Source organism: Lagenorhynchus albirostris, chromosome 6 (assembly GCF_949774975.1).
Source record: "Lagenorhynchus albirostris chromosome 6, mLagAlb1.1, whole genome shotgun sequence".
NCBI lineage: Eukaryota > Metazoa > Chordata > Mammalia > Artiodactyla > Delphinidae > Lagenorhynchus > Lagenorhynchus albirostris.
Window position 1 is genome coordinate 72019199 of NC_083100.1, and position 533579 is coordinate 72552777.

General features: G+C 42.9%; 3 protein-coding genes, 1 long non-coding RNA gene and 1 other non-coding gene across 20 annotated transcripts; 2 read left to right on the forward strand and 3 right to left on the reverse strand.

Annotated features, from left to right (window-relative positions):
• The first annotated feature begins 687 nt into the window (after positions 1–687).
• On the forward strand, positions 688–75946 carry WDSUB1 (WD repeat, sterile alpha motif and U-box domain containing 1). Of its 10 annotated transcripts, none has more exons than XR_009541181.1 (12): positions 688–843; positions 3057–3512; positions 5355–5539; positions 9495–9587; positions 14348–14441; positions 28812–28845; positions 30103–30143; positions 30224–30330; positions 31059–31238; positions 39722–39862; positions 70152–70243; positions 75763–75887. XR_009541181.1 is itself a non-coding variant. In XM_060152829.1 (12 exons), exons 2-11 carry the CDS (start codon positions 3115–3117, stop codon positions 40019–40021), a joined length of 1284 nt encoding a protein of 427 aa, XP_060008812.1. In that variant the 5' UTR covers positions 689–843; positions 3057–3114; the 3' UTR covers positions 40022–40069; positions 75763–75885. The 10 variants fall into 10 exon arrangements, 9 of the variants coding, with proteins under 9 accessions (XP_060008812.1, XP_060008813.1, XP_060008807.1 ...); XM_060152829.1 differs by lacking the exon at positions 70152–70243 and adding an exon at positions 40011–40069 and having other exon boundaries at positions 689–843; positions 75763–75885; XM_060152830.1 differs by lacking the exon at positions 75763–75887 and adding an exon at positions 40011–40069 and having other exon boundaries at positions 689–843; positions 70152–70208.
• LOC132522365 (uncharacterized) lies at positions 74642–79615 on the reverse strand. The gene is made up of 2 exons (XR_009541182.1): positions 77559–79615; positions 74642–76827 (listed from the first exon to the last, which is right to left on the reverse strand). It is a non-coding gene; the product is annotated as an uncharacterized LOC132522365 (long non-coding RNA).
• A 663-nt stretch (positions 79616–80278) lies between these two features.
• Positions 80279–311304, reverse strand: TANC1 (tetratricopeptide repeat, ankyrin repeat and coiled-coil containing 1). Of its 7 annotated transcripts, none has more exons than XM_060152816.1 (27): positions 311116–311138; positions 257313–257415; positions 237148–237227; positions 207316–207516; positions 168821–168925; positions 157645–157772; positions 156424–156610; positions 142793–143056; positions 135394–135516; positions 134278–134559; positions 133315–133472; positions 130752–130983; positions 129442–129608; positions 127042–127649; positions 122474–122582; positions 121080–121202; positions 111961–112197; positions 109954–110139; positions 107468–107546; positions 92080–92213; positions 90377–90500; positions 89845–90020; positions 86765–86897; positions 85291–85382; positions 83480–83626; positions 82471–82571; positions 80279–81802 (listed from the first exon to the last, which is right to left on the reverse strand). In XM_060152816.1, exons 3-27 carry the CDS (start codon positions 237206–237208, stop codon positions 80365–80367), a joined length of 5595 nt encoding a protein of 1864 aa, XP_060008799.1. In that variant the 5' UTR covers positions 237209–237227; positions 257313–257415; positions 311116–311138; the 3' UTR covers positions 80279–80364. The 7 variants fall into 7 exon arrangements, with proteins under 7 accessions (XP_060008799.1, XP_060008797.1, XP_060008803.1 ...); XM_060152814.1 differs by having other exon boundaries at positions 157645–157775; XM_060152820.1 differs by lacking the exon at positions 237148–237227 and having other exon boundaries at positions 157645–157775; positions 311116–311304.
• A 26988-nt stretch (positions 311305–338292) lies between these two features.
• On the forward strand, positions 338293–338478 carry LOC132522498 (U2 spliceosomal RNA). Its single transcript, XR_009541240.1, has one exon. It is a non-coding gene; the product is annotated as a U2 spliceosomal RNA (small nuclear RNA).
• A 61685-nt stretch (positions 338479–400163) lies between these two features.
• Positions 400164–420744, reverse strand: DAPL1 (death associated protein like 1). The gene is made up of 4 exons (XM_060152833.1): positions 420687–420744; positions 412516–412603; positions 408114–408174; positions 400164–400384 (listed from the first exon to the last, which is right to left on the reverse strand). The coding sequence occupies exons 1-4, from the start codon at positions 420742–420744 to the stop codon at positions 400268–400270; spliced, it is 324 nt and encodes a 107-aa protein (XP_060008816.1). The 3' UTR covers positions 400164–400267.
• Between the last annotated feature and the right edge of the window lie 112835 nt (positions 420745–533579).

Sequence of the window (533579 nt, forward strand, 5' to 3'; positions counted from 1 at the left end):
TGGTTTCCTCAGGTTTGTAATTTTTAAATGTTTCCTCGCTGAAGAAAACTCTTTGTACCTTTGATTTTAATCTGAACATGGTTCAATACTGTGACGTGCACTTAGTTCGTAAGTGTTAGCACGCCGAGGAACTTTTTTCTGGTCAATTTTTTAATCTCAAAAGGGACTGGCAAAACCAGTTCGTAATCAATTACACGTGGAAACCACGGTGTAAGCTCCACGTGAGCTTAGGAGGCGCTCGGAAACGCTATAAGAAATGCACATCGGGTTCAGGTGATAGCAGTATATCCTTTGCAGCAGCCTGCCCTGGAAAGACAGATTTGGGTAACCTGAGCACAAAGGCGATGGCATAAGTCATGAACCACTGAGGTCAGAGCTGGCCGAAACAGAAAAGACCAATCAGGGAGGTCACAGAATAGAGCAGGATAAAGAAATACAGCAGAGGAAGGAGGCTCAAAAACTTCCAGCTGTCGTAACTGGAGAGTTAAAGGGGGCATAAAATCACATTTCAGGCACTCGCTAGACCTTGAGACCTCAGCTTCAGCAACCAGAAAAAAATCTCAACTAAAGGAAATCCGGACTCATTTTTATCCTAGTGCCAGGTTTTAGTAACCTCTTCATTAGAAAGCGAAAGGGCGCGCATGCGCCGCGGAGCAGGCCGCCTCCCGGGGGGGCGGGGCTTTCCTTTCGCTTTAGGACGTCCGACGGCGTCGGCTCCGCCTGCCTCACCTGCGCGTTACGTGCCCGGCACTCGCCAGCATCTGAGCAATGATCCCCGCCGTCGTGGGTCTTCGAGGTGGAAGGGGCAGTGCCCATGGGCCAGTTTAACAGCGACGGAGGCAGGTGGGGGACCTTGACTGGGGTCAGCCCGCCGAACTTCCCCGCTCGAGGTGTCTAAACCCTCCGTTTCTCGGCGTCAGGTTCTAAGCGCGCGACAGGGACCTGCTGAGACCTTGACCAGAGCGATGCAAGGTTTTGCGGCCTCGGTCCGGGAGCCGGGCGGCGCCTCCCGGCGGGGCGTGAAAGCCCCAGCTGGCTTCCATCCCTCCCCCACAACCCGAGCGCCGGTCCCCGCGCCCCGGAAGGCCCTGCTCCCCGCCGGCCGCGCTCCTGCCGCGGGTCCGCTGGGGCCTGGTTGGCTCTCACAGTTGGGCAAATCCTTGGTACCCGCGTGGGCGCGGTGGGAGTAGGTCTCGAGCTTTATGTTGGAGGATTCTTGGCACATTTCGGGTTTGCCTTGCATTAGATGGGTATGTGTGTGTTCATACTGGCGAGTTGATTCGGGATATGACCGGAAATTGAGTGTTCGGCTTGAAGGCTGAGGTTTAAGTGGACTACCACACCAGGTAGGGGTAGACTTGAGAGCGCGTTTCAAAACAAAGAGTTCAGCTGATTGCGTCTCTGTCCTTGCGACTCGAGGGCCTCGAACTGCAAAGGGAGCCGAGCGCCACAAGGGTGAGGAAGTTTGGTTGGAAAATTACCCGTGTGCACTTGCACAGTTGGGATTTGGGAGTTCCCCGGAAAGCACCTCCTGATGGCGTTTGTTTCCAGTGCAGTACCTTAGGCGGTAATCTACCAGGGTTTTTGGTGGTTGGTTGGTTGGTTGGTTTTTTAGACTTCATTGAAGTTTGTTTGAAAAAAGAGGCTGAACTTTTGGGATAAGATAAATGTTGGAAAAGGCTCGCTCCATTTATTTGGAAAGATTTCTGTAAATAATACTAGAACAAGGTATTATGAATTTTACAATTCAAAGTTACGCCTGTCCCTTCAGGGCTGATTATTGCCTCGTTCTACACCATTTTTCCACTGTCAGAATTTTTCTTTTTTTTTTTTTAGTATTAGTAGCTTTATTTTTAGTTATCCAATCATTTTATATTATATTCACATATAATGTTTAAAGCCTAGAACTGGATTTGGGGGAAAATGTTAATTCAGCAAATATTTATTTGACCACATTAGGTGCCGATACTGTTTTACGTTTTACATGTTGTGGATACAGAAATGAGCGAAACAGACCCAATCTTTGTTGGTTTGTGCTTACCTTCTAGTGAGGGGAGACAAGTAATAAATATGTCAGAGGGTGGTAATTGCTACACTGAGGATTAAGATAGGGTGATGTGCTAGCTTGTAGAGGGGCTACTTTAGACTGGGAAACTCTCTCTGAGGAAGGACACTGAAATTGAAATCGAAATGTAAAATTAGATCCCAAAAGCAGGGGATATGCATAAGAAAACCACTTTGTGAAGATCTTAGGTGTAATCCTTTTGACCAGGGAGGCTGGAAAGAGGGAGGGTGAGGGAAAGTGGAAGGAGTTGAGGTCTGAGAAGTAGGCAAGCAAGAGACAGACCATGTAGGGTTTTGTAAGTCTTGGTGAGGAGTTTGGATTTTATTCTGAATTTGTAAATTTGTTCTTACGTGCAGACCAGCTAAGTCCATTTTTCGCCACTCTTTCTTTTTGGTTTCCTTGATTTATTACATTGATTCTTCATCTCAAATCTTTTATATCTTTTTATTCTTTGTCGGAAAAGATGACAAACCATGACATGATAGCTTTCAACACTGCCACTTAAATTGTGAATGAAACCTTTTGTTCCTTTTTTATGAGTGAACTGTATAATTCTGCATCTTAAAGGCAGAGCAATAGCCTTGGCTCCGTCCTGTGGAAGGAGCAGCAGAGTTTGTTAAGTAGTGAAAAATCTTTTTAAGCTGAGATTAGCTGATGTGGAATGAGGCAGTGTTGAGTAGCAGTTAGTTAAGGGAAAGTCTTCAAAGGTGAAATAAATACCCAAGGTTCTGGATGTTCAGTGTCAAATCAGTTTGAAGTTATTTGACTAGGTTTCTTTTCAGGAGTTATGGAATTTTATTGGTATAGCACTGGTGATTGTGATAGTCATCAGAGGTTATAGTCTTAAAATGTTTTATTTCTCTCCAAATTATTCTAACCCCCTGTATAATATATTGTCTTTTAAAAATGTGAATGTAGGAGCTTTCATCGAGCAAGTTAATTGATTTTGGCTCTTTTATATTGATTTGAGTTGCATTTATTTGATTCCTAGGATGAAGTAACCTTTATCTGTCTAAAAATTGCGGGATATTTTACTTCAAGTAAAGAACATGGTGAAACTAATTCACACGTTAGCGGATCATGATGATGATGTCAACTGCTGTGCCTTGTCCTCTTCCCTCTTGGCCACTTGCTCCTTGGACAAAACAATTCGCCTGTACTCCCTGAGTGACTTCAGTGAATTGCCACATTCTCCACTGAAGTTTCACACATATGCTGTCCACTGCTGCTGTTTCTCCGCTTCAGGACATATTTTGGCTTCATGTTCAACAGATGGTACCACTGTCTTATGGGATACTCAAAACGGACAGACTTTGGCAGTGTTGGAACAGCCCAGTGGTAGCCCCGTGAGGGTTTGCCGGTTTTCCCCAGACTCCACTTGTTTGGTATCAGGGGCAGCTGATGGAACTGTTGTTTTGTGGAATGCACAGTCATACAAGTTATATAGGTAGGAATATTTAAACGGCTTTCTGTTTTTAATCCTATTAACAGGTCCACAAAAAAAAGAAGAAAAAAAACAGAATATTTTGATGACGTTAAGAAGCAGATAATTTTTAGACATCACAAGGAAAAGTATTTTGACCTATCTTCTGAAGGTCATAAAAACATATGATTCTTGAAGTAGATTTGCTTGGCTCTGACTGTTTTAAATTTCCAGTCTCTCTTTTGTAAAATAAGATTAATCTTGTTAGACTTTCATGGATTTTTTGGTTAAGAGTTCGGCCAAAAAAAAACCCCACAATAGTCTTTTGAATAAAATTTAGTAATTTTAGGCTTTATTTTTGTCACTCGTGGCTCAGGTGTTCTCAATAATAAAGTAATGTAGGTAAATCTCACCTACACAGCTCTTTCCTGACTAGGATTCTTGCTGACCAAGCCCAGAAGAAGGAACCTTGTGATCAGCATGGTGTTGTGTTATCATTTCTTTTTAAAAAAAATCACTTAAAAAACTCCTTTTGGATAAAAATACATCAATTAATTTACACTGGTAATGTTGTGTTGCAACTCACCAACATTAAAACTATGCACTTGTATGTATTTATAGTGTGGTGAAATATATATAACATCAAACATTTTAACCATTTTAACGTGACATTAAGTACATTAAAAACTGTAAACTTTCAAATGTTACCAATTAAAATAGCTTAATGTACCTTCCTTTCTCCCTACCCCCCAGCATCACTCAGCACAAATGGTAGCTGGTAAACAACTGTTACTCATTTAGATTTCGGTCTTTGGATTGAAGAAAGTGATGTGATTTAAGTGGTGTTAATAAACAGTTTAAAGAGAAAGCACAAGAAGAATGAAATGCCTTTAAGTTATTTTGTGTGAATGAAATACAGCTGTCAGCTAACGAATCTTTTTCACTTATTGGGTGATAAATTCTGCCTCCCTAGCATTATTTCTCTAATGTGTGTAATTAATGATATAAAAATGGTACACTGCAGTAGATTTAAGCACTGGCTAGGACACTGCACTAATTGTTGGGTTTTTACCAGTTTTTCCTAATTGAGAAAATAGTTAATATTGTTAGGCCAGTGCTTCCTAATCTTCCCTAGATAATTTTAACTTGTTCACAGCATTTTCTTTACATAAAGAATTGGTATTTGAAGATGGGATGAAAGTTCCTGGGTGATTTTGCTGTTTGTTGTTTCTAGGTGATTCTTTATTTTTTATTTATTTTTTACGGTACGCGGGCCTCTCACTGTTGCAGCCTCTCCCGTTGCGGAGCACTGGCTCCGGACGCGCAGGCCCAGCGGCCGTGGCTCACAGGCCCAGCCGCTCCGCGGCATGTGGGATCTTCCCGGACCGGGGCACGAACCCGTGTCCCCTGCATCGGCAGGTGGACTCTCAACCACTGCGCCACCAGGGAAGCCCTCTAGGTGATTTTAATACAAAAGTTGAAAGTACTTTTGACCCCAGTAACATGTTTTTCAATCAAAAAGTTATATCTTTAAAAAAAAAAATGTGACTGTAGTTGATATTGTTGGTTGTTATTGCTTTTTTTGTTAAGCTTTGTAGATTTTAACATGTTCCTACTGACTTGCCATATGGAAAAGTATGAAGATATTGTCGACTTTGGTTTGGTTAAGATAATGTTTAGATCCTCTTACTTTTATCAAGCACGTAAATGATATTTTATTTCTCTAGGCATCTACTGCCTTTTATCTCTAGTTCTGTGATAGCCGTTTATCCTCTTTTTAGTATATCAAGCTGCTGTTAGAGATTGTAATGTAAAGTAAAAGATTCTCTGAAATGAAAATTCCCTTTCCTTTTGCTTTTATTTCAGATGTGCTAGTGTTAAGGATGGCTCCTTGGTGGCCTGTGCATTTTCTCCTAATGGAAACTTCTTTGTCACTGGCTCCTCGTGTGGAGATTTAACAGTGTGGGATGATAAAATGAGGTGTCTGCATAGTGAAAAAGCACATGATCTTGGAATGACCTGCTGCGATTTTTCTTCACAGCCAGTTTCTGGTTAGTTATTTTACTCTTGTAAGCACTAGTAATTCCCATTTGCAATTTGTATGTGACTTTTCATTCTTTTACTTATTTTCACTTCATCGTTAGTAAAACAACAAGCCCTTTTAATTCATTCCTTTCAAGGAATCATCCTTCTCCTTTATCTTTTTTGATCAAAATGAAATCACAAATATTTTTTAGGGAAAATCAGGATCTTTGGGAAAATATGTAGGGGCTGACTCAACTTGGTGCAGTAGATCTGGATTCCTTGAGTACGGTAACGTAGAGGCCTTAACCCTGTTGGTTTTACTGTGATTTTTGAAATATTGTATATTGATATTCAAATAGAAATGTGAAGTGTAAAAATTGGAAACAGGTTTCATTTTCCGTTTACTAATTTAATCTTTCAAAACATAAATTTATAAAGCATTTGACAATACAATTAGTTTTCAGAAAAAGAAGAAACAAAAACTCCTGAATATAGACTCTTGGTTTTAAATAAATACAGTGAATTGGGAAGTTGTCTTCTTTTATTTTCATCTTCTGTGTTAGGATGAAACTCTGCTTTTGGCTGCTCCAGTCTTATTACCAGACCAGTGCTGGCCCATAGCAATATAATGTGAGCTACGTATGCAAATTTTCTAGTAGTAGGTGAAATTAATTTTAACATATTTTACCCTATATATCTAAAATATTATTTCAATAATTGATAGTAAAATATCAGTGAGATATTTTACTATATTTTGGTATGAAGTCTTCGAAATCTAGTGTGCATATTATGTCACATCTCAATTTGTAGTAGTCACACTTCAACTGTTCAGTAGCCATGTGTGGCGAGTTACTACCTTATTGGACAGCTCAGGTCCAGTAGCAGGATGGCTTTGGCGCCCCCCTATTTCAAAACCATCAATGGCATATTAAAATATGATTAAGGTAAGACAAAATACCAAATCCCAAACACAAAGCCTGTAAGTACCTTCATATTCTGTTTCCCTGCCTCATCCCAAATCACACTTGGCTTCATGCATTCTCTTGCCACACTGGCCTCCTTTCATTCCTTGAATGTCTCTTCAGATTTTTCCAAGGGTTTTACATGTGGACTCTTCACCTGGTTCACTATTAGTCATCCTTTAGCTTTCAGGTAAAAAAAAAAAAAAAAAATCACTTCAGGTGAGTTTCCCCTTCTCTTACCTCCTGCACACAGTCTAAAGTATTTTGATACAGTCTTTATTTGCACGCTTTATTTTTCTTTTAAAATAGGACTTAGTGAAGTATCACAGGCTTTAATTATATAGTTATTTATATGGATTGTGTTTAATGGTGTTTTTCCTGTTAGATTGTAAGGCAGGGCAGGGCCCTGGGTCTGTTTTATTTACAGTGCTTGGAATATAATAGGCCTTGAAATGCAGACTGATGAATAAGATTGATTTGCTGAAATTTCTTGTTTTTGTTTTCTTAGCCTTTTAGTATCATATAGCAGATTAACAGATTTTCTTTTCATGAACCCATTTTTATATTAAACTCCCTACCTAATTTACTTACGATAATTTATTCTTTTAATATATTGTTTTATGCTGTTTTATTCTAAGAAGACCAGCTTGTAACAGACAAGAACCATTTCTTCCATTCTGTGAGACCTTCTCCAAAATCTTACAGGCACTCAGTGAATCTTTAATGAGTTATATAAACATAGGGAGATTTAGGTTTCCTTTTTGATTCTAAGTTACCTGAAAAAAAGATTTTCAATTAAAATACCATTTTTATAGTGATATTAGAGTAAAACTAAGGACATCCTTGTTCTATCTTTAGAGGGGTTGCAGCTCATGGGTCCTGGAAAGATTCACTAAACTAGGCAGAAAATTTGGTGAGATTCTAAAATAAGTTTAATACTCACATCCCTACCCTGCCTGTAGAGTATATTTCTCAATATACTTCTAATATGTCCCTTCTGTACTTTCTTTAGTTCAATTTCTGTTAAAATAGATATTAACCTTATGTATAAATTCCCTGAAACAGATCAATATATGGTTTAAAGCATATAAACCAATAAATGATTATTATCGGAATTTGTGGTAACTATGTAGTTTCTTAAAAGACAAAGTATGTAATTTTTAACTTGTTATTGTTTAATTTGGTATTTGTTAATATCTGTAAATACTTATGACATATTGAATCTTCTGTCTTTGTGACATTTTGTTCAAATAAGGAAAAATAATACTGTTTGTGCTGGAGGATGAATGTTCAATTCTCTCCAGTTTTTAAGTGAAAAGACAGTTTGGATTAGATTATTATTACAATTTAAATATTTTTCGTGAATAAAAGTTTATTTTTAAATATTATATTTGGATCTCAAGGATAGGCATATTTTAAGCTTTATAATTTTACATTGTCCTAGATGAATTCTTACTACTGAAAGAAACTTCTGAATTAACTTAAGGATCTTATTTAGTCTAGAAACAATAGGAAAAAAGTTCTCTTAACTGAGTCTAGTACTTAAATATTTTACTCTCAGCCATTTTTGGGTAAACTGTTTTGCCTTAAAAAGATTTAATGATTATTAGGAATTGCTTACATCCATCAAGATCTCTGAGAAAGGATGCTGTTTGGCTGAACCTGTGCTACAAAAACAAAAATGCTGTTGAAATGTGGAAGTCCCATGCAGTTAGAAAAACTTTCAGTGAAAAAGAAATTTTAATTTGTTTTATGTTAATAAAGTATATGTGCTTTCAACAAAACAGAGGGAGTCCATAGGAAGCATTTATTTTACATACCCAGGTGTATAAATTAAATACCATATACTAAATATTTACAAAACAGGAGTGCACTTTTTTTTTTTTAATTTATTTAATTTATTTATTTTGGCCGCGTTGGGCCTTTGTTGCTGCACACAAGCTTTCTCTAGTTGCGGTGAGCGGGGGCTACTCTTTGTTGCAGTGCACGGGCTTCTCACTGTGTTAGCTTCTCTTGTTGCTGAGCACGGGCTCTAGACACGCAGGCTTCAGTAGTTGTGGCATGCAGGCTCAGTAGTTGTGGCTCACGGGCTTAGTTGCTCCGCGGCATGTGGGATTTTCCTGGACCAGGGCTCGAACCCATGTCCCCTGCATTAGCAGGCGGATTCCTAACCACTGTGCCACCAGGGAAGTCCAGGAGTGCAATCTTAAGATGGGTAGTAGGTTTCTTAATTGTGTCTTACTGCATATGAGTGCTGAAATTTCCTTTGACCTGTGATATTAGGTGGAATTCATGTAAAATTGAGTTGGTGATACCAATATTTACATTACCCACAATATTTAGGAACTTATCTAGTGGGTAGATAATGATACACTGAAAGTATCTAAGTAAGCCTAACTAGCGGTTTTTTTGTAACATCAAATTTAACTGATTACTTTCCCTGATTTGTGTAATATTTTCCACCAAATCTATTGGACTGAATTGATGTTGTTTTGGATTTATGTAATTCTAGTCTTTGTCTTGATTAAATCAAATGGGGAAACAGTCTCATTCCATGTGAATTAAGACTAAGTTTTTAAGTGAACATATCCTAAAAAAGTTAAGTTGGGAGCAATTAAGCATTTAACACATCTCATAACTGACTTTTCTTCCTAATTTTTCCCATCAGTGCTAACCTCATAGACTCTAAAATTGGGTTGGAGGGTGCCCTAGGCTTCATGGCTCAATATTGGCCCTTGCAACATTGAATTATATCCTTAGTGGAAGGGAAATAAAAAGGTATTTTGTTGTCGCAACTTCAGGGGCTAAAGTCATAATCCTTTGAAGTACCTTGCTTAAAAGAAATTCTTTAACCGACATTTCGTTATATGGTATAAATTAATTAATATAATTAATATTGCCTGTGAATGTGGGTTAAATGAATAGAATTAACAGATCTGAGTTAAGAAATTGAAAATTTTTTGGTTTAAATGTTTTAACAATTCTTGTGTATTTATTTTTAACAAATTTATATTTTTAGGTGGAGAACAAGGTCTTCAGTTCTTTCGACTGGCATCATGTGGTCAGGATTGCCAGATTAAAATTTGGGTTATTTCCTTTACCCATACCTTAGGTATGTATTCAACTAGTAGTTCTCTAAAATGATTTTTTGTGATTCAGGTAAAATTTATATTTTACTTAATCTTTTTCACTAAAGAACTCTGGATATCTAAAAGTGATTATAAAAATATATTTTAAGAACTTTTAGTCAAAGTAATACATATACATGATTTAGAAATTATATGCACACTACCGATTATGACCTCACCACTACCACTACACACATTCCTGCTCACACATTCCTCCTTTTTCTGTTTTCAATTTTTTTGATGATTTTCAAAGTTTCTCTAAATCCTGTTTACACCACCACATTTTATTTTTTATTTATTTATTTTTTAACATCTTTATTGAGGTATCATTGCTTTACATTATTGTGTTAGTTTCTGCTGTATAACAAAGTGAATCAGCTATATGTATACATATATCCCCATAACCCCTCCCCCTTGCATCTCCCTCCCACCTTTCCTATCCCACCCCTCTATGTGGTCACAAAACACCGAGCTGATCTCCCTGTGCTATGCGACTGCTTCCCACTAGCTATCTGTTTTACATTTGGTAGTGTATATATGTCAATGCCACTCTCTCGCTTCATCTCAGGTTGCCCTCCCCCCTCCCTGTGTCCTCAAGTCCATTTTCTATGTCTGTGTCTTTATTCCTGTCCTGCCCCTAGGTTCTTCAGAACCATTTTTTTGTTTTTTTTAGATTCCATATATATGTGTTAGCATACGGTATTTGTTTTTCTCTTTCTGACTTACTTCACTCTGTATGACAGACTCCAGGTCCATCCACCTCACTACAAATAACTCAATTTCGTTTCTTTATGGGTGAGTAATATTCCATTATATACATGTGCCACCTCTTCTTTACCCATTCATCTGTCGATGGACACTTAGGTTGCTTCCATGTCCTGCCTATTGTAAACAGCGCTGCAGTGAACTTTGTGGTACATGACTCTTTTTGAATTATGGTTTTCTCAGGGTATGTGCCCAGTAGTGGGATTTCTGGGTCGTATGGTAGTTCTATTTTTAGTTTTTTAAGGAACCTCCCTACTGTTCTCCATAGTGGCTGTGTCAATTTACATTTCCTTCAGCAGTGCAAGAGGGTTCCCTTTTCTCCACACCCTCTTTAGCATTTATTGTTTGTAGATTTTTTGATGATGGCCATTCTGACGGGTGTGAGGTGATACCTCATTGTAGTTTTGATTTGCATTTCTCTAATGATAAGTGATGTTGAGCGTCCTTTCATGTATTTGTTGGCAATCTGTATATCTTCTTGGGAGAAATGTACCACCACATTTTAAATTTGTTCATTGTAGTTATTGTTTTTTGAGCATGTGTGGGTCTTTCCCCCACGCATTGTACTATTCTTTCAGGTGACTCGTCAGTCAGGAAACTTAAGTCTTTCATTTTTGGTATACAGTATTCATTTATTCTAATTCTTCTCTACTTCTCTTTTTATAACTCCCATTAGTTGAGTGTTGGACCTCCTGACTTGATTCCCTGTGTCTATTTTTCCCCCACATTTATCTCTTTATCATTTTTTCTATCTTAGGAAAAAATTCCTTAGCTCTATCTTTTAAACTTTTTTGAATTTTTTAATCCCATCAATAATATTTTCCATTTCCAAATGCTTATCTTTTTTGTTTCTTTTTCCTAGTGTCCTCCATTTAATGCAAGATCCTCTCTAAACTCTCAGGATACCAATTAGAGGCTTTTTGTTTTGGCTTTAAGTTCCCTTCTGTTTCCTAATGAACTTTGTTTGCTCTTGGGCCCTTTTTTGTTTACCCTGATCTTTCTCTTTCATATGATTACCTTCTTCAGATGCCTGATGATCCTTAGTATTCCATTTACTTTCAAGAATTAAACAACAAGAAGAAGTTTAAAAGCTCTGTGCACATGGTGGTGGTTTGTATTTGCTGGCTTCTGTTTAGGATAAGAAGGTGGACTATTGGCCCTTATTGCGGAAGGGTTGGAGATTTAGAGAATGTGGGTGTCTGTGTTGCCCTGGAGCTGCCATCGAGCTCCCCAGGCAGTCATTGTTTTCCTTTATCCTGGGGAGAAGCATCTAGCTTTCATGCAGCATACTATGGGTGGGGTCAGGGAGGGATGGGAGGTAGATACCGTTTTATAAACAGACTTAAAGTTAATTTTTCTGTTTTCAGGTCTGTATCTCTGACTTTCTTTTTCCTTGGCTTTTAATAGTTGTCTTTTGGGGTTTTCTGTTAATAGTCCTAAGTCTTTTGGGGTTTTCTAGGGAAGATTAGCTTACTTCTTTGCTGTAGCCCCCTCATTTTACACCCCAAGCTGTTCTCTGTATATAATCTTGTCAATTAATTTGCATCTGCCTTTCCAAAATTGGTTTCAGTTTCTCATTTCCTGATGCCCCCCTTCCCCTTCTCTTCATTGATGTGAATTTATATCTTTATTAATTCCTTCATTATCATTTTAATGGGAACTCTGAAATTATATGGTCAGTTGGCCATCTTGCTTCAGATGCCCCAAAATATTCTTATTTTATTATTTGTTACCTAATAAGCTTTAGCTAAATCATGAGTTATATTTCATTGTTTATAAAATTATTGCCAGAGATAAACAAAGCTGAACACTAGTTAAAGCGGTAAGGAAGGATTTTAATATACTATTGCAATAGATTTTAATCAGTAATATACTACTGCAAGCGTCCAGCATGAACTGAGCTCAACTTCAGTTTATACAGAGGTGACTGTGTATTTTAAAGGGAGAATGAGGGAATAAAGCAGGGGTAAATGGGGGCTCCGTAGCATCCAGGAAGTGAAAAAATTACAAAAAGCAAGAAGTGAGGAATTTGTCCATGTGAAACACATGTGTGTTTGTAACTGGCACTTATGGAAGTTAGGCTCCTCCCCTCTCACAGAGCTGGGGAGACAGGAGCTCTATCTCCAGGTGTTGGCTGGAATAAACGTAAATTCTTTTGGCAGCCCTGAGTTTTCCCAGGCAGGCACTTTATAAGGGGGGTAGGGTCATCCTAGGGATGCAACCTTGAACTCTTAGAAACTGTGTTAAAGTCTTTGTAGGCCAAGGTCAAGGCCTAGTCCAGGAGGCATCTCAGAAGAGCCTGGGTAGAGTTTGGTCAGGGAGAGAATCTTTGTCATTATGCTAGTGTATAGAGAAGGGTCTGCTATTACAAAGTAATAAATACATTTTTTTTTGAGGAAATTTAGTTACTTTATTGTCTGTTAGGTTACATTCAGTAATTTTTTAATGTATTCAGTGACATGCTGGTAAAGATAAGAGTTCTATTACTTCTCTGGTCTATCCTACCTCTTCCTTCTGTTATCAAGGTGAAATTCTTATAGGAAACCATAAATATAGTCATGTATGTGGATGTTCTAAATACAACATATCTTTAATAATTCGAAAGCAAAGCTTTTCATACGTTGTCTGGAAAATGTGTTTTTACACTGGCTCTTTAAAAAACATATATAACAGTATATAAACATGTGCAGTTAAAGCCTTTCAATAAAGCGTTTAGCATTATTTGCACCTTTCGGCGGACCTCTCACTGCTGTGGCCTCTCCCGCTGCGGAGCACAGGCTCCGGACGCGCAGGCTCAGTGGCCGTGGCTCACGGGTCCAGCCGCTCCGCGGCATGTGGGATCTTCCCGGACCGGGGCACGAAACCGTGTCCCCTGCATCGGCAGGCGGACTCTCAACCACTGCGCCACCAGGGAAGCCCCTGCACCTAATTTTAATGCTTATTTGTAGAGAGGAATAGATAGACAAATGGATCTTATACTTGAGAATGTAATAGATTCTTAGGATCCTGTTGCAGGTTTATTAAATCTTCATTTAGTTTGCATCTTAACATTTTTGCTTTGTTTGATTGATTGTGCCTACTTATTGATCTGTATATGCCTAAGTATTGATCAGTGCCTTGAATGCCTATATCTGCTGTCCCATATAAAAACATATTTTTTCTATTTTGGATAGAAATAAAATACTTAATAATAAAGGGAAATAAATATATATTTTTTATTTGTTGAAACTTTTACCTGCTCTAATGACCTTTTTGTTTGTTAAATGCTTTATATCTTAAGAGCCATTAACACTTCGAAAAAGTTCTTATTAGGTGCGAGAAAATTACAGATTTCACTTATTTCCTTGTCTTGCCAGGCCAACTTCTTAGTGATTGTTTTTATATGTTGTCACTAAAATACATTGAATTTCCTCAGCTTACCTTTGAAAGAGTTATGATATTCCTTTCCAGTAATTATAGAAAGCATAAAAAGAATTTTAGTGTTACCATACTTGTAGGAGTTTTATAGGATATATTGGAATTATAAGATGTTACATTACTATTATTTTTAATTTATGGAATCAGAAAATATTTTCTTAATATCAGATATTTAAAACTACAGGTATTTGATTCTTTTAGGCGTTTGGGCAGTTGGTGTGTGGTGTGTGTGTATTTTTTAAGATAACAAGATTGAAGTATAGTTTAAAATTTCAATTAGTTGAAAATTTTATATATTTAATAGTTTAGAATTTTTTAATTTAAAAATAATTTGATGATTATAACCCCCCATCTAGCCTTTGCTAACCCCACCATTTTCTTTACCCATTGCTGAACTTTTGAAACCACTTACTCACTTGAGTTGCATGACAATTTTTTTTTCATTTTTGTGTCTTTTAGGCACTCAAAGATTTTATTGAACAAATAAATGAAATAGTTTTTACTTAAAAATAAGTTCTAAGCACAGTCAGCTTGCTAATTTTTCTCACCTTGTTGTTTGCAGGTTTTGAATTAAAATATAAAAGTATACTGAGTGGGCACTGTGCTCCTGTTCTGACTTGTGCTTTTTCTCACGATGGGCAGATGTTAGTTTCAGGGTAAGTTACTTAGTTTAATTTCCTTAAACCATTTTGGTATGAAATAGAGTAGGCTTACAGAAAAGTACATAAAACATAAGAGAATAGGTTGATAAATCATTGTGATGCAAACTTGTAACCGCTGCTCAGGTCAGGAAATAGACCATTGCTGGTTTTCCTCTAGAAGTCCTCCCCTTCCAAGTGCCCCTTTCTGGTGACAGTACCTCAGGTCATATGCAACATTGCTTTTTCCTTTTAAATTGATTTAAAAGAAATCATACATTATGAATTATTTTGTGTCTGGCTTCTTTTACTCAACATTACGTTTGTTTTCCTAGTGGTTGAACAAATCTGATGTATATAATATGTGATAGGATTCCAGTTTCATTTCTTTCCACATGGATATCCAGTTGTCTCAGTACTGTAAGGTGAAAAGATAATCTTTTCTTCACCATTTTCATATGCCACCTTGTCAGAAATCACTGATCATACATGTGTGGGTCTTCTCAACCTGTTACTCTGTTCTGTTTTTCTGTTTATCCTTGCTCTGATATCTTTCTGAGCCTTTATAACTTGGCTGTTCCTGGCTTTTGACACTTCAATGTAAATTTTAGAGTTAGCTTGTCAGATTGTCTCCAGTTCCTCCCTCTACCCACACAAACCTGTTTAGATTTTGACTGGGTTTGTATTGAGTCTGATAAATTTGGGGAGAATTGACATCTTTATGATGTTGAGTCTCCAACCCATGAATATGGTGTATGTTTCCATTTATTTGTCTTTTGATTTCTCTCAATATAATGTCTCTCAATAGAATACAGTTTATTTGTCATCCTTGTGGAGGTCCTCCTCATCTTTTATTAGATTTATTCTAGGCACTTAATTATTTTGTTGCTATTATAAAAGATGTGGCTAATATAGGGAAATATATATGGAAAGACTGGATTTATCTGTTAAGATTCTAATTTTGGATTTTTTATGTATAAAATCATATCATATGTTAATTATGGCTTTTGTCTCTTCCTTTCTAATCCTTATACCTTTGGTATCTCCTGTGCCTTACTGAACTGGCTAACTGGCTACCAGGATAATGGAAATAGTGAAAATAGCCAACCTTGTCTGACCTAACTGCAAAGGGAACGCTTTCATTTTTAAGTGTGATCACTGTAGATTTTGGGAGATAAGCTTTATTAACTCTTCTGTTCCTTCTATATAGTTTGTAAGAATTTTTTTCATGAATAGGTGTTATAGTTTATCAAATGATTTTTCATGCATCTTTTGAAATGAGCATATGCTTTTTCTTTTTTATTCTATAACTGTCATAAATTATACTGATTTTTATAAATCTGCTTTACACATGTTAACTGATCTTTTGTTGGAATAAATACAACTTAGGCCATATTATTTTTGTGTATTGCTACAGAGAAGTCAGTTTTATTATGACTGTTGCTTTTTTTGGATATAATTTATATTTTTTTCACTGGCTTCTCACACATTTTGAGTTTTCTGCACATTTACTTTGATGTATCTAGTATTGGGTTTCTTATTATTTGGTTTGCTTGGAATTTACTGAACTTCTTAAAGATGTAGAATGATATTTCATCAGTTTGGGGGGAAATTCTCATTTATTATCTCTTCCAATATTGCCTCTGTCCTTTTCTTTCTCTAATTCGGGGATTCCAATTAAATGCACATAATACCTTCTTACTGTAAACTTTATGACTTATTCTCTCTTTTGTATTTTATTTTGAAATTTTGAATTTTATTTATTTTCTTATACAGCAGGTTCTTATTATCTATTTTATACATATTAGTGTATACATGTCAATCCCAATCTCCCAATTCATCCCACCACCACCACCCCCGACCCGCCCTGCTTTCCCCCCTTGGTGTTCATACGTTTGTTGTCTACATCTGTGTCTCAATTTCTGCCCTGCAAACCAGTTCATCTGTACCATTTTTCTGGGTTCCACATATATGCGTTAATATACTATATTTGTTTTTCTCTTTCTGACTTACTTCACCCTGTATGACTGTCTCCAGAGCCATCCACATCTCTACAAATAACCCAGTTTCATTCCTTTTTATGGCCGAGTAATATTCCATTGTATATATGTACTACCTTTTCTTTAATTCGTCTGGTGATGGGCATTTAAGTTGCTTCCATGACCTGGCTATTGTAAATAGTGCTGCAGTGAACATTGGGGTGCATGTGTCTTTTTGAATTATGGTTTTCTCTGGGTATGTGCCCAGTAGTGGGATTGCTGGGTCATATAGTAGTTCTATTTTTAGTTTTTTAAGGAACCTCCATACTCTTCTCCGCAGTGGCTGTTATCAATTTACATTCCCACCAACAGTGCAAGAGGGTTCCCTTTTCTCCACACCCTCTTAAGCATTTGGTGTTCGTAGATTTTCTGATGATGCCCATTCTAACTGGTGTGAGGTGATAACCTCATTGTAGTTTTGATTTACATTTCTCTAATAATTAGTGATTCTTTTTGTTTTTTAATTGGAGTATAATTGCTTTACAATATTCTGTTAGTTTCTGCTATACAGTGAAGTGAGTCAGCTATATGTATACATATATCTCTTCCCTCTTGGACCTCCCCCTCCCCACCCCCTATCCCATCCACCTAGGTCATCACAAAGCACCAAGCTGAGCTCCCTGTGCTATACAGCAGGTTCCCACTAGCTATCTGTGTAACACCTGGTAGTGTATTTATGTCAAACCTAATCTCCCAGTTCATCCAACCCTCCTGTTCCCCCTCTGCGTCCACATGTCCGTTCTCTGTACCTACATCTCTATTGCTGCCCTACAAATAGGTTCATCTGTACCATTTTTCTAGATTCCACATATATGCGTTAATATACGATATTTGTTTTTCTCTTTCTGGCTTACTTCACTCTGTATGACAGTCTCTAGATCCATCCACATCTCTACAAATGACCAATTTCATTCCTTTTTATGGCTGAATAATATTCCATTGTATACATGTACCACATCTTCTTTACCCATTCATCTGTCTTTGGACATTTAGGTTGTTTTTGTGTCCTGGCTGTTGTAAATAGTGCTGCAATGAACATTGGGGTACATGTGTCCTTTTGAATTATGGTTTTCTCAGGGTATATGCCCAGTAGTGGGATTGCTGGGTCATATGGTAGTTCTGTTTTTAGTTTTTTAAGGAACCTCCATACTGTTCTCCACAGTGGCTGTATCAATTTACATTCCCCTGCAACAGTGCAAGAGGGTTCCCTTTTCTCCACACCCTCTTTAGCATTTCTTGTTTGTAGACTTTTTGATGATGGCCATTGTGACTGGTGTAAGGTGATACCTCATTGTAGTTTTGATTTGCATTTCTCTAATAATTAGTGATGTTGAGCAGCTTTTCATGTGCTTCTTGGCCATCTGTATGTCTTCTTTGGAGAAATGTCTATTTAGGTCTTCTGCCCATTTTTGGATTGGGTTGTTTGTTTTTTTTTGATATTGAGCTGCATGAGCTGTTCATATATTTTGCAGATTAATCCTTTGTCCATTGATTAATTTACAAATATTTTCTCCCATTCTGAGGGTTGTCTTTTCATCTCGTTTGTCGTTTCCTTTGCTTTGCAGAGGCTTTTAAGTTTCATTAGGTCCCATTCATTTATTTTTGTTTTTATTTCCATTACTCTAGGAGGTGGGTCAAAAAAGATCTTGCTGTGATTTATGTCAAAGAGTGTTCTTCCTATGTTTTCCTCTAAGAGTTTTATAGTGTCCGGTCTTACATTTAGGTCTCAAATCCATTTTGAGTTTATTTTTGTGAATGGTGTTAGGGAGTGTTCTAATTTCATTCTTTTACATGTAGCTGTCCAGTTTTACCAGCACCACTTGTTGAAGAGACTGTCTTTTCTCCATTATTTATCCTTGCCTCCTTTGTCATAGATTAGTTGACCATAGGTGCGTGGGTTTATCTCTGGGCTTTCTATCCTGTTCCATTGATCTATATGTCTGTTTTTGTGCCAGTACCATATTGTCTTGATTACTGTAGCTTTGTAGTATAGTCTGAAGTCAGGGAGTCTGATTCCTCCAGCTCCGTTTTTTTTCCTCAAGACTGCTTTGGCTATTCGGGGTCTTTTGTGTCTCCATACAAATTTTAAGATTTTTTTGTTCTAGTTCTGTAAAAAAATGCCATTGGTAATTTGATAGGGATTGCGTTGCATCTGTAGATTGCTTTGTGTAGTATAGTCATTTTCACAATATTGGTTCTTCCAATCCAAGAACATGGTATATCTCTCCATTTGTTGGTAACACCTTTAATTTCTTTCATCGGTGGCTTACAGTTCTCTGCATACAGTTCTTTTGTCTCCCTTGGTCGGTTTATTCCTAGGTATTTTATTCTTTTTGTTGCAGTGGTAAATGGGAATGTTTCCTTAATTTCTCTTTCAAATTTTTCATCATTAGTGTATAGGAATGCAAGAGATTTCTGTGCATTAATTTTGTATCCTGCAACTTTACCAAATTCATTGATTAGCTCTAGTAGTTTTCTGGTGGCATCTTTAGGACTCTGTATATGTAGTATCATGTCATCTGCAATCAGTGACAGTTTTACTTCTTCTTTTCCAATTTGTATTCCTTTTATTTCTTTTTCTTCTCTGATCTCTGTGGCTAGGACTTCCAAAACTATGTTGAATAATAGTGGTGAGAGTGGATATCCTTGTCTTGTTCCTGATCTTAGAGGAAATGCTTTCAGTTTTTCACCATTGAGAATGATGTTTGCTGTGGGTTTGTCATATATGGCTTTTATTATATTGAAGTAAGTTCCCTCTATGCCCACTTTCTGGAGAGTTTTTATCATAAATGGGTATTGAATTTTGTCAAAAGCTTTTTCTGCATCTATGGAGATGATCATATGGTTTTTATTCTTCAATTTGTTAATATGGTGTATCACATTGATTGATTTGCTTATATTGAGGAATCCTTGCATTCCTGGGATAAACCCCACTTGATCATGGTGTATGATCCTTTTAATGTGCTGTTGGATTCTGTTTGCTAGTATTTTGTTGAAGATTTTTGCATCTATATTCATCAGTGATACTGGTCTGTAATTTTCTGTTTTTGTAGTATTTTTGTCTGGTTTTGGTATCAGGGTGATGGTGGCCTCTCATTCTCATGGTAGAATGAGTTTGGGAGTGTTCCTCCCTCTGCTATATTTTGGAGGAGTTTGAGAAGGATATGTGTTAGCTCTTCTCTAAATGTTTGATAGAATTCACCTGTGAAGCCATCTACTACTGGGCTTTTGTTTGTTGGAAGATTTTTAATCACAGTTTCAATTTCAGTGCTTGTGATGGGTCTGTTTATATTTTCAGTTTCTTCCTGGCTCAGTCTGGGAAGGTTGTGCTTTCCTAAGAATTTGTCCATTTCTTCCAGGTTGTCCATTTCATTGTCGCATAGTTGCTTGTAGTAATCTATTAACCTATCATGATCCTTGGTATTTCTGCAGTGTCAGTTGTTACTTCCCCTTTTTCATTTCTAATTCTGTTGATTTGAGTCCTCTCCCTTTTTTTCTTGATGCGTCTGGCTAATGGTTTATCAATTTTGTTTATCTTCTCAAAGAACCAGCTTCTAGTTTTATTGATCTTTGCTAGTGTTTCCTTCATTTCTTTCTGATCTGATCTTTGTGATTTCTTTCCTTCTGCTAAATTTTGGGGTTTTTTTGTTCTTCTTTCTCTAATTGCTTTAGGTGTAAGGTTAGGGTGTTTATTTGAGATGTTTCTTATTTCTTGATGTAGGATTGTATTGCTATAAACTTCCCTGTTAGAACTGCCCTTGCTGCATCCCATAGGTTTTGGGTTGTCGTGTTTTCATTGTCATTTGTTGCTAGGTATTTTTTGATTTCCTCTTTGATTTCTTTAGTGACTTCTTGGTTATTTAGTAGTGTATTGTTTAGCCTCCATATGTTTGTAATTTTTACAGCTTTTCCCCTGTAGTTGCTATCTAGTCTCATAGAGTTGTGGTAGGAAAAGATACTTTATACAATTTCAGTTTCTTAAATTTACCAAGGCTTGATTTGTGACCCAAGATATGATCTGTCCTGAGAATGTTCCATGAGCACTTGAGAAGAAAGTGTATTGTGTTGTTTTTGGATGGAATGTCCTGTAAATATCAATTATGTCCATCTCGTTTAATGTGTCATTTAAAGCTTGTGTTTCCTTATTTATTTTCATTTTGGTTGATCTGTCCACTGTTGAAAGTGGGGTGTTAAAGTCCCCTACTATGATTGTGTTACTGTCGATTTCCCCTTTTATGGCTGTTAGCATTTGCCTTATGTATTGAGGTGTTCCTCTGTTGGGTGCATAAATTTTTACAATTATTATATCTTCTTCTTGCATTGATCTCTTGATCATCATGTAGTGTCCTTCTTTGTCTCTTGCAGTAGTCTTTCTTTTAAAGTCTGTTTTGTCTGATATGGGAATTGCTACTCCAGCTTTCTTTTAATTTCCATTTCTATTTTCATGGACTATCTTTTCCATCCCCTCACTTTCAGTCTCTGTGTGTCCCTAGGTCTGAAGTGGGTCACTTGTAGACAGCATATGTACAGGTCTTGTTTTTGTATCCATTCAACCAGTCTGTGTCTTTTGGTTGGAGCATTTAATCCATTTACATTTAAGGTAATTATCGGTATGTATGTTCTTATTACCATTTTCTTAATTGTTTTGGGTTTGTTATTGTAGGTCTTTTCCTTCTCTTGTGTTTCCTGCCTAGAGAAGTTCCTTTAGCATTTGTTGTAAAGCTGGTTTGTAGTGCTCAATTCTCATAGCTTTTGCTTGTTTGTAAAGGTTTTAATTTCCCCATCAAGTATGAATGAGATCCTTGCTGGGCAATCTTGGTTGAAGGTTTTTCCGTTTCATCACTAAATATGTCCTGCCGCTCTGTTTTGGCTTGCAGAGTGTCTGCTGAAATATCAGCTGTTAACCTTATGGGGAGTCCCTTTTATGTTATTTGTTGCTTTTCCCTTGCTGCTTTTAATATTTTTTCTTTGTATTTAATTTTTGATAGTTTGATTAATATGTGTCTCGGTGTGTTTCTCCTTGGGTTTATCCTGTATGGGACTCTCTGTGCTTCCTGGACTTGATCGACTATTTCCTTTCCCATGTTAGGAAAGTTTTCAAGTATAATGTCTTCAGATATTTTCTCAGACCTTTCTTATTGTCTTCTTCTTCTGGGACCCCTGTAATTCGAATGTTGGTGCGTTTAATGTTGTCCCAGAGGTCTCTCAGACTGTCCTCAATTCTTTTCATTCCTTTTTCTTTATTCTGCTCCCTGGCAGTTATTTCCACCATTTTATCTTCCAGCTCACTTATTCGTTCTTCTGCCTCAGTTATTCTGTTATTGATTCCTTCTAGAGTATGTTTAATTTCAGTAATTGTGTTGCTCATCACTGTTTGTTTGCTCTTTAGTTCTTCTAGATCCTGTTAAATGTTTCTTGTATTTTCTCCATTCTGTTTCTGAGATTTTCAATCATCTTTACTGTCATTACTCTTAATTCTTTTTCAGGTAGGTTCCCTATTTTGTCTTCATTTATTTGGTGGTGTAGGTTTTTACCTTGCTCCTTTGTCTGTAACATATTTTTTTCTAGTTTCTTTTTTTTTTTTTTTTTTTTTTTTTGATGGATGGTGCTATATTCCTGTCTTACTGGTTGTTTGGCTTGACACGTCCAGCACGGGAGGTTGCAGGCAGTTGGATAGAGCTGGGTCTTGGTGCTGAGATGAGGACTTCTGGGAGGCCTCACTCTGATTGATATTCCCTGGGGTCTGAGGTTCTCTGTTAGTCCATCAGTTTGGACTCAGAACTCCCAGCACAGGAGCTTGGGCCTGACCTCCGGCCTGGGAACCAAAATCCCACAAGCTTCATGGCACGGTAAAAAAAAAAAAAAAAAAAAGGGCGGGGAAAGAAAGAAAAAAAGAAGAAAGGAGCAGTAAAATATCAAAGAATAATAAAATAAAATTAGAAAGATGAAAAATGTATTAGGAAAAATAAAACTATAATTGAAACAACTGCAGCAAGGTAAAATAAAACCACAAAAGAAAAAAGTGTGTGTGGGAGAACAAGCCAAAAGGAGAGAGCAGTAACAAAGTGTAAAGAATAAAGTAGAATTAGAAAAATAAAAGGGTTATTAGGAAAAATAAAAATGTAGAAGAATCAACAACAGTGAATCCGCAAGGTAAAACAGAACTCCAATCTAAAAAAGGCAAAAAGAAAAAAAAAAACCTTGACTATGGGGGTGGAGTTTTGGCAGTGGTGGAACTTAGGCAGGGGTGGGGTTTAGGGTGGGGTGAGACCTAGGCAGGTGGGGGTGTGACGTTTGAGCCTGGGGCGGGGCCTGGGGGGGCACGGGGTGGGGGGGGACATTCAAGTGTGGGGTGGGGCCTCTACTTAGCACCTGCCCGGAATGGGAGAGGCATCAAGACCTGAGGGGGCCTCTGGAGTGTGGAGTTCTGGAGTTTGCAGGTAGGGCCCTGAGTGAGGGTGTGTGGGTGGGGTGTAGGCCCAGCTCGTTGGAGGGGGTCTCCGAGTGTAGAGGTGGGGCCCTGGGTGGGGGTGTAGGGGCGGGGCTTGGGCTCTGCACAGCAGGAGGGAGGCTCCGAGGGCAGAGGATTAGGCTCGGGAGCCCAACAGGCTTCCCCGTGCCTGAGTGGACAGGGAAAGCACTGGCCCCTTTCCCTTCTGTTCCTTTACGCCCTGCTGTACCGTCTCCCCCAGTGTCTCCCCCGTCGTTGCTGGACCCCTAACCGTGTGTGGGTCCCACTGGGTGTAGGAACTCCTCCCCTCCCCCAGCTTCCCCTCAGGGGTCCCGGAGGTCCGGCCTTTACTTTTGCTCCCTCTTCCCTGCCTCAGGACCTGCACAGCTGGAGGGAGCCTAGGTGGGCAGAGGATCAGGCCCCGGATCTCAACAGGTTCCTGGGGGTCCGAGTGGGCAGGGGAAACCTGGCCACGCCCCCTTTTGATTCTCTGCCCTCCCAGTGGTTCCCCAAGTTCCCTCTTCAGGCGTGGGATCCCTTCCCCTCCCCCAGCCGCCCCTCAGCAGCGCCAGTCCTGTCCCACATCCACTTCTCCTCCCCCTTCACTCCCCCCACGCCCCATGTCCTACCCGGTAGTTGGCTGTTCCTCCCGTCCCCTTAGGTGTCCGTGGCCCCCCACCGGTGCCTGGTAGGTGCCCTAGTTGTGAGGAGATGGGAATTCCGTGTCCTCCTAGTACGCCATCTTGACTCCACCCCCATCATTGCTTTTTAGTCTTAGGATTCTTTGACACTCTTAAAAGTTATTGAGGACTCCAGAGAGCTTTTGCTTGTAAGGGTTCCATATATTGCTATTTATAGGAAATAAAACTAAGAAGACTCTAAAATATTTTAAGTTTGTTTAAACAATAATAAACTCGTATATTAACATAACATTTTTCTTTAGGAGAAATAAAACCAGAAATAGTGAGAAACGTGGCATTGTTTTACATTTATGAAAATCTCTTCAGTATCTGGGTCAGCAGAAGATACATAGATTCTCATATCTGCTTCACATACTTCATTAGCTCTCAGGGCTATGATGGCATCACATGTCATACAGCAAAATGTGTCGGAACTTTTTCTCTATATCTTTCTCCACATCTCTCCTCTAATAAGTTTCCTCTAGCCCCTTAGCTGAATTTGTGTTTTGTTTCACCCTTACTTCTCTTGATCCAACCAGATAAAGTTAACATTATATGAATTAGCTGCTATTCAAACAGGAAGAGTCAATCTTTGTAATTCAAATAGAGGTTGCCTTTTCCCATAAATTCTCAGTTCTAGTAGTTATGATTCTTTGGAAACCAGTTTAAGAATGGCTATCATTGTTAGAGTTTTAAGAGTTCAAAAATAACACCTTTTTTTCTTCTTCTTGAGTTGAAAACCAGTAAGAGAGAAATACTGGACAGATAACTACTAGATAGCAGGACTGTAGATCTGCAGCTGACTTGTTCACCCGCTCTTGGGTGGCATGGACCACTGCAGACTTACCCCTGAAAGGGCAGATCAGAAAAAAGAAAATCCACAAGGGGCTGAACCACATGGCCCAGCATCTTCCCCAGACTTTCCAGTCATCTGTCATTCCTTTCCTGCTAAGCAAGAGAAGGAGAAAAGAGGCCAGGGATCTTATTCCAGAAAGAACTGGAAGTAATTGTCCCCCCTCTTCTCAACAAGATGCTTGTTTATGTTTTATCTTTTATAAATGTGGACAACAGAGTTTTACTGTCATGAATTAGTAATGGCTCAACAGCCACCCTCTCTCACTCAGTAATGACTAGCATAAGAAGGCTTAAGGTCACCTTTCCAAAACTCAAATCATCATTTATTTCCCCGTACTCTCTACAACATTGTTAACAGAACTATTGAACAAGTCAGTTCTTTAGACAGAGGCCATGCTGCAGTTTGCTTATCATGAGGGTTATTAGATAGTACACGGCTTGAAAAAATAGATGTCTTGTGAAAACTCTAGTGAAATTTGAATAGTCATGCGATCTGTTTTGTAAGTTTTTAGGCTAAAACTGTCAGGGTGTGTGCCCATTATGAATCAAGTTTAATTATAATACATTCATGGGGGATGATGTTCTAGGAAGTGTAAAATCCAGAAACACAGGTTACTGAGTTTTAATCCCAGCCCTGCCATGCACTAGCTATGCAACCTCAAACAAGTTCTAGTTCCATATCTTCTCTCGGCTTCATTTTTCTGAATTATAAAATGGGGAAAGTCAGAACACTTTCCTCATAAGAGTGTTATGAAGCTTAAATAAGAAAATGCAGGCAAAGCATTTATTAGGTTTGGGGCACAATAATTGCTCAGTATAGGTTCATTAAATATTATGTATATTACAAGAATATTATTTTTATGTATTATTTTTGTAATCCAGAACATTAGGCAATTATATAACATATAACATATTACTCCCTCATTTTCTGATTTCTGCTTTTTCTGGGTTAAGTTTTAGCCATTGATCTATACTGAGGGGCATTATAAAACAGCTGTTTGAAACTTACCATCTTCATTCAGGAAGAGTTGTTGGGGACTATGTTTCATAGCATCATCTCTGTAAAGACTTTGGGGAAAATAGTTCCTACAGGTCTCAGTCTAAAGAATTGATGTCCCTTTCCCATACATTGGGTTTGTGTTTCTATCTTAAATTGTATGACAGAGCATGTTTCCTTTTTTAAATTGCTATTGAAGAAGCTCGGCAACAAACCTGCAGCCCTCTGTTAACGAAGTGGACTCTATGTTGTGACATATATTTTAAATACTAATCTTAATCTTCACCTCTTTCCCCCACCTCATCTTTATGTTCTCTTCCTCCCCAGTTTCTTCACATAATTTTTATCTTCTTTTTTCTACATCTTTGTAGGAGACTACACATACTTTCCAAGTGCGAAGAAACGTAGATATATATTTAAAATAAAAATGTGTGAGTGTAAAATAAATCTTTAAACCTTAGGAACATACTTGACCTAATGAAATAGTTGTGGATAATTTCATTTGATTAGTTTTTTGATCACTGTATAAAACTGGTTTGAATTAAAATGCTTTAGGTGATTTGTGACCTGGGTGGCTGTACGACGTCACTACAGTGTCACTCATCTCCCTTGAGCTTGTGATTATATGCTCTTCCATATCAAGCACATAACTGTATGTGTTGTTGCTCTTGCCTAGCAGCTGTGCAGATAAAATTGGCGTGTTTCTCTTGTATTCTTTTTTTTAAAACAAATTTATTTATTTATTTATTTTTGGCTGTATTGGGTCTTCGTTGCTGTGTGCAGGCTTTCTCTAGTTGTGGTGAGTGAGGGCTACTCTTCATTGCGGTGCGCGGGCTTCTCATTGTCATGGCTTCTCTTGTTGTGGAGCACGGGCTCTAGGTGCGCAGGCTTCAGTAGTTGTGGCACGTGGGCTCAGTAGTTGTGGCTTGCGGGCTCTAGAGCGCAGACTCAGTAGTTGTGGCGCATGGGCTTAGTTGCTCCGCGGCATGTGGGATCTTCCCGGGCCAGGGCTGGAACCCGTGTCCCTTGCATTGGCAGGCAGATTCTTAACCACTGTGCCACCAGGGAAGCCCTCTCTTGTATTCTTGAGTGAGTAGAGTTAAGGTTTTAGAGTGCCACAAAATGGTAGGAATGGAGTATCAAAAAGACTTAACAATTAATGCATCCTTTATAAGGGAAAGTGAGGTTAAGGTGACAGGGCAGATTGTGGGTACTGAAAGAATTATATATAGCAGGGGGAAGAGTTATATATAGCAGGCAAGAAATGTATAATCAGCGGCACCAAACAATCAGAATTTTTGTTTGCTGTTGGCTCACGTTCTATTTAGGGAATATTTTGAGGTTTTATATTGTTTTAGTAGTTTCAAGGTATTTTATGTCTGTTTACAGTGGTTATAATTATTTTCTGCCTTTGAAACCCAAATCTTGAATATTGAAAACTATTATTTTTCCCTAATCCTAATTTCCTTCCCCCCAAATCTAATCAGTTATCAAATCCCATTACATCTTCCTTTGAATTCCCATTAGTCAAATTAGGGACTATAGGAGGCGAGTTTAAAATCCTTTTAATCTCTAAATGGCCACAGGTCTCTGCCCATAACCTCTAGTCTTCTTGCCTAGATTCAGTAGACTCTTAAAGAGTTCTTCATGTTTGGCCTTTTGCTTCTCAAATTCATTTTTATACCTCATCAGCAAGTGAACCTATTTCATTGCCATCATGGCTGGCTATCTGTTGCCTACAAGACTATCCAATGATGATTCAGCTTCTCAAGTGATACATCATTAGGATGAGTTAGGTTTAATTGCACTAGTGGTAGTCTCAGAAAGTGGAAATTCCTTTTAGTTTGTTTTAAGGATGCTAAGAAGTAATGAAGTTTTCCCTAAGAATTTTAGATATTCCAGAAATAATACTTTGTACTTTGAGGAATTTAGGACAAAATAAGAGTGTCTATAAATCATGTCTAGCATATACATATTAGCTGCTAATATAGTTTCTCAGTGTTTTTTGGCTGGAATTTAATGTTTAATGCTATAATTCTGGTTTTTGATGCCAGAATGCATTTATATGCTTCTTATTTGCTTCTTATTTGCTTGTATTTTATTTTACATTGAACAACGTATAAGTTCTATTTTGAAATTATGGCAAAGATTCTGTAGTCAAAATCCATCACCAACACTGGAGAGACTACTAAATATGAAATTTTAAGTCTTATTCAAAGGAATTTTGGTGGCATGTGGGATCCTAGTTCCCCAACCAGGGATCGAACCTGAGCCCCCTGCATTGGAAGCTCTGGGTCTTAACCACTGGATTGCCAGGGAAGTCCTTAAAAGAATTTTAAGCCTTCTAATAGGTGTGACTCCTGTGGTCAGACTGTAATCAGCTACCTTTTAATAATAATAAGTACAAATACTATTAAAGTTGTGCAGAGAGCAGTAACACTCGTATTGTTGATATGTTTTCTTGCTTTGCAACATATATCATGGCATAACAGCTATATCAGGGGGAAAATATCATGTAGAAACATATTTATCTGTTGTTCTCAATTAAGTAGTTTGTTATGTTATTGCATTTTTCTTTGTATGATGGTTTTCTTTTTCACCACTAGAATAAACCCAGATGGTTGTTTTATTTTATTTTATTTTTTTTTGTGGTACCCGGGCCTCTCACTGTCGTGGCCTCTCCCGCTGTGGAGCACAGGATCCAGACGCACAGGCTCAGCGGCCACGGCTCATGGGCCCAGCCGCTCCGCAGCATGTGGGATCTTCCCGGACCGGGGCACAAACCCGTGTCCCCTGCATCAGCAGGCGGACTCTCAACCACTGCGCCACCAGGGAAGCCCTGGTTTTAATTTTTATAGCATTGAAAGAAACAATGTAGGGTCCATATCAAGTTTAGAATCATAATTTTCAAAAATGAGTCACAATCAACACATATACATATTGATTAGTAATTAAGGCACGGCCATATCAATAATAGCAATGCTATTTGGAACAAGAATCAAGTAGAATGTACTAGCTTTTCCTTGTAGTAGTTTTTCCCTTCGAGTTACTAACTTGATATGAGATTGCGTCTTATTTATACATTACAAATGCTTATTCTGTTTATGGCTATATAGTATAAATAGCATGTGCTAGCGTTTAATAGAGTTTATAATTTTCTGATAAATTTGGTATTTGGTATATGGCATGTAGTTTTTTTAAATAAAAGTTTATACATATGAACAAAATAGACTGCATTCTGAATGTGTGCATATCAATATGTCAGCCTTAAAAAGTTATGAAAATGATTAAAAATACTAATTACATAAATACTGTACTTTGTTTTTATAGAACTTCCACCCATAATCTTTTTTTTTTCTTTTAAAGGTCAGTGGATAAGTCTGTCATAGTGTATGATACTGTAAGTATTTCAAAATCTTGTATGATCTGTATAAATTATGTTTGCTTATTAGGCTACTGAACTTCAAGTTTAGCTAGGCAAGATGAGAAAAATGTACATATTTTTTCCATTCAGGATGCCCAAGAATATAATATATACATTTTCAGAAATGCTAAAATAGTTATGCAGGTAAGGTATTGCTTCTGGAACAAGCCCTTAAATATTTCAATAATGGTTTTAAGATAGACAGATGTTTAGTCTGATCAAAGAAAATACAGATTTAAAGAGCATCAATATTAAAAAATCACTTTAAGTTAATTTTTCTTAAACTCTTACACCAGGTTTCCATAACAACAAAGGAGTGTTTACCCGAGGGTTTTGGGAAGGTATAGCTGAAAGCGTCTCTGTCACTTTATAGAGTCCCACCTGGATTTAGAGACTAGTATAAGAAGAGTAGGTTATAAAGGATTTGGAAAAATAGGGCTTTTTGGTAGATGCATGTGAATAAAGACCAGCTTGCATAAGTATGAAGAAAAATGAACATTTAATATATAGTGAAAGTATGATTGACGAAAATATTCTCCAAGAGAAATCGGTGTTGAGTGGGACCTTACAGTGGTTGAGCTTAGGTTGTAGCTATGCCAGCAAAGAAATAGAGATGTGAATTATCAAAGTGTAGTGGGTCAAGCAAGGAAGCTAAGGTAGTCCTCCACACAGCAGTTAAAATTATTGAGTTCTGGCAGGAAGTGGGCAAGAGTACTCAAACGAGGTGAAATAGATTCTTAATATTTCTCAGGAAATTTTCACGAGATTTTACATTCACAGAAATAGCTATAATGTTAAATTTTCTCCATAAAATATGTATATGAGTCTTAGTTAAATAGATCTAGTTGTTGGATGGCCCGCTAAGTGTACTCAATATTGAAATGACTAATTTCTACTCACTGGTCTGCAGTGGGTACAGTCAAATGCCATAGCAAAAATACAAATAATTTCATGGTTACTATTAGTAAGTTGAGACAAATCAGCCAGGACTATATTATACTAAAAATTTCAGCAGACAGCAGTGCTGATAATTGAGAAAGAGTGAAATAAGTACTTGATAATGTTATTAGTTATAAATGCTATTCTCTATTCATTGGGTAAAGTTTTGGTTTATATTAGTGACTCCTAATATTAGAATACATAGAGTATATAAACCATTCAGGTCAAACAAGTCTTTATCAGTAGCTTTACTCTTGCCTGAGTAAATATAAAGCTGTTTGTGTTGTTTTTCAGAATACTGAGGATATACTTCACACCTTGACTCAGCACACCAGGTCTGAACTTAACCTCACTTTGTATTAATATAATTAAAAAATTGGTCTGAGGATATATAATAGTTGTTTTTATTAACTAGGTATGTCACGACTTGTGCCTTTGCACCCAATATCCTTTTACTTGCTACTGGTTCAATGGACAAAACAGTGAATATCTGGCAGTTTGACCTGGAAACACCTTGCCAAGGTTAGTAAGGATATCATGTGTAACCCAGTTCAGCACCATTCACCATTAAAAGGAGAAATTCAGTAATTTTTTGACAAATTATTCATGTTGCTTTTCTCAATATAAAGCATACATACAAATTTAGTATAATTTAAAAATAATTTTAGAGAACCCAGTGTTAAAGTTAACCCAGACATCTCCATTAAAACTGTTGGTAAATGCTTTTGGATGCACATTCATGTATGTCATACCTCCCATAGTTTTGTAAGCTCTTTATTTATACTCCATACTAATTTTTCAGATAAATATAGCCTAGAACAAAATAGAAATGATAGTTTTATCTTGTTGCTTTTATTTTTGGTTTTCTCAAGCAACATTGACACTTAATTTAGGAGTTTCATTTTTATCACTGTCAGAATTAACCAATTAGTGGTGCTGATATGCAGATGACAGATCACATATAATACTTCTGCTGATATGAATTTTATATAATAAAGATAAACTTTTTCTGGAGTGTAAAATGTTCCAAAAGAGTAGCATTTAATGTAGCGTTAAATAATACTTTATACGTAGTATTATTTGATTTTTAAAAATTTCTTAAAGGATTTTAAAGTAGAAAACACAGACTTAAGAAAATTTCATTTACTTTTTAGTACAAAGTGAGAATGTTTATAAAGGATATACTTTTTCTTGTTGTTTTTTCACTTACTTTTTGTTTGTGGGGTTTTTTTGGTTTGTTTGTTTTTAAGCAAAGATCGCAGAAGATCAACCAAAGCAATTTACTGAAGATTGGTCAGAGGAAGATGTCTCAAACTGGCTTTGTGCACAAGATTTAAAAGACCTTGTTGGTATTTTCAAAATGAATAACATTGATGGACGAGAACTGTTGAATCTTACAAAAGAAAGTCTAGCTGATGATTTGAAAATTGGTAAGACCTAGTGAAAGTTAGGCAGTCTTAAAAACAACTTTTAATAATTTACTCTGAGATTGGTTTTAATTGCATTAATGGTTTCCTCTTAATATTCTAGCACAGTAGTAGTTCTGGTATATGTCTGTGTGTAGAAGTATAGTATATTTTTATTAGATTATGGAAGAGAAATGTTACATACTGTCTCTTTAGGTAATTAAAGCTATCATGTAACTGTAATTTTTAAAATGTATATTTTTTTTAATTGTGATATAATTCACCCTTTTATAAGTGTACAGTGCAGTGACTATTCAAGTTGTATAACCATCACCACTATCTGATTCCAGAACATGTTCATCACTTCAGAAAGAAACTCCATTCCCATTAGCAGTCACCCCTATTCCTTGTCTCTCTAGCTCCTGGCAACCACTAATCTACTTTCTGTCTCTAAGGATTTGCCTGTTCTACATTTCATAAAATGTATGGCCTTTTGTGTCTGGCCTCTTTTGCATAGCATGTTCTCAAAGTTCATACATGTTGTAGTATATATTAGTACTTCACTTTTTTATGGCTGAATAATATTCCATTGTATGAATTTATCACTTTCTGTTCATCCATTCACTGGTTGATTGGATTTAGATTGTTCCCATTTTTAGATTTTATGAAAATTGCTTCTATAAACATTCATATACACGTTTCGTGTGGGCATCTGTTTTCAGTTTTCTAGGGCGTTACCAAATCATATTGACAGAACTTGGCCAGAAGAAGATGTCTCCTTTTGTGATTGGGAGTTGGGAATGCGTGTTATTAAACTTAATTGCTCAGGAAGAAAAGACCCTTTACCAGCTTGAGGGCTAGTAGCTCCTCAGTATGGGCAATGAGCAACATTTGGCTATATTTAATATAACTCTGAAAAGGCATCTGGCTCTTAATAAGATGACAAATTAAATGGGCCATCAGCTCCTGTACCCTCTTCCCCACCCCTTCCCCATCCCTGGAAATGCTACATAATTGAAAACTGATGAGTCTAGACACAAATAACCATCAAATATACAAAACAGAACTCTGAAAACTGTCGAGTGGAATTGGTAGATCATACGGTAACTCTGTGCTTGCATTTGAAGAACTGCCAGGCTATTTTCCAAAGTAACTGTGCTTTTTTATATTCTCACCAGCAGTGTATGAGGGTTCCAATTTCTCTGCATCCTCATCAACAATTGTTTAGTTTTTCAATTATAGCCATCCTAGTGGTTTCTCATTGTGGTTTTGATATGCATTTTCCTGATGACTAGTGATGTTGAACAACTTTCCATATGCTTAGTGGCCATTTGTATATCTTCTTTGGAAAAATGTCTGTTCAGATTCTTTGCCCATTTTAAAAACTGGGTTATGTGTCTTTTTATTGTTGAGTTGTTTATATAAATTTAGATACTAGGCCCTTAATCAGATATATGATTTATAAATATTTTCTCCCATTCTGTGGTTTAGCATTACGCTTTCTTGAAAGTGTCCTTTGATGCACAAAAGTTATAAATTTTGGTGAAGTCCAGTTTGTCTGTTTTTTTTTCTGTCATTGCTTGTGCTATAGGTGTCGTATCTAAGAAACCCAAACCTAATCCTGAATCTTGAAGATTTACACCTGTGTTTCTTCTATGACTTTTATAGTTCTAGCTCTTACATTTAGGTGTGTGATCAATTTTGACTTAATTTTTGTATATAATGTGAGGTAAGGGTTTAGCTATATTCTTTCAGATGTATATATCCAGTTGTCCCAGCACCATTTGTTGAAAAGACTATTCTTTCCCCTTTAAATTATCTTAGCACCCTTGTTAAAATATCAGTTGACCATAAATGTGAGGGTTTATTTCTGGACTCTCAATTCTATTTCACTGATCTATTTGTCCATATGCTAGTGCCACAGTGTCTTAATTACTATAGCTTTGTAGTAAGTGTTGAAATTGAAAATTGTGTGTCCTCCATCTCTGGATTTTTTTTCTCTCCAGGATTGGTTTTGCTCCTTTGGGTCCCTTGGCATTTCCATAGGAATTTTAGGATCAACTTGTCAAATTCTGCAAAAAAGCCACCTGACTTTGATGGGGATTATACTGGATTTCTACATCAGTTTGGGGATTATTGTCATTTTAACAATATTAATTCTTCTAATCCATAACCACAGGATTTTTTTTTTTTTTTTTTTGCGGTACGCGGGCCTCTCACTGTTGTGGCCTCTCCCGTTGCGGAGCACAGGCTCCGGACGCGCAGGCTCAGCGGCCATGGCTCACGGGCCCAGCCGCTCCACAGCATGTGGGATCTTCCCGGACTGGGGCACGAACCCATGTCCCCTGCATCGGCAGGCGGACTCAACCACTGCGTCACCAGGGAAGCCCAGTACAGGATATTTTTATGTTTATTCAGGCCTTCTTAATTTCTTTTTCAACAATGCTTTGTGATTTTCAATGCACAAGTCATTTTTTCTTAAGTGTACAATCCACTGGTTTTTAGTGTACTCACAGAGTTGTACAACTGTCACCACTATCTAATTGCAGAACATTTTTTTTTTTTTTTTTTTTTTTTTTTGCGGTACGCAGGCCTCTCACTGTTGTGGCCTCTCCCGTTGTGGAGCGCAGGCTCAGCGGCCATGGCTCATGGGCCTAGCCGCTCCGCGGCATGTGGGATCTTCCCGGACCGGGGCACGAACCCGTGTCCCCTGCATCGGCAGGCGGACTCTCAACCACTGCGCCACTAGGGAAGCCCTAATTGCAGAACATTTTTATCCCCCCAAAAGAATCCCATTCTTTCCTCTTTCTAGCCTCTTGGCAACCACTGATCTATCTTCTGTAGAAATAGGATCTACCTATTTTGGACATTTCTTTTAAGTGGAACCATACAATATGTGGCCTTTTGTATCTGGCTTTTTTAATTTAACCTTTCAAGGTTCATCCATGTTTTTGTATGTGTAAGTACTTCCTTCCTTTTTATGGCTGAAAAATACTCCATTGTATGGCTATACCACATTTTGTTTATCCACTCATCAGCTGATGGTCATTTGAGTTGTTTCTACTTTTTGTCTGTTATCAGTAATGCTGCTGTGAATATATATGTATGAGTTTTTGTGTGAGTATATTTTCATTTCCCTTGGATATACGATTAAAAGTAGAATAACTACATATACCTTTTGAGGAACTGGCAGGCTGTTTTCCAAAGCAGCTGTACTATTTTACATTCCCACCAGCAGTGTGTGAGCTTTCCAATTTCTTCACCTCTTTGTCAGCACTGGTTATTACCTATCTTATTGATTATAGCCATTCAATAGATGTGAAGTGGTATTTCATTGTGGTTTTTGATTTGCATTTACCTAATGATATGGAGCATATTTTTGAGTGTTTATTGGCTGTTTGTGTATCTTCTTTGGTTAAAATTGGTTTTGTCTTTTTATTGTTGAATTGTAAGAGTTGTTTTATGTGTTCTGGCTATTATCAATACCTCCTTATCAAAAACAGTTTGAAGTCTTAGTGTTGTGCTCTAATGAACATAATACTCAGACACTTATCAGTGTGCTCTAGTAAAATCTTAATTAACCAGAAAGCTTAGGAAATAGGATGTCCATAGTGAATTTACTGTTAATGAGGAGTCAAAGAGCAAAAAAGTGTTTGTTATAGAAAATCATCTATAGTAGTATACTTTCATTACATAGTAAATATAGTATGTGAACCTATTTAAGTGTCTTGGAAGCTTATGGCCTTTTAAGAAGTTAATAGAATGATGATTTTGTGAAAATAATTAGAATCAGATGGTTTTGTACTCAGGCCGTACTGTGAAAGCTATTTTTGTATCTCTAGTAACTTATTTCCTTTATAGTTTACTCTTTCTTCCTGAAAGTAGGTAATAGAGTACAGGGATTTTTTTGTTTTTGTTTTTTTTTTAAAGTTCTGGTGAATTTAGCATGTTCATTAGCTGATTTCTCATTACTCTCTCACAATAAGTTTTAACAATACCTTATCACACGGAAGCACATGACAATATAAAATAATAATTTCAGATTTCAACAAAGGATGTTTCAAAACATAAGAGAGCATAGTAAAAACAATAGGAATAGAATTCTGTCCCAATAGCCCAATAAATAAAGTATAAGAAATTCTTACAGGATTCAATTAGTGGCCTGAAATAGTTTTTGAAGGTGAGTCTCAGGTTTAGTAGTTATGATCATTTTGACGTTCAGTGAAATAAGTTTTGGAACTACCAGGCTCAAGCCAAAATTGAAATACAATTTAAGTAAGTCTGCTGTGGTCTAAAAGCTGAATTAGGAATATCATTATAAACAGAGACAAGAACATTGCATACTCTCTAGTAAGTAAGGAATTTGCTTTGTGTTTGTGCTTAAGATTTGGAAAGTTAGCAAATACAACAAATTAAATACAGAATAAATTAGTAAGTAAATTTTTAAATAAATAAATTTTTAAATAATTTTTTTCTACATCATTCTATAGTATCAATATTTTAAAGTTTTTGCACAATTATAAAGGGTCAGCAGGCTAACATTAATCTTCTACAACTGCTACTTTAAGCTACAGTGGATTTCTGTTAGTCTTGAGTTTTAAGAAAAGTAGGCTCTTCCTCAAAACAGTAAATTGGAGTAATAGAGAAGTGAAATTGGGTCTAGAAAAAAATGTGTTAAGAGGCAAACTGATGAGTATGTGATAATGAATTTTACTCTTGTGATGCATAACTATTTTACTTGCATTTGCTTTTGTGGTACAGCTGTTAAAATGGTTCCTATGTCAATGTGAATAAATATGAATTTAACATTCATCATACGAAGGAAGTTAATTAATTTTCAGTGAAGTGTATTGGAGTGTTAGGGAACGAAGTAGTATATCTAAAACGTTTGACACTTAAAAATTATTTTTAAGGAGTCAAGCAGTCTATCAAATCTTTTTTCAATGAGCCTTTGTAAATATACAATAAAGGAACCTTCTATAGATTTGAGTATCTGTTGGAACCTGGTGTTTTAACCTAGAGTAATAGTCCTTTTCTAGGATAGTGTTAATGAAAACTAAGGGTACAATAGACATACAGTTTTAGGTAGGAAATAACTCCTTATATCTAGTGCTATATTTGCATAAGGAATATCCAGAAAGAGATTACAGGTACAAGAGATCCTTGATATTAAGAGAGGTATGTCTTAAGACATATGTGTATCCATGAATTTGTGAACTCTACGATAGCCTTTAATATTGCAACCAAAAGGCATAAAGTATGAAGATAAAGAGCAAGGAAGTCTCTTTGAGATGTGATCCTAGGCAAGCAGTAAGTCCACTAACTAGCCACGTGATTTTCATCTGCAGTTTGGCTTCAGTTTATATCCAGGACTCAGGAATATTGCAAACTGCTACCTATCTTGGAGTTTGGAATTGCTGTAGACGATATAATGGTAGAACCATGGAATGACAAATGACAAGGAACTATTGTATATTGTGTCAGTCCTTACCCTTATATTCAACTGATTATCAGTCATAGATTTATCAGTCGTAGATTCTTAATTGGGAATGAGGTTTCTTCAAAGCGTTCCCTCTTCTTTTTGCTCTTGTCTTTCCAAGAAACCATGAAAGCACTTGAGACATTTTTATCATTTTCTGCTTTAAAAATTATAATATCAAATTATTATATCAAATGCTTTTTAAAACTTTATGCACCAGCTGTCTTAACATCTTCAGATTTTGGAAGTTTCATGTTTCAAATTCTAGTAATACTTCCTTATGTAGACTTTCACTTGTTGCCTAACTGCATATACTGTTAAGTAATAAGAACATTTACCATTTTTTTCTTTACACACAATTGAAGTGAAATAGTCCTTTCACATGTATAGGCCTGTGCACTGACCTGCTGTTAGAGTGGGCATAACCCTTCCAGTTCAGCTGCTGCTCTTAAATTGGCCTACCCCACTTTCCTGAGAGTAGGGCATTTCGGGGTCTCCATTCCTCAGGCCTATCAGATGTCCTGTTGCTTCCGCATTGATATCAATCACACGTCTTATGGATGTTGGTGGTTTATTCTCTTCACTTATATAGCGGGATTTATGAGGATACCCTGCTACCTTGTTTTTTGGAAGTGTCGGTGGGATTTGATTTTGCTATCTCGTTGCTCTGTTTTTATGTGGGGATTCAGAGAAGTTTAAAAATTATATTGCTTCTATCACCATCTTCTCTAAATCCTTTAAAAAATCCCTACTGTACCTATAGTTTTGTGTCCCTTTTCTTTCCTAATACAGTTTTATGTCTTGTTTTCTCTTGATCTTTCAAGTCAGAAGTTTGTTAATAAATTTTATTTTTAAAAAATAAAAAGTTTTTAAGTTTTTTTCTCCAAGAAACCAGCTTTTGATTCTGTTGTTCTGTCTCAGGGCATTGCAGAGGTGATTCAGTGACCAGCCCAATGGGCTGTAATTGTTAGTCCAGGCCATAGCGCTCTCTTGTTACCCTGCCTCCAGCTCATGCTGGTGTTGCTGCCTTAGCAATGATATTTACAGGACAAAGTTGGGGAGAGTGAAGGCTACAAGTAGAAAGGTATTTCTTCCATTTGTGTACACAAATCTCTGCTTTAAGCTGTTTCCCATCCCCTACTCTGGAACCTAGTTAGTTCTGTTTCCTTGAGGGTTTTCTGAATTTTGTTTTGTATTTTTGATGGTTATTTGTGTCCACACTCCATCAATTCTCAATTATGTAGCATTTCCAGGGATGGGGAAGAGGGTACAGGAGGTGATAGCCTATTTAATTTGTCATCTTATTAATAGCCAGATGCCTTTTCAGAGTTATAGTAAATATAGCTAAATATTGCCCATTGCCCATACTCAGGGTTTACTAGCCCTCAGCTGGTAAGGGTCTTTTCTTTCTGAGCAATTAAGTTTAATAACACTCACTGCCAAACCCCAATCACAAAAGGAGATGTCTTCTTCTGGCCAAGTTCTGTGGATATGATTTGGTAACTGCTTGCCTGAGGGCATTCTTAAATGACATTAAAATTAGAAAAGGGTAACACACAATTTAACCTTATCCAGTACATTTTGAAATAGGGTTTCTATATTCTTTATTAATAAACATTCTAAATATTGGCACACATGTATATTCGACAGGGTAATATATATATTGTTTTCAGAATATTAAATACCTCTATATCCTTATTACATGTTGTATAATTTTCCCCTTAAATGATATGACTTAATTATTTTAGTAGTTACGTAATTATTAATGTGTCTAATTAGTCCAATTATAAAAGTGTTTATAACATGGTGCTTTTAAAAAATTGTATTAAAAATCCTCAATTTTGTTTCAATGAATTACATAGGAGGTAAGTCATAGGAAAGCAGTAAAGCAGTTCCTTCCTAAGATGTAGGCAGCTGCTAGGTTGACTTACCATACTTGCATAGATATGGTCAATGAGTCCAAATAGATTTGAACAGTTTATTACTCATGGCACAGCAGGCAGCATGAGCTTCATATTTAAATTGGTTGCCCTTTCCACCTAGTCTTGTGGGGGCAATTTGTGTTGGTGTCATAGCTGAGGAACCCTGAGTTTATGAAACCCCCCTCCAATCGTATAAAGGGACTGCTAGCAAACTAGTCCAAGAGGAAGACATTATCTTTGTTCTTGTCAGGAAACAAATCTGCCCTCAGACTGGGAGGGAAACACTATCTCTAGCTTCCAAGTAAGTTTGCAGACATCCTTGAAAAGATTGCTAGACAAAAGGTGTCATAAGGTGTGTATAAACACATGGAGAATTACCTTCCAATCAGAAAGAAAGCTGATTTGGCTTTTTATGGGAACTCTGAGGTGTTCTGAAATGTTGTTCTTTTTTCCTACCCACCCTACACCCTCCAAACACCTCCACCTAAAATAGAACTGTCAGCTAGATTATCTAAAAATATAAACAGATAATCACACTAAACTTCCTAAACTTCATTGTATTAATCTTCCCGAAATTAAAAACTAAGATAATTTTAAAAACTTAAGATAAAAGTAATACAAATGAATGAAACATACGTGTAGAGTCTTGGACAAACATATGAACTTTGAGATTGTGTTTCATATGAGAATCAGCAAGTAATATACCCAACTTCATAATGTTTAAAAATAGATGGAATTTTTATATTATCAAATTGAACATCTTTAGAAATGATTTTTAGGAAATTTTTTGTTGTCTAAATAAATTAACCTATAATAATGAGCCTTTTCTGATTTTGTGTGGTATATTAGTATTTGGGCAATCTGAAATTCTTGAGGAACTTTGAGAATCAAAAGTTATTTAGAATAAACTTGCTGAGTTATTTTAATCACACAGTATTCTATACTACAAATATTGATTAAAGAATTTATAAAGAAAAGGTTCCATGTGGTAAAACTGGATGTCTGAAGATTTTTGGTTGTAGTAGATGAAATTTCTCTTTGCTGAAGACTTGCATAAAGGTTAGAAGTAATAGTTCTCCAGCCCTAACAGAATAATTTCTTTTCAGAATCTCTAGGGCTGCGTAGTAAAGTTCTGCGGAAAATTGAAGAGCTCAGGACAAAGATGAAAACGCTTTCCTCTGAAATTCCTGATGAATTTATATGTCCAATAACTAGGGAGCTTATGAAAGATCCTGTCATTGCATCAGGTATGTGATGCTATTCTAAGTTTCAGGGCATATTATGTACTAAATAAATAATGTAGACAGTTCACAGAAGTTTGTGTTTAAATGTGAAACTTTTTCAAAATTTATTTCTCATAAGTTCTTTTTTTTTTTCTTTTTAAAAATTCCTTAGATCTGAGGTGAACTACTAAACATTGTATGTTTCTTAATGAATAAAATTGGATGGAGCAGGTTTGGATAAGATTAGAGACAAAAGAAATAATCTTGACAAGCCTTACTTAAACTTGTGAAATATGTATTTAGTTACTAGAATGTATAGTTAAAATACTGTTTTTTAAGATAGACTGTTGAGATCTATTATATTTATTTTGTCTATCATGAATTTAAACAACCTTACAGAAATAAGAATTTAAAGGATATAAAGTTACATCATTTCACATTAATTTCTAATCTTTGTAAATGAACACAGACATACATACTTTACATAGTTGTAATCAGTGAATCCATATCGTGCTTTTTATTTTTAAGACTATTATATACATTTCTGAATATTGGCTTAGTCTACATAATTTTCAGTGTTAATAACTTTATTACACTGGAGCTCTATGCTACAATTTGACTCTTCTACTATTTGGTGTATGTATATGTTTGAAAAGCTTTATATTGTTAATAGCATTGTGCCGATATCTTGGTACTCCTTTCATTGTGTTGTTACCATTACTTAGGGGTATTTTCATGACATGTGTTCCCCAAAGCAGAATTAACTGATCAGAATATATATATATATATATATATATATATATATATATTTTTTTTTTTTTTTGGCGGTATGTGGGCCTCTCACTGCTGTGGACTCTCCCGTTGTGGAGCACAGGCTCCGGACGCGCAGGCTTAACAGCCATGGCTCAGGCCCAGCCACTCCGCGGCATGTGGGATCTTCCTGGACCGGGGCACGAACCCGTGTCCCCTGCATCGGCAGGCAGACTCTCAACCACTGTGCCACCAGGGAAGCCCCCAGGATATTTTATGAATGTTAAAAAGAAGAGTTTTGATAGTTCTTGTTAGACTTTTATTAGATTGTTTTCTAGGAAAAAATAGTTTAGAATGCTACCAGAAATGTATGTAAGTGTACCTGTTTTTCCAGTTTTGTGATCATTGAATTTTAGAACTCATTTATTTTTGCAAGTTTAACACTTGTTTGAAACTGTATTCCTTTTTTTTAAAATTAATTTTTTTTTGCTGAATTTACATTTATTTACTCCGATTTTGTTTCTTATGCCAGTAGTGTACTTTTACAGTTAAACTAAATTATTGTTAAACAGTAAGTAAAAATCTTAAAAAAGTCTTTAAGAAAGTGTGCACATGTGGGCCCCTTTCTATTTGTTTTTATTTCTCAGAAATCTTTAGACTGCCTCATTTCTGGTCTGGATCAGTTATAGTGAAGGCAAAATTCCACTACAGTGGAGGTGTAGTGGAGTGTAGTCTGAGAGTGAGTTGATGGTTGATGGGGGTGATAATAAACTGGGACTTACGTCCTAAACTTACCCAGCTCATCAGAGAGACAGGTATACCAGATTTGGGGAAATTTGTAATTAGATGCAGGCATTAATTATTTAAATACATCTTTTCTTAATTGTAGTAAAATACACATAAAATTTACTGTCTTAACCATTTTTAAGTGTATTAAACTATTGTGTAACCAATCTCCAGAATATTTTCTTCTTGCAAAACTGAAACTATATACCTTCTTGTTTCTATGAATTTGACTGTTCTACATATCTCATATAAGTGGAACCATACAGTGTTTGTCTTCTTGTGTCTGGCTTATTTCATTTAGCATAATGTCCTCGAGGTTCATCCACATTGTAGCCTGTGTCAGAATTTCGTTCCTTTTTAAAGCTGAATAATACACCATTGTATGTGTACACATCTTGTTTATCCATTCATCCATCAGTGGATGTTTGGTTTCCTTCCAGCTTTTGGCTATTATGAATAATGCTGCTTTGAACAGGGATATACAAATATCTCTTTGAGTTGCTGCTTTCAATTCCTTTGGGTAAATGCCCAGAAGTCGAATTGCTAGGTTATATGGTAATTCTTTTTTTTTCTTTTTTATTTATTTTTCACATCCTTATTGGTGTATAAATGCTCCATGGTGTTTGTGTGCCGCACAACAAAGTGAATCAGCTATATGTATACATATATCCCCATATACCCTCCCACTTGAGCCTCCCTCCCACCTTCCCTATCCCATCCCTCTAGGTCGTCACAAAGCACCGAGCTGATCTCCCTGTGCTAAGCAGCAGCTTCCCACTAGCCATCCGCTTTACATTTGGTAGTGTATATATGTCAGTGCTACTCTCACTTCATCCCAGCTTTCCCTTCCCCACCCCGTGCCCTCAAGTCTTCCCTCAAGTCTGTTCTCTACGTCTGCGTCTTTATTCCTGCCCTGCCACTAGGTTCATCAGTACTGCTTTTTTAAATTCCATATATATGCATTAGCATACGGTATTTGTTTTTCTCTTTCTGACTGTCTTCACTCTGTATGACAGATTCTAGGTCCATCCACCTCACTACAAATAACTCAGTGTTGTTCCTTTTATGGGTGAGTAATATTCCATTGTATATATGTGCCACATCTTCTTTATCCAATCATCTGTTGATGGACATTTAGGTTACTTCCATGTCCTGGGTATTGTAAATAGTGCTGCAATGAACATTGTGGTACATGTCCCTTTTTGAATTACGGTTTTCAAGGGTATATCCCCAGTAGTGGGATTGCTGGCTCATACGGTAGTTCTATTTTTAGTTTTTTAAGGAACCTCCATACTGTTCTCCATAGTGGCTGTATCAGTTTACATTCCCACCAACAATGCAGGAGGGTTCCCTTTTCTCCACACCCTCTCCAGCATTTATTGTTTCTAGATTTTTTGATGATGGCCATTCTGACTGGTGTGAGGTGATACCTCATTGTGGTCTTGATTTGCATTTCTCTAATGATTAGTGATGTTGAGCATCTTTTCATGCATTTGTTGGCCATCTGTATGTCTTCTTTGGAAAAATGTCTATTTAAGTCTTCCGCCCATTTTTGGACTGGGTTGTTTGTTTTTGTGATATTGAGCTGCATGAGCTGCTTGTATATTTTGGAGATTAATCCTTTGTCAGTTGCTTCATTTGCAAATATTTTCTCCTATTCTGAGGGTTCTTTTTGTCTTGTTTATGGTTTCCTTTGCTGTGCAAACGCTTTTAAGTTTCATTAGGTCCCATTTGTTTATTTTTATTTCCCTTTAGGAGATAGGTCAAAAAGGATCTTGCTGGGATTTATGTCAAGAGTGTTCTACCTACGTTTTCTTCTAAGGGTTTTATAGTGTCTGGCCTTACATTTAGGTTTTTAATCCATTTTGAGTTTATTTTTGTGTATGGTGTTAGGGTGTGTTCCAATTTCATTCTTTTACATGTAGCTGTCCATTTTACCCAGCACCACTTATTGAAGAGACTGTCTTTTCTCCATTGTATATCCTTGTCTCCTTTGTCTAAGATAAGGTGACCATATGTGCATGGGTTTATCTCTGGGCTTTCTATCCTATTCCATTGATCTGTATTTCTGCTTTTGTGTCAGTACCATACTGTCTTCATTACTGTAGCTTTGTAGTATAGTCTGAAGTCAGGGAGCCTGATTCCTCCAGCTCCGTTTTTCTTTCTTGAGATTGCTATGGCTATTTGGGTCTTTTATGTTTCCATATAAATTGTACAAATTCTTGTTCTAGTTCTGTGAAAAATGCCATAGGTAACTTGATAGAGATTGCATTGAACTACCCTGCTTTGGGTAGTATAGTCATTTTCACAATATTGATTCTTCCAATCCAGCAGCATGGTATGTCCCTCCATCTGTTTATGTTATCTTTGATTTCTTTCATCAGTGTTTTATAGTTTTCTGAGTACAGGTCTTTTGTCTCCTTAGGTAGGTTTATTCCTAAGTATTTTATTCTTTTTGTTGTGATGGTAAATGGGAGTGTTTCCTTAATTTCTCTTTCTGATCTTTCGCTGTTAGTGTATAGGAATTCAAGAGATACTGTGCATTATTTTGTATCCTGCAACCTTACCAAATGCATTAGTTCTAGTAGTTTTCTGGTGGCATCTTTCAGATTTTCTTTGTATAGTATCATGTCATTGAAAACAGTGACAGTTTTATTTCTTCTTTTCCAATTCGTATTTCTTTTTCTTTGAATGCTGTGGCTAGGACTTACAATACTGTGTTGAATAATAGTGACGAGAGTGGACCTCCTTGTCTTGTTCCTGATCTTAGAGGAAATGCTTTCAGTTTTTCACCATCGAGAATGATGTGGCTGCTGGTTTGTCATATATGGTCTTTATTATGTTGAGGTAGGTTCCCTTTATGCCCACTTTCTGGAGAGTTTTTATCATAAATGGATGTTGAATTTTTTCAAAAACTGTTTCTGCATTTATTGAGATGATCATATGGTTTTTATTCTTTCATTTGTTAATATGGTGTATCACATTGATTGTTTTGCATATATTGAAGAATCCTTGCATCCCTGGGATAAATCGCACTTGATCATGCTGTACAGTCTTTTTTTTTTTTTTGTGGTACGCGGGCCTCTCACCGTTGTGGCCTCTCCCGTTGCGGGGCACAGGCACCGGAAGCGCAGGCTCAGCGGCTATGGCTCACGGGCCCAGCCGCTCCCCGGCATGTGGGATTTTCGCCGACCGGGGCACGAACCCGTGTCCCCTGCATCGGCAAGCGGATTCTCAACCACTGCGCCACCAGGGAAGCTCCTGTACAGTCTTTTTAATGTGCTGTTGGATTCTGTTTGCTAGTGTTTTGTTGAAGATTTTTACATCTATATTCATCAGTGATGTTGGTCTGTAATTTTCTTTTTTTGTAGTATCTTTGTCTGGTTTTGATATCAGGCTGATGGTGGCCTCGTAGAATGAGTTTGGGAGTGTTCCATCCTCTGCAGTTTTTTGGAAGAGTTTGAGAAGGGCGGGTGTTACCTCTTCTCTAAATATTTCATAGAATTCCCCTGTGAAGCCATCTGGTCCTGGACTTTTGTTTGTTGGAAGATTTTTCATTATGGTTTCAATTTCATTACCTGTGATTGGTCTGTTTATATTTTCTCATTCTTCCTGGTTCAATATTGGAAGGTTGTACTTTTCCAAGAATTAGTCCATTTCTTCCAGGTTGTCCATTTTATTGGCATATAGCTGCTTATAGTAGTCTCTTATGATCTTTTGTATTTCTGTGGTGTCAGTTGTAATCTCTCCTTTTTCGGTTCTAATTTTATTGATTTGCGTCCTCTCTCTTTTTCTTGCTGAGTCTGGCTAAAGGTTTATCAATTTTGTTTATCTTCTCAAACAACTTACAGTTTTATTGATCTTTGTTATTGTTTTCTTTGTTTCTGTTTCATTTATTTCTGCTTTGATCTTTATTTCTTCTACTAACTTTGGGTTTTGTTTGTTCTGCTTTCTCTAGTTCCTTTAGATGTACGGTTAGATTGTTTGAGATTTTTCTTGTTTTTTGAGGTAGGATTGTATTGCTATAAACTTCCATCTTAGAAGTGCTTTTGCTGCATCCCATAGGTTTTGTATCATCGTGGTTTTTTTGTCATTTGTTTGTAGGTATTTTTTTATTTCTTCAGTAATCTATGGTTATTTAGCAGCACACTATTTAGCCTCCTTGTATTTATGTTTTTTTTACAGGTTTTTCTTTTGTGTGTATAATTGATTTCTAATCTTATAGTGTTGTGGTTGGAAAAGATACTTGATATGATTTGTGACCCAAGATGTGATCTATTCTGGGGAACTTTTCATGTGCACTTGAGAAGAAAGTGTACTCTAATGCTTTTGGGTGGTATGTCCTGAAAATATTAATTACGTCTACCTGGTCTATTGTGTCATTTAAAGCTTGTGTTTCCTTATTTATTTTCTGCCTGGTTGATCTGTCTGTTGGTATAAGTAGGGTGTTAAAGTCCCCCACTATTATTGTGTTACTGCGAATTTCTCCTTTTAAGGCTGTTGGTATTTGCCTTATGTATTGAGGTGCTCCTACGTTGGGTGCATAAATATTTATAATTGTTATGTTTTCTTGGATTGATCCCTTGATCATTATGTAGTGTTCTTCCTTACTTCTTGTAACAGTCTTTATTTTAAAGTCTATTTTATCTGATATGAGTATTGCTACTCCAGCTTTCTTTCGATTTCCATTTGCATGGGATATCTTTTTCCACCCCCTCACTTTCAGTCTGTATGTGTTCCTAGGTCTGAAGTGCGTTTCTTTTTTTTTTTTAACATCTTTAGTGGAGTATAATTGCTTTACAATGGTGTGTTAGTTTCTGCTTTATAACAAAGTGAATCAGTTATACATATACATATGTTCCCATATCTCTGAAGTGTGTTTCTTGTAGACGGCATATATATGGGTCTTGTTTTTGTATCCATTCAGCCAGTCTGTCTTTTGGTTGGAGCATTTAATCCATTTACATTCAAGGTGATTATCGATATGTATGTTCCTATTACCATTTTCTTAATTGACTTGGGTTTGTTTTTGTGGGTCTTTTTCTTCTCTTGTGTTTCCCACTTAGAGAAGTTCCTTTAGCATTTGTTGTAAGGCAGGTTTGGTGGTCCTGAATTCTCATAGCTTTTGCTTGTCTGTAAAGCTTTTGGTTTTTCCGTCGAATCTGAATGATATCCTTGCTGGGTAGAGTAATCTTGGTTGTAGGTTTTTCCCTTTCATCATTTAAAATATATCCTGCCACTCCCTTCTGGCCTTTAAAGTTTCTGCTGAGAAATCAGCTGATGTCCTAATGGGATTCCCTTGTGTGTTATTTTTTGCTTTTCCCTTGCTACTTTTAATATTTTTTTAATTTAATTTTTGCTAGTTTGATTAACATGTCTTGGAGTTTTTCTCCTTGGCTTTATCCTGTATGGGACTCTCTGCGCTTTCTGGACTTAAGTGGTTATTTCCCTTCTGGTGTTAGGGAAGTTTTCAACTGTGATGTCTTCAAATATTTTCTCAGACCCTTTCTGTTTCTCTTTTACTTCTGGGACCCCTATTATTCAAATGTTGGTGTGTTTAATGTTGTCCCAGAGGTCTCTGAGACTGTCCTTACTTCTATTCATTCTTTTTTTTTTTATTCTGCTCCATGGCAGTTATTTCTACCATTTTATCTTCCAGCTCACTTATCCTTTCTTCTGCCTCAGTTATTCTGCTATTGATTCCTTCTAGAGTATTTTTAATTTCAGTTATTGTGTTGTTCCTCACTGTTTGCTCTTTAGTTCTTCTAGGTCCTTGTTAAACGTTTCTTGTATTTTCTCCATTCTGTTTCCGAGATTTTGGATCATCTTTACTGTCCTTACTCTTAATTCTTTTTCAAGTAAGTTGGCTATTTCATCTTCATTTATTTGGTGTTGTAGGTTTTTACTTTGCTCCTTTGTCTGTAACATTGTTTTGTTGTTTGTTTTTTTTGATGAGTGGGATTGTGTTCCTGTTTTACTGGTTGTTTGACCTGAGGCGTCCAGCACTGGAGTTTGCAGGTGGTTGGGTAGAGCTGATCTTGGTGGTGAGATGAGCACCTCTGGGAGGCCTCACTCTGATTAATATTCCCTGAAGTTCTCTGTTAGTCCAGTGATTTGGACTCAGTGCTCCCACCACAGGAGCTCAGGCCCAACCTCCAGCTGGGAACCAAGATCCCGCAAGCTGTGCGGTTCAGCAAAAAATAAGAAAAAAAGGAGTAGTACAATAACAAAGAATAAATAATAAAATAAATTTAGAAAGATAAAAAATGCATTAGGAAAATAAAAATATAATTGAAACAACTGCAACAAGGTAAAAGAAAACCACAACAGAAAAAAAGAGAAAAAAAAGGGTAGGGGGAACAAGCCAAAAGGAACGAACAATAACAAAGTATAAAGAATAAAATAAAATTGGAAAAATAAAAGATTAGAAAAAATAAAAATATAAAGGAGTCAACAATAAGGTAAAAGTGAATGCCAACCTAAAAGAAGAAAAAAAAAGCCTTGGCTATTGGGGGCGGAGCTTATGCAGGGGTGGAACTTAGGTAGGGGCGGGGCTTAGGCTGTGGTGAGACCTGTGGGGGGGTGGTTATGTTTAAGCATGGGGCGGGGCTTAGGCTCAAGACCGACACAGCTGTCAGAGGCCTTGGGGGCGAGGCCTAGGCTTAGGACCTGCGCAGAAGGGGAGAGGCAGCACATCCAGAGGGCCTCCGGAGTGTGGAGTTCCAGAGTTTGGAGGTAGGGCCCTATGTGAGGGTGTGTGGGTGGGGTTTAGGCCCAGCTCATTGGAGGGGGTCTCAGGCGGTGTCTCTGAGTGTAGATGTAGGGCCCTAGGTGAGGGTGTAGGGCTGGGGCTTGGGCTCTGCGCAGCAGAAGGGAGGGTCTGAGGGCAGAGGATGATGCCCACAAGGGCAGCAGGCTCCCCGGTGCCCAAATGGGCAGGCAAAGCGCTGGCCGCATTCCTTTCCATTCTTCCGCCCCCAACAGTCTCCCCCATCACTGCTGGACCCCAACCATGGGTGGGTCCCGCTGGGTGTAGGAACTCTTCCCCTCCCCCAGCCGCCCCTCAGGGGTGCTGGTCCCAGAGGTCTGGCTTTTACTTTTGCTCCCCCTTCCCTCCTTCCCACTCTCTCAGGACCTGCGTGGCTAGAGGGGGCCTAAGTGGACAGAGGATCAGGACCGGGATCTCTGCAGGCTCCCAGGGGGCCCAGTTGGGCAGGGGAAACCCTGGACATGCTCCCTTTTGATCCTCTGCCCTCCTAATTGTCCCCCCCCCTTTCTGGGCATGGGATCCCTTCCCCTCCCCCAGCCGCCCCTCAGGGGTGCCGGTCCCATCCCGCCTCCACTTCTCCTCCCCCATCACTGACCCCCACACACACCTCACGTCCTACCCGGTCACTGGGGGTTCTTCTCATCCCCTTAGGTGTCCATGGTCCCCCACTGGTCCCTGGTAGGTGCTCTAGTTGTGCAGAGATGCAAATTCCGTGTCCTCCTAGTCTGCCATCTTGACTCCGCCCTGTCTTGCAGTCTTAATGTGAATGTTTCTGTAGAATAAATTACCTAAAGCTGCAGTTAGTGAAGGATACTGACAAATTGTCCTCTCAACATTATATGGGGTCCCTATTTCCCATATCCTTGCCTCTACTGGGTGTTAGCAATCTTAATCTTTCTCATTCTAGTGAGTGAGAAGTAATCTCACTTTGCATTTTTTTGTATAATATTGAGTTTGAGCGCTTTTAAATGTTTTTAACCACTTATAATTCCTTATGTGACTCTCTTATTCATCAGCATTTAATTCAAATTTAATTTCATTATTTTTAGTTATTATTTAGTAAGAAACATACTTATGGGAGCCACTATGATCTAGTAGTTGAGCATATGCACTGAAGAACCAGACTGCCTGGGTCTAAATCTGTTTCATTACTTATTAGCTGAGTTACCTTGTGGGAGGTTATATAATCTTGCTGTGTCTCATTTTCCTTATGTACAAAATGGGATACTGGCACTTAACCACATGGGATTCTTATAGGAATCAAATGAGTTAATGCATGGTAGGTACTTAAAAGAGCACCACTCAATAAATGGCAGTAAACTCGTTTAATTTCAGGCTGTGAAATTTTCTCTGAGCATGGTAATGGCTGTATATTTTTGGCTTTGGTATGTTATATCAGGACCCTTATTTGCAACTGAAAGTAACTCAACTTGAATTAGGTTAAGCAGAAATGGTAATTATTAATAGTTACTGTAAGTGAGTCTCAGGAAAAACTGGCACCAGAGACGTGAGTGTTGCTGGGGTACTGTTTCTTATCTGCTCCAAGGCTTCTGAATAGCCACCTTCTGTGATACTCAGTGTGCCTTTTCCATGTGTTAGAAAAACATGAACACCTGTAGGTCCCAAATTTTACATTTTACAGTTTCACCCACCAGAAAGGAACCATTCTGACATTTCTCTCTAGTGCCAACTCCAAAAATCCCAGAGGCTCCCAACCTGATCCAGGAGCGTACCCCAGTGCTAGTCTCTGCAGGCATGAGGTGCAGCGCTGAGATTTGTCTGACCGTGGAGAGTAGAATTATATATAAATGGAGCAACATCCTAAGGAGGATAGTGGTGGAAGGGACAGTTTCCAGAAAAGGGGTACTGACCAAATAATAAATATTCACTACCTAGATTTTGCCATATTTTCCATATCTTCAATTTCTAAGTAATATATACTTTCAGCTTACATTTCTACTTTTACCCAAAGGTTGGTAGAAAAACTGTTTTAAACTTTGCAAATTGTTTGATTAGTTTTGAGGTTGTGTTTTGGGAAAGGGGTGTCTAGTTTTGTTGCATGGAATCAAATGTGAAACTGTATTTCTTTGGGGAGTTAGAGATTTTCCTTGTATGTTTGTTATAAAATTTATATGGTTAATTTTTTATAAGGTTTCGATGGATATTTGAAGGAAAAGTATTTCTTCTCTTTGGTTCCAAAATTAGTTTTTGCAACATTATTGATATATTACAGTATATCAATATATAGATAGATATAGATATCAAATTGATAATTGTCTAATTCAGATCCTCTGTATCATTGCTATCCAGTAGAACTTTTTGTGATGATGGAAGTGTTCTTTGTACTGACCATTGTAGTAACATTAGGCACATGTGGTTATTGAGCACTTGAAATGTGGCTACTGTTACAGGGGATATGAATATTTTACTTAATTGTGATTGATTTAAATTCAAATAGCCACTTGTGGCTACTGTATTGGACAGTATAGCTCCATAATCTATTTTTTTGGATAAAATTTATTGAGGTATAATTTAAATAATAATATCTCTTCATTTTAAATATACAGTGTGATGAGTTTTTGAAACGTGTATACCTGTGCATCCACCATCATGATCAAGGTATAAATGTTATTATCATCCCAGAAAGTTATTTTATCCCCTTTACAGTCAATATTTTTCCACCCCTGGCCTTATGTAACCACTGATCTACTTTTTGGCACTCTAGATCATATTTGCCTTTCTAGAATTTGATATAAATGGAATCCTTCAGTATATACTTTTTGTATCTGGCTTTTTTCACTCAGCAGAATGCTTAGGATTCATTTATATTATTGCACATATCAGTAATTCATTGCTTTGAATTGTTGAGTAGTGTTCCATTACATGAATATACCATAGTATATTTATCCATTAACTGTTAATGAACTTCTGGGCTTCTCCAGTTTATGGCTATTATGAATGAAGCTACTGTAACATTCATGTACATGTACATGTCTTTGTCTGGACATGGTTCCTTTCTCTTGGTTAGTTAGGAGTGAAATTTCTGTGTTGTATAGTAAGTGAATGTTTAAATTTTGAGAGAGACTGCCAAACTGTTTCTCAAAGCAGTTGCAATATTTAAGTTCCCAACTGAAAATTCCAATTTCTCCACATACTTGCCAACATTTGGTATTGTTAGTCTTTTAATTTTTGCCATTCTGGTGGGTGTGAAGTGGTATCTCATTGTACCTGTAATTTGCATTTTTCTGATTATTAGTGTTGTTGAGATTTTATCCTGTTTTCTTCTAGATGTTTTATAGTTGTATATTTTATGTTTAGGTCTATGATTTATTTCAAGTTAATGTTTGTGTACTTTGCAAGATTAGAGTAAGCTTTTCTTCTTTTCCTAAATGGGAATTCAATTGTTCCAACAGCATTAATTGAGAAATCTTTTCCCATTGAATTATTTTAGCAACTTTGTTGAAAATCACTTGACTGTATTACTGGTCTGTTTATAGATTTTCTGTGACCTGTTGATCTTTATGTCTGTCCTTGTGCCGGTTACATCAGTGCCTTGATTACTGTAGCTTTATCTTGAAGTAGGTCTTCTTTTTTTTTTTTTCTTAATTAATTTTTGGCTGCGTTGGTTCTTTGTTGCTGCGTGCAGGCTTTCTTTAGCTGTGGCGAGCAGAGGCTACTCTTTGTTGCAGTGCGCGGACTTCTCATTGTGGTGGCTTGTTGCGGAGCATGGGCTCTAGGCGCACGGGCTTCAGTAGTTGTGGCTCGTGGGCTCTAGAGCTCAGGGTTAGTAGTTGTGGCGCATGGGCTTAATTGCTCTGCGGCATGTGGGATCTTCCTGGACCAGGGCTTGAACCCATATTCTTAACCACTGTGCCACCAGGGAGGCCCTTGAAATAAGTGTTGAAATCAGGTAGTATAAGTCATATTAGTTCTTTTTTTTAGCATCTTTATTGGAGTATAATTGCTTTACAATGGTGTGTTAGTGTCTGCTGTATAACAAAGTGAATCAGCTATATGTATCCATATATTCCCATATCTCCTCCCTCTTGCATCTCCCTCCCACCCTCCCTATCGCACCCCTCCAGTTGGACACAAAGCACCGAGCTGATCTCCCTGTGCTATGCGGCTGCTTCCCACTAGCTATCTGTTTTACATTTGGTAGTGTATATATGTCCATGCCACTCTCTCTCACTTCGTCCCAGCTTAACCTCCCCCCACCATGTCCTCAAGTCCATTCTCTACATCTGCATCTTTATTCCTGTCCTGCCCGTAGGTTCTTCAGAACCATTTTTTTGTTGTTTAGAGTCCATATATATGTTAGCATATGGTGTTTGTTTTTCTCTTTCTGACTTACTTCACTCTGTGTGATAGTCTCTAGGTCCATCCACCTCACTACAAATAACTCAATTTCATTTCTCTTTATGACTCAGTAATATTCCATTGTATATAAATGCCACACCTTCTTTATCCATTCATCTGTCAGTGGACACTTCGGTTGCTTCCATGTCCTGGCTGTTGTAAATAGAGCTGCAGTGAACATTGTGGTACATGACTCTTTTTGAATTACGGTTTTCTTGGGTATATGCCCAGTAGTGGGATTGCTGGGTAGTATGGTAGCTCTATTTTTAGTTTTTTCGGGAACCTCCATACTGTTCTCCATAGTGGCTGTATCAATTTACAGTCCTACCAGCAGTGCAAGAGGGTTCCCTTTTCTCCACACCCTCTCCAGCATTTATTGTTTGTAGACATTTTGATGATGGCCATTCTGACCAGTGTGAGGTGATACCTCATTGTGGTCTTGATTTGCATTTCTCTTAACGATTAGTAATGTTGAGCATCCTTTCATGTGCTTGTTGGCCATCTGTATATCTTCTTTGGATAAATGTCTATTTAGGTCTTCTGCCCATTTTTGGATTGGGTTGTTTGTTTTTTTGATATTAAGCTGCATGAGCCGCTTGTATATTTTGGAGATTAATCCTTTGTCAGCTGCTTCATTTGTAAATATTTTCTCCCATTCTGAGGGTTGTCTTTTGGTCTTGTTTGTGGTTTCCTTTGCTGTGCAAAAGCTTTTGAGTTTCATTAGGTTCCATTTGTTTATTTTTATTTTTATATCCATTTCTCTAGGAGGTGGGTCAGAAAGGATCTTGTGATTTATGTCATAGGGTGTTCTGCCTATGGTTTCTTCTAAGAGTTTGATAGTGTCTGGCCTTACATTTAGGTCTTTAATCCATTTTGAGCTTATTTTTGTGTATGGTGTTAGGGAGTGTTCTAATTTCATTCTTTTACATGTAGCTGTCCATTTTTCCCAGCACCACTTATTGAAGAGGCTGTCTTTTCTCCACTGTATATTTTTGCCTCCTTTATATATTAGTTCTTTTTCAGAACTGTTTTAGTTATTCTTGGTCTTTAGCATATTTCTATATAGACATTAGAATTACTTTCTCAGTTTTTATGGAATAGTGTGCCAGATGTTTTTCTGTGTGTGTGTGTGTGTGTTAAAAAATAAATAACACTACTGTACACTTAAAAATGGTTAAGAAGGTAAGTTTTAACAGTATGCACATTGTTCTGTGACAGATCTCTAGAACTTTTTCATTTTGCAAAACTGAAATTCTCTATTCATTGAACAATTCTCCTGTTCCTCCTCTCCCCAGCCCCTGGTAACCACAGTCTACTTTCTGTTTCTATAGTTTACATACCTCATATAAGTGGAATCATACAGTATTTGTTTTTTTGTGGCTGGCTTATTCCATTCAACATAATGTCTTAAAGGTTCATTAAGGTTGCTACAAATGGCAGGATTTCCCTTCTATTAAGGCTGGATAATATTCTATTGTATGAGTATACCCTATCTTGTTTATCCATTCATCCATTGTTGGACACTTGGGTTGCTTCTCCCTCTTGGCAGTTGTCAGTAATGATGCTGGGAATATGGGTGTGCAGATAGCTCTTTGAGATTATGTTTTCAATTCCTTCGGGTATATACCCAGAAGTGGAATTGCTGGATCACATTGTAATTCTATTTTAAATTTTTTTGACGAGCCTCCATACTATCTTTTATAGTGGCGGCACCATTTTACATTACTGCCAACAATGCACGAGGGTTCTTATTTTTCTGCATTCTCACCAACACTAGTTATTTTCTGGTTTTTGTTTTGTTTTGTTTTGATAGTGACTATCCTAATGGGTGTGAGGTGATTTCTCATTGTAGTTCTGATTTGCATTTTCCTAATGATTTGTGATGTTGAGCACCTTTTCATATGCTTGTTGGCCATCTGTACATCTTCTTTGGAGACATGTCTATTCAAGACCTTTGCACATTTAAAAAATGAGGTTGTTTATTTTTCTTTGTTGAGCCCTAGGAATGCTTTATATGTTTTAGGTATTAACTTACCATATATATGGTTTGCAGATATTTCTCTGTAGGTTGCCTTTCCACTCTGTTGATTGTTTCCTTTGCTGCGGAGAAGTTTTTAAGTTTGATGTACAGTCAGCCCTCTGTATCCACAGCTTCCCCCCAAATTCCAGAAAGTTTCAAAAAGCAAATCTTGAATTTTCTGCACGCTGATATCTATTTAAATAGCATTTACATTCTACTGGGTATTATAAGTAATCTAGAGATGATTTAAAGTATATGGGAGGGGAGATTGGTTCAAGATGGTGGAGTAGAAGGATGTGTGCTCACTCACTCTTATGATAGCACTGGAATCACAACTAACTGCTGAACAGTAATCGACAGGAAGACACCGGAACTCACCAAAAAAGATAACATCACATCCAAAGACAAAGGAGAAGCTGCAATGAGACGGTAGGAGGGGCTCAATCACAATAAATGCAAATCCCACAACCGCTGGGTAGGTGACTCAAAAACTGGAGAACAATTATACCACAGAGGTCCATCCACTGGAGTGAAGGTTCTGAGCCCCATGTCAGGCTTCCCAACCGGGGGTCTGGCACAGGAGGAGGAATTCCCAGAGAATCAGACTTTGAAGGCTAGCGGGATTTGATTGAAGGACTTTGACAGGACTGGGGGAAACAGAGACTTCACTCTTGAAGGGCACACACAGGGTAGTGTGCACATCGGGACCCAGGTGGAAGGAGCAGTGACCCCATAGGAGACTGAGCCAGGCCTGCATGCTGTTGTTTGGGGGGTGGCTGTGGCCCACTGCGGGGACAAGGACACTGGCAGCAGAAGTTCTGGGAAGTACTCCATTAGCCCCACCAAAGAGCCCATAGCCTCCAGTGCTGGGTTGCCTCAGGCCAAACAACCAACAGGGGGGGAACTCAGCCCCACCCATCAGCAGACAGGCAGATTAAAGTTTTACTGAGCTTTGCCCACCAGAGCAACACCCAACTATACCCACCACCAGTCCATCCCATCAGGAAGCTTACACAAGCCTCTTAGATAGCCTCATCCAACAGAGGGCAGACAGAAGAAGCAAGAACTACAACAATCCTGCAGTCTGTGGAACGAAATCCCCTTTCACAGAAAGACAGACAAAATGAAAAGGCAGAGGACTATGTACCAGATGAAGGAACAACATAAAACCCCAGAAGAACAACTAAATGAAGTAGAGATAGGCAACCTTCCAGAAAAAGAATTAAGAATAATGATAGTGAAGATCCAGGACCTCAGAAAAAGAATGGAGGCAAAGATCAAGAAGATGTAAGAAATATTTAACAAAGACCTAGAAGAATTGAAGAATAAACAAACACCTAGAAAAATTAAAGAACAAACAAACAGAGATGAACAATACAATAACTGAAACGAAAAATACACTAGAAGGAATCAATAGCAGAATAACTGAGGCAGAAGAACGGATAAGTGACCTGGAAGACAGAATGGTGGGATTCACTGCTGTGGAACATAATAAAGAAAAAAGAATGAAAAGAAATCAACACAGCCAAAGAGATCTCTGGGATATTAAACGCACCAACATTTGCATTATAGGGGTGCCAGAAGGAGAAGAGAGAGAGAAAGGACCTGAGAAAAGATTTGAAGAGATTATAGTTGAAAACCTTCCTAACATGGAAAAGGAAATAGCCACCCAAGTCCAGGAAGCACAGAGAGTCCCAGGCAGCATAAACCCAAGGAGAAACACACTGAGACACATAGTAATCAAACTGACAAAAAATAAAAATTATTAAAAGCAACAAGGGAAAAACGACAAGTAACATGCAAGGGAACTCTAAGGTTAACAGCTGATTTCTCAGCAGAAACTCTACAAGCCAGAAGGGAGTGACACGATATATTTAAAGTGATGAAAGGGAACAACCTACAACCAAGATTCGATGGAGAAATCAAAAGCTTTACAGACAAGGAAAAGCTAAGAGAATTCAGCACCACCAAACCAGCTCTACAACAAATGCTAAAGGAACTTCTGGAAACACAAGAGAAGAAAAGAATCTAGGAAAACAAACCCAAAACTGTTAAGAAAATGGTGATAGGAACATATGTATTGATAATTACTTTAAACGTGAATGGATTAAATGCTCTAACCAAAAGACACAGGCTTGCTGAATGGATACAAAAACAAGACCCATATATATGCTATCTACAAGAGACCCACTTGAGACCTAGGGACACATATAGACTGAAAGTGAGGGGATGGAAAAATATATTCCATGCAAATGGAAATCAAGAGAAAGCTGGAGTAGCAATACTCGTATCAGATAAAATAGGCTTTAAAGATGTTACAAGAGACAAGGAAGGACACTACATAATGATCAAGGGATCAATCCAAGAAGAAGATATAACAATTATAAATATATATGCACCCAACATAAGAGCACCTCAGTGCATAAGGCAGGTGCTAACAGCTATCAAGGAGGAAATCTACAGTAACACAATACTAGTGGGGGACTTTAACACCTCACTTACAACAATGGACAGATCATCCAGCCATAAAATTAATAAGGGAACCCTAAATTTAAATGACACAACAGACCAGATAGATTTAATTGATATATATAGGACATTCCATCCAAAAACAGCAGATTACACTTTCTTCTCAGGTGCACAAAGAACATTCTCCAGAATAGATCACATCTTGGGTCAAAAATCAAGCCGCAGTAAATTTAAGAAAATTGAAATCATATCAAGCATCTTTCCTGACCACAACTCTATGAGATTAGAATTCAGTTACAGGGGAAAGAAACATAAAAAACACAAACACGTGGAGGCTAAACAATACATTACTAAATAACCAAGAAATCACTGAAGAAATCAAAGAGGAAATCAGAAAATACCTAGAGATAAATGACAACAGAAACACGATGATCCAAAGGCTATGGGATGCAGCAAAAGCAGTTCTAAGAAGCAAGTGTATAGCAATACAAGCTTACCTCAAGAAACAAGAAAAATCTCAAACAATCTAACCTTACACCGAAAGGAACTAGAGAAAGAACAAACAAAACCTAAAGTTAGTAGAAGGAAAAAATCATAAAGATCAGAGCAGAAATAAATGAAGTAGAAACAAAGAATAGCAATGATCAGTAAAACTAAAAGTTGGTTCTTTGAGAAGATAAACAAAATTGATAAAGCATTAGCCAGACTCATCAAGAAAAAGAGAGAGAGGACTCAATAAAATTAGAAATGAAAAAGGAGAAGTTAGACACCACAGAAATACAAAACATCCTAAGAGACTACTACAAGCAACTCTATGCCAATAAAATGGACAACCTGGAAGAAATGGACAAATTCTTAGAAAGGTATAACCTTCCAAGACTGAACCAGGAAGAAATAGAAAATATGAACAGACCAATCACAAGTAATGAAATTGAAACTGTGACAAAATCTTCCAACAAACAAAAGTCCAGCACCAGATGGCTTCACAGGTGTATTCTATCAAACATTTAGAGAAGACCTAACACCCATCCTTCTCAAACTTTTCCAAAAAATTGCAGAGGAAGGAACATTCCAAAACTCATTCTATGAGGCCACCATCACCCTGATATCAAAATGAGACAAAGATACTACAAAAAAAGAAAATTATAGACCAACATTACTGATGAATATAGAATCAAAAATCCTCAACAAAATACTAGGAAACAAAATTCAATAACACATTCAAAGGATCATATACCATGATCAAGTGGGATTTATCCCAGGGATGCAAGGATTTTTCAGTATATGCAAATCAATCAGTGTGATACACTATATTAACAAATTGAGGAGTAAAAATCATATGGTCATCTCAATAGATGCAGGAAAAGCTTTTGACAAAATTAAACACCATTTATGATAAAACTCTCCAGAAAGTGGCCGTAGAGGGAACCTACCTCAACATAATAAAGGCCATATATGACAAACCCACAGTAAATATCGTTCTCAATGGTGAAAAACTGAAAGCATTTCCTCTAAAATCAGGAACAAGACAAGGATGTCCACTCTCGCCACTATTATTCAACATAGTTTTGGAAGTCCTAGCCATGGCAATCAGAGAAGAAAAAGAATGAAATGAATACAAATTGGAAAAGAAAAAGTAAAACTGTCACAGTTTGCCAATGACATACTATACATAGAGAATGGTAACGATGCCACTAGAAAACTACTAGAGCTAATTAATGAATTTGGTAAAGTTGCAGGATACAAAAGAAATATACAGTAATCTCTTGCATTCCTATACACTAACAACGAAAGATCAGAAAGAGAAATTAAACAGTCCTGTTCACCACTGCAACAAAAAGAATAAAATACCTAGGAATAAACCTACCTATGGAGGTAAAAGACCTGCACTCAGAAAACTATGAAACACTGATGAAATATATCAAAGATGACACAAACAGATGGAGTGATATACTGTGTTCTTGGATTGGAAGAATCAATATTGTGAAAATGACTATACTACCCAGAGACATCTACAGATTCAATGCAATCCCTATCAAATTACCAATGGCATTTTTTTACAAAACTAGATCAAAAAATCTTAAAATCTCTATGGAGACACAAAAGACCCCGAATAGCCGAAGCAATCTTGAGGGAAGAAAACAGAGCTGGTGGAATCACACTGCTGACTTCAAACTATACTACAAAGCTACAGTATTCAAGACAGTATGGTACTGGCAGAAAAACAGAAGTACAGATCAATGGAACAGGATAGAAAGCCCTAGATTAATGGAAATAAAAACAAAAATAAATGGAACCTAATGAAACTTAAAAGCTTTTGCATGGCAAAGGAACCTGTAAAGAAGACGAAAAGGCAACCCTCAGAATGGGAGAAAATATTTGCAAATGAGTCAAAGGACAAAGGATTAATCTCCAAAATACATAAACAGCTCATGCAGCTCAATATTAAAAAAACAAACAACCCAATCAAAAGCACAGAATACCTAAATAGGCATTTCTCCAAAGAAGACATACAGATGGCCAAGAGGCACATGAAAAGCTGCTCAACATCACTAATTATTAGAGAAATGCAAATCAAAACTACAATGAGGTATCACCTCACACCAGAATGGCCGTCATCAGAAAATCTGCAAACTACAAAGGCTGGAGAAGGTGTGGAGAAAAGGGAACCCCCTTGCACTGTTGGTGGGAATGTAAATTGATACAGCCACTGTGGAGAACAGTATGGAGGTTCCTTAAAAAACTAAAAACAGAACTACCATATGACCCAGCAATCCCACTACTGGGCATATATCCAGAAAAAACTGTAATTCAGAAAGACACATGCAGGGCTTCCCTGGTGGCGCAGTGGTTGAGAATCCGCCTGCCGATGCACGGGACACGGGTTCGTGCCCCAGTCCAGGAGGATCCCACATGCCACGGAGCGGCTAGGCCCATGAGCCATGGCCACTGGGCCTGTGCGTCTGGAGCCTGTGCTCTGCAACAGGAGAGGCCACAACAGTGAGAGGCCCGCGTACCACAAAAAAAAAGAGTTGAAACTATAAACTATAAACCTCCAAGAAGAAAGCATGGGGAAAGCTTCATGACGTGGAAAAATGCGTAGTCTTTTCCCATTGTGTAATGTTGGCACCCTTGTTGAAGATCATTTGACCATATATGTGAGTGTTCATTTCTGAGCTCTCTATTCTGTTCCATTGGTCTGTATGTCTGTCTTTATGCCAGTACCACACTATTTTGATTATTGTAGCTTTGTAGTATGTTTTGAAATAAGAAAGCATGAAGCTTCTAGCTTTGTTCTTTCTCAGGTTGTTTTGACTCTTCAGGGTCCCTTGAGATTCCATATGAATTTTAGGATAGATTTTTCTATTTTTGCAAAAAATGCAGTTGGGATTTTGATAGAGATTGCATTGATTCTGTAGATCACTTTGGGTAGTATGGAGTATTTAACATTAACTCTTCCAACCCGTGAATACAGGATGTCTTTCCATTTGTTTGTGTCTTCTTTTATTTCTTTCAGTATGTTTTGTAGTTTGCAGTATAAAAGCTTACAAGGATTTTGCTTGGGATAGTGTTTAATCTGTAGATCCCTTTGGTATTGACAACTCCAATTCACAGGTATGATATAGCTCTCCTTTTATTTAGGTGTTCTTTTAAAATTTAAACTGAGTTTATTTATTTTTGGCTGCATTGGGTCTCCATTGCTGTGTGCAGGCTTTCTCTATTTGCGGTGAGCAAGGGCTACTCTTCATTGTGGTGTGCAGGCTTCTCATTGCAGTAGCTTCTCTTGTTGCGGAGCATGGGTCTAGGTGCACGGGCCTCAGCCGTTGTGGTGCACAGCCTTAGTTGTTCCGCAGCATGTGGAATCTTCCTGGACCAGGGCTCAAACCTGTGTCCCCTGCACTGGCAGGTGGATTCTTAACCACTGCACCACCAGGGAAGCTCTATTTAGGTCTTCTTAATGTTTGCTAAACAGTGTTTGTGTTTCGGTCTATAGGTTTTGCACATATTTTGCCAACATTATCCTTAGGTATTTCATTTTTTATAACAAATTTGTAAATACAACTTTTCAAACTTTCGATTTCCAGTTCTTAATTGCCTGATATTTCACACTGGATTTTGTAGATTTACTTTATTATTTGACTTTCTTAATTAGTTTATTAGTAACAAGAGCTTTTAAAATAGATCCTTTGACTTTCTAAAGTAAAAAAAAGTTCATTTTATTTTTTAGATTCCACATATAAGTGATAATATACAGTATTTATTTTTCTCTGACTTATTTCATTAAGCATAATACCCTCCAGGTCCATCCATGTTGCTGTAAATGGCAAAATTTCATTCTTTTTTATAGCAGACTAGTATTCCATTATCTATACATACCACATCTTCTTTATCCCTTCATCCATTGATGGACACTTATATTGCTTTCATATCTTGGCTGTTGTAAAGAATGCTACTATAAACATTGGGGTGCATGTATCTTTTTGAATTACTCTTTTCATTTTCTTCGGATATATACCCAACAGTGGAACCGCTGGATCATATGTAGTTCTGTTTTTAGGTTTTTGAGGAACCTCCATCTTGTTTTCCACAGTGGCTGCACCAACAGTATACTGGAGTTCCCTTTCTCCACATGCTCACAACATTTATTACTTGTTGTCTTTTTGATGATAGCCATTCTCACAGCTGTAAGGCTATATCTTATTGTAGTTTTAATTTGCGTTTCTCTGATGATTAGCAATGTTGGGAATTTTTTCGTGTGCCTGTTGGCCATCTGTATGTCTTCTTTGGAAAAATGTCTATTCAGGTCTCCTGCACATTTTAAAATCAGGTTCTTTGTTGATATTGAGATGTATGAGCTGTTTATATATTTTAGATATTAACTCCTTATCAGTTGTATCATTTGCAAATACTTTCTCCCATTCAGTAGGTTGTCTTTTTGTTTTATTGCTGGTTTCCTTTGCTGTACAAAAGCTTTTAATTAGGTCCCATTTGTTTAGTTTTGCTTTTGTTTTCTTTGCCTTAGGAGAAAGATCCAAAAAAATATTGCTACAATTTATGCAAAGAATGTTCTGCCTGTTTTCTTCTAGGAGTTTTATGGTGTCAGGTCTTACATATAGGTCTTTAAACCATTTTGAGTTTATTTTTGTATATGGCATGAGAAAATGTTCTATTTCCATTCTTATACATGTAGCTGTCCAGTTTTTCCAGCACTACTTATTGAAGAGACTGTCCTTTCCTTATTGTATTTTCTTGCCTCCTTTGTCATAGATTAATTGACGGTGAGTGTATGGGTTTATTTCAGGGCTCTCTATTCTGTTGCATTGATCTATGTGTCTGTTTTTCTGCCATTACCATACTGTATTGATGATTATAGCTTTGTAGTATAGTCTGAAGTCAGGGGGCATGATACGTCAGCTCTGTTCTTTCTCAAAATTGCTTTGGGAATTTGGGGTCTTTTGTGTAAATCTATAGATTGCTTTGGGTAGTATGGACATTTTAACAATATTAATTCTTCCAACCCAAGAGCACCAGATATCTTTCCATTTCTCTGTATCATCTTCATTTTCCTTCATCAGTGTTTTATAGTTTTCACAGTATAGGTCTTTCATTTCCTTGGTGAAGTTTTTTCCTAGCTATTTAGTTATTTTTAATGCAATTTTAAATGGGATTGTTTTCTTGCTTTCTCTGATAGCTCGTTATTAATGTATAGAAAAGCAACAGATTTCTGTATATTAACCTTGTATCCTGCACCTTTACTGAATTTATTCTAATATTTTGGTGGAGATTTTAGGGTTTTCTATATATAGTATCATGTCATCTGGAAATGTGACAGTTTTACTTCTTCCCTTCCAATTTGGATGCCTTTTCTTTTTCTTATCTGATTGCTGTGGCTAGGCCTTTTTTTTTTTTTTTTTTTTTTTTGGCTGTGCTGGGTCTTCATTTCTGTGCGTGGGCTTTCTCTAGTTGCGGTGCGTGGGCCTCTCACTGTCACGGCCTCTCGTTGCGGAGCACAAGCTCCAGACGCTCAGGCTCAGTAGTTGTGGCTCACGGGCCTAGTTGCTCCACAGCATGTGGGATCTTCCCAGACCAGGGCTTGAACCCGTGTCTGCTGCATTGGCAGGCAGATTCTCAACCAGTGCACCACCAGGGAAGCCCCATGTGGCTAGGACTTTTAATACTATGTTAAAGAGATGTGGCAAGGGCTTCCCTGGTGGCGCAGTGGGTGAGAGTCCGCCTGCCGATGCAGGGGACATGGGTTTGTGTCCCGGTCCGGGAAGATCCCACATGCCACAGAGTGGCTGGGCCCGTGAGCCATGGCCGCTGAGTCTGCACGTCCGGAGCCTGTGCTCCGCAACGGGAGAGGCCACAACAGTGAGAGGCCCACATACCGCCAAAAAAAAAAAAAAAAAAAAAAGGGATGTGGCAAGAGTGGGTATCCTTGTCTTATTTCTGATTTTAGAGGAAAGGCTTTCAGTTTTTCACCATTTAGTATGATGTTAGCTGTGGGTTTTTCATAAATGGACTTTATTATGTTGAGGTATGTTTCCTCTATACACAAGTGATTTTTATATGTTGATTTTCTATCCTGCAGCTTTGCTGAATTTATTTTTTGTGTGGAATCTGAATTATCCTCTTTACATATTGCTGGATTTGATGTGCTAATACTTCAAGTATTTTTATATATGTGTTCATAAGGGGATATTGGTTGTACTTTTCTTGTAATGTCTGACATGGTATGAAAGTAATTCTGGCCTCATAAATGATTGCTAAGTGTTTCCTCTCCATATTCTGAGTTTGTACGGTATTGCTATTATTTTTTCCTTAAATGTTTGTTAGAACTTACCAGTGACGTCATCTAGGCCTGAAGTTTTTGTAGGAGAGTTCTTAACCACAAATTCAATTATGAATTCAAATCCAGCTTTAATAGGTTAGTTCACAAAATTGAATTTGTGACTGTTCTCTGTTGGAGGTTTGCACTTTTTATCATCTTAAAATACCCTTGTTGGTATCATTTAATGTATTTTGTCTTGAATTTTGTCTCATACATTTCAGTCTTGGCTCTCTTGTTTTTTTTAATAGCTGCATGGTATATTTCTTTCATTTTATGTATTTTTAAAATAAACATAAGTATACATATTGAATTTTCACATAATCAAGTCAAGAAGGGTAGTCAATATTGTGACTTAACTTTAATCAGAAGCACTTTATTTTTCAAGTGTATATATATATTTAATTTTACTGAAGTACAGTTGATTTTCAGTGTTAATTTCTGCTGTGCAGCAAAGTGATTCAGTTATACACATATATACTTTTTCATGTTCTTTTCCATTACGGTTTATCAAAGGATATTGAATATAGTTCCCTGTGCTAGACAGTAGGACTTTGTTGTTTATCCATCCTATATATAATAGTTTGCATCTGCTAATCCCAAACTGCCCAACCTTCCCTCTCCCTTGGCAACCACAAGTCTGTTCTCTGTATCTGTAAGTCTGTTTTTGTTTTGTAGATATGTTTGTGTCGTATTTTAGATTCCACATAAAAGTGATATGGTATTTGTCTTTCTGACTTCACTTAGTATGATAATCTCTAGGTCCATGCATGTTGCTGCAAATGGCATTATTTCATTCTTTTTTATGGGTGAGTAGTATTCCATTTTACCATATCTTCTTTATTCATTCATCCGTCAGTGGGTATTTAGGTTGTTTCCATGTCTTGACTATTGTAAATGGTGCTGCTATGAACATTGGGGTGCATGTATCTTTTTGAATTATGGTTTTCTCTGGGTATATGCCCAGTAGTGGGATTGCTGGATCATATGGTAATTCTATTTTTAGTTTTTTAAGGAACCTCCATACTGTTCTCCATAGTGGCTGTATCGATTTACAATTCCCACCAACAGTGCAAGAGGGTTCCCTTTTCTCCACACCCTCTCCAGCATTTGTTGTTTATAGATTTTCTGATGACCATTCTAACTGGTGTGAGGTGATACCTCATTGTAGTTTTGATTTGCATTTCTCTAATAATTAGTGATGTTGAGCAGCTTTTCATATGCCTCTTGGCCATCTTTATGTCTTATTTGGAGAAATGTCTATTTAGGTCTAATGCCCATTTTTCAGTTGGGTTGTTTGTTTTTTGTTGAGTTGTATGAACTCTTTGTATATTTTGGAAATTAAGCCCATATTGGTTGCATCATTTGCAAATATTTTCTCCCAGTCCATAGGTTGTCTTTTTGTTTATGGTTTCCTTTGCTGATAAGCACATTTTTATCTAAATTGAAACAGAGAGTGTCTCTCTTGGGTCTAGCTTTTTTAAGTATCATGTTTGTGTGATTTGTTCGTGCTGTTGCACAAAGCAGTAATTGTTCATTCTCGTGTCAGTATACAGTTTATTTATCCATTCTACTATTGATAGTCATTGTTGGCTATTGTAAACATGCTGCCATGAACCTTTAATCACTTTTTGTGTGTATGAATGTACCAGTGCATTTCTGTTGGGTGTATTCCTAGGAATGGATATACGTAGTTATCCGGAGTGGTTGAATCAGTTTATACTTCCACCAGCAGCGGGTGAGAGTTCTAGTTGCTCCATAGCCTTCTGTACATTTAGTATTGCCTTTGTTTTTCATTTAAACCTTTGTGGTGCCACCCATTCATTTTTAAATTTTATTTTATTGAAACAATTGTAGATTCACACTCTGTTCTGCAAGAAATGAGAGATTTCTTGCACTTTTCCCAGTTCCCTCACTGGTAGCATTTTGCAGATGATACTGTACTATTACAACTAGGGTATTAACATTGATGCGATCCACAAATCTTATATTTAGATTTCCCCAGATGTGTATTAAGTTGTATACAGTTTTGCCCCTTTTGGAAGTTTGAGTATCAACCACTATTGAAGACAAAACCCACAAGGACCGCTCCTGTTGCCTTCTTATAACTATATCCATCATCTGCCTGCTCTCTTCCCACCTCCACCCCAGTGTGTCCTCTGTTTCTAAAATTTTGTCATTTCAAAATTGTTATATAGATGGGCTCATACAGTATATAACCTTTTGGGATTAGCTTTTTTCATTTAGCATAATTCCCAGCTAGTCACCATCCCAGCTAGTCACCATCCATTTATTTTTAGCCTTCCTGTGTTACTTTGTTTTAGAAGTGTTCCCTGTGGAAAACATACAGTTGAATTAAATTTTAAAAATTCAGTCTTATCTTTAATAGAACAGAACCAATTTCTTTTGCTTTCTTCTACTTCCCTTTTCCCCCTTCTTTCCTGAATTGATCACATGTCCTTTTTGGCTTTTTTCTTCCCCATGGTGTTTTGGAAGCCCTATACCTTACATCTGTTGAATTAACTGTCTCAGAAAAAAATTTCTGAGACTTGTTTCTGCCTATATTGCAGCATTCTTACACAGTATTTTTTTCATCTATCCTTTTAAATTATGACTGCAGCATGTGCTTGGTGAAAAACACTTAAGCAACACAGAAATAAATATTTTGAAAATGTGGAGACTCTTCCATACTCTGGTATATCCTTCCAGATATTTTTCTAGCCACTTATAATTTTGTTCTATAACAAATAGGATGATTGATAGATTAAAAAATTTTTATTTAATATATACCAGATAGTATTCCCTTGTTAGTATATTCAGAACTACTTCATTCTCAACTGTCGGACAGTATTTTATGGTATGGATGTTCCATATATTAACTCTTACTCTGTTAAGACATTTCGCCAAGTAATTCTGCAGAAAAAAATCCACAGTCATATAGTATATACAGGTATACTTGTTGAACTATTTCTGTTGGATAAATTCTCAATACTGATAGGCACTGCCATATTTAATTTTTTTGTTTTAATTATGCTCAGCTTCATTTTTAAATATTAGCATGTGCAATTTTTGTCCATTTTGACCTCCAGATAAATTTTAGAATCATTTTGTTATGCTACAAAAGAAAATCTCATTGACATTTTGATTAGAATTACAGAAAAATCTAAAAACGAAATGTTAGTTTTGGGGTGGAGCGAGTAGGAATGACAACTTTCACTAGTCAAGCTTTCCATCTCTTCTGAACATTTAAATATGTTAATTTTTAGAAAAATAAGTGTTCACATTTATAACTCATCATTCTAAATTGTAAAAACCTAATAAACCTTATCTGAGCACGCTGAGTTTTCTCTAAAGCCTTCACAGTGTTACCAAACCCAGGTCTGGCTGCTTGCTGCTCGTAAAGCCAATTCTCGAGAGACAAGTGTTGGTAGGAAAGGAAAGGTTGCTTTATTTTGGAGGCTGGCAACTGGCGGGGAGGGCAGATGCCAGTCCAAAGCCTGACTCCCCCTGCCGACAATTAGGGGGCAAGAGTGTATATAGACAGAGGGAGGGGGCTACATGCAGAAACAATACAGTCAGCTCTGACAGTCATCTTGAAATTGGTCATCGGTGGCCTTGCCAGCGGCATCTTGATCGTTTTAGGTACAGTTAATCTTCACTTCCACGTTTGGTTTCCATTTCTTTGAGGCCAGTTCTTGTGGCAGCTTATGTCATGACTAGAGCCTGGTCATCATGTAGATAACTTCTTCCACCTGGTGGAGGTTTCAGTATTTATAAGACAGCTCACAGGATATGGCTCAGAATATTATCTGTAGCCCTTAAGGAGGAACTAAAGGTCCTTGACTATGCTTAATGACTAAACTATTATTATTTGATCTCCTTTGACTGTTTTCCTTTGTTTCTGCACTCTGATTAAACTTATTCTTTGGCTAAAGTTTTTCCACAGACAAAAGGCAGGCTGAGTACATGGTTGGGGGCGGGGGGCAAGGACCATAGGGTCCTGCTCCGTTTCAACGGTGATTTATCTCAATTATTTATAGAGAATACATTCTTTAGCGTCTGTTGTTTCAGTGCAAGTGTAATGTCAGTTTCTGATTTTTTGTTTCAGTTTGATATGTATTTTTATTTCTCTTGTTCAGGGTACACTGCTTCTTGAATGAATTCTGTGCCTTTTATCAATTCTGGAAAACTTTGCTATTCTCATTCTGTACACCTTCTCCAGCTTGCCTACCAGTCATCTCTTCTGCATTGTGTTAATGCTATACCATGGAGATTTTCTTTCAAAATTTCAGTATTTGTCATTTCTGAAAATCTGATTTAGCATGTAGATTAAGGCGCATAGACTGCTTGGGTTTAAATCCCAGCTGTGTCTTTCCATACTTGTATGATCTTGGAAAGTTATTCAGGCCATGCATGAATTTCTTCATAAAGTTGTACAGATTAAATAATACAGGTAACAGTGCCCTGGAACAGCCTAATGATACACAATTAGCTGTATAAGTATTAAATATTTCTTTTTCATAGTACATTGTTTTAGATTCATTCCCATTTTAGGAATACTCACTGGTTGTTTCTGTTATCAGTTTCTGAGGTTTGTGTGATCTAATCCTTCTCTTTGTTTCTGCATGCTTGTCTTCAGTCAAGCGTTACCTGTGGAAGTTGAGTACAGGAAGAGGGCACATAGCTCCAAAGGAGTGTTGGGCTTGCTTTGTCTGTTTCTCAGGACAACAGGTGGGCGGCGGTGGGCTAAGAACTTGGACAACAGATGTATTAAAAATTCAGAGCCCAGGCCTGTGAGCTAATAATATTTTTCACTTGAACTTTTTTCACTAGAGCAAAGCCATTTGAACCTGTAAGTCAGCTATCCATGTTAGAAATGGTGACTAAAAGAAGCACCTTTTAAGTATAATCTAGTAAGAAATTTGGGGGTTTAATCTTTATTACTAGAAATAGCAGTGTATGGAATGAATAAAGTAAGTGTCATTACTTTGGTATCTTATCACAACTTAATTATCTGAGTATATTCAATAATTATGAAGTAGGGCTTCCCTGGTGGCGCAGTGGTTGAGAGTCCGCCTGCCGATGCAGGGGACACGGGTTCGTGCCCCGGTCCGGGAAGATCCCACATGCCGCGGAGCGGCTGGGCCCATGAGCCATGGCCGCTGAGCCTGTGCTCTGCAACGGGAGAGGCCACAACAGTGAGAGGCCCGCATACTGCAAAAAATAATAATAATAATAATAATTATGAAGTAAAATTCTGTGAATAGAGCTTATTAAATATTGTTTATTTCCTAGAACTATCTGGTATAGCTCTTTTTTTTTTCTTTCTGGTATAGCTCTTGATTTGTCAACTCAGTATCTTGGTTTGTAGCAAGAGTCAGATGGTACTGTCTGGGCAAAAATAATTTTAAAAATTATTGAAAGCTTTAAAATCCTTAGGTCAATTTAAAAAATATGAAAACAAGCAAACTTAATACTGAATGTAATGTGCACTATATATTTTCTTTTAAAAATCGTCAGTTTTTTCCCCTAGTGATGATACATGTTTGATTTCAAATAAGCTAACTCTAGTTATAGTCTAGTTATAGTAAACTTCAGGCATGAATTTTTAAAAGAAACCCAAATTTTCAGATGCAGTGATTTCTAGTTACAGTGTTTCATTGCTTCTTTAATTATACATGACAGACAGACTGTCTGTGGGTGGGGAAGCGGTCCTTGCTTTGTATTGTAGTTCTGATAATACCTTTTAGTGCTTTGGGATGAACTTTGGTAGAACAGTTTGAAAGCTGACCTATAAATAGCAATGCTCTAGATCCACTCAGAATCCCTACTTTCTCTGTTAAACAAATGTTTCAGGGAATGTATTTGACCCCAGTAGAAAACTGTTGATTATTCCAAAGAATCACTACTTTATAATATCATAGAAAGCTTATATTAAACTTTAGGATAAACTGTGACTAGTGTAACTGACTTTCTTATAGCAGGAAGCTGGTACCTCCATAGAGTGAATGGGTTGGTATTTTATTCACTGCTACCGCTCAAGAAACTGACAACCCACAGGCAGGGAAGGAAAAATTATTCATTTAAGGGAATTCAGTTAAATACTATAAGATGATAATAGGCTCTAACAATGTAGATATCATAGAACTATTAAACATGGAGAGTAGAGAGTATGAAAAGTTGAATAAGCTCACTGATTATTAACTGAGTAAAAAGCCTATTTGAAATTTAGACAGTGAGGGACAGAAAAAGACTACTAGCTAATTTGAATATTACTTATATAGTAAGGAACCAATAGACACTAATACTATTGGTCTCATCTTTTTAAAAGGTATTAGTGTAAAGGTAAACCAGTAGATCAAAAATACAAACTTCCCTAAGTATCAAAATGGAAGAAACCAGCTCTACAGTGAAAGAAGTTATGTAAGTAATCTATAAAAATATAAAAAGAATGACAGAACTATATTACCAAAGGTACTGATAATAAACAATTTGGCTTAACTCATCCCTAGAGAGATGAAAGATTTGAGGTTAATTGACAAAGCACAATCTAACTTAAAGATTCAGAAAGGTTAGAAATAAAAGGATAGACAAAAATGAGACAGTTGTAACTAAAAATAAAGGAGTTACATACTTGCCTGCAAGAGAATTCAGACCAGAAAAAAGTTAAAATGACACAGGATACTATATAATACTGAAGACCACAATTCTCAGTGAGGACAAACCATTACTACCTATGCAGTCCCAAACACAGCAACGACTTTCACAGAGCAGAAGCTACAGACAGTGTAAGGCAATGGAAGGAGAAATACAGCACAGTAATAGGCTTGATCATACCTCTCAGTCCAAAATAGGAAGTACACCTTCTTGTTGAACAGATCGCCAGAAATAACAAAAACACCATTGGGTCACCACAGTGGCATGTAACTAAGAAATTAATAACAAAAGTGGGCCCCTTTCACAACATGCTGTTATCATATGTATCTAGCTTGGTGGCAAATGAATTAGCTGTCACTGAACTCACAATATTTCACACGCCCATCATTTTTCAGAGGCCAGTGTGATATGTAAGATTGCGGTTCATTATATATCAGCTTTGCATATATCAGCTTTGCATAAATAAAAATTGAGTATATTTTCCTACAGAAACTATTCTTACAACTCAATAGTAAGACAAATAACCCAACTGAAAAAACAGGTAAAGGATTTGAATAGACCTTTCTTCACAGACGATATACAAATGGCCAATAAACACTGGAAAAGGAAGTGAAAATCAAAACCACAAAGAGATACCACCTTCACACCCACTAGGATGACTAGAATCAAAAGGATGGAAGATGGCAAGGAGATGCAGAAATATTGCTAGTGGGAATGGAAAATGGTGCAGCTGCTGTTGAAAACAGTTTGGCAATTCCTCAGAGTTACCATGTGACCACACAATTGTACTTCTAGATATTTATCCTAGAGAATTGAAAATATGTTCATACAAAAAGTTGTACTTGAATGTTCATAGCAGTCTTATTGATAATAGCCAAAAAGTGGTAATAACTCAAATGTCCCATCACTGGATGGACAAATTTAAAAATCTGGTATATCTACACAATGGAATATTAATCAGATATAAAAGGGAACAGATACTATACATGCTACATAGATGAACCTTGGAAACATTAGGCTAAGTGAAAGAAGCCAGACAACAAAGGCCACATGTTGTATGGGTCTGTTTATAGGAAATGTCCAGAATAGGCAAATCCGTAGAGACAAAGTAGATTAGTGGTCACTGGGGGAGAGGAATGACTGCTAATAGGTTCAGAGTTTCTTTATGGAATGATGAAAATGTTCTGAAATTAGATAGTGGCGCGATGGTTGCACAACTCTGTAAATTATACTAAGAACCACTGAATTGTATATTTAAAAGGGTGGCTTTTATGGTATGTGACTTATATCTCAAAAACAAAAGGTGGTACAGTATCTGCAGAAAGCATCTATGTTCACTAGGACGCAGGGAACAAAGAGAATGAGGAGTTGAGGTTACTAGAACCTCACGTGGGTCTCTCAGAACCAGAACTCAGGCTTCTAAGAAGGAGGAGCTACCCAGCTGGTGCTTCTTTCTCTAAAGGGGGAAGGGTAAGAGCTTTGGGCAGTACCTACAATGAAGCAAATATAAAAAAATTTGGAGAGTATAACCAGTTACCCCTGCCAGATAAAGGGCCATGACCAGGCACAACACTGATAGGAGCCTTCACCTTGTTTTTGTCTCCTTCTAGAGAAATCCTATTGCAGGACTTAACAAGGAGCCAGCTGGCAAAGCAGAAATGTGGTTTACAGTATCCTGGCTCCCAGCATGCTGAGTCCTCAGCATTATATATGGATTTGGAGCTGAGGCACACAGGTTAATAGGGCTAATCAGCATTTAGCAAGTTACATCAATGAGGAATCAATAGCCTTCGTGTGTGTGTGTGTGTGTGTGTGTGTAAACAAAAAGCAGTTAAAAGGTATGATGGAAGACAATTTACAAGAACAAAAACAAAACACTATAAAACATCCCTGTAAAGTCTACTTGGGAAAAAAATGGAAAGCATAGCACACTGATAGATAGGAAGACTCATCGTGAGCAAGATGTCACTATTAGGCTTTTTCCTAGAAATACAGAAGGTGATTATTAGGTTCCATTGGAAAGAACACACAACAAATAACCTAGAAAATAAAAAACAAAGAGCCCTACCAGATATTAGAACATGTTATAAAGTCTCTATAAAGTATACAGTGTGAGATTGGCACATGAATAGACAGACTAATGGAAAATAATTCTTAAAAATCCAGAAATTGATCCAAGTACATTTGGAAATTTAGTGAATGATAAACATGAAATTTTAAATCAGTGGGAAAAATAAGGAATTTAAAAAAGGGGTATTCTGACAACTAAGTAGTCATATGGAAAAGGATAAAACTGGCTTCATCTGTCATACTACACATCTAAATTAATTCCAAATGAATTAGACATATAAAAAATGAAACCTTTACAAGTCCCAGAAGAAAATGTAGGTAAACTCCTTGATAACCTGGAAATAGGGATACTTCCTAACCTGGACTCAAAATCCAGAAGAAGTTAGTATAAAAATTGAAAAATGTTCATATTCCATGGATGAAATAAATATTAAAAAAATTAGTATCAATCCTTCTCAAACTCTTTCAAACAACAGAAGAGGAAGGAACACTTACAAACTCATTTTACAAGCCAGTATTACTCTTAAGAAAACCAGACGAGGACACCACAAGAAAAGAAAATTACAGGCCAATATCACTGATAACCACAGATGCAAAAATCCTCAACAAAATATCAGCAAACCAAATTCAACAACACATTAAAAGGATCGTACACCATGGTCAAGTGGGGTTTATTCCATGGATGCAAGGATTATTCAGCATCTGTAAATCAATCAGTGTGATATATCACATTGACAAAATGAAGGATAAAAATCATATGACCATCTCAATAGATGCAGAAGAGCATTTGCCAAAAGTTAGTATCCATGTATGATAAAAAAAAAACTTTCAATAAAGCAGGCATAGAGAGCATTACCTCAACATCATAAAGGCCATATATGACAAGCCCACAGCTCATATCATACTCGATGGTGAAAAGCTGAAATCTCTCCCTCCGAAGATCTGGAACAAGACAAGGATGCAGACTCTCACCACTTAGATTCAACATAGCATTGGAAGTCCTAGCCAGAGCATTTTGGCAAGAAAAAGAAAAGGCATCCAAATTGGAAAAGAAGTAAAACTTGTCTCTATTGCATATGATGTAATATATATAGAAAACCCTATAAAGCCCACCAAAAAACTATTATAACTAATCAAACAATTCGATAAAGTTGCAGGTTAACAAAAATTGATATATAAATATCAGTTGTGTTTCTGTATACTAGTAACAAGCTAGCAGAAAGAGAAATTAAGAAAACAATCCCATTTGCAATTGCATCAAGAAGAATAAAATACCTAGGAATTTAACTCAGGAAGTAAGAGATCGGTACACTGAAAACTACAAGACATTAAGGTAACTGAAGAAGACACAAATAAATGGAAAGATATTCTGTGCTCATCGATAAGAATATTGTTAAAATGTCCATACTACCCAAGCAGTCTGCAGATTTAATGCAATCTCTATCAAAATCGCAATGGCATTTTTCACAGAAAATAACAATCCTAAGATTTGTATGAAACCACAAAAGATTCCAAATAACCAAAGCAATCTGGAGAAAGAAAAGCAAAAATGATGTTGCACACCTGAAACTTCTGTCAGTTACATCTCAAAAATAAATCATCTGAAATAAAGAACAATCTACTAGAAAAGTGAGCCAAAAATATGGTCAGTTTACAGGAAAATGAAAAGCAAATGGCTCAAACATACAAAGAAATGTTCTAGCTCCCTCATAATAAAATAAAACTACTTGATACACTATACCATTGCTCATGAGAGACTGGTAAAAACTCAGTTTGACAGCATATTCTCTTGGTTGGGCTCTGGGGAAGATTCAGGCACTCTAAATGCCATTGCTAGTGGGGAAAAAAGATGGTAGAATTCCTATGGAAGTACCAGCATTTCTAACAAAATTGTATACATTTTCTCTGATGCAGCAGTCCTACTGTTAGAATCTCCCCCCAAATGATAGCACTCACTGTTCACTGCAGCACTATTTGTAAAAAGGTATTGGAAATAACCCAGATGTCCATCAATACATCCATACAGGGGAGTACTGTGGGGGAATAAAAAAGCAATGTATAGTTAAGTAAAAAACCAACCAACCAGGTACAGAATAGTGTGGAGCATGCTAACTTTTATGTAAGAATGTATATGCACTGTGTCTGTACACATACATTTGCTTATATTTTCAAAAGGAAAGGGTAAACAAACTAACATACATGGTTACCTATATGGGAAGGGAGAGAACGTGGGTTGGACAGAGAAACTCTTAATGTGACTTTTTATAGTTTTTACTTTGAAACCATTTAAATGTTAAAATACATCATGAAAAACAAACCAGTCTCTAAAAATTGGGAGGATAAAAAGGGAAGCAAATGGACCACATTATATGTCCAGTAACATAATCAGAAATTTTTTTTTCAAGTGATTGTCAAACACAGGATTTCAATTAGACAACCCTAGGGGATCTATCTTGGTGACAGAAAGAGCCAGAAAAAAATCTTTTACAGTCTTACATTAGTAATATATTGGCATTGTTAGTTTGAAACAGTTGTATGCATTGCAGATTAAAAGAAATAGGTTAATGTGTAAATGTAATTAGGAACTAAGATTTTAAGTTTAAGAGAAAGAGCTACAAGTATAAAAAAAGTAGTGAAGCAAAACCTCCAACCTTAACACATGCAAAAAAGTTTGTAAGAACATGGTATGAAAAACCTTAGCCAATGAATTTTTTTTGTTGTTTTTTTTTGGCATAGTAAATCCCTTTACTGTCAAGTCCTTAGTGGGGTGAGCTCTATTATCTCTTGGTATCTGTTTCCCTGACTTTTCAACATGTCGGAAAGTTTTGCCTTGTCATCCCCAGAGCTTTTTGCTCCCATCTTTAGCCACATTAACTGACACATAGCTGACAGCACTAGCAGGGCACTGTAGCTTCACTACCACTTTCCTCTACCTGGCTCGTTTCCTTTCTTCCTTTGTGCTACATCTGAATTTTTGACAGTCCTTTTTTCAGTTTTTTGACACTGTTGGAGGTAATTTGTGCAATCTTAATGCATCTTAAATGGTAGAATTTACGATGTTGTTGCAGAAATATTTGGGGAGCAGTGGTGCTAGACAAGACTACCACTTAAATTACAGTAAAGGCCTTGGCAGTGGAGCTTTTGTACCCATTTTAGTAATCCTAACTTCCCTTTCCTACATTGCAAATAATTTGTGTATGTGGTTTTGTTTTTAGATGGCTATTCATACGAAAAGGAAGCAATGGAAAATTGGATCAGCAAAAAGAAACGTACAAGTCCCATGACAAATCTTGTTCTTCCTTCAGTGGTACTTATACCAAATAGGACTCTGAAAATGGCCATTGATCGATGGCTGGAGACACATCAAAAATAAAACTATTTTATATTGCATTATTTATATTTTCTGTGATTTCATTTGAATGATTTAAAGGTAGATACTAATCAGACATTATTAAAAGCAAAACAGAAGGAGAAAGGTAAACTTCTTAAACTTAGTTACCTATAAAAACTATTTACTGGCTATTTTCATTCTTTAAAACATAGAAACTAAGTAACACATATAACATCTTTTCTATTTTTACTATAAAAGCCTTTTTATACTAGTGGGAAAAAAAGCTTAACCTGTAGAGAAGTAAAGTTTTACAACTTTAAATTTGCCATGCTCAAATTTATTCTTGTTATAGATCATATTCCATTATAACCAAAGATTGGAATAATCTAGAATATAACAGATAAATCCTAGTTAATAACTGTTCATTTGATAACTCTTTGGAATCCTTCTAAAGAGAATTTTTAGCAAAACAATTGTAGATTTGTTTATGACTAAATTGAGAAAATCACTTTGACATGTTTAATGAGCAATTTTGTTAGATTCTAAGTTTGCAAGGTAGTAATGATTTTTCCCCCATTGTCTAAACCTAGGTACAAGTTAGATGGAATAAATTATCACAGATACGTCAAGTTGACTTTGCTGAAACATATAAAGTGGCAAACTAGCCTCCCTTTACAATTTAAAATTCTTAGAAGTTCTCACATATAGTTTAAGCTAAGGTGACTACACATTTTTACACAACAGACTGATAGCTAATACAACACCCTGATAAACATTCAGAAGAAAACTACAAGTTCGGAAGGCTGAGGTTGTGTTGACTCTCCATTTGTCTCACAAGTTGTTTACCAGAATGGAAGCCATTAGTGGGAAAGCTTGTTAGAACTAAACTCTAAGGGCAGGCAGGGACCAAGACTCTGTGCTTACCCCCGAAATCCTCACTGTCGTCGTTCTGAAATTTGAAAACACAGAAATAAAAGGGAAAAATCAGTGTAAGTATTTATTCCGTCAGCCTTTTCTAGTGTTTTATAAACTTATAGCTAATATGCTGTATGCTCACAGAAGGGTGGAAAGCTACCACAGAAATCTCCAAAAACCTGTTCTTTGTAATTGCTGCTTTGTAAAATTTCTGTCATCCTAATGTATTACTGAATTTTATTTCCTTTGTGTCACAGCTGGGATTCACAATACGTGATTCTAGAAGAGTATTTTTTTTTTTCATACTACACATGCCGCTCACATTCTTACTCATGAGGACCAAAAGATGGGAGCATGTTCTAGAAGGTGTCTTTCTATTGTATTCTATAGAGGAAGTATGCTAACATAATTCTAACAAAAGACTGGGTAAGATTGACAGAGCCCACCATTGGACCAGATATCTTTTGTTTTGATAAAATAGACTTATTTTCCAAAGAAGGCTGGCTGGTTTTCACATAAAAATTACTGAAAATCACTGAAGTCATTGATAGAAAACAGTAAATGTTGGTTATTTGCTAAATGTGTTAAAGAAGGTGCTATTCTTTTTTACGTTTCACTAGGATAGTTTCTTGTTAAATGGCTGAAAACTAAGATGCCATTTGCAAAAGTGAAGTGCATCTGTTTTTACATACAAACAAACCGAAGCGGAGCTGCTACTCCTTCCCACAAACACAAGCAAACTAAATAAGCCAAACCCAAACTCACCCATAGGAAAGGACACCACACGGCCCCTCTGCACTCTTGGGGACCACCATCCGTGCAGGACTAGGCAGGAGCAGCCATCACCTACCTGCCCACTGCCCGGTCCTCAGCACTGACCAGTAGCATCCCAAGGAGACTGCACTTCCTGGGGTAACTGGACCAAATACCTTTACTAAGACTCTATCAAAATCATAATGTAACGTATAATACATTCTAATAGTCACACTGGCAGCTTCACAGGAAGTCATCCAATAAGAATGATCTATTAATAAAGTTTTCCCCTCCTACCCAGTTTTTTGTTTTTTACCTTTAGTTTAAATATATAGCTTTCAAGAGTGACTGAAAATACTTTACTTGGCCTTGCCAGTAATAGCAGTAACCACACAATAACCTGAAGTTGCTTAGGCTTAAGATTCCACATCAGGATTTTATCACAATACAACAGTTTAATGTTCACACTCATTCATACTACTTTGAAATATGTGGTTATAAAGACAAACACTTTTAACTCAAAGATAAAAGAAATATGAAGAACAAACTTTCCCACTGGCACAGTGTTCAGTGTATGTATCACCAAAGTGGGAGTTACCTACTGAAGATGCACTCTTGCCACTAAAACCACGCTCCAGGATTTCCGAACAGAGAAGTACAGAATGCTCTTCATGCGTTCTTCTCATTTCAGGCAAAAAGACTAATTTTGACCCCGGAATGTTTTGGGATTTCTGGAAGCCATTACCCTTGTTCTGAAATTATTAAATAAAATTAAATATGTATTTGTAGTATTACTGAGAAAAAGGCTTTCCACTTCTTTAGGATAAAATCACTCCGGATTTAAGCAAGGCAGATAGCTGACATCAGGATCTTCTCTACGTAGCCATTGTTTCATTTAATGCAAAACAAATTCTATTAATTGTCTTTATTCCATATGGAAAAGTACAGTAGTTGTGCAGAAACAAAACTACAAAACAAAAGAGTAAGACTTCCACAAATATTAAAGAAAATAAACAATAAATAAGCCATAGTAGTTATAGCAGAACTCATGAGACGCCTCTAAAAAAGACTGACAAAGCTGTACAAAGTACTCTGTACACACTCAGGAACAAATGGAGAATGACACCAGAAGAGTCCTATTCGTACAAAACCATAATGATGCTCACAGGGACTTCATTACAACTATTCATTTTTAAAACATTCTGTAAATATAGAACTTCCTTCTCTCCAATTCTAGAAAATAAATTTCACATCCCAACATACAAAACAAATACACTCCCACCACCTCTCTCAAACTAGTATTTTAACATCCTCCAATAGCACACCATTTTCTTATAAAAATACCTTTAAAATCAAGGTTCACTCCTGTACCTTATCTTTACAAATGAATAATACATCAGTTTGGACTTAAGTAGCACCTCAAAGGTGTTCATATAAATGAGATAAAGTGCTGTTACTGGTATACTGTTAACATGCCATATATATTATCGTTCAGTGCAATAACCAGCATGGACGAAGCTTAAAAAGAACATGCAAATGTATGACTTTAAGATTAACTACTTCAAATAGTTATATTTACAAGTCTGAATACAACTTGGCTATATGATATATAACAACATGTGGCTATAAAGTAATGACTATAATAAAACGAAAGCAATAACCAACCACACCTTAAGTATCCGAATTAAATATTGTCATTAGAGGACCTTGGAAGGTTTGTTCCAGGAGTGCTATCATTGATAAAAGCAGTTTGGGGACCAACTGAGAGCTAATTTACATGTCACCGAGAATGCTGTATTCTTAGTATTTTAGCCCAAATTCAACTTAACCACCAATCCTGATTCCAAATGGTTTATACTGTTTCCAAATATTAAAAACACCTTGAAGCGGGAATATAGTTCCAAAAAAAGGAACCATAACACAGAAATAGGTGTTTAATCTTTTTAAGGGAACTGATATAAAGGGAACAATAATTGGATGTTCTTATATTTTGCTTAAAAAACAAAAAAAGTGAGCCATATAACACGTGTAGTCACATTCAGCTAGAAATTACTCAGGTCTTTCATATATATATATATATATATATATATACACACACACGTGCACATACACACTGACCCTTGAACAACAAAGGTTTGAATTGTGCAGGTCCACTTAAACATGGATTTTTTTTCCCCTGGTCAATACATACTACATGATCCACGGTTGGTTGAATACGAGGATGTGGAACCCTCCACAGGGCCGACTAAAAGCTACACTGTACATTTTTGACCGTACAGGGGATGGACGCCCCTAAGTCCCATGTTGTTCAACAGTCAACTGTATGTGTACGTGCATATATATATATATAAATTAAGATAATGACTCATTGGAACTGTAACTTGAAAATTCCATCTTTTCCAGAACATATCACCTGGATATTATGTCATGAGCTAAACTTATCACTAGACATTTACATTATCTAAGAAATAATATGATCTTACCACATAGCAAAGGCTAGGAGAAAAGTGATAAAAACCAAATAATTTCAAAAGAGAGAAGCATGAGTTAATGTCTTCTTGGCTGTCTTCAATTTTTAACTTAACAGGCATAACTAGCTGTAGTTTTCAATTCTGGTTAGCATTCTTATTTCTGGTGACTTCTATCTATCAAAGAAATTTAATCCCACATTTTCAACATATCAATGGCATCTGATCCACCCCCAAGGGAAAAATAAATATGTGACTAAAGAGTAATGTTTCTCACAACCAACCATTTAATGACTACCAGGAGCCAGCACAGCGTTTTCCAAATACCACACGTGGGTCTCCCTCACGGCTCACACGTTTGATTCTATGAATGATCGCTTTGGTTTTGCTGAAGGGAGGTGACTCCTGTGGGCTTCACTGCTGATGTGAGACTGCTGTTTCGAGAGACCTTCCTGATGCGCATGAGAAACCGTCTTAGTTACCCGGCTGTCCTGGCAGTGGACTGGAATTTGGCACTTCTTTTCTTCTAGCTCCTTCCCCTGGGCCCCGTTGTGGACCCCTCCACCCAGAGTAGACACAGAACGGGTTTTGGCTTGGCTGCTGTATCCTCCTGCTTGTTTGAGAGAGGCCTTCTCAGAGCTTGAGGCCTGCGGGCCAGCCGCGGAAGGCATGTTCGTCGGCAGCCCCTCTGGCACCGTGCAGTGCCAGGCGCAGCTGGGAGGGTGGCTCTGCTGCTGGAACCTCGCTGTCTTGTCCATGATGCCCATGAACGGAGTACTGCGCGGCCTGTGCTCAGCTGGGCCACTCGGAGCCTGGCTGCCAACCCTGTCTTTCATTCGAGCATCTGGTCCTTGGACCTTGAAGCCCTCTGAAAAACTGCTGCTTGAAGCCAAACTACTGGTTGAACTTGACATCTTGATGCTGCTTGACGGAGAACCGGAAGAGCCTGAGCTGGTGAGGGAAGCCGGGTGTCGCACGTCGCTGCAGCTCACTGGCCCGCCTGGGTTTAGAGGGGCTACGTCCACAGCCACGGTGGCACGAGACAGAAGCCTCTCCGCGGTTTTTATCTTACTCGGGAGAGGATACGCAGCGTCACCCTCACTGGGCTGCAGCTGGACGCTGGGGCTGGGCCCCAGCCGATCTCCCGCGTGGCTAGAAGCTGCTCCCGCAGGGAAGGTGCCTGTTCCCTCCAGATGCTGGTTTCTGCTTCCGGCGGCGGGGGTGGCAGAGAGTCTTCCAGGCAGGGGACTCGGGGGAGGATTCTGCGAAGAGACCTGCGTTTTCGAGCTAGCATTTCTCAGGCCAGCTTGCCCAGAACCCAGGTGCTGGCTGGTTTTCACGATCTGCGCCTGCTTGGTGGGCTGCACCCTCAGCCCCGGCTGAGCGACCGGCTCCCTCGGGGGCTTGCTCATCCCCAGCCGATTCTGTGGCGATAGTGGCCTCATTTTGGACTGGAGCCCTTCTTGAAGGTTTCGGATGTATGGGGAGGGGGCAGAGGAGGGCGGCTGGGGCCTGGGAGCGAGGGGAACGGATTCTTCCTGTGGAGAAGTCTCCTCCTCTTCAGCCTCCTCGAGGTGAAAGCCGTCGTTCAGGCCGGGGGTCGGGGCATCCTCCTCGTGGTCCGAGTCGGCGGGGGGCGCTGGCGGCGGGCACTGCTGCTTCTGCTGCTGGCTCCTCTGGAGCTGCCTGCATTCCTCTTCTACGCGCGCCAGGAGCCTCCTGATCTCCTGGTTGGTGGGACAGAGCTTCACGGCTTCCCGCAAGTCAGCCAGAGCGGCCGTGAACTGCCTTTATATTAAAAGAGACGATATAATTACAGGCCACGTAAGAACAAGCTCTGAACGTAACTGTTCATAAAGCAGCTCTGCTAGAAGAAAAGAGAAGGTAGCTGAGTGAGTGCTGCACAGTCATGGTGTGGACGGACCCCACGGAACTAGCTTAGAGTTCCTCGGCTAAGTGGCAACGCTGAACTCTAACCCAGACCTGAGCGGCTCCGGGGCCCTGCTGTCTCTATAAAGACCACTGGGCTGGGGTGAGCGCAGGCAGAAAGCAGTGGGGGTCAGAATCCTCTTAACGTCACCTTCCCCATCCCTCTCACCACGTCCACCTGCAACTCAAGACCTATGGACTCCACCCAGCCTCCCCGCCGCCGCCTCCCGGCGTCTCTAGTTGGCGGTCTCACTGGTAACATGGACTAAGCTAGGAACTTTACGTTGCAGATGTCAACTGTGGGGAGAGTTACTGAGATGTCTGGAGAAAATGAAAAGTTTAGCCATTGCTAATGACAGCCACTGCTGCGCCTTCTGGAAGCTAGCTGTTCAGTATTACAAGGGAGGAGAGGCACTGAGTGATGCTCGTGCATCAGAAGCCCCCAAAGTCAAAGCAGCAGCTTTGATGTCAGAGAAAGATAAGCAGGCTTCTCTAGTCACAGTCACATATCTAACCCCAGATGGTACCTGCTGCTCCTCTTTGCTCTCGCTCTGGCATAAAAGGCTTCATAGGACTTTGGTTTCAACTCGAGAGCCTTGGAAGCAAATTCTTCTGCCATGCCGAAGTCCTGGTATCAATATTTAAATACACAAGTCAGAAGCAGCACTGAAACGTGATTACAGGCAACCTTTTAATAAGAGTTTTGCTCTAGAGGTTAGTAGAGAAGTGGGACACATTTGGAGCGAGATAAAGGGGAAGGTAAGTTGGTTTTCTTGTTGTGAAGTTAGGAGACAGTTATAGCTTATTAATGTTCTTACAAGAATCCCACAGAGAAGCAAAAATCGGTGACTCAGGAGTCAGTGACTCGAGAGAGAGAATGGTGGTGGGAGCAGCGCAGCAGAGGTGAGGGCTGATGGGAGCCCGCCCTTGGGGGGAGGGGGAGCCTCAGAGGGGCCCGGACACTGCAGCACCTGCAGCAGGAAGGTGGGCAGAGTCCGTGGGCATAGAAGCAGGCAGGTCACAGATTTGGTGGAGGGGGGATGAGGTTTAAAAAAGAAAAACAAAGAAAGTGGTACTGAAACAAATCTAGTTACTAGTTACAAGTTAACTGTGAGTTAACTACAATTAATTACAAATTGACCAGTTCCTGGCTTACCCTCTGAGCAAACATAATAACACTAAGCTGATTATAACACATTTGTGGTGAACTTTACAATGATGCCCTTGCCTTCTGAATCTGGGGACAGCCACTCGTGCTGGCAGCGTGCAGTTGGGCAGCGGTGGAGGAGCAGTTTGCATGTGCTCGTCATCACTGAGGCAGAGAAACTACGTCCATGTGCACTCTCTCAACACCTTGGGAGGTGGGTGGTGCTGTGATATAATGATGGTCACCCCAGACAAGCAGCTCCCCATGCGCCAGGTTCACAGAAAAGTGCAAACAAACCAGACAGGAGGTCTCATGATTTGGTCTGTAGAAGGGCAGGCCTTCACCACTGTGAGAACAGCTAAAGGACTGGAATAAGGGGCCCGGCTTACATTTGTTTTTCTTCGGCAGCGAGACAAATTGAGATAGAGGGAAATCCTTAGCTCATTGAACGGTCTCATGTCCTCTCCGAATCCTTCTCGAGGAAACTTCCTTAAGGCATACTGGTACCTCTGGGCTGCCTCTTTCATCTTCCCCTTCTAGGATTCAAAAATCAGAGAAATTTATCGTTTCCAGAGGCTCCAAGATGGATAAAGATCCTGATGAGGACAGGCCACGGCCAGAACCAGTCCACTGACTGGCCTGGACACGCAGCTTCACCGTCCGCCTAGGCGTCTGCAACCAGAGCTGGGTTTACGGGAAGGGATCTGTAAATTGCCAAACCCATAACCATCAATCTTAATTAAAACATCAGATTATCTTCTCTGTTACATATTTGTGACAACCATTTCATGAATGATCTCTCATCTAAAGATACTTTAATGCAGAGTGTAACAGAAATCAAATGGAGAAACCACGCCGTCCCTAAAGCAAAGTAGAGTCTTGTGGATAAACCTAGAGCTGCTGTAGAATAATTTTTCTTTTAAGAGGAACTAAAGCACGGGCTTTAAAACTTAGCACAGCACTGCACGTCATTTTCAAGGCTAAAGAAATCCATTTGCTCTGTTGGTTCTGTTGCACAGCAGGTATGAAATCTGTCGAAAATGGCTAATAATTGCCTACCAAAATTCATATTAAAACCACTTCAAAGTCACAACGATACACACTCTGAACTCAATTTCAAACTGATTCCAGGCCAGGAACCCTGCTGGGTCATGCTATATGCCTATTTATTTGTTGTTATTAAAAAAGAAAAGGAAAAACTAAAACACAGAAAGTACAGCAGCTTCATGCCAGAAAGGATTAAAATGGTCATGATGTAGTTTTCTGTTTTCATCATCTTTTAATTCTGTCTAATCACAGACCTGGAAAGAAAAATGATCTGTGGAAATGGCCTGAGCATCTCTCTAAACTCGGGGTTGGCAAACTACGGTTTCCGGGCCAAACCCGGCCTGACACCTGTTTCTACAAACACGGCCGTTTGACTGGGACCCGGCCTGGCTCATTTGTCTGTGTGTTATCTTGTCTGCGTCTGTGCCACAAGAGCAAAGCTAGAGGGCTGTGACAGGGACCACAGGGCAAAGCCTGACATGGTTGCTACCTGGCTCTTTCCAGATGAAGTGTACCGCCCTCTGATCTAAACTGCATGTGTTAGTTTGAACATTTTTACTTTAAAATCAAATTTACTAATCTTTAAATTGTCTTTCCATTTCTAAGGGAAAATGAGAAAAAGAAATTAATTCCACCTCCTGAGTAACTGAGTGTTATCTATTACTGGACCATTTTAAGTAAAAATCTCTCCAGAAACAGTTTCAAATTCCAGAAGCTTACAGACATTAAAATTAAGATAATAAAGGCTTGGGAGATTTCATGATTCTTTTCTTCTGAAAATGTCTCCTGAGTGTTCCTTTCCCATGTCTCACGATTCCAAGCACCAAGGAATTTCCTGTAGGATGTGCCTGTTAAACAAGAAGCACCTCTGCCTTCGTATCAAGGCTTCAGGCTGTAAGTCACAGTTACAGCCCCAAGGATTCGTTCAGAAATAACGGTTCTCAAACACAAAGAGGAGTGCTTTCCACATTGAAGATTCTGCTGTGAGGATATCAAATCCTGGGCACAAGGCTAGGTTAGCACTTCCCAGAACTTCTATTAGCTGAGCTATACGCATTCTGTGCAGTAGCACAGCTACATCCATTATACCGCAAACTAAGAGGCTGCTCATAGGTTGTTTACAGGATCACAAGAAAAGGGCGACACCACTTACTTTGTACATCAAGTTTCCTTCCTCCATCAATTTCTGTAAAAGTATAATCAGAATATCAGGTTTGGAAGTAGCCATCGCCCAGGCAGCATTTCCTGCAAAATAAACATGCGTTCAGAGACATTCCAGTGGGCTTGGAGCAAAGGAGCTCAATGCTTCCGTGGCCCCGTCACAGCTAAGCCCACAAACAGCAGAGAACCCAGCTGCAGAGGACACTGCAGCGTGTCCTGCAGGTGTACTGTCCTGCGTGACAATACAGCGAAGGGAAGGGAGCACTTAGCAGGGAGTTGCACCCCGCACACCCTGTCACTTGGGGGGGACAAGAGTACTGGGACACGCAAGCATCAGCGCAGCCATGAGCCACCCCTCCTTTCTACGGGGATTTGCTTCCCAATCATCTCTTCAGTTCCCTGCAGTGCTGTCAGGACCACGCGCAGGTGGAGGTGAGGCTTCTCAGCATCTCTCACACTCGCTGCAGAGTCACCACCAAATCCACTCTGAGACGCCAGCTCTGGCCCTGCTGCCCTCCTCCCACCATCCCCGCCCTCGGCCTCCCTGCTCCCGCCTGTCTCCTTCTCTCCCAGCTGACGGCACAGCCACAACCTCTGTGTAAGCCTCTTCCAAACATGCACGGGGAGCAACGCTTAAGGGCATGGCCTCAGGAGTCGGACTCAGGTTCAAGGTGACCTGCCGCTCACTATGACCTCAGGGGAGCTATTCACCATCTTCAGGCCTGGGGTTCCTCCTCTGTAACATGATGCTTTCATCATTCCCTACTTACAGGGTAGGTGAGGATGAGATAAGTTAAAACATGCAACTGCTCAGAATAGCTCCTGATACCATGAGCTGCTTAATAATGTCATTTCACCACCTTCATCGCAGTCCCCTCCCCAGAACTGCTGGCAGCCAAAGGTCTGGCGTGAGACCAGAAAAGACAGTGCCGTATGGGGCACTCTTCCCCGCACTCTGAACCCTGGGCCATGTTCCAACCTCCTCAGAGCTCCGGTCCCTGACATTATCCTCAAGTCACCCCATCTCGTCTCCAGTAAGCCCCGAGAGCTCTCCCTCCCAGAACCTGTGCTAGGGTTGCCGCTGCCCTTCCCAGAGGACTAGCCGCCCCTCCCGAACAGCAGTCCTCGCACTCGTGGGTCATTACAACGGCCCTCCAGCTCCTGCCCACCCGCCCTCGGGCCCTCCCCACAGAGGCCCCCGGAACTGCTCCCGCTGTGGCTTCCCAGGGCTGGGCTGTCCTTCAACACTGGCCTCTGCTTTCTGCCCACGTGGGCTGTAATAATATGAGTCTTTTACACACTCTGAATGACTGTAATTAACTGAGCCTTAGAGAGGGACAAAAAAAGTCTCCACACGCCTGACATCTTACTTCTTAACCCGGGAGCAGGTGGGTACGGCCCCTCGCGTACTCTAAAATCTGAAGCTACCCTCCCCCTCTCGCTGGTGAACTGCAGAGTTTACTGACCTAACTTGGCTCCTTTTCTCAGCAGTGTAATCACTACAGATGTGTTTCGACAACCGATGGCTCTGTCCAAGGGCCGCATGCCGCTGTGGTCCACGTGCTCGATCACGGCCCCCTTGTCGACCAGGTACAGCACCTGCAAAAGGGAGACACAGGACCTGAGGGCACGGGTAGCAGGAGCCCTCACCTTGCCCGACGCTGCAGCTGGTGTAGGAGCTGGCGGTCTTAGCTTCACTCTGGTCTCAGACGCTCTGGCCTAACGGGATCTCAGAAGGGAAATGAAGTTGACATAGAACAGAGCAGAGGAGCTGCAATCCACAGCTCACACCCACTCTGCTAAAGTGATTTTGATGTTGGCAATGAGACAGGCAGGTGGATGTTCCCAGGGCGGGACGTGTGTCTGTGCACCCACAGACCACAGACAGTACACGCACGCTATCGCCTGTCTGTCTCACCCCACTTCCCAGGCCACAGAGATGAGACACAGTCACCTTTTCATCTCCAGTTACTCAGGATGCAGGCTTCTGCCATAGCTCCAGCGTGCTGGCAGGTTATGGCAATGACACTTCAGAGACACTCAGACCCACACAGCCTGGGTACAGAAGCTGGAAAGACCAGGGTCAACTGGACCCGGTTATAACTCACTTTAGGGCTTAGGAAAGAGACCTGAATATGGGCACTGTAAAGGTGGCAACCGTGAGACCATGGTACAAAGACTGCCGTGATGTGATCAAACAGCTGTCACTTGGACTAAACAGAGAACAACAGGGAAAACCATGCTGGCCACTAAAATTGCTCTATTCACTGGAAAAGTCTGTAGCCTGCTTAGATTTTCACGTGGATCTAGTAGATCCTATCAGTCCACCAGCTGTTCAAAATGACACTAGAGGGATTAATATCCAGAATATATAAAGAACTCCTACAACTCAACAAAACCTCAAAAACCCAATTTAAAAATAGGCAAAGGCTGTGATAATCTGTAATGGAAAAGAATATGAAAAAGAACATATATATATACGTATATATATATGTGTGTGTAACTGAGTCGATTTGCTGTATAGCAGAAATTAACACACTGTAAATCAACTATACTTCAATAAAATTTAAAAAATAGGCAAAGGGCGCAGTGGTTGAGAGTCCGCCTGCCGATGCAGGGGACACAGGTTCGTGCCCCGGTCCGGGAAGATCCCACATGCCACGGAGAGGCTGGGCCCGTGAGCCATGGCCGCTGAGCCTGCGCATCCGGAGCCTGTGCTCCGCAACGGGAGAGGCCGCAACGGTGAGAGGCCCGCGTACCGCAAAAAAAAAAAAAAATAGGCGAAGGATCTGAATAGATATTTTTCCAAAGGTGATATAAAAATAGCCAATAAGCATGTCAGAAGATGCTCATCATCACTAGGGAACTGCAAATCAAAACAACAAGCTATTAACTGTTAGGATGGCTGCTATCAAAGAAAAGAACAAAACAGAAAATAAGTGCTGGAGAGGGTGTGGAGAAACAGGTAGCCATGTGCACTTTTGGTGAGAATGTAAAATGATGCACCCGCTGCAGACACAGCCTGAAGCTTCTTCAAAAAATTAAAAATAGAATTACCCCTCGATTGAGCCATCTTACATCTGGGTATCTATCCAAAAGAATGGATAGATCTCGAAAAATCTTCAGGCTCTCGAAGAGATATCTGCACACCCGTGTTCGTAACAGCACTACTCATAATAGCCAAGAGGTGGAAGCAACCCAAGTGCCCAATGATGGATGAATGGATTAACAAAATGTGGTAAACACGTAAATGGAACATTATTCAGCCTTAAAAAAAAGGACATCCTGACGTATGCTATAACATGAATGAACCTAGAAGACATTATGCCAAGTGAAATAAGTCAGTCACAAAACAACAATCTTGTACGATTCCACTTGTGTTCAGGGACCTAGAGCTGTCATTCACAGAGACGCAAAGTAGAAAGGTGTTTGCCGGGAGCGGGGGGGTAACGAGGTAACTGTTTAACGGGTGCAGTTTCAGTTTTACAAGACAAAAAAAGCCTGGACTTTGGCTGCACGACGATGTGAAATGTATGTAACATTACTGAACTCTTCACCTAGGAATGGTTACGATGGTAAATTTTATGTTACGTGTTTTTACCAAGACTTTTTTTAAATGACGCTTAGAATGCTAAGATCCTTCACTCTTCCCTAAGGTTGATAAACGACAGGATCTGGTAATGTAACATAAGCTGAAAGAGAAAAGCGTGGAGATGCGAGGTTTAGTTAAAGAGCTGTTTCTGAAAATCGACATTTAAGTACAGTATATAATGTCCAGGAAATTGAAACTATTTAACTGTAACATCACTGCCTTGTAAAACCATCAGGCACAGACGTGCAGGGTGGGGATGGCTTCTGCTCCGAGGTCCACGGCCCCCAGCAATACAGTACCCGTCTGTCTAGCTAATCCTCACCTTAGACACACGTAACGATTCATAAACGGTAATTCTCAAGGAGAAATGAACATTCCTCCAGCACCTGCCTGGTGCCTGGGATATGGCCACTGACAAAGTGGTTTTTGCCCTGAAAGACATCTTGTGGTTTTTAGTTTATTAAGGTTTTATCCCTTCCTTCCTCAGTTAGACTTGGGCCTTTGGCAACGAGATAAAGACAGTGTCCAAAGCATTTTCTGTTATTTCTAGACAAAGCCGCATCAATTTAAAAACAAACCAACTGATTATTTGATGAGTAATTTCTCACATATAAAAGTGATTTTTAAATGATCTACACAGGCATTCTATTTACATGGAAATTGTAAGAAAATGAAACGACATATGCATGTGTGGACACATATTCCTGTATGTGCGTGCAGTTTGTAATCATGGAATTTTAAGCCTTTGGAGTCTATTAAAATCTTTACCCCAGGTCTGGAACAGACTGCGTGCCACAGGATTAGAGGAAAACGAAAGCCACCCCACAGCACACACGTATGCCCCGGCCACACGGGGCCAGCATCACGCACACTTGGGGATGGCTCAGCTCCCGAGTCTCCACGCGGCCCAGTCCGCCTGGCACAGGTGGGGAGCGTGGCCGCCGCGGTACCTACGGTCTCCGCATCGCCGTAGAAGGCGGCCAGGTCCAGGGGGCTGCGGCCGTTCTTGTCCGTCTGGTCGATCTTGGCTCCTTCCTCCACCAGGAACTGGACCACAGCCCTGTGCCCTTTCAGACAAGCCCAGCTTAATGCCGACAGACCCTCTTTGTCCAGAGAAGAAAGGGCGGCACCTGAAAGACAAGCCCATTCACAGAACGTGACCGTGGAAAGACAAGGCCAGAGGCAGACCCTTTCACACCCGCAGGGGCCTGGCCTAAACAGCATCTGAAGCCAAGGGTGAAATGACCATCCCTGCTGCAGCTGAGTAAAGGGTACGTGGGATGTATCCCTATTCCCTCTACTTGTGTGCAAGTTAAAAATTTTCCATGACAAGAACACTAAACAAAAAGATTTTTTCAAAAACAAAACAAAGACAGCAACAAAAAAAACCAAAAGAACGAAATCAGAAAGTACTAGACGACTCTGCCAAAGCTCTTGTCCTTGTCCCTCCAAGAGAGTCCCACGCAGGGGGGGACAGTGCGGCTACCTTTCGAAAGGAGAAATTCCACGGTGCTCAAGTGCCCTTCACAAGCAGCCACCATGAGGGGCGTCCGGCCCTGCTTGTCACTTAGGTTCACGTCACAGCCACGGTCCAACAGCAACCTAACGATCTGAAAGAAACACTCGGGATTACACGCTTCCTGCTGCCCCTTGAATCACGTGCTCTCTACTCGGGATGGTTTTTCCACCTTTCAGAGTAGTGAAAGGACTCTCCTCTTTTTAAAAACCCCTGTAAGTCGTGTGATCCATGGGGCCTGTAAAATCCTTCTATCATATTCCTTCGAACAGACTCTTCTTCCAAATGTATCTCCTCTTTAACAAGCCTGCTTCATTACTATGTCTGTAAAACTTGCACACACAAGGCAGAAATTTGGAGAAGGCAGGATTCCAAGCACAGTCAAGTGATGACGGGACAGCCACTACAGGGCACGTGGGGTGGCTGAGCAGAACTAAAGGGAAGGCACGACAGCCACGGCCCCGTGGCGGTGCTGACACCACGTTCCTGCAGCAGGCGGACGCGGCACGGGCAATGGATGCGGAAACACTCACCCACCCTCTCCCCTCAGCAGTCTGCTTCCTGAGGCTTAGGACTGGGGGACCTTCAGAGCAGGTGATTTTTAGCAAAGCTTCCTGGAGGAGAGTTTCAGCCTCCAAGTTATGCCTTTAAACAGTACATGGTGAGAAGGGGGAAAAAAACCCAGAGAGGGGTCTCTTACAATGACCATCCTGGAGGGAACTGCTCTGTCCAGGGGGCTGTGGTCCAGCCTCTCTCCCTCTGGCATCATGCTTGTTTTATTGCCACCACAGCAGAAGGTGGCATGTTCCTGACACACTAACGTATGTCTCCAGACTCCCCCACGACTTAGGGAACACGGAGAACACGGAGAACAGGAGAGAGGATTATTAGCCAGGGCATTTCAAGGACTCGTGAGATAGGCAGGGAGTGGCCGGTACAAACCAAGCTCTTAGAAACGGGAAGGAGAAAAGCCAGAATCTCGGTGGGGCACCCTCACAGCTCCTGCCAGCAGAGCTAGCAGGAACCGGAAGGGTTGCGACTCCACGCTGTGAACTTGGGTCTAGAAAATTCCTTCTATAATGGACATGATGGGGAAATCCATCTGTCTGTTTGCAGCTGTGTGTAAGCTGGTGCCAGCCATGGGGTAGATACGTGGTCACTGTTTACAAAATGAAGGAATAAATGACTGAACCACTGCTATCAAGGACCCCTTGCTCCCTTAATTAGACTAAAAGCAATGATGCGTCGCTCCTTGTAAAAGAAACCAGCCTGAATCACAGTGCAGGACCAGAGGGAAAAGGCTTCCCCTCCCAAGGAGCACAACAAGGCCACTCTTCTCCCAAGCCTGCTGGACAAGTGGGTGGCACAACCACAGCAGCCGCTGTGTTACAGCAAGTCTTCTGCTGTCGGGATGGGGTGCACCCACTCCATTTCCCCTCCCCGGTTACGGGGAAGCAGCTGTGGGTCTCTGACCTGGTTACCGGCCTTGCTCCCGGTTACCAGCCCATGTGGCTGACTGTGCTAGCCTGTCAAATGTCTGCCTTGATACAGCAGTGCTCACAGCACAAGCAGAAGCCAAGAATGTGAAAAAGACAGGGCCCAGCAGGGGAGACGGGCAGTAGCGATCTCGATCCCATTCACTGTTTCTGAAGCACTCGGGGTCCCCCGGGTACCTGCCAATGCCCCTGGCGTGCCGCACAAAACAACGGAGGGACCCCTCTCCTGTTAGTCCGAGACGCAGCAGCTCCACGCTCCAGCAGCAGCTCGCAGACCTCCAGCTTGCCTCGTCCTGCAGCGGCCGTCAGGGCTAGAGGGAAGCCACAGGGGAGGGGTCTGTTAGTATGATGGCCACACGGTAGTGGCTAAAGGTGCCCACAGACTCTCTCACGCTCCTCCCACTGAGAGGAGGGGGCCACGTATCCTGCCCCCCTTGAATCTGGGCAGGCTCTGTGACACCTTTTTCTTTCTTTCTTTTTAAAAACAATTTTTTTTGGCTGTATCGGGTCTTAGTTGCGGCTCGCAGAACCTTTCGTTGCGGCACGCAGGCTCTTCGTTGTGGCATGCCGGCTTCTCTCTAGTTGTGGCGCGTGGGTTTTCTCTCTCTAGTTGTGGCGTGCGGGCTCCAGAGCGCGTGGACTCTGTAAGCTGTGGCCCACAGGCTCCAGAGTGTGTGGGCTCTGTAGTTTGCAGCACACAGGCTCTCTAGTTGAGGCGCATGGGCACAGCAGTTGTGGTGCACGGGCTTAGTTGCTCTGCGGCATGTGGGTTCTTAGCTCCCCGACTAGGAATGGAACCTGCGTCCCCTGCGTTGGAAGGCGGATTATTTACCACTGGACCACTAGGGGAAGTCCCTCTGTGACACCTCTGACCAACAGAACAGAGCAGACATGATGCTGTACCAGGCCCTGAGGCGGGCAACTTCCACTTCCTTGAGCGCTCCTTGGAACCAGCTGCCACGCTGTGAGGAAGCCCAAGCAGCCCTGAGGTGAGACCCACTGGGAGAAGCTGTGCGTGGCCAACGTCCTAGCAGCCAGCCAGCAACACTGTCAACTATGTGCGTGTGTGCCATCCTGGAAAGGGGTCCCCAGACACAGTCAGGCCACACCAGCTAGAGCTGTGAGAGCAGAGATGAGCCGTCCCTACGAGCCTGGCCCAAACGCAAATTCGGGAGCCACTAAGCGTTTGTCTTATTGTCGTCTTTTTTCACAGTAAGAGACGACGAGAATATAGGGCCACACAAACACAAAGATCAGTATTACTGTCAAGACCAGCTTCTTACCCTAAAGTCACACATTTCAATCAACAAGAGCTAACGATTGCTGAGGCAGTGAAAGCATATCACATCCTTCCTGCCTTCAGGGAGCTTAGAATGTCTGTAACAAGTCCAGATCCTGGGTTAAGAATGTCAGCAAAGGAACAAAAGGACAATTAGGCTGTGGAGGGCCTTGAGTGCCCAGGCGAACAGCCCAGTGTGATCCTGAGGCAGGGAGCTGTAGCTGGCAGCAGAGGTGCTGCGGGAAGGTCAGCCGAGGACAAAACGAGCACGGTGTGAAGGGAACGAAGGCAGGCCAAGCGTCCTCAGGACACCTCACAGCAGTGACTACGCCTCCCCACCCCCAAGGCATGACTCCTAATGGGGGCTGGGGAGGCAGAAAGACGGGTCTAGTTAGAAGAGGGGCTCTGCCATGGCATGAACCACTGTCTAGAGGGAAGGACAGTGGCAGGTTGCAGGGACAGCCCCAGGCCAGGACAAAGCTCTTCAGCAGAGGACAGGAAGGGGCGAGGGTGGGAGACAGAGTCACCGCAGTTGGGAGTGTCTACAACACAGAGGGGGAAGGAGAGGGTGGCGCCTGACGCTGCGGCTTGGCTCTAGTCCTAGGGCGACTCCATCTCTACATACAACCTCACACCTCAAACTTCTGGCTTCCTGAATAAAGTAAGCGTCCCTCCAAATCAGTCAGACATCTCAGTATGAAAACTAGGAAGGCACAGGAATAGATCCTTCACAAAAGGTGAAGTCCAAAGGCCAACGAACTTATGAAAAGCGCCCAACCTCACTAGCAGTCCAAGTAATTGAGAAATGGGACTCGCTGCTGGTTGAGGACGTACACATCCTTCCACGCAGCAACCCAGGTGCAGATGGGTGCCCGGACATGCCCCTGGAGCACACGGGGAGGCGTGCTTGTAACAGCCTGAGCTGGAGCAGCCCAGCTGGCTGTGGACAGCCGACCACAGGTCATGGTGCAAACACCACACGGCCACCAAATAAACACCACACGGCTAAATGCAGTGCAACGGGTCCGCCTCCCAAATTTAACAGAGATAATTTAACAGAGGCAATAGCTCAGAACTGAGAGCACTGCTGGGCGGTCTCAGGACAGGCCCACAAGGGCCCCCTTTCCGGGAGGGCAGGGCCGGCGTCGCTGAGACGGGGAGCCAGGGGCTCAGCAAGGCAGCTTCCCTGTGTCCTCTCCAGACCCCCTCTCAGGACAGACACCATGCCTACTCCAGCTCTGTCGGCCCGGCCATGGTTTACCTCCCAGGACCGCACACACCCAAAGGATGTAAACATGATACCTGGACCTCAGCTCCCTCTCAGGGACAAAGAAGTCGCCAACCGCTTTACTGATTTTCTCAAGACAGGGCAACCAGTAAAAACCACAGACGGGGAGTGGAAGCTGTCTCGGGTCTCGACCACGGGTGCCATTCCTACCCGTGTTACACAGACAGGCTCGTTGTCACCCATCGCACATCGAAACTTGTAAATAACTTACACATAAATACCGTAAACAGACCAGTATGGATATCGGTTTATAGACGGATGCATTGGGCTGGAGGTGGGAGTTCCCATACCCCAAATGTCTGAACATCGGTGGCCAAGTGATCCTGTCTGTCCTGTGAGCTTCTACACTAGCGGGTCCTGGTCCTGGGCCGGGCATGCCCGGCCCGGTCTGCTCCTGCCACGGTGTGAATGTTGACGATTCTGAAGTAACATGGGCCTTGGGGCGCTTTTCTTCACACTGTCTGGATGGGTCTAACACCACGTCCCTGCAAGCGGGGGCTTTGTGAGATGGAAGCTCTGGACGCTGAGCCACTTCCTGGGCCTGCGGCTCCCCAGCATCCTTCCTGCAATTAGGGAGCCCCTCCTCTGCCGGGAGCGGCCTGTGGCACGGCGCGGGCACTGGCGCTGCAGGCGGGGACGTGGCCAGGCGCAGGCAGGACACCGTGGACGTAATAAGCTCAAGGCTCTTTTATTTGGTAAACAGGTTTCATCCGCATCATCAATGGGGCCTTTAAGTCAGGATTTCTGTTGCAGCTGCCACTGATTTTTTTTTTTTTTTGCAACAGCACATCAAAAATGACAGCCCGGCACTAAAAATAGGGCCCCGTGTTTGAAGGAGGTGCCAGAGGAGCCAGAAGTTAGAACAGCTGACAGTCGGAGGGGAGCACCGCCCAGGCCCGGAGACGGGGCTGGATTCCCTTCTCCCTTCCAGCCCGACCGGCTGCACTTCTGGTGATTAGCCTTCTTCTGAGACGGTGAAGCGCCTATCAGCACAGGCTGGGAGTCTCACACAGCCGGCCTAAAATGGATCACACCTTCCTAATGAGGCTCTCGCTTTCACCCCGATGCCCCAAACAACAGGACCTGTGTTCTCCTTTTTCTACTCAGAGGGACTCTTTTTGTTGCCGTCACTCAGGACCCCTGAGGCTAAGGGCGTCTCTCAAGTTCTAGCAGCCACGAGGAGTTAAGGATACCATATTCGGAAACAAGCCAGGCTGAAGAACAGTCAACCAGATGCTCAAACAAACAAAACCAGCAGAACTCTGCTCAGGAATTCCAGTTATTCTGCTGAAAAGGCTGTCCTCCGAGCAGACCAGCGGCCCCTAACAAGGGTCAGCGCACTCTGCCTGGCCGGAGAAGGGGGAGGGGCCGGACAGGAGAGAGCGCCTGGCAGCAGGGCAAAGCCTTGGCTTCCGGCCAGCGGAATTCAGAGAGGAAGGAGAAAGAAGACCTGGTAGGAAACGGGGGCTCTCAAGAGTCAGCCTGAGCTCACGGCGCTTCGTAGGACTCAAACTGAACATAATTTCTTCTACTGCAAAATCCTCAACAAGATGGCATTTCTGTAGTTAAATTCCCATGAGGGCATGTGTCATTTTCTGATTCATTTTACCTCGGCCATACTGTCTTCTGTCTTCAGAGCATGAGTACGTTGGTCGTGGCAGATGTTCATTTTAAGAAAACCCAACTGACCCTCAACAATACGAAATCCTCACTGAAAGCATCAGTGAGAGATGGTTCCTGGTAAAATGGATCATTTGCAGGAATCTTCTAAGCACTAAAGTTCTCTGGGCAGAGATGTGATTTACAAAAGCTCAACAGCAACTTGCCTGGAACACAGTCATTCCATGAGCAGGGCTGTTTGTGCTATTTGATGGCAGGTCTGTCCCTCAGACACACAGGGGTGTGTTCCTGGGCCAGGCCAGCAGGCCTGGGGGCTTCAACAATGGACTGTCACCCCCTCTGCCCACATCCTTCTCTCCCGACTTACAGAAAAGGGCGACAGGTCAGAGCACACGCAGGCGGTCCCTGCTTCTGGACAGTGACCTTTTCAGACACCACACAGTGACGAGCCAGCCCACACCCCCAGGCCCCAGCTGAGCACGCGAGCCAGAACAGTGCGCGCCCGCAGAAGCGCGCTGCCCGCCGGCTGAGACGGCGGCCCGGGTCGTGGGCAGCGTGGCCCGGCTTTGCTTCCATACGTGTGTTCACTGGTGTGATTTACTTCCTGACATGCTGGCTCTTCCCGTCTTTTATAAAAATGGGTGGAAAATGAATCGTGATAAGCAGCAGGGGTCTCATACATGTCATCTGGTTGCGACCAAGGTGGAAACCATTAGATGCGACAAAGGCAGTGAAGACAGAACCCGGGCCGGAGGAGAACAAAGGTAAAAGTGCACGTGGAACGCCGGGGAATTCTCAGCTATTTTATCTAAATGCTGAAATGTAATTTGGGAGTCTATAATTTTTTAAACCTCTTTGGGAATGGCAGCCCCTCGCCCTGCCCTTAACAAATGACCTCTCGAGGAGTTGTCACCCCAGAGGCTAGTCGGCCTGTGTTTTGCTTTGCTGCCCTTTGGGTCTGGGCAGGGCTGCCACTCGGAGAGGCTGGTCCCAAAGGCCTCTGAATGAAAGCAGTGCCCTGTCCTCGGCCTGGGAAGTCAGGCAATACCCCCCTCCCCCTCCCCCTTGTACGGACAGGGCTGAGATTTATAAAAGTCCAGTATCATAGCCTTGCTTTGTTAAGTTATTTCCTTCCTGGCTGAAGGAGGGGAGGGCTTCCATTAGAAGAACAAACTCCCCAACAGCTATAAATTCTTCATCTCTGCAAAGATCTGAATCCTCAACAATGCAAAGGATAAAATAAAACACAACAAAGATTGCTCTCACTGAAAAATGCCATTGCACCGGGAGGCGAACCCCCAGGAGCCTCCAGCACCCCCAGCCTTGACACCCGTGCTGGGAGGGTGACCTTGCGAACAGGAAGGCGGCTCTGCCCCAAAGCTCTCTGAAGCTCACCAGTGGCTGCTTGGAACACCTTCCTTATTGTTCTGACCCTGCCTCCTCGTTCTGCACTTGGCATTAAGTCTCCCAGGAGGGCCTGCAGCTGCAGGCCGGGCTGGGGTCAAGGAGAGGGAATCTCTGTTGACAAGGCAACAGGCGGCAACCAAACCACACATAAAGATGCCCGCACCAAACCAGCCCATTTCCCGATGGACTACTTACAAAGCAAGGCAGAAACCAAACCTGAGGAACCAAGACACCCCTGGCATGCGACCAGTTCTAGAGTAAAACCATGCTGCCAGTCTCTGTACACAGCTTAAATATGAACCTCCAATCACCAAGGAATTTTTTTATAGAAATAAGATGTGTCATTGCCACGAAATGGGACTTCCCATGTGACCAAAATTCTTTTCCATCCTTCAAATCCATAAAGGAATTGCAAAGTAACTAAGATTCTGTCACTTAAGCATTCATTTCAATGCTCTATCAAGACCAAAGGTATAGCATAAATATATTACAATAATTAATATTAACAATCAGCTCATCACAACCTTTGCAGCATATCGTATCTGTTGAACACTTAGAGCTGCCGAGCTCTGGGCAAAAGACTATGGGTGAGGGCTTCCCTGGTGGTGCAGTGGTTGAGAGTCCGCCTGCCGATGCAGGGGACACGGGTTCGTGCCCGGGTCCGGGAAGATCCCACGTGCCGCAGAGCAGCTGGGCCCGTGAGCCATGGCCGCTGAGCCCGCACGTCCGGAGCCTGTGCTCCACAGCGGGAGAGGCCACAACAGTGAGAGGCCCGCGTACCACACACACACACAAAAAGACTACGGGTAAATTCTTACTTAAGCTTGACAAGAATCCTTCGAATCAGAAGATTACGATGTCCATTTTATTGAGGTGAAGGAACTGAGTCACATCATTTGCCCTGAATCATAAAGCTGATTCAGTGTCAGTTAGAAATTAAACCCAAGCAGCTGAAAGAACCTGGAGGCATGCTCTCAATCAGAAATAGGAAGATCCTGGTTATCTGAGAGTTTGGGTCCTGGTTCTGCCACCCATTCACTGTGAAACCTTGATGAAATAATTAAATTTCTTTGGACCTCAACTATCTGCACCTATACCATAAGCTTCTTAGTCTCTTTCAATGATATGCTTTGTGATTCTAAGGGTCCTAGGTCTTGAGAACTTTTAAAGAAGGGTAAGAAAACAGTGCAATGTGAGATTACTGGACAAGACGGCAGAACAGAAGGACCTTGAGCTTACCTCTTCTCACAAGCAAAAGACGAAGATCCTGACATATTTTAATAATATACTCTGACACTCGTAAACTGCTTCCTACATGATGCTTCATGGCCCTTCAAATTCATAAATTAATTTAATATACAACTAACTTCTGGGATTTCCCTGGCGGTCCAGTGGTTAAGACTTTGCCTTCCAATGGGGAGGGGGGTGCAGGTTCGATCCCTGGTTGGGGAGCTAAGATCCCACATCACATGCCTTGGGGCTAAAAAACCAAAACATAAAACAGAAGCAATACTGTAACAAATTCAATAAAGACTTTAAAAATGGTCCACATCAAAAATCTTAAAAAAAAATATATACACACACACACACACACACACACACACACACACACACACACACACACACACACACACACACACACACACACACACACACACACACACACACACACACACACACACACACACACACACACACACACCCCTAACTTTTACAAGGCAAGTACCACTCATCCTGGTTTTGCGGATGAGGAAAATATGGTCCAGAGAAGTTGAACAACTCACCTAAGGTCACACAGCTAGTGGGAGGGAAGATAGGATTTGAAGTCAGGGAGTCTGGCTGGAATCTGAGTTCTTAATTCTCACACTTCTGCCCCTAAGAAGTCTCCTTTTAAAAAATATCCAACTAATCAAACAGACCGTGAACGTTGTTTTAGAACAAGGGTACTAGAAAACACTTTTCTTCTCCTGAAGAGCTGTTAAGCTTTCTCCCACAGACAGTAAGAATAATCTGTAATGACTATGTTTCCTTCTAACCCTGGTCACACAGCATCCTACGGCCAAAACAGTAGCTCAACCTAGTAAACATTCAGGACATTATGGCAGGGATATCCCTGCTCTTCCTCATGTCCAATTCCTGACTTCTTCCCCTCTTCTTATATGTATTAATTCAAGTAAGCCTCTTCAAATCCTTTGAGGAATTATGTGTGCTATAAATAACGTAATTCAATTTAAAAACAATTTCCTAAACTATGGATGACATAAATCATGTTTCATACGGACTTTGTGCCAAAAATCTATCAGGGGATCGCAGCTTTGACCAGCTGTCACTTGCAAAGTGTGCTGAGAATGTTCACATTTTGGACAGACCCTCTTACACACCGGATTACGTGAAGCACGTACAACGTGCTCCTTCTTGTGCCCTCAAAGGGCTGGGCGTGCGCTGAGGAGAACAGAGCTATGGGCAGGACCCCATGTGAGGGGTCAGTGTTTAAAAAGGGGGGCAGTTTGGACAAAAACATCCTACACACGTTGAGATCCAGGCTCAAAAAAAGAGAATCCAAGTATCACTGCTGTAGGAATTTGGAAGAATCAAGGATGATTTTCCTGGGGGAGAGCAGGTAAATCACGTGCAGTCCTGTTAGGAGGGAGTGACCAAAAGAACAAGCAGCGCGTTTGTGGGTAAAGATGCTCTAAGCTCCCAAAATGTAGATGAGCACATGCCTTTCTGGTGAAAGCCCAAGCTTTGTTTTTGTTTTTTTAACGAATAGGAAGGAACTCCCTAGAACAAAGGCCTCTGTGTACAGCGAAAGCAGCAGGATGAAGGCGGAGCACAGGGTCCCTGTAAGCAGTCAAGCTACCAGCCCATCTACACCTGAAATGCCTCTGCGGGTTTCTACGGGCCCCCACTCCTTGCCCCCCACCTGCCCTGTAGGCCAGGGACACACAGGTCCGCTGATTCCTGCTGTCCTCTCAGCAGAGGACAGGTCTCCAGAACACACCCACGTCAGGGGCAAACCCCAGGGGTCTGCTAGAGCAGGAAGGGGACGGGGTGTGGACACACCCAGCCCCTTTGGTTCTTACCCCCCAAATCCTCTCTATTGTTAGGGTGACCCCATGCCCATCTCCCTCCTTCCAGAGCCTGCACTACCCCCTTCCCCAGTGCCTACATTACTCAACTTTGTCCCTCCCCTTTCACCGTCCTGGGTTATTCCCCAATTCCCCTCCATTCAGGGTCCAGAGCTCCCCCACTCCCATCCTCTCCAGGGTTCTGGGTTATCCACCCTTCCCCTCCCTGCCTAGGTCCTGGGTTGCCCCCTCCATCCAGGATCCTGGATCACCTCTCCCCACCTCATTCTGGGTTATCCCCTCCCTCATATCCTCTAAGGTCCTGGGTTACCCCTCTTTCATGCTTTCAAAGGACAACCAAGAACTTCTACCTTGTTTAGGACTGACAAACCTGGATTTCCACCAATCTTCTTATACTTTCCTAAAGCAAACACCAGCAGAGGAAGGAATGGCTGGACAAGGATTTTCCAACAGCAGTACTGGTGAGGGGCTCGGGACCTCCAAAATAATCAGGTATCTTCAGTGTACAAGAGAAGTCACTTGCTTTTCCCTACAAGATACATTTAGTAAATTCCTTCACACAAATTCTCCACATGCCCCAACAAGCAAGAGACCGATTCTTTTCTTTCCAGTCTCTCACCTGAATTCTGCCCTGAGATGTACCTAACCTGTGTGAAGGCCAAACTCAATCCAGTAAGTCTCAAGCATTCTTTAAATTCTTACCGAACAATAGCCCTCCTCTCTCCAAAAGACCTAAGGTGAAATCTGAATAAACAAAGGGTTATTTTTAAATCAACAACAAGGCATCCTGTCGCCCCGACATGCACGCACCGAGCTCTGGGGTGGCTTTGGGTGCGATGAGCTCTGCTGTCCATGGTCCCTGCCATGAGAGCAGGAGGACACCTCACCCCCAGAAGGACAGGCAGAGCCCCAGAGTGGAAACTGAAGCAGCTGTATGGAGACGAGAGGGAAACTTTTAAGACATCAAGGACGAAGTACAACTCATTACCTGGCTTCCTGGCCCCGTAAGGAAGCAGATGTGAGGACCCGCCCCCAAGACTCGCCTGGAAATGCCCACACCCCAGCTGACAGGCTGGGCCTGAGAGTCAAGTCCCATCCAGAGTTCCGAGCAGAATTAGAGAAGAGTGAGTGACCTGTGATCAGCGCACATGCTGGACCAAACTGCCTGTGTGAACTATGACGATGGAGGGCCACGCAGCTAAATACTGGGGAGAAAACTTCAGCCCTTCTTAGAAAGACAGGAAAATACGGCGCTGGTAACAGCTTGGGCAATACAAACATAGTGTTTACAATGATTCAACTTCTTTGGAAAGTATTTACCAACTAAAAGAGCATGGACAACATAAAAGAACACTTGGCATGAAACATTTCCGTCAGACGTCTACCTCCCTCTGACTGACGGGGCCTCTCAGGTCAGAAATTAGGGAAGGGCAGCCCTTGGGAGCAGTCGTACGGCAGGCGGGACAGCGTCCTGTCCGTTGGTGAAGCCCACGGCTCCAGGCCTGCTGCAGACCAGCTGTGAAGCAGTCAGAAGGATTTCCGAGGGACAACAGTGTGAGGGCGCGGCACATCGGGGGAGTGGGCAGTTGGGCTGGTGATGCAGGGAGGGAGATGTATGGACACACGGAAGGGGCTGGCACGGTCCATCCTGGCCTGTCACCCGTGCCCACACCACGTGTGGCTGCTAATAGCTGGGTGTTCCAAAAGATGTAACCCAGCACCCAGCCACACTGATGACTGGGATGAAGGCATCTCAGCCAGCCTGGAATCCAGCAAGACACGAAGACACCCGAGGATTGGGTCCCGATGAGCAACTGGGCTCCTTACCTCTCCCCTCCAACAACACAATTTCTCCCAAATTATTCTGCAAAGTGAGTGTCACCTACCCTAAAAGTTACCTAGCCTTGTTTTCTCTAAACCCGCTTGTCCGCTCATTCAACACCTATGTGACAAGCACCCGGCAAGATCAGTGGCTAGTGGCTACCTGGCTGGACAGCACAGAAAGCAAGCATTTCCATCACCACGGAAAGTTCTACCGGACAACACAAGACCAGACACAGTGACCACACAGAGGTGAGCACAGGAGACCTGGAAAGTTCTGCCCTCCTGAAGCCCACAGTTTGGGGACGACAAGCTTGCATCAAATAAGCAACACCAACAATCGAATTTATCAGTGGTAAGTACTACGAAGGGAACTGCAAGGTGACCCCAAGGGGCCGGGGCTGGGAAGTCTTTGCTTACAAGACAGGCAAACTTGCTGAAACAGAAGGGCCTTTATGCCCCTGTAAAGAGCGTGAAGTTCTGCCCAGAGACAGACAACAGGCTCACAGACTTGACAGTGGCCTAGAGTTTGGAAACACAGTTCCTCTGACAATTCACAACACCATGAGTCACCAGTTAAGCATTTCTGATCATTCCAGTTTGGGCAGATTCCCATCACACGCTGACAAGGAAACAGTAACTCGGTTAGGTCAAGACTTCGTGGGAGCCAGTACTTGCTTGTTATGGCTGTGGAATGCCTGAAACAGAGATAACGCAAGCATCTGATGGTTCAGGCTGCCTGGAAACCACGGGATCAAGGCTGTCCGACCAAGAGTGTGAACGTCACGAGCAGAGGGTCTCGGCTGCCTCGCGGGCAGAGCTGCTTGGTGGAGATGCACCCCACGCCCACTGCGCTGTAGCTCCGAGCTTTCTCCTTACTCCCCCCCTCCGCCTGAGTGTCACACTCCTTGAACTGCGTGAGCCCGAGGAGAAGCGCTAAAGAGCTACAGGACTGATTTTGGAAGGGCTGGATCTAGACATCAAACAGACGTAAAAGGCAAATGGCTCCAGATGCTGGTGGAAAGGGAAACTTACATAAATTAGGCCCTCTGCTCTCCAAAACGAGTAGACATACAGGCATAACTCATTTAATTGCACTTTGCAGATACTGCCTTTGCTCACTTTGTGCCCCGGTGTCATGTTTCGGTAATTCTTGCAGTATTTAAAAATTTTTTATTATTATTATGTACTCGTTACGGTGATCTGTGATCAGTGATCTCTGATGTTATTATTGCAAAAAGATTACAACACACCGAAGGCTCAGATGATGGTGAGCATTTCTTTAGCAATAAAGTATTTTTAAATTAAGGTATATACATTTTTTAAAGACATAAAGCTATTACACACTTAATAGACTACAGTACAGTGTAAATGTAACTTACATGCGCTGGGAAACCAAAAAATTTGTGTGACTCACTTGTACTGTGCCATTCACTTTATTACAGCGGTCTGGAACCAAAGTCACCATATATCGCCAAGGCACATCTGTATTCTGCAACTTTTCTTAAAACTCTGAGTTTACTGCAATAAACCCCAAAGTAAACATTGTTCCCATTTTAGATGAATGTCTTAAAAATCTACTCTACACACTGTCTTGTCTCTTTATACCTAAGGCAGGAGCCACCCCCTTTCGGGACACTGTTTGCTGACTCCAGGTCATCAACAGGGAGATGCTCAGGGCACTGAAGACACACAACTGAACCTACTGCCATCACCTCCACGCGGATGGGCCTGGGTGACAGAGGGCCTCCCATGGGGCTGTGCCCCCTGTGCTCCCTCCTCCCCGGCTGTCCGCTGTCATTATCTCTCACTGATGAACTGCTGCTTCCAGTCAGCAACAGGCATGAAAACCCCACTTGTGCAATACACAGCAGCTCCCCCGGGATTGCAAAGGTCCCTCCCAGCAGAAAAGTGGAGGACTTTGCACACTGATTTAGCGCTCCCACCTCCTGGACGTGGCTGGGAGAGGACAGATGGGTGGGTAGCTGTGCTCCAAACGGGGCGGCGTAGTGCTGCACGGAAACCAACGGGCCCTTCAAAGATGGGCAGGTGAGCCAAGAACACACCCCGGAGACCCTCTCTTGGAGCCCCATCAGCTGGCTTTTTTTCCTTTTTTTTTTTTTTTTTTGCGGTACACGGGCCTCTCACTGTTGTGGCCTCTCCCGTTGCGGAGCACAGGCTCCGGACGCGCAGGCTCAGCGGCCATGGCTCACGGGCCCAGCCGCTCCGCGGCATGTGGGATCTTCCCGGACCGGGGCATGAACCCGTGTCCCCTGCATCGGCAGGTGGACTCTCAACCACTGCGCCACCAGGGAAGCCCGTCATCAGCTGGCATTTTAAAGCCAAGCTGTCCATAGCTAACCTACACTGAACAGACTTGTATGAACTCACACAGGGTCAAACAGAAATAAGGAACTGCATTATTCACACACAGCGTCTGGTTGTCCCGTCACCTGCCCACACCCCAGACACGATCACTCCTGGGATCCTACCCTCTCACTGTGGTTGGAGAAAGACAAGCTCCATCCTAGAGTGCCTTAGACACAAAGCACCACTGACCACACCCAGGAAAGAGGATCAAACAAACCAGGAAGCAAAACAATCGCTTTCACTCTGAGGGTCCCCAGCAATTAGGAAGAGTGCACAGAGCAGCTGCTGGGGACCCACCAGCTGGCGGCTTGGTGAGAACAGGATTATGAGCTGACCCATCCACTCAGGCTGTCATCAGCACCGGGGCCTTCTCTTCCAGAAGGTATTCGGGGTCAGGTGGTGTGGACCCTATGTGGCCAAACACAGACCTCACAATCTGAGCAATGCAGCAGACACTCGTGCAAAGCCCCATTATTTGCAGATGTTTTCTCATCTAAAACCTCCTCCTCAAGATTTCAAAGTATTCCTCTGACAACCACAGACCTGGAAATCAGAAGGGTTTGTGGTAGCCGACACTGGTGGACATTTTTGAAGGAACACAGGAGAAAGGTATCAGATAGAAAAACGCGGAGCAGGCAAGATTGGTTTTACTGACAGGCAGCCACAGAGCGCTGCTGGGGCCTCGAAGCCTGAGAAATAGTGCTTAGCTTTCTCTTGGTTTAAATTTTTTCAAAAGTCTCTCAAAGGCTTGCCTGAGTTAATTCCCGCTTAATGCCTGCTGAGGGAAGATGTGACCTGCTTCTCAGGCTGCAAAGTGGTCTGAAGGTTATGCATGAGGCTTTGGAAGGGAGAGGCTGAAATATTACTCATCCTTTCACTGAGGCTGATGGGCATCTGTAGTTTCTCTTACGTGCTTCTTTAGCGTGCAACCTAGCAGATTCTCAGGGGGGAAGGGAGGGAGGTGGTTACTGAAATTCAGGACTCATCATCTCCAGACAAAACAGACTGCTCACACAGAGCCCTCAGATGAAGCCCTTCTCTGCTTCTCTGGACTTTTTTTTCCAGAAAGAAAACTCAACTCTCATATGAAAGATTGGAGATTCTTATTTGAGCTAAGTGAGGGCTGTCACTGTACTGCTACTAGCACTGACCCTCATCATCATCACCAGCTCCTCTCATTACTGGCACTGTAAGGCCGGCACTTTAGACAGCTTCTCACAGTGCTTCTCTATTTGTCCTGAAGCCACGAAACCACCTGGGTGCCCTGTTAGGAAAGGGTCGTCTTGGACTCACCCTAGACCTAATGAATCAGAATTTCTAGGCTCAACTGCCCCAGGGAATCTGATCATTGGGAACATTTGGCCAAGATTATCTCATCTCATTTAGTCTTCACTGCAATCCTATAAAAGCTTATTTACCTCATTTGACAAGGAGGCAAAGTTACCTGCCCGAAGTTGAATAACCAGGCAACGGAAGGCAGGGATTTGGACCTTCTGGCTAAGCACAAAGAAGTCACGTGCTAACCTGCCCAGCTATCCTGCTGCCTGCAACACAATAGGAAGTGGTAGAAGCCGTCCTTCTATCAAATTACAGAGCAGTCCCTACTGTGGTACAGAGAAATGGGTGGGGGAAAGACTCCAGAAGGAATTAAGGCCAGTATTTACATCCACACACGTGTACCCCAAGCATAATCCAATCCCGTTTGGGGGTCCTGTGCTCTCCCTGAACCCCGGGTCATGCCACCTCTCCTCCTGCCGGGACCTCCATGGCCCACATCAAGCAACTGTAAGCCCCACGTGTGTGTGTGATGGCAACCGTGGTCGGGGGGTGAGCACCTGTGATACCCACCAGGAAACTCTGAGGCTTTTCCTAATAAGTATGAGTGAGCTGATGGACTCTACACACCACCATTTGGCTCGTTAGGAAATAAGTGAGAAGCATTTGGAAACAAATCTCTGCAGGAGACACTGAAGTCATATACGCTATGTATACACACAGGACACAGCCCGGAAATGCATATTAAACACCTTGGTTACATCTATTAAACAACAACTGCTCACAAAGTCTTACATTTCTAATACCGATTCAGTCAAATGGAAAATTTCAAAGCAGTGTTATTTATATTGAGCTGACAAGTATCCAACTCAGATGTACTCGCCCCGGGCTTCCTTCCTCCACTACAGCTCAACACACACCCGCACGCCCTTGGAAACTGACTTGTTAGCTGGTATTCAGGATTTTAAGCAGCTCCACGAGGACTGAGTGCTACTCTCCTTCCAGGAGGCAGGCCAGAGCCCTCCTTGCTGAGCGCCTTTGATTCACCTGAACATGGGGCTGGAAGTTCCCACTCTGCTCACTCTGCACGGGTCACAGGGAGACCAGGTCGGTTAGGACATGAGCAAACTCAGCAAAGCAGAAACCACTCCCTTATTTGGGTATTTCTAGCTGACATTCATCACATGCACAGAAACTGCTGGTAAATCCAAAATGATTCAAATTACACTTGCTTCTAGAAAAGTTTTACTAGCCGTTTGGGAAGCTTTAAAAGCACTTAACTTCAAATGCCTTGTGATAAAATAACAATAGGACTAGATGCATCCCAAGTCATTCTTAAGACAATTGGGCCAAAATGCGGGCTAAAACGTCAAGAAGCTACTTGGCCCCAACTACAAGCAGTGGTACCATAATTACCTGTTTCTCCCCACAGTGTGTCGGTGCCATTGATGTCTATTTCATGCTCCTTTTCCAGTCCCAGCAAGCACTGGACCACCTGTCAGAAGTGGCAAGGTGATTTAATGAGTTCTCAAAGCCATATGTGCTTATTGTAACCTATGTATCAAAGGAGAGAGTGTGTTGTTTTTTAACCATGATTATCTTATGCTGCACAAGGAGAGAAAACATGATGAAAATGGTTTTCCAGCATAATTCGTATGCTATTCACACTTTCCCTTTGAGAAGGAGAAGAAAAAAAGGCAGTGAATTTCGGCAACATTGTTCAGGATTACTAGGTACTCAGAATTCTAATGAATTCCAACATGACCCAAATATGCCAGCCTAATCAACGAAGGACAGGGGAGATCACACACAGTGCAGTTTCTGCATAAGTCGCCAGAAGACGGTGACTCCCTTTTTTCACAAGGAAGGAAAACAAGGTGATGTACATACCCTTTCAGTAAAATAAAACAGTACTGTTCCAAATTTCTCTACTGACAACATTATTCTTTTCCCTCTGTCAAAGAGCAGGCTGGGCCACAGGTGTGGAGGCAGGGGTGCTGGCCCGCGGGGAAACAGAAGTGTCTGAGCCCCGAACCAGAGCCAACGTCCACCCCACTGTGTGCAGCGACCTCGAGCTCGCCGAAGCCATTTTCCAGTCTCTCAATCCACTCCCAATAAGGGCCCTACATCCTAGTCCTGAAAACCTGTGAATGTTACCTTACATGGCAGGAGGGGATGTGCGGATGTGATGACGAATCTTGAAATGGGACGATTATCCTGAATTATCCAAGTGTATATTTGATATACACTTGATAAGAACACAGCTGTTTATAAGAGGGACAGGAGGAACCAGGGTCAGAGGAAGGAAGACATCAGGAGACAGGAGCCTCAGTTAGAGTGACACACTCTGAAGACAGAGGCAGGGTCACAAGCTAAGGAATAAAGGTGGCTTCTAGAAGCTGCAAAAAATAGAGAAACGCTCTCCTCTGGAGCCTCCAGAAGGAACACTGGCTTCCTGACCCAACTTAATTTCAGACCTCCAGAACAGGTTGTTTTAAGACACTAAAGTCTGTGGACGCTTGTTACAACAGCATGAGGAAACTAATACACCCTTCAAGTCTTTTGGTGAACAAATCCTGTCCTTTTCCACGGAACAGTCACTGGATGTCCTGCAGTTGCTCTTCCACAGCTCCCCGCAGCCAGCTTTAAAACGAGCTGAGACCAAGGTCACGTCCACTGTGGCTTCCCTGTGCTCCCTAAGATGATTCTGCACATTCTGGACATACACAGATTTAGGGAACAGCTTAAAGAGGAAAAACACCTACATTCAAATAAGTGGACTTAACGTGCTCTCTCTGAATCTATGTATATGGGTATTTAAAAGTATTTATTTACGTTTTTATTTTAAAGGAATTATAATAAACCCACCACATGGTAACAGTTAACACATTTTTAGGAAATGAGTATTTTCTTCAAGCTAAAACATATAGAGGAGTTGACTGGCATCGTTTCACATTTTTGTAAATCTCTTTTATGTCTGTATTAAGACAAGACAGCTGCGTTTTCTTATATGCTTCTGCATTCGACTTACTGCAATATATTGTGTTGGCTGAAGTAGTGTATGTGTATAGTTTTGATGTTTTAAATGCCAACAATAAGCTAGCAGTGTGTGCGTGTATCTGCTCTAGTGTTTTAAATGCTAAAAGTCAGCCAGCTGGCTTTGCAACCAAATTTACGTTTTAGTCATTGTGGGGAAGAATCTTACCAAACACTGGCAACTCTGTAACTGCTTGAAGATACGTAATACAGCGTTGAGAAATACACGGAGAGAGAGGGTCAAATATTATTAAATTTACAGACACACGGGTCAGGAGATGCCAATGAATTCTTCAAATCGAGGAATACTGACACCTACCAGAAATGAAGTGCTCAATGTAACTACGGCATGAGGTTTTCCTTCAGTGCAGGAACCACGATGGTAAGCACTCTTTCATGCTACCAGAGCACTGAAGTTCTATTTTTAAAAATCCTTCAAATACTCAAGAACAAGTTTATAATTAGGATTCCATGTGATTATTGTTAAAAGATCACAAGGACAAAAGAATGAATCAAAGGGGAAAAAGGTAGACAGCAGAGCTAGAGGGTAAAAATAGAACAAGGAAGGAAGAGGGGAAGAAACAAGGAAGAGCAGAGAATGCACACCATGGAGGGGCTCCACGTGGGAGCAGCCAGCCCCTACCGGGCCAGCACCTGAGACTGTGGGCACTCCCCGGCGTTTTCACTCACAGGACAGGCTTGATAACAACAGAAGATCTTTACACGTGGTGAAACCCTCATTTTCTTTCATTCCTTTGGTGCATCACAAGCTAGCAACTCAGAAGAAGGTGGATGCAAAACACCAGACCCACTGGGCTACACGGGGCTCCCAGTTTCCCAGGAAGAGCCCTGGCAGCCCCACTCACCGAGCTGTGGCCCATGCTGGCGGCCGCCGTCAGTGCCTGCTGCAGGGCCTGGCTCTTCCTCAGCACGCCTGGCTGGGGTGGGCCCACGGACCACTCACAGGTCAGCAGGTAGCGGAGAATGTCGCCGTGGCCCCTCAGTGCGCTGTGGACCAGCGCGCACTGGCCTTTCTTATCCAAGCGGTCCACCTGGGCGGGGGGTGGGGGGGAGGAACAGGGGAAGGTCATGGTTTAGCATCACTTTGTCACAGTGCCCCACACACGCTCTGCACAAACCCCATCCCACTGCAGGTGTAAGGGGATAATGTCCCAGTACGTCTCTCTGGAGAGTCTCCATCTGAATTACTATGGTGTAATTAATGCGCTATTCCAGGCCTCGAGTTCCCTCTGTACAACTAGTGATCACAAGACATCCTCCTCGCAAATGACTCAGAGCTCCAAGTTCTCTGGGAAGCAGGTATGAGGACAGACCAAAACCTATACTTCCCAACCTTGGTAACTTGGGCAGAGTATTCTAAATCTGCTGTGACAAGCTATGACTTGGGGAGTAGAGCAGTTCTTTGCTTACTGAGACAGGAAAGCCAGCGAAAGGAAGGGATCTGGAAAACCCAGCTCTGAACGAAGAAGAGCAGGAAGGGACCCCAAGCAGCATTTTACTGGGGAAGGCAGGTGACCCAGGACGTGTCAGCATGCTAAGTGTGGTCGCAAAGCCAGGAAGGCCGGCTAGCCACAAATGGGGAGTACCCAAGTGCTGCATACCCCCTAATGGTGCAAGAGGCAGCAGACAACACATCATTCCCTGTCTAAACCTGGAAATATTAGCCTGGAAGAGGATTCAGGGTCCAGCCTTGCTTGCACATTCTGAGGATGCTCTACACCTCAACACAGAGGCTTTTGCAAGAGCCACTACACAACCCATCCCCTCCTACAGAGCTTTCAGCTAGCCTCCGGACAAAGCCCAGCCACGATTTGGAAGTGGAAATGGAGGTGTGGTGATGAGCAGTAATGAACCCACCGGGAAGGCTTACCAGCAACATTTCCCTTCTTCCATGAGCTAAGGGTGACCTGTCCCAAATGCTTTACTTTTGAGAGGAAAAACCAAAAAGACTCCCATAGTTACTATAAGCCTAATATCTTGTCGTTGAACTTTAAAGATCCTAACTATAAAGAAGAAAGACACACATCAGTGATTTACTTCTACTGTTGTTCAAAAGTACCTTCTCCCTCCCCCAATGAAGTGCTTATAAACCTAAACAGAGTTTACTGGGAACTTGGCACTGTTCTCATTTAATCTCTTAACATTGATAGTCCTCGAGTAACCCCTTAACAATATAGTCACTCTGTATTGTTAACATACTGATTTACTGATGCTCACACAACAGCCCTGTGGTAGGTCCTGTTGTTATGCCCATTTTACGGATGAGAAGCCTGAGGCACACAGGCTCAACAACTTGCCCAACGTCCCAGCTGGCAGCTGGAGAAATGAGAATTTGGGGCCTTCTAGTGTTCCTGCAACCCTATGCTTAAGCACATGCCTTCCAAGACCCACAGAACTCATTTTATTGGTTTTTTTTTTTTTTAAAAAGACATGAAACGGAATAAGAAGAAAGGAGAAAAAAAATCAAACATTTATATGTTTTCAACCAATCCAGTGCTGTGTTAAATTCTGTGACAAGTTCCAGGGCCACACTGGCAGGCTTTTGAAAGGATGGCCTTACTCAGGCTGCTGGCGGTCAGGAGCCTCCCCTTGGGCAGGATTAAGCAGAGTAAGAGCTTCGAACAAAACACACAGGCCCTCTCTTTCTCGGAGGTGACACACACACCCACATCAGGCTACATCACACACTGTCTGGAGCCTGTAGCTCCACCTTTTCTGTTTATGTGGTGATTTCTGTTCGCTGCAGCTTGACAAAGCAGAGACCAAAGGGAGCTTGGCCCAGAAAATGAGAATTCTACAAGCAATGGAAGACCCCTCCCACCTTCACCCCTGCCTCCCCCGCTGCTGCTTACCCTCGCCCCCTTCTTGGCCAGCAGACACACCAGCTTCGTGTGGCCGGCAGCGGCCGCGTAGCAGAGGGCAGTCATGCCGTTCTCTGACGTGCCGTCCAGGCAGGCGCCAAATTCCAGGAGCAGAGTGACCACCTCCTCGTGGCCGAGGTGAGACTGGACGCACAGGATTGGGGCGTTATTTAACACTTCGGTCCTGTAGTTCACGTTGGCCCCTCCCAAAATTAGGAGACGGCTCACCTGTTGGAGAAGGTCCCCCAACAAGATTAATTTCTCACGTAGATGTCAGTCACAACAACATCTGTGGAGAAGGGTGGTATTCTTGATCTAGTGGTTCTCAAAAACTTGAGTGTGCACCAGTGTGACCTGCACATGCACTGAAAATGGACATTCTTGCCGGTGGGAACGTAAAATGGCACAGCTGCTACAGAAAACAGTATGGAGGTTTCTTAAGAGCCAGCAATCCCTCTCTGGGTACAGATCCAAAGGAAATGAAATCAGGATCTCGGTATCTGCACTGCTGTGTACGGAAGCACTGTTCACAATAGCCAAGAGATGCAGGTGAACTAGAAGGTCAACAGATGAATGGAAAAATGTGATATGTAAATACATACAGTGGAAAATCACTCAGCCTTTAAAAGGAAGGAAATCCTGTTACTTGCCGCAGCACAGATGAACCTTGAGAACATGAGGCTAAGTGAACTAAGCCAGCCACAAAGAGACAAATACTATATGATTTCACTTATACGAGGGACATAAAGTAGTCAAATTCATAGAGACAGAAAGTACAATGGTGGCTGCCAGGGGCTGGAAAAGAGGGGAAATGAGAATTATTTAATAGGTATGGAGATTTAGTTTTATTCTAGAGACCTACTGTACAATAATGTGAAAATATTTAACACTACTGAATTCTGTCCTTAAAAATAGTTAAGATGGTACGTTTTATTTTATGTTTTTTTAATCACAGTTAAAAATTTAGAAATGCACATTCTCTGGAATCAGACCTCTGTATTCAGTAGGCCTGGGGTAGGGCCTGAGAATGTGCCTTTTTTTTTTTTTTTTTTTTTTGCGGTACGCGGGCCTCTCACTGTTGTGGCCTCTCCCGTTGCGGAGCACAGGCTCCGGACGCGCAGGCTCAGCGGCCATGGCTCACGGGTCCAGCCGCTCCGCGGCATGTGGGATCTTCCCGGACCGGGGCACGAACCCGTGTCCCCTGCATCGGCAGGCGGACTCTCAACCACTGCGCCACCAGGGAAGCCCAAGAATGTGCCTTTTTAATGAATTCCCCCCAGGTGATACTGATGCTGTTGGTCTGGGGACCACCCTTTTTTTTTTTTTAATTAATTTAATTTATTTATTTTTGGCTGCATTGGGTCTTCATTGCTGGGAAGGGGCTTTCTCTAGTTGTGGGTGAGCGGGGGCTACTCTTCGTTGCGGTGTGCATTGTTTCTCATTGCGGTAGCTTCTCTTGTTGTGGAACACAGGCTCAGTAGTTGTGGCTCAAGGGCTTAGTTGCTCCACAGCATGTGGGATCTTCCCGGACCAGGGCACAAACCCGTGTCCCCTGCGTTGGCAGGCGGATTCCTAACCACTGCGCCACCCGCAAAGTCCCTGGGGACCACACCTTGAAAACCACTGTTTGATCCAAATAAAAACAGAAAATTCATTTTGGGGGGCAATGAAATAATCATCACAGGATTAAATAATTAACAGTGAGATAATAAAGCCAAAAGTGAAAGCAAATACTTTCTTTTCTTTACAAGGAATTGTACCTTCAAGAAAAAGCAGAACACGTGACAATGTTCACATGCTTGGGGCTGTCAGCAGCACAAGACTCACAGAAAATCAGCGGCTTTTTCTACTAATCACTACATCCACCACCCACTTAACTCCTTGGACCCAGATATCAAGGGAAGTTTGTTATTTGTAGGTTTTAAAATAAAATCACAGAATACCTTAGGCAAATTTTAGCTATACTAATATCTTCTTCAAATCTCCAGGTCATTGGAAAAATGACACTCCTTTAAACACCTATTAAGAGGCCCACTGTGTTTCTTCTAACAGTTCCCTTCAATGGTCCCGGATCGACATGAATCATTCCCAACAGACCCTGGCCACTTCCGGGCTGCCCATTAGGTGTGAAAACCACACAGACTGGGTCTCTCATTTGACCGGAGACACATGGGATCATTAAAAGATACAGAAAGATGACAAAACACACAAAATTCACGGTATTTCAATGATATGGTGTCCACAAGAGTAGCTGACAGAATACTTACAAAGTGATAGAAATTATTATTCTGGTGGTGACACCACACCTCAGAAGAGTGAGACAGCATACAGACAGGTTAGAACCCAAAGCGTAAAACCTGAAGCGGTCTGGGTTGCCACTGAAGCTTGAACCCCGGGTGACCCAGCCCTTCAGCTCCTTCTCTGACCTCGTCTCCCAGCACCCTTACCCTCGCTTCCCCGCACCGTGACCATGCTGGGTCTAACGCTTGTCCTACAGCAATGGCAAGCACGCCCTGGCCTCCTGGTCTTTCCCCCTTTCTCAGATAGTTCCCTCTGCCAGGAATAAATACCCTTTCCATAGCTACAGATGACAAAGGATCACTTCCTATGGGTCCCTGCTTCAATGCCAGGACACCAGGGAGAAGTCCCCCCATCCTATACAGAATGCCCCCAGCCCTCCCCATGCACACGCCCCCCCCCCCAACACACACACACACAGAGGCCGACCCCGTGCATGGCCATCTACTCTGCACACTCCACTTCCCGGCTCAGCCCATGGCACAAGATACTGGTTCTAAGACACAGAAGTTCACAGAGAAGAGAGGTAAACATAGCCCCTTTATGGGTGAGGATGGCCCACAAGTCAGTTCCTTCCTGCCATTAGGATCATCACTTACATTTAAGGAAGGACCGCTTGCAGCTGGGGGGAGGGATAAATTAGGAGTTTGGGATTAACACATATACACTACCAGATATAAAATAATCAACAAGGTCCTACTGTATAGCACAGGGAACAACACAATATTTTGTAATAACCTAAAAGGGAGAAGAATCTAAAAAATTATTTATATATATAAAACTGAATCACTTTGCTGTACACCTGAAACTAACACAACATTGTAAATCAACTATACTTCAGTTAAAAAAAAAAAGAAGGAAGGACAGCTTGTACCCAAGTGACCAACACCTGCCTCGTCATTCACCCAATCAGGGGGACCATCTTTCAACCCCATCTGGGTCAGCACCAACCCAGCCTCCTGCAACAAACCAGCACGTGAGGATGGAAGGGCAGAAAAAGCAGGGAGGAGAAATCCGGAGAGCTGTCCCTGTCCCAAGAGTGACACGCAACACTCAGCCTCGGGCAAACTCATCCCTGCCACGCTTGCTCTTCCACCCTATGCAGGTTTGCTCTTAAAAACAGCACAGACTCAAACAGGATTTGAAAGCATTTTAAAAGGGTAAGTTCTCAACCAAAGTAAGGGTTTTTGAGAAAATTATTTTCCTTTGAGTAACCGCCAACTGTATAGCAGGAATAAGACAGTGCTGCTGACACAGCTGGGGATTTTATCAAGGCCTATGAAATCAGTTCTTAGGCAAGAGGAATTACAGAAGAACCCTAGCAGCTTTTTCAAAGCACACATAACATCACTGAGGGGCACATCGGACTCTGGTCACCAAAGGACAGGCAGGAATTGTTTGTAAATTCCCAGGGTGACTCTGACAGCCAGTTACCCTCTCTCTCCTCTCTCCCACCAACCCCATTCCCTCTTCAGATTCATGAGCCTAAGAGAAAAAGATGAATTAAATAGTCTGAGTTCCCAATCAGCCCCTTAGCTAACTTGCTGTGTGATTTTCATAAAATCACTCAACCTCTCCGTGATTCAAGTGCCTCCTAAGAAAATGACAGTACACCACCCCATGTTTCTACTGGACAGAAACTCTTTCCTAAGAATGTTGGCAGGTGTTGTTTCAGTGCTGTCTTCCTGAATACTTTATAAGAAAAGCCTTATGGAGGGTATGTGCTTAGGGGCAGAGCTTCCTAAAGGTATCTGTTATCAGTTCTCTATCTGCTTCTTCGGAAAGACATTTCCTTTGTGGGTGCAACGCGGCGGGTATTTTTACCACTTACCCCCCAATCAGTCTGTGGATCTACCCCGAACCCACGTTTCTTAACCTCGCTGCACAATGAAATCACCTGGGAGCTTGCAAGTTTCCAAAGCCCCAGCCCCACCCTGGGAGAGTCTGACTTGGCTGGGGCCCGGGGCTCCTGAATGGCTCCAGCTGGCAGCCATGGCTGTAAACATGTCAGGTGCAGAGCGCACCTGTGGAAGGAGCACGGGCTTGCTCGGCGGCAGGCACCCTTCCCGCTGTGGGATTTGCGTCACCCCGTCACTGCCCTCACCCTCAGTTTCCTCAGCTGAAAGGTGGAGATAAAAACAGTTTCACCTCCTCGGGTTGTTGTGAAGATTAAAAATGAACGTGCCAGACACACAAAGCACTTAGCACAGCCCTCAGCATCCTGTAAGTGCTAAATAAATATTACTTGCTATTGTTACAATCACCTTTGATGGAATCTTTAGAAGAGACAAGGGCCCTAGTCCCTGACCCCTGGAAGGCACAGGAGGGCGCTCTGCCCCAGGAACCTGGAGACCCGGAGGGTCTGGCCTGCCTGGGCTGCTCACCAGCACAGAGCAGCAGGGAGACCTCATGCTTATTTGAGGGCAGATGTGGACCCATTAATGCCTCATGATGGGCAGCTCCCCTTCACGACCACCAACCTGCACACTCACAAGTTCTCAGGTGCTTACAGCAGAATCTCAGTTCTCACTTGACCATATAATAAACGCCAAGTATTCTCCCAAGAGCTTTAACATCTCAGTGAGGTTTCCCATCACTCTATGATGCAGGTTCTTTTGTTACTTTCATTTTACATGTGAGAAAACTGAGGCTCAGAGCAGATAAGCCACAAATCAGCCCTGGGCACAATGCTAATTAGTATCACAGAGCAGTCCAGCAGCCGAAGCAGCAGCTCTGGCTAAGATTACTCCGCCTTCGAGGAAGGGGTTTTAAATGGTTCTTCCTGTACATTTTCTCCCAATCACATGGAAATCGTCTGGTCATCACCACCACGAAGCTCTCCCCGGATAACACCTGGAAATGGCAATATTACCTATATACTTCTGGATTTGATGAATACAAGAAAATAAAAACGGGGCTAGGGGGGTAGGCAAAAATGATGTGCTCCTGAGGAACAGAAGAGGCACTGTCCAGCAAGGTCGTAAAGTGGGAAGCTCAGTTTCCTCATTAAGTATGTTGGAGGTTCTCATCAATACAACCGGTGTAAATGTGTGCTGCCTACTAGTTATGCAGAATATGACTGGATCCTCTGAGCCAGGGAAGTTGGGCCAAAGTCCATGCCTAGCTCCTGTCTCCTCCCCCGCGGCCCCAGCTCCAGCTCCAGCTCCAGCTGAGAGAAGAATCACAACCTTAATTCTCTTGAGCGCACAGCCTTCGGGAGCCTGTGGCTGGCAGCCGGTGCCATGCGACTACGTGAGCAGAACAACCAGCTGGACGGGAGCCTGAAGGCACTGGCGGCAAGCTCCCCAGTGGGCCAGCCAGGGCCCGGGCTGGCATAAGCCTGGCCGGGCAATGGGAGATCACATTGTTAGAAATCACAGGCATGCCACCAAAATTAAAATTCATCTACCAAGTAATCATCCGGGAGCAAGTCGCTGTAATTGACCAAAGTAGCAAACTGCAATTATTGCTCAAAATGACATCCCTTCCTGTAATGACATTTAATACTCTCTAAAAAAACTCCTTAATTGCATGCATAATTTTAAATTACCGTAATTTGTTCATGAGTCTGTGAACCCCCCCCCTCTTTTCTTTTCCTTGAAAGATAAAAGAAACAGAAGGATAATGAATGCCTTAAAATTCGGTAACCAAGTTATACAATTTGGGGGATAGCGTAGAGGTAGGTGACACTGGAGTTCTATAAAACAAAGTAAAGATGAATAACTCTTAAAATTGCAAACATGTTAAAGAGGAAAGTTTATAATCCCAGGAGGGTCAAGCTCATTACATTATCACACTGTACCTTTTAATTTACTGCCTTAAAAACTCGTATTCAACAGAGTATGATGTTTCCCATTTACTTTTCTCCACATTAAAATAACTTTTGGGCCCATAATTCATTCAAATGGTGACAACAGATTCTGCCATTTTAATTTTTCTTTCTTTCTTCCTTGCCATCATTACAGAATTTTATTAATTATGGAGAAGCCAAAAGATATAATTTTAACTGAAGTGAAAGATGAAACAGTGTTATTACAGTAAACTCAATTCCAATTTCTATAAAAAGTAAAACAGGGCTTCCCTGGTGGCGCAGTGGTTGAGAGTCCACCTGCCGATGCAGGGGACACGGGTTCGTGCCCCGGTCCGGGAAGATCCCACATGCCGCGGAGCGGCTGGGCCCGTGAGACATGGCCGCTGACCCTGCACGTCCGGAGCCTGTGCTCCGCAACGGGAGAGGCCACAACAGTGAGAGGCCCGCGTACCACACAAAAAAAAAGAAGTAAAGCAAAAAACAAAAATTCTAAACACAATTCCTTCATCACGTGAAGTCTACGCTCCGCGTGTTCTCCACCTTTTGCAGAGTAACGCTATCTAAAAAGGAAGCGCTCACTTTGACCTCGAGCAACAGCTTAGAGCTCGTGCTCCTTAACTATAAAAGCGGCTTCCCTGTCCTCACCCCATGAAACCTGCACGTAGCTTCAGTCGGGGCACAAGCCCTCAAGCCTAGCGGTCTGCAGAGTGAGTAGAAATGTCCAAAGGAGCAGGGCTGAGCACAAGGTTCCCAGGAGTGGCTCCCTGGGGCTGCTCTACTCCCAGGCACCCCACCCAGGGGTGAGCCAGGCTGAAATCCAATGTGGCCTCTGCCCATCAAGCCTGGAACCCCAACAGTGCTGAGCCCACCTGCACTTTTCTATTTGCAAAAGACCTTGTCCGAACCCACCAGGGGGTGGTGGCCTTTCTCTAACCAACACCCAAGCTCTTCACTGGGCAGCAGGGCTGTGGGTGAGCTGCCCCAGGGTCAGAGCACCGCTAGGTCCTTCTTGACACCCAGGCTCCTCCCTTCTATACACCAGCAGGCGGAGATGTGATGTCCACCACAGGGACCACAGTTAATAACACTGTATTATATATTTCAAAGTTGCTAAGAGAGCAGATCTTAAGTTTTCATCGCAAGAAAAAATTTATAACCATATGTGGTGATAGCTGTTAACTAGATCTTTTGTGGTAGTCATTTCACAATCCAAAGAAATAACACATCGCTAGGTTGTACATCTGAGATGTAATGTTATCTGTCAATTATATTTCAGTTGGGAAAAAAAAAAAGCGAAAGAAAATAAATACAGCCTGCCCTCTGTATCAGCAGGTTCTGCATCTGTGGACTCAGCCAACAGCAGATTGAAATTATTCAAAAACAAAAATTTCCACAAAGCTCCAAAAAGCGAAACTTGCATTTCCTGTGTGCCAGCAGCTACTTGCGTAGCCTTTACCTTGTTAGGTATTGTGAGTGCTCGAGAGATGATGCAAAGTATACCGGGTCGGGGGGAAGGGGACTTCCCCAGCAGTCCCGTGGCTGACACTCTGCGCTTCCACCGCAGGGGGCACGGCTTCGATCTCTGGTCTAGTAACTAAGATCCCACATGTCGCAAGGCGTGGCCAAAAAAAATAAAGTATACGGGAGGATGTGCGCAGGTCGTATTCAAATACTGCACCGTTTTATATACGGGACTTGAGCATCCTTGGATTTTGGTATCTGTGGGAGGTCCTGGAACTGATCCGAGGGACCACTATACACCAGGAAGGCAAGGAAGGGAGAAGAGGGAGGAGAGTTCACATCACCAGACACAGGAAATGCTCTGTAAGGCCCTGATCCCCAGACACACACCCACGGTGTAGGTGCTGAGGGTGGGATGTACTGACAGCAGGGGAGGAGAGGCACAGAAGTCCCCCGGGAGTGGCCCCCAAGTATCCTCCACGGCACCATCTCTGGGGCACGTGGCCCCCTTCCCAGGTGGATTTGATGAACCAAAGTGAGGAGAAGTAGAAGACAGATTCCTGGAAACTTCCAGGGCTTCCCTTGACCACACTGCGACCATGTCACGGCACCTCTGTGCTACTAAGGAGAGGACAGGTATGACTGTTCTCATGGAGGTGACTGAAGGGGAGAACATGACTCCTTGGGAAACATGTCAGAGCTTTTGAAGGCAGCCGGACACGTCAGGGCCTGGGGCTGAAAGGCCTGGAGTCTAGCAGGTGTGTCAGACAGGTGAGAAATCTAAAATGTGAAGACACTTAACGATCTCATCTTACTTTGCTCTGGGAAAGATGGTGGTAAAGTGATATGAGACAGTAACTTCCACGTTCTGTGGGAGTTAACTCCTCTTTGTTGCCTTAACAGATACTCGGCCTCTGTGTGCTGCAGATTCTTAGACTGCACTAAATGAGGAGGGAAAATCTATCCTAAAAAGCTCAGCAGAACGTTGTGACATGATAGCCACTGACCAAGAGTGAGGAAGCTCTTGGTTCAGCAGCGGGCAGACCCTGCTACGCCTTCCGTGGTCATCAATACACATGTGCAAAAACCTTTAGTAACAGTTTCCCTCTGTGTGCCCACCACTTCGTGTTACTTATCAGTGCTTAACTTCCTATGAACCATAAAGAGATAGTCCAGATTTGAAACCAGGATGCCCTGAAAGTCCATTTTCCCTGGATATCTGACCAGGGTTTCCTCTGACCTTTGGTTTCCTTTGTGAATTGCTTCCCCTTATCTCATCCACTCTGAAACAGTCACCACATGCTCACGTAGCAGCCCCTGACCACCCACCTCTTCCTGCCCCAGTGAAAGCTAAACTTGTAGAGGAGAACCGGCAATAGAGCATTCGGGTCTGTGTGCTTCCCATCGGGAAACAGCATCTTTAGTAGTAGCGTCCCCGCCTTCTCTGGCCACCAGCCAGCGTTGGGGAGAGCAGGACTGTTGGAGCAACAGCGGCCAGGGGGGCAGGGGGCTCTGGCCCTCCCGGCAGAGGGTCACTTACCTTCACATTGGGAGTGTAGAGATTCCTGAGGGAGGCCAGGGCGGCAGACAGCCCCTCGGTGCTATACCCAATCCACAGGGCTTGCAGATGGCTTGAAGAGATTCCAGTCTTCTTACTGAGGCCCTGGAAGCAACAGCGACAAATCAGCTTCAAGGTCTCCTTTCCCACCTGCAGTGTGGGTCTGAAAGCGGGTGTGCCCGGGAGGGCGCAGGTTCCTGCTGAACGCGGGGCAAAAGCTGCGCACACAGAAAAGGCCTGAACCTGTGAGCCTTCCCGCCCTAAAGCCAAGGGTTGAGGAACTAGCCTACATCAACTGTACGCCTGGGGAAAGGGCGGGGGCAGATGAGGAGAAAGTTTCTCTTTACAGAGGTTCTCCAATCAATTAAAGGAAGAATAAATGTTAGAATATCACCATCTGGAACCCCTAATGAAGGAAGAGACCAATCATGGCCAATGGCATCACACCAAGCACACATGCTACGCATCCTGACACTAGAAACCTTATACAGACTTACAGAGCATTTTAGCTCTAACAGGCAGACCTCGAAGATACTGTGGGTCTGGTTCCAGACCACAGCAATAAACCGAGTCATGCAATTTCTTTGGTTTCCTGGTGCACATGCAAGTTATGTTTACACTATACTGTAGTCTATTCAGTGTGCAACAGCATTGTCCAAAACAATGTGCATGCCTTAATTTAAAAATACTTTATTGCTAAAAAAACGCTAACCATCATCTGAGACTTCGGTAAGTCATCGTAGTAACATCAAAGATCACATATCATCACCACAAGTGATAATGAGAAAGTTTGAAATATTGCAAGAATTTCCAAAATGTGACACAGAGACATGAAGGAAGCAAATGCTTTTGGAAAAATGGTCCTGAAAGTCTAGCTCAACGCAGGGTTGCCACAGACCTTCAATTTGTAAAAAAAAAAAAAAAAAAAAAATTTTGCAAAGCACAATAAAGCAAAGTGCAATAAAACAAGGTTTCCCTGTATAAAGTAATTGTGACACCCGGTGGGGCAGAGGGGGTGGGGATCAAACCTGAACCTGATTAAGCCGCTCGATATAAATACCAAATGATAAAAAAATCCAGAGGAAAGAGGAACACGTTAACGTAGGCCACAAGAAATAAGGACACAATCAGAAAATCCAGGTGGTCTGCAACTACACAGGTCACGAAATCTGGTTCAACAACTAAATAACAAGGAAACAAAGGGAATGAATGAAGTGGAAGCTTTAAGTGAAAAGAAAAGATTTAGACAGGGAAAAAGTAAAATTTAATCATAGCGGTAGATACACACTTGAGCGAGAACAATTACTTTTAGGGAGGAGGCTGTGCTGGGAGTGAGGCTCATGGAGGGCTACTCCCTGCAGTGGTGTGGGTCTCACCTTGAAAATATGTGCCTTCAGGATGTGATGGCCGAGCTCCATGGTCTGCTGGCGGTTCAGCTTGCCCTCCTGTCTCGAGAACATGAATGCCAGGAGAGCATGCCCGTTCCTAGAACGAGAAACACACAGGTTGGTAACCAAAGACCCGAGTCCATCTCTCTGCAGGCCCTCGGGGCGAACATCGCCCCTCGACCCCTGAACTGTTCTCCTGGTGCTTCAGCATCACCAAACAAAACGGGTGCAAAGCTGCTTCTTCACAGAAGATGGTCAATGCTGTTTATTCCTCGAGTCACTTTAAGAGCTTTCTCAGGCTTCCTCTATCTCTGTGGAGTGACTCAGAGAGAAGCCTCTGGACAGGGCAGGTCTTTGAAGATGGAACCACTCGCCCCCTATTCATCCTCCATCACTCTCTCATCAGTCTATTTGTTGATTTAGGTCTGTCACAAAAACGTAAACTCCACGTGACTAAGGGTCTTGTCTAAGTCACAGCTATAGCCACAAAACCTAGCAAATGCCCAAGACTCAGTAAGAACGCAAATACGCATTTCTTGGATGGATGGATGGACAGACGGACGAAGGACAGATGCGCAAGTGGACAAATGGAGCAGAACCGTCACTGGACCTGACGTTCAGGCCTCCCCTCAGTACAATCACCACTGGGGACAGACCTGGGCCAAAGGACAAGGCCTTACAATGGAAGGGAAAGAAAAACCAGGCCATGTACAGCAACAGCTCATGATCAGAAACACCTAGAATTCTAGGCTTGAATGGAACACAGATCCTTCCTTGTAGGGGTAAAAAAGCTAAGCTGTATGAGTAGGTTTGCTGCGTCTGGGCACAGGGTAGACATTCAACTGACACCACCAATTAATCCCCCAACTAACCCTCTCATGAAGGAGCCATCCCACCCATTTTCCCCCTCTACATCCGTAGGACTCATTCTGTCTCCTGTGGACTCCATGCCTTTGTCTGAGCCAATCTGTTTGGAAAAGATGCTAAGGGCTGCTTATTCCAAGGTCACAGCAGTGACCTCTGTGCAGGGTGAATTATTTTCATTTCTATTAACCTGACAAACTTTGAAGTGCTGCTTTGCTGAGGAAAAGCAGCTAGTTGTGGAGGAAAAGATAAACTGAAAAAGAAAAGCATTCTTCTAAATGTGTTTTCTAGTAGTCGCTGATCTAGAGGATTAAAAGCATTCATCATTTAAATCATATTTATCTATCCAGATGCTTGCCTGTTTCTCATATCACGTATAAATCATGTTACAGACGAGGAAATCAGGGCAGGTGGAAACCACGAGATTGCTTTTTATCCTGCAGGGGAAGGCATGACATTTAAGACCACACTGCCACTGAGTGTCCTGCCTCGCGTCCTGTCAGGGTCTAGAGCACATACCCTGTGCTCCCTCACACACACTACCTCCCAGACCTCAGGCTTCGGTTTCCCCTCTCAGGTGAGAGCCTCCCTTGCTCCCGTGGAAAACACTCTCTGCCACCTTCCAGCGCTCCATGCCCTACCTGGTCCCTATCCATGGGCTAGTCCCACATCACTCTAGTCAGGGCCACTCTCCCACCCACGGGCTCAGCTATCCTCAGTCTCCCAGTCTGCCGGCTCTGTGGCCATGCCATCTGCGTCCAACACAAGGACATGCCAAGTACTGTGGCTGGCTGGCCCTTGCGGGTGACGATCACGCAGCCTTCAGTGGCTGGGCCAAAGGTGTCCAGTGCTCTGAGCTAAGCACGTGGCTTCCCACCTCCCCGAGGAGACAATTCACCGTGCAGTCACTGGGCACCTGCACTCCTCTACATCCCATCTACCTTGACGTCCTTCTTTGCTGGCCCTGGGATCATGTGCCCCCTTCTAAGTCTACCTGCACTTACGAGTCTGTTCATTTTCTGAAGCTTATACGTATCAAGTTTTTACTACGTGCCAGATGCAGAAAGTTAACTAAATTATTTCATTAACTTGTTCGACCCTGTGAATCACTACGTCTTATGATCCCCAATTTGTTTGCATGGGGAAACAGAGGCCTGGACAGGTAAATGATGTGCCCAGGATCAAACAGGTGGTAACGACTGTGCAGAATCTGACCACAGTCTATGCAGCGTGAGTGCCTTCTATGGTCTTCATCAGCGTAACCCGATTTCTCATTCATTCATTTGTGCGTTAACATCCCCCTATAACCAGCATCATGGCTTAATGATGGGGATCCCACGGGGAACAACGCGAGGTCCTTGCCCTGAGGAGGTCTCAGCAACTGGACTGGAGACACGCAAACAAGACAAAATCCAGCTGGAACGGCACGGTGAACGGACTCAACGGGAGCACAGAGGAGGCTAGCTGACCCCGTTCCCTTGTGTTTCCAGTTGCTCCCTCTTCACTGATTGTGTTTCCCCATGCTGTCTCAATGATGCTTCCAACAACGTCCCAATCCCCTGCGTGGTTAAAAACATAAACCAATACCCTTCCCCACCCTCAAACTACCCGAAACCTCTCAACCCGTCCACTTCCCATGCCAGGACGTTGGCTCTCTCCTCTTTCACGCCTCACAACCCAATGGAAGGAATCTCCTAAGGATCTAGGACCCTCCTCCCACAATGAAAAGCCAATGGCTTCCCCTTCATCCTCACCTTCCTTCACTTCTTGGCAGCATATACCCCCCTCACCTCCTTCCGTGCAATCCGTCTCCTTGTCCCAGAAGTCCAGAGCTCCCTTTCCTCTCACTGCACTTCCTCACTACATCCCACCATTGTCTCTCCATCAATGATGCCAGATCTTCAACGCCAACCTCTCCTCCAACCGTTTAGACCCCACCTGCCTCAGAACCTCACCACCAACCCCATAAACTCAAACTGCTAAAATCCAAAGCCGCCCATGCCTTTCTCACCCACTCTAAGAGCAACGCCATTCCTAGTTTCTGAAGCTTAACGCCTCAGTGTGACCTACATACAGCACCTCCTTCTGCTCGACTATGCCCACAGGCCAAGCCAGGCCCATCTATCTCATGTCAGCAAGGCTGGCCTCCACCTCACTATCCTCCTAGAAAATGATCTGATTTGGCTAAACGTGTCACAGCACACATTTCACCTAGTTATTACGGTCTGGCTAAATAACCTGGAACTTACAGTTTATAGCCCCAAAGCAGGTTCAAAAGATAATAAACTCTTAGCCCAGTATTGCCTGAGAAAACACCTTATCCACAACATGAAAAGAGCTGCTAGACCTAGTGTGTCAATGTTAAGTCAACAGTCATGGAAGGAAGGGAGTGTGCGGCTCACAAGTGCATATTCATTTCATCTCTGGCCCCAGCATCTGACGCAAGGTCCAGTCCAGCCCAAAGCAGACGGTTTAGCAGCTTGTCAGACCTCTTACACGAGGCTGAGAGCAATTCTGACTCACAGAGGGCAGAAGCCATTCAAGACAGAAATGATGGACTTCCCTGGTGACACAGTGGTTAAGAATCCACCTGCCAATGCAGGGAACATAGGTTCGAGCCCTGGTCTGGGAAGATCCCACACGCCGTGGAGCAACTAAGTCCGTGCACCACAACTACTGAGCCTGCGCTCTAGAGCCTGCAAGCCACAACTACTGAGCCCACGTGCCACAACTACTGAAGCCCACGCACCTAGAGCCCGTGCTCCCCAACAAGAGAAGCCGCCGCAATGAGAAGCCCACACACGGCAACGAAGAGTAGCCCACGCTCAGCAATGAAGACCCAACGCAGCCAAAAAAAAAAAAAAAAGACAGCAATGATGTCGGCCAAGGCCAGGGCCAGGGAGAGGTGGTGGACATGAACACACCCTTACTGAGAGCGTTCGCACCTTGAAGCACCCAGTCCTTCACCCTGACTGGCACCATACGCCACAGGGCAGGCAGGCTTCCCACCCGTCTCCTCCCCTGGGCGGTGAGGAGACCTGCATCCTGGCCCAGACCTGCTACAAAGCCTCAGTGGAACCTCTGACTCCCTGGATGCAGGTGCCCCATCGCCATCTTGTAAGTGGGGCATCTGAGCTCTGAACCTGAATCCTCCCGACCCCAAATCCCAGTCTGTTACATAGTGCAGAACACAAATGCAAAACGAGGAGGCCAGACGTGATGGCTGTGCTGCCCTCTGGGCCCACAGACACATCAGATCTCTGGGACAAGATGCCACAAGCTCAAGGGGTGGTGGGGAGTGGCAGCGCCGAGGATGCGAGACAGTCCACAGACCCTCTGGTGAAGAAACTGAGCCGTGAACAGGCTCGAAGGAAGCCGGCTGTTCCCTGCAGCTAATGCCACACCCTCCCACGGGTGACCCATGTGCAAGGGGGCAGGGATCTAGAAGAGAATCACCAGAGAAATATGGCCCGGGCACTGCCGAGCTTCTCTTTCGTCCAGATGTACTGAGGAGTCCTAAAATTCCAGCAATTAAAGGAAGGAAGCTTTTGTTGTAGCAGCAGAGAGAATTTTCCATCACCCTTCCTGAATTATTCATGCTGTACTGTCTTTCTGTTAAAGAGCACAACTAGTGTTTGGAATCCCTTCCCCAGTCACACATCAGACTCCCTGCACAGAGCTGCCCGTCGTACCTGGGTTCACACAGGAAGGCCGTGTTTTCACCATCTGCTCTCCACACGAGCCACTCCCTGAAGGACGGGTGGCAGAACATGCGGGTTTTGTCTCGCCTCTTAATGAGGAAGCAGGAGAGGGCATCCATCCTCTGCTGAAAGTCCTCCCAGCCCTGCTCCCCTTGGATGTGGCCGGCATTAATCGCCTGGAAGATCTGCTCGTCGGTCATGGGGTGGAGGGACGCGAGGGCCACGTTTAAAATGGGCAGCGCTCTCTCAAAGGCGGACTGGGTCATGAACTTCATGTTGCACTGCAACAGGTAGAGCTCAGACAGCGACACGGGCACCACCTTGTAGCTGGCGCTCTTGATGACCAGGTGGCCCCTCTGGAAGAGGTCCAAGGTGAGTTTGAGGTACAGGTACGAGCCGAGGCTCCGCAGCACCAGGTGGCTGCTCACTTTCCCGATGAGGGCGGCGTCGGCCTTGCCGTTCAGAGAGATGTTGCTGAGGATGTCCTGGCTGCTGTGGACCCTGTGCTGGACGTAGGCGTGCAGGTCGCTGTGGATGTCCTTGTTGTCTGGGAAGTCATCTAAGGACAGCTTGACGAATGGCAGCTTGCTGACGATTTCCTGCAAAAGAATGAGACGCCCAGTGCCACTCCACAGAGCTTTCTTTTTCACATCAGCTGCATTTCAAACCAGATCCACTGGTTTCCTTTCAAGGAGGATTTTCACGGATTACAGGGACTCATTGTTTTGTATTAAAACATGTAATAGGATAAACTGAAGATAAAAGGCTTATGTGAAAGAAATTCCTGATGCGAGATCAAATCAGAAAAGGCTTTCCTGAGGTCCTCATCCGAGGACGCAGAGCCAAGAGAGATGGAAGAGCCTCAAGCAGAGGGCGGCGGCCTGGCTGCACCAGCAAAGGGGCAGTGAGACCCCCAGGTGACTTGATACCCGTAATCTTTACACTGTGCAACTGCTTATAATAACAAGGACAGACACAAACCAACGCCGTACGTCTAAGACCCTGGCCAAACAAGAGGCATCCTTCACTGTGCATTAGATACTGGCGCTGCATAACCCAACTGGGACATCTGAAACTGCCCCCAGGCTGGGCTCCAGTAACAGCCTGCCATAACAGAGCTGCTGGACATTCGTAGAGCCCACTGTCATTTTGGTTTTTTGTAGTTGCTGTTTTTTGGTAAACTTAAATTGAAGTGTGATACACAGAGGTGCACAAATCCTAACTGCACAGTGTCAGTCACTTCCACAAAGTCAAATAAACCTGTGGGACCAGCAGGTAGACAAAGAACATTGCCAGCTCCCAGAAGCCCCGTGTCCCTTTGCCATCCCACAGATAAGCAATGTCCCGACACCTAACAGCAGAGATGAGTTTTTTTTTTTTAATCCCTCTATCATTTGTGAAGTAGCTAAGTACATGTCCTCACTGAATGTGACAGTCGTAGGAGACAGGCTGAGGACAATTACCGCACCCCCCATTTTACACAGATGCTAACGGAGCCTCTGAAAACTTACACAGCTCGCATGTAAAACACAGGACTCCTGCTTCTGTGCTGCTGACTGCCAGATTCTGCTCACTGTGTGAAAAATGACTGAAAAGTGTATGGATCAAACGTCCATAAAAACAAACACCAAGTTCGAATGAGGTCTAATTCTACTTTTAAGGAGAAAAGAAAGAACCCAAATGCTATTTTAAGATAAATATCATCCTAAAAGGGAAAAGATCAGAATCTAATGTCTCGTGTCTTTATTAAAAATGGATAGGAGGGAAGGAGTCAATGGCTGTTAAGATACAATTTTAGGGTTTAAATGAGGGGACAGATGAGGAAGAGAATTTAAAAAAAAAAAAAAAACACTCTTCATCTCGCTGCAAGCGTTACCTCATGTCTAAGTTTTATGAAAAACTAGGCTTTTATTCAGAATAGGCCTTAAAAATCTTTCTCCTTCATCCCTCCCTTTTCCCTTCATTAAAACAAACAAACAAACAAACAAACCAAAAAACAAAGTCCCACTACAAACCCATACAAATAACTACAAGCAGGAATAACTTTAAAATCTGGTAGACCTGTTAGCCAGGCGCCTCAAAGAGCCCCCCCAAACTGAGTTATGGTGAACCAGGGCGAGACACTTCTGTTTTAGAAGCACAAGTACAGCTTGATGATAATAAGAAACTCACTTGACATCTTGATAAATGTGCCTTGGGGGTAAAAAGGTCAGAGTTTTCCTGTTTAGAGCTCTGTGCACTAATATTTCAAAGCTCTAATACAGTTTTCAATTCAGCAGCTAAATGGTTTACAACAGTTGAAGCCGTTAGCATTCATCTAAAATCGTAATTGTAAAAACTGTAAAACTGGGGTTTGGGGTCTTGGAAAGACACTTGAGAACTCTCTTTTACCTGAAAATTCGCTCTTACAGTCACAATCAACTTCAACCACGCAGGGAATTTAGAAATAATCTTGGTAATAAATGAAGACAGTGTATCTCCGTAATCAGGTTTATGAAACTCAGCTTCGTTTAAACCATCTATCAAAATAATGTATTCTTCTTCAGGAATTTTCTGCTCTAAAGGAGAAAATAATTTTTTTTAATTAGGAAATTACACATTTCTATAAGATAGCACCCCCCAGTGTATTTTAATGCACAATTTAAAGTGTAAGGGAAAACTAAAAAGGTTTACATAGGGCAGAAGACATGGTTTTCACAGAAGCATGCTTTCTATTAAATTTGTAATGAAAACCAGAGCGCAGAGCCTAAAGAAAACCAATTCTCACCAGTTTTCAGAAACGTACTGTATTACACACATCAGCAGAATCTCACCCATGTATATGATATTAGCTCTTCAAAAACTCCTGTCACTGGGGAGAGCTACAGCAAAGATAACCAACACGGACCGAGATGAAACCTGCCAAAGACTCTAGGTTTCCCCGCCCCGCAACCCCGCCTAGAGCTCCCTGGATGGATTCTGGCGAGGAAATCTGACCCTCAAAGGGCAAAGCATCCCGTCCGAGGCACACAGCCAATGGAGGCGAGAACTCTGCTGCAGAGACTCCTCCAAGCCCGAATCTGGTTTTCTATTCATTAGTGCCAACTTTCTGCCCAGGGATGAGGTGCAATGACGACATATCTGTTTCAATTCCCTCTCTCTGGCACCATCTGGCAGAAGTGCTACGTAGGCAGGTAAACTAGCTCAAAAGGTGAAGAGCAGAAGGGGGGAGGGAAGATGGAAAGTCAAAGGGCCATAACATCACTAACGCCCCTACTGTGGAGAAGATTCAAGGGCAAAAAAACCAAACGGACACTTCTAGAAACAGCTTCAGGTTCAACCGAGCAGAGGCCCCTGGAAAAACATGCCGGCAAGTTCCCCAGACAATCAACTTACCCCCCTGCACCTTAGGAGTGCAAAATATGCAGGCAGCAGTTCCTAGACAGCAAGTCATCTAAGGAACCTATGGTTACAAATTAGCTACTTTGGAAATGTTCAACCGCGGAGTGAATTCTCACTAGAGATATAAAATTGAAAACAAGGCCATCTGGAGCGGAGCCAGGAGGAGCCCTGGGGAGACGGTTCTGAGGAAGGGGAGGAGAGATGTACTCACATCCTCCCTGGGCCCACTGCACTCGTACCCCAGAGTCAAGCGGACCCCCACCCCGCTTCTGAGGACTGTCCTGGGGAGAGGGAGGACACGGGTGGCCGCTGGGAGGTACCGTGTCTCAGGCTTGCGAGTGGTTCCAGCACACCCCTCTTGAACGCGGCCACTGGGTCCTGCACACAGGACCTGAGGCTCAGCACGCTCTGGAGCTGGGGCTCCCTTATCAGCAGGTCTCGGTAGGCGGCCAGCTGATGGGACCGGCAGAGCAGAGCGGCGATGCTGTGCACGAACTCGGGCACCAGGCACGTGTAGGTGTTGTCGGCCTGGCAGTAGTGGTAGGCCACGACCTGCAGAAGAAGCAGAGTGGTCAGCGTCGCCTCGTCCTCTTCACACGGCACCCTGCGGGCTCGCCATCAGGGATGCCATTTTCCCGTTCTCTGAGGTAACAAGAAACGTTGCTTCTATTCCCCAAGACTGAGTCATTATTTAGCTTAATTGATTCAGTTATCCCTTTACTTTGGGAGGAATTCTGAAGTTTGGCAAATTTCAGGCCGACTTTTACTTGCAGCCACAAGTCCGTCTTGACCGGCACTAAGATCAGCACAAGTTACTCTGTATTGAATATAAACTCATAAAAGTCATTCACAAAACTTAAAGCCCACCCTGGCTTGAAACAATTCCAAGCAACCCCGACGTTCTCGACATCCACAAGTACCATATTCACTACATTTCTGTTTTCAAAAACAGCAGCATCTCCTTGGGGAACTCATGTGCGGCCCCCAAAAAGCAGATAAAATTGGTGGCAATGAAAGCCAGGCTCTCAAGTCACAGCTGCTTCCTCTCCCTGGCAGGAGGGCCGCCGCCAGCGACACCATGGAGAACTTCAACAGCAACACTGTCTGAAGGATCAACGTCAGACACTACCAAATTCCTGCCTATCTTGTGAAGGGACACATAGGAGGAGGGAGGGTCCTGCCCAAGCACCGAGAGCATCCTTTTTGTTGAGATGGATTTGAAGTGGCAACAGGCTATTCATGAGAGAGACCCCCAGGGAAGTACCAAACGCGGCACTGTCTTGAGAGGAGAGGCACACTGCCGATCAAGGAAGAATCTGAGACTTTCCCAAACGAGGATGAATGGAGGCATATATGTACAAGGTAAGGGGGGTGCAAAAGGTCAAAACACACTCATGTAAAGTGCTTTATGTTTTTCAGAAGGGTCTGCGACACTGCTGTCCCACTCAGCCCTACAACCCCTACGTAAGTAGGACAAGAACCACTAGCTACAGTTCAGAGGTGAGGGCAGCAGACAGACAGGTTGAATGACTCGCCAGGGTGAGAGACAGTCAATGGAATATCTGGAATTCGATTCCTGGTCTGCAGACTCTTAAAAAGCAAGGGGCAAGAGTAGATGTGGCCAATTTGGAACTGCCCTGTGACTTCTCGTTTTGATTAAATTTATCATCGACACGCAGAGGAAAGCTGACAGCTCTTCGCCTCTCACCTGGAAAGAGATTAGCTGCAACGCAAGAGGACCTGTGAGCTTGTACGAACCACCAATGAGCTAGTACCACAGTCCACCTAGCATGGTGTTTGGCAATCCAACAGTGGGTGATGAAACCAATTTGGAGCCATAAAAGTTTTTTTTTTAATTTCATACAGTGAATTTTATAGGATGTAAGAATGAGTGTAGTCTTATAATGCTTTTTCTTCAGTTGGGTGTGTGATGCTGTGTGTGAGTATCAGGTGTTTAGTGTAACATGTATTTCACATTATTGGGTCACAAAGTGGTTTGAAAAATCACTGTCACGGGGTGGCTTTGAAGTCTGCACTACATTCCTCATCTCAGATCACCCACTCACGACCAGAGGACTGCCCCGAATCAGTGGTCAGGGCATCAGGGCTGCCCATGCTGGGTGAGGAACGGCCCTCATCTGGGAAGCAGAAGCGAGGAGAAGGGATCTGGGGCAGAGGAGCTTTCCTTTCAGTTCCCCTGCACCAACCTCACCCCAGTTTCCTCGCTAGATGCTTCTCACCGCTGTCCACCCCTGGTGGTTCTCCAGCTCCACCAACTCACGCCACTGCTGCCCCAGGAGACCCAAGTGGCTCACCAGGAATGAGAGGTGTAACCGCTTCAATGCAGGAGGGCAGCTTATGAACCTGTGCCAGATGTCAAGCAGATAGAAAATTTCAGAAGGATCATGACTGACCATGAATCTAGGAAGGGAAAATTGGCCAAGTCTCTTACAACATCACAAAACACCTCTGACAGAAAGACACTTGGAACCAAGGGCTCTAGGCAACAGAGTGCAGGTGGGGCGGAGCCCTGGGTCACTGGGTTAAAGGCTCCCAATCTCCTGCTCTCATACGAAATGAAGGAGGACACATGCTTATAAGGACGGATTTGTGGCAAGTGCAATGATACCTCTGGCTGCTTTGAGGAACTCTTTCAATCCATTGTTTAGGAGGAATAAAAGTCTACTGCCAGTGTCCTAAGATACTCATTTTCATTAATACCTTTTATCTGGCGTACTCTACCACAATTTTATCAAAAGCTACACTTTCGCATTAAGCAACTCTTGTCTCTGTTTTAAGATCCCTTTTTAAAATTCATTTCTCAAAAGGCAAACTAGCAAACCTCTCTCTTTGGAAGGCTCCCATAGATCAGGAGCAGATTACCTTAGAAGCGAGGTATTTCACTGCATCCTCTCTTGGTCTCTGGTTCTCTGGAGTATCAGACCCAGACCCAGGGGGGGATTTAGCTGCATTGATACCACTTGTAGAAGAACTTGGTGAAAGCAATGGAGTGAAAGGAAGATCCTGGGAGGAATCTGAAGCTGCAGCAAAGAGACTAGTTTCATTATTTACAACAAGGATAGGGTGGAATATTGAACATATTTCTTGGTCGGACCCAGGAAGTATTTTAACGGGTAATGAGTGAACATGGTAACAAATGCAAAAGCCCAGATGCAAAAGCCCAGATGGGGATACAAGCCTCCCTCTCAGCCCTGTCTTCCGCCTTCCAGGTGCCCTCCCAGGAGAACTGCTGTTTCTGGTTTCCTTTATTACATTCCTTTTGGTTTAAAAAAACAAAAAACCTTTCCTGGCTCACTTGTCCCTGTTTACCAAGTGTTAGAGACACTTTCTTTTTTTACATATAAAGTAAGCTAAGCTACTCCTTGGCTTGGCTACTCCTGGCTCCTTGGCTTGGCTACTCCTGATTTCAGGTTAGTTTTTGTACTTTTGGTAAGTCTGGCATAGAAGACAAAGGCTGTGGGAAATAGGGTGTGAATGGATTCTGCGCAGACTCCTTCTGGCTTGCTGCGCAGAAGTCTAACCCGCTCAGTTTTAGGACCCTGAATTCCCCAGAGCATCTGATCAGGCCTCACTGCCCACATCAAGAGGGGGACAGGCCTGACAGTTGGGAGAACACCAGGGAGGGCTGGCCTCAAGCCACGTTACAGCCGCAGAGGACCATGAGAGATAACTATCGATAGTTCTCCAGCATACAATCGCAAACCTGATACAGCAGCTGGGACAACTTGAGGAAAATGGGGGATTTATGTCTATCCCAACAGCAGTTTCCTCCATCTATCGTACAGTAATATAATAAACTAGACAAGCAGTTAAACAGGGACACACTTTTCGGTGATGAACTGGGGCTGTTGGAAGCAATCTGCCTCATGCGGCTTCCGTGGCAGCTCAGTGCCACCAGCTTAGAAATGATCGCCGTCTTCCCAAAGCCCACGTTTCCGACAACCACGGCTCCTCTGTTTTCTGTCAGTTCTGTGTTCCTCAGGTTTTCTTCTATCTGGTGAAAGAGCCAATCCCTTCCCACAAACACAGAGTCTGTAGTTATGCTCGGTACTTCGAACAACAGGGGTTTCAACAAAATGTCTTGCGGCTTGTAGGGAGCAAATCGTGCTTAGAAAAAAAAAAAAAAGATCATTATTTTAGAAGAATGACGTAATTTTATACACTAAAAAACTCAGTTTATCATTGCTTGTATGTTACTTTTAGCACAGACTTTAATTTTACAACACAAGGGATCTGGAAGTATTAATATTACCAGTTTGGTTCCAGTAATACTTCCTAATACCTCATTTATCGTACCCTATTGGCCTTACAAAGGGTCCTATTAAAATGACTTTCTAGTCCTTTCATGCTTCTAAGTTATTTTCATGACTCAACAGAGACACACAGAGGATTAGAGAAAGTGGTGAAGGGACCAAACCATGTCTCATCAGTTTATCTGAAACAGTACTTAAGACAGGTTTCTTCCACTCCTATAGGAATAAAATGGAAATGCATCTTCCCTGGAGACAGCGTCCCAGCTCTTATCAGGGTGTGGTGGTGCTTTGCGCCCCTTATGGTGAGATCATTGGCCACCCAACTGTGCACTACGGGTAGAAGCAGCAGGAGGTGGCCCATACAGCCCAAGGAACTGTAACAAAGCCGGTTCTTTGTTGATGACCAAAAAAATCTAGTGAGCGTTAAAGGACTCCTCACTTCAAAACAACATATTGCAGAATAGTTTTTCAACTCCAGAAGCAAGTTAATCACATAGTACAAGGAAGAATCCCCAAAACTGTTAAGGATGGCCTCCTAGCACACCTTACTAAAAGATAAACTTTTCACATACACACTTCATAGCATGTTTTTAAAACAGCTGGCTTGAATGCTGGTTACCACAGACTTTCCGTATTTAGTGAATGAGCTCATCATAGCCATGATCACAGCGGATGCAAAGATAAATACCTTTAACTTCCTGTGCCCTGCCTCTGGCCGTATTGTGCCACGGTAACCTAATGGATGTCCGAAGGGGAGCATTTCTCTGTCCGTCTAAATAACTCAGATCTTCCAATTTGGTTGAGCTCGTCGCTGTAATATTAAACTGAAGTTTAGTCTCTTCAAAGTTGAGTTTAATATCATACCCAAACTACTATAAATTATAAATTACTAAGCAATTCATTTCAGGCTTTCAACAAAACTTACTTCAGGGTGATTTTGGTTTTGTTTGCCCACCCCAGTTAATTTTTCCGGCAATGTCGTTAACTGAAAAGTGGACAAAACTAAGGGCTCCTCATTCTTCAGTCAAAGTCACGTTGATATGGTTGCCAGGAGTCTCCATTACTCCTGGAAAGAGACAGACCTCACCAAAAAATCTTATGAAGAAAACTGACAATCGAGGGTCACTCAGTAAAGCTTCAGTACTGACTGCAAACACGCAGCACAGTGACCTGTCTTCTCTGCAGCTCCAGGGAGCCTTCTGCTGTTGCTGGAATTCCAACCTTGTTAACTAAGTGAGCAGATTCTGCACGGACAATTCCACAGTGCTCAGAACCCTAAAAGTCAGCTTTTGGCGGTAAAAGTAGCCAAGTGGACTTTATCAGAAAGCTTCAAATTTTTATGTATACGTTATAGATTATATATTATACTATATTACATCTATGTATGCATTTTTTAATTCTAAAAATAAGTAATCACATTTACCTCTGACCAAATCAATAAGACTCATAGCACATAGCTACCTGTTAAAAAGCATTAAGGATCGTTAACTGAAGCATACATCAGTTCAATTATAAAAATAATCAGTACAAAATAATTTTGTTAATTCTTAGCAAATCTTTAAAGCAAATATACAGTACATGTTTTTGCCTTAAAAAAAAAAAAAAGGAGCCTCCTCTTATTTACATACACATCCTAGGTCACAATGAGAAAAATCTAAATAAAAATAAACCTAATTTGGTTTGTGGGTTAAGTAGTCCAATCATAAAGTACCGACAATCCTAGACATATGATTATCTTACAGGATGATAAAATACAGATTATCATTTGAGGGTAAATGACGGGGGAGAGGGACTCATATTCCCAGGGCTAAGGCTTCTAAGGACTGGTGAAATCATTAGTGCAACAAACGTTGGAGGGACAGAAGTCAAGTTGGGCCATCTGCCCGCTGAAAACCCTCTGGCTACCCCACGGGCTCTGGCGCAGCTGCCGATCACCGACCAGGACCATCTGCCCGACCTAGGCCCTTCCTTACTTCCCCTCCTAAGGCCTCGGTCCTTTTCTTCCTCACTGTGAGCACCACCTCCTCTCATTCCTTCAACAGGCACCTGCGTGGCTCCATGGCCTGCCTCTGTGATGATGTGTCCCCTCTTGCTGCAGTCTCCAAAGGGCAATCAACCATGTGCCCTACTCACCTTCCCAGGCCATGGAGAAGGATCAGACACCTTGACTCTAAAAAAGCACACACTGATGCTTCTTCGGTGCACACCCACAGCCTGTTCACACACCCCGTACACATTATGTCAATATGCAACACAAAACTCTCCTGTTAGAAAGACTCAGCTAACTCCTTATGCAGCACGTCCAAATGGGCCTAAATTATGGGAATCCAATGGCAACCTCTAGCTTCTCTCCAGGTCCTTCACAACCAGGGCATGTGAAACTTCTCAGAGGGCCGCAAGGATCACAACCATCACCCTGGCTCCCTATGATAATATAGCTTGGAACATATTTCCAGGTTCCCACCTGGGACCTGGGACTCTGACTCGGGCCTCTGCAAATGCCCCCCTCCTCAGCACGCCTCACTGTGAATAAACGCACATGTTGAAGGCTGAGGTAGAACAATCCACAAGCTGGTTCAGTTTAGAGCCGGAAGAGCCACGACTGCCTGACCGGCTGCTGCTTCAGCCCCGGAGAGCACAAAGACGCCCGCAGCCTCCAAAGGTTTCCCATTTGCCTTTCCACCCTAACCCGTCAAAACATGACATTCAGTTCATAATCTTGTAACAACCGACAGGTTTAAGAAGAAGAGACTATGAAGGGCATGCCAAAGAAAGGGTTGCAAAAAAGCCCTAGTTTGACACAGAGGCAGAAGACAGTGGGGTTTTGAATGCCTCTTTTCAGATATCCAGTCACCACAGCTTCAGCTCTGAAGCAAGCAACAGAGCGGCCCCAGCAACTCCAGAGCTCTATTTAAAACATGAATATGCTGCTTTGAAATGGACCACTGCTCAAATGGGCTGCAAGCCCCCAGCTGCCAGCTCCCTCTGCTTTCTAAGGTATCATCACAGCCACTGAGAGGGATGGAAAAGGAGCAGCAGTGACGCTGCAGCTGCTTAGCACCGCACCCAGGAGACGCCCACCCAGCTGATCAGGTGACCAGGCTGACGTGCTGTCCTCTCACACGTGCCTACGGATGCTCGGACACTACAAAAATTAGTTCGCGTCTGGTATTTAACAATAAGTGCTTTCAAAAGCCTGAACACTATACAGGGCCCAGAAAAATCAGAGAGGAAACAATAATTTCATGCTGCAATAAACCTACTGCTAGTATCCCTACAGTTAATTATAATTAATTTATACTCACTGCATACATACATTGTGTCTAACATCTGGGTGAGAGGTACTTTTTAAGACGCTGCAGGAAAGAGGGTTTTTGGGGGGGGAAAGGGGGTGGGGTGGAGTAGGTGGAGTGAGAAGCACAGGGAGACTTCTCTAAGCTGAGCAAAGGGAAACATCTGTTGAAACACCATGGATTAACCTATCAAAGGTAAATACCATTAAGTCCAGGGCAATTACCAGTTAGAGTTTCAAGAAAATTGGCTGGTAATTTTGCTTGTTGATTTCCTACACTAAACACAGTGTTCTGTGATTCACTTAGAATTCCAAAAGACAAAAATAGGTAGCCCAAAAGGTAGAACCCAGGGACCTCCCTGGTGGGCCAATGGGTAAGACTCCACACTCCCAATGCAGGGGGGGTCCGGGTTTGACCCCTGGTGGGGGAACTAGATCCCGCATGCCACAACTAAGAAGCCCACATGCCGCAACTAAGAAGCCCACATGCCGCAACTAAGAATGGGAGAAAATATTTGCAAATGAAGCAACAGACAAAGGATTAATCCCCCAAATATACAAACAGTTCATGGAGCTCAATATCAAAAAACAAACAAACAAACAACCCAATCAAAAAATGGCTGGAAGACCTAAACAGACATCTCTCCAAGGAGGACATACAGATGGCCAAGGGGCACATGAAAGGATGCTCAACATCACTAATTATTAGAGAAATGCAAATCAAAACTGCAATGAGGTATCACCTCACACCAGTCAGAATGGCCATCATCAAAAAACCTTCAAACGATAAATGCGATAAATGCAATAAATGCTAAAGAGGGTGTGGAGAAAAGGGAACCCTCTTGCACTGTCGGTAGGAATGTAAATTGATAGAGCCACTGTGGAGAACAGTATGGAGGTTCCTTAAAAAACTAAAAATAGAAATACCATATGACCCAGCAATCCCACTACTGGGCATACACCCTGAGAAAACCATAATTTAAAAAGACACATGCACCCCAATGTTCACTGCAGCAGTATTTACGATAGCCAGGACACGGAAACAACCTAGATGTCCGAAGACAGATGAATGCATAAAGATGTGGTACATATATACAATGGAATATTACTCAGCCATAAAAAGGAATGAAATTGGGTCATTTGTAGAGATGTGGCTGGATCTAGAGAGTGTCATACAGAGTGCAGTAAGCCAGAAAGAGAAAAACAAATATCGTATATTAACGCATATATGTGGAATCTAGAAAAATGGTACAGATGAACCGATTTGTAGGGCAGGAATAGAGACGGAGATATAGAGAACGGACATGTGGACACAGAGGGGGAAGGGGAGGGTTGGACGAATTGGGAGATTAGGTTTGACATAAATACACTACCATGTGTAAAAGAGATAGCTAGTGGGAACCTGCTGCATAGCACAGGGAGTTCAGCTTGGTGCTTTGTGATGACCTAGGTGGATGGGATGGGGGGTGGGGGGGAGGGAGATCCAAGAGGGAGGGGACATATGTATACATATAGCTGATTCACTTCACTGTATAGCAGAAACTAACAGAACATTGTAAAGCAATTATACTCCAATTAAAAAAAAAGAATCACTAATTATTAGAGAAATGCAAATCAAAACTACAATGAGGTTATCACCTCACACCAGTTAGAATGGGCATCATCAGAAAATCTACTAACAACAAATGCTGGACAGGGTGTGGAGAAAAGGGAACCCTCTTGCACTGCTGGTGGGAATGTAAATTGATACAGCCACTATGGAGAACGGTTTGGAGGTTCCTTAAAAAACTAAAAATAGAACTACCATATGACCCAGAAATCCCACTACTGGGCATATACCCAGAGAAAACCGTAATTCAAAAAGACACGTGCACCCCAATGTTCATTGCAGCACTATTTACAATAGCCAGGTCATGGAAGCAACCTAAATGCCCATCGACAGGCGAATGGATAAAGATGATGTGGCTGAGTAAATTACTCAGCCATAAAAATGAACGAAATTGGGTCATTTGTAGAGATGTGGATGGCTCTAGAGACAGTCATACAGAGTGAAGTAAGCCAGAAAGAGAAAAACAAATATCATATGTTAACGCATATATGTGGAACCCAGAAAAATGGTACAGATGAACTGGTTTGCAGGGCAGAAATTGAGACACAGATGTAGAGAACAAACGTATGAACAGCAAGGGGGGAAAGCAGGGCGGGTCGGGGGTGGTGGTGGTGGGATGAACTGGGAGATTGGGATTGACAGATATACACTAATATGTATAAAATAGATAACTAATAAGAACATGCTGTATAAAAAAATAAAGTAATATTCAATTTTTTTAAAAAAAAGAGTCCGCATGCCACAACAAAAGATGCCACAACGAAGATCTCACGTGCCACAACTAAGACCCAGCACAGCCAAAATAAATAAATAAATAAATATTTTTAAAAACAGGTAGAACCCAATTACCCAACTTCTGGATTATCCAAGATATCATTTTAAAGGCTTCTCACTCTGCTTTTTAATGAAGGAATAAGGTGTCCGTTTCATACATTTTGATGTGGCATATACAGTAATAACCTGACTGCAGCTTGCTAAATCAATTCCACGTCAACAAATGCTTTTACAAAGAAAAATCTCTGCAGAGCATAACAATCACCACAGCTGGCCAACTTACGTTCATCATCTTTGACCAAAAAATTTCGCTGTACGAGACAGTTAACACGGAAGCGACAACTCCAGTTCTTTGTGACAGGCTCAGTGACAGTACAGGCAGGCAGCCTTAGGAACTTGTTTCCATACCCTCACCCCCCAGGGGAACCATGTCCCTTGGGGAAGCTGGCATCACCCTTCCTTCACCTGCTAGTCCTCACTCGGCCCTCGTGTACCAAAATACCTTTCCTATCAAATGGCAATTTCTCTGTGTTTACGTGGAGCTTGACATGCAAACACTTCCAAGAGATTTCAGTATACGGTCCTTCCCATTTTACTTCAATCCTTCGAACACTGAGCGTTGCCTACTGCCCTGTTTGTAGCAGCCTGCCTTCTAATCCCTAGATAAACAGCTCTGCATATAGTCTATAACCTGAGTCTTTTATTCTTTTCAATGATACTTGAAAAATCTTGGCATTCCCTCTTAACTGAGGTTCAGCTTTAGGGGTAAGAGGGTGGGCAATGAAGAATCTACCAGACTCCCAGCTTGTTAGCAGAATTGATACTACTATGATGTAAGGCACTTGCCTATTTCCTTCCAAAATACGTTTTTAGTTTATAAAATATGCAACACGGAGAAATGAGCAAACCCATTAGGCTGGGCAGTCACTGCTCAACACCAGAGGTAAAAACCCTCCCAATTCCACAGGAGGTCCAGTTCAAGTGCATCCACAGATGCTAATGAATGAGCACAGCAGAAAGCAGAAAGCCTGCTCTATAATCACTGCAGTCTCCTGGAAACGCTCAGCTCATACCCACTGTCACTTCACGTGGCAGGAAACCACATAAAAGAACATCAAGCAGAAAACATAACCCGAAAGGGGGTCCTTTTACCACTGTTAAGGTAATTTATTAATGTGTTTCCTAATTCTGAAATAGCTTCATTAAATTGAATATGAGTTTGCTATTTTGTTGAAGTCAATAAAGCTATGAAGTCCTGGGATAATACAAATGAACCATTCATCACATCCAGGTAAAAATGGTCTAAAATGCCTTGGGTGCAACATATTATGCCGTAGAGAGTGGGAGGACACAAAAGCTTCTGGAAGAATCATCACTCAATACGCATAAAGCTCTCAGTACTTCCCCCTGGCAGGCACGCCAAATCCCTTTGAAAGTGAATTAAGAGTTGTGTCTCTGAACTTTTCCATTAGGGCCATTTATTTATCAGCTGCTTCAGAGTTCCATTGTAAAACACACCCAATAACAACCAGAGCGGCCTGGCACATCCCAAAGGAGCAATATAAAATCACAGAGAAATCCTTTGATGTAGGAAGAAAGATCCTGGGTCCAGGCCTTGGCAGAGGAGAAATTTAAAGGCCTCATTGGTAACAAAGATGATCAAAACAAGTTCCTCTTCTAAATTCAACAGAAGAGCACTGAGTTTAGAAACTTGGGAGCTTAAAGCAGGCACGACAGCTCAGAGGCAGAGTTCCCTTCCCCACCCACTGAGAACTAGTCTCCTTGCCTCACAGCCACTCGCTGACCAGTCAACCAGCACCAGTCACTTCTGCATTCTCGTCTCAGCTCTGGCTGCCACATCTTGCTGAAGGGCACGTCTGTCTCACCTATTTTCATTTCCTCTCTTTCCTGCTGCTTGTGTTTTAAACTATGAGCTCCCTTGAAACTGAATTATACAAAAATTGGACCTCGTATCTGTGTGATGGGCCTCAGTGACAAAAACTTCGTTTGAAAGCTGGATTAGAAATTCTTTGAGCTAATATTAACAAACTCATGCTAAACAACAATTCCCATTGACCAAGCTGTAAATCCTCAATTAACTCTGGCTCAAAATAACAAAAAACAAGGACAGAGTTTTTGGTGCTTTCTTCCCTCAAACACAAAGAGCCATACAGTGTAAATATTCGATTTAAAGAATTCCAGAGGGGGAGGGTCACTTAAAGACCATTAAGTGCGGCCTTATGTTTACCCTCATGTTTGCAGATGGGTCAACTAAGGCCTACAAAAGGTAAGGGCCTGACCCATGATCACAAGTTTGGCCTGTGTCTGGATTCGATTCCCAAGTGAAGAGAGTGAGCAGGGGGCACCTCAGACCCAGTGAGATCACCCTTCCAGGGAGAGGCGTGGCCTTACCTGCAACTGAGTTGGGCCGTGGCATTATTAGCGAGCTGGAGCTCTGAGAATAAGGGACCGGACCATCTCCGACTGAGGCTTCGGCTTTGGGCAGCACACTCTCCGCTGGCCCAGGGGGCTCCTCTTCTGCCACTGGGGAGCAATTATCTGCCCTGCGGTCATGAAGCACTCCCTTCTGTACCCCTAACCTTAGGCTTCCGTCCTTATTCCATTCCAAACTGGAGCCACTCCGGTCATCATTTTCGGATGAACTTGTAATCGTGGCTGAAATGAGAGACCAAAATACTTTGAAGGAAGCCAGGAATTGCTGGTGCCGTTGGGAGTACACACACACACACACACACACACACACACACACACACACACACACACACACACACACACACACACACACACACACACACACACACACACACACACACACACACACACACACACACACACACACACACACACACGCACACACCCTTCCCCATGATCAATGGAAAGCTTTCTGGCCCGCACAGATTTTTATCCAAGTATGTTTCATACAGCGTATTTTAGTAAATTAGAAGAATGTTGCTTATCAGGGGAAATAAACTGCTAAATCATTCTACAGGGGAGGAAAAAGAAAACTCTGAGAAGAAGATAATGAAAAAGCTGTCTAAAAGTACCTGAGAGCTAACAGTAAATCTATGTAATTTGGAAATGATATAGCCTGTCTTTTAACAAAGATGAATTGCTCACAGAAGAATTCAAATCTCATTAAATTCCCTTGAACCTTTAAGTATTTTTCCCAAATTAATAACATTTGTGTATAAAGAGAGGGGGCAGGGCAGCACAACAGTTAATACAGAAAAGATGCAGGAGAAAAATCTATAGAACAAAAACACAATTATTAAGTCAAGCAGCAATTTGATCCTTAGAATTAAACTTTATAACATCTGTTCAAGACGATCCAGAGAGGCTGACGTGACTTTATTCCTTCAGCAGCTCAGAATGGAAACCTCTACGTAACCAGCGCCGGGAATACGCAAGCATGGGAAGGGACACTTGATGGCAGAATTAAAATTTAACCTCTTCGAAGAAAAACAGGATGGAAAAACATCTTGGCAAAAGAGGACGAACATGATGAAGGAAAGCAGCAGCATTCACTCCACGCATCTACCAACAGCCACTTCTGATTTAAAGACGCTGAGCCATATGTGATCCGCTTGCAAGCAACACTGGCTTGAGTCCTTGAGAAGAGAGGCCAGGTCCTCTGATCTTTATTTGGATCCCAGCAGCTCAGGCCCTTAACTGCAAGACTTAAATGGGAGTGCACAGGGTCAGAGGGCATTCAGGACCCAGCTGCCTGGATGAAGCTGCTTCTTCAACATACCCCGACGATACACACTTTACCAGCAGGCTGGTGAATTAGCTCCAACAGAGTCTGTCATCTAGGATCAAAGGGTCTGAAGGGGTTTTGTTTATTTTTACAATGCTCTTTATGGTTTAGAAGTAAGGACAAAACAATTTCCTCCTGTGATGCGACCGACCGCAGGGTATCCTGTCCCAATTCTCAAACTATCTTTGCTCCTGCTGGACTTACCACTCACTGCTTCTCTCCCTGTTTAAAAATCCCTTCTACATGCTGAAGCCTCCTTAGAGGATTCACCACGAGCTGATCCCTTCCTTTTCTGAGCACATACTCAGTGCTCAGTAAATGCTTGCTTATTCAACGAATGAGCAAATGAACAAACTACATTTAATCTCACTGTTATTGGTTCAGGATCGTTGACATTATGTCTCTAACCAAAGTGTAAGCTGATTTGAGATGGGCCTGTCACATCTTTAGGGTACCTGTCATTACTCCCAGCATTTCCAAGTTTTCTAGCAGGCGTATGAATACTAATCCCTCTATCTATTTGGAATCGATCACAGTCTTCATTGTGTGTTTTTTAAATGGATCATTCATATTAACATACGTATATTAAGTATGACTCTTTCCATCCTAAAAATGCAGGTGGTGGTAGTAATAGCAGCAGTTGATATTTATTGACGGTTACTGTATATATCATGGATTGTGCTAAGGGCATCACAGGAATACTCTAATTTATTAATGAGATTATTGCCTCAATGGTAATTAGTTACTAATGATAACCCTATTAATAAGCTGTGACTGTGTTCCAAATTTTCATTTAAAAGTCCAGTGCTCAGGACTCAGAAAGCTTTTCCTGTAGGCATGTTGTCATTAGGTTCCCAGGCTACCCCAGCACCTAAGTTACAGAAAGCGGGTGGGGCGACTGGTCTGGTTTTTATGTTGTGGCTGTTTTATCTGGGGGCACACGTTCTTAAGGTGAGAAACAAACAATGTCAGAGTGATGTTCTTTCTCCTTTGCTCTCCCGAAGTGCCAAGCACTTCAGAATCAAACCCCTAAGGATCTGATCCTAACTCAGACCTCAAGCAGTGGGAACAGAAACTGGGACTTCCCTACTCCCTGTTACCAGGGACAGCACCAGAAGCAGGGCTTCCGGAACCCAAGCAGCAGCTAGGCAGGGACATTCTGGTCAGGGCTCACGGGATGCAGGGACAGGCTGAACGCCCAGTTCTGTCAGCACAGCCACAGGTGCCCAGGCCCTGATGAGTGGCACCATTCAGGGCGTGGCAGTGAGCGGAAGGGAAGCAGGTAGAGGAAGAAGGCCCCCAGGCAGCTGGGAAGAGAAGTCCCAGATGGGGCCACGATTTCAAAAGGAGGATATTACGAGTTTACAGTATGTTTGTAAGGAGACTCTCCCACTGTCCTCAAGAAGTTCAACTAAGGGACGCGTTCCAGAGTCCACACTGAGCAGGGCCCTCTCAGAGGCAGGCAGGTGAGGAGCTCTGAAGCCAGGGCCCTCCCCCAAAGATGCTCCACTAAGATGGCCCCACTTCACAACATTCCTCCCTGGGATCCAGTACCAGACCCAGGCTGACGGCTGGAGGCCCCAGCAGTGAACTTTCATCTCGGTTCAGCTCTGAAGCAGATCCAGTGGGGCAGATGAAGGCCCCAGTTCTCCCACACGACCCAGGAAGCACACCAAAGAGGGAAGCTCCACAGTCTCCAAGAAAGGGAAAGTATTTCTTATAACACATGACAAGCTACTCAAAAAATACCTATTCTTCTTCCAAGCTAACAGAAATAAATTCCTAATTAAGTTAACCCAGTCACCTTCAAGTTTTAACACACACAGGGCAACATCCTAACTATGATGTTTCTTTTTAAAAAAAAAAAAAAAAAAAGCTCTAAAAAATCAGTGCCATTTGACATTTTCCAGAGACTGGATAATCTTGAAAAGTTCCCTAACAACTCAACTCAAAAATTCTAACATCTTATGACTTCAACTATTATAGATGCCAGTGTTCATCAATTAAGACTTGCCATCATCACTCAGGCTGGGTCTCAGTCACTCTGCAAACACACAGGATTCTGTAAAATGAGCAACTTATCAGGCCTTAAGTTCTACCAAGCTACGAGGTTAGGCTGTGCCTTACAAGTCAGTATTAAATTAGGTTTGGTGCTGCTCATTGATTCTCATGTGCTACTACTTCCGACTCTCCATGTAACTTGAAAATTCCTTTTAGCCGAGGACAGGGGGTTATCTTCCTCTGTAGAAACAGCACATTTAACCAGACCTACTAGTGCACTGGGCTATACCACCTCCAAAGCACTTTCTAATTATGTTAAGACATATACATGATCACCACAACACGAGAGAAGAGGTGGAAAGGCTGAGAACCATCAATCCCACTTTATAGACATGGAAACACACTGGGGAGAAACTGATCTCTCTCTCTCTGTCTCTGTCTCTGTCTCTGTCTCTGTCTCTCTCTGTCTCTCTCACACACACACACACACACACACACACACACACACACACACACAGTTAGTGGTATGTCCAATACCAGTCCTTTTGACTGCACATGCAGTGTGTATTAAAACTCCCTTTGCCTTGTACAATTCTCAACATGTAAAAGGAGTTCTGTAAAGTATCTGTGGCTAAAAAGTATTTTGCAGTTCATGAAGTCTGCCTTGTTAAAAACAGCAGCCCCTGGGCAGGGGCTAGTGGAGAGAGGCCAATCATGGGCTCACAGCAGCCAGGAGGGAGTCTGACTGGGAGGTGGGGGAAGCAGAGATAGAGACCCACTCAGTCATTAAACGTTTTGCTACATATGGCACTGCAATAAAATGATTCCTTCTCCTTCCCAACTTTCCCTCATCCCCTCTTTGCTTATTGAAGGTTCTTTCATATGTTGCATGTTCACTTGAAACAGAATTAAAAAAAACAAAAAAACAGTAAAGTCCAGGGCCCAGTAAGTAGTTTGGTGGGATCTAAATCAAGTTGTAGGTTTAAAAGAACATCAAGAAATAAATTAAGGGACTTCCCTGGTGGCGCAGTGGTTAAGAATCCGCCTGCCAGTGCAGGGGACATGGGTTCAAACCCTGGTCCAGGAAGATCCCACATGCCATGAAGCAACAAAGCCTGTGCGCCACAACTACTGAGCCCGCGCGCCACAACTACTGAAGCCCGCGCACCTAGAGCCTGTGCTCCACAACAAGAGAAGCCACCACAATGAGAAGCCCGTGCACTGCAACGAAGAATAGCCCCTGCTCACCGCAACTAGAGAAAGCCCACATACAGCAAAGACATAAGGCAGCCAAAAATAATAAATAGATAGATAGAAATACATTAAATTGACTATTTAACGTATTAGTCCAGAATTACAGATGGACTAATAGAATTACAGATGGACTAATTCTAGATGGACTAATAATTATAGACTAATGCATTAGTCCAGAATTGTTTAGAAACTAAGGGCCACTGATATCAAACGTATACACAGAGCCAAATTCTTTTCTCTCTTAGCTCTGGAAAAGACAAGAGGTGAAAAGTGCAAGGGGCTTGGTTCAAACTTTGGCTTTTCTTCTTTTGAGGACCCACAAGGGGGTATGTCTCTCTGGGCCCACTACTAGGAATGGGCACATTTTTGTCTTACCTTACTGACATCATCTTGTGTGTTTGATTGTGTTTCTCCCTTTACACAGGTTACTAGGAATCTTAAAACTTTCTGCCCACTTATAAGCAAAATTAATAAAATCTTATGAACCTGACTGCTGACTTCATCTTTTCTCTCACTCTTTCCCAACTCATACCTTCCCTGAAAAAGAAAAATCTTGTTTTAGCAAATGCCTATGAGCATTTCAAATCCACTAGGGAGGGATGAAATATAAATAAATAAGTATCCCTAGGAAATAAGAACAACAATAGTGGCTAACATGAATATTATAACAGTGTTAATCATGCCCGGGTCCTGTTCCAAACTCTCTCCCTGGGAGAGAAAATTAGATAGAAGGGCATATGTAAAGTGCCTCGTATATCATAAGGACCCAAGAATGCTTTCCTCCCCATACAACTGAAGAAAAATAAAGTAGCACTAATAAAACCCAAACAAACATCTTTCAGCTTCTATATCCAGTTTAATGGTTGACGGGAAGAGTCTAAAAGTTAAAACACGGGACCAAAGAATTAGAGACCAAACAAGAAAGAAGTAGACCGGTTGCTTATGAAAGTGGAGGAAGGGAAGAAGTGAGTAAAAAAAGGAAAATCCAACTAGCGCAGACACTGTCTCTTTGACCCGACTGCAGAAAGATCATCAGCGACTCTAGAAAGCGAAGAACGTCCCACCGAGGCTGGGGCAAGATCAAAGTGACAGGTCCACGAAGCCACGGGCCCACCACCTGGTCCTTTGGACCCGACAGCACTCGGTGCACTCCTCTGCTGTGCACTCCTCTGCTGTGTACTCACGCCTCACACGGTTCAGGCTGCCGTGCCACACTCTGGACTTCCCTGAGTGACAAAGGGGGAAGACTGCAAGGATGAAATCAGCCTGCTGGGAACCTTCTGACCAGAAATGCCAGACTGTGCTTCTCCCTCTGCCCCACCCACATACTAACAAACCGCAGGGAACAAAGTCTGAGGCTCGCTGCTCTCACCTCCGGCAGCCCAGGAAGGCGAGCGAAGGCACTCACGTCTGGCAGGATGGGAGCAGGGGGGGGGGGGGGAGTGGCCTGAGTCACCTCTGGCTCTTCCTCTCGCCACTCTGTGTGGACAGCAGCGCGTGGCTCCTCTGGCCAGCCCTGGGGAACCGCCGAGGGCCCTGTGCCTTGGCTCGTGACAGACAGATCTCTGTCCCAAATCTCTGGCTCAGTGCTCACGGCTGTGCACAAGGCGCACTCTGCTGTGACAGGCAGCGAGGCCAGGGGCCCGAGCCACAGGCACGCGGTCACAGCAGCGCTCTGTGGGCAGCTGGGGCGGGGCAGTGGGGGAGGGGAGGACAGGCCTCCTCACTCGGCCACACCATTCCAACCTCAGCCCCACCCCACATGGCCCAGACTCAGTGGGACAGGGCAGGCAGCGGCCTCCGGAGAACAGCCTGCGGACCTGAACAACAGGAAGTTTTCTAGCAACAGCACGTGACACGGTGTCCTCGTAAGGCTTTGCATAACCCGAACACCAAAGGCCCAGACGCTGGCACTTCTGACTTAGTCCAATGACTCCACAGAATTCTGGATTCTTCCAGAGAAAAGCAGAAGGCACTATTAGTGGTCGGTATTATTATGCACCTACGGCATACACCTTCCATCAGAGGGCACTGCCATGTTTTAAACCCTTTTCAGCTAGTGACAACTTGCCCAAGTTTCAAAGGGCAGGAGACCACTCTTTGGTTCCACAGGTAAACAAGTTTTAAAGTAGATACTATGCCTCTCTCTGTTGTCCCAGTACTGAAAAAAACGTGCTCCCGGTGTGCAGTTGGGGCCAGTAAATGCTTCCGACAAAACAGCCCGGAGAATCCAACCACGGTCTGAATACAAGTATAGCAAGCGCTTTGCTAACTCGCATCACCGCCAAGGACTCCTTTCCCATGTTAAGTACGTTACCAAATTATATATGTAAAAGCAAATTTTCCTCCTTCACCCAAGAGATTAAAAAGCTTCTATAATTAAGGATGATTTTTTAAATTGCAGGCAGTGTAGCAAAATGAATAGTAACACAGATTTGAAACACTCTAAATAGTTATTACCAAATCAATTTCAAAGCATTTCAATTTAGTAGCAAGCAGGGCAAGACAGGTGGCAACAAAGCAGTATTAGCATAAAATCAAAAGGACAGGAGTTACAACAAGTTAAAAAGGAAAATAAAGTACAATTAATTCCTCTTTGTGTGCCTCTCTCTGCATCTGATCATCTCCCTTGGGACACAAAGTCCAGGAAATAAAAGGTCTAAAGCTACCTCTAGAATCACTTTCATTTTACAAGCCTAGGAAGGCAGAGAAGAGAGATGCAGGAAGATAGAAGTCAGCCCATGGGTAACTTTTCTTTATGTCCTAAGCAACTGGGCAGAAGAACAAATATTATCAAACTCCAGCAAGGATGCTAATCAAGTGTCCGGTATTTCACTGCAAGCCACTTTTGCAGGAGCAATATTCCTGTGACGGTAATTCCCCTGCCTAAATATATACCAACACAGCCAAAAATAAAACAAATAAATTAATTAATTAAAAAAAATGTAGACCTGCCTCCCAGCTTCAAAGTGAGCAGCGGGAGAGCAAATGTAAGCTCCCTCCCCCGCCCCCCCCCCCAGAGAAAGGGGAAAGGCAGCAGGAAGAGCCTGAGTTCTTGCTTTACCCTCTTAAAATTCTGAGCACTTAATCATCCTGAAAGCTACCTGGCCTGGTGGAATGCGGGTGGCTCAGGTGTGGGGCAGCAGGGCAGGTGGAGACACACCTGATCTGCTGAGAAGACACACCCAGTGCAGGAGATGGTGGGGTGAGAGGTGAGATATGGCTGTCCTCCACTCAGAACTCCCTCCCCTCCCTTCATGGGGCTGTCCTAACACCAACTCTCAGAAGGAAACCCATCCAACAAGCTATGAAAGCCACTGGGAGATTATAAATGTCAGCAGGTACAAGCAGGTGGCAGAGAAAGGAAATGGAAGGCATGACTGACTTTCAATGGCCTCTCTCTCTGCCAGAATTTTTTAAATTGCTACCTGGAAATCTTTCTCCTGGGCACCTCTATCATTAATGGATAGGAAGGATTTATTATTGTTTTAAATCTTGATAGGAAAGCTGAGTTTTGTTTGTTTCTCCTCATCCAACATCCATCCTCTTTCTCCCTAAATAAATAGCCCATTTCTCTGAAATACATACACACACACATAAAATACTGAACATAATATGGACATAAACAAAAACTAAACAGTACCTTTAAATCAAGAAGTGCTTTAAAGCCTGCTATTCTCAGTGATGTTTTCTTTTTTTTAATCAGATTGGTTTTCACACAGATTCCAATGAATACACAGAGGCATACTATGTTTTATTGCACTTCACAGAAATTGGGTTTTTTTTCAAATTGAAGGTTTGTGGCAACTCGGCATTGAACAAGTCTAAGGGCGTCATTTTTCCAACAGCATTTGCTCACTTCATGTCTATGTGTCACATTTTGGTCATTCTCGAAATATTTCAAATCCTCTACCAACAAAAAGATTACAACTCGCTGAAGGCACCGATGACGGTCAGCATTTTTTAGCAATAACGTATTTTTTGATTAAGGTAAGTATACTGCTTTTTTCTTTAGACATAATGCTGTTGCACACTTAACAGACTACAGTACAACTTTTATACACATTAAAAAACAAAAAAATTTGTGTGACTCGCTTTACTGCGATATTTACTCTGTTATGGTGGTCTGGAATCAAGCCTGCAGGTCTGCCTGTACTTAATTTTTTTCTAAGCTGGGATTAATAGTCTACAATTTCCATTTGTAACAGTTGGAAGCAAGTTATATTCAAGGGAGTGTCACTAAGAAAAAATGTTCTTTCCACCATGGAGGAAATACCTTTAAATGCTACTTCTTTATAAAGTCTTCCTTTTCAAAGCAAATAATTAAAAAGCTGCTTCATGGTGACTGAGTACAGCTGCTGTCACATTTAGAAGGTTCTCACACTGCAGCTTTGAAACTCAGACACTAACTTCTAGGTAATGCCAATGATTTTATTGTGTAAAGAGTAAGGAATTTTACTTTAAAAAAAAAAAAGAGGGCTTCCCTGGTGGCGCAGTGGTTGAGAGTCCGCCTGCCGATGCAGGGGACGCGGGTTCGTGCCCCGGTCCAGGAAGATCCCACGTGCCGCGGAGCGGCTGGGCCCGTGAGCCATGGCTGCTGAGCCTGCGCGTTGGAGCCTGTGCTCCGCAACGGGAGAGGCCACAACAGTGAGAGGCCCGCGTACCGCAAAAAAAAAAAAAAAAAAAAAAAAAAGACATTTGTAGGGAATGTAGTTAATCCCATCCAGCTCAGACAGTATTTCTACATGACAGAATTATTAAACTTCTAAAGACATTTATGTTGGAGAACTTGGAGCTCCTGAAATAGGATGCAGCGGGACTCCCCTCTGCATTACACCATGAACATGGGGCAGTGGGTGGAGAGGGGCCCCGCTAGGCCTTGGCCTCCACAGAGAGGGACTGGAAGGGGCCCAAATAAATTCCTCTACATGGTCATTAGCCTGCCCTTTCTCCTACTAAGCAATTCCCAAAGGAAATTCTCTTCACCTGCAAATGAATCAAAACCAGTAGAAACAGAACCCAGGCAGGGCACCCTGTGGCAGCCTGAGAAGGCTGTCTGGGCATGTGGGAACACAAACTTCCCTTCACGGCATCTGTTGGGCAAAAATATTTAGACTGAATAGAATCATCATGAAGGAAGTCACCTTGAATAGTAAGGGGGAGGCCCAGGAATTTTTAAGGATGGGTTAGCATTGTTAGAAATTTCCCCTAAATAAACTGTGCTAATACTGTACGTGGAGCTCTGGTCTGAGCCCTGGATGGGAGCCTACAGCTTTCCCAAAGCTTGCTATGTCATGAGTTGTGTGCTCTTTACGTCAGCCCACCCCCAAACCTTTGCCACTCCAACCTGAGCTCCATGGGTTGATAAATCTCAAACAACTTCAAATGGAAAATTAAATGGAAAGCCTCTTCCTCCCTTCTCCAGGCCCTGTGTAATCCGGGACATGAATCTTAACCAGCCTGTTTTACAAGCAGCTGCAGGGCCTCCCAAAGCAGGAAGCCAACATATCTCGCCTTCATCGGTGCCCAATGGGATCACTGTGTTCTTGAATATTTTACTCTGTGGAACAGTTAAGATGCCCAAAGGCTACACCTTATAAAAACAGACATGTTCGTCACTGCCCACCCCCCAGCAATCACAGAACCACAACTGAGTCACAGATCCCTGCTCCTTGAAGCGGCAACGGAACCTGCGTACCCTGTACTGATTCAGGAGGAAGCTCGGCCCTCCTCTGGCCCTGCCACGCCCACCTCTTCACAGAGAGCTGTGGGTAAGTCTGCCTGGAGATGAAATGCTTGTTTTTCCTTCTCCTCCCTACCACACCTCCAATGTGTCCCTTGGCAACAGGTTCTAATTCTGCAGGTCCCTGAAGGAGAGAGAACAGAGAAACACTGTCACCAGCACAGGGTTTCCCTCTCGGCCACCTATGGTCCTCGCTCCCTGCAGGAGATCAGGTGACCGGGAACGAAGCACAGTCGCATGAAGCAGGGGGTCTTTGCTGAAAGAGGGACTCAGGAACCTCTTCCCAGTTCCTCCCACTTTCATCTCAATCGTTGCCATTTTTCCTGTTCAGCCGAGTTAAGGGAACATGTTGACTGAGTCAAGGAAGGAAGGACAGCCTCAATGACATGAAGTGGGTCATTTAACTTTAACGACAAGACACAACTTAAAATACAGACGACATGAAAAGACTGGACAATGCCAACTTGGAATGGGAATCCCACATAGCTTCCTTAGAAACCAACTAAACCACTGCCTCCTGCAATGCAACTTGGTAAGTAGCCACAATTCTCTTTCCTTAATTTCTCATGCCCAACACCATGCTAGGAGCCCAGTAGACAGCCAGAATAAGATAAATGAGACCCCCTAACTATGTGGAGACAAAAGTAAATAACAAAACAAAAATAAGTAAACCGAGGGGCTTCCCTGGTGGCGGAATGGTTGAGAATCTGCCTGCCGATGCAGGGGACACGGGTTCGAGCCCTGGTCTGGGAAGATCCCACATGGCGCAGAGCAACTAGGCCCATGAGCCACAACTACTGAGCCTGCGCGTCTGGAGCCTGTGCTCCGCAACAAGAGAGGCCGCGACAGTGAGAGGCCCGCACACCGCGATGAAGAGTGGCCCCCACTAGCTGCAACTAGAGAAAGCCCTCGCACAGAAACGAAGACCCAACACAGCCAAAAATAAAATAAACAAAAAAAAAAATTAAAAAGAAAAAATAAGTAAATTGAAAATATTGAGATCTACGGAGAGCATGTAATAGGGGGACTCACTGGTCTGGGCTCAGCAGGGACTGTATTAAATCAAGTACTAATTAAGAGCCTCAATACTCCTGCAGTTCAGTCGTTCATTGACAATGCAGAAGACCAACCAGCACCTTTTCTTTTCCCTCTTTAGAACACCTTTAACATAGCAGCAATCTCTCAATGAGAGAAAGAGACAGAGTGAGAATGAATGAATGAATGAGGGTACTTTTCTGTCATTGAAAGGGTTTCTGTCAAAACAAGAAATTGGCTTGGCCATAATCAGAGGCATGAGACGTCAAGGCCAGAACCCAGAATAAGAAGTAAAAGGCTGTCAAAAAAAAAAAAAAAATCTGTAGCGCTAGCCAATTTCTTGAAGGAAGACAAACTCTGAGGAGGAGAGGACATTGCAGAAGGCTAAGAATGCTGTAAAGAAAGTCACCTGGAACAGCTAAAGCCACCACGGCTCAAAGTCCGCGCACCGCAACAAAAAGTAGCCCCAGCTCTTTACGACAGCGCGAGTCTGCGCGCAGCAACGGAGGCCCCAAGCAGCCAAAAATAAATGAATAAATAATTTGTAAAAAAAAAGAGAAAGTCATCTGGCTATCACAGAATTAATACCAGAGATCCTTCGGTGGTGGGCAGCTCAGAGAGACGGGGCATGAAAACAGAGGTAACACTGGGAAAAATCTGTTAGACAAAACAGCAGGTGGGGAAGCAGAGTGAGATGAGAAAGGGGAATTAGCAGAATAAGCTCACTGGAAGGGCTTGAAGCTGAGTGAAAAGAATTCAAACCTGCTACAAAAACCACAACCCACCATTCACATGAAATGTCCAGAATGAGCTAGCCGGTCTGTAGAGACAGAAAGTCGATTACCAGTTGAGTAGGGCTGGGGTATGCGGGGAAACGAGGTGTGACTTCTAAGGGTACAGGGTTTCTTTCTGAAGTGGTAAAAATATTCTGAAATCAGATTGTGGTGATGGTTGCACAGGACTGAATAAACACAGTCCACTCAATGGTTTAAATGGGTGAATATTGTGGTATGCAAATTATATCTCAATGAGACAACTCAAACAAAAAGGAAACAAAAACCCATAGAAGATCCTGATCCAAGTGAAAACTGAGGGAAGAGACTGCCTTCCTCGTGCTGACCGACCCCTCACAGAGCCCACTACCCAGTCCTAGGCATCTCACAGATCTTCTGGGGCAATTGCCAAAATAAAACTGGATGAACCTGCAGAGCTGGGTTTTTCAAATTACACTTGAAAGAAATTGCAGGCGACTGGAGAAAACAAAGCTCAAATGTCACTGCATTTGGTTACATACATAAAACATAAACTATCCCTCAAAGATAAGTGTATCACTTGGGCAACAGGGAGGGGCTGAGCTGTGCAGGAGAGCACTGGTGTCAGACAGCAGCATGGCCTCAGCACACAAGAGACCCGAACGGCTCCCCCGAAAGACACCAGGCTGCAGACTGGGACACACAGGCGCCCAGGCCCTCCTGCAGAAATGCGAACGCACTCTGTCTGGGATAGTATGTAAAGACAAGGGCTCTTAAATTCCCTGGTTGATGCTATTGTGAACATGGGACTAGAAACTACTGACCTAATCAGAAGCCTTACTTTTGATTTCCTTTGAGAAGGAAAGAAGTGTGCAAAGAATTCAATGAAATGTTGCTCAAGTCACCTAGTCAAGCAGCCTAAGCGTCAGGACTACACTCTGTCTCCAGACTCACAGCTCAGCACAAGCACACCTACTTTGTCGGTATGGGCGTGGGTGTGTGGGGGCAGTTAGATTTCCTTAGAAACTCCTGGCCTCCGAACAGTGGTCAGATGCCGTTATAAGAAACTAAAGAACAAACACCCAGAAATACGTGGGAGATCAGTGACCTTGAGACGGAGCTGGGAAGACTTCTCAATATGCAGGGGTTTCCTTGCCCTATGGTGTGTCCTATCCAGACCCGATCCCCATCAAGTAGAATTGCTCAGTGAGGAGGGAAGGTTTTTGTAACTTCACAGGCCAGACCTGATGTGGAAAATTTTTTACCAAATGAGCCCAGGGTTATAAAAGTAAACACCAAGGAACGTAAAAGCCAATGCTTCATCCTCTCAGCTGTCCATGGAGCCGGTGCTACCTGCAAAGGACAGGGCAGGCCCGACCTTCAGAAACCACGCATGCTAAAACCCTCTTCAGACGTGCCTGGTGAACGCTCTGGCTGAAACGCACGGAGCCAGCACACGACCGAGGAGTGAGCTTCTTACCTATGATTCCACTGTCCTTGCTTTCCAGGGTGGAACTAGGGCTGCTAATGGTCTCACAGGGACTTTTGTTGGCTGCCGTCTTGCTGACACAGCTATTCAAGGTCGAGCAGGGGCTATCGGTGCTAGGAGACGCGGTACTGCTTGTAAGTGTGGAGCAAGGACTGATGCCTTGGCTCAGAGCTGTGCACTGGAAGATGAAGGGAAGGAGAAGTTAGCGCAGCTACACATCCCTTTGTTTTTGATGCTGAAACAATGAAACTGCAAACCAGAAAATGGAAAACAGTTTTGTTCTTCAAATCTAGGGATCTTAATATATGCGGTCTTCCAACATTTAAAAGAGAAATCTCCTAGTTCCGTTCCCCCGACTTTGCCATCTTCTTTTTTCTTAAAAGGGCAGTCTTAGAAATAATTTAGTGGGAATGTGCATTTAGTAGAGCAGAAATAGCAAACAGGCAGACTCCCTTTCATTTAACGTCTGCAGAAGACAAATGGGTTCTTTGACCTCTGTGCGTTAAATCTGGGAATTCTGTTTTTGTAATGTTTCACAAGCACTGCAACCTGGTTCAATTCCTTAAGATTTATGGGCTCTGCGATCAGGGGAAGGAGACGGGTGGCCACTGCGATCTTAATCAATGCATGACACCCTCCCTGAGACCCTCGCAGGGGGCAGAGGCTCCGGCCCCTCGTTGCTATTCAGACGTACACTTCTCATCTCAGATGTGGCAGGCTGCTGTTCCCTAGGAAGGGGAGTGCTCCTCCGTAGATGGACCATTTGATCTCATTTTATTTTGTCTCTATATATAATCTCCTATAAATCTTTTCCTCACCCCACTGACCCTCCAAAATTTCAACGGATAAAAATGCACAGGAAAGCGTATACCAAAGCAGCCAGATGAGAAGAACGGTGCTATAAAGATAAAAGTAGTGTCGTTACTAAGGAATTCTCTCAGCCGCTTTAATTCACTCCGCTACTCTTCTCCGGGTGGTGATCAGGTTAATGTGGACATTTTCGTAAATTCTACACCCTTCTGCTTCTCCTCACCGCCCCAACCTCAACTACAAAGATTCACAAACACACTGTTGAAATGCATTTCAACACGCAGCAGCCCAGACTCATTTGGCCCGAACAATGACCTCCCCACTCAGGGAGGGGGGAAGACGGTCATGCCTTCATTCATCCTCTGAGCAGGTATGACATGCAGTGTCTTCCTCGGGCATTACCATGGTTTCGTTTTTTTCTTCGATGGTGATGTGTGTGGAGCTTGGAATCCCTTCTCCCAGTAAAAATCCCAGCCTTGTCAACAGTTCTTGAGCTGCTGGCGAACAGCTCGGTTCGTTATCGGCCTTTGCTTCTGGAAGAAAGAAAGAAAACAATGAAAGACACCCCTCTCTGGAATTGCAGTATCGCATCTGGAGGAGTTGGCATTACAGCTGCCTGTCTGGTGCTTCTGCGTATTTTTATAAAACGCACAAAGTCTGACAATGCTGCCTGTCCGCCAGCAATACATTCTAATTAAGAGACTGTGACAGGTTAAGCAAACAGTAAAAGAGAAACTCCAAGTGCAAAGGGTGAAACTGTTGACCCGAATCAGGAGACACGGTGTCATTTTCTGATGGCAATTCCTACTTCCGTGGCATGAAAAATGGGTACTTCAGACACCAAAGGCAGAAAAAGGCCTACTCCTCTTACTCTTGAAGAGCACGGTGTGTCCAATGCCAACAGGAGGCTGAAATAAAGTAAAATCCAAGTGGCATGCTGCCAGAGCTATTAGATGTGGGGGTGGAGGGGGACTGAAATGCAAGCTCTCATTTAACAAGAAAGAGGCATGACCATTTCAGTGGAAACTTCCTGTGCACACCCCCTAGGAGTGAAAGTCAAAACCAGGATTCCAACCCAAGGGTCAATCATCAGGGATCCATGTTGAAACAAAGATCTTAAGTCCCAGTGAACTGTGTCCCAAGAGACAGGACCCAGTAGTACCCCCTGCTGTCCATGGGGAGGTGCAGAAAAAGGGGTTGTCTTCTCAGCACACTCCACAGTAAGGTTGGAAGCACGTTCCACCTGAAGGTCACAGGGCATGTTTGGATGCCCTAAGCCTGGTCATCTTGCTTGGTGCACTCGAGATAATTTTATTGTTGGACTTGACTTAAATGTTGAGCTGTAGATTAATCTTGTATCCAAAGCCTGAGGGAACTTAATTTTGGTGGACAAAATGATATTCACATCATTCTAACAGCTCTCTTACAGTTTTAAGTCAGCATCCATCAGGGAATGAAATAACGTATAAAGTGAACTGTGCCTACAAAAGTTAGAGCTTAAGAACAACATACAACCCGTAACAGTCGTTCCTCTTAATGTTTTGTTGTTTTTTGTTAATTGTCTAGGTACCTAGATCCATACCTTCATGAACAATTTTCCCTGGATGTGGAAATCTACAGATAATAGGGAAGAGGTCACAGAAAAATAAAATGAGGAAAGAACAAATTCGAGATATTACTTTTGAGCTACAACATCAACCCCAAAGTTCAATGCTAACTTTGCCTTTTGTAAGGAATTACAAAAATCAACATAAGCAGAGCTGAGAAGACCATCTGTATTATACTCACCCACATTATGAGTTTTGCTAAGTCATGCTCCCAGGATGGCAGCTGTAAGAGGAACTAGGCTGACTGTATCCTCAAGGAAGGAAAAGTACCCCACCCCTTGGCTTGCTCTCAAAAGCTCCCAATGTTTAGGGTGAGAAGAAGAGCTGTTTCCCAGCTTGGACAGTTTTCAGTTGCTCTAGAATACTGCAGAGATAAAATAACCAAGGCTTGATCGTTGTGGGTTAAAAGAGCCCTGATGTTTCTGGATCATTTGAGATAAACCCATAACACGAAGGAGCAGTGGCCCCAAACCAATGACAGGGGTAAGGGAGCCACCCCAGGGCAGGTCAACCACACCCTCAAAGCCACTCTACAGAAGGTCCCTTCCCACCAGAGATCTCCAACCACATTTTGACTCTTAAGGTACATGGGCACTGGGGAAAGGAAACCAGGAACCAAACCAAATCAGCATGGCCCAGGCACACCCAAGGGCTGGACCACTTCAGAACAGGATCAGTGCCGCCCTCCCTGCCCCGAGGCTCAGGCGGGGCAGCTACTTTATCTTAGGTGTGGCAGCTGGACCGGAGGGAGAGAACAGGATGCAGCTGGAAAGGAGAAGAAGTGGGTGAGGGGCCAGTACTCAGCACTTTCTCTACTCCACACCCCACTTTCTTTTCAAAACCATCTCTACACTGCTTCCCAATTGTGACCTGCCCCAGAATGTCTAGCTTCTGGTTCAACCTGAAACACTCTGGGGAGAGAGCCAAAAACTACTCCCAGTTGGCAGCTGCCGTCACGAAATTTACCCTGACTACAAACAGGGCCACAGCCAATGGCTCTCTCTGAGACCCGCATCCTGTGTAGGTCCTGGGTGGGAGGGGGGCCGGAGGCAGCAGATTCACCCCGGATTGTCAAGGTTTTCATTAAGAAAATAATAATTTTATATACACATATCATTGTATATATATACACACACACACACATATATATGTGTGTGTGTGTGTGTATAAATTCAAAGACAACTTAGTCATCTAAACTTCCCCCCTTCAGACAAGTTGGTGAGTAGTGGCCATTCCAGTCTCCTGAAGAGACAAGAGATGCCCAAATTCATCATTAACTTGTTCTCTTAACTGTTCAATCTGGTCTTTGTCGCTACCAACGTTCCAAAAATCTACCCAGGTTTGGGAGGAATGAACAGATGTTCTTTATTGCAGTTTTGGCATCCATTAAGCCACTACAATTTTCTTTCTTCCAGAAGCTTCCCAACTGTCTTTTCATATTACTCTTTCTACTAAGATGTCGTCCTAGTGACCTTCCCCTCAGAAGTCGCCTTTGGTCTGAATTCCTTAATCCACGTCAAGCTGTCCGCATCTTTCCTTCCCTAATGCACAGAGTGTCTCTCGCTGAACTTTTCATTCTGGCAGAAGGACCCCTGGGTGAAGTGTGACAGTGCCATTTTGGGGGAGATGAGTTGCCTGGGAACACACACTGATACACTCAACTGTGAAATGGAAATGTATTTGTCCTTCCATAGTCAATTACCAAATACTGAGATTTGAACAGCCAGATAGGATTTTCTTTGAGCTAATGATTCCAGAACGACTCCCAAACCAAAATTCAATGGGATACTCTAGACAGTCTATTTTCATTTGTGTAGTTAATATTAAATCACTCATCAATAATGGGTGTACCTTACCCCACAGCAGTGGGATAAGGGCTGGAGAGAAAGACCTCATCTCTTAGCAATGCTTTAACATCTCATAGATTTAAATATCCAAAGAACTTATGATGACTGTAGCTGGAGGTGAGAGAGTATCTGGCCTCACACTCCCTAGGAATCCGTTAGGTAAGTGGAGAGCGATAGTCCTCCCAATAATGTTCCCATGAAATCCTCGCTATTATGCCACTGTGGAATAATCACATGGAGAAAGGCAAAGGGAATTTCTTTGATCACTCCCTGCCTTGGCTCTTTTTACCTGTTCACACCTGTTAGATCACATCTGGGGTGCCAACATCCAGGTACGGTCCACAAGGTGACTGGCTCCATCCTAACTTCAAACCTATTTGTCCCCTTAATAACCATCCCCTCACCCTCCCCCGCTACAGGCTCAGAGGAAAAGACTTCCCCACACTAAAGCTATTCTGGATCCCTTACAGCGTGAGCCTCTCTAGACCTCAACTTCCTCATCAGGGAAGTGGCCATCACCTACTTCTTAAAGATTGTGAAGCTCAAAACAAATGTGAGAAACATCTTATGAGCCGAATATCTTCGAGATAAAACACTGTACCAAAGTTGGTCATTAGTTCTACCAATTTTAACACCAAGAGCCCACTTGCTCACTATTACTTCATTTTCTGTTTTCATGGCTTCCTTTCTATATTTAATGTGCATATATTTCTCTTTCCAGAAAAAAAAATAGTTTTCTGTTTAGAATTTTTCTGCCTTAATTTAACTTTTTCTGAACTCACTATTCCTTCAAGACAACAAATCCCCTCCTGCTATCAAACTGTTCCAACTTGGCCCACACTTAACTGCTTTCATTTCCCATATAATCATTCTGCCTTCTTTAAAGCCAGACGCTATTAGAACCTTGGAAGTGCCTGGGGATTACCAGTGATAATGCCGTCAAGAGAAGCCTCTTCTCCACTCTCAGTCTCCTCAAACTCAACAGAGCGCTGGGCACTGTTGATGACGCTTGGCTATTCACTAGCATGTAACCGTGAACCACTGACTTAACATCAGCTTCCAAGACAGTACTTCTGAATCAAGTCTGTTAAGTGAGACACAGCCTTGATTGATGTTAAATCCCTTCCTCTGCCTCTACCTGTCTAGGACCTGCTTCTTGCTAAACCTCTTGCCTTCCTTGCCTTCTACTCCACAAACAGTTTCCTGTTTCTTTCTGCTTACTCCTTCTCCTAAGGCATCGCCATTCCCTCCTCCTTCAATTTCCAAAAATACTATTTACAGAGGAGCATCTATCCATGAACCTGATCTGGTTCTGTCAATAACTGGTTTCTAGTCTGAAATACCAAAACATAGTTATCATATAAGTTATCTTTAGGCTTTTCATCTCATGCATCCCCTACTGAAACTGTTACCAAATCTTACCATTTCCTGTTTCAAAATGTTTCCTGAATTCGCCTTTTTCTCTTCAGTCACACTGCCGCTTTAAGTCCTCATCCTCTCCAGTCTAGATAACCATTAGTCTGTGAATCAATTTTCTCACCTATTTTTATTTTCTCCCTCTCTTTTCCTTCCTCTAAGCCAGTGGTTCTCAAATCTTTTAGTATCAGAGCTCACCGTTAAAAAGTAAGAACTCCAAAGAGCTTGGCCTTATATGGGTTATGTCTACTGATATTTAGCATGTTTGAAATTAAAACTAAGAATGTTAAAATCTATGTTAATCCATTTTGGGTTAATAAAAATTACACTAACAAATAATATTTTTAATAATAACCGTATTTTCATTTAAAAAGTTAAGAATGGCATTGTTTTACACTTTTGCAAATTCTTTTTAAGGTCTGATTTAATAGAAGACAGTTGGATTCTAATGTCTACTTCTGCATTCAATCTGTTGTGATAGGTTCTATGGGTTGAAGCATGTGAAGAATTGTGGCTTTAGAGAGCAATGTATTGAACAGTTGGGAAAGGGAGGAACCTTTCCAGTTAATTACATATATTCTTCTTTGACACCTCCCCAATCTGACAAGTAGCAATTTCTTAAAGGTTAGTTCCAATGTTGATCTGAATCTGAATCAGTGAACTTTCTGTACTCTGTTACAGTAAAATCCAATGGTCTGTTTTATGCTTCAAATGGATTTTACCCATGCAAGATTTTGTAACATCATGCACTGGGTCATTTGGAAAATACTGGTTTTGCAGATCTTGCAAGTGTTGACACATTTTATTATACAACACCAAAATATCACATTCATTAACATCACCACAGATCTCAACAGAAAAGTCTTGGGAAGCCATCAAGCTTTTTGTGACAGATGCAAATTCCCCAAAACCTAATTTTCATTCGAAAGGTCAAATTGCATCATTGGCAACTAATCCCTGTCAGGATTTTTTGTTTGTTTTTTTAATTGAAGTGAGGTGTTCATTTTGTTCCTTTTCGAGGAAACATGTCAAATACCCAATTCTGAATAACCCTGATTTGTCAGTTGTACTTTTAAGTAAAAATGATGTTTTTTTTTTTTTTTTAAATAAAGGCTAGTTCAGCTTGCAATTCAAACAATTACACAGGGGCTTTTCCTTGAGACAACCATCATACTTCAGCACACAGTGGACGTTGCTTTCTGCGGACTTCCCATTTCATCACACAAAATATTAAAAAGATGGGTATTCAAGGGTCAAGACTTAAAATTCATTATTTTTAGGGCTTCATCAAGGACATTTTTCAGTGAATTATTATTTCTGCTGCAAGTGGGTGTTGGTAAAAAAAAAAATACCACATGTAGCCCTAGAATAGCAGGAGCCCCTACTTTAACGTGTATTAAGGCATCAGAAGTCTTACCAACAACTGCCCTTGCACCATCACTGCAATTGTCAATGCAAAAGAAAGGGAAATATCTTAGTGTTATTATGCAAAGAGCTGTGACTTCACAGACCCTCTGCAAGGGTCTCAGGGATGCCTAGAAGTCCATGTCCCCACTCCTGTAGAACCTTTAAGTCTTCAATTGTACTAAATTCTCCCTTCTCATAAAAATAATAAATAAAACCATAGTCGCAGACTCCCTCCACCCTACTAACTGATCTCTCATCTTCCCTTACTCGCTCAGCTTCTTAGGCGTAAAAGATAACCTCACCAATTCCATTTCCTTATCACATACCTACAACTTAAACCCATTCACCTTCACAAGCCTCCTAAAACAGCCCTATTAGGCACAGTAACTCTCTTTTCATGCCCCATCTCCTCTTTTGATTTTCCTGTAAATTTTTGACCTTGGCAGATACTCTGCTCTGCAAGGAAGAAAGTGGCAACTGTCACATCAGACACTCAGAGGGGAAACCCGTGGATACTGTGTGGTCTTGTGGGTTCTTCTACCCTTTTGCTGGTGCTTCTTCCACCTTATTCACAGCTCAAAAATAAAATACCAAAGGCTTTCAGGTCTCTTCTCTCAATGACCTTTTCCCTAGTGTAATGCACCTAATCTCATCACGTTCCCTCTAAGTAAAAGGCTGCTCAATTTACCTCCTGAGCTCTTTCTTAAGCCCCAGTTTGATTTTTCCAACTGTTCATTGGACACTTTTGCCTAGATGTGCCCAGACCTCAAACTCAACATGCCTGAAACTGAACTCAAACCAAAATGGACAGGTCTCTCTCTCCTAGTGTCCGGTTAATGTAGTCTCAAAACCCTGATGTCATCATCTTTGTCTCTTACGGCTTCCAGATCCTTGCAATTCCTCAGGAATCTTCCTGTATCACTTTTTTCCTGATCCTAATTTTTTTTTTTTTTTTTTTTGCGGTACCCGGGCCTCTCACTGCTGTGGCCTCTCCCGTTGTAGGGCACAGGCTTAAGACGCACAGGCTAGGCAGCATAGCGCACGGGCCCAGCCGCTCCGCGGCATGTGGGATCTTCCCGGACCGGGGCACGAACCCGTGTCCCCTGCATCGGCAGGCGGACTCTCAACCACTGTGCCACCAGGGAGGCCCCTGTTCTAATTTGAGATCTTATTCTCTCACTTAACTACTGAAATCATTTTCTAACCATTCTCCCTGACTCTAGTCCCTTTCCTGCCCCACTCCATCCTATACTTTGCCAACAAGTGAATCAAGGCATAGTACTCCAAGCAAGTCTTTCCCGGCACAGCACCTCCATCTGCACCCGACGGGTCACCCAGCTTGGATTAGTCAACACTACTCCCCCACCCCTGTACTATAGTTACTTTGTATATATAGGTCTTTAATCCCTGACCAGACTCTAAGGCTCTAAGAAAAAAGGACTTATGCTTGATAACCCATCTCAAATAGCATCCAACACAGTACTTTCCACAGCATAAGAATTGAATATTTATTCAAGGGAATGCAGAACGAATGGCCACTCTACCTCTAGTCTCTCCTCCACTACACACATACCAGGGATGTCCCCCTTCTGTACCTCCATCTAACTAAAACCTTATCCAACCATCGGTCAAGTGCTGCATCACCATGCTAAGAAGCTGAAAATTAAATGAGCAGGAGCGAGGTTACCTCTTGGGAAAGGAAGAGAAATGTGATCAGGAGGAAACACAGTCATGTTTTATTTCTTAAACTGAGTAGTGGGTAGACAGGTACCATATTCTTTATACCTGTTTCATTCTCTACATCTTTTTGAATGTTTAAAATAGTGATCAAAAGCATAAGGCATCAATGTTTACTTAAACATATATCTAAAAAAGATTCATTCCTCCCAGTAAGATAGTCCTGCATTTAATTATTCTGCTGTTTCATATGTGTTGGTTTTACTTGCTAACCACACTGCTAGAAAAAAAACGTTTCGGCGTATTTTGAGACTTCACCAAGCAATGACTCATAAGACTAAAACTTTCTCACCCCTCCCCATCAAAGCTTGCTCAAGTAGCTAACGATAGATTGAAGCAAAGCTAAACGGATTATGGTTGCCCCTAATTCCAAGAAACATAGCTGTGAATCCTATTATAATCTAATAACCCTCCCTAATTTATCTAGTTTTCTATTTTCCCTTAAGGCGGAGGTGTTGTTTTGTGGCTGCTATTTTCCCCTTAAACAATACGTTGGTTTAGCAATAGGAAGCTTATTTGTGAAGAACTTACTCTATATGACACATAGCTTATTAGGATCATCTGACAGGAAAAAGGGGATTGTATTTTGTTTGAGGACCTCACTAAGTCACTCTTTTTGTCAGAGTAGACAGTGCTGTTTTTCCAAAATATTTTAAAATACTGAATAAAGTAGAATCTCTTTCCATAAAGATGTTTCCAGGTTAATGTAAACTTTAATAAACAGGTTCTTTGCTTATAATAAAAATGTTCATCTGCCCATATCATATATCCCACTACCCAGATGGCTAAAATAAGCAGATTACACATAAATACAACTGCTTATAAGTTAATGGATAAATTCAAAGTGCTCATTGGTTTTGTTTTACTTTGATTTAAATTTCAGAGAGCTAAGAGTCAAGAATTTATGGAGCAACACGACCATAAAGTGAAGCAGCTTAGTCTGGAAAGGGTATTTCAAACATCTAGGAATAACTTGGTATTTCACGAGTCTATGGGAAATTTCAAAAGCATTTCATGAGGGGCTGTCGTCCATAGTTTGTTGGTCTGGGGATTACTGAAATGCTATTATTGACAGAATCCAGAAAAGTGTCTTAGAGACTTTTTCAAAATGCCCAAAGGAAATATGGAAAGTATAAGCCCAAATTTTAAATTAAAACTTAAGTAATGCTGCTACTATGAAACCCTAGAAATTAGGATTTAGTCCATCATGCATGCATCTGTACATGCTTGGGCTAATACTCAAACTCAATTAGTTTTAGTTTGCTCCAGCCTCGCCTTTAGATTCAGTGACCTGGACATAAAATTTGTACTTTAATATGGCAAACTTAATTAACCCCATTGAAATGTAAAGGATTCCACGGGGATTACAAAACACACCATCGTTTACTAATCATCAAGTTAAATTTTGTTAGGCAACCACCTCTTCATCAACCAACAGATAACTCTCCTGGGGCTTCCACCGGCTTCTTCGTGGCTAGCCACAAAAGACCACGTGCCCACAAGCATGAACTACGCCCCTTTCCCGACGCCCCAAAAAGGGGAAATGTATCCTGCTTCTTAATTCTAGGTGAAACTTCTGGAAACTCCTGGTGTGTATTCGCAGCCCGGGTATGTCATAATTTCAGTCCCCATGGAGACTGACGATGCTGAATCCAGGAGTTAGGGTCTCGAGAGTAAGCCCCTCTGTAAGCAGACTGCAGGCTACACCAACAATATCAATCACGCTGCTTGAATTTAGCTCAGCTGGCAGCCAAGCGTAAGAATACCTCCTCCCCTAAGAAAGCCAATTCTGCCTTGGGCAAGGGCAGAAAAGTTCACAGCGGGAACTGTTTTATAACCTCTTTTCTTTGCCCAATAAAAATCCCAAATTTGTCCTCATTCTTACCCCAGGGGGAGCCCTAAACTCTAGACAGGATGTCAACAGGACTCCTGGCCACCGAGGAAGGCGGCACATAATGGAGTTCACACCAGCCAAATGGCAGGGGCGTAACCAACCAGGACTCCAAAGGCAGGTGGGGATGAGGGTAAGGGGGGGGCAGGCTTATTCTGAAATGGGCAGACAGCTCCGTAAATTCAGATTATTGATACTCACTTCAGAGGAACAGGTTTTCACTTTCTTTCTGACACCCAGAATAGAAATGAGCGAGAAGATTGACCCACAGACACCTTGCACACGTGAATTCACAACCAGGAGGGTCCTCATGTCTGCAGGGTTTCCGGCTATCCTGACCAGACAGCACTGTGGACCCCCGCCCCTCTGCACCACCACACACCTGGTGCCCTGCCCCTCCTCAGCACAAATCCTAGTGGGAACCTCTTACCTAAACCAAACGGCTGGGTGCCTGGACAGAAGGAAAAAGGGTGGCCTTTCTCATGCCAGGATGCAGGCAACAGCATCTCTTCCCTGCCCAGAATGCTCAGCTCCTGGTCCCATCTCGACCCCCGCCCACCCCAAACTCCTATTCTTGATTTTCATCTCCTGCCAACCCCTCACACTCGGCTCATTTTTAGCTCTATTTTCACCACCACCACTGCCACCCCACTCCATGTTCCTACCATGCCCTACACTTCGTACCCACTCCCTCCTATGCCTCAGCAGAAACCTGAAATGCACATACAGTGGTAGAACATAAAGAAGCTATACCCCTCTCCACCCACAATTAGGGAGAGGAGGATGCCAGGTCTTCCAAGGTGGAAATATGGGTGAGTTTTCTCTTTCAGCATTACTACATAAACCTGTGTGCATATTGGGGGTACAACAGGCTTCTCTACATATGCCAGGATTCTTAACCATGTGTTTCTGCAGGAAAACAGGATGTAAGTTCAAAACACATAAATTAAAGACCTTAGAGTTGTGAGTTGTGGACACAACCCCCCACCCCAGAGAAAGAAACAAACAGGTACATTCTGGAATCGATTAAAAAAAATAAAGAACTATTAATACATCTACGAAATGCTAGAGTATGTACCGTCTGTTACACGTATTTCCAGATATAGGGAAAAAAGCAAAATATAAAGTGTCTTCATGAAAAGTTTCAATCAATTTGGATATTTTTTTTGCCTCTACTTCAACATTTTCTGAAGAAAAACTTTTGATGTTTAAAAAAAAAATAAGCAGCTTTCAAAAGCTACCAAATGCTTTTAAGAAAGCTAGTTATTATAAGCTTTGTCTAGCTACAGTTTCAGCTTTTCAGCCAAAGCCTGCTGTTGAATATTCTAAAACGATGGAGCACTAAAAAACAAAACAGAACAAAATCCTGGAAGCAGTCTACTGGCTGGCTTTTCATGTCCCCCCAAACCAGGAAGGTCAAAATTGACAGGAAGTTAAGTCTCAACCTGTAAGCAATGCATATGCACCCACTCAACTATTCCTACACTGTGTACATAATCCCAAGAATTTACATTAACGAAACAGATCTCTGTAACTGCCCAAGGAAAACCACCTCCCAGATACATTCAGTTTAGCAAAGCATTCCTGCAAGAGGCACTCAAGTTTTCATTCAGAAGTGGAGTGTCATGGTGTAAAATCTTTAGGGGGGAAAATCATTGAAAACATATTCTTACCATTTTCACTGGGCTCTGTTGGCTTGGGCACGTCTCGGAACGGGATTATGACTGTATCTCCAGGCACTCTGGGGCTTTCCACATACTTGGGCTTCCTGACGGGACCTGCAGTGAGAAAGATCTGAGTGTGGCTAATTTTTTCCAGCTGCAAACAAAGCTTCAGAATGTACAGTGTGTGTCCTCACCAGGACCCAGATAGGCCTAAAGGAAGAGCCGGCCCCTTCCCCTCCCTTGAACACACACACAGTCATTTCAGTACAGATGTAAGAACGGCCAGTCTGGGCCGCCAAAGAAAGGGCTGTAAGCTCAGCTTGGAGAATATAAACTCTGACAAAAACAAAAGCTGCTCTTTTGCTGTGCAGTCTCTACAGCCGTCTTTGGTGTATGTCACGTAAGTGATTTTGACATGTCCAGACCTGGATGGCTCATGGCAAAGGGTTTTTTATTTGGAATTTTTCTCTAACTGGGACCAAGACGATCAGGTTGCTGGTATCTCCAAAGTCAGGAGGCAAGGATTACAAACAGCCGGGCTATAACATCAATATGCTCTGCGTGGCCACAGACCGCAGGCATTTTATCAGCCTGGTGACGCAAAGCAATTGTGTGGGGCACGGAAGCCGGCTGGTTTCTTGGTAGCTGACACAGCTACCTTCGGAAAGGCAGAACAGGCAGTCCGGCATACGATTCGGGGACACAAGAGAGCCTGAGAATCATCTCTCTCACCTCCCCTTCATCCCCAACTTATCATCAGAAGATCTGGAATTCTGAATTACAACGAATGGAACCCTCACACATTGCTGGTGGCAATGCACACACGCAGCCGCTTTGGAAAACAGCTGGGTGGTTCCCCAGAAGTTTACACAAACAGAGTTATCATACGGCCCAACAAATCCACTTCTATGTAAATGTATGTTCAGACGAAAATCTGTACATGAATGCTCGTAGCAGCATTATTCATAACAGCCAAACGTCCATCAACTGACAACAAAATGTGATATATTCATACAATGTAACATTACTGGGCGATAAAAAGAAATGAAGTACTTATTCATGCTACAACATGGACAAAGCCTGAAAATACTTTGATAAGTAAAAGAAGCCAGGGACTTCCCTGGCGGTCCGGTAGCTAAGACTCCGTGCTTCCAATGCAGGGGACGCGGGTTCGATCCCTGGTCAGGAGGGAACTGAGATCCCACGTGCCACGCGTTGCAGCCAAAAAAAAAAATAAAGTAAAAAATTAAGTAAAAGGAGCCAGTCCCCAAAGACCACGTGTTATATGACTCCATTCATATGGAATGTCCAGAACAGGCAAATTTATGGAAACAAGTATGAATGGTCGCCAGGGACTGGAGGATGTGCGGGCTTGTGGGGTGATGATGGCTAAGGGGTCTGCGGTGATAAAAATGGTCTAAAATTAGGTTGTGGTGATGGCTGCAAAAACTTGTGAATATACTAAAAACTGCTGTAGTGTACACTTCAAATGAGTGAACTGTACGGTATGTGAATCATATCTAAATAAAGCTGCTTAGAGAAAAAGAAAAAAAGATTGCCTATTCTGTCTGGTCCTTTCAAACAGCCCATTACATTTTGGTCCAGAATCATCCACTTGACTCTTATTTTCCTTGGTTGTCTTATACTTAAAGTGTGATTTTAACAATGCCACAGAGACAGGCAACATTTCACATCAGTAAGAGAAAGGGTGGAGGAAGAGTGCCAGACAGTGGTTCACAGATCTCCCTCCTGCTCAACCCTGAGCCACGGCCCTGCCCCTCCCAGGTCCTCAGCTCCACCACTGCACACTGAAGGGGTAAGTCAGGTGGCTTCTGACTATCCTTCTGTGTCAAACATGTTATGCATCTGAGAAATTCTATTCAGAATGTGGTTTACGGTGAAAGTGCTGCCACCTAAAGGTTTACTGCAAAAGCATCTACACTATAAAAACACTCTAGTAATTCCCAGCCAGTTATAATGTACCACATCTGAAAATAGGCTGCATTATCAAAGAAGCTTATAGAGCTTGACAGATAGGGGTATTATTTCAGACTTCAGAAATCATGGTTCTAAAATGGTTAATGTAGTATTTAACCATATGGCTGTCTTCATAGTTGATTTAACCCTGTCAGAAAGGGAATGTTTTTAAAGGTTAAAGTGGAATGGTTTGACGGGGGGTGCGTGCAGAGAAGGAAAATTAAGTGGAAAATGTAAGCTATACAACAGTACACAAAATACAATTCAGATTTCATCAAAAATACACACTTATCCATATATAAATATGCATGAAGGGAAAGACTGGGGGGCGAGGGGAAACAAAGATATTTGCTGTGAAGGAGACAGCAACTTGGAAGAAGAGCCTGAACAGGGCAGGCAGAAATGGACAAATACGAGAACCGTTCCACACTCTTGGTTCCCAACCTACTCCCTATGGTAAAAGAGATCAAGGGCACCTTTTTCGCATCATCTGCTCTCCTCCATTTAAAGAACTCAAGGGAGCTAAAGCCTTTTATTATTATCGTCCAATGATTCACATTGCCCCAAGCAGCAACCATGCACCACTCATGAAGTACCTGTAAGATTCTGTTCACCTTAACTCCTCAGGGTATAGTAATAACCAATCTAAATAGATCTACTTCCAGCCAATCTACCTACACCACACATCCTTCAAAGATGTTCTCTAACAATGAGCACTCTCTTCAAAATGGGCTATTTCACATGGATGTACAGCTCTTGTTAGGAATGGTTAGAATGTGAACCTCAACGTCACCCAGAGCCTTCAGAAAGCATCTATGCCCATCTGTTTGTCTGTAACTGTGTTCTACTCAGAGGCCAACCCCTCACTGTAAGAAATACTCAACACTAAGGAGATGGTGTTAAGAGAAGAGCAGAGCCTCTAGAATGGATAGAGAAGATGTGGTACATACACACAATGGAATATTACCCAGCCATAAAAAAGAACAAACTAATGCCATTTGCATTACATGGATGCCATGCATTACATGGTCCACATGGATGGACCTAGAGATTCATACTGAGGGAAGTAAGTCAGACAGAAAAAGACAAATATCACAATATCGCTTATATGTGGAATCTAAAAAATGGTACAAATGAACTTACTTACAAAACAGAAATAGAGTCACAGATGTAGAAAACAAACTTATGGTTAGCAAGAGGTAAGGGGGCGAGGGATAAATTGGGAGATTGGGATTGACATATACACACTACCATACATAAAACAGACAACTGATAAGAACCTACAGTATAGCACAGGGAACTCTACTCAGCACTCTGTAATGACCCATATGGGAAAAGAATCTAAGAAAGAGTCGATATATGTGTATGTATAACTGATTCACTTTGCTGCACATACAGCAGAAACTAACACAACATTGTAACTATACAATGTTATATACAACTATACTCCAATAAAAATTAATTTAAAAAAAAAAAGAGCAGAGCCTCTAGACCCGGGCAGACCTAGGTTCAAATACGGTCTCCCTCCCTCTCCAGTTCGGACCTCAGTACATCCCAGAGCTAAACGATGAATGAGGGAGAGTTCAGCTCTAAGGGGAAAATCCTGAAAGCAGAGGGCAGGTCTCTCAGGTTCCCATACTTGGCACAGTGCCTGGCATAGCGACCTGTGAGGCTGGACACAAAAGGAGACCTAGAATGTAACAAAGTAAATACAACTGTATTCAGTGACCACACAAGGCTAAGCACTTACATACATTCATTCATTCGATCCTAATAACTTTGGGAGAGAAGCACTATTTCCCCCATTTTTAGGTCAGGAAGCTGAGGCTCAAATCAGTGGAACAATGTGCTCATGGCCCACACATGGCAAAGCAGGAATTCAAATGGTTTCGTGGTCTGTGCAGGTTTGAAGCCCAGGTACTGAATCACCATTCAGCACTTATCCAACTAGGAAATCTAGATTAAATAGGCAATCCTAGAAAAGGCCAGGGCAGTGGAACCTTCCAACACCAAATCCACAGGTCTTGGCTATACATTCAGCAAATCTTTTATTCATACTCACTTGTCTCTGATCTCCCCTTTTACTAAGAGTTGAAATATTATGAAGTGAATATAAACCACTGCTCTCCAACATGATCCTTTTATTTAAATTGCTTTTCACAAACTGCTGAACCTCAAATGCTATAAAACCAGATAAATTTATAACTACAGAGGTTTTCTTCTTTCCCCCTCAATCGCTCATTAGAGACTCTGGGCGCTTTCCATTAAACACAGCAGATGAACACTCATTTGCCCTCACTCCCTTTCAAAACACCATTAAAGCTGCAGTAAAGGGATTTAAGAGAGACCAGTGGGAAAAGAAGACAGCCACAGGCAAGAAACCAAACTTCTGAAAGTGGAAACAGACTGCCGAGGAGCATGGATGAAACACAGCAGAAGAGGTTAGGGCTGGGGGAGGAAGGGCTCAGCCTCCCAGACAGCAGACACCTCTGAAGGCAGGGGCGCGGCAGGGCTGAACGCAGGACCATGGGTTGGAAATCTATTGAAGGGAGAGTAAGACCCATAGAACCCCTTCCCAAACCAGGAAGCATACCCTCCTTCATCCTGGAAGCAGAGCTTTTCCCCTGGAAAGGCTGAATTCCAACACCGTGGAGATTCAACAGCTAAACTCTTGAGTGCTACACTAAAACACTGGGCTTAAGAAAAATTCTCCATGTGGCCCCAGATGCATCTCTCCACACTCCCTGCCCCAGCTGTGAAAATGCTGACAGCAAGCTTGCACACCAAGCAGGAAGAGATTAGAGGATTCCTCCCTGGGACGAGAAACAGTTGGGGACAAGCCCTCAAAGAAATGGTGGATCCCTGACCATTCACGCTACCATAAAGCCTGCCCCCCCCACACACACACACACCAACCCTACCTTTCAATCAGCTTTGTAGTACCTTGTACTTACTTACAAACTAAAATTATCAGACACTCAAGGAAAGACCCTACCCTAAAAGAAAACAACAATAACAGGTTAAAAGAGAAACCCTGAAGAATGAGGGTTATAGGAGGTACACCCTCCAGAAAGAGAAGAGCTACCGTTTCTACTACATAGGGGGCACTATAACAAGGGCCTTCAGGGTCTAGTGAGGTGATCAGCTGACCAGACTGACCGCAGGACAGACAACCGAGGCCACGCCACTTAAGACCCACTGTAATCACTGATCTTACACTAAAATGCCGTCTATTAAAGCACAGGGACACTGAGTTCTATGCCACTGAAATGAAAAACTCCTTCCCAATGAAGTGGCCAAATTCTTTATCAACAGAGATCAAAACTGAAAAATCCATCCCCCTAACACCCCCCTTACTCAGGGGAAACTACTGCCCAGCACTTTTCTACAAACAGCTTTTTGTTTACAATGAAATGCTCAACATTCCCAAGCATAAACTACCTAAAATAACTTCCCCTCTTTATGTAAACCAAGCGCCCTCAGGTTAATCCCCCCAAATTAACCAGAATCCAATACTACAATAATAATTACCCAGAAAGCATGATATGCGGGCTCCTAACTGTTTAAGGCAAGAGGCTCTTAAAAACAAGACTGTCAGGTATTAGCTTGAAAACGCGCTCATCCAGTAGCCAATGTGCTTCCTTGCCCCACCGGCCTTGCCACCCAGTCACTCCTGGGGACCCAAGACACTGGTATAAAGCACTTTCCAAGCTTAACTGGGCGTAAGGATGCCATGGGGGTCTTGTCAAGATGCAGATTTTGATGCACGTACCAGGTATAGTCAGGACCATGGGCCATACTTTGGTAGCAAACGTATCAAGTATGCAAAGCACAGGTCACCACAGGTGGGACCTCTAAGGAAGGCCACCCTTCTGGCAGGGTCTGAGCAGGGTCTAGGGCCGTGGATGGGGCACCAACTTGCCCAGTTTACAAGGTTTAAGATAAACGGGGATTGTTCTTGACCATAAATTACACCCAGTTCATACTCTGGATCCCTTTCTTCATCCCGATTCCCCACCTCCTCTGCCCACCATTCTCTACTCTGTGACACAGGGGAAGGGGGCTCTCGAATTTAAAGATAAAGGGCTCTCAAGATGAAGAGAAACATACAGTGTGCCCCCAAAGAGGTTACAGAGGTACCCAGTAGGCAGCCGGCACAGAAGAGCTCCTGCAAGCTCCTTGCACTGTACAGAAGGGCTTGTGTCAGCTGGAGGTGGGGGAGGGGCAATCTCCATCAATCAAATCGGTCTACAGCCTGGAGCTCAGCCTTCTCCCTGTGCCTTTCCTGCCTTTATGTAAATCTCCAAATACACTTTTCCCAGTGGCCAGCTTTCCTACTCCTTTTGACATTTTAATCACACAGCTGACTATTTTGCTGCTTAGAAACGACCATATAAGGAATATTTTTTTAAAAAGGAATGGCAGAAATAAACCAAACTGGGCTTTATCTCTAGGCAGTGAGAGAGAGAGAAGGGCAGGGGTTACTTTTCATTTCTGAGTGTTTCAGTTAAAAATAATTATATATATATACACACATATATATATATATGTGAAAGCAAAATTTGGGACACAGAACACCTGAGGCTACTTACTGCATTTAAAGCAGATGTTACATTTTTCACGACATCTGAAGACTATGAAAAGTGACCCTCCTGTGTTATCAATCATTTTAGAGATTTTTTTTTTTTTTTTTAACCATCTTGAACTTTCACAGTAAAGGTTCCTGTTGATTGTATCTGGTCTGAGTTTTCATCTCACACTGGGAAATGTTCACAACAAGATGAGAAAAATAAAAAGGATGAGGAAGAGGATTCCTTTGGGGGGGGGCGGGGAGGGCGGGGGTACCTTTATCACTAGGGCAAACGTCATTAAATAGTCAGTAAGAAATGGTAAACTGTGGTAAACTATCAGATCACAGTCTTGGATTTTTAAAGAGCACAATACCTGCACAGAGCTTCCAAAGTCTGGCCCTTCTCTCTCCCCTACACCCAAAAGCAAGCATTGTGGGGGGAGGGAGAGACATGCACTTTGGGACTGAGAAAGGGGAAGACTTAGCCTAAGTTTATGGGATGGAGGGAACCTGGCCTTGCCTCTGACCACTTTGTCCCACGCTGTGGTGAGGCTGGGCAGGTGAACTGCCAGGACTGCCCACAAGCCTATCTATGGGGGGTGAGAGCCTCTTCGGAAGATTCACTTTGAGGAAGAAGAAGCCAAATGATGAACTGACTCAGTCAGAAAGCCTCGGCCCAAGGGGAGGGCAATTTCAAGCACAGTGTGTCATCCATCACTTGGATTTCTCCTACAAGAAGCAGCAGAGAGGCTGTAAATAAAACTCCGGAATGCTACTTGAACGGACTCAGCTCCAGGGAATGACACCTGGGTACCGGGAGCTGATGCAGGGCAGGGCTCCGGGAGAGAAGCACCAGCTGCCCCAGCGGCCAGAGCATCCCTGGTCGTGAACACATGACGTGCCCCTGGGGAGCTTCCCAAAACTTCCAGGAACACGTTTACAAGGGCCTGGGACCTTGTGTGAAGAGAGGTGGGCAACAAGTCGGTGTAATCTGAGTTATTACTCCTGTAGCCTCATTACCCAAAGACAGGTGAGGTCTGGGGAAATTCAGACTGTTAATTCTAGGGAAGAAAAAAAGCAGAAGGCAAGAGGGAAAAAATGGGTAACGAAATACGAAAGTTACCTGACATTACTCTCATTAAGCCTCCTTTTTCTTATTTTGAATACCTTATTTTTTGTAAGAGTGCATTGAGAAGGGTGGACAGCCTTTATTTACTCATGCGATGCACAGGCACCGTGCGATGTAAACGTGCACTGCCATTAAGGCACTTAAATCTAGTAGAAAAAAAAAGTCTATCAAAACGGAGCCATCCCCCTTTCAATAAAGCATCGTTAAAATAAATGTTGGCAAAGATTTGCAAGTCTCAGCTTGCAGTGTGCACGTTTACAGCACCATGAACACAATAAATTCTCAGTTCAAAGTACCCTGAGCAATGTTTCCACTTTCTCCCAATGCACTCTGTCTGCCATGCTGTTCCTATACTTTATCTAAGTTTTCATGTATTACAGCATGGAAATGCATTCATTCACCTTATTTATTTACTCAACAAGTATCTGTTGCACATCCACTGCGTGCCAGGCACAGGGTGACAACAAGATGTGACGGCACTTCCCTGAAGCTCTCAGTTGAGGGGACAAGAGTCTTTATCACATCCTCTGAATTTTATTTCAAAACACTTCAACATAAACAGTGCAATATAAATGTGTGTCTGTCCGTTGCCTTTAATCTCCTGCCTGAGGGCAATTACTTGTCTTAATCTGGAATACAGGCTCCTGAAATAGTTAACTAGCCTTTAATCAGAAGGCCACACACAACAGCTAAGGCCACAACAAGTCCAAGTTGGTCAGCTAGCCATCCTTATCAGCAACCAGCACCACGGTCACGCTAATTAGCACCCTGGAGGTTAGAAATGAAATTTCACACAGGTTAAATTACTGACTTGTTATTTAGTATTATGGTTGCTGGAAATCTCTTTTCAGCGGTGAATTCATGGTATTTGAGGAAAGAGGATAGACTAGAAATATCACAGAAGCACCCTGGCCCATGTATGACCCAGGCAGATGAAAATCTAGCCGGCCCTCACAGATGTGCCCTAGGCTTGATAAGTAAGTGGCTGGAGGTCCAGCTACTGATTCCAGGGAATTATTTGGCCTCTGATTCAAAAATGTCAGGATAACTGAAGTTCTGTCTGTGGTAGGGAGAACTCTAAAGATGTCACTCCAAGATTCCCAGGCCCTGATTATTGAATCAAACACAATCCAGGTACTACTGTGAAGGGGATCTGCAGGTGGGATTAAGAATTAAGGTTACTGGGCTTCCCTCATGGCACAGTGGTTAGGAATCCGCCTGTCAATGCAGGGGACACGGGTTCGATTCCTGGTCCGGGAGATCCCACATGCCACGGAGCAACTAAACCTGTGCGCCACAACTACTGAGCCTGCGCTCCAGAGCTTGCGAGTCACAACTACTGAGCCCAAAGTGCTACAACTACTGAAGCCCACACACCTAGAGCCCGTGCTCCACAACAAGAGAAGCCACCACAATGAGCCTGCGCACCGCAACGAAGAGTAGCCCCCGCTCACTGCAACTAGAGAAAGCCTGTGCGCAGCAATGAAGACCCAACACAGCCAAAAATAAAAATAAATAAAATAAATTTTTAAAAAAAAGAATTAAGGTTACTAACCAGCTGACCTTCAACTAGAGAGATCATTCTGGATTACTGAGTGGGCCCCATGTAATCACACAAACCCTTAAAAGCAGAAGAGGAAGACTGAAGTCAGTCTTCATCTCATGAATACATGTGATGTGTCCCCTGGGGGGATTTCAGAACTTCCAGAAACCTTTTTACAAGGGCCTGGGGCCTTGCGTAAGGAGAGAAGCGCAGCAAGTCAGAGCAATCTGAGTTAAGAGTATGAGGTGAAATGAGACAGAAGGCAGTGGGACCCAAAGCCTGAGAAGGATTCAGCCCTTCTGGACTTGGCATGTTGCTAGTTTTGAAGACGGGAGGAAGGGGGCCACGTGCAAAGGAATGCAGCCAGCCTCTAGAAGTTGAGAACGACACCTAGCCAAGAGCCAGCGAGGAAATGAGGACCTCAGTCCTACAGCCATGTGGCACTGAACTCAGCCAGCCCGAATGAGTTGGGGAATATTTCATCCCCTGAGCCGCAGAAAGGAATGCAGTCCCAGCAACATCATAAGCTGGGCCTCGTGAAACCCAGAGCAGAGAACCCACTGTGCCAGGACTTCCAACCCCCAAAACTCTAATATAATCAATTTGTTTTAAGCTGATATTGTTGTAGTAATTTCTTAGGGCAACAGTAGAAAACTAACATGTCGTCCACGAAAGGCTGCCATACTCGCTACAGGTAAACACTGAGTGCGACGTGCCATGAGGGCAGCGACCCTTCTAAAAGGACAGAGCTGGAACTTTACCAGGCGTATGAAACAGGGGATATGACTGCACTGTGCCAGCCTGCTAATAAGCCTCTATACGGGCAGAATGCCATCTGACCCTTGTTTTCATTCATACCTGAGTGAGTTTACAGGGAGGAAAACTCTAGCCCTCACGTCTTGTAACTACTGGTAGTAGTTATAATTTACCATAAAGAATCTAATACCTGAAGTTGGTTTTGTTTTGCAAGTAAGAATCACTAACCAAACCATCACAAATAAATGAATAACCACTAACTTTGGTTCTAAGATGTCCCTGGAAGAAAGATCGGAGTCCTTCCTGGAATCATTTCAGTTTCTCTAAGGAACTAGGGAAGGAGCCCATAAGGGGGAAGGAGTTCTCCTGATATTTAGCAGGAGATGAGCCCTGTGCTGCGTGATGAAGTAAAGACCCCAGAAACAGGGAGGCAGGGCCCTGGAGAACTTTCTTTCCCTGAGGGTTCAAAGTGCGATCCCTGGACTGGACCGGCAGCAACAGCATCACCTGGGATCTTGTTAGAAATGCAAATTCTCAGCCCCACCCCAGAGCACCGGGATGATTCTGATACTCATGCTTGAAATCCACCATAGGGGTTAGCAATACAGGACCTTGTTCCATGCCCTGAGGCAGCTTCCAATCAAATAAGAAGATTAGAAAGAGCTGCCCAGCGGACAGTGTTAAGTGACTGGGGAAAACAGCAGAGGGAAGAGGCGGGACCTGAACTAGGCCGGAGGATGAAGCAGCTGAAGGAAGAAAGCCACGCCTCTTCTGTTGGTTTCCACAAAGTGCCACGTACTCGGTAGGTACACAAAGGTTAATTTTGACAAGAAAAAGTTCCTTTCTGCTTTTTGAATAAATTATATGTATTTGCTATAAACTAATAACCTTTATGATTCGGGGCTATTTTTTCAAATATTCATTCAGTACAGTGGCTACTGCGGAATCCTGTTCTAACCCTCATTCGTTCTTTTTGCCAAGGGCAGGAGATCTGTGGGGGAAGGGATGGGGTGGGAGGAAAGAGCATGAGTTCCAGTCTATCCAGAGGTCCCACCTGTTGGCAGGTGCTCCATGACGCTCCTAAACCACCCTGGAGAGGGCAGGAGAAGAGCAGTCGTGTCTCACGCAGCAGCAATCCATCCTCCTCAGGGCCCAGGTCCAGACTTGCCCATCCTCTTCAAACAAAGCTCTGGTGCACACACACACCCCACCCTCCCCCCTCTGCAGGAACCCTCGGGTCCTATGTCACAGAGACAATGGCAACAGAAGGAAACACCTGAAACTCTCCTCAGCTGCTTCCTCACACACACTTGCAATGGCACTCATCCTGTCGTATCTGTGTAAAGTTAATCCTTCTACCTATGCTCAGGGTGCCAAGATCAAGGGCAAGGAAAGGTGAGAGAGATGCAGGATCCAACAGTTTATACAGAGAAATATCTCTAATGGTTACCCTGGATAGGAGGAGACTTTATGAGTTTAATTAGATTAGGTTAAAAGATTATCCCTGGATGTTAGTTACAACCTGACTAGCTTGCACTGAGACCATTAAGATCCAGTTAGGACAATGAGCTACCACTACACACCTAGTAGAATGGCTAAAATTAAAAAAAAAATTTTTTTGATGATTAAAAACTGCTCGTGATGGGCTTCCCCGGTGGCGCAGTGGTTGAGAGTCCGCCTGCCGATGCAGGGGACACGGGTTCGTGTCCTGGTCCGGGAAGATCCCACATGCCGCGGAGCGGCTGGGCCCGTGAGCCATGGCCGCTGAGCCTGCGCGTCGGGAGCCTGTGCTCCGCAGCGGGAGAGGCCACAACAGTGAGAGGCCCGCGTACCGAGAAAAATAAATAAATTTAAAAAAAAACTGCTCGTGAGGATGCAGATCAACAGGAACTCTCCTACACTGCTGGTGGGAATGCAAAATGGTACAACCACTTTGGAAAACAGTTGGCATTTTCATACAAAATTACATTAATACATTTAACATATCACCAAGCAATTCCACAACTACGCATTGACTCAAGAGAAATGAAAATATAAATTTACTCAAAAACCTGTATGAACGTATTTATAGCAATACACGCATACACTCTGACTCATAATCACCAAAAAAACCCTGAAAGCTATTTAAATGTCCTTCAACTAGTGAATGGATAAACGACAGTATGTCCATGCAATAAATTAACACTACTCAGCAATAAAAAGTAAAGTGGTAAGACACAACGTTGTAAATCAACTATACTTCAATAAGAAAAATATATTGGGGGAAAAAAAAAGAGGTATTGACACCCACGACGACGTGGATGAATTTCAAATGTATTATGCTTAGTGAAAGAAGCCACATTCAAAAGGCTGTATAACGTATGCTTCTATTTAGATGACATTCTGGAAAAGGCAAACTACAGTCTTGGAGAGCGTACCAGTGGTTGCCTGGGAGTAGGGGTTGACGACAAAGGGGCAGGAGAGGGAACTGTTCTGGGCTTGATTGTGGTGGTGCTTACGCAACTCCATGTATTTGCCAAAGCTCATAGAGCAAAAATAATTCTATTCTATGTAAATCAAAAAATAAGTGAAAAAAATTAAAAAAGAGTGGGCCTGACTGAGGGCGTCTTTCTGTGCTGGGGAGTGACTCTAACTGCACGCAACTTCTATCCCGGGTAAACATCTCTGACCCACCGAGACGCAGAACCAACCAGAGGCCAGCCCCAGCATCTGTCATCTCCTTGCACCTTGATAAGACAGCCCTGGTTTTTAACTGGTCACGGTTTTAAAAGTACCCAATACCTGGAAAGAAATGAGAGATCACAGGATATCCCTTCAGTGGGGTGCTGGGGGTTGTTTATGTAAAGCAGACTCTCCAGGCTCTCTCATTCCATAGGTGTGGACTCTTGTGGACTGACTTCCTATCAACTGAACTACTTCACAGCTCTGCGAATTGCAAAAAAGCTGATAGCAATGCATATGAATTTTGTCTGGCAGAGACTATAAATCCCTGTAATCCAAATTCTCATTTAAACTGGTCTTAATGTCTTGCTTGTTCCTGCCTTAACGAATGAGCTCAATAAAACTGTGGACACAGGACCTTTTTATATTTACATGTCATACTTTTGCTTTTTAGAAAAATCATACTTTAGCAGCACAGCGTATTAAATGAATAAAAGGCTGCATTTTCTAGCCTTCTTGGCAACCACTGAGAGGAAAGTGAGCGTTGGGTGGGATTTCAAGAAGGACTGTCTAAAGGGAGCCAACCCAGCTGGGAGAGGCCCCTTTCTGGCAGAAATGCTGACATACCAGGTGCTACTCAACACTCCTACCAGACACTGAGGTGACCTTGTGGTGAGAGGGAATGTAGGCTGATAACAGCTCCCAAAGGAATGTCCAGGACCCAATCCCTAGAACCTGTACACATTACTTCATTTGGAAAAGTGGTCCATGTGGCTGTGGTTAAGGATTTTTGAGATGAAAGCATCATTCTGGATTATCCAGGTAGGCCCCAAATGCCATCACAATAATCATCACAAGTCTCCTTATAAAAGAAAGGCGGGGCTTCCCTGGCGGCGCAGTGGTTGAGAGTCCGCCTGCCGATGCAGGAGACACGGGTTCGTGCCCCGGTCCGGGAAGATCCCACATGCCGCGGAGCGGCTGGGCCCGTGAGCCATGGCCGCTGAGCCTGCGCGTCTGGAGCCTGTGCTCCACAAGGGGAGAGGCCACAACAGTGAGAGGCCCATGTACCGCAAAAAAAAAGAAAGGCAGAGGGGGATCAGACCATCACACACAGAGAAGGCCATGTGAGACAGAGAATGGAATGATGAAGCCACAAACCAAGGAATACTTAGAGCCATCAGAAGCTGGAAGAGGCGAGGAACCGATTCTCCCTAGTCTCCACAGGGGATGCAATCCTGCTGATACCTTGATTTCTGACTTTCGGCCTCCAGAAGTGCGAGAGAATACATTTCTGTTGTTTTAAGCCACCAAGTTTGTGGTAGCCCCAGGAAACTAACGCCAATGATGAGCGCCAAGCTAGGTTCCCTGACGACACCTTGAACTCACCAAGACTGCGAGCCACATACCTCTGGACCATTAACTAGAGAGAGAGAAACACATTTTTATCTTGTTTAAGCGATTACGTATTTGACTTTTTTTTTCTTGAAGCCAAACTTAATCCTAATACTGTGGCATACTGAGATCATGAGCTCCTGGCCCCAACCTCACCTTGCCTCCGCTGATCAATCATATTGGTTGTCCTGCAATCTGAGCAAGGTTGAGAATTAAATGAAGAGCTGAAGAGAAAAGAAGTCACACCCAAAGGATCAAAACAACTGTGTTACGGTTAAGATTAAGTTTGCACCACTGGGCATAATCAGGGAGTATGTGCAGTAAAGCATTTTTAACGTTTTTAAAATGTGGCATATCAGAGTAGCTAACTGATTAACTTTATGATTCCTATTTGAAATGGGTAATTTTCAGCTTTAAGTAAAATTTACTTCAATATATTTCTTATTTTTATTACTTTTAAATTGAAGTATTTATACTTCAATTTATAATATTGTGCTAGTTTCAGGTGTACAGCACAGTAATTCAGGTTTTTTGCAGATTATATTCCATTACAGGTTATTACAAGATATTGACTATAGTTCCCTGTGCTATACAGTAAATCCCTGTTGCTTATCTATATATCTCACATCTTCTTAAGCCAATCGTCTCTTAATGGACACCTGGGTTATTTCCATGTCTTGGCTATTGTAAATAGTTCTGCTATGAATGTTAGGGTGCATGCATCTTTTCAAATTGGAGTTTTTGCTTTTTCCAGATATATATGCCCAGGAGTGGAACTGCCGGATCACATGGTTCTAAGTTTTTTAAGGAACCTTCGTACTGTTCTCCATAGTGGCTGCGCCAATTTACATTCCCACCAACAGTTTACGAGGGTTCCCTTTTCTCCACACCCTCTCCAGCATTTATTATTTGTAGACTTTTTGACAACAGCCATTCCGACAGGTGTGAGATGATACCTCATTGTAGTTTTGACTGGCATTTCTCTAATAATTAGCGACGTTGAGCATCTTTTCATGTGCCTGTTGGCCATCGGTGTGTCTTCTTTGGAAAAATATCTATTCAGGTCTTCTGCCCATTTTCTTGGGTTGATTGTTTTTTTGATATTGAGTTATATGAGCTGTTTTAAACGTATGGTTTTCAATTAGACTATAAACATAAGATTTGTAAGTTGAATTGAAAGGCCATGGAAAGCCACGTTTAAAATTAACTATGATACAATGAACAGTAATTTGAAACTTATATCATCATCTGTATACAAAATGCTGCTCTCAGACATCGAAAGCCTCGTTTTATACATTGGAGAGACCATTGTTAAAGTCAGTCTCTCACTTTCAAAATGCTCACTGGAAGGAATTCAAGATGGAAGGAAAGAAGGAGGGAGGGAGGGAGAAAGGAGGAAAAAAATCCCTTAACTCCAAGTCCACCACAAGTCACCTACAGCCCCCAGCTGGCCAACAAAGCTAGCCATCACTCATTTCTGGCCCCCCAGCCACATTCTAGAACCTTCCACGTGCTACTGCAGTCCTCACTGTCATCGCTGTGTACTTCTCAGCAACCCCAACGAACTCCTCCACGTTCCTGGCATCTGTACAGAGGAGGCACTCTGCTCTGAGACGCTCTCAGGTCAGGAGCAGCCTGCAATCTTGCTATGCACAGTCAGAGGCTGGTGTGTCGGGCCCCACACGAGTGGCCCTCTAATAGTCCCAGAGAGCCATGACAGGCCGGGTGTGTGAGCTTGAGGCAAACGTCCTTCTCTGACCTCTGTGGTGAGGAGCTCACACTTGAACGCACGTGGTTTCCATTATCTGAAACACCTCTTGAAAACATCGGGAACCTAAGAGGGCAGCAGCTAAGTGATATTTGGGGGGCTTAGCTGTTATCTCTTTCGAGGTTGAACAGGACAAATTGCACTCACAGATGACACAGGTAACCCATGACATCACTGACAGGGAGCCAGATGACGAGCCACAGGCAGAGCGCATCTCCTCCCGACACAGCTGCCACCCCCTGTAATGACTGAGACAGTCACAGCCCTCTCAGCTCCAGTGTTCAGCTTTCTACTAGTGTCTTGGGTTTAGGACACAGCAGAGGGAAGGGCTGCCACATTAACTGAGTTACAGTTCAAGTTCTTTATGAACTTTTCTTATCCATCAAAGCAAAAACGATATTTTTAGCTAAACAATGGATGTTAATACACTTTATTAAAACACACAGATCGTAAGTGTCCAGCTCGATAAATGTTTACATATGTATATATCTATGTAAAGCAATCTAGATCAAGTTTTAAAATATTACAATTTTTTTTAAGAAAGTTCTCTCATGGTCTTTCCAGTGAATAGCCTTTCCTCTCCTCAAAAGCAACAATTTTACCTCACTCTCAAAAGCTGATCAAGATTAACATTAAATTTGGAATTCCTGGGCTTCCCTGGTGGCACAGTGGTTAAGAATCCACCTGCCAATGCAAGGGACCGGGTTCGAGCCCTGGCCGGGGAAGATCCCACATGCCGCGGAGCAACTGAGCCCGTGCACCACAACTGCTGAGCCTGTGCTCTAGAGCCCGCGAGCCACAACTAACGAAGCCTGCACGCTTAGAGCCCATGCTCCACAGCAAGAGAGGTCATGGCAATGAGAAGCCCATGCACCGCAACAAAGAGTAGCCCCCGCTCGCTGCAACTAGAGAAAGCCCACGCACAGTAACGGAGACACAACTCTGCCAAAAATCAGGAAAATAAATAAAATTTTTTTAAAAAATTTGGAATTCCTGATGACACACTGATTTATCACAACAAAAAGAGCGACTGCTTCTTGATTTTCTTTAGAACCAACTCTAACAGGCTGTCACACGAGTCTCCAGCTTAGCACTCCCTAACCCCCACCCAGGTCAACCACAGGCCATATTAAACTATCCCACCAACTTCCCCACCTCTCCCGTTCTGAAGACTCCTCCTATGGATGTAAGCATTGCAGGAGGCAGAGGGCTGCTAATCCCCCCCCGCCCCCTCCCCCGTTCCCACACATCATGGTGGGCACTTGCAGGCTCCCTGGCCAACTTCCACACAGCCTTAAACTTCTTAAAACATCTGGCCAAAGAAGAATGAAACAAAATAAGTCCCCCACCTGCGTACACCCAAAGATAAAAGCTCCAGAAGTTCAGAGTTCAACCTGTTGCACTTTTATACCTCAGCTATTAAACAATTTTGAATAATCAGAAAAAAAACTTACCTTAAGATACGCATTACAAGTTAATGGGGACTTCCCTGGTGGTCCAGCGGTAAAGAACCTGCCTTCCAATGCAGGGGACGCGGGTTCGATTCCTGCTGGCGGAACAAAGATCCCACACGCCCTGGGGCAACTAAGTCCGTGTCCCACAACTGCTGAGCCCGTGCACTTCAATGAGAGAGCCCGCATGCTGCAAACTATAGAGCCCACGTGCTCTGGAGCCCACGCGCCACAACTAGAGAGGGAAAACCCACAGGCCACAACTAGAGAGAAGCCAGTGGGCCGCAACAAAGATCCCTCGTGACGCAACTAAGACCCAAAGCAACCATAAATAAATAAATAAAGTAAAAAAATTTTTAAAGTTAAGTTCATGTGCCAAAAATAATAATAACTACTGGGAATTTTAACTTTAAAGCGTTCACTTTTTATGTAAACCCAATCATGTATAAAGGCAAAGTCAGAAACCAGCCTCACTTTTAAGAACTCAAAACATTTTTTTCTTCAAGTACTTTGGCTACTAGACATCCACGAGGGTCAGGAAAAAGACATGGGTCTCTAGAACACGGCAATCCTTCCGCATTTACCACACGGTGGCGCTGCTTCAACACTAATTCCAGACAAAATCCAGAAGTGTATTTCTTCACCACCAAGACAATAACGCTTGCAACCCGTTAGGAGCGTGACGTCCAGAAAATTTTTTGGTTTTTTTTTTTTTTAAGGTTTTAGGCAATATACATATGGTTAACAGTCTATATGGATAAATTAAAATTGCTCAGGCAGCAACTCTGCCCTCATTTTAGGCTGGACTTAACAGAAATCTGACATATTTGCCAGGGGAAGGCTGATCAGCCTGACAGCCAGCAATGCAATGTGTTGGGCAGAAGGGCCGAGTGCCTGAGTGAGATGTCTCACGGCGCAACACTGACATGTCCCCTACCTGTGAATCTATACTGATATAAATAGGTAAGTGAGGAAGAAGACACGAATCGCTCAAGGCAGAAAAATTCCAAAGAATTTATGTACATACTCCACTAACAAGGTGGGGAGCCCAAGTCCCCACCCTGCATGGGGGGCTGTGCATAGCAACTTCCCTCCAGAGAGTAGAGGATGGAGAGGGATGTAAGAAAAAGAGTAACTTCACCCTGGAGAAACCTGGCAACCTCTACCTGGGCCGGGTGAACAAAGTGAACGAAAACCGTGGTAAGTCATGTTGAAGTGTCAACATGATGTGATGAGAAGGGCACTTTACCTCTGTGGTCCGCCTCCTCAAAACTAAAGTCTAATCATGAGAAGCATCAGACAAACCCCTCAAAGAGGGGCATCCTACAAACCATGGGAACAGTAGCCTCAGAAGTGCCAAGGTCATCAAAACCAAGGGAAGTCTGAGGAACTGTCAGAGCCAACTGGAGCCCAAGGAAACATGACAAATAAATGTCATAGGGTATCCTTGACTAAGATCCTGGATATTAGGTATCAACTAAAGAAACAGGAAGTACAGACTTCGGTTAATAATAATGTATCAGTATGAGATCATTAGTTGTGACAATGTATCATACTAATATACTGTGTTAATGATAAAAGAAAGTGGCTATGTGGGAATATATGGGAACTCCAAACTATCTTTGAACTATTCCAAAATAAACTTTTTATCTAAGGCTCAAATGGTAACTAAGAGAAACCTTCACATACAGGAGAATTCCTTCAGCTTCTGTATTAAGGAACTTAGGCTGTGTTCCCAACAATCCCTGGACGTACACCATAGAGGAGGAAGGTTGTTACAGGCTGAAGGATGTGCCCCCAAATTTCATACGCTGAAGTCCTACGTCCTAGTACCTCAGCATGTGACTATATTTGCAGACTAGGTCTTTAAGAGGTGATTGAGTTAAAATGAGGCCATTGAGGTGGGCCCTAATCCAATCTGAGTGCTGTCCTTACAAGAGGAAATGTGGACAAAGGGACACCAGGGATGCACAGACACAGAGGAAAGACCACGTGAGGACATAGGGAGAAGGTGGCCATCTGGAAGCCAAGGATAGAGGCTGCAGGAGAAACCAAACGTGCCAGTACTTTGATCTTGGACTTCCAGCCTCCAGACCTATGACAAAATTCATTTCTGTTGTTTAAGCTACCCATCTTGTGGTACTTTGTCATGGCAGCCCTAGCAAACTAATACAGAGGTGAAGCAGAAAAACAGTGCTTCACTGAATGTTACGTGAAGGACAGCAGTGGGAATGCAGAGCTTGATGGCTTCTGTGCCACGTGTACCTTTTGAGTGCTGCTGTTCTGAGTGGCTGCTGTTCTGAGTGGCAACGAAGTGACGTGGAGATGACCCGGGCTTTGGACTCGGGCAGACTGAAGTCCAAATCCCAGCCAGGCCCTAAGTAGCTGTATAACCTTCAGGCAAGTTATCTAAACGCTTGGGTTTTTCCAGCAACTGTAAATGGGACTGGCGCCTACATCTCAGGGTTAAAAATGTTTACAAAGGGTCTAGTACATGGTAAGCACTGAAAAAATACTAAGTTTCCATTCTCCCCTTCCTTTCCTCTAAGGCAAAAGTCAGGTTGGCAAACTATGGTCTAGGGGCCAAGTCTGACCCGCTGCATGTTTTCATAAATAAAATGTTACTGGAACATGGCCATGACCATTCATGAATGAACTGTCTATGGCTGAGCTGCGCTACAGTGAAAGGTGAGTGGTTACAACACAGACCATATGGCCCTCAAAGCCTAAAATATTTACTATCTACCCTTGACAGAGTTTGTTGATTCTGCTGTTTTCCTATTTCCAGAATCTGACAGATGCTTGTCATTCCTCATCATACTTGAACTTCCCAGCATCTGCCACAGATGCCAATGTCTTGAGATCCTTCCTCCTCCCTGGAGGCCAGTGATCTGAGCTCAGGCTCTGCATCTCCAATTCCCTGGTGCTCTTCAAGCAAGGATCTCTGCAGAATACCAAGCTTAGACATATTCAAAGTCGCCACCCCACCTGGCCAACCTGTTTCTGTGTTCCACACTGTAATTAATTACACCAGCACCTATGCCTGTGGCTGTACAGAGACAGCATGACTTGCAATCCCAGCACCGGGGTTGAAATTCCACCTGTCAGAGCCTTACCTTAAACACGAAAATAATGACTCCCCTTGTAGACCCCATAACAATAGGGGGAAAATGTGAATAAAGCCACTAGTGCAGCAAAAAGTTTTTGAATCCAGATCTATCTGGAAACCCAAGCTAGAGACCTTAGCAAGCTTCCCAACTGCTGTGCAAAGAATTTGTTACAGGATGTGCTGGGATGCAGATCCCCCAGCTCTGTGGACTGCAGGGCAGTCTGGGGCAGTGCTACAAGGGACAGTCCATTTACCCCACTGCTGGACAAATATTTCCTATATGTGCTGTGATATGAAACGGGCTCACAAGCCCTGGCCCATTTTGCACTTTTCTTCCTTCTCTAATTCTCATGTACAAATGGGTCACCACAACCTACAGACTCCTTTTCCTAAAATTTTCTCAAATGGACCTCCACCTCCCTCCATCCTCCTTCTCTGTCACTGCCAAGGTTTCAGCTACTATACATCCTTTGAATCATTACAGGAGAGTCCCTACCAGTCTCCTCTACTCCAAGATGGCCTGTACAAAATAAATACTTACTATCCCAACCCAAATCTATTTATTTCATCCCTCTATTTTAAAAACAGTCAAAAGAATAAGACAACACTGCCAGAAGAATCAAATCCTCCCCGGCGCCACTGTATTTCCATCCTTGGTCCTCAAATGCAACCTGTCCTATAATGCTGTGTGAGACTGAGCCACTGCGGGCCAGTCCAGACTTCATTCAGGGTTCTTCTTCCCCTACGGGGCAGTCTTCCCACCCAACCCAATCCCTGTCTGCCATGTAACCCCTAACTCATGCTTGAATAGCACCCTCCAATGTCACCTGCGCTTGGAACGTTGCCAGCTCCCCCAAAGAGATGCTTGCTCTTGTCTGTGTGGTCACAGCACTTTGCAGACACCACAGTGTCTTAAAAGTCATTGCCTCTCTCACTAAACTGGGAGGCCCCCAAAGCTTAAGGCCAGAGCATGTATTTACCTTTACATCTGCCTCATCTCTAGAGCAGAGCCCAACACGTAGCTGATGCTCAGTAAACCCCTTAAAACAAATGTTTATGGAACCTCATGAAATCACTGAGTGAAGGAAAGATGGAAGTAACTCAGAGTGCCTCTGAAGCCATTTGGAAAAATAAAGTTTACCACCAAAAAAGGTCCCAATTCCCATCCACCCACAGTGTCCTCTTAAGAAGGAAGCCTTGAACTATCTCTTGCCAGCTTAGCTGCCAGCAAGTCCAGGAGAGCTGGGGGAGAAGGAGCTCAGAAGAGCGCTAATGCATAAAAAAGGGCTGTTTTTAAAGGCTAAAAGGCACACCAACTAAGACTTGCCAGTATGAAAGGAAGAAATGTGGAACATGAACCACAAAAATAATGAAAAGGTGTCCAAATGCAAATCAAAAATGTGATTCTCTTAAGCAGTCTGCTAGGACGTTCCTTTCTCGTTTCAGGGAAAACACATGGGACTCAACACATCTTTACTTTTTCCTTTCTGTGTATCACGAAGAAATCTACAAGCAACAGTGCGAGTCAGTCACATGACTGGCAGGTAACAAGCTACAGTCATATTTTTCCTGCCTTAAAAGGACCTGTTATTCCTCAATTGCTTATTAAAACACCACAAACTTAAGAAAAATATGCAGTAAAACTTAACATCAAGTTAATATCAAGTCCTTGGCCTGGACTGTGACACCACTTCTTCCTGACTGAGAGTCTCGTAGGGCTCAGGTGGCCGTTCCGAGGCATCCTGTACAGCCGGGTAGAAGCAAACGTCACCTCAAGACAACACACAGATGCTGGGTGGTTTCCTTACTCTCACCCGCAACATCTTTAGCACCAGTTTGCTTCCTTGGGAACTGCTTTCCACACTCCTCCAAAACATGGTTACTTGCATCCTCACAGGTTGACCTTTATCACTTTCAATAAGAGCTAAAATGGGACCAAGAATAAACAACGTATTTGGTCGGGAGCAGCACAGACAACAGGAGATGAAAACCATGACCAGAGCTAACAAACCCATATCCAAATATCAACAATTAGACTTTACAGGTCCTTGCACTGAAGCTGTGGAGCTTTCCCTGCTGTCCATGTCAGAAAACCAGACTGAAGCCAAAACAAGAAGTATGAGAGAGGCCAACAAAGGGAGAGAGGGGCGAATTACCTGCTCTGGGGAATCAGGAGCAGCAGAAGCGTTTCTTGTGGGGGTTTTAGGAGCCAGGCACTCGTCACACATTCCCTCTATCCTCTCAAAGGCCAACACAGTAGGTAGTTCATTCTCATTCCCAGATGAGGAAAACCGAGAATCAGAGAGGTGGCAAAGTAATTTCCAAGGACACAGAGCTACTGAGAACAGGATTTGAACCCAGGTCTGCCTGTCTTTTAGGGCCAGAAGCTTCCCACAATGCCACATAGCTTGGGTAGAATTTCTCCATCTAGAAGGCAGCGAGGTAAAAGGCGGAGTGTACAGAAGTTCAAGCTTGTCTAATGCAAACAAGATCTGCTTAAACCTCACAACTTCCAAAAACACCCCCAAACAAACAAATCATGGACTCTGCAAATCTTTTGCATGCATATACTCATATTTTAATGTGTACATGAGAACATATACACACTCATTCAAATCTTAGAGAATACATCTGGCTCTAATAGGAACTGTAGAAGTGGAAAAAAAGGTTATAAATTATTTTGTAAAAGTAAATTATTTTTAATAAAGTTATTGAATTTTTGCTAAAGAGCTCAAAGTCGACAATCATTCTTTGATTAACACAACAGGAGATTCCTAGCCTGTCAGCCTCACCACCAAGACCTCTAGCTTCCATGTCAAATATTAACACTAGACTCCAGGATGTGCACAACAGGCGCATATTTTCTTTTGATTACTGAAGACCGTCAACATCCAGAGTCCTTGTGAAACGTCAAAATGCCTGAGACAGACGTGTCCATAACACTTCCTGCATTCTCAGATGCCACTCCCCTCCTGCATTACAGTGGAGCAGAGTTACCTCACTTGCTTTCAACTACATGTGTTCTACGAGATGGGGGATGGTTCTGGAGGATGAGACACACACATCTGCTTCTCCTTCAGCCACTCTCAGCCCCTACGTGCTTTTCACATAGTGGAATTCTGGTGTATAAAGTACGTGATTTCTGGTACAATGCCATCCTAAGTACAAACTATCTACTTCACCTGGTGCAAAAAACAAAACACAACAATCCGCCAATGGCAGAAGAAAAATGGTGGTACCATCCAAAGACGCTGTGTCTACATGTAGCCTTTATGAGCCATTTGAGGGATGCTCAAGGGTAACCTGATGCAAACGTTTCTGCCTTACATTCTTTTTCATTTACCTGGGTAAGGAGCAACTTTGTAACCCTGTTTTCGTGCTCAGCTTCAGACAATACGTAGCTGTCTGCTCAACTTTCATTGGACTTTTGCTCTCACTGCCCAGTGAACACATCTGAACCATTTTGGAGCACTTACTCTCTATCAGCTTCATGAATCACTGTTTCTCATTTCAACGAAGAGCTCACGGGAGCTTCACAGATTACTGAGGCAGGGCACCACCAGGAATCCGACCTTTTTTCTTTACCTAATTGTCTCTTTCCTGCTAAGAACTACTGCTTTCTTAAACCTTTGCATTTGCATCACTAGTTCCAAGAGCTGGCTTCCTTTACAGGGGAATTTTACGACATAATTTTAATTACTTCACACGAATCATGTGCAAACCAAAAGAAGATGAATAACATAAGTAGTTGATGGCAGAGCTGGAACTGGAATCCAGACAGTCGGTCAGTCACTGCGTTATGCTGCTTTCATCCTATTCACAGGGAACAAAGCCTGCTGCACATCAAGAAGACATATGTATGCCAGAAAGCATACAGATCTGAGGGTGAAATTCCACTGGGAAGCATCTGGCTGAGGACAGGGAATCAAGAGGACCGATACTGTGAGAATCAGCCACTGAGTCAGATGAAGGAAGTTGAAGATGGGCTCCAAGGCAGACGGCTGCAGTGAAATAGCCAGCACCAAAGGAGAGCTTGGGTACCATGCCCTACGCTTTACGGTATACATCTCGATTTCACGTCCCCTATAAGAGAAGCACCATTATTACCCCCATCGCTCAGATAAAGAAACACCTATAACTTAACCAAGCACACCAAGTGGGAGGTGAATACAGTTCTAACCTGCCCAAGACTGGGGTGGAGAAAGGCACCTATCAGGATCATTAACAACTCAGCTAAAACCAGAGACTCACAGCTCCCTAACTTATGGTGGCTAACTTATTCTCCTAGGCTTTTCCAAAAGTGAAATTGATTCTGAGTAGGCCTATATCTATTAAAGAAATTGAATCAATAATTAATAACTTTCCAAAACAGAAAGCACCCAGCCCAGATAGGTACCAATTCTCTACAATCTCTGTCAGAGGATGGAAGCAGAGGGAATACTTCCTAACTCACTCTATGAAGCCAACATTGCTCTAATACCAAAACCAGACAAAGACATTATAAGAAACCTACAGAACAATATCTCTCATGAGCGTAGATGAAAAAATCCTCAACAAAATACTATCAAGTTGAACCTAAGAACATATAAAAAGAATTACACATCACAACCAAGTGGGATTTATCCCAGGTATGCAAGGCTGGTTCATCACTAGGAAATCAACTAATGTAATCCATCACATTAATAGGCTAAAAAGCAAAATCACATGGTCATATCAACAGATGCAGAATATGTATTTGACAAAATCTAACACACATTCTTGATAAAAACTCTCAGTAAACTAGGAATAGAGGGGAACTTCCTCACCTTGATAAAGATATCTATAAAAACTCTACAACTAATATACTTACTGGTGGAAACAAAAAGCTTTCTCACTGAGATCAGGAACAAGGCAACGATATCCCCTCTCTCCACTCCTTTTCAACATTGTACGAGAAGTCCTAGCTAATGCAATAAGACAAGAAAAGGAAAGAAAAGGTATACAGCTTGGGAAGGAAGAAATAAAACTGTCTTTATTCACAGATGACATGACCGTCAATGTGGAAAATCTGAAAGAACTGACCAAAAACTCCTGTAACAAGGGATTATAGCAAGGTTCTAAGATACAAGGTTAATATACAAAAGTCAATCAATTTTCTATATGCCAGCAATGAACAAGTGGAATATGAAATTAAAAATAGGATATCATTTGCATTAGCATCCCTCAAAATGAAATACTTAGGTATAAAAAGCAAAATAGATACAAGATCTATGTGAGGAAAGCTACAAAACGCAGAAGAAAGAAATCAAAGAACTAACAAAATGAGAGATGGTCCACATTCAAGGATGGGAAGACTCAATACTGTCAAGATGTCAGTTCTTCCCAAATTGATCAACAGATTCAATATAATCTCAATCAAACCCCCAACAAGTTATTTTGTGGATACTGACAAACTGCTTCTGAAGTTTCTATGGAGAGGCAAAAGACCCAGAATAGCCAACATAACACGGAAGAAGAAGAACACATTTCTTCTACCAGACTTCAAGATTTACTATAAAGCTAAAGTAATCAAGACAGTGTGGTATTGGCACAGAATAGACAAACAGATCAATGGAACATAACAGAAAGCCCAGAAATAGACCCATATAAATACAGTCAACTGATCTTTCACAAAGGAGCAAAGGCAATACAATAGAGCAAAGTCTTTTCAACAAATGGTGCTGGAATAACTGGACATCCACATACAAAAAAATGAATCTGGACACAAACTCCACACCCTTCACAAAATTTAACTCAAAATGGCTCACAAACTTAAAACTATAAAACTTCTAGAAGGTAAAATAGGAGAAAAGCTATATGACCTTGGGTATGGCAAGGGCTTTTTAGATATAATACCAAAGGTATGATTCATGGGAGAAATCACTGATAAGCTGGACTTCATTAAAATTAAAAGCTTCTGGGCTTCCCTGGTGGCGCAGTGGTTGAGAGTCCGCCTGCCGATGCAGGGGACACGGGTTCGTGCCCCGGTCCGGGAAGATCCCACATGCCGCAGAGCGGCTGGGCCCGTGAGCCATGGCCGCTGAGCCTGTGCATCCGGAGCCTGTGCTCCGCAACGGGAGAGGCCACAACGGTGAGAGGCCCACGTACCGCAAGAAACAAACAAACAAACAAAAAAACTAAAAGCTTCTGCTCTCAGACAATGTCAACAGACTAAGAAGATGAGCCGCAGACAAGGAGAAAATATTTGTAAAAGATATATCTGATAAAGGACTGTTATCCAAAATATACAAAGAACTCTTAAAACTCAACAATAAGAAAACAACCTGATTTTTAAAAAGGACCAAATCTTAGCAGACACCTCACCAGAGAAGATACAGATGGCAAATAAGCATACAAAAAGATGCACCACAACATGTGTCATCAGGGAAATGCCAATTCAAACAACAAGACACCACCACACACCTATTAGAAAGGCCAAAATCCAAAACATTAACACCACCAAATGCTAGCGAGGATGCAGAGCCACAGGAACTCTCATTCATTGCTTGTGAGAATGCAAAATGGGTACAGCAACTTCAGAAGACAGTTTGTTAGTTCCTTATGAAACTAAGCACTCTTACCCTATGATCCAGCAATCACGTTCCTCGGTATTTATTTACCTAAACGAGTTGAAAACTATGTCCACACAAAAACCTCCACACAGATGTTTGCCGCAGTTTTATTCATAACTGCCAAAACCTCAAACCACCCAGATGTCCTTTAGTAGATGAATGGATAAATAACCGTGGTACATCCAGACAATGGAATATTATTCAGCACTAAAAAGATGAGCTCTCAAGCCATGAAAAGACATGGAGGAATCTTCAATGCCTATTACTAAATGAAAAAATCAATCTGAAAAGGCTACATACTGTATAATTTCAACTCTATGACATTCTGGAAAAGGCAAAACCATGGAGACAGTAAACAGATCAGTAGTTGCCAGGGGTTTGAGTTGGGGTAGGGAGAGAGGGACGATTAGATGAAGCACAGAGGATTTTGGGGGCAGTAAAAATTCTGTATAATACCACAATGATGGATACATGTCATTATACATTTGTCCAAACTCAGAGAATGTCTAACACCATAATGTAAACTTTGGACTTGGGGTGATAAAGATGTGTCAATACAGATTCATTAGCTGTAACAAATGTACCCTCTGGTGGGGATATTGACAATGAGGGAGGCCATGCATGTGTGGGGACAGGAGTCAACAGGAAATCTCTGTACCTTCCATTCAGTTTTGCAGTGAACCTAAAACTGTTCTTAAATAAATTCTATTTTTTAAAAAAGGTGAGCTCATTAACTACCACTTAGGACCTTTGGCCAATAAAGGAGCATTTTGTTGGTGAGAGAAACAAAAAGAAAGTCACATCTCCTTGGAAGAGTTTCCTAAATTTTATTTCTCAGAACCCTTGCACAGAAAAGAGGTTCCATCTGTTAACTGTTAGCTGGTAACTCTCAATAAACCCCCAGAGGCAAAGCTTACTGGTTTCAACACTCCAGGCCTCAATAATGAAGACTTTCTTGATGGTCCCGGTTTTCCTTTTGCAGGACGCTCCAGCTCTTACTGACCTCTCTTCTAGAGATCACCATTCTATGTCCACTTTCGCTTCCCAACTCCCAGCTTTGCACACCTTTGCCACTCTGCCTGGAACAAAGCCAGCTGTTCCTGCTGACCCACCCACAGACTTGCTTCACTACAAATTTGAGGATTCAGGCTGGAACATCAATCCTTCCTTCCTGTCGGTTTTGACCACTCACTAACTTTCATTAATGTTAGATAGGGGTGCGATAGCTTCCATGGGCTTCTGTGACTTCTATGTTTCTCTGTGCATCAGAAATGATCAAAAAGAAGAGGTTCCCACCGCCCCTGCCTCTGCGCCCATCTATTTTCTTAAGGTAAAAACCCTCATTTCTGAGCACGGCACTTGGTTTGTTCTAGCCGCCATCTGACACCACCAAAGGGTGCACCTGACACTGCCGTAAAGTAGGACTGGGTAAAACCTCCAGTCATCATTAACTACAGGTGGCGGGAATCACGCAGCAAAAAAATGCCAGAAGCCCCAGAAAGTAGAAGAGTGACAGGAACATAGAAAAGGAGGCATGAGAAGGCTGCTGACCCAGTTTCAAACATACTCCTCTTTGCCTATCCCTGATCATAGCAAAGTCCTGAGAGAGGTACGACCTTAATTAAGCATCAGTTCTCTCTAGATATGTTCCCAGCTTTACAAATGCAAGGTGCTGCAATTTAAATTGTTTTCCTGATTTTCAACCAATCACATGGAACTGGTGAAGGTGGACTACTAAAATCCTACTCATTTTAATAGGTGCATACCAGTGCCCCATCACCAGGGTAACTGTCTGAAGGAAGTGATTAGATCCTGTTTCCAAGTATCCAAGGGGAAACACAAAGGCAAGATCCAAAGACAAGGAACTCACGGAACGTCAAGGCAGTGAAACGCCATGAAAGGCAGTGCAGAGGGAGGAGGAAGCACAGTGCTACAGGTGTTTGGAACAGTAAGTTTTTTCTCATATAGGGAAAAGGAGAGACATAAAGGAAGGCTGGATGAAGCAACAGATGCAAGCCACACCTGAGGTCAACTCTGAAAGAGAAAGTTTTGACCTAAGACAGAAGAAGGAGAATAAGCAAAGGGGAAGTGGAACAGAAGGGCTGGTCTGGGCACAACAGTGACTTGATCACTCAAAGTCCATTCAGCAGGAAAAGAATCGACTTGTCAATAAATGGTGCTGGGACAACTGTATATCCTTCCTCATGTGCAAGAATGAAGATGACCCCTACCACACACCGTTCACAAAAAATGGAGTTAAAAAGGATCCAGACCTAAATGTAAGAGTTAAAACTATAAAACTCTTAGGAGGACACATAGGCATAAATCTTTGTGACCTTGGACTAGGCAATAGTTTCTTGGATACGACATCAAAAAGACAGTGGCAAAATATTAATAAACTGGACATCAAAATTTGAAACTTTTGGGCTTCCCTGGTGGCGCAGTGGTTGAGAGTCCACCTGCCGATGCAGGGGAGGGACACGGGTTCGTGCCCCGGTCCGGGAGGATCCCACATGCCGCTGAGCAGCTGGGCCCGTGAGCCATGGCCGCTGAGCCTGCGCGTCTGGAGCCTGTTCTCCGCAACAGGAGAGGCCACGACGGTGAGAGGCCCACGTACCGCAAAAAAAAAAAAAAAAAAAAAATTGAAACTCTTGCACTTATGACAATAGTATCAAGAACACAGAATGGAAGAAAATTTTGCATATTGCATAACTTGTATCTAGAACATACAAAGAATTCTTACAATTACAATGAGATACCAGTTCACATGTACTACAATGGCTATAATCAAAAAGATTGATAATAACAAGAGTTGGCAAGGATGTGGAGAAACTGGAAACCTCATGCTCCACAGCTGGAAATCCAAAATAGTGCAGTCATGGTGGAAAATAATTTGGCAGTACTTCAAAAGGTTGAACATAGAGTTATCATATTAATCCAGCAATTCCACTCCTTGGTACGTACCCCAGAAAAAAATGAAAAGCTACAATCACACAAAAATGCATACACAAATGTTCATAGCATAATAGCCAAAAAGTGGAAACAACTCAAACGTCCATAAACTGAAGAATGGATTAAAAAACGTGCATATATAATACATACATGAAAGAAGCCAGTCACAAAAGACCACATATCATATGATTCTATTTATACGAAATGCCCCAAACAGGCAAATCCATAAAGGAAAAAAACATAGATTAGTGTTTGCTTAGGGCTGTGGGGTAGGGGGCTGGAGGGAGGGAGGAATGTGGAGTAACTGCTAATGCAAATGGATTTTTTTTTAAAGGGACATAAAAATGTTCTAAAATTAGATTGTGGCAATGGATGCACAACCCCGTGAAAATGCTAAAAACACTGAACTGTAAACTTTAAATGGATGAATTATATGATATGCAAAATATCCCAATAAAGCTGTTTTTTTAAAAAATGCAAAGGGATAAATGATAATGGAAAACTATGTAAACTTGAATTGAAAGAACAAAAAACTTTTGTGAGTCATAAAACACTATAAACCTAATGGAAAATCATGAACTGGGAAAATTTTTGAATAACATACATGACTGATGGCCTTAAAACAAACAACAAGAAAGCTGTGGTAATTCAGTAAGAACTCTATATTGCCCCAGTAGAACAGAAGACAAATACCACAAGAATTCCCCAAAGGAAAAAGTACAAATGACCAATAAGTATATAATAATCCATTCACAACATTAATCAAAACACTTTTCAACTAGTAATCCTAGAGTTAAAGCCTATCCAATGAAAATATAAAGAGGCTTTTAAATATTAATGTGTAAGAATGTTCTTTATTTAGTGGGAAACTGGGATCGTCTTACATGTACGATGCTAGGGGGAGTGAACAAATACTATCATTTATCCACTACAGAAACAAGGCAGGAAAGAAATTCAACCAGACTTCCCTGGTGGCGCAGTGGTTAAGAGTCCGCCTGCCAGTGCAGGGGACAAGGGTTCAAGCCCTGGTCTGGGAGGATCCCACATGCCACGGAGCAGCTAGGTCCGTGTGCCACAACTGCTGAGCCTGCGCTCTAGAGCCCATGAGGCACAACTACTGAGCCCACGTGCCACTACTACTGCAGCCCGCATGCCTAGAGCCTGTGCTCTGCAACAAAGAGAAGCCACTGCAATGAGAAGCCCACACACCGCAACAAAGAGTAGCCCTCACTCGCTGCAAGTAGAGAAAGCCTACGCACAGCAACAAAGACCCAACGCAGCCAATAAATAAAATAAGTAAAGAAAAAAACCCAGAAATTCAACCAACTGTCAGAAATGGTTGTCTTTTTAGGGGCACGGGGGTGGAAGGGACCAAGATTTACTGTACCTTGTTCTGTACATTTTTGTAATGAATTTTCCTCCACAAATATTCTAAAATTTAAAAAATAAAGATAACAAATATCTACATCTACCATCATTGAAAAGGAATTTTATCATATCATCACATATTCTTTACCAAAGTTCTCAAACTTTGCTACATATTAGAATCACCTGGGAAGATGTTTTTTAAATCCCAACGCCCAGGCCATACCTCACATGCACTAAATCAGCATCTCTGAAGGTAGGACCCTTTTTTAAAGGGCTGCTTTAAATTTTAAAGCAGTCTTCTTTAAAATTCCTAGGTATGATCGCATGGTACAGCCAAATCGTGTATGGGTGAACCAGGAGTCACAGGCAGGAGAATTAACGGCACTCAAAGGTCCTTAAGTTCACAGTGGAGCAAACCGAATGCACACAGGTCTGTGTGAGCACAGAACACAAAGTATGTGTGTCCTGGTCACGGCTGCAAGGAGCGGTAAGGTACAGGCAGGGCCGCCCGGCTCCTTGGAGTAGGCGGTCATATAACAAGTTTGCAGGAGGAAACAAAGAGAGCTGTCCAGTTCACCACAGCAGGAGGAACCGTCCTTGCTGAAGGTCAGAGCCCTGACTGTGACCTGACTACTCAGAGGTGACAGCAGGACTGAGAACTAGCTGGTTCTTCCAGCAGACCTGTGCTGAGACTGTGTGTTCCCCGTGCTATCCTCCACCTCCCTAGGAAGAAGCCTCACAGATGCTTGTGTGTACAACCTCCAGCCTATAGCCTCCCCTCGGGCATGCAACCAGAACACAGTGCCATGTCACCTACAGCTCATGTGTCAGCAATGTGCAGACAGAACAATGCAGACTGGCACTGGCATAGGAGAACGTGCTAGGGCAGGGCAGGGGGCTGGACTTAGGGCAGCCTCTACCTTAACGTGCACACTGGGGCAAGTTCCGTAATGATGCTTCCGTATCTGCAAAGAGGACTGACTGGTTGTGCCCTAGAGGCCTTGCCAACCCCAACCTGTCTGTGATCCTCCAAGGTCCGCACACAGAACAGAGACTGCGGCAGTAGCTAAAACTGGAAGCCAGCTGAGTGTGGTTCTGACTATGAACTTGATCTGACTCAGCTGTGATAATTCCCCGGCCATAGTACCGTGGAAAGAAAGAAAAAAATGGAAATTGAGAAGCGCAGACAGAAGGGAAGTTCAAAAGAGGAGGGTTACAGAACGACTACTCTCAGCCTCTTCTTGCTGATTCTCAGTGGTCCACAACGAGGCCTGACGAAGCACCCTACTAGCCCATCCACTCAAGACTGTCCCCTGAAGATGCTGACTTCAAAAGGAGGCACTCAAAGAACGCTGGCAGGAACGTGTAATCAATGCAGCTTTTTGTAAAGTGACTGGGCAGTATGTACCAAGAATCTTTAAATCTTTAAAAATGTAGTCCATCAGGCTTCCCTGGTGGCACGGTGGTTGAGAGTCCGCCTGCCGATGCAGGGGACACGGGTTTGTGCCCTGGTCTGGGAAGATCCCACATACCGCGGAGCGGCTGGGCCCGTGAGCCACGGCCGCTGAACCTGCGCGTCCGGAGCCTGTGCTCCGCGGCGGAAGAGGCCACAACAGTGAGAGGCCCACGTACCAAAAAAAAACAAAAAAAAAACCAAAAAACATGTAGTCCATTTAGTGCAATACTTCCACTTCCCAGAACCTGCCACTCTTGAGAGATCAGACGTATGTAAAAGTTACTGAACAAAAATATTCACACGGGGAGTTCTGGAGACTGGGTGCACAACAATGTAAGTGTATGTAACATGACTAAACTATACATTTAAACATGGTTAAGATGGGAAATTTTATTATGTGTATTTTATCACATCTAAAACTAAAAATTCAGGCTTCCCTGGTGGTGCATTGGTTAAGAATCTGCCTGTCAGTGCAGGGGACACGGGTTCGAGCCCTGGTCCGGGAAGATCCCACATGTCGTGGAGCAACTAAGCCCATGCGTCACAACTACTGAGCCCACGTGCCACAACTACTGAAGCCTGCGCGCCTAGAGCCCGTGCTCCGCAAAAAGAGAAGCCACTGCGATGAGAAGCCCGCGCACCGCAATGAAGAGTAGACCCCACTCACCACAAACAGAGAAAAGCCCACACGCAGCAACGAAGACCCAACACAGCCAAAAATAAAATAAATAAAATACATTTATAAAATTAAAAATTCATAGGCATTTAATAGCAAAAACAAAATATCTTGGCTCACGCTACAATTTTTTTAAACTGAAAAATAATGTAAATATCTAACAGCCAGAAATTAGTTAAAAATCAATTACGGAATATTGAAACAATGGACATCGGATGTCAAATTATTCAAGTAAACTGGAACGTGCTCATGATATAATATTCAGTGAAAAATGGCAAAGCGCGTGTGGTCCTGGGTTTAGGAAGAATCGATTGAAAAAAAAAAAAACTAGAAAATCAAAACACTAAGCATAGTTCTGTCTCTACACTGGGATTTCCAAATTTTCTACAAGAAACACTCCAGCAGGGTGAGGGAAGGAGGGCCTTGGTGGACATTAATTCATGGTCCAAGAATCAAAGGGCAGAATGATTTCCACTTTACAGCCTGTCAGCTTTGAGGTTTTTTCCCTTAAAGAAACAGACAGCCAGTTTTGAAAACTGCTGCATCAGCTCTGTCAACTGACACAGAACTGGGACTGGAGACGGCAGAGATGCAAATACAGCAGCTCCCCTCATACGTTCCAAGACCCCCAGTGGATGCCTGAAACTGCTGATAGGACTGAGCCCCATGTATACTATAGGGTTTTTTCCTACGCATATATACCTATGATAAAATTTAATTTATAAGTTAGGCAAAGTAAGAGATTAACGGCAGTGACTAACAATAAAATAGAATGGGGCCTCTCTCTCAAAGTACCTTACTGTACAAATTTAACACATTTTCTATCTTAACTAAAGCACTTATCACATACCGTGGCCATAACTTTTACAGTCTGAGGTGCGAGAGCAAAACTAGCACACATTTTTTTCCTTCTTCACAATTTCACGAATAGAAAATTCGTTCTTACCATAGATCTTAGCTACCTCAGCATATGATTTTTTTTTTTCCTTATTAAGTCAAGAACCTTTTCACTTACAGGAAAGCACTTGACAAACCGTTCTCTTTGTGTAACTGAACTGCCAGCATCACTACTCTTGCACTTCAGGTCCTTTATTAAGTAAAATAAGGGTTACTTGAACCCAAGCACCTCGATATCACAACAGTGGATCTGATGACTGAGGGGGCTATGCAGAGACTAATGGGCAGGGCACACTGGACAGAGGGACGATTCACATTCTGGGCAGGACAGAGCGAGACTTCATCACGTGAGCTACTCAGAACGGCACACAATTTAAAACTTATGAACTGTTGGGACTTCCCTGGTGGTCCAGTGGTAAAGAATCCGCCTTCAAACGCAGGGGATGCGGGTTTGATCCCTGGTCGGGGAACTAAGATCCCACATGCCACAGGGCAACTAAGCCTGCGCGGCACGACTACTGAGCTCGTGCACCTCAACTAGAGAGCCCGCGTGCCACCAACTACAGAGCCCACGCGCCCTGATGCCCGCCAGGCTGGGTAGGCCACAACTAGAGACAAGCCCGCGCACCACAATGATGAGCCCGCGCACCGCAACAAAAGATCCCACATGCCTCAACGAAGATCCCACGTGCCCCAACTAAAGACCCGACACAGCCAAAAAAAAAAAAAAAACTTATGAATTGTTTACTTCTGGAATTTTCCATTTAATATTTTTGGATACTGACCACGAGTAACTGAAACCAACGAAAGAGAAACCACAAATAAGGGGGGATGACTATAACCAGCACTACCCAGCCTCCCCATATGCGAGGATGAGAAAAGCAGTATCACCCACTTTTCACCATCTGCTGTTTTACTCCATTCAGTGTTTTAAATGGTTGCTCTGTGCCTCCTTTTGATCCATAATGGGCCCAAAGTGATCTGGGAAATGTAATCCAAATATAAAGTAACAAATTATATTACTAATAAACAATCCACAGGAAATGGGCTTGCTCTTCTCTCGGAGACCAAAGAATGCATTACAAATATTAATGAATTCTTAACCCAAAAAGGCTTGCACCAGCCACAGCACTACTTAATGGATACTGATCCTTGTTTTCATTATCAGAAAATTTATGTTGCATTTAGAAAAAAACAAAAGATGTGAAACAGTACTCAGGAAACTGAATCTTCCGACTAGCAGTGAAAAACATATAAATAAGGTGGAGCAAGGTGGAAGGAGAGTAAATAAAAATAATAACTAGCAATGTAAGTGGAACGTAAGAAACTCAAGTCATGTGAAATGCAGGGTCACATTGCTGCGACATTAACGACATTTTCTCTGGTCCTGAGTTCCCATGGCCCAGGAGCCAATCACCAAGTATACTAGCATACAAACTTTCATTATTAATGCAGGCTGTGCTGAGTGCCTATGACAGGAGTTTATAGTATTTGACCTTTGCTAGAATAACAGTTTCGGGCCAACAGTTTCTTGATTAGCGTCAATTAGTGAAGACGTTCTACCCAAACAAGTAAAACAGGTTTGGTTCTTGGTGCAGTTTTTTTCATTTTGTTTTTGCCTTAAACAAAAGAAAAAGGCATCTAATCTTACAAATGAGAACAGAAGTCAGCATCTTTCAGAGCTGGGGCTGAAAGATGATGTGCTCCTGAAGCAAAGCCAGATGGGGAGGGAAAACAGAGGGGGTGGGGTAGGCGGGGGCGGGTCTCTAACTATGGGCTCTGCGCACACACCATATTTACTGTATCATTAGCAACAACAGTGCTAGCTTTTTAAATAGATGGCTATTTTAAAATCCAGTGCATGTTCACAACCGTATGTCAACTATTTTTATAGGCAGGTAGAACATTAGGACTCTAGATACTTTTCCAACAATATGGTTTAAACAGAAATCTGTGTGTGTTCGACACTGGAAAAAACATTGTTTACTGTCTGATGCATCCTGAGTCGCTGCCGTTTTTAAGCAAGCACCTCTGCCTTTAACTTCCCTTTTCGAATTAAAATTACCAAGATAATGAAACCAAATTAACACCGTGAGACACTAATTTGATGTACAAATTTGGGCAATCCACAAACACTGCCCCACCAAAGAGGAATCTGCTTAGTGTATTTAATTATCATTTGGACCAAAAGCATCTAATATGGAGAATATTTCCTTCAACCCACTAAAACGCTGAATGTTGCAGAGCTAACTACTCCCTTCTATTCATAAGGCCTTGCAAAGACCTTAGCAGAAATAAATCTATTCCTATGGAGAAAAACAAACTTCGGGATATTTTCTCTAAAACCAAAGATATCTAATTTGGTCAGCACAGAGGAGATGAGGCCCTGTCAGGGATTTCTCTGCAGCTGTGCCTGCAGCCTAAACGAGACTCTCTGGCTTGCCGCTCTGCCCAAGCTTGCCATGCCACTCATTGCTACCTGATGTCCCCCTAAAATGCCACAAAATAAATAAGTAAATAGGAACTGTGAAGTGATGAATATGTTAGCTAACCTTATTGTGGTAATCAGTCTGTAATATATTTTATATATATATATATTTATATATATATAAAATCACTACACTGTATACTTTAAACTTACAATGTCATGGGTTGATTATATTTCAGTAAAGCTGGAAAAAAATTTTTAAAGATTGAAGTCCCACTAAAACTAACACTGATTTTTTTATTAATAAAACTATATCTGAAATGCAGTATTCCCCAGAGTCTCTCAGGTGTTGGCCAATCCTAGGGCCCAAGCAGCATCAATTCACCTGCAGTAGCACAGACTATAGGAGGGAAACCTCTATTATCTGTTTTATATAGATGAGGTATACTTGGAGAAGACATCATGCCCGTCCTCAACCATCAGACATAGGAAGCACATACACACTAATTCAAGAAAAAAGGACAAATGATGAAGCTAATAAGAATAAAAGTAAAATGCTGTGCACAATTTGTAAAAAGGAGTAATTCCAGTGGGGTAACCGGCAAAAGAGGCAGTGTGGGAACTGGAATTTGAAAGAAGAGAAGAAATCTGACAAAGAGATATAGCAGTAGGGGGAGGGCAAAGAGAAGAAAGGACATTCCAGGAATTTCCCCAAATACTGATAAACAGGTCAGATTCCTTGGCACAGGAAATCACTTCATACCAAAGAGGTTTCCAAGTTCCAGCTAATGACTGGATTGTAAACAATGTTGTCCAAAGTAAGAAAGTTCTAGAATAAAAGACTTTGGCCACTCACCAATGCACAGCACCATTTCTAACATTCAGAGCTTAAGGTTTGCGCTCTTAATTTTACCCCACATAAACTGCAAATATCCACTAAATGATTCAGAAATCATGCCTGTAACATCTCAAGTAATACATTCATTCAGGAGATTAGAAAAACAGATACCAATTTCACAGTCCCAGAGCAGATCTTAGATCAATTCCAAACATGTTTATGTGTAAATGTGACCAATTCTTACAGTGGCATATGATCAGTAAGGCCCCAGTTTATCTTGCCCTCAGTAAACAAATACTCAGAAAACCTAAAAGAAGATCAAAGAACTTTTATGATTCCGTGTATCATTATTTTGGAAAGGCCTTCCTCACATCTGATTAAAGTTAAATTACGTTTGAGTTTTTACTGGTAAAGTTAAGTGCAAAAAGTCGGTAATAATAAGGGAAGCCAAAATACTTCATACAAGTAATCCATAAGTCCCTTGTTCCACCCCTTTACAAGTCTGAATTTTCACCAACAATTAAATTTTATAGCTGCTCAAATGCTGGATGATGTAATCAAGGAAATACATCAGTATATAGCGCTGGGTGGTAATAAACAGACTGTGGTCGGATTACACTTGCCAAAATCCATAACCTTTAAACATACCACAATGAATTTAGATTACAGCGTTTCCCTAATTTGTGAACAAGAAAACAAAATTGATGGTTAATATTGATAACATGAATCTTTGTAAAACTATAGCCTGGGCAATCAAAATACTTTATATATAGGTTGAACTAAAGAATCAATCTATTCAAATCATCTTTTTTTTTTGAAGATTCCCTTCTTCGAGAAGTTACCGTAACAAAGAAAAAACCTTCTCCCAGAAGATTTCTTATAAGCACTAGTTCTGCCTAATTCCAATACATGCAGCTCGGGGGCTGTTTTGTTGCTCGCTTACCTGGGGACTTTTTGGTTGATCTTGATGGCACAGAGTGAGACTGTCGAGGCAGCAGAGGTGACGAAGGCAGAGACATGGAGACACCTTTGGCCAAGCTCACCCTGTAGGCGTCCTCTGCCACTGGAAGGCTGCTCACAGAAAACTCACCACCATGGCCAGGGGGCAGGACTGGAGGGGAAATCTCCAGACCAAAGTCACCTCCTGGAGTGGAGAGAGAAAACCTTAGGTTAGGCCATCCGTGATAGCTAGATGCGAATTTAATTCCTAAGAACTACATTCTTAGAATTCCCATATGCCATATGTGTGTGTGGAATTTTTTTTTTTTTTTTTTTTTTTAAGATTCTTCTTGCATCCCATTCACTTCATACTCCGCATGGCACAGACTCCACCGTCCTACAACTCAAGCAGCCCAAACCCTCAGTCATGAGACTGGAACCGTGGCTCACTGATGAAGCAGGTTCTCCTCAGTATTCAACCCCTAAATGAACTTAAGGACAAACAAGCTTACTGTAACAAAATTAAAACATTCTAGGGAACTCCCTGGCAGTCCAGTGGTTAGGACTCTGCTCTCTCACTGTCGAGGGCATCAGTTCAATCCCTGGTTGGGGAACTAAGATCCTGCGAGCTACGTGGTGCAGCAAAAAAAAAAGGGGGGGAAATTAAACATTCTACGGTGGTAGACGTATTTTTAAAAAAAAAATACAGAGGAGGCAATTGCAGTGTAGAGAGGACACAAGGAAGGGACTATATCAGCTAGGACCAGCACCTCTGAAAAATACAGCCAGTCCTCAAGTACTCAGATGACATGCTTTCCTCCTTACCCCCAGGTATATACAAAGAAGCAACTGAGATGCTGCAAGAAGAAGAGGTAAATCATTTTCCTGATGATTAAAAAAGCATCTTTAAGCTCTGAATTATATACAGCAGAACTGGAAAGGTATAGAAAGTTTTCCACAAGCAAACTTTTCTCTCTGATGAAAGTTTACCACGCCTTCCTGACTCTGAAAAATCGAGGCCTGGATTTGAACTTAAACCGTTTGTCTAGCCAAGTGGGAACTCAATTTTTGCAGATCTTTGTGTACAATACTCAAAAAGGATGCAACCCCAAGTGTCAAGTTCCCAATGGCATCACTGTACTTGTTTTTCATGTTAGGAGGCACAGTGAAGTAGAGAGGTACCCCCACCACAGACCAGGGGGCATTTAAAACAGGCAAACAGGCTCATGCATGGCTTTCAAAGGCAACTCAAAACAAGCAGAGCTGTGAACAGAAAAGCCACAGGTTCCGCAAGGCATAAGTTGGCACCATCAGAAAGGTAATTTCAGTCTCAGCTGGGCCAGCTATGCTTGAAGGGGTTTTAATAAACTTGGGAAACTAAATATCCAAATGACTGACATTTGAAGAAACAACGAGAATTACCAGGAAACTCTCACTAGAATTTTCAAAAACAAGGACATGATGTCAACACCCAAGACAAATAAATTGACTTTCTGCCCATGAGGGAGGGAAGCAGGAAGGAAGGAGTTAATGGAGATCCTTACTTCCTAAGTCCAAGTGAACTGCAGTGTCTCCCACTCTGGTCCTCTTACAACCCTTGCCCACCCTGCTTCCCGAGCCTGCACTATAAGATACCATCACCACCAATGCCCAGGACCCAGGAGCTAATCTCTTAACGCCACCATGGACAAGCCTGAAATCTTTCAAAAACCTCCTCCTTGGCGTCTTAAGCCAGGGCGTGAAGCTTCCTAGCTGCTTCCCCTTCAACAGTCTGGCGAGGAAACAGATCTTAAGGCAGAATAGGGGGTGCACCACAATGCCAACTCCCACTGGGGCTGAAGGTCCACCATGCTGAGACTGGGGACAGTTGAAGGGACAGTTGTTTTCTCTGGTCCAATATCAGGTTCTCATGACCAGTACCCACCACCACCTCCGTCTCATCTAGGAATGCAAGCAGGTGCTGTACCTGTAAGAATGGTGCCTGGTCATCTGATCCCTGGATGTGTCACAAGAAACCCTAGGAGACAGACGAGAACTTGGAAAGCACTGAGGCTACGGCCCACAGCCCCAGGGATTTACACACACAGAGTGTGGGGGGCCTTGAAGAGGCGACACTGGTTTTCCATGTGGCTTGAAGAAAGCTACCCTGCCCTGTGGCTGCCCTTACACTGCCTAAATCACCCACCTGGGTACCCAAATAGCTATGGGATGGCCTGATGAGAGCAGGCGCTGTGACAAGGCACTGTCTTTTCCTACTCACACACGAGTATCTCTGACCGAAAACAAACAAACCTCAGATTTCAGGTCACTTAATCTGGATGAGGACACAAAATGAGGGAGAAATGCATCTTTTGTGACAACATCAGAAATAAAACAATGAGCTCATTACTGAGAGAGGGTTTATTTTCTTAAATACTTGGAATTCTTCAGTGACACAAGAGAAATTGGGGACTGAGGGGTAAAAGAGAATTAAAGAGTTTCCTAATTACAAATTCTGCCCATAAACTTTGTTTATATCAAGCAAAGCAAATATTTTCATTAACTGCAAGTCTGGTGGGGATGAGTTTCCAAAGAAAGCCATAACCATGAAGACCTTCAGCTTTCGGAGCAGCTGTGCTCCAGCACTTTGATTTTATGTGGTCTGCAATAAAACAGGACTTAGAGATGGGGTTTGGGGAGGAAGGATCTCTATTTCAAGTTTACTTTGACATCTCACCATAATTATCAGTCCCAAACATGCTGTTCTGTTGGTTTATTTTTCAGATCCCTAACATCCAACTTCCTTTTATCAGAAAGGCACAAAGCAGGGAAAGGAGTTTTATGTATGAGCAGGTGGCGCAAAGAAGTGGGTGATCCAGCGGCTTAGAAGCTGGAGACAGCACTCCGGAGTCTGGTGCTTTAACTGCATCAGGCAAGGGGTTCAGGTCAAAGTCAGTCCAAGAGCATCACAAGGATGCCGACGCCAGTGCCAGAAAGTGAAAGTCTCCTGGGGCATCCACAGGACTAAACAATATTGGTTCTAGGCAACATGACACCAGAAATCCTCCAGTTGATTTAACATTCCTCAACAGATGCTTAAAGAGGTTTAAGAGGAATTAAAAACATCTCACTGCAACAACCAGCATGGCCAGCACATTTCTTTTAGCTTTGAGTATATGTTTTTCTGTTGACTGTGACCTATTTTATTCCCCACCTCAATTAAGTGATGGGAAATACACCTCAGTCCCCCTTCCTGTTGCTGCAGCAGAAATGCCCAGGCCAGGTAGAACGACACATCCCTTCCAGGGTAGGAAAACCATATTATCAACTACCTCCTCCAGTTCCTCTGGCAGGTGTTTCCCATTGATTCATCATGGACACTCACATCCACCCCAACGTGCTTTCACTCTCAGAGAGCACCTAGTCCAATCACACAGGTTCTCAGACAAGAAGCCAGGGCATGGGGGTTATCCGTGAGGAGGAGGGTCACAGCTAGAACTTCCAAAATCCCCCCAAGTGGCTGGCTCATGCTCTAACATACTCACTACTCTACACATTTAAGAACTTAACTGAAAAAAAGAAGGAGGTACTCAAAATAGACATGTTTTTATTTTGTTAAAAACATTATTAGGCTGTGCCGGGTCTTAGTTGCAGCACGTGGGATCTTCATTGCTGCGTGCGATCTTTAGTTGCAGCACACAGGATCTTTAGTTGTGGCATGTGAACTCTTAGTTGCGGCATGTGGGATAGAGCTCCCTGACCCGGGATTGAACCCAGGCCCCCTCCACTGGGAGCACGAAGTCTTAGCTACTGGACCACCAGGGAAGTCCCAAAATAGACATGTTATTGAATGAGTTAATTCTATAAAGGGGTCAGCACATTTTTGCTATAAAAGTTTAGGCTTTGTAGGTCACACACAGTCTCTGTCATTCATATACATAACATACACACACACATACCTTTTCTTATTTTAAAATCACCAACTCTGAGTTTCAAAAATAAAAGACCAGAAAGGGCATGAGGGTATAAGGTTCTTCCTGTTTGTAATAAATATAAATACACATACGGATATATGTAATAAATAAAAGTAAATACACATACATATATACTTACTCACACGTGCAAAAACTAAATCCAAGTCATAGTTTGCAAAGATAATAGAATTATCAAAGGGGATAAAGCCATCCAATAAGGCTTTTTAAATTGGCAGAAATAGCTTGTGATAACAGTTCTTTTTTAATTTTTTCCACTATTACAGGCTGTGAAAAGGGATTTAAACTCATAATGGCAGAAAATGCGAACCTGGGAGATGATGAGTGTTTAAAGGCGGCTATGCAGAGTGGCAATGTCCAACATTACAGATTAAAGTGCATGGAGTGCAGGATTAAGGAAGGCTTAAAAAAAAAATGAGGGCAACGAAGCCAGGGAGATGAAAGTAAAACTGCATTTCAAAAAGAGTAGATCTGAGAAAGGCAAGGGTGAGCTTAGACATTCAGGTAAATAGGTCTGCAGATGCAGGAAGTAAGATTTCCATTTATTGTGCCATTGAAGTGGCTAGATGGAGGAGGGGGGAATGGAAGCTTAGAATAGAAAGAGAAAAGATGTTCTGTTTATCCAGTTCCAGAAAACGGGACTTGTGCAATACATTTAACTAGGGCATTAAATGTGTTAGGGCTTCTTTTGTGCAGTCCCTGCCTGGGAGTGCTCTCGTGTTTCTTAAACATATTTTCCATCATAACGCTTTATGACCATATAACTCATATATATTTACAGAAACCTAGAAAATTGGAAAAAATTTCTTCCCGCAAGATCCAGTATCATTTTTGAAACCCTCAAAAGTTTCTCTCTGCAACTGAAAGCACTTTAAACCGCTTTACATCTTATAGGATCTCCCCAACTACCCAGCCAGAGCTGATTGTTAATGTGCATTTTCAAAAAGAAAGATTAATGTATCCAAGAAAGCAATTTTCCAAAACATTATTCACACAGTCATGACTAATTCTCAAACAATACTGCTGAGAGGCAACAAAGCAGCTAACTCCAGAGTACAGAAAAATCTGGTCAATAGGACAAGTTTACCCTTTTGTCTTCAAAACTCCAAGTGGGTTCTAAACAGAGCTCAGTAAAGACTATCCTCACAGTTTTATTCTTAATACTCAAGGGTTACAGAACCAAATGTACTTTATTCCAAAACAGATGAATAAACAGACTGGCATTTCCTCTCTAATTGTCAAAGTTTTCCCTTTAAGGCATGTTGCCATGCAAGAGATTCTGAGCTTTAAGAATATGTATATGACCTCAGAAACACTCCCACTCCCAAGCCCCGGAGGGTGCACTTTAACATAATAAATGCTTTTTTAGATATACTATGTGTTAGGACAGGGTTTCAGGCACTTTGTATCATTGCAGCCAACTCATGAAGGTAGGTGCTAGTATTATGTCCCTCCTTCAGTGAGGAAACTGAGGCACGGAAAGCATCAAGTATCTCGCCCAAGGACTCCGGCAAATGGCAGAGTCAGGTCTGACCCCAGGCAGTGCGATCCAGAGTCCATTCTCTCAGCACTGCTCCCCTAAGGAAAGGCTACTGAGAGATGCCTTTCCACATTATATCGTTTTGTATAGCTAACAGGGAAGATTAGAAATAGTCTAGGTAGGTCTACACGCACACAGTACCCGGCCACTGTGAGAAGAAACCTGTTCCCTCACCTATTTTCACTTTTCATGCTGGCTGCTTAATTAGCTCCACAGCACTCCATTTGGGAGGCACCCAGGCCCAGTGTTCATTAATTTTCTTTCAGTCACACCTTATGCTGTCACCATACAGGCAAAGTAGATCCGAGATAGATGTTCAGTCATCAAGCACCCTAAATAGTTTCCTCTTCTTTCACTTTATACTGTAAACTCATTAACTCTCGCAGCCTCCGGGCCTGCTCTCTCTGCCTGGGGTGGATGTGCTGAATGCCATTCCCACCGCACAGGACAGAATCCTGACACTCTACATGGCCAGGTGATGAAGGTAGCTGTGGGGCAACTGGGGCCAAAAGCAACCCGGGTTCAGGGTTCATCTTAAATCTGCGTGGAATTCATTATCCTACATCTCCTTGTTGGGATAAACTCATTCCCCAAGTCCATGGGTCCTGTCAAACGCTCCACACTTGGACTCCGAGATCTACCAGGCCCGCTGCACAGGACTGGAGCAGGAGTTCCCAGCCCTGCCACAGAAGGGAGCCCGAACCCTTCCCGGGAAGGCTGTCGCGAGTGCTCTGGGGTGCAGCCTGGGCACCAGTCGTGAGTGAAACCTCACTAGGTGATTCTCACGTACAGCCAGGAACGAGAACCGCCAAAGATTGTGAGACCACAAGAAAGTGGTCAAAAAGATCTGAAACGTTTTGTGTTCCTATTACAAGATAAGGGGTAGGGAGGGAGGGGTGGGAGGGAGATGAAAAGGAAAAGAAACTTGAGGGAATAATCATGTAGATGATTAAATAAATGTTCCCCTTATGCACAACATGCATTCCTTGAGTGTATGTATATATACACACCTGTGTTTATATACACGTGTGCACACGCTGTATGTTTTTTTATGTGTATATAAATAATGTAAATATACACACTCGTACATGCATGGAAGGTCTCTAAGAAGAACACACAGGATCCAGGAGCAGTGGTTGCCTCTGGGAACAGGAACTCACCAACTGGGAACACGGATGGGAAGTATATACACTTTTAAATGGTTTACATTTTTTGCTATGTGCATACGTTTCCTATAAATATTTTAAATCTACGTTTCCTAGGATTGAGCCAGGTGTGGATATGAAGATCTTAAGTCTAACTGGGCCACACCCTATGGCCTAACTTGGCAAGTGGGCGAGATGAAGCTCCCTTCCACAAAGACTGTTCAAAGTGACGGTGTGCGTGCTGACTGGTCGGAGGTGAGCTTGTTTCTGGTTGACGGAGGTGGACACAGGACAGGTGAGTAAGAAGAGCCCCAGGGCCGTACTCTGAAAGAGGTGGGACTCTCAGCAGCCCCAAGCATTCCCGCTCCCACTGTGCAGCACAATCTTCCTCTCTCCTCACTCTGCACCCTGGCTCTTTCATGTCCTGGTCATCTCTGCTGCTGTGGGTGGAGTGTGGGCGCACTCGTGGAAGCAGCTCACACAGGATAATGCAGGGCCCTAGGGAAACACCAGGTCTGCCAGGGAGAGGGCAAGATGAGGGAGGGGTAGGCATGGGGACCTGTTAGACGGGGGGTAGGGGAATAAGGAGAGGCTAAAAGGGAAAGGAATAAGGCAGGATGGGACCTAGGAATACAGCGGTAGGAGGAACAGGGAAGCAGCCAGTGGTGGGGAGAGGCAGGGTGCGGGCGGTAAAAGCAAGAATTCCCGTTTCTGTTTTAAACTATTGTATCTGGCTAACAAGCCCTCCCAACACCCTGATAAAACACCTGTAACTACAAAGTAAAAGACAACAACTCACAAGTGCAAAGTCTACTCCAAAAGATAAGGGAGTGCCAGAAAAGCAAAGAATCCCTAGTAATTTTAAGGATGACAGTGGAGCATCCTTTGTTTTCATTGCAACAATTGGTGGCCTAACCAGGCTTCAGCCCACAGGATGGGGAGACATCCATCCCCTGCCCCAGTGTTGGCTCCAGTATCTCCCCCTATAGCCACCAGCAGAAACCAACTGACTCCAGTAGATAGAACAGAGCTGATGAGATCTTTTCTCTTTCCATGAAAAGCCAACTCCCTAAACACCTCCCTCAAAATAATAAATGGTGGGAGACTGAGGAGAATGTAGCTTATTAGCAAAAGGAAAGGGGCTATCTTTTTGAAGATTCAAACAAAGAAGGCTGAGATAAAAATTCAGTGAACTGCTTGTCACCCTCAATAGAATATAGGGGGACATGGCCTCTATACCCTTCATATGGCATTTCTTTTTTGATTAGTATAGACTAATATTAAAGAGGAAGAAAAGCAAGGACGTTTCAAAAGCAATAGCCGATTATTATCCACATTTCAGGCATAAAGAGTAGAACTAACACTACAGAAAGTCCACTCACTGATAAAGAACAAGCTTGAGGAGGTGTCCCCAGGATGTAGGGGGAAGGGGCAAACATTTTCATGAAGCAAGAAAAGATTACAGATATGGAAAACAAAGGTATTTCTGAGGAGAAACAAGCACAAAATAATTTTTAAAACTCAAAGGAAAAAAAACAATCTTTTCTGAATTGAGGTTTGCAAATTAAAAAAGGACCCGCCTCAGAATGGCCATCATTAAAGTCTACAAATAACAAATGCTAAAGAGGGTGTGGAGAAAAGGGAACTCCCCTACACTGCTGATGGGAATGCAAGTTGGTGCAGCCACTATGGAAAACACTATGGAGGTTCCTCAGAAAACTAAAAATAGAACTACCATATGATCCAGCAATCCCACTCCTGGGCATATACCCAGAGAAAACCATAATTCAAAAAGATACACACACCCCAATGCTCACAGCAGCACTATTCACAATAGCCAAGACATGGAAACAACCTAAATGTCCGTCGACAGATGAATGGATAAAGAATACATACAACGGAATACCACTCAGCCATAAAAAAGAAATAATGCCATTTGCAGCAACATGGATGCAACTAGAAATGATCATACTAAGTGAAGTCAGAAAGAGAAAGACAAATACCATATGATATGACTTATATGTGGAATCTAAAATATGGCACAAAGGAACATATCTACAAAACAGAATCAGACTCACAGACATAGAGAACAGACTTGTGGTTGCCAAGGGGGTGGAGGGAGGGAGAGGGATGGACTGGGAGTTTGGGGTTAGTAGATGAAAACTATTACATTTAGGATGGATAAACAACAGGGTCCTACTGTACAGTGCAGGGAACTATATCCCATTTCCTGGGATAAACCATAATGGAAAAGAACATAAAAAAGAATGTATAGGGCTTCCCTGGTGGCGCAGTGGTTGAGAGTCCGCCTGCCGATGCAGGGGACGCAGGTTCGTGCCCCCGTCCAGGAAGATCACACATGCCGCGGAGCAGCTGGGCCCGTAAGCCATGGCCGCTGATCCTGCGCGTCCGGAGCCTGTGCTCCGCAATGGGAGAGGCCACACGGTGAGAGGCCCACATACCGCAAAAAAAACAATAAATAAAAAAAAAATGTATATATGTGTATAAATGAGTCACTTTGCTATACAGCAGAAATTAGCACAACACTGTAAATCAACTATACTTCAAAAAAATATATTGCTAAGGCCAATGGCAAAAAAAAGGACTCACAGTGCTCTAGGCTGTTTCCCTAGAGGGAGACCCATACCTAGATGTATCCTGGCAAAACTTTAAGTTGATAGTTTAAAAAAAAAAGTATCACAAGCATCCAGGTAAGTATATAGTTTTATAAAAATAATTAAGGGGAAACAAAACTGCAGAGACTTTCAAAGGAACCAGAACCTAGAACCCAGCTGCCCTCAGACTTCTTCAATTAGTTCTTAGGGCTGCTGTAACAAAGTACCACAAACTGGGTTATTTAAACAACAGAAATTTATTCTCACATTTCTGGAGGCTGTAAGTCCAAAATCCACATGTCAGGTGGGTCATGCTCTCTTTGAAAACTCTAGGGGAGAATATGGTCCATGCCTTTCTCTTAGTTCCTGGTGTTGCCTACAATCCTCAACATTCCTTGGCTTGTAGACACATCACTCCAAGCTCTACCTCCGTAATCACATGTCATACTTCCCTGTGTCTGGGTCTCTTCTAAGGACACCAGTCCCTACAGCAGAGCCCACCCTAATCTATTATGACCTTATTTTCATTTGATTATGTCTACAAAGACCCTACTTCCAAATAAGGTCACTTTCACAGGTATTAAGGGTTAGGACTTCAACTTTTTCTTTTTGGAGGGACACAATTCCACTCACAACACTTCTCTTCTCCAACATCAAGAGCCAAAAGCCAAAAAGCAGTATCTTTGAAACCTGAGGGAGCAAAGAGCATGACCAAACCTCATAAAGCCAAACCAAGTTTTCTATCAAGTGCAACACCAACCAAAAAACATTCTCAGGTACTCAAAGGCTTAGAAAATGCCCAGCCCATTTATCCTTTTTGAGGAAAAAGTTACTTAAGAATCAAAATTAACTACTCAACAGTGGGGACATTATGAGTGGGGGGGGAAAAGCAATAAACTATAACTCATGCCCAGCCTTCAACACTTCACTCAACTGTCCCTCTTCTGCTTCCACTCCCTTCTCACTCAGGAAATGAGTTTTTCAAACCATATCCTTCACCCCATGGTGCAGAATTTTTTTTTTATTAATTTATTTATCTTTGGCTGTGTTGGGTCTTTGTTGCGGTGCGTGGGCTTCTCATTGCGGTGGTTTCTCTTGTTGCAGAGCATGGGCTCTAGGCGCACAAGCTTCAGTAGTTGCAGCACGTGGGCTCAGTTGTTGTGGCTCACGGGCTCCAGAGTGCAGGCTCAGCAGTTGTGGCACACGGGCTTAGTTGCTCTGCGGCATGTGGGATCTTCCCGGACCAGAGCTCAAACTCGTGTCCGCTGCATTGGCAGGCGGATTCCTAACCACTGCGCCACCAGGGAAGTCCCCAGAAAGAACCTCTTTATCTGGTGACCTCTTAAAACAATAGCGCCCTGTGCCAGAACTTGCTAACAATGGCTAACATTTTCTACATGATTGTGACACTGGGCAAGGAAAGCTCTCTTTACTGCTCCTCACCAATAACGCACCCCAAAGAAGAGTAGCACACAACACCACAATGACCATTTTTCATTGCCAAGGAACTGAAATTAACCAAAAAAAGAGGCATTTTTTACCACAGGATCATTTTTCAAACATGCAGGATAAACATTTAAGCTAGTGTGCACAATTTTTTTTTTTTTTTTTGCGGTGCGCGGGCCTCTCACTGTTGTGGTCTCTCCTGTTGCGGAGCACAGGCTTCGGACGCGCAGGCTCACGGCCATGGCCCACGGGCCCAGCCGCTCCGCGGCATGTGGGATCTTCCCGGACCGGGGCACGAACCCGCGTCCCCTGCATCGGCAGGCGGACTCTCAACCACTGCGCCACCAGGGTAGCCCTAATGTGCACAATTTTGTATATGCCATATGATGACAATGGGAAAATAATATGCACCACCAAAAACTAGAAGGAAATTGAATAAAACGTTGATATGGTTATTCCTAAGAGGGTGGGAACTGTCAATGGATTTTTCCCTTCCTTTTACATTTTAAGGTTGACGTATGTTCTGACATTTTCATAACGAGAATGTTTTATAAGACAAAACACACTTTTCCATTAAACATTTATGTAACACATAAATTTTTATCTATCTCCTTTTACTTCCAGAGGTTTCCCAGCAAGCGCCTCCACTGGATACCTGTCAAGTTCCTGCTCTCATGAGTTCCTTTCTTCAGGAAGGAGGGCTCACTTTTCCTTTATCCAGGCTCTTCTAACTATGCCCACTGGTTTTACTTAATCCACCTGGCTGATTTGCCCTCATCCATCTAGCCCAAACTGTCCACAGTCATCTATCTCCCAGGTCTTACTGATCGGGGATGTTCTTCCTTGTTGATTATTCCCACAGTGAAGCTACGGACCGGCTTCCTGTGACACCCACTGTGTGATCCAAGATCCAGTTCCCTACCCTGTACAGTTGACCCCTGAACAACATGGGTTGGAACTGCGTGGGTCCACTTATACACAGTTTTTTTTTTTAATAGTAAAAACTACCGTACTACACAAACTGTGGTTGGTTGAATGCACGGATGTGGAACTGCAGAGATGGAGGAACCACGTATACAGAGGGCTGACTATAAGTTATATGCAGATTTTCAACTGCGGGGAGGGTCACCACACTCCCTGCCATGTTGTTCAAGGTTCAACTGTATACTTCAAAGCAGTCAAAAGGAACCTCACTGCCCTAGCTCTGTCTACACTTTCCTCTGCTTTTAACTTCCAATCTCCAAAAACTTAATCCTTCTCTTAGCATTAAACTAAAAACCGGCAACCTGAATATACCCTCTTATTTATAAAAACATAGAAAACTCCACTTTTTACACAGAACTTCCTTGGGAGGGGGTGGGTGTGACTGAGGAATGATGAGGGAAGGACCACCGTCCCCACATCACACATCTACGTGACAGCGCCCCAAAACTGTGCCATAAGGCAGCCCTGGGGACTGTAATGACACACTGGATATCCAACTCCTAAAGCCATCCTCCACCCTCAATCACACACCTAGCGCCACCATAACTATCAGAGCTCGCTTACCCTCGAGCTCCACATTGAGTACGTACCCAGGTAACACATCAGGATTGATTATGAGTTTTCTGTTTTAACGATATGTGTATGCTCACTGAATACATCTGCCCTAATAATGAGGGTGATTAAGCGAACCATTATTAAGACCTTACTTGATGTAAGAGACCCCCTGCTAAGCACTTTATATCCATTAGCTAATTTTTTCAACGTATTCCATTGCAAGTAAATGCTGTCACTGCCCCCTAGTTACAGACCAGGAAACTAAGGCTAAGGGAAGCTAAGTAAGTTGCCTGTAAGCGGTAGATCCAGATTTGAACCCAGGCAGACTTGAGACCACAGTCAGAATTCCCAATCACGGCATTACCCTGGTCTGCCTTCCCACACCATGTGGATCCCCTGACCAAGGTGCATAACGAACATGGAGTGCTGTTGGTGCTTAAGGAATTCTGACTATCATCTACAGATAATTTAGCAAGTCATGTTTCTCTGAATAATAATCATCAGGAACATTCTGTCATACTGGACATACTGACATTTTGGGGGTGGAAAAAAAAGTGGAGGGAAAAAGACTTTTAGAACAATACCATAGCCAGCACACCACCCCTCACTAACTACTCAAATCCAAACTCTGGCAGTCCCGTCAGCAAAACTGTCTGCCAACAGGCCTCGTTACAAGAGAAAGGGAGAGTACACGGAGCAGTGCCATTTATCCCCCTTCAACTCCTTACAAGGAAAATGGGACCTATAAACATTTGTGGGAAAATGCCTCAAAGTTTCTAAGCAGCATTTAAAGTTTCTCCCCCACAAACAGATTAAAAATACAATACAACCAACTCAGTATACATTCTAGAAAGCAGCAGAATAAATCAATTGTGTACATGTGGCTTTTTATCAAGATCCCTTTCAGACCTGTACTGGGGAGCAGGGAGTAGGGGAGAGAATGAGATGACTTTTCACTCTTTGACTCTGTCATTTTATTTGTTATATTCCTGCTCCATCATTACCACCACCATCACAAAAGAAAGAAGGAAGGGGGCTTCCCTGGTGGCGCAGTGGTTAAGAATCCTCCTGCCAATGCCGGGGACACGGGTTCGAGCCCTGCTCTGGGAAGATCCCACATGCCGCGGAGCAACTAAGCCCATGAGCCACAACTACTGAGCCCACGTGCCACAACTACTGAGCCCACGTGCCACAACTACTGAAGCCCACGCGCCTAGAGCCCGTGCTCCGCAACAAGAGAAGCCACTGCAATGAGAAGCCCGCGCACCACAAAGAAGAGTAGCCCCCACTCACCGCAACTAGAGAAAGCCCGCGCACAACGAGGACCCAATGCAGCCAAAAATAAATAAATAAATAGTTAAATAAATAAAATAAAAAGAAAGAAAGGAGGGAGGGAGGGAGGAAAAAAAAGAAAACAGCATTGCTCAGTTTCTGAAGCAGCAGCCTCAATGACATGTCTGGTAAAATATCTTAGCAACAATGTCAATATTGTCTCACTCCAGCTAACCATATTAACATTCCACTCTAATCATGATTTCTCAAATATAAAATGGAATGTGCATTACTTAATTCATTCTGAGTATCACTGGGAAAACAGCCCTCTAACAATTTCTATAAGGCTGCATGACAAATTAACAACACTGTAAATAAATGACTAGATAAACAAACAAATAAATAACATATATATATCTGTCCTGGGATAAACCATAATGGAAAAGAATATAAAAATGAATGTATAGGGACTTTCCCTGGTGGTCCAGTGGTAAAAAATCCACCTTACAGTGCAGGGGACGGGGGTTCGATCCCTGGGCTGAGAACTAAGATCCCACATGCCGCAGAGCAACTAAACCCGCACACCACAACTACTGAGCTCGTGTGCCTCAACTAGAGCCCACGTACTGCAAACTACAGAGCCCAAACGCCCTGGAGCCTGTGCGCCACAACTAAAGAGCCCATGCACCACAACTAGAGAAGAGAAAACCCACACTCCATAACTAAAGGAGAGAAGCCCGTGCACCGCAATGAAAGATCCTGCATGCCTCAACAAAGATCCCACATGCCTCAACTAAGACCTGACACAGCCAAAAATAAATAAATGATAAATCTTAAAAAATATACATATATGTGCAACTGAGTCACTTTGCTGTACAGCAGAAATTACATTGTAAATCAACTATACTTCAATTAAAAAACAATTAAACATCAAAATTATATTCAATGGCTATTCGTTTTTGTGTATCTAACTTGTAAGTGTGAGAATAAGCAAGTGTTGATGAGGCATCTGCATAAACACAAGAACCAAATAAAATATACTGACAAATTACTCTGATCAAATTCTGCCCCTTGTTATTTCTGTAATAGAATCCTTTCACTCATCTGCTCGTATACCTGTATTTCAAATTCATCTTTATAGGGCTGCCAAGAACAGAGTCTACTAGACAGTGGGGGAGCTCCTTTTCCTAGGAGTTTTCCAACTCATATACACATACCCCTGCCAAGGTTGGCTGGAGCTGGTCCTGCACAGACACAGGAACAAATGGCATGCCAGCGGCTCCCGAACCTGGCTAACCACTCAAAAACCATTAAAAAAAAAAAAAAATTACAGAAGCCTGAGTCCCACCACGGTGAGTAATGCAGTAGGTCTGGTAGGAATTTGAGTCACAAAGTGCCTTGGATGAACTAGCCAGGTTTAGTAATCGCTGCACTAGAGCCTGCTCTTGTAAAGTCAAGGTGAATACTGAGTCTCACAGGTACACCCCCTTTGACTGCACACAGCTTCTCTTCGCAGAATGCTGGTGGTGGATCCTTGCAGTCTGGCCTCACATTCCTCCCCCTCCTCCCTCCCAGCAAACACATGCCACCCCAGACGGTTGCAGCAACTGCCCCACAGCACTCCACTAGGGGCAGGCCTACCACACTCTCTCCTCCTGCACCAGATGGAATGGCCCGGGCCGTGTATGCCACACAGACAAGGGAACCAAGGAAACAAAAATATCTGAGATGCCGCCATTTTGGCCTAAAGCCAGAAGGAGAGGGTCAAGGGGCAGAAACAAAGAAGCCAGAAGGGTAGAGAAATTACCATCAATTATAATAAGAGCAAACATTTATGAAATGCTTACAATGGTCCAGGCACTGTTCCAAGCACTTTAACTCACTGAATCCTCAGGACAACCAACAACCCTCAGAGGGAGATGCTGTCATCATCCCCATTTTACAGGCGTAAAAATGGAAACAATGAGGTTAATCAACTTGACCTGGGAATTGAACCCATGCAACCTGCCTGCTATACTGTCCTGATCATAAGGTTTTGGAGACAAACTGGATTCAAATCCTGGCTCTGCCACTTAGCAGCTGTTTAGTCTTAAGCTAGTTCCTTAACCTCCACTAATAAGCTACTGTTTATAAGCATGCAGCACACTATCTGATACACAGTAAACACTCAAAGAGCAACTTTTATTAGTACTGCCACATTTTACCCCAGGGGATTCACTTCCTGATGAACTGCAGTTCACTTCCTAGTTTCTTCAATACCTTGAAGAAAAATATCTCACCTGCCCCTCACAACATTCGAGTATCAAAAACTCTCCATGTAAATTCAAATATCTGTATATTTTATTTCCCCAAAACAGATACTATGTGAACGGAAAACAAAACAAATTCCCTTCATCATCAACATTATCATGCCTGAAGTTTAAAAAAAAACAAATCTTCCTTTCATTTGACCCTCTTAATTACTCTATGACACAGACAGAGACTGTTACCTTCATTTTTTTAAATTAATTAATTTATTTATATTTTGGCTGCATTTGGGTCTTCGTTGCTGCACGCGGGCTTTCTCTAGTTGCGGTGAGCAGGGGCTACTTTTCGTTGCAGTGCGCAGGCTTCTCATTGCAGTGGCTTCTCTTGTTGTGGAGCACAGGCTCTAGGCACACGGGCTCAGTAGCTGTGGCTCACGGGCTCTAGAGGGCAGGCTCAGTAGTTGTGGTGCATGGGCTTAGTTGCTCCACGGCATGTGGGATCTTCCTGGACCAGGGTTCGAACCTGTGTTCCCTGCATTGACAAATGGATTCTTAACCACTGCGCCACCAGGGAAGTCCCTGCTACCTTCATTTTATAGGCAAGAAAACTGAGGTTCAGAAAAATGAAACAACTTTTTCAAAGAGAACTAGTAGGTACATTCAAACTGGAACTCTTACCTAAGTTTCCTGAAGCCAAACCAGCAGAGTGCTTATTCATCTTTAAGATGCCGCTTCCATAAATCAGAAGGAATTTGAGGTACTGTTTGGGGAGCCCAATAACCATGGTAACAATTTAATGGATAGAGGGGGGAAAACCCCAGAATCTCTTAATCTTCAGAATCTTAGAGCTAAGGATGTAAGGAGGTTTAATCAGATTAGCAGCATCAAAACTCTCACACAAAGCAGGGGAAGAAAGCCGACCTCCCCGAAATAATGACTTATAACCTCAGTCACTTTTCAACACTGAACTTACAGAATTAAAACAAAATCCTTCCCTTAATCCTATAAAAAATGAAGTCTGAGTTAGATGAATCTTCTTAGGTTTTATAATTCAAAACTAAACATGACATGTTTCACTTGCTTAGAACTCTAGCTAGTAAACAATCAATGGTTAACCACTTAACAAAATATTAAAACACCTATTGAAACCAACAGAAAATTAGGTAAATGAACAGGCAGGACAAAGAAAGAAATGTAAATTTTATTTTTGTCAAATACTTATATACTACCTGCCAAGCATGGATTTAAGTACTTTATAAATATTAACTCATATAATCATCATAAGTGACCCATGAGGCACAGAAAGGTTATGTAATTTGCTCAAGTTCACACAGTTACTAAACTATGGAGCCAGGATACCAATCCAGGCAGTGTGGCTTCAAATGGCCCATAAACATATAAAAATGCCTTTGGATTCACTCTAAAGAACTGCAAAATTGAAACAATGAGATATCACTTTTGCCTATTATACCGGACAAGATGAAATATTGATAGTTTGATTATAACCTGTGCTGATAAGCATGTGAATAAACAAGCATTCTCACATATTGAAGGTGCAACTGTAAATTTATTGGCACCTTTATGAAGGGCAATTTGAAAAAATTTAGGAAAATTATAAATGAATAAACTTATTAACCAACAATTTTTCTTACAACTATCCTTATGAAAGGACAGGGAGTTAGGCACAAGGATATTTACTCTAGTATTGATTGTAACGACAACGAAAAAGATAAAACCATCAAAGGGAATAATAAAACAAGTTACAGAATATCTGTCTAATGTAACACTGAGAAACTTTTTAAAAGCCTATATATTAGTATGTGCTGATATGAAAATATGTCTAAAAATGTATTCAGTCAACGTGGTAACTTACAAAATAAAACACTGTAAAGTCTATCGGTTTTCTTAAGGATCTATACATGTACATTATGCATACATACACACATATATGCATTGAAAATATCTAGAAAGATCAAATAAACCATTAATTTCCTTTGGGGAGCAAAAATGGAAGCAGAGAAGAAATGGGGGGTATCTGTACTTTTAATACCATTGTATAGCTTTTTTTAATGATTGTATATTTAATTATTACATTTACGGTGTTTGAGTGACTTTACAAAAAAAAGGATGGATTTATAACAGTCTCAAGGACATCAAGCAGAAATGGGCTTTAAGACACAGAAAAAGAAAGAGATATTACAGTGCTACTGAATCTAGATTAAGGCCATGTAAGAATTTCTGAAATAAACTTTCTAGGGAGGGGGAAATACTTCTAGAGAAGGAAAAAAAATCAAAACAAGTAGCCCTGGAGAGAGAAATTATAAAGTAATTCACCGTCTTCTATCTCAGGGATGTATTTTCCTTTATATTTACTCAGTGCTAGAAATAAAAATAAGGGAACTAGCCAGAGACATAGTAGAAACTGAACTAGTCTGGAGTCAAAAGCTATACCTTGAGCCCACATCTTTGTTTTAACGAGCTATAAGGCCTTGGGCAGTTGCTCAATGTTTACCAAATAGTTCTCAAAAACTGAAGACACTGAACTCAATTTCTTAAAGTCCTTCTAGATGTAAAACCCTTTATTTCATTACTTTAGCTTAGTTTGAAAAAAAAACCATCCATGTACCTAATAATCTAAGAATATAAGCCATGGACAATGTTTTTTACACTTAAGACTACAGCGATTTATTAAGGAGATGCTTTCCTGTCTGGAACTATCCCTGCCCGCTATCAGAAACTCACAGGATGAGGGCTCCCAGCACATCCAGGGAGCAGGAAGCGCTTAGACTTCTTTGACTGTGTATGTACAGAGGTAGAATGTTATTAGGTACTGTGGAAAACCTAATGACTCATTTGTGTTGGTTTTATGTCTTTATTTTGGTTTCTCTATAAAACAAATTTCTTAAATATAAGTCAGTCAGACTAGCAGATATCTAGCCTCAGCACAAACATGAAATTTTTAATAATGCAGGAGACACTGCTACCCACTGAAGACAGGCAATGTGACTTTCAGCAACTTCAAGGAAAATTCCCCTACCAGTAACTTTATAAGGAAACCCCACTACTACACACCAGGGCCACACTTGGAAAAGGGAAGAATCAAACTAAAGAGTCTCTCACATTCCCAACAGAAAAAATGTACAAGGACATAAAAAGACAATTATTGAAGAGGAACTATAAATGGGCACTAAATATTTAAAGAGGTCTTCCGATCTCAAAGAAATGCTAATTAAAAACAAATACAGGGGCTTCCCTGGTGGCGCAGTGGTTGAGAGTCCGCCTGCCGATGCAGGGGACACGGGTTCGTGCCCCGGTCCGGGAAGATCCCACATGCCGCGGAGCGGCTGGGCCCGTGAGCCATGGCCGCTGAGCCTGCGCGTCCGGAGCCTGTGCTCCGCAACGGGAGAGGCCACAACAGTGAGAGGCCCGCATACCGCTAAAGAAAAATAATAATAAATAAAAATTAAAAAAAAAACAAATACATGTTTTAACCTACAAACTTGACAAAGATTATTAAAATCCACAAATATCCAATACTAGAAAGAGCCATGCAAGCAGGCACACTCACACACTGCTTACACAGGTGGCGACCAACACAATCCTTCCGGAAAACAATTTGTCAAGAAGTACCACGAGCTTCTGAAAAGTTCCTCTCCTTCACTATTAATTCCTTATCTAGAAACATTCCACTAAAATAATCAGAGATTTATACAAAGATACATATTTTCCAGAGGGTTTTTTCTCTAATGAATGAGAAAAATATGTAACCAAAATTCACCCAAACAAAATCATGGTATATTGGTACAATAGACTCTTAGGCATTTTTCAAAGAGTAATGACATTAAAAAGGATAAAGCAAAAGATAAGAATTAAGAAAAACCCCCAGGATATTCTTTATCAGTATTTTACAAATTTTCTACAATGAGCACATATTATACTGGGCATTGATCAAAGGCCCATATTTATTCTGACTTTAACTTTTCCAAAACCAAAATGGATATAACAGTTGGTGGCACCTTAAAATTGCTACCAGCCAAGGAATGGTTGCAACCTGGCAAGCACTGACCATGCAAACCTATGTTATTACATCTGGTAGAGTGACTAGACAATGATAACCTCCTCCAGGTTTCAGTCAACAGATCACTTAAAGTCCACGTGGAAGGAATAAGAGCCCTGAATTTTATCTGAAAGCCTTCCATTAAAACCTCCTTCTGAGATCATGAAAGAATGGCATCAAACTTGCAGAATGCATGACCTGCAGCTTGGAAGAAAAGTCCTGGAGAAAACAGTGAAGGGCTCAGAAAAATGCTGCAACATCAATGCTCTATAATGGTAGAGAAGATGATGTCATATGAAGAAAAATGAGTATTGACAACTAGGTGAAAAAAATTATTTAGAAGAATCAGGTTCTGAACATAAACTTGAAATACCTTAACCGACTTATTTCATTTTCCTCCCATTTTATGAAAAAGATTGAGATATGTAAAAATAACTTTGTAAAGAAAGGAAATCTTCAGTAAAGTGTAACATTTTAAGTAATAAAGTATGTCAATTTAATTGACAGCAGTTCTTTCTTCCTTAGCCGTACCCAAAATAATGGTGTGTTTTATAACCAATGAAGTACTGTGTAACATTTATAATCAGAACAATAAAGACAAGTGCTGTGGGCTGAACTGTGTTCCCTCAAATTCATATGTTGAAGCCCTAACCCCCAACATGATGGTATTTGGAGAAGAGGCCTTTTAGAGATACTTAGGTTTAAATGAGGGCATGAGGATGGGGCCTTCACGATGGGATTTGCATCCTTATAACAAGGGGCTCTGGAGTGCTTGCTGTCTCTCTTGCCATGTGAGGATTCAAGTATAAGGCAGCCATCTGCAAGCCAGAAAGAGAATCTTCAACCAGAACCTGATCATGCTGGTGCCTTGAGCTCAGAATTCTAGCCTCCAGAACTGTGAGAAAATAAACTTCTGTTGTCTAAGCCACTCAATCTCTGGCATTGTGTTATGGCTGCCCAAACTAAGACAAGAAGAAAATGTGCCATCAGAAGTCAAAATATTTTTAACATCTGGTACTTGGAAGGAAGTTTTCTACATAATTCTAAAGTTATGTAGAAAACTTTCTTGGGGTGGGTTGGTAAGGTGGGAGGCAAACAAGCCCTCGCAAAGATACGAGACATTAACATATAAATTGTTTGAGAACCAAACGTAAGATCATCAGGAAGGTAGCAGTGCACAGGTGGCTCTCTTCCATCCTCAACCCAGAGTTTGCATCCTCTTCTCCTCTGCTACCAGCCAGTTCCATGCTCTATATAAAATCCAGACAAGTGCCCAAACCATTATAGGCCCCTATGTGTATGTCTTATATCAGAGACATCATTATTACTGAGTACTCTGGGCTCTGGAACAGTCTCAGGGCACAAAGAATGTCATCATGTACCCAATGTAGCAGTATGATGCTCCCAAAGTCCCTTAAAAATGGACAACTCTCACACAAACTTTTGAGAATGAAGAATTAAAAATCAGCTCTAAAGTCTTATTTCACCCTGACCCCCATGACAGTGCTGTGGTCACCAGAACACAGGACAAGAATCTCTGATTCTATATTGGCACCGCTGATGGCTGATGTGTTATAACCAGCCTGCCACCAAAGGGAGAGGGGGAGTGAGAGACAGACACAGATCCTACATTCCAACTCCATGATTTCCAATATGAATAAGGGTTTCTCAATTTGATGCTGTATACCAAGGCTAGGGCTACCCAACGGGTTACCCCTGATGGCTGTCTGTCGACAGCAGGACAAGTATAAGGTCAAAGCCCTCAATCCCTAAAAGAAGAATCATTTAGTTTAGACCATCCTGCATGGAAAAAAGAAGTCAACCTAGGTCAAAATTTTTGGTAGCCTATCTCCCCTCTCAGGAACTATGTTTGCCAATAGATTACATCAAATCCAGTTTTCTACATTTCTGTAGAATACGTATAAAACTTATGCAAATAGGTCACATGAAAACTCAAATATGGAGCTTTTAATGAGAATTAAGCTATACATGACAAAACTCTCTAAAGACCTGGTCTATAGAAACTAAGACCATTGGTTGTTTTTTGTTTTTTAACAGTAAAGCAGCTTGCATGAACAAAAATCTGTGAAATGAAATTAGGTTTGACATAAAAATGGACTCTGAATTATTATATTTCTGTATTAGCTTTCTTGTTGCATTTACACATATACATACAAAAAGGGACCCAAGTAAATAAATATTGTCGTCTGAGAATTTTGCTACATCCTTTATGGTGATTCAGATAGGCTGTGACTTGCTAGAAGTTGTATTGGCCATAAAAAGTGGAAGATCCAGGATAAGTCTTGACTTCACCTTCTCAGTCCAGACTTTTCTCTAATTACGCCTCTCATAGGAAACAGCTCAGATGGACCAGCCGTGGTCCATTATGTATAGTGCCTGACACACATGATAAATGCTCGGTATTTGTGCCCATCCTTCTCTTTCATACTTTATATATCCCTAAAATGTATGGGGAAGCTATAAAGAGGCTGGGCAATGGAGGCTTCCACATATAAAGACCTTTACTAATAAGGATATGTTGAAATGAAACATCTCAGCAACTTTATAAACTGTACTTAGAAATCCATTCTTAAGGCTGCTTGCTAACTCCCGAAATTTCTTTAGTAAGGGGAAAAGCCTCTCAGTTTAACTTCACAAAGAAAAAAGGATAAAATGCAAGTGACATGATATAGGTTAAAAGGTAAAACAAGTTATAAATCAAAGTATCAATCACCATACAACAGACAAATGACTCAGAGCTGCTTCGGTTTTATCATGAGGAAAAGGCTAAAGATGGCAGAAGAGCCTTTAGTATCCAAAGTCAACGGCAGAATCGGTATTTAGAGAGAGGACATCATGGATAGAAGCTTCTAGAACATCATTCTCTTGCCTGAGATCAACAGGGAAGGAACAAGATGTTTTAGGATTTTGTTTGTTCTTTAAAGTACCAAACAGTTTTCTCGAGAAAGACACTGAACATCTAGCAGAAGCCATATGTCAAGCAAGGCACTTCTGTAGACAGGTTATCTTATTTAACCCTAACAACATCCCTGTAGGGCAGCTTAAATAGGTTAAGAAATTTGTCCAAGTACACAGGGAAGTGAACAAGCTAGGATTTGAATTTGCATCTTCAGATTCCAAAGTCTGTGCTTTTTCGAGACTCTGAGGTGTGAGGGGTGACAGAGAAAAACTGATGAAGGGACCAATGGAACCAGAGGGAACAGCATTCCCACTCCTACTAGTAACCAGCCTGTTCCATTCTATGTTCAAATCCTGTCCTACAGGATTTCGCAGAATTTATTTAAATGCTCTGGTAAATAGAAATACAATACCTTTAGACTGAACTATTTCTGCTTATTTTGTTGCTTTGGAAACATTTTTTGAGTCAGTTACCAACAAGATACCAAATATCCGTAGCTCAGCAAGACAGTCACTGCACTAAATTCCTCAATAACAGTCCACAGCCACAAAAAATGGGCAACGCAGCAGAGAATAATCAAAAGCAGCTTCAGATTTTCCGGATAAAACAAAGCATCGTTTGTATTGAGGCATTTTTAGAAGGTACCACTGAAAGCCAGACTGCAGCCTGGAATGGCTTAAAATACCACATTTAACAATCACATCAATGGCTTTTAAACTTTAGAGGCAAACAGCTTCCTTTTACTACAAATTCAAAGTGAAGGATTAGATGCAAAGCTAACACATTCAGGACACATTCAAGCTTAGGGACTATCCAGTGCCTTAATTAACACCATTAATTACAAGTGTATTGAGTCAACTAGCTGGGTTTTAATGATGAAACAGTGAAGGTCAAAATTTTTAAATAAATTGCTTCAAACTAAGCCCCCCTGCTGAAAAAAGAACACCAATAATTAAACTGAAAGGAAAAGCCTAATAAACAATTATTTTGGCATATTTAGCAACCTTAATCAGTCTATATTTTAATTGAGACAATACCACAAGTAAGAGTTCACCAAACTTTGCTCTTCTGCCTCAACTTGGAGCTACTGGGTTGGCCAAAAGGTTTGTTTGTTTTTTCTGTAAGATGACTCTGGTAGCACTTAGTTGTCTTTAACTTCATTCGAAACAATTCTGTTAGATTGTATGTGACATCTGTCATATCAGCATGCAGTTTAAAAAAAAAAAGACATTATAATTGGTGAATTTCTGTGTAGCCATTTTAATATTGAAGATGGAAGAAAAAAGCAACATTTTTGGCATATTATGCTTTACTATTTCAAGAAAGGTAAAAACACAACTGAAACGCAAAGAAAGATTTGTGCAGTGTATGGAGAAGATGCTGTGACTGATCGAACATGTCAAAAGTGGTTTGCGAAGTTTCGTGCTGGAGATTTCTCGCTGGACGATGCTCCACGGTCAGGTAGACCAGGTGAGCAAATCAAGACACTTAGAACAATCAAAGTTATATACCACGCAGGAGACAGCCGACATACTCAAAATATCCAAATCAAGCGTTGAAAATCATTTGCACCAGCTTGGTTATGTTCATCGCTTTGATGTTTGGGTTCCACATAAGTTAAGCGAAAAAAACCTTCTTGACCATATTTCCGCATGGGATTCTCTACTTAAACGTGATGAAAACATTCAGTTTTTACAACAAATTGTGAGGGCGATGAAAACTGGATACTATACAATAAGGTGGACTGGGGCAAGCGAAATAAACCACCACCAACCACACGAAAGGCTAAAGAAGGTGATATGTATATGGTCGGATTGGAAGGGAGTCCTTTATCATGAACTCCTTCCAGAAAATCAAACAACTAATTCCAACAAGTACTGCTCCCGGTCAGACCAACTGGAAGCAGCACTTGACGAAAAGAGTCCAGGATTAGTAAACAGAAAAATCATAATCTTCCATCAGGATACCGCAAGACCGAATGTTTCTTTGCTGACCAGCCAAAAACAGTTACAGCTTGGCTGGGAAGTTTTGATTCACCCGCTGTATTCACCAAACATTACACCTTCGGATTTCCATTTATTTAGGTCTTTACAAAATTCTCTTAATAGAAAAAATTTCAATTCCCTGGAAGACTGTAAAAGGCACCTGGAACAGTTCTTTGCTCAAAAAGATAAAAAATTTGGGGAAGATGGAATTATGAAGTTGCCTGTGGAACAAAAGGGTGAATACGTTGTTCAATAAAGTTCTCGGTGAAAATGAAAAATGTGTCTTATTTTTAGTTGAAAACCAAAGGTACTTTTTGGCCAACCCAATACTTCCACACCAATAGCGGGCAAGTAGGAGAGCTGGACAGGGCAAGAGACTATGGCTTCAAGATTGGCAGAGGCAAAAGGGACACAGAGAGAGAGAGAGAGAGAGAGAGGGACTAGCCCTTTCTAGGAGGGTAAGAGGCCTTGCCCATCTAATGCTTCCAGATTGGTGTCACTATTTCCAGGGTTAAAAGGAAAACAACAAAACCACTATCAACAGTGAGATTTGATTACATCGTAGATGTTAGATAAAATTAGGTTTCATTTCTTGGAGACCAGTAGGAAAAAAAGTCCAAAAAACTAGCCAAGACATGTACTTGCTCTGTGGAAGCAGTACCTATTATAATAAGCTATACTAGATATCTGTGTTGGTTAGCTTTTGAAGTGGAGAGGGCCTGCAAATGTCTACAACTGAGAATCCTCCCTAACGCACATCTTGGTGGGAGATGAAGTCCACCTTGCCCTAGAGAAGCTAAGAAGTCCAAATACACACTTGCTCAGCCTCTCCTACAGCCAGAATCCAGGCATGGGAACCAGGCTCAGCCCTTTTGATGTACCTGCCCCACACTTTCAATTTCTCCTTGGTTATTCTTAAGCATTTTCACTTCCAGATGAATTTTAAAATCAACTATGTCAAAAGCAAAACAAAACAGGATTTTTAGGGCAGTGAAAGTACTCGGTATGATACTATGATGGTGAATACATGTCATTATATACTTGGGCAAACCCACAGGATGTCCCACACCAAGAGTGACCCCTAATGTAAACTATGGTCTGCGGGTGATGACGTGTCAATGTAGGTTCATCAGTTGTAACAAATATACCTCCTTGATAGGAGAACATTGATAATGGGGACGCTAGGAATGAGTGGAGGCATGGGGTATACAGAAAATCTCTGCACCCTCCTCTCAATTTTGCTGTGAACCTAAAACTGGCTCTAAAAAAAATTACGTCTTTAAAAAGAAAATAGTTGGGGCTTCCCTGGTGGTGCACTAGTTGAGAATCTGCCTGCTAATGCAGAGGACAAGGGTTCGAGCCCTGGTCTGGGAGGATCCCACATGCCGCGGAGCAACTAGGCCCGTGAGCCACAGCAACTGAGCCTGCGCATCTGGAGCCTGTGCTCCGCAACGAGAGGCCGTGACAGTGAGAGGCCCGTGCACCGCGATGAAGAGTGGCCCCTGCTCGCCACAACTATAGAAAGCCCTCGCACAGAAACTAAGACACAACACAGCAAAAATAAATAAATTAATTAATAAACTCCTACCCCCAACATCTTCAAAAAAAAGAAAATAGTTGGAATTTCATTAGAGATTAAATGGCATGTATAGATAATTTTGTAAGAACTAGTCAGTTTAAAATAATAAATTTGCCCATTCAGAAATACAGTATTTCTTTCCATTTATTCAGTCTTCCTGTAAGTCCTTCAACAAAGTTTTATTTTCTTCAATATAAGGCTTGTACCTTTCTTCTTAGGTTGATATTTAAAGTTTCTGTTTCTATTATAAAATGAGACTTTTTTCCTTTTCATTTTCTAAACAGTGCTGCTAATTTCCTATGCTGCTCTTATATCCACTCTAAACTCTTACTAGGTCCAGGTTTGACATCAATACTCTGAAATCTTTTTTTTTTAATACTCTGAAATCTTAAGAGTTCAGTAGGGCTTCCCTGGTGGCGCAGTGGTTGAGGGTCCGCCTGCCAATGCAGGGAACGCGGGTTCATGCCCCGGTCCGGGAGGATCCTGCATGCCGCGGAGCAGCTGGGCCCGTGAGCCATGGCCGCTGGGCCTGCGTGTCCGGAGCCTGTGCTCCGCAACAGGAGAGGCCACGGCAGTGAGAGGCCCGCGTACCGGACAAGACAAAAAAAAAAAAAAAGAGTTCAATAATTACTTTTAAATGAAGGAACTTTAATGATAGTGACATGAAAGTTTGCTGATAGTAAAGGTCACTTACACATGTGGTAGAAGGTTGTAGACCTCTCTAGAGAGCTTCAAAATAAAGATAACACCTCATCCGCTTGTTTTAGATCAAGGTCCTAACATAACAGCAGGGAAAGAAAAAATAGATGCCCTCGTCTTGCCTTCCCCACATTATGGTTTAATATTGATTTTTGCTCCCTTAGGCCTGACTCAAGGTCAAGAGAACTCCTTTGCACTGATGGACTAGTGGAAACAAGGTAAATGTAGTTTCCAAAAAAATTTTAAAGTTTTTAATACTGCATTCTCCAGTGTGATTCTGCAGCCTCCAGAAAATACTTTTTGCTCAGCTATAAGCATTTCCTAGGTATAAAAAAAATCATCAAAAAGTAATTTTGCTATTTTTAGAGCTGACTCAATGACTTCAATAACTTTCAGTAATTTGATATCTCACTGTACATAATACTTGAAATATCCTTATATACATATAACTTAAATTTCAATACCTGCTAAAATTTTACCAATAAAGTGACATTTCTTTTAGGGACAGGCGCCGAGGATATAAAAACTTCAATACTTACGAAAAATATTTGTTTTCTTTTGAAGAATACTAAGTTTAACTCAGTGATTTTCCAAATTCTCAAAACAGGTTCAACATAAAAGTGTAGCTCAAGATTGTCTGTAAGAACAATCTACAAAGGATATGAAAATCTGAACTCAAAATTTTAGACAAATATTTTCTAAATTTCTGTGACTGTGAGTTCAAGTACATAAAAATGAATTTTCCTTTGTCTTTACAACAAAGATTGCTTTAATTGGAAACAGTAGAGCAAAATTTTTCCGTATTGCAGCAGATATTATTACCCAAGTTTCACAGCGGTCTCAGTAGATTAGCCAGCTTTAATTTACAGAGAAACTTAGCTGTGATTTACTTATATAATGAGAGCTGGCACAGAGCTCAACACATGCATGGTCAAATTCCAAGTATTTTCCCCAATCATCTTGTGACATAACTTCGTCAAGATTTAAAACTGCATCTGCTTTGTTTCCCAGTGGAATACAACCAGGTTCTAGTTAAGAGAAAAAAGGCATACACCATACAGATGTTTTATGAGAAATGTTCCCATTGCTTTTTCAACTTTGGTTTGCATTAGTGAAAAGCCAAAGTGTGGGAATTATTATGAAGAAATGATTCAGAAAACACGATAGTTGCTCTTAAAGACCAAAGGGGGAAATAAACCCCAAATAATAGGCTCTACAACTGGAAAAGTTTCAAACGCAAACAGTGTTCACTGTCTGGCCCATCTGAAAGGCAGGGTGCCGAAAATCATTAACATACTGTAATTTCACATGAGTCTGGCAAGGATCAAAGAGGATGGTAATCCTGTTGTGAAAGACTCCATTACTAAGCAGAGAGTTTTGGCTTGGAGACCCTGGCCTTGAGAAAAATAACCCACTGGTTGGCAGCTCCAGTCCAACAGACAGCTTTAGGATCTAACTTTATCCTGGAAATTACAAAGGCATGTAAAGAAGCAAATAACATAGTTCCTAGGATGAGTGTCAGTTGAGCCAAAACTGGGGAAAAATTTTTTGTTGTTTTTAAGACAGCTTTTCGAGAACTAAAGAGAAGGATGTTTTGGCCTTAACCCAGCAGAGGGTGAAGGGTCCCCTGGATAGAAATTATGTGCACTGAAAATTCCCCGTAGTAACAATTCTAATTAATTATTCAAAGCTAGGAGTTGATTTTCTAAGGTTAAGAGCTAACCTATGGTCTCCTGTTTCGATCATCAAAAACTGGTTTCTTTTCTTTGCATCTGCTTAGCCAGGCATTAATGAGAGGCTTTTAATGGAATCTTATCAGCAACTTTACAACAAAGTCTCTACTTTTAAGGTTAAGTTTGCCTTTTGCGGGTTTGGTTAAAGGGAAATTAATAATAGAAAATTTGTCAAGGTTCCACATAACCAAAAAGTTTACAAGTCCGCTTATTCTTTTACAGAAACAACATATACAACAATATTACCACAAGGCATTACAAGATCTTTTGAATTAAAGAGTTAACTATAATTCAGCCTACTTATTTATACCTTAATAGAAATTAAAACTGAAGTGTTATTCAATATACAATAACTCAGACACCAGCCATTCTCTGACTCTGGATTAACATGAGTTTGAGTGAAACGGCACATTTCAGGGAAACCGATCCGTGCTAACAGATTTTTATTGTGCAAGACGGGTAGATAACATGTAGTTTTTCTGGTGAGCGGTTCCCAAAATAACCTTACAGTAGCTTATCACACGGAATGCAGCGTAGAGTCACAATGACCACATATGCACCAGAACTCTCCCAGCAGGAATGAAATCCAAGCCAAATTAAGTAGCTCTCATCATAATGAAAACTTAGCAGCCTGGCATTGAGTGTGGCTACACCTGTTAGGGGGAAAATCTGATACTCAAAAGATGAGGACCAGTCAGCCAGCAGTTGGTCAAACATATAAAATGCAAGCATGCGTGGGAAAAGAGAAAGCGCTTTCTAGAAATCAAATTCCTGGACACACCTGCTCTCCCTCAATGTCTATAACTCTGCCTCGGGATCTGAATGACCTGTTAAAATTATGACCCTTACAAATCTTCTGGGAAAGGATTTGGTTCAGAACCCAAACTCAATCTTCAAAGGCACTTCCCAGGAGAAAGCTCACGAATGTATTTAGTTTCTCAGGGCCTCCAGGTTGCTGTTTCTTCTAAACCATATCACTTCTCTGACCCATTCCCAAGGCAGTAACATCTGCCCCACCTGGGTTAAGTGGGGCCTTGCTGGCTCACGCCCACCATGCTTGCTCAGCTCAACTCAATCCTGGACACATACCTGTTTCCTTCTTGCTTCCCTTTCCTCCCTCTCGGCTTTTCTTCAGCACAGCCTTTAACATTTTCAACACTCTTTCGCTTCTAAAGAGAAAAGGAGAAGAGAGAAGAGGAATTAAGTATTATAAATTGGAATGTAACTTGCATATTGACACAAACAGTGACTTGTCTTCAAACAAACAGATCACTTAGGATAATATTAAGGTACCTTGAGTTTTACATTAATTTTCTATGAATAAACTAACATGGGGAACTAAATGCTAAGACACAAGGAGTGTTTTATAATGTTTAATGAAGTGATCAGAAGTTCACCGTCTTGTTATAAATTAAAAAAAACAACAACAGCGCATTCTCAGCATTCCACATCTAATTAAGGTTATGAGGCTAAATCTGGACACATTACTGTAAGATATCTGGCATAGGAATGTGGGTCTCCCAACCCCCATTCATCAAAAGAAAACATTAAGACAGAATCAAAAAGATAATGGTTAAGAAGGAAAGCTACATGGTTAAAGGCATGTTTTACAGGTGCTACTGATTATTTAACCATAAGGAAAACATTGTGGAAGGTTAATCAGAATGAAACATACCTTAAAAACATTTGCAAAATAAATACAGTGGGAACACATTTCAACACTGATGTCTGGGGTGTCTGATCAAACAGCACACACTGCAATGGGTTTTTACCACATATTGTTATGACTTTTGGGCAGGGGTGGGGGGAGGTAAGAAGAACAGGCCCACGGCTGAATCCTTTAAATAATGAGCTGTATTTTTAAGCAGGGTTGTACTGAGCACATAAAAACAACACAATGGCCCAGGCCTAAGGTGAAACATAAAACCACCCCTCCAGCAAAGAGACAGACAAAAGGACCATTATTTCATCAGTTAGTCAGTCTCCTCCAGCTCTCTCTTCCCTCCACTAACTCTGATGAGATGGCTAGACAAAGCAAAAACAGTAACAAATCTGAGTGGGTTGTGTTACCATCACACCCTTGTTAACGCACTAAGGAGAAGCAGGTAGAAGAAGGCAAGTAGCTTACTGCTGAAGAAAACAAAGAGGGGGATGACTCCTCTGTAGAAAACCTGCCTTGTTAGCATCAACGCTTCCAGTGGTCTCTGTATAACCCCCCGCACAAGTGCTCGACCCCAGAGTTGAGCCGAGGTTTTGTGGAGCCCACTGAGAGGGAGGAAGGGTCCCAAAGTGCTGCCATGCACAACATAAGCACCCAGGGTGACCTTTCTTATCATTGGGTCCAGGCCTGTATTTATTTTTCCAAGCCCTTGTTTTCCTGATGAAGAAACAGAGACCCTGGGAGGCTGACTTGCCCCAGGGTCACGAAGCTAATTAACAGCAGGGCCAGAATCCAAATCTGCGGACTCCCAGCAAGGGTCCTTCTTCCCCAGTGCTGGCCTCTCTGCTTAGAGCAATGAAAGCTTTGGGAAACAGCAATCAAACAATCAAAAAAATTAACAACAAACCAACCAACCTGAAAGATACTAGGAAGTAAATATCTTAAGCATAATTTGGAAAAAGCCATAGTGAAGGCTATTAGGGTTAAATCATCTTACAAACAAGTCTTTACACACAAAAGGAGCATGGCTTAGAGCCTAATTCTTTTTAAAAATGCTACTTGAATGGACCCCTGTGAAAAGACTTGGGTTTCACGTAAAGGGCAAACACTGAATCTGGAAGTGGGCCACAGTGTGCTTCCATAGGAGAGCTGTGGAAACACAAATTTCTCCTGACAGCCATGCTTGAAGGAAACAATGCAAAATGTTGTGGCATAAAAAACGGTAGGAAGAATTAAAAAATAAATAGATGCCTGGTAAGCACAGACATTTTCTTCTCCAAATTAAAAAAAAAAAAAAAAATCAACCAACCCTTCAGGGTTTGTCATTTAGCAAAGACTACATACTAAAGAAATAAGAAGAAATAAGAGAAAAATATCAATGGAGCCAGGCCAGCAAAGCTTGGCCAAGGTCCTTAGGGAACTTTTCCCCGTGTTTCCCTGGATCACTGAACAGCTCAGGCCCCACCACAGCAGTGAAGCTGCCCCCTGATTAATGACCTTTGTCACCACCAACCCACAACAGATCTACAATGCCACTTGGAATACACAGCCCACAGGGCAAAGACTGGCAGACACGGACTTGGGCATCTCATCCCAGACGCCTTAGATGTCTATTTTTCGGAGCTCAGCTGTTTTCAGGATAGTGAAATCTTCCCCATCAGTGATCTCAAGTGAAGAGGCTATCAGATATTCGCTGTAAGTTCTTCTCCCAGTTCTAGTTTTCCTCCCTAAATAATAACTCAAGGGAAAGAGCTTAAATTTATACTCTAAAAGATATTCAAACTGCACATGGAGAAACTTTAACTGATTATATATCTGGGTGCAAAAATTAAGGAACCCCCATACACACACAAGCTAGAAAGGAAAAAAAAGACTGCTCCCCGTGGGTTAAATTCTGAAATTAATACAGATCAGAGTAGAGCTGTGCAAAGTCCCAATCAGTCATGGCCTGAAAAATGTAACTGGAACGTGACACTCATCAACAGACCCTTTAAAGACTATGCCCATCTGAAGCGAGGTGGTCAGAAAAAGCAACTATAGTAATAGGCTGGAGGGGCCAACAGTGGCAGTATAGTCCAGAGAAGATTATCTGCACACCTGACAGTACCTGTGAACTTATAAATACATACTCCCACATCCAGTTCTGGAAATAAACCCATCAGGCTATCGGACCCAGTGCTATTAAACACTGGCATCATAACTACTTCCCCTTCTTCTGATCCTGTTCTCAATGAGCAGTGCCTCTTAATTTGGCTTTTTAACCTAACAACAGTGGGGGAGAGTGTGCTGGTCTAGTCCACCCAACACAATTGTCTAGCTTGTTGACAGACATGCTTCTGGGAATAAATTAATAAACCAGTGCTCTGGCTTTAAACAAAAGCTCTCATGAGCTTTGTTCAAGGGAATCACTTTGCCGAGTATCATCTATTTAAGACATAAGGAATATTAAGTTTCTGATTCCAGTTTGAGTACCAAAAGGAAGACAGTGGTAAATTCTTGAAAGCAAATGCCACCATGAAGCAGTCTTATGAGGGCAGCCAGTGGGCTCTCCCTGAATGACACCTTCTGCATCACTTCCCTTCCTGTAGCAACTTCAACTCCTGACAATTTTCCCCTAAAAAGGGTGAACACTGCCCTGCTACAGAAGTGAACCACATAGAAACGATGCAAACCAGCCTTCCAGACACACAAAAAGAAACTGCCAGAAGCTATCAAGTTCCTACTAGAGGACCATACATGTAAGGAAGTTCTTATGGACAAGCATAATAGGATAAAACAAGAAAGGCTGTCCTTTTTCACTTTAAACACTATAGATCAAAAGGCACAGGTGTAACTCAAATAAATACTGGCCAAATAGAATCCCTCAATTTCTGCCCCATAAAACTTTAGCCTCTATCACACAAGTAGTATAAATACATGGCTGGATTTAAGGATTTAAAAATAAATCTTTGATGGCACTTCCCTGGTGGTATAGTGGTTAGGAATCCGCCTGCCAATGCAGGGGACCCGGGTTCGAGCCCTGGTCCAGGAAGATCCCACTTGCCACGGAGCAACTAAGCCTGTGCACCACAACTACTGAGCCCGCACGCTGAAACTACTGAAGCCCGCGCCTAGAGCCCGTGCTCCGCAATAAGAGAAGCCACCGCAATGAGAAGCCCGCGCACCGCAACGAAGAGTAGCCCCTGCTCGCCGCTACTAGAGAAAGACCGCATGCAGCAAGGAAGACCCAATGGAGCCAAAACTAAATTAATTAATTAAAAAAAAAAGAATGAATAAGTCCTATTTAAAAATAAAAAATAAATAAAAATAAACCTTTGAAAAAGTAGAGAACTTCAGCTCTCGTTTCTTTATATATTTTTGAGGAAGAGAGAAAAGACCAGCCTCTAGATTACAACTGAAATGATCTAATGGGAGAAAATTTCCTATAATGTTCATTTCAAAGAAAGTAAAATGAGTATATGACATTACCTTTAGGTCAATCATCTGAAGTCACCTAAATTTCCTTATTTTTCTACTATCATTCGACATCTAAGTTTCCCAAATGCCACAGATGCCATAGATTCTTCTTTTCAAAACCCACAGAAGTTAAACCAACTATTGAGCTTACTTTTACTTCTTAGATTTCTCCTTTAACACATAAACTCTTTGGAGATAGGCACAATGTCTCCATGTTATGTGTTAAAGCATTCTGCAGTGATTACAAAGGTATATAACAAAAGATATCCTAGATTAAACAGTGAGATGATTTAAAAATAAGAGAAAAACCTATTTCAGTTTGCAATCCCAATGGCAGCATCATAACCATGACCACCTTGTCTGAAATCATAGAATAACACCAGCCTTAAAACTTTCCTCTTCTGGAGTGCCATAACACCTATTTATGAAATTTCAAATTGACTCCGTGAGCTGAGGGCAGGGACTATGTTTATTCTTTAATAGATACAAACAGAAGCCGGAACACAGCCATCCCACACACTCTGTTCTCAATATTTGTTGACAGATTTAACTAGGCTGCAATGAACACAGATGAGGCATTTCCTCCAAATCAAGCAATTAACCAACATTCATAGCAGTTTATAAATTACAAAGAATATTCCTATATATTCTCATTTGCAAGGAATGCAAGAAAACAGTTAAATCCAAGAGATACTTGGGAGGAAAATGCTGCATTTCATAATGTCCCTTCATGTCCACACCTGAGTCAGCCTTAAAATCTCAAGATAATAAACCCTTATTATCCAGTTATCCTGGACACCTAAACACACGCTCTGTGCTCACTCCACTAAAAGGAGCTTCTTGCATCAAACCATCCATCTGACCTCAAAGCAAAGCAGTCTCAGAAGGTGCCTCCTTTCTTTTGCCAAAATAAATAAAGACAGAGTAGCAATATCTACAAGTGAAACACTGGAAAGTAAGATGCACAGGATCATTAAGAAAATTTTTTTTTTAATTTAAGAGAAGAGATACATCAAAAACATCCTCAATTTTAGGGGCTCAAAAACGTCTCAACCTAATAAGACCAAGACTCACCTACACGATAGCCATGTCTTCTGTAGTACTGCCTTTAGAACTTTCCTTTGCATTGGCAACCTTTAGTGTTTATCAAAAGAAAGGAAATGGGTGGTGGTGATGGGTGGGGAGGTGCTGTCTAAAGCAGCCTACAGAATAAATAATATAGTAGAGAGGAAGTAAGAGAAAACAAAGCAGGACAGAGACCACAAAAGGAAACAAAGCCCTGCTAGAGGCGGCAATGGCTGCTGCTGGAAATTCACGGAAAACTGCCTTCTAGAAGCTTCCTGAAAGCAACAGCCATATCTTGACACTCTTTTAAAGATCCCAGGAGGCTGGGGAAAAACCAACTCTTGATGAATACTTGAAATTCTAGGAGGTCTCTCTCCCATTCCACCCACACACACACACACACACACACCCCCCCCCGCCGGGGTAGTAGAAGGAGCGTAGGAATTAGGAGACCTGGTCCTGGCATTGTGACTGGGAACATGTTACCAAACTTCTCTAGGATTCAGACGCCTCGTCCAGGAAAGCTGGTGGGGAGGAGAAGGGGTTATTGACCAAGAAACCAGAAAGCAATTGTGATGGTAAGTAAAAAAGCGGCCCTTGGTATTGCTTAACATGCAGAGCTGGGAAACAGGACATCATTCGGCTGTGACTTACCCGCTAAGACACATCGGCCCAACCATTTGGTCCTCTTTCTTCAAAGCCATTCTACAAATTGTGCCTCTAATTCTGCTGTTCTTTTCTTTAGAGTTAGGTTTGTCTTATACTCAAACCTGACGTCTTTTTGCCTAAGTCATTAAAAGCAAAGTAAATTTACAGTCACAAGTAATATGAATGTAAAAGAGTTCTGGGCATGAGGTTTGAACTCAAATGTTTAAGTTCTGATGCACAAGATTAAGTGGAAATTCCCTATTAGATTGAAATCATTTTCAACCCATATTTAAAAGACTCTGTAGAAAGATATACAAGTTGTTTTGAGAAAAGTGTCCTTAAATATCTAACTCTCCTAAGGCAGTATTTCAAGCTGCTAAAAAATTACTATATACAAGTTTGTTTAAAGACGTTTTCATTTTGATAACACTTGGCAAAAAAGAAATCTCACTTTCGGAAGAAAATATGAAGCAGCTACCTGTTTCTGGCTACAAGAGCCATTTTTCTAGATTGTGAAGGGATTTGTTCCATTCAACTTTGAACACTATCTCATCCATAAAGCCTTCCCAGGCCATGATAGTCAAAAGGTATCTTTAATTCCACATCCCACTTTGTACTTACAGATGGTTATCAATCAAAATCACAGTAAAAAATGTTGAACTCTACAAATCCCCCGTGGCACCTAAAGAAGTACCTTACATGCAACAAACACTAAATAAATCTCCTTAAATGAAAGAATAGCAGGGTTGTTACGGAGGGGGAATCAAAATCAATTCTCTCCCACAAGGGATTTGGACTAATAATGTAAGAATTCTTCTGATACCAAGTACTAATTTCCAAGTTTATGGCCCAAGTTATCTGACTTATACACGATGAACAGCACATCTCCATAGCAGGACCTGTTCTGTTACCAGGCCTTCAGAAGCACCAGCTGCAGGCAGGTTATATTTTGGCATTTCGAACATGCATACAGAAGGGATAAGTGTAATAACAGAAAACCTGAAAGCAATACATTCTGCCTCAAACCAGGAAGGGCTCAGACGGGGAAATAACCAAGGGCAGCGTTCCTGGCAATTATAATGCCTCCCAGGCCAATGGCTCTGGAGCACGACTGAGCACCAGTCTTGCAGAAAGCCTCTGCTCATCCAGAAGCTGTCTTCACCCGGACGTTCCCCAGCCAAGCACCCACCTCTCAACCTAACAGCAAGACACTACCTAACTAGAGGACAAAAGAACTGTGACATTATTACCATCACCACCACCATCCAGACAGTCATAGATACTTAATCTATCAGAGAAAGCAAAGACACTTCCCAAGCCCACTTCAAAACCCACCTCAAAAGCTTCCTCTTAGAAGCCTTCTGGGTCTTATTTTAATTGCTCACCCACCTGCTTCCTCCACTAGTCTGCGGGACTCTGGATGGCCAGACCTTGCTCTGCTTCACCAGCAAGCACAGTATGCTTTCTCACTTCAGTATCAATGGATACATCGGGGAGGAACATCATTTTTCCAGCTATAATTCTCAAAGGAAATAACTGTACCTCAAAACACACTGCCAGCCTAATAAATTTAGGTAAATATAACATCCTCATTTAAAATGCAAGGCCCATGGGACTTCCCTGGTGGCGCAGTGGTTAAGAATCCGCCTGCCAATGCAGGGGACACGGGTTCGAGCGCTGGTCCGGGAAGATCTCACATGCCGCAGAGCAACAAAGCCCGTGCACCACAACTACTGAGCCTGCGCTCTAGAGCCCGCGAGCCACAACTACCGAAGCCCGCGCACCTAGAGCCTATGCTCCACAACAAGAGAAGCCACTGCAATGAGAAGCCCGTGCACCACAACAGAGTAGCCCCCGCTCGCCGCAACTAAACCCTGCACGCAACAACAAAGACCCAGCACAGCAATCAGTCAATTTAAAATAAAAATAAAATAAAATGCAAGGCCCTGAGCATTGGAGGAACTTGTCCTGACTCTCCTGAGCCAGCAAGTGGCAGAGACAGGGTTACAACCCCATTTCCCAATTAAGGAATAAGCACTGGGCTAGCAATTGCAGGTTCTTCATTCTACACACATTCCTGAGTATCAACTCTGTGCCGACCAAAGAGGAGCACAAAGTATAACATGATGGAGGAGGAAGACAACACTGTCAACAAACATGGGCAGGAAGCTCCAAGTCCATGCCTCCATTTTCTCTATAAAGTAAAACTAAGGTACAAGAGGAGCAGAGAAGGTTCAGAATAGCCCTTGTAGGGGAAAGGAAGGCAAGCACAAGATGAGAAGGACAGCTGAACAGTTTTGATTGCCCAACCAAGGCTGCAGAGCAAGACACAGCACCAAATGATGAAAGTGGGCAACTCCATCCTCTGATGCTCAGCCCCAAGAAAGAACCACCCGGAGGACAAGAGGCTTGATCAGTAATCGGGTGTTTGCAGCACAGGTGCAACAAGATTGGTAAGGGTGCTCGTACAAGAGTACTCAGAGTGGCGTGCCATGGAATCAAGGCTGGACAGGAAGCAAGTGGAGGCCTGAGAGGAAGGACCAGCAGAGAGAACAGGGATGGTGTCTCAAAGAGATCAAAGAGCAAATACAGTCAGACTAAGTCACTGAGGAAGCTGAAAAAGGCTGTCTGGGCTTCTTAATTTTAAATCTTTGGATGTGGAACAACTCCAGACAATGTTAAAGCCCACATGATGGCCAACAGCATGGTCTGCTGAAGTGGAATGTCCTCAAGTGAAGGTTGGAAGCAAACAAGTCAAAGCACTTGATTCTTGGTCTGGGGAAGGGCCGTTCAGATGCTTCCTGCCGTAACAGAGACAGGATTAGGGATATCAACCACCCGAACAGCTCTTATTTACTAAGTGTTTACTGTGTATCAGGTAAGTGGAAGAGCTTTACATTCATATGTAATCTCATTTTATCCTTAAAAAAAAATCTATGGGACAGTTTTACTGATTCCTTTTTATTAAATAAGGAAGCAAAGGCTCAGAGGGATTAACAACTTTCCCAAGGTTACACAATTTGTAAAGGTGAAGCTGGGACTCGAACCCAGGTCTGCCTTGAAAGCTCAGGCTCTGACCTGCTGCCTCCAAAGTCCTCAATGAACTGAGGGAAGGTGGGACAGGGAGGTGACCAGGAGAGCACAGAATACAAGTCTAAAGGACACAGTGGCTTTTGCATGAGGGTGAAAGTACCGTTGTTATGGCTCCAGCTGAGGAGAGCTGGGAGAAAGCCAACGCTAAGCCACGGCGGCCATGAGGCCAAAAGCCCGTACAGAACCACCTAGGGTTTGAACATGAACCACAGACTTTGCATGTGGTCCCATCCTTTCTCACAGAGCTCCGTGCGGGATGTGACCAGGATCATAGGATGCTCCCCTGTGGAAGGTTTATAGCAACTGGAGACCCCAGTCCCAACCCTCATACGGTGGTTAGCTCGCTAACAACCACCCTGATTACATCCTCTTTTCTTTTCCCTTCTCCTTCCCGTTAAGTTTTCCACTTGTATCACACAACAGAGCTATGAACCTGACCACCTTCTTGGTGTGTGACAATTACAGGTCCCTGAGTAAAGGTAGGAGGCATTACATTAACAAAATGACCTTGGGCAAGTTATTTCACCTTTCACGGGCTCATCTGTCTAACAGGAACGCCGCTCCCTTTACCGTGTGACAGGACAATACCAAGTCTCTTCCACCTGTAGGTGCTATCACTGTAAGGGGGAAGATTTATTTCTTGTTCATAGGGCCACTGTCATCACAGTAGCTGATAAACCATCACCACAGATGAAAAAGGAACTCCTCTGAGGAGTCTACGGCATGGGTTGATGATACGCCTTTAGTATGAAAAGAGAAGAGACCTTGAAGACATGTCAGAAAGTCCATTTTTCAAAAAGTGTAAAGGTACTCAATCATCAGTGCCAGCTGAGTGAAGCCTGGTATCATAAATCTAAAGAAATTAAATGTTTTAAATTGCACTGCAACTGGCCTCAAAGTGAAAAAGGTCAGACAACCTCAAAGATGCCCCGTGAAAGGCAGCTATTCATTACACGAAGATTTCTTGCTTACGGAGCTGACAGACGGATCTTTCTCTTAAAGCCCCAGAATACAAGACGTCAAAATCCCTCCTCCACTTCTGTCAGTGACTTGCTAGGATGCTCTGAACAAGGTTTTAACCTCCCCAGGCCCTGATTTCATTAAGTTGGGAGTTTGCAATACCCATGTAGTTTTTTTTTAAACTCCCCCAGGTGATTCTGATGTTCAGCCAGCAACATGTATTTAACACTAATTATATTCCAGGCCCTGCTCTAAGCACTTTACTTTTATATATATACACACACACATATATGTATGTACACACACACACAGTCATTTAATCCTCACAACCGCCCTCTGGGGAAGGTACTATTAATGTCTCCATTCTGTGAAGGCACAGAGAGGCTGGGACTTGCCCAGGGTCATGTAGCTCATGGGGGCCCATCCAAGCAGTTTCGCTCCAGAGCCCGACCATGAAGTCCCTATTCTATGCCTACTTTTTTGGATAAAAATGAGAGACGAGCTCCCAGGGGCCTGGTGAGGTGGTGAAACAGACAAAACCGTCAAACAGGGGGAGAAAAATCATCTTTGGCCACACATACACGCGTGGACACACACACACACACACACAAACCCCCCCACCCCCAGAGAGGCATCCCATGCCTCAATCTATCTTGAAAAAGAGAATCTACCTCTATTGAAAGACACCTCCTGTCCACTCCCTCAAGTTCTGCTAGGCATCCATCTCATCAGTTACTTCAAACTACAGTGTTGTCAATGTGTATGATCTGGAGGCATCACACAACAATATACATGCAACGAAAAGAGCACACTCTTCAATTCATGAGCTTACAGGGGCAGAACACGGAGACGGGCCATACTGCCGACGAGGAAGATTATTTGGGGGCAGAGACCTGTGTCACATGGGCAATGCTTCCCCTATTCCCAACACTTACCCGGAAATTCAGAACTACGTTATTCAAGAGGGGAGCTCAAAAACACAGCAACAAAAAAAACTGCCCATTTCTCACTAGAATGAATTGTATGAAGCTTATTAAAAGGTGATGGGCTGGGGCAAGGAATGGACTGGTACCCAAGCTTTCCTTCTCTGGGCTGTTTTACACAGTCCAATAAATGTAATATGGTCTTAACCTTGGACATCAAGTTCTAAAATAAATTGGGGAATGCCTGCAGTGCTACTGCAGTGGAGAGCTGAATCAAATTCATACAAGCCACACAGGATCATCTCTTCCCACAGCTAAAGCAAATATCTCAACACACGGATCACGGTGCTCTTATCTGCACTTTGTAAGGGAAACCATTCTGGGCCATAAACATTTGGCTGCAGGGCAATCTCCAAGTGCGACTGCCACGGGGGCCCATGAGAAAGATCACATGGGAACAGGTGTTGGCTACATTTTTTAATCCATTCCAACAGCCCCAAAATGGGGGAATACCAGAGCTCTAGACGATAAAAGCCAAAGACAACTCATGCTAGGAAATAAAAGCCAAACATGTAGAGTTTTGTTTTGTTTTTTAAATGTTAACAAATCCAGTCTCCAAGGAAGATAGGAAAGATAATACAAGGGTGTCATCCAAGGCAGGAGCATGTGACCTTTTAAGTGCCACGGGCTGCTTCAGCCGTCTAGACCCTCCAATCAGAATGTTCCCGAGCGATTCTGACATAGAAAATGCGATTACAAAGAAAATCAATTATATTGAAACGACATCAAAATATTTAGAAAGCAATCTGTGATAACAGTAATGTGTGCTTCTTAATGCATAAATAACATGACACAAGAGCAGGTCTAAGAGCTACTGTAGTTTTCTGAGCAGTGGTAGCCATAACTGATAGCTTAAAGTATCTCCCACAATGTGATACAAAAGTGTGTAATTTCTAAGTGGCAAAGCCACAGGTGCTGACAGTACATGGTTTATGGGCCCCTTTCATGATTGGAGGGAAAAAAACACATTTTGGCTAGAGGATAGTGAAAATAAAGATGTACTTTTTTTTCTTCACCCACTCACCCACATTCACAGATCCTCTGAAGTGCATCGAATGACCCTAAGGGTTAGGGACCCTGACCCAGAGAATCAGAGTCAGACCCAACAGAACAATTACTCAGACTTGCCAAAAGTTCTGCTAATAGCCCAGGAGTTTCTAGAGAAACAGTTCTAGAGAAACAGTAGCTCAGTTTTACACCACTCATGGAACAACCGAAATTCAGGAAATTAAATGGTAACTTACTAACTGGCACACGTTAGCAAGACTGGGTGTTCCACATATGCACCACTCTTAACATTTAAATGCCAAGTTCCATGATTAGTTTTCAGAGTAGTCTGTAGAAGTTCTATTTAACAAGGAAGTCCATCACCACCAAATTACTAACTCACAACAGCCAGCCTGGCGCTGAGAGAGAGAGAGAGAGAGAGAGAGAAAGAGAGGAGGGAGAGAGAGGAGGGAGAGAGAGGAGGGAGAGAGAGGAGGGAGAGAGAGGAGGGAGAGAGAGGAGGGAGAGAGAGGAGGGAGAGAGAGGAGGGAGAGAGAGGAGGGAGAGAGAGGAGGGAGAGAGAGGAGGGAGAGAGAGGAGGGAGAGAGAGGAGGGAGAGAGAGGAGGGAGAGAGAGGAGGGAGAGAGAGGAGGGAGAGAGAGGAGGGAGAGAGAGGAGGGAGAGAGAGGAGGGAGAGAGAGGAGGGAGAGAGAGGAGGGAGAGAGAGGAGGGAGAGAGAGGAGGGAGAGAGAGGAGGGAGAGAGAGGAGGGAGAGAGAGGAGGGAGAGAGAGGAGGGAGAGAGAGGAGGGAGAGAGAGGAGGGAGAGAGAGGAGGGAGAGAGAGGAGGGAGAGAGAGGAGGGAGAGAGAGGAGGGAGAGAGAGGAGGGAGAGAGAGGAGGGAGAGAGAGGAGGGAGAGAGAGGAGGGAGAGAGAGGAGGGAGAGAGAGGAGGGAGAGAGAGGAGGGAGAGAGAGGAGGGAGAGAGAGGAGGGAGAGAGAGGAGGGAGAGAGAGGAGGGAGAGAGAGGAGGGAGAGAGAGGAGGGAGAGAGAGGAGGGAGAGAGAGGAGGGAGAGAGAGGAGGGAGAGAGAGGAGGGAGAGAGAGGAGGGAGAGAGAGGAGGGAGAGAGAGGAGGGAGAGAGAGGAGGGAGAGAGAGGAGGGAGAGAGAGAGCGCGCGAGAGCGAGAGAGAGAACGAGCGCGAGAGAGCGCGCTGTAGAAATTTACAGCGTGAGACAATATTCAAAACCAGGAAAGCCAGGGTGAATATTGGGGACAAGTGTGTTTTACATCACTTTTATTGTTTTCATGGATGCTCTTCTTACCCTTTTAAAAGGTATTTAAGGTCTAGCAAGTATAGTCTTCCAGTTAACTGGATCAGGGTTCCTAGTAAGACTGGTACCCAAGGCTTGGCCTCTTCTGCCCTCTCTGCTTCATACAGCCAGGCCATTCCCCAGCTGCATGCCTTCACAGGGGATGCCCTATGAAGATAAATATAATTCAGAGTCCAAAATACATGGACTTACACTGGGCCACTGCCAATTTCTCATGGATCCTGGGTGACTGAGACGGTTTTTGTTTCCATGATTAGGAACCTACAACAACAGCTGCAAAAGTGTAATACTTTTGCTAGACTAATAAAATTACCTAAATCTGGCTCACTGTTTCAGCTGTGGCACCAGCCACACTTCCCAGAAAGATGAAAGCCTTGTGCGGTTTCCAGAAGGGCTGGGATGGTAGCTCTGATCTAAACTGGAGGCATTCAACCCCAACCCAACAGCAAAAAACACATCGACTAAGTTCTGAATTACAGAATTCCTATGCATGGAGATTACAAACGTCATTTTTAAAGTCAGATAAAACTTTAATCAAACCTGTGAAGTTCAAGCTTTACACTTGAAGTTAGGTGACATGCCAGGTATGAACATCAGATTTTTTTTTTTCTCTAAAACACACTGACAGGTTCAATGCAGGCCCTTTAACTCTGCAGTGAAACCTTTGATCATGGATTCTGTCACCACCTCTCGACACATACACACAAGTATGAAACATATCTCAGACCTAAGGAACAAAATCGGTATTGTGAAGTGGCACGGAAACCACACTTGCGCATACATATACACAGAGATCGCTCTCCTTTCAAGTTGGGGGGTGAGGGGCTGAGTTGCAGAAACTACAGTCTCCAAACTGGAAAGGTTCCTTATACACAGTACACGAACACAGTTACAAAGTTATTTCCTAAATATGTGTGTGGTCCCAATGCCTTCTTAAAGGAAAAGCAGCCCAATTAGAACCCAGTGGAACACATGTTTCTTGAATGACTGAATTAGAGACAGTAGATGTGAAGCTGTTCTAGATAAAATGAAGATGTTGCACAGATGTACTAAGTTGTCACAGTCTCACTGAAACATCTTTCTGGTACAGAAAAATATGCGCGTCTGCAACAGAGCTGGATATAAAATAATAAATACCTGGCCCTTGTCTTTATGTAGTCCAACTTCCCAAGCCAATTCCCTTATTCCTTCTCACAAACCTAATAAAGCCCATATTTCAATGTACTGATAACTCACTGAAAACCACAAAGCCATTCATTTCCAATTCAGACTTATGTTATGACTTCTTACAATTATCTCTTATCAACACTGTAAATCTGTAACAAACAGAAGAAGACCTTTACTCCATGAATCCGACAAACCACCATAAAAATAACAGCAGAGGTGAGGACACAAACGCACCCAGGAGCAGGCACCGTTACGTTTTCCACTGTGAAGTGTCTGGTTTGGTCCTCACAGCAAGGAGGAGGCAGGGACTATAATTGTCCTCTCTGATGAAAGGAGGGGATAAAGAAAGTGAGAGTCAGAGAAACTTCGTAGCCTGCCCAGGCCACACCTTCCCTCTTAACACGGCACTCCATTTCTTCTCTTGAAGAACATTAGACCCTCACTTTTGGCACCCTGACCCTTGGATCCCGAAATTAAATGATGTACAAGACCAGCCTCTATTGCACAGCATGGGGCCTAAAGACAGGATATATAAAACCAATTTGTCACTGTGGAATTTAGAAACCATTAAACCTTCACTAAAGAGAACCCTCTCCTCAGAGGACCATGTTACCAAACTATGATGGAAAAGGGAGAACGAGGACGGAAAACAAAGAGCATTTCCTTCTCAGGACAGGGCAAGAGGAGAGAGCTATGAGGAAACAAAATGCAGAACCGTCTGTGCCAGGATTTAGGGATTGTTTTGGTACAGCACATCTTGAAGTCCATCCTCCTAAGATCAATCAAACAGAAGAAAAAACTTCAGTAGACTCTGCTTTAATTCACTTGCCTAGACCTAAATACGTACTATCTGGTTTCAGAGATCATATCCTCATCTGTTCCAAAAGTTATATTCAGAACTAAGAGCAAAAATCAGATCTATATATACTATTCTCATTAACAAGGTTTTTACTTGGAAGGGACTTTTCTGCCTTTATTACTGCAAGCACACGAATGATTCAATCAGCACGATCAGAGGTCCAGAAGACTTTATATTTTCACATGCTGTTATTTAAAACCAAAAAAAGAGGCTCATCTGGGGCTTCCCTGGTGGCGCAGTGGTTGAGAGTCTGCCTGCCGATGCAGGGGATGCGGGTTCGTTCCCCGGTCCGGGAAGATCCCACATGCCGCGGAGCAGCTGCGCCCGTGAGCCATGGCCGCTGATCCTGCGCGTCCGGAGCCTGTGCTCCGCAACGGGAGAGGCCACAACAGTGAGAGGCCCGTGTACCGCAAAAAAAAAAAAGGCTCATCTGGGCTGGCCAACTGTATCAACTTCCACAACTAAACAGAATTTCTCAAAATTGTCTCTGAATTTTAAAGCACTTTCCCATAAAAACCCTGCAAGGGTAAGCAGCATGACACTACCATCCTTATCTCAGGCTACCCAGCTAGTGCACAGCTAATAGGAAAACAAGGAATTGAACCCAGATGAAGCCACAGAAGACATAGACCATGGTTTTGCCATTTAAGAGTCTTGTGTTTACCACCTACTATGTTAAAAAAAAAAAATGCGCACACACACACACACACACACACACACAGAGAAATCTGGGTAAGACCCAGTTCCTGCCTTCAACACAGTCAACCTACTCACTAGAAATCTAAATCTGGGGCATCATGGGAACATAACAAGACAGAGTGACATGACAGTAAAGGCTTTGGAGGCAGGCAGTCAATCCATAGGGTTAAAATCCCCAAATCCTAACCCACCATGCTTTACCTACCCTGTGATCCTGAGCCTGTAACTTAAACTCTCTAAACCTTAGAATCCTCCTTTGTAACAGAGATGACATACTACAGAATAACTAAGAATTAGAAACAACATGACAAGTACCTAGGACCCTGCCTAGCAAGAAATGTATATGACATAAATGGTCCCACGTTATTACATCTGCTTATACAGCCCAACTACAACTTTTAAAGCCCAATTAAATGTCACTGGAATGGCCTTTTCCTTTCTTATTTGGGATATTAAAATGATAGAACTTGGGCTTCCCTGGTGGCGCAGTGGTTGAGAGTCCACCTGCTGATGCAGGGAACATGGGTTTGTGCCCCGGTCCGGGAGGATCCCACATGCCGCGGAGCGGCTGGGCCCGTGAGCCATGGCCGCTGAGCCTGCGCGTCCGGAGCCTGTGCTCCACAACGGAAGAGGCCACGCAGTGAGAGGCCCGCGTACCGGGGGGAAAAAAAAAAAAAAAGAACTTAATCGCCAATTACGATATGGAGCTGACTGAGTGAGGGAGGGTGAAGGATGAGTCACACATTTCTGGCTTGAACAGTGCCAATGACCAAAGTGGGAAAAGCAGACAGAAGCATGGGGGTGAGGGAACTTTGGGGGGTGGAGAGTGGAAAGCAGGCAATAATTAGGAGGAAAATGAGTTCAGTTTGGATAGCTCAAGTTAAAAGTACGTATGAGTCATCCAAGTAGAAATGTCCAAAAGATTGTTTAAGACAAAGGTAAACTCAGAGAAGGACTTGGGGGTGATTAACATGTGGGTGGTGGCTAAAGCCACAGGAATATTGAAGCTCCCCAAAGAGGCTGAGCAGACTAAAAGCAAACCACCAAGGATGCAAGCCCAGGGAACATGAACATTAACAGCAGGAAGAGTAGGGCCTAGGAAGAAACGAAAGGAGAAAAGTAGGAAAAATGCAAAGGAACCCAAAGGAGAAAGTTTCAAATGAGGAGTGATCAATATATCAAGTGCTACAGAAAAGTCACATCACAAGTCTTATTAGAGGCCATGTGTGACCTTAGGAGCAGTTTCTATAAAGTTGAGGTGATGGAAACCAGACAGCAGATCATCTGTAAGGTCTCTCCCTAAATGGTAAGGTTCTTTGATTTCCAAATAGACACCCACCGTTCTCCAAACCCATCAAATTATTAAAACCAACAACAACAGATTGCAAAGGTTTTTTCCCCAGAGAAAAGGAAATTTGCAAAAGAGACATAGTTAAAACCCACAAAAGCCATTTAACATGATCTTTGCTATTAAGCTCCTATTTCCTTGAAGCTGGTCCCCAGGGAAAGAGAAAGGAAAAATTAGCTTAAATTCTCTACCACCCAAAAACTGGAGGAGGAAAAAATGTCTAACTTACTAAATTTCCTGTCCAATAACTCTCTTAGCACAGTGCATATAAATTACTATTTCAACATTATTTTGAGAAATGTGTTACCACAAGTCGGAAAGGCTTTGGTTTCAATATGCAAATCCCTGCATACAGTGGTAAAAATTCCATTTAAGCAGATTCCCACCTGGATTTCTAAATAAGCCTAAGCTCTCGTTAAATTTAGTAAGTTGTTCTTCAGTGTCACCTTCCTCATTCCTTGTATACTTACAGCCATAGAAAGTGTTGTCCTATGCAATTTTAAATAAAAGTTATAAAATGGTTCTACGATGCAAATTATGGCACTACAAGGGACTGCTCGCCTTGGCAGTATAAACTGGTCACACTAGTTAGCAGAGTTCAAAAATAATGCCCCCAAACATCTGCTCAGGCTCAGAAAGAGGTTTTTGTTTTAAGTCTACTCCACATACAAATACCTTTCAAGAAGTTACGCACCATCACCTCTTGAGGAGCTTCTTAAAACACACACACACAGATAGCAGGGACGCCCACCCCATCCCCCAAATTCTAGTTCAGCAGACCTAGGGTGAGCCCTGGTGCCCTAATCTTTGAAACCTCACAGGAGATTATGATGTGTACTCCCCTGCCATGTGCCTGTTGAGAAGTTTTTACCTTCTGGCAGGATTCCCACAAAGTTGAGGTGGGGGACAATTGGCCACTGTGTTCTTCATGGACGAGCCAGGCACGGCAGGAGGGGTGAGCACAGAACATGAAATCCCAGGAGTAAGCCATGCTGGACAGATGGCAGAGCGCACCTGCACGTCACATGCATGTCTCAAGAACACTCAGACGTTTGGAAGCAGCTTTAACCTTGACCCCATCTCCTACGGGGGAGCATTTCCAGCACCCACAGAAAAGAGATCCAGGGCAGAGCCTCCAATGTCCCTAGTCAACCGTTCCATCCTGGACCTCCTGGGGATCCCTACTCCACAGCCTCAACCGTAAGCACCTGAGCATGGATAACAACAGTCCTCCAAGCTGTGCGCACTTAGGATGGGATTAGAGACTCCGTTCTCAGCCAATTCTCTCTCTCCTTAAAGGAAAGAGGGAATATTTGAGTCCTACTATATGCTCCACACTGCAGATAGGGAATACAAACAAAAAAGGAGAAACAGAACAAACTCTTAACCATCAGGAGCCTCCGGCCTCACCAAACCCCTTGTAGTAGGTATTTCTGTTTCACAATTTACATGTAAGACTGCAGTACAGGAAAACCATAGTACAGGAGAAGTTTAGCAACTTGCTTAAAGTTCCTAAGGCCCAGGAGGGGAAGGACACACTCAGAAGAGGTTAACAAGACAGTATGTAGAGGGGCTTCCCTGGTGGCACAGTGGTTAAGAATCTGCCTGCCAATTCAGGGGAAACGGGTTGGAGCCCTGGTCCGGGAAGATCCCACATGCTACAGAGCAACTATGCCCACGTGCCACAACTACTGAGCCTGCGCTCTAGAGCCCATGAGCCACAACTACTGGGTCTGCGTGCCACAACTACTGAAGCCCATGCGCCTAGAGCATGTGCACCGCAACAAGAGAAAGCCCACGTGCAGCAACGAAGACCCAACACAGCCAAAAATAAATAAATTTGTTAAAAAAAAAAAAAAGACAGTATGTAGAGCAGATGGGAGATGGAACCCAAGCCATTGTAACTGCTGTGGCCCTAAAAAGCCAACCTGGGGGGGCTTCCCTGGTGGCGCAGTGGTTGAGAGTCCGCCTGCCGATGCAGCAGACACAGGTTCATGCCCCGGTCCAGGAAGATCCCACATGCCGCGGAGCGGCTAGACCCGTGAGCCATGGCCTCTGAGCCTGAGCATCCGGTGCCTGTGCTCCGCAATGGGAGAGGCCACAGCAGTGAGAGGCCTGCGTACCGCAAAAAAAAAAAAAAAAACAACCTGGGAAGAGCAGCTGGGTAAGGCAGGTGAAAACATTCCCTTATTTGTCTCAGTAACTAAAGGGAGGTTTGTAATTAAACTTGATAAGTTTTTCATGGGGATTGGGGAACAAGAAAATGACATGATAAAGAACAGACATCACAATATATTCATCTATTGACTAGTTATGTTGTACACCTGAAACTAATAGTGTTACATGCCAACTACATCTCGATTTAAAAAACAGCAAAAAAAAACTGACAGCCAGTCTGACATTATTAAAAGTCTGAAAATGTTTATCAGTTCTACTTCTTTGTTTACAAACTGTAAGATATTAAGCCAGTCACACAACATATATTAGATGTTTTTAATGGAAAAGCACTGTGCTAGGCACCATAGAGACCAAAAAACCCTGAAACGGGCACCAAAAAAAGTCAGCAAAGTTTTAAAAGAATGAATCAATGCATCCCTATTATTAATAATGACTGCTTTAACATCGTAATTAAGTCACGAATTTTTAAAAAATTATTCTTAAATTTCTTTGAACAAAATCCCAGTTCAGGGCTTCCCTGGTGGCGCAGTGGTTGAGTCCGCCTGCCGATGCAGGGGACATGGGTTCGTGCCCCGGTCTGGGAAGACCCCACATGCCGCGGAGCGGCTGGGCCCGTGAGCCATGGCCGCTGAGCCTGCGCGTCCGGAGCCTGTGCTCCGCAGCGGGAGAGGCCGCAACAGTGAGAGGCCCGCGTACCGAAAAAAAAAAAAAAAAAAAAAATCCCAGTTCACTTTCAAAGACCTCAAAATTGTTCAGAAAGTAACATATCTTGGGAAACTTGGTCTGTCAGAGCACGAATTCTCCCTGGGTCTCACTCACCTCGCTTCACCCCAGACTCTACTTGCTGGCAACAGAGAGACGCTGTCTTACTCGGGGGGCACCCAGAAAGTTCCTCTGTGACCACAGAAAGCTGGGAAGAGAACTGCAAAAAAGAAAACCGGTCAGCATACCCGTCCTCCGACGCAAGAAGCACAGAGCTTATAAAACTAGCTACAACCGGGATTCCCTGGTGGCGCAGTGGTTGAGAGTCGGCCTGCCGATGCGGCGGACGCGCGTTCGTGCCCTGCTCCAGGAGGATCCCCCGTGCCGCGGAGCGGCTGGGCCCGTGAGCCATGGCTGCTGAGCCTGCGCGTCCGAAGCCTGTGCTCCGCGATGGGAGGGGCTGCGGCGGTGAGAGGCCCGCGTGACGCAAAAAAACAAAAAAAACACAAAAAAGCCACAGCTACAACCGGGACTCCAGACAAAGCAGTGATGGAGAGGAAACAGCTGTCAGCATCTACATACTCTTAACAGGGGAAAAAACAGGGTGATGGGCTGGCAAATCCAAAAAAACTCATTCCTTCTCCCGATACCCTCTGTCCAAGTGACCAGGGACACTGACTGAAAGCCCCTTGTCTTGAGCAAGGTACTGCAGTGTCCGGACTACCCTCTCTATCTCAGGTTTTCTCTTTAAGTGATGCTAATGGGTTTGCAGCCCAAAGCACAAATGTTTCAAAGGTTTGAGATATCGAGCCAAGAACCTCTCTAAAGCACTCAGGGCGCTCAAGTTCTCCAGAACATTTTCTTCCCGTATTTCCTACCTCACTCTTAACAGGTCCCAGCTCTCTATACGACTCATCATTTCCGAACACACTGTCCAATCTCACACCTTTGCTCTCCCCAGTCCCTCATCCTGAAACCCCTCCCCCCACTCTGGAGATGAGTCATCCTCCAGGCACAGCTCAAGTATCACCTGCCTGCCCACCCCACCCCACCCCACCCACCCCCATGGAACCGCGCCAGTCCTTCCTCTGCAGTCAAAGCACCTTGAGAGTGGTAGAATGCAGGGTACCTGCATTCTAGCATTTGCTTCCTGCTGCCTTGACCTCCCCTCCTCCCCGTTTCTCAAGGGCTGGTCTTCCCTGCCGTCCCCTACATCACCCTCCTACTGTAATCAAAAGTAGAGGCAGATGTCAATGCATGTTTGTTCATTAAAGGATTCCAACAAGAGGTTCTCCATGACTGACTCGGAGTCCATTTCCTTGGGAAATATTCTTTTTTACTACTACTCTGGTACTGGAAGACGTTCTTTTTCAAGGGTGCTATCTATGCTCAAACACACCGACAACCGGGCTCTGGCTCAAGTCAATCCCCTTGCAGCAACGCTGCCGGGCTTCACTGCCAAAGAGGACGGATCATGTGTAGTCACGTTGGAGCCAACAAAACCACCTTGGCAAGGCATCGGAGTGTAATAGGTTTGTGCATGCAAAGTACGGGTGGAGGCCTTTTCTCCCTTGTAAGTCTGTTTGATGGGCTCTACAAGACATGCCCCCCTTACCCACTACGACTTCAAAGATAAAAACGGAGCACGGGAGCTTTTCTCTGGGAGGAAACCAGGGACCGAGGCAGGACACAGGTCCAGTCTCCCCCCCACTTCAGGACAGCTGAGGTCTCATTCAAGGAGAACGCAGAGGAGAAACCTACACAGTCCAGGTGGTCACCCTCTGTCAAATCTCACCTCATGTTCGGCGACAGCCCATAAACTCTGCCAAGCCTTCTGAGCGCTCCAGGTTTCTCCCTCCCGGGGTTGCTGACCTCACTGGTAGTATTTAAGCATTCACTGCAGGACAGCACCACCTGGTGCACAGCAGCTCAAATATCTGAGGCATCCTCCTATTATTCACTCATAAAAGGGATCACCTGCCTCTTCACCGAGACTCGCAGCCAGGGAAGGAATCCATCTCACAGCTGCCGCAAGGATTTCAGCCAACCTCCTTCCACATAACACACCTCAGCAGAAAAGGCAGTCGCCTCTTCTGTCCCAACCACAGCCAACAGACAAATCTAAAAGAATAGCCATCACAGCCCACGACATGCCTGCTGTCATGCAGACCCTCGGCCCAGAGCACGCACGGACCTGCGTGCACTCTTACAACTACATCTCTAACAGGTGATGCACACACGTGCTTTCTCTCTGGCCTCTTCACCTACAGCAACCCATTTGTTACTACCTCTGTAAGGGCGGGGTGGGTGGGGCAGTCCTTTCGGAGTTTAAGATGACAAAGACAGCTCTGTAAATTACAGAGTCACAGAAGTCCCAAGGGGAGGTGACTTCCTGCAAAAAGGACTGTCCCTACAGTCTGTTTTTGTGGTGATGAGATCACAGAGTCTAGATTCTGTATTCAGTCCTACATGGGTTTTAAGGGCCATATTCAGTAATTACAGAAAGGAAAAACGGAGGTCAACGAGACCAGAGGAACTCTGAGTGGTGTTTGAGAAGTTACTTATAACTACAGTTAGATCACTCATCCACCAGACTCAGAAGAGAAACTAGGCCTCGAGTTTTCAATTGTCCTTTAAAATCAATGTTAGATGAGGAAAAAAATGGAACTTTTTACTTTTTTACATTTTCTCATTTCACCACTCCTCCACCCAAAGGGTTCCATTCAGTTTCAATGCACAGTCCAAAATGTGGGCCCAAGACAGTTTTGAAAAACAAGCATTATGCCACAAAATATTCTCATGTAAACTGCAAAAGAAGACAACATACACTTATTGGAGGAATTTTTATGGAACCTAAAACAGACGTTCAGAGACCAGGTGAATGATTGCCAATGATTGCCTTCAATTGCCAATCACTACCTTTTCATTTTCATGGATCTAATTTCCAATTCGTTCCTAAAAATAAAACCTGAAAAGGCTTTTGAGGAGAATTATTAGGGTTTACCTGCTGGTCATCACTGTTTCAAAGATGAACAGAGAGACTTTAAAGTTGTTTATCCAACAGAAATAAGCTTTTTTCTCTTAAGTATCCTTCCAGAAACCTAGCATCGGGCATCCTCGGACCACAATGACTAGGGGTTTGTGTTTATCGTCCAAAGTGTGTGTCCGGCGATTTCGTGTGACAGTCCAAGTCCTCCAGTGGTACAGGGCCTTGCTGCACTGAATGCTACTCCATAGGGGGTGAGGCCCAGAGAGGGTGACCAGCGTGATGAAGCCCACAGCTTTCACTGGGTCACACCCCACTCTGAGAGCTCATGCATCACAGGGGAGAACAATACCACAGAAATCCTTAAGCCAGTAAAAGGAAGCTCCTGTCTTTGTTTTGTTTCATTTTCAATGCTGGTGCTTAATAGAAAGCAAGCTTAAATAAAGGCAAAAAATAGGAAGGAGGAAAACTCTGGGGACTCGGCATCCGTCTGGGACTCGAGCAGCAACAGGCATTATATAAAAATACTTATTTCCATTTCAAATCTTGTGGTTTCCATTTTCCTTAATACAGGTGTAGTGCTAGTACCATTAAACCTATCAAGTACACGGAGGTGGTTTCAATCCTCACCACCCACCAGAATCTCCTGGGGAGCTTTAAAAATTCTGATGCCCAGAAGAATGAAAACAGAATCTCTGGGGACCCAAATGTTACTTTTTAAAGCTGACCAGCTGATTCTAACGCATAGCCAGGACCTGGAACCACTGCCCCTGACCTATCCTCAGGGTGTTTTCTTCTGTTGCGGCAGGTAGGGAGCAGGAAATATTTACGCCTAAAAAAAGTGAATGGGAGGAGAAACACAAATGGACGGGGAGAGGGCTGGAGGAAGCTGGAGTGAATAACACCTTGCAGGGGATGATCGCTGGAGTGGGTGTGAGGTAGGGCCGGGGGGGTGCACACTCCCCAGAGAGAGGACGGGGTGGGGACAGACTGGGTCATTCCCCAAGTAAGCCCTGGATAGGCACTGTCATGGAGTTGGTGAGAGGAAGCGATTCACAGCTCATCGGTAAAGACCATCCCTATGTCAAGGGTTTGCTATGTGAGAAGTGATTATAATATGGTTTTCAGATGTGAAGACCTGGATTTACCACTAAGATTTCTCCTGGTTCTTCCAGTAACAGTACTGACAGGTTTGCTTGTTTGTTTTTAACTGATAACCCATATTTTCTTGCTCACTGAATCTGACAGAGCACACCCTCATTACAGGGTAACTGCCTCGAGTTACAATGCCCAGAGAACAAAGCTTTCCTAGGCTCCTATGAGAGCTGAATCGAAACTTGATCTCAATTAGCATCATGATGTTCTCTCAGATGCGATAGTGCGTGGATAAGAGATGCTGGGTACCTGGGGGAAGGGTGAGGACTGCAGGGAACACCGTCTCCAGCTGAGGAGAGCTAATTCTATTCTCACTTCCTTGTTCCTTAGCTCGTAGGGCTACCTGCTCTCTACCTGTCCTGTAACAGAGGGACAAAAATCAGGCTGTCCAGCTGGGATGCCTCCTTCCCAATTTCAGTCTCTCATGGAGGAATTAATCAGTTTTACATTATCCATCCATTACCAGTGTTGCCCAAAGTATATCCTGCAGGTCATCTGTACCAGAAGGACCTGGGCCATTCCTGGACGCCCCAGGCTGCATACGAAGGGAATCATAATATCTGGAGTACAGCCCAAGAGTCTGCATTTTAATCAACCACACAGACACGACGGCCTGTGAACCCGTCATAAACCCTCAACAACTCCTCCTTTGAAATAGGTTTATCAGAGGTGCTGCTAAATCTCTCCATAACCTCTGCCACTTCCTAACTGGGCTTTCATTAACTCACCCTCCTCCGTGGTCTCCCAGGGTAACTGGTCTCTCCAAGGTACACTGCATGGCCACTTACTCAATACCACTGCTGGCTCAAAGCTCCCAACTCAAGTCACGCTTCTCTGAACGCACACCTGATGCAAAACTTCTCTACCAATTTCAATTGAGGGTTTCAGGTCTGCTAGTTCTCTCTCCCAACCAAACCTCAAGCTTCTTGAAGGCAGGGCCCACATCATCCCTCTGTATCTTCCACAGGGCCCAGTACCTCTTAGGTTCCAAGAGCAGTGGTTGACTAACAGACCAAGCTCTTGCTTCAGCCCTGGGTTTTCCTTCTTTCACCTTCTCTTTCTCCCTGGGAAAACTTTCATTCTCTCCTTTCCATAATAAAATTGATTCAGGCAAAGGTGGGAGAAAAGATTTACATACTAGTGGGGAAAGAGTGGGGGCGGGGTGAAATTCATAAGCCAGCAACCTCAACTCTCCAGCAAACACCTAGAAACCAAGAAGATCTATTTAGTCTCTGAAGCTGCCAAAATCAGTAACTAAATTCACACACAATTCAGAAGAGAACTTCCCAGCTTCTTCCCATTTTTCTCCAACACCTCCTTCCCAGGCCCTCCCTGAGAGCTAGTTTACTCCTCTTCTAGATACAACTCTAACAGGAGGGAAATATTTATTTTTCCCAGTCACCATAAATTAAGAAGGTGGAGGGCGATTGCAAATCAAGGCACAATGAAAATCCTGAGAAATTATGCCTGACAGGAGACAATGTATAAAATCCCAAACAGCAGATTACAGGCAGTTATAGTTTAAATAGCCTTTCAATCCCCAAAACTGTCCAAGAACACCTAAACAAAGCATTTCAAAATAGCACCATTAGTGGCTCTGAGAGATCACCCCAGGCACTAAGAGAAGGTTATTTTCTTTTCAGTGGATCTCCAGTAACTACATTCAGGAGAGAAGATGCCTACATAGGCAACCTCAGTCCCTAAGAACCAAGTGTTCTCAAAAAAAGGAATGGGCACTGAGAATTCCCTGGTGGTCCAGTGATTAGGACTCAGCGCTTTCACTGCCCTTTCACTGCCGTGGCCAGGGTTTGATCCCTGGTCGGGGAGCTAAGATCCCACAAGCCGCAGGATGAGGCCAAAAAACAAAACAAAACAAAACAAAACAAAACAAAGGAATGGGCACTGTATCCAACTGCAATGCACTGTCCCTATGTGGTCTCCAATACCAGTGACCATCAGAACAGACTTTCAAAGGCACACACCCCTAGGTGTTGCCATCCTGATTGGGAGCCTTCCTTCTGGCTACTCTTACACTTGCCACGTACTCTCATCACTTCCCATCTACCTTTTCTTGTGGTACTTGTGAGTGAAGCTGCTCACCAGATCATAAACTTCCTTGAGCAGAGGGATTGCACCTTTTGCATGGACACCATGCCCCCCATCTCTGCATCTCACAGCTGATGCCTACTGACAGTCTGGAAGCCCTACAGCCAGATGATCTTAAGGAAGGAGGTATCTAAATGAGCTGTTTTAAAACAGCCCAAGCATTTCTATAGTCTTTAAAGGTATTGGTTTTCCTGCTTTCTGACAGAGTTTTTAAAAATACAGGTTTAAATGTTAGAATTCTGTGATCAATGGGGCAAGCCTCGATTTACTTTGCAGTCTAATCTGTACAGGACAGAGAGAGCCCAGGCGTAAATTCTGCAACAAACTGCATGTGCCTGTCTGAACCGCTAAGGTTAGGGTGAGTTTATCCTTGATCTAAAGGAAATCTAACCTCAAACGGCTTCAATCATTCATCTAACTCAGAACTGATTATTGGGTAACTTCATATTTATGTCTCGATACGTAATAGCATTCAAGTACCGATTTGCTTTAGGTTTAGTAAAGAGAGTAATGAATTTAACTGGTAGTTCTATAATCATAAGGTTATGATTTATACTTGGTTCAACGAATTTTTTTTACCTAAATCGAGTTAAAAACTCAATCCATGTCCAGATTCACAAAAGTAACTCTCAGTTTTGTTTCAAGCTCACTGCTGAATATGCTACTTACACTCTGAGACCCGTCCATTTACAAACAAGCTACAACGACTCACCCAGTACCGAAAGCTTATCTCATCAGGTCTGGCCTGTCCAGGCCTTCTAGGCCTGGCCTGCTGTTTCCAGCTTCCACAGCCCATCCTTCCTTCCCCACAGCTGAAGCCTCTTGACCCTTGCCCACACCCTCCCCTCCCTGGCGTGAGCCAGCGGGAATTTCTAGAATAAGAGATTTAAACAGCTCAAGCCAAGTTGTTCTTGCTGCTTAACCAGCCCTGACCTTATTGTGTCTAATGACTGGGCTTCTCTCTCCTGCATTCCACAGGCCTGGGTGACCCTCTCGCTCGGTTCTGATAACTGAGCCCGGGCCCCTCGCTGGATAACCTGTAAGTCCTTGGGCTCCGAGGTGCTGCCTGCCTCTTGAAAATCCTCCAGGGGACCGGAGGTGCACCCTGAACCCACTGGGCTGCAGCTGGTCAGGGGACACAGGTGCTCCGTCAGGCTACTCTGCCGCCCTGCGCCGCTCCCTGCCAGGCCACCAGCGCTGCAGACTCCCGTTCTTTCCTCCCGGAGCACAGGACTTCCAGCTACAGACTTCCACCTCCGGGTGGAGGGTTCCTGGCCCAAAGTGGGCCTCACAAGGAAATGACTCATATCACAAAAAGCCGAGGGTCCTCTGGCCAGAACACAAATAAGTCACAGGATCTGAATCTTAACCTATCAGAAATTAAAACCTCAGCAATGAGACATCAACAAAGCAAAAGCAAATAGGATATATCTGTTCCCTGAGAATTCAACACCCCCATGCTGCCTGTGGGTACTGAAGCCACGGCCCCCTTGTTCACTAGTTCTAAGATGAAACCCGAGGAAAATCAGAGAAATGGCGGCAACTGTGTCTTCCCTGGGTGGAGGGGAATCAGAGGACTTCTCATAAACCACCTCAAAGCTAACATCTATGGCTACTGAATATGAAATACAGAATATGAAAATAACTAGATAATTCTCTGCAAGAAATCAAGTCATCTTCTAAAATGCTATTAACAAAGCTAAAGTTATATGTACATTTTTATCCACAGCCTTAAAAAAAAATCAGACATTAAAAACTCTAGATGGCTAAACTGTCTTCCATTTCAAAATAACATAAAAACAGCAACCTTCATTTTCTGGGCAAAGCTTATTTTTGCAACACCTATCATTTTCTACAGAATTCTAGCATTTTCTGCTTCCTACCACTATTTTGTAGAAAGACTTTTCCCCCTTGGCATTATATCTTTGCTTTTTGATCTTGTTAACAATCCTGAAAATTCCAACCTTGCAATTTTTTCAGTCCTGGGAAGGAATAACACACAGTCATTTAAAAACCAAAAGCAATGTCAATGTTTCCTCAACGACACAGCTGCTGTGAGTGACCAGTGAATAAAAATTTGGGTTTCTTTGTTGTTGGGTTTTTGTTTTGTTTTGTTTTGTTTTTGGCAGGGGCTGAGGGGGTAGATGTGGATAATGACTTCTCTCCAAAATAATTATCAAAGTTATTGAACACATGGTCAAAAACAGTAAGGCATTAGTAAAGCAAGAAGTACTATGATAAAGTACTATAATAAAGCCCAGTGAATATACATGAACAAAAGAGGTTGCTCAAGGACTCCAGACAGGAGAGGACCCACTCTGTGTGCCAGGCATTACATGGTGCACAAATTCTGTATTACAAACCCTAAAAAAAAAAAAAAATGAGGCATATGATCCAGCAATCCAACTTCTGGGTATTTATCCAAAAGAACTGAAATCAGGATCTCGAAGAGCTCTCTGCACTCTCATGTTCCCTGCGGCTTTATTCACAATAGCTAAGACTGGAAGCACCCTAAATGTCCATCAACAGATGAATGGACAAAGAAAATGTGGCACATCTGTACAATGGAATATTATTTAGCCTCAAAAAAAGAAAATCCTGTCATATGCTACAACACGGATGCAACTTGGGGACATTATGCTTGCTCGATGAAATAAACCAATCTCAGGAGCACAAACACTGCAAAGATTCCAATTCATATGAGGAATCTAAAGCAGTCAGACTCATAGAAGCAGAAGGTAGAAGGGTGGTTGCTAGAGGCTGGAGTGGGGAGTGGGGGGTAAATGGGGTGTTGCTGTTCCATGAATATAAAGTGTCAGTGATGTAAGATGAAAAATTTATACCGATCTGCTATACAACACTGTACTTATAGTTAACAATACTGGATCATACACTGCAAATTTAAGTTTTAAGTGTTTTGTTTTTTTTTAAACCACAACTTTTTGAAAATGAGGAAACAGGCTCAGGAATTCAGATTATGCTGGTTTCAAAGCTCCCATCCCTTCTACTGCTTCATATGGCCTGCTTGCAAGAGAAGCATAAACAACATATATTAGCATATAATTATGGGCTAAACTGCATAACAGAAAAGGGGAGGGGACAGGGAACCAAAGAAGGCTGAAGTAGTTGAGGAAAGCCTCAAAGTAGAGGGCAACTTAGGCCGACCCCTGAAGGTCAAGCTGAGCCCATGAAGATTGCAACAAGCCTGGCATCTGGGTGCAAACACTGGGCTGGTCCAAGCTTAGAAGGCATGCTAGGAAATCGCTTTCAAAGGCTGCAAAGGTAGCATTATGTAGAACAAACTCCATGCTTCCAGCTCGTGAACTAAACCCAGAGGGCTAAAAATCAAAGCAAAACCAAAGGAAGTGGTCAGAGTACCCTAAGCCATTTATAATCTAGCCCTCCAAATTTGAGTGTTTTTTGAATCCTGGAAAAGGCCTTGCTATTGACAAGTAAGTACAATATAAAAAGTTATAAGGCACAGCCCTCTATCAGGGTCAGTCTGAGTTAAAATGATCAGACTTCAATGATCAAAGTACGAACGCCTCTGAGCAACCAAATAATGTACATCCAGGGCTTTCAAATCATCTCAGTTCCCCCACCAGGGATTGAGCCCAAGGTCAGGGCAGTGAAAGCACCAAATCCTAGCCACTAGACCACCAGGGAACTCTCTCCAACCTATTTTTAAGTAGCAGAACATTTTTCTTGTACAATTTTGAAATGATGAAAAAGATATTGATCTCTCTAGGAAAAATTTTTAGCTGTCTTTAGTTCTCTTATTTTTTTTTTAAGATTTTTTTGATGTGGACCTTTATTTTTTTAAGTCTTTATTGAGTTTGTTACAATGTTGTTTCTGTTTTATGTTTTAGGTTTTTTGGCCCTGAGGCATGTGGGATCTTAGCTCCCCAACCAGGGATCGAACCTGCATCCCCTCCATTGGAAGGCGAAGTCTTAACCACTGGACTGCCAGGGAAGTCCCTAATTTTTTAAATAGGACTTTCCAAGTCCCCTCTCCAGCCCTTAAATTTTGACTTATGGCCTATATCTCACACTCTAGCCCTTAATTATATGCCACTCTATATTGTTTATCCTTTTCTAATATGTGGACAATATGGTAAAGTAGAAAAGACAGGAAATTTGAAGTCACAGTAATCTGCATTCTTGTGCTAGCTTGCCAGTATTTTTCATATTTTTTTTAACTTTAGAGCAATCTTCTTCAGGTGTGTGTGGGGGGACATTAAATTTGAAAAAAATTCATCTTAAGTTCAGCAAGTCCTTCAGTTTTAATTTCAGTTATATTCTGTTCAATTTAAATAAAACTTACTATTTTATTTTAATGTCTGAAGTAAATTTCTGAATGGTAAAATTACTTTTCTGTACTTTTAAAGAAATTTGTACCAGAATGTAGATTGCTTTTGTCAATGGGAAAATAACTTTTAAAAAGAAAAGCCTTAATTAGTTTCAGTTGAATGCAAGAAGGGCCCAAACCCTGCCCTCTGGCTTAAAACATGGATTCAAAAACCACTGGCAACTACCAAAGTAGTTGCAAAGGGTCAAATATTAGATGAATATGATGATTATGCATCATTCATTTGTAAATAATCTGTTTTAAGTTAACCATTCGCCTTACACTGTCAATTACGGTATTATGTGTAAGATGGTCAGCTCTTTTAGTTTGGGGTCCTGGGCTAATGAGGTGAGGACTTGAGTCTCTTTTCTTAGTTTCATGTAACTCCAGACTACAGACATTTCACAAAGGCACAACAGATGTTCTAAAACCACACCTGTACTAGCAAACAACTTCAAATCCCCTGGTAATAATCCATAGTTCAGAAGCTGTTTATATGAGTGGTAACAAATTATTACACTTTAACTTAATAAGCCCTGTGTTTCCCACCGTTGGTAGAGAGAGAAAAGTAGAAGCACTATGGTGTCTAGAAAAAGAATATTGGACAGTATTTCGGGCAGGGGGGCGACACTGGCTACACCACACAACAGATATGTACATCCGAGAGGGTTATGTCTATACCACTCAACATTTATGTCCAAAGGGTTCTGGCTATACCATACAAGAGATGGATGACCTTGAACCAGTCTCTTAAATTTGCTCGCCCTGACCAGCTTCGTATGCAAAGTCAGCAAATTGAATTAGACGTGTTCAAGCCCTTCCGATACTAAAACTCAACCTAAGTCCACAAACTCTTGATTAATTAACTCCGAATTTAACAAAATAAGGCATGTAAAATCCTTAACACAGGGGCGAGCACGCCGTACGCATGTCACAAACGCTGGCGGCTGTTAATAAAATAAGGCGGTTCAGGTTTGTATGTGTTGCACACAGCGTATACTTGAGTATCTTTGGTGGGATTTTCTAAAGGAAAACAATCACACACTTTAAAGTCCTATTTTAATCAGCATCGTTAAATCAAAGGAGCCCCAATGAAACAATAAATTATGAAGCTCCACAGGAGAGGATATGAGCCTCTCAAAATCAACCGCTTTGTTTTGTTTTGAATTAGACTTTCAGTGAACTCTTGGCAGCACGCAGGTGGAAATCATGAGCGCTGTCGAGACTCACTGGCTCAGCACACATTAACTGAAAACGTCGCAGCTGGGGAAGCAAAGATCCGCGAGACCCTGCCTCTGGGTCCAAACAATGGCAAGCGATGAGTGTCCTAGGGGTACAAACTGTTGAAGGGTCTGGATAAGTACAAGGCTTCCGGAAAAAAAGGTCTCACACTAGTGTGCCACAGATACTCTGTCTGGCCCACACGCTTTGTTGTAGTTTCTACCTGAGTTAGGTCGCAAACACTCAGAAATCCAGAGGTCATCTCTAAATAATGGTCTAGCTTCTCTCGGAAGTTTGGGAGTGCCAGTAGTATTGAGCCCGCATTCCTACTCTGCGACACCCCACGGCAGGCAGCCGTGCAGCCCCTCGACCTCCACTACTCCCTTACTTAACCCCACCACTGGAGCTGAGGCTCAGCCTTCCCCCTCAGCTCACTCCCTCGCTAGCTCAGGATCCCGTCTGCCTTTGCTCCCTCCACCTGCGTATAATCAAGGAGAGCTCAAGAGCTCTGGAGCAGAGACAACTGAGCTGGCACCTCCACTCTGCCACACACCAGCCATGTCATTATCTTAGGCAAGTAATTCATCTCTTAGCTTCCCATCTGCAAACCTGGGTATTAATAGTATTTACCTCATAAGGCTGGTGTGAGGGGAAATGTGTCGTTACCTGCAAAGCGCCTCATACACAGCAACTGCTCTATAAATATTAGATGTTACTACTCTCTGGCCTCTGAAGGCATGTCAGTTTCAAACTTCTGTCCTAGCGCTTTAATAGTCTAAGGTTACCTAGTAAATTATTTTATGATCAAAAAGAAAATGGCATATGGTGAAAGCTGTTCAGATACAGCTTAAGCATCATGAGACCCGCTACTCACAAAGGACAAATATTATGATTTCACGCACATGAGATACTTAGAAGAGGCAAAGGCACAGAGACAGAAAGTAGAATAGATGTTGGAGGGGCAGGAGGGAGTGGAGGATGGGCAGTTAGTGTCTAATGGGTATGGAGTTTCTCTTGGGGAAGATGAAAAAGTACCGGGGATGGATGGGTGATGACTGTGCAACAGTTGGAATGTACTTAACGCCACTGAACTATACACTTAAAAATGGTTAAAATGTAACTTCTGTTATGTATACTTTAAGACAATTTTTAAACAATGAATGACAGAGCCGACATAATCTCGTCTGCTGCTGTTTGCTAGAATCAATTTGTTAGTGATCCCAAAGACCCCCAATACACTACAAGTTCATGTTCTCAAAAGCCAACTACTGCATTTCCCATAATGGTTTAGGAAGAACTGTATTAACTATTTTAACAGCTGTGCAGCACAACCGTGGGCTTTCTTCTCAATCTGGAGGCCTCATGGGGATGACTCTGTAGCAGATACAGTTATGAGGCCAGTGGGATAGCCTTTTAATACCTGTCTACAGCAGTCGGGCTGTTCTTCCTTCATTATAAAGTGCTCCGCACAGACACCTCATTCTCTCTTTTCTCTCAAAAATATACAAAATGGGCAGCTTCCTGCCAAGTACTATGTAACTGGCTGCCTTTGAACTGTGGGATGCCGGGTAACAGTGACAAGACGTTTTAATCTCCATGCCTGTTCTACAATAGCATTCAAAACGTGCACACACAAGAGTCTTGCCAGGCTGCAAATCAACAAGCACAAGAGAATGTCCCAAACTATTCCAGTCAGGGTCCTATCTTTTAATTTCTATATGTGGCTGCTTTCTGTGGCATCGGCCCTTCATTTTTTAAAAAAAGTACATAAAATAGAAGTAAATTTAAAACTCTGAAAACTGCATTTAACCTGAGAAACACACACACACACACACACACACACACACACACACACACACACACTATATCCAGTATACATCTGCAGTCTTCCAACTCAGAACCACTGCAAATATTCATTTCCTAACCTTTACAGGGCCACCCCCCACGAGTTTACAATCTTGGGTCAGACAAACTGCACTTAGCTCCTTCTAAGAAGAAATTGCACTGCACTTCGAAATTTCTTAACTAAACTGACGCCTTTTTGGCAGCAATGTTGTTTGGCAGGAAAGATCCCTCTAAATATTACTGAATAATCAAAGTGACAGAATATATTTTATCTTTTAAATATTACATTTTGAGTACCAACCCAAACTTGGGATGGGAGAACTACCTGGTACCATGATTTCCACTGCTGCCTGAGAGTTAAGAGACCAACTACCCAGGTGACTGTATGTCCTATATATAAACCCTCAAACACTGATGATCATTTTCCCCTGCTAAGACCAAAAAAAGTATTCCAGAAAGACAAAAAGGGAAAAGATCATAGGCAAAGTGCACATTTTATATCTCTTTAAAGCCAACGTGTGCATCAAATGACAAGTATTTTTATACTCCAGGGATCAAAGGCGGAGAAGATAAATGTTTTAAAAACTCACTAAAAAATAGCCTCAAACAAAACTGTCTCCATATAAGAAATGGCTTCAATTTACTAGCCAGCATAGCAGGAAACTGCGAGCAGAGGAGTTGGTATTTTTGTGAGTAGAAAATGTGGCCTTCTCTGTCCAAGCTGCATACATGCCAAATAACAAATCTTTATTAAACAGGGCTGGGAGAGTTGTTGAATTAGGAGACAGAAAGAGAGTTATGACCCCAGATCTGCTGCTGTTATGGGCTGACTTGTGTCCCCCCCAAAATTCTTGTTGAAGACAACTTCAGTTAAGTGAATGTGACTGTATTTGAAGACAGGGTCTTTATACAGAAATAATCAAGTTAAAGGAGAACCTAAGGGGGGCCCTAATCCAATATGACTAGTGTCCTTATAAAAAGGGGAAATTTGGAAACAGAGACAGACGATGTATAGAGAGAGAAGATGATGTGAAGATGGTTATAAGCCAAGGAGGGGAGCCTAATACACATCCTTCCCTCTCAGGTTTCAGAAGGAACCAACCCTGCCAACACCTTGATCTTTTTTTTCTTTTTAAACATCTTTATTGGAGTATAATTGCTTTACGATGGTGTGTTAGTTTCTGCTTTACAACAAAGTGAATCAGCTATACATATACATATATCCCCCCCATATCTCCTCCCTCTTGCGTCTCCCTCCCACCCTCCCTATCCCACCCCTCTAGGTGGTCACATGCACCGAGCCAACACCTTGATCTTGGACTTCCAACCTCCAGAACTCTGAGCCAATAAATTTCTGTTGTTTAAGCCACCTAGTTTGTGGGACTTTGTTACGGCAGCCTTAGCCGACTAATACAACTATTTACCAACACATACAGTCTCAGATTCAACACAACCCAGTCCTCAGGGACCTTTCCTTGGTCAAGCGAACATAAGACAACACCCATGCAAATATCTTGTAAATCTACAAACGGCTATGTAGCAGTCAGCACTATAAGGCACAGTGGGTTACAGAAGAAATCTAAAACTCTTCCTACCCTCTCCTAATTGGCATAGGAATGTACAATGCGTTGCAAATTGACCACACCACTATAAATCAGGGCCAAGAATGTATTTTTTAAAAAGCAAATTCTATACTTATCAGCTCACCACCAAAAAAGCAGAGTCAGTTTTAAGACAGGATTTTTTCCCAGGACAAATGGCAAATACAGCGTAAATACTCTCATATTCTGTGAAGTCTGGATACATAAAGATGTGTTATCCTCTGTGTCTTACCCCCTTGGGACACAATTTTACTGCAGGAATATGATGTAACTGCCCTGCTTTTGTCCACCAAACAGAACATAATATGCCTTCAATATGTCAGCCTGTTTTACCTCCCTAAATACATAATTGATTTTCAACATTTTATGCTCCAGTTACTGCCCCAAAGCAGATTGGGACAAGTTCACATTTCAAATGCTCCTTCTTTTCAAGTACAAAAGGAGTGATCAGAACAGTGAACGAACTCTCTTCAAGTTTTCTTGGAGGAGTCATTTGCTTGCCACTTCTCCAGTTTCTCTGTCACTCACATGTACATCCTCATGCATCAAAAAGGATCCAGAACTTACACAACTTGACTAAAAAACAGCCACATATTATACTATGAGAAACAACCAACAAGAAGGAATTGTCTTTATTTAGAACACTGAACGAGTAGCTAGTTACATTCCCAACAGAAACAGAATTAGGACCAATGTCAAAAAAAAATTAAAAGCTTAAACTTCCCTTAAAAAAAAAAAAAAGTAGAGCTATATATTTAGGTCATTTTATTTTTAACCACAGCCTTCTAAATGACCTGAATATCCCAACATCCACTCTAAATGACAAGTTTTGTAATTCCTATGAATAATTTAGTTGGGCAAATTTGTTTTACTTGTTGAATAAAAATGTTACTTTAGAAAATGACAAGCCAGTTTTGCCCACAATAATTTTCAGTCTGAACATCTTCCATTCCTCGTAGGAAAAAATAGCATGGGAGGGGAGAGAGCAACTTTTAACACTGGGTCTCTGGAACGGCAGGGACTTCAACAGCCATATGGAAAGGGGCAGTTTTTGTTTACCTTAAGTTTTCGAGCTATTCACCATCTCCAAAAAAGAAAAAAAAAAAGCCGAGAAGTACCAAGGTATTTTAAAGTTCCAAAGGCACGTGTTTGAATTCAGCTTCTGAAAGACATTACTATTAGCACAAGCAGTTACAGTGACTTTCTTAGAACATCGAGTGAATAATATAAGCCAGAATGTTTCACTTTGACATCTACTAAAATGGAAACAGCAGCGGCACTGGCCTCAGCAACAATATGGTCTGGGGGTTTTTGTTTTGTTTTTAAATCCAATTTCACTTTCACAAAAGCCAGTATCTCAAGTAGAAAAAAACGTATCCAGAATGTTGCTGGCCTTGGGAAACAGACCAACGTTCATTCCTGGGGGGTGGGGCTCAGGGAAGCGGGGTGTGTGCCTCGTTCCTGGCTCCTTTTAGATGGAGAGCAGGCTTCTTTCTAGCTTACCATCCTGGCCCTACACTAACCTCTTCTTAGAAAGCCAATGAAATACCTCATCCTTGAAGTCTGGGAACAGAAACTGGGGATGGTGACACAGCCCCTCCCATCTTCTTCTTCCTGGATACCAAGCTACTCTCTGGAGGCACACATCTGAGTCTTCTTAAACATCCTGGCTCTATGGGGACAGGCCTCCGCGTGGGGAAACCCTGATGGTCCAGCACCACATGAGCAGCCAGACGAGCCTGACTACTGTGGGGCTCAGGCTAGGAAGCCTACTGTTGACATATGTTTAAGACCCATTCTCCAATATTACTTCCATCAGTTAAAAAAAAAAAAAAAGGTACAATTTGAATTCCTGATGTTGTCTTTCTCCTGTCTCTATGAGAGCTCGTTCAGAACTCAGATTGACAGGATAAAAGTGGGGTGTCATTTAGCGCCCCTCCCTCAAATCCCAACAATATAAAGAATGAGTTTTCCTGTTTAAGGGATAGACTTTGAGATCTTACTCTCTTTAAAAAGTGTATTTTACTTCTAGTGACCTGTGAGACAATAGAACAACTCTAAAACCCAAAACACTGACTCTTTTCCATTTCATTCAAAACTGACGAATCACTGTTACTATTATTATGACCCTTTCTCACTGTATTCCAGCTCAGCCAGTGATTAGAGGTAGCTGAGTGAACTTATCCATATTACTCACACTCATTTATAAAACGGGAATAGTGATATCCCTACCTTGTGGGTATAATTTATAGAGTGAACGAAATAATGAGGATTAAAGGAACTTGTACATAAAGCCCCTGGAATGTACACAGTAGGTAGTGTTAAATAAATGTCATCTCCCGGGCTCATCTCTTCAAAACGGACACACTCATTGAGAATCAGAAGGGGCTTTAGGAGATTATTCCAATAAACCTTTCTTTTACTTTTAGAGGAGGAAATTGCGACCCAAAGGTCACTCAGAGAAAAAAATCTAAAGCTTTTCATTCATTTCTCTAAACACTTATTTCTGAATGTTATGCCCTTCCCACACTCTTGAAATAGGATTTGGTGGATTACAATCTGCACACCAGAGCCATGGGTTAGTACTGGGTCTTCCCTTACTGTACAAAGGATGGAGAAGAAAACTCACAGGGTTTATGGGCATACCTGCCCTCAGGCCAGGCCCACCACCTGACGCTCCCACGCCTTTTCAATGAAAGAGCAGGGAAGGGCACGCACGGCTGCATTCCCCTAATGAGTCATGTTTCTGGAATCAGCCTAACTCTTCCTTGATTCCCTCTTTGAGTGAGGTCACTTTTCTCAATGGCTCCCAGCAACCCAAAATCCTTATTTTATCAGTTTCTGAATCTATTTCTGTCACTTTTAAGTATTTGCCTATTATCACAGTTTCTCAAATTCTCCATCTAAGCCACAAACACATCAACCAATAATTTATAAGAGTGACTAAGCCTTTTTTATATAAAATTAAGGACAGGAATATTTACCGTGTTTTCTGAATGATATTATAACTACCATTTAAGAAAACTTCTCCAGAGCTGAATGCTGCCAAAGACTAGGTCCCTCTATCTACCCCATCTTTCAAGGAAGTTCCTAAGCGAATGGAACGTACACACCAAGGGCCCATATTTGCTTTTTCCTCTGGTTCTTTAACAACTGGCCCACCTATTTCCAGAAGAGGCCTCTTTCTCTCTCTTGCTGTGAAATGCTTCTGCTGAAAATACTCGAATAGCACTCAAGAATTTTACTTGTGAGTAATCAATAAATTGCATCACTGTTGAAAAGCTATCAAATTCCACTTTCCATTCAGTACTAAGTACAGTTTTGCACATTCTCAAATGAAAATGAAGCTTTGGGCAACCCATCAGGTACTTCTCCAGTCTTGCTTTTAGTTCTTCAAAAAACAGTAATTTTGAATTCTAAATCTGTCTAAAATGTCCAGTTTATCACAGTAGTTAAACCCAGTCCCAGAGATCAACAGAAAATCACAGATGACCAGTCTACCCCAACCATCAACCTATTAAATTCATATTCATCACCACCTGTTGGTCTGCGGTGCCAGGCTGATGAGCTCTACCTTGGAGGGATACTACAGCATCCTCCTCCAGGTAAGCAAACAACAGTTTGTTAACTTGATACTCTCCCTTCACACGATCTTTTAAGTCCAGAAACAGGTAAAGTATTTGACAATCTTAGAAAGTGTTAATTTGTGAGGAAACTAAGACTAATTTACCTGAAATATTCCACAATAACGACAAAAAGGGCCCTACTCTATGCTCTGCTCCTGCCCTTCCAAAGACTAAAGCAGCCTCCACACAGGTCTCTCCTGGGGGCTTCCTGGTGCTCAGCCACCTCCTCACTACCTCTCTATTCACCCATCCCTCCCGCCAAGGTCAAATCCAATGATTTCATCTTACTGAAATGGAGCAGGACCCTGTGGGGCCCTCCCTGGTACAAACGCTTTCCATGTTCCCAGTTTCTTGTTGGCAGGAAATAGGCTTCATTCGGCCTCCTTGACCTTCCCTGAGTTCCAAGGGGCAGATTTAAACAGCTGCTAATCAGGGAAGGGAGGGGAGGTGCAGAAACAAAGGAGGAGGCGTCAAGAAACAACAGTGCAACCCTCACCCCAAATTTTGCCTATAAAAACTTTTCCTCAAAAACCATCTAGGAGGGCTTTCTTGGTGGCGCAGTGCTTGAGAGTCCGCCTGCCGATGCAGGGGACACGGGTTCGTGCCCCGGACTGGGAAGATCCCACATGCCGCGGAGCGGCTGGGCCCGTGAGCCATGGCTGCTGAGCCTGCGCGTCCGGAGCCTGTGCTCCGCAACGGGAGAGGCCGCAACAGTGAGAGGCCCGCGTACCGCAAAAAAAAAACAAAAACAACCATCTAGGAGTTCGGGGTTTTGGAGTGTGAGCCACCTGTGCTCCTTGCTCAGCCCTGCAGTAAACCTTTCTCTGCTCCAAACTCTGATGTTTTGGTTTGTTTGGCCTCACTGTGCCTAGGGCACAGGCACTTGCGTTCAGTAACATTATTTCCACTTTCTCACTTCTAAATGATTAACTTGCCTTCCTTACCACTCCATTCAAGTCTCTTTCCTTCAAAGAGCTGAAACACCCTTCACATTTAAAAGCAATGTTGCAAACCTTGTGTATGAACTACATTTTTTCCTCTCGTCCGGCATGCCCAGCATAATCCATTATGGGGAAGTGATGTGACCAATCTAATGGGGGTACTTTAATCCTTAGGAGTTTGGTCTGTGATCACCTCACCAACAGTTTCTAGCAGATGGCCAAGGAGAGCTTTCTGGTTTACCCCCCAAAACATCCTACACGCAATCTGCCTGACAGTGTACCTCTCTGTCACTATCTCATCCACCTACCACTCCAAAAATCTAGCAAGCCCTCTTTCAAAAACTGCTATGTGCTTTCTCTTCTAGATGACTTTCAGTCTTTCTAAACCAGACCAAAAGTAGAGGGTGCAAGGTGATCTCTTGGATATAGAAAAAAGGTATTAGAATGCCTAATCATGTTTACTTGTCTCATTCTTTTATTTCTATTTTTGTGGATTTAATAATATTATAATTCATAAATATACAAATGTTGCAGGTACGAGCAGAAAGTATTTTACCGATAGAATTGCTATGTCAAAAATGTTTAGGCTGGGCTTCCCTGGTGGCGCAGTGGTTAAGAAACCGCCTGCCAATGCAGGGGACACAGGTTCTGATCCCTGGTCCAGGAAGATCCCAAATGCCGAGGAGCAACTAAGTCCATGCACCACAACTACTGTGCCTGTGCTCTAGAGCCCGTGGCCCACAACTACCAAGCCCGTGCACCTAGAGCCCATGCTCCGCAACAAGAGAAGCCACCACAGTGAGAAGCCCGCGCACCATAACAAAAAATAGCCCCTGCTCGCCGCAACTAGAGAAAGCCCGCATGCAAAAACAAAGACCCAACGCAGCCAAAAAAAAAAAAAACCAATGTTTAGGCTATTGGGCTAAAGAGTAACACCTTCATTTTTTTTTTTAAAGGAATTTTGCCTTTTTTTAAAAAAAATTTATTTATTTATTTATGGCTGTGTCGGCTCTTCGTTTCTGTGCGAGGGCTTTTCTCTAGTTGCAGCAAGTGGGGGCCACTCCTCATCGCGGTGCACGGGCCTCTCACTATTGTGGCCTCTCTTGTTGCGGAGCACAGGCTCCAGACGCGTAGGCTCAGAAATTGTGGCTCACGGGGCTAGCCGCTCTGCAGCATGTGGGATCCTCCCAGACCAGGGCTCGAACCCGTGTCCCCTGCATTGGCAGGCAGACTCTCAACCACTGCGCCACCAGGGAAGCCCACACTTTCTTATAATACACTTCTTGGTGCTCTAAGGACAATTCCTACTAAAATGCTGTATTCTAGTTTTTTGGCTACGAAAATATTGTGTATTCATGTAGTATTTATTTTTTTATTTTTTTATATTTATTTATTTTATTTATTTATTTTTGGCTGCATTGGGTCTTTGTTGCTGCACTCAGTCTTTCTCTAGTTGCAGCGAGAGGGGGCTACTCTTCATTGTGGTGCGCGGGCTTCTCACTGTGGTGGCTTCTCTTGTTGCAGAGCATGGGCTTCAGTAGTTGTGGCACAGGAACTTAGTTGCTCTGCGGCATGTGGGATCTTCCCTGACCAGGGCTAGAACCGGTGTCCCCTGCATTGGCAGGCGGATTCTTAACCACTGTGCCACCAGGGAAACCCCTCATGTAGTATTTAGATGGTAACAATATTCTCATTACTAAAATCAGACCTCACTCTTGGCTTTCCTATTATATCTCTGAATTATATTTTCTCATTCAGGTGTACTCTTAAAGACAGTCTCCATAGTTAAAGAAAAATTTTATCTTTACTTCAAAATTAAAACCAAATAAATGATCAAACACCCTTTAAAAGATAAATGACACCCAAGGCAAATTTTCATACATATGGCGCTTTACAAAGTACAGGCACTGTTCTAACTTCTTTCTCATTTAATCCTCATAATATTATAATTATAAAATTATGTCGGGCTTCCCTGGTGGCGCAGTGGTTGAGAGTCCACCTGCCGATGCGGGGGACACGGGTTCATGCCCCGGTCCGGGAAGATCCCACATGCCGCGGAGCGGCTGGGCCCGTGAGCCATGGCCGCTGAGCCTGCGCGTCCAGAGCCTGTGCTCCACAACGGGAGAGGCCACAACAGTGAGAGGCCCGTGTACCAAAAAAAAAAAAAAAAAAAAAAGTCATATTTATTTTTAATAAAGTTAATTATTAAAAATAGTATATTTTAATAGATGGAGAAATTTTCTTTTGGAAAACTCAAGACACCTCTAAAACCATAGTAAATAATATTTTCAGTGAAAGAGCTCTGAAGACTAATCATTATTCTCTGTGCCTTTCACTTTCTTCATCTACCTATTGTCAAGGAATCCCAGTTATTAATGGTGTGGCCTTGGGCAGGCAACTTAACTACCCCGTGATGCAGAATCCTTATCTCCATTGAGTTCACTCACTGCAGTGCCTACTCTGTGCCAGACACTGTTCTGGGCGGGGGGATACGTCTGTGAACAAAAGACAAGATCATGTTCTCAAGAAGCCGATTAGGTAATATCCGGATGGCACCTGGCCCAGAAGATAACTGTGCCTCCTGTCAGTCATCATTATTTCTCAAAACTAAGGATCACCTTAGTTATCATTATCTTAGTCCTACTTTCATGTTAAAATAAATTCCCATTTGCCTTATTTTACCTAGCCCCCAAATGTTTCTTAGCAAGAGAAAAAGGGCAGAAAAGTAAAATAATTCATCGGAATTTGGTACCAGCAAGCATATAAACTCTACCTTTCCTTGAAAAGAACTGTTGTAAAGTGCTATAGATCCAGCCAGCTACTGGGATAAAACATATCACTGTCAGGAACAAGATTCTGCAAATGACTTTTGATGGACAGCATGCCGCTGTGCTTTGGGTCTTCCCAGGACTTTTCAATGATGCTGATGAAGGTCTGTTTACACCTGGAGGTTATAGCTGATGTGCTGCTGCACCTCTGACAGCTGCAAATTTTCACTGCAGTGCAACTTAATCCCTCATGATGTCAGCTTCCAGACTGCCCTTACAAGACCTGCCATGAGAACATCTCTACTTATTCAAAATTATTATATAATCACAGGCCATGCTAGCCATGGTCGCCATGCACAGAAAGCAGCCTGTCTTTCAGCACAGAATCTAAAACCACCAGCAGGAGAATAAATGAATTCTTCTGAATCCAAAGTAAACACATGAAGTAAAATGATAACAGGAACTCTCAGGAGAGCACTTCCCTTATAAACAGCTTAGATCACTTCACAAACACCTGGCTAAATCCAAATATCTGAGTCAGGCCCCGCATCTCCACCCGGGGCGGGGGCGGGGTGAAGGTCACAAATGCCACCGGCCACCACTGAAGACAGGATGCGCCTTAGGTGTTTAGGTTACAACCTCAAAAACTTCCTGAAGAGCCAGGTAAAATCTATTTCTTAATATATATGTTTCACCCCATTCCGTTAAAAAATCTGCAGCACAATCTTTGCAGTTTGCTGGTTGGCCAGGTAGTTGGCCATGATTTGACCTCACCCTTGGTATTTGCTCTGTCAGCATCAGAAACACAGCCAATCCTCCTCACCCCCGCAGCCTCCTCCTCCCCAAATTCATGCACTGAAATTCAACATCAGGTTGCAGACTTAGACTCAACAGGCAATAGGAAGGAAGGAAGGAAGGAAGGAAGGAAGGAAGGAAGGGAGGGAGGGAGGGAGGGAGGGAGGGAGGAGAGGGGGAGAGAGGGAGGGAGAGGAGGGGGGAGGGAGGGAGGGAGAGGAGGGGGGAGGGAGGGAGGGAGGGAGAGGGGGGAGGGAGGAGGGAAGGAAGGAAGGGGGAGGGAGGGAGGGAGGGAGGGGATGAGAACAGGGGTATGGGCTGAGCCCCAACTCTGTACTGTCCATATCTCCAGCTCCTCCCACCGCAGGTCCCAATCTGGGAAGAGCCTGCTGCCTACAAGACTGTCTATAGGGGCTTCCCTGGTGGCGCAGTGGTTGACAGTCCGCCTGCCGATTCAGGGGACACGGGTTCGTGCCCCAGTCCGGGAAGATCCCACATGCCACGGAGTGGCTGGGCCCGTGAGCCATGGCCGCTGAGCCTGCGCGTCCGGAGCCTGTGCTCCGCAACGGGAGAGGCCACAACAGAGGCCCGCGTACCGCAAAAAAAAAAAAAAGACTGTCTATAGATGGCAGGTACCTCCCCCGACACTGGGCCCTTATGCTTCTCTGTAGCCCCCAAACCCCTCCTGAGACCAGGTCAGAGTTACCTGGACTTCCCATCAGTTCCATCACAGCTCATGCCTGATCTGGACATGCAAGTCCTCGCATCCCTGCATCCGACCTCTCATCCCCACGGTCCTCTCTCCCATCCCCCACCCTCCTTTCCTCATCCAGCATTTCCCCTATTCCAGTCCTCCCTCTACCTACAACCCCTTCCCTCTCCCTCTCCACCCAGTCTCTGGAACCTTCTTTCCATTGTTAAATTCCCTAGGGATTACTGGCAAGGGTTTGAGAGTCAGCGGATCTGGCAGTGCCCAGCCTCTGCCGTTTTCTGGATGGGAGATGTTGAATGTCTTCAAACCTGAGATTCATCATCAGTACAGCAGGGTTTACCTATCTCGGAAAGTGAGGATTAAATGAAAAATACACATAAAGCATTTAGCAAAATCCCCGCACACTTTCAAATATGAAGTAAGTGCCCGTTTTGTACCAGGAAAATCATAAATGGTAGCGATGATCATTTTCTCCCCCCCGCACCTTTTTATTTTTCATGGTGGTAAAATAAACACAACATGAACTTTACCATTTTAGCCATTTTTAAGTGTACACTTCAGTGGCACTAAGTACATTCACATTGTTGTGCAACCTTCACCACCATCCATCTCCAGAACTTTCTCAGCTTCCCAAACTACAACTCTGTATCCATTAAACACTCACTCCCCATCCCCCCTTCCCCGCCTTGGACAGGGCCCCTCTCTACTGGGAGGTGCTGGTGGAGGGCTTCTCTTCCAATCCCATGTAAAAAATTCATCCTCCTTTGAGGCTCTCACCACTCACAGTCATACCACCCTCCACCCCAATTCTCAGCTGTCACCTACCTATTTTTGGTAACTTCTCCTCTTCACCAGGCAAAAGGGGAGGGGCTCAGTTCACAATCATCTCTTCAGCCAACAGTCAGCTCCCAAAGGAATGAATGAGAGCAGCTGGGTCGGGGGTGGGGGAGGTACTTGTACATCCTGGATTGGAATCCATCAATTATCAACTGTGTGACACTGAGTCACACCTTAATCTCTCTGGGCTTAGTTGCCTCACCTATTAATGGGAATAATAATACTTCATCATGAAGTTGTTGAATTAACAGTTCACAGCACTTAGAGCAGTGCCTAGCACACAGCATTAGGACGTGACAGCAGTTACTATCACCATCACTGCACTTGAGCCTCTGATCCTGGGACTCTAGTGGACTAGAGTCTATGTCATTCCCAGGGCCACAACTCAGAGTCAGAGGGCATAATTCATTGCTCTTGCCGGTGACCACAACCTTCTGTCCCTCCAGCTCTCACACCCCCTCATCCCCAGGGTACTTGTTCTCCAATGTCCCTCGGTGTGCCTCTTTCTGCATTGAGGGTGATCTTCTGACCCAGCCCCCTCGCCAGCACCCTCGATGCTCTGCACCCCTCTTCTCTGGCCACATCAATGGGAATCCACACCACTACTCAGCTTCTCCACACCTATGCCCTAGGCCTAAAAGTCCCCAAAGAGAAGTGGCCCCTCGCATGGAGACACGCCACTACACTTGAATATCTCTACCCAAAAAGGCCCCCGGTATCCTAAAAAAGCCCCTCCCATTCCCCAAGCAACTCTCTCAAACTTTGATCACCATTCTTCTCAACCCTGCTCTAGCTTTCCTCCCACTTCACCCAGAAACCCAAAAAAGCAGGCTTGCTATGCTAACACCCCAATTTCCTGCCCCTGTTCTTTACCCACCAATGTATCCACATGCGCCTCCCCTGGCCTCTCCTCTTCACTCTAATTTCCAATCAACCTTTCCACCGGCCTCTGCTACAAACACCCTCCTGCGCTCCACCTACCTCACACTTACCTACTTTGTTCCCCACTGTTTACCTTCCACACCTCAGCTTGTGTCCCCTCCACCCAACCGCCACCGCACCTCGCTACTCCCTTAAGATGCTGCTCAGAAATCACCTCCCCCAAGAAGTCTCCCCAGACTCCTCCGACTCCTGTAATATTCCACACACACCTCAACAAACTTCACATTGCCATTTCTTCTGACTGTGTCTCTCCCTGAGACAGAGGTACATGGTCCATTGCACATTCTCAGTGCCTGGCACATAGGGGTAGCAATAACTGCTGAAAAAATCAAAGGATAAGGGCAACAGATCCTGCTTTCTGCTCTGAAGTGTTTTATTAAATGTTTTATTAGAAACAGCACCAATTAAGATTTGTGATCACTTACCTATGATGCCATATATTTTCTTCCTCTGATCTAGACTAAGAAGCGTCCCTTCCCCCTGCCTGCCCAGAACAAATATTCCTTTGATAAAAGCAAGAACCCGAACGAAACAAAACACTACTTCCTCCTCAACCGAAACAGAAAACCTAAAATAGCAAGACAGTTTATGAAAAGTATCCAGCTGACACTGGCTTAGGTAGGGATAAGTACAGTTGTCCGTGCTTAAGAAGGGAAAGGGAAGTTTACTTTGGAAGGCTATTTGGGGGAGGCAACGAGATTCAAGTACTAAACAAGAGAGTTGACCAAAATAATAAGTCTTGGGTCTATTGTAGGGCAAGGAAGGAAGAGGAAGCAAGTGGCTCCAGTGGAAATTTCCTTCCTTTGTCTAGTTTCACTTCAGGTATGGCTTCCATACTAATTTCTTGATACTAACTTAACGACGATTTAATTTATAGAAAGTGATTTCAAACGGCCCCCGGGCACTGCAGATGGTACCTCAGGGGCCCATCTGTTTCAGGATGAAAGCTTGGTGCACACCATTACATCACTCTGGCCTTCCTCAGCAACTTCCTATCCGACAAAATCTAGACGTTTGCTCTGTCAACAAAATATTTGTGTTTGTCCCCAGCTCTGGCCTTGGCTCCTGATTAGTTTTAAAATCATTATGCACCCAAGCTGAATAGGGTTACTGTTAGCAGCTGTAAGGTTCTCTTCTGGGCAAATCCCCAAGTCTGTGGTTTTCAGGGAGTGATTTCTGTCCTTTCCACATAATTACACACTCTCCTGATTGATGAGCTGATCAGCCCTCCTACCCCCATCCAGAGCGAAAGCCTCTCTCTTCCCGCTCTATTTATTTTCCCAGGGGCCAGAGGGGAGGCGAGAATGGCATGGGGAGGGGGGCCTTGGGCTCTCCCCACATAAATGCTCAGGCATTATACAACAGTCCCAGTCCAGACGTGCCATTCCTTCCAGCCCCTGAAAGCTTCCCACATTGGTTAACACCATTTGAGGTATTGAAAACACGTGGCACGAAACCAGCTGCTATTCCTGGATGCTCACAGACTGCCCCCCAACACCCCAGTGCCCGCTAGCACAGGTCTACTTCAGTCAAGCACGGTCCCCATGATCACCTCTGACAGTGCATATGTAACTTGCAACCTCCCAACTTTTCATCCGCCTCTGTTCTCCACAGAGCACAACCACAGACATAATGTTAACTGTGAGTGCCTGGTAGGCGACAGACCATAACCTTGGCAGAAATTACATTTTAAACAGGTTTTGGTTTTTGTTGTTGTTGTGGAAGAGGGGGTTACACGTACTGATCGTTACAGCTTACTCTGAAATATCTGTAAGAATAAGGTGGGTCGATAGGTAGGTATGTAATAAAGCAAAGGCCACAAAATCCTAATTGTAGAATCTAGGCGGTGGGTACGTTCACCATACATTTCTTTCAACTTCTCTTTGGCATGTGAGTATTTTCTTAATTAAATGTTGGAGGGAAATGTTTTTAGTGCCTTTCTAAAAAAGTAACTGAATTCCAGATCACCTGTGTTTGTGTTTCGCCAACTTTCCCACGAATGTCCTCTTTCCATTCCAGGACCCATACCAGGATCCCACTTTGCAAATTACTCATCCTATCTCCCTAGTCTCCTCCGGTCGGTCCCACTTTCTCAGTCTTCCCTTGTTTTTCATAACCTTGATGGTTTTGGAGAATACTGGGCAGGTACTGTGTATTATATCCCTCAGTTTGGATTTGTCTGATGTTTCTTCTCAGAGTTAGACTGGGGTGATGGGTTCTGAAGTGGGAACCATGGAGGTAAGTTGTCTTTCTCATCACATCATATTAAGGGCGCATGCTCTCAGCATGACCACTGGTGATATCAACCTTGATTATTTGGTTAAGGTAGTGTCTATGAGTTTTCTCCACTGTAAAGTTCCCTTTTCATTCTTTCTATAATCTATTCCTTAGAAGCAAGTCACTAAATTCAGCCCACACTCAAGAGCTGGGGGAAATGAAGCCCCCGCTCCGGAAGGGGTAAGTACCTACATAAACCATTTGGAATTCTTCTATAAGGAGGACACCTCTTTTCCCTACATAGCTTATGTATATTCACTTTAATCTTTGTGTTACAATGCAGTACCGCTCTATTTTGTTGCTCAAGTTGTTCCAGCTTTGGCTATGAGGAGCTCTTTGAGGTTGGCTCCTATGTCCTTTGGCATGCCCCAGCCTTGGCTTTTTGAGCATTTCCTTATTTTCTGGTAATACAAGATGCTCTAGACCTATAATTATCCATTTCTCCAAGAAGTCCTGATTACTTTTATTGAAGGATGGTATTTAGAAACCAAGACCTGGGTATACTGTGGCTACTGGGGTGTCACTGTTTCCAAGCCCTTTCAGTGAACAGATCTAGAAAATACACGTTTGTATACTAACCCACGTATGCACACTCACCTATCTATATGAAGCTAAACATACGTTCATACTGAGTTCACAGTGATGTCTCCAACTCTAACCCAGTACTGCATGGTTCCCGGCAGCCTTCTGCCCTTGCTTATCTGTAAATTCTCTCTCCAATGGTGGGAAATCTAGCTCCACCTTCCACTATCCATTTATTTATTTGTTTGACCCCTGAACACATTTCAGAATTGTTAACCCGTGCTCCCATGAGAAACAACCTCACCAACTAGAGTACACTGTTGATGTACTGTTTGTTTTGTCTTTAGCCTTACACTGTCTAGTCAAAACACCATTTTCCAAAGTTACTTAGGTTCATGCCTTTTTGTCCTTGCCCCCTTCAGTGAGGTTATGCCATACAATTGTAATACAGGGAGATTCTTTTGCCAAAGTCTGCATTCACCCTGGGACACACGCCCACACACCCTCCAGGTTTTTGTTTTTAATTTGTATACATTTCTTACATAAGGTTCTTTTTCTTTTCCTGCTTTACTGAGGTATAATTGACAAAATTATGTAAGATAGTTACAGTGCACAAGGTCATGTTTTGATGTACATATACATTGTGAAAGGATTCCCCCCCACCCAAGTTAATTAACACACCTATCATCTCACATATTTACTCTTTTTTTGGTGAGAACATGTAAGTTCTGCTCTCTTAGCAAATTTCAATTATACAATACAGTGTTGTCAACTATCGTCGCCATTGGATCCTCAGACCTTATTCATCTTATAACTGAAAATTTGTACCCTTCTACCAAACTCTATTTCCCTCGTCCCCACCAACCACTTTTCTAGTCTCATTCTACAAGCTCAACCTTTTTTCTTTTCTTTTTTTTAATTATTCCACATATCAATGACACCATGCAGTGTTTTTCTCTATCTAGCTTATTTCACTTAGCATAATGCCCTCCAGGTTTGCCTGTGTTCTCGCAAATAACGGAACTTCCTTCGTTTTTTAAGGCTGAATATTATTCTATTGTGTATATATATCACATTTTTAAAATCCGTCATCCACTGATGGACACAGGTTGTCTGCATAAGTTCCTTAGTGCCAATCTAAATAGTCTACTTAAATACTTGACATCACTTTCTATTGGTATACATATTTTATTTTATCCTTAGTACTTTAGTACTTATATCTGAGTGTATCCCACAACACCTATAATGATCCTGAACCACAGTGATTACTCAGATACTAATAAAATGAACAGATTCTATGAATTTATTTTTTAAAACTACTATGCTAAATTAACTGTAACAGTTTAATTGCTAGAGAATAAAACTGTAGAGGAAGAATGTTCATTGCAGTGTTATTTAAAACTCAATAATAAGTAAATAGTTTTAAATTATACTACATTATAAAATATAAAATTATATTATACCTATAGGCTGGAATATGAATTACATGCAATCATTAGAAATCACTTGTTAAATATATACTAATATGAGATAATATGTACCTTATGTGTGTGTATCTGAAAACGGCAAACTATGTAATAAAAAGGACAGCATATCGTTTAACACATCTATCAATATACATGTACGTCTGTGCAAAGAAAAAACACTGAAGGAAGGACATACCAAAAAATTATTTTTTTAAGTTCCTTTCTGTCTTCTTTTTTAATTAAAATTAAAGGACAGAAGATTGTTTGCTACATGGGAAACTTTACAGAGGGTTCTTCCAAGACATAAGGCATTGGACCAGACAAAGAGGAAGAAACAAAATCAGGAGTTATCTACTGGAGTTCCACATCAGGTAAGGACCAAAGAAAAGGGAGCAAAATGCACGGTTGATGGATGCCCTCAGGTCACCTATAATCTGAGACTAACATAAAGAAGGTGAGGACAGTGGTGCCTGTGCTAATACGTCCACTACAGACAGAAGTACAAGAGTGGACTGGAGAGCTGTCTGGGAAGTATCCTGAGAAATGTGGGGCTTGGACAGAGCCTTCAAGGACAGGAAAGATCTAAATGGGGGAAGGAAGGAGGCAGTGTGAATGGGGACAGGTATTAATAAATCTACCCACCCACCTGTTAGTTTTCTCATCCCATTCCACAAAAACCCAAGAAAAAAACCTTAAGAAATGACAGCCACAGTGGGAGCTTCCGGTTAAAGTGTCCAGCCCTCTTGGCAAAGGGCTTGCAGGGAGTGAGGCAGGATTACCTAACGGGATCTGGTTAGCCTATAGCAGATTGGATAACACTCAAGTGGCTGATAACAGGGGCCTAGCTCTGGGTTTTCAAAGATTAACATTTTTAAAGTGGAATTTACACTCTATCCCTATAAAAAGTGCTTTTATTTATTTCTGGCTGCGTTGGGTCTTCGTTGCTGCACGCGGGCTTTCTCTAGTTGCGGCGAGCGGGGGTTACTCTTCGTTGCAGTGCGTGGGCTTCTCATTGTGGTGGCTTCTCTTGTTGCAGAGCACAGGCTCTAGGCGTGCGGGCTTCAGTAGTTGTGGCACGCGGGCTCAGTAGTTGTGGCACATGGGCTTAGTTGCTCCGCGGCATGTGGGATCTTCCCAGACCAAGGCTCGAACCCGTGTCCCCTGCATTGGCAGGCAGATTCTTAACCACTGTGCCACCAGGAAGCCCAAAAGTGCTTTTTAAAATAGAACAACACAAATAAACACATAGTAACCATGCATTACACTGAAAGGGTCAATGGCGACAATGACTAACTTTCAGCTTGTTATAACTTTCCAAGGCACAACACTGTGCCCACCTGCCAGCCACCTCCAGGACCACATCACACACAGGAGCTATAGGACAACCTTCTACAAATGCAGGGCCACACACCCAGAGAATCTGCATCTCAACTCTAAGAGCTCAGGAGAAACAAGTATTTGGTTAACATTTAACTAGACAAGGCAGCAGATGTTTTACACAAGTTATCTCTTAGTCTTCACAACCAGCAAGGCAAGGATTAGTCTTGTAAATGGCCACTCAGTTTGGAAATGGCAAAATTTCAATTCACGCTCAGCTCCATCCAGCTCCAAGCCCGTCATCTTTCACTTGGAGTGGTGTCATGTGTTTCAACAAACCTCAAAAGCAGACTTAAACATACCTTCAGTATCACTCGTTTACAAAAAAGAGATATCTGGTCAGTTTTCTCTCAAAATAGTTCTTTCACAATATAATTCATATATGATGCCAAGAATTCAATTTAAAAATCTAAAGCATATTTTAAGCCCCAATGCAATAAAGTTAACCACTTATGATTTAGCAAAATAATATCAATATTACAAAGCCCACAAATAAATCAACTTGATTACAAGTTGTAAATTTTTTTAAATGATGGCATGTCTAAAATATTAAAAACTCAACTTTTTTGCAGTATGAAGACCTCAAATTGAGACATGAACATCAAGACTGATCTTTTTCATTCTCAATGAGGACTAATCTAGTTTGTATTCTAAAATATATTACCCTCTTCCTCTCTATATCCCTTCTCCTCCCCTTCCACTTACTCTCCCCTCCCCACAAAAAAGAGGTTCTCCTTCTACCATTAATTGCAAAACAAAAGTTCTATCCTGTGATCTATAAACCATGAAATATAAAAGGTTAGGACCCATTGATAGTTTAATCTCTGTTGTCCTGAGATAGAAATCCCCCTAGAAGGTTAAAACCAAGTATGTCAGGTATACGAGAGTTACTTTGCCCAAACCACCTGAAACGTTTTCCATATTAAAATGATTTAATTTCTTAAGCTCTCTTTAAATGCTCTGGAGTGACACTGTCAAATACACACTGAAGATGTTTGGAGTATCACTGCCACCTTAGCATATTCATTCACACAGGAAGCACTCAAATGCTGTTAGTTACAGAGTAAAAGAGATTTCAGGACAAAAGACAATGTCTTCTCTTTAGGCAAACCAGAATAAAACTTTAGTAATTAATTTTTTTAATTAACAAGAAAGCTTAAGGGTTGAAATTTGGAGGTGGAGAGAAAGGAAATGCTGATGTTCTTATTTTTTTGAAGATTTCTTTTTTAACACAGATTGTAACAGTAACAAATAATGAAAAATATGGTGTAAAGTAATTTTTTAACTAAGGAAAACTGTCAACCCTACCATCCAAAGATCTTCCACACTTGTTTTCTATGTACACAAACACATTTAAAGGGGCCCAGCTTAGAACCTGTACATAGTAGGCCCTTAAATGTGTCAAACAGTTACCTAATACATACTTTGAAGGGAAAAAAAAAGCATAAATGTGGTTACAGCATACATACTATTCTGTGGCCTATTTTTCAACTTAACAGTAGACAGAAGACATCTTTCCACACCACTCCACTCAGCCCCCCCTCACCATGTATAAAAGGGCTCGTTATTCCATTGTATGGGTGACCAAGTTTTCACCAAGCTCCTTTTGAGGTAAACATTTGGTTTTCCCAATTTTTTTTTGCTATTAAGCAATACTGCAATGAAAATCTATATAACTTTATGTGTTTGTACAATTATTTCCTTAGTATAAATTTCCGGTGCTGGAATTTCTGGGTCAAAGAGTTGTCATGCTTTAAATTAGCACACTGACAGGTTACCCTCCAGAAGAGATGTCCCCATTTATTCTACCAACACTGTATGACAGTACTCTTTTCCCCATCACCCTTATCAACACTGGTATTATTCTTTTTCATCAAACCAACAGGAAAAAAAGTTCTATTAGCATTTAGTGAGCTCCTACCCTGTGCCAGGTACCATCTTAAAAGGCTTATGTGTATTTGGATAACCCTGTGGAGTGAGGTTCCCCCATCCAGCAGTCTAACTGATGGGAAACTAATGCCCAGATATGTTAAGTAACCTGCCCAAGGCATACACTGTCAAAAATGCTACTGGGGGGCTTCCCTGGTGGTGCAGTGGTTGAGAGTCCACCTGCCGATTCAGGGGACACGGGTTCGTGCCCCGGTCCGGGAAAATCCCACATGCCGCGGAGCGGCTGGGCCCGTGAGCCACGGCTGCTGAGCCTGCGCGTCCGGAGCCTGTGCTCCGCAACGGGAGAGGCCACAACAGTGAGAGGCCCGCGTACCTCAAAAAAAAAAAAAAAAAGATGCTACTGGGGTGTGAACCCAGTTCACCCGTCACCAGAACACACAGTAGAGCAATTAAATTTCTTGGAAAGGTCAAAAATCTGTTCACTCACTTACTCTCAATGGAACCCAACCATCTCTTCTCCCAGCAAGACCTGCTGAAAATTCTGATTTCATGACCAGTAGAAAGACTGCTGGGCTGGTGTTAGGAGAACTGAATTCAAGGTTGAATTCAGCCACTTACAGGTAGCTGCTGTGTGACTCTGGGAAGACTGCTTACCGAGTCTCTTTCCTTGGCTGTAAACTACCCATATCTTTCATCTCTATCTCAAAATGCTGCTGCAAAGCCCAAAAGGAACCTCTATTCCTTCAAAAATAGCACTTTCCCTGTGCCCTGCACTGGTGACAAGAGGCCATCCCAGCTCCAAGGGTATAGGAAAGAAGAACATCAACCCAGAAAACCAGCACAGCTAGGAGAGCACACAGGAGCGTGAGTGATTCAAGGGGCCACGGGTGAATGAGTCACGGTGTACCACGAAATAGCAGCCACCCAAAAAGGCACGGAGAACAATGACACAACACCTGGGAAACGCATGAAATCACACCGAACAGAAAAGCCTCTAAGTAAATGTATATTTTAGTTACAATTATATTTTTTACAAAGGCATATGCAAAGAAAGCAAGGGAATAAAGTCATGGACGTCGTATTAAACAAATAATATTCTTTTCTCCCCTTTCCCAACCTTTACAGAGCACCATTTAACATTTATAATTCTTAAAATATTTTAATTGCTAGGAGAGCACAGATGGAAGTGATTAATTCTGACTGAAATAATGTATGTGAAAGTGGGAAGCTCTAAAACCCCCCATGAATGGTATTATTGTCAGAGCATGAAATAATCTAGCATTCCGCATAATGGCACTACAGTGCACTAACACAAGTTATTTTTACACTCTGCCACTTGGTTTCCAGCTCACCTGATAATGTACAGCATCAGTCATTTCTTTACAGTATTTTCTTTTTTATAAAGAAATGGGTGCATGTGGGAAAATGGCCAAACAGTACAAAAGGGTCTGCCGTAAAATGCAAGACTGTCGTCTATCCCAGCCCCCCAGCTCCCTCCCACAGGCAGCTGCTATAAGTAGTCACTTATTAATACATATACACTTCCAAAGATGCCCAATGCATTTTTTTTCATTTAGTAATATTCTTGTAAGTTTTTCCTTAAGAGCACAAATAAACCTACCTCAGTCTTTTAACATCTGCAGATCACTTTATTGCATGGACACACCAGAATTTATCAGACTACACTATGAAAATGTCTGACAAAACTATCAACCACTATTTACATAATTCTTTTCCCTTACATTGGATTCTCCATCCTAGCAAATTTTATGTCTTCTAAGCTCTTCAGCCAGCATACCAGGCCTGCCAGCACCTTCACAGACACCAGGCTCTCGGGGCTCCTTTCCCTGTACTTCCTGCTTCCAGCCAAACCCAGGCTGCATACACTTCTCCCAGATACTCCGTCCATCCATTGCTTATGCTGTTGCTTTGGCTGCAACCCATCCCACATTCCTTTGCTTGGTTAATTCTTACTCAGTCCTTTAAGCAGGGCTTGGGCATAACCTCCTTCAGGAAGGAAAGGATTTCCCAGCCCTCAAGGCAGAGGAAATGCTCCTGTGCTCGGTTCCTGCCGTAGCCTGGGTCTTGGCACCTAACCGCCTCATGATGAATGTGTATGCATCAGCCCTGACCACTAGAATTTAAGCTCCCCAGGACAGAAATCACCTCTTACTGATCTCTGTAACTGCTGGAGTTTAGTACAAAGTCTAGAACACTAATTGTATTTAATACCCATTGAATCAAGCTGAAATGAATAAGGAAACTTCTGAACACCTCTTACCTTGGTAAGAGGGCTTGGTAGGTACCAAGCCCTACCAAGATGTACTGTACGAACATTATTTCTCACTGGGTACAATGATCCCCATTTTACAGATGAAGAAACTGAGGGCCCTGAAGTTAAGAAATTTGTCCAAGGGCATTAATGGAGAGCTGAAATTTGAAACAAAGTCTGCTTTACTCCAGAATCACTGATCTCTCCATTATGCTCTTCTTCTACATGTTTGGATGCTGGAAGTTAAGTGAAGAGGTCAAATGAGCAGTCCCTAAGGGTAGGACATGTTAATTAACACTGTGGATAATCTAAGGGCACTGTGGTTCCCCCCTCCAAAAGAAATCGGCCCAAAGCAATCTATAATGTAGGACTAAAATGGCAAAAAAACAAAAGGGTTATGAACAAGCAAGTCTTGTCTATAGCATCCACAAATATGCACTTAGCACACCCAGGCTGAGTCTTTCAGGAGCCATTCAAAATGAGAACAAGCAGACTTAAGCAGCTGCAATATCCCCACTTAATTCCACCAGCTTGCTCTCCCTGTGAGCACTGTTGGTTTGTCCCAAATTTCTCCCCACTCCCCAACACTGCACCATCTAAGTCTCCAGACCACTTACTAAAACTGACCTTTGAACCAGCACTCCTAAAGGATTTAAAGGTTGACTGGTTCTGGGCTTCCTTGGTGGCGCTGTGGTTCAGAATCCACCTGCCAATGCAGGGGACATGGGTTCGAGCCCTGGTCTGGGAAGATCCCACATGCTGCGGAGCAACTGGGCCCGTGAGCCACAATTAACTGAGCCTGGGCGTCTGGAGCCTGTGCTGCTCCGCAACAACAGAGGCCGCGATAGTGAGAAGCCTGCGCACCATGATGAAGAGTGGCCCCCGCTTGCGACAACTAGAGAAAGCCCATGCACAGAAACGAAGACCCAACACAGCCATAAATAAATAAATAATTTTTTTTAAAAAAGTTGACTGGTAGCTACCAACAGATAGCTACACCTATCATGGGCAAGAGGTGGGAGAGAAGGGCAGCACTGCAGGAGTAGGTACCAGGGTCCTGTTAACCTGCTATGAGACCTGGGGCCAGATATGGACCCTCCAAACTGGGCAGAGTAAGAATGCCTACGTCCTCTTAAGGTCTTTACGACAATGAAAGTAGGTAATTTAAGAATAAGCACTTACCACAGAACTGGCACAAAGTTAAGGGCTCACTGGCATCTATCCAGTGACGGAAGAAATCAACCAGAGAGCAGGTGGGCCCCCTCCCATCCCCTCCACCAGGATGGGGACTAAGGAAAGGCAACTGAGAAGCCCCCTAATTAACACAGGAAGTAGTAAATGGCATTTAGCAAAGGTGGGAAAACCAGAGGAGGCAGCTCCTCCCTCCCACACAGGAGAAGTATGAACCAATCAGCAGCAGTCAATGAACCCAAACCTTGTTCACTAGGGGAGACAAAGAAGCAAAACTTATCCCAAAGGTAACCAGACACCAGCAAAAAAGACACACAGGCTGAAAACAAAAACCAAAAAAAACCCTTTCTGGCATATCATCAGCCACACCCAAACAAGAATGCCTCCTGACTCTGGAGGAAAGGGGCAATAAGGTAGGTAAGGGCTGTAAGGAAACGCACTGGGCAGTCAGCCCTGAATATACTGCCCAGTGTAGTGAGTAGGCACTTGTGGTGTGCTGACTGAAGCACATCTCCAGCCCTCAACCTCCCTCCCATGGTTAGGGAGTATGGCTGGGTTTGGGTCCAGGTGTTTGGACCCACGTCACTCAATTCCCAAAACAACCTTCAAAAGTACCAGCATTCCAAAGTCACAGAAAACAAGCTCAGGAAGGCTAGGTAATCCGCCCAGGGTCACACTGATGTTAAGGGGCTCAGCTGGGACTTGAACCCCGTCTGTCTGGCTTCAAAGTCTCATGTACCAAAAAAAGATAAGACAGGGGTTGGGGGTGGAGGGGCTCTGGGGGGAGGGAAGGGGGGGAAGTCAGTGAACGTGGTCAAAAGGTAAAACTTGTAGTTATGAAATAAGTCCTGGGGATATAATGTACAGCATGGTGACTATAGCTAATGATACTGTATTGTATATTTGAAAGTTGTCAAGAGAATAGATCTTAAAAGTTCTCCTTACAAGGGAAAAAAACACTGTAGCTATGTGTGGTGATGGATGTTAACTAGACTTACTGTGGTGATCATTTCACAGCATCTACAAATGCTGGATCATTCTGTTGCACACCTCAAACTAATATAAAGTTACATGTCAATTCTATCTCAACAGGAAAAAAAGAAAAGACCCAACTGACAGAGAAGAAGGGGAGAGGGATCCAGGCTGGAGTCAGGACTAATAATAAGCAAATAGTGTAATAACCGGCGGGTTGATTGGGTTTAAAACCCAGATTTCAAAGAGTTCAGTCCCTTTCAGTGACTTTTTTTTTCCAGCTTTATTGAGATATCATTGATATGTATGTAAGTTTAAGGCATACAACATGATGATTAGACACACATATATAGTATTGCAAAATGATTACCACATTAAGGTTAGCTCATACCTCCATCCCCTCACATAATTACCACTTGCGTCTGTGTGTGGTGATAACATTTAAGATCTACTTTCTTGACAACTTTCAAATCTATAATATAGTACTGTTAATTATAGTCACAATGCTGTACCTCAGATCCCCATTCAGTGACTTTTTCATCTGTGACAACCTAGGCCACACCCAGGCAAACCAAGAACGCCATGCTATTATTCCTCACTCTCTACATCCCAGGTTCCCTCCTCCAACCTATTTTTCATAAGCAAGAAAAATACTCAGAAACTAATTTCACTAGAAATTTCTTGCCAAAGGTCCACTTAAAAGGCAAAAACAGGGCTTCCCTGGTGGCTCAGTGGTTGGAAGTCCGCCTGCCGATGCTGGGGACGTGGGTTTGTGTCCCGGTCCGGGAAGATCCCACATGCCGCGGAGCGGCTGCGCCCGTGAGCCATGGCCGCTGGGCCTGCGAGTCCGGAGCCTGTGCTCCGCAACGGGAGAGGCCACAACTGTGAGAGGCCCGCGTACCGCAAAAATAAATAAATAAATAAGCAAAAACAAACCTAATTTTGAGGGCTTGCTACTTTTGAGTATTAATCCAAATAACTAAAAAGCATCCTTAGCAGAATTAAATATGAATGTACATAAGTTCCTAAAAACAAGCAATTCTCCTAGGTGTTGCTTTTCACCAGAGATCAGCGTCATGCTGTTTAAAGAGCTCTCAAAAGCTCTGTGATAGAAGTAAAATTAAAAGACAGCCTAGACCATTCACAGCCAAACATTCTCAAAAGTATGATCCTGTTGCACCCTTCCCCACTCATCCCAAGGTCTTGATACAAATGTAGTTGCCAAACCCCACTCCAGACCCACTGAAATACCACCTGTGGGCAGGCCTGGAAATGTGCATTCAGCGTAAGTGCCCCAGGTGATTCCCATGTGCAGCACAATACTGCTTGGAACTAGGGGTTACAGGAGAAGCTGTTACCCATCTCCACCCACATAAGTTCTACTCCAAGCCCACCCAGAGGACGTGAAGGAGTTTCTACAGGGAGGCGGGGATGCTGCTTCAAGAACCAAATTTCCTACTGCCCACTGGGCATTTCCAGCTGGGTATCCCAGAGGGGCCCTGAACCTGCCCCTCCCGTCCTGAGAGCGTTCTCGGTTCCCGGTATCATCCCTCGTCCCCAGCTTGCTGCCCAGCCTGGAAGCAGCCTTGCTCTCTACCTTCAGTCAGCTGCCAAGTATTCCTTTTCTGCTCTGGAAGCAGCTTCCACTCCACTGCAAAAATCACCTCTCCATGCACACGTTCTGTGTTCTCATCCCTGTTCTAAAAGCATGGTGACAGAGGACCGGCAACCTGAGTTCAAATCTTCGCTGAGCCCGTTTCCTTGTCTGCAAAACGAGGATGACGACAACAGCACTCTGAAAAGTTTCTGCGAATGTTCTACGAGCTAACGCACCCTAAATCCACGTTAAAAGGTATTCAACTGACTTTCATATTCTTCCTCCCGTTAACTCAGGCCCCGAACATCATCTTTCACCTGACCTACTTCAAAAGCCTCATAACAGAGAGCCCTGCCACCCATCTGTCCCCACGCCAGCCTCTCCTCCACACTGCTGCCACCCAAGCTTTTCTCCAACACGTGGCTCTGATTTCATCATCTCCCTGCTTTAGAACCTTTGACAGCTATCACTGGCTGCATAGGCTCAAGTCCGTACTTCTTTGCCTGGCAAGCAAGGCCTTTTGCAATCTGGCTCTCCCCTCCCTGCCACTGTACCCAAATGCCAGGCGCCATCTGTTCTAGTAACAACACCCCAAACATGACTTGTATTTTCATGCCTCCCAGCCTCTGCTCAGCAGGCTCCCTTCATAGAAAGCCCCTCACTCTCTTCCCCACCTGGCAAAGGGCTAGGCATCCTCCACCTCCGCCCTGAAGCCTTCCCCAGCCCCAACTCCTCCTCCCCTTCCTCCTCCTGGCTCCCGCTGCGCACGTGTCTCTCTAACATTTGTACTCTGCATGCACTTGTCTCCTCAGACTGACACAGAGCTGGGCTTCAAACTTAGAAAGGCACAATGACAGCCCTCAAGAAATATTTGTTGGAAAAATTAATGCAAGACTTCCGCCACCCTTTGACAAGTGCAAACAGTTTCGAATTTGTCAAACAGTTAACACCTTCATGGTAACTTTTTACTTCTAAAACTCCTAAGGATATTATATTCTCTGAGCTAGCTAAGACTGCTCTTAATGAAGAAAGCAAAAAAAAAAAAAAGCCCTGTCAAGGTCAAATGCCTATAAATCCCATCAGCTTAGAACTCAATCACTATCCCTCTAAAAATGGTATCTCATCACTGTTTCCACGACGGGAGGGGCAATCACGCTCTTTGATTCCTCTTGGCTTGACTTTCGTACGTGGAGCTGGACAATTTAAGGAGTCCTTCTTGCTTAAACAAAATATTACAGAAACGAAGGGATAAAAAAACTGTTACTTCACGGCAGGAAAAAAGAAGTGTAAAAAAGCTCCAGTGAAATAAAAAGAAAAAAAATAAAAGCTCCAGTGCAGCTGAACTTGAGTGGCCTCAGGGAATCAAGGTCATTCTCACAGAACAGGTACTACCAGGGCAGGGAGCAGCGTGCGCCCTTGTCTTCGTGAGACCTCTTCTTCCACAAGCCATTAACAAAGCCAAATGCCCCAAGACTTAGAAACACCTAATAGAAGAAAACGTATCTCGCTTCATGCATAAATGCCTATTTAAGCAACCTCCAAGCTGTTCCCTGACTTCTGCAGTTCAAAACGTAGGCTGTTCAAACGTAGCCCGCTTCCTTGTCTGCAAAATGATAACAACAGCACTCTGAAAAGTTTTTGCGAATGTTATAAGAGCTAATGCACCCTAAATCCACGTTAAAAGGTATTCAACTGACTTTCATATTCTTCCTCCCGCTAACTCAGGCCTCGAACATCATCAGAATTAATCATATTAATTCTCCCTTCCATGAGTCTTTAATAGGGCACAAGCCAGCAAAGAGAGTCCTCCCCCCTCGTGAGGATTCGGGGCCCTTCAGGGAAGCACCGATGCCTCTCCTCTGAAGGGAAGACTGCGCTCCACGTTGGCGGTGGCCCTGTTCATAAATAAACCACACGTAGGACTTGAGTGCGGCACTACAGACTTACTCCATCTAAATAAAATAAAGTTTCTCATTCTAAACCGCACTCCAGCAAAACTCTACATAAGTGTGCGGAGCATCTCATGTTCTCACAGGCTTAGTAAATAAATGGACTTTTTAAATACTGACTTTCATTAAAACCAGAAGGTTTTTTAGCAATATCCTCATGGCCATAATAAAATACCCATTTTATTCTCTGGTTCCTTCTCCTCTATATATTACCATCTAAAAATGTCCCAATTGTTTGTTCAAAACATTTCATATAAACGTCTCACTATTTTAATATAAGCAACTGAGAAATTATGCATAAAGGTTATCTTGAAATCAAGCTCTTATCTGGACTTCTGTAACAAGTACCTTAAAGTTAGCAATTTTTAAAACCCTCAGAACAAACAGAAACTTCCATTCAATTACTGATCCAGAGAGCTGAATTTAAAAATTGGGTTAAGGAGCTTCCCTGGTGGCGCAGTGGTTAAGAATCCGCCTGCCAATGCAGGGGACACGGATTCGAGTCCTGGTCCGGGAAGATCCCACATGCCGCGGACCAACTAAGCCCGTGCTCGGCAACGAGAGAAGCCACGGCAATGAGAAGTCTACGCACCGCAATGGAGAAGAGCCCCGCTCGCCGCAACTAGAGAAAGCCCGCGCACAGAGACAAAGACCCAATGCAGCCATAAATAAATAAATGAATAAAATTTTTAAAAATAAAAATAGGGTTAAGAGGAGAAGGGAGAAAAGGACCTGTTTTGGGCACCTCTGAGCCAAGCACACTGCTATGTATAGCTATGTATGTCAGAGGTTACAGAAAACCCGAACGAACTTTTTGGCCAGCTGAAATATTTTGTGTAGGTTCTCACCTTCAGTCTTGGCACAAACCCTATAAAACAGGAATTACTATTCCATTTTACAGACAAAGCGACAGAGGTCCAGTAAACTACCCATGGTTCATCTGGCTTCAAAGATCATGCTTTTTTCACTATCTCCTATATATTTGTATTTTTTAAAAAGGAGGAGAAAAAAGCAGTGTATATGTGTATATTTTTAGTGTACTACTATAGGTACAAAGGACTACTCTGTCCAAGGCACCTTATTATTCACAACAGGCAAGTTGTAATGTATAAAACAGTATCCCTGCCCACTAAGCAGTAAACATAAGAATATGCTGGGAACTGCCAATGATAGCTTCCGTCCATCAAAGCTACTCTATATATACCATGCTATTCTTCATTAAGACATACAAAACGCCTTTAAGTTTGATTTTTCCCAGACATACAACAAGCACTTGGAAAGATATCAAGGGAAAAAACTTAAATATCAAATTAAGTTAGCAAAGTCAGTTATGATACGAACTTTTATTTACATGTCTGGGTTTCCAACACAATGTACATATAAAATTATCACCCTGAGGGTGTATTTAGATTTATGGCTGTACTTCAAATCAGCATAAGCATTTATCAGAAAAATATTCTGTTAAAATTTATTGAATAGAGGTAGAATTAATGCATATTCCTAAATTAATGTATTTAGAAATAAATCTTTATAGAACAGTGTTTTACCATTATAACTCAGGTAACTTGTCATTCTGAATAAAATTCTACCACCAGAAATGTTTAACACTCAAGCCATTTTATCCAAGAGTCACATGATTTATAGTCTTAAGATATACTGAAAATTTATACCCATTTAACCAGGTCAACTATTCAGAATACCATGGTGTTTCCAACCACAACTGGAATAAATTGAACTTGCACCCCTCCCCCACAATATATTAATAAATTTCCAAACAAACTCTAAGCCATTACTTCTTTTTTTTTATATTTATTTTATTTTATTTATTTATGGCTGCTTTGGGCCTTCGTTGCTGCGCATGGGCTTTCTCTGGTTGTGGCGAACGGGGGCTACTCTTCGTTGCAGTGCTACGGCCCCTCATTGTTGTGGCTTCTCTTGTTGCGGAGCAGGGGCTCTAGGCGCACGGGCTTCAGTAGTTGTGCTCATGGGCTCAGTAGTTGTGGCTCGTGGGCTCTAGAGCGCAGGCTCAGTAGTTGTGGCTGACAGGCTTAGTTGCTCCATGGCATGTGGGATCTTCCCAGACCAGGGCGTGAACCCGTGTTCCCTGCATTGGCAGGCGGATTCTTATCCACTGCGTCACCAGGGAAGCCCCCATTACTTCTTTATATTTTAAAGAAAGCAACTTATGAATTGCTAAATTAAATTGCCTGCTCCCAAATCATAAGGAGAAAAAAGCACAGTCTAGGACCTATTCTTGAGAAAAATACTTAACCTGAATCTAAACGTGCCTTTAGATTAAAGGAAAGCCTCTAGTTTACAGAAAATACAGATGACAAACAAACAAGGTAAACACCAATACAAGGAAACAAATTCAGATATGGTACATCCTACAAGTTCTCTGCTGAAAGTCAGCAGAGGGAGGGAGGAGGTGGTATTTTTCTATATTTAAAAAACTACAGGGACAAAAGCAACAACCCACAGTGCAATATGTAACCCTTGACTGAATCCTGGTTGCACAAAACAGAAATGGTGACAAATGACATTTGGAGGACAATTAGATAACAGTAAGAAATTACTGTTAATTTTATTAAAAGTGATAATGAGGTGGTGATTTTTGTCCTTAAGTCTTTAGTTAGAAATGTATACTAAAATTTGTCAGCTGAAATTATATGATGCCTGGGATTTGCTTTAAAATATTTTGGCAAATTAACCCAACATTGTCTTCGCTACAAGATGCTCTGCAAAAAAAGCTTCTACAATTCAATGCACTTGGGAAATACTAACTCCTCTGTTTCCCTTCAAGGAGATAGAGAATGGACATTAGAAATAAGGATGCTCAAAAGTCCTGCAGTTAAAAACAAAAACACCTGTTTTACTTTTGTTACCCCAGATCTTCCTGCTTATTTGAACATAAAACCTTGCTTCTCTGCATAATGTCTATTAATTTCCTGAGAGTACATTTCCGTGGAACCCACTTTGGGAACTGCTGCCTTATCTAGATAAACCACCCTGAGGTAAGGTTCTCTTAAGTCACGTGCAAGCTTCAAGAATCCTGAATAATCAAATATTCACAACTGCATCTATCTGCAACTTAGGAGCCACTCACCTCTTCTGTCTTTTGAGTCGATAAATTATTATACTTACTCTTTAAGTTAACATGCTTTAATTTATGTCATACTCTTTCTGTAATATGAAATTGCCACTGGAAAATCTCCCTCAAATGGACTTAAATTTCCCGTATTCACATCCACTTTCTTGGAAATCTACAACGGAATAGATTTCAAATTCTTAAGTTTCAAACCACACCTAGTTTTCACTTTTAAAAGTATCTTGAGATATTTCAAAGGGTCCCTCCCCAAACCCTCTCCAGAGACTCCTCAAAATCAGTAACTGGCTTCACAGAAAAAAAACACAAAACAGAACAAAACATAACCTCAAATCAAAACTCTTTCACAGTCCTTCAGGTGGTACTTAAGGGTTCCTAATAACTTACCTCAGAGACCCCCAGATTTCCATCTTTATGCACCAGAAGTGGTCCCATTCTTATAAACGGATCCTATGCGTACTTGAACAACTAAATCCCAAGACAAATCCACCTTACCACAAATTCTACTTACTCCACGGCTAAAAGTTTTATAGCAAGCTTTGAGATATCTGTAGTTCATTTGAGAAAAACTGTGTCCTATTCCCCAATACTTTTAAAAAATCCTTTGGAAATTCACTTAAAAGTAACACAAAAATGGCTAACAAAGAAATCTAAGCTAGAAGTCACTACTACAAGGAAAGAATCAAATTTGATGTCTCCCTGGTATCTAGGAAGTCATTTACAACATTCAAAACCCTTTCATATACATTCCGTCATCTGACCCTCAAAACCCTGGAGAGACGCCTGTTTTCCATCATAACATATATCTAACATGGCTCAATTTGAACGCTGACAACCTGTCAACCCTCAATTATCCTTACCATGGAGAGAAGGTCGGCATAAATAATTTGATTCAGCTGAGCAGTGTAGTGTCCCTCACCTCCTGTCTCTCAGTGGGGATGCTCAGGCCAGACCCCACCACAGGGACTATCACACATGATTTTGCTTGGGGGTACTTGCAGGCAGCTAACTGTCCATAGGCATTTAGATCTTCACACATATCATCCTCCAGGCCTTTCCTATTATCCCACAAGGAGAGTAGACTCTCCTTTGAGCTCACTACACCTGCCTAGGATGGTCCAGTAATATCTTTGTAGCATCATCCCATGCAGCTTTCCATTTTCACCCATGCCAGTGTTCCCACATAAAAGAAGGACAATGTGGAACTGCAGGCAACACATATGTGGGCAGACAAAACTGCTTCGGAATAAAGTGACCCTGGTCTGGATCCTGGATCTTCCTGTCTTGCCACGTGCGCTCCTTGCTCTCAGATCCCTCACATGTACATGGCGCTCTCTACCTCCTAAGGCTGTCAAGGGCTGGGGGAGAGAGACCCTCCCCACGGTAAACAGCATAGAGCAGTGTTTAACAACTGCGGGGTGTCTGCCTGCCTTTCTCCCAGAAGGGGAAACAAGCAATTTTTAAAAATGACTAAGGCAAGCCAGGACCCAACCATCAAGAGGCCTACAGCCCATAGGCAAAGCAAGCAGGCAAACGACTTTTTAATAAAAGACAAAAAGAGAGAAACATTACAATCAACGTACAAGCAATGTGCTGGGGGGATTAAATGGCAGGAACCATTTAGAGGCAGAAGGGAGAAATCAGAAAAATGTGAATGAGAAAGCAATATTTACTTAAGCTAGGCCTTGAAGGACAATGAAAAGTTCAGTGGTGGGGGGAAGGAGAGGACAGCCTCCTCAGAGGCAAAATTGAAACGAAGTAGGACAGTTACAGTCTCAGTGGCAGAGACACATGGAGGACAAGTGGGTGTAGTAAAGAAAGTTACGAATCAGATCACAGAGAATCTTGAAACCTATGAATAAAAGGGGAACAGCCAGGGCTCTTATCTGTCCTTGCATTAGCTATGGTGTTTTCAGTTGCGAGTAACAAAAACTACGTGACAATAAGGGACAATAAGTGATTTACACTGGGGTTTCAAAACCTTTTGATCATGCCGCCCTAACAGTAAAAACATTAAACATGTACCCCAATAATTTATACATAATTAAAACACTAGTTACGAATTACATGTGTATACTAATGTGGTATATACATTATAAAACATCCATCAACAACTCTTTAAAGGATGAGAACGATCCAAACAGTACTCTTAGGTTTATTTGCATTTATTAATACACATCCATGCACAATTTTGGTGCCAACTCATTAAATCTGATTTAAAAGGCATTTCCTAAGAACACGTCTACATGTTCTTATTCCTGTAGATTTACATCATTACCATTCAACTTTCTTTGCAAGAATCTTTTTAAACCACTTGCCTATTTTGTTGTAGTCAATCTACTTAAAACTAGATGATAGGGCTTCCCTGGTGGCGCAGTGGTTGAGAGTCCTCCTGCCGATGCAGGGGACACAGGTTCGTGCCCCGGTCCGGGAAGATCCCACATGCCGTGGAGCGGCTGGCCCCGTGAGCCATGGCCGCTGAGCCTGCGCATCCAGAGCCTGTGCTCCGCAACGGGAGAGGCCACAACAGTGAGAGGCCCGTGTACCGCAAAAACGAAAACAAAAAAAACAAACTAGATGATGTAACCCATAAATCCATTTACATGGATAGAGTTCACCAAAGACAAGAATAAGAATGAGGGTACCACTGTCAGTTCCACCAGGTTGTAAAATGCCTCCTCTTCCCTCAGGCGACCTTCTATAACCTAAGTGACAAGAAGACTTTCAGATATAACAACCAGTGTCAACTCATCTATTAAATATTAGTAAAGCTTATTTTTTTTTCTAGATAAACTTTTAATATTTTCTTTCTTCCCATATTGGATGGTCTGTCACACTCCACTTTGGAGATCACTGCCTCAAACAGTAATAAAAAAAAATTTTCCCACATAAGAAGTTCTGAGTCACAGTGGTTTTAGGGTTGGTTAATTCTGCAGCTAAAAAAAGTCCCTGTGGTCTTAGGCTCCTTCCGTCTTTGTACTCTGTGATTTTCAGAGTGTCAACCTGTTTTATTGTACTGACAATCTTAGGTTCTCAATATGGTGGGACCCAATAGTTGGTCAAACACTTAATCATTAACCAGTCACAGGTATTGATGGTATTACTAAGGTTAACTTGGCTTAATCAAGATGCACTCCCTGGGACCGGAGGTACACCCAACTTACCCTGCAACACATGGGCAATGGAAAACTAATCAAAAGCAGCATTATGTTATCAAGCAATGTGGTAAATTCTTACAGCAATGGGCCCCTGCTATGAATCATGTAACCACAGAGTATGAGTGAGCCTAGACCCAGGCAGAAAAGCCGCCCTGCTGAACCCAGCTCCAGTTTCTGAATCCCAAGCAAATAAAGGGTTGTTGGTTTAAGCCACAAGAAGGAAGGGAGGACCAGGATGGGGAATGCTGTGGTATGGGCAAGAAACTATCCCTGCGCCCCAGCACTCTACATATGTAGGACAGTGGGTGAAGAAAGAACAATGCTGTTTCATTTCCACAGAATTTTTAAAGTTCAATCATCTAGTTCAGAGTCAGCAAGCACTCAATAAACATTAAGAATTGATGTTACTAATCCCAAGTAATTTAGTATAAAGCATGGCAGACAGAGGGGAGTATAATGGGTTACATGGGAATAATGACCAACTTCCGAGTTTTTTGCAGTAATTCAATACCCTGTTACACAAGTGCCTGTGCACGAAGCAATTCAAATCCCCACAGAGTGTGGAAAAGTCTACTACTCTCAAGACTATAGGGTATATATCACAGGAGCATTAAAAATGTTCACATTATTTGGCATATTGGTATGCTGTTATGACCATCAACACCACTTTTGGAAACATATCCTGCGTTAGACAGCGAGCTCTTTTTGTTTACCCAGCTCTCTCTCTCTACCATTAATAATAACCCCCTTCTTTGTAGGATACTTTGTCTCCCCACAGTCCCATCTTGTGGGTCTAATGGGGACTGCCAACCGTAACTCTCCTTTGGCTGGCATCAGGCCAATCTGGGTTCTCTCCAGGGTTTTCTCAAATTGGAACTGAGAACAAAGAGTCAGTTTCTTGATGATGAGAGGTTTTGAAGGTACCAGCAGCCAGGTACCCCTGTGTGCTGGGCCCTATGATTTTTTAATTTATTTTTTATTGGGCCCTGTGATTTAATGATGAGTAAATCATATCTGAGCCAAAGGGCTCTGATAGCCTGAGAGATATTTCTTTCCAAAACACCTAAATGTCAAAATGGGCTGGTTAAAATAAATTATAGTAATGTATGTAATGGATTTACTAAACAGCCATTAAAACAGTGCCAAAGAAGAATGTACAGATATGACAGGAGAAAAAACACATCCCATAAGTATATACTGTACTCTAAACTGTGCAGATACATTACATGCACCCTTGTGTGTCGAATCTTTTACATATTTCTTCAAAAGCACATGTAATAGAAGATCCCATTTTTGCATGAGCATATATGCATGAAAAGGTCACAGCCAAGTGTTTCTTAGAGACTTCCCCAACTCCGACCCCAACTCACAGAGGTGATAAGCCTCTGTTCTGGGAGTGGCAGACAGGGTGGTGAGTGGTGAGTCACCGTGGTTCTGGGCTGTACGGCTGAACATCCTGGGTTCACATCTATATAGTTGTGACTGGAAGATTTTTACTAATAAATTCCCTCATGGTAGCGGCAAAATCTGTGCTAAAATTCAGGGACTATGCCATCCCTCTGCAACACTTTTCTTGTCCTTGACATTCCTACCTATAGGACTCTTCTTTCCAGAATATTCTCCTTGATCACACACACCTGCAGGAGCCCCTAGAGACAACATCTACCCTAGAAGGGTATCTCTCATCAGTAACACAGCCAACCCAAACCAGAACCCCTTCGACACTGCACAAGATAACGTCTCCCGATAGCCTTCTTTATCAAAAGTCCTCCCCTAACTTTCAAAATCCATTCTCCTCATAATAAAAAACCAGAAGCCATTCTTCTGCTTTGCTGCTCTTGTCCCCTTCTGTTACACTGATAACCAAGTCTCCCAACTTCATTAGCAAATACTGCTTCATAACACTGTCTCTCCACGCACACCTGAAAATGGCAGCCTTTTTATTTTATAGTCAGCCAATCAGAACTCATTGATGCATCCTCTTCCTGAGGTTTAAACCCCATTGCTTAATATTTTAAAAAGATGGTCTTCTGAGAATAAGTTTAAAGAGCTGAAGATGAACAGGTTGCTCAGACATAAAAGAGCCTATAGCTCAGCACCTAATTTTATTTTAGAACCTTTTAAAGAAAATCCATACCAGCTTCCAGATGAGTGTCAAGTTGCACTCACCGCTCTTAAATAGGCAAGCAGGACACAGTACAAACATTTAGAGTCACAGTGAAAATGGGTCACCTGCAGCCTACTACTTCTTTACCGTTAAGCCAATAGCATAAGGGAAGAATTTATTTAGCACAGGAAGTGCTGCAAAATCAGACTTACCCAGACATCAGTAGAAAGAGCCCAAGAAGGATGTCACCAAAAATGGGACATTTATCCAGGCTTTGTAATTCAGCTGAGAGATATCAAGAAGAAAGGCAAATGATATGTTCATTGCTTATTTTAAAAAAAGATGTACAGATTTGAGAAGTGATTTCCTTAAGAATGCTGTCTGGGTTACTAGTCTGGATTATAAATCGCACTAGACCCTGAAGCCTCCTTAATAAAAAAGAAGTTGAAAATAAACAAATGGTTAGTTTGAGGTATGTGAATTTCTGAAACTCTCTTGGGAAGAAAGTTTTATTACCATTATTACTGAACTGTTTTTAGTCTCTGACATCAAAGCATAGATGTTAACCCTGGGGTTCTGAAACCCAAATAACCCATAAATGAAATGCCACATATTAACATTAGTCTGTTTGTCAAGTTTTAGCCAACTTACTTGTGACTCTGTGAATAAAGAGAGATATGGGAGTGGGAATAGGGAGAATCAGAAGACCTAGGTTCAAGTTCACCTCCACCATTTATACATGATATCAAGCAAACTGATCTAACTTGTCCCGCCTCAGTTTACTTAACTGAGGGTTTAAGGATAAAATATGTAAGTAAAGCCCTTTACAAACCCCAAAGTACTATTCTAATATTACAGTACTGGCTCCAGAATGCCTACATTTCTCAAACTACTAGATAGTCACAGAACTTTGCGGTTGAAAGGTAATCCCATTACAGGGATGATAACAATGAGAAAACTAAGGCCCAGAAAGTCTTAAGAGCCTAGTAAATAGACAACATTTGTAAACTGGTGGGAGGTCGGGAAGAGGTTCTAGTTTTTCCACCACTGAAATATGCATTTTAAAGGATGGTTCAAAACAAAGCTATCCTAGGAACTAAAACAAATCTCTCCCCAGCAATACATATATTTCTTCTGCTTTATTTTGCTTTTGTAAACTTTACTCCTGTAACTTACAAGTTAAACAAACTTTTCATCAGAAAGATAAAAAATAAAGCCATGGGCTTCCCTGGTGGCGCAGTGGTTGAGAGTCCGCCTGCCGATGCAGGGGACACGGGTTCGTGCCCCGGTCCAGGAAGATCCCACATGCCGCGGAGCGGCTGGGCCCGTGAGCCATGGCTGCTGAGCCTGCGTGTCCGGAGCCTGTGCTCTGCAACGGGAAAGGCCCCAACAGTGAAAGGCCCACGTACCAAAAAAAAAATAAAAATAAAAATAAATAAAACCATCTCCCTGACTATGAGACTCACAGCCTACTTGTAACCCAACCCAGACAAAAATCTTTACAATTGGGTTAGAAATGTCTAATGGAAACATCGACATAACATGAACCTCCAGCTATGCTGGCAGACATCATTATAATATGGATTACAGTTCTAGCAGCCCAGGGATACTGATTTTAATGTTCCCGGGAGACAAAGAATTAATCAGCAACTCAGAGGGGGGTGTTGCCTAAAAATGAACAATTTAATCGAGAAAATTCCACTGTCTTTAGATTTGTGCCCTCAATCACCCACTATCAAAAACCCACTATGGCACCAAATAAATTGTGTGTGGTTAAAGAGACGAAATGTGCTTTTCTACAGGCTGTTATGGGAAGCAGAAAAAGGCTGACTATGAATCAGTTATGTTTTAGTTCCACGATGGACATAAATTATGATAATTTAGACATTCTGGTGGTTAAACCAAAAAAGCAGGAAAACCATGGCTCCCAAGTCCCAGTAAAAGTTAAGTTTGTGGTATCACAGCTGAAAGACAGGGTCATGAAAAGTGACCTTAAATTTATTTCTGGACTTTCCTGCCTCCACTAAAATCGATGACACTATTTCCCATCTCTTATTGTCAAATCACAACAATCCGGAAGCCTGGACCGAATTCACTTGGCAGGTAACAGGAGCAACCCTAAGAGGAAGTCCTGAAGGATGTCAGATACCATATTTCCTTCACTCCCACATACTTTTCATCTTAATACCTCCAGGATATATTTACGATGAGTTCTGACTGACACTCACCAAGCATTCTGGCTGACACAAATTTTGCAAAAACTGGCATACTCCAAGGGAAGGTCCCTTGTGAGATCTTCAGTAGCTTAGATGAGTAAAACAGTCAGACTACCACTATAATGAACATCTCTCGGTGGCTCATAAATTCTTTCATTCCCAGCAATCAAAAAGCAGCTGTTAAAATCCTGGAATCTTCCTAGTAGCAGATCTTAAATACCTCCAAGCTGGCCAGGGAAGCTTCCCAACTGCTTTCGTCTCCTTCCCCTCCCCCATCCCAGGAGTGCCAGGCTGGCAGGAATAATGATGACCCAGGAAGGAAAGAAAAAAAAAAGGGGGAGGGAGGGAGGGAAGGAGGGAGGGAGAGGGAGACGGGGGGAGAGAGAGAGAGAGAGAGAGAGAGAGAGAGGGAGGGAGGGAGGGAGGGAGGGAGAGAAAGAGAGAGAGAGAGAGAGAGTAGCGGATCTGGTGAAAGCAGAGATGCAGACTCCCTTCATTTCCACTACGCAGAAATACCAACTCTCTGTACCAACTCACCAGGTTTCTCCTTTCCTCTCCTATCCCCATCCCCCTCCAAACACATTAACTTCTGCAGTCTGATGGTGTGGCATTTGGAGTTAATGACCTCAGCAGTCCTAAGGCCATTCCTCAAAGATTTTTAACCAGTCACTTCCTTTCCATGCCAGAGCTCGAGGCCCATCCCACGGGAAGATTCAGCTTCCTTTTACCTTGTAACCTGCCCAGACGGCGATGCTCCTAGGGTCAAGTTCAAGATGAAGGTGCCCTCCTAACCTCCCGGAGTTGACTCAAGCAGGGAACAGCGCTACAGAGACGAGTCCCACCCCTCAAGACACGGGGATCTGGGGCTGCCAACAGTGGACTGGAGGGGGTTGGGAGGGGTAGACTGTCGCCGAGCCCGGCGTCCTCCGAAGCCCTGGCCGCGGCGCCGTATTTCTACCTGGCCACCGCCGCATTTCCTCCCGGAGCCTTACACAATAAGTGAAGTAAGTTTTGAGAACGCCGGTCCAGAGACATTTCTGTCTGCAAACTCGGCACACAATGCCTTGGGGCTTCCTTCCTCGCCAGCCGTTCCGGAAAGCTGCCGCGCCAAAGCGGGGAGCCCGTCACACCCACAGCGCTGCGCGCCTGCACCCCAAAGTCCGGCAGGAAGAACGTGCGCCCTGACATAAGTCCCCCCAAAGAAGTGAGCACTCTTCAGTCTCCAAGAACGGGGGGGGATACACAACCTTGAAACAATTCTCACTCTCCCTAAAGATCTAATCCTAGCTCCCCCCCCACCCCCCAAAAAAGAACGTGGATATACTCATCGCAGTGTTCTTGGAAGCGAAGCAATACTTTCAGCCCAGAGTGGGGCAATATGACTCCCTCCGAGGCTTAAGTTCACCCGTCAACTTCGCGACCCACGCTCACCTCCGGGGGCGTCCCGGACCCCGCGGTGCCAGGTGCGCTTCTTCCTCGCCTCCCCCAACCCCAGGTACCAGGCGCAGCCCAGGCCCTTGCCAAGCCCGAAGGCAACAGAGGAGGCGGGAAAGGGGGCGCGGAGACGCGCCGGGCGGAGGTGGTCCAGAAACTCGAGCGTGCAGTCGCGCGTTCCCGGCGCCCCCGAACCCCAGCTCCGCCCGGGGCCGGCTCGGTCCGGCGCGGAGCTGAGGCGAAGGGAAGGTACCGATTCTCCAGAGCCGCCAGGACCGAGGCCCGAGGCGCCCAACAAGTTCGCGCCTATCCCCGGAAAGCTCCCGGGTGTGCCCAGCGAAGGGGGGGCAGGGAGCCTCCAGAAACTTTCCCACATGCCTTTCCACTCTCCCATCACCCTCTCCTCCTCCCGAGACCCCCGCTCCCCTCTGCACCGCAGCAGCTGGCGCTGCCCGGGACGCGCGGAGGCCGGCGGCGGCGCCAGGGCGGCGGGAGTTACCTACCGGGAAAGTTTCCAGCCCCTCGGTGCGGTTCCCCACCGCTAGGGCCGGGCCTCGGGGCGCGGCCAGCTCTGCGCTCCGCGGCTGCCTCTCCGCCAGCTCCCAAAGCGGCCGCTGCTCCCGCAGCTGCCACAGCTCAGGCTGCGCTCCGGCCCGTCCCCCCGCCTCGCACGGCCCACACCGGGGCCTCATTGGCAGCGCGAATCCCCGCCCTTGCGCGTGTTCCCGAAGGCACCTTCCTCTCGCGCGCCCGCCCGGGCCGCGCCTCCCGCGCCCCTCCCCGCCCAGGCTTGCGGCGGCTCCCGAGACCCACTGGGGCCCGGCGCGTGAACTTTCTGCGGGGTGCCCAGCTTCCCCCTTGGGGGCTAGTCCTCCGAGGCTGCGCTTGGTTCCCTGCAGGATTGGACCCAAGATGGGCGATAGTCCATCTTTTTTTCAACCTCTAAAAAAATCAGTGAAGTGGCCTGGCCTCCCCTCCTTGCTGCATTTTGAAAACAGCCGAGGAGGACATATGGGAGCAATTAACCAAGATGAAGTTTTGGTGGATGTTTTAGGGTGACTTGTGTGGCTTTCTTGAATTTTCTCTGCCTCACTTAACTACATACACACTCACTCACTTTCTTGGGCAAGAATGAGCTAAGGCAGATGTAAGGTGTAAAGGGCACCTCGCCTGCTGTGTCTTTTTCTTTCCCGAACGCGAATTAGGGAGGTTTGGGGACCGGTGATTGCCTCGAGCGTCCCCGGGGCCGGGTCCCAACAGCCTCCTCCAGCCGCTCGGGGCTGGCCCTGTGTTGTCTGTGCTACATCCTTGGAGGGCAAACGTCATGCTTATATCGGCGGGAGGAGGGAGGTATGGAGGTAGGAGAAACACAAAGATGCTATTATTGTTTCGGTCGGTAGCAGTAAATTAAATTCCCGAGTTCCCAAAATGTTTTGTTATCCCCCAGCAGAGCAGAAGCCGGGGTAGGGCCTATGGATTCAGGAATCCTGGATTCCCAGGCAGGCAATTCAGGCTGGGGGGCGCAGCCTACTCCACACCCGAAGGCTTTTAGACCAGCCTTGTTCACGGAGGGATCAACTAGGACTGTTGCTGTCTTGTGTGGCCTGCGGGAATCATGCACGGGTCACCCCAATGGTGTGTCTAGAGCAGGGAATACAGAAGTTGCTATAAATGGATTTATTGGCAACCCCTAACCTTGCTGTGGCAAATCCGCCTTTAAAGACAACTGTGTTTTAAACGAGTCCCCACATAAAAACTTCAACCTCACGCAGAGCTTCCCAATATAAAGATACCCGGTGAGAGGAGCGTCCATATTTAAAGTTCCCGTGAAAAGGGACAGGAAGTAAAATGCCACACAATCTCTTTACATAAATAAAAGATGACTGAAACTTGCTGGCTTTTTCACCCGTAGTTTCAAAGGCCTGATTATTACTGTGCTGATATTTGAACAGTAAACGTATCAGCAGGCTTGAAGTCTTCCTGAAACAAAGCAGGATATGAATATTTAAATAAAATATAAACTGACTAAATCAGAAGAGCAGTTGACTTATTTCTTCACTCTGAAATGTCCCATTGCTGAAAAATATGGTAATCTGTTTTAATTTCTCTTGAAATGCACAAAAGTTACCAGTCTTTCAACAACAGATGAAAAAGCAGGACAGCAACCTCAGTAATAAAAGGATGACACAAATTAAAGAAAAAAAAAAAAAACTCCACGCTAGTCTAACTAATCTTAAATATTAAGATATAAAAGAAACAATCCTAGGGAAATAGACTGGTACAGTTCCCTGCCTCCCACTTCGACTTCATTATAATAGGTGAAATGTATAAATGGATGAAGTTTACAATTTGTATCACATTTTTCTGCCTTTGGCTCTTCTAAGTTATATTCTCCAAGTTTTTGATGAAATTGCTCTGTTAAATTGGGTTTTGAAGACGATGAAATTCATTTTTTTCCCTCTATCCTCAAAGCTCCCTAAGTAGCAAGTAGAAAATCACATAAAGTAAATATGCTAACTACCGGCATCATCTTTAAATTATTTCTAGTTGAAAATTTTTTGTCTTTATAGCTTCAGAAGTCACAGTCATTAAAGAAGTAACTTCATCACTGCCTAGTTAGGAGTGTTTAACATTCTAAACAGGCATACAGCTAGCAATCTGAAATTTGTACACAGAAGGGCCCTGTCTCCCCTTCTTCCTGTAGTGTTTATATAATCCAAACTACCTATGTTATTAGGTAGTTATAATTAACTATGTTATTATGCACAATCTGATCTCCACCTTTAAACAGTTAACATTACATAGAGTATGTCATACTAAGAACATCAAAGCTGTGTTAAGCTGTGAGTGAAAAGGGTACATTTTATAGAAAACAAGGCCAAAAACACAGAGTAATAAAAATTCATGGGTGAGGAAAAAAAAGGGAGATCCATTAAGACCAAGTCTGCAAGAAAAATTTATGAACATTTTGTAAGCAACTAAGTAAGTGTAGTATTAGTGGAACACAGGTTCAAAAATTGAATTTTAATGATTTTTAAAAATCTGCTTTTCCCTTAAAAAAATAAAAGATGTTTTTGGTTAGTTGTTAGGTGAGGGCTTGAGTTTTAGGGGGAGGGGAGGGCAAGAATCACCTCTTGCTTTTCTTACAGTATTTCTGCTTACCCTATCCAATTTAAAAAGCTCACTCATTACATTTCTGTTAATTCCAGTCAAAAAAAATTAAAAGAAATATAGATCACATGAATGTTATATGTTGAACACGTTCACCAAGCATACATACAATATACTGGATTCTATTTTTAAATTTTCTGTCAGTTTGCCAGCAGTGTAGCTTTTCTCAGCAGAGTGAAAGGAAACAGCAAATAAACTGGTTATTTTACCCTACAATTTATTACCCAGGGCAATAGGCTGAGGAAGGCGTGAGAAAAGAATGTGCCTTGTGAGTGTTAGTACACTATTTTCCCTTGCTCAGATTCTTAAGTACTTCTATTTTAAAGCAAGACTAAGTTAGGATCATAGCCAGTGTTTATTATGGTATGTGTAGTATAGAAGACATAGTGAGAAGTGAAATGTTTAAAACAGTATAGTACAGACTGCCAACAAACACATGAAAGAATGCTCAACATCACTAGTCATTGGAGAAATGCAAATCAAAACTACAATGAGGTATCACCTCACACCCGTTAGAATGGGCATCATCAGAAAATCTACAAACAACAAATGCTGGACAGGGTGTGGAGAAAAGGGAACCCTCCTGCACTGTTGGTGGGAATGTAAATCGATACAGCCACTATGGAGAACAGTATGGAGGCTCCTTTAAAAACGAAAAATAGAACTACCACACGACCCAGCAATCCCACTACTGGGCATAAAACCATAATTCAGAGTCATGTGCCACAATATTCACTGCAGCTGTATTTATAATAGCCAGGACATGGAAGCAACCTAAGTGTCCATGAATGGATAAGGAAGATGTGGCACATATATACAATGGAATATTACTCAGCCATAAAAAGAAACGAAATTGAGTTATTTGTAGTGAGGTGGATGGACCTAGAGTCTGTCATACATAGTGAAGTAAGTCAGAAAGAGAAAAACAAATACCGTATGCTAACACATATGCATGGAATCTAAAGGAAAAAAAAAACGGTTCTGAAGATCCTAGGAGCAGGACAGGAATAAAGATGCAGACCGTAGAGAATGGACTTGAGGACACGGGGAGGAGGAAGGGTAAGTTGGGACGAAGTGAGAGAGTGGCATGGACTTACATATACACTACCAAATGTAAATAGATAGCTAGTGGGAAGCAGCCGCATAGCACAGGGAGATCAGCTCAGTGCTTTGTGACCACCTAGAGGGGTGGGATAGGGAGGGTGGGAGGGAGACGCAAGAGGGAGGAGATATGGGGATATATGTATATGTATAGCTGATTCACTTTGTTATAAAGCAGAAACTAACACACCATTGTAAAGCAATTATACTCCAATAAAGATGTTAAAAAAATAAAACAGTATAGTAATTAAATGCAAAAACTGAGACAGGACTTTAAAAAAATGAAGGCAAGGTAGGCAATCCAGACTCAAAATAATTCAGCCCACAAACAGTTTGCCTACTTTGGAGTGTTTTTTAATGTTTACAGAATTCATTCTGCTTTGATCCATTCATTCCTCCTTTCCCTTTTAACGTTTTGGAGAGGAAGCTAATTTTTTAAAACCTGGGGAATAATGAAACAAGTTGGGTTATATTTAGAAATCAGTTGGGAAAAACAAAGAAATTACATACCCTTACACAGTTCCTGTGTGTGTGACAATCCAAGGTCACACACATATGCCAACGCATGGTCAGATGTGGGCTAATGGCAGACATCCATCCAGGGATATCAAAAGCCATACTTGTACACAGTTATTCAGGCAGTTAAATTAAAAGAGTTGTCTAACTGGACATCCAAACCCCTCTGCAGGTCTAGCACATGGCCTGCCAATATTGCAGAAGCTCATCCAATAGTGGCTAGGCCGTGAATTATTTAAACTGATAAGGAATCCACTGAGGGAAGAAAGCAGGGAGATAGATTCAGGGGTTCACATTTCCTTATTGGAATATAGGAGTAACTAAAATCCTGGGAGAATCTGGTTTAAGATGGCATGCCTCTGACTAACATTTAAAATATAGATTTAGTCCAATATTCTGATGGTGAAATGGTCTGTTGAGGAAAGAGAAATTTCCTGTGTTCAGGAAGGGTAAGGTAATGCAATCAGGTAATAATCCTTCCAATAAATGTTGTTGAGTCTGGTTAAGATGGCTTAAAAAGAAAGGAGAAATGTGCTGTTAAGTTTGAGTATAACAAATGCATTTTACTATTCCCCACCTTGTGAGGGGTGCCTTCCTTCTTCTCAGCAAGTTATATGAAATTCCGGACATTACAGTCATAATATCTAGACTCCAGTTCTGACTTTGGCGGTTATTGTTTGTGATTCCTGGCAATTCACTTAGTTTTTTTGAGCCTCCGATCCCTCAACTATGAAATAAGGAGGGTAGCATGGAATCTCTGCCTCACAGATTTGGTGGGAAGATTAAATGAAATAAGGTGAAAAGCACTTAATAAATTAGAAAATGCTCTACAAAAGCTAATTTTTATTTAATAAACAATAAGCTATGTTTTCCCTCCCCATTACCTGGGACCACTTTGTTTGGAATAACAACCTAGAGACTTGATCAGGGCAGCCCAGAGGGCCCTCGTTTGCCAAATGTGAGAGGAAGAGCGCCTTAACAATGATTCAGAAGTAGATAATAACTCCAATCAAGCCCTCAGAGGCTCATCTGGGGGTAAATTGGCAGTTCTTGTCTCAAACAGTAGTAGTCAGGGGCCATTTTCATTATTCTTCTGTGTTAGTGATAAGGAAGAAAAATGGTAGTATATATACAATACAGGTGGACCTCACTTTATGCAAATCAACATATGGAAATTCTTAACTACACAATATACTGATTAAAAGGAAATGTTTCTTCTTTAAAAATTCTTGCTGAGATTCTTTCCAAGTGCCACTACCATCTTATTTACATTATTAATAACTAATAATCATCCTTTCAATTCTGTGAAATAGTACTGATACACTAAGGAGATTATGAGCTTGAACCCATATAAACATTTTTTGTAACACCAAGCACTAGTCAAAACTCCTTTGCAGTTGCATATTTATTTGAAGAAATATAAATCAGACACTAGCACCTACCACAAGATTTGGTTTAAAGGGCAGTGAACAGGAGGCATAAATATGGAGAATCTAGACTAACCGGAAAGTACAGTTTTGTTTAAAAATCAGTTTGCTGTTTCCCCTTTGATGATCAAAAATCCTAACGCAGAAATGGATGAGGAATATTGATTCTATTGATGATGATGATAATCAATTTCCTAGAACAGAGAGAGGTTTCTCTACTAAAGGGCAATGTAGGATAGACAGAGACAACTTCCAAGCCAAAATGTTCACACAGCAAGATTCCTCCATTTAGAAAACTATCTTTTAAACTAGTCTTGGTATTTAATACAATAATTAGAAGTTCTATCTAAAACAGTCTATTAAAAATCTTTAAAGTTGGGGCAGAAATGTTTAAATCTACACTTTTGCACTCTAGATCTTTTGTGTGTGTCATGTCTAAATGTTTCAATCGCTTTAACGGGAATCATGTCTGCCTAAGAGAAAGTAGGGCATGATGTAATTATCACTGGGCTTCATTAGAGAAGTCACCCCTTACCTAGAGCATTTGTTCTAAAAACCAGCTACTTAGTAAAGATTGATTTGACTACCTAGTGAGCTGTAGCTAAAGCCCTGTTAACTTTCAGTGAATTCAAAGCTCTTCTAGCTTTCACGGCTAATCTATTGCCTCTCACTCTTCAAGGTTTTCTGTGCCTTTGAAAAGACCACCTGAAGGGAAAGAGATTACTGATACAATTACAATAGGAACAGGTTAAAACAAGACATCAGGAACCCAAAAGAAGACAGCAATCACTGGGGGTTAAAATTAGATGATGTCCTCTTAGGCTCTTCATCTTCTTTCTAATTCTCCACACCCTCACTCTGTCCCCAAGAGCCAACCAGAATGTTAGAGGCCTAAATTTTGTTAACAAAGAATTGGTACTTGCAATTTAAAAAAAAAAAAAACTGTCCTAATATTTATCTGGGAATCTATATTTAACTTATTCAAAATAAGGTGGCATTTGGAGAAACTGGATCACTCATACATCGCTGGTGGAAATATAAAATAATACAGCCACTCTGGGAAATGATTGAGCAGTTACTTTTAAAAATAAACAAACAACAACCAAAAAAACCCTAAATATGCAACTACTATATGACCCAGCAATTACACTCCTGGACATTTATCCCAGTGAAATGAAGACTTGTGTTCACACGAAAACCTATACACAAATGTTCATAGCAACTTTATTTGTAATAGCCAAAAAAGTAGAAACAACCCAGAGATCCGGCAACAGACAGATAGTCAAACAAACTGGTTCACGCATGCCATGGAATACTTACTCAGCAATAAAATGGAATGAACTATTGGTGCACACAACTTGGATGAATCTGCAGGGGATTATGCTGAATGAAAAAAAGCCAATTCTAAAAGCTTACATACTGTATGATCCACTTATATAACATTCTTGAAATGACAAAATTATAGAAATGGAGGACAGATTATTGGTTGCGAGGAGTCAGTGTTGCTGCAAGGTGGAGGGAGCGCAGAGTGGCTATAAAAGGACAACAGAAGAGATCCTTGGAGTGATGGAAATGTTGCTGTTTCTTGACCATGTCGATGTCAATATCCTTGTGGTACTGTTCTATAGTTTTGCAAGATATCACTATTTGGGATAAACCGGGTAAAGGGGACAGGAAAGCTCTATATTAGTTCTTACAATTGCATGTGTTGGAAAAAGTGATCCCAAGACAAAAAGTTTAATTTTAAAAAATCAGACGGCAAAAAAAAAAATACTCAGGAAGATGAAAACCAAAATAATAATAGAAAAAAACTGTCATTAAACAAAAGGTCCTGTGTATCATCACTCAGAATGACAAACGTATCAAAAGCAAAGACAGTCTCAACATGTTGATTAAAACATAACATCCAGAGGCCCTTGAGAAGAGTGATCTGTACAATAAATAATGCTGATGACCAAATGGCAGAGTTGTTTAAAGTCTTGTCATAGTGAATCTGACAGCTTTTCCCAACTAGAATGTGAGCTCCATAAGGACAAGGAATATGTTGCGTTATTGAATGAACATAACTTGTGCATTTTTTCCCAGTTATCTACTGCTGTGTACTAAACCATCCCAAACTCAGTGCCTTCGTATAATAGCAATCTAGGGTTTGCCTGGGCTCCGCTAGGCAGTTCTCACTCAGGTTGCAGTCAGAATGTGGCGCTGGTGGGGTCTGGAGCCTGGACTAAGAAGACCCAGAAGAGCTGGGGCTCCTTAGGCATCTCTCTATCTGTCTCCACGTGGTTTCTCCACATGGTGGCCCCAGCATAGCCAGACCTCTTACATGGTAGCTGAGGGCTCGCAGCACAAGTTCCCAAGAGCATCTGTGGAAGGTGCGTGGCCTTTTCTAACCCAGACTCAGAAGTCACACAGCAACTTTTATTGCTCTTGTTGAGAGTGGCCATGGTGTAATAAAAAGGCCTTGGGCTTCAGAGACAGGCAGACCTGCATTCACAGCCCAGTTCCCCCTTCTTGGCAAAGTGATTTAACCTCTTTGTAACCCAAGGTGAAACTGTTTTCTTAATAACTGGCATCAGAATTCACCTTTAGAAGGTATTCACTGGGAAAACATTTATTGGGTCAGGAGGTAAGAACTTTGGACCTCAGGGTAAGTTGAGAGGCAAGGCATTACAGACAAGGGCTAGACAGCTCTGAGTGTGACAAGGAGAGGAATCTGTGTTTGCTTCTGAGGAGAGGAGGTAAGAGGAAACTGCAAGATAGCAAAAGGTGCAAAGCAATGTGTATGACTAACCACCCCTCCCCACTGCCCTGAGAAGTTCCCTTCAACGGAGAGGGTAAAGGACATTATAAAAATGATAGAACGTCTATTACTAAACTGAAGGTTGTTTACAGTCACGTGTGCTTCTGTGTGTCCTTCTGTGCCATTGTCCCCTCCCTCTGCAGCTGACATACGAATTATACTTTAATGACAATGACTGTATTCACTTTTCAATGTAATGGCACAAAGTAGATATTCAATAAATAGTAACAGGTATTATAGCTATTGATCAAAAATTCAAATTTTACATGTCTTAATAAAAGTGACTAACTATTCTTGATATACCAGTTAAGGCCATCAGAGAAAATCAAGCTTAAAAGGGCTTAACCAATAATAGCGTGTTATTGGCTCACTTAAGTGGCAAGGCCACAGGTAGAGTAAGCTTCAGAACTGGATGATCCGGCAACTCAACAAGGTCATCAGAGATTGATTTTCTTTCCACCCTCTGCTCAGCTATGTACCATGTGACCTCCATCCTTCATCTTCAAGCCAATTCCCCTTGGCAGTGGAACGTGGCTGCCAACTGCAACTGAGCTGTGTTTCCCTGTTTGCATCTAGTAGGAGACAACGCACATTCTTGTCCCAACATTATAAGCAAGAGTCCTGAAAGTCACCTTTATTGGACCGTCTGAGGTCTAGTGTCCGCTTCTAAATCAGTGACTGTGGACAGGGGCAGGGATGTACTGATTGGCCTGAGTCAGTTGTGGCCTATCTCTGGTGTGATATCTCTGGTGTTAGAAGAGGAGGTGGTTAGTTTGCCTCGAAGCATGTGGGCAATGCCAGGAAAGGGTAAGTTCCCCAAAGAATATCAGATTAGGGAGAAGCAAACAAAAAAATATCTACCACAATTGGCAAATATGGATAACAGGCAAAAATCCTCCAGATTATGCACTATATGGGGGGAAATAATCAAGGGGAGCTTTGGTGATTAAAAAACAAGTTATATGGTTTTTTTTAACCACAATTTAAAAGAAAAAGCTGGGAATCACAGATATAAAAGAAAAGAAAAACAAAGGGAAGAGAAAAGGATAATGGATTGAAAATGAAAACAGAAGTATTGGAAAGAAAAAACAGAGGCAAAGATAACTTAATTGTAAGAGTCTTGGCTCAAGAAGAAGCTAATAGGTTTGTTTTTTCCTTGAACACAAATGACACAGAGGCCTAATTATAAGTTTTATGAGAGTCATCAGCAAAATGGAACAGAAAAGAAAAGAACGAGAACAACTTGAAATAAATCTCACCTAAAAAAGGTGGGAGGGCTTCCCTGGTGGCACAGTGGTTGAGAGTCCGCCTGCCGATGCAGGGACACGGGTTCGTGCCCCGGTCCAGGAGGATCCCACATGCCGCAGAGCGGCTGGGCCCTGAGCCATGGCCGCTGAGCCTGCGCGTCCGGAGCCTGTGCTCCGCAACGGGAGAGGCCACAGCAGTGAGAGGCCCACGTACCGCAAAAAAAAAAAAAAAAAAAAAAAGATGGGAACAAATACTAAATAAGGGATGGATACAAGTAAAGAAGCATCTGAAACCCAATTATCTAATGGCAAAATTTATGCAACCTTTTTCCCTTTTAATGTATAAATTCTTTGAATACTACAAATGGAATAAATATAGTTAACAATAAATACTGAAATTGTATAATATTTGCATGAGTGTCCTGTGGCTGCTGCCACGAATTACCACAAACCTGGGGGCTTCCAACAACAGAAATTTATTTTCTCACAGTTCTGGAGGCCAGAAGTTTAAAGTCAAGGTGTCAGCAGGACAGTGTTCTCTGCTCCCTCCAAAAGCTCTGGGAAAGAATGCTTACTTACCTCTTCCAGCTTTTTTTTTTTTTTTTTTTTTTTTTTTTGGCGGTACGCGGGCCTCTCGCTGTTGTGGCCTCTCCCGCTGCGGAGCACAGGCTCCAGATGCACAGGCTCAGCGGCCATGGCTCACGGGCCCAGCCGCTCCGCGGCATGTGGGATCTTCCCGGACCGGGGCACGAACCTGTGTCCCCTGCATCGGCAGGCGGACTCTCAACCACTGCGCCACCAGGGAAGCCCTCTTCCAGCTTTTGATGGCCCCAAGCATTTCTTGGCTGTGGCTGCATAACTTCAGCCTCTGCCCTCACCTCTGCATGGCCTTCTCCTCTGTGTCTGGGTCTTCTCCTCTTCTGTCTCAAATCTCTCTCAGCCTTTCTTTCATAGGAACTCTTGCCATTGGATTTAGGGCCCCTACCTACGTAATCCAGGATGATCTAATCCCAATACCCTTAATTTAATCATATCCACAGAGACCCTTTTTCCCAATAAGGTGACATTCACAAGTTCCAGGCATTTGGACCTGGACATATCTTTTTGGAGGGCCACCCCTCAACCTACTACAATATTTGTTAAAACAGAAAAATAAGCTAACCAAATTGTATAAAGATCCTAAGACTAGATTTAAATTTTCAAATCAATTATATTTGCTAATAAAATGCTTATTTTTATTTTTCTGCTTAATACAAGTAATTTATTTTATTAAATTAATGCACATATACGTAGTCATCTAGAAATTTGTATCATTGTAGATAAAGACATGCAGAGCAATTAGGTTAATGACAAAATGGGTGAAATCCATTTCCATTAGTAATTTTTTAAAATGCAAAAAAAGGGGACTTCCCTGATGGTCCAGCAGTTAAGACTCCGCACACCCAATGCGGGGGCCCCGGGTTCAATCCCTGGTCAGGGAACTAGATCCTGCATGCTGCAGCTAAAGATCCCACATGCCGCAGCTTCCCGCATATTGCAACAAAGATGCTGCGTGCCACAACTAAGACCCAGAGCAGCCAAATAAATAAATAAATATTTTTGAAGGCTTTGGGGAGCCATCGTACACACACTACCTTAATAAAATATATATTTGAATTATAAAACTCAGCTTATAAGTCAGAGTCTAGTAGTCAGGAAAATAGAAACCAAGCTAGGTATTTCAAAGAGAGGGCACTTCATATAGGAAACTATATTGCTGAGAGAGCTGAAATGTCAAAAAGGGAGAGGTAGGTAACCCTGAGATCAGTAGGACAGAAAGACAGAAAGCAAGTGGGAAAACGAAGAGGAGGGGGCAGCACTATAATAGCACAGGACTGCACTTCTTACTGCGTCACTGGGAGCGCTAAACGGGATGCTGGGAACACCAGGGACAGGGCAGCCAGAGATGAAGTCACTTCTAGAGATACTGCCAGAAAAAGAAAGAAAGAGACTTATGACTTCTCCCCTCTTTTCCTCTAATGCCTTCTAATTCTCTGCTGACACCTTCTACTGGCAGAACTTAACAGGAAGCCAGCTAGAAATGAGGCCTGGGAAATGCAGTTTCCAGGCTCTTAGCGCCAACATTTCAAAGCAGATTATAGGAGGGCTGATATAGAGCTCAGAGACAGCAAGTAAATAGCAGATCCAGTGATCTGGAAAAGCAAGTGTATTTCTACATTGCTGATAACACTGTGAGTCAGAACACAGCTAGAAATAAGAAACTCTTCATACTCATTGACTAAACAGTGCCACTTAGGGGAACATGACTGAAAGAAATAACTTAAAGGCAAAAAAGAAATAAAAAATTTGTACCAAGATGTTGAAAGTGGCACATTTATAACAGCAAAACCACGAAAACAGCCCATATACTCAACAGTAGGGAGATGATTAAGCAAACTGTGGTAAATGGATGTAATAAAATACTCTAAAGCTTAAAAAAAAAGAACCCATGTATTTCAAATAAGTATGAAAATGTTCACATGAAGTGAATTTAAGGAAAAAAAGTAGAACTTTTAGAACTGTATATGTACTATAATAATTGCAATTGTGTAAAAATGTACAAAAGCATATAAAGAAAGATCAGGGGAGATGAAGTAATGTAACTAGTTTAGAGCTTAATGCTTCTTAGGCTTCTTTTCTTCTATAAAGTTGCTTAAGTTCTTAATTTAAGAAGAAAAGTAAGCGAGTCTTTAATTGTATATTTAGATTCCAAACCAAATGAAAATTATGTGTTTCATGTTAAGCTGCTTTGAAGAAAAAACCAACAACACACACACACACACACACACACACACACAATACAACCTGGCTAACAATTCCCACCATAGCACTTTTTACAACTCTGGCATGAGTCACTGCCATGGCCCGAGGCCAGTGTCCAATTGGTCTAGAGATTTTATTTTACAACCTGAGAAGACTGGCTCTCTCCCAGTGCCTCTGGTCTCCTGCCCTGAGCTGAGCCTTTCTTCTTGTTGCTATACTTCACGTATTTTACTACAGGCTAGGAACTGCTAAAGTTAACTAAAGCAATGAATAAAGATAACAGGGTGGGTAAAAAACAAAACAACAAAAACCAAAACAAACAAACAAAAAACCCATTAGCCTGTTAATGACTATTCGGATTTTTGTAAATATTTATTGCTTCAAAATGGTCTGTTCTCCCCTGCCGCTGCCCCATCCTCTGCACAGACTGAAGTGCCTTATACCCTGCCTGAAACAAAACTCCCTAAACCCAGAGGGCAGAAAGGCCACACCTTCGATTCACCCCTCCCCTAGCCCATGTTGCTTCTCAGAACCTTGATATGCCAAGTACTTTGCACTCATGAACTCTGCCTCATTAACAGGCTCATACAGATGCTTGTCACAGCTGCCTCGTGACAACTGAGAGTCTGAGAGTATGTGGTTACAACAGGGAAAGTATGACAGCATAACTGCCTCCTGCAGGGACCTGCTGGCAGATTGCCCAAGAGACCTTGGCCATCCCCTGGGTTGGCTCTCTGTGTGGTTGATTAAGCAGTTAGAGGACTTCCAGGAGAAACAAGCGCCCAATTCGATTAGCTTGTCATTTTTGCCTTTTGTGATGACTTGAGAATCATCTTCCAAACGGTGTCTAGATTCCTGTTCCAGTTTCTCCACCTACCATCTGTGTGACCCTAGGTAAGTTATCTCAGCCTCCACGCCTCGGTTTCCTAATGTATAGAATGGGAGAAATAACAGGAAATAGCAGTAGCTGCTTCATAGTTTTGCTGCAAAGATCAGGGACAATGCCCTTAAGGCCTAATGGAGGATACTGCTAGTTTTCTACCCAAGATCCATTCTACTTTTCTTTTTTATTAACAGAAACACAGTTTTGTTTGAGGTGGCAATGTGCCCAGCTAAAAATACTCTGTCCACAGACTCTCTTACAGCTATGGTGACCATCTGATTCTGTTCTACAGGGAGGGGCTTCCAAGAAAAAGACAGTTTCTGATTTAAAAAAAAAAAAAAAAGGGACAGAGCCAGTTGGCATGTGTATTTTGCTCTTTGTCCTTCCTTTTTCTTTCTGTATAGAATGGGGATACCTGGAGGAAAAGCTGCCATCTTGGAACTAAGAGAACAAAAGCTACGTGCTAAGAATGGTAGATCAGGAAGCTAGGAGGAACCTGAGTTCTCTATGATTTTCTCAAGCTGCTGTACCAGGAGTGGGCTACCTACTTCCTAACTTCTTGTTAGATGAGAAAAATGAACTTCATTTGGCTAACCATTGGGGTCGGGTTTCTGTTATATGCAGCTGAGTGCTATCCTGACCTAAGCACTCAGCATACTGCCTGCCAATAGTAATACCTTAATACAGGTTACTTTTCATTTTTCTGTAAAGCGTCATGATTATAAGTCACCTGTCATGGCAATGAGCACTAAGAGAGTTTCACAGTTATTGCTCTGGAATTTAGTTATGGTAAATAGTGCATAAAGTTATCCCTTGTCAACTATGACTAGTAAAACATTCTCATTATTCAGAGACACTTGCTGTAATAACATTTGTTAAAATAGAATTTGACATTGTACTGTTGTTTTTTAAATTGCTGCTAGGTTATATTCAGCTAGTCGTCTGAGGAGATGATTTTACTGATAAATCTAGAAAATTTATGAAGGGGAAGGGAATAGGACATTAAAAAATTTTTTTTTCCCTCTTGGTTAATCTTTCTTTTTTTTTTTTTAACAAATTTATTTCTTTATTTATTTTTGGCTGAGTTGGGTCTTTGTTGCTGTGCAAGGGCTTTCTCTAGTTGCAGCGAGTGGGAGCTGCTCTTCCTTGCATTGCGCAGGCTTCTCATTGCGGTGGCTTCTCTTGTTGCGGAGCAAGGGCTCTAGCCATGCGGGCTTCAGTAGTTGCAGCACACGGGCTCAGTCGTTTTGGCTCGTGGGCTCTAGAGTGCAGACTCAGTAGTTGTGGCGCACAGGCTTAGCTGCTCCATGGCATGTGGGATCTTCGCGGACCAGGGCTTGAACTCGTGTCCGCCTGCATTGGCAGGCAGATTCTTAACCACTGTGCCACCAGGGAAGTCCTTTTTTTAATTTAATTTTACTTATCTTTTTATACAGCAGGTTCTTATTAGTTATCCATTTTATACATATTAGTGTATATATGTCAATCCCAATCTCCCAATTCATCCCACCACCACCACCCCGCTCCCGCCACTTTCCCCCCTTGGTGTCTATATGTTTGTTCTCTATATCTGTGTCTCAATTATTGCCCTGCAAACCAGTTTATCTGTACCATTTTTCTAGGTTCCACATATATGCATTAATATACAATATTTGTTTTTCTCTTTCTGACTTACTTCACTCTGTATGACGGTCTCTAGGTTCATCCACATCTCTACAAATGATCCAATTTCGTTCCTTTTTATGGCTGAGTAATATTCCATTGTATATATGTACCACATCTTCTTTATCCATTCATCTGTCAATGGGCATTTAGGTTGCTTCCATGACCTGGCTATTGTAAATAGTGCTGCAATGAACAATGGGGTGCATGTGTCTTTTTGAATTACAGTTTTCTCTGGGTATATGCCCAGTAGTGGGATTGCTGGGTCATATGGTAATTCTATTTTTAGTTCTTTAAGGAACCTCCATACTGTTCTCCGTAGTGGCTGTATCAATTTACATTCTCACCAACAGTGCAAGAGGGTTCCCTTTTCTCCACACCCTCTCTAGCATTTGTTGTTTGTAGATTTTCTGATGATGCCCATGCTAACTGGTGTGAGGTGATACCTCATTGTAGTTTTGATTTGCATTTCTCTAATAATTAGTGATGTTGAGCAGTTTTTCATGTGCTGCTTGGCCATCTGTATGTCTTCTTTGGAGAAATGTCTGTTTAGGTCTTCTGCCCATTTTTGGATTGGGTTGTTTGTTTTGTTAATATTGAGCTGAATGAGCTGTTTATATATTTTGGCAATTAATCCTTTGTCCATTGATTTGTTTGCAAGTATTTTCTCCCATTCTGAGGGTCGTCTTTTTGTCTTGTTTGTAGTTTCCTTTGCTTTGCAAAAGCTTTTAAGTTTCATTAGGTCCCATTTATTTATTTGTGTTTTTATTTCCATTACTCTAGGAGGTGGATCAAAAAAGATCTTGCTGTGATTCATGTTAAAGAGTGTCCTTCCTATGTTCTCCTCTAAGACTTTTATAGTGTCCGGTCTTACATTTAGGTCTCTAATCCATTTTGAGTTTATTTTTGTGTATGGTGTTAGGGAGTGTTCTAATGTCATTCTTTTACATGTAGCTGTCTAGTTTTCCCAGCACCACTTATTTAAGAGGCTGTCTTTTCTCCATTGTATATCCTTGCCTCCTTTGTCATAGATTAGTTGACCATAGGTATGTGGGTGTATCTCTGGGCTTTCTATCCTGTTCCATTGATCTATATTTCTGTTTTTGTGCCAGTACCATGTTTTCTTGATTACTGTAGCTTTGTAGTATAGTCTGAAGTCACGGAGTCTGATTCCTCCAGCTCCGTTTTTTTCCCTCAAGACCACTTTGGCTATTCAGGGTCTTTTGTGTCTCCAAACAAATTTTAAGATTTTTTGTTCTAGTTCTGTAAAAAAAAAAATGCCATTGGTAATTTGATAGGGATTGCATTGAATCTGTAGATTGCTTTTGGTAGTATAGTCATTTTCACAATATTGATTCTTCCAATCCAAGAACATGGTATATCTCTCCATCTGTTTGTATCATCTTTAATTTCTTTCATCAGTATTTTATAGTTTTCTACATACAGGTCTTTTGTCTCCCTGGGTAGGTTTATTCCTAGGTATTTTATTCTTTTTGTTGCAATGGTAAATGGGAGTGTTTCCTTAATTTCTCTTTCAGATTTTTCATCATTAGTGTATAGGAATGCAAGAGATTTCTGTGCATTAATTTTATATCCTGCAACTTTACCAAATTCATTGATTAGCTCTAGTAGTTTTCTGGTGGCATCTTTATGATTATTTATGTATAGTATCATGTCATCTGCAAACAGTGACAGTTTTACTTCTTCTTTTCCAGGACATTGAAATATTTTGATGAACATTTATTTTGTTTGGTGGAAAGAAATGTTCATTTCCAAGAGATGCTTGCTTTATTTTCATTTATGAATATAGTAGATTAGTTTCTTTGCAACTCAAGAACATTTTAATGCTTTCTAAGTAAGACAGGTGGTGGGGGTAGGGAGAAGAGAATGTTGTTGATTCATCCAAGAGTAAATCTGAAATTTACTTAAAAGCTCTAGGAGATCTGTCAAGACTTTCTGAAGGGTTAGTATATGACACCATAAATAGCTTGCCCTCATATCTCTGCTTCATCAAGCTCCTCTACTTGGACTGAAATATGGAGTCACTCCCAACATCAGAAAAGCTATTTCTAGTTTCTGTCTGGAAATATAACTTCACCATGTTGACCAGGGTGAAATCAAAGAAACTATCAGATGTCTCCTCAATCCACTAATTATATTGCAGTCCTCTTTTCTCCATTTTTATACTTTCTTGTTCAAGTAGAGGAAAGCAACAGGATAGGCTGGGTTATGCTACAGTCACAATATTAAAATCTCAGTGGCTGAAGATATCAAAATTTGTTCCTTGTTCGTTCTCTTCAGCCTTCATGAGTCAGCAGGACACTCTTCTCATTACAGTCATTGAACCCAAGCTGAGAGAAACCACCACCTTGAATGTTGCCAGTCATCACATCAAAGGAAAAAACCTTGTACTGGCAGTTTCAAATATGTATCACTTTTGCTCACAACTCAATAGCTAGAACCAGTCCCATGGCCCCAGGCAACCGAAAGTGGACCTTGAAGGGCAATCCTACCATGTACTGAAAAGGGAAGCACCAACAAGAGTTGGCAAATTGCACTGACATTAGAGAACCAGCATCACTGAATGCCTGTTATATACCAGCTGTGTGTCACAGCACTTGTGTTATCTAATTCTCAAAACAAATTTTGATATTAACTTTAATTTTCAGATGAGAAATCTGAGGCTTACACAGGTCAAGTAATTTGTCCAAGAGTCCCATCAAATATGTAGATTTGATTTCAGTTTCATCTGATTCCAGAATCTGAGCTTTTTCTATTATTTCCCCAAGCCTCCTAGTACAACATGTTCAGCTGCTCACAACCTCACAACCTTGAGGGTTCGAGTGGAATAGTGGGGTAGGGAATGGAGAGAAGGGTAGGGTTTATTGTTAAGAAATACTTTTCTCCACAAAGCCAAATGGTCCATATTTCTGTGGCCTCATTAGTACCACGAGGGGACCAAACAAAGTAACCTAACCAAGGATCTGAAATTGAACCCACCAGAACAGAAACAAAAAATGACTAAAACGAGATTGTGGAAAAGGAGATACTAAGGATGCCAAGTGCATCAGTGCCATCAAATTGAGAGGCAGCATCATGCTATTTCTTTTCCTCAAAAACCTTCAAGGGATCCCTTCAGAATGCCTCGCATTACCCAGGGTGAAGCCCCATTTTTTTTTTTGCGGTACGCGGGCCTCTCACTGCTGTGGCCTCTCCCGTTGCGGAGCACAGGCTCCGGACGCACAGGCTCAGCGGCCATGGCTCACGGGCCCAGCCGCTCCGCGGCATGGGGGATCTTCCCGGACCGGGACACGAACCCGTGTCCCCTGCATTGGCAGGCGGACTCTCAACCACTGCGCCACCAGGGAAGCCCTGAAGCCCCATTTTTTTAAGGAGCTCTCTTGGCTGTTCCATAATTCTCAACCTTAATCCATAAGATTATTTACAGTTTAGGGAAGTTCATTAAAAGCATTATGTATATATCAATATTATTGCTCTGAATATACGAATGCTGACAGGGATTCACATTTTGACTTGAAGTATGTACTCAAGCATGCCTGCGATACGGATTCTATCTAGAAGTCTCAGGCAAAGCACGGTTGTGTACCATAGAACTGCTTCTACGAGGGATGTAATTTTCAGTAAGGAGAGAATGATCCTTTAAGCTTTTAAAATGGTTTTTTCACTGTGACTCATTTCTACTCAATTGTTAATGGTAAGACCTTAAGTATTCAACAAAAGTTGAAGATGTGGATATGATATAGCTAGATTTTGATTTCTCTAAGTACACACTAAAAAAAACCCTCTAAACTTGAAGCCATATAATTCCTCCTGTTGTGAAGACTGTACCTAAAAATGCTTGTGATGTTATATTACATGTAAAAGGCAGTCCTTACACTTTTACAACACCATTGGTTCTAGAGCTGCTGGGCAGCCAGTTCTCACCAGCTTCAATATAGCAACCTGGAGTGCTTGCACGGGTCAATGCCCCAGCTCACCTCTGATTAGGTCTATTTTTTTTTTTTTTTTTTTTGCGGTACGCAGGCCTCTCACTGTTGTGGCCTCTCCCGTTGCGGAGCACAGGCTCCGGACGCGCAGGCTCAGCGGCCATGGCTCACGGGCCCAGCCGCTCCGCGGCATGTGGGATCCTCCCGGACCAGGGCACAAACCCGTGTCCCCTGCATTGGCAGGCGGACCCTCAACCACTGCGCCACCAGGGAAACCCTAATTAGGTCTATTTTAGCAACACTTGTGTGTGTTATAGATTACAGATGATCCCCACCCCGCCCCCGCCTCTCAATTTTTCTTTAGTATTACTTTTATAACACTTTTATGACAAAATGTTTTTTTTATTTGAAAAGTGCATTTACAGTAAGAGATCAAATACTGCAGATTACACACTCCTATATTACTATTTTTTTAATGGAAATCACTATGAAGATAGAGTATCAAAGACTCAGAATCATACTCTTAAAATAATCAGTAAGGCATGGAAGTCAAAACTCAATTTTAAGAGGAATGTCCTAGAGTTGAGGGTCAACCCCGCCTTATAACAGCCAAAATTTAAGTCACCTGAATAAACAGAGAGACAAGAAGCAAAGGGCAACCTGAACTCTGCAAACTCTCATATTTAAAAGAAGAAACAGAAGAGGTAATTCCAATTGACCCCTTGTGTTTTATGGGTTTTGCATCTCTGGGAAGGTTAAGATGACAGCCCATTCTAAACACACGTCCATTTACATTAGCAGCCTTTTCTATGGGTGACTTAAGTTCATATTTGAAACATTCCAACAGAGAAACAGAAAAGACATCAAAGGACCAAATAAAGCCACACAAACATGGGAATTTGAAAGCCAGTTTATTTGGACTTTATCTCACTGTTATTTGCCCATCACAATCCAAATGAGACCATAAAACAGTCAGTATACGAAAGACCTGCTTTTCATAGTCATAACGGTATAGATCTGGACTATCTTTGGGGAATGTTACAGTGGATGTTTTGGTTGTGTTAGCAAAGGGGACTAGGGGAGGATGTTGGGACAATTATTTTACTAACATATTTTAAATGTCTCAAATAGGTGTCAAGTTCCTGTCTGAACACTAATTAAGCCTGGATACTAAAAATGAATAAGAACTGGTTGAGAGCAGTTTTTATACTACGTGGGTGGTTAACCGAAATGGTCATGACTGGAATGGCCCTGAACACCCCAACTTTGATGATGTAATTCAAGTTGAACAGTTTAACTTTCCAGAGGCAGACAGTCTAGGTCTAGCTAGATTCCTTTGTCTTAGCCTAACATTCTCTTTTTGATGACTTTTCCCCTTCTTCTCTTACGCTCCTTCCTCCCTTGATGGTATCATTACATATGGAAAATTACAGATGTTTAGTTTATATAACAGGCAAGATTAATATTTACTTTTTAAAAAATCTGGTACATGGATAAAATCCATATAACAGCACATACAATACTCACATAAAAAACTCTGGGGCCCTTAACTTTTGTAACGGCTAAGGAATGTTTTTAAATGGAGAGGAAGAAATGATGAGAATGTTTGCTCCAGGATGCAGACATCAGTTCCCTGGTGCCATTAGCTCAAAAAGAATTAAATGTAACTATGAACAGGGGAAGTTGTTAAGTCAATGGTATTTTTTTAGGAACTTCTTACTTTGCAACCTGGCTAGACTGATTTTCTGGGTTTGTCCAAGGACTGCAGAGATAAAAAATGATGTGAACAGAAGATAAAAACTGAAGTTCTAATGGGTACAACCCAGAGGAAGGCTGTGGAGTTGATGAGAAAGAAGCAGATGTTAAATACTTACTTAACTTCTTTAACGGTGTCTTAACTAGTGGCATTACCATTAATCAAAGCTGCCAATTTAAGTACTGGTTCTTTAAGAAAAAAATCAGAAAGGGTCCTTTGTCCTTTGTTAACACAAACATAAATATTTGTACAACAGAGAGAAATGCCCTTCTGTGGTTTTCTCCTTTCAGGGATGACTGGATAATATTTAGTTAGAAAAACATAATGATCGATGACTGGCAAAGTTTTATGTTTTATATCACTGAGAGGAGATATTTTTATATTTTTGGCTTGTTTATATGTGCAGTCACCAGTACTAGTCATTGAGTTTCTTACATGCTTTTTGAAATATGTATTATTCTTTCTAGGTCTAGCCAATGTGAGCTAGTACTTTTCCATAAAGGTTGCCCTTTTCAACTTAAAGTTTTTTAATTTAAAAATCATAAATGCAGGGCTTCCCTGGTGGCGCAGTTGTTAAGAGTCCGCCTGCCGATGCAGGGGACGCGGGTTCGTGCCCTGGTCTGAGAAGATCCCACATGCCGCGGAGCGGCTGGACCTGTGAGCCATGGCCGCTGGGCCTGTGCGTCCGGAGCCTGTGCTCCGCAATGGGAGAGGCCACAGCAGTGAGAGGCCCATGTACCGCAAAAAAAAAAAAAAAAAAAAGAAAAATCATACATGCTAATTATAAAAATATAAACAATGGAGAGGAATATAAAAAAAATTTTAGAGTAAAATTTTTACAGTAACTTGTTCTCCGTTACCCTTCTCCTCTTCATACTCATTTTAGCTATCTGTTGCTGCATAAAAAATTATCCCCCCCCAAAAAAAAACTATCCCCAAAATGTAATGGCCTAAAACAATAAATATTTATTATCTCACACAGCTTCTGTGGGTCAGTAATCTAAAGTGGCTTAGCTGGGTGGTTCTCAGCTCAGAGTCTTTCACAAATTGCGATCATGGAGCCAGCAGGATTGCAGTCATCTGAAGGCTTGACTGGGGTTGCAAGATCTGCTAACAAGGTAGGATCCACCCACACACCTGGCAAGCTAGTGCTGGTTGTTGGCAGGAGGCCTCAGTTCTTTACCACGCGGACCTTACCACAGGGCTGCTGGGTGTTTTCACAAGGTGGAAGCTAGTTATGCCCAGGGTGAGTGATCCAAAAGATGGCAAGGAGGAGGCTGAAAGTCTTGTATGACCTAATCTCGGGAATCACACACAGACACACACCAAATCCAAGCCACACTCAAGGGGAGGGAAATTGGTCCTCACTTTTGGAGATAGGAGTACTGAAGTACTTGTAGACATACTTTAGAACTACCATAGTGCTCCTATTCTTTAAAGGATAATCACTGTTAATATATTGTTATATAATGTTTTAGACATTTTTCTATGCACATACAAATACATATATGAGGTACATATGAATGTATATCTATTACATATACATGTTTTACATATATTTATAGTTGTTTAGAAAATGCTATGAATATTATTTTAAAAATTTTTATTCATTACATAATATGTTAAGGATATCATTTCTCCTTGTAACACATAGCTCATTCTTTTTAATAGCTGCATAGCATTTCATTAGATACTAATAACATAATTTATTTAATCATTCCCCAAAGATGTACATTTGGGTTGTCTACAGTTTTTTTGTTACTATGAATAATATTGCAGTACACATCCTGGTACATAAAACCTTGCCTGCTTATTTAAGTATTTCTGCATGATACATTCTTATAAATGGAATTGCTGTATCAAAACATTTCTGCTTTTACTATTTTGATAGGTACTATCAAATTGCCCTTCAAAAGTTTCCTTTCTATGCACAGTTACATTACTCTTACTCATCCTCTCTGTTTACCGATTATTCCTACTGCCTGTGGTATCTGTGCAGAATTTTCTCATCTCTGGTGTCTTTTAGCTTTTCCAACACCTAATTTGTATTTCTCATGAAATGTTTCTGAGATAATCTAATTATCTACCTAATCACCGTTCCATTATTCCTGTTTGGGCAGATCTGTTTCTCCAGGCCATCCCATATATCTCGGCCCTACAGCTTGGCTGTCCTTGAATCAAGCAACCACTTCTGGCAGAATCGGCTGTGGACTGGGGGTGGGAGATGGGTCAGGAGATACCATTAAACAAACCCTGTCTGAAGAACCACCCAGGGCTACTTTTCTACCATGAGGCTGTGAGTATGGTAAGTATTCAGAGGTATGACTAGCCCTTTAGAGTGATTTTACCTAAGACACTCAAACCTTAGAGACTCAATGACCCATGAGAATAGCGGAAATAATTAGATGTCTTCCACCTGTTACATAGGATTGTTATGAGCATGAAATAAAATACTGTAAATTGTAATGCACTGCGTGAAATGAAACAACTAGCAAAAGCCGTGGCATATACTAGATGCTCCATCAACAGTGGTGTAACAAGATGCTGTACAGTGCCCAGTACTAAAATGATCTATTCAGGCCCACCAGAGCAGGAAGCACCACTCAGCCTTAGTCTGGGGCACTACCAGGCACTGGGGCTGCTGGCAGGGCGAGCTGACGGTGCCCGTCAGAAGAGCTGTCAAGTCTGCTGTCATTCCTGCCCAGACCGCCTGGGAACAAGTGGGGGACTTTTGGCAGGAGGTGTGGGGGGCTGCAGAGTCCTTGAGGAGAGGCTATTCCCTCTTCTCACCAACCAGGGAAGAGAAGGTACTTCCTCTTCCTGAAGCACCGGGAGGGAAGCTTCACGTGTGTGTGTGTGTGACCACATCCATTCCTGCTCCACCGAGTCAGGGACATGTGAAAGTGTCTCGTGTGAAGCTGTCAGTGCTGGAACTAGCAGAGATCCCGCCGACACCCCGTATGGAAAAAGGGGTGGGAGGAGGATGATGGAGTCGAGAAAGAACAGACGGTCTTTTTTTTGTTTTTAAGTTTCCCCTAAAGTTAAAATTTTTAATTAAAAAGACTATTATTTTCCTTCTTAAAACTCTCTTTTTATGGTAAAATATAGACATAGACAGAAAAAAACATTAAATGTTCCACTTAATGAGTTATCAAAGAAATATCTGTGTAACTATCACTCAGGTCAATAAATAAAACATTGCCAACACCCCAGCCCTCTCCACCTGTGTCTCTTCAAAATCAGAAAACCCTCCCTCCCCCAAAACGTAACCATGACTTGACCTTTATAATAATCATACTCTTGGTCTTTTTTTTTTGAAAAAAAATTTAAGCTTGCATCCCAAACATTATACTTCAGTATGGCTTGTTTGGGGAATTTATATAAATGGAATCACACAGTGTGGATATACATCAATTTGTATATTTATGCTACTGTTGATGGGCATTTGGTTTGTTTCCAATTCAGGACTATTATTAACATGTTGCTGTAAACATTCTTTTTTTTTAATTTTTGAATTAAAAAAAATTTTTTTTATACAGCAGTTTCTTATTAGTCATCAATTTTATACACATCAGTGTATACATGTCAATCCCAATCTCCCAGTTCATCACACCACCACCACCGCCCCCCGCCGCTTTCCCCCCTTGGTGTCCATATGTTTGTTCTCTACATCTGTGTCTCAATTTCTGCCCTGCAAACCGGTTCATCTGTACCATTTTGCTAGGTTCCACATGCTGCTGTAAACATTCTTATACATGATTACGGGTGTGTATGTATACATTTCTTTAGGGTGTATAGCTAGGAGTGGAATTGTTGGGTGATAGAGTATGGGAATTCTCAACTGGACTATAGAATGTTTTCCAAGTGGATTCCCAATGTACATTACCACAAGCAGTTTAGGAGAGTTCTCTATGCTTCGCATCTAAAATGATCATTTTTCATTCTGAGATAATGTACTTCTGTATGAAAAAGACCTTTTAAAAAAAAAGTGATAAAAATGATAATGGTAGAATTAACAGATTACTCTTTCTAAATGGCTTTACGTGGTAAAATAAAGATCTAATAGTTCCATTTAGGCCCTATTTCCCGCCTGAAATCTTACTGGATCATGACATCCCAAATGCTAGAAACCACTGTCTCACATAACATGATATAGATTGTTCCTAATTATTATTTTCACATCAAAAACCACTTGATACGTATAGCAGCCAGCCTCCAAGATGGCCCCCAGTGAACCTTCTCTCTTGGTATTCATGCTTTTGTGTAGACGTTCCACAATGAATATGGGCTGGTTTTGTGACCAATGGAAGTGTCAGTGTATCAGTTCATAAGCTAGGTCATAGAAGGCAATGCTGCTTCAGTGTTCGGTCTTTTGGATCAATCACTCTGGGGGAAGTCAGCCACCATGTGTGAGGATGCTCAAGCGGCCCTGTGGACAGGCCCACAGAGAAAAGACCAATTTACCAACGCCAACTTGCTAACCAAGTGAGTGAGCCACCTTGAACAAACTTCTACCTCAGTCAAGCCTTCAGATGATTTTAGTCCTCCAGCCTTTGAATTTTCCAGCTAGACCCCAGAAATCATAAAGTAGAGACAAGCTATCCCCCTGTGCCCTCTCTGAATCCCTGATCCACAGAAACCATGAGATAATACAGGATTATTGTTGTTTTAAGCCACCAAATTTTGGGATGATTTGTTATGCAGGAGATAATTAACATACACATGATCACCTAGAAAATATACTCGGCCAAAATTGGAACCTGCCTCTGATAATGCCTCTATATTTAAACACAGGTTTAGAAGAAGTAGAGGTGACAAAGCAACTTGTTGAATAAATGTGCACAGGGATGCAAACAGCAAAAATCCAGAATATAGGAAATTCTACAGCATAAATGACCCAACTCCTTCAGCTAGTAAATTGGAAAAAAAAAAAAAAAGATGAGAAAGGGAACCCATAAATTAAAAGGGACTTACAAGGTATGATAGATTGTATTACTCCCAGTATTTGCTGTCCTCTCCTGTGGGAGACTTATTCTTCCCTTCTCCCCTCTGACATTGGCTTTGGCCATGTGACACTCTTTGACCAATGAAATGTGAGCAGATGTGATGGTTGCTACTTCTGAGCAGAAGTTTTAAAAGTCATTGTGTTTCAACCATTCATCATTTCCATCTGCCAGGAAGTGGGTGTATCCCAAATAGGGACTGTTTCTTCAGCCCATGGCCAAGAGTGAAGAGGATGCAGAGCTGACTCACAGTGGAAATTCACGTGAGCAGGAAAGAAACCCAAGTTGTCATAAGCTACTGTGATTTTGGAGCTGTTTGCTACCACAGCATAACCTAGTATAATCTGATTCATGCAATAAATGTTTTAATCAAATACAAAAGATAAACCTGGTTAGGATTCCAATTTATGAGACCACTGTAGAAATTTGAATATGGACTAGATATTTAATGATAATTAAGAATTGCTATTTATTTTACAGGTATGTTGACGGTACTGCAGTTTTTTAAGTTTTAAGATTTAGACCTTTATTTATTTATTTATTTTTGGCTGCGTCGGGTCTTAGTTGTGGCACGCGGGATCTTTCGTTGCGGCGTGCAGGCTCTTTGTTGTGGTGCGCAGGCTTCTCTCTAGTTGTGGCGCATGGGCTTCTCTCTAGTTATAGTGCATGGGCTCCAGAGCGCCCGGGCTCAGTAGTTGCAGCATGTGGGCTTAGTTGCCCCGTGGCATGTGGGATCCTAGTTCCCTGACCAGGGATCGAACCCGCGTCCTCTGCATTGGAAGGCGGATTCTTAACCACTGGACCACCAGGGAAACCCCTGCAGTTATGTTTAACACAACAAAAATAGTTCTTTTATTTTAGACACATGGTCCAGGGGAAAGGGAAGGTAGGTTAGGGTATAACTTAGTCATGAGTTGTTAATTGTTGAGCTGGGTGTTGAGAACATGACAGTTTATCATACTATTCTTTCTACTTTTGTTAATGTAGCATACTATTCTCTCTACTTTTGTTAATGCTTAGAAATTTTCATAATAAAAAGTAAAAAAAAAAAACAGTCTATCAACTTGAGTCCCAGAGTTGTCCCTCGACTCCCCAAGGTGTACAGAAAATATGGGAGCTGAGAAGATGGAGTTGATCAATTAAGTTTAGTGAGTAAGTAAATAAGGGAGGTGTTTGGAGAAGGTCTCAGGAACAAGACATCAAAACTGATTTTCAGTGAGGAAGATGTTTCTTCGGGAGCATTATATCAGGTTAGAGCAATATCAGGGTAAGATTTGGTGCGCTGGAGAGGGGTGGGGGGCTCTGAAGGTATCAGCTTCCACCACAAGTATGAAAGGGAACGGGTGTGCCTTAAGTAGAACTGTTATCTCTTCTCTGTCTATGAGCTAAAATCAAACGTAGTATCTGTCTTACCAATTAAAGCACCTGATGCATTCTTTATCTGTGTATTGGGCATTAATGTTTGGAGTTAGGAGATGAATTGGTAGCTTAATTAATCGGCTCCACGCCTCAGCTTGGAATTGCATTACTTCCAGGAACGGTGCCTTCCTTTTGAGTTAATGACAGATTGTTTTCTATTGTTCCCCTTGCCTCCTACGAAGTGTTCTAATTCACGTTTTTTTTTTTCTAATTCACTCTTAAAGAGGCTCCAGACTACATTTCCACCATTTGTACTGCAAGGATAGGATTTCCTGTAAGTGGAGTAGACGAAATAGCTGAGCTTGAGCCATCTTGCCAGTTTCACATCCAAGAGGATGTTAGACAAGAGGACCACTTGGGCTGAGGGAGAGAAGAGGCTGAGCCTGAGCCAGACCCTGTGTCAGGAGACTGTGGGCCGGGACATGTGACTTAGGGAGAGCCAACACAGGCAGCTCTAGAGGGGGAAGAAAATTTGTTGGCGTTAGAGAAGCAGCGGCAACCTCAGTGGTAGCACCTACTGCCCCCTGTCCAAAGGAGCCAAGGGAGGAGATTCTCATTTCACCCTCCAAACTGAGGGTGCTTCTGTCTGGGAAAGGGGGAGAAGACGGGGGTGTGAGAGCAGACATATCTCCCATCCCCTCTCCCACTAGATTGACATTGAAGTTTTGTATTGCTTTGTTTGTGAGATTGAAGTTTGAATATGAATAGGGCTGGGCATTAGAGATAAGACTGGGAAGTTATGGAATTAGATGGAGACATCATAAAGATAAGGGAGTTCACTGCCCAGAGTAAAGGGGGGATTTTACCAGAGGAGGCAGGGAGCAGTTAAACAGTTTCATGTTTACACCCCAATGAATTGCTACGCCTTAATAATCATAGGGTTCTGGACTTCCCTGGTGGCACAGTGGTTGGGAATCTGCCTGCCGATGCAGGGGATACGGGTTCGAGCCCTGGTCCGGGAAGATCTCACATGCCGCGGAGCAACCGAGCCCGAGAGCCACAACTACTGAGCCTGCGTGCCACAACTACTGAAGCCCGCGCATCTAGAGCCCGAGCACCGCAACGAAGAATAGCCCCCGCTCACTGCAGCTAGAGAAAGCCCGCGCGCAGCAACGAAGACCCAATGCGGCCAAAAATAAAAAAAATCACAGGGTTCTTTCATTTCCCCTAACAACATAACAACGAAAAACGAAACCAAACCAAAAAACTTTGGTTCAGGTTTTTAGTGATACACCATCCACTTCAAACTAGACAAAGCTTGTCTTCGGCAATTGCCCTTCTTAATCTTTCCTTCCTTCTTCCTTCTCTCCCTTAACCTGCAGAAAGGATCTGTGTCCTCCTGCTGCCCTCTGTACAGTTAACTAGTGCCAAACCTATGTACCATCAAGGACACTAAAAATAAATATCTATATTTTCTTTTAATATTTTGCCTACTGTGACCTACTTTTGGTTCAATGCCAAAAGCAAAGGGGTGAGGTGTGCCCTAAATAAACATGTCAGTGAACTCTGTCCTACCGTTTTGGCTTTTGTACTGTCAACCAAAGTTGTTTTCTATAGACAGCAAAAGTTGCAAAGATCTTCCGTGTCAATACACTGATATTTAAGTTCTGAAATTCCACTTGCTTCATCAAAAATCTGTTTGTTTGAAAACTGTTTCCCACTGATAATCCTGGAATTAGGGAGGTCTGGTTAGTGTCTGAGTCACATGTAGAGTCACTTCTAACCCACCCACGCAGCTGAAAACACATTTTTCAGAGATTATAAAGTCAAGAGCTGTGAAAGTACCTTGCAAAGAGAGCATTTTGTCAGCTGATGTCATTTTTTAAAAATTTTGTTTATTTATTTACTTTTGGCTGTGCTGGGTCTTCGTTGCTGCACACAGGCTTTCTCTAGTTGTGGTGAGTGGGGGCTCCTCTTCATTGCGGTGCACGGGCTCTAGGCACCCGGGCTTCAGTAGTTGCAGCATGCGGGCTCAGAAGTTGTAGCCCATGGGCCATAGAGTGCAAGGGCTTCAGTAGTTGCGGTGTGTGGGCTCAGTAGTTGCAGCTCGTGGGCTCTAGAGTGCAGGCTCAGTAGCTGCGGCACATGGGCTCAGTACTTGTGGCTCGCGGGCTCTAGAGCGCAGGCTCAGTAGTGGTGGTGCCCGGGCTTAGTTGCTCCGCGGCATGTGGGATCATCCCGGACCAGGGCTTGAACCTGTGTCCCCTACATTGGCAGGTGAATTCTTAACCACTGCGCCACCAGGAAAGTCCCTATGTGTGTGCTTTAAAGAAATAGTTTTAATATTCTATTAAACCCTAGGAGTTGTTAATGAACACTGCAGTGCTCTAATGGGGAATATACACTCTAGGGGGTGGTTTGTCACCACTGAAGGGCCCTAATCAGGACCCTGGACTTGGAATAGTGACTACTGCAGCTCCTTTGACTATCTGTTTCTGAACCTACACTAGAGAATTTATTCTTTAGCAATAAGAGATGTTGGAAATAACTTAATAATTTATTGATGACATGGATGGTTATTGAGGTATGTGCACTGCACGGGCATCTTACCCTTAAATGAATGGGGCATAAGTTTTGGGTGAGCCCAGAACAGTGCCCTAGGCCCGGGTGTTTGTTTAGTCCTGTGCTTGCCACTTAGTGCAGGATTCTGTCACATGATCCGATGAGATGCGTGGCTGGATCCTACTCTACAACACTGTGGTGTCCAGTTCAAGTTTTCCTGATGGGTTTGGTCAGGAGCTACAATTTCATGGAACTCCAGGCTCTAAGGGGACAAATTGTCAGAGGTTCCACCAGGACACCGACGATTGTGTGCCACCAAACTGGCTTAAGCCAGTTGACAACACTTGATCCACAAACAGTTCTCATGAGATGTATTTAATGAAAAAAAAAAAGAGGACCAATAGGAAAAAAAAAAGTCTATGTACAATGACAAAGATTTGAGGAAGTTTCATAGAAATGTGGTTTTGTCTATATAATAATAATAATATCAAAAAATTTAAAACGGCTTACTACGTGTCAGGCACTGTTCTAAACTCTCTCTCTCTCTCCATATATATATTCATTTAGTACTTGTCATAACTCTATAAAGAGATACTATTATCACATTATTAACCCCATTTTACTGGCAAGGAAACTGGGGCACACAGTATGACTTGTCCTAGATGATACAGACAAAGTGAGGGGGGAAGCTGTGGTTTGAACCCAGGCAGTCTGAATCCAGGCTCTTACTGTTATAGACACTAGTTTCCTTTCTGAAAAATAGCAGTCGGTTAGTGACCAGGAGCCACAGGAGTTTATCGAATTAAAGAAAACTGGACTTGCTTTAAGAGCCCTGGGGGGAAACTAAGGAATTCTGAGGTTTTCCTTGGCTTGAGAAAAGGCCCTTACCAACCAGAGATTTTCCTGTCAAGCATCATTTGGGCAGCAGGGCTTCGGTGATGAATTAAAAATGAAGACCTGTCACTTGGTTGATGATGTGTATAACAGTTTTTCTAGACGCAACAAAGCTGCTGAGTATTAGAAGACTTTGACGAGAAAGGCAGGCAGGTGACAATTTGCTTCTCTTTCCCATATTTGGCTCCCTTCCTTTTCTGTCCCCCTATCCCAGAACAACCGCTCACGCATCTAAGTCACAGCAAAACGTTCCTTCATGAAGCCATATTTTTCTCTGCTCCTTGTACTCCCTCAACCAGGGCAAGAGTTGGGATAATCTGATTACTAGCACAGTCATTTGGTGAACTCTTTACCTGCAGGTATAAATCTGGTCTTGCCTCTTGCTTTCGCAAGTTCCTCTCTGGGCGTGGTTCTTAGAGAGACCAGAAACCCACCACCCGTAGCCAGCATCCTGTGGATGTCCTTGGCTGATTTACTCATTCTAATTTCCACCACGTAATTTTACCAAGTGTTACCCGAGTGTTGCGAGGTGCATTCAGGGCCTTCTTCCATTTCCCTGTCACCGAGGCAACCTGGTGTGCATCTCCCACAGTCCTCCTTTCCTCAGCCTTGCTCTGCATGTTCTCAGGATGCTGGTCAGTCACTCATTCAACCACATTACACAGAACTCTAGGAAACTGAGCACCAGACTAGCATAATGGCTCTGTGGGCTGCCACATCACCAAATATTTAAAGGTTCTAGAATTTTTAGTGTTCTCATAACTGTTACTTACTTGGTAAGTTGCCAATTCTTTTTAAAAAAAATTCCCAATGTTTGCATGTATCAGATTACTTTTATGTAAAAATATAATAAATAATTAATGTATTCATCCAACTTGAGCTGAGTACTTGGAACCCAATGCTGAAAACTCAGGAGGAATAAGATACAGACCCTGCTGATCCGTTGGAGTTGTTTTGGTTGCAGGTGATAGGAATCCAACTTAAACTAGCTTAAACAAAAAAGGAAATTTATTGACTCATGTAACTGAAAAGTCTGTGTGTAAATTCAGGCATGGCTGGATCAAGGGAGCTCAAATGATTTCATCAGGACTCCTTTTTCTCTATTCATCTCCACTCGTCTTTGCCTCTCTTTGTGTGCTGACCTCATTTTCTCTTACTAAAGATAGCTTCCTCCAATATGACCTGAACAAATGGCCTTAAGAAGTTCCAGCTTCTTAAGAATGATCTTCTAATATCATTCTTAGAGCTCAAAATAGCAGAATAGAGATCCTCTCTCCCTCAGAATCCACATATCAAAATTCAGAAAGATTCTGATTATCTCTAGTTGATCACATGCCTGTTTAACTGACCACTCTGACCAGACGAATGGAATATTCAAATTGGCCAGGCTTAGGTTATATACTTCCCCCTCAGATGAGGAAGGTTCAGCCTGGTTGTATAACATGAAATGTGTTTCCCACACAGAGCAAAGGGTGACTGATAGACAAAAATAATAGATATTTTCTGTGGTAGCCAGCCTCAAAGATGACCCCAAATGATCCTCACTTCCTGGTATTTTTATATCCTTGCATAATCTTCTACATTGTATCATGTGTGACCAACAGAATCCTACAGAAGTGATGGTGTGTGACCTTCACAGCTAGGTCATAAAAGACATTGTAGACTTTATCTTGCTCTCTCTTAGAATACCTGCTCTGAAGGAAGCCAGCCACCATGTTGTGAGGATGCCCAAGCAGCCTTATGACAAGATCCACATGAAGAGTAACAGAGGCCCTCTGTCAATAGCTGGTACCAACTTGCTAGCCACTTAAGTGTGCCATCTGGAAAGTGGATTTTCCAGCCCTGGTCAAACCTTCAGACGACTACAGCCCTGGCCTACACCTTAACTGCAACTTCATGAGAGAATCAAGCCCGAACTACCCAGCTAAGCTGCTTCTGAATTCCTGAACTGCAGATGTTATGAGATCTGTGAGATAATAAATGTTTACTGTTGTTTTAAACCAGTAAGTTTTGAGGAAATTTGTTATTCAGGAGTAGGTAACTAATACATCCACTATACTTGCTCTCAAGTAGCTTGTTGCCCAGCCTAAAGTCACAGACATTTAAAGGACTAACTCTAATTTGTGAGTGGGCAAGAAAGACAGAGGAGATAGAAAAGAAGCCTCAGAGGTGAAGTTTTCAGAGGAGGCCACTTTTGAGCTGGACTTCAAGGATGAGTGTGAGTAGGAATGGAAATCCAGGCCAAGGGAACGGTGCAGGCAAAGATATGAGACTTGAGAGTGGGAAATGCAAATAGAATAACGTAGTTGTAGGTAAGGCCGTGGCTCATTAGAATCACAAGAAGGGCTTAAAAGATAGACAGATACTCAAACCCAACCCCTAGAGAATCTGATGATTAGGAAGCACTGGTTTGCGTTTCCAAAGTTGCTTTTGGTCTTCAGTTGGTTGGTTAGCTGTTTGCTGTGGAGGGGTGAGTCTGCAGCAGTGTTTCTCAGTAGGATCTCTGGACCACTTGCTATAGAAAGCAGGAAACACTGGCTCTTGGTTTTTGTTTTTTGGGTTTTTTTAATTGGAGTATAATTGCTTTACAATGTTGTGTTAGTTTCTGCTGTACAATGCAGTGAATCAGCTACATGTATACATATATCCCCTCCCTCTTGGACCTCCCTCCCTGTCCCATCCCATCCACCTAGGTCGTCACAAAGCACCAAGCTGAGCTCGCTGTGTATACAGCAGGTTCCCACTAGCTATTTTACACATGGTAGTGTATTTATGTCAAACCTAATCTCCCAATTCGTCCCACTCTCCCCTTCCCCCACTGTGTCCACATGTCCATTCTCTACATCTGTGTCTTTATTCCTTTCCGACAAATAGGTTCATCTGTACCATTTTTCTCTTTCTGGCTAACTTCACTCTGTATGACAGACTCTAGGTCCATCCACATCTTTACAAATGACCCAATTTCATTCCTTTTTATGGCTGAGTAATATTCCTTTGTATATATGTACCACATCTTCTTTATCCATTCATCTATCATTGGACATTTAGATTGTTTCCATGTCCTGGCTATTGTAAATAGTGCTGCAATGAACATTGGGGTACATGTGTCCTTTTGAATTATGGTTTTCTCAGGGTATATGCCCCGTAGTGGGATTGCTGGGTTTTAACTATCAACGGCATTCTTCACAGAATTAGATCGAAAATTTTACAATTTGTGTGGAAACACAAAAGACCCCGAATAGCCAAAGCAATCTTGAAAAAGGAAAACAGAGCTGGAGGAATCAGGCTCCCTGATTTCAGACTATACTACAAAGCTACAGTAATCAAGACAATATGGTGCTGGCACAAAAACAGAAATATAGATCAATGGTACAGGATAGAAAGCCCAGAGATAAACCCACGCACATATGGTCACCTAATTTATGACAAAGGAGGCAAGAACAAACAAGGGAGAAAAGACAGCCTCTTCAATAAATGGTGCTGGGAAAACTGGACAGCTACACGTAAAAGAATGAAATTAGAACACTCCCTAACACCATACACAAAAATAAACTCCAAATGAATTAAAGACTTAAACGTAAGACCAGACACTATAAAACTCTTAGAGGAAAACATAGGAAAAACACTCTTTAACACAAACCACAGCAAGATCTTTTTCGACCTACCTCCTAGGGTAATGAAAATAAAACCAAAAATAAAAAATGGGACTTAATGAAACTTAAAAGCTTTTGCACAGCAAAGAAAACCATAAACAAGATGAGAAGACAACCCTCAAAAGGGGAGAAAATATTTGCAAATGAAGCAGCGGACAAAGGATTAACCTCCAAAATATACAAACAGCCCAGGGAGCTGAATATCAAAAAACCAAACAACTCAATTAAAAAATGGGCAGAAGACCTAAATAGACATTTCTCCAAAGAAGACATACAGGTGGCCAAGAGGCACATGAGAACATGCTCAACATCACTAACTATTAGAGAAATGCAAAGCAAAACTACAATGAGGTATCACTTCACACTGGTCAGAATGGGCATCATCAAAATATCTACAAACAATAAATGCTGGAGAGGGTGTGGAGAAAATGGAACCCTTTTGCACTGTTGGTGGGAATGTAAATTGATACAGCCACTATGGAGAACAGTATGGAGGTTCCTTAAAAAACTAAAAATAATGGGGAGGGTGGGAGGGAGGGAGACGCAACAGGGAAGACATATGGGAACATATGTTTATGTATGACTGATTCACTTTGTTATAAAGCAGAAACTAACACACCATTGTAAAGCAATTATACCCCAATAAAGATGTAAAAAAATAAAAAAAAATTAAAAAAAAAAAAAAACTAAAAATAGAAACATAGGCTCTTGGGTCCAAACCAATCCTAATGAAATAGAGTATTTGTGAGGGGGTAGAGTGGGGTCCAGGGATCTGCACTTTAACAAGCACTTTAGAAGATTTTATGCAAAGTAGTGCATTAGTGTACAAGTGTAAGAGATGAGTAAATTATTGAAAACCCAGGAAACAGTTGTTTTGTGGAAATAAGGAGAGTTTCAAGAAAGAGGTGGTAAATTCAAAAATGGATTTACATTCATGCCATAATGATGTAAAAAAATACTTAAGTAAAAAGACTAGCAGGAAATATACCAAAGTGACCTTGGTTATATTATGGTGGTGACACTGTAGATGATAGTTTTTTCTGTTTTTTGTAGTACAGGTCCATTCTTTCTATAATTTAAACAATGATTTTCCGAAAAGTTAAGGAGCTGTGTTAATGCTGTGGAGAAATCAAGTTGGACAAGGGTTGAAAAGAGGTCATTGGCCTTGGCAAGTGGGAGGCCACTGGAGACCTTTTGATGAGGGGGTGGAAGCCAGATTACAATGGTTGGATTCAGTGGAAGGGGAGGAAGTGCAGGGAGCCAGTATAGACCATTAGTTCAAAAAGTTTGGCAGCAAAGGCAAAATTTAAAATAAAATTGTTCTTTTTTAAACGGATTATAAAAGTAATACTTGTTTTTTGTTTTTTTGCGGTACACGGGCCTCTCACTGTTGTGGCCTCTCCCGCTGCAGAGCACAGGCTCTGGACGCGCAGGCTCAGCGGCCATGGCTCACGGGCCCAGCCGCTCCGTGGCATGTGGGATCTTCCTGGACCGGGGCACGAACCCGTGTCCCCTGCATCGGCAGGCGGACTCTCAACCACTGCGCCACCAGCGAAGCCCAATACTTGTTTATTATATAAAGTTGGGTAATACAGAATATTAAGTACAAAATAATTGTCACCCATAATCCCCCCACCCAATGCCAAGCCATGCTAAGATTTTGGTATATGTATTTAATGAATATTTCTCCTTTACAACAGTGCGTTAAGAGAGAGGAAATGGTCAAAATCATCCATATTATTCTCAGATGAGGAAACCAAGGCTCAGAAAGTGACTTTCCTGAGGCCTGAAGAGTCCATAACAAGCTGTTTGATTCCCATAGTGCTTTGGCTTGCATTTACTGGGTGCTCTGCCCTTACCGTGCAGCAGAATTGGCCAGTCAGCCCTTTTCTTGTGCCCCATTGTGTCCTGAACAGATACTTCAGCTGCAGCGCCTCTAAAATTTCACTGCACCTAAGGATTATATACTTAAATCACCAACTAGGCCTGTCCTCTTTGACAGTAGGGCCTAGGTCTCCTTCATCCCAGTATTCCCAAATCCTAGCATGGCATTTGACATGATCACTGTGCAACACGTGTTTCTAGAATGATGGGTAATGCTTTGGTAGAGTAACTAATGCAGTTTTTTTTTGTTTTTTTTTTCCTAATGCAGTTTTAATTTCCAGTATTTCCTGCTTCTCTGTAATGACTCCCCCATTCCGGCAGTAGTGAGAGTGTTTCATACCCAGACTGCCTCCAGGTAAGAATAACACAGTAGAACCAGAGTCGCATTCTTGGCTTTTGACTTTCAAATACTCAGGTGGGGGATAAACAACAGTTTTGGAAGACAGGCTGAAAAGCTGTATTACCTCCTCCCTGACTAAATATGGTCTAATTGGGAGGAGAAAGGAAAGTTGAGGAAAAGGAAACAAGTAAGATACCGGCGAGTGTTCCTGAGAAAGGGGCCTGGGCGCTATCTCCCACCCTGCTGAACCCCATTCCTGAGTAGAGTTTGTGGAGTAGGTAGAACATCAGAAGCCCCCTGCCTCGTGGCAGAGAAGAGGAAGTGGCATAGTAGGGGGGAAATGGCCACACGGAAAATCTAGACCAGCACACTGTCCGACAGAAATATATTGAGCTATGTATGTAATTTTGAGTGTTCTAGTAAGTAGCCACATTAAAGAGAGTAAGAAGAAACGGGCGAAATTAATTTTAAATATTTTATTTATACCAGCATATCCAAATATCATCATTTTAACATGTAATTGATAGAGAAATTATTAATGAGATGTTTTGCATTTTTCTGTACTAAGTTTTTGAAATCTAGTGTGTATTTTATAGTCACAGCACACCCCAGTTTGGAGTAGCCATATTTCAATTAAGTGTCAGACAGAGAAAGACAAATATCATATGATATCACTTATATGTGGAATCTAAAGAAATGGTACAAATGAACCTATTTACAAAACAGAAGTTGAGTCACAGATGTAAAAACAAACTTGTGGTTACCAGGGGATAAGCGGGGGGGCAGGGGAGGAGGGATAAATTGGGAGATTGGGATTGACATATACACACTGCTATATATAGAATACATAACTAATAAGAACCTACTGAATAGCACAAGAAATTCTATTCAATACTCTGTAATGACCTATATGGGAAAAGGATCTAAAAAAGAGTGGATATATGTATATGTATAACTGATTCACTTTGCTGTACAGCAGAAACTAACACAACATTATAAATCAACTATACTCCAATAAAAAATTTAATTAAAAAAAAGAAAAGGAATCAGTACTTAAGGAAATGCAAATGTATAGTAACGATTTTCAGAGAAGAACCATCAGGCTCAAATGTATCTTTTGATATTTGCTCTGCTTTAAAATAATCTATGAAATAGAAATGTGTGATTCCAATTTAAAAAAAGAAAAAGTTCAGCAGCTACCTGTGGCTGGAGACCACGCTAGACAGCATGGGCGGGTCTGGACAATCAGACGGAAAATGGTCCCATGGACTGCCTAATCCCACAGCTGAGGACTGGAGACATAAAATGTTTCCTGTGTGCTCAAGAATATCATAGACAAGGACCAAAAAGCCAGGTGACCTAAGGAGATCTTGTTTGGTAAGCAGCTGTTGGCAGGACATAGCTCTTTGCAGGAAAAAGTTCTCTGCAGGAGGCCCCTTTTGTCTTGTCGCTAACCTTAAACAAGGCACCCCCATGATCTACTCATCTCTGGCCCTAGCACAACTTTCAAATCTTTTGATCACACAATACCTTGCCTAACCTGTTGGTTCTTTCTGCAGATCAAAGAAGTAGAAATGAAAAATAAATAATTAACAGATGACCAGATCTCGTCCCTAGATTCCCCTTCAGTAATCTCAAGAACAAACTGTGTGAACAAGATAGCATCTAAAGAAAACTCACGAGGAGTGGACAAGCCTGCACATCAGCCTGCACACAGTGGGGGATGGTGACGACTCTGAACCCCTATCTCAATGATTAACTGAGAGTACTTCCTTTTCTCCCCTGAAAAACTTTCACGGCTGAGCAGAATCTTCAGAGGTGGTTTTTGGGGGACATTGAGTCCACCATCTCCCCAGATTGCCAGTGTTCTGATTAGAAGGATCTTTCCTCTCTACCAACATTTTCCTCTTGAGTATTGATTTTTGAGCAGCGAGCAGTTGGACCTGATGTGGAAACAGATTCAGACTGAGGGGAATCTGATCTAGTGCTGATCTGCATGGACTGAGTGGACAGAGGGCCATGGGAATGCTTCAGTGGATGTCATGGAGAGATGACTGTCCAGGCACCCAAGACCCACCCGTCTATACACATCCACACTCTATAAACCCCCAGGAACTTGGATACCACCTGGGGAAAGATGAAACCCCAACCTGAATTGTGCCTCCTGTATTGCATGGAGTCTTAACCACTGGACCGCCAGGGAAGTCCCCAGAAATTTGCATCTTGATTGGGTTATTAGAGGATTGCTGATTTGGATGACATTGTGGCTATGTGGGAAAATATCCTTATCTTTTAGACATGAATATAAAAAAATTAGGGGTAAAATATCAGGTTACTTGTAGGCCGATGTTCATAGCAGCCTTATAGTAGTCAAAAATGGGAACAACTTAGGGGCTTCCCTGGTGGTGCAGTTGTTGGGAGTCTGCCTGCCGATGCAGGGGACGCGGGTTCGTGCCCCGCTCTGGGAGGATCCCACATGCCGCGGAGCAGCTGGGCCCGTGAGCCATGGCCGCTGAGCCTGCACGTCCGGAGCCTGTGCTCCGCAATGGGAGAGGCCACAACAGTGAGAGGCCCGCGTACGGCAAAAAAAAAAAAAAAAAAAAAAAGGGAACAACTTAAATGTCTATCAACTAATGAATGGATAAATAAAATATGGAGTATCTATATGATGGGATATTATTCAGACATAAAGTATTGACTAGTGCCACAACATGGTTGAACCTTGAAAATATTATGCTAAATGAAAGAAACCAGTCATAAAAGGCTACATATTGTATGATTCCTCTTACATATAATGTCTAGAATAGGCAAATGTATTTAAAAAGATGGAAGGTAGATTAGTGGTTGCCTAGGGCTGGGCATGTGGAAGGAAGTGGGGTTAACGGCTTAAGGATTCAAGATTTCCTTTTGCGATGATGAAAATGTTCTTAAATTGATTGTGGTGATGGGTTGCACATATCTGTGAATATAGTAAAAAACATTGAATTGTGCACTTTAAATGGGTGAATTGTATGGCATGTGACTTACACCTCAATAAAGCTGTATTTACAAAAGAGGGGAAAAAGTCATGCTCTATAATTTTGTTTAAAACAACTAAGAGAAAAAAGGAGCAAATATGGCAGAGTTAACATTGTTAAACCTGGGTGCTGGATATGACAAGGGTTCATTATACCATTCTCTCTACCTTTTTGTATATTTGAAATTTTTAAAAAATAAAAACTGGATGGTGGTAATTCTCGCTGAACACCCATGCCCTTACGCATCACTTTTAGAAGGCATTCCCTTGCTTTTCCTAATTGCAAAATAAAACGGAGGAAGAGAGCATCATTCCCTCTTTGGGGACTGCGTGAGGGGTAGTAAATATTATTTCATTTCCTCTGCTATTGATAAGCTCTCTGGGGAGCAATCAGGTGATCACCAGAGAACTGGGCTCTGGGGACCACTGATGGAAATGACCCCTCACACTTCCAGGTCACCACACAGCTGTGTGCAGGACAGAATCATGGAAAAGAAATGCAAAGAAGGGAGATAGAGGGAGGAAGGGGCACTAGAGTTGTGTCTATCTGTAAGAAAATTTCATTTATAAAAATAAAATTACAGAGAGCAGATTAGGAGACAATTACTTGCACTAGAGAAATATTTCTAATGCTTTATAAAAACATAAAATTAAATTTTTTCATGGCACAACACTGTAAATCAACTATACTTCCATAAAAACATAAAATTAAAAAATTTTTTTCAATAGGTGTATATATATGCAAATACATGGGATAAGAAAAGCCAATAGGTGTATAGCACTATGTTCATCGTTCCACTTTCCGAATAATTAACTCATTTAATCCTTATTATAATCCCCATTTTACAGCCAAGACCATTTAGGTTGAAAACCCACACAGCCACTAAAGGACAGACCAAAGCTTCCAGGGTCACGCTCTTAACCGCTACGCTTGACCGCCCCCGCGTGAGACACAAAAGGGCTGGTCCCCTCCTCAGAGGCCACCACTGTTACCAGCTTCCTGGGGATCCTTCCAGAAGATAGATAATTCAAGGAAACTTTTCTTTTGTAGGCTCATTCAAGCCCATTTTTCAATCAGCAGTTTGGAGAACAGATTCAGATGCTCCCTTCCATCCCCATGGTAAGTTCTGACCCATAAACTGTGAAGTCCCTGAGGCGCCCGTGGAGAGGCACAGCCTGTTATGTTGCCACCTGTAAACCACAGACCCACAGACAAGGGGCCTCTGATTTACTAGGCTTCTCCCTGCTGGTCCACAGAGCCGTTAATCTTCTCCCCTGGGGCAGAGTCTGACAGCTCCCAAAGGTCCCAGTGAAGTACTCTTTTCAAAGTGAAATTCTCAGTCAAATAAACTTGAAACAGACTTGGTCTGGATCCAGGTATAGAACCGACCCGCTCCTTGCCTCCAGCCAGTCGTTGGCTACACTTCACTTCCTGGGTTTTTTGAGTCCTCTGGTGCAGGCTACGCTTTTCCTTCAATAAAACAGTGATTTAAAACCTTCATTCTTCCTGTTTTTAAATTGTGCCAGGGCATAATTATTCTTTCTTCACCAAAGAGTGCACAAAAATCAACCAGAGCTCTGTAGCCAGCCACCCCCATGGTGGATAATCAGGTAAACACTTTCTCAGACCCATCGATCTGGCTGGTGGGAAGCAGCAGCACAGCACAGGGAGATTGGTTTGGTGCTTTGCGATGACCTAGAGGGGTGGGATGGGGAGGGTGGGAGGGAGGCTCAAGAGGGAGGGGATATGGGGACACGTGTACGCATATGGCTGATTCGCTTTGTTGTACAACAGAAACTAACACAGTATTGTGAAGCAATTATACTCCAATGAAGATCTATTTAAAAAAAAATCTTCTACTTTTATCCAATAAGAACTCTATTTTTTCACTCCTCCTTTGCTTTTCACTTGAAATTTCATTTTGATTCTCTCTGAGCATTCAGTTTTCCCTTAGACATTTAGACTATTCCTTTTCTTAGATTAGTGCCCCCAGGCTCTCTTCACCTCTACCAGGGACTTCAGTGATTTTCTGGTAGTGGTAATAAAAAGGAAAGTTTTCTTCCTTTTCTGTAAACTCTGACAACAACAACAAAATTTGCAAAGAATGATTTCTTGTGGGGCAGTGGCAGGGGAACGTTTTCATGCAGGGGGAAGATGTCGAGTAAATTTCTAACATCCCCACATTTTAATCTACATTAAAAATTATTAGAAGTCTCTTGCTGGGCACCCCATCCTTCTGTGTTCATTTTATCTCTGAGTGTACTGATGTGGGATTCATTACTGCTGTTTTGGGATTTTTTTCCTCCTGGCACATGATAGGGGCTGTAATTCCCTGCCCCTTTAGAATTAAGGTGAGACCACGCGATTTGCTTTGGCCAAAGGAACTTGAGAGGTGACGTGTATCATTTCTCAGGGAAAACTTTAAAAACCCGCGTGTGATGCCTCAGATCCCCATCCCGCTGCTGCAGTGGTTGTAGTAGTAGATGTTAACATAGATCCTCCACAGCCTGGGTCCTTGCGTGGCAATGATTAAAAGGCCCTCCCTCACTGCAATGAACAGTGAAAAATTAACTTTTTTTTTTTTTTTTGCGGTACGCGGGCCTCTCACTGTTGTGGCCTCTCCCGTTGCGGAACACAGGCTCTGGACGCGCAGGCTCAGCGGCCATGGCTCACGGGCCCAGCCGCTCCGCGGCATGGGGGATCTTCCCGGACCGGGGCACGAACCCGTGTCTCCTGCATCGGCAGGCGGACTCCCAACCACTGTGCCACCAGGGAAGCCCCAACTTTTTTTATGTTAAGCCACTGAGGTTTGGGAGCTATTCGTTACAATCTAGCCCCTCTAGACTGATAAAATTTGAAACAACTATAAATAAGTAATGAAGAGCATTGGGAATCTTTGCCTCAGCCCGTGAAGTCAAAAGTTAAAGTCTGTTTTTCCATCTGATGGAGAAATCTCAGATAAAATAACAATTCAATTGATTCATTTAGCAAATCTTAATTAAGGACTTACTCTGTTCAAAGCACTATTAACAAGGGTAACAAAAACTTTATTTGATTATCAGGATTATTTATTCAAAAGACACTAAAATTCCAGATAATTCAAAATAGCCAAAACGACTTAGCATCTAAGATGCTGTGCATAGTGCTTTTATTACAATTTCCCATTGCCTCTGAGCATTTTCCAGCTATAAAATTGTTAAAGGGTAGATTTCCCCCAAAACGTAAAATCATGACTCTCATGCAGATGTAAAATGAACACATGTTAAAGATTTTACTTACTCATTATTCAATGAAGAAACTGGAATTACATTATAACTGGTTCAAAGGAGAAGTCAAAAGAACCACAATTTTCTATGGAATAAAGAAATGTTGAAATGAATTTACAAAGGGACACAAAACTGGAATTTTCACGGGGATGTGGAGCAGGGCAGTTGAGGGATGTGGAGTAGTCAGTTGAAACCACCATGCCATAATTCCACCACAGAATTTATTTGTATGACACTAGATAAAAATTATTTTGCATTGCTACCAAATATCTACAAATTCAGAGTTATGAAATAGCTCAAAGTCAGCAAAAGGCTAGAATCCAACAAAGCAAAGGGTATGCTCTAGACAATGCAGTTTTCCACTAGAGACATCCAGTAAGCCCTTTTCCTTATTCTGAATGTCCTTACAGACTGAATTCTCAAAATAAAAAAAAATAATTAAAATAAGTGATGCTATTTACTCAGTGCTAGGCAATGTGCTAAGACCTTTACATACATTATCATTAGATGGATACTGTTATTACTATTTTATAGATAGGATAACTGAGACCTAACTTTTTTTTTTTTTTTTTAGCCCTGTCTCATGGCTTGCAGGATCTTAGTTCCCTGACCAGGGAGGGAACCCAGGCCCTTGGCAGTGAGAGAGCAGAGTGCTAACCACTGGACTGCCAGGGAATTCCCTAGCCCAGAATTTAAGTGAAAGTCTGATTGATTCCAAAGCTTTCAACAGTTTTCAAAGAATATTTAAGATAATGACAAGTTTGGGCTTCCCTGGTGGCGCAGTGGTTAAGAATCCGCCTGCTAATGCAGGGGACACAGGTTTGAGCGCTGGTCTGGGAAGATCCCACATGCCACAGAGCAACTAAGCCCGTGCGCCGCAACTACTGAAGCCCTGCGCCTAAAGCCTGTGCTCTGCAACAAGAGAAGTCACCGCAATGAGAAGCCCACAGACTGTAATGAAGAGTAGCCCCCGCTCGCCACAACTAGAGAAAGCCCGTGTGCAGCAACAAAGACCCAATGTAGCCAAAAATAAATAAATAAATAAATAAATAAAATTTTAAAAAGATAATGACAAGTTTTAAAAATAATTATTATACAGTAAAATTGACATTTTCTTGGTATACAGTTCTATGAGCTTTAACACATGTATAGATTCACTTAACCACAACCACAATCAGGATACGGAAGTGTCCCATCACCCCACAAATCTCTGTGAGCTACTCTTTTGTAGTCACATCCTTCCCCTGCCCCTGGCAACCAATGATCTGTTCTCTGTTGCTATACTTTTGTCCTTTCAAGAATATCAAATAGGGGCTTCCCTGGTGGCTCAGTGGTTGAGAATCTGCCTGCCAATGCAGGGGATGTGGGTTCGAGCCCTGGTATAGGAAGAGCCCACATGCCGCGGAGCAACTAAGCCCGTGCACCACAACTAGCGAGCCCACGTGCTGCAACTACTGAAGCCCGCGCACCTAGAGCCCGTGCTCTGCAACAAGAGAAGCCACCACAATGAGAAGACCGCACACCACAACAAAGAGTAGCCCCTGCTCGCTGCAACTAGAGAAAGCACAGCAGCAACGAAGACCCAACACAACCTACAATGAATAAATTTATTTTAAAAATATTTATCAAATAAATTATTTTTTAAAATATATCAAATAAATGGAATAACTCGGTACGTAACCTTTAAAAGATTTTTTGTGTGGGGGTGATAATTATAGATTCACAGAAAGTTGCAAAAATAGTACAGAGAGATCCTGGTACCCTTCACCCAGTTACTCCAATGCTGACATCTTACATAACTACAGTGCAATATCAAAACCAGGAGACTGACCTTGGTCCAGTCCACAGCCATTCCATGTCCATCAGTTTTACATGCACTCATTTGTGCCTGCACAGTTCAGGCACAAAAACAGATGGTTTTCCGTCCAAAGTTTACCTTTTCATTTTTATTGACTCTTCTTCTATGTAGTCTCTTTTCTATATAATTGGAATTATAAGCCAATGTGTGGGCAATTTTCGGAGCAGATTTAATTAATTCATTACTGTGATTGGATAAATACATCATCTGTGGTTCTTGGTGAATGGCTTTGCCCTGAGGTCCACAGACATGGCTAATAAAGAGCAAGTAGGACACTGAGGTACCTTCTTCATATACGAGAAGTAGTTTCCATTTGTCCCTCCAGATTGACTCTCTACTCTTCTCCTCACCTGGGGGTGCCAGATTCAGCAAAGAAAAATACAAGTTGAAGAGTGAGGTCAGGTGTTTTCCTCCAGCTCCTCCCTTTCTGGTTGCGGAAGGTTGGCTGTGTTCCTCTATCAAGCCGCGGCTCCTGCAGGTGCCCTCTCTTACAGCTAGAGATACTCCCTGGGCCCAGTAACTGCTCTCTTCCCTGATCCTGGGGCCTAAGGGGGGTCACGGTTCTCTGTGTTGCAAGCCTCAGAACGCTCACCATCCCTTTCTGTTCTCCCTTAACCCTCACACCCTGAAAATGGTCCCTTCATTAAATTTGTCTCAGTTCCCCACTTGAAAGTGCCATCTGTTTCCTGTCAGGACTCTGACACAAAGTGTTCTGATTAGTGGAGAATACATCACATGTTTTGCAAAAAGATAAATTGTAAATTGAACCATAGAGTTATTATTTTTTTCTATAAATTTATTTCTTTTTGGCTGCATTGGGTCTTCGTTGCTGCACGCAGGCTTTCTCTAGCTACGGTGAGCGGGGACTACTCTTAGTTGTGGCGTGCAGGCTTCTTATTGCAGTGGCTTCTTTTGTTGTGGAGCACACGGGCTCCGCAACAAGTTGTAGTTGTGGCACACGGGCTTAGGTGCTCCGCGGCATGTGGGATCTTCCCGGACCAGTGCTTGAACCCGTGTCCCCTGCATTGGCAGGCGGATTCTTTTTTGTTGTTGTTGTTGTTTTTTAAATTTATTTTTGGCTGCATTGGGTCTTCATTAGTAAGCGCGAGCTTTCTCTAGTTGTGGCGAACAGGGCTACTCTTTGTTGCGGTGCATGGGCTTCTCACTGCCGTGGCTTCTCTTGTTGTGGAGCACGGGCTCTAGGCATGCGGGCTCAGTAGTTGTGGCTCGTGGGCTCTAGAGTGCAGGTTCAGCTGTTGTGGTGCACAGGCTTTGTTGCTCCGTGGCATGTGGGATCTTCCCGGACCAGGGCTGGAACCTGTGTTCCCTGCACTGACAGGTGGATTCTTAACCACTGCGCCAGCAACGAAGCTGGGCAGGTGGATTCTTAACCACTGTACCGCCAAGGAAGTCCCCCATGGAGTTATTGATTAACATAGCTTTATGTCTATGGGCTTGCATAGCTTCAAGAATGCTTTAGCTTAATTATGATAGTTTCTGCTTTATAACAAAGCAAATCAGTTATACATATACGTATATCCCCATATCTCCTCCCTCTTGCGTCTCCCTCCCTCCCACCCTCTCTATCCAGGCCTCTAGGGGTACACAAAGCACAGAGCTGATCTCCCTGTGCTATGCGGCTGCTTCCCACTAGCTATCTAATTTACATTTGGTAGAGTATATACGTTCATGCCACTCTCTCACTTTGTCCCAGCTTACCCCTTGCCCTCCCCATATCCTCAAGTCCATTCTCTAGTAGGTCTGCATCTTTATTGCCGTCTGGCCCCTAGGTTCTTCATGACCATTTTTTTCCTTAGATTCCATATATATGTGTTAGCATACGGTATTTGTTTTTCTCTTTCTGACTTACTTCACTCTGTATGACAGACTCTAAGTCCATCCACCTCACTACAAATAACTCAATTTCGTTTCTTTTTATGGCTGAGTAATATTCCATTGTATATATGTGCCACATCTTCTTTATCCATTCATCTGTTGATGGACACTTAGGTTGCTTCCATCTCCTGGCTGTCGTAAATAGAGCTGCAATGAACATTGTAGTACATGACTCTTTTTGAATTATGGTTTTCTCAGGGTATATGCCCAGTAGTGGGATTGCTGGGTCATATGGTAGTTTTATTTTAGTTTTTTAAGGAACCTCCATACTGTTGTCCATAGTGGCTGTATCAATTTACATTCCCACCAACAGTGCAAGAGGGTTCCCTTTTCTCCACACCCTCTCCAGCATTTACTGTTTGTAGATTTTTTGATGATGGCCATTCTGACTGGTGTGAGATGATATCTCATTGTAGTTTTGACTTGCATTTCTCTAATGATTAATGATGTTGAGCATCTTTTCATGTGTTTGTTGGCAATCTGTATATCTTCTTTGGAGAAATGTCTATTTAGGTCTTCTGCCCATTTTTGGATTGGGTTGTTTGTTTTTTTGATATTGAGCTGCATGAGCTGCTTGTGAATTTTGGAGATTAATCCTTTGTCAGTTGCTTCATTTGCAAATATTTTCTCCCATTCTGAGGGTTGTCTTTTCGTCTTGTTTATCGTTTCCTTTGCTGTGCAAAAGCTTTTAAGTTTCATTAGGTCCCATTTGTTTATTTTTATTTCCATTTCTCTAGGAGGTGGGTCAAAAAGGATCTTGTTGTGATTTATGTCATTGAGTATTCTGTCTATGTTTTCCTCTAAGAGTTTAATAGTGTCTGGCCTTACATTTAGGTCTTTAATCCATTTTGAGTTCATTTTTGTGTATGGTGTTAGGGAGTGTTCTAATTTCATTCTTTTACATGTACCTGTCCAGTTTTCCCAGCACCACTTATTAAAGAGGCTGTCTTTTCTCTACTGTATATTCTTGCCTCCTTTATCAAAGATAAGGTGACCATATGTGCATGGGTTTATCTCTGGGCTTTCTATTCTGTTCCATTGATCTATATTTCTGTTTTTGTGCCAGTACCATACTGTCTTGATTACTGTAGCTTTGTAGTATAGTCTGAAATCAGGGAGCCTGATTCCTCCAGCTCCATTTTTCTTTCTCAACATTGCTTTTGCTATTCAGGGTCTTTTGTGTTTCCATACAAATTGTGAGATTTTTGTTCTAGTTCTGTAAAATGCCATTGGTAGTTTGATAGGGATTGCATTGAATCTGTAGATTGCTTTGGGTAGTTTCGTCATTTTCACAATGTTGGTTCTTCCAATCCAAGAACATGGTATATCTCTCCATCTATTTGTATCATCTTTAATTTCTTTCATCAGTGTCTTATAATTTTCTGCATACAAGTCTTTTGTCTCCTTAGGTAGGTTTATTCCTAGATATTTTATTCTTTTTGTTGCAATGGTAAATGGGAGTGTTTTCTTAATTTCACTTTCAGATTTTTCATCATTAGTGCATAGGAATGCAAGAGATTTCTGTGCATTAATTTTGGATCCTGCAACTTTACCAAATTCATTGATTAGCTCTAGTAGTTTTCTGGTAGCATCTTTAGGATTCTCTATGTTGAACTATGGTGCATCTTTAGCTGGAGGTGAATCCTAATATCTCAGATTGTAGAGGCATTGGAGATGGCTCTGTTCATCCACTATTAGATATAACCATGAAGATTTCTAGGTATATAACATTGTCCTTTTGATCTCTTCCTTACATATATGTGATTATTTGATATTTATGCAATTCTAGTCACCTAATTTACTTACTTTTCAAGAAGATATATATGTGTATATATATGTCTGTGTATGTGTACAAAGTTTAAAAAAGAGAGTGGTTAAATGGTTAAATAACTTATGATAAATTTATACTATTGAATATGATATAGTTATTAAAAAGAATGAGATAGGTCTGTAGATATTAATATGGAAAGAGCTCCAAGACATTTTGTTAAGTGACAAAACCAAGACCAGACAAAAAAATATAGAATCAAATAGTCTGTATATCTGTAATAATCAAGAATAGCCTGGGGAGTGTGTGTGTACCAAATCACAGACAGGGACTGCCTTGGGAGAATGGAGGGCTTGGGAGAATGATGCGTTCACATTTTGTTCTCTATACTTAATGTGTTGTAAAGGATTCTTGTGTATCTATTGCAACATGTGTTTTGTGTTCATCTATGCTTTCTCCTAAAACCTCACCCAAATGAGAGTAAAGACATACAGAGATAATACAGGGCCAATAGATGAGAGAGAGCACCATAGAGGATTAGAGACATCGACAAAACTTTGGAAGGTTAAAAGTGGAGAATAAGTGGTAACTGAGTTACCAGAATAGGGAAAACTGAAGCTTATGTTTCTGCAGAGGTAGTTTCCAATGAGAAGCAAACTGATTCATGGCCCAGAACACCTGAGAGACTCAGAAATTAGAGACACCATGTACTTTCAGGAGGGGCAAGATGTGAGATGAACATAGGAAAATTAGCTGAGAGTTTGCATAAGGAGCAAATAGACCCCTTGAACTTCTACCCCACCCCAAGATGTCCAGTGATTAAACCCCCAACCTCAGCAGGAAATGGGAGGTTTGATCCATGGAGAGATGATGTTGAAGAGACGGTGAACTCAGGGATGATGACAGGCACAACTGAAGGGGATAAGGCACCAGACAGAAAACAGTGGGATTGAGTGAAAGGCTACACACTGCACAGTGACATCCAGGCCTTTTCCCCTTCTCAGCCCCCAGAATGCTGGCAGGGAAGTTTATATGCCTCAGTCAGCAGACTGGATAATTTTTCCTTGGAGAATTTCCAAGAAGAAAGACCTATTGACATTTAGCGTTGTCCAGTAAAATGTCCATGTTCCACTCAATTAACCTACAGTAAAACTCACCATTCAACAAACCCCATTCATATTCCTAGAGCTTCCAATCAGCCTTTTAGCACCTCACATTTAATATGAACTGGCAGACTTTTTGAGGAAAGCCTCTGACATGAAAAAAAACAGGAAAAAAAACGACAGAAAAAAGGAACTCAGAAAAATCAAAGACAGTACAAGGAACGGAAGGAAACTTCAAACAAATGACTAATATCCTCTGAAAGATAAGTGATGATATTAAATCCTTGAGACAAAAACAGAATGATGAGACAATGGAATAATTGACAAAAAGCTTTAGAAATTAAAAATATGTTGATTTAAGTAAAATATTCAATAGAAGGGTTAAAAGACAAAGTTGAAGAATCCCTGAAAAGTAGAACAAAAAACTAGAAAAGGAAAGAAAAGTAGGGCAGTTCAAGAGGTTCAATATCTGATTAATAGGGATTTCAGAAAGAAAATAAAAGAAAGAAGCAGAAATTGTCAGCTATTATATTAGTCTGGGTTCTCCAGAGAAACAGAACCAATGGGGTATATATTTATATTTATACAAATTTAATATATTTATTATAAGGAATCAGCTTACTTGATTATGGAGGCCAGATCTGCAATCAGCAAGCTGAAGACCCAGGAAAGTCAAGGGTACGTTTCCAGTTCAAGCCTAGTCCAAAGGCGGGAGAAGACTGATTTCCCATATGGAAGACAGTCAGGCAGAGAAAGCGAATTCTCTCTTACTCAGCCTTTTTTTTTTCTATTCAGGGTTTCAATGAATTGAATGAGGCTTACCCACATTGGAGGGCAATTTGCTTTACTCACTGATTCAAATGTTAATCTCGTCTAGAAACACGCATAGGCACACCCAGAATAATGTTTAACCAAATATCTGGGCACCTTGTGGCCCAGTCAAGCTGACATATAAAATTAACCATCGCAGACACGATGCAGGAACATATCCCAGGTTAAAGAATGTGACAGGTCCAAATGAGAATGAGAAATGAAAACGAGCCATACCAAGGCACATCACTGTAAAATCCTCCATCATCAGGGATAATAAGAATCTAAAAGCTTCCAGAAAGGTCACAAGGAAATAGAATGGCATTAGACTCTCAGCAACACTAGTAGCTAAAAGCTCATGCAGCAATGTCTCCAAAATTCTGCAAGAAAAAATTTCCAACCCGATTCTCTGCTCAAACTATAAAAATATGAAGGTAGCAAAAAAAAAAAAAAAAAAAAAGATGTTTTCAAGTAGGCAAATCTCAAAAACTTTGCTTTCTTTGTATCTCTTTTTCCAAGAAGCTTCTGGAGCATGTGTGTTACCAAAAGAAGGGAATAAACCAAGAAAGAGGAAGATCTGATTGAGAAAACAAGGATTCCAACAAGGAAAGAGGCAAGTTGAATTTCTAGAAGGGTGATGAAGAAATGTACTAAGGTGACAAACCGGTTCTAGAGACAAACCAGTTCAGGTAGAAACTGAAGGATGGAAGGATCCAGGAGAGATGTCTCTATTAAAAAAAAAAATGAAGAATAACTATTAGAATACTTAAGGTGCTTGACCATGTTGCTCGAAAGAGAATTGGAGAAGTATAAGAAAAGTATTTTATATCTGTATCTCCACTAACACAAATGCATAAAACATAACAAAATGAATAAGTAGACAATATTTAATTCCAGGAAAACAAAAAATGCATAAGAAAAGAAATGTAAACAAAGTATTGCTTACTCATGAACAATATTTTCATTATCATTATATTATAAAACTATTCACTTAATTAAAAAATTGCAATTAAAATACATAGGGAGGGACTTCCTTGGCAGTGCAGTGGTTAAGAATCCACCTGCCAATGCAGGGGACACGGTTTGAGCCCTGGTCTGGGAAGATCCCACATGCCGCGGAGCAACTAAGCCCGTGCGCCACAACTACTGAGAAGTGCCCTAGAGCCCGCAAGCCACAACTACTGAGCCCGTGTGCCACAACTACTGAAGCCCACATGCCTAGAGCCAGTGCTCCTCAACAAGAGAAGCCAGTGCAATAAGAAGCCCATGCACCGCAAGGAAGAGTAGCCCCCGCTTGCTGCAACTAGAGAAAGCCTGCGCACAGCAAACACCCAACGCAGCCAAAAATAAAAAATAAAAAAATAAAAATACATAGGGAGGGAGAAGTTTATATGTGTGTAGGGGTGGTGAAAGGATAGTAAGTCCTTATCTTCCATAGTAAGAAGTGAGTAGATAATGTCTAAAATTGCATAAAGTTATTAGCAAAAATATGGAGTTAAATATAAGAGGAGAAGCAGCTAACTGGATTAGAAGTTGCCTCTGCCTTTGGGGAATCTATTGTACTACTGGGGCTGAGTATTACTTTGTTGCTGTTTGTTTGTTATTTAAAATTTTGTAAGTATTAGTTGACCTTTCAAACCTTTTCTGGGTATTTTTTGATTGCCAAAAATATTTTTATGACCTAAACAAATTGTATATAAGGTGATATAAAACATTCGTCTTAAAGGTTTTCTTAATCTTTTTGGAATAGGCTGGGTCTAGACAAACAAGATACCTTTTTTTTTTCGATACGCGGGCCTCTCCCATTGTGGAGCACAGGCTCCGGACACGCAGGCCCAGCGGCCATGGCTCATGGGCCCAGCCGCTCACGGCATGTAGGATCCTCCCGGACCGGGGCACGAACCCGTGTCCCCTGCATCGGCAGGAGGACTCTCAACCACTGCGCCACCAGGGAAGCCCAACAAACAAGATATCTTGATGTTAATTACCTCTAGCTATTAATCACTATTCTTCCTTAATTCAAATACCTAATTCAAATGGCTAAATTCATGAGGGCTTGTACTTTATTATATTATTTAGAAAGTATTTCTATCAGAGTAAAATATTTTCTATTATAAGGGATGAAAAATTTTTTTTTCCTTCTACCCTTTCTAGGTTCTTGGTTGGGGCTCTGCGACAAAAGGCAGAGATTAACAAGAGAAAGCATTCAAATTTATTCAATATAAGTTTTATGTGACACAAGAAGGAAATGAAGACCCCAAGAAACAGTTAAACCTGAATGTATTTATACTAAGTTTGGTGAAGAATGGAAAGTCACAGAAAATGTGATAGGACAAAAGGGCATGAGCTGAGAGTAGTAAACTGAGGAAAGCTTAGCGAGGAGGCCTGCTTGTTTGGATTCCTCTCAGTGTCCCTCCTTTTCTCTGGGTAGAGGGAGAGCACTTCCCACATGAAGGTCTTTCGACCTGCTTCCAGGGAGAAAGGAGGAGCAGAGACACCTTCCTACACCTGCCATTTCTCAAAGTCCTTCAGCTTAAAATATTCAGTACGCCAAGGTGCCATATTTGGGGGTAGCGTGTTCTTAACCCTGTTACTATCATAAATTAAATGTATTAACTCTTTGTGAAATATTGTTGCTAAGAATCTTTATATAGAATCAGATAATTCTGTAATTTTATTTTACTCTTTTTACATACATCTTCTATCAAATTCTCACAGTAACAGTCGAAGGGAATAGCACTAGATTAATGCTTTAAAAGTTAATGAATTATTTAGACATATCCTTTTGAGATATTTAGATATATCCTCTCATATAATTTCCTCCTTCTAATCAGGGTAGAAGTATTAATATCCAATCTGTATATCTTGGCTTGAATTTCTTCAAATTATCTTTGTATAAGCAATTCTCTTAAACACGTAGTTCTATAGAAAACAATCTAGAAAAACATATAATAAAAAACTAACAGTGGATATCTGGAATGTAGAATTGGGGAGGATTTTCTAAAATGTTTTACAGCCTTTGTGTGTTATTTTTATAATCACAATGTATTTGTGAATGCATATGTGTATATGTATATATGTAGGATAAAATAAGAGGTTTTACATAGTAGTTTTGGGCTCTATTGCAATTCTTTATTGTTTTCACCTTCATCATAAAGGGATTTCACTATCACAAACCTGAAAGAATATCCTGTTGAACTTCACCTGACATTCTATGATCTGGTTTAGCTACTTTAACCAAATGACTCTGAACTGAGGTGACCAAGGGCAACTGCCCTACTCTAGACTGTTAGATCCAAATTGCGTTCAGCATGTTAGTGGTACAGCTAGGAATATCCAAGCTAGGCTAATGGGCAATCACTTGTCAGTCCACAATCAGCTACAGAAAATACATGTGCAAGCACTGGAAATGAACTTTACAGATTAAAAAAAAAACAAATAAATTATAATGATTGTTTATTAATTAATAAATGGAGTACATTTCAGCCAGTTTGCTTTCCTCCTTTCCTTGTTAGGCCATTTTATGTTGACCAGAAAACACAAGTAATGGAGTTTCATCTTTTTGCTATTGTCCTTCAGGAGTGGGAAGCATCTTCTTTCAAAGTAGCCCTTCTTATCTGAGAAGACCCTGACTGGATTAGTTCTTTGTTTTTTAATTTTTAGGATTCTCGGTCTCATGTTCTCCAGATTTTATATTATTATTATTCCAGTCCTTAGCATGCATTTAGAGATGCTGCAGGAGGTTCTATAGGTAATTCATAGTAGAATTAGGAATAGCACTGTTCGACAGTCTTTGCTCAATGCCTGCCTCAAATAGCATAATGCTACAGACGGCATGTTTTTGTGTTCCTGCAATTCCTATGTTGAAACCTAATCCCCAATGTGATGGTATTTGGAAGTGTGGCCTTTGGGAAGTGAGGTGATTAGGCCATGAGGATGGAGCCCTCCTGAATGGGATTAGTGCCTTTATAAAAGAGACCCCAGAGGGCTTCCCTGGTGGCACAGTGGTTGAGAGTCCGCCTGCCGATGCAGGGGACATGGGTTCGTGCCCCGGTCCAGGAAGATCCCACATGACGCAGAGTGGCTGGGCCTGTGAGCCATGGCCACTGAGCCTGCGCGTCCGGAGCCTGTGCTCCGCAATGGGAGAGGCCACAACAGTGAGAGGCCCGTGTACTGCAAAAAAAAAAAGAGACCCCAGAGAGATCCCTTGCTCCTTCTCCCACTTGAGGACACAGCAAGAGGACAGCTATCTAAGAACAAGGAAGCAGACTCTCATGAGACATCCAATCTTCTGGTACCTTGATCTTGGACTTCCCAGACTCAGAATTGAGAAATAAATGGTTGCTGTTTAAGCCAGGCTATTGGTGGTATTTTTGGTATAGCAGCCTGAACAGACTAAGGTACATAGGAAATTTTTAAATCTGTGAAGTGCCCCTTGACAACTGTAGGTCTCTCCTGACCCATGTCCTCTCCGTTAGCAAGTCTTCCCAATTCTCACTCCAAAATATGTCTCTGATGGATCCACTTCTCCCCATCTTCAGCATCCCCACCTGATCCTGGCTATCAGGAGAGACGTCTGATGGAACCACTGTCACACCTGCAAACCGGTTTTTACTCTTGCTCCCTCCAGTCTTTCTATCATGTAGCAACACAGAGTGACCTTTCCAAAACAGAAGTTTGACCACTTTATTATAATTTTGTTTAAAAAGGTCAGGTTGGTTGAGGTATAATTTACATAAAGTAAAATTCATCCCTTTAAGGTATATAATTCTATGATTTTTTTTTTTTTTTTTTTTTTTTGGCTGTGCTGCGCACCTTGTGGGACCTTAGTTTCCTGACCAGGGATCAAACCCGTGCCCCCTGCAATGGAAGCTCGGAGCCCTAACCACTGGACTGCCAGGGAACTCCCAATAATTCTATGAATTTTAACAAACACACTCTGTTGTGTTACCTCCCACCATAATCAAGATATAGAACAATTCTATGCTTCCAAAAGTTCCCTGGAGCGCCTTTGTAGGCAAACCTTTCTCCACCTACAGCTCCTGGCCACTGATCTGTTTTCTGTCTCTATACCATTACCTTTTTCACAGAGTCACATAAACGGAATCGTACACTATGTAGCCTTTTGAGTCTGGTTTCCTTCACTTAATGGAATGCATTTGAAATTTATTCATGTTGTTGCTTGTGTCAGTAGCTCATTCCTTTTTATTGCTAAGTGGTATTCCAGCAACATAACTCTTTATCTATGCACCAGTTGGTAGACATTTGCATTGTTTCCAGTTTTTGGTGACTATGATAGAAGCTATTATAAACATTTGCGTTCAGCTTTGTTGGATTTTGGGGGGCAATGGGGGAGTTCATAGGTATCCACTTCTCTTGGTTAAACATGTAGGAGTTGGATTACTGGATAATACGGTAAATGTATATTAAACATTATAGGAAACCGATGCCCTGTCTTCCAAAGTGGCCGTACCATTTTGCGTTCCCACCAGCAGTGTATGAATTCCAGTTGCTCCACATTCCCCTCAGCACTTGGTATTATTGGGGTGTTTATTTGAGCCATTCTGGCTTTAATTTGCATTTCTCTAATGACTAATGATGTTGAGCATCTTTTTATGTGCTTAGTTACTATCCATATTTTTTCTTTGGTGAAGTGTTCAAATTTGTTGCCCATTAAAAAAAATTGGGTTGTTTTATTACTGAGTTTTTTTTTGGCAGTACGCGGGCCTCTCACTGCTGTGGCCTCTCCCGTTGCGGAGCACAGGCTCCGGACGCGCAGGCTCAGCGGCCATGGCTCACGGGCCCAGCCGTTCCGCGGGATTTGGGATCCTCTCGGACCGGGGCACGAACCCGTGTCCCCTGCATCGGCAGGCGAACTCTCAACCACTGTGCCACCAGGGAAGCCCCAGATTACTATTTCTTAAAGCACGGACTTCCTTAATGGCTACGTAAACTTCCTCTGTTCATTTCAACTAAACTCGGGGTGGGGGGTGGGGTTGTGTAAACCCTATTTATGAAAAAAGAAAATTGGTGTGTGTGAGATGTGTGGGTGTAGGATGGTGTGTGTGTGGGTGGTGTGTGTATAGGGAGGGTGGTATGCGTGTGTGTACTGTTGTGTTTGTGATGTTGTGTGTGGAGGTGTTATGTGCGGGTATAGGTGTTGTGTGGATGTGGGGTGTTGTGTTGTGTGGATGGGTGTAGGGTGTTTAGAGGAATAGGGAGGGGGTGAGGCTACAAACTGGGAGCTCTACCTGCCAGGAAAAGTGCAGGAAGAGGGCTGTGAGGGGCTGCCGAGCACCACAAAGTCCTCTCATGACTGTGACTTAACGCTGCTTGCTGTTTTCTCTCTATTTATTTATAGCAGCTATCTCGTGATTATATCTGTGCCTTTTGCTTCTGATCTCTGACTAAAGAAAGACTTTTTTCTGATCTGTGTTTCAGTCTCGCCAGTGATTTATGGCGTTGGCTCTTCATGAGTTTTTCTTTTGATCATCGTTTGCCCTCAGTTAATTTGCTCTAGCAAAGCTTCAGGAGGAGATTAGCAGGGAGAAGGACCGCATTTAGTTTTACCAAATGAAATGTTTCTGAATTTGATCACTCACTTCTCACTCAAGGGGAAATTTAGGAAGTAGTAGTAACCTCTTTGATATTTAACAATCTCATTGATGGTCTCTGTTATTTATGTCTTAAAGGCCCACACTGACTTTAAATACTGATTATTCATTTAAACCCTAGTCACAGGCTAAAAACAGAAGTTGAATGCAAAGCACAACCACTAACCAGACTGCCTTCTGGTTAATTCTAAATTTAACTGGCAGCTTACCTTTAGTGTTAAAGAGACCTTCTAATTTTGGATTTCTTATGCACACAGGTATTGCAGTAACTGGTGCGCTGGTTGTTGATTAGAAAGAGGCGATTGTAAAAGTGAGGTCAGAGAGCTTTCCTCAGGCATGTGCCACTAGGTCACCTCACCCGCATAGTTATTTTCAGAACAAAATGCTGCAAATAGAGACCATAATATTTTTCTTTCCACATTGTTTATTTCAAGAGACATGGGAACCATCATGAAGAAGATTCATAGGCTTAAAATGTAAACCCTGCAAGGCTGCTTTGTTTGAGTTAATGAAGATGTGATTTTGGCGTCTCCTCTTCCCCGATCTCACCTCTGCCCTGAGAAAATGGCAGGCCCTGAAATTTATGGGAATTCTGACCTAAAGGGCCAGGAAGTGCAGGAGACTGGAGAAGGTGGGTAGAAAGGGGACTGGCCTCCCGTGGGGCACATTTCCCAGGAGAGAAAACAATATTACCCGCAGCTCTAGATTTTTAAACTTGCAGAGATTCGTTACTCCTTCTAAAATAGCCGCCGGCATGTGGAATTCACTAGATGTCATTTAATAGATTTCCCTTCCCTTCCCTTCCAAGTTTGAAGGCTGATAGCCTGTCATTTTACCTGGGGGAAAAAAAAATTCTTGAAGCAATTAGAAAATCCCTAGCCCTAAAATTATAGACACAACCTGCACATACGTAGCCCAAACAAAGTCCTAGGGGAAAATGATTAGTTTTAATTTGAAATTTACTGTGAAAGATTTTATTTCAAAAGATCAACGTTTGCCAGTTCTATTAAGCTAACAGGGACAAGGCTAAAGGCTGAAAGAAGCCTTAGAGTCAGTCATGAAAGCTCCAGATTAAAAAATATTTTTTAAATGGTCTCATTGAGAAAATTTTCAAATGAGAGTCACACTTGAATGAATGAATGCTGTATCAAATTATCCAGGGACAAAGAAGAGAAGCCATTCTACCAGAACAAATGCAGCCTGCTTTGTCTAGAGGACAAACCATTCTTGCAGGCCGTTTGGAAATGTCACTTTTAAGTCAATGAGAGTTGTGTTCAAATAAAAGGGGGATGCAAGACCCTATTATATTCAGTAGGATGTGATGTTTTGCCTCTGAATGGTTTCTGCAGTGCATGAAAATTCCTTTTTTTGGGGAGGGGAGGCCTCTATCTTGTTAATGTCTTAAACTGTTTTCAGGTTTTACAAAGTGCTTTAGTTTTTACACTGAAAGGGCAGACATGATTATGCTGGAACACCAGTTGTCCGGCTACATAAGTTCTGACTTTTGGGCCAAGTCTTCTGAACTTTTAACTTGGTGAAAACAGATTGCTTGGCTCGCATGAGGAAGTTGTCTTCTGGAAGCGATCCAGGGCTTAGAGTAGTCCAACCCAGCCATTTTCTCTGTCCTTCCAAGATATCACCACTGGAGTGCTGTCCATAACGTGGTTGATTTGACCAGTGATGGTGTTCAGTGAAACAGGAAGTTCAGAACTGAGACTGAGCAGAACTGACAGGGAAGTCAATTCACTGCCCCATACTGACCAGATTGCCTGGCATCTTCAGGATTTATAGGCCAGCCAAAGCAGTTTGGCCTTCCTGGTTCATTGTGACAAACTCTAAATCTTCTAATACTATTGGTAAGCTCATGAAATCAATTCATTTTTGTGGCTTTCTTTTCTTTCTTTCTTTCTTTTTTTTTTTGCGGTACGCAGGCCTCTCACTGTTGTGGTCTCTCCCTTCGTGGAGCACAGGCTCCGGACGCGCAGGCTCAGCGGCCATGGCTCACGGGTCCAGCCGCTCCGCGGCATGTGGGATCTTCCCGGACCAGGGCACAAACCCGTGTCCCCTGCATCGGCAGGTGGACTCCCAAACACTGCACCACCAGGGAAGCCCTCTTTCTTTTTTTTTTTGATTACTAAAAGAGACTGTATGCTGGGACTTCCCTGGCGGTCCAGTGGTTAAGACTCTGCACTTCCAGTGCAGGGGATATGGGTTCGATCCCTAATCAGGGAACTAAGATCCCACATGCTGCATGCTGTGGCCAAAAAAAAAAAAAAAAAGAGAGAGACTATATGCTAAGCAATAGTCCAAATTCTTCTGGCAGATACAATAAAATACTTAAAATGACTAATGATGTATTTGTATCATTTTGATGTATGAGTTTTTAAAAGACAAGTTTCTCCATGGAGATAGAAGGATGTAAATAAGCTGGGCTGCCAATGCTTAGCCATCCTTGTTCAATGACAGCAAAGACCCCCAGCAGACACCAGCTTAGGGAAAAAGCAGATGCTCACTTTGATCTGTAAAATTTCTCCAGAAATACACAAGGGCTGACACCTTGTACAGAAACTCAAAGTTTTTGGATCCAAAGAAAATATCTCCTTCCAAAAAGAAAGCAGGTTTTAAAGGGCACACACTATCCACACTGTTGACAAAGATCAAATTCTCCACTTAATTGCACAATTTTCCATTTGGTTTTCCGGTACAGGCAAAGCTTTAGAACAGTGATGAAGTAGTCTGTGGTCAGGAGTGCGCCTAACTTCAGCAAGAATCAGGAAGTGTTCTCCCTGATGCTATTTCTCAAATATGAACAAAGACCAGTACCAAATTTTTCATTACAAGTCTAGCAATAATATTGTTCGTAATCATAAAAAGAATATTAAAAGTAATACTAACAATAAGCGTATATTACATTTTACTATATGCCAGGCACTGTACTAAGTGCAGATGTGCATTTAGTCCTCAAGCAGTTTTCCTGGGCTTCGTGTTATTAGCCCAATTTTACAAATGAGGACACTGAAGTTAAGAAAAATAATTTGCCCAGAGTTAGCAAGTTATTTATTTAGCTTGGTAGAGCGGGTATTTGAATCCAGGCAGTGCAACTCCAGAGCCTGAGAGCTTAACCTCTGATAAGGGCTAACACTTACGGTGCATGCTCCCTGTGCACCAGGCAGGCACTGTTCTCACCGCATTATTACTATCATTTCACAGATAAGGAAATAAAGAGGTAAAAAAAAGCTTTCCCGAGGTCACATTGTTATTAAGGGTGGAGGTCAGATTTAAAACCAGTCACTGTGACCCTAGACTCTGAGCACTTAGTGTCTAAGTTTGTCTAACTGGTTAGAATATACGTATTTCTTACGGGAATTAGTAAAAGTATTTTCATTTTGGATTGCTAAAAAATGGGACCTGAATTGTTTTGCCTAAATCAGTTATTCTAATGAAATGGCTGTTGATCCCTGCTTAGGTAGTCTCAGGGCTATTCTGCGGCAGGCTGTATGGTTGAACTTTTTGTTGGTTTATACTACCCTCTAGTGGTTAATAGAAAATTCTGATGATGTGGCTATTTGATGACAAAGAATGTTGCCTGTTAAGAGGACTAAGTCCTGAACCTGGATTGATAATATTTGTACTTATAGTATCTTTTAACTGTGGGGGTGGGGGGCCCGGGGGATTCATAAAGACAAAAAGCTACTATGAATTCAGTACCTCTTTTATGTGGGTATGTGTTATTAATGTCAAGAGTATACATACACATTGCAAACAAGATATGCACCATCTTCTTTGGTGCATATGTGTATATGCACCATCTTGTTTCCAATGTACACATATATACACACACACATATACATTCACATACATACATACATATATACATATACATGTGTGTGATTTATTTATAATTTATGTGTAAGTCTTAGCTATAGACAATGCGTGGGGTACACTGATGGATCTGAAAGCCTCACAGCAGACTTCCCTCCAAGCCTCTTTGTCTATAATTTCAACAAATACCCATGCCTAAACCAATCACAGACAAGCGGAACAGAATAAACACAAAATCTTAGATTAATTAATATTCTCCTGAATTGGGCATAGGGACCCCTTCCCTGGTGCTCTGTTTAGGAGGAGGAAGTCCTGCTACATGAGGACATCACAGTCTTACTTAAGTCTCTCGTCCCCCAATCTCCATCCCTGGCTGACTTTAGGAGGTGCTGGCCTACAGGTGGGAGGGCAGTGGAAACAATCTTACTCTTGAAGTAATGAGGTGCATTGTCTAAAGGGAATTTAAAAACAACAATAAAACCAACCTAAAAAGGGTCTGCTCTTTATTATCTCCATCAGTGGGCAATTCTAAACAATGACAACGCTAAAATAACTCTCCCTGAAAAATTTTTTGCTGGTCTAAATTCTAAACAACTATGGTTTCTGCTTAGTTTTAATAACACACTAACACTTTAACATTTAATATGTTTCTAATTAACACATTTGTGTTACTTATCCTTTCATAAACATTGTGTTCTGTGACACAGAAGGTAATTTGGAGAACTTCTGGTTAATACAGTTGGCCTGTGACACATGCAGGCGCAGCTATAAGCATTTTTTTTTCAGGAGTAAGTTCATGATAAACTGGAATCATTAGACCTCAATTTGCGCTTAGTTGAACCACATATTTCTGAGTCTAAACTACAGATTTGAGAGAATCAGTGATAACACAGTGACTATAAAGACTAACAGAATTTGAGTAACTTTCATTCTGTCATTCCCTGTAACCATACAAACATATTTGCAAACAGCCATAATCAACCTAGGACAACGTACAGTGAAATGCTAAGCTTTAGAATTGCTCACTGAAGACTGGCACATAGAAAATGTGGAGAATACTATTAACTCTGCCAAAACAAAGCATAAGGAAAATGGACATTTCGAAGAAGAATGTCAAGAGAAGCAGCAAAAGATGCTGGCCTTACACTGCCAGAAGCAATCAAGAAGACCATGTTTGAATGCTTCAATCATTTTCACCAAGAACGGGTATAAAATATCAAATACAATCAATGTTAACTATCACTCAGCCACTTTCTCTGATTGCTGCAAAACAAAAATTTAGGAGGTTTAAACCAAATACAGTAGAAATTTATGATGAATTTTTTGATGAAGATACTTTAGGGAATTTACTTTGTGGGGCGGACTGCAGAGATATTTGAAAACTGCTACTATTCATCCTGAGGAAACAAAGACATAGACAATATTGCAATCTCTGAGATCTGTTGTGAAATAGGATTGCTATAATCTCTGCCAATCTCATCCTTATGGTTAAGTTTTTTGCTAACTCTTTGTATATGTATTGCCTCATTTGAAAGAGGACCGTCAAAATTAAAATAATTAAAAGGGTTCTTTGTTTAATATAAGTGGAGACAGCTATGCTGTCTATTAAACATGTGAAGAAGGTTGATTTTGACAATCATTGACAAATTTGCAGACGTGAAGGCTCAAAAATAGAAACTAATGCTATTCATTTCTGCAACACACCAAATGTAGGTATAAGTTTTAGCCCCCTTTTCAAAAATCCATTACATGTTTTCTTTTGCATCCTGTGATATTTGTTTTTTGTTAAAAATTTTTTTTACTGACTTCATTATATCAATGACTGCTGATGCCCTGTGGAGGTCACTACTTTGACAGTCTTCATAGTGTCTCCGAAGAGGGAGGTCAGACATGGGATATTTATAAGGTATCGGGGTCTGGTTTAAGGTGGGTCTTTCAGTGTCAGACTTGATTGGGTTTGGGCAAAGTTCATGATATAATAATTATAATATAATTTAGTATAATTTAGGATTTTGAAGTGAGTCTTCAAAAACTAAACAATCAATTGCTAAGTACAGTTGAGTTAAGTATTGCTTTGAGAAGTAGCTCAGTAGCTATTTACCCAGTGTTATGGACCAAGTGTGTCCTCCCAAAATTCATATGTTAACGTCCTAATCCCCAATGTGATGGTATTAGGAGGTGGGGTTTAGGGGCTGTAATTTGGTTTAAATGATGTCAAGAGAGTAGAGACCCCATAAACGGGATCAGTGTCCTTATAAGAAGAGGAAGAGACACCAGAATTTTCTCTTTCTCGTGTGCACGCACTGAGGAAAGGCCACATGAGTGCACAGCGAGAAAGTGGCTGTCTACAAGCCAGGAAGAGGGCCCTCACTGAGAACCTAATCTGTCAGCACCTTGGTCTTGGACTTCCTAGCCTCCAGAACTGGGAGAAAACAAATGTCTTCTGTTTCAGCCACCCAGTCTACAGTACTTTTTTTACAGCAGCCCAAACTAAGACACCCACTAAGGGCAAATTGATGGTCTGTTGCTTGGATAAATTAATTTTTCAGGAAATTCAACTTGACCTTCCTGATCAAGAATCTTCTGGTAAATTAACAAGAGTAAAGTTGTATTAATGCAGATAGTAAACTGTGTGGCTGTAGATGATTTCGTTTCTCAACATATGCAAAGTTCAATAAAGTAAAATGAATACTGTCTGCATTTCTTTTCTGGTTATCACTATTATTTATTTATTTACTTTTTTCTGCGGTACGTGGACCTCTCCCATTGTGGAGCACAGGCTCTGGACGCGCAGGCTCAGTGGCCACGGCTCACGGGCCCAGCCGCTCCACGGCATGTGGGATCTTCCTGGACCGGGGCACAAACCCGTGTCCCCTGCATCGGCAGGCGGACTCTCAACCACTGCGCCACCAGGGAAGCCCCTATTTTTTTTTTTATTTCATAACTATTTCCGAAAATAATTTTGTTGTTTAGAAGAGTGGTGTTAAAAATGTTCTATTCTGGTTGCCAGTTATGCTAGGGAGGCCTGCTAGAGGGATTATATAAAAAGACCCTGCAGTATGTGGGGTGGGAGCAGTAGGATGTTGGCCTCATACCCACAAAAGGAAATGAGGTTTATACAAGTAATCCCAGAGGTGCTCTCAAAGGCCCAAGAGAGTTACTTATCACGTAACACTTTTGGTGTGTTAAAAATATTAATTTGTACACTTATGTTCATACCAGCATTATTCACGGTAGTCAAAAGGTGGGGGCAACCCAAGCGTCTGCCAAAGTATAAATGGATAAACAAAATCTGGTATACACATACAAGGACATATTACCCAGCCTTAAAAAGGAAGGAAATCCTGTCACATGCTACAACATGGAGGAACCCTGAGGACGTTATACTAAGTGAAATAGGTCAGTCAGGAAAAGACAAATGCTGTATGATTCCACTTATATGAGGTTCCTAGAGTAGTCAAGTTCATAGGGACAGGAAGTAGAATGGTGGTTGCCAGGGGCTGGGGGAGGTACTAGTGGGGATTGTTGCTAAATAGGTAGAGAATTTTAGTTTTGCAAGATGAAAAGAGCTCTGGAGATTGGTGGTACAACAGTGTGACTGCACTCAACGCTACTGAACTTAAATGACTACTGAATTTAACTCTTAAAAATGGTTATGAAGGTACATTTTAGCATAATTTTAAAAATACTATTTTGTGACTTGGAAACATTGATGATCTACTACAGTTTGCATAACGCTATTTTGGCATAGCTTCCTTTAAAAAAAAAAAGGGTAGCAAACCTCCAAAGCACCTTTGTGCAAGTAAGAAAAGGCACCTTTTCCTCAGACACCTTGCTGCCATCTGCCAGAAAGTGATTCTCATGCAGGTACAAGTCCACAAGGATCTCTGCACGAAAGGTGCCCCCGTCTAGAGTTGTAGCACACAATGTGCTACCCTTGTATCGTTCAAAGAATCCCTGACTAAGAGCTCTGCAAAATGCAAGGACCCTGGCTTCCGCGCTTCTGGGAGGCTCTGCAAATAGTCCATGGTGTGAGTTGTGGCTTTTTGAAACTTTGGGAGATGGGAAACCACAAGAAGTGTTTGATATGGAGAATTTGGACTATACAGGTGGCAGTAGCTGAAAATGCTGTCATATCAATGTGAATAAGCCAAAAATGAAGGCTCCCAAGGGGTCCACCTGGCAACTCAGGAGGCAGCTTTGAATCCGAAGTGGTTGCGCCAGGACAGAAAGACGCCGCCAGAGTTGGCCTCATTCGCAGATAAACGCATAGATGGATGTTATACAGGACACTGGAAAGGCCCTCTGCACAGAACTAATCATCCTATTAGTTGGGAATGCCTAGAATCCCAGTTACTTCCTTTATGACTTATAGATTGTCAGAACTACAGATAATCTTAGACATCGCCTGTTCAAACCTCCCATTTCTCAGATGAGGACCTGCTGTCTAGAATGTTAAATGACTCGCCCACAGATGCACACTAATGGGGTTTACTTTTGCCCTCCCTCTGGGCATCTGGAAAGGGAGAGAGTTCTCAAGGGGAGTGGGGAAGCATCAGAAGACAGCAGGTAGAAGAGACATGGGTGTCCCACTTCAGTCATCATAATTTCCCTTTTCCTATAACCCCTAAGCCCCAAGAGGTGGTAAATGGGGAGGGAAAAGGGGGAGGCACAAGGATACTGATAGTACTGAGAAGCCTCTTAAAGCTTAGGAAGAAACTGTAAGTACATGGTGTGAATTAGACTTTTCATAATTTATTCATTAAATATATTGAACATCAACTTATGACAGGGATTCTGTATCTGAGGATCTTACAGCCTAGTGGGGGAGAGAGATGTAAACATAACTTATAATAAAACATGAAATATGTGGTATTAGATGTATGAATCCAGTGCTAAGAGAACTCTGAAGAGGCAATCTTTCCACAGAGGCCTTTGGGAAAGCTTTCCAGAGTAAGGGATATTAGAATGGGTATTGAAGGGTGAATAGGAGTTTGGCTGGTGGGATGAATGTGAAAGAAGGTTCTAGGAATTCTGGGAGGAAGAAATTGCCTGGTGCAGAGTCTAGAGAGTGGTTGCAGCTATAATAACTTTAGGAATGACAGGAGGGTCATGTGACAGGAGCACTCTGTGATTAGTGGAGAATAGGCAGAACTAAGAAGTCAGCGTTTATCCTGGAGCCTACCAGATCAACAAAGGCTGTGCAGCAGAGTGTGACAGGACCCTTTTCCTATAACCCCTAGGCCCCAAGAGGCGGTACATGGGGAGGGAAAAGGGGGAGGCACAAGGGTACTGATAGTATTGAGAACCCTCAGCCGGCTTCAGTTCAGGACAAAAGGCAGTGGGAGAGAGCGGAGGTGGTGGGTGCCACAGCCAGGCTGTGCTAGTCGGTGAACTTGCCAGGACAAGCCAGGCAGGGCGTGGAGAGCGGCTGGGCCCCCGCCCCCTTGCAGCCATCTGTTCCCTCACACACAGGCTGGGCCTCCCCCTACTCGTGAGGCAGCAGAACTCCTGCCCACTGACATGTGAAACAGTGGGGATGGCTCAGAACAAGGGAGGCCTGTGGTGAATGTCTCCCGCCCCCACTCCCGCCTCGGGGAAGGAAGGGTCTGCATGTGCGTACGATGTGATGTCTGTGGCTTCCATATGCAGCACAGGACTTGAGTAGTAAGCAGGTAAACAAGGAATGTCCCTTTAGCCCTTCCAGGGAAACCTACAGCCTCTAATCCTGAGAAAAGCAGGAGGGACCAGGCATTTGGGTGCAAAGCAAAGAAGACTGCCCGTAGAAGAGAAATGCTTTAATCTGGCAGTGGCTGGATACCAGAACATATCAGAGCCAGCCCTAAGGTTGCTGCCAACTGCTGTAGGAACAGGCAGAGGGCCAGGGAGTCAGTTGAACCCCAGAGGCCGAGATGACCTATTGGGCCCTCAGCCTTTGGGCTCGTGTAGCATTAGTCTTACTAGCTGAGGACACTTAAAAAAAAATTTTTTTTTAACATCTTTATTGGAGTATAATTGCTTTACAATGGTGTGTTAGTTTCTGCTTTGTAACAAAGTGAATCAGCTATACGTATACAGGTATCCCCATATCTCTTCCCCCTTGCGTTGAGGACACTTTCCAGCTGAGCATTTGAGAACAGTCCCTTGTTCGGGAGCCCCCAGCTCAGCATAATACTGGCTCTGGTGAATGATTCCTAAATGGAATTAAACTCAAGTGATTCACTTAACGAGATTCTTTCCTTATAACTGTGTACGTCTGAATATAGCCCTATGGCTTGTAGCAACATTTTTTGAAAGGCTGCACATTATTAATATTGGGAGAGGAAGGAACAAAAGGGTGTATGGGCTGAAACCAGGAGCAGAGGTAGGGAGTAGAGAGAAAGCTGGGCTGAGCAGGGTCTGGAGCCCTTTCTGGAAGCCCAGTAAAAGTGCTTACCCATGGGCTTCCCTGGTGGCGCAGTGGTTGAGAGTCCGCCTGCCGATGCAGGGGACACGGGTTCATGCCCCGGTCCGGGAAGATCCCACATGCCGCGGAGCGGCTGGGCCTGTAAGCCATGGCCGCTGAGCCTGCGCGTCCGGAGCCTGTGCTCCGCAACGGGAGAGGCCACAACAGTGAGAGGCCCGCGTACCGCAAAAAAAAAAAAAGTGCTTACCCTTCAGCTGCTTGACAGGGAAAATAAAGTGTCCCAAGGGAGAGGTGGTGGGGAGGGAGGCACATGTACACTTGAATGGAAGTTTCTCAATATTTTAAATAATTCTTATGGCCATCCTGGTGCACCTGGTTACTGAGGGTGAGGGGTGAGGGGCAGGAGACCTGGGGCAAGTGCCGGAGAAGGACTTGCCAGGATACGTTCATGGCATAACAGATGGCGGCGGGGTCAGGGCTGGAGAAAAGAGGAGATCATGATGATCGTTTTCAAGCTCGTCATAATTACGTAACTCTTTTAATTCTCACAACAATTCCACGGGGGTAAGTATGTTTTTTATCCCTATTTTCCAAATGAGGAAATCAAGGAGTGTGTACTGGATCATAAACTAATAGAAAGAAAACAATGAATAGAAAGTAAAAAACATCCTACTGTCTCACAGGAACTTCAGAGACAATAGCCTCCCCATCACAGCCTGCTCTCATGGCCCAAGGTCTCCAGCAGCTACAACCTACACTAAAACTTTGTGATTGACAGATCTGAAGCAGAAGATTAAAGTAGAATATGTGAGAAATTGCTTTAAAATTTGACAAGTCAACCAGTGAGAATTGAAAATCAGAGTTCTCTGTCTCTGGGTTAACTGATGCTGGGTCAAGCAGAAATAAATTAGTTGCTTGTTCCAAGAAACTGTTACTCCTAGAAGATAAGAGTATGAGCCAACTAAATATCTTCCCAATCAAGAATAACAACTTGCTCATAAACATGCCCCTCAAGACCCTTGCCCGCCGAGCCCATGAATGCACAGCTATTGTTTCATAAACGCTGCCTAATTCCGAACAGTTCCGCACTTTGCAAGAGTCGCCAGAAAAATCACACAGCTCAGGTCCAAGAAACCCTAGAAACATCCTGCCCTAAAAGGTGATGATTATCAACAGGTTTATTCCGGTGGTCTTTGGGGACTTAACAGTTGACATCAAGCATATATTTAACTATATATTGTGATAACATTGTGACCTTGTCAGTAAGATGACCAAGTCTTAGCGCAGTCTTATGGGTATAAAACACGTGCATTTGGATCCTTCCTGCTGTAGTGATATGTGCTCCAAAACTAGAGCCAGAGACTTATAACCTGGGGGGCCCAGCGACACTGCATGTGGTAGAACGTGGTCATTACAATGTGCTACTGGCATTTAGAGGGCAAAGACCTGGAATGCTAAATATTCCAAAGTTACCTAATAAAAATACAATAAAATAATAAAGTTAAGAAGCAAAATCTAAAATAGGAGAATACAAAACAACATTGAGTATCAAAAGATTGTAGAACTGACCTGGATGTAATGATATGGAAATAGGTTTAGTTCCAAGAGAGTTATCAATAAAGAGACTGTTATGAGTTAAAAAAAAAAAAAAAAAAAAAAACCCAAACCAAAAACCTATCATTGAAGGCAGGACATCCGAGCCTTTTTCCCTGACAATCTGAAAGGGCCCCACTTGGGCAGTAGTGAACTCCATCCCTGGACAGTGCAGACCTGCTTTTGTAAACCCACCGTCTGTTTTAACCACTTTGATGCAAAATAGCCACAGATGAGTTCTCACCTTGATCCCAGGTGCTTTACTCCATCATCAATTGCTCTAAAAGCAAGAAGTTCATTATGCTCATACTGACCAGCCATAGAATTACTGGCACCATTAAATTGCTTTGAAGTGACATTATAGAGTTCAGAGAAGAGAGGTTTCCTTCTGGGGAGCCATTCAGTTTTAAGGCTTGCCTTATTCTTTTCTTAATTCTCCTGCATTATTTGCTTATAATAACCACTTCATCCTCTTAGATAGGGTCCTCTGCACGGTGCTAGCCAGACTCTCCCATGTAGGGTGCTACTGTATGGGTAGCCACATCCCTGCTGCTAAATATTTATGCTCTTTGTGTTTTTTTCAAGAATCTCCTGTGTCCAGTAAAACATCGTCATCTGAACTTGCATTACACAGTTCTTTCCCACAACTCAATGATTTATAAAGGCTTGATTGTAGTAATAATGCAACGTACATAACAGCAAGGAATACCACACGTTATGAAGTGCTATACCGGATAGAGGAGTCAGCACAAGCTATAAAACTTCAGGGGACAAAGGGCTCAGGAAGGCCTGAGTACTCAGAGCAGAACAGGACTCTGCAACAGAGGGAGGGAACAGGGCTTTCCCCAAATGATAGGTAAAGAGAGAAATCGTGGGTGGAAGGCCCTGCCCAGCAGGAGGTCTGCGAAAGAAAGCGCCCCATGGGCTGAGGAAGCTGTTGAATGTACAGTTGACTAAGGGCAAAGAAGTTCCTGGAAATGTTTACAGGGTGCTCCAGAATGTAACCCTCTACTACCAGTCCTGTGAGCTTTGTGCTCCGGGCTCCCAATGCGCAATGTAGAGACGGGATTGGGTTTGTCTTGCTTGAAATGATTCAGTGTTTATCTTGGCTTGATTGGTCTCAAAGTAATCGTTTTACAAAGTGCAATGCCTTGCACTGCTACTTCCTCAAACCCATGTTCCTTTTCATTCACTCTTAAATGTCAAAATTGGGAACCATAAAAGTCTACTCTTTCTGGCCATCTGGCTTTCTGCTGGCATTAGAATCCAGTAAGACAGACAGACAAAAACACCCAGACCTTTTCTTTTTTCCTGTTTAGGGTGAATATGAAAGCATTTTATGGGTAACTGATCAAGTTCTAATTCAAGAGAGCAGATTAGGGGCTTCCCTGGCGGCACAGTGGTTAAGAATCTGTCTGCCAATGCAGGGGACACGGAGAGGACACGGGTTCGAGCCCTGGTCCGGGAAGATCCCACATGCTTCAGAGCAACTGAGCCTGTTGCGCTAGAGCCCGTGATCCGCAACTACTGAGCCCGCATGCCGCAACTACTGAAGCCCGTGCGCCTAGAGCCTGTGCTCCGCAACAAGAGAAGCCACCGCAATGAGAAGCCCGCGCACCACAATGAAGAGTAGCCCCCACTCGCAGCAACTAGAGAAAGCCTGTGTGCAGCAAGGAAGAAACAACACAGCCAACAATAAATAAATTAATTTAAAAAAAAAAGGAGAGAAGATTAAATATATGGTACAGCAAAAAGCAAACGTACTGGCTGTGTGAGTTTGGGTAACAATCTTTCTGAGCCTCAGTTTCCTGGAGACGATGGTAATACCTATCCTCTATGTTCACTAAGGACACTAAATGAGATGATAAATGTATAAAAAACCACCTAGTACATGACAGTACTCACTAAATGTTAGTTCTCCCTTCTTTTCTGCCTAGGCTTCACTTTCTTTTTTTTTTTTTTTAACAATAAACCCAACAGTTATTATTTATCTAATTGTCTAAGTGACAGACCTAATAGTCCATTTCAAAATAGCAGGAAGGGATGAAGGGATTGGACACAAGTCTTTTGCTGTACCAAAGCTGTGATCAACAGCCAGTCCCAACTGAAAGCAGTGAGTAGTTTTAAACAAAGAGATGCTAGCTCGCCATAAGAAAATTCATTAAACACATGACAACCATGGTTTATCAGAAATGCAACAGGACAGACTACCAGGGAGAAAACGCAAATTGAGCAGACATTGTTTTCTTAATGCACACTTACCCCTTTATGCAAATCTCATTTTAACAATAATAGAATGAAAGAATGAAACTAAGACTGTATTTAGAATTGATTACATATATGATTTTTAAATGATCTATATATGTGTGTTTTATATGCCATATACATATATACATGTACATACATACTTTTTTTTTAACTGGAAGATGACTTCTTTTTTATTTTTTAAATTGAAGTACAGCTGATTTACAATGTTCCAAGGTGTACAACAAAGTGACTCAGCTACATATACACACTCTTTTTCAGATTCTTTTCCATCATGGAAGATGACTTCTTAATCCAAGGACATACCTCTTAATCTAAGGTATGACAGACAGGGGCCTATCTTTTTTTTTTTTATAACAAAGTGAATCAGTTATACATATACATATGTTCCCATATCTCTTCCCTCTTGCATCTCCCTCCCTCCCACCCTCCCTATCCCACCGCTCCATGCGGTCACAAATCACCGAGCTGCTCTCCCTGTGCTATGCGGCTGCTTCCCACTAGCTATCTACCTTACCTTTGGTAGTGTATATATGTCCATGCCTCTCTCACTTTGTCACAGCTTACCCTTCCCCCTCCCCATATCCTCAAGTCTATTCTCTAGTAGGTCTGTGTCTTTATTCCTGTCTCACCCCTAGGTTCTTCATGACATTTTTTTTTCTTAAATTCCAAATATATGTGTTAGCATACAGTATTTGTCTTTCTCACTTATTTCATCTGTAAAATGGGACCTGCCTCATCCTTGCCTCATAAGGATCAAAGGAGAAAACCTACATAATGACACTTTGTAAGCTGGGAAGTGCTACATGCACTAGTAGTTACTATGAAACAGGTCATTATATTTTCATCATATTTGAGTCAGTCACTCCTCTGTGTTCCAGATATTCCTTAAAGTAAAAAAAGAAAAGAACAACAATGAGAAGTTTTCTGTGGGTCCCAAACCTCCATTTTGAAGGGACTGGAATATAAAGCAGCAGGAATAAGAGCTTTTAAGATTTAGTGGAAAAGAGAAAAACAGCATTTTAATGGGAAGAAAAAAAAACTTCCTAAACACTCTTCCAGACAAGCAGCATTTTAAGTATTATCTTCAACATTCAGCTTGAAAAGGTATTGGATTATAAAAATGAATTGTATGTACTTCACAATGTTGTGAAAACTCAGAGACCCAGAGGTTCTCTAGTCATTGAAGAATCAGCTCTATTGATTTGTTTTGAAATAATTCTCTTAATTCCTTCTCACAATAGAATGTTGCAATGGAAGTGTCAACTAGGTACAAAGATGCCATAGATGTGACATTCCAAGTGGAGGCCACATCATTTGCAGAAATGGAGAAGCAGCTCCTTGACTCATGACACTTTACCCCAGAGGGAGGTGAACCCTGGGGGCTGGCGGGCTGGGGGAGAGTGCCATGGCAGGGATGGCGGGAGAATTGCCTTGAGAATGGAATGCATTCCATACTTCCTGAGAGTTGTACCAGAAATTCCCAGTGACGGGACTCTCCGAAAAACCCACAAAAGGAAAAGTCAGTTGTGATCACGCCATCAGCAAGAAACTTGGGAACCTCTCTGACCCCCTTTCCCTGATCCTTCCCCACTCGAGTTAGCAAACTGGAGCCCTGAGGGGGATAAGGCGGAAGTTGACCCCATGGCAGATTTCTCCAGCAGAGCCCTAAATCCACCAGAATTTCAATTTTTGTATTGATCAGGCATCCTAATTGCTGAATAGAGACTGCGTGACCTAAAGGGAACATTAAACAATTGCTCCCTGAGGCCCTGAGAGGGAACAGATGAATCAGGGGCCTGCCTGAGTTTTCTGCTAATCCCACCTCCCTAAGGATCAGGAGGAAGTTTGTAGGAGTGTGTTTTGATTGTTATAATGCTTAGTGGTGAGGGTGCTACTGGCATTTAGAGGGGAAAGACCTGGAACGCTAAATATTCCAAAAATTGTCCTGCTTGGGGCTTCCCTGGTGGCGCAGTGGTTGAGAGTCCGCCTGCCGATGCAGGGGACATGGGTTTGTGCCCCGGTCTGGGAAGATCCCACATGCCAGGGAGCGGCTGGGCCCGTGAGCCACGGCTGCTGAGCCTGCGCGTCCGGAGCCTGTGCTCCGCAACGGGAGAGGCCACAACAGTGAGAGGCCCGCGCACCGCGATGAAGAGTGGCCCCCGCTCACCACAACTAGAGAAAGCCCTCGCACAGAAACGAAGACCCAACACAGCCAAAAAGAAAAAATTAAATAAATAAAAAAAAATTTAAAAAAACAAACAAACATATCACTCCAACTTCTGCTTCTGTCTCAGAATTCTGAAGTTTCCATACCACAAAAGACCCCTCTCTACCAGTTCTGAATATTGCAAGGAGATAGGGAGGCAAGTCTGGCAATATCTCCCTCCAGACCCTGTGAGCAATTTGCAGTCACAGTGCTGTGTGATATATCTGGACAAGAGTTCACATTAAATAAAAAGGATCTTTATATCATATATTATATTATATTTTCCTAAATATCCCCTCTCTATCTACATGGGTAATTGAGCACTTACTTCATCACATCAAGGATATAAACTGTTTGCTTTCATTTTCAAAGGACTCCCTGCACCCCACAAATTCCTAAATTAGATCCAATGCAGCCTCAGATCTTACAGAAGTCTTGATTAGCAAAGTAAGATAAAAATTAAAGTAAGTGAACATTGTTGGGAAGACAAAAAGAACCTCCCTTACTCGGCAGATCCAAGCACTTAAAGTGGCAGTAATTGTGTCACCATCTTGCTTAGTTTCTGAGGATGTGTGCAGAAATTCATTCTACTACGACCAACTGGATTTCCCCCTCTTTCTTCAGACCAGAGATAAATATTTAGCTACAAACCTCAGGATAGAATAAAGCCAGACTTTTCGTTTATTTGACAAGAAAGCTTAGTATCAGATACTTAAATCGTTAAGGAGAAATGACAGCCTAATGCTGTTGTAGAACTAAAGATTAACTAGGAGTCAACAGGTTCTCTTATAGTCTGTTTTCTACTTGTATCGGTGGGAAAAAAATGTTAATTCACTCAGAACTGGATATCGTGGCACTGAGTCTGGATTCCTTGAAAAGGTCTGTTTTCTCTCAGGAATACTTAGTCTGGCACAGGGAAAATGAAAACAAGTTAAAAAAAAAAAAACATTCCCGGGTAGTAATTTTTCTCTGGAGACTTAAGAAAAAAAAAAAAAAAAGAGCAGCATTTATGTTGAATAAAATGCTTTCTCTGCAACCTCATTTTGAATGTCAAGTAAAAATGCACAGAGCAGTCTCCCCTGGCAGCTGGGGTCCAACTTTAGCTGCTTAAAACCAAAATTTTCAGAATATATTTCCTTTGTCAACTGAAAAATTGGGAAGGAGAAGTTTCTATGTGTTTAAGAGGAGACAAAGTAAGCAGTATAAAGAGTTACTATTGCATATGCTAAAATCTGACAAATGAGAAACATAACCAATGTTATTAATCAATGTGTAATTATATCAGCATTCCGTGTAAGCCCATTATTCAATGTAACTTGCCTATGGGGCTGCATTAGATGAAGGTCCAGTTATAGAAACGTGTGGCTGACAGGTTATAGTCACTGAACCGACTGCATCTGGCATCCGCTCAGCGTTGGGACGCTCTCTGGCTTTCCCTGAGACTGGCTCCTGACTCATGGTCATCTTCTCTATCCTACAACCTTGGTGATTTTATCAGTAATCTTGCTCCCTTCTCCAGCTTCACTTAATCACCGACGTCCGTGGCCACAGCCTAGAGCCTGCCCTCAAGGGGCTCTGACCACAACCTTCCTTACCGCCTCCCTCCTACCATGCCAGGTCACTGACCCCATAGAGACCCTGAACCCTTGAGCCTTTTATTGTCTTCTTGTTGTCAGCACCTTTTGTTTCTTAGCTCATCCAGATGGGATCGCAGTTACTCACCTGAAAATCAGGGCCAGATTAGATGACCTAGGTGCTGAAAAAACTACGGTGCCCTTGTCCTAGATGTAATTCAAAAAGTATAAAGAGGGACTTCCTTGGTGGTGCAGTGGTTAAGAATCCTCCTGCCAATTCAGGGGACACGGGTTCGAGCCCTGGTCCAGGAAGATCCCACATGCCGCAGAGCAACTAAGCCCGTGTGCCACAACTACTGAGCCTGGGCTCTAGACCCCACGAGCCGCAACTACTGAGCCCGTGTGCCACAACTACTGAAGCCCACGTGCCTAGAGCCCGTGCTCCACAACAAGAGAAGCTACCACAGTGAGAAGCCCGCGCACCGCAATTAAGAGTGGCCCCCGCTCGCCGCAACTAGAGAAAGCCCTCGCACAGAAACAAAGACCCACACAGCCAAAAATAAAAATAAATAATTAAAAAAAAAAAAAGATGTTCAGCTATAAAAAGTCCGGGAAAAACAACGAAATACACACACGCACATACAAACACCCCCTGCCATGGGCTGTTGGGTTTTGTTTGGCCTGGACAGCATTTGAAGCAGCATGTAACTAGTTGCCAATATTTTCGATTGGATGACTTCATCTAAAAAGTTATATTTCTGCCTTCTCTTGGGGTCTCGGTGACCCTGGGCTGTGACAGTCACCAGGACCCATTTTGGATAATCCTGACTGCCCCAGTTTGCTGAAGCCCCCTCTTGGTCCCTACCACACTCACCTCATGGCCCAGCCCCTAAGGGCATTTGTAACCTCCAACCTCGACAATCATTTTCATTTACCCTCAATGTCCTTCCTCATCATACCTCTTAAAACTTATTCCAGGGGCTTCCCTGGTGGCACAGTGGTTGAGAGTCCGCCTGCCGATGCAGGGGACGCGGGTTCGTGCCCCGGTCTGGGAGGATCCCACATGCCGCGGAGTGGCTAGGCCCGTGAGCCATGGCCGCTGAGCCTGCGCGTCCGGAGCCTGTGCTCTGCAACGGGAGAGGCCACAACAGTGAGAGGCCCACGTACCGCAAAAAAACAAACAAAAAAACTTATTCCAGATCTTTGCATTTTCCTTAAACTCCCTACCCTCCCCAACATTTGTTCCCCTGCATTCTCATCAGATAACCTATTTTATTGACAAAACTGAGACCAAAGTTACTGACTCTTCTATCTGCTGTCCAACCTACAAAGTTTTCTATAACTGTCCATATCTTGCTTCCACTCTCAGAGAATGGACAGTCCTCCTTTTGGATGAAGCAACCTCTTCAGTTATGTTATTTTAAAAACATAATGTTTTTTATAATTATAGAAATGATATACCCTCATAACCATTCAGCCAAAGTTAAAAATAAAAGTAGTCCCCTCCACAAACCCACAATGATCCTACTCCTCAAAAGTAAATACTGTTAAATTACTGTTAAATATTTGGACGAAATCCTGGTTTGTGCACATGCGCACACACGCACAGAGACATACACATCCTCATATATACCTAAACATATATATATACACAAAATTGTATTGTATTTTTCCAAAACTATGATTGTATATTTTTGTGTAATTTGTGTTTCTCTACTTAACAGTGCTTGTGAATGCCTTTATGTGTCAGTACATGTAAATCTGCTTCTAGTAGCTGTATAGTGTTCCATTGTTTGCGTATGCCATCTTATTCAAACCCTTTCCAAAATTCCAAAAGTAGTGTATGCTTACTAAAAATAATCCAAATTATACAGAGTATAAAAAGTTAAAGATGCTTCCCTTCCCATATTCCCCAGTCCCATTCTCCAAGGGGTAACTATTATTAACAACTTGCTGGGAATCTTTATGAACTTTTAAAAAAGTCAGATTTACCAGAGTATAATTCACATACAGTAAAATTCACGTTTTGTAGCCTACAAATGTACAAACGCATATAGTTGTGGAACCATCACCATAGTTGAGATATGGAACATTTCCATCACCCCAAAAAAACTTCCCTCATGCCTTTTTATAATGACTTTCTTTCCAACGCTCAGCCCTCTCAACCATTGATCTGTTTTCTGTTCCTATAATTTTGCTTTTTCCAGAGCAAATATATTTATATTTGTGTCATATAAACAGAATACACAATGTGTGACTTTTTGAGTGTGGCTTCTTTCATTTAGCATAATACATCTGAGATTCATCTGTGTTGATGTATGTATTATCAAGTCCTTATTTTGTCTAGTACACAGTTTTTGTTTTTTTTTGCGGTACGCGGGCCTCTCACTGTTGTGGCCTCTCCCGTTGCGGAGCACAGGCTCCAGACGCGCAGGCTCAGCGGCCATGGCTCACGGGCCCAGCCGCTCCGCGGCATGTGGGATCCTCCCGGACCGGGGCACGAACCCACGTCCCCTGCATCGGCAGGCGGACTTTCAACCACTGTGCCACCAGGGAAGCCCAGAAATAGTTTTTGTTTCCAAAAATGGAATCATGCTATACCTGGAATTAAGCTATTTTATTTTTGCTTGTTTACTTAAATATTATAAACCTACTTCCATATAATTTACTACATCTAGATCTAATTCTTTCTTTTGAATAGCTGCTCAGTATTCCATTATACACGTGTTACAGATGTATTTAGCTGCTCTTCTTGTATCGGACATTCAGGTCATGTCCAAATTTTCACCATTCCAGGCAAGTAAAAATGTATGAACCAGTAAAACACATACTTGTTCATAATTTCTTGTGTATGTATAGAGTATTTCTATAAGATAGATTCTTAGAAGTGGAATTGCTAAGTTAAAAGTCAGGTACATTAAATATTTTGATAAATACTACCAAATTTCTCTATAAAACTTGTATATATTTAAATTCCATCAACCCTGTTTGAGAATGTCCTTTTCTCCATAAACTTACCAACAACAGATAACAATCTAATTTTTGTTGATCTTATAGACAAAATGATGGTATCTCATTGCATATCTCTCATCTCTAATGACATTGATTACAAAAAATATATATTTATTAGCTATTTGATTTTTTTCTCTGAAATGCTAGTTTATAGCTTTTGACCATTTTCCTGTTAGGCTGTCATTTAAAAATGCATTTGAAGGAATTCTTTATATATTAGGTAGACTAGAAATGTTTTTTTTCAAGTATCTACTTGATTATGGGGTCTATAAAAACTGTATATTTTATTATCTATTCTGTAATACCTTTCCTTATGATGTCTGTAAATCATATCATACACAGGGAAACCTTTCCACTCTAAGATTTTAAAGCTATTCTCAACTCCAGAGCTTAACTAATCCTTTGCTGATAGACAAGTAAGTTGTTTCCAGTTTTCCCTGTTATAAGCAATGTTGCCTTGAACACTCTTGTACATCTTCTGCCTTTGAAGAATCTTGTACATTTTTTCCTCTTATGTAAGCATTTTCATAAGATTTTTTTGTAAGATAAATTCCTAGAAGCTGGATCAAAGGATAGGCCTATTTCAAATTTTGTTTATCTGTGCTCTTGGAGTTCATATCCTTCAGCCTATTTTGGGACCTCATTCTATCAGGTATTCTCACTCTTGCACAAATATTTAGCCTCTCCCATCTTTGGGCTCTTTCTGTTCAGCCCACAAGCATACTCCAGACTCAAATCGTTTTAGAAACAAAGTAGAATAAAACAAAATAACTTCCACTGAGTCTGCACTGCTTTCTGGCTGCCATCAGTTTTTCCTTCTCTCACTCTCTTTTTCTTTTTAACGTCTTTATTGGAATATAATTGCTTTACAATGGTGTGTTCATTTCTGCTTTATAACAAAGTGAGTTAGCTATACATATACATATATCCCCATATCCCTTCCCTCTTGCGTCTCCCTCGCACCCTCCCTATCCCACCCCTCTAGGTGGTCACAAAGCACCGAGCTGATCTCCCTGTGCTATGCAGCAGCTTCCCACTAGCTACCTATTTCACATTTAGTAGTGTATATATGTCAGTGCTACTCTCTCACTTCGTCCCCACCTTTCCTTATTGCCCATTACTACTATCCACTGCCATCTGTTTTCTATCCCTGTACTCCACTGATGGAGAAGATACCCAGGGACCTCCACATGGTTTATCCAGCTTCACCTGCAGCTCTTGACTACTCCCTCCTCCCTATTACTCCAGGCTCTCCCGTCTCCCTGACACTAGCTCTTTCCTGGTACTGCCCTTCTTGGTCAGACTTCCTTCTCCATCTCCTTTGGGTTCCTTCTTCCAACATTCACTCCTTTAACTTTGATGTTCCCAGAGCTCTCTTCTTGATCTAATGCTCTTCTCTCCATACACATCCATCCCATTGATTGTACATACTCTCGTGAACTTAATGCCAACAACACATATAGTAGGCTGAATAATTGCCCCCCAATATATCCAGGTTCTAACCTTTGGAACTTGTGAATGTTACCTTTTTTGGCAAAAGGGACTTTGCAGATGTGATTAAGTTAAGGAGCTTGTGATGCAAAGATTATCCTGGATTATCTGTGTGGACCCAGTGTAATCACAAGTATCCTTATTAAAGGGAGGCAGAGGGAGACTTGACTATAGCAGAAGAAACCAATGGGATGCCACACACATTGAAGCAAGATGCCACACTTGTGGCTTTGAAGATGGAGGAGGGGCCACCAGCCAAGAAATGTAGGTGGCCTCTAGAAGCAGGAAAGGCAAGGAAAGTATTCTCCCCTAGAGCCGCCAGAAGGAACCAGCCCTGCTGACACCTTGACTTTAGCCCAGCCAGACTGATTTTAGACCTCTGACTGCTAAAACTGTAAGAAAAAATTTGTATGGTTTTAAGCTATTAGCTTTGTGGTAAGTGGTTACAGCAGCCTCGGGACCCTAATACAATGCCCAAATCTATAGCTCTAACATCAGAACTCTCCTCTGATCATCAGTCACAGTCATCTGCCTCCTATCTTCAATTCAACGTGACCCAAAAAGAACTCATCACCGTCTCCCTCCTCCTTCTGTGTTTCCCTGTTTCATTTAATGGAACCACCATTCCCTGAGTCATGCAACTCAGAACCCATGGGTCTTCCTGGCCTCCTCCCACCCACAACCAATAACCATCCAACCCTACAGAGTTTGTTGTCCAAACCTTTTTCAAATATGCTTCCTCCTCTCCACCCTTATGTCTCTCTGCCTATGGATTGATCCCCTCCTCCAAACCATCCTCCATATCAAAGTCAAGAGGAAGATAAGCCTTCTAAAAGGCAAACATGCCAAAGCTCCTTCCTTTAACAACCACCCAGAGTCAAGTCCCAGCTCCTTGGCAGACCATACAAGAGCCCCCCCCCCCTTCCAGCCACATCTTCTGCTATTCCCTGCCTTGAATTCTAGTGGCATTGAGTTGCTTGCCATTTCCCTCCCTATACTAGGTACTCTCATGTCTTCATGGACACAGACCCAGACGCAGGAGTTTGGTCTTCCTGTGAAGGATACCTGTTAGGTAATTATAATAGCTGTGGCCTGAGGGTCAGGCTTCTAATTAAACATGCATCTAGGGGTTGACTCTAATCCTTTCCAGAGACCTTAGAGGAAAGAGCTGTCTTTGCACTCTCCCTCTGTTATGCTTCAAAGCACCAGTGTTCCTTCCCTAAAGGGGAGATTTGCATGCATCTGGCACCCTAGTTTTTATGTCTGTTGCCCCAGGTTTTGTGGTAATTGCCCAGGGAATGCACCTTGATTGCCTTGCTCTGGTGGCCAGAGGGGCTTGCGTTCCTGGGTCCTGCAGGAACTGGAGTGATGATTCTTGGCAGGCTGCCACCCGCAGGATACTGTACAGACAGCAGACTGGGTCACTCCCCACCATCCTTCTGTGAAGGAGGCCTCTTTGCCTGTGCTGGAGCTCTGGCCTGAGGGGCAGGCTTTGTGTTGGGCACACATCTAGTAGCCTACAGAGCTGCTCTCAAGGAATGTAGGCTGTAGATGTGATCTTGGCCTCACTCCAGCTTGCTGGTATCGTCCAGAGAAGACCTTATATACTTGTCTGGAGCCCCTATATTCGTGACTGCTGCCCAGAGGATACCTCCAGATTGCCTGTCTGTGGTGGCCAGCAGGGCTTATGCTTGTGGTCCTACAGGATTGCATATTTTGTATACTTTTTTTTTTTTGTGGTACGTGGGCCTCTCACTGTTGTGGCCTCTCCCGTTGCGGAGCACAGGCTCCGGACGTGCAGGCTCAGCGGCCATGGCTCACGGGCCCAGCCGCTCCACGGCATGTGGGATCTTCCCGGACCAGGGCACGAACCCGTGTCCCCTGCATCGGCAGGCAGACTCTCAACCACTGCGCCACCAGGGAAGCCCCCTTGTATACTTTTAAAAGCTGCTCGCTGAAAGTCTGTCTTTCAATCAGCCTGAATCTAGGTGCTGAGAGCCTCCCCTCTTGAACGCTGAAGTCTCGGCACATCCTCAATTACTGGGAGCTACTGAAAATATAACAGGCTGCTTAAATAATTACCAAAGTCTGAGAGACAACTATGAGCTAGGGGAGGGGTGAAAGACAAGATTCATCTCCTACAGGAGGCCACCCCTTCAAGACTGGAAGAGGTGGTTTTTTTATCTACTGCATAGAAACCAAAACAGAGAGTCAAGCAAAATGAAGAAACAGAAGAATATTTCCCAAAGGAAAGAACAAGATAAAACCTCAGAAAAAAAACCTTAATGAAACAGATGTCATTTATCTGATAAAGAGTTCAAAGTAATGGTCATAAAATTGCTCACTGAACTGGGGAGAAGAATGAAAGAACACAGTGATGGAACAAAGAGATGGAAAATATAAGAAAGTACCAGTTGAAGTCACAGAGCTGGAGAAGACAATAATAGGACTGAAAAATACACTAGAGGGGTTCAAAAGCAGATTAGATGAAGAACGAATCAGTGAACTTGAAGACAAGGCATGGAACCCACCCAATCAAAGTAGCAAATAGAAAAAAAAATTTAGGGACTTCTCTGGTGGCACAGTGGTTAAGAATCTGCCTGCCAATGCAGGGGACACGGGTTCAAGCCCTGGTCCGGGTAGATCCCACATGCCACGGAGCAACTAAGCCTGTGCACCACAACTACTGAGCCTGCACTCTAGAGCCCACGAGCCACGACTACTGATCCTGTGTGCCACAACTACTGAAGCTGGCATGCCTAGAGCCCGTGCTCTGCAACAAGAGAAGCCACCACAATGAGAAGCCTATGCATCACAATGAAGAGTAGCCCCCGCTCGCTGCAACTAGAGAAAGCCTGTGCACAGCAACGAAGACCCAATGCAGCCAAAAATAAATAAATAAATTTATTTATTTTTAAAAAAGAATTAAAAAAATTGAAGATAGCTTAAGGAACATATGGGACAACATCAAACAGACTAACATTTGCATTATAAGGCTCCCAGAAGGAGAAGAGAGAGAGAGGGGCATAAATTTTATTTGTAGAAATAATGGCTGAAAAATTTTTTTTACTTTGTTGAGCATTCTGCTATGCAAGGGAAAATTTCCTACAAAAGCCTCCTATTTTTTTTTTAATTAATTTATTATTTATTTATTTATTTCTGGCTGTGTTGGGTCTTTGTTGCTGTGCAACGAAGACCTCTTGCTTGCCATGCAAGCTCAGTAGTCATGGCTCCTCTTGCTTGCCATGCAAGCTCAGTAGTCATGGCTCGTGGGCTCTAGAGCGCAGGCTCAGTAACTGTGGCACATGGACTTAGTTGCTCCGCGGCATGTGGGATCTTCCCGGACCAGGGATCAAACCCGTGTCCCCTGCATTGGCAAGCATATTCTTAACCACTGTGCCACCAGGGAAGTCCCTATGTTCCCTATTCTGTCCTTATAAAGAGAGTGGTGTCTAGTTCCCAACATCTGCCCTCTTTCCTTTTTAAATGATCACTGGCTCCTTGTTTCCCTGTACAGGTCACTTCACCTTCCTCTCAAGTGTATGCTGTGGAAAAGTGCGGTTGGCTAGGTTTTTAAAAGCTTGGAAGAACTGAGCAGCATGTCGGCCAGACCCAGAAGTGTGTCCTTGCTTCAAAATCTGCCTCCCTTAGAACCACTTGACCCATGATATTCTCTGTCAGATGGCTTGTTTCTTCATCAGCCCACAGCCAAGCTCATCGCTCAATCTTTCCTTACACTTGATGAGTTTGGTTAAACCCTTCCATCATCTCTAGACTCTCTTTTGGTACCTTATTCTGCCCATTTTAATCTTGCAGCAATCCTCTCTCTTCTTTAGCTTTCAGAGGGAGTAGTTTTGTTCTTCTGTGACCTTTTTCTGCTCTCATCGCCTCCATTCTGTTTTATCTATTCTTTGATTTCACTGTTCCTGCCCCAGTGTCTTTACCTTGATTTTAGCTGTCTGTGCTCTCCCTTAAATGCCTTTGTGACAATATCTATTTTACTCTTGAAAATCTTTGGCTGTATTTCTTTGGAGAGCTCTCTTTATGTCATTAAAAAATGTTTCACTTTTCTGAAATCTTTAAAGGGAAGCACTACTTTGGTTCTTCACTTCTCTACCCAATTCCCTATGTTTTAAGAAATTAATTTCAACCTCAATCATTGCATGAATAGAAGTGATAAGATCTTTCACTTCAATTTTATGACCTCTAGCATTTTTGCTTGTGATACTCAAGTCTACTATATTCAGATGGCTAGCCAGCATGGACAGCTAAATAAATCTCTCTCTCTCCAATCTAGTAATTTTTAAACTTGAATAATTGACGGACCCTTATTTTAAAAAAAGAAAAATTTTCTTGACCTACAGTATTGATCTAAATTATTTTATTTATGATAAATTGCTGTTTTAATACAGATATGGTTCTGGCTAGTGTGGGTAGTTTCCTGACTTTAGCAAGCCTACGAAAATTAATTCTCTCACATTCTTTTCTTTTCAAACTATCCTAAAACTTTTGTTCATGATGAACATTTATGTGGTAAGGCTTCCTTTTTTTTTTTCTTTTCTCATAGGTCTCTGATAATTATAGTAGTGATATGATCGACCCCAGTGAGACTGAGGTTGAAAACACCGGCGCAAACTTGTGCCTGAGGTCTTGTTTAACACCTGCTGATAAAGCGGGCACACAGGTCATCCAAATACGCTTTTGCAATTATTCAGATTGATTTGGAAAGCTCTTATAGAAGACATTCACATCTCTGTATCTACCTCTTATGGGCTGATAACAAATACTTCACTGAAGGGGTCACCTTTTGTTTATCTACTGCCCCAGCTCCTTTCCCAAGATGCATGTGGCATCTCCCCCAGCCTCATGCCTTTTCTGCACACTGGAGAGGCATCCTGTGCACATTTTCCTTTTTTAGCTTTCATTCTTTCTTTTGAGGGTTCAGATCTAAAAACTGTATCTTTTCTCCCAACCTGGTTGACTTCCATGACCTTTCCAAACTTTTAAACAAAAATCTGGAAATCTGAACTTAGGTGGCTCTTCTCCCACTGAGGAACTTGATTAGTCCCCAAGCAGTCCTTCCATAAACCGATTTCTCTCTTCAAATTCAGCTCTATTTCTTAAGCCCAAGTTACACTCAGATCCTCTCTTTGTGGAGATTTCTAAGCTTTAGCTCCAGCCTGTGTTCTTATGGGGTAATGGAGACAGTGCTAGATTTGAGATGACAAGATTCCCAGAGAAGTTCCAGCACTTAACAAGCTATAAAACCTTGGGGAATCTCTTAACTTCCATGAGACTTATTTTTCTCATCTATAAAATGGGATGATAGCTACCATCCCTCATGATTGTTGTGAGGATTTCATGAAATACTGTACTCATTTAGTTAAAGCGCTGCTCACCTTAGTCATGTGTGTGTGTGTGTGTGTGTGTGTGTATGTGTGTGTGTATGTGTGCATTTTCTTTTAGTCTTCTAATGTTTCCTTTGCAAGTTTTCCTCTTTCCTTTGGCGCTTCGTTTTTCTTGGCTCAGGTTCTCTGTCACTTTGCTTTTTCTAATTAACTAATTGATTGATCATTCATCCATTCTATTGTATCTGGATGAAAATGTTGACCTCCTGAGAGTTGATGTCAGACTTGCTGGAGGCAGGGAGATGATTTGGGGGTAAGGTGACTCCCTAAGGATGTAGTTTTTCTGGAGTCGAGACAACTACAGAAATACTAATTGCTGATTTGGGATGGAATAGAAATCAGGAGGAGGGGGAGAGGAGAAGAGTGAGGAAAGGGAGAGTGGGAGAGAGGAAAGCATCCAGGAAGATGGTGTGAGGAATAGGAGACTGCCAAGGGTGCAATGAGCAGTGAACAAAATCCAGGTTGCGGGAGAGTGAGAAGTGAGTGGGGCTATCTAATACTCTATTGGAAGCTGTCTGGTTCCTGTGATGTAAATCTATGCCAAATCTTTGGTAAGGCTTATCGTGGAAAAGGGCTAAGTCCCAAGCCAAGAGCAGGGTGGTAGGATATGGGGACAGCAAGTAATGAACAAGTCTATTGGAAATCAGAAGTGACCATGACAATGTACCCCCTAGAGGCTCACAGACACCATGGGGAGGGCTTTGAACATCCAGTAGAGGCAGGATGGGCATCTGAGCTAATCTTACTTGAAGGGAGTGGCAGTTCCTGCTGACATCTAGACATTCATTTTATTTTTTAATTAATTAATTTTTGGCTGCATTGGGTCTTCGTTGCTGCGCGTGGCCTTTCTCTAGTTGCAGCGAGCGGGGGCTACTCTTCGTTGCGGTGCGCGGACTTCTCACTGCAGTGGCTTCTCTTGTTGCAGAGCACGGGCTCTAGGCGTGCCAGCTTCAGTAGTTGTGGCACATGGGCTCAGTAGTTGTGGCACATGGGCTCAGTAGTTGTGGCTTGTGGGCTCTAGAGTACAGGCTCAGTAGTTGTGGCACACAGGTTTATTTGCTCCATGGCATGTGGGATCTTCCCAGACCAGAGCTTGAACCTGTGTCCCCTGCATTAGTAGGCAGATTCTTAACCACTGCGCCACCAGGGAAGCCCTAGACATTCATTTTAAAACATAATATGTACAAATGCCATAGCCTCTTTGGACTTGGGTTCCAACTAAAGAAAGCCTATCTCACAGGAGGAACTTGATCGATGTTTGTTGAATAAATCGACTTTAATTTTTACTGCCATTTATTTACCCTCCTTTACTCCTATCATACTGTTTTTTTTTTTAATCTGAGTGACCTCAGAACTAGCTATGTTTAAGTGTTCTCTTTATCCTCTTCCTCAACAAGAACTAATTTCCCTAGTGCTTCCTTCCTGTACCTCTTGTTAACCCCTGACAACTGCATGTTACCTTAATTTTCTACTTTCCCTCCAGAAGTTCCACTTCTCACTGTTTTCTCAAATTCCACAGCAGTCATTTCTGTGGCTGTTCCTGTCCCAGCATTCTCTCTCTTGCTCTCTCTCTGTAGTGTTTTGGTTTTGGTTTCTGGCTCTTGTGGCTAGCCAGTCTCCTTTTTATGGTGAAAGATTCTTGGATGGTTTACATAAATACTCCCTTTTGCTCCACCATATTTGTAAAATTCAATTTAGAGAGAGACAGAGACAGAGAGAGAGAGAAAAACAGAGAGTGTGAGTGCACACTCATGTACACATGAGCACTTATCTCTTGGGGTAACATACTGAAGTATTTCTAGATGAAATTATTTAAGGTTTGGGATTTGCTCTAAAATAATCCAGAAGAAAAGAGGGAAGAGGGAGAAAAAGTGGCAGTGGGAGGTGGAGCGGGGTGTTACGGATAAACAAGATTGGCTGCATTGTTGAAGTTCTGTGATGGGTACCTGACAGTTCAGTATGATATTCACTGAGCGTTTTTGTAAGTTTCAAATTTCCAAAATAAAAAGCTCAATTAAAGTCTGTTTATTAAAGATCTGCATGGGAGTCATTGATCTCCACAGCTAGCACATTTTTTTTTCCTGTACGTGACCTCATCCCCAGCACATCCCTCGCCCCCCACTGAGCCATTTCTAAACTTTCCATATTGGTTTGTTGGCTTGCCAACTTCCCTTTGGCCTAAGAGCTCCTGGTGGGCAAGGGCTAGTGTCTTACTCATCTTGGTAGTGCCTAGGATACAGCCTGTTGAACTGAGGAGGAATGAGCTAAATTACCTGTCAGTAAACCCCCAGCCCTTCACTGACGGATGCCCCCTCCCCCATCGTCCTGGCTTTTGCTGGGTCTGTGACCACATATAGGGGCTTCTAACTGCATGGGGTCACAGCCCCCTGGTGCAGGGCTGCATTCCCCAGGAGGGAGAGGTAATAGCCCCTTTGGCTTTCTATGTGCGCAGCCCTATCACCACAAATTTCTCTTATCAGCCTGGTTCTTCTTCAAGATATTTCCAGTCATTCCAAGACAGTCTCCAAGATAATTCCAGTTTCCTTTCAGATCTGGAGTGCACATCAAACTTCTTCCTATGATTCGGTGATTCAAGTGACTGCAATTGTGGGCCTAGGTTAATGTGCGGGTCCTCGCTGCCTGGTGTCATTTTGAGCAGCCTCTCTTCCCCTGCAATTCACCTTCCGTCTCAGGACACAGAGAATGTCGTCCTTTTCTCTTTGCATTTCCTTGGGGTGGTTGGCCCTCATATCACCCTCTGGAAAGGCAAATGTAGCAGTGCTGCCATCTTTGCTTCCCATGTGTCTTATCGTCCTCCCCAGTTTCCTCCCTGCTGTCATCTAGCCCAAATCTTCAGCTTTCCTATTCTAGGTTCAGCTTATATCATCTCTCATAGTTCTCTGCAACTACTACAGTTCTGGTGGCTTCTAGGACAATCATCCTGGTATCACCTTGCTCTCAATACCCTTTAAATGGCTCATTACAAATCCCTGTGTCCCTTTTGTCTTCTTCCCATTATGCTATTCCGAGGGTTCAACTGAGGGGTCAGATGTTCTTATGCTTGTATGACAAGGATCAGAAAGGTTGAGTGGCTTGCTTGAGGTTTATGACCTAGTAAGTGTCAGAAATAGAACCCCAGTTTCCTTATCACAGTCCAATGTTATACCTAGTACCCACCATCTGGCTTATACTTTGCTACTGTCCCCTGGGAAGTGACGGCTGACCTTGAACTTCTGTGCATTTATTTGCCTTGCAACATTTACCTTTTTGGAATATTTCTGACAATAGTCCCAGAGGACTGGGAACTGAGCTAAGCCAGCGTGGGGTGGTCAGGACTAACTGCCTTATTGATTCATGCTGGCGCTGACTGAAGCTGGATATTGTCTCAAACGGTTCTCTTAATCCTGAAAAGAGCCAAACAATTCAGGAGAGGAGGTGGGGTGCAACATCATGACCACTGGACCTTCGCCAGGTGCCTTTGGATTTCCGGGAATCAGAGAAAGTCTTGGCATCAGGTCATACTCCAAGGGCTGTCAACCTGTAAAATGATGGGCTGGAGTGCTGACCCCTTCCTTGGGTCGAGAGAAATGCTGACTGTTGGATAGCATTATTAGTTAGAGGTGCAGAATGGTGGAACTATGAGTGGCAGCTAACTTCTGTGGGAAGAAAAATGTGGTTGTCCCCTACTGTCACCTGAGGATGCTCATGGCTATTCACCTGTGAGCATATGAAGTGTGTGTGTGTGTGTGTGTGTGTGTGTGTGTGTGTGTGTGTGTGTCGGAGGGTAGAAGAGCTACAGCAGGTTTCCCTCTCACCTCCACCTCCAGTTAAAACCAACTTCTATACGCCAACCACAATGTCCTATAGCATCAGGGCCCCTCAGTTCTAGAGCATCAACTTTGTGGGAGGCCCTGAGTAAATCTCCCCTTGAAACTAGAATTCTACTTTCCGACCTTGATTGCTTTGCAGAAGAGAATATGTCTGTAATAAACCTAATACTTTCATTTTCCCTCACCAAACCTTCAAAACAAACTATGTATATATGTGGGAAACTGGAAAAGACATTTCACCTCAAGTGAAAACTTGAGCATGTTATACAAACACACTGAGAAGAGTCACTCCTTACGTTTGCATAGAACGTTGGCCTTTGCAAGGCTCAGTGTACCGCTTTCTACCGCTTTCTAACCTTTGCCTTCAGGGAGAACTCACTGTGGGTGGAACCACTCGGTCCGCATCAAGGAGAAAAGAGCTTATCCAGGGAGGTGGAGTGGGTAGTCCAGTATTCTAGATTCTCCACTTATTCAACAAAATTACACACGTGAACATCAATGGGATCCTGACTAGGACCAAAATGAGGCCCAGGAATGAACTGGATTTGCAATTTCAGATGCTTTATTACCTAAAGTCAGAAGGGAAGATATAAAAGCTGTTTTATTTACCAAGAAAGTGCACTAGGCCTGTGGAAAGTCGGTCCTTTTTGCTAAGCTCTCAGATATTAGAGGCAGTTGGCTAGACGGCTGTGTTTTACATCCCAGATTAACATTTTCGAGGCTGCTGAATAATGTAGATCCTTTTCAGTGGAGTGACCTTCTCCAGAGCAGGTCTGGGTTTTTGATGTGTCATGTGCATTATTGCTGGAAATTTATGGCTGAGCTAAAGGTGAGGAGGAAAGAAAAAAATGAGCATATTGGATCTTTTGGGTCATAAAGCATTAAAGTAGTAGAAAACAAAACAGCTGGTCAGAGGAATTTCACAGTTTTGTTTACTTCTTTGATAGTATCTCTTTTTTCCATACCACCTCTAGCTCTGTATCCATGGATATACTTGTTAACCTGGGTTTTCCCTCATTAGTGTGTTTCTAAGTTTTTAAAATTATAAAATATATTATATATAAGGTAATTATATAAATTATATATATATATGTTTTGAAGTGACATTTTTAAAGGTAGAAATATCTTCATCAGCCCTCCAATATTAGAATTTATTCTGCCACTACTATGCATATACGAAACACTATATGCTAAGAAGGCTATGGGGACACTGAAGAAGGTCCTGGGGTGGGGAGGAAGAACGCCTCAGATGTCAGAAGATCAGAAATAAAGAACCTCTGAAAGAAGTTAGGGGATTTTTAGGTTGAAGTATGTGAAACTGGCCATTTTATAAGGTTCAAATAAACAGTCTGGTAAAGAGAAGGCTGAGGAATGACTTATTAGCTTCAGGTAACAAAAGTTCTCACTGGTCATCTCTGCAGAAGACATCTATGAGGAAATGAGCTTAAATAGATTTAAATTAACACAGACTGAGACTTTGACAATAAGAGGAATTTCATATGGAACCAAGAGACCTTATGGAATTTACATTAAGGACAGCTTAAGATGGAAAGGATGCCCAATGTTGCAAGTCTTTCAGGCATAGTTTTCCTAGGAGGAGAATTTGGACCCAGAGGCCTTTCGGTTCCATTCCAGTTCTTGGTTTTCAAGCCCACTGATTCAGTATAAAGGTACCTAAGAACACCTTCCCTAGCCAGCAAGGAAGGGATGCCTCAGCTCACCAGGAATTTAATTTATCACTATTGAACTTAGATGCCCTTGCCTTGACACTCAAATAAAAGGGGAGATAAACTGTTCATGACCCCAAACATCACTGTTTATGGTTTGTTTGGGCTCTTCTAAGCCAGGGAAAACATATGTGCCTTACATCACTTCTCAAATGTCCCTGAGCTCTGAGCACACAGCATTCCCTTTCATGTGAAAATTGGCTCCAAAAAGTTCTTTCTTCTTGGTCTTAAAAAAATTAAACATACTGGAAGAATATACACTGAAGTGTTAACAATGATTATCTCTGAGGGGTAGAATTATGGGCAATTCCTAGTCTTTTTCTTTACTTTGCCTTTGTTTCTCTAAAAGTTTTCTTTTACAAAGAGAAGGTAAAAGTTATGTAATAATTAAACCCAAGGACGGTCTATGCTGGCATTCTAGTAGAAAGGAAGAAACATAATTGAGGTATTGGTTATAAGTATTACTTTACAATCTAACAAAAGAGCTGCTGATTTATTTTTTTGTCAGATCAGATATCATTGGGCCACATGACATACATTTTATAGTGTGGTAAGGGCAGAGTGTTTTGTTTCGTTTTTCTTTTAACGTTAGAACAAGAAGGAAACTTAAGAGGTCATTGGCTTCAGTAGTTTTCTTCCAGACTAGGTGTCTTTAGTGTCAACTAAAACATATGGATTATTTCAGGTTAGCTCTAAATCACATTCAAGAGATTACAGGTAGGAAGACCTACTGGGCAAGTTACTTAAAGTCAAATGTAAGGTAAAGGGGGGTGAGAAAGGAAATGAACAAATAATTCTGATATAACAGAAATCTGGGCAATTAGCCAAGGTGAGATGGATGGGGCAAGATGACAAGGTGAGAAAGAAGAGAGAAAACCACAGTGTTGATTGTTGCTCTTAAGGTGTCAGAGTGATGATGGGTGGAGGTGGGAAAGGAAAGGGGAGAGGAGAACGGTGTGTGAGGATACACTTATTGCTTAATTTGGCACTAACTCATTATTTGATCATTTCCAGGGTTATCTCCGCAATTCAGGGGCTACAATATTGATCATTTAAAAAATTGCAATAAAATACATAAAACATAAAATTTACCATTTCAACCATTTTTAAATACACAGGTTAGCAGCAATACATACACTTACATTGTTGTATAGCCATCACTACCATCCATCTCCAGAACTTTTTCATCATACCAAACTGAAACTCTGTACCCATTAAAGAATAATTCCTCATTACCTCCTCTGCCAGCCTTTGGTAACCACCATCCTACCTTCTCTCTCCATGAATCTGACTACTTCATGTATCTCATAAATGTGAAAGCATGTAATACTTGTCCTTTTGTGTCTGGCTGATTTCATTTAACATAATGTCTTCAAGATTTATCCATGTTGTAGTATGTGTCAGAATTCCCTTCCTTTTTAAGGTTGAATAATATTCCATTGCATGTACATAGACCACATTTTGTTTATCCATTCATATGCTGATGGACACTTGGGTGGCTTCCATCCTTTAACTATTGTGAATAATGTTGCTATGAATACTGTTGCACCAATATCTCTTCAAATTTCTGCTTTTAATTCTTTTGGCTATATATTCAGAAGTAAAATCGTTAGATCATACAGTAATTCAATATTTAATTTTTTGAGGAACTGCCATATTGTTTTCTATAGTGGCTACACCATTTTACATTCTCACCAGGATTGCACAAGTGTTAGGGGCTACCTTTCAACGAAGGCATTTAACTGAGGTTGCAAAAGCTCTGCTCAACTGCGTCTCAAAAGAGGAATGCCGCAGATCAGAATGAATGGGAGACTGCGCCGGGGGGCTGTTGGCCATCTGTGAACTGGTCTGGCAAAATTTAGGGGGAAAAAAATCAACAGGATTGAGAAAATAGTGGAAACAATTCCCACAAGGATAAGAGCCTTAGATAAACTGCCCATAATTATTAAATTACAAACGTACAAGTTACGGAGGGTAAGGGCTTTATAGGGACAGGTGAAAATACAACCAGAGAGTCAAGTTCTCTTTCTCAAACACCCCACCCCCTCAATCAGGAACGTCCTAATATAGAAAGACTTGGGGGTTGTGGGTGGAGAGTCTACAAAGGGTCTACCTTCAGATGATGGAACTGTAAATAACAGTCAATCATTAAATGCCCCGATTCTTTCCTGTAGATTTTAAACCAATGGAGATAGGAACATTTTATATTCAAGTCCAGACCGGAAGTAAGTAGGAATAGGTTTCTAACCTACAACCTGTGCTTTAGTCTGACATCTTAACTTTGGGGACACTTCGGATTTTTCATCGTTAATCTTTGTAAAATGATAGGGTTTGTAGAATGAAAGGTGTTTGTCTGACTCATTAGGGTAAAAGAATCTAGGTTAACCCCACAAGAGAAAGAAGGATATGTGTAAGGATTCTTCCTGGCTGTGGCTCCATCCCATAAGGGGCAAAATATTGAACTTGAAAAGCAGATCAATAGAAACTTCCACATTGAGAATTTACCTTCATTTTGGGTAGTTGTGACCTCAGAGCCTACATTTTTCGTTTCAGAGAAAAAGTCAAAGAAGTACGGTAAAAGTCTTTATGATTAGAGCTATGAAAGAAATTCTAGAAATTAAAAAGTCAGTGGCAGGTTTTGTTTTAGAGCCTGAAGTCAGGTGGTATTAGAAGACTGGCAGCTCTTCCATTCATCTTTGAAGGGTGTTAACTTCCAACGTGAATGTTGGCACTTAGATTTCCACACCCCGTTAAGCAAAGTGCTTAAAACAAAACATTCAGCTTGAGTCAATGAAATTCAAGGATCATCCTACCCAGAACAAGAGAAACCTTTTTAGATTTGCAGATGCCTTTGATAGTTTCCTTTCCCCCAGGATCCCATTTCACATAGTCTCACTAACTTTGGCCCTGGTGACATAGCTGGCAGCTTGAAAAGTGGCCCCAATTTAACTAGGCTTCAACATTCCACCCCCGTCTGCACTATAACCCAGCCCCGTTACTAATGGTTTAACTGGATACTTTTATGTTGGGAGAAGCTTCACAACTATTGCCGAACTTAACTTCTGGAACTATCCAGAGAATGAATATATTTGGCAGTATCATTCTCTCTCATTCCTTGCCTTAAAATAATTAAGTAAACAAGCAATCGTAGATCTCAGGGGAGCTATGTGAATCTAAGGGGTAGATGGAACTTTGTCTAAGACCAGGTATCCTAGATTTTTATCTTAGAGAGCTTTGGGGTTATACAACCCTTCTTCTGCAGGAATAAACACATGATGTGGCCTGTCAGTGGGCAACATGAATTCTCTCGGTATTTAGGGCTGGAAGAGGTGAGAAAGACTGACTAGAGAAGAAGGGAGGGTCCCACCTACCTTGAAAGGTAGTGGGGAGTGAAGTCTGTGTGGAGATGAGTGGGGGAAAGAGTGGGAGGGAAAATGTGAGGCTGCTTCCCACTTAGATTTGTCCAATTCCAACCTCTTGGGAATTGTTTTCCAATCTCCCAAATCTTAAACCCTTGGTTGGCTTTAAAGTAGGGTATCCAGCCATGATTGGCATATGGATAGAAATTTCCTGCCATGATTGAATGGTTGCTGAGCTCCTATGAATAGGGCTATAACTCACTGTTTTGGACTCTAAGTTCTTAAACTTAAGTATGAAAATTAACATGGGTTCTAGGAACTAGACATAATTCTAGCTGAGGGCATAAAGGAATGTTAATAAATGCAGAGGCTATGACCCTCATTTCTGCTACTATATTTCTTCTGGCCAGTTATATATTGTTAGATCTTCATGACAATATATATTGTTGGGAAAATCATTGTAATGCAGATGAAAATTTATCATCAGATATCCATCTCTCTCTCTCTCTATACATATATATATATTTTTTAAATAAATTTATTTTATTTATTTTTGGCTGTGCTGGGTCTTTGTTGCTGAGCACGGGCTTTCTCTAGTTGTGGAGAGCAGGTTCTACTCTTCCTTGTCGTGCGTGGGCTTCTCATTGCGGTGGCTTCTCATTGAGGTGGCTTCCCATTGTGGAGCACGGGCCGTAGAGCGCGCAGGCTTCAGTAGCTGTGGCACGTGGGCTCAGTAGTTGTGGCTAGTGTGCTCCAGAGCACAGGCTCAGTAGTTGTGGCGCATGGGCTTAGTTGCTCCGTGGCATGTGGAATCTTCCTGGGCCAGGGCTCAAACCCGTGTCCCCTGCATTGGCAGGGGGATTCTTAACCACTGCGCCACCAGGGAAACCCTAAATCTCTATATTTTATATGTCTTATTTTTTTATATTAGGCTGTATAGTTATGCATTTCTTTTTTTAAAATTAAATTTATTTATTTATTTATTTTTGGCTGCGTTGTCTTCGTTGCTGCTAGTTATGCATTTCTTTTCATTAAAAAATTAAGGTATAATTTATCTACAGTAAAATAGATATCCTCTTTAGCGTTTAGTTCTATGGGTTTTCACAAGTGCATACCACCTATGACCACCACCTCAGTCAACATATAGAACCGTTCCTTCACCCCCCAAAATACCCTCCTGTCACTTTGTGGTCAACCCCTCCTCCCACTCTCTGGCAACCACTGATCTCAGCAGATCTATTTCTTAAAAGGCATTGGTCTTTCCACCCCAGGTTGACCTTTTTTATTATGAAATCCTATTATGCTTCAGGTTGAATTATGGATTCAGGGAAGATTTTTCTTAGCTGTAAGGGACCATGTGGATCCCACCAACTTCCATATTCAAGACAGTGACTTATGGTAATCTTGGGACTTGATTTTATTGCTGGTCTCTTATCCTTTGCCTGGATTCCAAGTGATGCCCTGTAGGATATCTCCTTGGGAATAGAAGCTAACACTTACTGCAGGCTAACTGTGTCCGGCTCTGTGCTGAGTCCTTTGCACATGTTCTATACCTTCATTTTATTCTCACAACATCTTCGTGAAGTGGATACTATAAACCACATTCTCATTTACATATGAGGAAACAGAAGCACAGAGAAGTGAAGAAACCTGCCCAAAGACACACATCTAGCAAGTGACGGAGTCAGCATAGGACCCAGGCACCTGATATCCGACGTCAGAATGCCAGAACCTGTTCTAACCAGTAATCTATGCAGTCTTAGCCATAGACCTATGCCAGTAGACATGGAGCTAAGTGTTAAAGCGGCTTTTAAAAAAAAATAGATACAATTGCTGTTAAAAATATTTGTAACAGCACACCAACTCAATATTTTCTTATGATTTCTAAATATAACTTATTGTTGTTGTTATTTGATTCTTCTGTTTATCTTTGAGATTCAGAAGTGATATGAAAGAACAATATGAAAGGGAAAGAACCTTTATGTCATAGACATATGCACGTGTCTATAAAAAACAATAAAGGCTCTGGCATCATATCTAAAGTACAGCATCATCAACCTTTACTGACCACTCTCTTTAAACATTTTATTTTGGGTTAACATATATTCTAGAGGAATATATCTATTCCACTTAGCTCTACTTACTGTGGACATTCTATTGCCCCTGAGGAGGAAGCGTTTAGTGGGCAGGGGCCGGAGAATGTGCGTGGCAGGTCATCATCCACCCCTGCCCTTCTTCTAAAGTCAGGAAGGCAAAGAGTCACTTATGACCGCACCCCTTCCGATCTATCTGATGGGAGAACCAAGCCCCCCTACGTGAGAAGGCTCTGTAGCTTTCGTCTTTCATTAAGATCTTGCCTGATACTACTTGCCTCACAGGCTTCAGACACACCTTTTCTTTTCATTGCCATGAAACAGATGTTACTAATTAGAGCAGAGAATGCAGGCAGGTTGCTCTGTGTCGGGCACTGTTCTAAGAACTTCCTGTGTGTGAACCTCATCGATTCCACTCAACAGCCATCTGAAGTATATATATCCTCTTCCTTATCTTCATTTTACAAATGACGAATCAGAGGCACGGGATCAGTAACTTGCTCTAGACCTTAGAGGTAGCAAGTGGAGAAGCCAGTGCTAAACAGGGGTCTCAGAAGTCTAGCTGCACAGTTTCTACTCTAATCTTTTTCAGACCCCTGATTTTGGTAATAACAGCAAGTCTTCCTTCTGCAAAGGACACCCGCCCAGTCCTGTCTCTTCAATATATATGGGGGCAGCAGAAAGAGTGGTCCTTCAATGCCTGAATTCAATGCACCCGCCCTCTGGAAGTAGAATAAGGACCCTCACTCAGCTCACTTACAACATTTAAAAACAAAAGATTGAATCCAAAACTAAACCACTGTCTACGTGGGAAGAATTTTCTGAGTTTCCGGAGCTACTTAGAAAGAATTCAAGATACGGAAATAAAAATAGCAATGGTCAACCACCTTCATAAATAGACTTTACTAGATAAAGTCAGCCAGTGCCCAGGCTTCCTCCAGCCCCCAAATGGGCAAACCTCCACCACCCACCCTGGCCTCAAATCAAACATTTCCTGTTGGGAGTGCACTGGTGGGGAGGAAGTTCAAAAAGGGCTGAATTCCCAATACATAGGCTGCCTTTTTTTATAACAACAGGCCAGCGTTTCCAATAAATATTTGGGATGGCAACGTCAAGTTCTGCCAATTTGGCATCATGATTCTTGCTTAATTTACTATCTTATTTTTGAAATGATTTATTAAATAGACACTAGGAATTTGGGAGCATCAGCTTTTCTCATCAAAACCACTTCGTGTTCCTTGAACTGAGAGCAGATTCTTTCACAAGGACATCAAACCTCTGAGTTGGAAAACACCCCAGTGGTCATCAGCTCATTCACCCATGCAGCCCGATCGGCTGGGAGCGTCACGTGATGCACCTCCCCCACGGCTCACCTTCCCCAGCGTATCGTTCAGGGCATCCATCGTCTGTATTTTGGCAGCATTTGCAATGGCACTGTGAAGATGAAAAGAAACTTCACATAGAAATGGAAACTTTCCCACTAAAGAGGCTAAGCCGTTTTTACAGGGGGTCTTCTACTTGGCCTGTAAGCTTTCATTCTGCTTGGCTACTTCTGGAAGACACACACACACACACAAAAAGTCCTACTCTGTATGCCCATGTACTACAACAAGCTTTGCAGGCCAACTTAGTATAATTAATATTTTTAAACTTTTCATCCAAGTACAGCATACATGCGGAAAGGTGCACATGTTATCGACGTACAGGCTGGTGAACATTCACAAACTTGTAACAGTAGTCAAACCAGTTGCCCCTAAGAATAATCACTACCCTGACTTACAGCCCCATATATTAGTTTTGACTTTATTTGTATATCATAAAATGGACCACACAGCAGGTACTCTTTTGTGTCTGGCTTCTTTTCTCGGGCCAAGTTATTTGCTGGGAGAGTTTCAATCAGGGCTGAGCTTACAGTGCAATTTCTTGAAGGGAACTCTGCGCTTGCCATGCTTTTTTCTGGATGGTTTGTGTTGGTTCGTAGAAGTTATTGGGGTATGGACACAGATTGATGATGCTTAGAAATTTATTTTCTACGCTATATTTTTCAAAAGCTATTCTCCTAGAAGATATAAGGAGGTGTTTGTCCACAAAAAGGAGGAAATCCTATCCATGGAAACGCTCACAAAGCAGATATAAAGAGCAGAGGTGACTCATGGGGGAGCTAGGGAAGCTTCAGGGCCTCTCACTGCACAGTCTCCTTTCAAGGCCCTGGGAGGGACCCTAGCCATTTCATATCTGTAATTTTGTATTATTTTTCCTTAAAATGGTCCCCCAATTCTGTAAGATTCAGCTTCTACATACCTATATCTATCCCTGGTAAACAGGACAAAAGAGCTATTTTTCTGCTGTTTTAAGTTCTGTAGTGGTCCAATTCCCATCTTTTAATGACTATTAGAAAACAATTGATTTTTTTTTTTTTTTTTTTTTTTTTTTTTTTTTTTGCGGTACGCGGGCCTCTCACTGTTGTGGCCTCTCCCGTTGTGGAACACAGGCTCCGGACGCACAGGCTCAGTGACCATGGCTCACGGGCCCAGGCGCTCCACGGCACGTGGTATCTTCCCGGACCAGGGCATGAACCCGCGTCCCCTGCATCGGCAGGCGGACTCTCAACCACTGCGCCACCAAGGAAGCCCTGAATTTTTTTTAAGAGGGTTCCAATCAGCACTTTATGACTCTCTAGGCAGCTCCTCTTCCTGCAGTGTTCACCTGATGTTAGAATTAACAGTAAGTCCCTTTTGCTGAGGTGCAAAGAAACGGATGACTTGTCCATGGCTGTCAACTAGAAGGTCATTTCCAAGCTATGACTCTAGCTCCTGAGCCCCTGGCCCAGGCGTGTTTACCGGTGTCACACTAAACAGGGCTTACACTTGAGTCAGATTTTAGTAGCAGGATAGGTTTCTGAAGTTAACCAGCTGGCAATTCAATGACAATTCAATGACAGTGTGACGTCATTTACAGAGTGCTTTCTCTGTTCTAGGAACTGTCCTAGATGCTGGGTCAGGAGATAAATAATATGTGACTCCCACCCTTGAGGACTTATAGCTTTGCTTTAATTATGCGATAGTTATTTTCTGATTCAGAAGAAACAAAAGCTTAATGCCAAAGGGGCAAATTTTTAAAAATTGAGCTATAGGGCTTCCCTGGTGGCGCAGTGGTTGAGAGTCCACCTGCCGATGCAGGGGACACAGGTTCGTGCCCCGGTCCAGGAAGATCCCACGTGCCGCAGAGCGGCTGGGCCCGTGAGCCATGGCCACTAAGCCTGCGCCTCCGGAGCCTGTGCTCCGCAATGGGAGAGGCCAGAGCAGTGAGAGGCCCGTGTACCGCAAAAAAAAAAAAAAAAAAAAAAAAATTGAGGTATAGCTGACATACAATATTACATTAGTTTCAGGTGTACAACATAATGATTTGATATTTGTATATACTGCAAAATGAGCACCACAATAAGTCTAGTTAACATCCCTCACCATACATAGTTAAATGTTTTTTCTTATAATGAGAAGTTCTAAGCTGTACTCTCTTAGTAACTTACAGATGTACAATATGGTATCATTAACTATAGTCATCATGCTATAATTTCATCCCCAGGGCTTAATTATTTTATAATTCTAAGTTTGTGCCTCTTGATCTCTTTCACCCATTTTCTACCCCAGACACCAATCCCCTCTCCCCCGATCTTTGGCAACCACTAATCTGCTCTCTGCACCTATGAGCTCAAGTTTTTGCTGTTGTTGTCCTGTTTATTTTTCTTCTTAGATTCCATATACAAGAGAGATCATATGGCACTGTCTTTCTCTGACTTATTTCACTTAATATAATGCCCTCAGTGTCCATCCACGTTGTTACAAGTGGCAGGATTTCCTTCTTTTTTATGGCTGAACAGTATTCCTATGTATGTATGTGTGTGTGTGTGTGTGTATCACATTTTTTTATCCATTCATCTGTCGATGGACACCTGGGTTGCTTCCATGTCTTGGCTACTGTAATAATGCTGCAGTAAATGTGGAAGTGCATGTATCTTTTCAAGTTAGAGTTTCATTTTCTTCAGACAAATACTCAGAATTGGAATTGCTAGATCACATGGTAGTTGTAGTTGTAATGTTTTGAGGACACTCCATACTGCTTTCCACAGTGGCTGTACCAATGTGTATTACAAGCTATCAGTGCACAGAGGTTCCCTTTTTCCCAAGTCCTTGACACAGCTTGGTAGTTCTTGACTTTTTGTTAATAGCCATTCTGACAGATGTAAGGTGATATTTCATTGTAGTTTTGATTTGCATTTCCCTGGTGATTAATAATGTTGAGCACATTTTCATGTACCTGTTGGCTATCTGTATATCTTCTTTGGAAAAATGTCTATTTAAATCTTCTGCACAGTTTTAAACTGGCTTGTTTGCGTTCCTGCTACTGAGTTGTATGAGTTCTTTATATATTTTGGATAGAGTATTTCATTTTTTAAAAATTTAATTCTTATATTTTAATTTTATTATATTTTATTATTATTACTTATTTTATTTTTGGCTGCGTTGGGTCTTCGTTGGGTCTTTGTTGCTGTGCATGGGCTTTTCTCTAGTTGTGGTGAGCGGGGGCTACTCTTCATTGCGGTGCACAGGTTTCTCATTGCAGTGGCTTCTCTTGTTGCGGAGCACGGGCTCTAGGCACGTGGGCTTCAGTAACTGTGGTGCACGGGCTTCAGTAGTTGTGGCTCGGGGGCTGTAGAGTGCAGGCTCAGTAGTTGTGGCGCACGGGCTTAGCTGCTCCACGGCATGTGGGATCTTCCCGGACAAGGGCTCGAACCCATGTCACCTGCATTGGCAGGAGGATTCTTAACCACTGTGCCACCAGGGAAGCCCAGAGTATTTCATTTTAAAGTAGAAAAATCCTCAAAAAATTTCCTTCCCAGAAATTGAGAAGAAAACTTTTAAAGTGATCTAAAAAGTAATTTTATACAGAAAGAAAAAGCCCCGAGAAATTCCATAGCCTATTTCCCTCCACACTTTCTTTCTGAGACTGTTACCATTTTAACTCTTAAGGATGTATCTGAGCATCCTCTATTTCACTCCTTTTGAGTCACTCATGAACTCACCTATGGAAACCATCCTGAAATAGGCTCTGAAGCGCCTCTACTTGGAGGAGCTAGTTTCACATGTTCACTTCTTTTTGAAGGCACTATTTTTCTTACCCAAGGCATAGAGGAGCTGGGCCATTTGTACATGAGATCCAGCCCACGGCTCTCTGCTTAGCTCTGAGAAAGGTGCAGTGTGTCAAGGTTACTGCGGAAGGAGCAGGGAGAAAACAACCTCCATATCCAAATTCCTTCCAGATGTGCCAAATACAGTGGCCTTTATTTTCTAAATAATTGAGTGAGGAATTTAAAATAAAAGCACATTTATTTTTAATTCAGATTTGCTTCAGCAGAAAGCATATTACAAACACAAGGCCAGCTTAGGGACTAAGGCTAAGGTGAAAATGAGATACAGGGATGTGAGTCCTGTTTGGGTGCATTCAGGACCTTGCTTTTTAAGCAGGAGGCAGTTGCGCTGGCTGCAGGGAAGAGGAGGATGGGCAGAGAGAGTCCTCCAGAGGGTAGCTAACCCCCTCTCCCATGCTGACCCCCACCCCTACCCCACCCCACCATGCCAGCTGCCTCTAACTCTGGTTAGTAAGTGCCTAGGGAGCCTTGGTTTGTCCTAAGATCCAGCGAAGCCTCTGACTTCTGGCAGTAGGGTCACTTAAAAATCAAGATGAAGAAGGAAAAGAAATTAAGCAGTCCCCTACCTTGTTTTCTCGAATCCCGTTTTCTTGATGTGTCTCTCCAAGAGGCCAATTTCTTGTTTTTTGGAAATTCGCTTTCCTCCAGCTTTCACTATAAACAAATAAGCATCAACAAGGGAGTCATATTTAGGGCAGCAAGAGAAAGTTTGCTTTGTTATTCAAGGTATGAGTTTACTGTAGATTTGAAGAATTTTAGAACTTTTTGAAGAGCTAAACTTTAATCTAAAACAACATAATCAAAAGGTACCCTGAACTAGCATAACAGAAGAAAAAATATTTTGGGCAAACAAGGTGGGAAGGAGAGAAGGGCTAAGGTTTTTGCTTGTCTGTGTTCGGAGAGGGGGACCTGAGGCTAAAAAAGGCAGAGGTGTTTACACCTTCGATTTGGGGAGGAGATAACAATTTATTCCCTTAGGCATTTTACTGAAAAACATTTTTTCTTATTAGAAAACCAATTACATTCTTCATGACAGCAACCGACAATTCCAATGTGACCCTTCTGTTTTCCCACAAGATTAAAGTGCAAGGCTTGCAAAATTTTTTTTCAACCAAAGCTTTCAAAAGCTAGATTGAAGAATGAGCCAAAAGTCAGGGCATGTGGTGGTAACAGGCATTTAATTCAAGAGAGATGCTTCCGATCCCACCAGATGCCCACCTTCCATCCCAGACCCCAAACCTCCGATGTTGGAGGAGCTCAGATGTTCTAATGAGTAATTAAACTGCATTAATAATCCTGCCATTCAAGAGATCAATTAGTGTTAATTAGGCTACAGATGACCTAACAGCAATTCAAGTGTTTAACAATGTCAGATGAAATCAACTTTTGAAAAGGAGCAGCCCATTTCAGATTGCAAGTCAAAGCAAATACTTTTTTCTGTTCCCAGGAAATTTGCACATCTGAAATCTGACAAGCTCAAATGAGAAAAAGCTAAATGGACGTTGATTTGTTTGAACCTGTTAATTCTTTTTATGGAAATGTCAGATTGGCAATTTTCTAAAACTGGCTCCAATAGAGTGAAAAATAGGAAAACCTATTTCTCAATGCCCTCGTGAATTGACTTCATCATTTTTCTTTTAAAATTATTATTAATTAATTTTTTGATTATGTAATAGTACATGCATAAGGCACACAATTCAAAAATCACGGAAAGGTCTGCAGTCTCCCTTCTACCATTATTTTTAAGCCTCCAGTTCATCTCCCTAGATACTGCTAACGATAACAAGTCCCTATGTATTCATCGATAGACATTCTATACACATACCTATATATTTTTTTAAATGGCAGCATACATTGTTCTACATCTTGTTTGTTTATACTTTTCATTCAGTCATGTACTTTGGAGTAAGTTCCCTATCGATATATATAGAGAGAGAATGTCTTTCTTTGTAACATCTGCTTTAAAATTTCTTTATATGAACATTCTGTGTTTACTTAACCAATTTCCAACCGCTGGACATTTTAGATGTTTCTAATCCATTGCTATCACAAACAATGCTGCAATGAATATCCTTTGCATATACATAATTTTGCACAAGTGCAAGTATATCCATGGGATAAATTCCTAGAAGTGATCTTGTTAATTCTTAAGAGTATGTGCATTTGAAATTTTGCTAAATCTTGCCAAGTCACCCTTCACAGTGGTTGCACCAGTTTACAATCTCACCAGCCACAATGACAGTGATTGTTTCCCTATATCTCAAGCAACAGTGAGAACTACAAAATGTTTGGCTTCATCAACCAATAAGAAAAAGAAAGGTAATTTGCCTTTCTAATATTTTATTAAAAGTTGAGCTTATTTCTGTGTTTCAGAAGCCAGTTGTATTTTCTTTTATAAACTGTTCACATTTTTGGTCCATTTGTCCTGTTGGACTTCTGTTCCATTAATCTCTCTGTTTATATGCCATTACAACTTTATTTTAATGATTGTAGCTTTATAACATATTAAAAAAAATTTTTTTTTGGCCACACCATGCATCATGTGGGATCTTAGTTCCCTGACCAGGGATCGAACCCATGCCCCCTGCAGTGGAAGTGTGGAGTCTTAACCACTGGACCACCAGGGAAGTCCCTAACATATTTTAATTTTGATAGTCCTTCTTTGCTACATTTTCTTTGCAGAATTTTATTAGCTATTCTTATTTATTTTTCCACATGAACTTTTGAATCAGTTTGTCAATTTCCTCCAAAAAATCCTGCTGGTAGTTTTTTAATGGTCTTGCTTTAGATTTATAGATTTTTTTTTAAAGGGAAAATTCGTATCTTTATACTCCTGGTTGCTCTCTATTCAAGAACATGGTATGCTTTTCCATTTTCTACATTTTCTTTTGGGTCCCTCAGTAACTTGTTCACATAAATCTTACACATTTATTGTTAGGTTTATTCCTTAAGTATTTTCTCTTTGTTGCTGCTGTTGTAGTTGTAGAGACGGTCTATTCTTCCATTATAGCTTTCACAGATTGTTGTTCTTATATTAATATCATTGATTTTATACCCAGATCTTATTGAATTCTCTTATTATTTATAATATTTTTGTTGACTCCCTTAGGTTTCCCAGGTAAAAAAATTTATATAATCTGCAAATAATTATAATATTACTTTCTCTAGAATAATATTAAATAGTGGTGATGATGGACATCTTTGTCATCCTAATTTTTTTTTTGTCATCCTAATTTTTAATGGATTGCTTTTAGTGTTTTCCCATTAAGTATGATGTATATACTTAGTTGGATATACACACACACATATTTACAATATATATAATGTATATTCAAATATATTTCTTTCATCATATTAAGGAAATATCTTTCTATTACTGTTTCATTGGGCTTAAAAAATTACAAACACATGTTGAATTTTATCCAATGCCTTTTTATCATCATGTATATAATATGGTTTTTCACCTTAATCAGGTTAATTATATTAATAGATAAAAATTTTATAAATATATATTAATGAATATTTTACTATCAAACCATTCTTGTGTTCATGGAATAAACTCTACTTGGTCATTTTGAATCACCAAGTTTTTTTTAATTGATTATAAAGGTGTCTCACTAGAATTCTGTAATATTAGATACAGTCCAGGAAAAAAGTCCTGTTTTCATACATGGTCTGCTTTAAATTCACACACACACACACACACACACACACACACACACACACACATACAAAATAATCAGCAACAGAAATGAAATAATGTGGAAACACATTCTGAATAGCCCTGCAATACAGAGATGAAATAAACCAAGGGGTGGCTTTTTCTGGAAGACTGCTTGAGAAGGGTGTGCCACTGTATGAGGAGTGGTGTGGTTCATAGCCTCTTCTACCAAGAGGAATCAAATCACAATAGGTCTAGACCTAGAGCTTGAGCCTTCAGTATCTCTCCCAGCAGTATCTTTCATCCTCCTTGTGACAAATGCTTTTAAAACATGGAGTGCTGTAATTACTTTCTTATTAGTGTTCCTTTTGTTTTCTCTGATGCTTTTGTTTTTGCACGTTTTCTTCCACTGGTTATTATAGCCAACTATAGAAGCACACTTGTTATAGTTAAAATAAGCAGTAGTTAAAAGTGAGAAGACCTTTGAAATGTTGAGCTCTGTGCCACTCACTTGAAAGAGCACAGACAATTTAGAGAATGTCCAGATGAGAGCAACCAGAGTGGAGAAGGAGCCGTGTCAGACAAGGAACTGGGAAAACTGGAAAGATGGCTTCTGAGGAAGCAAAGACTCAAGGGAAGCTTATGGTACCATCTTCAAGGAGTTTAGGGGCTGTCTTGTGGAGGAGGAAGGATTTACTGGTAAGGAAATGTTATCTAGGGTCAGAAAGCTCTACCCCCTCCTGTGCCCTGTGACCTTGGGCAAGATAAACTCCTCTGAGGCTCAGTTTCTGCATCCTTCAAAAGGGAATAATACTGTTTGTTTAGGTTGTCCTAGGGAATAGAGGTGACAGAAGCAGCTGGTACATGGTAGGCACTTAATAATTAGTAGTTATTATTATTTATATTTATGTTTTTCCAGAGGAGAGAATGGAAAGCAAAGAATGAAAGGTCCAGAAAGGCAGAGTCTGGCTACATATAACTGTGTTAATCAAAGTGAAGAAGATTGCGTAGTACAATAGTATATCTCTGGTCCCTTAGTGTGTTAAAGTAAAGAAAAGAAGTGTATCTGCCATGAATATTTTAGAAGGATTTTGGGGAATTTGGTAGAAGTTGAACTAGATGATTTTTATTGTAAGGTCTTTACTATGATTCTAACTCTTCCCACCTACCTACAAAAGAAAATCTATCATGTCCCTCCCTTTTGAAAGAATATAGTGTACTCAGAGAAACAAATCCCAAAAGAAATGTAAAGGGAATGTAAAGGACTTCCCTGGTGGCCCAGTGGTTAAGAATCTGCCTGCCAGTGCAGGGGACATGGGCTCGAGCCCTAGTCCGGGAAGAGCCACATGCTTCGGACCAACTAAGCCCGTGCACCACAACTACTGAGCCTGCACTCTAGAGCCCGCGAGCCACAACTGTGGAGCCCGCATGCCACAACTACTGAAGCCCGTGTGCCTAGAGCCCATGCTCTGCAACGAGAAGCCACCGCAATAAGAAGCCCACACACCACAAAGAAGAGTAGCTCCCGCTCACCGCAACTAGAGAAAGCCCGCGTGCAGCAACGAAGACCCAACGCAGCCAAAAATAAATAAATAAATTTATTTAAAAAAATTTGTAATCACATAATTCCATGTTTAGGTCCTTTCAATATGCAAAATGAACGAGAGATTTTAAAATGTAAGAGAGAGATGTTTTGGATAGTTTCGTTAGAAAATCTACATTGATGTGGAGAAAATGAACCTTTGCTTTCCTATCTCTGAGTAAGAGGTATAATTTTGTGGCCGCTTTTGTAGTTTATAACTTTTCGAAAGTTGACCCTTGAGTTTAGAATGCTATATCGCACAATTTTTCTTGCAGGCTTATCTTTCTTTATCTTGACTACCCTCTACCAAACACTGTGCAAGAGCTTCTTTCCCTCATTAATCAGTGGAGAATGTGTGTGAAAAAGCTGACCACCACAGAGGTTTGGGCAAACTCTGCCTTGTGACTTAGAACGTTCATTTGAAGATTTTAATTAAAAGGTTAGATGTTTGCAAAACGCTTACTTTGCATTCACCGTTGAGTTTTTGGCATATTCTAAACTGTCAGTCAAGACAAAAGACTCTCATCAGGAAAAGCAAGGAGAGAGGGCTTCACAGGGAGAGGGCTTGACCTGGGCCCACTTTACTGTCACGTCTCTGCCCCTTCTCACCAGCTATGTGGCACTGGGCATGTCCCTTGACCTTGCTGACTTTCAGTTTGCTCCTCTGTGAAACAAGGATGAGGGTTCATCACCAGTCTGCAGTACTGGTGCTGCGTCTAGAAGGCTCTGTGCAGTGCCAGTCACACAGGATTGAGTGAATGGCAGCCGTTCTTGTCATCAAACCCCTGTCCCTGTGACCTGTGGGGTAGTGGGTCTCGTAACCTCTCTGTTGAACCTCACAGATCAACTCCCAGAAGTTGACATGAGCAGACTGGAGTTGAGAGAATTAAGCCTCTGGTGTTTGCTTTTTAAAAAATCATACTAACCCTTCTGCAGCTATGGTTTCCTCCCCATTTTCTGCATTAGTTTCACCCTGGGGGATACACTCCCCAAACTTCCGTCTCTTTAATGAGCCAGAAAATGGATTCTCTCTGGGGGTTCTCAGTGGTGACCCCTTTGACGGCTCTGACTCATTTGCCTTAAAACAAATTAAAGTGCAAGGAATATACAAAAACTCATGAACTGCTGCTTTTTCTGGTTCATCACATATGTACTCCGTCTCCTTGGATTACCTTCTACTCACACATTTTTGACTGTTCAGGTAATGGAGTTCTTAAAAACTGAGAGCGAGGCAAACCAAAGCAGCAGAAAATCCTTAGCAGAAAAGCTAAGCTTCCTAGAGCCCAGGCCGCCTCATGTTTAATGTAGTCTTGTTTTACAGCATAAATTTATAGCCAGGATCCACAGAGGTACAATATGTTATATTAATATACACAAAAGAAAAACCACTAAGCACCCCCTGTGTAGGTGGGAAAGTTACAGCTGGCTGACTTTGGAGCGGTTTCACTTTTAACCATGATGGAGCAGGCATATGTATCTTTCCCACTGCAGTTTTCTTCTGCTCCGATGACTGCAGTAGTGCCGAATGCAGCCTGCAAACATCAGGAGGTCTTGCAATTGAGGAGAATCATTTCTTTTGATGGCTACGTGTTTTACTAGGCCTGCATTTTACAGGGATTCACATTCATGTGCTGGGTACCTTACATAGATTATCTCCTTTAATAGTCATAACAACCTTACACTATCAATGTTATTTATTACCGCCTGCTTTAGAGATGAGAAAACTGAGGCTCAGAGAAGTGGAAGGGAAGCGGGGTTTAAATCCAGGACTGTCTGATTCCAAAGGCCACGTCAGACCTTTCACAGACCTTTCATCATGTCTGTGTCCTACTTTCATGGACCTGTCCATTGCCTATAAAATCAGGTGAAATTTAATGGAATTCTGGCAATGAATTATTTTTGTTCTATAAATACAATTTTGTACAGTAGCTATCTGGTTCAGACTTAAGATATATAGCGAGACAAGCTGAAGGATGAGGCTTCTTTGCTCCCTTGTTCTCAGTGGGGAGGCAGAAGTCTTCCTTCATCTCCATTCTAATTATCCCCAACCTCTTATCTGTAGTGTCACAGTTCATAATAATTAATTGTCATACCAGAGGCATTGTGACATGCTTGATGGCGTCACGGTGGGCTATGTACACAGAGTAATTAGCAATCATTAGTGGCGGAGACAGAAAGTTCCTGGTGGTTTCATTCAAACTTTCACTTGGTGAAGTTTATCCCTGTGATCTTTGTGTATAAACGTCATTTAGCAAATCAAGTGTTAGCTGAACTGTTTTATGAAGGATTGTGGCGGGAAGAGAATGGCGTTTTCTTTTGTCCTTGTGTAGAAACTTCTAATAATTTGCATCGATAGTTCTTGATCATTATTTAGCATCATTAATTTTAAATATAGATAATGTTAAATATTCCTAAATCCAATGACAAACATAAAAAGTCAGGAGTCTGCCACAGGAGGCCAGGACAGGGTGCTGAGAAGTGGAAACTCGGAATCAGCAGTAACAATTCTGACTTTGGCTGGGCTGCTCACCAGAAAGCCACTGAACCTTGTGTCAGTTTTCGATGCTTTGTGAGGTTTATACCTGCCCTCATCCTCTGCAGCAAGATGACTGAAATAATCTTGGCTCAGAGGAGCCAAAGAATGATACCAGTAAATGAATTTTGTTAATGGAGAAAGGCAAGAACAAAGAGGTCAAGTTGCTGAGATATTTCTTAAGGAAAAAAGAAGAAAGGCAGTTAAAAGAGCATCAAATCAGCTAAAAATAGGCCTGCATGCCTCAGCCAATCTATATGAACATATGGTTAAGTACAATAAAACTAATTTCCATATTCCAGGGAGTGGATATAAATAGCATACCTTTTTTACAAAAAGAAAAGAACTGTAGATGCTTTGCAAAATGCCTTGATAGCTACCTTTTCCAGTCAACCCCTCCCACACTAGTGTCCTTATTAAAAAGTGCTCCTCAGCTTGGTGACAGACAAAAGACATTACTGATCACACTGCCCGACCCCAGAGCCTGAGAAGGGAGAGAAAAATTGGGTTGCTCTCTTCAGTGTGGAGGTTGGATTGGCTGGGTATGAAGTCGGATGACGTACAGGCATCTCCGGGAGACTGAGTCCGAAAGCTGGGACCTCTAGGAAGGAATGTTTCCATGGCAGTAAATTACCTTCCAGGTGTGAATGGGTCGCTGCTAACCTGCAGCCAGGGAGGGAAGGTCCAAGCTCACCACCTGCTCCTTTCCACCAGCGCCCAATCCCTTGTACTCCCACATAGAATTAGGTTTTCATTCAACCGGGCCTGACAAATCCCCAGGTGATTTTTACACAGAAGCCTAAAAGGATCAAAGACAGGAGGAACTCAGGTTGGAGGAAGTTAAAGGAACAAGGGGAGGTTGAGAGCCTCTGCTCTGTTGGGGCACCTCTGTGGAAGGAGGGGCAACAGCAGCTGAGGGGGTCTTGCTGTCTGCAGGACAGAGGGCAGGTGGGCAGCCTACCTGCAGGAGGATGCCCCCCTTTCAATGCGGAGAGCTGGACTTGCACTTCACTTGCCATAGCGCGTGCCAGGGCCAGGGTCAGTGCCGGTGCTCTGGAGGCTGAGTGCGGCTGCCCCACTGCACCCTGGCTTTATATGGGCTGGGGGTGGGGTCCCTTCAGGGCTTTGCTGAGCAGCAACAGGGCTTGTCATCTAGCTTTTCTGGGAACCTACATATTGGGGGCAAGTTTCCTCTTAGAAGAAAACTTTCTTATTATTCCCTTCATCTGAGAAGTCAAGGTAGACAGCTAAGGGGACTCTTTCTTTCCCAGGAGGAAGGGGAAAGGATCAAGCTCAGTGGAATTCTTTTTCTAACTATTTATCCATCGAGTTTGTATGGTGCACCTACAATGTGACAGGTTTTGTCATATACTCGCGTGACAAGGAGGGCAAGACAAGATCTTTGCTTCAAGACATCAGTTGTTTTTCTGAGGAGGCAATTATAAAACAAAGTGTAATGCCTTTGTCTCAGTCTTTGCAATGTCAAGCATCTATACTAAGAAAGTAAAATTGGGGATGTGCACAGAGATTTCTGCAAGGGATGGTAATCATACATTTCTCTCTCTCTTTTATTTTCTTTTTAGTATTGATTGGAGTCCACATAAACACCCCCAAATAGAGAGGGATAGTTAAATTAATTAAGATATAGCCATGAGAGTACTATGTACTCATTACAAATTGTGTTTTTGAATAATATTTAATGTTGTGAAAAATATTCATGATAAGACAGTGAAAAAGCAGGCTATAAACCAAGAGATGCCTGCTTTGTTAAAGAGAAAAAGTACAAATGCAAGCTTAGGCATTATTGTATCTCCAGTGCTATCAAAGTTCAGCAAAAGGCAGGTGCTTAGAAATGTCTCTTTGTTCTTCAACACAATTAAAAACTTCCACTCTTCAAAAGGCATTGTTAAGAAAATGAAGACCAGCCCCAAGCTGGGAGAAAATATTGGTAGAGCATATTTCTGACAAGTACTGGCATCTAGAATATATAAAGAACTCTTACAACTCAATACAAAGAGAACAAGCCAATATAAAAATGGGAAAAAGGGGCTTCCCTGGTGGCGCAGTGGTTGAGAGTCCGCCTGCCGATGCAGGGGACACAGGTTCGTGCCCTGGTCTGGGAAGATCCCACATGCTGCGGAGCGGCTGGGCCCGTGGGCCATGGCCGCTGAGCCTGCGCGTCCGGAGCCTGTGCTCCGCAACAGGAGAGGCCCCAACAGTGAGAGGCCCGCGTACCGCAAAAAAAAAAAAAAAAAAAAAAAATGGGAAAAAGATTTAAACAGAAACTCCACAAATAGAGATATTGACAACGTGTGAGCACATAAAAAGTTGCTCAACATCATTAACTATTAAGGAAATGCAAATTAAAACCACAATGAGCTACACCACATATGTATTCATATTAGAATGGCTCAACTAAAAAAATTGGAAAATACAACATGCTGGTGAAGATGCAGAGCAACTAGAACTCTCAAACATGGCTGATGGGAATGCAAATTGGTAAAGCCACTTTGGAAGTCTGGTATTTCGCATAAAATTAAACATATACTTAGTACATGACTAACAATCTAATTCCTAGGAATTTTCCTAAGAGAAATGAAAACATATGTACACATAAAAACCTGTGTGCAAATGTTTATAACAGCTCTATTCTATAATTGCCCAGAGATAGAAACAACCCCAAAGTCCATCAAATGTAAAATGGATAAATGGTGGTATATCCATAGAATAGAATACTACTCAGCAATAAAAAGAAATGAACAGATATTTGCAACAACATGGGTGAATCTCAGAAGCATTGTGCTAAGTGAAAGGAGACTAAAAAAGCCACATATACAAGTCTATTTATATGACTTGAAAAGTCAAAATTACAGAACAGAAATCAGACCAGTGACTGCCAGAGGAGGGGGTGAGGAGAGAGGTGTCATCATAAAGAAGCAGGAGGGGACTTTTGGGGGTTGATAGAAATGTTCTGTATCTTGATTGTAGTGGTGGTTACATTCATCATACATCATACATACATCACACGACAATGGTGAATTTTACTGTATGCAAATTATACCTCAGTAAATAAAAATATCTATTTGTTAAATAAATGAATGAGAATACTCCAAAATGTTGAGTGGTTGTCTGTAGGTGAGAGTATTACCTGTTGATTTTTACTAGCTTTTCTCAGTTTTTCTGTATTGTTTTTAAAATCAGTAGAAATCAATTAAATTGTTTTTTTGGGAAAAAGTATGCTATAGCATTGACCAAGGTAGGTACATGCTATGGGAGCAAAGAGAAGGGATCATCCACGTCATAGGCAAATATTCTGTGAGTGGCCTCCCCTGCAGTGCCCTGGACTAGCAGCTAGGTTTCAGAGGTAACACAACTCCTTCCTTGTTTTCAGAGAATCTCACGGTCTCATGGGGGATGTAGAAGGTGAGGTGAGAAGAAGGCTAAGAGGATTGCTTTGATGATTGACAAGGGTTATAGCAGCAAGGTTCAGTAGAAATTTCTGTATCTGCTCTGACCAAAAGGGTAGCCACAAGCCACATGTGATGTGAGCACATGAAATGTGGCTGATGCAACTGAGGAACTGAATTTTTAATTTTAATTAAAATAATTTAAATATAAATAGCTACATGTGGCTTGTGGCTACTGTTTAGAATAGCTGTAGCATAAAAGCTAGACGTGTGACTGTCACCCAGATCTCACTGATTACCCTCTGCTTCTACAGGTTGCAGATGGCAAGGAGGACATCAAAGGCCAACCACCTCTTAGGAGAGTCTGTACGGAGGACAGCCCAACTGGTGGGGCTAAAACATAATGCATGCCCAAGCGAGGAAGACTTCTTCTGAGCAATGCTGCTTTATTAACCATGATGTCCTATCAGATAACTTTCCTTTTCACCTCATTCATATGCAAAGCCTTCAAGAGTAGACATATGTTGTGAACCTCCATAGGGGGAGTTAGTAGGCAACATTTCCAGAGTTGTTTTCATTATGAAACCTTTGTTCGCACGGCTCTGAATAACAACTCTTAGAGGTCGTGCTCTTGAAACCCAAGTAGGAAAACTCTGATCTAAGCGACGGGAGTGATGGTGTTCAGGAGGTGACGGTGAAAGAGAAATAAAGGAGGAAACGGAAGAATTGATTAGAATCAACAGGGCGTCCTCTATTCTCCCCCCAACACTACACATTGAACATGAGCCTCATGGAGTAATAGGTGGTAGGCTAACTTTTGTTGTTCCTTTTACCCCAACATGGAAAATATGTATAAGTTAATAACATGACTATAAATGAGGATATATAAAAGACAGCATGACCTCTAATGAGACAAACAACTGTTTTACTGTAGAAACATCCATAGAGGAGGGGGAGAAGGAAAAATGAGGCCACCGTGGTTTTCCTGCTGGGTGGCCCCTTCTAGCACGTTCCTCCCCACTCTGCCACCATCTGCTTCCACAGGAATAGGAAGCCCAGAGTCGCAATCCTGACTCCCTTGGTGCGTGTGTACCCCACGGGGTAGCCCTCTCAGGGGGTGGGGCTTCCTTGCCCTGTCTTATATTAGTCACTGAAAGTCCAGCCCTGTTTTGCACACAGTGAGGTGAGTCGGATTATTTACTTTGGGGATATACTAGAGCCTCCATTAGGATGAAAGTCTCATCCAAGGAAAGCAATATATTACCCTTTAAATGGGCTTGTAAACCTCATTTTAAGAGAGGCATTAGTCTAATTAGCTGCAGGGAGAGAGTAGTTCATGCTAGGACCAAAGTATTTGGGATTATGCTTCTTAACGCTAAAAGCCTAGTGAAATGGCTTCTCAGGATGCTGAGGTTGCCAGAGAGCTTTCTGTCTTTTTGAAATGAAAGGACAATATAACACTAAAGACATTAATAATATTTTAAGATTATACAACACTTTCATCGTAGAGTACTTTCTTCTTTTAATTTGTGTGTGGGGAGCCATTATTTTATCTTCTTCAAGCACTTGAAGCTTTGTAGTCTGTATCTCATGTTTGTTTGTTTGTTTTCCAGTACGCGGGCCTCTCACTGTTGTGGCCTCTCCCGTTGCGGAGCACAGGCTCCGGATGCGCAGGCTCAGCGGCCATGGCTCACGGGCCCAGCCACTCCGCGGCATGTGGGATCTTCCCGGACCGGGGCACAAACCCGTGTCCCCTGCATCGGCAGGCGGACTCTCAACCCCTGCGCCACCAGGGAAGCCCTCATGTTTGTATTTTACTTCTTTTTCTTTTAATATTAGTTACATACTGCATCTAATCCCCAGGCATGATCAGCAAGAAAGCTAACCAGGAGGCCTGTGACTTTCACGTGAGAGCGTGTTTTAGCGGGAAGCCCCCTGCAAGAGGCCCTGTCCCCTGTTTTGAAAGATGTCTCTGGGCTTCCAGTGCCTGCCTGGGCTCACCAGCTTCCTTTGTCTGTTTTTAAGAAGGAGCATGGCTCCCTCTCCCCTCTCTCTCCAAAACACTGGGCTTTTCCTCTCTTCCAGGCACATTTTTAATTCCTGGTATTCTTTAGCGCTAAACTTGCTCTGTTTTCTCTCTCTACTTGTCAGACCCGAAACAAAGAATCCATGAATAATTGAGATGTATGTAGGGATCTTTCTTCTGAATTGTCCCACGGACACACACCTTTGCAGATGGGGGATTTCCCCAGCAACAAAACAAGTCTTGGCTCTGTGTACAGGATGGCATAGAGGCATAGATCTGGAGTGAGTCGACCTTGATAATGAAGTAAACAGGGAAGAGTATACTTCCTCTTGCCTTGGGCCTTGAAGTTTTAGTGGTAGGTGTTAGAGCAAAGAGGCAGATAGTCTTCATAAGAAGACAATAATAGTGACTTGTTTATAGAAGCACACTTGAGTAGATAAGTGAAAACACCTATTTCTGCAACCCCCAAACTTCCCCAACTCCAAAAAGGTAAAAATGTAGTTAGCCCATTTTGTAGGTGGGAAAAGGCCATGAAAAGAGATAAAGAGGGGCAAATGAGTTGTTAAATATTACTAAATGGCAGAGAAATGATTGGAAGCTTCTACTGATCCACTGTTGGCCTAATCTTTATTATTGTTCAGGTGCTTGACATGACCATCAAGCATCTGAAAAGTCCTACTGGGAATCTGTATCACACACTGGGGTAAGCAAACAGCCCGAGAGCAGCATTACTCTCTGAGCAGCAGATGCTAGTAATAGGTTATACATCACAGGGATGAGTGGTCCTTCCATGTGTTAGAAAGTTCCAGGTACCAAAGATTCTGAAAGAAGTTCTAACTGTGGCCAGACTGGCCATGGGAAAGAGATGTCTTGTGGGGTTGCCAGCCACCAGGCTTCTGTGGGCCAGTGTTTGACTGTATCTGCTCTGCTGATGGCATCCCTCCCCTCCTGCCCAAGGCCCTCCCTGCCTTTCCTGTTACAGGGAAAACTAGAGCTGGAAATTCATAGACATTGCTGTAATTTTTTTCTTTAGTCTGGATTAGTTTTAGTGCTTTGTTTTCTCTTTTGATTTCATTTAGTATTTTCCTGCTGTTTCCCCATTAAACGTGCTCTAGGTGGGAAGTGGGGAATGGGGGTGACTTTATGGAGAAAATGTTCACTTGGTCCTTTGGCTTAAAGGGCTGAGACATACTTGCCTACGGGGGCCTTCTCTTCGTGCCACACAGGGTAAGGAGTGGATTTCTGAGCCTGGGAATCCCTTCACATGAATTCTGAGACCCTTCAGTCATGCGATGGGCCCCTCTGCTCTGTAAGTCCCATCCTACTGTTCAGAAAAAAAACACCCACTCAAGTAAATATTTATTGTGTGTCTCTTTATTGACAAAGTCCTGTCTTAGGTCTCCTACAAATTAGTCATCTAACTTAACACCTCCAAAGACTTTTACACTTTTACTTATTGAACAAGTAACACATCCCTGTAATTCAAAACTCAAAAGATACAAAAGGGTATATAGTGAATCTATATGCCTTTCGTCCCCTATCCCTGCCCACCCCCACCCCCAGGTCTCTGAGAGCAACCAAGGTTATCAGTTTTCCTAAGGCATTTTATACATTTAGAAAAAACTATATATATATATATATATTTCTTTCTATAACACATATGGCAATAGGTACATATACCGTGTACCTAACATTTTTCACTTGCAGTGTATCTTGAAGATAGTTCCCTAATTAGACATAAAATCTCTGCTATTATTTAGTGATTTTTATAGCCTTCCACTTTTTGGATGAATCAGAATTTATTTAACTGGTACCTTTCTGATGAAGATTTAAGTTGCTTCTAACCATTATTATTCCAAATAATGTTACAGTGAATAATCTTGTACAAATGCAACTTTGCCTGTGTACGCCAGTTTATCTGTAAGATAAATTCCTGGAAGTAGCTTCTGTATCAAAAGGTACATGCATTTGTAATACTGATATTGCCAAATTGCCTTCCATAAAAGTTGGAGGGCAATTCCCACCAGAAATATATGAGTGCCTTTCCTCCCACGGTCTTGCCAATAGGCCCACTTTTGATCTCTGTCAGGTTGAGAGGTGAAATATAGTATTTGATTTTTTTTTAATCTGCATTTCTCTTAGTATGAGTGAGATCAAACATCTTTTAATGTTTAAGACTGACTGGTATTTTCTATGTTGTGACTTGTTTGTTCATAAATTATGTTGATTCTTCTGTTGGTTTGTTGATATTTTGGTCATTTTTCTTATTGCTTTTTAGAAGGTTTTACATATTGTTATGAGTATAGCAAGCAACACTTTGATAATTTTCTTGTATAAATTAGAAAATACATAGATATTATTGATGTATATGTCAAAAGTCTCCTCTAGAGAAAATTATTTTTAGTCATTAAATAAAACCTTTTTATTACTGATATTTTCAAACATAGATAGAAAAAGAGAAGACCACAACAAATGACCATGCACCCATTACCCAGCTTCAGCAATCATCAACATACGGCCAATCTTATTTCAACTGTAACCTCCCCCCATGCCCACCCTCCCACACACACATACACATTCCCCTGCCCCTTGGACTATTTAGATGGAAAAATCCCTGGTGTTATATAATGTCAACATAATGATTTCTATTATTTTAAAATATTACTATTAGGGCTCCTAAACAAAATCAATAGTCATTCTTTAATTTCATCAGATATTTAGTCAGTGTTCAAATCTGCCTGATTCTCTTGTAAATTTTTTCCTATAGATGGTTTGCTCAAACCACTACACACATTGCATTTGGTTGATGTATGTCTGTTAAGTCCTGTTTAAATCTATAGGTTCCCCTCCCTTGACTTTTTTCTTGCACTTATTTGTTGAAGAAGCCGGGTCTGTAGTCCTGCAGAACGTGCCACATTCTGGATTTTGTTGGATTTGCATTTGGCTGTTTACCATGTTTTCCTGTAAACTGGTGTTTAGATCTAGAGGCTTGATCTGATACAGGTTTATTATTATTATTTCGGCAAGAATACTTCACGAGGGTTATCATGCACCTCCTCCTGAATCATGTCAAGAGGAACGTGTCTCTCTTTGTGCAATGTTGAGGTTGGTGTCACTTTCGCTGACATTCTGCTTTTAAAGAACTGTATTAGATCCTGAAAACAAAACTTGTGTCTCTACAGAAAATGAAGTGCCAAAGGAGAAACCCACACTTTCATTTTGGGAGGAGAGAATACGAGACGTGGGGAGCTTTCATGTTTAACATGGTGAAAGGCTCAGAATGAAACTGTGTTCTTTTGGTCCAAGTTCCATTTAGTTTTACATTCAGGTATTTGTGGGACCTATAGGCTGACTCACTGTGTTGAACGAAATGTATTTGGGTTTCAGGCATTTTTATACCTTCTTTTCCTTTTCATTTGACTTGGAATAAAAATGTCTTCATCTCGCTTATTACCTCTCACTTTTAAAACTGTTTCTGCCAGCTACCTCTAAAATGTTAATAAAAGGTTAGGGGGCTTGGAAGATGTCTTCCCAGGAGGACTTGATGTCCGAGGTCTCAGCTGTGATCACAGTGGCTTTCAGTTTCTAAGTGCCTATTGCTTACCCTGTCTTCCTTGCCTCTGAGCTTTCACTTTCCTTTCTCTCTACAGCCCCCTGCTTTGGTTGACCCCCAGCCTTCCATGATCCCATCAGTCCATGAGATGTTCCTGCAATCATCCCACTCTCCCCATTCATAATGCTCTGTGGGTTGATGAATGAAATTTCATTGTATCCTAGATTTGAACCAACCTGTAGGTCCTCAAGAAGTACTTGTTTAAAGGCAATCAAATTTCTCTGTTTTATGCTACTTTTAAAATTGCGTTTCTTCAAAGACAATTAACCCATATGGTTTCTCAATGGAAAATTACTTTTCTCAAAGCCATTCTATAATATCTGTTTCAAAGTACTTACATGTTTAGATTAAGTGAATATCAACTTTGTGGTCATCTTGGGTAAGAGATAATTCTTTATTATTCAAATAAAGTAATAGAGTATGGAGACACAAAAGGCCCCGAATAGTCAAAGCAAACTTGAGAAAGAAAAATGGAGCTGGAGGAATCAGGCTCCCTGACTTCAGACTATACTACAAAGCTACAGTCATCAAAATAGTATGGTACTGGCACAAAAATTGAAATATAGATCAATGGAACAGGATAGAAAGCCCAGAAATAAGCCCACACACCTATGGTCAATTAATCTATGACAGAGGAAGCAAGAATACACAATGGAGGAAAGAGTCTCTTCAATAAATGGTGCTGGGAAAACTGAAAAGCTACATGTAAAAAAAATGAAATTAGAACATTCTTTAACACCATACATAAAAATAAACTCAAAATGGATTAAAGAGTTAAATGTAAGACTGGGTACTATAAAACTTTTAGAGGAAAACATAGGCGGAACATTCTTTGACATAAATAGCAGCAAAATCTTTTCCAAGCCATCTCCTAGAGTAATGGAAATAAAAACAAAAATAAACTAATGGGACCTAATTAAACTCAAAAGCTTTTGTACAGCAAAGGAAACCATAAACAAAATGAAAAGACAACCACAATATGGGAGAAAATATTTGCAAATGATGAGATGCACAAGGGATTAATCTCAAAAATTTACAAACAGCTCAGGCAGCTCAATATCCAAAAACACACAACTCAATCAAACAATTGGCAGAAGGGATGGCAGCCATCTTGCCTTCCATCAAAGGAGCCCTGTCGTGCCTGGGAAGGAAGACAGAAGATGAAAGAGGCATGTGAAACAGTGGCAGGGACCCAGAAATCCTCATACCCTGTTCCTGTATCGTGCTTTCCCTAGAGCGCTGGGAATGTTATTCCATCTGTCTTGCCTCGTTATGTGATATGAACCTAAAGAGGAGTCGGGTAGTTGTTTGCCTTGTTGTACTGAGCAGACATGTTATTAAGATCTTTGGGACTTTTAAGAGACTAATATTAGATGCTAAGTGTGGGTCAGTATCTCTGGAGCAGTATTCAGAGACATCTGTACCACTTTTATAAACATAAAAAGTAACCTGATTAAAATAGCTTGATGCTTGTCAATATTAGATGTTCAGAATGAAATTCAACTTAAAAAGGGAGGAAAAAGCCCTACATGTTGAACAGTATTCATATTATTGCAAGAATAAAATTACATCTTTGTACTTAAGGAAAAAAAAAAAAGGCAGAAGACCTAAATAGACGTTTCTCCAAAGAAGACATACAGATGGCTAGGAGGCACATGAAAAGATGCTCAACATCCCTAATAATTAGAGAAATGCAAATCAAAACTACAGTGAGGTACCACCTCACACCAGTCAGAATCTCCATCATCAAAAAACCTACAAATAGTAAATGCTGGAGAGGGTGTGCAGAAAAGGGAACCCTCCTACCTTGTTGGTGGAATGTAATCTGTACAGCCACTATGGAGAACAGTATGGAGTTTCCTTAAAAAACTAAAAATAGAGCTACCATATAATCCAGCAATCCTACTCCTGGGCATATATTCAGAAGGGATGGTTTGAAGGGATACATGCACCCCAGTGTTCATGGCAGCGCTGTTTACAATAGCCAAGACATGGAAGCAACCTAAATGTCTATCGACAGATGAATGGATAAAGAAGATGTGGTATTATACATATATACAATGGAATATTACTCAGCCATTAAAAAGAGTGAAATAATGTCATTTGCAGCAACATGGATGGACCTAGAGATTATCATACTAAGTGAAGTAAGGCAGACAGAGAAAGACAAATATCATATGATATTGCTTATAGGTGGAATCTAAAAAAATGATACAAATGAACTTATTTACAAAACAGAAGCAGACTCACAGACATAGAAAACAAACTTACAGTTCCCAAGGGGGAAAGTTAGGGGAAGGGATAAATTGGAAATTTTGGATTAACAGATACACACTACTATGTTTAAAATAGATAACTAACAAGGACCTACTGTAAAGCACAGGGAACGCTGCTCAATATTCTGTAATAAACTATATGGGAAAAGAATTTGAAAAAAGAATAGATACACGTATATGTATAACTGAATCACTTTCAATACACCTGAAACTATCACAACACTGTTAATCAACTATGCTCCAATACAAAATAAAAATTTAAAAAATAAAGTAATAGAAACACAACTGTGAATAATCTTATTTTATGAATTTTTTTTTACAATGCTCTTAATCCTATTAGTTAATTCCTTTTTAACCATAAAAAATGACTTTTCTAAACATATCTTATGGTAATCCTTTTATGAAACATGACAAACTGATGAAACTATAAGCAAAGCGTCTTCTTTGAAAGGTTTCCACAGATGCCCCTGCTTTGGGCTGTCCCTTCCTTGTGGGTATGAAAGAAACTACAGTAATCTGCCTTCAGTAAAAGATGTGTGCTTGTGTGGGTTGGGGTGTGGGCAGGCTTAGAAAGGAGGCACATGTGCTCTGTTCTCTCGGATATTGTGCTGTGGGTGTATGTGGTAATTGATGTGCTTTCGAAATTGAAAAATTGATGAAAATCTGAAGACACTGACGGGTCTTATAGAATTTTGATGTCAACTGTGCCTGAAGAGAAGTTGTGAGAGAATACCTACTTTCCAAAAATCATCTGCTCTTTAACAGTTTTGGTCGGAGATTACAAAAATAAGACATGCATGTATATACTAAAATTTTTATAGTATATCATTAATAAATTTAGTGTCTTATATCACCCACTAATCTGATTTCTGAATAAAATACCTTTTCAGGGTGGGTAATGCTAAAACAATTCCTTTTTTCTTAGATGACCACAACAAAACAGAGATTTAAAAAAAACATTCCCTTCATTTTCTTTGCTTTGCTTGGGGTATATACTATTTGAAATCTGTGTCTGCATGTAGGTGTGGGCAATACAAAGTCATGGATTTTAAGATGCAGAACAGTTAGGACAAGAATCTTGACTCTGGATTCTGGGTCTCTTCAGCCCCTGGATGAATTTTAACACAGGCTAACTTGCAACATCAGCATTTTTATCTTCACGTGTGCTTGGAAGAGGGTGGGATGGGGGTTAGGAGAGCGGAATCTGTTATTCAGATCTCATGGCATGTGGTTGGCACAAAATAAACGTATGTTACTGATGCTGAGAATACAGTCATCCCCCCATCTGTGGTTTCACTCTCTGTGGTTTCAGTTACCTGTAGTCAACCGTGGTCTGAAAATGTTAAATGGAAAATTCCAGAAAGAAACAATTCATAGAGTGGTGTGATGAAATCTCACGATGGCCTGCTCTGTTCCACACAGATCTCCAACCATTGACAGTGTCACTGCTCGATGATCCAGGATCACCAGAAGCAGATGATCCTCCTTCTCATGTGTGCTCAGCAGGTCATAAGCAGCCTAATGCTACGTCACAATGCCTATGTCATTCACCTCACTTCATTTCATCACATAGGTACTTCATCATCTCACATCATCAGAAGAAGGATGGTATAGTACAATAAGATATTTTGGGACAGAAGGATGAGTATAGTACAATAAGATATTTTGACACAGACCACATTCACATAACTTATATTACAGTATATTGTTATCATTGTTCTATTTTATTATTGTTGTTGTTAATCTCTTGCTCTGCCCAATTTATAAATTAAACTTTATCATAGGCATGTGTGTATAGGAAAAAAACAGTACATAGAAGGTTCAGTACTGAAACCCAGCAGGACCCTGTGGGGCTCCTAGGCAGGGAAGCCTTTCAAACAGTTGTTAATCAAGGAGTGGAGGAAATGCAGAGACAAGGGAGGAGCGGTCAAGAAACAACAGCACAGCCTTTGGGCAGTGTCCTGGTTCCACCTCAAGGGATACACATAACAATATCTTTGAGCTCTTTACAGAATTAAACCCCCAACAAATGGAAGATGCTAGCATTCTTTATTCCAGAGAAGATCACAGTTTGATAACCTTGAGAAGCTCATCAGGAGACCACCTGAGGCCAGATTAAAGGAGTGCAGGCCCTGCACACACCCTGATCCTTATCAGCAACCCCGCCGTTGAACCACTGCTATAAAACTCCTCACCAAACTCTTACACACTTTTGAGAGGCACGAGCCCACCGTGTCCCCCTTTGCCTGGCAAAGCAATAAAGCTATTCTTTTCTACTTCACCCAAAACTCTGTCTCTGAGATTTGATTTGGCACTGGTGCACAGAGGCCGAGTTTTCAGCATCAGTACTCTCCTTGGTTTCAGGCGTCCACTGGGGATCTTGAAATGTATCCGCCACAGATAAGGGGGGACTGCTATACCAGGAATGACAATGATGAGAAGTGTTCGGATCTTAATTGTGTGGTACTAGTAACAGTCAGCAGAAAAGTTGGCTGCTCCAACTTCTAGAATTCCACTTCAGAAAGGGGGAGCCACCAATCCAAGGTCACCAAAAAATCTCACTGATACACTTGGAAGACAATATGACAAACAACTGTAATAAATGACAATTTTGGGCTTCCCTGGTGGCGCAGCGGTTGAGAATCTGCCTGCTAATGCAGGGGACACGGGTTCGAGCCCTGGTCTGGGAGGATCCCACATGCTGTGGAGCAACTAGGCCCGTGAGCCACAGCTACTGAGCCTGCGCGTCTGGAGACTGTGCTCCGCAACAAGAGACGCCGCGATAGTGAGAGGCCTGCGCACCGCGATGAAGAGTGGCCCCCGCTTGCCGCAACTAGAGAAAGCCCTTGCACGGAAACGAAGACCCAACACAGCAAAAATAAATAAATTAATTAATTAAAAACTCCTACCCCCAACATCTTAAAAAAAAAAAAAGCTCATAAAAAAAATAAAATAAAATAAATGACAATTTTAAGGGTTCTCCTCTGTGACCAGTATGTATTCCATGAAAATAGAAATGACAAGAAAAGCATCTTAAGCCTATGAACTGTGGAAAAGGTCAGAGAATAGCCAAGGTAGTGGATGAAGAATGGAAATGTCAAAAATTGGGCAGAAGAGAGGGAAGAAAGTAAAAAAGAAGATGCAAAGAATACCTTATATAAAATGACAGTTTTGTGATGAAGTGTTGGTGTCAGCAAGGGGAGGGGAGCTGGTTTCAGCAGCAAAGCCATGGAGGTAACTGGGTCCTACTTAAACACCAGCATTCTGTTTTAAGCCAGCAGGAAATGCTTCAGAAAAGCAGCAATATCCTTTGCTGACCCCCATTCAGTTTAGCAGTGGCAATATCAATAAGGCTGTGTACGTGTGCTTCCCAAGCAGGGGCATCTTCGTGCTTGTGTTGGGGAGTAGAAAACAGAGGCCTGAGGTCTCAAGAGTATTCCTTTTAAAAATAAGCCTACTGAAAACAAATGTTATTAAATTTTCTTGCACAGTCTAAATGCATTCTGGTTTCATTCCCAATATGCCAGATGTTGCTTCATTTGGAGAGAAAACCAACCCCATTCTAAGCACCCCTTTCATTGTTTTCTATCTCATGGACTCCGTGTTCTGAAAGATTTCATCAGCCAGACTGCATTTGATAAGCAAGTCATATTTTGATCTCATCAAATGTATGGACCAAAGCTTTTTATGGGCATTTTCTCATTGCTGCTAAAATTCCAGCACATTGTGCCTAGATAGGCTAGGAGGCAGGGCTGCAGTTTGGCCCTCTGACTGTCCAAAATAACTCAGAGACTATATGGGCAGGGTTTTTTAAAGCCTATTTTATTTTATTTTATTTTGGCTGTGCCACCGCACAGCTTGCAGGATCTCAATTTCCAGACTAGGAATTGAGCGTGGGCCCCTGGCAGTGAAAGTGCAGAGTCCTAACCACTGGACCAGCAGGGAATCTATGGGCAGTTTCGTTAAAATTGACTTTGAACATTTCAGGTGGGACAAATGTTCTCTAGTCTGCCAAAGGCTACACCACTCCCCAAGGTGTTGCTTCTGCTTCATGCATTTGGGTGGATGATCTGGCTCCTGAAGATATCTTCTGGGAGAGTACGTGATTTCCCTTCACTGAAAATACCTCTAGATCCCGACTGCTAATCTTTACAGTCCCCAAGCAGACCTGAGGTCCCAGAATGGGGACCATAATTGTTCCTACAAGCTAATCCATGTGGTTTCTGTGTGGCATGATCATGTCCTAAAGGCACCTTCATCCCTAGCTACCTCTTAGAAGGATGAGTTGTTTCTATCAACTTTTTCATACTTTGCTTAACTTTTGTGCAAACTATCACTCAGGCAATATAGAAGCTCTCTTATCACAGGTCTTTTGTTCTCTGTTTGCTTACCTGTTTCTTTTCATCTTTCTTTGATCTTTAGATGGCAATAGAGAGAAGAACCAGCTCTACCCAGAAAGGAAATCAAAATAACCTTTTAAAACATACAGTAATATCCTCCCCTGCTAGCCCCTTGGGTTAAAAAAAGAAAAAGGAAATTTGATCTGAATATTAGAGAAAAAATATACTTTAAACTCTGTCTGCCTAAAAAAATTCACACCTGTTTGGTGCTGTGGCTACCATTGTACAATAAATGAAAATTTGTTTTAAAAAAAGTGAGCTCCCATGTTATAATCTTATTTGCTTTTCTTTTTCTAATGGAACTTGTTTTTTAATTATTCCGGTATCAGAACATACATCCCAGCTTTGTTGCTGAAATTCTGCCTGGATTCCAAATGAGGCAGAAGAATATCATTTCGTGTAAGGCATTCATCACCACAAGAGGAAAGAAAACAGCAAGTAGTAATAACGTGGAAGGAGAATCATAGACTCTTGGGGCAGGAAGAGCCCTTAGAAGTCAAGTAGATTAACCAACACATTTAATTTGATTTTGGATTACAGTATCATTTCTGCAATACCTCCAGACTTTTTTTCCGTAGGTTCACTCAAGATTGAAAATACCATGTATTTTTTTTTTTTTTGATATAACTGAAACCGAGCAGGACCCCATGGGGCTCCTGTGCATGGAAGCCTTTCTGTGTCCCCGGTTCTTGTTTGTAGGAAATAGGCTTCAGCATCCATGACCTTCCCTGAGTTCCAAAGGGCAGGTTCAAACAGTTGCTAATCAGGGAAGGGAGGGGATGCAGAGACAAGGGAGGAGCAGTCAAGAAACAACAGTGCAGCCTTGGGGCAGGGTCCTGGTTCTGCCTCAAGGGATACACATAACAATATCTCTGAGCTCTTCTGGAGAACTAAAACCCCCAACAAATGGAACTACTTGATGAAGTTAACGACTTGATGAAGCGTTCTTCATTCCAGAGAAGGTCACAGTTTGACAACCTTGAGAACCAGAGAAGCTCATCCGAAACCACCTGAGACCAGATTAAAGGAGTGCAGGCCCTGAAGACACACCCTGATCCTTATCAGCAATCCCGCCCTTGAACCATTTCTATAAAACTCCTCACCAAATCCCCCGGGTTGGGACACACAGTTTTTGAGGGCATAAGCTCACTGTGTTCCTCTTTGCCTGACAAAGCAATAAAGCTATTCTTTTCTACTTCACCCAAAACTCTGTCTCTGAGATTCAATGCAGCACTAGTGCACAAAGGCTGAGTTTCTGGCATCATAACTAAGAGTTCAAAGCTACAACTGAAAGAAAAGCTCACCCTCTTCTGACCTTAACTCTGTAAATTTGAGCATAATAATTTAAGAGGCAGGATAGCACATGGGTTTTGACAGCTGAAGAATTTGAATACTGCCTCCCTCACTTATTAGCTATAGGTGTCGGGAGATAGTTCTCTATGAGTCTCTCACACTTCTTCACTTATTACAGCTTTTATATCAGATAATCTTTTCAAGGATGTTTGTATAGCGAACAGTCTTAGAAGATATAGTGTCTCCCCCTGGAGCACTGAGCAGATTTGTTTGCTATCCATGATAATAAAAATAACGTCACTCTTAGGGCAAAAGTTGGGCAAGTTTACTAACAGCTTCCTTGTAAGCTTGGGGGTTTCCTAAGCCTGGGGTTCCTCAGCTGTGAGTCATCACACCCCAGCGGCTCCCCAGTCCCTTCGTTGGACTTGAGGGACAAGGGGAACTACAGTGACCAACTGTTCTCATTTGCCTAGGACTTTCAATGCTAAAACTGAAACAGTCCTGGGAAAACTGGGATGGCTGGTCACTCTAGTGAAGTAGGAAACTGATGTGTATAGGAAGCTCCTGCTGTCTGCTATGCCAGGAAAATAAAGTCCTTTGTCTCTGACCAAGAAATTTTGTGTCTTCTGCCAGCATGCATGAAAATGGGGCAGACTAAGTCATTAGCTGGCAAGTAGGGTAAAATTTCAAACCTTTCCTAGTTCTTGACAGTAAGATGTTTAGTGAGTACTTCCCTGTGCCTGGGTTTTCTTTTCTGTAAAATGGAGATCATAGCATCTGCTTCAAAAAGTTGTGAGGACGGGGCTTCCCTGGTGGCTCAGTGGTTGAGAATCTGCCTGCTAATGCAGGGGACATGGGTTCGAGCCCTGGTCTGGAAGGATCCCACATGCCGTGGAGCAACTAGACCCATGAGCCACAACTACTGAGCCTGCGCGTCTGGAGCCTGTGCTCTGCAACAAGAGAGGCCGCGATAGTGAGAGTCCCGCGCACCGCGATGAAGAGTGGTCCCCGCTTGCCACAACTAGAGAAAGTCCTCGCACAGAAAAGAAGACCCAACACAGCAAAAATAAATTAATTAATTAATAAACTCCTACCCACAACGTCTTCTTTTAAAAAAAATTTAAAAAGTTGTAAGGACAAAGGAAATGGTGCAGGTAAAGCCTAAGCATCCCACCCAGGACATAATAGATCCTCAAGAGCGAGTGACAGTTCCCACTTTATTACCGTAATTCCTATTAGTAGATGGAATGCATCTAGTGCAATCATTGGTTGGGTTGTGTGTATGGTTTGCATGTGTGTATCTTCCTCTCAGTGTTTTCACACAATAGAACAGAGCAGATTTTTAAATGCTCAGTTAAGTATTTTTGATCATTTTTATCACTAAGATTAGACTGATTCGTGGTTGAGTCTAGTTACTGACTAAAATGTTCCCCAACTGGATGATTCAGTGACCTTATATAGTTGTTGCACATTTTGTAAGGCTTTTTTTTTTTTTTTTTTTTTTTTTTTTTTTGTGGTCGTGCTGCGTGGCTTGTGGGATCTTAGTTCCCCGACCAGGGATTGAACCTGGGCTATAGCAATGAAAGCCTGGAATACTAACCACTAGGCCAGCAGGGAACTCCCTGTAAAGCTCTTTTTAATCTGGTGAAACAATATCTAATGTTATTTAACAAGTGACCTTTGACCTCCTCCCTTAAATCTCTCCAGCAGATAATAAAATTAAGCTCCAGGTAACATCCTTCAGAGATTGTTTGCTTGGCGTCATATGGAAGTGTTCCACTGCTGTCATATAAGGTAAAGTAAATGCCACATCCACGTGCATCGATCTCAGCTGCTATGGGAAACAGTAAGCTGAAAAATAGCATTCCCACTGTTATTTGTATTTCCAAAGATTTTATAGATATTTTTGTTGAGAATATGTGATATATTTGTGGTCCTTTCCTCTAAGCGTCAGAGACAGTTTTCTTCAGAAGAAAAAAGATCCACAGGTTTTCTTCGAACTGGAGGATTCAGAATAACAAACATCTGGGAATTCTTTTGCTCACTTGGAGACGTGGATAATGTTCATATTTTGTGTGGCGGAGGAGTGTAACATCCCTTTTATGGGTTACGAGGAAAGCGTATTTAAACTGAATGTGGTTATGAGATGATTTGAAACTCTCTAGGAAAATGGATCCATTTGGGACACTATGATTATACCTCACTTAGCTAGTTCATTTATGTGTGGGTAAGGCAAGAATGACAGAAAGGAAAGCCCAGTGCCTCTGCCTCTACTCAGATGTGATCAAGAGTGGGTAGAGTTCATGCATTATTCTATTTTTGTTCTGAAACACTAGCTTGTCTTTCACTTGCAGGCTCAATTCAGTTCTAGATGTTTTGCAAATGTAATATGAGACTCAGTTAATTCCCTCCTAGGCCATCAAACTATCTTTTCTGAACTGGCAACTGCTTTGGTATTTCCCTTGGATCAAACATGCGATTTATGGCTTGATGTTTATCTGTAGGAAATATAAAACATTCAGCAATGCTGCCTAAAAGAGCCAGTTACGGTCTTGGTGTGATGTAATCATACAGACATGGGGTATCCCTCTCTGGCCAGACCTGAAAATCCTTCAACAACCTCAGGTGTTCTATTGGTTTCTGTTCATAGTAAGGAAACTAGACCCACCAATAATGAATAACACACATTTTAATTTTGTATCTTGTTTATTTTTTTAAAATTTATTTATTTTTGGCTGTGTTGGGTCTTCATTGACGCTCGCGGGCTTTTTCTAGTTGTTGCGCACGGGGGCTACTCTTTGTTGTGGAGCACGGGCTCTAGGTGTGTGTGCTTCAGTAGTTGTGGCTCGTGGGCTCTAGAGTGCAGGCTCAGTAGTGTGGTGCACAGGCTTAGCTGTTCCGCGGCATGTGGGATCACCCCAGACCAGGGCTCGAACCCATGTCCCTTGCATAGGCAGGCGGATTCTTAACCACTGTGCCACCAGGGAAGTCCTGTATCTTATTTTTTATGGAGGTAAAGTCAACATATCATAAACACATTTTTATTTTTGAAGAAGTCATTGTTCCTGTTTTCTGTCGGCCCAATTGCTTTGACTGTGGTCAGGAACTTCTTTCTTCATTTCTGAGTGGCTTAAATCTCTTGGCTCTGAATGTGAACCCCCAAGCCCTATCTTTAGGCACTGTCTCCTTTATTCCGTAGGCCTGAGATCTGGCTCTTTTGTCTTACTCCTGTGCTACAGGGGCGGTGTCTGTTGGAAGTTCTCCCCACAGGCCTAGAGTGGCAGCCACATGACTCTGACCAGGCTTTCATGCAACCTGCTTTTCCCTCCAGAGCTGGCCTCCATTCTCCCCTGTAGGTTTGCAGTTCTACAACCCTTCCTGAGGCTCAGTTTTGGCTTCAGCTACACGGTTTCCACAGCCCTGGAGTCAACTTTGGGCAAGTTGTAGCCTCTGTTGAATCCAGGCCTCCCGGTCCAGGTCACGCTCAGAGGCTTTGTTTTCTGCTGCAGCCCTACTGTTGGTCCCTGTAGGAGTCCCTAAGACTGCTGTAACAAAGCCACAAACTTGGTGGCTTGACAGCAGAGATGTATCATCTCACCATTCCGATGGCCAGAAGTCCAAAGTCAAGCTGTCAGAAGGGCCACGCTCTGTCTCTCTGAAGGTGGGAGAGAATGATCTGCTCCAGGCCCCGCTCCTAGCTGTTGGTGGCCTGGGATGTTCTTGACCTGTAGATGACCTTCTTTTCCCTGGATCTTCACATTGGCTTCTCTCTGGGCTTCTATCTCTGTGTCCAAGTTTCCCCTTTTAATAAGGATACAGTCATACTGGATAAAAGCCCACCCTAATGACCTCATGTTAACTTGATATTTGGTAAAGACCCAGCTTTCAAATAAGGTCATGTTCATAGGTACTGTGGGTTAGACTAGGTCATGTTCATAGGTACTGTGGGTTAGACTATCTACATCTTTTGGGGAAGACATAATTCAACCCATTACAGTCCCATCACCTTTATACCGCTACACTCTGCTTTTAGTGTAGGACCAGAAGAGCCCATCAACAAACTGACCTGAGGCTCAGGCCTCGGGATGGCCCTCACCACGCCATGTACCCTGGGGCATGCCTTCTTTTGCCTCAATGCACAGACATGTTCCCCAAGGTTTCAGCCCCCCCAAAGGGGCTGCCTTTTTCTAATTTGCACAAGTTGCTCTGCAAGCTAGCTGAAGTCCCATGAGGTCAACTTCTGATTTATTCATGGACATTCACTATACTGAACATAGATTTTTTCTCCAATTCAGTCATTCTGTACTCATATTCACGTATAAACTGTGTTGTCTGTTTTGATTTTTAAAAAGGGCATAGCCTTTCTTTTAGCAGAAATAGCCTCACTGTCATCGTTTATTTTCTGTAAAATTTCAAGCTTCAGAGGAAGGAAGCATAACAAGCCTATACTATGTCTCAGATGAATTAGGATCCAGATAGGTGTCTCAGCCTTGATTCCTGCCTTCCCTTTCTTACTGGTTTCACAAGTTTCTTACTGGTTTTCACAAGCCTCAGAGGCTCGGCATACGAAAATCTGGAAGAAACAATGATTGCCCTATTTTCTCACAGCATCCAATTGTGGAATGAAAATTGAGATCTGGACTCATTATTTGAGAAGTTTCAAACATAGTTCACTAGTGGTTTATAATTAAAACAGGAAATTCCATCTGCCACAATGAGCACATCCTCTTCCGAGAGCATGACTGAGGGCTGAGCACATCTGAATCACCTTCAAATCTCGTCATTGTCCATTAAATGCACTGGACAACAGTAGCCCAGGCTTAGCTCTCTAATTCTGTAGTTTGGCAAGCAGGGACAGTATTCCGGTTGCTCACTGGGGACAGGACCGCCAGCTTTGGAGAGACCAGTGTGAACAGCATCTGCCTCTGCATTTAATGCTGACTCTGTGCTCTGCCTTCCCATAGATTCATCTGCCTGGGCATCTTTGCCTATTTCAGTAGGGTAAATCTGAATGGGACTGGGGAGTGTTTCCCTGCCCATGACCTCTCCAAAGAGCTCAAAGGCACAGGACTCGGAGATAATGACCTACTGATTTAGCAAGGTCAGTGGCTACCGTGTAAATCCCAGGTTGTGCACTGTCCTGAGGAGCTGGACAGGGTCTGTGACAAATTGCTCAATACGAGCCATAAAAAACCAAGGTATATCAGAGTCTCCTGTGGGGATAGATTTAGGGGTGGATTAGTGATCTTTCTGTCAGTATGTACTGCTTTTCTAAATAAAGTCTGAGCACATCTCTGTAATATTTCTAGATTAAATTGAGGATTTTTACGTTACCCTTTTCTTCTTTATCTATAGTGATGGTTTATAGCTTTACGGAACAGCCTGTTTTCTGCTCATTAACTTAAATGTTCTTACAAATATTGGAATAGAATAATCCCAGATGGTGAAATCAGAGACCCAGGAGCTCCAATGTAGATGAGACTCCACAGAAGCAAAGTAAAAGTAAATATTCAAGAGATGTGTGCAAATGACCTAAAGAAGGGGTGACCTGGAGCTCCACTGTGTGGAGCTGCCCTGCCGCCTAAAGAAGCAGAGTCGTGGAGAGCCCTCAGGGCAGTGCTGGCTGCAGCAGGGTTGCGTCCTGGTGTTTGCAGTGCTGCCAGTTAGGGGGCGAGGGGAGGCACAAGGGCACGGCGGTAGCTTCCACCACCAAACCACTTCTGCACTGTGATTTTGGATCTTGCCCCAGAGGCCTAGCTCCTGAGCGTGGTTCACCAGCTTTCCTGGCAATGTTGGATGAGCCACCCCCAATCCTAATAAATTCATTCTCTGCCTAAACTGGCCAGCATCAGTTTCTGCACTCTTGGCTAAGAACCCTAACTGATTTGGGCACTCTGGTGGGGAAACCAGAACTTGTTCCAAACAGTTGGACCCCAGAACCCACATTCTGTTTTTAGAAAAGTATTTATTTTCCTTCCTTCCTTTCTTCCTTCCTCCCTCCCTCCCCTCCCCCCTCCCTCCCTTCCCCCCTCCCTCCCTTCCTTCCTTCCAGCTGTGCCGGGTCTTAGTTGCCGCACGTGGGGTCTTCGTTGAGGCATGCGGGATCATTTGTTGCGGCGTGCAGGCTTCTCTCTAGCTGTGGCCTGCAGGTTTTCTCTCTCTAGTTGTTGCGCACAGGCTCCAGGGTGCATGGGCTCTGTAGTTTGCAGCATGCGGGCTCTCTCATTGAGGCGCGTGAGCTCAGTAGTTGTGGCGTGTGGGCTTAGTTGCCCCGCGGCATGTGGGATCTTAGTTCCCTGACCAGGGATCGAACCGGTGTCCCCTGCATTGGAAGGTGGATTCTTTACCACTGTGCCACCAGGGAAGTCCAGAACCCACATTCTTGAGCCCTACAGGCACCACCTCTACTTTGGGCAGACACTGCGTTGGGCTCCAGATTGTGGGTGCCTCACTCAGGTGGACCATATGGATTATTGCCCAAAATAGGACATTTCTGAGAATGAAAAGGGCTTCTATTTATAATTATGCCAGGACTGTCCTTGGCAAATGAAATGGGCATAGGCCCTACTAAGGAATTATGCTTTTTCCTTATGCTATAGACGGGAATCCATCTGCCGGAAATTATAGGTGTAGTTTAAGGCCCAGAGCTAAGGGTCAGACTCACTTGATCCTATTTTGAACTTGCTAAGATAAAGTCAGTATTATCCATTCTGCTAAATGTCCATTTAGTTTCTTTACGAATATTCTTTAGCAAATATTAAAACCTAAGAGGAAGTACACTTTTAGAAGGATAATGTGTGCCTGACTTTAAGTGCATATGCAGAACTCTTGTAGGCCATGCTCACCATGAAGAGTGAGAGTAATTTCAAGAAAAAATAAAGCAAAAGGGAAAGAACTGCATTCTTTTCAATGAGCCTATGAAATTAACAAAATATAAAATGAACTGATAATTGAGGATATACCAAGGTTAGATTAGTGGTTCCATGGAAATCCATAGGGCAGAAGCACATTTTATTCTCTTAGCTGCTGGTAGATTTCCCCTTGAGAAGGGCATTATATTAGTTTGGAAGAAATACTCGTGATAAACTTGAGAGAAAGGTGAGGCCCCAAGGTGAGGTCCAGGTGACAAGAGGAAATGGGTAAACTGTCTCCCAAAGAGGATTTCTGTCAATTTACAGGTATTTGTTTAAGCACCTTGGGGCATCTGAGTCTGCAGAGACAGGCTGTGAAAAATGGGCTCAAATGCTCCTCACATAAAAGGAGTAGGAAGTAGGGAGGGAGAATCAAGGAGGGAGAAGCCAGAGGGGTGGGAGCTGCATGGGGAAACCTTGGAGAGAAAACTCCAGTGACAATGCTACTGGAGATGAGACATATCTAATGTGCTGCTTTTTTTTTTTTTTTCATGTATATGTGCTTTTATTGAAGGTCTACTTCAGGAAAGGAAAAGTCCTCCACGATGCTGGTTTTTTAGGTGATGCCTTACAACTGTTTCTTCAGTGCTTAGCGCTTGATGAAGATTTCGCACCTGCAAAGCACACTGCTCGTCCGCCCCATCCGGGCACTCCTGCTCTCCGCTGCAGAGTCAGGCCACAGGAATGCATCTCCCACCACATGCAGCTTGCCTTGTCATCTGACACTGTATTTCATCGGTCGCTGAGCCCCCGAGGCCGCCCACCGCGGCCAGCACGGGCGGCAGGAGCCGAAGGAGCGACCGGAGTCCCATGGCCGCAAGGAGACAGCGCGGGGACCCGGGCGCGAGGCGCGCTGCGCGAAGACGCCACAGGCAGGCGGAGCGCACGGGCCGCCCGGGCGGCTTTTGTGCTGCTTGATTTGACCTCTCTGTGTGACCCACAAAGCTTCAGTAACGACCAGAAAAACAAAGTCAAAGTGGTTGGAATAATGGTGTTCCTGTGATAATCAGTGAAGGGTCTGTGTTCTGCCTCCAAGTTGACATGGTATCAGGGTGTAATTAATACACCTTGATGGAGGGATGGCAGACCAGTGGGTGTTCTTTTCTAACAAAAATGTGCTCATTTCACATCTTAGCAGAGAGGCAGGAGAGGTAGGGAGAGAAGGAGATTATAACTCTGGGAGAGTGAAACTGATGACATGAGGAACAACAGAGGGGAAGACAGCAAAGGTTAGAAGTCTAGAGAAAATTTGAGCAGGGAGCTCTGTCAGGATTCTAGCTCAAGTGCAGACGTGGAGTGACAGAGGATGGCAAGGAAAGGGACAAGTGAAACAAAGATCCTCGCATCACTGAAGACGTGCGTAGCTCACACCATGAGTCCTAGAGAAACATGGTAAAGAGGCCCAGTGAAGCAAACAGCTTGGGACACCTGGGGACAAATCCCAGCAATACTGTCGATTACCCTACCGAGATTTGGGGAAGCCATACGCTGTTTCCCTCCACCTGCTTTCACTTTTCTTTCCCGAATTATGCCAAGTAGGTTAACCAGGTGGATTTGCAAGGTTGGAAACAGTCCGCTCATGCTGATAGGGACAGATAAAGGGACAAAGTAGGTCATTAAATAGTTAATCCCACTAGGGGACTGTAAGTAAAGAAAAAAGTATGGGAGACCCCTGTAAGTTAATGATCACTCAAAAAAAAGCAGGTTTGCTTAATCACAAAACCAAGCAGGCTGGCTTAGCAACAAAACCATGCAACAGAAACATGAGCCATGCCCCCAAACAATAAAACAATGGTGGCATGAGACCCACATCCTGCCCATTGAGCTCAGGAAGCTAATGACCCCCAGGACACGCTCTCCACACACATAAAAAACAATAATTTATGGAAAGGTGACATTTCAAAGTGAAAGACCTTCATTTACTAAGACCTGAAGTAATTTTTCCAGAGTGCCGTGACGGTCCTGGCTTGACTATGTGGGAACAAGAAAACTCCCCCACCCAGCCTGGAGGAGGAGCTGATGACGGAAGTGCCACATCTACTCAAGAATGAGGGGAAAGGTGGTCTCTTTCCCCTCCCCACTCCTCCTTTGATTATAAAACTGTAGCCCACTAAGTTCTCCGGGCTCAGCACCCTCTTGCCCGCCCACTTGTAGGCCTCACAAGCGTCCTATTCTAATAAATCGGTTTTTTTTAACCTCTTTATTGGAGTATAATTGCTTTACAATGGTGTGTTAGTTTCTGCTTTATAACAAAGTGAATCAGCTATACATTTACATATGTTCCCATATCTCTTCCCTCTTGTGTCTCCCTCCCTCCCACCCTCCCTATCCCACCCCTCTAGGTGGTCACAAAGCACCGAGCTGATCTCCCTGTGCTATGCAGCTGCTTCCCACTAGCTATTTTACGTTTGGTAGTGTATATATGTCCATGCCACTCTCTCACTTTGTCACAGCTTACCCTTCCCCCTCCCCATATCGTCAAGTCCATTCTCTAGTAGGTCTGTGTCTTTATTCCTGTCCTGCCCTTAGGTTCTTCATGACCTTTTTTTTTTTCTTAGATTCCATATATATGTGTTAGCATATGGTATTTGTTTTGCTCCTTCTGACTTACTTCACTCTGTATGACAGACTCTAGGTCCATCCACCTCACTACAAATAACTCAATTTCATTTCTTTTTATGGCTGAGTAATATTCCATTGTATATATGCAAATAAATCGCTTATCTATCACTTTGCCTTTTGCTGAATTCTTTCTGTGCTGAGACATAAATGACTGGAGCTCCTTGGAGCCCCTGAAACGTCACCTAGTGGTTTCAGTGTGACTCTTCCACTCCAGCTCCTTCCTCTTTACTTCCAACTTCTTCCCAACTTCCAGAGCAAAGTATCCCAATATTTTTGAGAATAAAGATTTTTTTAACATCAAAAGTCTCTAGAAAAACTGCAACAGCAGTTGCTTCTACTGATTAAAATATACATACTATCAAAAATATTGCTCATGCACTAACATTTCAGTTGGATATTTATCTTATTAATTTTAAGAGCATCTAAATGCAATGGAAAAAATAATAACATATACATTTGTTGAGATTAGCTCTAACTAACAGAGACCTGAAAAACAGTGGCTTAAACAGCATAGAAATTAAGATTTTTATCACATGAAAGTCTGATGTGGAGGCTCCCCAGTCACTGGCAACCCAGGCTACTTCTCCCTTGTGGCTTCACAGTCACTAAAGTATGTCTCATGTCCTCATGTTCCAAGATAGAATTCTAACATTTCCACATCCGAAGATACAGGGTGGAAGGAGGGGGTGAAAAAGCCAAGGGCACAAGTCTGTTTTCTCTTAAGGAAATTTCTGGAAACTTCCATGTAATTGTTCCTCTTACATTCCATTGGTCAGATCTTGGTCCTCTGGCTACATCTAGCTGCAAAGAAGGCTGGAAAGTTGAGTCTCTGTTCCCGGCTGTCATGCGCTCAGATAAACTGTGGACATTCTAAAGGGGCAAAATTAGCACTTTCTGCCCCAACAGATGTGTGTGATTTACCTACAGCTGCACGGCAAGTTAGCGTAGAGTCAGGACTAGATAGAAGCCAGCTCTCCCAGGTTTCCTGTTACTTGTTGTTTGGTATCATTTTTATTCTAGCTCCTTAACTTGCCCACTGAACTGCATACATCTCTCTACCATGGGCGGATGCCTCTCTGGCGACCTACCACGTTTTCTTGAATTACCATTTTCCTCTATATGTGTGTGTGACATTCTGGCAATGTATGTGATGCTGTGTGTGGGTCCTCTTGTCCCAATATCACATGGCAGAATATTCTCAAGTCACACCAGATGAAGGATTGGGATCTTGGGTGGTCTCTTGGGCACCTAAGAAAGTGCAGAGAAAGCAATGAGGCAGATAAGAATTGTTTGTAGCACATGGAGGAATTTTCAAGATAATCAAGAGAGGCTGCCTTTGGCAGAGACTGAAATGAGACCCTTGGGGGTATGTAAGAGGGTGAAATTATCTGAATAATAAAGGAAGTCTTAGTGCTTGGGAGATCTCTTGTGTAATATACTTTCAGAAGGTGGAAAAATATTTATGATTACTATGTTGTTGTTGTTGTACCCAGGTCAAGACTAAAGACGGGAGCCTTGCCGTTTAAACAGCATAAAACCCATGGCTTCCAATTCTTTTTTCCTTTTCCTTTGTGCACTGTTGTGAACTAGCTGGTAAAATTGGGGCCTGTAGATTTGCAGAAAGCTGGTGCTCACCCTACCTAGCACTATCTTAGGAATCCACAAAGGACAAGTTAAAACTACTAACTTCTTAGCTCTTTTAAAGGCCAGGTCTTCATTTTACATCATAAGAAAGAGGATTTACATAGAATGTCACCTTATATAATTCATGTTGACTTCTGCTGAGAATTATTAATGGATATTGAGTTTAGCTGTGAACACCTTTCTGCAGGAATGAGTGTGGAGGCAACACTTAACTCTGCAAAATCTCTTTGGCTGGTTGGTTGACTCTAACATGGTGAGACAAGGTACTCAAGTCAGGGCTTAATCAGGGAAGCACAACTACTAGGTATATTAGGGCCGTAGCAACTCATTACACAACGGTGGGAGATGCTGGGGAAGTGAGGGTCTGAAAGGAGGAGTTGGAGGACCAGAGAAAAGTCATTAATCTGTCCCCTGAAGGGTTAGTGTGGTGAACAGAGTGGAACTTGCAGGGGAATCTATCTGGAAAACCAGATACATCCAGTTGCCAAAGTAGGATCATGAAGAAGACCTGGTGAAAGGTGTGATTTCTGCAAAACTATTGCTTCCGAAAGTCTGCAGCCAAGCTTCATGAAGGGGGGTGTGGGGGGCTGTTGGTCAGCAGCGCTGTCAGTTGGGAACAGCTGGACCCAGAGCGTGAGAGAATGAGGAAAATCTGGAACTTGCCTGCACCTCTGTGTCTGTCACCTTTGGAGAATAATGGCCATGTTTTCTCCTGCCTTCTAAACCTTACATAAATTCCTCTTTTGGCGAACTCTATTTCAGAACCATAAGGGGATTCTGGGAAATGTAGTTCCAGCTAAACCAAGTTCACACAGCACACATCCCCACTAAAACGGCCAAAAGGGGAAATCATGGTTTGTACATTTCAAGAAAATTATTGAAATTCTAATATTAAATTACAACATTAATGAGTCCCCAGTTGACTGGTTCATATACTTACAAGTACAAAAAATAGAAAGTCATGGGAAATTAACCAGTTCTAAAATATCACACTATGTTTACACTTAAGAGTGGAACAGCTATAAAATTTGGTCCTTAAAATTCCCATTATAGATACAGCTTTGGTTTCCAGTAGCCACAGGGTAGAATGTCCAGGAGAACTGGTTGAAACACTGAATGCTTTCCTGCGTTTGATAGAGTATCAAGAACAGAGGGCTGGACTCTGGACCACAAAGTATCCCATGCCATTTAAGAAGGTGATTTATCCCAGTAACAATCCCACTAATAGTTTCACACTTGGTGCTTACTAATGCTCATTACAGAGTATTTCCCTCAGCTCCATTAAGCTTTAATCTCAGCTGTTTTTTGGCACATTAACAACATGGCAGACCACCAAAGGAAGACTGGTCACAGACTTCATGTCTTACACACAATAATTTGGCTAGTGAATCGGATGGATTGGAAAACTAGAGCAGGATCCCACTCTACTCAGAAGATTCCAAGGGGCTGTGGCATCTCAAAGTCTGACAGTGTTGTCTTCTTGACAGAGTAGCTGCCTCAGAGAAATATTAGGTTGAGAGCCTCCAAAGAAGCTGCCTCTCCAGTCTTGGGAATCTGCATAGTATGGGAGAGCACACTGAAGCATTTCAGCCTTGGCACCATCTGTTCTCTCCCAGGCAAAGGCTAGGCTGGGAGGCACTGAGAGGCAGTGTCCCTTTTTCCACATGCTTCCATTAGTTATGCTCAGGGCTGGCCCAGGGCCAAACCATGGAGGAGGCCACTCCCTCTCTGGTGCCTCTTCTTCTACCCCCATTTGCCTTTTAGATAGTCCTTCACCTGATTCTTGGTGTCCTCATTAAACCTTGGTTGTCCAAGGCCACTCAGTGTTGTTTATTCCTTAGGCCAGACTTTTTTTTTAACATCTTTATTGGAATATAATTGCTTTACAATGGCATGTTAGTTTCTGCTGTATAACAAAGTAAATCAGCTATATGTATACATGTATCCCCATATCACCTCCCTCTTGTGTCTCCCTCCTACCCTCCCTAACTCATCCCTCTAGGGGGACACAAAGCACCGAGCTGATCTCCCTGTGCTATGCGGCTGCCTCCCGCTAGCTATCTATTTAGCTCCTCCCCGTGTCCTCAAGTCCATCCTCTATATCTGCGTCTTTATTCCTGTCCTGCCCCTAGGTTCCTCAGAACCATTTTTTTTTTTTAGATTCCATATATATGTGTTAACATACGGTACTTGTTTTTCTCTTTCTGACTTACTTCACTCTGTATGACAGTCTCTAGGTCCATCCACCTCATTACAAATAATTTTGTTTCTTTTTATGGCTGAGTAATATTCCATTGTATATATGTGCCACATCTTCTTTATCCATTCACCTGTTGATGGACACTTAGGTTGCTTCCATGTCCTGGCTATTGTAAATAGTACTGCAATGAACATTGTGGTACATGACTCTTTTTGAATTATGGTTTTCTCAGGGTATATGCCCAGTAGTGGGATTGCTGGGTCATGTGGTAGTTCTATTTTTAGTTTTTTAAGGAACCTCCATGCTGTTCTCCATAGTGGCTGTATCAATTTACATTCCCACAAACAGTCTTAGGCCAGTCGTTATTGGCCAATGCTTTATGCTTCAGGCTTTCCATTTTCTCTGCCCGCATAAAATATACCCTCCGGTGTCCCTCTGAGACCTTCTTTCACCTAATATCACAACACTGTTAATGGGTCCAGAAAGAATCATCAAGAGTCTCTTTAGTAGTAGCAATTAGGTGTGTCAGGCTTCCCAGATTTCCCTGCAAGTTCCAAATTAGGTGGTCTGACAGAAAGCGAATTTGGGCGAGTCTTTGGCAATTTCTACTGGCCACCTACTCCACCTACATGCAGGGTAAATCATAGACATCAATGTCTGGTTAATTATTAACTTGATTGATGGTTACTGATTGCTCAAACTCAAGGTCATAAATGTTTTGCATCTCTTAGGTGCTAAATAAATGTTTGTTGGCTGAAGTAGTCTTTGATTAGACTTTGTCCAAGGATTTTGCTCTCTTAAATTACAGGGACAGGTAGGGCGCCAATATTCCAAGAGAGACTGAGCAGTGGTTCCAGAGGAGGAGGAACAATTATGGATGGGTGTATGACCTGGAGGGCAGATTGACAGAAGCACATCTGCAGCTCTAGGCCAGGTTTGTCAGCACACCTGAGCTTGTGGCAAGATTTGCCACAAAAAGGAGGTGAGTCGTTGCTGGGGTCTACCATGGAAAAGGGTGGAAAAGGCCCAGGTACAGCCATGCCAGACAAAACAGTTGGCTGAGACCAACTCAGTCAGTGCCTGCAAGGGGTTCAGACCACTTGTGGGAGCTCATCCTTTTCTAGAGGGTCTTGGATTTCCCAAACTCCTTTCACAGTTCCTGCCAGGGTGTCAGTACTATACCATGTAGGTCCTGCCTGCTCGTGTGCTAGAAGGTGTAGGACACTTTGCCTGTTGCATTTACTGCCTGTAGGGTGTATTTGGTGATTGGCATATGCCACTTCTTATTGACTAAATTCTGCCTTTGTCACTGAACTCTCCACTGAGGGCGGGGACTAAGCTTTAGTACTCTAGGGCCGGCTCCAGACCCCACACACAGTAGGAAGCCGAAGTGGTAGCTGCTGATGGTGCCTGGCTAATTGCTTTGACAGCAAAGGGTAGTAGAAAAAGAAGCAGACTTGGAATGCATCTTGGTTTTCTTGATTGGTTACCTCTAACTTTGGGCCACACACAACCTCTCTGGGCCTCAGTTTCCTCACTTATAACATGGAGGCTTGACAATCCTGTCTACCTCCCAGCATTCTTGGCAAGATCAAATCAGATCATGCTTGTTAAAGTACGTGGCCAACTCCAAAACACTATACAAATGTAAGATGATACATACATATTTATAACCGGATGTAAATCTGTATTTTTTATTTACCAAAATATATTCTGAGTGAGTACTTATTTGAAAAGAACTTTCTGATAAGTCTGCTTAGGGAAGAAGTTGAGATTCCAGAGACTCCAGTATTTCAGAGAAGGGAGTGAAGATTCATACTCTACAGAAGATGAGTTGTGTTGTTTGTTCGTTTGTGTGCACAGGGAGGGACAAAATAAGGTGAAGACGAGAGAGAGGATATAAAAACATGAGAAATTAACATCTCTAGGCTATGTTTCTAAAGCTATATGGGTCAGACTCCTCCCACTAAGAATTTTAAAAACACAACATGAGAAATATTTCCACCCTCTTAAGCTCATTGTCACCCTTAGAATGCTATCTGCCAGGACGAGGAAATAGGCCTTTTATTTGCTCCGTATAGAGCATGTTGGCACACTTGAGGAGTTTTAGATGACGATAATAGTGAGTGCTGGTAAAACCAGAAGTCAGGACAGACCTGTAGGGTTAAAACCTGGAGGGATGAGGTCAGCCAAAGATGGCCATGCCTGGGAGAGCTACGCAGAAGCTGCTGTGCGTGCTGGATGTGGCAGAGGGACCAGCTGCTGAGAGAAGGGGAGTGTGAGGCTCAAGATGGAAAATCATGAACCAGGTGACACCATCAGGAAAAAGTTAACAACTCGTGATATCATAACCAGAAACATTAGCCAAGTTCCGGAAGATGAAATGGATCTACGTGAACATGGGTCAACATGTCTTGGACTTAATGCTATGCTCTGTGGCCTAAGAACAGTCTTTTTAAAATTATTTTAAATAATAATTATTTTATTATAGTAATTAAAATTAAAAATTTATCATTTTAGCCGTTTTTAAGTATAGAGTTCATCTCCATTAAGTATATTTGCATTGTTGTGCAACTGTCACCACCGTTCACCTCCAGAACTTTTTCATCTTCTCAGACTAAAACTCTGTACCCATTAAACACTAACTCCCTATTCCCTCCCTCCCCCAGGCTCTGGCAACCCCCCTTCTGCTTTCTGTCAGTATAAATTTGACTACTTTAGTGACCTCATATAAGTGGAATCATACAATATTTATCCTTTTGTGACCGGTTTATTTTACTTAGCATAGTGTCCTGAAGGTTCATGCATGTTGTAGCATGTGTCAGAATTTCCTTTCTTCTTAAACTGATTAATACTCCATTGTGTGTACATAACACATTTTGTGTATCCAATTGACAACTTGGGTTGTCTCTGCCTTTTGGTTATTGTGAATAATGCTGCTGTAAACATAGGTGTACAAATATCTGAGTCCTACTTTTGCTTCTTTGGGGTATAAACCCAGAAGTGGAATTGTTGGGCCATGGTAATTCTGTGTTTAATTTTTTGAGGAATCACCTACGGTTTCCACAGTGGGTACATCATTTCACATTCCCACCAGCAATGCACAAGGGTTCTAATTTCTCCACATCCTCATAAAAAGTCTCTTTTGATGTGTCTCAGGTGCAACATGGGTTAGAATACCTGCTAGGTTACCAATGGCAGTAATCTCATTTTGGACAGTGCATGTACCTTACAAAGATTTTGTAAGTTTACCTTTGACTGCAGGTGGTTTGAACTGTGGTCGCTATACTGTAACATGGTATATCCCATGGTTGATCTTGGTTTTTGGTGATCTGCTTCCTCTTTTCTTGGTTATACCTTTGAAGGGTGGCTTTGTGGCCAGATATAACTCATCCCTGTTCCCAGAGAAAGAAGTAGCTTAACTCACTGGATTAGAATTTCTAACCTCTCTTTACGAAGATGTTTTCACTTCACTCCAGACTGCGTTTGCTGCAGACCCTGGGCCTAACAACATAAACTGTTCAGAAAGCCCTGAACATGGCATAAAAATTTGCTGATTTTAAGCAAATATACAGACAAAGATAAAATAGTACAAAGAGAGAGAGGGAGAGGGAAAGTGGAGAATGAGGACACTGTAGTTGGCAGTGGTGGGAGTAGTCAGGCAAGCCCTTTGATGGGGGCGGTAGAGGGTGGAGGTGATGGCGAGGTGAGTGGGCAGGGAGGAAGCTTCTCAGGCTTTCTTCCTAACAATCTCCCCCTGCCTCGGGCAGGTGGGGCTCTTGCACCAGGGCTATTGGTGATGTCACAGGATGTAAAGGAAGCCCCTTTCCTGTTTGGGCTGCCTATCATTGATGTTGACATTCTCAGTTTCCTAATATTTAAAGAGCATCAAAAATTAATAGAGAGTATAGGCATACCTCAATTTACTGTGCTTTGCAAATATTGTGTTTTTTACAAATGGAAGCTTTGTGGCAACCCCACCTTGAGCAAGTCTATATTGGCGCCATTTTTCCAGCAGTGATTTGCTCACTTTGTGTCTCTGTGTCACATTTTGGTAATTCTTGCGATATTTCAAACTTCTTCATTATTATTATATTTGTCATGGTGATCTGAGATCAGTGATCTTTGATGTTACTACTGTAATTGTTTCTTTGCTTTGTATATTTAAATTAAGGTATGTACATGTTTTTTTGACATAATGCTATTGCGTACTTAATAGATTACAGTATAGTATAAATATAACTTTTATACACACTGGGAAACCAAAAAAATCCTGTGACTCATTTTATTGCAACATTTGCTTTACTGCGGTGGTCTGGAACCAAACCTACAATATCTCTGAGGTATGGCTGTATATGGCTGTATATTGTTTTCCAAGTTGATTTTTATGTTTCTTTAATTTTACTTAATTTCTTAAATTCTCCAAATGAGAATTTTAAAAAATCTCTGCCCTTATGAAGTGTTTTCTGAGCTAGTTAGTCCTGATTCCTCATGGTTTCTTCTGATTTTTCTGAGGAGGCTCTCAGGATTTATGCTCCAAATGGCCTTTCCCCAGGCTGGCGGGGAAAATACCTCAAGCAGTCAGGAATCTGGCTCTTGCCAAGGGAAAAAAGTCAGCCCAGAACATGCATCCACCTGCCTTCAAGCCAGGGACAAGCCAGCCTTGATTAGCCTTGATCATTGACCTGATTATGAATTTCACGTTAGCTTAGACTGGGGATGATAAACCTGGGTCGGGCTGGGCAAAGAGTATCAAATTCCCCATGAATTTGCACTAAGTAATCCAGTGCCTGGTCTTACTTCACGAGAGTCCTTGCAGCCAGTGATCCCTACCTTTACCATCATGGTAACTCCCTTCCCCTACAAACATTCTCCAGGCAAGTTCTTACCTGACCTGGGCGAGATGAAGGGAGACTGACAGGGAGGGGTTCTAGGGACAGGAGGCCGCCTCTCCTTCAGTCTGAAACTTGTACTGACTTGGCTAAGAGCATCGTCATGAAACCACGATGTTCAGTGATGCATATTCGCACACAGGCCTTAGAAGGCTATTAAACATTGGGCTGTCCTCCTATGATTGATTTAAATGTTCAATGCTTTTTGAAAAAAGTTTTATTTGAAGATTAATTTTTTTGAAAAAAAGCAAACTATATGGAAGGGTAAAACGTAAAAGTGCTGCATTCCCTCTTCCTCATTCTAGCTTCCAGTGCTGGGTGTATATTCTTTCAGGTATATTCTATACACACACACACACACACACACACACACACACACACATTTATACATCCTTAAAAAAAAACTCAGGTCATACTATAATACAGCTATACAAGCTACTTTATAGCAGAGATACCCTTCGATGTCAATTCATTTTTTTAAAGGAAAAGGATATAACAATAAGTAATCTACTTTCTGATAGGTTCATATTCAAATCAGGTTCTGAACCTCAGCTCAACCTGAGCGTTTAGCTGAGAATCACTGGTACAACCGACCCTGGGCTGGTGTCTCCCGTGGCCGCCTGCCCCCTGCGCTCCTGTGTGTGCCCCCACTTACTAAGTGCCCGTGGAGGTGCAGGCAGGAACTTGTGGCGACGGAGAGTGAGTGTGTGGCCAGTTTGGCAGGAAAATTAGAAGACCAGACGGCCTCTGGGCTCCGTGGTTATCCAAGGGTAGGCGGAGGGACTTCAAACGTTGTCCGGTCCGGTGGAGGCTGGTGCTACTTCTGTTTTTTTCGGTTTTTTTTTTTTTTGCGGTACGCGGGCCTCTCACTGTTGTGGCCTCTCCCGTTGCGGAGCACAGGCTCCGGACGCGCAGGCTCAGCGGCCATGGCTCACGGGCCCAGCCGCTCCACGGCATGTGGGATCTTCCTGGACCGGGGCACGAACCTATGTCCCCTGCATCGGCAGGCAGACTCCCAACCACTGCGCCACCAGGGAAGCCCCTGGGCTGGTGCTATTTCTCATCAATGGTCCAACATCGGCTGCCAGCCAGAATCTCCAGAAACTTATGGTTGGTTTGTTTATGACCCAGACGTGCCAGGGGAGTCAAATTTCTGGAGTCTTCCTCATTTTATCCTCCGGGTAGCGTAGAGGCACTTGCCACTTTTGTTTGGGGGTATGGAGACTAGGGGAACTTCGCTGTTCTTGAGTATGACACATTCTTTTGGAGGATCATAATTTGAGCAATTTCTGGCATTTCAGAGGCTAATTCTCTCGACTAACACCCTCTCTTCTGAACTGCATCTTTGTGATGATGACTTCCAGGCCCTCCCATCTTTTGCCCTGACCACTTTCGTGAGCTCCTAGTCTGTTAGATCAACTTCCTTCCAAAAAGTGCACACTGGATTCCCAGGCCCACATCTAATTTGTTCAAAGTGAAGCCAATATCTTCGCCTGAAAACCTGTACGAATTTCTTATTTCCACCTCTCTGGTCACCCTAGAGAGAAATCGCTTAAATCATTCCTTTTTTGTGTGTGTGTGTGGTACGCGGGCTTCCCACTGCCGTGGCTTCTCCCGCTGCAGAGCACAGGCTCTGGATGCGAAGGCTCAGTGGCCATGGCTCACGGGCCCAGCCGCTCCGCGGCACATGGGATCTTCCCGGGCCGGGGCACGAACCCGCGTCCCCTGCATCGACAGGCGAACTCTCAACCACTGCGCCACCAGGGAAGCCCTTAAATCATTCTTAATTCTTTTTTTTTTTTAACATCTTATTGGAGTATAATTGCTTTACAATGTTGTGTTAGTTTCTGCTTTATAACAAAGCGAATCAGCTATAAGTATACATGTATCCCCATATCCCCTCCCTCTTGCATCTCTCTCCCACCCTCCCTATCCCGCCCCTCTAGGTGGTCACAAAGCACCGAGCTGATCTCCCTGTGTTACGCAGCTTCTTCCCACTAGCTATCTATTTTACATTTGGTAGTGCATATATGTCAATGCCACTCTCTCACTTTGTTCCAGCTTACACTTCCCCCTCCCCATGTCCTCAAGTCCTTTCTCTATATCTGCATCTTTATTCCTATCCTGCCCCTAGGTTCTTCAGAACAATTTTATTTTTTTTAAGATTCCATATACATGTGTTAGCACACAGTATTTGTTTTTCTCTTTCTGGCTTACTTCACTCTGTATGACAGTCTCTAGGTCCATCCACCTCACTACAAATAACTCAGTTTCATTTCTTTATATGGCTGAGTAATATTCCATTGTATATATGTGCCACATCTTCTTTATCCATTCATCTGTTGATGGACACTTAGGTTGCTTCCATGTCCTGGCTAATGTAAATACAGCTGCAATGAATATTGTGGTACATGACTCGTTTTGAATTATGGTTTTCTCAGGGTATATGCCCAGTAGTGGGATTGCTGGGTCATATGGTAGTTCTATTTTTAGTCTTTTAAGGAACTATCATACTGTTCTCCACAGTGGCTGTATCAATTTACATTTGCACCAACAGTGCAAGAGGGTTCCCTTTTCTCTACACTCTCTCCAGCATTTATTGTCTGTAAATATTTTGATGATGGCCATTCTGACTGGTGTGAGGTGATACCTCACTGTAGTTTTTATTTGTATTTCTCTAATGATTAGTGATGTTGAGCATCCTTTCATGTGTTTGTTGGCAATCTGTATATCTTCTTTGGAGAAATGTCTATGTAGGTCTTCTGCCCATTTTTGGATTGGGTTGTTTGTTTTTTTGATATTGAGCTGCATGACCTGCTTGTATATATTGGACATTAATCTTTTGTCAGTTGTTTCATTTGCAAATATTTTCTCCCATTCTGAGGGTAGTCTTTTTGCCTTGTTTATGATTTCTTTTGCTGTGCAAAAGCTTTTAAGTTTCCTGAAGTCCCATTTGCTAATTTTTGTTTTTATTTCCATTTCTCTAGGAGGTGGTTCAAAAAGTATCTTGCTGTGATTTATGTCATAGAGTGTTCTGCCTATGTTTTCCTCTAAGAGTTTTATAATGTCTGGCCTTACACTTAGGTCTTTAATCCATTTTGAGTTTATTTTTGTATATGGTATTAAGGAGTGTTCTAATTTCATTCTTTTACATGTAGCTGTCCAGTTTTCCCAGCACCACTTATTGAAGAGGCTGTATTTTCTGCATTGTATATTCTTGCCTTCTTTATCAAAGGTAAGGTAACCATATGTATGTGGGTGTATCTCTGGGCTTTCTATCCTGTTCCATTGATCTATATTTCTGTTTTTGTGCCAGTACCATACTGTCTTGATTACTGTAGGCTTGTAGTATAGCCTGAAATCAGGGAGCCTGATTCCTCCAGCTCTGTTTTTCTTTCTCAAGATTGCTTTGGCTATTCGGGTTCTCTTGTGTTTCCATATAAATTGTGAATTTTTTTGTTCTAGTTCTGAAAAAAATTCCATTGGTAGTTTGATAGGGATTGCATTGAATCTGTAGATTGCTTTGGGTAGTAGAGTCATTTTCACAATGTTGATTCTTCCAATCCAAGAACATGGTATATCTCTCCACCTGCTTGTATTGTCTCTAATTTCTTTCATCAGTGTCTTATAGTTTTCTGTATACAGGTCTTTCGTCTCCTTAGGCAGGTTTATTCCTAGGTATTTTATTCTTTTTGTTGCAGTGGTAAATGGGAGTGCTTCCTTAATTTCTCTTTCAGATTTTTCATCATTAGTGTGTAGGAATGCAAGACATTTCTGTGCATTAATTTTGGATCCTGTTACTTTACCAAATTCATTGATTAGCTCTAGTAGTTTTCTGGTAGCATCTTTAGGATTCTCTAAGTATAGTATCATGTCATCTGCAAACGGTGACAGTTTTACTTCTTCTCCAATTTGTTCCCATTATTTCTTTTTCTTCTCTGATTGCTTTGGATAAAATTTCCAAAACTACATTGAATAATAGTGGTGAGAGTGGGCAACCTTGTCTTGTTCCTGATTGTAGAGGAAATGGTCTCAGTTTTTCAACACTGAGAATGGTGTTGGCTGTGTGTTTGTCATATATGGTCTCTATTATGTTGAGGTAGGTTCCCTCTATGCCTACTTTCTGGAGGGTTTTTATCATAAATGGGTGTTGAATTTTGTTGAAAGCTTTTTCTGCATCTATTGAGATTATCATATGGTTTTTATCCTTCAGTTTCCTAATATGGTGTATCACATTGATTTGTGTATATTGAAGAGTCCTTGCATTCCTGGAATAAACCCCACTTGATCATGGTGCATGATCCTTTTAATGTGCTTTTGGATTCTGTTTGCTAGTATTTTGCTGAGGATTTTTGCATCTATGTTCACCAGTGATATCGGACTGTAGTTTTCTTTTTTTGTGTGTGACATCTTTGTCTGCTTTTGGTATCAGGGTAATGGTGGCCTCTAGAATGATTTTGGGAGTGTTCCTCCCTCTGCTATATTTTGGAAGAGTTTGAGAAAGATAGGTGTTAGCTCTTCTCTAATGTTTGATAGAATTTGCCTGTGAAGCCATCTGGTCCTGGGCTTTTGTTTGTTGGAAGATTTTAATCACAGTTTCAATTTCAGTGCTTGTGATTGGTCTGTTTATGTTTCCTAGTTCTTTCTGGTTCAGTCTCAGAAGGTTGTGCTTTTCTAATAATTTGTACATTTCTTCCAGGTTGTCCATTTCATTGGCATAGAGTTGCTTGTAGTAATCTCTCATGATCCTTTGTATTTCTGCCGTGTCAGTTATTACTTCTCCTTTTTCATTTCTAATTCTGTTGATTTGAGTCTTCTCCCTTTCTTTCTTGATGAGTCTGCCTTATGGTTTATCAATTTTGTTTATCTTCTCAAAGAACAAACTTTTAGTTTTATTGATCTTTGCTATTGTTTCCTTCATTTCTTTTTCATTTATTTCTGATCTGATCTTTAGGATTTCTTTCATTATGCTAACTTTGGGGGTGTTTCTGTTCTTCTTTGTCTAATTGCTTTAGGTATAAGGTTAGGTTGTTTACTTGAGATTTTTCTTGTTTCTTGAGGTAGGATTGTATTGCTATAAACTTCCCTCTTAGAACTGCTTTTGCTGCATTCCATAGATTTTGGGTCGTCATGTTTTCACTGTCATTTGTTTCTAGGTACTTTTTTATTTTCTCTTTGATTTCTTCAGTGATCTCTTGGTTATTTAGTAGTGTATTGTTTAGCAACCATGTGTTTGTATTTTTTTACAGTTTTTTTTCCTGTAACTGATATCTAGTCTCATAGCCTTGTGGTTGGAAAAGATACTTGTTACGATTTCAATTTTCTTAAATTTACGAAGGCTTGATTTGTGACCCAAGATACGATCTATCCTGGAGAATGTCCATGAGCTCTTGAGAAGAAAGTGTATTCTGTTGTTTTGGATAGAATGTCCTATAAATATCAATTAAGTCCACCTTATTTAATGTGTCATTTAAAGCTTGTGTTTCCTTATTTAATTTCATTTTGGATATTCTGTCCACTGGTGAAAGTGGGGTGTTAAAGTCCCCTACTATTATTGTGTTACTGTTGGTTTCCCCTTTTATGGCTGTTAGCATTTGCCTTATGTATCGAGGAGCTCCTTTGTTGGGTGCATAAATATTTACAATTGTTATATCTTCTTCTTGGATTGATCCCTTGATCCTTATGTAGTGTCCTTCTTTGTCTCTTGTAATAGTCTTTATTTTAAAATCTATTTTGTCTGATATGAGAATTGCTACTCCAGCTTTCTTTTGATTTCCATTTGTATGGAATATCTTTTTCCATCCTCTCACTTTCAGTCTGTATGTGTCCCTAGGTCTGAAGTGGGTCTCTTGTAGACAGCATATATATGGGTCTTGTTTTTGTATCCATTCAGCCAGTCTGTGTCTTTTGGTTGGAGCATTTAATCCACTTACAATTAAGGTAATTATTGATATGTATGTTCCTTTTACCATTTTCTTACTTATTCTGGGTTTGTTTTTTGTAGGTCTTGTCCTTCTCTTGTGTTTTCTGCCTAGAGAAGTTCCTTTAGCATTTGTTGTAAAACTGGTTTGGTGGTGCTGAACTCTCTTAAATTTTGCTTGTCTGTAAAGGTTTTAATTTCTCTGTAAAACCTGAATGAGATTCTTGCTGGGTAGAGTAATCTTGGTTGTAGGTTTTTCCCTTTCATCACTTTAAATATGTCCTGCCACTCCCTTCTGGCTTGCAGAGTTTCTGCTGAAAGATCATCTATTAAACTTATGGGTTTTCCCTTGTATGTTTTTTGTTGCTTTTCCCTTGCTGCTTTTAATATTTTTTCTTTGAATTTAATTTTTGATAGTTTGATTAATATGTATCTTGGCATGTTTCTCCTTGGATTTATCCTGTATGGGACTCTTTGTGCTTCCTGGACTTGACTATTTCCTTTCCCATGTTAGGGAAGTTTTTAACTATAACCTCTTCAAATACTTTCTCAGGCCCTTTCTATTTCTCTTCTTCTTCTGGGACCCCTATAATTCAAGTGTTGGTGCGTTTAATGTTGTTCCAGAGGTCTCTGAGACTGTCCTCAATTCTTTTCATTCTTTTTTCTTTATTCTGCTCTGTGGCAGTTATTTCCACTATTTTATCTTCCAGGTCACTTATCCTTTCTTCTGCCTCAGTTATTCTGCTACTGATTCCTTCTAGAGAATTTTTAATTTCATTTATTGTATTGTTCATCATTGTTTGTTTGCCCTTTAGTTCTTCTAGGTCCTTGTTAAATGTTCCTTGTATTTTCTCCATTCTATTTCCAAGATTTTGGATCATCTTTACTATCATTACTCTGAATTCTTTTTCAGGTAGACTGCCTATTTCCTCTTCATTTGTTTGGTCTGGTGGGTTTTTACCTTGCTCTTTCATCTGCTGCATATTTCTCTGTCTTCCCATTTTGTTTAACTTAATGTGTTTGGGGGTCTCCTTTTTGCAGGCTGCAGGTTTATAGTTCCCATTGTTTTTGGTGTCTGTCCCCAGTGGGTGAGGTTGGTTCAGTGGCTTGTGTAGGCTTCCTGGTGGAGGGGACTGGTGCCTGTGTTCTGGTGGGTGGGGCTGGATCTTGTCTTCTGGTGGGCAGGGCCATGTCCAGTGGTATGTTCTTGGGTGGCTGTGAACTTATTATGATTTTAGGCAGATTCTCTGCTAATGGGGGATGCTGTGTTCCTGTCTTGCTAGTTGTTTGGCATGGGGTGTCCAGCACTGGAGCTTGCTGTCTATTGGGTGGAGCTGGATTTTAGCGTTGAGGTGGATATCTCTGGGAGAGTTTTCGCTGACTGATATTACATGGCGCCAGGTCTCTGGTGGTCCAAGGTTCTGAACTCGGCTCTCCCGCTTCAGAGGCTCAGGCCTGACACCAGGCCAGAGCACCAAGACCCTGTCAGCCACATGGCATGTGGCAGGTGAAGTAATGGTCCCCCAAAGACATGGACATCCAAATCCCTGGAACCGCCTGGCTGGTGCGCAGTGATGAGGACCTGGAGCCGCCGGAGGGGCAGGTGGTGGCCTGAGGAGCACAGGGTGGCCTGGTGTCCTCGGGGTCAGAGCCAGGCAATCTGCGCCACCCAGCGCGCCAGGGACTCCGCCTGAGCTTGACAGGCGTCTGCACCCCGGATTCACCATCATTCTTAGTTCTTTCCTTTTTTTCTTCCTCCCTAATTGTTGATAAGTTCTATTGATTCTAACTCAAAAACGTCTTTCAAAATTGCTCCCTTTTTTCTAGTGCCACTGCCTCCATTGAGTCTGTCATTGTCTCCTGATTCAAAAAATATTTATTAACTACTACCATGTACCGGAGACATTTCTGCCATCTAGGGGTTCAGAGTTTAATGATCCCATTTAACCTGTAGAGGGATCTTACTGATTTACAAATCTGCTCTGCTCAAAAACCCACATTAGCTCCTTGCTGCCTAAGGATTAGATACGATTCCATGGCTAGACATGGTCTTTTCACAACATCATTGAACCTGTCTCCACAGTCTCAACTCTCATAATCTGCCCCCCTCCTCAACCACACCCTCTGTGGGCAAGTCCCAGGGGACCCACAAGTGTTTCACAGATCCTTGTTTTTACACATGTGAATTCCTCATTCCTCATATCAAACTCCTGGGACATGCCCGCTTTTTGAGGTTCTGCTCAAATGCTAACTCCTTTGTGAAGCCTTAGCTCGTTGTTGGTTCTCTTGTGAGGTTTCTACCTTCTTCCCCTATATTCACCCGTAACTTTGCCCATAGTCCACGACAGCACTTAGCACCTCTGATGCATGACTCGCTCACATCTCTCAATCTCCACCAGCCCCCATCCAGACTGTCAGCAACTTGAAGGCAGAGGCTGTGCCTTCTTCACATTGGTGTCCCCAGCCCTCCACTTCATGCCTGGCACATAATGTTAAAATGTGTGGGTACTAGATTGGCCAAACTCTGGACTCAATATTGCTCTATAGCAATCAGGGTTTGTGAGGGGAACTGTACCTAATACCTGAATCTATTGGTTGCATGTGACAGTAATCCATCTCTAGCGAGTGCAAGCACAAGTTGGCTTATAGAACTGGTAACTCCAAGGGTGCAGCTGGACTTAGGAGGGCGGTCCAAACGATGCTGTCAGGGGTCTCTCTTAACCATCTCATCTCTGGTTTTCTTTGCAAGTTGGTCTCTTTTGTTCCCTGAGGTCTGGCAGCTCTAAGCCTATGTCCTCACAGTTTATGATCCAAAAGAGAAAGACATTCTCTCTCTCAGCATCCACATATCAAATTTCAAGGGAGTCTGCTTGGACCTGTTTGGTCATATGCATTGACAAATCATAGTGGACAGGCACATGAGGTACCAGGCTTGGCCAACCCTGGGTCAGGCGTCCATACCTGTGGACAGGTGGCTGATGGAGCTCTGTGAATGACAAGAACTGTGGGAGCCACAGGGGATGGGCTAGTTTTCCAACAGAAAAAGGAGTGCTGGACAAACAAAAGCATCAGATGTCCATGCCAGTTGCGTGTTTCTGTCATAAAAATCATTTCATCCAATTTGTGTATCTGTTAGCTCTCAGTATAGCTGAGGTTCCTGAGTGGCCCATTTTATTGTATCTAAAGCAGCATAGAGTTTTAAGACAGAAGGTGCTCCAGGACAGTGCTTCTCAAATTGCAATGTGCTCATGAATGAACCTGTTAAAATGCAGGTTCTCAGTCACCAGGTCTGGGGTGGGACCTGGGATTCTTCATGTTTTACAAGATTATACTAGTCTGCTTGGGCTGCCATAAAAATGCCAAAACCTGGGTGACTTAAACTAAGAAATTTATTTTCTCACAGTTTTGAAGTCCAAGTATGGTTCCTGGTGAAGACTCTCTTCCTGGCCTGTAGATGGCTCCTTCCTGCTGTGTCCTCACACGGCCGTTCCTCTGTGCATGCGTGGAGAGCGAGCGCTGATGTCTTTTCCTCTTTTTATAAGGACACCACTGCTATTGGATTACAGCCCCATCCTCATGACCTCATTTAACCTTAATTACCTCCTTAAAGGCCCTATCTCCAAATATAGCCGCATTGGGGGTTAGGGCTCCAACATATGAATTTGAGGGACCATGATTCAGTCCATAACAAAACTTCAAGCTGAATGTTTTCTGCGGCATCAGCACTGCCTGCCTGGCCAGCAGCACCAAAGCCAGCCAGCCAGAGGAGGGCCTAGAGCTGCAGGGCAGCAAGACCCAGTGGAGCCGAGAAGCCCACGCTCGGGGCATCTGGAAGGACCAAACGCTGTGGTTGATTCTCCCAAGGTCTTCTGGGTTTTGCATTCTGAGTAAGTCTCCAGTGAATATGAAGACAAAATGTATCTCTAGTTTGGTGGTTAGTATCTGTTCAGTTATTTTCAAATTGATTTGAAAGTTTTCTAAGAACGTTTCTTCGATTTTGAGAAAGTGTGATTGTGCAAGATTCTCTAAGTACCCCGATAGCTCCAGCCCCGCTAGGGAGAAGTCTGCTAAGGAAGCTACTGCCCTGGAAAGACAAGGGCTGGGCCCAAGATTCTCAGTCTCGGTTTTCTGGACTTTATATTTATTATGATATTTAGATGACAGCATAGGGAGTAGAGGCAGAAGAGGGGTGCAAATGCATTATATTGCCACAGGGCAATCTACCCTGCTCAATAAACTGCTCCAGACTTGTTACGGGATGAATTATGCCCACCCTCCCCCCAAATTCATATATTGAAGTTCCAACCCTCAGTACTTCACAATGTGACTGTATTTGGAGATAAGGTCTCTAAAGAGGTAATTAGGTTAAAATGAGGTGAACCCTAATCTGATAGGACTGGTGTCTCTATGAGAAGAGGGAGAGGTATCAGGGATGTGCACACAGAGAAAAGGCAGGTGAGGACACAGCAAGAAGATGGTCATCTGCAAGCCAAGGAAAGAGGCCTCAGGAGAAACTAAACCTGTCCACACCTTGATCTTGGACTTCCAGCCTCCAGAGCTGTGAGAAAATAAGTGTCTGTGTGTTGAAGTCACCAGATCTGAGCTATTTTCTTATGGCAGCCCAAGCAGACTAATACAAGACCCAAACAGCTACATTCTGTTGTATTTAGTGAGTCTTAATTTGTCACTCAAATGTTAATTCATTCAACAAATATGCACCGACTCTCTCCTGGCGCTGAGGCTAAACTCATATAAATGAGACACAGTTCCTGTCCTCACCTGCTGGTGGAGATGGACCTGAGAGGGGCCAGAGCAGTAGAGAAGGGTCTGGAGGCAGGAGAGCCTGGTGGCCCAGAACTGCTGGGTGGTCCAGTGAGGGTGGTGGGAATGACTAAGGATAAGGCTGCTGGGGGGAGGTCCCTGGACCCGGGTCATGTCGGGCTTTGGAGGCAAGTTGAAGAGTGATGACATTTAGGCGGAGAGTACAGATCGGGGGAGAACGGGGGTTTGGGGGTGTTCTGAGGAGGCAGCTGCAGTAATCCTGGGAGGGGCCAGGACGGAGTGTAAGGCACACATCTATTAGCCATTCCTTCTAGGTGCCCCATGAGGCCACTACAAGAGAATGAGGGTCTTTAAAGTAGGCGGCAGGCTTGCATTTTGGTTGTTAGGGTAGAATGAGAGGCACACTGCACTGAGTTGGGTTTCTCCCTCTTCTACCATTTGCCTGATAAGAGCAATTTCTGGGGAATTTTTCCTATATATGCCCCACCCCTAACACACACACACACACACACACACACACACACACACACACACACACACACACACACACACACACACAGCTACTTGAGCAAAGATGTCATTACTAAACCCTTCTCAGTTGGTGATACACAAACCTCATTGAGTGGAACTGGCTGGACCAGTTCTACACGGAGGAAACTGCAGATACCATCACACACCCAGCCACAGAAGCAGGCGGGAAACCTAAGGGCCGCCTGGATGTCTCCCTCTCACTGACCATGCACTTTGAAACCTCTCCCTCCCCACCCCTCCCTCCTTCAGCTCATCACATCTCCCCTTGCCTGCTGTCCAGCCTCCATGAGACCCAATACCTCAACTGGGTCAACCAACCCAGCCGTGCACAATACCTCAATTCTTTTGGTTAGACACCAGTGACAACCAGCCCGTTTGAGGGAGGAGAGTTTTAGCTGTCGCTCCACAACCTCCCTTCCGGGTTGTAATACAGGGGTCTTAAGCTGGGATCCGTGAAACACACCTTTATTTTTATCAGCCTCTCACTGAAATTCATCATCTGCTTCAGTCATGAATAGAGACAACAAACCACACCACAGTCAGTAAGTCCCACGACTTTTTTAGCAGGAGCAATCATGGATATTTTTGTATCACATTACAGATGTTGCAGATATCTAGGCTTATCACTGGTACTTATCACTACAGCGTAATTATTAGAACCGTCACTGGATTATGTTACCGCACAGTTTCTGTTAACGAAGAAGCACCCAGAGGTCCGTGGCACAGTAAATCTTAAGAACCTCTGCCCTGGATTGTCACTTAAAGGTCTGAGAACGTTCCCCAGCGAAGATGGCTGCGGCCCTGCCCTGTGGATTCCAAGTCCGGGGCCTCGATCCCTCATTTGTTCCAGTGGTGGTTTGAGACAGACCTAGAGCTGATAGTTTCTGAGAAAAATCTTGTCCTGGCCTCAGGTGAGCACTGGTCTTCTCTGTGTAGTACTGGGGTACCCTACCCCTCGTCCAGGTCCCACCGACTCCTACCCTCCTCAGTCATTTGTCTAAGCATTTGGAAATGCCTGTGACAGGACAAAGGGACTTAATGCAAATATAGCTGTGAACTATGTGCTGTCTAATTTTCTACTCCTGGTTAGAGATCTCTCCAAGCCTACCTCCCCCTGGGGCTCCCATCCAGCACACAGGACTGCTTCCACCACCCAGACACACCACCCATGTCCTCTGTTCTGTGCTGCCTCTCTCTTACACATGATCCTTGGACTCAAATGTCCTCCTCCCAGCCATCTGTCAAGATCCTGCTGTCCTCCTGTTCCCAGTCACCTCTTGGCTCAAGCTTCACTTAAAAAAAAAAATTAAGGTTGAAACTCATATAACACAAAGTGAACCATTCTGGAGTGAACAATTTCATGGCATCCAGTACATTCACAATGTTATGCAACCACCGTCTCCATCTAGTTCCAAAACATTCCCAGCATTCCAAAATAAAACTTTCTCCTCATTAAACTCCCCTTTCAACACTCTCCCAGCCCCTGGCCATCACCAGTCCGCATCCTGTCTCTATGGAGTTGCATATCTTGGACATTTCATATGAATGGAATCACACAAGATGTGACCTTTTGTGTCTGGCTTTGTTCACTCAGCTTAATGTTTTCCAGGCTCACCTAAGTTGTAGTACAAAGTACACAGTGCTAACGCACTTCAGTCCTTTTTGGGGCTGTGTAATATTTCACCAGACGGATGCACCAGAATTTGTGTATCTTTTCATCCGTTGATGGATGTTTGGGTTGTTTCCGCTAATATGGATGGTGCTGCCATGTGAATAGTTCTGCTATGAACATGCGTGTACAGGGCTTTGAGTACTGGTGTTCAGTTCTTTTGTATATATGTCTAAGAGTGGATTTACTGGGTCATATGGTAATTCTATGTTTAACTTCTTGAGGAACTGCTAAACTTTTCCACAACAGCTGAACCATTTTGCATTCAAACCAGCAATGCACGAGGGTTCCAAATTCTCCACATCCTCATTAATACTTGCTGTTTGAAGCTTTACTTTTCTTGCAGGGAAATTGTTTTCTATTTACTTGATGATTATTAAGCAAAGCACTGTTTAGTCCTTTCAGGCAAAATTGCCAGTCGAGCATAGGAAACATATAAGGCAGTCATTTTGGAGAGTGGAAAGTCTGATTTAATTAACTTAACTAACTAGAAAGAATCGAAGACCATCTTTCCAGTTATTTCGCTTACTATGATGTATGCTGAAGGTCTACTTTTAAACTCTTCCATAACTCCTTTCCTTTTATGCCCACTCCAGACCCTCCATACCCATACCTGATCCATTCCTGCAGCATTGCCCTTAATCACACTATAGAAAGTATAGTTCTATACTTTAATTCTGTGTTCACGTGTCTCTCTCCATGGTTAGACTTGGCAGGCTGCGGCTGCTTGTGGACAGAGATCCCTTAGTACCTGCAGAGCGGTGCTGGCCACTCAGGTGGGCCATAGGTGTCTGCTGCCTGAATGTGTGACTGGAGGGCTCACAGGCTCCCTCCCTGTGGTGAGCAGGAATAAGCCTACGTAATCTCTCACCTGCCCTGGGCTAAACACTTTACTGACGTCACAAGAAGTCTTTAAAGGAAGACAAATGAGACACCAGCTGGGCAAGCACGCTGAGCTCTTTGGAGAAGAGAGGCTGTGTAAATCCACCTCTTTCTTTTACTGGAGAAACAAAGTAAATGACTCCAAACTGTCTTCGCTTTATCGTGCTTGCACAAGCCAGTCCGGAGGATGAAAAGAGCTCTTGCGGGCATCTGCATGAATCATCATACAATAAATGAAAGCCTTCTGGGGAAACTGTGACTCTGGCGTGCAAGGCTCTCCCTAGTGACAAGGTGAATGTGTGCCCCTGTGTGACTTAGCCCTTTCTTTGCACTCCTTGTCTCTCGCTGTAAAATTTTGCATACTTCCTCCTGCTGCCCACTTCAGAGCATCTGTCCACGTTCCATTCACCAAAAGGTGTCAAAAAGATGCTAGGCCCTGGGAAGGCAAAGATAAATAAGATCCCACCCTGTTCTCAGTGTGTCCGTGTGTAAGACGATGTGTGTTAAGAAGCCACATACCTGGATTATTTTAGAGAAAGAAATCTCCATGGAAAGAGATATACAATTTGTTTCCAGGCACACATGAAAGACGTGGGGAAGAGCAGTTATAGGTACTTCATTTTGGTTTTACTTGGTCAGTTGGTTCCCATCCTTGGACGAAGAGCTAAATATTTTTCAGATGTGTTGGCAGTTTTAGGGCTGTTATAACACTGATTTTTCTAGGTCCGATAGAAAGGTAGTAGATGACAGCAGAGAGAAGGATTTGACTATCGAGCTTTTCTCAACTGAAGTTATTTCACCATAAAAACAACAACAACAACAACAACAATAAAAATGGGCTTTCTGTATGGGAGAGACAAGGTAGGCTAGGAGAAGAATGTGGGATTTGCAATTAAAGACCTGGTTTGAGTCCTAGATCTGCTACTCATTTGTCACTTTCCAACAGACAAGTCTCTGGATCTGGGGTGCTCATCTGGGTCTATCTTCTCTGTCACACACCCCGCCCCCTGCCTTGGGAAATTTAAATAACTAAATCTGAAGGCTTTCCGGCAGCTTATTACATCACTCTGAGATCACAGGCTCTGTTCTTGAACCCTAATGTCACATTCGTCATTTCTGAGTTGAGATGGACCGTCGTCAAGGTATCTTGCTGTTGCTCTTATGAGGTGAATTTCGGCATTCAGGCTGGAGTTGCTAGTTAGGTGGGTAGTTGTCTCTGAACACCCAAGCCCGAACATCTGCTTTAACCAAGTTTATGCCTGTGCAACTTTACCCACTAGGGTTCCCCTCCCCCATGACTTAATTATCCAAGTTTAAATCTGGTTAAACTTGGATAATTATGGTTCAGTCCCTTCCCCTGATACCTGTGAGCTCGTGGGGCTTACTTCCTTGTGCTTCTCCAGGCCACCCCACTCCTGTGCCCACGTGCTATTTTCACTTTTGCACTGACACCGATGCAGAGTTCAGCTCCCCTTTTGAGATGCCCCAAGGGACCCCCCTCCCGACTCATTGGCCTCAGAGACTCATCTGAAGGCTTGGTAGGGTTGTAGTGGGCCCAGCCCTGGGAGGGCTCACACGTGGAGGGGTGGGCAGCCTTCCCTCACCTGGCTTTCCCACTTTTTCATTTGTCCTTTTCTTCTTCCCTTTCTTAGGCTGCAATAAAAACAAAGCAACAACAAACAAACAGACCCTCCGCTGGGTCAAGCCAGAACCATTCTGCCACTCAGGTCTCAGCTTCTTACCAAATATTTTCCCATCAGAAACAGCCCTCCCTTCTCGGGAGGAATTCTGGCAAGTGGATTTCCTCCAGCTCAGCAGCCTTGCTTCGGGAACCCATCCAAGCTTTAGGGGCTCAGGGCTGGGATGCCAGAGCCAGGGCAACTTCAGTGAAACCTGCCGGGATTTGTGGACAGCTTGGATATCCCTTTTCACACCCGTGACCTGTACTTGGTATTTTAAGTAAAATTCTAAAGCAAGTGGCTTTCCACCATTAAAATTTATTATTAAAGCGTTCTGAGGCATTCTGTGTTTTTGAATCCCACACTCCCTGCAGATTTTCCGCGGAAACGACCAATGGGTGGGACTTCCTCCAGATGACCACTAGAGGGCACATGATTGCCAGCTCATGAGGCCCTCCATACAGCCAATTCCTGGGGCTTCTCTGCAGAAAGGACAGTTTCCGTTTGTCTGTTTGTTTGTTTTCCCTCAGAAACAGGAGGAAAGCACTTGAAATTCCCTGGATGCAGCTAAGGCATTTTCTATGGCATTCATCTGTGAAATGTTGGCTGCGAGGAGCAGACATTCTGGCGGGTGAAGGAAACACTGCACTCTCTGTTCCTGTTGCTTAGTCCCACCCCCGGGAGAAGAAAAGGGCTGCAGGAAGCCGAAAGAATGAGTTTTGTTGTTTCTAAGATTACTAGTAGAATATACCTGTAGGATACGTGTGTCTACACAGGCCTTATAGTATAGTGCAAATAATGTGCTTTGGAATTAGATCTATATGGGATTCGTTTCCTATTCCCAGGCTTCCTGCCAAGCTGGCAAACTAGTGTGGGCTGCTGGCAGCCCTGGAGAAACTCCAATAGGAACTTGATGTGAGGTAGCAGAGAAGTTAGGATTGTCCTTGAATCAGGTCCCTTGGGCCCTGCTTTCAGAGGAGGGGTGATACACCCTACTCTGGAGGGGAACACAGATATAGTGATGGGATGGAGAAGTTAATTGGGGTAAATAAACATAAGTGTGGGTCAAAAGTCAGAAGTGACCTGGATAAGATCAAAAGTAGGTCGCTTAACTTCTAAACTAGCAGGCAAAAATTCAACGGTAAGTGGAAATGAAAGAAGAAGGAAAAAGGAATTTAAAAAAAACTCGTACTATCGATGAGGACTCTCAGCTTGGATGAACTAAGTCCTCATAAAACAGTAGGGAAATGTTTCCCAGTTCCAGTGCTGGGACCTTGGGTAGGGTATACCATTTCTCTGAGGTTCAGTTTCCTCATCTCTAATATGAGGGAAAACTACTGTGGTTACCAGTTTGCTGTGAAAAGTAAGTAATGTACCGTGCACGCAAGTCCTCTCCTACCTGGCTCTAGACAGTAAACGTTCTGGTTCTCTCCTCTCTTCTCCCTCTTTAGCTTATAAACACTTATTCATTCAAGAACATTTCCTGAGTACCTGTATCAGTTACGTTGCTTTCAGCTGCCAGTGACAGAAAACCTCACCTAAATGGCAGTAAACAGTACGGAAAAGGTGTTATCTCATAACAAGCAGTCGGGAGGCAGGGCAGTTCTAGGGCGGGTTACTGTGGAGTCTTAGCAAAATTATCAGGGACTCGATTCCTTCCCTACTTTGACTCCGCCATCCTCAGCCAGTTCCCATCTGTCCCGGTGCCTCTCCCACCATGGCTTCAGGACGACTGCCACTCCACTCACCTCGGGGCAGCCCTGGGCTCTTTCCTCTCACAAGACTCTTCAGAATCCTCCTGGAACTGTTTTCCAGAAGTTGCCCCAGCTGACCTTCCCTCATGTCTCATGGACCAGAAGCACGTCACTTCACCCCTCCCTAAATCAGTTCCTGGTGAGATGAATGGGTTTCCGTGATTGGAATGGACCAGTCATTATCCATCCTAAGATGTCCCTTAGTCTTCTGGAGTTGTTGATACCAGAACAAAATCAATCAGTAAAGACAGAAGGGAAGAAATGGCTATTGGTAGGCAACCAAGAGTATTTTCTGGGCACTGTAGTTGGTATTGAGCATACAGTAGTTTTTAAGACAGATGCCATTGCTAGGGAGCTTGTAGGGGAGGTTACAGACAAGTAAACTGGCATTAACAGTACAGTGTGTAGGTGCTATGCAGGGAGAACTGTAGGGCAGTGACCCATATTTGGTGGTCAGGGAAGACTTCCTGGAGGAGGTGCTCTTTGAGAGATAAAGCAGGAGTTTTCCAGATGATTAGGGATAGGAATAGAATGAGAGCTTGCATGAAAGCCCCGGGAGCAAGAGTGATTATGACATTCAGGTAACTGAGAGAAGTTCACCCTGGAACGGGAGACCCAGATAGAGCCCGCTAGGTGGTTAGCAGGGGCCCATCACAAAGACCATGGAAACCACGTGGGGGAGTTGGAATTCTATTCTGGCTGCCAAGGGTCAGGTACATTTAGAGCAATGATCTTTAAAATGTGGTTGTGAAATCAATACAGTGGTTCATTACCAGCATATAAAAATAAAATAATAATGGCGAATTTGTAAATAGTAATTACGACAGTCAGTCATGGCACATTTCTGAGAGTTTTATGTATTCACGATCAACTCATTGATCCACCGTTATCTCCATTTTGCAGATGAGGAAACTGAAGCACTTGCCTAAGGCCTGTTAGGGGTTGAATTGTGTCCCCCTCAAAACAGATGTGCTAACCCTCAGTACCTCAGAATGGATCCTTATTTGGAAATAAGGTGTTGTAGATGTCATTAGTTAAGATGAGGTCATACTGGAGTAGGGTAGTCCCTAATCCAACACAGCTGGTATCCTTATAAGAAGATGGCCGTGTGAAGACAGGGACGCGGGGAGAACACCATGTAAAGATGGAGGCGGAGAGCAGAGTGGTCCAGCTAGAAGCCAAGGATGCCAAGGATGGCTGGCTGGCACCGGAAGCTAGGAGGGAGGCACGAACAGATTCTCCCTCACAGCTCTCAGGAGGAGCCTACCCTGCTGACACCTGGCTTTGGGACTTCTAGCCTCCAGAACTGTAATAGAATAAATGGCCGCCGTTTTAAGCCACCCAGTGTGTGATGCTCCGTTAACACGGCTAGTAACTGAGGAACTGAGATGCAGGCCCAGAGCCTGGCTACTCTCAACCACTGTACTTTCCTCAACCGGAAAGAGAACACAGTGTTAAGAGCTGGCGGGGGCAAGGTTTTAGCTGTATGTGTGTGTGTATGTATGCATGTGTATGTGCGCTGGGTCGTAACGTAGGACGCATTTCACTGAAGTTTGAAAGCCACTGACTTAAAGGGGTTTGAATAGAGGAATAAGATCAATTTGCATTTCAGAAGGAACAAAGACAGGTCAAGATTTCAGAACTAGAAGTCAAGTAGGGTAAACTCATCTTTAGGGATGAATCCAAAGGCCTCATCCCTTGGCAGGATGAGGTGATAAGGTTTCTGTATTAGGTAGATGGTGGTGGGCAGGAGTTCCACGTAAGGTTGTAAGGGTCAAGGTGGACCTATTGTAATCTAAGTGTATGGTGCCCTATGGCATTGTGCAGTGCACAACTTGTACGGTTGTCCTTGGTGGTCCTAGGATTGGATTAGAGATGTTCATGGGGGAAGTGGGGAGCAGCTGTACCAGTCCCTCTTCCCAAGCATGTTCTCCAAACAATGGTACCTTTGCAACAGATCCTTGAAGGTAACGTGTTGACATTCTATGTATAAAATCTACAATGAACAGGCATCAAAGACAGCAAGACAAAAAAATAAAAATAAAAATAAAAATAAATAAAAAAGACAGCAAGACTGTGAGATCCAGGCACGAGAATATAAGCTCCTCCAGAAGGTTGGCTCCCCCACCAGAATATAAGGCCAGGAGGACATGAACGTCATCTATGATCCTCACTGCCTATCCCCAATGCCTAAATACTCAGCAGATGCTTAACAAATATTGTTGAATGAATACTAAAGGCAATATAGTGAGGAATATGCATGAAAGTAAGTCACAGGGTGATCATTTTTAATGTCCTTGCTCCCCCACCAGCCCCCACTACCCACTGCAGCACCGCCCCTCCCCCAAAGGCCCCGGCTGCACATCTCCTCCCACGTCCCTTCCACCCCTGCAACTCTACAATTCCACGTCCGCCTCTCCTACCCATTACATGACGAGAGGAAAAGGATGCTGGTGGCAAGTCGTGTGGCCTCTGCTGAATCGCATCTCCCCTGACGATGAGCCCATCACTTAACAGCTGCAGAGGCGACTGTGACATTTGTGGATGCCCTGAGCTCTGTTCCCCGGCAAGGGATTATAGCAGCCTGCACAGATCCTTGTCTGCTAAGGCCACGGTGCCGGCTCAGGGTGACTGACAGAATTAAACATGGTCTAGACTTATGAGAAGTCCAAGAGGGATTTATAGCCCAATATAAAGAAATGTAATTTCGCTCTCATTCAAACCATTCCTATGCTACCGTCAAATTTTTTTCTTCTCTAGGTGTCAGGATTAATTCAGCCTTCCGCATTAGGAAGTTGACTCAATCCCAGGCAGCCCCCTAGTCAGGCGCTGAGCGGTCAGAACCCCTCCTTGCTGGGTGTGCTCCCTGATGGGAGTTTGTGGCTCACGGATGCATCATAGTGTCCCAGCTGTCGCCTGAGCTTTGTTCTGGGGAGACTGTCCCTGCATCCCTCTGATGCAGGGGCCCATTTAGGGTGAGCAACTCTTCCAGGGTTCCCAATTGTAGCACCGGAAGTCCTGTGTGTGAGGACACCTCTCAGACCTGGGCACACTGGGATGGCTGGTCACGAGAGCAGGGCACACCGAGAAGGAAGCAGGAGCTTGGGCCTTCCTGTCGGCACAGCCAAACTGGCTCATGCTAGCGGTGCCAAAATTAGAAACGTCTCTCTCTGGCAAAACCGTGCTTTATTCTCATTTCAGTAAAATGAAAATGCGAGACACCCGGAGAGAGACAGCAGCCACAATGATTTTACCCCACCCCCATCCCCCATCCCCCAGTCAAATGGGTGGTAAGGGAAACCCAGACTGCCCGCATTTGAGTTCCGACCCAGGCCCTTCCTAACTACAAGGTACTCAACCTCTTGGTGCCTCAGATTCCTCCTGGGTATTAAAAAAAAAGTATGTCTTTTGAGTTGCAAACAAAACGAAACAAAACAAAACAATCTACAATGAGGTATCACCTCACACAGGTCAGAATGGCCATCATCAAAAATCTACAAACAATAAATGCTGGAGAGGGTGTGGAGAAAAGAGAACCCTCTTGCACTGTTGGTGGGAATGTAAATTGATACAGCCACTATGGAGAACAGTATGGAGTTTCCTTAAAAAACTAAAAACAGAACTACCATACGACCCAGCAATCCCACTGCTGGGCAGATACCCTGAGAAAACCATAATTCCAAAAGAGTCATGTACCAAAATGTTCATTGCAGCTCTATTTACAATAGCCAGGACATGGAAGCAACCTAAGTGTCCATCGACAGACGAATGGATAAAGAAGCTGTGGTACATATATACAATGGAATATTACTCAGCCATAAAAAAGAATGAAATAATGTCATTTGCAGCAACATGGATGGACCTAGAGATTATCATACTAAATGAAGTCAGACAGAGAAAGACAAAAATCGTATGATATCACTTATATGTGGAATCTTAAAAAAATGATACAAATGAACTTATTGACAAAACAGAAACACACTCACAGACTTCAAAAACGAACTTATAGTTACCAAAGGGGAAAGGTGGTAAGGAGGGATAAATTAGGAGTTTGGGATTAACATATACACACTACTATAGATATATAATAGATAATCAACAAAGACCTCTACTCAATATTCTGTAATAACCCATATGGGAAAAGAATCTGAAAAAGAATGGATATATATACATGTATAACCGAATCGCTTTGCTGTATACCTGAAACCAACACAACACTGTAAATCAGCTATACTCCAATATAAAATTAAAAAAAAATTTTTTAAGTATGTCTTATGGGGTCATGCTAAGGATTCGAAAAGAAAAAATATATAATACTCTTTCACCTGTAACTAGCTGGACACTTATTACTGTCACACCTCTCTCTGCAGAAATGGGGTTCTTCCATTTTTCCAGAGCCTGCATTGCTTCCTTGGCAGTGGGCGGGGGCGGGTTTAAAGAATCCTGCCGCTATTTACAAATGAACGTGACTAGGAGACAGTTCTAATGGGAAGATGTGATCTCTCTTCCCTCCCCCCTTTTTTAAACCTTTTATGTTAAATATAACAAATACAGAAAGTGGCATAAAACAAATGTATAGCTTCATAAATTACTACAGAGTGAAAACTCTCATCATCAAGAGTTGGAGGGTAGAATTTTGCCAGCCATCCTAGGAGCCCTCTCCACTGCTCTGTCCAAACTCTACCCTGTTTTTCCCCTGCTAAGAGTATCCTAATATTTATTGTATCAAGAAACGGTCCTTTTTTTTCTTCAGGGTAAAAAAAAAGGGGCACTGTGGTACTACCCAATCACAACTTTCTTGATTCATCTAGAAAACAGAGGGCTGGGGTCTCCTCTTATTTGGGGGGAATAAAAAAGCAAAGCAGCATGATTTCTAAAGCAAAGGGTTTAAGTAGGAACTTGCAAACATCACCTTCTTTTTTGTGACTACATATCCTATTGCCTGGAAGGGGCACAGACGTCTCGGTGTATGTTGCTTAAAGAAAACAGACAATAATCACAGTCCATTAAAATCCCATCTGCTTCCCATAAAATGGAAAAGTCATTACTGGCCGAGTCAGGGGGTCTCAGGCTCATGTGGAGGAAGTGATCACCTACCAGTTCTCCCCTTACAACCTTGCTCCTTGCAAAGGGGAGAGTCACCCCCTTATTTTTCTACCAGGTCAGTGCTTTTTACACTAAACCATGCTTCTCCCCAAACAGTCATTGGTAGAAAACATTCCTAATACTATTTTGAATGGTGCTGAAAAGAATGCAGGGCCAGATGTGTGGGTATGGTATTAATTGCTGGATTTAGAAAGGGAGAGGCTGTAATAAGAACCTGCTGTATAAAAATAAAATAAAGTAAAATAAAATTCAAAAAAAAAAAAAAGAAAGGGAGAGGCTGGGCGGGTGTGGAAAAGGTCACTGGGACTTAGGACTTGAGTCAGACAAGGAGGGAACATGCTTCCCTGGGGCATGCGGTATGGAAAGGAAACAGGGCTTAGTGGAAGAGATTATTCATTGATGGGCAGGCAGTTAGAAATCCAGACCAGGAAGCACAATTTGAAATACGGCTTGGTGAATCTGTTAGGATATGCTTCATTTCACAGAACTGAAAGGAAGTCCAAATAACAGTGGCTTAAATACAATAGAGACTAATTTGTCTCTGATGGTATGTAGTCCATCGTGGGTGTGTTGATTCCTTGATTGGCAGGGACTGCTACCTTCCTGCTTTGTCATCCTTAGCAAGGGGATGTCCATCCTCAAGGGCACCTCATGATCCAAGATGGCTTCTGAAACTCTTACCACCATCTCCAAATTTTAGGTAGGTGGAATCAGGAAAAGGTCAACAGGGTGTGTCTTAGCCCGGTAGCCTTTTAAGTAGCCTTCCCAGAAGCTACACCCAATGACTTCTGCTCACAACTCAGTGAACAGGCTGAAAGGGAAGCCGGGAAATACAGTCTTGGCTTTTTGGAATAAAACAGACCCTTCTGGAAAGTTAGATGGGGAGAATGAATGGGCAGGTGGGGCAACTAGTAATCTTTTCTACATGTAATGGGGCAGTAAATTCTCATGGTTAAGCTTGGAGCCTCCAAGGTTACTTAGGTTAAGCTCCATCAGCTACTAGCTGTGTGATCAACAACAAGACACCTAATAACATTTCTGAGACACAGTTTCCTCATCTGTAGAACGAAGAAAGTAATAAAACCTCTCCCACAGGTTTGTCGTGAAAGTCAGGTAAAACCGTTGACCTAGAACGCTCAGGACAGTGCCTGGTAGAGCGAAAGCCCTCCAAAACAGCAGCTATTACCGTGACTCTAAGAGGATGGGAAAGAAAGCAAAATGTCTACAACTTTTATGCTTATCCACGATAAAAATTAAACCCCATTCGAATGAATGTGTCATCCAGAAAACATGTGAGGGGTTTCCAAGCCTGTGTTGATGACTCCTCTCAAGTGTGACCCCCACAGGACTTAAGGACCTGAGGTGTCCTTGAATTCCTGTGTGAGAGGGTTTGACCAGTTTGAGGGACTCCCCATGAACCTGAAGGGATGGGGGCTTTTCCTGATCCCACTGCTGTCGAGCTGGTAGAGATGGAAGGGCAGAGGCTGCACGGACCGCACTCAGATGAGCCCGACTACTGCGGGAAGTTCTGCAGCTGGACCTTCTGCTTTCAGACTTGCTCTATCCTCGCTCCAGGAGTGAGCCCCTTGCCATGTGCTCTGCTCCTCTGGGCTTCAGGCCATCCTGCTTAGATCTCCAGCTTCCTTTACCTCTCTGCAAAGCTCTTTGGTTCCACTTTTTGGGGGTCCCGGTCTCTCCCTGGGCCAAGGGACCCACCCTCTTTAGTCGGTACTTCCCAAACGGTGTCCTGAGGAACATTAGTCTCAAACACTTTTCCACTGTAAAATATGTGTGAGAAACATTATATGCTCTAGCCCCCCCTTGGCGAGTCACAATGCACACTAACACGTTACAAGCTCTGAGAAGTCCTGCAAAGAAATAAGTGACCGTTCAACTCAACATCTTCCACTTATCAACTAAAGGAACTTGGTCTAGAGGTCAAGTTTCCTTGCTCCTGGGGGAACCTCCCATTGAGTCCCTCTTTGCAGCCAAGGAGATATCTCAGGGTTGAGGCCCATGGGCAGCTCTGAGATGATCACCATTTAACTGACACCAATAAATGATGCGCCCTTTCCCGGTGCCATTTACCTCCTTCTCTACTCTGGGATGAAAAATGAGGTCATGTCAGTGAAAGGTGCTTTGCCAGCCATTTAAACGCTGTGTACATGTTGTTACCTGTACAATGACTCACGCCGGTGCTCCAATCCCCTTCTCCCTGGGAAATGGCATTTTCAGGATTACAGTTCCATAATATAAGAAGAACTGAAACCTACACACATAATCATAGCCATTTCTACCACAGGGTCCTTTCTGTCAGTGCAATACGGTGACTGTAAAGTACACAATCAATTCTCCGCAGAATGAGGAAGAAAGAAGTGTAGACCCCAACCCTCTGGACTCCTCAGGTTCCCTCCAGACCCACAAACCCCAAAACCACTCCACCAATAAGTTCAGACACTCAGAGCTGCCTCTTGCCTGTCTGGCCCCAAACCTGCAGGGTCAGACCCTCTAGTTCCCCACAGGCGCAGCAGTGGCGGCCCCTCCCGTCAGATTTCACAATGCCTGCCTTCTCCGGATCCCTGTAAACCCTGGCTAGGAAATGCCAGCAGAGGCCTGATTCGCCTAAGCCCCTAAACAATGGACACTTCCTTGTTTGTTTTGAGAGATTTGAGCAGTGGCTCCACCTTTCCTCCACGCCACAGCAGTTTTCAGAGGCACACCCAGCCGGAGAGCACAAGCAGGGCTGGCGGGGGCTCAAGGGCAAGGTTTAAGTTCATTTTGCTGACTTCTTTCCCGTCTCTCCTCCAGAGAAAACAGAAAAGCCAGGCCTCTCTAGCCCAAGTCAAAACAGCCACAGCTAAAAATATTTGACCAAGCCAGACACAGAACGACAAGAATTGGACGATTCCACTTACATAAGTTATCTAGACGAGGCAAATTCATAGAGACAGAAAGCAGAATCAAGGTACCTGGGGGCTGGAGGGAGGGAGGAATAGGGATTTACTGGGTAGCGAGTGTGGAGGTTTTGGTTGGGAATGACAAGAAAGCTCTGGAGATGGACAGTGGAGATGGTTGCACAGTGTTGTGCATGTACTTGATGGCCCTGAACTGTACACTTAAAAATAGTTAAAATGGTAAATTTTATGTTATGTATACCTTGCCACAATAAAGCAAAATAAATAGCAGTGACACCAATAAAGTATTTGATATCGGTTCCCCTAATGTAGTGTCCATCCCTGGGGACAGCTCCTAATCCGTGTTGTGGTCCCAGGAGAGGGGATAAGAGGCCCTAGACCTTCAGTCCTGGGTGACTGGAGCCCATGCATAGGAACCCAGCCCGAGTGTGGCTCAGAGTGCTTGTGTAGGTCTGGGACATAAACAGGAAGGCTCCTTTCACCTTTCTTAAGCATCTTTCTTAAGTCTCAAGACAGCCTGGAAAGTTCTTTTCTTTTGATAGAGGCCGGAAAGTCCTGGGAAGACTTCCAGGCCTCCCTTGGGCCCAGAGCTCCGTGAGAGGAGAGTTTGGGATCACAGAGAGCCAGCATTGAGGAGGCAGGAGGAAAATGGAGTTTACTCAGCAAAGACAGGTTTTCTGAGGTCATTTGTTTGACATGGAAAAAAGAGAAAGATGACAGGTTGGTGGCTGAACTGTCTGAATTTCAGACAGCAGCCTCTAGGTGGTGCACACACCTTAATAAATACCCGGAGAAGAGGCGATTTTCATCTGCAACTTGAGCTTCAAGGTTCAGTTCAGAAGCAGGGGAGCTTTTACAAATAAGCTACTCCCCACAGCAGCTGAGAAACAACTCCCACGTCTAAACCCTTCTGGATCCAATGTTAAAGAGGGCAGGGCTTTCATCATCTTTTTTTTTTTTTTTTTTTTTTTGCGGTACACGGGCCTCTCACTGCTGTGGCCTCTCCCGTTGCGGAGCACAGGCTCCGGACGCGCAGGCTCAGCGGGCATGGCTCACGGGCCCAGCCGCTCCGCGGCATGTGGGAACTTCCTGGACCGGGGCACGAACCCGTGTCCCCTGCATCGGCAGGCGGACTCTCAACCACTGTGCCACCAGGGAAGCCCCTTTCATCACCTTGATGACAATAGTGGGGGAGGCACTGCATCTACCTGAGCCATCTGCGGTGGCCTTTTCATGGAGGAGAGAGAGGTAAAGTGTGCCCATGTGTTCAGCTCCCCAGAAAGGGCACTGTTCACCGGGGTTACTGTTACTCTTGAAAGAGTATCAGCAGCGGTGTTTCCGGAACACAATGGTAGAAGTGGTGATTCTCTCAGCTGTCAAGCGAGAATGTATTCAGTCTGCTCAGCCCCTGAAGTAGGTTTTTTTCCTCCCCTTTGCAAGCCTGCATCATCTCAGCAAGTGCTCAAGTGAGCAGGAGACCAGGACAAAGGTCATCAACTCGGAAGGCAGGGCCAGGCGCCAGGAAGATGAGGAAGGAGGAGGCAGCTCCCCTCACCATCCAGGGCCATTCTTATTTACACAAACAATTAACAGGCACACTTGCAAACCCAGTCAGGAACAGACTTGATAATGACCTAGATAATAAAGCAATCCATTGCTGCAGAGAATGGAGCAAGCAGCACATCACTCTTGTGCCCAAGTTAATTCCATCTTTCTCCTCTCTCTTACACAGCTGTGTGAGGGCAGGTCTATGCGTGATTCGGTGCAAAGTGGCATCATTAGTCAATCGGTCAGACGCACTGATGGAGGGCCCTCCAAGGGCTTGACTCAAGGCTGGGGTGAGATACGGAGGAAGCAGGAACTTCTGCCTCAGCGTTCAGGGAGCTCCAGTCTAGGGCTGCATTATCCATTATGGTAGCCACGAGCCCCATGTGGCTATTTATATTAAAATGAAAAGAAAATTGAAAATTCAACTCCTAAGTCATACTAGCCACATTTCAAGTGCTCGATAGTCACATGTGGCCAGTGGCTACTATACTGGACAGCACCAAAACCGTTTCCATCATTTCAGAAAGTTCTATTAAACAGTACTGTTTGGGGCGCCTATGGGAACGATGTGAGACCACTTACAACAATGGCAATTAACTAAGAGCAAATTAATGGGAAGAAATGAAGGCTCAGGCATGCTGTGTCTTTCAGCCAGGGAATGGTCTTCTAATTCCTACTCCAGAGTTTAGAAGCACCCTGAGGATGGTCTTAATGCTAACATGCTACATGTTTGTGTTTGGGGGGTGGTAGGTGCTGGACAGTTATCGGAATAGAATTTCAAGCAATTTAGAAACATGTTCTCTAACCTGTAGCCTCCAGATATGTGAATGATTCATTTCTGGTTTCACTTCATCTGTGATATTCTTCCCCACCTTCCACCCTGAGAAACTCTGAGATTCACTCTGGGCCAGAGGCTGGGCTAAGTACTTTCACACATCTCATTTAATTCTCACAGTCTTCTGTGAATGGGGTAATTGATGCCTACCTAAGCATCATCCGTCCATCCCCCGGCCTTCCCAGGAAACAGATCCCACTCCCAGCTCCAGCTCTAGCTCCAGAGGTGGGTCTGTTTGGTCCAAGAGGAATCATTTGCCACTGATAGGCTGAGGAACTCAGCTCTCAGCCAATCAGGGTATGGCATCCTTGCTGCCGCAGCAGTTAGTTAAGAAATGGCATGTGACTTCTTTGGGCTAATAGGAAACAAGAGGAAGTTAGTGAAGTGCTTCTGGGAAAGAAATTTGGTTTCTCCTAAGGGAGAGTTGCTGGAGGCATCTCTTTCTGCTGAACTTGTGTGTGCATATAAGGCCTGCAACCGCTACAGCCATTTCTCTATTGCTGACATGTGGTGGGGCAGTGAGCCCAGATACAGACAAAGGAAACAGGCCCAGACTGAGCAGCTGCGGGTCCTCTGGTCCTCAGTAATGTCAGCCATTCAGTCCCTCCATTGTTTGAGCATTAAGAGTTAAACTTTCTGTGACTTGCAGCCCAAGAACCTCAGTTGATAACCCCGTTCTGCGGATAATGAAACTCGGGCTAACAGAACTTTAATAACTTGCCCAGTCTGCTAGCTAGTAAAAGGGAGAGCCAGGACACAAATATAGATTTCTTGATGCCAGAACACATGCTCTCTTTTTATCATACTGTTTCTCCCCTACATGAACTGTGTCTACATTTCAAAGGTTCTCAGGGAGAAACTGACAAAATAACCAAGAAATGACACCTTTAGGGCCGTAAGAAAAATATTTTACCTTGGATCTTGCCTGAGCTTCTTCTGATTGTCTGGGTTTTCTGATTGTCTGGGTTTTGTAGGCACATGAAAACCACATGCAGACTTTAAAAACTCACAGGCAGCTACACTTTGTGGTCTTTTCTATGGATTGATCTTCCTGAGGGCCCTTAGGAAACACTTTGGGATCCTGGCTTTTTTTTTTTTTTTTTTTTCCCCTAGAATGGAGGGGGGAGTCTCTAAACAGAACTGCTGTAGTTTATGCCTTTCCCATCAGCTGAATTAAATTGAATACCTTGGCTCCTGCCAGAGCACAGCAAAGTGAGCTCTGAGGCAGCCAGCAGTCACTTTACCCTTTGCTTTTATTTATCCAGTGAGTATACGGGGAGCTTGCTTTTGAGTACTTGGAGCTTGACTCAGCAACCTTCCATGTTGGGAAGCTGCAGTCATTGCCCTAGAGACCTTTTTCAATATTTCTGGACTCATTCAACACCCTGAGTGGCGGCGGGGGTGGTGGCGTGATTCCCTTCTCTCATGGTGTTTCTTGTCTCCCTCCTCCAATGGTGCATTTGACCTTACCATTTAATGAAGGCCATTCTCCCTGCAAATATCACATGAAACATATTGGGAACTGATCAACTGAGAGATTTCCTAGCAGAAAGGTCACAGCTGAAAGGTATCATTTTTCCCTGCTCCCCTTGGCAATAGCGCTGGGGGAGGGGCCTTGCGAGAGGCAGAAGGTACCCACTCATAAAGACGCCTTGTAACATGTGGGGTTAGCATCTGAGGCCTGCCTGCTGTTGCACTAAACAGGGGCCCTAACTTAAACCATGCTGCCATCGAGAATTCTGTCTGCGCTCTGGCAGAAGGGGCAGTTCACGTCAAGAGCTAATGACCTGAAAAAACTGTTCCTTTTGATGATTAGGCCTAATGACCAAGTTGTTAGACATCTAAAGTTGCATGTTTTCCCCCCTCATCCCTACTCTCCTTGAATTTGCTGTCCCGGAAACATTTACTGATTGTGAAAGAACCACACGGGCTTGACTTCTCTCCAAATAAAAGACCAGGGGCTACCAACCATGTCCTAAGTGTGTGACAAGCCACTGGGATGCTTCTGAATAGGATGGATTATCCCCAAAGACATGAGGTGGATTCTTGGTCCTCCTGCTTCCCCTCTTGGCACTTCCTTACTCTCTAGCTTCACGCATCTGGTCCCATCCTTATTCTTAGCCAAGGTCCCTACTTTCAACATGAGCCCTTCCCTGTGGGTGGAACCCAGTGAGTGAGGAATAAACCTCATCCCAAAGGTATGCAAACAGGGGCTGGCTTGATCCCCAGCAGGTGTGGGGTAGAAAGCACCTGCCATGTGGCAGCAGGGCACCTGGCCCTGTGGAAATGGAATGAGCAAAGTCCCTTGGATGTGTTCAGGTTGAACTAGGGCACTGGGATGGAATGAGAGCAGCGGTAGACAGAGCGGAGGGAGTGACGGGAACGGTCTGTGAGCAGACGTGCTGGAGTCAGACAGACCTGGATTTAAAACCTGGCTCAGCCACTTACTACATATGGGGCTTGGTCAAGTTACTGAACTTCTCAGAGGCTTAGTTTTCTCATCCTTCAAAGTTGTTGTTTAGGATGATCTGAAAGAACGCAAGTATCCATAGAGACAAAGTAGATGAGGGGTTGCCAGGGGCTGAGGGAGGGGGGAATGGGGAGCGATCGCTAGAGGACACAAGGTGATGCTTGGAGCATTTCTTTTCGGGGGGCTGAAAATATCCTAAAGTTAGATTGTGAAGATGGTTGCACAACCTTGTGAATATACTAAAACCCATGGAATTATATACTTTAAAATGTTGAAATTTAGGGTATGGGAATCATATCTCAATTTTTAAAAGTGGGAAAAGGGGGATACATAGAGAACACTTAGCACAATATCCTGTCCAGAATTCCACTATCAATCGTGGGTAGTGAAAGTTGTATTACTATCCCGATTACAGTAGTAAGGGATAGACTAGGCCCACTCTTAATGAATTAAGTCCTACTGCAAGGAATACAAATAAAGAGCAGGCATTTTCCTAGAGAGTTCATTTAATGTGAAGACTTATGGGGGAAAGTTAGAATTTAGCTTGTGAATAATTAAAATATTTTTATATTAAACAAATAAATATAGACTAGAATGCAAAATGTGCAAGATGTAGGAAGACCTATGACTTTAAATAACTTCCTAGCTTGAGAAGAACCCTGGTGTCCAGATTTACACTTGTCTGCCATTAGGCTTATTTCTTTGAACAATTTTGGGTGGAACTTGCATGGGAAGATTTTTCCCAGGGGGGGTTTTGCATTAATTGCTGAGACTCTGAGGCTCTGGGGAAACTTGGCCCCAAGCACGGTGACATCTGTCTCCAACAGTCTCAACAGGGACTTGTCGGACCGTGCACTTTGGTGAGGTTGGTCTGCACTCTGAAGCTACTGCAGTCCTTTTCTTCCCCACCTCAGGACTCTGAAGATTGAACAGAGGACCTGAATGGAGAGACTGACAAACCTAAGGGCCTCCCAGGTTTGCATAACACCAACTCAGGGATCCAGGAGGTAGGCATTTGGGAGAACAAGGACCATCCCAAGGACTGGGTTCCTGCGCCCACAAAAACCACAGATAAAAGGTGAGTGGGGTACAGGATGGAATCTACTGGCCACAGAGACCTCCAGCTTGTGCAGCTTCCAGTGACTGCTGGACCGGTACCACCGGATTGTTGTTTTTCGTTTCCTCTCCACAAACACCCTAAATGCCTGCCCCACCCCCCCAGGAGAGATTTCCACCTACAAATACACCCCCCAGCAGCCTCACGGCCTCCCACTCGAAAGCAAGTCTGCTGTGAATGGGGGAGAGAATCTGAAAGAGGAATTGTAATGAATCTAAAATGAAGAGATTCCAACAAAAAGTGATGCTCTAAGTAATGGTAAATAAATAATGTGGGGCAGATTATGAGTCTGGTTCCAAACCAGGATAATCATGCACCGTTTCTGCCTAAGAAAAACTGACTGACTCTGGAATTGAGATTGAGCCATATGTCCCTTCCGGAAAGGATTACTAAAAGGCAACTGCGATTATTGGAAGAGATTTGGGTGGTGTCCCGTCTGTTCCCTTAGGCCCTGAGTGATCATCTGAGATGTTGTCTGGCTTTGTGGTTCTGCTTGTCAGCTGGAAACTCACTGTGCCGGCATTCACTGGAAAACAGAATTTAGAATAAGGTCTCATTGGACTTCATCCTAGAGGACTTAGTCACTGCAGTGCTAAAGTTCCTGTGATAAGGTTCCAGAACATAGACCCAAGGATGAAGCTCCAAGCTGGGGTCATAGCCTGATACCCTGCGGGGTGTGTTTGTGTATGTGTGCATGCACGCGCGTGCACGCACACGTGGTTGGGTGTGTGAGTGGGGGTGGGTGGGGGTGGAGTAGGTGTCTGTGGTGGGGTGTGTTGGTGGTGGAGTGAGTGTGTTTGTAGTACGTGTGTTTGTGAGGAGTGTGAGAGAGAAGAGAGAAAATGCTCAGGGGTTGCAGGTACACTCTCACTGTATAAATTGTACCGAGACTGGGGGCTCTCCTCTAAGCCTCCATCTGCGACTGGGCCTCAGAAATGTCGCCGTCCGTTTTTCTCTCCTCCTTCTCCTCCTCAATGAATGCCAGTTCAGGTGTCTGTTTGCCTCAGAGGACCAGGTCCCATGCAGATGAGCAGTTCCAGCCACAAGTGACAGGGGCTACGGCTCTGGGAGCCCAGGACACAGCCCTTCCAGGGAGCTCTGTCCCCGAGTTCTGGATTCCTTATTCACTTGGCCAAGGCCACCTGTTTGCATCTCAGGTCCTTCTTGCCCTGGTTCGCAAGACGTCCCTGTCCTCCCACATCCACTCTGCAGCGCCCACTGGCCAGGCGGCGTGCCGACCACCCGCCCCCAGCCACGCAGGAAGCTGCTGCCCCCGCTCTCTCCGCTCTACTCACAAGCCTTTGCTCTTTGGTTCCAGCAGAACCGTTCAGTGTCTCCCGCTCGCCCCCTCCCCGTGCAGGAGCGGTGACTCCTCCACAAGGCACTCAGTGGATTCCCCTCCCGAAGGTCTGCAGGGGAGGGATCTCCTGGGCAGACACACAGGAAGAGAGGGCAGGTGGCCTTTTCTTCAACGCAGAGCATGCTTATGAATTACACAGAGGCAACGCCAGCTACAGTCATATGAGGCAGGTGCTGTTTGGTTCTATTCTGTGCCTCTAAAGCCTGGCACAGAGAAGGGCCCCCTGCAGGTGGGCGCCCGGCTAAGGGAGAGGAGGGAGGGAACCAAAGGCCTTCTAGGACCACGACAGCTGCCTTGGACAGGATCTGAAGCCAGCCCTTTGGAGCTTGGTTCCGGTTTCTCTTTCCTGGTATTGGAACGTGTGTCTGGGGAAAGCAGAAGCTTGAGTTAGCCCGGCCCTTCAGGTGTCTATGGCCGGTATCTGGTGCTCCCCCACTGCCACACCAGCACGCCTGGCTACAACACTCTGATGGTGCTTTTATGTCACCCAATCGCATATATCTGACATTAATCATAAAAGCCTTGACTCCCAGTGCCCAGACTACATCAACTCTAACCACCCTGTTAGGCAGGTGGTGCCTCTGCCACCACTTCCCTCTGATCCGATGGGTCCCTGAATTGACCTGACAGAATTGCAGACCCAGCTGGTACCCTGTCTTCATAGCCAAGCTATGGAGAACTCTGGGGGCAGAACACCTGGGTTCTCTTTCCAGCTCCTCCACTCACTCTCCGTGTGATCTCAGACAGGTTACGCGAACTCTCTGTGCCCCGGTTACCTACAAAGTGGGATAATTGTAGGACCTACCTGAAGACACCATAATGGGGATTAGGCAGCTAATAACACGACGTGTTTACAACAGTACCTAGAACGTGCCAGCTGTTACTGTTGACAGTATAGACAGCATTATGGCCACACGCATGCCCGTCCAGCTGCGGAGAAAGCCTACCCTATGCAACCTTCTAGAGCAGAGATTACCGCTGCTTGCTTGGAGCAGCTAACTACGGGTGAAATGTAATCCTCGCCATGAACAAATGCATGGCTTGCTTCCTGCTGAACTATGGCCAGGTTTTCCTCCAAAGACATCCACCCTGCCCCTGTCCCCGCTGGGACTGAGAGTAGCATCCCTTTCGGAGGGCAGAGCCCCTGTGGCTTGGGGTGGCTGCCACTTGCCAGCCTCCCACCGAGGTCCTGGCTAGGGGGTAGCCAAGCACAAATTGCTGGATGAGTGGAGACTGTCTCTACGGCCTGGCCATGGGCTACCCCTGATGGACAGTAGGGGCTGTCTTTGTCCCCCAGGTGGTAAGAGCTTGGCTGTCCTAGAGGCACATTATGAGGAGACTGCTGTCAGTTCCAGTGAAGGAGAGAATGAGGAAGGTGGGGGAAAGTGCTGGCTACTTGCTCCATTCGGCTCTGCAGCATGTGACACCCGGTGCTCCTTAGCTGAAACCCATTAGCTGACGGTCTGCTGTCAGATGAAGCCGTCTTCCCTGTCAGCTGAGATCACCTCTCAAGTTTCCTTGTATCTGCAGAACCTTCCTTTCTGTCTATGGAGTTCAGGGCTTTGGGGTGTCGGGGTAGGGAAACGTGTGTAGTGATTCCGTCCCAGATCACTGAACTCAAATGTCCGCAGGCAGAGGCCAGGTTGCCCTAACTGATTCTGATACACCTCCCTGCTGGAAGAACACGCATTTGTGGGAATCTTCCAACCTTAGGGGTCTGAAGCCAGATGGTCATTTAGCATAGGCCTAGTAGGTTCTGTCCAGACTCTAGTTTGCATGAGAACTGCCCGAGAAAGTCAAAATCGTTCTCCCATCTTTACTAGCTGAATTCCAACTCCACGCTGGGTAGTTTCCCAGCCCCCCTTCTGTAGGACCATATGCCTAAATGAGTGCCAACACCCAGGCGGGGGGTCTTTGAGTATTGGGCTTGAGATGTGTCCTCGTCCAAGTGGCAGAGCAGGCTGATAATAGGAAGGAACCCAATAGGCTAGCTGAGAGGCAAAGTGGGAGCCACAGCAGGTCGTTATCCCAGATCCAGGGGAGGTTCCTGATGAGCTGTTGTGCATGGTGCCACGCATGAATGGAGACAACTCCCAAGGATGAATGGGGTCCCATCCCTCATAAAGAGCCTGAGGGCTGGCAGGGGAGCCCGGGCACCGCCTCCAGGGCACAGCTCACTCGATGCTGTTTGGCAGCCTGGAGCAAACGTGAGAATGTGTGGCTGAGATGCCCCTGCAGCCTCCCTCCTGAAAACAGCCCCTGGGCTGTCAGCAGGAAGCTGTTGGAAAGACCTCAAGCCTAGGGGGTGGGCTCAGGATTCACACAGTGTGGGTCCAGCTTCCAGAAATGAAGCTCATCCTGGGTCAGGCAGGCAGACCGGGCCTGCGGGACAGCCCAGCAGAGCCGTCCTCAGTGGCTCTCACGGGAGAGGAGCCTGTGAGGGCGGAGGGCCACTCTTTGAAACATAAGGAATTGCACATCTCACACTCTGTTGGTGGTGCCGATGGACAAGGAGAATTAAACACCTGGGAGGCGCCACATCACTCCACTAGCCAAATCACAGAGGTCTGCACTGTTAATCCGGCCTCTGTCAGCTGGACACTCATTGGTTTCTAAGGCCGGAGAACATCTGTTGCCGTTGTTTGACCTGACCTGTCTCCTCTAGCCTTGCTGTAGAGAATATTTGCAATAGTTATTTGCAAAAGCAGGTGGGGTGCTTTGAAGAAAAGCCCCATGTAAACAGAAGACAAATAGCAGGTTGCTCTGCCTCGAGGCTAAGACGACCCCACGCCTATCAGGCTCTGTCATGTCAGCAAGGCTGCTGCCTTTCCCAGAGCAGGTCCCTTTGAGGCCATGCAGAGAAGAATACCAAGCATGGCACTGTGGTCAGAAGAGCTGAAATGGAGCCTGAACCTGACCATGTGACCTCGGCTAAGTCACGCAACTTTTTTTCATCTGAGTCTTATTCTAACCTCTGGGAGATGTGGGGAAGCAGCGCTACTTTGCTTAAGAAATGTATTGGCTCACGTTGGTTGAAAAGTTACAGCTTCAGGCATGGCTTCATTCAAGGTCCTAAGGATGCCACCAGGTTTTGCCCCTTGGTCTTGCTTTCCCCTGCGTTGGCCAGCGGTTCTGGACCCATCTGGCAGCTCTGGCCTCAGCCTCATACCATTACAACACGTAGGGCAGCGAAGGAAAATGTGTACCCGCAGCTCACCATTCTGACAAAGTCCAGGGATTCACTCTGCTCTGGACCAGGTTAAGTCATGTGCCTACCCTGAACCAAGCAGTGTGGCCAGGACACTGAATGCATGGATTGACCTCACTCACTCACCTAGTGTTTACTGAGCACCAGCTATGTGCCAGGCACTATTGTATATTGTGGGGACACAGTAGGGACAAGACAGATCAGAGCCCCACCCTCTTGGGGCTTAGTTACTAGTAGGAAAGAAAAAAAACAAGTACGTCGTGTAAAATGATACAAATTAAGAAATGACAAGAGCTATTGAAAAAAAAAAACCCAAGAACCAAAGCAGATTAAGAAGGTAGAGAGTGAAGTGGGGAGGTGGTGGAGTGCTACTTTAGATGAGATGGTCAGGGAAGGCCCCTCTTAGGAGGTAGCATTTGAGTAGAGGCCTGAATGAAAGGAGAATAGAGGCCATGTAAAGACCTGGGCAGAGGGAACAAGTGCAAAGGCCCTGAGGCAGAACAAACCAGGGTTATTAAGGAAGAGCCATGAAGGCCAGTGTGGCCCAAGCAGTGTGAACCGAGCAGAGAGCCATGGGAGAGGAAGTGGAGAAGGAGCCACGAGATGCCAGCCCAGCCAAGGGAAGGAGATGGAATTTTATTCTGACCATGGTGGAGAGATGGAAGGCTTTTCAAAGGAAAGACATGACATGAGTTATGTTTGAAAAAGATCTCCACGTACAACGGCCAACTCGCACATGAAAAGTTGCTCAACGTCACTAATCATCAGTGAAATGCATATCAAATCGCAATGAGATATCACCTCACACCTGTTAGGATGGCTTTTATCAAAGATAAGAGATAACAAACGTTGGTGAGGGTGTGGAGAAAAGGGAACCCTTATAAACTATTGGTGGGAATGTAAATTGGTGCAGCCATTACAGAAAACAGTATGGCGGTCCCTCAAAAAATTAAAAAATTGAACATATGATCCAGCAATCCCACCCCTGGGTGTATATCTGAAGGCACTGAAATCAGTGCCTAGAAGGGGTCTCTGCCCTCCCTTGTTTATTGCAGCATTATTCACAATAGCCAAGTTTTGGAAACAACCTGTGTCCACCAATAGATGAATGGATAAAAAAAGTGGTGTATATGTTCAATGGAATATTATTCAGTCAAGAAAAAGAAGGAAATCCTGACATTTGTGACAACAAGGATAGACCTTGAATGCTTTATGTTAAGTGAACTAAGTCAGACAGAGAAAGACGAAAACTGTATGATCTCACTTATATGTGGAACCTAAAAAAACTGAACTTGTGAAAACAGAGAGTAGAATGGTGGTTACCAGGGGCTGGGGGTGGAGAAACTGGGGAGTTGCTGTTTAAGGGTATAAACTTACAACTAGTAGATAAATAAGTTCTGGAGATCGAATATACAACCTAGTGATTATGGTCCATAATACTGTATTATAAACTTCAAAGTTGCTTAGAGACTAAATCTTAACTATTGTCAACACACAAAAAGAAATGATAATTATGTGACAGGACAAAGTGTCAGTAAGGCTACTGCAGTAATCATAGTACAATATATCAATGTATCAAACCAACACATACGCCTTAAAAGTATATAGTGTTATATGTCAATTATATCTGTGGTTTAAAAATTAAAAAATAATGAAAGACATATGCACAACAGGTTACAACAACCACAAAAGCTCCCATTGCTCTTGTGTGGAGAGGGCCGCGGGAAGCAGGCACAGACAACAGTGGCTGGGACAAAGGGGGGCAGAGCTGGGGAGAAGTGGCTAGACTCAGGATATATTTTAAGTTATGGGTTCCATCCCTGGAAGATCCTCGCAACTTCCCAAATGGAAATTAGGTGCTGTTGTCAGAAGTAGTGGTGACAGATGCTGGGGGACAAAAAGCAAGAACTTTCCATTACTTCCACCATTTGTAGTCTCATGCATTTTTCCTTCAGAGATATATTTTCACCATCATCATCTTTTTCTGGGTTTGAGACTGTATCTCTAATCTCATTTCCTTCCTCCAAGGCCTAGAATCACTGCAAGGGATTTTACAGACGATGTGGTCCAACCCCAGTCTATTTACAGATGAGAATCCCAAGTCTTGTACAAGGTCCCCCTCCAGCTAATGAGAGCTGGAACTGGGCCGCAGCTCTGATTCCCAGTGCTGGCTTCATTCATGGAACAAAGGCTCAATTTGGGATGCTGCTAAGGACTGGTGGGGGCTATGGGAGAGGGCTTAATCCTCCTGCAGTCTCCATCAGCATCCCCCAAATAACCAGTGAGCTCAATACACAAGGACCCCACCACCGACCATAAAGCTACCCCCAAGGCCTCCATACCGGAAACCTGGAGCCACTCCTATGTTCAGTCACCAGCTCCTCGCCAGCAACTGTAATGAGAGTCAAAAGTCCAGGCCATAAAAGGCAGGCGCACAGACGGAAAACACCAGGGTAGTGCCTTATTTTTATTATATTTTTTAGAGGAAACTGTATTTGAAGTACAGGCTTTCTATTCCTGCTGGGAAAGCTGCCAGTGGTCAGGTCATTGCTTCTGAGCCAGAGGGACGCACGTTAGCTTTTGAGGCAGAGCTGCAGCTTGCAGTCTATAAAGCAACGTGCACGGGCAGCTCTGCAGGATAGAACAGTTCGGGAGGAAGGACTGTCTGAAATCCTCCCCTAGATGCTCAGGGTGTGCTGGCCAGTCTCCCTGTGGGACAGGGAGCCTGAGGACAACTTGCTTTGCACTCAGGACCCAGCACGGTGCCTGACACTCAGGGGGAACTGCTATATGCTCAGTGAGGGGAGGCCCAGAGCAGCTGCACCCCCGCCCCCAGATATGCACACCTACTGCACAATGGCCTGCGTCCTCTTGGGTGTATCCTGGGTGACGGAGGGAGAGCCAGATGTCACGAGGGTGGAGACAGGTTGAGCAGTCTGTGGCTCTCACCAAAGGCACTGCAGTGGAAGGCCCTTTCTCTCTCTCTCTCTCTCTCTGTGGTTTTAATTTACTTCTAAGAAAAATAATCCAGCTTCTCTTTAATCAGCAACCACGATGGCCAGGAGAAGCTGTCACAGAGCCAATGCGAGTGGTTCCTGTGTTTAATCATGAGAATGACCTGGTTGTCCTCTCCGAGGAGGGCAGGGAAGTGACGCCTTGGATGGCTTTCTCTCCTCACCCAGAGCCCACCCTCATTTCGGTGGGGAGCCAGCCGGCCGTGCAGGGCCACCGGCTCCGTGTCTGTGTGGTGCTGAGGGGACGGACACGGGGGCACACATATTCCGTAGTGAGCTCCATAGGAGTGCAGGGAGTCTTGACCTAACCTCTTCCCAGATGCGCCAGGCAAGAAGAGCAGTGTCTCTGGCTGTGGCAGAGGAACAGAGAGGGGAGGCTAAGGAGCGAGAGGGAGGGGTACCGGCCACAGCACCCGTGCCGGCCTTCCTGACGGATCAACAACATTCTTTCTCATGGGCCAGTTGGCGCCAGCCAGCAAAACAGAACGAGTGCTGCACTGCAGCAGGGGTGTCCGTGGTGAGGGTGTGGCCGGGGGAGGGGCAAGAAGGGGCTGCAGTGGTGCAATTTCGGGGAGGTGGGGAGTCAGGGGTACCTGGGGTCCTGACTCCCTATTCTGACTTTAGCAAAGAAGGGATAGAGTCCCCCCGACGCACACCCATGTCCTGCTTCTGACCTTAAACATGGACGTGGGCTGCCCCTGCGGGCTGACACGGTCAGTGGGCTTCAGGAGAATGCTCCTCGCGGCCCCTGGCAACCAGGAGAGCGCCCTTGCCAACAAGGAGGGGCACGGCGTGGAGAAGTCACTGAGAGCGCCCAGGAGGCTTCAGCCGATGCTTCTTCTGAAGGTGGCCACCAGAAAGGGGTGCAGTCCTGCTCCAGCCCTCCTCTCCTGTCATTACGCCCAGCCCCTCCAAGGCACACAGCCACCTGGCCAGGCGGCGACCACCCGGCTCCCGGGCCTCCCCCCAGCGCGGTGTGGAGCCTCTGCGGCTGCGGAGGACATCCTCCAGCGCTTCTTGTGTGTGTTCCTATGTTTTCATCTAAGATTTTCCTCTCTTCTTCTCTAGGTGGCAAACACGTCCAGGTGAAGGGCTGGCTTACATCTCCTCTGCCCCGCCCCCCTGCCCCCCTGCCCCCAGCAAAAACTGTGTTTGAAGCAACACAGCTCCGGCTCCCGAGCTCCGCGTGTTCTAGAAGAAGCTGCCCATCTTTCCTCCTTGCACACACTCTACACACGCGCAGGGAACAGACGAAGTTTTCTAACCATGCTGTATTCAGCATTCTCCTTCCCTCAAAATTTCCGCTCCCAGAATATATATGTGTGTGGATGTGTTGGCCAGTTTTTGCCCACCTTAAAACAAATCATCTCTAACATCTCTGCTTGTATCACTGTGAAACCCCAAGGGCACCATAGTGAAGTCTCACCTTAAAAAGGTGTTAAGTTGACCAAAGACTTTTTGGAGCGCAGATTGAAATGTTTAGAGCTTACAGCACCCCAGACCCAGAGCACAAAGGCCATCTCTCCTGAAGGAAGGCAGCTACTATCATTTTAGTCTCACGTGCACGACATAAAGAACGCCAGCTGTCCTTCTCCGGTAACCACTCACATCAGAGGTACTTCTGTGGCCCTCCCTTTGCACATCACTTTAATTACAGGCATGAATGCCCATGGGGGTGCGGTGCAAACAGGGAACCTTGGATTTCAGTAAAGTCCAAACTGCTTTGAAATCCAAATGCAACCAACTCTCAGTTATCCACACCGAGGAAAGGGAGCGTAGATAATCCTGAACAGCAGATGATTAAAAAATCATTCCTTTTGGCTTTTGGGAGGTGCTATATGCTATTTGCAACAGAGCAGCAAAATCTCCTCTCTAGTTGTGTTTTGCTCAGATTAATATTGCATTACGCTTGCATTTCTCACGAGCCAGCTGACAGCAGAGGGGGTGAGACACAGGAGTCTGTGAGGAAACAAATTGAGTGGCAGGCGGAGCCAGCGATGAGGGAAGAGGGGTGTGGCTCAAGGTACTGATGAAAAATCAAAGGCTCTGGGTCTCCTCTCTCAACTTCAAAAGAGACTAGAATGGAAGAGGAGGAGAAGGAAAAAGAAGAAAAGGAAATAAATGAAAAAACTCTAGATGGAGAGGCAAGATACAAGAGAGCAGGCTCTTCCGGGGCATCATCTTGCTTCTGTCTAGGGTGTACTTTATGATTCCGTGACATGAACCATCTTCTTAGAACACCTGGTCGGCTCTCTGCCTCCTTGCCTTTGCTTATGCTGTACCACCTGCCAGAAAGGCCCTTTTCCTCTGGTGTACTATCCACATTTCATTCTGCCTTTCAAGACTAGCAAATTTCCCACCTCTCCATAAAGGCTTTTCCAATCATATCCATCAGAAGCAGCCTCCTTCTTCCTCTCTTCCACCCCTTCTGAATGGCCATGACACAGTCTTCTCTCTCTCAACCTACTTGGAGCATAAGCTCCGAGAGGACGGGGAGAAACACTGTGTCAGATTTCTGACGGGTGCGGTGTTCCCTTTAACACTTGGCAGTGTTTGGTACACGGTAGGTTCCCCTACCTGGAGATGGACAGACTAAATCCTGCAGAAGGTGTGAAGACACTAAACCAATGGTTCTCAAACTTGAGCTGAGTTAGGCTTTCCCAGGGGACTTGGTGGAAGAGTTTCCCAGAATCCTCTCCCAAAGATGCTGCTTCAGTAGGTTGGGGGAACTCAGAGTCAGACATTTTCTACAAGTACTAAGGTAATTTTGACCACTGAGAAGTCAGTTGTGAAACACACAAATCACCAACGCTAACACATTCAACAACATCCTTGTGTACCACTCACGTAGGTGAAGCCAAAATGTTAAAAAACAGAGAGGCTGAGAAACACGCTGGGGTTATTATTGTTATCTCTCATGCTTTCTAAGCTGATTTCAGCATTTTCTTAAGTAGAAAAAAGCTGCAAAGAGTAGAGGTTAAGATAGCACAGAGGTCTGCAACAGATTCTCCATATTTCCTTGAGCTGAAGCTGCACATTTTTTTTTTTTTTTTTGGCGGTACGTGGGCCTCTCACTGTTGTGGCCTCTCCCGTTGCGGAGCACAGGCTCCAGATACGCAGGCTCAGTGGCCACGGCTCACGGGCCCAGCCACTCCGCGGCATATGGGATCCTCCCGGACCGGGGCACGAACCCGCGTCCCCTGCATTGGCAGGTGGACTCTCAACCACTGCACCACCAGGGAAGCCCGAAGCTGCACATTTTTGCACTTTTTAGCATCTTTGACATCAGAGTGCAGCTTACAATCCGCTTTGGAGTGCAGCACTGACTGTCCGCACGCTAACTTGTTCCTAGCTCTTTACTCCACCATCATGCCAACGAATTACGTGCATTGCCGGCGCTGCACATGTTGAGTTTCACTGCCATTTAAATAATTTCCAGGAGATTATACTATAATTTGGTATTGAAGTGAAAAATTGTTATGTACACACAAGGCCATGAAGACAGAGCAGCAGGGCATAAATTTGATATTAGCGAAACAAATATCTACTGGAGGAAGAACCATACTTCCTCATTTTCTTGCAAAGAAGCAACCAATTGAACCAATTGCTTTGTAGCTTTGCTTCTCAAACTGTGGTACTTACCAACCGTGTTGACCTCACCTGGGGCTGTGTGAAAACTGCAGAATCTCAGGCCTATCTCAGACCTACTTTACATCTGCTTTTGACAGGATCCCCAGGTGACTTGTATGAACATGAAAGTTTGAGAAGCATAGGGCTATACGACTTAAGAAAACATATCCACAGGTGGATAAAGCTGAGTTATGTTTCGTTACAGAGATACGCACAGGAAGATTATCCCATGCTAGGCAAGAAAGCTTGCAAAAAGATGTCAGTGGCTTAGAAGATATGGGATATTATGAGAGAGCATATCACCAATTCACTTGAAAGCCCAGAGGACATTACTGTTTGGAAAAATACACGCATCAATGACTGAAAAGTGATGCCTTAACCAACTTTTCCACTGTTTTCCTTCTTAGATGCATGTAAGAGTGATACATGATAACAATAGATGTTTAAATTAACCTCAAAGGACTCTTTCAATAAGGAAAAAAAATATGAGGAAGGAAAGCATTTGGTCATAGTTAATAAGGAACATCCCTTTTCCTTCATAATACACTATATGGTGTATCTTACAAGCAAAGCCATCTCAGATTTCATGAAATATAAGTCAAAGTCCCACACACTTTACCACAATTGCCTTTTCTCTTAGAGTTTAAATTTTAATAATCATTGTTTCACTCCGATGCCCCCTAACATAGTTTAAGTAGAAAATAAAGTTTTGAGTTTGTTAATTACGCTTTTTAAGTTTTACATTTTTTTTTAGGTCCACCAACTCCACGGTTTTAATCTGCTACTAAGAAAAACAGAGTTTGTCTGCCCTAGCCACCATACTTTAGAATTTAGAAATTTAAATAAGAATGGAGAAAATACCAAGTGAGAGATGGAAATGAGGCAGAAAGACATGGGTCCAGGCTGCCTCTAACAGCTATCCTATCTCCTTTTCCTATTTCAAACACCGGCCAACAGAAAACATTGAAAAAACCTATTCACTGCTTTCACAATGTTACTGTATTTAATCCTGAGAAACCTGTCAAACAGGTATTACTATCCTCTTTCTCACAAGTGAAGAGAGCGAAGTCAGAGAAATGAAATAACTCACCCAAGAAGAATGCGGGATCCTCAGTGGTGGGACCAGAATTCAAAAAGAAGCACGACCGCAGCCCCGCCGAGCCGGAGACTCCGGAAGCACAGCTCTGCCACGTGCGTGCGCCTGCGTTGCAACACGCCGCGCTGCAATCATTCCTCAGTGTTCGTGAATAATCCACACTCTGTCTTCCGTGGATTTGAAGGCTTTCAGCTGAGCCGCTGTCCTGACACTGCCTTTTACTAAACAACCCCTTAGGCTGCCCAAGCCCCTTGCCTTTAACATGGTACCAGCCTCCCCACCTGTTCTTGACTGCACTGAGGCCTCTGAAACTACAGAATTTCTTTCCATGTAAAATGCCCCCATTTCTTGCAGTATCTTAGAGCTCCTTTTTTTAAAAAACAAAAAATTAGATTGCATTAAGCTCCCTTCACTTGTATCATTTAAAACCATCCTGTGTGACTGGCCCATGCCCAGCTTGGCGGGCGTCATCTCATTGCTAACCTTTCACCCGCCTCCTGGCCTCACTACGATAACTTTGTCCTGGAGATTCTTACTCTTTACTAATTAACTCAGAATGCCACTCTGAAGTGAACCCTCTTACTTCTCATTAATTACATGAGTGGTTCTCCATCTTTGTGACATTAGAGTCACCTGGTAGCATTAAAAAATATCTCCAGGGCTCAGGCCACACTGCCTGCCAATTAAACCAGAATCTCTGGAGTTGGGATCCAGGATCAGTAGTTTTCCATTTAGCAGGTGATCTCAATATGCAACCATGGTTCTGAGGTGGTAAATCACTTTACTTATCTCCTTCAGCTGTCCACTAGCTCCCTTGTTGCTACCCTTTCCAATTAAGCTCTTTAAGTTAAAAGTCCTTTAATAATCGTCCCTCTTTTAGCCACTTTTCAAAAATAACATTTGTTTTTATTACAAAAAACCATACATTTGTTGTACAATCCTTAGCTTTGCAAATACAGTCAGGAGAGGAGAAGGAAATACAAATCACCAGTAATCTCACAACTGCTAAGCTATTCATGAAAATACTGCCAGTGTCTTTCCTTTGGGTCACTATATATTTTGCGTGTATGTATTTTACCGTACGCATGGTTTTGTAGCCTTCTTTTCTCACCTGAACATCTTTTCACTCGGACTTAACCTCTTGCCTTTTCCACCTCTGTCCTGGCCTCCATAACTTTCGTAAGTCAGTCTCTCCTGGGTCTTTCAGCCTGGCCTTCTGCTGTGAATGTTGAAGCCTCCTTTTATCCTAATGGGTGATTCAGTTCAGAAACACTAAACATGCTCCTTCTGGAGTCACTGCCTTTCCAAATGGCTCTACCACCTGGCTGCCCAACTGCTCAAGCCAGACATACCTGAGGTCATCCCTGGCCACTTGGACACTTCACACTTCATTTCTAACCAGTTATCAAGGTATATCCATGGTGCCTCTTAATATTTTTTGAATCCGTACAAATCTCTCCATCCCAAGGTTGCAGCTTCCTTCCATTGAGGCCACTATCACCTCTGCCACGGCCTCCTAACTGGCCTCCTTATCCCCTTGTTTCTCTCTAGTCCACTCCCCACACCGGTCTCATAAAGTCAATCACATTACCTTTAAAGGAAAGTCCACACTCCTTATTAAGCCTTTCAAAACCTCTGTGATCCAGCGCTGTTTAAGCCACGCCTCCTCCACCCTCCTCCCACAACCCACCATGCACGGGGGCCACATTGCTTCAGAAACGCTCAACTGTTTCCCTCTTTGTTCTGCCTAAAACATGCTTCTCATTCCTTCTGATGGGTGTCTGCTCATCTTGCAGGTCTCAGTTCCTCATTCCTCTGGAGAAGTCTCCCCTGACTCCCTGAATCTGGATTAGATACCCTTTTTTTTTTTTTTTTTTTTTTTTTTTTTGCGGTACGCGGGCCTCTCACTGTTGCGGCGTCTCCCGTTGCGGAGCACAGGCTCCGGACGCGCAGGCCCAGCGGCCATGGCTCACGGGCCCAGCCACTCCGCGGCATGTGGGATTTTCCCGGACCGGGGCACGAACCCGTGTCCCCTGCATCGGCAGGCGAACTCTCAACCACTGCGCCACCAGGGAAGCCCATAGATACCCTCTTTGTGCTCCCCTAACATCCTGTACCTCCCCCATCAAAGCCCATCTCACACTGCACTGCAGTCATCTCTGCTTCTCTGCATTCCCCCACACTGGAGAGCGGGACCATGTCTGTTTTGCTCATCATTATGTCCCCAGCAACTAGCAACACGTACTTAAACCATTTGTTGAATGAAAAATGAATGGTCACATCCCTTCATAACACATCATGGAATCAATCTTTCAGCACAGAAGGGGGTTTTTGTTGGATGCAACCTTAGTTGCTACTTAGAATGTTAGCAGGGCCGTGGTGATGCTTCTCTCTGTGCTATAAGGGGGCCCCGTGCTAAGGGGATGGCTTTTTCTTGTCCTTAGGCCCCTCTCTCCATCTTTCTCTGCTTCATAGCCTTTCCTACCTCATTTTTCTTCTCTTCCTGCCTTCCTCCAGCTTCACAACCTTCAAGTCAAATTAGCCAGGCTGAATTTTGTATGAACTTAGTTTTATTTTTCACTGTGGAAGCTCCTCAAATCTCCTCATTAATAAGAGGCCCCATTGTAACCCAAAGCCCTGTGGCTTTTCAAATAGAATCACGTTTATGAATGTCTAATGTTAGCTTGCTATTGATACCAACATTACTAACATTTTAGTGGTGGGGGAAAAAAAAGGAGTCAGTAAAAGCCAGAGATAAGATTGTATGGTTTCCAGTCTTTCTCTCAAGGAGCTTGGGTTCTTTCTTCAAAATGCTGTGAAGCTTTAGTGCCTCTGAATTAGCTACATGACACCATCTAGGGTTAGATTAGGTTTTATCGAGTCTTAGACGTATGTAATTTGGGGACCTTTAAAAGAAAAGGAATGTAAATGATACATATACTACTTATGAGCCTTGAAAAGTGCTTGTGCAAGTTGGGGGCTCCTGAAAATCAGCCTGCATTAGGTAAACCTGTTCTCCATCTTCTATCTTAATTTTTATAATTGGAGAAACTGAGGTCCAGAGTAACAGGTCCACCTGTGGGTTGCCTTGAGGACTGATGGCTGACCTACCTGTCCCCAGTGTAGGACCTGCTGCTCGTTATGGAGCTAGATGGACTTTAAAAATTAGCTAAAGCCTCAGTTCCCTATCTCATTCACACAGGCCAAGCCAGAAGGGTAGCAACATAGGTAAGAAATCAACGTTTCTTCAGCAACTTCAGGCTCTGCTTGAGCAGTGGGCTTCTTGGTCTGGTGGGAAGATCTCTGGGATGGGCATCGGGAGAGGCAGTTATATAGGATCTTGTCTGTATAAATACTATTAAGCACCTACAAAAATTGACCTGCTTATGGGACTCCGCTGGTTGCTCAGTAGTTAAGAATCCGCCTGCCCATGCAGGGGACACGGGTTTGAGCCCTGCTCTGGGAAGATCCCACATGCCGCGGAGCAACTAAGCCCATGAGCCACAACTACTGAGCTCTCGGGCCACAACTACTGAAGCCTGCGCACCTAGAGCCCATGCTCTGCAACAAGAGACACCACGGCAATGAGAAAAGCCCACGCACCGAGCAACGAAGACCCAACAGCCAAAAATAAAGAAAGAAAATAAATTAAAAACAAAAAAACAAAGGAAATTTCCTCCTGTGTCAGAAGTGCTTTGTTTGCTGTTGTTACTGATGACACAGATAAGCACACCCAAGAATTCCCTGGCGGTCCAGTTGTTAGAACGCTGCGCTTCCACTGCAGGGGGTATGGGCTCAATCCCCCGTCCAGGAACTAAGATCAGCCAACCACCCCTCCCCTCAAAAATGCGTATATAGATTAGCACACCCAGTCCTCATTTGGGTCATGTTGCTTTGCCTGCAGCACTTTTCAAGTTAAAAGAGGAACTCTGAGGTGTCAAATTTCAAGGCAAAGAGAAGGCTCGCTGCACGTGGCCAGGTGTGAGCCCTGGAGCCATTGTCACTGGCTGTTTCCACTTGGGCAAAGGCCATGGCAAATAGGACCGCGCTTGACAGTGAACCGGCAAGGCGCAGAGTGAGCTCCATGGGGGGATTTGTCACACCACCCTCTCTGAGCGGCAGGGGCAGAGGCCCGCTACGGAGCAGGAACTAGAGATACCAGGTCGGAGCAGGTAGGTCTGGAACTGAGGGCAGGAGGTTCATTTGGGAAAAACTCCCTGAGGCCTTGGGCAGAGCCTGGGCCTCTTCGTAGAGCACCAGCCCCTCTCCTATGACGCGGAGGCCGGGGCCTCACATACAGCGGCGCTCAGTTAAGGGCAGGCTCCCTCCTTTCCGAGGGAGCGCGAGGTTTGCCCAGAACATGGCCTGTGCGAGCTGTTCCCCACCGCCCCGCTGACCCCCACCAGGCCCTGGGCGCCTGGGGAGGCTCAGGCGGAGCCTGTGTGATTTCCCTGTGGGCGCCCGGGCTTGGTGACCTCCAGAGTCAATGTTAGTCAGGCTATTGTTGGGCCAGTTGTGTTTGCTAAAACCCTTAAAAACAGCTCATACAATCACAGGCCTGTCCTGCAACTGTACTCGTGGCTCTGAAAGAGGTTCTTGTGCAGGCAAAACCCCCAGAAGGCCCAGGGCAGGGGATGGGGTCACCCCCTGCTTTTCCCAGTCTGGCCGCCAGCCTTGCAGTTGCAGCTGGCACTGGGGGTGAGGCTGGGCTTGCTGACGCCCATCGAGACCCATGTTGGCGGCGCCGGTGGTGGAGAACAAACGGGATTATCTTGAGGCTTCCCTGCCCTCTGCTTTGCTGAGGGTCAGTGATGGACTCGCTGGGGAGGCAGAAGGGCGGGGACTAGAAGAGTCCAGCTGCTGCAAACCCAGGCACTGCCTGTACAGAAACCCCCCTCCGACCCAGGCCAGCTCAGCGGGCTGCAGGCCTGCCTCGGGTCCTCGGGCAGGGGAGGGAGGGAGGAGCTCAGGCTGGGGCGGGCCCTGCTCCCTGCACCTGGGCCAGGCGGGAGTGTTAATCTTGCTTCTCTGGGCATTTTTGTGCCAAACACCGTGCTCAGCACTCTGCTCATATGCATCACAATTGAGCCCACGAGGTAGATGCTTCCTGCAGCAGTGCCCCCAGTGTTAGAGATCAGGAAGCAGGTGCAGAGCGGTTGTGTCCAAGGCCCCGTGGGCAGTAAGTACAGGGTCAGGATGTGAATTCAACTTGAATTCAAGCCCTTCACCTTGATGGGACTCAGATCTCCTGTGTAACTGTAAGCAAGTCACTTCACCTCTCTAAGCTGCAGGTGCCTCATCTGTAACGGGGGCGTAATACACCTCCTTCCTAAAGCTGGAGTAGGGATTAGATGAGAATAAGTATGGAGAGAGCCTGGCTGTATTCCTGGCACACAGCAGGTGCTAAACGCAGCTCTTGGTCCTTCCTTGAGATCTGGGATGCTCTCACTGGGGTCCAAGGTGGGCATGAGGGAGGTTGTGGTCACTTTTTGCTTCCCTTTCAACTCCAGAGCATGTGACACGGAGACCACCTAGGTACCCACCAACCACGGAGGATCTGTGAGGCTAGGCAGTGACTTGGCCCCTGGCTGCATCCTGGCCACCCTTCCCTGACAGATGGATCCATCTTGAGCTGACCCCTCCTGCTATGTTGGGACTGCATCCAGACACCAGGAAACTACAGACTGGTGCCCTTGTCTACCCAAGATGCCCATCCTTCCTCTGGACCTGCTCTCCCTGAGGTCAAAATCCCAGCTCTGGACCCCTTCCCCTCTTCCCATCCTGGCCCCATTCCTGGGAACCCTGACAGACTGTGTGGCAGGGAAAAAAAGGCTCCCAAAGATATCCACATCCTGATCTGGAACCTGTGAGTGTTATTTTGTGTGGTAAAAAAGGACTTTACAGATGTGATTAAGTTAAGGACTTGGAGACGGGGAGATCATCTGAGTGGGCCCTAAATATAATCACGAGAGTCTTTATAAGAGAGAGGAAGAGGAAGATCTCACACAGAGAAAATAGAGAAGAAGGTAACGTGAAGATGAAGGCGGAGGCTGAAGTGATGTGGCCACAAGCCAGGAGTGCTGGCAGCCACCAGCAGCTGGAAGAACCAATGCAAGAGATCCTCCCCAGAGCCTCTGGAGAGAGTGTGGCCCAGTGATACTGATTTTCAACTTCTGGCCTCCAGATTTGTGAAAGAATAAATATCTGGGTTTTGTTTTTTTTAGCTTAAAACTCTGTTAAAATATACATAATATTTATTACTTTAACCACTTTTAAGTGTACACTTCTCTGGCATTAAGTACAGTTGCTTTGTTGTGCAACCATCACCTCTACCCATCTCCAGACTTTATCATTCTAAACGAAAACCCCATACCAATCAAACAACAATTCCTCCTCCCCCTTTCCCACAATCCCTAGAAAACAGTTTTCTACTTTCTGACTCTATGAATTTCCCTCATATAAATGGAATCATACGATATTTATCCTTATGTGTCTGGCTCATTTTACTCAGTATAGTGTCTTCAAGGTTCATCCATTGTCAGAGCATGGATCAGAATTCCCTTCCTTTTTAAGGCTAATATTTCCTTGCATGTCTATATCACATTTTGTTTATCCATTCATCCATCGATGGACCTTTTGACTATTGTGAATAATGCTGCACGTTCATGTAGTGGTAATTTGTTACAGCAGCGCTAGGGAACTCATACAGGTGGTAATTTGATCCTTGGCACCCCCACTTTCCTCTCCATAGGTCAAACAGAAAAGCAGTGTTTCTAAAGGTGTGGTTAACTGATTCCCCACCTCAGAATCAACTGAGGGAGAGGTGGCAGTGGGACACTTTTTAAAATTCAGATTCCTAGGTTCTACCTCAGAGCTTCAGAATCAGACTCTGACCAGATAGGACTAGGGAAGCTGTATTTTTAACCTGTGCACCAGAAGATTTTCGTATAGAGTTTGAGAACTTCTAGCTTCATGAGCTGCTTCTTCCAAATACAGAGTTGATTATATGTGTCTTCTGGATATAATCTCTTAACCTGAAGGAATGACCTTTCTGGTGGAGGTGTCAGGCATGGAGGTGAGACACAGCTCTCTGAGCTTTCAAATCACGTGGCAGATAGAGTGGACAGATGGCAGAAAGCACCTGTTATTTTAGAAGGTGAAAGCAATTTTTCTTTGTTGGTCTGGGAGGAAGAATTGTTCTTAAATAGAACTGCACTTTTGTTTGGGGAACAATTATAGGAGCCTCCCAAGTGCTGAGAAAAGAGGTCCGTGGGCCTGAGCTGGATGAGTAAGGGTGAAACAAAAGAAGGCTAAACAGCTCTTGGAATCAAGAACTGTTAAAATTTTGTTGGCATCTAGGAGGAGGAGGAAGAGATGAGAAGCTAGAAGACCAGACCAGCAGGACATGGCACAGAGGTCTAGAAGGAGCTCTGAGAGAACACAGAGCACAGTGACATGGCACAAGGCTGGAGCATGCAGAAGACAGAGCTGGAGAAAAAGCCCCACTGGTACGTAGAGGTGATCAAAATTAGGAATGGTGATGTCTGCCTAACACTGAATTTATTTTCTGCTCTGTGCTGTAAATATCCCCCTTTAGCCACAAAATCTTCAGTAAAATCTATGTGAGGCTGTCTGCAAAGAACTTTGCAGGAAAAGAAGACAAGGGTTTTGCACCATTCCAGGACATCTTAAGAAAGGAGAGAGGTGGGCGCTGCAGGAATTGGAGTGACAGTGAGGAAGTAGCTGGTAGCAAGGAATGACAAAACCAATGCAAGCCACTGCCCTTGGAAATTCACAGATATACTGGGAGATGACAGACTTCCTGTAGTAGGTGGAATGGGGACTTTCCTAATCCATTTTATTTGGTGTTGGTGAGAGTCTCTCTGATAGAAGTTTTGTGTGTATGTGTAAAACAGAAGGTTTATCCAATTTTTGAAAGGCTAATAAAAGATGTTCCAGAAGTGGAGATTAATAAAAAACACAAACTTTTCCTTTCAATATTTTCCTTTCTCCTAAGCTAAATGCTCAAGTATTTGGAATTTAAATAATTGTTTTTAAGTCAAACCAATTTTGGAACAGAGAGAGTTAGTGGTTTATAGTCTCCCTTGATCATCAGCGGTTGCTGATTAATGATGCTGGAGTCTGTAATTATACTGCTGTCAGGAGGCTGAGTGTCCTCGATAAATCAAGGCTCATGTGCCTTTCCAAGACACTGGGAGAGGAGTAGCTTGATTTATTCCCCAATTGGCACATGTTCTCTTTACTGTACCTTAGAGAACGTTCAACTACGTAATGGTTGGAGAGGTCAATTTCCATCTTGCTTGTATTGAACAACCTAGAATTTAAGTGTCCTTGCCCATCACTTAAATTGGACCTTTCTTCTTATTGCCTTTTTGGTTCATTTATCTCTCCCTAACTAACCTCATTCATTCAAAAAACTGGGTGTGGCAAATTGCAAAAACAGTAATAACTCCCCACTTTCCTCTGAATCCATGCCCTTTAAAATGTAACTTTGTCACTCTTCCCATTAAGAGATAGAATGATGGTGTCTATTTTGCTATCCTTTGAATCTGAGCTGGGCTTGTGACTTGCTTTGGCTTTTAGAATGTGGTGGAAGTGACAATGGAAGTTTCCAGTCTGGTCCTCAAGAGGCTTTTCACTCTTCCACTCTGAGGACCCTGCCAGCTGCCATGTGAACAGGCCCAGGCTCAGCTGCTGCTCGATAAGAGACATGGCTGCCACCCTCCCTTACCCACCCCAGCCCTCCCCCATCCTCAGGTCAGAGCCTTCATGACTTGCAGTGGAGCCAGCCCATGGCAGAAGAACCACCCAGCTGAGCCTGGCTTAAACAGACTAACTGCTGAATCATGAGCCAAACAATGATTGTTTTAATTTTGGTTCACTATGTAGCATTATTATGGCAATAGATAAGCAATACCCTGGGTATCTACTATATACCACCGCTGTTCTGGAGTCTGGAGCCACAGAGAGTGAGGGATACAATGACGGTACAGCTAAGACATTGTTCTTACCCTTGAGGAGTTTGTAGTCTAGTGGGGCAGATAGGCTGACAAACGTCTAATTGTCATAGGAAGTGACAAGTAGATTAATTTTTATTGAACATCATCTCTATGCCAGGCATAATGCTAAGCATTTTATCTACATTCTCGTCTCACTTAGTCTTTGCTGCAAGCCTATGAGGGCTGACACTATTATTAGCCCATTTTAGAGAATAGGATACTGAGACCTATGGAAGTTAAGTCCTGACTCCAAAGCCCGTGCTTCTCCTCCTAGCTCCTGATGTCCCTTTATAACCTGTATAAATCTTAAAGAATCAGAGGAAGGGGCAGCTGGCACTCAGGGTAGGAGGGAAAGCCTCAGTGGGGCCTGGCTAAGGACAAGGATTGGGAGCCTGAGACTGTAGGCCACTAAATCAGTTCAGGGGTGAGATGTGGTGATAAGGAGCTAGAGAAGCCAGATAGCATCATTGGGTGAGCAGCCTGCTGGGGAGCCTGGAAATCTCTTCAACCCTTTTTTTTCTTTTTTTTTTTTTGTGGTACGTGGGCCTCTCACTGTTGTGGCCTCTCCCGTTGCGGAGCACAGGCTCCGGACGCGCAGGCTCAGCGGCCATGGCTCACGGGCCCAGCCGCTCCGCGGCATGTGGGATCTTCCAGACCGGGGTACGAACCCGCGTCCCCTGTATTGGCAGGTGGACTCTCAACCACTGCGCCACCAGGGAAGCCCTTCAACTCATTTTTGGGTGGAGGCTGAAGAAGGCAGGGCATAACCTGGGGGAGGCAGGGGTACAGGAGGGGTTTTGTTTGTTCTCTGTGTCAAGAAGCATTTCTGCCTTTCTCTGGGGCGGAGTATTCGGTGCCAGACAACGCCTGAATGGGAATTTTGGCATGGAATGGATTTTTTAAAAACACATCACTATTAACAGGAAATTCAGTTTTTCCCTCTGTTGCTTTCTTGGCAATGCTGTTTTCAGATGCTTGTTTTTAAATGGATTGTCCAGCTTTCTTCTGAGGACTTGGAACTGTGCAACTCAGATTGGGACTTGAACCCATGATCTTTGAACTGAGATCACACCAGGTTCTTGATGTCTCATCGCAGAAAGAATTCCATGAGAGACAAAGTGATAGGTAAGAAGTAGATTTATTTAGGGAGAAACACACTCCACAGAGTGTAGGCCATCCCAGAAGGCGAAAGTGGCACCAGGGTATGGGGTTGTCAGTTTTTACAGGGTTGGGTAATTTCATACACTAATGAGCCAAAGGAGTATTCCAGCTGTTTTGGGGAAAGGGTGGGGATTTCCAGGAATTGGGCCACCACCCACTTTTTGACCTTTATGTTTGGCCTTGGAACTGCCATGGCACCTGTGGGTGTGTCATTTAGCTTGCTGATGTGTTACAATGAGCATATACTGAGGCTCAAGGTCAAGGTCTAGTAGAAGTTGACTCATCTGCCATCTTGGACCTATTTGGTTCTAATCAGCTTATGTCATGTCCTTGGGCTATGTCATTTTTTAAAGGTTGTGCCCTGTCCCCTTCCCTCCTGTTTCAGACTCATTTGGCTGAAGGGATTGGTACTGTGATGTCATGGTGTGGGACGTGCCTGTCCCGGGCAGCTCCTTACCCGCTTTCTGCTCTAACCAGCATTTCCTTCTGTCGAGAATGTCCACACAGAGGGGCATGGAACAGACACAGCGTGGGTCCTGACAGATGCCTGGGCTGACTTTAGACTGTGAGCTCCTTACAGGTAGCACCCAGGTCTACTCTATCTACTGTTCCCTTATTATAGGCGGAGGTCTGCTGTGGGGAAAACAGCTAACAGGTATGGAACGCTAGGTACCAGGCATTGCTGTGTTTATATGTGTCAATTCATAGTAACATACATACTCTCATTTCCTAGTTTTGCAGATCAGGACAAAAGCGGGAGAGGACAACTGTGTTCAAGGCCCCAGAACTGGGAAGGAGAAGGGAATGGATTTGAACCAGGCCATGTGGTTCAGAAGCCCATGGTTTTAAACTCTCTGCTTTCATTGTGTAGAAATGAAATTCCAGGGGCAACGATCTGGGGGAAGCAGGGCTGAGGAGGTGGGTGGTGTCCTTTGCTTTTTCCATTATAAAGTTTGGTTGAGATGGATATGTAATAAAAATGCAAATCTGGGAAAAGAAAATAAAAAATGCCTCATAATTTTTTTAAATCATGGAATGTTAGCTCTGAAAGTGACCTTAGAGATGATCTAGCCCAAGGAGGAAATTGTCTTGAAGGTGAAGCAACTGTCCCAGGCCGCACAGTGAGCTGGTGATGACAGAATCTGGAGGAAAACCTGGCTGTCCTTACTGTCCTTGTCACTTCCTCTCAGGTCCTCCCACAGGACAGTATTTATGCGCCACCTGAGGGCGGAGGCGTGGCTGAGGTAGGTTTGCTTGCTCCTTCACCTGACTTTCTACATTCCTCACTTAGCATAATAGCCTCAAGGTCCTTCTGTGCATGGCCAATAGCAGGATTTCCTTCTTTCTCATGACTGAATAATATTCTATTGTATACATACACCACATCTTCTATATCCATTTATCCATTGATGGACCCTTAGGCTGTTTCCCTATCTTGGCTATTGTGAATAATGCTGCAATAAACATGGGAGCGCAGATCTCTCTTTGAGATCCTGTTTTCATTTCCTTCAAATATATACCCAAAAGTGGCATTGCTGGATCACATGGTAGTTCTATTTTTAACTTTTTGAGGAACCTCCATACAGTTTTCCATAGTGACTGCACCAATTTACGTTCCCATCAACAGTGTGTGTGTAAGGGTTCCCTGTTCTCCACACCCTCACCAACAGTTGGTATCTTGTCTTATTGATGGCAGCCTTTCTAACAGGTGTCAGACAGACAAATACTCTATGTTATTACTGATACATGGAATCTAAAAAAAGCCAAACTCATAAAAACAGAGTAAAATGATGGTTACCAGGAGCTGGGGTGGGGGGATGGAAATAGGAGAGATGTTGTTTAAGCGTACAAAGTTGTAACTAGTAGATGAAGTCCTGGAGCTCTAATGCACAGTATAGTGAATATAGACAACACTGTATTATAATCATCAAACTTGCTCAGAGACTAGATTTTAATTATTCCCACCGCAATAAAGAAATGATAATTATGTAATGTGATGGCTACCATGGCAATCATATTACGATGTATAAATGTATCAAATCAACATGTTGTACACCTTAAATGCACACAATGTTATATGTCAAATCTATTTCAATAAAAGGAAAATAAATGAAGTACATTCCTCCCTTCCTCTCACCATCTCTGGGCCTGCCTCAGGTGCAGAGGGCTCTCACGCCGGCACCAGGCTGATTACAGTGACTTTTCTAGGTCCTTCTTGGGCCCATCATTTGGACATGCTCCATGTTTTTCTGACCTCCCTGGCAATCAGATCTGCCTTGTGTCCACATCTGATTCCTTGAACCTATCTGGTCAAGCTGGAGAAACGAATCCAAGCGCACAAGTGAACGTCTGACCCTATTTTTTCCCTTGCAGGTTATAGCTGGATATTAACAGCAGTCATCAGTGACTTACAGGACTCCTGTAACCACTGCAGCAGCCAGGCCTGGCCAGTGGGGAAGCTCTTGCAGAATTTAATGCCTCAGGTAATGTTCTTAGTAGCAAGAAGAGTTGCTAAGTAGGAAGGAAGAACTAATTGTAGGCAACACTAAATTCCATTCTCTGGTGAGTCCAGTCAGACAAGAGATGTCAACCACAAAATCCCTTGTCCTCTCTCATCTTTTCCCCACTGAAGAATTGCTCTCCTCTCTGACCATTTGCTGGGGAAAGGGTGGCTAGGACATCACCGGAAAGGAAGATAAACATCAAGGCCTTCAGACAGGGGCTCTCTTCTGGGACAAATTTTAGTTTTTACAGCATCATCCAGTGTCTCGTCTCATTTTATTCAGTGATTTTGCCCTCATGCTGAACCTCCTTAAACTAAGAGAGTGGCCATTTCCTCCTCCTGATTCCCTAACGGCAGCATATGGCAGACAAGTCACTATTGTGTGGTTCTGGGAGCGGGGGGCCATGCCACTTAGATGTGTATGTTTATTGGGAACACTTCTTCTCAGTAAATCTGCTTTCTGAAGTCCTGGCCACTTCCTCTCTCGAGTTGCACAGTGGGCTGTGGTGGCTGAAGACGACGTGAGGGTCAGGAAGCAATTCTGATCCTCATCCTGTATTTAGGATTCTAGCTTCCCCTCACCTCCCCCAGAGTTTTTGTTCTGGAAAACAAGCACTTATTTTCCACGGAACAAAGGTTTCTGGAAAGCACGAAGCCCATCCTGGTAGAGCCCTGTGTGGAGCAGAGAGTGAGGTTCTAGAAGCCCCGTGGGTGTGCTTCTGCTGGGGAGACCCAGCTAAGATTCAGGTCACGTGGTGCAAGCATGCAGGCCCGGGAGGCCAGACTGCACCCGTGTCTGGCAGGACAGGGCCCCAGTCAGGCACTGCAGGGACTCAGTAACTGTGAACAGCCTTTGTAATCCAAAGGCTACAGATCCAGATTTGGATCTTCTAGGAACACACATTTCTTTGGGCCTTTGTTCATCATTTGCAAAATGGAAATAGTAATACTTTCCCCTCTTACCTTATAGAAGTAGTGTACCAATAACAATCGATAACTAAAACAAAGTAAAAGCACAGGTTACTAGAGTCGGGAAAATGCGAACGATGGCTATGTTCCCTCCACCTCTCTACTGTGCATGTTCCGTCAAGACAGAATATCCACCCTTCTGGAGACCCGGGAGGACAGCTCACATAGCGAGGTACCAGTCCCCTCCCTTGCAGAGCCTGAGTCCTGAGATAACTCCCTGGATTATGTGTGTGGCTCAACATTTCCAAAGTGGACACTATTACAGGATAGGATCAGATATTCTGGGAAAATATGTTTCATGCTCACGTTAATTTGGGAAACACTGGATTAAAAAATTAAGCAGATTCTTCACTGCAGATGTTCTCAGAGCTTTTAATATGCTAATTGCATTGAGAATCCCAAAGGGAGGGACATAAAATGAAGCCTCTCCTAGATATTTTTGATCTCAGAGAAATATTTTTCTCATGGCACAACTGTTAATGTATCTCAGAACAGGGTGGTAAATGCCAATGTCCATTCGTATGCCTTTGGCTATACAAAGTATTTTGTTCTTGATATCAGATTCAAAAAAAGAAATCCACTGCTAAACACCATTCTCTCAGACTTCTGCTTCTGGGAAGGTGGAGTAGACATAATTTTCCCTATTCTTCCTGCTAATCAACACTGGAAACCACTGGACATTACATATAAAACAAACATAGGGCTTCCCTGGTGGCGCAGTGGTTGAGAGTCCACCTGCCGATGCAGGGGACACGAGTTCGTGCCCCGGTCTGGGAAGATCCCACATGCCATGGAGTGGCTGGGCCCGTGAGCCATGGCCGCTGAGCCTGCACGTCCGGAGCCTGTGCTCCGCAACGGGAGAGGTCACACCAGTGAGAGGCCCGCGTACCGCAAAAAAAACAAAAACAAAAACAAACAGAAAAATTTGAAAGGTGGAGAAAAGAAGGCAGCCTGACTAGGGAACTCAACCCCAGGAATGACACAGTGATGAGTTCTCTGGGTTTTCTTCTTGTCTCATTTATCAAGGTTTGAAGCTAAAGAAGCTGGAAACAGAGAAAATGGAACCCTCATACACTGTTGGTGGGAATGTAAATTAGTGCAGCCACTGTGGAAAACAGTATGGAGGTTTGTCAAAAAACTAAAAATAGAACTACCATATGACCCAGCAATTCTACCCCAAAATAAAACAAAAACACTAATTTGAAAAGATACATGTACCCCAATGTTCATTGCAGCATTATTTACAATTGCTGAGATATGGAAGCAACCTAAGTGTCCATCAACAGATGAATGGATAAAGAAGATGTGGTACAAACATTCAATGGAATACTACTCAGACATAAAAAAGAATAAAATTTTGCCATTTGCAACAACACGGGTGGACTTGGAGGGTATCATGCTAAGTGAAATGAGTCAGAGAAAGACAAATACTGTATGATATCATTTATATGTGAAATCTAAAAAATACAACAAACTAGTGAATATAACAAAAAAGAAACAGTTTCACAGATGATAGAGGACAAACGAATGGTTACCAGTGGGGAGAGGGAAGCGGGAGGGGCAAGACAGGGGTAGGGGATTAAGAGGTACAAACTATTACATATAAAATAAACTACAAGAATATACTGTACAACACAGGGAATATAGCCAATATTTTATAATGACTATAAATGGAGTACAACCTTTAAAAGTTGTGAATCACTATATTGCCCACCCGTAACTTATGTAATATTGTACAACAACTATACTTCAATTTAAAAAATAGTTAAGAAAAAAGAAGCTGGAAACAGCAACAAGCAGAGACAAAATAAAGTTCCCACAAAAGCCTGTTCTCTCTTGCCAAAGGGCCAGGAAAGGGGCCTTCTAACCAGAGAGGAAACTTTTAGGCAATAACAACTTCATTCCAGCCAGACAATGCAGGAAATACTGTGGTCCCTGCCTCCCCTTTACTAGCAAAGGCCAAGTAAGGCTTTTGGTGTCCCAGGAGATCTAATGGAGAATCAGGATGTTTAGCATTGCCCAGTAGTAACACGGCCATCTCCACAATGGTGTCAGTGGAGACCGCATTGGGGAGCCAGAACTCCCACCCAGCAGTGACAAGGAGCCCCCTCACCCCTATGTGTCAGTGGAGCCTGAGTAGGGAACTTAGAATTCCACCTCCACATGGCAATAATGAGGCAGCATAACCCTTCCCTTGCTTGAGCAATGTCAAAGAAAGACAGCTAAGACAGAAAATAATATGAACATGTTCATATTTCAATCGGAAGTCATTCATCACACCAAAAACCAAGAACATCTCAAATAGAATGCAAAGACAGTTAATAGATGCCAACAATGAAATGACAGAAATGTTGTAATTGTCTAATGTGATTTAATGCTTCAACATTATGAACATATTTGAAACAAATGAAAAAATAGAAAGCCTCAGCAAAGAAACAGAAAAATATCAGCAACACTATAGATCATATAAAGAATTTCAGAACTGAAAAACACAATAACCAAAATAAAAAACCTCAGCGGATGGGTTCAACAGCAGAACAGAGGGGACAAAGGAAACAATCAGTGAGCTAGAAGATTGAACAATAGAGATTACCCAACCTGAACAACTGAGAGAAAACAGACTGAAACAAACAAGTAGACAGAGCTACAGGTATCTGTGGCACTATAACAAAAGATCTAACATTTGTATCACTGGAGGTCCAGAAAGAAAGAGAAAGAGGGAAGGAGTGAAAAAGTATTTGAAGAAATAATCACTGATAACTTCCAAAATTTAGCAAGAGATATAAAGCTATAGATTTAGAAGCTGAGTAAAATCCAGTTAGGATAAACTCAAATAAATCTACATCAAGGGGCTTCCCTGGTGGCGCAGTGGTTGAGAATCTGCCTGCTAATGCAGGGGACACAGGTTTGAGCCCTGGTCTGGGAGGATCCCACATGCCGTGGAGCAACTAGGCCCATGAGCCACAACTACTGAGCCTGTGCATCTGGAGCCTGTGCTCCGCAACAAGAGAGGCCGCGAAAGTGAGAGGCCCATGCACTGTGATGAAGAGTGGCCCCTGCTTGCCACAACTAGAGGAAGCCCTCGCACAGAAACGAAGACCCAACACAGCAAAAATAAATAAATAAATAAATTACTAAACTCCTACCCCCAACATCTTCTTAAAAAAAAAAAAAATCTACATCAAGACACATAATAATTAAATTTCTAAAAACTAAAGACATAAAAAATCTTGAAAGCAACCAGAGAAAAACAACACCATACTTATAGGGGGAAACTAGTTTGAATGACAGTAGATTTCTCTTCAGAAACCATGGGGACAAGAAGGAGTCAACATAATAATTTTATAATGCTAAAAGAAAAGAATGGTCAGCATCCTATAGGCAGTGAAAATATTCTTCAGAAATGAGAGGAAGTCAAGATATTCTGAGATGAACGAAAATCAGCAGAATTTGTTACAAGCAGGCCTATCCTAAAAGTATAACTAAAGGACATTCTCTAAACAGAAAGGAAATGAAGAAAGAAGGAACTTTAGAATATCAGAAAGGAACAAAGAACATGGTAAGCAAAAACATGGGTAATTACTGTATACTTTACTTCTCTTAAATTTTCTAAATTATGTTTGATGGTTGGAGCAAAAATTACAACACTGACTAATGTGGTTCTAAATGTATGCAGAGGAAATATTTAAGGCAGTTATAAATAGACGAGGGTAAAGGGATATAAAGGGGGGTAAACTTTCTGTACCTTACTCAAACTGACAAAATGATACCACCAGTAAACTGTAATAAATTATGTATACATAATATAATGCCTAGAGTAACCACCAAAAAGCTATACAAAGAGATACACTAAAAAATTATAGATAAACCCAAATAGAATTCTGAAAAACATTCAAGTAACCTAATGAGAGGCAGGAAAAAGAAAAATTAAAAACAGAGAGAACAAATATAAAACGAAAATTAAATGGTAGACTTAAGCCTTAAGATGTTAACAATTACTTTAACTATAAATGGTCTAAAAACACCAATTAAGAGGGATTGGCACAGTGGATCAAAAAACATGACCTAACTGTATGCTGTCTATAAGAAACTTCAACTACAGTACAATGATATAGGCAAGTTAAAAGTTAAAGGATAAAACCACTTCACACCATTAGTATGCCAATTATTTAAAAAATAAAACAGAAAATAATAAGCATTGGTGAGGATTTAGAAAAAATTGGAACTCTTGTGCACTGCTGATAGGAATGTAAAATGGTGCAGCCACATGGAAAACAGTAAGGTGGTTCCTCAAAAACTTTAACATAGAATTACTATTACCACCTCTGGGCATAGATCTAAAGGAAGTGAAAGTGGAGATTCGAACAAATATTTGTACATCCATGTTTATAGCAGTATTATTCACAATAGCCAAAAGGTGGAAGTAACCCAAGTGTTCATCAATGGATGAATGGATAAACAAAATGTAGTATACACTGACAATATTATTTAGCCTTAAAAAATAAGGAAATTCTGACACTTGCTAAGATATGGAAGAATTGTGAAGATATTATGCTAAGTGAAATAAGTCAGTCACAAAAAAAATGTGACTGGCTTATTTCACAGTCCCATGAGGTACCCACAGTAGTCAAATTCATAGAGGTGGAAAGTAGAATGGTGGTTTCCAGGGGCTGGTGGGGATACAAAAATGGGGAGCTGGTTCAATGGGTATGGAGTTTTAGTTTTGGAACATGAAATGGGTATGGGTAGTGGTGATGGTTGTACAACACTGCAAATGGTCTTAATGCCACTGAAGTGCACACTTAAAATGGTAAAAAAAAAAAAGGATAGAAAAGGATATATCATATAAACATTAATCAAAGGAAAGCAGGAATGGCTATATTAATATTAGATAAAGTAGACAACATCAGAGCAAAGGAAAATACCAGAGACATTCTATCATGATAAAAGGGTCAGTTCACCAAGAAAACAATTTAGCAGTGCTCAAGGTATATCCAGCCAACAAGAGAGTTGCAAAATACGTGAAGTAAAACCAACTAGAATAGGAAGGAGAAATAGATAAATCCACAATTATAGCTGGAGACCTTAATTCCCCTCTCTTAACACTTTATAGAAACAACGTTCCTGCCACATCTGAGTCTGGTTCTAATATTTACTGTCTCTCCAGATTGTATTTTTGCCTTGTAGTATGCCTTGTAAGTTTTGGTTGAAAGCTAGACATGATATACTGGGTACGAGGACCTGAGGTACATGGCCTGTAGTGTTGTAGTGGTAAGGTATACAGGGAGAGGAAGTATTCTATAATCCTATGATTAGATCTCAGACTTTTACTGAACTTGTGCTCCTTGCCACCCCTCCCTGCACCTTAGGTGGGACAGGAAGTTGGGGGGGGGAGTGGAGTTGGGTATTTCCCTTCCCCCAAGCTCTGTTAGGCTCTGTTAAAACCTCAGTAGGTAAGGTTCTGGTAAGATAGTTTCTCTTGAGGGCAGGCCTTGTTAAGAAGAAGAGAATGCTCTGGTTTTATTTCAGAATGATTATCTTTCCCTTCCTCTTGCTGGAAGCATGAGGGGATTTTTCTCCCATCTTCCCTGTGAGAACCTGGTAGGGGTCTGGAGGTAGAACTCACAAAAGTGTGCCCTACCCCCCACCCAAGACTGGGGCCCCATGGAGCTTTTTTTGTTTTTATTTTGCGGTACGCAAGCCTCTCACTGCCATGGCCTCTCCCGTTGCCGAGCACAGGCTCCGGACGCGCAGGCTCAGCGGCCATGGCTCACGGGCCCAGCCGCTCTGCGGCATGTAGGATCCTCCCGGACCGGGGCACGAACCCGCGTCTCCTGCATCGGCAGGCAGACTCTCAACCACTGCGCCACCAGGGAAGCCCCCCCCCCCCCCATGGAGTTTTTAACTCTCAGAGTTGAGACTGATGAATTATTGAGCCTCCACCAATTTGTTATTTACAGTTTAGGTTTTCCTACCCCAGCACTTGTTCCCACAGAGGTTTCTGCTCTGGTAAGTTGTGATTCTCTGTATCTGCCTCTTTGTTTCTCCAACACCTGGGGCAGTGGTTTTCTCTGTGACCTCAGTTCCCTGGTGGATCTAAGAAGAGTTGTTGATTTTCAGCGTTTTACTTGCTGTTAGGATGGAGTGATGACTTCCAAGCGCCTTACATGCTAGACCAAAAACTGAAAGTCTAAAGGGTTGTCTTAAATAAATTAATATAAAGTTCTTTCCTCAACTCTCTACAAGTTACATGGTAAACAAGTTACTTCTGTTTTCATTTTGGACAAACTGTTCTTAAGGGATATGAGGAGAAAACCCCAGGGCTTATACTTGGCAAACAGGACCCCTCCCCTTGCAAGGTCTCTCATTGTCAAGAATATTTGCTGTGAGCTTAAAAGAAAACATCTACACAAAGCAGCCAAATGAACACTGGTTGTGCCATCTTGGGGCAAAACATCCCCAGGGATGTTTTGATTCAATTAATCCTTCCTGAGATGCTGTAGCCTTTTCAACAGTGCTCTAATTTAATTTTCTCAAGAACACAAACTTCCAGAAAACTTAATTTGCCTGAAGAATGTGTAGGTAACCACTTCAGATATGCTCTGCTCCAAGGAAGATAGCGTAGAGGCTAGGAGCAAGGGACATAGATTCAGACTGGACTGGCTCCCAGGTCAGGCTTCACTAGCTGTGTTGTTTAAGTTTTCACCTACTCTATTGACACAAGCTCACCCAGATTCAAGGGAAGGGGACTGCTACAGACTGAATGTCTGTGTCCCCTCAAATTCATATGTTGAAACTTAATCTCCAACATGCTGGTATTTGGAGATGGGGCCTTTGGGAGGTGTTTAGGTTATGAGGGCAGGGGTCTCATGAAGGGGATTAGTGTCCTTAGAAAAGTGACCCCAGAGAACTCCCTTGCCCCTTCTGCCATGTGAGGACACAGCAAAAAAATGGCTATCTACGAACCAGGAAATGGGCCATCATCAGTCACCAAATCTGCTGGTGACTTGATCTTGGACTTCTCAGCTAGAACTGTAAGAAATACATTTATTTTGTTTATAAGTCACCCAGTCTATGGTATTTTGTTATAGCAGCCCAAATGGACTAAGACAAGGACCTTTCAATGGCAGGAATGCCAAAGAATTTGTGGCCATGCTTTTTTTTTAAATTAATTAATTAATTTGTTTGTTTTTTTATTTTTGGCTGTGTTGGGTCTTCGTTGCTGTGCGCAGGCTTTCTCTAGTTGCGGTGAGCGGGGGCTACTTTTCATTGCGGTGTGTGGGCTTCTCATTGCGGTGGCTTCTCTTGTTGCGGAGCACAGGCTCTAGGCGTGCAGGCTTTAGTAGTTGTGGCACGTGGGCTCAGTAGTTGTGGCGCACGGGCTTAGTTGCTCCGTGGCATGTGGGATCTTCGCGGACTAGGGCTCGAACCTGTGTCCCCTGCATTGGCAGGCAGATTCTTAACCACTGTGCCACCAGGGAAGCCCCTGTGGCCATGCTTTAAAACTGCCACCAAAGCCACAGACTCCATACAGTTCCCATGGAGTTCATTTTTTTCTGTGCTATTTTCTGCTCATTTTTATGTAAGGGAAAAAAAGCAAGGCTTTGAGCAGGAGGAACACACAGAAGAGGATGAACCTACCTTTTTAGTGTCTAAACTTGATAATAGATGGCTGGGTATTGCCAGATTCACCTGCTTTATTTTCACTTCTCTGCAGCTGCAGCTCAGGTATTTAGGAAGTAAGGATGGGTACCCATGGCTTTTTGTTTTCTAAAACATCAACTGCCACTACTCTCAGCTAAAAAGTCACTCCTTTCTAGGATACACTGGGTTGAACAGTATCCCCTCACCTCAAATTCACATCTCAGAATGTGATCTTATTTGTAAATGGGGTTTTTGCAGATGTAATTAGTTAAGGATCTGGAGATAAAAATCATCCTGGATTTAGGGTTTGTCCTAAATCCAGTGACTGAGGTCCTTATAAGAAGAGGACAGAACACAAAGAGACACACTAGGAAGAAGGCAATGTGAAGATGGAGACAGAGATTGAGTTCTGTTGCCACAAGGCAGGAAACACCCAGGGCCATGAAAAGCTGGAAGAGACAAGAAAGGGTCCTCCCCTAGAGCCTTTGGAGGGGGCATGGCCCTGCTAACACCTTAATTTAGGACTTCTAGCCTCTTGAACAGAGAGAATAAATTTGCTGTTTTAAGCCACCCAGTTTGTGGTTATTTTGTTACGCAGCCCTAGGAAGCTAATACATATGGTAAATGAGGAAAACCCACTGAAAAGACCTTTGCCAAAGGTGAAGCAAGAACGTATTTTGTGAAAAAATATTTATAATAATGAATTATGTTTGTATTTATTATTCATACAAGTAATACTGGTCCCCAGATATGTGCAAGCATAATTAAATTCAGTCATATTTGATATCTTGCAAACTTTTAGTCATATAAAAACCATACCTTTAGGCATGCTTTAAAAATTTTGTTATGAAGAAATACTTGAGATAAATATATGAAACATTTTATATAACAGTATTAACAGATTTATATCTTTTAAATCTCTCTCTATATTTACATATTTACATGGTACGTATTTCCCTGTGCTCTGCAAATGTTAAGGGTGGGCCTGCACTTTCATGCCTCTAATCATGTTAGAAGGTGAGCTAGAGTCTAAAATAATGGCTAGCATTTATTGAGCACTTTTTTGTAGGCCAGACACTGTGCTAAGTGCTTACATGCACTATCTCAGCAAATCCTACAATAACCCATTATACAGACGATAAAACGGAGACTTGGGCTTTGCTTGAGGTCATCCTGCCAGTGCGTGGGTGAGCTGGGACTACGTTCTATCCACCCAACTCCAAAATCAGAACTTTTTACCTGAGTCTCCTAAACACAGGTTTGTGTAGAGGGAACAGGTGTGTAGCTACTGCCCTGGTACCAAGCAGGATCCTCAAGGTTTCATTTCCTCTCCTTTGGGTCCGCGGCAGAAAAATTGTTAGCTGTTTCTGATTGTTCACCTGGGGATTCTACAGAACAAGGATGCACCCAGGTCCTGTTCATCTAGAGCCATCTGTCACTCAGTCTTAAGGGGCTGGCCCAAGGGAGGGGCTCCGCATGGGCACAGCATGTGGTCTTTATGCTCAGATCTACCAAAGCTGGTGTCTTTCCCTCTGTTCTCTTTTGTGTCTGGGCTTCAAATCTCCCAGGGCCAAGATGAAACACTGTTTCACCTTCCTCCCATGTGTGAAGAAGAATAAAAGATAGCTCTTCTTGGCTCACTTACATCATAGACCCACTCAAACCCTGCAGGAGAACAGGGCATGGATTATAGATAAAGCTTAACTCCATTCTTGCAGGAATCGGGTGGTTTACAAATGAAGGCAATATCTGTGTTTGGACAATGGCTACCTTGGGGAACTTATAGTTTTAATGAAGTTCTATACATCAAAAGTCTTAAAAAACCCCTGTGTCAAGAACATGCAAAATGACCCTCCCTCTACTGGGCTCCTGGTGAAAAGTGATGCTGGTGGAAAGTGGTGGGTAGGGGAGAGGAGGGAGTATGAGCCAGCCCAGAGCACCAGGGCCCCCTGAGAGGTGGATGCCTTGGTCATGGATGTGCTCATCTCAGGAGCAGGGAGATGCATCCATCCCCCTACTCCTTTCAGGTATGTGCAGAGTGAGAAGGAACTGGGCTGGTCATCTGAAGCAGCAGCTCTCCAAGTGTGGTCCAGGGACCCTGGGGTCCTAGAGACTCTTTCAGGGGGTCCACAAGGTCTAAACTATTACCTGCATAGTACTAATATGTCATTTTCCCTTTTCACCCATACTCTCTCACCAGTGTACAGTGGCACGTTATGAAGACCATATGATGTGTGATGTCAGAACAGATTGAATGTAGAAGCAGGTAAAATACAGCTGTCTTCTGCTAAGCCAGACATTAAAGATACATGCACTCCAATGTTCACTGCAGCACTATTTACAATAGCCAGGACATGGAAGCAGCATAAATGTCCATCAACGAATGAATGGATAAAGATGTGGTACATATATACAATGGAATATTACTCAGCCATAAAAAAGAACAAAATAATGCCATTTGCAGCAACGTGGATGGACCTAGAGATTGTCATACTGAGCGAAGTAAGACAGAGGAAGACAAATATCATACGATATTGCTTATATGTGGAATCTAAAAAAAAAATGGTACAAGTGAACCTATTTACAAAACAGAAATACAGTCACAGATGTAGAAAACAAACTTATGGTTACTGAGGGGGAGGGATAAATTGGGAGATTGGGATTGACATATACACACTACTATATATAAAATAGATAACTAATACGAACCTACTGTATAGTACAGGGAACTCTACTTAATAGTCTGTAATGACCTATATGGGAAAAGAATCTAAAAAAGAGTGAATATATGTATAACTGATTCACTTTGCTGTACAGCAGAAACTAACACAACATTGTACATCAACTATACTCCAATAAAAATTAATTAAAAAAAAAAGCCAGACATTAAAGAGATTTGAGGGAATTCCCTGGTGGTCCAGCGGTTAGGACCAGGTGCTTTCACGTGGTGGCCTGGGTTCAAACACTGGCTGGGGAACTAAGATCCTGCAAGCCGTATGGTGTAGCCAGAAAAGAAAAGGAAAAAAAAAAAATTTGCAAAAATGAAAAACAGTGCCGTTCTTCTGAATTTTTTGTTGTTCTGGAGAATGATAGTTATTTTTTCTAAAATGTGTAATTTATGTTAGCATGTAATGGGTTTATTTTTTAATGAAGTATTAAAATATTTTATACATTTCTGAATTTTAATTTCTAATATCATAAATATCAATAGATATAACCCACATAAATGAAAGTTCCTTGGGATTCTCAATATTTTTTAAGACTATAAAGGGGTCTTGGGCTTCCCTGGTGGCGCAGTGGTTGAGAATCTGCCTGCTAATTCAGGGGACACGGGTTCGAGCCCTGGTCTGGGAAGATCCCACATGCCGCGGGGCAACTGGGCCTGTGAGCCACAACTACTGAGCCTGCGCGTCTGGAGCCTGTGCTCCGCAACAAGACAGGCTGCGATAGTGAGAGGCCCGTGCACTGCGATGAAGAGTGGCCCCTGCTTGCCACAACTAGAGAAAGCCCTCGCACAGAAACAAAGACCCAACACAGCCCAAAATATAAGTAAATAAAGAAATAAGTCAATTTAAAAATAAATAAATAAATACTCCTGTTCTCTGTTTAAAAAAAAAAAAAACTTAATAAAGGGGTCTCGAGACCAAAAAGTTTGAGAACTACTGATGTTATTGAGGGTACAGAACACCCGTCCATCACTTAGCACCAGTGCCTCTGGGCCACGTTATATGCCTGCTCCCTGTCTCCACAGAATCATTAAATGGGTTCAGCTCTTAATTAGGCTATCATGAATTTAAGGGGACCTTACAGTCTATGAAGATACGTTTTAATTATAAAAGTAGAGACTACGTAAGGAAAAAAGAACCTTCACCTGTTGAGGTAGGAGGTAGACGGGCTCCGGGGTGAACAGCTGGAGCTTGTCTCCTGCTGGCACTTAAAGGAAAAAAAGGCAGGAGCAGAGAGGAGCTGAGCTCTGCTTGAGTAGAGAGATAAGATGAGCACATTTTTCATTCTTGAGCTCAAGGAGACTTCCCTGACTACACATGGGCAAAAAGGTTCCTCAGGGGTCAAAAAAGGGAAGGGGCACTGGTCCATAATACGTCCTGCCAACCTCCCAGAGACCCTCAGGCTGGAATCCATCTTGGCTAAAGGACACATGTGCACATCAGGAAGGGCCCTGAGTCAGAGCAAATACAGGCAGGATGCAAGACAAAGCAAGATGATTGGCCAGAGGGAACCTGGAAAACTGCCCCCATATAAGCAATTTAAGTCACCTCAAAAGTGCGACTGTCTCGCTGAGCCCACCTGTGCGTCTTTCTGCATGTACTTTTCTTCTAATAAATGCTTTACCTGCTTCACTACCTTTTGTCTCTTTGCTGAATTCTTTCTTCAAAGAAGATGAGGACTGAGGTTCTGTTTCAAGCCTGCTGGCCCTCGTGCTCTAGTGGCTGGGATTCGGCACTTTTACCACTGAGGCCTGGATTTGATTCCTAGTCAGGGAACTAAGATCCCCCTTCAAGCTGCAGCCCCTTGCAGCCCCTGAGATCACTATGATTGAGGAAAAATAACTTTTATCCACTCTCATATTGCACAAAGTGTGTTCCACTGAACACTCTTTTCTAAAAAAGGTGCCCACTCCTCAAAACAAAATGTTCTTGGGTCAAATAAATTTGAGAAGTACTGGACTTCTGAACCCAGTATTTACTGCAAGTTTTCTCAGAGCCCCCAGAATGAGCATTAAAGGTACTGTGAATCTCTACATGAGAGATATTATGCTCCATTTTCCAGACTTACCTGAGCATAAACCTCTTCCTAGGGACAACTTGTGGAACTAATCTTCCAAGAAACGTGGGAAACTCCTTTACTCAGCAAAAGGACGAAGTGGTCTCTCGAGTGCTGAGAGCTGCTTAGTATCCTGAAATCCACTTGCTTGATCCCGTGAGGGAAGTTAGGGCTGGCTGCACGCTCACTCCAGGTGTGCAGGGTCTGGTTGGGGGTGGCATGGGCTGGAAAATTCACTCCATCAGGTTGGATAGAGAGGTGATTGGAAGCCCAGGGCAGGCCTGCGGGGAGAAGCAGAAAGGGAGGCTTTCTAGAGCTAGTGGGGAACACGGGATACTGGGGATGGGAGAGCAGAGCCCCCCAGGGGGGTACAGTGACACAGTGAGAGGCGGGAAGAGAGGGCAGGGCTGGCCCGCCTTACCCATCCAGTCACAGAACAGGAAGGGGGAATGGAGTTTCCACCTGGCCCACAAAGGTTGAGAGGGCTATGGCTGCTGGGAGAGGTCCCGTCCCTGCTTCCCTGCTCTCCCAGCAGAGGGGCAGCTACTCATCCCATAGGTGAGAGCCTGATGTTCCTTTAGGGAAGTGGCTCTGGAGGCAGACGCTCTGCCACTGTCACTTGGGGTGAGTCTCTTCACCTCCCTAGACTGGGCTTCCTCATCTGTAAAATGGGGTCGCAGTGACCCTCTCCTCACAACCTCCCAGTGAGACAATCCAGGCAAAGGGCTTTACTCAGTGCCTGAGACACAGCATGAACATGGCGCCCCGGGGCGGGGGCACCAGGCTAGGGGGACGGCCCTCCCTGGTGTTCCGCACCCCAGCGGACTTCCCCACCCGGATGCTCTCCACTCCTGCTTCTCTAGCCTCCCTTCAGCCTCTGACTGGGGCGGGTAGGTCAGCTCAGACCTGCACCACGGACTTGACTGTCTTAAATTCTACGTGGGGATGCAAGGGGAGAGGTGGGAAATCCAGTTTCAACCTCAGGTTCGGCTGTGTTCTCCAAAAGGACGGCTGTTTTCCCAGGGTTTTGGGTGCTGCCCGGGTTAGCAAGGCGGGCTCCCGCCCTCGAAGTATGGTGTCTGTTCCCCAGCACCCAAGACAAACCCTCTTCTTATCTTTTCCCGGGGAGGGGGGTTTCTGGTTTACATGTCGAGATTCAGTTCGGTCCCTGTGTGATAAGGACGCACTCCTCTCCTCTCTTGCGGTCAGAATCAGGGAAGGGCACGCCCGGGTGTATAGTGTATGCAAACGCAGGTCAGCGTTCTCATTTGGGAAGTGGATTTAGGACCCATAGCCTGAACCAGAGTGAAAAGCAGGCTTCCATAGCTACCCGGGTGAACAGAACTCACCCAGCCAGGACTTCGCGGGCGAGGGGGGCGGTCTAGCCACCGCGCAGGCAGGCTGGACGCTCTGGCGTTCACCCGGGCCGCTGAGCGCCCTGAGCTTACCTTGGATTTTCCTAGGCGCATCAGGGGGTCCCTCCTCTGCCCTTGAAGAGGAGCGAGGTGCCCATGGTTCCCTTTTGAGACTTGGAGGACTGTGAGTCAGCCGTCCGTGTATGCCCTTTCTTCACAAAAGCTAGGGAAGCGGGTAGGGCCTTCTCAGGCTTGGAGGCCACCAGCCCCTTTCCCAGGCTGCTCTGCCGGGCCCCCTGCCCCCTCCTCCTGCCCAGGCTTCAGACGTTCCCAGCTGAGTTGCTCCTGCAGGCTGGGCTGCTGGCGGCGGGCTGACGGAGCTCGTAAGGTGCTCTCTCGGGTTTGCTTTATTCCTTGAGGTCTTTTGCAGCAGATCTGCCAAAACTCAGAGCATAGTTTGTGAACAGGCAACTTTATAGTTTTCTGTAGTTTTCAAAACATCTACTTTGACTTGAGCCGGTAAAGTATCTTCCTAGCTGTCTTTGCTAAGGCAAACGTTAAAACTGGTTTACATTCTTTGAGCCTAATTTGGCGGAGAAGCTAGTAGGAAGCTGGAGGGGAATTCCTGGCTGGGAGAGGGGTTGTCTCATGGGCTTACTTCAGCAGAAATTTAGATTATGTGAAGGCTGGAGGTGACTGCTCTTCTGCCTCATCAGGGAGACCCAGAAGGACTGATGGGGTCCTAGAATCCAACAGGTCTCTGATTGATATCACCTTGAGCTACTCATGCTCCATTTTTGAGCACAGTCTTCTCTTGCACATTGTTTTAGGACTGTTTTGAAGATTAAATGGGCTCCTGTGTGTAAAGCACTTAGCGCAGCCCTTGACACTCAATATCCTAGTAAACACTCAGCAAAGGGTTATTATTTGGAGGTTTGTTCTCACCCAAACCAGTGAGAGAAACTCTTTGTTGCTTCTTTCTGCCTTTTCCACTTGCCCTTCTCCCTGTCCTTGGGTTCAGCTGGTTTTCTCGTTAGCCCCATGCCATTCTCATTTATTTTCTCCTGCCTTTGCTTAGAATTAACCTGAAGTTAATTAACCCGAAGTTGAGTTCCTCTTACTCTATGAGGTTTACCTTGACAAGCTGACTTGATGGCCGCTGTCTGTTCTGATGGGCTCAGAGGGGGCTGCTTTTGATGCAGTGGGTAGAGGGGCCAGAGTCCCTATCCTCAACTTCTGAAGCTCTTCTGAGGACACCTATGGCTCTGCCCCTCAGAGATTAGAACCCACCACAGGGCGGGGTTTCTGACCATAGATTACTGATGGTACCTGGCTTTCTGTGGTTAACATCTAAGCTGCGAGATGGGTCAGTAAGTTGAAACTGACCTGTTGGGGAGTCTTGCTTCTAGGACAACCTGAGCTTGAGAAATTTTATCCAGCTTTATCTTTCATGTCTAGTGAGGGCTGGGTACTGGCTTCTGCCCAAGCACAGAATTAATGCAACACAGGTCTCTGGCTTGGAGCCTACATTCATAGGAACCCAAGTACTGTAATAGAAATGTAGAGCTCACCCCATAACATCATCTATATCTTGGGCAGAGACCTATAGAGCCTTACCCATACCCTCATTTTCCTTTCTAACAGAACCCCTACATGAGCAGAGGCAGCAATGAGTCCAGGTTAAACTACTCTTCCAGTGAGATATATGGGATGGAGTCTAGAAAAGCTCTTTCAAGAGGCTAACTCAGTTGGCGGTTCCACATTTCCTGCCAATTGAGTTGAGGAGTGAGGGCTTCTCTTCATTGAAGAATGAGGATGTGATGGCTGGAGTTCCAGCAGCCAGCTTGGAAGCCATGAGGATGAGGGCCATACCCAGAGATTAGGGTGGAGCCTGGGTCCCTGAGGACATTGTAGAACCACCATACTAGCACTGGTATGCCTTTCTTTGTTAATTTCTGTATGTGAGGGAGAAAAAAATCCAAGGCCTTCTATAACTCATCTTGTTGAAGCCACAACTTTGGGGGATTTTGTTATTATCAACCAAATATAATTCCTCAGTGATGATATGTCACTACCACAACCCAGTGATGTGGCCTCAGAGGATAATATTATTAATAGTTCCAGGTGGTGTTAGGCCAGCTTTTCTCTAATTAAGATGTTATATAGTGACAGGCTGGATGAGTTTCAGTATCACCGCACCTTTCCTCTGATAGCTTTTCTCCACAGAAGTGTTAATTATCAAGGAAGCAATTCAAAAGTAGGCTACAAGCAGTAAAAGTGAGAAAAGGAGCACCTAATTATTTGCAAACTGATTATTGCAAAGTGAACACACCATTATCTTTAGATCACAGTTTAGAGACAAAAAGGAGATTTCTGGTCACTGAGGCCAGCCATGATTACAGAGATGTTGGTGGATATGTAAATATTTTAATCATTCAGCTACAGAATGTGCTTTCTGGCTTGTCTTCACAAAATAGTCTGTAGAGGCCTGAAATGCATTCCTCATTGCACAACCATTTCAGTAATGGCTGCCAGATCCCCTCCTATTATGGTCATCTCCAACCTGGAGCCCATCTGGATTGAATCCTTTCCTCTAGTGCCCCAGGAAGCTGGGCACACCTGTACTCATTCTCACACCTGAGAGGAAAAGAGAGTTCCTTAGGATTGGGATGGGACAGCAACTGACTCTGCAGAACCCTGAAGAGAGACCCTGGAAGGGCATCAACCTCCCCGAAGTCATTTTATTACATTAGTACTCAGTGGATGGCAGCTCATCAAGGCATTGGAGCCAAACACATTATATCCCATCACCAGCAAATAAAGGCAAATTTCAGGGGTGTTGCCTTTGGGGAAGCAACTGAACAGTTACAGGAGCTTTCTAAAGGAAGAATTGGATATTTTCCCACTGATCTCAGAATTACACCTCTGACCCAGCAGAAGCTGTGTTTACTTTACAAGATAATGCACTGGTCAGCTCTGGAATCACTGGGGCATGAATGGAGGGTGAAATAGCCCATTGTGTCATGAAGTCTATCAAAACTTCCCCAACCTTTGGATGGGGCTTTTATAATGAAAGAGCTTGTTATAGCTCATGCAAATGATTATGACAGCACAAAATGCTTTTTGGTGATTTCAAGTTAGAATTAGGCAATAGCAATGGGTACAAATAGCCACTCAGGGGACATGCCAGCTGCTTCTAGTGAAGCTGCTGACATAAAAAACAGGGAAAAGCACTATAACAGATACAATTCAAGTCATAATTTGGTTGCTAATAATTTCCTTTTTGTGTCTGCAGCCTTGAAAGATTGTCCTGAGTAAGTGCATTCATAAAGACCGCAAGCCAAGTCAAGCCACCACACCGATGAATAACAGCAAACTTCTATCATAAGGGTGAGTAAGGCCGGAGGCAAAAGGCAGGATCTCCTGGAGCGGGGCCGAATGGACAAGCACCAGCTGAGTTTTTCTGTATGGGTGGCAGCTCATGGCCGCACATGGTCTCTGAGGTCCAGCCCCTGGATAGGTCAGAAGAGGGCAGCTCCCTATCAGAATGGAAGCTCTCTATGGAATCCCCCAACATGCTTTGCGTCCTTTGTTCTTCAACCCCCCTCGCCAGTTGCACACTAATTAAGACTGTTTGCTTCCTCTCCAGCAAGGATTTCCTTGACCTATAGCAAGATCCTCTTTGAATTCAATCCACCCTGCATTTGTAGAGTTAAAAAAAAAAATCCTATTAGCTGCTCTACCTCTGATTTCACTGACCTGTTTTTGTGCTAATACCTCTCTGGTACTTTGCTGAAAGGGCTCCCTTCCCACACTCCTTTCCCTCAGCTTGGGTAGCACCAAGGTGGGTGAGGTGTTTGTTTACACATCTCTTTGGATCATTAGATAAAAGGGGTGACACACTTCTCTCTCGGCAACATGTTTAAACATAAGCCCGAGTTTTACTTTTCAACTTACTTTCTTGTCAACACATACGTAAATCTGTCCAGTCACAGGCTCATTCAAAAGGACTCTCCCATACAGTGCTTTTCAAATATCAATTTTCTGGAATTGTTTAACTTTAGTAAGCTGTCAGCTTTTAAGCAGACTGGTGTATATAACTGCAAAGAATTTTGTGCTGAAATCTTTTGTGTGAGAACCACTGTAAGTAGATGTTTTATAAAGTTTGAAATTTATAAATTGGATTTTTCTCAACTCGGGAGACTAGGAAGAATAACTTTGATTCTAGGTTATAAAACTAAGTCTCAGACAATGTCATCACTCATTTCTTTCATGATTTTTGAAGTGTTAATTTTTTTAATTGGAATAAATTTTACATGTGATGGAATGTAAGATCTTATGTCTACATTTTGATGAGTTTTCCTAAATGTATACATCTGTGTAAGAGCCACCCCAAGCAAGATATAGAGCCTTTCCATCATCTCCTAAAGTGCTCTAGTCAATACCCCTGTAGGTATTGGTACTCAGTAGGCAACAATGGATCTGATTTCTATCAACATAGATGATTTTTGCCTCTTTTTAAAATAGAATCATTCGGTATGTATAGTCTTTTGTGTCTGGTTTCTTTTGAGCATGTTTTTGAGATTCACCCATGTTATTATGAGTATCTGTGGTTCATTCTTTTTTATTGCTGACTAGTATTCCATTATGAGTGTACCCCAATTTATTTATCTATTCTCCTATTGGAGATTTGGGCTGTTGCCAGTTTTTGGCTATTATGAATAATGCTGTTATAAGAAATTTTCAAAAATCTAAGTGAGCAGCAATGGCCAAATTTGCAAACAGTTTTTCCTTATAATCTGGTTTGATCATGGAAATAAAACCACCATCCCGTGGATTTAGATACATGTTCCTCCAAAGGTATTACTGAGACTCCAAAATGACAGGGTTGCCCAGTGGCAGATTTTAACAGGCCTGTGTTTATAGACAAGGTTCTTTTAAGGGGAGTTCTCAGCCCAACCTAAATCATCATATATGATCAGGACCCACATTTCCAGAAATGAGGTTCATGTAACACCAGTGGTGGTAGACAATGAATTTTGGTGGTACATGGATATTTGTATGTTTAATAGTTAAATGTTCATTTTTATGGTTGCCTCTTTTTTTTTTTTTTAGATAAATTCAGCCCCTCAAACGTTTTATGGTTGCCTTTTATTTATGGCAAGTGATGATAGTTTTTCCTTTATCCTTTGTGATAAATTTCCCTTCGGCAAATTTAAGACCGATGAGAAATTTTCAGGAAAATAATTCGGTTGAAAACTCAGATTGCTGAATTTTAAAAACACTGGCACTGTAGTTAAGGTAGACTGTGGTGCTAACCTTGCCTTTGCCACTCATTATGTCACCTTTAGCAAGTTACCCTCCAAGTTAGCTTCAGGATCCATAAAATGGGCTATCAGTACAGGTTCCATACATTTGCTGAGGGTTAAATGATGTCTGTGATACTAGTAGCACATCGTTAGTGCTAGATAAAGTGAACTAGTGGTATTTCACTGCAAGAATCAGCAATCACGTTGGACAACCAAACACTGGCCAGGGATTGATGACTGGAAGTGTTATGTGAGGTCATCATTTCTTTTTTTTAAATACTTACTTACTTACTTACTTACTTACTTATTTATTTATTTTCGGCTGAGTTTGGTCTTTGTCGTTGCGCGCGGGCTTTCTCTAGTTGCGGAGAGGGGCTGCTCTTCGTTGCAGTGCGTGGGCTTCTCATCGTGGTGGCTTCTCTTGTTGCGGAGCATGGGCTCTAGGCACGCAGGCTTCGGGAGTTGTGGTGTGAGGGCTCAGTAGTTGTGGTTTGTGGGCTTAGCTGCTCCACGGCATGTGGGATCTTCCCAGACCTGGGATCGAACCCATGTCCCCTGCATGGGCAGGTGGATTCTTAACCACTGCACCACCAGGGAAGTCTGAAGTCATCACTTCTGACACCCATGGAACACCCTTGGGCTTTCATAACTTTTTAAAAAGTATGCATGGGCAAAAGATATATACTCTGGCCAAGAAGAAAAACCTCACTTCTGACATTCTAAATTTAAGATCTCAGTTTTACTACTCCAAATCTTTATCACTCTCTTCCAGGCAAACTTCACACCCCAAACTCCAACCACTAAACTTTCAGGTCACAGGGCAGGAAGGTGGTGAGGGGAGGGAATGGCACGCAGGCCAAGTGGCCTCTCACCTTGACCGCACATTGCCATCAGCCAGGGAGCTTCTCAAGAACACTGATGCCTGGACCCCACCTCCTGGGGTTTCCATGGGTCAGGGTGGGACCCTCCTATCTATGAAAGCTTCCCAGGTGGTTCTGATGTGCGGTCAGGGTGCAACCTGGTCTAGCTGACCAACATCGGCTCAGTTCAGCCTTGACTCTCCAGGATTGGGTGGAAGTACGCCGATCCTGGCTGAGTGGAAGCGCAGCCCTCTTCACGAGAGCTGAATTCTGCGTTCTACTGGGTCACGTTTCTGGGCAGCAGCAGAAAGTCAACTTTGTTTTAGTAGAGTTTCATGCCTATGCCTTGGAGTGGGAGTGGGCTCAGCTCTTTGATCCATCATGCAGTTCTGTGTCTTTCAGGCTCCGTCTGCAGGTTCTTTTCTCTGGTTATAAGGGAGGAGCCTGAGAGGGCATCTGATTTTCTGCCCAGTCGTCACCCACAGGCTTCTTTCTGGTCCCATTACAAGGTCTGGCTGGAGGCCCAAGTGAGTTCTTTGTAATCTAAATTTGGGTCAGTTTTTGAAATGCTCTGTCAGATGGGGAACCTGGGTCCGCTAAGTTACCCCAAAGGCTAATGAGGTCCCTAAAAGCAACAGTCACTCTCAATTAGCTCAGGCCGGCTGCAGATTCCCTTGTATTCCTGACTCCCTGGGGGAGGGCCTTTAACCCAGATGCACAAAAATCAATCAGGTTCAGGGAAGTCAGTGATTCAAAACTCAAACGGATACCAGACATCTCCAAAGTCCTGATGCCAGTTCCTTGGGGGGAGTCTGGCAGCCTCTGCCGTCTAAAGAGGGCTGTTTCCAGGGCACGTGAGGCGGAGGCAGCTGGGCAGTCTGTGGGAACTGGCTCAAGTGTCATTTCAGAGAGCCTGCATGTCAGGAAGGCTCCCCATTGGCAGCCTTCGGGAATCTTCCTGCTTATACTTGTACTTCCATTTCACTTTGGAGCCTAACCTTGGGTCGCAGTCCACTCAGCAAGGGAAAGCACTTTTCCCTTGGGACTCTTTCTGTGCACTCACAAATATAAGCACACACGTTTTCGTCTAGGGTTTGTGTCACATACGCAGGATATACTGAGCTGAGTCAACACCTCTGGGTTTGACTTGCCATATGGGTTGTTTCCCATGTAAGATGCAGGGTGGAAACCCCAGACTTGGGAAGGCCTCAGACTTTGGGCCTCCCGGGGCTGATGCCCTTGTCGTCTCCAAGGATGGAGAAAAGCTCAGAAGTGATGCAGTTTGGCATTAAGACCCCCGCCTGCCATGCAGGTTGGGGCCTCCCCACCCTGTCTCTAAGCCAGGAATTATTCTGTCTCATGGAATCACTTAGCAAAATAATTTAGAATTTGTTTTGGTCTATTACGTTGGTGCCAACCAATAAATGCCCGACCACTGTTCTTATGTAGTT

Bases quoted from the DNA above. Each gene is read 5' to 3' on its own strand.
- DAPL1 (XM_060152833.1), bottom strand. From the start codon at position 420,744: ATGGCAAGTGAAGTGCAAGTCCAGCTCTCCGCATTGAAAGGGGGGCAT. The intron at 412,604-420,686 runs GTAGGCTGCCCA...ATTTGTTTATAG, and splicing joins AGGGGGGCATCCTCCTGCAG to TGAAAGCTGGAGGAAAGCGA. The intron at 408,175-412,515 runs GTAGGGGACTGC...TCATCTTCACAG, and splicing joins ACGGGATTCGAGAAAACAAG to TGCCATTGCAAATGCTGCCA.
- WDSUB1 (XM_060152824.1), top strand. From the start codon at position 3,115: ATGGTGAAACTAATTCACACGTTAGCGGATCATGATGATGATGTCAAC. The intron at 14,442-28,811 runs GTAAGTTACTTA...TTTCTTTTAAAG, and splicing joins GGGCAGATGTTAGTTTCAGG to GTCAGTGGATAAGTCTGTCA. The intron at 31,239-39,721 runs GTAAGACCTAGT...ATTTCTTTTCAG, and splicing joins AGCTGATGATTTGAAAATTG to AATCTCTAGGGCTGCGTAGT.
- TANC1 (XM_060152820.1), bottom strand. From the start codon at position 311,304: ATGAGGCCCCGGTGTGGGCCGTGCGAGGCGGGGGGACGGGCCGGAGCG. The intron at 86,898-89,844 runs GTAGGTACCGCG...TCCCTTTTGCAG, and splicing joins TCTACGGCGATGCGGAGACC to GTGCTGTACCTGGTCGACAA. The intron at 81,803-82,470 runs GTACCATCTGGG...TTTAATATAAAG, and splicing joins AGAGCAAAGAGGAGCAGCAG to GCAGTTCACGGCCGCTCTGG.